This window comes from Microcebus murinus, chromosome 7 (genome assembly GCF_040939455.1).
Source record: "Microcebus murinus isolate Inina chromosome 7, M.murinus_Inina_mat1.0, whole genome shotgun sequence".
Taxonomy (NCBI): Eukaryota; Metazoa; Chordata; class Mammalia; order Primates; family Cheirogaleidae; genus Microcebus; species Microcebus murinus.
Window position 1 is genome coordinate 84,864,374 of NC_134110.1, and position 576,716 is coordinate 85,441,089.

At 38.7% G+C, this 576,716-nt stretch overlaps 3 protein-coding genes, 2 long non-coding RNA genes and 1 pseudogene across 6 annotated transcripts; 2 read left to right on the forward strand and 4 right to left on the reverse strand.

Moving 5' to 3' along the window:
* Window positions 1–21,842: 21,842 nt before the first annotated feature.
* Window positions 21,843–411,626, reverse strand: KCNB2 (potassium voltage-gated channel subfamily B member 2). Its single transcript, XM_012786360.3, has 3 exons — window positions 411,297–411,626; window positions 365,343–366,012; window positions 21,843–27,124 (listed from the first exon to the last, which is right to left on the reverse strand). Exons 2-3 carry the CDS (start codon window positions 365,919–365,921, stop codon window positions 24,965–24,967), a joined length of 2,739 nt encoding a protein of 912 aa, XP_012641814.1. The 5' UTR covers window positions 365,922–366,012; window positions 411,297–411,626; the 3' UTR covers window positions 21,843–24,964.
* On the forward strand, window positions 32,699–95,288 carry LOC142871946 (uncharacterized). Its single transcript, XR_012920200.1, has 6 exons — window positions 32,699–32,768; window positions 46,570–46,626; window positions 76,572–76,641; window positions 77,368–77,570; window positions 88,751–88,788; window positions 95,199–95,288. It is a non-coding gene; the product is annotated as an uncharacterized LOC142871946 (long non-coding RNA).
* LOC105863814 (histone H3.3A) lies at window positions 51,581–195,382 on the reverse strand. Its single transcript, XM_076005219.1, has 2 exons — window positions 195,372–195,382; window positions 51,581–52,415 (listed from the first exon to the last, which is right to left on the reverse strand). Exon 2 carries the CDS (start codon window positions 52,301–52,303, stop codon window positions 51,893–51,895), a length of 411 nt encoding a protein of 136 aa, XP_075861334.1. The 5' UTR covers window positions 52,304–52,415; window positions 195,372–195,382; the 3' UTR covers window positions 51,581–51,892.
* LOC142871983 (uncharacterized) lies at window positions 230,230–230,356 on the reverse strand (annotated as a pseudogene).
* A 96,278-nt stretch (window positions 411,627–507,904) lies between the features above and the next one.
* Window positions 507,905–530,744, reverse strand: LOC109731100 (uncharacterized). 2 transcript variants are annotated; one of them, XR_012920042.1, is made up of 4 exons: window positions 530,281–530,744; window positions 520,678–520,775; window positions 509,042–509,173; window positions 507,905–508,114 (listed from the first exon to the last, which is right to left on the reverse strand). It is a non-coding gene; the product is annotated as an uncharacterized LOC109731100 (long non-coding RNA). The 2 variants fall into 2 exon arrangements; XR_012920043.1 differs by lacking the exon at window positions 507,905–508,114 and adding an exon at window positions 508,140–508,411.
* A 21-nt stretch (window positions 530,745–530,765) lies between these two features.
* LOC109731099 (cx9C motif-containing protein 4) lies at window positions 530,766–531,759 on the forward strand. Its single transcript, XM_020288862.2, has one exon. It carries the CDS (start codon window positions 531,205–531,207, stop codon window positions 531,415–531,417), a length of 213 nt encoding a protein of 70 aa, XP_020144451.1. The 5' UTR covers window positions 530,766–531,204; the 3' UTR covers window positions 531,418–531,759.
* Window positions 531,760–576,716: the final 44,957 nt, after the last annotated feature.

Sequence of the window (576,716 nt, forward strand, 5' to 3'; positions counted from 1 at the left end):
CTTTGCCAAAGAAAGTTTCAAGGGACTCAGCGACATCATTCCGAATATTACTTCTTATTGGTCAATAATCTAGATAAATGGTTCTCAACTGTTTGGCTAATCTAGATTTTTTTATTGTTGTGTTGATGGAAAAGGAAGAAGCTGAGGCCAAATTAATATAAGTAGAGAGTTTATTTGGGTCAAGTTTGAGGACTGCAACCCAGGAACAGAGATTCAAGTTGCCCTGAATGTACACTCAATTTAGTAGCAGTTACAGGTGAATTTTCAAAGGGAAAGAGTAAACAGGTCCTTAGTTATTTACCAATTGACAATAAAATAACATAAGCTACTGATTGGTCATACATTGTTAAGCATAGGGTCTGGGTTATAGTACAGCACTGTTAGGTTAATTTATAGCTACCGTGTTTCCCCGAAAATAAGACCTACCTACAAAATAAGCCCTAGCAGGATTTCTAAGCATTTGCACAATAAAAGCCCTACCCCGAAAATAAGACCTAGTGATGGGCGTGGCTACGCAGCGTATCTGCACAACCCATGCATTTCGTCCTGGAGTGGTAAAGAAGAGGAGCAGCCCTTCTCATCTGCCCCATGGTGGGACAGCTACTATCCCACAGGTGACAGGAAAGGTGTGCACAATCCCACCAACAAGGTCGGTTCCCCCTGTCAGGTCTCGGCCATCCTGTGCATGCTGCAAGCTGAGGCTTTGAGGGGAAAGTCTCCTCAGTGACATGAGGAGTGGATGCCCCGCTTTAGGTATTGTGTGTCTGTCCCCAGAGGGAAGAAGGAAAGCTGTGGCTGCCATTTTACTATGATGATGTTCCAGAAGAAAACGACTTAACTGTATTTGAATAAATGTAGATTGTTGTACCGTACTTAAAAAAATAACACATTCCCTGAAAATAAGCCCTAGGGTCTCTTTTTGAGGAAAACTAAATATAAGACCCTGTCTTATTTTCGGGGAAACACGGTACCTGTGGCAGTAGCAAGCAGTTTCAAGAGATGAATACATAGCTCAAAAGGCGGGGAGTCTCATTTCAATGTCTCTCTGGGACCAGATAACTTTAAATGATTCAAATTCCTCACATAAAAGTTCTTTCCTTTTCTCACTTACCGCTGGGGAGTGTTCTTGGCCCTCTCAGTTGAGGTCAGCAATGGTGCTACATATTCTATAATTCTATAATTCTATTCTATAATAATTACAGGACAATCCCCCACAACAAAAAATAACTCCCCCAAAAGTCATTGGCTGAGAATGTAAACCAGGCTGAGAAACTCTAGTCTAGAGAGAGGAAGATTGGCCGATTGAGTCCCAAACCTAGAGGAGAGGAGAGACATACTTATTTCTGAGTTTAATACATTCTGATTTGCTTATTAAGTGTTGGACAGAAACTCTCCACTCATTTGTGGATTTTATTAATAATTACAGTTGACCTCGAATAATGGAGGTTTGAACTACATGGGTCCACTCATAAATGGATTTTTAAAAAATAAATATATTGGAAAAATGTTTTGAGATTTGCAACAATTTGAAAAAACTGATGAAGCACATAGCCTAGACATATCAAGGAAATTAAGAAAAAGGTATGTCATGAATGCATAAAATATATGTAGATACTAGTTTATCATTTGCCACCACAAAAGAAACACAAATCTATTAAAAAAGGTTAAACTTATCAACACTTATGCACAGAAACACAGACTGTACATGGTACCATTCACAGTGGAAGAAATGTAATCAAACATACAAATGTAGTATTAAATCATGACTGCATAAAATTAACTGTAGTGAATACTGTGCTACTGTGATAATTTTGTAGCCATCTCCTGCCGCTACTGGGGTGAGCACAAGCATTGTGAGTATCTGCTTAAAATGCCACCATGTGACACTAATCATCTCCCAGTGAGCAGTTCTTCTTTTCACTAAGTTGCATATTGTGGCAAAAAATGACCTCTCGTGATCCTTGAGTATTTTTCATCCTGTTTAGTGTAGGGTGAAACCTTGAATACTGTAAACCTTGAATAACACCATGGGAAAGTGTCACTATGTAACATCACACAAAGTGTCACAAGTGATGCTGGCAGTGCTCCCAAGAAGCAGAGAAAAGTCATGACATTACAAGTAAAAGTTAAATTGCTTGGTATGTACCATTGATGGCAGTCTGCCGCTGTGCCTGCCCCATTTCAGACAGATGATTCATCTTAAGGGACAACATAAACTTACACTATAGGTAAATATAGTACAGTACCATGAATGTATTTTCTTTTTCTTATGATTTTCTTAACAGCATTTCATTTTCTCTAGCTTCATTTATTACAAGAATGCAGTATATAATACATACACAAAATATGTGCTAATTGTTTATGTTATCTGTAAGACTTTCGGTCAACAGTTTGCTGTTAGTAGTTAGGCTTTTGGGGAGTCAAAAGTTATATGTGGATTTTCAACTGTGTGGGGGGAATAGGGGAAGTACCCTCAACCCCCACATTGTTTGAGGGTCAATTGTGGTTGAAATTGTATTGTAATTTCATCCCCATGTTTGCTGATATGGTACCGTTATCTCCTTCTTTTATTTCCAACCAGATTATTATCTTTAACTCACTTTAATCTTGCTTTTCCTTTCTGCTTTAGTGCCTGGAACATTTAAAAACTCTCAGGAATGTCTGCTTCCTCTCTTCTTTCTTTTCTCAGCTTCTTTAGTAGACATAAAATTATCAAAAGTAATAATTATAACACTGTGTTGTTGGATTTTAACATATACAGATGTAATATATATATAACAGTAATAGCACAAAAAGTGGAATGAACCAATAGAGTTGTATGAAGTAAAGTTTCTATATCTCATTGGAATTGTATGTTAATATAAATTATAAGTGAATTCTGATAAGGTGTATACATAAGCCCTAAGCAGCCACAAAGAAAATAACTCAGAAACATACAGTAAAAAATCATTAAAGGAATTAAACTGTTGCATTGAAAAACATTCACTTAGGCTGGGTGCAGTGGCTCATGTCTGTAATCTCAGCAGTTTGGGAGCCAAGACAGGATGAGCTCAGGAGTTTGAAACCAGCCTGGGTAAAAAGTAAGACTCCAGCCCTAAAAAAAAGAAAGAAAGAAAAAAGAAAAATTAGCTGGTTGTGGTGGCATGAACCTGTAGTCCCAGCTTCTTGGGAGGCTGAGGCAAGGAGGAGTGCTTGAGGCCAGGAATTCAAGGTTATAGTGAGTTATTATTGGGCCATTGCACCCCAGACTGGGTGACAGAGCAAGATCCTGTCTCAAAAAAGTGACAATAAAAAATTTACTTAATTCAAAAGAAAGTAGTAAAAGAGGAATAGAAGAACCAGAAAGACATGAAACACACTGAAAATAAAAAGTTAAATGGTAGACATAAATCCAATCATGTCAATGGTAACATTAAATGGGTATGCATTAAAAAATCCAACAAAACAGGTAGAGATTGTCAGATTAGATAAAAGAAAAACAAGATCCAACTATGTGCTGTCTACAAGAAAATACTTTGGATTCACAGACACAAATAGTTTGAAAGTGAAAAAATGAAAAAAAGATACATCATATGAACATCAGGCATAAGAAAACTGGAGTGGCTATGCCAATGTCAGACAAAATTTTGTACTTAACAGGGGTGACTTGTATGGTCTATGCATTATACCTCAATAAAGCTATTTTTAAAAAGACCTTTGGGTTCCAAGCTTTCTACATCAGAAAGTAGGCTAAGAAAATTGTTCAACTGCCAAAAGATTCATAATCTTCAATGCTTTCTTCAGATATGGCCAAGGAAATAGAAAGCAAAGACTTCTCAAAGCGGAAGTCAAGAGTCGTGGAGAACAGAGACTGGAGAGCTACAGAGAGCGATGCCTGGGGAGCAGGACCAACCTACACATCATATGTCCTATCCCTGGAGCACAGAGAATGTGCAAACATCACCTAAAAGATTTTTGAAATTTCTATGGCCCAGCAGTTGCTATATGCCTATCATTCTTCCTCTCTTTGAGGAAGTGGCAGTGTTTATTGCAGTTATTCTATCCCAGTTCTGCCACCATATGATAGACGTGCTGGGACAGATAACTTGCTTTTTAGTTCAGAGGGCTCCAGACAAGGAGAGCTGCTGCTGGACCAATGCTATGATTAGGTGAGAATTTTGGGATGTTTTGGTGAAGGGGTAAAGGTATTTTTCCGTCTGGATATGAATGAATTTTTTTTTTTTTTTTTTTAGACACAGTCTCGCTCTGGGTAGAGCACAGTGGCGTCATCATAGCTCAAACTCCTGGGCTAAAGGGGTCCTCCTGCCTCAGCCTCTGGAATAGCTGGAACTACAGGCACATGCCACCATGTCTTGCTAATTTTTCTATTTTTAGTAGAGACGGAGTCTTGCTCTTGCTCAGGCTGGTCTGGAACTCCTGAGCTCAAGCAATTCTCCCGCCTCGGCCTCCCAGAGTGCTAGGATTACAGGCGTGAGCCACCACGCCCTGGCCGAATGAATCATTTGTGACCAAGACAGAGAATTCTGGTAGATGGTGTTTTTGGTTCCTGATTCTTCCTTCCCTCCCTGATTTTACCATGACCCACCTTGGCAGAGTACACCTTCCTTCTCAGTTAACTTTTGGCTTGGTCATACAATTTGCCTTCACCAGGAGTATGTTAGCAAAGATATCGTTCAACCTGAGGTTTTAAATGTGCTTGGGTGGTTTGGGAGCCTTCCTTCATTTTTGCCATCCACCCTGGGACTAACAAGCCCTGGGGAGCCACTCGTCCCAGAATGAGGCGTATTGGAGTCAGTCTAAGTCTAGAACTGTTACGTGAGTCACAGCTACCCCATTTCACCTGTGTGCCCATGAGTAAAAATATAAATGAATATTTGTAATTTTAGCCACTATGGTTTTGCGGGGTGTTTTATAACATTACTGCAATCCTGGTGGGGGTGGTGGGACTAGCAGCATACCACACTCACTCAGGTCCTGCTTGGCCACACTGAGTGGCCACACCCTGTCTTTGACACTGAACAAGAGGCTACTCCGCTCCCTGCTCACGGGTACGTGTAGGAACCAAAGGTGGGTAGCCCAGGGCCAGCTGCCTCAGTGCTGGCCAGGGGAGGCCATGACTAGCAAGATCAAAAGACCGAACTTTCTGAGGCATCCGAAGGACTGTCTGGGCAGGAAGCCGTGGAGGACATTGCAGGGTGGTATTACCAAAAACAAGCTGTGAAACAGTAGGGGATAAAATTTATCAACTGGAAACAATAGTAAAAATATTTATCAACAACAATACAGGAAAAACAATTAATTTTTATATACTCCATAGGAAATATTACAAAATCATAATATGAAGAAGTATTCAAAGAGTACGTAGCCAAAATGTAGAAAGAAGATATTCTAGAGTTGTATCAGGAAGTTGACTAATAATAATAACATATGATGCTAATTTTGTAATGTTCTGGTATGTGTCAATGTTTACCATTTGTAGTTTCTTGTGATTCCTTTTTGTATACTAAAAAGTATTCTCTTTCAGTGTCCCTGTAAGGTCTGGAAAAGAAAATATTCTCTTTTGCGTCTAATTTTGTTTCTCTTATTATTTTTCTTAAAGACAGCCACACAATTATAAGAAAGATATGGATCCTGAACCTGAGGCAGTTATACCTACTGATGAGGGAAGAGCTTTGAGCTGCCAGAGCCACCGTGAGGTGACTGTGGATGAAGCTCACCCTGCAGGTGACACAGCAGTGGGGTGGGGAGCACTGGGGTCCTTGGCGTCATAGCTTGAGTCTCTGAGCAGGCCACGCTTGAAGTTATTACTGGCACTGGAGTTTTCAGTTCTTGAGCCAATAATTTCCTCTTATTATTTAAGCAAATGTGAGCTTTTAAAATTATTTTTGTCACTTGTAATACAAAGTGTCCTAATGGACATAATAGAGACCATGCATATAAAATGCAACTCTCTGAAACAGCATTCATTCTATTCATTTCTTTCGGGTCTTATTATGTCCTAGCTCAGCCCCTCATCATGTCTTAGCTAAATTATTAAAATAGCATCTCTGCTTCTAAAACTGACTTTCTAAGCCTCAGTGTCTATACTATAAAACGGGTAGTAGCAGCGCCTTGCTCAATGACATGGGTATTGTAATTATTGTAAGTGATTAGGCATGCCAAGCTCCTAGCATGTTCTTTACCGCAGAGCAAGTGCTCAGTCACTTTTTCCTCCCTAATTTCTCCCCTATTTGCTTGAATGCTCTGTTTGCTTCACATCTGATCATGTCATCCTCTTCCTCAAGGAATGCTCACTCTCTACTCAGTAAACATAATATTTCTTTCAAGGTCCTACAGCCGCTAGGCCCAAGCCACTCTGTCCTGTGACGGTTAATTTTAGGTGTTGACGCAGAGGACGGGGAAAGCGGTACTCCCAGGTGTGTGTGACTGTGAGGGCGTTTCCACTGATGTGCCAGTCGGGGGCTGAGTGAGGAAGATCTCTCTTCAGCCTGGGCGGCACCACCCCATCCCAGGCTGGAGGTCCTGGATAGAACAAAAAAGGCAGAGGGAAGGCAAGTCAAGCTCTTCCTCCTGGAGCTGGAAGGCTCTCTTCTCTTGCCCTTGGAAATGGGAACTCCAGAGTCTCCAGGCTTTGGACTCCAGGACTGGGAACAGCGGCCCCCGGCTGAGAATGACACCATCGGCTCCTGGGTTCTGAGGCGTCCGAGCTCGGACCGAGCCGGGCCACTAGCGTCCCAGGGGCTGCAGCTTGCAGCTTGTCAGGGGACTTCTCAGCCTCCCTGATTACATGAGCCAATTCCCCTGACAAATCCTCCCTCACATACCTATAGCTTTCTATCCTGTTGGTTCTGCCTTTCTGGACAACCCTGAACTAATATGATGCTTCTACACATTCTGTGAAGTATTTGCTGTTTCTGGAACACACTGGGCACTTTTATAATTTTAATCATGATGCTCTTCAAATGGGGTGCTTTCTTTTCCTTTCTTGGCTCCTCAGAAACCCTTCAGTGTGGATGATGTTTCCTTTGGGAAGCCCTCTTCAGAAATCTCCACACTGACGTCTAGACCCCCGCAGTGCTGCCACACGCTGTTGACACCTCTGTCCCAGCATTTATTTTACTCTGCCTTTTTTTTTTTTATAAATGACAATTTACAGGATGGCTCCCTACCAGGCTGTAGGCTCCTCGAGAACAGAGTTTCTCCCTTGTTTTTCCCACAGGCCCTTGCATAGTGTAAGGGGCTCAGCTTGGGGTGAATCGTTTAAGACGTCACCTCTCCCGGTTCCCTCCTAAGGTGCGATGTCCTGGTTCCCTCTCATTTTAACAGTCGTGGGTTCTGAACCATTTCCCTCAACTTCCTCAGACCTGTCCCTGCTCTCAGCTTTCCGAGCTATCAGCTTCTCCTTCTCTTTGTTCCATCCTCGTCTGCTCACTTTTTCATTTAATGAATACATTTTCATTTATTGACTGTGATCCAGGTGCAGGAAGTCTGCAGAGGAACAGGAAAATTCGTCTCTGCCTGCACGATGTGCAGTTGTGCTGGTTGTGGGGAGGTGGTGGGAGTGGGAAACAAATGACAAACAAATAAACAAGCAGATTTCAGAGCATGGTGAGCTACGAGGGAAACAGAACAGGGGGATGAGGGTGAGAACAACGTGGTCAGGAATTCCAAGAGCTGAGTGACGACTGAGGCTCATGCTGTCCACCGTGGTCCAGCTTGTCCCGTGAAGTGTGCTGCAGCTGTCGTGGGTGATGCTCGTTCTGGCTGCCCAGGTCTTGCGTCCCTCTCTTGGCACCACCCCCAGTGACCACCTTCCGTGGGGCCATAGACAGACTCGTACCCTTGGAGTAGAAGCAGCCATTTGATGTTGTCAGCATACAGCTGGTATCTGGGTGAAGTCTCTAAAGCGATGCAACGCTCAGGAATCAGGATGCGCTAGACTTTCTCTTTCCTTGTGGCTTTCCTAAAATGCTATGCAAAAGAGAAAAAAAAGAAGCAATCAAACTTAAAATTCTATCAATGAAAAGACAGGAGCTTTCATATCTTTTCTCCTGCTACATTACCTGATTTGATAATCATCTTGGTAACTTGTAAATCACTTTTCCAGCTTCTCCTTTTTCCTGTGCCCCTTTTCCCTTCATGGAAGCTGGCATGTGCTTTGTTCTTTCCCTAAGTTAGTCACTGGAAATTGGAATTCTAATTTGTTTGGGAAGATCTCTGTCTACCTTACTTTGGGTGATGGTGGGCTGGGGACCAAGAGCACAATAGGTTGTGCTTTACCCTTTTGACAATGAGTTTAAGCATAGATAAAACTGGATGATCCTATGAAATGGAATATAGATGTTGGAATCCCATTGTTTAAAGCTAAGAAATAAAATGGGATTTTCTTATTTAAAGCTCTGGCTTCTTTGGGAAACTCCTTTATAGTAAGTATTTTAAGGCAATTTCTTGCTAAAATCAGATGCAACATAAATCATGTTTTTATGAATTCTGATTAGGAAAAAATTTGAATTCTTAAAATAGAAAATGCCTACTGTTACTCATTGTTTTTATTTCTTCTTTAAATCATTGGGTTTTTAGAGTCAGTTTGTATCTACAAGTAATAAATGTTCACACGAGACATTTTAGTACAAATTTATGCACACACGTTACAGTGACTCGTTTGCTTGGATTTCTACGGCTCAACCTTCGCATCATGTCTAGCGCTTGCTTTGAGATACTTTCCAGAGTGATTCTCTAAATGAGATTTGCGCTTCAGCACGAAAGGCAGATATGCGATTAATAGAAGTTTCGAAATATGTTTTTGCAAACTGCTTGCCTCTCTCTTCACTAATTTGTCATCTGTGCTAAGTGGATGTGAAGACAATTTAATGAATACAGCTTACCACAGACTTTAGCAAAAAATAAATTTGATTCTGGAGCACCACAAATGATAGAATCTCGGAAATGAAAAGAACACAGAAAGGTCATCTGGTTCGTCCTTCTTCATTGAGACAGGTTTGCACTTCTCATTACAGCTGCGTGAGAATCTATCCTCATCCTGAACACATCCCAGGAAGAAGATCTCACCAGCTCTCTCGTTATCGCTAATGTGAACCATCCATCATTTGTGGAAAATTTGTCTGAAAGACATCTAATTTCCTCATACTGGAGTTTATTCCCATTTCCTTTAAATGAGACTTCAGTGAGGACGACATGAGATTTCTGTTAACCAACCACTTTAGAGAAATGGGCTTGAAGGAGACAGCAGTGCTTATAAAGCCTTTAGAACAGCGTCTGGAGTATAATGGGCTCTCAAAGTACGTTAGCCACCATAATAATAATGATGATCACGATCGTCATTATGGAGGGAGACATTAGGGTTTTCGTCTATTTGGTGATAAAGAAACATTCAGTAATTTGGGAATTAGCAGCTCTGACTGCCTGGTGGGGGCTGATTTGGGTGTGGTATCCTGAGACTGCGCCTTGGGTCAGTGGCAAAGAATACGTGATCAATGGTCAACATGGGTGAGGGCAGGGAGCATGGAAGGAATGGCCACATTGCGTCCACGGTTCGCCATCCCCATAAGGATGATTCTAAGCTTTCTGAAGTCAGAGAGCCCATCTTATTATTCCTGGGTCCTAGTCCTTAGCACAGTGCCTAGTGCAGAAAGACACATGGAATGTGTCTATGAATGTGAATCATGGAATGCTGACTATTCCAAAAATCACTTAACAAAATACTTATAAGCTATCATATGAGTGTTAGTCCTGTCTTCCAGTACAGTGGCATAATTTAAAAAAAATTCGTCCTTGAACATAATTTCTGGTTTTCAGGTCAACCTTCCCGTTTTCACCTTTCCCGTTTTCTTTGCTTTGGCCAGAGAGGTCGCTGTGACTCTTTTCTGAAGGTGTTTTAAGTTCACGCAAGGTAATTGTGAGTTAACGGAGGCCAGAAGTAAAAGCCATGTCTTGTAACAACCTTGAACACTGTGGCGATCTGTACTGTGGCTTCCTGGCAGCACATTCCTTCGAGTGTGGAAAGATAAAATTGAAAGTCATGTGAGCTGTCACGACGTGTCAGCCAATCAGAGGCGTCCATGCAACATTTAGCCCTGGTGGGGTCATTGACCAGGTTGCCAGTCGTGCTCTAAAGTGCTTGCTAGGGGCCTCGATAAACTACAGTTATTTATATTGATTTATTTTTTGAGACAGAGTCTCATTTTATTGCCCGGGCTAGAGTGCCGTGGCATCAGCCTAGCTCACAGCAACCTCAAACTCCTGGGCTCAAGCAATCCTCCTGCCTCAGCCTCCCAGTAGCTGGGACTACAGGCATGTGCCACCATGCCCGGCTAATATTTTTGTATATATTTTTTAGTTGGCCAATTAATTTCTTTCTGTTTTTAGTAGAGACGGGGTCTCGCTTTTGCTCAGGCTGGTTTTGAACTCCTGACCTTGAGCTATCCTCCTGCCTCGGCCTCCCGGGGAGCTAGGATTATAAGCGTGAGCCACTGCGGCCAGCCTATGGCCGGCCTACAGTTCTTAGAAGACTTGGGGAGGTGTAAGGGTTGAGAAATGAAAACCCTGGGGCTGAATATGCTCAGTGTTGGCTCCAGCACTCTGTCTGCTGTTCTGCAGCTGTCTGAGTCACACTGTTCAACCCATCTGTTTACACGAGGTTGAATATGGAAGAAGGTGGAAAAGGGAGGAAAAAAGAAATCTTTTTTTAGTTTTCTTAGGGTAGATGCCATGCTCCTAATTCCCCCTCCTGCCTCCAGTTTTTGTGTGGCCTGAATTGGACACTGTGGGATGTGTTTGTCTAGGGCTGAAGAAGAGGGTGAAAAGGGTAGACTGGAGCAGAGAGAGGAAGGGACCATACCTTGGGGTGTGAATTTTGCAACCAGGTCAACAGGGAGGAGATCAGTTTTTATTACATTTCTCTTAATTTAGATAGAATCTAGGAGTGGAAGGCTCCTCCCCCGACATCTCTCAATTATTTTCTCTCTTAGTCTGTTTCTCTTGAATTTTCAGAAAAGGAGGATTCAGGAGGTGAGTGTGGTGGATAGAATGGAGAAGCTTATGAAGGAGAAGATTTATATTACCTTCCGTGGACAGGTCACCCTTCCCCTGGTGGCCACTGGCCCTCTGGGACGACTGGAGACTCCTGTCAAGTTTTCACTGGAACAGCTGCTCCTGGGTGGTGCAGTCAAGCCTGAAAGCCTGAGGGGTGGGGTAAAGCAGGCTTTGGGGGCTCCCTCTTTCCTCCTCCATACCCTTGGACCTGGAGCACTGGCCTAGAGCAGAAGGGCTCTTGCAGACTCGGTGAGCAGTGAGCACAGTGCTTCTTGTCTAATTCTCAGAATCCAGGACCAAATCACTCTACATCAGCAGCCCTAACCTCTTCTGCCCAGCAAAATGCATCCTCCACATGCTTCTTCCTCTCTTAAATGAAATGACACCCATGGCGGCAATTGTTCATGCAACCTGGCCCCTCTAGTTTTAGGAAGCTTCATGGTGGTATCTGTACTAGGAAGACAGAGGGAACGGATGGAGGAAGGTGTTATCTAGCCCTTGGCCGGCCCTTCCTTCTAGTGACTTCTCTCCCCTCTGTTGTCAGTGTGGGAGTTGTCTTGGAGAGACCAGGCACTTTGTGCTCACACCTGTGTTGGGGGCACAAATACACTGATAATGTTCTACTTAATATTATAACTCCCCCCTTTCATTAATTTAACTCAGGCAAGTATCTTTGACAACAAGAGTGAGAAAATGTTGCTGTGGAGAGCTGCAATTTCTTAGAAGTGTCATCCTTGAAACTTTTAGACTATTAAGCAAAGGTCTTTAAGGTAAAGACTGTAATGCATAGCCCCAGCACTCTATTGACAAACAAAATGAGGACGTTCTCTTTGATGGAAAGGCAACATATCAAAGCAAGGGCTGGCATGGCCTCAGAGGTCAGGTGCCCAAATTCTGCAGTGAGGATGCCTGGGTTCAGATGCTATGCAACCTTGGCCAAGCTACTTAACTTCTCTGAGCCTTGGCTTCCTCATCTGTAAAATGGGGATGATAGTAATACCAGTAGTATGAGGACTAGATGAACAAAGGTATGTATGGGACTTGGCACATGGTAAGTGCTATATAAGCTTTTATTAAATAAATAAGCCCTTTTCCTCACTGTCCGTCAACCTCTTGAGTTGGAGGGACTGAATCAATGGGTAGTCTTACCATTCACCTTACCAGTCAGGCAGGACTGGCTATATAATTTGCGGGGCTAATGTAAAGTGAAAAGACAGTGCCCCTCCTTCAAGAACTATACAGAATTTCAAGATGGTGACAGCAGGGCATTAAATCAAGTGTTAACCCTTCTGAGTGTCATCTGCCCAAGTCACACACCCATGAAGCTGGTCCTGAGGTCAGGAGTTAAGACTTGATTTACCCAACAGAGACTGTCAGGAATTGGCAGAGACAGACTATCTCAAAACTATCTCAAAGCTGTTTGATTATTTTACCCCAGGATCTTGGCAAGGTGGTTTGTGTTGAATTTTTTAAAAATATAAACCAAATGACACACATCTGTCTGGTGTGTAAAAGGATTCATTTGAAAAGGAGAGTGCAGCCCTTTTCTGTGAATGGTAATGGATTCAACTTTTATTTCACCCCCACCCCCACCCGATTGGGCAGTTTTATTCTACACTTCCTCCAAAAGCTACCTGCCTAAAGGGTCAGTAATGAGGTGTCGAGAAACCATGGGTTGCTGGGTGGCAGGCACGTGTACCATGCTTAATGTGAAAGTGGCTTCATGCAGAGAACTGAAATGACACAGATGATTCATTTACACATTTATTTTCTATCTCGCTTATTCTACCAGACTGAAATGGAGAACAATGCCGGCAATTTTATAGACATTTTGACATAAAGTAAACAAGTATTTTGATGTCGAACAATTGTACAGACTACTACATGCATATAAGTATGCTGATTTGTGCAGAAATATTGAGTTGATCAGCAAAACTATTAATACGAAATCACATTTTCTTTTTATGGAGTTAAAATGCAGCAGATATGGGGACATTGATACAAACACCATTAAATGGGAGAGAAAGGCATTGTATTAATGGTGCAGGATGGACAGCTGAACAAACACGAGTATGCTAAATCGTATCCTCTTTACAAAACTGAAATCAAAACATTTTGTATGCAAATATAATGAATAAAGCATGTTGAGGCAGATGAATGAGACTAGACAAGACTTAACCACTTATGCATATGCTTTAACTTCTACTGAGAGTTTGGATTAAACGTATTTCAACAAAGCATAAGATGAAATGCTAATGCTATTATGTGTATGGACAGGACAGGATAACTCAATTGAGAAATCTGAAAAAAATAAAATACTGATTGTGCTTCTTTTTCCCTGCAGCATTCAGGGCATTCATAGACTGGTATGAAAACCCTCTAAAACACTGAAGTTAATAAAAGTGAATGATGCTTCATGCAACTGTACCTATAAATTTAATACCATGTATAGCTTAGAAATTGTTTTCCTTAATACACACACACACATATATATATATATGGCAATTTTAAGAGCTATTAATGCTTAATTTCTGATACCTCTGTTCTTTAGGTTTTAAAAATAGTTCTGGGTGTTTTCAATCTGGGAGATATTAGGGACTTAATAGAAAAAATTAAAATCTCTACAACCTGTGAAAAAAGAATAGCTTGTATATTAACCTGTTTTATAGGGAATCACCCATGATTATTCCCAACAAGGTTCTTTTGTGTACATTAATTAGTGGTAGTACTGAACAATTTCACATACATTTTCACAAAGTTATGATATGAGTCTTCACAGAGTTGTCCTGAGTTTAACAATAAGCTAATAATTTTAGCATTAAATGTTGAGTTAATAAGTTCGGGGAGTTAGACAAATTTGTAAAAATATGCCTCTAGTTAACCAAAAAAGCCGTAGATAATTCAGGCTCTTCTTCCTGACTCTAAACACATGCACGTCTATGTGCACACACACAAACACATTCAGCCTTCTCAAAGCCAATAAACTTTCAAAACATATACACTATAAACTTTAGCTTCCCTCATTTAACTCAGAGAGTTGCCTTTATTAGCTTTTTAAAAATTTTTCCTCTCTTTCCTTTTATCTCATCATCTTCCTTCCTTTCTTCCCTTTCCCTCCCTCCCTCCCTCCCTCCCTCCCTCCCTCCCTCCCTCCCTCCCTCCCTTCTTCTTTCCTCTCCCTTCCCCCAAATGCTGGCCTTTGAAAGTCTATAGATTAATTTTGTAGATACCCAACTTAAATTTTTGGAGACTAAAATTAAAAAATATGTACTTTTGAATAACAAATGTCCATAGATGGGTCACTCCTGAGGGATGTACATCCTTTGGGTAGTGAAAAGAGCTAATGTCAGCCAGGTAAAAATGGACCACAATATCCTCCCTTTATTTTACACATAATAGTTGTGAAAGAAACCATTTGAGGCAGGTCTACATTGGCGATGGAAAATAATTTAAGCCATTATATGAGAAAATTAGTAGATATTTCTCTTTAGTTTGTTAGTAGGCAACACTTTTAAACTGAGTTACTTGATGTAATTTGACTATGTAGCTATGACGCAGAGATTTTTATTACAAGCTTGAAAAAACAGTTAAAAAATACTACTACTTCAAATGCCATTTTAACTAAAAGCGTTATTACACTGTCTCGAACATTTAAGGACTATATGTTGAGTAAGCAGCTGACAGTCGGTTTTGTACCATGGCCTATGTACATGACACCATAACGTGAGGTGTTGGTATAGCAAGATGAGACAATCACAGTAGCATCTTTTAAATGCCACAGACATGGGACAGTCAACATTGAGGTTTTCCATAAGCTACATAGAGACAGGTAATAAATACATTTAGTGAGCTGGTTGGGCAGCATAATGCTTTATCTGAATACTAATCAACTAGGAACTTTATTTTTGTTGAGAAAACAGAGGAATACAGTATTTGTTAGACTATAACTAAATAGTAATAAGATCTAAATTGTCATGCAATTATGATTTAGAACATGGATTATTTTTTTAAGCATCATAATAAGTTGATTTCAAGTCCAAGCTAAGTAATGTGTTATACTAAAGTTTTCATGAAATTGTTAAGCAAAAAACCCCAACCAACCAACTAACAAAACAAAAAACCTAATTAAAATTAAAGTATTATTTTCCATTTACTGATGATGGCTACGAGATACTCTGACAGTGAAATTTTAGTGTATCTTGGAAATTCCTTTGCAGTTTCAACGGAGGAATTTCCAAGTCAGCCTGTCTTTAATACTAGAGTTAGTGGCACCCCCTGGTTCCACGGTGCCCACACTGCTCTGGTTGAAGTAGTTGCATTCAGACAATGTAAGAACTGTAGAGTGTGCTGCATTATATGTAGTCCCTGGTGATCAACCCGCTCCACTGGACTTATAGGAAATCAGGGCTCTATCTACATTTTTATGACCTAGCATTTTAAATAAATTGAAATGGAAAATAGGTCTCCCTCTCTGTTACAGTTCTTGATCAATAAGATTAACATTTAAAAAAGTAAAAAAAAAGAAAAAAGATGAAATCTATCTTGATGACGATGTAGACTTTAGATTTTCAAAACAAAATTCAATGAAGAAAAAATTTTAACACCGAAAGCTTTTATTCTCATTTTGTGGTTTATTCTAGCAAATAGCCAATTATGATAAAACTAGAACCAAATTGGTTATGAATTACTTTATAAAACATATCCTTAGGCTTTGCAAATATTTAAAGCAGAAATACGGACCAGCATGATGAATATTTGTGTAATGACTAAGTGTGTTTAAATTTGTAGTGATAAGGAGGCTATAAAAGACTCTTCAAATGGGTAGTATAGCGGAAGTCTTAGCAATTGTAGGAAGCTGATTTCCTCCAGAAGAAATTGGCATTTGTCTATTAAACATTAAAAAGTTAAGGCAATTAGGTAAAAAAAAAATGCACTACCTCGCTTTCATAGGATGTTATTTGTTCAAATAATGTCACTCTTCTTTTAAAGTCACATCAGATGTGTGTGTATATACATACACACACACATATATATGTAATTTAGCAAATAAAATGTCCTATATTTATATAACGGTGAGTTATGCTTACATACACATTTAAAACTTTGACTATTCAAGAAGCCACAGAAAAATTTTAGAAAATTAAGTAATTAGCATACAAATGTGAGTGGACTGATTTCTTTTGGAACAATTTTAAAAGAGAAAATATTTTCTATTTGTCAGACACTGTGCTAAGTGCTTTACTGCATACCATCTCATTTAAATTATGTCTTTTTTTAAAAAAAAACCCTCATATTTATCATAAGATGAAATCTATTAATTTCAAATGATCACCTAAAGATATTTTCACATGAAAGAATTTTTAGAATCCCAATCCAAATAGAAATTATTTATAATTGAATGTATACCAAAGTATAATATTTCAGTATGGCTTTCACTCTACCCCTAATGTCTTTTGCATCCTTTGCTAAAGTTTTGTTTAAATTGCTATTACAGTTTTGGCCCAGAACCATATAAAAAATACTGGAGTAATATCAGGTTTCCCTGATTGAAATGTTTGCTACCATTGAAAAATGATAAAAAAGGTAATAATGGTATTTTCCTTTTTGTTTACTGCCCTGGAAACAGACAGAGGAACCTGTTACACATGCAAATTTAATGGGAAGTTTGCTTTTAGGGTGATGCGTCATGATAAGTTAGCGAATTAGGCACCACCTGTCTCATCAACCCAGCTATTTACCTTTGAAGTTCAAAAACTTAATAGAGGTTTAAAAAATACTGTATTTTTTTGTTGTTGTTAATCATGGGGGAAAATATTGTGTCATTGTTTTTTGATTTAAACCATATTATAATACTGTATGGCGACAGTACCTTTGTCCTTAGGCCTAAGTTTTCTGACTGCTTGGACAATCTCCTGTTACCCTTGGCTTTGGACTTCAAGCTGCTATTGCTAATGGCCCGTTTGGTCCTGCCGTTGACTTGGTATCTGATGTACTCTGATCAGGCTGACCCTAGAGAAGGATCGCTAGGGACTACTGCAGACAGGTGAGGAGTGAAGAATCTCAATGGGCAGGATCTAAGATTTGACCACAAGAACCTGTTTCCAAACGAGGATGGAGAAACTTGACAAGAAGGTGGAAAGGAGTGAGAGGGCTGCAGCATTTCCACAGGTGGTTTCCACTGTCCTCCAGGATATACTAAGGAATGTCAATAAGCTGCCCAATCACTTTCCCATTTAAACATGTTCTCCCACTTACCCTCGCTTCTTCAAACAAAACAAAGCAAGGAAGCAAGCAAAAACACAGCAACGATATAAAACAGAAGAGACTTCAGATTGAAAGCAAGGTGCTAAGCTAAGAGCAGACATAACCATTACATTGTTAAATTAAAGGTTATTAAAAATGCTTCAATATGCTAATGGTACCTTATATTTGCTTAATAAAACTTTTTTATATATTCACTTTTGAATTTTTTATGGTTTAATATCATACCTCTTTAAAATTGCATAAGTTTGAAACCTGGGTGTTTGAAACGTAGTGTTTTCTAAGTTGCGTTTTTTTTTTTTCTTTTTCTTCTTTCTTTGGTTTCAAACTGAATAGGAAGATTTTTGCCTATTCCTTAGTGAGATTTTTAATAGCATATACATCTTTGTTAATTCTGGTGATAGCATTTTGTTGGGTAAGTAATTTGGGTAATTAATATTAGTACATATTTCTTTCTGTACATATGTTTTCCTTACAAAAATCCTCCTAATTTCAATTAACCATTATGATGTGACTATAATTTGCAGGATAAAAACATAGTCTAACCCATACACTACAAATAAGAATGTTAGAAGCATCTCGCTTTAAAGATGGGCCAGAAATCTGGCTGTAATAGAATTTCTAGCCAGCACCCACAGATGTCTGTGGGGAGTTTAGAAACCACCTGTTATTTTTTCCCAAAGTCAATTTAGGCGTATTTTAGGCTCTCCTTATAATCTTCAAGTAGAATGGAAGCTGTGGGTTTTGGAGTGAGTCAACCCAACAGCTTTTTCTCCACAGGGCCATGAGTGACTCTTAACAAAAACACCATTTTGAGCCTTGTCTTGCTTCTCACTGATGGTAGAAAGAACACAGTAGAATTCCTGTGTATACAGAGTGTGAACTAGGGCACTGCCACACTTGTGATTTTGTTTTGATCGAGAGGCAGCAGGCAGGAATACCGTGCAGAGGGTAGTGACAGTTTTATAAAATATTTTGGAATAAGAAAAAAAAAAAAAACAAACAAACCTGAGAAGTGATCACTTAAAAAAATGCCTGGGCTGTAGTTGTGGTTTTGGCTATAAGCAGGAGTCGATGAAGGTTGAACATGGTGGAGAACTTTCAAGGCCTGGTCATCACTCACACCCATTCTTGGCAAATGGAATTCCGATTTCTCTCAGACTGCCCACTAGAGGGCGACTCGACACAGAGATTAGCGAACTGGCCAGACCGTGGGGCTGGCAGCTTCCTTTCTGAACCTGTACCTTGGCCGCTGCCCTCTTGTCGCTATTGTGTGCCTGTGTTCCTGAGTTTTGATTTTGAAGGTCTATTTTTATTGTTTAGTATACCATTCTAAATCTGTTTTAGGTTAAAATGGGCAAAAAAAAAAAAAAAACTAAAAGAAAAGCCTTAATTCAGCCATATCATTGACCAGCATCGCCCAGGGAGGGTGGAAGATGAACTCCGTTGCTCAGATGGGCATCCAGCTCTCACCAGGCGGGCAGGGTGTGAGGGCTCCTATGTCGGCATACAGGCTGGGATTTCAAAAACATCAAACAGAACAGTTGTGGGAGTAGAAAACTGATGATTGTCACCATGATTTTTGCCTAGAATCTTATTTTCTTTTGCTGAAATGGGAACTGTCTTCGTTCAAATACATTGTCACCAGATTTCAGACAGCAACTGTAATTTAAGCATGAATATTTAGAAACTCTGTGTGGTGGAAATTCCGATTCTAGATTAAAGAATAAAAACAAATAACTTGAGGCTGAGGGAAAATAAAAGGGGATGATAGAAGTTTTCAGGCAACAAACTCAAAACATACTGTCATGCTAGTTCTAGCTCACTCACCCTGTGGAAATGGATTTCACCTGGGAATATAATCGCTTGAATATGAAACCTCTGCTGGATTGTAAACTTGGGGGAATGAACGGTATATAAGTTAATTTATGGCACACAGTAGATATTCAGTAAGTGCCCTGTGGAATGAAACATTTTATCAACAGCAATCTGGAAACATCTGTCAGATGATAAAAATAATTTCATCAGGAGAGAAAGTAAAGTTGGAATTATGGCCTCAGTCTTAAATTTCATGTAAATAATAAGTATTTAATCTATATTTTATACAAGTAAACACATGTACATATATAAATTTCTCTACTTAAAAACAATTAGTTTACTTACATTTTCCTTAGTCTTTCTTCCTCTTTTTGGTACATGTATCTTTTGCTGGCCTGGAGTTGCCTTATTATTAAAGAGAATCCCCATCTCTCTTTATTTATATATACATTTATAGGTTAAAATGCTTTTAGACTTAATGAGGAAGAGATTATGGTAAGTAAGTAAGGATTTATGGAATTAAGTCAGGCAGTTTTAAAAAGGTAAGTAGAAGAAATGGTTATTGAAATCACTAAAGGACAGCATTGTCGCAATAAGTACTAAATTGAATAATGTAGGATGTTTGCCAAGATTTTGGAATTAGGACCTTTCCTCTTTCTTAGTAGGGATGAGCCTTTCCTTTCCATTTTTTAATTTAGATTTTGTAGTTTTCTTTTGCTGTATTTTTCTTTTTCTTCCCCTATTTTTTTTTTTTTTTTTTTAGTTTTCTTTGGGGGAGGAAAGTATGGTGGCAAAATACACATGGACCTAGTGAATAAAACCCTTGAGCCAAGCTAAGTAATTTTTGAATATTAACTTTTAAATATTTTCCATTTAGAAATTCAGAGGACTAAGCAGAGAATAGTGATACATCCCTAAAATGTTGCCTATAGTCAATGAGAAGTAAGAAAAAGCAATAATTGTTGGCTTTAGCCACAAAGCTATCAAACACACACTTAAAATATAAAATTTTTTGTAGACTTTTTCACTGACATTAAATTTTGCTCTAGTTATTTGTTGTAGACAATTATTAGCTATTTTGACAAGCAACATACCTAATTAAAAACTATTTTTCGCTTTATCAGATAATAAGGAAAGACAACCCATAACCTCACTCAATCAGATTAACAATTTGTTATTTCAAGCGTGAAATCTAAACTGTGATTCAAACATAATTATACATCAGACTTTATACTATCCATCCTTTTTAAATAGGAAAACAGTTCTTTGGAAAATAATGTCATTTGTTCCTGTCAAATGCTTCCCTGGTTTGATAATTAATAGTGATTTTTTTTCCATCCTCAGAAGAGACATTTTTTAGTAACCCAAATCATCCTTAGTTTGGTTTTAAGTGGCCCAGGCAGGAAGCTCCATGCGGCCAAGTGTTGTACTCCAGCACCAAGTTACAGTGCCTGATGTAAAATACAGGGATGCTCAACTGGTACTTGCAAATGAATGAGAAGTGAAATGGTGATCAAAGTCAATTACATCATATTGTTGAACATAGGTTAGAAGTATTTCTAAAGTTCTATTTGCTTCTGTTTCAGAAGATCAAGTGGCTTCCTACGGCCTTCTGGCTAATGTGTATGTCATGTTACATCATGAACAATGAGTTCTTTTTTTTTTTTTTTAACCAAGGGATGTGTATCTTATGATCAGAATTCCAATTTGGCAAACATATATGCTAAGGACGATCAATGCTCATTATCTCAAGTCATTCCAATTTGGCATGATCTACTGCTGTTTTAAATAAACTGCATGACTATAGATGCACCTCCAATTTTATTTACTGGAGGTAAATAAAATATTTATTTTGGATATTTATAAAAAAACAAACCCTAACTACACATTCTCTGTGGTATATTGGAAGGCCAGACTGGAAGCCAGAGGATGTGGGTGCGGCCAGGTTCTACTATTCACCAGTAACCTGTGTGAGCCCGAGCAAAATACATAACCTCTCTGGTTGGTTCTTTATTGATCATTCAAAAGGCTGTTGTGATATAAGAAAACTATAAAGTGCTCTATGTGCACATGGCTTTTCCTCACTATTCAAATTTCAAAAGAAAATAGTTGAATTGCTGACTTTCCTTGGCCAGTGTCTACAAGAGAGTGAGACTGTTTCAACAAGAAATTAATGGAAACAGACACTTGGCACATACTCTCCTTGTTACCAGAGCTAGTCACATCAGGATAATGCTTGATCAGATGCTTGCTTCAAAGCAGTTGGTTGTGCCAGAGTGGAGAAATTTCTAGTAAAAATGTTTAGAGACTAATTAAGTCAAAAGCAGGGACCTGCTTGGTATACCACCTTCTGTGTGTGGTCCAACTCAAGACATACATTGATGCTGCCATCCCTGTCCTCTTAGGATTGGTCTCAACCTTTGAGCTTACACAATACTGTGGCAATTTGCTCTGGCTGTTAAGACATTCAGAAGAATTAAATTAGCCATACCTGGAACGGCATTATTTTGTGGCCATTCAAATAGCTTATACTCCAGGGGTCCTCAAACTTTTTAAACAGGGGGCCAGTTCACTGTCCCTCAGACTGTTGGAGGGCTGTTGGAGAATGTGTTGGCACACATTCCACACATGCGCACTGTGGGCCCTGGATGAGTTGGCTGCCAAGCAGGACAGGCAGTGGTGGCAAAAACACTCAGGGTGGGGGGGGGGCGGATAAATGTCCTTGGCGGGCTGTAGTTTGAGGACGCCTGCTATACTCATTGACATTTGTCCCTGGCCACTGAACTAGGTAACAAGGAGGGCACTCTCACAGTAGCTGCAACCTCTAGTGGCCCTCAGAGAACCTTATCTATGTTCCTGTCATTCATGCAGTGCACCTCACACTGGGGATTATTTTCCAGGGGGTACAAAAGATGTATTCAAAGGCATAAAAGTATCAAGTTAACTAGTTGGTAAGTAATATAAAACATTATTTAAAAAATATTTAAACATATTATGGAGGAAAATGAAGCATTTACATGACTTTTTAATGTAAAATGTTAAGACTTCAAAAGAACTCCAAGCTTGGTATATTCCCAGACAGTTCCAGGTTCACACATGTATTCTCTGCATTAGGTGCAGTTCATTGAAAAGGCTTAGGAAGTGCTACATACGTGCATTCTGCCAGCCCCCAGTCCCTAAAGTGCCTCCCTGTACAACACCAATGTCAAAGATTTTTTAATGGAGCATTTTCTTTCTTTCTTTTTTTTTTTTTAGCTGAAGACTTGTGGCTTAGAGGAACTAAGAAGAATTAAAATGTAAGTTTTCCAAGGGATGTTCTAGAAAATTCTTTAAAACTTAAAAAAATACCTTAGGATCAAGGGAAAAAAGATTTTTAAGGAGGATGCTGTTTGTGGGGGGAGGGGAATGTCTAGGATTCTGATATCAAGCGTTGGGGAGCAGTGATCTCAGTAGAAGGCCTAACAGGCATATGAAAGGTGGGCATTAGTCAACTCTCAGGGCAGTACAACCAGTCCACTTATCCAGACAGACCAATAAAAAAAGTTGAGATTCATCAATAAGAGACCTTAAAAAATAATGTCTGCATGAGACTATATAAAGAAAATTATTTCCGTAACTTATTTGCTATTCATTTAACAGCAATTATACCTGTTTGAGTTTGAAAAACCATATACAGAAAATCCAAACACTCTAAATTTACAAAAACTGATCAACATTTTGTTTTAGACACTGAAATAAGCGTGAGTAGTGTAAGCATCAATGATTAACGACTATAAACTCTTAAAGGTTATGTTTTGAAACAAACATGAAAACCATTAAGAAATTCTAAGCACACTAAAAAAAAGAAATGTTTAAAATTATTTTTAGCAGTAGGGCTGCTTGGATTTCAACTAAGACCAAACGTTGTTTTCTTATGTGAGATATAATGACCAGATTCTGTTAATAAAGAAAAGTTATTCTTTAAAGCCTTAAGTTAATTTCTAAATATTTGGGTTGGTCTTTCCAGTGTTCTTTTTTTCTTTTAAAAATAGAATAAAATTTAAAATGTTTTTTTTCTTTAAACAATAAGTTGTGCTTTAAATTTGGTCCAGCATTTTCCTGACTACTTCCCTGAATTACATATACACACACGCGCACACATATGAACAAAGTGCTTTAGACCTAGGCAAAACCTGGACATTCCTGGGAGATTAAGGAATATTAATTAATTTGAAGTCTTAAGGGAGCTTAGAAATAATTTTGTCTTGGTTTTTACTGGGGAAAAATTGAGACGAAGAGAGCTTGTAGAGGCTCATCCAGGATCACAGGTCTGGACTCAGAGCCTTGATTCCGGTGAAACAAAGTGGATTCAAATGACCTGAGTTCTAGCACAGACTATACCAACAGGACCACCTCCAGGAAATGACTTAATTTCTCTGGAATTCACTGTTCTCAGTAGAAAATGCTGGAAGTGGCTTTCAACAGGGATAGTCCTGACCACCCCGTAGTGTGGGAGGGGGACTGGAAATGTAATGGGATGTTTCTAGTTGTTGCAATTACTGGGAGGTGCTACTGCCATCTGTGGCTCTGGGTTCTGTCATTTGCATCCTGCAAAAGGAACAACTTCCCTCCACAAATGGCAGTGTCCTCTGCCTCCTCTCCCCTCTCCCCATACTGGGTCACCATTACCAGGCAAGGGCTCTTTTCATGGTAACTCATTTCTGAACCAACTCTATCTATATGGGGGGTGGCAGTCTCACTTAAATGGCTCTGCTTTTAAAAGTCTGTCCAAAGTCACTTTTTGGAATCCCCATTTTGGCATATCTGCATTCTATTTTTACATCATTAGTTAGTAAGGTTATGTTGAATACAAGTGGAAAATACAGTCATATTAGGTGGCCAAAACACAATATATATATTTTTTAAAAACGAATTTCCGTATGTGGAGTGCCATTTAACAAAAAAAGTTCAGTTGTACGATATAAGCTTTTAAATAATTTCAGATTTTTAATAAAATGCATTCCTTTAATAGGCTGTGGCTTGATATATAATTTACTGGCAAAATTTCAAGCTTAAAATCCAAATGTTTTGATATCTGGTCATTAAATCTTGCCTATTTCTATGACTTATAAATGAAACCACAACTGCCACAACTAAGCAGAAGCAAAAAAGAAAAATACACTCTATGAATTATATCACAAGTAAATAAAAAATACTGTATTCCTTTAGACAAATGTACTTATAAGAGCTTTATAACTCAAAGCGAGATATGCGAGATGGTTTAAGAAGAGGTTGCAATTTTGCAACAGGAAGTCTGTACATACACCTCCTCCAGGCAGTAGCTGTGAAGGAAATACCTGTGTCTTAGAAACTTGTTTCCACGTGTTCGTGACACTTGCATCCAGGCCCCAGTATTTACACAAAGTTATGCATTTTGCAAGCTCAAAGTACCTTATTCCTTAGAAGTATGAATGCATGCAATGACATTTCATCCTTTCATGTGCAAATTCTAAAATTTGTTATAACATAAAAGTTAAAACTTGAAAATCTGCCTACAATTTGAAATGAAAGGATCAAAAATGTCAGACATTGCAGAATACTGGTTCCTAATAGAGCTCTCTTTATTTGTTCACTGTTCTTCAGTCATTTTTGTTTGTTTGTTACAAAATGCAGTCTTGACTCTTTATTTAAACAGTACTTAAACTAAACTGTTCATGCCATGCAAAAATAACATTTTATGCACTTTTTTGGGGGCGGGGAGAGGGCTTCCCATTTTTAGTTCACAGGCATTATTAACCACATTTTTAAGAAACAAGTTTGTTGTTTTTGTTTTTATTATTGCTTTTGTAACTAGTCACATGCTGGTTTCACGTGTGGGACAATAACCTGTGTCTCCTGGGTTGGAATGAATTTCTGGGGCAAACAAGTGGTTTTCCATCTTGCACCCTTCTTGACTACTGTCTTTTTTGACCTCACCCGCAGCATGGTAAATGTCCTGCCTACAGTTGTGACCTGTATTCTGGGGGGAGGAAGAGCCCACACAGCCCTCTTCTCTTAAAGGGTCTCTTCCGTCACTAGGCTTATCTGCAAAGCAATTGGGGCTGGAGTCCGCCTGCTCGTCCTGCCCTGCCCCCCGGAGCTCTAAGAAGTCTTCATCTTCACCAGTATCTATTTCAGTGAAGCTCCTCCTCTCTCTTGAAGAGAAAGGAAACAGTTTCTGCTTGGGAAACCTAGGGGACAGCCCTTTGGAAGGTCCCTGACAGTGTGCTGCAACCTCAGCACCCAGCAAGGGTCTGTCTCCCTGGGGGAGGTTTTCTTCTAAGAGGATGGTACTGATGTGCTGTGGGGTGCTGAGCGAAAAGTCAGCTGTGGTTACGGGCAGTGGCCTGGCTGTGCTGGGCGGGGTCTGTGGCGCACTGCCTCTATTTTCCTTAAAGTTCACTTTGAGGGATCTGGACTTCAGTGGGTTGCTGCCTTTTAGAGAGCTCTTAGGACTGTCTGCGGCACTGTCAGACTGCAAGGGACCGTGGAGCCCGCACTGGGAGATGCTGGCGTCGAGGTTCACAGTTATGTCGAGCGGGGCATAGTCCAGCGTGCTCTCCCTGGCAGCAGGCCCTTTCTCTCTGGACAGGGTTAGAAATGGGGGGCCCCTGGCTCTTTGGTGCTGCTCCTCCGGCCCTGGGAGGTCGGGCGGGAACTTCATCTGCAAGTGAGACGCGGAGGGTGGTGGCAGCGGGGATCTCTCCGTCTCGGTGAAGTCGGTGGCACAGCTGGTGAAGCTGTCGATGCTGGAGGTGCTCTTCATGTCCACGATGACCTCGGTCTGCGCCACGGCCAGCTGCTCCTGCGGGCAGACCACTTCTTCCATTTCTATCTCTTCTTCATACGCAGACGGCCTCTCGGGCTTTTCTTGGCAGTCCGGGTTTGGGTGAGAATGAGGCTGTGTCTTGGTGATTTCGTTGTACAGCATCTCCAGTTTCTGGGCACTCAGATGCTGTGGGCTGGAGGAAGATGTGTTGTTCAGCTGCTCGTGGGAGTCTTTTTGGCTAACCTCCTGGTACTTATTCTCGTAGGACTTGTTGGAGCTTGTTTCCGACAGAGCCTTCCTGGCCCACTTCCACCGGCTCGGGGACAGGTGATTGTTGTCGGCTGAGTCCTTCGTATTGGCTGACTCCTCGGCCTTCTCAACAGCCACATCTATCAGTTCCATACTTCGGGCAAAGGCATCTTTCAAGTTCATAGAAACGATGCTTCCATTCCTCTTGGCCCGCTCAAGAGCCTCTCTCCTTTTAATTGCCTTCTCCTGGCGTTTCTGCTCCTTGTAAAACTCAGAAAAGTTGTTCACAATGATTGGGATAGGAAGGGCAATAACTAGAACTCCAGCAATACAGCACAGGCCTCCCACAATTTTCCCTAGTAGCGTTTTAGGGTAAATGTCACCATAGCCGACAGTGGTCATGGTGATGGTGGCCCACCAAAATGATGCCGGGATACTGGTGAACTTGGTAGCTTCCTCATCTTTCTCAGCAAAAAAGACCAGGCTGGAAAATATCATGATTCCCATGGCCAAAAACAGTATCAACAAGCCCAGTTCATTGTAACTCCGTCTGAGCGTGAAACCCAGAGACTGCAGCCCTGTCGAATGTCTGGCGAGTTTCAGGATTCTGAGGATACGCATGATCCGGAAGATCTGGACCACGCGCCTCACGTTTTGGAACTGCAGCACACTCTTGTTGGACTCTGTGAGGAATATGGTGACATAGTATGGCAAGATGGCCAGCAAATCAATGATGTTTAGTGGGCCCTTGAAGAACTTCCATTTGTGTGGTGAGGACAGGAACCGTAAAAGGTACTCCATGGTAAACCAGGCAATACACACAGCCTCCACGTGGGCTAACTGGGGGTTGTCATTGAATTGTCCAAATTCGTCCTTTCCCTGCAGCTCCGGCAGTGTGTTGAGAGACAAAGCAATGGTAGAAAGTACAATGAACAGGATAGACACGATGGCCAAGATCTGGAAAAGAGAAGAAAGTCCATGTCAGCAAATCCTCTTAGTTGCTTAACAGCTAGAAGACATAAATGCCAGTGATTCTTTAAATGATATGGAATGTTCCAAGTTATTTCAAGAATCTTCTAAGGAAAATTTCAACCTAAACTTCCCTAACTAATACACTTATTTAGAAGCCTAATGTACACTTAAATTCCAGGACCTAAGCAATCTGAAGAAAATCCATTCCCCCTCCTTGCCCATTGTTCTTAGGTGCACTTGTGTGGGTACCTACCATTTGGATGAAGGCCCCATATGACTGGAATAGTTTTGGGGGAGTAGTCATCTCTCCTCTCTTAGTTATCTGTAATTTTTCTCTCTTAACCTCTTGGTTTGTGATTTCTTAAGTGAATTGTCATACATGCAGCAAAAACTATGCAGAATGATTTAGAAACTTCATGATCTCTAGAAATTACATTCTACAATTGAAAACACAAACGCAGACCTATATGTGGAGAGAGAATGTGGCACTCAGCACAGCCATGCTTCTCCTAAGAACAGATACTATTTATGTGGTAGGCACTGACTGACATCAGAACCCAGTCAGGACAGCTGTTGTCCTGGGAAGTGCGGACTTCTGGAAAAGGAAGATTATGAGCTAACTACATTCAGTCCAGGAAGGTGTCATAAGGAAGAGCTTGGACAATGTCCACGGTGCTCTCAGCACAGGACAGACATTCTAGGCAGAGGAGACAGCAGCACGATATCGAGTATGGAAGGAAAGAGGGAGAGCTCAGAAAGAAGTTAGAAGAGGATCCAGTGGTTGGGTTTTAGAGTCAGGCAGTCTGAGCTCTGACCCAGGCTTCATCATGTACTCTGTGACCTTGGGCAAGTTATTTAACCTCTCTGTGTCTCAATTTACAAGTCTGCTGAATAAAGGCAAAATCTCAAAGCTACTTCACAGTTGCTATAAAGATCACATGGTACATGGCCATTGCTAAATAAAAGAAATGACTCCAGACTTCGGTCTGGAAGGATGAAGGCTAAGAATAGGCATGTGAGGTATCTGTGAAACCGTGCAAGATACAGACAACCCAAGCAGGGATTTCCTCACCAATATCCAGTGTTCTAGACATATGGGGCAAAGCAAGAAGATTAAGATTTAAGGGTAGTGTGAGGAAGCATGTCTTTGCTTAGTCAAGATCGTGCATTTGGACACACAATTCTTGGTGGAGTAGCAAACCTCTCTTATCTAGGTTAGGTCTGTCTTGGTTTCATCTGACCTTTGCCAAAACCTTGGAAGGTGTCACTGGTCTCAGCTATTCTATGTACCTCTGAGAAAAATATCCTGACAGTGACTGTTTCATTTAGAGATTGTGTATCTAGTGCACTTTTCAAAGGAAAATGATTAAACATCTTGAGGCCACGTGACTCAGTATATATCAGACTGTAAAACTAATTAGTTTACATCAGGACTTCTGACTCCTTTCTCCTTGCGTTTTCTTCTCTTTATCCCTGTAGGTTACTCTACTTCCCTTCTTTTGCCTTCTTTCTCCTCTTATGCCTCCTTTATACCTTTCATTGTTTTCCCTTCCTCTTCTTCCAGCTTCCATCTTTCCTCTTAAATTGCTATAAAGTGAAACCACAGCATATCTTTCAGACAGCAAAGCATGTTGCAGATAGCAAAGAAAAGATTGGTAGATCTTAAACTTAAAGAACACTGTTTTATTACTAGTGTTTGATATATATATATATATATATATATGTATATATATATATATTTTAGAACTAGGTTAAGTACTTTTAACTTGAGTGTACTTCAGAATTTTCTTAAAATGTGAATCAGTGAATCATAATAGAAAAAAGGTTCTCATCATTTGCTCTAAGAGACTGTGAAGGCTAAAGATAGAAACTCCCTCAAGAAGGTTTAGATAAATCCGTGGATAATAGATTCAGATGGTTTACTGGGAATGCTCGTCTTGAATCCCTCCCCTCAGAGGCCAATGGCAGAATGACATCTACCATATCCTGCCACTAAAATATTCCTGAAGAGGTATGGGTCAGATCCCATCATTCTTATGCTCTTACCATAAGGAACCAAATCTTGTTGGTTATTTTATCATCATTTAATCATCATTATTATTTTTTAGAGACAGGGTCTCGTTCCATGGCTCAGGCTCGAGTGTAGTGGCATGTTCACAGCTCACTGCAGCCTTGAACTCCTGGGCTCAAGCAATCTTTCTGCTTCAGCCTCCTGAGTAGCTGAGACTACAGGTATCTGTTACTACACTCAGCTAATTTTTTTTTTTTTTTTTTTTTTTGTAGAGAGGGTCTTGCTATGTTGCTAAGGCTGGTCTTGAACTCCTGGCCTCAAGCTATCCTCCTGCCTGGGCCTCCCAGAGTGCTGTGATTATAATCATGAGCCACTGCACTTGGACATGTTGTGAATTTTTTAGGAGGGCACTCTGTTGCTAACATACCTTTGGGCATTTTAAATATTGGGATTGCTGCATCATGCTTGTACTGATAATTTATACTCTAAATTTTCCACATTTCTGTTTATCTCTTCATTTTGAATGCATTTTACTGATGTTTATCACTTCAAAGAGAAGGGAGAAAAGTAGAAATGCAAATGAATCCATGCTATTATCTTCTAATCTTCTGGCCAAATAATAAAGTGGAAGGTCCAAGGTGGGCTGTCAATTTCCTGGACTCCACAATAAGATCTAGATTGTAGGTCATTTGGGAAGCGATGAAACACTGCATAGCACCAATGCAGTTTATTGTCTAGTTGATCACAATTTAACACATATGGCTACCTTTAACACCTGGAAATTTAGCATATATACAACGTGACTTGGAGCACATTCCTGAAGAAAAAGAATAACTAAAGGAAAAACCAATCCTTAGCAACACCACATTCATGTTAAAGAGACCATAAGGCATTGAAGTGCATTATTTTCTGTTTCATGTTCAAATTCAATCTATTTAAACCCATTTGCTCTCAATTTAGAGGAATGACTTATTTTAAATATCTTGTAAAGCTTGGAGTTCTCCCAGAAAGACATTCCTTTAGACAAATTATTCAGTATATATCAAGGTGATGTGTGGTGCAATAAGCCAAATGCAAGTTTATTGTCTTATTGTAGAGCTGTTTTTTTTTTAACACAATAAATATAACAAATGTGAAATTTGCTCTAAGCTTCAGGATGCACTTCTAAACATGAATATTTACTTTAAAACAGCAAACTCTTATGGCATTTTGGTATTGCTTCATCTATCATAACCACACACAAAGTTAGGACCTCACTGATTTAGGGTTTTAATCCCTGTCATCTCCAACAACTTTTCTCCTGAGCTGGCAAGATCTAATTGTCTCTCTTGGCTTTAGCAAATAGACTTGTGTTTGTACGCGGTAAGGGAAGTGGAGATTCCAAGCAATTATCTGTGTGATGTTGGTCAAACCATTTTGGAGATTTGGATTAGGTCATCTCCAAAATTCCTTTTGCCTCTAACATTTGATGATCCCCTGTCTAACACATTTTGCTAATTTCCAGTCATGTCTGTAAACCAAACCAAAAATAAGTCACAATTGATCCTGTCATTTTGGTTGTATGGCCAAAATAAAGCGTTGTTGCTTAATAAATAAAAAGTTCAAAAGGCAAGGCTTTGAAAAATATTACTTTATGTATGTTCTAAGCGTTTAGTTACTGGGAATAGACATCCTTTCTGGATACAACTTTTTTTTACCCTCTTTAATCACTTGGATGATTACTTAAATTCTTCATTTAAATAAAAACATTCACAGGATCACATGGAGTTTAGAATAGGGCTCCCAGCATTGCATTTAGTAGGTACCAAACGTGGGTTGCATTGATTTCTGTTTGTGGGAAGAAGTAAGGCAGCCAGTAATGACCTCAAATGACCAGTTTGTTGATTTTAATCCTTTGAAGATAATGGATGTTTTGTGGTGGAAATAAACACAGGACAAGGAATTAAAACACATGGCTCTACCTCCGCTGGCTGTGTGGACAGGCAGTTCCCTCTCTGATCTTCTGTTCCCTCATCTGCAAAATGAGATGCCTCACCTGACTCAGAGGGTTGTTAAGGATCCAACCGGATCATGCACAGGAAAGCATCCTGTGCAATGTAGAGTGTTGTCTGGGCACGGTGGCTCACGCCTGTAATTCTTGCTCTTTGGGAGGCCAAGGCAGGAGGATCGCTTGAGGCCAGGAGTTCAGGACTGGTCTGGGCAACATAGTGAGACCCTGTCTCTATAAAAATTTTTAAAAATTGGCTGGGTGTGCTGGTGTGTGCCTGGAGCCCTAGCTACTTGGGAAGGTGGGAGGATTACTTGAACCCAAGAGTTCAAGGCTGCAGTGAACTATGATTGCAACACTGTGTTGCAGCCTGGGAGACAGCAATACCTTATCTCAAAAACCCCCCCAAAAAGTAGAGTGTGATAAGTGTAAGAAATGCTAGAGATGTGTTTGAAAAAAGCCTTTGCCCACCATTGGGGTGGGAGGGATAAAATCCCATGAAACCTTTTATCTCTTGTTTTAATACAATTCCAGACCCATTTTTTTTTTTTTTTTTTTTAGACAGAGTCTCACTCTGTTGCCTGGGCTAGAGTGCTGTGGTGTCAGCCTAGCTCACAGCAACCTCAAACTCTAGCTCACAGGAACCTCAAACTCCTGGGCTCGAGCGATTCTCCCACTTCAGCCTCCTGGGTAGCTGGGACTCCATGCATGCACCACCATGCCTGGCTAATTTTTTATATATATGTTTTTAGTTGTCCAGCTAATTTATTTCTACTTTGTTAGTAGAGACAGGGTCTCCCTCTTGCATAGGCTGGTCTCGAACTCCTGAGCTCAAACAATCTGCCCCCCTCGGCCTCCCAGAGTGCTAGGATTATAGGTGTGAGCCACCACACCTGGCCCCAGACCTATTTAATGTTCATATTTTTAATACTTTGAAACACATTCTTTCACCTAAGCAGTAGTTTGCATGACAAACCCAGACAACTGTGTCTTACTTTCCTTAGGACTGAGCTATCTAGTTTGCCCATATTTATTAAAGAGGTAGATTGAGGTCGCTTCAGGTGCACTTGATCTGTCTTGTGTCTTAAAATACGCAGAAAGTGTTCTAGCCTGGGCCCCTCGTGTGATGATCTGCTGTTTATTCACCAGCATTCAACACTATGAAAATGCATGGAAACTTCTGTGCCTTCCACTTTCTCTCTCCCTTCTCTCCATGCTCTCCTTTCTTCCTTTCATAAATATATGCTGAGAGGTTATAGAAAGTAATCGATAAGCTCTTTACTATAGAGCATGGCTGCTTTATCTTCCTAGTGAGATAGTATTAATATGTACATTTTTAGTATTAATAGTACTAGTACATTTTAGTACTAGTACATTTTAGTATTAATAGATAGTATTAATACGTACATTTTTTTCAAACCTGATCAGCAATGGAAAACAACATGGAGAAACATGATGGTAAGAATTTTCAGGATAGGACTAACTCCTTTAAGTTGACAGGAAAAGTTGAAAAGCCCTGTGACAAGCATTCATGGAAACATGAACACTTTTCTGCTTTCAGAATAGGGACACAGCACGTTGGCATTTCTGAGCTGTTAAGCCGAAGGCCAGACCACTTGTTGGGGGAAGAGGTAAGAATGTGGTAAGAATATCATGACTTTCATCCACCTATCTCTTATTTCTAGCTATTTCCCAGAATACTAGCAGATACAGAAAACCAGAAAGTAACTCCTTTGATTTCTATCAAAGGAAGAAACTTCTCTGATTGCTTTCAGTTCCAGCTTCTCACGTCTTTGAACCACACACAGGCTCTCTCCTCTGATGCTGAAGGCCCTTAGTTGGCTACTGCCCTTTCTTCTCCCGAATGTTCCCCTGGCCCTCCTTGGAACAGAAGAGGTTCCATGTTAAGTATTCTCAGCTGATTTGCACATGAAGGCACAAATCCTATATGTGCTACACCACGTGGCCACATGCAAAGAATGAATGTCACTGAAAGATTTGGTTGTTTTAGAAATTATTTTGGCCCTGGGGGTAACAGGAGCCCAGGAATTCAATTCTCTCCCAATTTGTGGGGCTATTAAGTGAGGGATCGTTCACACACAGGTTGATGTGGGCCGTCGCCCTGCACAATGCCTTTCATCTGGGGCGCGGTGGGATATGAGAAGCATCCCAGTTCCACACACTGTCAGATCCATTCTTTCTGTCTTTTATTCTCACCTACAGAACTAATTCTTTGAGAGGAGAGTTGGTTATCTTATGACTAAAGTCACTGTTTTGATACTTCCTTGCTATCTCCTGAAATAAGCTTTGTTTCCCTACCCATGATATATTTCTGTATTTTAAAAGATTAGATTGTAGGAAGCGAGTCATTAGGTGAAGGCTGGGGAAGGGAACTTTATTATTCATAGTAACTCTGCAAAGAAAGAAGCAACAGAGAGGTGGAGGTAACGGCAGCGTGACACCCACTCCAGTGATTAGGCAATCCCTTCCTAGGCAATGTGCTCTCATGAAATTCTTTAGGAGCCTAAGAACGAAAAGGGAGGATTGGCCATGCTGGGCAGAACACAAACCTCACTGCCTCCCTAGCTCCTCGAGGGCAGGGGCTGTGGCGTTCCTCTTCTGCACGCTGCTCTGCCTCCCACCCAGAAAAGTACAGTATAAATGTTCAGACCCTTCTCTTTAGCGCGTGGATGACAGAGCTGGGGGAAAGATGCAAGAGGAGAATGAGTGGGAGGGCACCCCTTGAACAGGTTTTCATTTAGCTTCCTAGCTTAGCATTTGTAGACTGTAAAAATCATAGAACACCCAGGCTGGAAGAAATATTAGAGATATGCGCTTTCTCACTTCACAGACAAAGGAACAAAGGTTGAGGGGACCTAACAAGTGGTTGGTGGTGGGGAGGGGTGGTAGTGATATGGGACTGAGTTAAAAGGCCTGAGTTTGAATCCTGGTTCTAACCTGCTTTGTCAGATCTGTGACTCTGGACACCACACCTAGCTTTTCTGGGCCTCAGTATTCTCATATAGAAAATATGGAAAATAAATACTTGTTTTGCTTACCTATCTAGCATTGTTTTGAGGAGAAATAGAACAGTGTATGATAGCATTTTGCAAACTGTAAAGTGCTAAAAAATGTTGATTATTATGCCTATTTGAGAATTTCCCAAATCATGTATCAATCCCTGTTGAGCCCTAAGAAGAATCCAATTCTTCATCCTGCCTCTGGGACCCCAAAGCCTAGACGGTGGTTCTTTCAATATCCCACAAAGAGAACATTTTCACGTGCATGACATAATTAGGCGAGCAGTAAGATAGCAGGTGCTCAGCTACTTGGTGAAAATGAATCAAGAATTCCCTAAGCTTGGCTTTTCTTAACAACTGCCAACCTCCTAAGATGCCTCCTCTTCCGCTTAGCTGAGCGGAAGTGAACTCAGGGAGGGTGAGGTCAATGGACACTTTCACATTTACCTGGACTCCCAAGGTCTCCTTTGCAGCCTTGCCCGTACTCAGAAAACTGCCTCCTTGCAGGGTTTCCAGATTTAGGAACTAAAAATATAGGATGCCCAGTTATATCTGAATCCAGTTTTTGTATGGGATAGACTTATACTAAAGAAGTGTTTGCTGTTTATCTGAAATTCATATTTAACTAGGCGTCCTGTATTTGATCCAGCAACCCCATCTCCTTGGCATGTTGATGCAGGGGGACAATCCTGCCCCAGGATGGCCCAATCAGATTTTCTTGCACTTGGGACTCTAGGAATTTGAACAGAGAGGCTTGGAGATTAGGAGTTGTAGGGATGGAGTCACATCCCTGTAGTAGGAGGAGTGACAAACTTGCATTGTGGGAGTCTGAGTTTCTGTCTTTGAATAGTACCTTCTGCTAAGTTGTCTCTTCCCTGCCTTCATTTTAGCTTAAGTCAGCCAGAGTTTTAACCAAGCTCTGTTATACCCGTAAAACTTTACAACCTTCTTGAATAATCATTTGACAATTTCATATGAGAGTTTTGTTGCTCAAAGATTTTAGAATTATAGTAGTTAATGACTACCGATTTTCTACAGAATTTCTGACAGTGCCTAACACAGAGCAGGCACTTTGCAAATCCACTTAAATGAATAACCAACAAATAAACAATAAACAAGAAGGGAGAATTTGACAGAACTGCAGAACATGAGAATAGACCTTGAAGAAACGAAATGTTTTTTAATCATCCAAGAATAATAAGACAGAGACCTTTTGTCATTTTCTATTGCTTCCATGTAGCTGAAAGTCTGCCTAAAAGCTTTCACCAGCTGTAGAATTTTTTTACAATAGAAATTTATATTACAAATAGCCCATTTTGAGATAACAGAACAGCTTTACAAGTTCAGCAGCATAATCTTTTCCTAGTTTTAAGTGCTATACTTTTTATGAATCCTTTCTTTTCTTCCATGATGTTGGGCAGATTACCTGCTTTTCTCTCTCTCACTCTCTTTTTTTTTAACCTTATTCTTTGGGAAGCCTGATTTTGAATATACATTGGCTTTAGGCTTCACCTTCACAGAAGGATAAATTTTCTTAAAGAAAAGTGCTGTATTCATTCTATATCACGTTTGTTTGCTGAGTGTAATTTGGAATCTTCAGTTAATCCAATGATATATCTGAGTTGCTTTAGGTTTGTGCAATAACGTGGTAAGCCACTGAGAAGAGTTAATATTGCAGGTTATCCATTAAAAATACATATACACATCTATCTATCTATCTAACTACAGACAAACATACACAACATGCATACTGGTATGCTACTGTACAGTCATGTGTTGCTTAACAAAGGGGATATGTTCTGAAAAATATGTTGTTAGGCAATTTTGTCATTGTGCATAGAGTCATAGTGTGTACTTACACAAACCTAGATGGCACAGTCTACGACACAACGAGGCTATATGGTATGGCCTATTGCCCATAGGCTACAAACCTGTACAGCACTTTACCATATTGAGTACTGTAGGCAACTGTAACACATTGGTAAGTATTTGTATCTAAACATAAACAAACATAGAAATGGTACAGTAAAAATATGGTCTTATGATCTTATGGGACCACTATTATAAATGTGATCTGTCGTTGACCAAAATGTTATGTGACACATGGCTGCGTATGTGTGTATATATAAAATTGCTGTTCCATGTAGTCAAAAGTAAAGCCCCACAGAAAGGTATTAATAATAAACATTTTCATAAAAGTTTAAATTTAAGAATACTGCATATTCCATTTAATAAATGTATATTTGCAAGCATAATTTGTTAAACTACCGTGTGCATATAAATCCAGTGTCTTAGATATATGGAAACCTAGAACAAAATAAGAAAATGAAAAGAAGCCCCCCTCAATTTTCTCATCAGTGTTCTAGTTCTTTGAAAAGATAATTCATGAAAACCTGAGGGAGAAAAAACAGATTTGGAATGCTTGTGGTGTATTAAATATTTACAGTAGAATATGTATGACTCTAACCAGATTCTATAATATCCTTCCTTTTCCTATTGGAAATATGTTTCCTTTGCTCTAAGGATGATTCTGATCATAAATCTTCTTTTTTGAGAAGGCAGGCCGTAAAGGATGGATAGAGGTTTCCATGCAGAAAAGGGGAGGTAAAGGGCATTACAGACTGAGAGGAGAAGATGGGCAAAGGCTTTGAATCCCAAAAGGTCATGGTTTACCCAGAAAATTCAAAGTACTTTTGTGTGGCTGCAGGAATTCATAAAAAGGTATGGCATGGAGGGGTTTGTGACAATTTCGGAGCTGCTACATATAAGGGTGTAGGCTGTAAGCTGGTCAACTCCAGAGGGTGCCAATCAAGAGGTTATGATGTGAATGATGCCTCCATTACTTGTGCAGTGTACAACTGGCTCAACCAATTACAACAGCCTTGATTTTCAGGGAACTGAGTAGTACGATGGGAATGAATGCAGGTAGAAGCACAGAGAAGAATGGGGGTGGGACACTTCTGGGAAGTTAGGCAAAAGATACTCGATGCGGTGATGAAGAATTTGATGGGCTTCCTTCTGTAGATCAGTTCTCCTCAAAGTGTGGTGCCTGGACCAGCAGCATCAGACCAGCAACATCAGCATTATGTGGTGACTTGTCAGAAAGGCAGATTCTCAGGCTCCACTCCATACCTCCTAGGTCAGAAGTTCTGGGGAGGGGCCCAGCAATCTGTGTTTTAACAAGTCCTCTAGGTGCTTCTGATGTTTGCTAAACTTGAGAATGCTGCTATAAGGAGTAAAGCCATTGAAGGATCTCAAGTGAGGCAATGGTGTGCTCAGATTTGCATTTTAGAAAGATCACTGACTGCAAGGTATGGAACTGATGGAGGGGTGCAGCTGAAGACAAGAAGAGAAGTTTCGACTGTAATGGCAGCAGCGAAAGGAAAGGGGTGGGGAAGTTACATAAATATTCGTAAAGTGGAATCTCAATCTTACTTGCTATCGAGATGGAAGAGTCTAGTACTCTCTCATGTTTATGGCTAAATTTATCAGGAGGATTGAGTAGCTCTGACAAATCACCATTATTTATCTCATAAAGGCAGAAAAGTTAGAATGATCTTTGACTTAAAGAATCACTTATTTTTGAAAATAATACTTCCTAACATTAAAAAAGTTTCTACAAAACACCAATGAAAGAAATCATAGATGACACAAACAAATGGAAAAATGTCCTATCATCATGGATTGGAAGAATCAATATTGTTAAAATGTCCACACCACCCCAAATAATTTACAGATTCAACACAATTCCCATCAAAATACCAATGTCATTTTCCACAAAACTAGAAGAAAAATTTTAAATTTTGTATGGAATAAAAAAAGAGTGCAAATAGCCAAAGCAACCCTAAGCAAAAGGAACAAATCTGGAGGCATCACATTACCAGACTCCAAAACAGACAAATACATACACTGGGGAAAGGGAACCCTATTCAATAAATGTTGCTGGGAAAATTGGATAGCCACATGCAGAAGAATGAAACTGGATCCCAATCTCTAACCATATACAAAAATTAACTCAGGATGGATTAAAGACTTAAATGTAAGACCTGAAGTCACAAAAATTATAGAAGAAAATCTAGGAAAAACTATTCTTGAAATAGGCCCAGGCAAAGAATTTATGACTAAGACCTCAAAAACAAATACAACAAAAACAAAAATAAATAAATGAGACTTAATTAAACTAAAAAGCTACCGCACAGCAACAGACGTAATCAGCAGAGGAAATAGACCTACAGAATGGGAGAAAATATTCCCAAACTATCCATCTGACAAAGGATTAATACCCAGAATCTATAAGGAACTCAAACAAATCAACAAGAAAAAAACAAATAACCCCATTAAAAAGTGGGCAAAAGATATGAACAAACATTTTTCAAAAGAAGATATACAAATGGCCACCAGACATATGAAAAAATGCTTAACATCTCTAGTCATCAGGGAAATGCTAATTAAATCACAAAATACCACCTTACCCTTGTCAGAATAGTCATTATTATTATTTTTTTGGGGGGGGCCAAACCACATGGCTTTATTATACACTCGTGGACGAGGTTCTGGGGCCCCAAGAGAGGGGGGCCCCGGAAGTCGCCGAGAATAGTCATTATTAAAAAGTCAAAAAACAATAGATATTGGTGTGGATGTGGTAAAAAGAGAATGCTTATACACTGTTGGTGGGAACATAAATTAGTACAAACTCTATGGAAAACAGTATGGAGATTTCTCAAAGAACTAAAAGTAGACCTACCATTTGTTCTGGCAATCCCACTACTGGGTATTTACCCAAAGAAAAAGAAGTCATGACATTAAAAAGACACCTGCACTAGTATGTTTAATTGCAGCACAGTTCATAATTGCAAAGACAAAGAATAAATCTAAGTGCCCATCAACTGATAAATGGATAAGAAAAATGTGTGTGTGTATATATATGTGTGTAGTGGAATATTACTCAGCCACAAAAAAGAATGAAAATAATGTCTTTTGCAGCAACTTGGCTAGAACTGGAGACCATTGTCTTAAATGAAGGACAAATACTGCAGGTTCTCACTTGTAAGTGGGAGCTAAGCGATGGGTACACACGATCATACAGAGTGGTACAATGGACATTAGTGACTTAGAACGGGGAAAGTGGGGAAAGGGTGAGGGATGAAAAACTGCCTATTGGGTATAATGTACACTATTCAGGTGAAAGGTACACGAAAAGCCCAGATTTCATCACTATACAATTCATTCATGTAACAAAAACCAGCGGTACCCCCTAAATCTATTGAAATAAAAATAACCCCAAAATTAAAAAAAAATTCTAATAAGAACTTTAGCCTTTGAATTAGAAAAATTTCTCTCTTAAACAATAGTCCGATGGTATATGAGAAAATTATGAGATATATACTATATTATTTACCAGAAATATTTTCTTTTATAAAATTTTATCTTCAGTGTCCATTCTGAAATCACATAGGGCAAAGACTAGTTTAAGGATCCATATACACCAGTTGTTCCCTGAAAGCATGCTCATTTGTTGAATTATTTCTCACCATTCCAACTTCCAATTTCTGCAAGGAAGTCTTCTAAAAGTTCCAGCATTAAAGTGCCATTAAAAACTGGCTTTATTCCTTGGACACCTAGTCGGCCTCATCAGCTCATCTATTACTATTGACAGAGAATTGCAAGAATTTATTTCCATCATTATCCTCTTATCTAAAGACTGTGTCCCAGCAGCTTCCAAAAAAGAAAAAAAAACTAAAGCTGTAATGCAATCACTTTTCCTTTTAATGAATCTCTGCAGTAAACCTCTTCTGAAAAGTACTTTTGGGGTCAATGTCATTAAGACCACTTTATAAAATGCCAGAAAACAGAAGACATGGAGGGTCATGCTGAAATGGAGCAGCTCTACCAAAGGAAAAGTCAGGAGCCAATTCCAGCCGTGACTGCAGGAAACTTGTGTGATTCACTTTGCATCTGCTATTCGGGGAAGCTGCTGTGCATTCCCGGGGGCCCGTGAGTAGCAGTGTCTCACTGATGCAAGAATGACAGGTGTTCTTCATGGCATGAAGCTGAGCAGCACAAACAAGGTCCTTTCATTGAGTCCTACCTGGCTGGTTTTGGCAGCGACAATTGGAGACTCAAAATGTGAACGGGCCCAAACTCTTCTGCACATGATTAGGAACTGAGGAGGTGTTTTATTGGGCAGAAGCATCCTGCTTTTCATAGCTGTCTGATGTAGACATTTTCTGGTACCACTACAAGCCAAGGAGTGTGAGGATTGGCAGAAACTACCAGAAGCCTAGGAAGAGGTGAGGAAGGATTCTTCTCTAGCACCTTAAGAAGGAGCATGGCTCTGCGGACATCTTGATTTCAGACTTCTAGCCTCCAGAACGAGGAGAGATTACATTTCTTAGCTTGAGGAAGTGAATACAGTGGGATTGTATTATTCAATAAGAGGGTCCAGTGTTTAATGAAAGGTAGAACTAAGAACACTCAAAGAGCCATTTTCTGTGTTCTCTTTAAAAGTGAATCTAATGTCATTTGAAGAGGAGAGGAAAGTTGCAGAGGTTTGGAACACTAGTCAGCAGGAAAGCCAGTTTAATTAGGAGAAACTAAGTTGTATTTATTTACTGTTGGGAGTAAACAGCTACGATTTGTAAAGGAGGTAATTAATACCTGCATTCCAAATAGCAGCCCAGGACAACTTAGAACATGTGGGCCCAGAAGCTGTAAAAATCAATTATACCAGTGAGATGCAGAAGAAAGATAAATAAGGAAATACTACAAAATAACAGAGCAAAACAGTTAAGTTAGCAACAAGAAACTTCTGTAATGTTGGGATATTTAAAAACCCAATTTTAAAACACTTCCTCTAGTGATAGTTTATAAGTTAAAAGTGCTGAGGACTTCTCAAGCCGTTGTCTAGATAAGCCAGTTTTTGCATAAAAGCACCAGTTAAGTTTAACCATGTACTGTATCCCTGTCTCTCTGCTATTCAACCCCTAGTAAAAGCAGGTCCTGCCAAAACATGGTGGCAGCTATTTATGTATGGCTCATCAGAACAGCATCTTTTCAAACTGTGAGTAGCAACCCATGGGTGGGTCATAAATCAATTTGAGAGTCATAGTCAGCTTTTAAAAAAATGGCATAGAACAAATGAGAATAGAACAGAAAATATCCAGAAGGATAAGTAGCGTTTTGTAAAATATCTGTTAATGTTTATGTGTGTTTACTGGGTAATATTCCTATCTAAAATAATGACAATAATAATAATTGTTATTAAATTGTAATTTGAAATTGTTGTTATACATAATGATTCATATAAAGATAATATGATCCTGATGTTTCCCAAGCTGAGCTTTGGATAATTTCACTCACTTGGAGAGAAGATAGGCTACCTTCCACACCAATTAAAAAGCACAGAACTCTTACTCTTTTTTTTTTATTTCAAAATATTAAGGAACTACAAATGTTTTTGTTACACGAGTAGCTTTTATAATGCTCAAGTCAGAACTCTTACTCTTTCCACATAACTTTAGCTGAGGACTTCTCTAACTTACCTACCTGTACACGGTTTCTGTGTTATAGTCATATTGGTCCTTTCTTAGTTCTGACATTTAAATTCCTGACCTTTCATTTACTATTTTTTGTACTTCTGTTGCCATTTGGTTTTGAATAAATTCAAGTAGTTTACTTCATGGTATTTCCTAGGATATAAGTTGGGGTGATAAATTTTCATTAATCACTAGCAAAGCTATTTAGTACTTACATCTTTGTTATAAGGAAATACCATATATTAAATCATACCCACTCATCACTGCTATATTAGGACATTATTTTTAAACTTCTGATGAAATCATTCAAGATTTAACAGAAGTTAACATTATTGATAGACCAATGATTAATACTGAATAAATATCAATCTAAATATCATGTTATTTCTAAATATCATGTGGCTTTTTCAATTGTATTATTTGTCTTAAAATAAGATAAAAGACCCAAGTTTTGATTAGGTTAATGTTCATTGATCACATAAGAGTTATATATGACTTAAGTAATTAATTCTAAAATAATTGATTCAATAGTTTAAACTATAACCTTAGTGTATAGGTCAGGTTTTGGATTCAAATATCAGTTCTATTACTCACTCAAATATGAGGCATCTACTCTTCAGGTAATAAAAATGATAAGATTAAGATTAGAGCTTAAACATATATATAGCACCTAAAAATAGGTTATATAATTATGGCTAATATTACTATATACATTCAAGAAATAGTTTTCATAGATGAATGTATGCCTGTAATGATTTCTGATTAGCAAGGCAAAACCCAACCACCAAGATATTTAGTCTACAGATCAAAATACATTGAGTATATTATGACACATGTGCAGATATTTTTTATATGTAGCCTAAACATTTCCATGTTTGAATTTCTTACTTTTTAGGTAGAAGCTTAAAATATTTTGAAATTTCAAGCTAGGGATCTTCGCTTGGTCAAATGCAATTGGTCTGTCAGTTGTAGACCTACATGTAGTCACCCCGTCGTAGCCTCTGGCCACACCTAATGAGGTGCCTGTAGCCTGTAAAATATTCACCAGCTGCAAAGGGGAGGTGGATGTCACATCTGAAGGCTACTACAAATCCCTTCCCTTCTAATGACAGGAAGGAGTACCCGTTCAGGAGCCTATCTTCCATGTGGTATACAGCTATTTTGTTTGAATCAGGCCCGGTTTAAAAACTACATCTTCCAAAAAATAATCTTTCTTGGATCTTTCTTTGGTTTTCAAAATAATTCTCTGGAGTCGGGGGATTCTTGGGCTGCCCTTTAGGGACCACTGCTGAGAGAAGGAGAAGACATAGTGGACAAGGCTATGGGAACCCCACCTTTGCCACAAACCAGGTGGAGCTGTCCTTCCAGATAGTGCTGAAGATGTATAACTATGTAAAGAAGTGAAACATTTTCATAGAAGCACCTTAATTCTATGGCATAACATATGCACACATACAAATACATGCATTTTTATATATAAATAGATGTATATCATCTAAGGATGATATTGCCAGCTGTGCTTAAGGATATGGTATAAAAGACCTGTGGGTGACCGAAAGCCCTTTCCACACTATTTACTCACAAATAGATGGTATTTTAGTTGTGGCCACAGCTGTTGTTTGCAGAGTTGCTTATTGAGTACAGCTTTGTCTTTTAAACTTCTAGTCCTTCTAAATGCCAGGCCAGTTTCGTATATGCCAAGAATCTAAAATTTGACCTCCCAAAACAGGCGCAGGGCATGCCTAAACACATTATATTAAGAGCACATAAAACTTCAATTCAATGAGCCCTGGCCACCACTGGCCAGCTGCACAACAATTAAATGGCCTCTAGGAGGCTGAAAAATTTGGGCACCAGGAAAGACTGAATCATGGGTATTCTCCTATTATCAGAGTAATATTTTATGGCTTTCAGTCATTTATATAAATAGTAAAATATGCAAAGTTTATTTTGCCACCTTATTTATAAACTCGTTTAGAATTCCTTAAAAAGGGTTTTCTAGGATTTGTCCAGGTTTGAGTACTCAACTCAAAGACTGTCCATTGAATATGTATATTAGTGTTTTCATCAAATTTCTTATTTATGCAAATGCAAATCCAACAAATACCATCTGTGGCCCTTAGACTTTCTTAATCTTATTTTCTAAGACATTATGCTGAGAAAAACAAATTCTAAGCTTTCCCCATAAATAAAAGAGTTAACATAATAATAATAAAAAAACCCACGGTGTCATTCCCGCATCCCCATTCTCTCATTGTATGAATAGTGCTTGCTTCTGAAAGTCTAAGTAGACAAGAGAAGAAAGCGCAGGCAGATGACGACTTAGCACTGCTGCAAAAGATGCAATTGTTATGCTGCTTGATCTTTTTGCTTTAAAGTTCTCATCCTAATGATACGGTTGGGAGATTGTCAGGTACTACCGATTTGGCAGATAAACAAAGAACACCAACATTCACAATAGGAATAGGCTGAAAGGAACTAATTTGCTTTCTGTAAAACCATGACTAGGTAGGTTGAAAATGAGAACATTATTGTCCGTTGGCATATTGGCTTTCCTGGCCAGCCTGAGAAACACTGTGGGGAGAGTTTTATTTATCTTGGATACTCATTAGACTGCTGGCCCTTCTCTCTCCAGCTGCCTTCCCTTCCTTTCTCTCGCTGGGGCAAGTTTGCTGCCTCCTTGGGGCAAGATCCTACTTCTACTCAAGACCCTCCAACACAGCACTACTGCTGCTACTCTTTTCTCCCAAGGTCCCTTCCCTTCCCCACTGAAATATCTGCCTAGCAACCTTTGCCTCTGACTCTTGTTCTACCAACCTGATACCATTATGAGAGTCAGATTATATCCTGACCCAAATGACTATATCCTCATCAGTAGAATTCCAGACCATGGAGATATTTTTGACTCGTGGAAGCTCTTATGTTATACCACAAAACATTCACCTATTAGACATGACAGTAAGGCCAATATTATTGGAGAAATATGGTTTAGTAAAAGGGACCATCCTTCTTTTAAAAATTTACCACTTAAATGGCATATAATCATTTTTTCTCCCCCTTTCTCAATCTCAACTTCAATGACAGAATAAAAATTCTCTTTGAACTGAAACCTAAATGCATGGCTTTATTCGTGTCCCATACTATTGCCAGTTAAGGATATTTTAAATGAAGTTGATTTATTGGCTAGATCTCAAGTTTTTAACTCTAGAGTTTATTACTGTTTTCAATAAAATGACCATATGCTCATTTAAGGACAGTATAAATAAATTCCCTCTCATTTATATTGTCTCTTTTTTGGCTTTCTTTTTTTATCTGAACATTATAATAAGGGTGATATCTCACATATTAATGACTGCATTTAGTCAACTGATTATAGTATTTACTCTCTCATTCCACTGAAAGTATATTTGGTGCTAAATCCAACCTTTTGATTCTTGGTGTCTCTGTGCTGTAGATGAGTTTGTTCCATTTTTATTTATTCACTCTCCAAATCATTTCTCAACTTTAGTACTCATCGGAAAGTCTCACAAGGAAATGTTTTCTTTCTCAGATTAATGACTTACTGATGTTCATGTCTAGAAATTTCCTTCACAATTAACAAATTTTTTTTAATATTTAATCAACCTTCTACAAAAGCAAATGGGAGTAAAAGTTGTTAGGTTTGTTCCAGGTGGGGACTCAAAAGGTACATATGGGACAGAATGCGGTTAATGGAAAATCGGGGTTTGTGAAACAATAGTGGCAGGTGTCTGGAGAGTCCCAGAGGTTGTAAACCTAACAGACAGCTGCAGCCAGCACTCCTATCCCCACTGATAAGGACAGAACTACCCTTCTCCCTTATCTCTACAGGATGAGACTGACCCAGGGGTCCCAGAAATTGGTTGTTTAAAAAAAAAAAAAAGAAATTTTTATTGCAGCAGCTGTTCTGGCCCAGGTACTCATTCCCCTCTTAGAAACCCTCTATAAAACCCAAGGCTTTTCCCTCCCTCAGGTGGGTGCTCTTTGGCCTCCACCCATCTGCACCCAGATGCCCCAAATAAACAGCTTTTTACTTTACATGAGCCTTCATGTCTCTCTCTCTCTCAGCTCCGGACCTAACAAAAGTGATTTCAAATTAACTCCTAATATAAACAAAGTAATATAACTTCTATGCACAAGGTTTCAGGGGGTTCCAAAGATCTCATGGATTGTCTCCACGGATCTCCTGATTTAGAAATAGTTTCCTGAGACCAGTTCCACATTTCCAGGCTCCTCTGTGATACTTCCACTCACACATGGATTGGTTCCTCTAGCCTTACAGACAGTTGAAAAGGGAAACTCATGATGTTGCTCTCCACCCTACCTTCCTGCAACAAATCCTTCCTGATTTTTCTATTTCTATTAAAAGTACTGCCTTTATTTCATTTTGCCAACCTGGGAATTAAAGTTTTTTTTCAGAGCCTTAACTTCTCATTCCTAAACAATTGAGTTAACCTTCTAATTGGTTCAAACTGTCTCCAGTCTTGCTCATTTTCTTCTTGGGGACTGAATGAATGTGGGAGAACAGGGAATTCAAGGAGTAGAGGATGCTCTCTATTGTCATGTTTCACTCTCCCTACAGCTTCCTGCTAGTGTCCTGGAGATTAGTCATTTCATCTTTCCTGCTGGGATTACAACTCCTCAATGGCCAGGACATGTCTGATTGAGATCTGTTTACTTTATAGCACCCAACACAATGTTTATACTTAGGTACTTAATGAATAAACTCTAATCAGAAGTATTCATGACTTTTAAAAAACATCCAGTCTACCTCTCAATAGTGGGCTAAGTTCCCCAAACCAATGTGAGTACCTCCCATTAAATTATTTTAAATTCTCTCCTCCTTCCCTTTTCTCCAGATAATTTGATCCTGTTTGGATTACTGGACCTTTTGTATCATTCAATTGCACTTTCAGGTATGCAAACTCTCTTACTTTAACTTCAAATTCCACATAGAAACCAAAACCATGCAACACAAACTATTGCATCCAAACAATTCAACTGAGAACTGTTTCTTCTAAAGCCATTAAGACTTTTCAATTACACGTGGTCATGGCTAGGAAGTTTAGAAAGTTTAAAGTGGGAATCCAAAGTGTTTTAACTAATGGAACCAAGCAAAACTAAAGAGTGATATTGCCATCTCACTACATAGTTTTCTCTTTTCCTAAACTTAATTTTCTTTCATCCTGCTATAGTCTGAATGTTTGTGTCCTCACAAAATTTGTATGTTGAAATCCTAACCCCCAAGGTGGCAGTATTAAGAGGTGGGGCCTTTGGGACGTGATTTAAGCCTTGAGGGTGGAGCCCTCATGAATGGGATTCATGCCCTTATAAAAGAGAGACCCCACATAAGGACATGAGAAGTACCATCTGTGATCCAGATAATGGGCTCTAACCAGACACTAAATCTCCTGGTGCCTTGATCTTGGGTTTCCAAGCTTCCAGAACTGAGAAATAAATTTCTGTTGATTATGAGATACCTAGTCTATGGTGTTTTGCTTCAGCAGCCTGAATGTATTAAAGTACATACTTTTCCCCATTTCTCCTTTCAAAACTCTTTATCCTAGTCAAAATTTAGAAAAGTATAATTTTCAAAGTACAGTGCCAACATCAACCAACTGATATGTCATAGGAGAGAATTCAAACAATTACATATGGATGAAATTTGTGATGGAAAGTATTATCCTTGGGGAATCAGTTAACATCTGAGTACTCCAGAAGAGATAAGAACATATGATCTGATAAGGACAGGTCTGACTCCTGGGCTCCAGACCAGAGAGGAAGCACCTGTCTAGGGCCAGGAGAGGTCTAGAATGATCAGCATGTTGGCTTCTGGCTTCTAAGCAGAGCCCTGTGGCACTCTGCTCACCAGTCCTTTGAATGCAAGCGTCCAATGTCTGTTGACTCAAAATAAGAGGGATCAAGGGCCCCAGGGACCTTGCACCTAGCCTGGTATTCCCCTCACCCAAGTAGAGCCAGTTGATGAAGGATCCTGAAAAGTACCTTGGTATTTCTATAAGGGAGAGCAGAAAACCTGTGCTCAAGTTATTTTGTAAATAGCTGTATACATCTGATATCTTATTTTTAAAATGCAATCTCCTGATGGGAAAATTCTGTATTTTACCACCATACTGTCCATATCCAATACATTTCACATAATTATGAGAATCACTGTCATTCTTAAATTATGATAGAAATCTATGTAGTGAGGCTTGTTCTCACCGGTAGGTGTCTCTGTTCTATCATATTCTGCCCCTAACTTGCCCAGGTTTCTCCTGGAAATATAGATGTTACATAAAAGGCATCTTTTCTTTAGAAATGTATACTTTATAGAGAAGATATAAAATGACTTATCTTTTTATTTATATTCACTTTAACTCTGAATTTGGCCTTGCTTCACAGTACTAGTTGCTGAAAATGTTGGAGAGCATTTTCAAAATAAACCCCCTTTCACTCTTTAGTACTTAAAATTAGCTTTGTTGCTAAGCTTTCTCTCACCAGGATCAGTGGTGCATTTCTGAGAAAAACAGAAATAACTAAGTTTCTAGGTACGTGAGGCTGCTCAAAAGGTCAGGAGCTTTCTCCTAAACATTTATTCCCTTGCTCATAAAATGAAGCCCTGGGTTGAGCGTCTTCTGGGATAATCTCAGGTGTTAATTACTGAGTGATGGTTAACAGTTAAGTCCGAAGCCTCCAGCTCCAAACTGTCTGAGTCCACATCCTGGCTCTGCCTTTCATTACCTGATTGATCTTCTTGGAGCCTCTTATTTTGTGAGTCAGTTTCCTCATATAGTAATATAAAAGCGGGACAGTGATAATACTAGCACTACATGATAAAGTTGTAGAGATTAAATATCTTATTATCTAAAGTGCATAGAACACTGCACCCCATGTAATAGGTTATATACATCTTTTACACACACAGGAGATATATATATGTAGAGATATATATATAGAGAGAGATAGGTAGGTAAATAGGTAGATATATAGATGTAAAGCTAGTTTCTACTTTGGCATAGTTGAACTGAGGTACTAAAGTTACTGAAGGGCATATGTGCCCCTTCTTTGTGACTTGTTTCATAAAGGCTACAGATATTGGAGTAATGAAACTGCAAGTATTGTTGGGTTTCCCCTGAAGTTAGTTATTTCATCCAACTCACGTATTTTCACAAGGGGAGAGCCACTAGTCATCTTCTGAACACCTGTGAGGTTCTCCACCCCCTCCTTTCCATGTGGCGTTGGGTTGCATGCTTTGGGCTGTTACAAACACAACTTAAAAAATGAAGACAGTGAAATAAATAGGGACTAAATCATGGGAGAATGGCACACCATTAAGATGCACACAAGTTTTGATGACATAGCCTAGGAGCTATCCTGATTTCCAAACACACTTGATTAAGATACAAACTAAATGGAGGGAGATGTTTAATAGTGACAACTAAGCGCGTATGTGCATCAGCTCATGCCAGCCTCTTTAACACATTTTAGGGCAGGTATCATTATCATCCTCAGCTTATAGAAGTGCAAGTGGAAAAACAATGGTTAAGGACCATACCCAGTGCTAAATACCTGACATGTTAGTTCCCGTTGCCCTCACCTCTACCCTTCCAGTTGATACTAGTGTTGTCCTCATTGCACAAAGTGGGAAACTGAGGCACAGAGAGATTAAGTAAATTGTCTACATCTAGTAAGAGGCTAAGCTGGGATTTGAACCCAACCGGTCTGGCTCTAGCAATGGCTCTGTTAAACTAGGAATTAGCCACAGTGGTTCTCAAACTTGAGATTGCACAAGTAAGAATCACCTGCTGCAAGTCAGCCCCTTGAGATGCTGCTGAAAATTGGAGACTGCTGTGAGTGCTGGAAAGTGCTGGCTAAAAAGGCAGTGTTGGCCTTTTATGGATATAGTTCTCAGCTTGGGACCTGGCTCTAGTTTGATCAGTGATGTCACAGTACACTCTTGTCTAAAAATAAATCATTTGGCGTCTCAGTCCCTTTACCTGTTCAATGCTATTTCCAAGTGAACGGCTTTGGGTGGTGTGTGCCTGTGTGTGTGTGTGTGTGTGTGTGTGTGTGTGTGTGTGTGTGTGTTTGGAGGAAATAAATCTTGTTTGATTTGAGGGTAAAGGCCCCAACGCGGATCACATAAAAGGTCCATGCAAGGATAAGTAAATCCTGAGTGCCAATCCCAAATCCCTGTGTTCTTTCTGTTAGTGAAGGAAGGCAGGGCTGCTTTCAAATCCACAAAAGTCACTGAGAAGACCCTGAAATGGGGCCCAGAGATGTAAGCTATTGTCAGAGTTTCTGTTTGATAGAGACCTTATAATGTTCTAAATGGGAGAATTCTAAAATGAATTCTCCAAGTGAATACAAATGCAATGCAGAAAATTGCTACTGAGGCTATACAGAGTTTAATTCTTGTCAAAAAAGCCTTGAGAACAGAATAAACACATTATGCTTGGATGGTGTATTCAAGAAGTCTCCTCTACAGGAAATGACTTTAGAATTATTATTTTCCCTTTCTTTTGCCAGCACCTGACAATGCCCGATAAAGAACTAGAATGGGGCATCCAAATTCAGGCTCTGAAGGTCTTTTTGTTACATGCTGAACCAAAGGCATGAACCTGAGGCAACATCAAATCTATAGTCAGAGCACACTTTTAACCACATTCTCATGCCCCTGCCCTGCACTGTTTTTAATAAAAAGTATTTGCATGTTAAGTAGCAATCCACATCTGGCAAATTCTCTCAATCTGCTATAATTTTGCTTTTATCTCTGCTCTCCTACCGAAACTCTTGTCTCAGGGGTCACCGATGCTCACTTGTCCCCAAATTCAATGTCACTTTACAACCCTTTCCTTTCTTGATCCCTGGGTAGGATTTTACCTTACTGACGACTTCCTCTTCTTGAAACCTTCTCTTCCCTTGGATTCCACGATGTCACAGCACTCTCTTCATTTTCCTCTTACCTCCCTGGCCACTTCCTAATCTCCACCGTGTATGCCCTTTACATATACCTTCAATGTTGGTGTTCTTTTATACATTCGTCTCGTTATCATTTCTTCCAGTGGTTCTCAATATCATCTCTACATCTCTGGTTCGCAAATCTACATTTCCAAGGTAGATGATACTGATGCCACCACCAAAATTACCACCACCATCAACACCTCCACCACCACTGCTAAAGATTTATTGAGGCTAAGAGTCTTACAGGCATTATTTCATTTATTTCTCCCCAAATCCTATGAAGTAGGCAATATTACTATCCCATCTTATGATGAAGAAATTAAAGCTCGGAAAGTTCAGTAATGTAACTTGTCCAAGCTCACACAGTTCACGACTGACTTGAGCCTTCATCTGGCCTGACTTGGAGGCCTATGTTGTTATTACTGTTGTAAATGCCAACATAGAAAGGATGACCCACAGGGGGGGTTACAAAGTTGAGTGACATCTCTGTCCTTAGTTCTAGATCCATTGATCTAACTGACAGCTGAATCTTTCCCCACAATGTTGCAAGGGCACTTTTTACCCAAACGTACCTCATATGAAATTTATCATCTTTGTTCTGTCACAAAATCTAATCCTCCTCTGTGTGCCACGGCCCAGGGAAAGACCCCACTGTCCTGCATTGATGCAAGTGTTCTTTTTTTTTTTTTTTTTTTTTTTTTATAGTTTAATGTATTTTAATAGCAAACTTACAGGAACAGCACAGAAGACAGACAACATTAAAAACATGTACTTGCATGTAGGACAACTCAGTTAGAAAAGTATAGTGAATGGATGGAATCTACTGTATGATAAAAATGCTACAAACACCATTTAGTTGCTGTCAATAAGAAATTTACTTGTTTTAAAAAAATCCAAATGCTGGCATTGTCCAGAAAAATTTAACAGGTTTATTTATAATTGTTATAAAGTTGAACTGCTGAAACTTGTTCACTGAAACATTTGACTTGCATTAATGCTTCACATCCTGCATTTATATTAAAAAGTCACACACAAATGAAAATGGAAAAACTGCCAATACCTGATTTCTGTCCCCTATTTTTCCACTTGAAATCATATACTTAGGTACCTTTTGACCCCATGGGGAAAAAAAAAATCTAACGTTCAGAACTACCAATAACAGGAAGAAGAGAATCTTTTTTTTTTTTGAATGAAATGTTTTCCCATCATAGTGGATTCTTAAGCACGTTCTCCACGTATGCGGCGTGCTAGCTGGATGTCTTTTGGCATAATTGTTACACGTTTGGCATGGATAGCACACAGATTGGTGTCTTCAAAAAGGCCAACCAGATAGGCCTCACTTGCCTCCTGCAAAGCACCAATAGCTGCGCTCTGGAAGCGCAGATCTGTTTTGAAGTCCTGAGCAATTTCTCGCACCAGACGCTGGAAAGGAAGTTTGCGAATCAGAAGTTCAGTGGACTTCTGATAACGTCTAATTTCACGGAGTGCCACTGTACCAGGCCTGTAGCGATGAGGTTTCTTCACCCCTCCAGTAGAGGGCGCACTCTTGCGAGCGGCTTTTGTAGCCAGTTGCTTCCTGGGTGCTTTACCACCGGTCGATTTGCGGGCAGTCTGCTTTGTACGAGCCATGGTATATAAAGACCTCCTTACTTACCCCCCTTCTCCTTCGGCTGGAGCTCGGCGAGCAAGAGGCGGCGCTGGCGCTTGAGAGCGACGGCTGCACGGCGGCGGCTGCGAACACCTGATGCAAGTGTTCTTTACCTCTCATCTCTTCTTCCCTTCTCACCTAGTCAGTCCCCAAAACCTGACAAATGGACCTCTTAAATATCTTTTTTTTTTTTTTTGAGACAGAGTCTCACTGTGTTGCCCAGGGTAGAGTGCTGTGGCATCAGCCTGGCTTACAGCAATCTCAAACTCCCTGGACTCAAGCGATCTTTCTGTCTCAGCCTCCTGAGTAGCTGGGACTACAGGCATGTGCCACCATGCCCGGCTAATTTTTTCTCTGTATATTTTAGTTGGCCAATTAATTTATTTCTATTTATAGTAGAGACGGGGTCTCTTGCTCAGGCTGGTTTCAAACTCATGACCTTGAGCGATCCACCTGCCTCGACCTCCTAGAGTGCTAGGATTACAGGCGTGAGCCACCGCGCCCGGCCTTAAATATCTTTCATATCTCCTCCTTACTCTTCATCCCTTTTGCCACTACCTGAGTGTGGGGCCACCATCATTTCTTGCCCAGACTCATGGCTCAGCCTTGGAACTGTCTTTCCTCCTGCCTCCAGCTCCTCACGTGCATCCTCCACATTGCAACCCATCAGCTCTCTCATGCTCCCATTATCCTCACCAGAACATCACACTTCTGACATGGATTAGGAGGCACCTTGTCCTGCTTAGCTCTACAGGATCTCCCTCGCCTCCTGCCCCTGTGCTTTCCTGCCACTCATCTCCTCCGTTCCAGGCTCTGGAATCCCTCTCGCATGTGATGTGCTCTCGTCTATGAGTTTCTGCACATGCTGGTCCTGCTGCCTGGAGATTTCTTCTTTCCCCTTCTCCTTTGATTAACAAATTCCCACACTGGGTTCATGGCTTAGATCCCACGTCCCCTGAGACCACGTGTCACTGCGACCCATGAGCCACACCCAGGTGTGCCCCCAGCTCTCTATGCCTCTCCTGTCAGAACACAGACCACACAGAGCTGCGGCTGTTCATTTCTGCTCTGCTTCATTTGGCTCATTAGGCACTAATCTTTGCAAGGACAGTGGCTATATCCACAACCGTTTGTCTAATCCTTCTGTACCCGACACTTGGTATACCACCAGTGTTTAATAAATATTGGTTGACTGTCTGACTAAACCTGGAATTTCAACTTTTCCAAAAATGTCTGAAAAATGGCCAGGAAGAAAAACAGCACCTTGTCATTCTGCTGATATTGCCACGTGTCAAATCCAAGTGTGGATCAGCTCCTGGCCCAAGAATAACTTTGCTTTGTGGGTACCCTGTGGGTTGGGGAGTTTTTGTAAGCCAGGCCCCACTCTATAGGAGGGGCTTGTCCTTTAAAGGGTCTTCCTTGCAACCCGTATTAGTCTTCTAAGAAAGCGCAGGGATGCCTGAGGTGCTGTGACTCAGCCCCTCTGCTCCTGCTGTTCTGCAGCTGCTGCCTTTGTCTAAACGTCATCATCGTGACCCTCGTGACCACTGCAGCACTCCCCACACTTCCTGCCTCTGACTCTTCCTCTTCCCAGACTGCCCTCCATCCTGCCACCTCAGTGAGCTTCCTAAAATAGAAACCTGATCATTGTATGGCCAACAAGATAATGAGGAGAGACCTCAGCCAGGCTGTTTATGATTTTATCCCAGAATTACCTTGCCATTCTCATCTGCTTTCCGTACCTAGGCGTGCTTATTTTCCTCTAACATGCTATGAGCTTTTGATCCATTCATTCATCACTCACCAATAGGTCCACCAATTAACTAAGCGGTAGTGTGGACCAGGCACTGGAATAAATTGGTGAGCAAAATCAGACCTGGTTCCTGTTCTCACATGGGGAGACAGGCATTAGTAAAATAATTGACACGTGAGTAATCATCTATATGAAGTAAAGATTGAGGTTTTTATACAACAAAGATGACTAACCTAGACTAGGGAGTCAGGGATGCTTCTTTGAGGAAATGATGCTTGAGATAAAGGGAAAAAAGAGTTAAATAGATGTGCAATGGGGAGACAAGTTTATATCCCATCACTGTTCAAAGCTCCCTCAGTGGATAGCCTAGAAGAGGTGCTTAATAAATATTTGCAGAATGAATCAGCAAAGGCAGAAAAAATACCTAAGAAAAAGTCAGTTTAGACCTTGTTTTAGAGGAAGACTAACCAAGCTATGCACACAGCATGATTCAAAGGCTTGGGGTTTTCAGGATATGCCAGAAGAAAAAAGGAACAGTCTTTGTTCAAGTGCAGGATGACAGTTCCTGTAGACAGGCGTTCAAGTACCAGTGTTTTAGGAAGCTGGGAAAAACATTGCTTTCCCCCTCAACTCAAATAAAATGGAAACAATGAATTGGAAGTTAAATGTAAGAACTACTTAAATCAGGTTGTAAATCTTATTATATAACATTCAGGGGAGTACTAAGGCTAAACTTTTAAATTTGTCCATTGGGTTCACAGATAGTAGGGAAGCCACCTCTGAATCTAAATGACTCAATATAGTGGCAGGTAGGCAGAGAGGGTTACTGCTACTTTCAGACTTTACTTTTGGCATAGTTTGACTTTGGAGTCTTTTAGATACAGCTTGGATTTTCTATTTGCAAACATTTTTGTGTTGAGTGAATCCAAATGTGTCTCTGTGCTCCTCCAGGTCAAATTCTTTTAGGTTGTATGAAGCATTTAGGTAGGGGCTTCAAAGCAGGATCTGTTTTGCTGGGCATAACATGCCTTGAATTGACCTTATCTGTTTAATTCATATTCTGCTTTGCATAATGTACAGATTTCTTTTTTTTTTTTTAAATACACTTTTAAATAGTTTTTGAACATTGCAACTTGATTTTATTTATCAAGGATACTTCACGGTTGGTTAATTCTTTGTAAATAAAAGTAGCAAGGAACACACAGTTATCAGCAAGTACCTATTTTTGCTTCTAAGCAAACAAACATTGATTTACTTCTCTGCTATTAATGGAAGTGTTCTTATGGAGGTACTGATTGTACCACATCTAGGGTTAGAATATGAGGAGATACGTCTTTATAGCCATAGACACCCATGGTCATAATTGCCCGGTGCATCCTTCAAGGACAGGTAATATGAGGTCACAACTGGTGGCTCTGGTGGCAAAAGTCTGGTACGTATAATGGAAAACTTAACATTAATTAGAAAGCAATCAAATGACAAGGCAGTCATTGCTGTCGGGAAAGATATATTTTAAGAAGTCAAAACATTGTGAGTCACTCTCTTACAATGCAATTCTCTATTTTGGCTCCACCTCGCTAATTTGCAAACCAACTTCTACTCTAAGAGAGGAAATGATTTTTACATAAAATCACCTAAGCAGCTTTCTCTCACCATACGGTTTGAATTTTACAGAGCGTCTTTTAAATTGTTTTAAACTACTGAAATATTTGGTTGTAAAAAACCCTGAAACAAATACTTGTTCAAATTATAAAATATCTTGTTTAATTTGATCTAATCCTACACCTAATGAAGATGATCCAAACCTCTTTCTGGAAATGTTTTTGATATAGGCTATAGTTGTAAGATCTAAAAGAAATTAAAAAGCAAAACATTCATTGGCTTCTTAAAATAGGAAGTTTAGACGAAAGCCATACATGGCTTAAGCAATTAAGACATCAGAAATTAATGTGTTTTTTTTTTTTTTAGTGGAAAAGAAGGAGCAAAAGGCACAATGCCAAGTTCTCACTTTGCATCATATTTTTTCCTTCCCCTAAAGCTTCCTTAAATACAGCAAATGGTTCTACTTAATATATAAAAAATAAAGCCTAAGGTTTTTATCTGAAAATGAAAATGGCAGCTTCAGGGCTGCTTGAAGACCTAACAAGAGAGTTGGAGGTAAGAAGGGAGAACATGGAATGGTGGCTTGCTTCAGATGACAGAGGAGAAAAATCTTTTTCTGAGTGACTCCTATGGATTTAGCCTGGAATTGTCCCTGCGATGGGCAGTGGCTCTGAGGGATTCCACACTCCTTCACAGGCACCTTTGAGCTGGATCCCAAAGAGCTTATAATAATTCCTGACGGTCTTGTGGTTTTTGGTGACACGGTATGCTGCATGAGTTCTGGATGGACCTGAATAATTGGTCTTCCCAAAGTTCTTGATGGGTTCAGGGTTAAAGTCAGGCTACTGGAACAGACTTAGGCATCTGACTGAAGGCCCTTTGGCTAGAAGCAAGCCTGCCTCACACATACACAACAGCTGAAACGTTCTATTTCCTAATGGATAGTCAATGGCCTTGCAACACTTTTGCTCTTGGGTAATTGGAAGCAAATGCCCACTGCAGAGGACTGTAGTCGACGGTGCTGAGCAACCTCTCCACCCTGCCTGAGTGCCATTGCTCTTCTTGTGCTGAAACCTTTCTTCCTAAAAAAATGCCTCATATTGTTAAAATTCACTTAATTTTCTAATCCTCTTATAATTTTAACACGCAAATGTTTCCATAAGGTTCTGAGTTTTATTTTCTGCAATTACATTCCCAAGTGTCTTTCCTTAAGTTCCATCTGAATGGCCAAAGTGAAGTAAAGAACTGAGCTATGGGATCCTGGGAATTGGGACATTGTAGGGGGCTAGCCTGAAGGGTGAAACAGGACAGAGAGGATCCTCAATTAGCTCTGTTAATTCAGCCTAGAGGTGCATTTCATCAGTCTGCAGTGAGTTTTAAAAGCATTTAATTATCTTCATTTTCAGAGGTCAAGCTTAGCTTCTAAGAAATTTTGAGAAACTTTTAAAGACTTTGGTTCTTAAGCCATAACAATAAACTATTCGATAGATAGGAGTCAGAAACCCATTGAAAGTGAGTTCACAACCTGGCAGGTGTTTCTTGGTTCAAAGATGATCATGAGTGGTTCTCTAGATCTTGTGGAAAAGTTCAGTTATAGCTGTCTCTCATCTGTCTATCCACCCACCCATCCATCCAAACAACCCATCCATCCACCTACACATCTATTCTATACAAGATATCAGGAATACAAAAGTGAGTAAGGCAAGGTTCCTCTCTGCTTGATGCTATGTTCTGCTAACAGGGAAGGAAGAAGGAAGGGAGGGATGGAGGAGGAGAGTAAGGAGAGAGTAGAGGAGGAAGGCATTTAAGCAAAGAATTATAATAGAAGTGATAGATTTTCAAGTACAAGTTTATATGACATGCTATGGGAGCACTAAGGAAGAAGTCTTAAACATTTTTTTTTTAAATAAAGAACCATAGCTACTTAGGGAGACCAGCTAAGCAAATTTAATTTGTATGTTTGTTTCTCTCATCCAATTGTTAAAGAACATTAAAATGGCCAAGACTATTTCGAGGTACAGAGGAAAAATGGGGTGAAGTCAATAGTATACAGAAAAGAGGTTAACTTACAAAGGGTCTAAAACAATATACATTTAAAAATAGAATTGTAGTTATGCATCTTGGTGATATTATACTTACCTGTAAGCACAATCAATACTGAATAAAAGTAACTGGCAATTTAATCAACTTCTGTATACAAAAGGAAGTCATTCAGATAAAAATAGAAAGAGATGAAAATGGAAAAAAGATGGTATGAAAATAAAAAATGAGAAATGAAAACACTTCAATTACTCTCTACTTCTCAAACAACTTTTAAAAATAGGATGGAGATCTATTTTTACTTACACAACTCATATGAGAGTCAGCCTGCTTTGGACTGTGGTTATTTGTTTATATTTCCACATGGTTCTATCTCCTCTATTAGTACGTAGTCTCATCAAGGGCAAAGAGCTGTGTGTTATCCATCTAAGTACTACATAAAATTAAATTTTTGTTGCATAAAGAAATATATATTTTCCTCCTAAAACCTAAAATATGTAGAAAGAGAAACTTATATGTTATTTACCTCACAAGATTGAGGTATCTGGCTTCTTAGATGTCTGGCTTTTCTGGGGAAGATCATCTTTTCAGAGATAACTTTTAATGTAGGGTCATCGGATATTTGAGAGCTACTTCCATCAGCTTGAATCTCATTCTGTGGCGAAAAAGTGGCATGATTTCCCTTAAGTAGTTTTAAAAGATCTACTCAAAGAGTTTCAATGGGTGCCTTCAAAACAATTTTAAGCCAAAAGAATTTCAGATCTGATAGGTGACTATAACTCGAATTTTTACTTTGAGTTATTTCAAATTCCGTAGTCACAGAAACCTGAATTTTAGAATTCGAAATGAATGGAGAGGTTATCCAGAACCACCCTTATCTCTGAAGATGAAGAAATACGAGCCTTAACCAAGGTCACCTTGGGACCAAAACTCTGATTTCCCTACTCATCTTTTAGACTCCTTTCCACTATATATTTCTTCGCAGATGGAGGAAAAATAAGATGCAGGGAAAGAAATATGCCAATATTCCTACTAGTCAGTCATCAGAGACAAAAATCACTGAACAAGTCAGTAATACTATCCCAAATACTAAAGGTAGATATTGCTAATATCCCTAAGCCACATTATCTCGTATAAGCTGAATAAGTCTTTTATATAGTAATTGGATTATTCATTCAGCTGTTCATTTAAACATTATTTTATGAACTTCAGCTATTAGGCAGTCGGCCCTATCAGAGTGAAATAATGGTAGACATTTCCTCCATGGATCAAATAATTGGTCAACTCCAGCCCTAATCTCAGGGACTTCAATGTCTGTGTAGCACACTCTTCTAAATGCTCTCAGGCTCTCAACCTTCTTACCTTCAATTTTCCTCCAATTCATGGTCCACTTCTATTGCCCTATCAGGACCTTGCTGTCAGCTGGCTCTACTCCACATCTGAGATCTCAAACTCTGAAATTCTACTCTCTGATCAGAGCTTCATATCCCTCCAGCTTTCCCACTACTCTCCTTCTACACCTATTTTTGGCTCTTCACCATGGTCTTCTGTCCCTTCTTAACTCCTTCCTATTTTGACTCTTCATTTCCTTCTCTATCCAGTTTAGACTCCATTGTTTTGCCATTACCTTCAATTTAATTGCCCCTTGTCTATCTGCCACTCCCACCCTGCCATGGATTAATGCAACCATTTGTCTTTTGTACGTCTTATATTTGGTCCATGGACAACTGCTGAAGAAATTTGCCCAATAGACTGACTAATGCTAGGAGAAACCCAAAGACCTCAGTCTGGGCTTAGCTCTCAACATTATTGAATGGTCCTACCCCAGTTGTTGCTTAGGTCCCTCTTCTGCTATTCTAAAACTTCCTTGCACCCCTTAAGACACCATCTCACATCTACCTCCTTCTCTTTTTACTGATTACCTTGTTTTCCATGTCAACAGAAAATAGAGGCACCAGGTTTGAAGTATCTCAAATTCCTACCCTGCTTCTCCAACATAACATTATCTGCGCTTGATTTTTCATTGCTGATGGGAATGCAAAAGGGTACAACCTCCATGGTAGGGAGTTTGGCAACACTCAGAAAAACTGCATATACTTTGACTTGGCAAACACACTTCTAGGAAACTATCCCAAAGGTGAAACTGCAAAAAACACAAAGTGATGTATGCACAAAGCTAATAATTCTTGCACCGTTTGTAAGAAGAAAAGATTGGAAACAACTCAAATGCCCTTTAGTATCATAAACTATGGCACATCCACAATGGAGCACTATGCAGCTATAGAAAAGAAATGAGGAAGATCTCCATAGATTACAGTGGAGTGGATCTTTAGTATTTATTAAGTGAAAAAAGCAAGGTATACAAGAAAGTTAAAATGTATTACTTTTGGTATAAAAAAGGTAGTGAAGGTATGAATCTATGTATGTTTTTGCCTATATTTGCAAAAAGAAACAATGTGTGGCTTTCTGACTCTTCCAGTTTAGACTTCATTGTTTCACTAACACTTTCAATTCCTCTGCCCCCATCTGCCACCTGGACCCTGCCATAGATTAATCCAACCAGTTGTCTTTTGTAAGTCCTATATTTGGTCCAGGGACTGCTGTTTGCCCTACTATGCAGACTAATGCTAGGAGAAACTCAAAGACCAGAGTCTTGGCTGAGCCAGGGCGGGGTTCTGCCTCTTTTTTTGAAACCTTGCTCCTATTTCTCGCCAGTCACTTGCTAAAATGTCCCCACCATTGTCATTGCCTTCAGATATTCTGCCTCCCTCTCCTCACTCTACTTTAGGGTTCCCTGTAACAAGAGTCCATGCTTCATGCCAGTTCTCAGCTTGCTCCTCTTCCTTGCCACAAGTCTCTGCTCTATTGCTTCCAGGGCAGTGGGATGCAGACGGCCAAAACCATGAAATATTGATGGTTTCAAAAGCAACCTGTAGGCATTCAAGACTCCGAAAATTACTATTTAAAAATGTAATTTATGTTTTGTTGTTTCCTGTATTTAAGCACAAAAACGCTCAGCTCAAGCAATCATCCTACAGACAGGCAAATCAGTTCCCCAGAGCAAAAAAGATAAAGTAAGCTGACAGTCTTTTGTAAATTGAAGAGTCTAGAAGAAATTTATCAAAAGCCAAACTTACTGATGCATATGAGAAAAAAAAAAAAACAACCTCTTAGAATTTCACTGGCTCAGTACAGTATTGGTTTGTAGTTAATATTCAAAAAATGGTTATTGAATATTTGGTGGATTTAAACAGTTTTTGTGAGGTTGACTGAACAGTAATGTTCATGAACCCATGAAGAAACAACCTTTTAAAGAAAATTTCTGGGAAGCTCAGCAAAATTGGAAAGAAACGTGAAAGAGCAAGGGAAGCTTCTGGCTTGGTTTGATAAGAGTCCTGGCTTAATTTCAATACATTTGGTAAGTATAGTTGAAGCTAATGTTGCTTTGGCCTCTGAAATGCGGTCCGGGGACTAACTGTTTCAGAGAAAATAGGTGGTCAGCTTTTCAATGTCAAAGGTATTTTCAGCCTATAGTTGGAACCTGTCAGACATCTCAGTGGTTACAAAGGAATTCTCTTCAATTCTCTCCAAATATGTTAGTCCTTGTTAGACATGAAAATCCTCCTGAATTTCATAGAGAAATAAATCCCCATTCTAAAAAATAGACTTTGAAGTATGAAACAAAAGACAAGATAAGCCAGTTCCCAGGAGCCAAGGGCTGTTTTTGGAAAGCCCAAGAAATCTTTAAAAAGCTAAAGCTGCTGGAGGTGTACCTTTGAAGCACACAGGCTTTGTAATTGCCTGGGGCATCTCTGTCCCTCCACGAGGGTCTATGATAGTTTCCTTCAAGACACACCAAGTCCCCCCATACTTAAGAATAGAGTGCATCCAAGAAGTCAAAATTGCAAATGAAAAATAAAGTGTCAGTATGAGAACTTCTTTTACTGATGGGATCTTATATTGATTTCCCATATTTAGGATCCATTTAAAATAGCCATCCTTCCTCCCCAAGCAATAGTGCTTTCAAGGGTGAGATCAAAAAAGCCCAAATGAGGGGGAGGGCTGGACACAGGAGTTGTGAATTAATGAATCTAGGACAAGTAGACAATCAATCTGAATAATTAGGATCAAGCCCTAAGCTTCAGTTTTGCATGCCTCTGTGGGTCTGGTCATGGAGCTAATTTTAAATGATTATCTGATACTGTCTTTTAAATAGATTCTTAAATAAAACACTTAATCTTGATCTATGATTACACATGCAAAACAAGGAGAGGGGATTAGAATGTTCTGTGGATAATTCAAGCTGAAGATCATTTATATTTCAGATATCTAAATAGTGGCAAAAGTTGGTTTTCTAAATTTGATATGTGGCCACTATATTCTAGGTGTAAGGACTTATACAAAATTAATAAGGTATGTTTTCACATGTGAATTTATTAAAAAAATCAGTGAGATGTGGATTCTGCCACAATATAGGGGCAAGTATAGGGAAGATCAAGGCAATTTCCTATATTGTAATGATATATTGAAAAAGTTCATTCTGGAATTGTCTAGGATCTAGATAATGCATTTATGTTACATAAATCTATGCATTTGTAAACACAAACACAGTATTTTCCATAAGACTATTCCAATTTCCTAGTCCAGAATAACAATAAAAAACAACTCAAAAATGCTCATTGGGGTAAATATATATTGACAATGAAAAGGAAAAGGAATTTTCTGATGCTGATGTCTGTATCAACCTGAAGATACCAGTGACTTATATCTTTATTTTTTCTTTCTAGTGACTGAGCCTACATGTGGAAAACCCTCAGTGAAGATCTTATATGAAAATCAGTCATTTTGAAAAAGTATAGTGAGAAAGGAAATTTCTGACTCTTAAATACAATGCTTTCTTTTGAAATATTTTCTGGATCTTTGAAATTAGTGCATTTGATCTAATAATTTATCATTCAACAGTTTGATATTTGTTGCTGACAAAATTAGGTATATTAGGATGATCTTTGTATATTTATATATACACACATCTGCAAAGATATATAAATGTAGAAGTTTCATACAGAAGTATGAAGATTCATACATAATTATGAATCTGAAAGGCCACTTTGCTCTGCTATAATTAGGATGCCTCATTTATTAATTCATGAAATATCATTTAGTGTTGACTTTACAAAAGATACGGTGCTCACAGCTGTATGGAAACAAAGGTGAAAGATATGAATTGCATTTGCCCAAAGGGAGGAGAAAATTTAGAGAGAGATGAATGTCAAACCCACAATAATTCCCAGCAGGAATACAGGTGATGGCATCCTCCCCTAACTGGCTTATATAACGGACAAACAGGGACATTGTGGACTTTTTGGAAGAGGGACCATCTGAGACTTGTCATCAAGAATCAAGCTTATTAAATATCCATAGCCACTTAAGAGGATTTCTTGAGCTAACTTTCTCTTAGTCTGGAACATTCAGCAAAACAAAAGTCTGCCAGGGTATATAGATAATGCTTCATCATAACTCCACTCAAAGATCCAAGGAAGTTTACAGAAACTTATTTTGGAAACTTGAAAAAATAAAAGCTCAAGGATATTATGCCCTGCTAATTTTATGAGCTGTAAATGACAACTTAAATGGTTATGAAATATAGACTCTCAAAATTAGGAGCAAAATCTAGCCCTAATCAGCAGCCATGTTAATTAGCCCAAATATTTTTTAATTTATACAGAAATCAGTCAAAAACATTCTTGTCTCCTGTACTAATTCAGGCAGGCTGCTGGTCATGAGTGTTGGTCCCAAAGACATTAAGAGTTTTGTTTTATCTTATCTTCTGCAGAAGGTTTTCTATCACAGGTTTTATGGACAGGTTTTTTGTCTCTTCTGTGAAACCTTGAGCCTGCGACCCTGAGTTCACCTCTCTCACTTCTTGCACTTCCTAATTTACTCCATAATGTGGAACTTTATTCTGTTGTAATAGTTTTCTATTGCTGCTGTAACACCAATTTATTGACTCAACAATATAAATGTATTCTCTGACAGTTTTACAGTTCAAAAGCCTGATGTGGATCTCACTGGGCTAAAATCAAGGTGTGTTGACAGGGCTGTGTCCCTTTTAGGAGGTTCTAGAAGATGATCCATTTCCTTTGGTCATGGTCTCCTTCCTCCATCTTCAAAGCCAGCAATGCTGCATTCCTCTAGGCCTTTCTTCCACAGTTAGGCATCTTCCTAGGACTCTCTTCTGACTCCCTCTTCCACTTTTAAAGATCCATGTGATAGGCCAGGCATGGTGGCTCACACCTGTAATCCTAGCACTCTGGGAAGCCGAGGCGGGCGGATTGCTCTACGTCAGGAGTTTGAAACCAGCCTGAGCAAGAGTGAGACCCTGTCTCTACTATAAATAGAAAGAAATTAATTGGCCAACTAATACATATAGAAAAGATTAGCTGGGCATGGTGGTGCATGCCTGTAGTCCCAGCTACTTGGGAGGCTGAGGCAGTAGGACTGCTTGAGCCCAGGAGTTTGAGGTTTCTGTGAGCTAGGCTGATACCATGGCACTCACTCTAGCCTGGGCAACAAAGTGAGACTCTGTTTCAAAAAAAAAAAAAAAAAAAAAAAAAAAAAAAAAATATATATATATATATATATATATATATATATATATATATATCTCCATGTGATGACAATGGGCCCACCTGGATAATCAGGGCTAATCTCTCTATTTTAAGGTCAGCTGATCAGCAATCTTAATTCTCTTTGCAACCATAATTTCCTTTTAACATATAACATAATGTATCAACATGTTCTGGGGATTAAGATATGGACACATTTAAGGGCCCATTGTTCTGCCTATCACATTTGTCATAATAGAAGACTAATAAGTATCAACCTGTTTTGTTCATTGATGGTTTCCTGACTGTTGATCTCTTTGTTTCAACCACTTTCTAAGGGCCTTAGGGGCAGGGACTAGTGGATCATGGAAGTATTTATTATCTCAGTCTCTGCAGATAAGGGATCTAGGGAAACAAAACATGAAAATGCTAATCTGAATACTTAACAATACTTCTCAAACATCCCTTCCTTCACTCTGAAGTCCATTCAAACTGTCATGCCTATGTCCTCACAGAGTGTCCGGATGATCTGAAATGTGCAACGCAAACCTATTTTAAAGTGAAATTAAAATTCTTGATAAAGAGGCAGGATTTCACCAACTTATGGAAAGTGATGGAGAACTGCCCGAATCACATGTCAGGCTACTGGCAAATGGAGGCTGAATTGGCCAGGATGATGCTGCCCTGGGTGCCTTACAAGAAAGGGCTTGACACGACTGATGAAAGTATCAAATGTGGGTCACTCTGCAAGGAGAAAAGTGAAGTGAGGAGTGACGTGATGTCATCAATCTGATATAACCAACGTGCAATTCACAAGCTCTCTATTCAAAGAATTAGTATAGTCACAATCTAACTTAAACTTTTAAAACTTAAAAACAAAATCTAAATCAAATTGTGTCCCTCCCCTTAAAACCTTCATCATTCATCTACCCCAACCCTTTCTTTGAATTCCTGGTATAGCACTCATCACTCTGAGACTTTTCTCATAATTAGTTAATTAGCTCCAAGAGAGCAAGGCAAGTGTCAGTCTGGCTCACTGCTGTATCCTCTGTGCCCAGACCAGTGCCTGGCAGAGGGCAGGGGCTTAGTAATTAGGGGTGGCATGAAAGAATGGACAATTGGGTTTATATATGACTTTGTATCATTTTGGTTGGCACACCTCTGGGTTCAAAACTGATTTTACAATATCATGACATTTATTCTGTTCTCTGTGAATATTTCTGCTCCATGTTCATATAGCAAATCAATTCAATCAAACCATATGGCTTTTGAGTTTGTACAACAACAAACATCTGTATTGAAAAAAGAAACAGGCTAGGCATTTTGCTGTGTGTATATGCTACCTAAGCCACAATTCTCTCTGTGTCATATGCTATGTGTCACCCCCCCAAAAAAGATGGAATAATAATGATGAGTTGCTTTAATCTTAGTTGTTTCAACTAATTTTGATGGGCAATATACAAGAAGATTGAAGAAGGTGATGCATATATAACAAACACTTTGCACAGCTCATTTAGTGCTACTGTTATTTTGTGAAAGGGATTATGGTTAAATTTCAGGTCTCAATAGTGCTTACTAATATTGTGGGATATTTTGTGTTAAAGTAGATAGAAGTCCCAGAAAAGCAAGTAAAATCATTAGAAGTATGAAATACATAAAATCTAGGCAATAAAACACTCAGAGTTGGAAAGAACAAATCAAAGGTATATTTTTTTGCCCCATGCTAGCATGAAAAATAAATTTAGTGTAATAGAACTTGGGACATGAAATATATTTATCATGACCAGAGAGCAAACTGATGAGTGTGAATTTTTTTAATAAGCAGAATAAATGTCAGGGCAGATAAATCTATCACAAAAGCAAACAGAATCTCTTCATAACTGGCAAATCACACCAAGTCATGGCCGCCTTGTTTTTTGTCATCTTGCATAAACCTCCTTCCTTTTATCAGTCCTCAAATCTAAATCACACACATTCATCATCCTAAGGTCAAAGCAAATTTTCTGGCTGTGCAGTAGCCCGGGACAAAAATCATTAAATATTCCCGAGGGTTGATCAGCTGACACTGCAAAGCTCATAGTTTCAGAAGTGAAATGTTATCATGGCCATTTTCTTAAGCACATTTGCTGCTTTTAAAGATCATTTTGCATCCTCGTTTGAACAGTAATATAATTTAATTTACAACCTAATGGCTGTATGTTCAGAGATATAAGGTGGTAGAAAAATTTCCACAGGTAACAGTTTTCATAGAGGATTGAGAAAAAAACTAAACAAGAATTGAATGAGATGTAGAATTAGGATAAGAAGGGGTACAGGAGAAGGAAAAAAAAGCTGTAAGCTTGGGAGTCTCATAGACAGGCTCAGATCCTGGCTCTGCCACTGTGCAGCGACAGAAACCTTAAGCAAGCTGTAGAAACTTTGGGAGCCTCAGATTCCTCATCTACGAAAACAGGTACAGTTTGTTGGCCAACTTTTCAGGCTGTTGGGGCTTCAATGAGGCGATAGCTTTGAAACACCCAGCATGTGCTGGTACACAGTAAATGGCCAGCTCTTCTACATAAAGAACAGGAAAGCAGAATGAGTAGGCTTAGATGTTTGTACCAAGGCCTTTTAAATTGCTAAAGAGGAGATTTTTGACCTTTCGTGGGTGGTGGCCCAAGTGCAAGCTCCTTCCTGCCACTCTTCATGACTTGGAGCCCTTCCAACGGTCATTGATTCTGGACCGCCCCCCCCCCCACATCACCCTTGTTCTCTTTCCCTTCTTACCGGGGATCACGGTGAGTGTGCTGCACCGCAGGGATGAGAGCCCAGCAGTGGGGAAACAGCAATTTGAATAAATTGATATATTCAGGGGAAGAGGAGTTTAAAATGAGCAGCCTAAATAAAGCTCAGGGTGCACTTTCAGGTTTTCTGTCTTGCTGTTTCTTCAGGGAGCACTGACAGTGCAATGGAGCAAAACAGAGAGGGTTGAAATGATGTCTTTGGTTTCTCCCATCTTCTAGCGCACCTTCTGTCCCAGCTGCTCTGGCTGCTCAGCCTGTGCCCACACCTCAGATCCACTGGCCAGGGGCCGAACTCTCTCCTCTCTACTCAGAGCCTATCAAAACCCTCGTTTGACCAGTCATCCGTTACAAGGATGACACTCGGTTAAATTATCTACGCTAAAAAATAAGAGTTGATAGATGATAGAGAGTGATGTGATAATTCCTGAGGGATTATTGTTCTTTAAAAGGAAAAAAATCCCAAGGTACTTTTAGCCAAAGCATTCCTTTAGGTTAAACTGAAGCATCATCCCCTCTGTCTGGCTCATATACAGCTTTAGTGAAGTCTCAGAAAATGTTCTACAATACAAAGATTTAGGAAACATGAATGAATGAAGTCATTCATGCAATCAATCATTTATTCTTCTAAGTTCTGTCTGCATTTAACTGCTATACCTAAGTACTGAAAGGGATCACAAGACCCCACCCAGGTTGCCTGAATTTTCATTCTTGGCTTTCTTGATATGCATATTGAAAAGGAGGTGGTTCTTCTGTAATTTAAGCTGGATAGTTACCATTTTGGAGAACTTCATCATAGGAACTTTGTCCCTTTACACTTGTGTAAACATGTCCTTTTGCTATTAATCTTCCTTCTCTAAATCTCACCACATAAGCATGTATGATAATTTTGAAGACAGAGATGGAACTTTATGGAACCCATCCTGCACCACCTACGGCTACACTGCACATTTACACGGTAAACATTATCATCTCCAGCTCTCCATCTACATCCCTGGAATGTGCTTCTGCCACTGTTGCCTCATGACCACAGTCTTTACACTGCCAGGAAAGCAAATTTATTTTCCACTAAAACACATAAGCAGCATGTGGTTTTAGAACCCACTAAGATTTTTGTATCAAAATAGGAAACTGGTGCTCCATTTCAATAGCTTTTAGAGATGACACTCTAGCCTGGCAGGATGTGAATGGAGAGGAGACAAACCAGGTCACTGCCCGTGTTGACTTATGTGTCAGCATGCAGATTCAGTCTTCCCCTACATAACTTCATTGGCCCTGAGGATGATGGGATTTGTGCCAAGGTTCTCCCATGGGAGAACTATGCTTAGTATTCCTGAGGGTTCTCCCAATGCAGTCCTAAAACACATGCAAATGAGCCACCATTGTTGAAAGTTAATTTTCTGCCCCAGATTGCAATCTACACTAAAGAGTCTCAACTTGAGTGGACAGCAACAGGACTACCTCCATCATTATTGCTTACAATTATTTATGGGCAAAAGCAGTGGAAGCAGTGCCCTGTGATGAAGGCACATGGACTTTGAGGTCAGGGGTGGCTCCTTCACTTCTTACTCTCTGATATTGGCACTATCTGACTTCTCCGAGCCTCAGTGTTCTCATCTGGAAGATGGGGTTATAGTGAGGATTAAATAAAATAATGGCCCCTATAGAAAACAGAAGTTCAAAGTTCATGCACATCCACTTCTTCCTCCATAAGGTTGACGTTGTTGATGGCTGTGGTGACTGGTAGGGAGTAGGTGAGGCAGTAGTTTCAGGTTAGTGTGGTGGGACTAGAGAAGGGCCCTTAATAAATATCACAGGTAGAAAGAACACTGTATGAAGGCAGCAGCAGCTCATGTCCCATAGTCTAACCAGATAGGCATGAGATAAGCCTCTATTACTGAGGAACAAGGAACTTAATATGGTTATGTTTTGGGGTTGAGATTTACTTGCATTGTGTCTGCACAGCAGCAGAGTTGCATTGTTGCCCCTGCCACACCCATCCCTTCCCGCATTAAAGCTGGGTCACGGCAAAGTCACAGTGACCTCCCCAGTCCTCAGACTTGCAAAGCTCCTCAGTGCTTCGTCTTTTCATTTATAGTTCTGGTACCTGGTACTATTGGAAGAATGAGTGGAATGACTCCAAGGTGCTTTTATTTAGGTAGATGGAGTCAACTTTGCTACTGTGAATGGTCTAGAACTGTAAAAGCTAAAATTGAAACTCTGACAGAGGATTAGAGAACATGTGCATTCTCTATCCCTCTCCTTCCTCTTTCCAAGTCTAGAAATGAAGATGAAAAAATATTGGGGCTTATTTGGGTGCTAAGAGTTTTGCATTCACATTTAGCACTCCATTTCATTTACTGTTTGTGTGTTTTATTTTTTTGCTGTTTCATCAGGGAGATGCCTTTTTTCCTCATTGAGTGTGGCTGTGTGAAAATGTACCTTTAGTTTAAATTCCTACCTTATCCCTTCGTGTCCTGGGATCGTATGTTATTAGCCTCTGTAAGTATGTCTTTTGAGCTGTATGATGAAGATTGCTACGTTCGGTGACGCTGACAGTAGTAACAGTGACGGTGACGTGTTGCAAAGGATTTTCAGCCATGAAACGTGGCACGGTACCCGGTGCCCTGCAGCCAGCATCACCCCTCTCCCCTAAGCAGCATGGGCTGCTGCCTATCAGATGCTGGGGAAGCCCTGCCGAGGGGGTGCTCTATATCGTGCTGAAGAGCTTTCAGAAGCAATCTAGAACATTTCCTCCAGGCTACAGATCCTACAGTAGATTTTCTGAGTCCCAGAGTTAGTGTTATACAAACTGCAATTTGTGAATCCCAAATTTCATAAGAGCAGTAGCAGTAGCAGATGGCAAAATACATTTCTAATTCATTTAAAATCTGCTCCAAGAAATGAGTTCTCCCTGTACTCTTTGTGCTGGTATTTTTCTATATGTCTCTTCTGTGTCTTCTAAATAAAATAATTATGAAGGAGAGAGACCCGTTTATGTTCCCCTCTGCTGAGAGGCAGCAGCAGTTTATGTTCCATTGTCTTACAGGGGAATCGTAACATAAGCCTCTATTACTGAGGAACCGGGAGCTTAATTTTGGTTGTTTTTCAAATCTGAGGCTTTAGTGATGGCAAGGTGCTAGCTATAATTTACCTCTATGTTTATGGAATTTTTTTTATTTTAAAATGTATAGCTGGGTCAAAAGCAATAGTCAGCTTGAGTCAAAGGCTTAAGAAATTTATTTCATCCTTGGTCCTCCATGAATTTTATGTATTAAAAGCAAAGTCTTAATAGCTGCTTTAAAACTATATCTTTTATGATCATGACTGTGATTATAGGTAGATAAGAAAATTAACTAACTGGAAATCAATCAAGAAATCTTTACTATGAGATGACTATGTCTAAAACACTTGATTAAAGTGGTAAGGCTCTTCCTTAAGGAGCTTAAAATCTTGGGGAGGCAAGATACACAGTGGTACAAGGCAGGCTATGTGTATTGGGTGTATCTTCCAAGTAGTGCAATTTGGGGAGCCAGGGAACAGGCTGAAGAGGATTGTGATGGTGTCTTCACACCACCAGGCCTAGTCACATTCCAAGCTCCCTCTGGGCAGAGACGAGGTATAGGGCCCTGGCCTCCACCTGGGTTTCAGGGCTGTACTGGACTGAATGAGGGGAGTTGAGAAAGGATTGAGTTGGGGACTGCCTGTGGGTGGCATGGGACAGAGGGGACTAAAAGACCAATTGGGATAAGTAGTTAGGTCAGAGATATAAAGCACTTAGGAAAGTAGAGCCTTGAAATATCTCTGGCAGCAACAGTTTGCCTTGGAAATAAGCCCATCACTGGGAAACTGCAGCTCCTCCTGAGTGTAGGGGCCTGGGTAAATCCACTGAGCCAGTTTATACAGTGGCTCTGGATGGGAAGCCCTTTTCCCATTCCTGGCTAGAGATTGGGCCCATCTTCTGAGAATCCCTTACTGTGATTGTTTGAAACAATCTGGGAGATCCAAGAAAATCAGGAACCATGGCAGGCCCTCTCCTATGCAACTGGTAGACTAAATCTATTATGTATTTTGGTAATCTGCATTGTTAAATAATGTTTTGCATCTTGTTTTAGTTTTTGGAAGGTTGTTCACTAAATACTCAAGATCCACTGCCATCATGACCAACTCTCAGTTATAGAAAACTGATGTGATGTTTGGTTGCATTTGTATTAATGCATTAATGTCTAATGTATTAATTAGACAAATAGGCCATTCTGAAGTGGAACGAGGCATTTGCTAACACTGGGGGTTCATTTCAGGGTCCACAGTAAGGATCTAACTCAGCTCCCTCTCTTGAGGACTCAGAAAACACTTATAGAAAATTTTCATGAAACTGGCTTAGTGTATCCTCAGTGATCTGCTTTCACTAATACAGCTCAACCAGAAACAGAAAATGTCCTTTGTCCTAGAGTCTGGCACACAGAAGCTAGATGCTTTTGGCATTGGGCAGATTCTCCTGGCCCGAGTCTCCCTAGCTGGGGGAAATGTGTGGCATCCCTTGAAAATTAGGTCCCAGCAGTGACTGTTTAATGTGACCTTGGTTGAGCCGTTGGGTTATTCTTTTGTCTCTCTTCAGTGCCACTGGATAGCTATTGATTAATATTTACTGAGTGTTCACAATGTGCCAGCTGCCACTGCGACGAAAGTAGCTGATGATCTGTTGAAATCGCTGCTATTTTGTTTGGCTGAAAGAGTCTGTGTTACTTGAAACTTTCTGAGGCAGCCTGTGAACGTCACTGCCAGGGGCAGTGTCAGGGGAAATCATCCAGGGCTGAGGCCAGCTCTAGGCTTCTTAGGGACAAGCCAAATGAGCGCAGGGGTGCAGGCAGCTCTGCTCCCTTCCTGAAGGAACATGATTTGGAGAAAATATCTCTTTCTGACCAGAGAAAAGTAGATGGTGATGATGGATGTTTCCCAGATAGAAAGAGGCTCTATGTCTAACTGCTTGGGGGAGACAGAATGTCTAGGGAAGAAGGAGGGAACTTTTCGAAGTAAAACTTTTGGACAGGAGCCAGAAGACTGTCACAGGAACGCTGTGTTTTTTGTCCCCTTCTTTCTGTGTGGCTTGGTTTTCTTAATAGTGTCTAGGAAAGAGAGAGTGAGAGAGAGAAAGAGCCAGAGAGAGAGAGAGAGAGAGAGAGAGAGAGAGAGAGAGAGAGAGACTAAGACAGAACAGATTTTAGGAAAATAGAAAAGTGTCAGGGGCTTTGAGGGGGAAGAAGTCCACGGATTCTAGAAGGTGATAAATGCACAACAGGGCTAATGAGAGGCCGGGGGACGGTGCGGCGTACCCAGGTCCCGAGGCCAGCAAGGAACTCACAGGCTTTCTTTGAAGTTACACACGGGAGTGTGTACATAGGAGACTATCTAAAAAGGGAATATATTTTCAAAAATAAGTTTGAGCTAAACATCATCTCTAAATATATAAAATTGAGCAATTAAAATCATTTCTGATACGGGAAAAACTAATTTGTGGGGTATGAAGGCAGGAAAAAATTAATTTTATTTTGTTTTGTTTTGTTTTTCTTCCAGAGCTGCTAGTTTAGTAGTCCCAGGGTTAGGGGGAGGGTTTGATTATACTCAAAGCTGCAACATTGATGTCTTTAGTCAGAATTAGAAAAATGCCTTGGAAAATAATAGATTAAAATGCCTTGGAAAAGAGTAGATTATGATATCAGGAGACAGTCTTTCTGGCGTCACATTCTACCTAAAATCATGGATATTTAGAAACAGCCCTACATACTGACTCAGAAATCAATTATAATTTTAAAACCATAGCACAAGAAATTACTGTTCAGAGTTAAGCATTATGATGGTATGTGTAAATTAGAAAGTAAGAGAGGCAAGAGAAAGAAAGAATGGAGGGGTAGAAACAGCAATAGAAAAAATATAGAAATTAAAAAGGGAATATAACTACTGATACTGTAGAACTCTTTAAAAATCATAATATGATATATACCTTTATGCCAATAATGTTGAATACTAAAATCAAATAGATAATTTCCTAGAAAATACAATAATTTAAAAAAGGACTCAAGGAGAAGTTGAGAGTATAAATATACCAACAACTATTAAAGAAACTGAATCAGTAATCAAAAGGCTAAGCTTACCTAAAATACACAACGCTCGAATGGTTTTATACAAGATGCTTAACATTATCTTTAGAAACAAATAATCCATTTATTATATAAACTATTTTCGAGAATAGGAAAAGAGAAAGCTACTTAACTCATCTGGCTAATAACTAAAGTGAATAGGAAAGTACAAAACAATTACAGGCTAATCTCATTAATAGGTATAAATGAAAACTTTCTAAATAAAATATTAGCCAATTAGTTCAGCAGTGTGTCTGACCAATGAGTATTTATTCAAGGAATGCAAGTATAGTTTAATATTTTAAAATCTATCAGTGAAATATATTACAAAGGAGATTATTTCATAAACCATATGATTATATCAGTAGACATTAAAACATTTTATAAAATTCAATACTCATTTAGGATTAAGAATTCTAACCAGACTGCAAGTAGAAAAACCTTCCTTACTTGATAAAAGATAGAGCATTAAAACAAAGTTTCAAACTAACTTATAGTAATGTAATTCCAACTGAAATCTCCAATACAGATTTTCATGACATATGACAAGCTTATCTTACAGATCATATAGAAGACCGAAGGGTTAGGAAGAGCTAAGATAATTTGAAATACAAAAGATAGTGGGACTTATTACTACAGAGACTTGGTAATTCAGACATGCAATCTTGCTGTAGGATAGATTAAAAAGAACCAATGAAACAGAACAGAAAGCCTAGAAACATCCCCAAACATATATGAAAATACATATATGTTGACAGTGTACTGCAGATCAGTGTGGAAAAAATAAAATATTCAATAAAGGTAGAAAATTATAAAGCCCTATCTCCCAACACACACAAATTCCACAGGGATCAATTATTTAAATGTGAAAAGTAAAATTTGAAAACTTTTAGAAAATAATGGAAGAAAATGTATTTATGATCTCAAGGTAGGGATACATTTCTTACACATGACATAAAAAGCATTAGCTGTAAAGGAAAATATTAACAAATTGTACTATGTTAAAATTCAAAACTCCTATAAAACGAAAGACCACACACACACACACACACACACACACACACACACACACACACACACACGAAAACATCTGTAACGCATATAGCCTTAGAATGATTGTCACTAGAATTAAAAAGCATGCCTATAAATCAATATGAATAAAACAGCCCAATATAAAAAAAAATGGGCAAAATAAGTGAACAGGCAATTTATGGTATGTGAAGTGCTCTTGATCTAAAAACACATGAAAAAATGCTTAACCTCATCAGTAATCAAAAAACAAAAATTTAAGCAATGTCAAGATGTAATTTCACCCACGCAATGGACCAAATTAGAAGCCTCCACAATGCCAAGTATTAATATAGAAAAGATGAAGATGAATGGATATTCTCATATTTTGCTCTGGAGAGAGCTAAAGCAATGCAATCATTTTGGAGAAGAATTGGCAATAAAATAAAGGTAAAAAAGTGCTGCCTTTGTGACATACAATTCCGCTTCTGGGTGTATAAAGAGTCTTGTGCACGTGCACGTAGGAAGACAGATATAGGAACATCCATTGCAGCATTGTCGGTGACAGCCAAATATCGGAAATGATTTATTCCATATTTCCATCAAGAAAAGAAAATACTAAATCAATCATGGTGTATTTCACAGTGGAACACCATGTAACACTTAAAAATGAAACCGTATCAAATGGGTAAGTCTAAAAAATGTATTTAAAATAATGGGAGAGAGAAAGATAATTTAGGCTGCTGCTAACGTCTGGAAAGTTAGAGAAGAGAATCAGATGGGGAAGGCTACCTGGGGAGCTTTACCTGTACTTGGACAGTCCTATTTTATTCCCTAGGAAAAACAATCTGGAGCAGTGTGGTGAAGTGTTAGCTTTCAGTAAAGCTGGGAAGTCGATGAGTTATGCTGTTCTCAGTTCTCTTCTAGAGAGCTGAAATCATTCCTGATAAAAAATTGAAATAAAGGAACAGCAACAAATGAGTTGCTTTTATACAAGGAAAGTGAGATGCAGCAACCAATGCAGCAACAAGAAGGCACTGAGGAAGCCGCAAGACCGAGAGCATCCTCGCGGCCAGGCCAGCAGGATGGAAGGGACCACACGAGGTAGCACAGGGCAGGGGAGGGTAGAATGTTCCTGAGGAGCAGCCAGAGCCAGAGAGATGCTCAAAGGAGGAATGCCAACGACAGGAACCCACACGGAGACACTGCTAGTCACACCACAGTCAGATGCTCGTTGGGGGCTGAGGCCCCGTTAAATAACCACCATGTAGTTTCAACACACCGTTGTTTCCTTTTCTTCTCAGTGCATTCCTAGTTTTAAAATCTGATGTTCTGAGATAAGGAAACATTTTAGTGCTTTGTAAACCGAGTGAAGTGGACCCTCCTCCCAGCCATGTTCTCAGCCATCTGGCCTGGCAGAGACTGGGAACCCAGCTTCACATCAAACCGCAAAAAGGGTTGAGAATGTAAATGCCTTTTGGGACCAGGAGGGTAAGTCTTCAGGAGCGAGGCGTGGGCAGGTGTAAGACTCCGGGGAGGGGAGACGGCCTGGAGAAGGCATCTAAAGAGGCCACGGCTGTAGCTGACTGTGGGCACATGGAAATGAGGGTGAGTGCCGTCAGATTCTCCAATTCAAAGGAAGCCAGAAATCTGGACTTCTTTTTCTTTCTGGAAATTCCCTTATCTTCTGGATTTTTAAAAAAGGATGCAACATTTTCTGTTTTTAAACACTTCAAATAATTCGAACATAGCTTAAGATACTATGTAGCACAAAACAGCAACCACAGTACCAATCAGCAAGACTCTCCTCGAGGAGTTCTGCTAGCAGACCCTCCTCAGGTTCAGAACTCACAGGGACAGCCTGGCTGCCGGAATGTCAGGACCAGGGCTCACCCGGAGCTTCAGGGCAGTGATGAACACACACACACACACACACACACACACACACACACACACTCACACACACACAGCTTTGAGAAATCCAAACAAGACCACTGAACGAGCTGGAAGGAGCCGTGGCAGTCACCGATGGATGAACTCTGATCTCATCTGCACTCTGTCTTTTGCACACTATCCCCTGCACACTCTCACTATTCCATGGGTAGCCCCTGAAGCTACCTGGGTTTTCAGTTCCTTTATCACAGGGCCAGAGAGGTCACCAGGCCCACAGTTACAACACTGTGCCATTGTATCCAGAACCCGCGCCCCTGTAGTGCAGGCACGGTGTCTAGGGAACCCGATGCCCACCGCCGGGCAGGCCCACGGTGCACGGAGGATCTAAATAACACCTGGTCACTTTACCACATTTTTTTTTCTTGCTACAGAGAGAAGATTGCAGAATCAGAAGAAATTTAGAATTGTTACAGAACTGGTCTTATTTGCAGTTATAAAAAGGTACTGTACATTTCCCCAGCCTACTGAAATGATAACTCTGAGTTTTATTTTTGGAAAAAGTACTTTTCATCTTGTAAAAATTTAATGGCCTTTGAGTGACAGGGAAGTTCCGAGTGGTTTTCACTGGCTCTTTTCTGGTTGCAGCAGAAGGTGGCCGAGAGGGCCAGGGCCTCCCCCTGCTCGGAGGGATGGGCAGGCGGCAGATGGCAGAGGAACTGCTCCCTCGCCGTTGTCTGGGTGGGCTGTTGCTTAACAAGCAGCCACACACGCTGCTCTTTTCCCTTCTTCCCTCTCTGAGCTAGAGACAGGGCAAAGGTAGCCAGACCTATGAGTAAGATTGCTAATATTAACAGCTAACTGCTATGCAGGGCTTTTCTGTCTGCAGATGTTTGAGCACCTCCTTTCTCTTTTAAGATTTGGAATGAGCACAGATTTCCTTCTACTTGGTGTTAATATAAAATAATTATACATGTGATATTAACATAGGACTCAGATCAGGGCTTCTCAAACTTGTACTTGCATCTGAATCACTGGGGGGGGGTGTCTTGTTAAAATGAGGGTTCTGATACTGCAGGCATGGCTAGGTCTGAGATGCAGGTAGTGCTGATGTTGGACCGCACCTGGAGGGGCAGGGGAGGGCAGGATGAGAGCAGAGGAGTGTGAGGAAGAGAAGATGTGGTTTCCCTGTCTTCATTCTGAAGACGTGCTTGTTCTCTCCTTGCTCAGGGTAATCATCCATCATCTGGGCCTTGTTGCGGGGAAACCTTGGCTACCAGCAAGGGCCCAGGAGGAGGTCGAGCGTGTGTGCTCCATTGTGAAAGAAGATGCCAGTGCCAGCAATCATTGTTCTCAGAACAGCAGCTCTTTCCTCAGCTTCCCTGACAAGTATCCTCCCGGTTTCCAAAGCAGCAGCTGCTGAGGCTGGAGAGGTGAGCGTGAGACCAGGGGGCGCTGATGGAAAGAAGCTCCATGGGCTCATGAACGCAGCAAACTGTCAGCTGTGAGTTTGTTTTGAGGTTGCGGCAGGTTAGGGAAGTGAGAGAGAGGATGAGGATGCTACTAGTCTGTTCCACAGTTATTTCCTTGTTGCAGACTGGATGGAGTGAAATTAAGCTCTCCAGTGCCAGGCCTTCTGGCCTGAGGCCCTGGCACGCAGATGGTGTCATAGTCAGGCCAGCCCCCTCCTGTCCCTGACTACAGAGGTGATGAGGGCCTCTGTCCCCACAGGGTTGCAACAGATGTTGTTTGGCTCTGGCAGCGGAGCAGGAGCCTCATTTGCAATGTAAACACATCACCTGCTCAGCCAGTCCTCCGGCTGCTCTGCCTTGCTATAGGTGTTTGCATGCACCTGCCCAGGCTGTGGCTGGCGAGCTGCTGGGGGCAGCGGCTGTGGTGTGCCCCAGAGCCTGCCCTGCCTGCCATTTGGCACAGTTGCAGAGGCTTTAGACACAGACCTAGGTGGAAACCAGGCTCGCTGACAGTCTGGATGCTGCTGCTGGCAAATTCCACTTAGAACCATTCTCAGGCGTCCTGCGACAGGCGCCGGCTCCCCAGTGTTCATCGTGGCTGGAATAATGTGAAGCCTGCACCCCTCATTTCAAGGCCTCTTCAGACATTTTGGAATGTCTCCAACTAATTCTGTTCAGTCCCTAGCACAAAACTACATCACCTAAGATTCTTCCTCAATAATAATAAACAGTGGTAAAGACAAATTTTTTTTTAAAATGAGAATTATGTCCTTCTCAAATTAAGAAAAAAATAGAGGAAAAGAATAGTCTCCAACCTATAGAAAAAGGAAATAATGCTAATTTATTTTAAATTGAAGATCTGAATGTGCAGGAGTGGGCGAGTCCACGCTTGCCTATTGATACTTCTTTTAGAAGTAAGGAAAATACTACACAACATATATTTCATGGAATACCAAATCTGTCAAAACTGTAAGCAGCACTGGATCTGCTATCAGAAAATGGGAGTTTCAGGAAATGCTATTTATAGGTGGAGGGGAGAAGTTGAAATCTGTAGGAGGAAAGGCTCTGGTTCTCCTCAAGGTAGAGGAGCTAATAGATGTCACCTGGGTAGACACTGCTGCCTGCTGCAACGCCCACTCCCCAGCTGCACCACACGGTGACTTACAGTGGAACGTGTGAATTTCACTTTGTTCGCGATGGAAAGAGTCTTTGGGCAGGCATGCCCACTACATCATTGTGTAGGACCACGGGTCTGTGTCATTATCTGTCATCATCTCCCTCCTCACTGCTGTCAGTCACATAAACACAGAAGACCAGCTTGTGCCTTACTCTCCTGACACACTCTTAGCACCTACGGTGTAGGTTCTTGTCCACTGTGGTCAGCTTGGCCCTGCCAGAGGTCCTTATGAAGGGCAGCTAAAACTCATTGAGAAGATACTTTGCACCAAGGACTGTCATTTATATCATATCCCCTAATCCCACCCCAGTGTGGTAGGGGACATTGCTTTCATTCGTCCAATTATGAAAACAAAATCAAAACTTAGGTGAAGTTTTGCTGTTGCTATTTTTTAAAATCAAAGGCTGCGTGACATGTGTCAGAGCCAGGTTTCAGAGTCATGTTGACTCTAAGATGTTGTCCTTCCAATTGGCCCTGCTAAACCCTTGGATTGTGTGCTGCCTTGCAGTCCATAAATAAATGAAGCATCCTTCACCTGCATGCCATATGGTCCCCACTCTGCAGAGGAAGAGGAAATGACCACACTGAAGGCTGACCATTCTGGTTTACTCTCAAGTGGGGATTTTAATGGATGAGAGTTTGGAGAAAAAAATCACCACTGAGACCTTCAGTTATACTACTGGGCTGGGGAGCCTGGGAAGAGAACTTGACTTTGTGCTAGGCCAAGTGTGGGTGTTGCTGCTTCTGTGCGCACAGCTGAGCCTATGTGATTCCCCCAGTCCACAAACCTTCACTGAACTCCTACTATGTGCCAGTCATGGAGGGGCACTAGGAATTAGACAACGCATATTCTGACACTGTATTTATCTGGGGTAGATACCACCCTTCACACAGATTCAGAACAGAGCTATCCCACACGGAGAAATGTAAAAATTGTTCTAGGCAGATAAGCTAACCCTTCAGGATATTTTAGAAGATTTGTGCTAGAACTTATTTTCTTCTTGATAGTTGTATTGCTTTATCCTAATAAGAGAAGGTTAGGCAAAGATTGAAGACCACATTTCTAACTTCATGCACTTCTTTCATGGAAAGGTAAGTTTCTGTTTCCAAAAGCTGTTCTTCCATGCAGAACATATCTCGCTATCATTAACTATTATGCACCATTCATGACAATTTACTGGTGATAGTCATTTGCAAGACAGAGATTAGAGTCACAGAAACCTCTTTAACGCATAAGGGAAATCTAAAGGCTTCCCAGAACTGAAGCTGATTAACACCCAAACAGCTGTCCGGGGACTCTTGCACTGCAGATACAACATTAGAATTGATGGGCAAGGAGAAAACGGTAGAAGACCACATCAAAGAAAGCCAGTAAAGAGATTTAACTTCTAAAGGCTGACTGGGAAATGCTGGAGCTTTTCTAACAGAGCTATTTGCCTGAGAAAGATGGTCAGTGCCCTTTCTGCTGAGAACTTCGTCAATTACAATCACAGCTGCAGATGCCAATTTATACTTAGATGCTGCCGAAAGGAGCAATTTCTGCAAAATGCACCACGTGCTAATTCTCCAAAGACACTCTCTATTGTAACAAGCAAGTGGTCATAGCTTCGACCATTTGACAGGCTGTGTGATGCTGACAAGCTGATGTGAGATATCTTCACATAGTTTCTGAACGCTGAGAAGCCACCTCCTAAAGCTGAGAAAAGAGCACGTAGTCCTGGTCCCATCAATGAGAAACTCTTAGATTTGGTCATGATTACCCTCCAAGGTGTAACAGACTTGCATGATGGAAACCATTCATGCTAACAAGAACTATCAGGGGTATTTTGAAGTCTGATTTGGTTAAGATACTATAGGAGCTTAAACTATTCTATTGTACCTCCTATAATAAAAAGTATATTTTCTCAAGCATCTGCTAGCTGCACAGTTAGCAACACAAACTTAAAATTATAGCGGACAATTTATTCATTTAAATAATGTATTGAGAGCCCCTTTTAATGTGAGAGTTTTACCTCAAGAGGCAAATAGCAAAGGAAGAGTTTGGAGGAAATAGCAGAATTAAAAATATTTTAGTATGAAGAGATATTAAGATTGGTTACAAGAGCAAGTTCTATTAAGTTCAGTTTCCAAGTACCTGCTGAGTGCTTACTGTATACCCACACTGGGATGGGAAATACTGGAGATACAAAAATATAAACAATGTGTATCTTCCAGAAGCCTACAATCTAAGACACTGGTAAAGTTATAGTTATGAATTATTAGTTATAGTCTCCTTGTATGAAATATTCGTTATTTTCGCCTTGGGCTGCCTTTGCAATGCTTTTCACAATTACGTATACTAGTAGATTAGCATTTCAAATGTTGGGAGTTTTGTGAGGCATTCACTCACTCATTCATTCATTCAAAAAACATTACTGAATAGCTTTTATGTGCCAGGCATTGTATACTTCCTTTTATATAATGTTTCAACTTTGGTAATATTTTCTGGTATATAACTCTTTTAGCTACGATACATGTGCTCCTACATCTGTTACTCTGTTTGCTCCTTTTAGCAGTCCTGTAAGGTTGTCAGGGCAGATATGGTTATAGGTGATGAAACTAAGATTCGGCAAGGTCCCATAGCGTGTGTGTGCGCACGCGTGTGTGTGTGTGTGTGTGTGTGTGTGTGGTGGGCGGAACTAGAAGCCACCTCTTTTGACTCCATTTAAAGCATTTTTCTCTATGTCACAAAATTGCTATTATTAATACTATTAATAGCCACTATTTACTTAGTGCTGTGAAATAGGTAGTAGGCAAAGTATTTTGTATATAATGTCTCATTTAAATCCTTATAATTACAATTTATGAGGAAGCTGAAACTCAGAGGTGTTAATTTGCTCAAGCTCATACATAGGTGGAAGAAGTGAGATTTGAGCCCTTACCCTATACCACTGTTTCCCATTATGGGATACCTTGTTTCTTTTTAGATGAGAATGTAAAATGAGGAATGTTCAAGTTCTCCCTTAATGAATTCAAGTTCATTTAGAATCAGAAGAAAAAAAAGACAATAAGTAACATACAACAGTGAATTCAGTCTCAGTTATAGTCATCTTTATCTCAATGCGATTATAAAATATAATTCTAATATATTTTTTAAAGTTTATTATTGTGCTAAGAACACCTGACTTGAAATCTACTATCTTACCAAGTACACAGGACAGTATTAAGTATAGGCGCAATGTTGTACAGCTGACTTCCAGAACTTTATAATTGAAATTCACGCCCACTGAACAGCAATACCCCATTTCCCTTCCCTCCAGCCCCTGGCAACCATCATTCTTTTCTATATATGAATCTAAATACTTTAGAAACCTCCTATAAGTGAAATTATGTAGTATTTGTCCTTCTGTGACTGGCTTATCTCACTCAGCATAATGTTCTCCAGGTTCATCCATGTTGTCACATATGGTAGGATTTCCTTCTTTTTAAAGGCTGAGTTACATTCCATCTCACACACACACACACACACACACACACACACACACACACACACCCCACGTGGGCTGTCCAGAAAGTATCCAGCCATTATTAATATCCATTTTCCATATTACATAGCTGGATACTTTCTGAACAGACAATCATGTTTTCTTTATTCACTTATCCACTGATGGACACTTAGGTTGTCTCCATGCCTTTGTGGCTACTGTGAATAATGCTGCAATGCACATGAGTTTGCAGATATCTCATCAAGATCTTGACTTTAATTCTTTTGGCTATAATCTCAGAAGTGGGATTGCTTGATCATATGGTAGTTCTATTTTCAGTTTTTTGAGGAATTTCTATGCTATGTTTTCCATAGTGGCTACACTAATTTACATTCCAACCAAAAGTGCAAAAGCATTTCAATTTCTCCATGTTTTCCCCAAACTTATGTTTTGTCTATTTAATAACAGCCAACCTCATTGGCCTGAGGCGATATGGTATCTCATTGTGGTTTTTATTTGCATTTCCCTTATGACTAGTGATGTTGAGCATCTTTTCATATACCTCTTAGCCACCTGTATGTCTTCTTTGGAGAACTGTCTATTCAATTTCCTTTGCCAATTTTTAATTGGGTCATTTGTTTTTTTGCTCTTGAGTTATAGGAGCTCCTTATATAGTTATTAAGGCATTAATATATAGTTTACAAATATTTTCTCCCATTATTTTAATGTTTTTAATGGAGGAAGGGGCCCACAAAGGCAAAAATGCCTAAGCCTCATGAAAGTCAAAATGCAGCTTTGCTCTCTTTCCCTCTCCCTGATGTGTAGAAACCCTTGCAGAGAGTCTGTGAGTTTTCCTTGTGTTCTCTTCTCCCTCCAAACCCCCTAGATGGCCTGGAGGCACAGGCCCATTTCTCCCTACCTCCCAAGGCCACTTACAATTGCTACTGTCCTTATGCTGGGGCAAGTAACTGAACCATACCCTAGTTCTTCCTCTGGACTGCTTCCTGAGCTGGATGCTTTTCCTTTCTATGGTAGCAAGAGAACTGGTGCTGGCTTGGTATAGAGGGTCATTTTCTTGGGGGTTGGCACCAATTTCTTCTACCATCAACTACCCCCCCCACTGCCACTCCAATTCTGGCCACCTGCCTGGTTCTGATGTTGATCGATGAGGACATTGGAGGAAGAAAAGGAGACACTGTCCCATTGAAAGGTGGTTTGGTTAGTGATGGATAGTGATGATATTGATATATGGAGAAGAGCCACATTTTCATCTTCAAGGGCCTGGCTGGAGCCTTCCATGGGTACAGATATGCACCTTTGGCCCAAACATACTCTTCTCCAGATACTCCACCAGGTTCGTCTATTTTGAGCGTTTCCACTTTTATGACAAAATCAATTCAGAACGACACATTTCCTGTCTTCCTGTCTGGGCTGTAACTCAGGCAACTAAGGTAGCATTTTTTAAATGTATACTTAAAATAGACAGTTAAGCTTCAAAGAGTCTCTTAATAATGAGGTCCTTATTAGAACTGGAGAACATGAATGTGTGATATTTAAATTTAAAAAAACAAAAGTAAAATCAAAATCTATCTCCACTGGTTGGTAGACTATTATTTCACTGACCAATGACATGGCTAGAGCATTCATATTTGTGTAGCATCCATTTCAAATAATTGGACGAAATCTTTCCTGTGAATTCTCATGTCATCCTTGTGAGGTAAAAGGTAGAAAGAAGATGACAGTCAAGTAACGTTGGAATCTACCTATAGCAAGTGGCTATTGTCCTACTGCTCCAAGCTAGGAAATGACAGTAGTGATGTCATCCTCATTTTACACAAAAGAAAAACAGAATGGGAATGCTGGCTGGATGGTTCAGGTCACACCTTGTCTAGTGTGTGCTAATAGCTCACTTTATTTTATTTATTTCGTTTTTAATTTAAAAATATTAAGGGAGTACAAATGTTTTTCTTACACGGATACCTTTCATAATGCCTGAGTCAGGGATTTTAGTGTGCCCATTGCCCGAATGATATTCATTGTACTTGATAGGTAGGTTTTTCCACCTCCCCTTCCCCCTCCTTTCCCTTTTCTTGATTTCCTATGACCTTTACATCTCTTTATGCCCATAGGTGCCCATCGATTAGCTCCCAATTATTAGAGAGTACATGTGGTGTTTGTTTTTCCATTCCTGAGATACTTCACTTAGGATAATGGTCTCCAATTCCATCCAAGTTTCTGCAAAATACATTATTTCATTTCATAACTCCCTTTAAATGGGAGTGGATCTATAGGGCATGCCTTCTTGAAACCCCAATAAACAGAAGTAAAAAATGTGTCTCAACTCACTAGATTCATTATAAATGTAGACTGTGCCACTGTGGGCCACTTTTTAAAAAAGGTTTATAGATCACAGACTCATTTAACTAATTTAAGTTTAAACAAGAGCCATTATTTATTATCAACAAGAAAACCTCTGTTTTAAGACATGCTCAACATGGTAATTACTACACAGAATAAAGGTAAGAACATTTTATTAAAACTGAGTCAATATTCATTCTGGAGCTATTTTTTATATCAAGCCATATGCTTCACAATATGGTATTTAGTGATATATTAATTAGATGTTACTTGTGTAGATAGAATAATGTCTAAAATAGAGGAAAATTAAAAGAGTTATAAACAGATGAACAACTTATGAACCTATCTCCAAGCCATTGGCTAATCATTTATTCATTCATCTTTATTTATTAAGCTCCTAATATATGCCAGGGCAGGTTACTAGATATAGTTTGGGATATAGAAATTTCTTGGGGCTCAGAGCTAAAAGACACAGTCCCTGTCTTGAAAGGGCACGTTCTTTGTGACAGTGCACAGTATAGGGATATGCAGGATGCTATGAGAGCACAGAAAAAGGCCCCAGTCACACACTTGGGGTTCTGGGGTGCCCTCCTGCAATAACCTGCAGGTTACTACGAGTAGCACTGAGCACCCTAAAGAAAGGGACAAGGTGAATGAAGTCAGGGTCCTTCCTTAGGTTGGCCAGGGAATGCTTCACTGAAGGGGTGGCATTCAGAAGAGACCAGAAGGATAAGTAAGAGGGGGTGAATAGAAGAGCAGGAAGACAAGTATTCCGCACAAACAGAGCTAAATATGTGGAAGGCAAGGAAGTTTAGTGCGTTGGCAACTCTGAAAGTCAAAAGCTTTTAAGAAGGAAAGCCTTTTATCATTTTGAAATTCTATGAATGCCTCTTACATGTAAGCAACTAAAGAGAGGAGAAGACTAGCATTTTCAAAGCAATTATCACAGGACTATTCTAAGTGATTTAATCATGATCATCAGCATCATCACCATTGTCTATGAATTATTGAGTGAGTGCTAACCACTATGCCGTATAAATTCAAAGATATTTTCTCTTGAAATATGAGCAACAAAGTATGCCCTTGGAATTCTAGGGAATATTCCAGTCTCTCTAGAAGAGGATTGAGAAGAATAAGGAGGAGCAGAAAGGAAACTGAGGCACAGGCCTGGGAGTGGGGTGCTTCAGAGCAGAGAATTCCTAGAGTTAGCAGGTGGGTATCTAGTGCCTGGCTGAGGGACTAGAATCCCAAGCCTTCCAGAGCCAAGCATAGGGTAACTGTTGGCTACAGGGAAGGGGAAAGAGCAGAGCAGTGGTGAGGGCTCCATAGGTATTTACAAGCAGAGGCCAGACACACTTAGTTTCATGGCTACCACTCAGCCAACAGCAGGGCAAACGGAAGAGAAAGAAAGCCCCAGAACGGTCCTCAAAGGTCAGCTAGCTGCTGGTTGCAATAATTCCGGGAAGAAGCTCTGAAGGCCTTTGCCAGGAGAGTGGCTGTGAGCACGGGTGAGACGGATGGGATGTGAACGCAGCCCAGGCAGGAGGTGTGCGGGGAAGATGAGCTCTGGGTTAGAGATTTTGAATTTGAGGTGTCAACGGGACAAACACATTTCATAAGTATTTAACACGGGTTCTGACTCCCTCTCACACCCACTTCATCAAACCAAACAGAATCCCTTCTGAGAGAGCGAAGGAACCGGGCTCTAACAGAGCCTGGCCGGCAGCAGTTCCTATTCCCCCACAAATGCTCTTGCAGAAACGTCAGATGGTTAATCAAGCCGAGCAGGGGAAGAAGAGTAAGTGCGGGGAATGGCTCTACCTAACATGCTGTCTATAGAACCCCCTTACACTCATCTTCTGTCCCTCTGTTACTTTCCATTTCTCTATCGGTAAATTGGGTAAATTGCACTTCACGACACATCGGTATTCACAGAATGCAATGGAAACCTCCTCTATCTTGATCCTTGATCATTAGCTCAGAGCTCACACTCCTCTGACACACGGACACTGTAGGACGACCTTAATGGAAAGTCAATAAATTATTTATACCGCCTCTGCAGCAGGCAGAAGGGTGTCTACTATGGGAACTCACAGTGGGTTTTTTTTTTTTTGCTTTGGTTTTTGTTTCTGTTTTTAAGAACCAGAATAGATAAAGAAAAGGAAATATCTTTAGAAAAAAAGACCTACTTAAAAAATACAAAGATGGACTTCAGAACAAAAAAACAGTTTTGCATTTTCATAGATCGACTTAGCGCATGGTTTTCTTGAGAAGGAGCATTAAACGGCTGTCATTGTCTTCTGGGTGGACAAGGGGGTTCTGGACTCTTTGACCTGATGGTTATTACTCATTTCATGACTTCTGTGTCCTTTAAGCTCTGATTCCTCACCTCACCCACCACGCAGGGAGGGCATGTGGTTGGAGTCAGGAGCAGGGATCAATTGAGGCAATTGAGGCATTTGTGAGGGCGGCTGGAGTTTGGTTTGAGAAAACAGTGATTTTTCCCTGTTCTGCCACCTGGATAAGTGTGCAAAAAGCAATTGCACCCTTTTTACACACTTAGTCATACTTGGCAGGTTGTCATGAGGGCTCTGTCACTTGTCTCAGAGGCTGGAGGCCCCCGGAGGAATGTCCTCTGTGTACAGACACCGACTCTTAGGTCACTGACCACTAAATGGTGACACGATGGTGAGGGCCCCAGTGGGACGGCAGCTCAAAGGACGCTGTGTTGATGGGGACGCAGACACAAATGCCTGGCTTTTTTTTTTTTTTTAAGATGCGTTAGTTGACGTGGGTTTTCAGATAATATTATAATCTGGTGCGAACTGAGAAATCTATTAGAATAAATATAAGCCTAATAAAAATTCCACTAATTCAAAATTTATTATCATTTTGACAGGCCCAAGCTGGGTTGGCTTATTTTTGCTTGGTAAATGCTTTCATAATAGTGTAAAATTAAGAGTGCAAACCAGATTGCAGAGGGAATGTTTAAAATACTTAAAGGACAAATTGTTTTCAGCACTGACAAGCCCTGTAGGAGTGCTGTTTACATAGAAACAAATGACACACCGCTTATAAACCATTAGATTTTCATTAATTAAGATCTTCCCTAGTAGTCAGGCAACACTGAATTGACTTAATTCACACTGCTATACGTTTTTTGAGAGAATAAAATTGCACATCTTAACATTATATTGTAATTAAAAAGAAAACCACTTCAAACAGTGTAAGGAACATGGGCTTTGAAATCAGAAAAATCCAAATTTGCATCACAGCTTTTTCATTTAACTATCTTTGTGACTTTGATTGGGTGAATTCATCTCTCTGAACTTAGTTTTCTCACAAATAAAGTGATGACTATCTACTGACCTGTGTGGGTTCTAGTCAAGATAACACAGTTCTGGGGAAGTTACTAGAACCAAGTCTGGCATATCATAAGGCCTCATTAGTGTTTCCACCGAGATAGCCTTTGGGTTTGAGAAATATAATACAAGCTCACAAACTGGAGAGAACATAAACAGGAATGGTGACTCGATTAATTACAGTAATGGTAAAAATAACAGCTTTGCTTTACTGAATACCAGCTGTTACTGAATCACCTTTTTTATAGATGAGAAAACTGGGAACTCCTGTCCTTTAAATTAAGGCTTTAGTATTAAATCTAACAACTTAGATTTGGAAAAGGAAAAGATTCTTGATAAAAAAAGATCTTACAAATTATAAAATCTCTTAAATATCTTGAAAAATTCCACATATTTTAAATATTTAAATGAAAAATTTTGTAGGTCTTAGGTTTTGTGTAAAAATATTAAGAAAGAAATTAACTGTATAGTTAATGATAACATTTAACTAATAGCCACAGCTGGCAAAAATACTGGCAAGTTCATGGCTTTTATTTCTCTTCACGTCTGTATTTATATCTGAAAACTAATTATTTATTTAACTAATTAAATACAAAAGATTAAATCTGACTTGTCCTTAGACTTTCAGAAATAAAGAATGGTGAGTATTTTTTAAGTTTCTTAGAGTTTCCAATTTCTAGTGTTTCTCAATGAAATCATGATCCAACCACTTTAACTTGATGACAGCTCTAATGAGGACAGTATTGGCCATAGCAGGAATAAACTATCCCTATTTTACAGATTATTCATGAGACATTAGGAAGTCACCATAATTAACAGTAAGTAAACTTTTTTTTTTATTTCGGCATATTATGGGGGTACAGATTTTAAGGTTTCAATAAATGAATAAATGCCCTTTCCCCCCTCCCCCCACAAGTCTGAGTTTCCAGCATGACCATCCCCCAGATGGTGCACATCTCACTCATTATGTATGTGTATACCCGCTCCCTCCCCCCTGCCCAATACCCTATTACTGTAGTACCTATGTGTCCACTTAGGTGCTGCTCAGTTAATACCAATTTGCTGGTGAGTATATGTGGTGCTTGTTTTTCCATTCTTGGGATATTTCACTTAGTAGTATGGGTTCCAGCTCTAACCAGGAAAATATAAGATGTGCTATATCACCATTGTTTCTTAGAGCTGAATAGTACTCCATGGTATACATATACCACATTTTATTAATCCATTCTTGGATTGATGGGCACTTGGGCTGTTTCCACAGCCTTGCAATTATGAATTGTGCTGCTATAAACATTTGAGTGCAGGTGTCTTTTTTGTAGAGTGTCATTGGATCTTTTGGGTAGATGCCCAGTAATGGGATTGCTGGATCAAATGGTAGATTCACTTGTATTGCTTTAAGGTATCTCCATATTGCTTTCCACAGAGGTTGAACTAGTTTGCAGTCCCACCAGCAGTGTAGGAGTGTTCTTCTCTCTCCACATCCACGCCAGCATCTGTTATTTGGAGACTTCTTGATAAAGGCCATTCTCACTGCAGTTAAGTGATACCTCACTGTGGTTTTGATTTGCATTTCTCTGATGATTAGAGATGTTGAGCATTTTTTCATATGTTTGTTGGCCATTCTTCTGTCTTCTTTAGAAAAGTTTCTGTTCAAGTCCTTTGCCCACGTTTTAATAGGGTTATTTGATTTTTTCTTGCTGATTTTCGTGAGTTCTAAGTATATTCTAGTTATCGGCCCCTTATCAGATGCGTAGGATGCAAAAATTTTCTCCCATTCTGTAGGTTGTCTGTTTTTAACAGTAAGTAAACTTTAAGTACAGCATTTACATTTATTTTAACAAGATCAATGAACTTTTTTGTGTTAGTCTTTGATTTGCTTTATTTTTCAGGTCAGGCAAATTGAGAATTTTCTTTCGGCAGGGAACATCCAGTCCAGTCCTGATGTAGGCTGGGTGAGCTGCCCACTGAGGCCCGGCAGGAATGGTCAATGCTAAAACCAGCTCTGCTTCCTCCCACATTGTGTTGCACAAAGGAACCCTTGGAACTAAACAGCCGAGGCTCAAGGATTTTGCTTCTGACTGTACTTTATATCAAATGCTGCCCCCTTCCAGCCCCCCACCCCCACCCCCTCTGATATCAGGTCCCTCTGGTGAGCTTTTCTCTCCCAGGACCAGTCTCTAGAAGTGCTGCTGTAATTACCTCTGAAAGGCTGTCAAGTAAGAGGAGCTAGGAAGAATTCTTAGCTTTAAATTGGCTAGGTATGATCAAATTCTTATTTTTACCAAAATTGTATTATAACAAATGACATAATATCTTTGAGGTTAGAGATATACAGAAAAATCACAATTTGAAAATTTGATCATTTTGATTTGTTTCCACTGGGGACATTAGCAGATGTGTAGAAGCTCAGTGTTTATAAATGGATTAATGTTCAGAGAAGACAAGCACTTAAGCTGAAAAGCAAGAAAAGTCATTCTCCTCATTATAGATCTTGCTATTTCCAGAACATATAAATGAATGTATATAGAAAAGAGACTTCCTGTGTCCTTCCAGCTTTTTGAGATGGGTTTAATGTGTGGACTCTTCTAAACCAGACAGTTCACTTACTAACATATTTATTTGTGAATAGCTACTGCATGCTCAACATTTTGTAAAAAAGTTCAGTATTATTTAAAAAATAAGACACAGTTCTTGATTCGGAGAAGTTTATAACATAGTATACACATATACAACAAAGTAATCTGATAATAATTATGGACAATATCTAATATCTAATATAAGATAATATTGTAGGGCAATAATTATATGTTAGGATACATAAGAATCCTTATATCGGCCTATTGGTTACCTTATCTGAGAATGATTTGAAAAACAAAACAAAATTAAAACATCCACCTCCACCTTCACCACAAACCTCACATAATTACAAACTTTGAAAGATAATCAAGTAATTAAACTATTCAATGTGTACTGAGAATTTGCAATATGCAAGATACATGATATAAGTGGCAAATTTTCTCAACCTTAACCGAATATACAATCTTTTGGTTAGGTAAGAACTGGTTTCAAAGAATCATCTACAATATTGTTAAAGACTGCAAGTTTTCAAGTATCTTCTAATGCATTCACTACTGTTTGTTTTCTGTTGTGTAAATGTCTTTAAATAGTGATACATTTACCCAAGTGCCTAGTGGACAGAGAACACAGTGATGGGAGGGGGAGTTGTGCAATCAGAGAAGACTTCTCAGAAGAGGAGGAAATTTTAAACCAAGTTTTTTTTTTTAAATTTTTTATTTTATTTTAGGGTATTATGGGGGTACAAGTGTTAAGGTTACTTATGTTGCCCATGCTTCCCTCCCCCCTCGAGTAAGAGCTTCAAGCATGTCCATCCCCCAAACGTTGCACATCTTACTCGTTGTGGTTGTATATACCCCTTAAACCAAGTTTTAAAGGAAACCATAGACACTAACTGCTGGATCGCAGCAGGGAAGACATTTTTGGAAAGAAAAATGGCATAAGCAAAGGCTTAGAGATAACAGCCAAAATCAAGTTGGGAAAGCCAAAAAGCCAGTCTGGAGCCCTGCTAAGCTTTTGGCACATTCCTCTTATAAAGGTGGTAGCAGGAACAATGAGCTGTTTTCACCCATTTGGTATGGAAGAGATATGCTAAGCAACCTCACCCCCTGACCTTTCCAGAAAGTGAGTATTGGCACGGATGCCAGAGTAACACGGGAATACTACAAGGAGTTCTACTTGCAGATCTTATCTGAAATGTGCTTGCACAGTTCTGTCCTGTGTACTGTTGGCCACACGGCTACAGGGAAAACTCTCTGGCACTAGAATTGTGTTGGCACCAAAAGAGGAGAGCTTCCAACTGCTCAGTGGGCACAAAGCAGTCTCAGGTTCTTTGAACAAGCAGATTTTCACTCTTGTCCCTAAGTTTGGCACTACAGTAGTCTTATTATTTTTAGTTTTGAAAGTCAAACATGGATTCAAGACTCTCTAACCCTCTTTCCATGTAATTAATTATTTTTCCACTATTCAGACAGATCCACAGGACGAGTCGAGTGCAGGTTATAACTGGTTGGCTCTGCATGTCCTCTAGATTTGCTTTGGAAGGAGGTGCTGTTTGTTTCTGGACCTCGTCCTACCTCTTGAGTCCCTTTCATACTTGCTTGCAGGTTGCCCTGGACTGTCAGGGATTCCTCACCGTGGTGCCCTCTGCTTCTTGCTCCTCCCTCCCCACCCTGTCCTGCAGGGCCACCCCATAGTCCAGACACTGGACACCAACAGTAGAGTGACCCCAATCTCCATTAATCTACCTACAAAGCCATCTCAAATAAATATAAAACCAGGATTAAAACTGTTCTTGCCACACACATGGAGCTTTCAGAATTCTCTAGGGTCCCAGCCCCCAACCATTTGCCACTCCCAGACCCACATATGTAAAAATTCTGGAGCTGCTGGCGCCCGGTGTCCTCTCTCCTGCCCTGCTCAATAAAGTATCAGCAAGAAGGAGATGTCCTGCTAGGTTCCTGGAGTAAGGACCTGGATCAGTCAGCTCACGTCAACGGTCACATAGCAAATGCTCAACAAGCAGCTTTGGAGGCAGGATGGTCCCATAGTCAAGAATTCAGGCTTTGGAATCAGGCTGCCTAAAGTCAACTTTCATCTCTGCCACTAACCAGTGATAGGATCCTTAAGCAAGTTACTAGCTACCTTTTCCCCACATGGAGTAAATATGTGTAATGAGCATTTGCTATTATTTCACTAACAGCTGAATCCAAATGATAGAGATGGGGGACACGGGGTACATTTTATACACTTTGGCATAGAGATCTTTATGGTATGGAGGCCTTCTGACACCTTGAAGATCACTTTATGTGTGGCTACATACTTTCCTGCCTCTGCTTAAGGAAACTTTTTTGACTATATGACCCAGCACACACACACACATACACACACACACACACAGTCATTGATTTCATGACCCCCATTTGGGTTGAAAGCTGCAGTTTGAAAACCACTGGCTTAAGGTCAGCTGTGTTCAAGTGAATGCATTCATTCTCAGTCTGAGTTATACAGGAGGTAGGACACTCCATTCATAGTTTATCTCCGCAAGCCAGGTTTTAACATCTTCTTCTTAATATAAATTTAAAGTCATTCGCAGGTAGTGACAGAATCAGAAGGAATCTTAGAGAAGAGTCTGGCATTGTGGGAAATATATTGAACCAGGGGCCAGGCTTGCGAGTTCTGGTCTCGCTTCTCCCAGGATCTTGTGTGGCTCTTGGCCGAGTCCGTTGATGTCAGAGTCTGCACCTCCCCAACTGTGAAATGAAGGGCTTAGGTCTTTTCCAGCTTTCTGACTCTTAGAAAGACCATGGATAACCTTGTCATTTCACAAACCATGGACATCAAAATTCATGTTTAACAAACCATATAAGAAAAGTGTTCTTTCCTTTATTTCTAAACCCTAATTTCAAATGCTTTCCCATCAATTATTTGAGCTATTTTGGAAAAGTGAATTAATTATCTCACTGATGTTATTTGAAATTTTCCGCGTAAATGGGAAACTTTTCCTTCAAGAGCCTTACTGCTTCATCTTTCAAGAAGAAATATCATATATTTGAGAAATATCTAAGGAGATAACTCCTCTGTTCTTGTGGCCATTTAAGTATGGATTAAGAAAAGGATGAGGATATGCATTTTGCCTCTTGATTTCCTTACCCTAGGGGTAGAAATGACTTCTTTTTAAATACATTTCCTCAGACCCCAGTAAAGGGCCTGCTTGCTCTGGGATGCTGCTTCTCAAGACAAATGGATATAAAGCTTTATAGATACCAGAAGCCAAGACTAATTTATGTGAGGTAAAGGGTGCAAAAAGCCAATGGTTTATCTGAAGGACTCTGGCCATTACCTGATATTCAACTTGTGTTATTATTATTATTATTTTTTTAGAGACAGAGTCTCACTCTGTAGCGCTAGAGCGAAATGGTATTATCATAGCTCACTGCAACCTGAAACTCCTGGGCTTCAGCAATCCTCCTGCCTCAGTCTCCCGAGTAGCTGGACTACAGAGTGTGCCACCACACCTGGCTAATTTTTTTTCTATTTTTTGTAGAGAGATGGGGTCTCACTCTTGTTTAGGCTGGTCTCGAACTCCTGACCTCAAGCAATCCTCCTGCCTCAACCTCCCAGAGTGCTAGGATTACAGGTGTGAGCCACTGTGCCCCGCTACAACTTTAGTTACTTTTAAAACCCAGCATAGAAATAGGTTTTTTTTCTTTTAAAGGCACCAATACAAATGCCTTAATAAACACATGAAAAGATGCTCAACATCATTAGCTATCAAGGAAATGCAAATCAAAACTACATTAAGACGCCATTTCACCTCCTCTAGGAGGGCTAGAATCAAAAAGACAGATAATAACAAGTTTTGATGAGAATGTGGAGAAACTGGAACTCTTCATACACCGCTGGTGGGAATGTAAAGTGGTGCAGCCTCATTGCAAAACAGTCTGACAGTTCTTCGAAAGGTGAAACAAGAAGGTTACCACATGATCTAGCAATTCCACTTCATATACCCTAAGGGGAATGGAAACATATGCCCCTACAAAAACTTGTACATAAATGTTTATCACAGAATAATTCTTAATAGCCAAAAGATGGAAAGAACCAAATGCCCATCAGCTAATGAATGAATACATAAAATGTCCTATATCCATGCAATGATATACTGTTTGGCAGTGAAAAGAAATTAAGTACTGATATATGATACAGCATGGACGAACCTTGAAATCATTATGCTACATGAAAGAAATCAGTCACAGACCATGAGCTGTTTGTATGATTACCATTATATGAAATGACCAGAACAGGCAAGTCTATATAGCCAAAAAGATTAGTGGTTGCATAGGGCTTGGGGGTGATGGCTAAGGGACAGAGTTTCTTTTTCGAGGTAAAGGAAATGTTCTAAGATTGATTGTGGTATGGGTGCACAACTCTGTATATACTGAAAACCGCTGACTTGTACATTTTTTTTAATAAAATAACTTTTTTTAAGAGATGGGATTCTTGCTGTGGTGCCCAGGCTGGAGTGCAGTGGTACAATCATAGGTCACTGCAGCTTGGGCTCAAGTGATCCTTGTGCTTCAGCCCCCAGGTAGCTTGGACTATAGGTGCATGCTACCACATCCAGCTAACTATTTTATTTTATTTTTGGAAATAGGCTCTTGCTATGTTGCTCAGGTTGGTCTCAAACTCCTGGCCTCAAGCGATCCTCCAGCCTTGGCCTCCTGAATAGCTGGGATTACAGGTGGGAGCCACCACACCCAGCCTACTTGTACATTTTAAATGGGTGAATCATATGGAATGTGAATTATGTTTCAATAAAGCTGTTACTTCAAAAAGACATCAATGTATTTTTTTTTTTTTTGAGACAGTCTCAGTTTGTTGCCCAGGCTAGAGTGAGTGCCATGGCGTCAGCCTAGCTCACAGCAACCTCAAACTCCTGGGCCCAAGCAATTCTCCTGCCTCAGCCTCCCAAGATGCTGGGACTACAGGCATGCGCCACCATGCCCTGCTAATTTTTTCTCTATATATGTTAGTTGGCCAATTAATTTATTTCTATTTATAGTAGAGATGGGGTCTCCGTCTTGCTCAGGCTGGTTTCAAACTCCTGACCTCGAGCAATCCACCGGCCTCCGCCTCCCAGAGTGCTAGGATTACAGGCATGAGCCACACCCCCGCTGACATCAATGTATTGATAACATAAGAACACAGCATTGTTTGGTAATGTCCCACACCGGAATTCTCAACTTTGCTTGCTATCTCTGAGGAACCTCAAGTCAGCCAGCCCCTTTGGCTGTTCCTCCATTTGTAAGATGCCAATAACCATGGCAAACCACCCCACTCTCTTTCTTGCTCTTAGGGACCTGGTGAGACCAAACATTTGTGTCCCAGATTCACACTGGGATGTTCTTTTCTCTTTAAGAGACTCATGCTTTAAAAATGGGAGGCATTAATTGTGAAAACTAAAGCTTTATAGGGCCAAACTATGAGGATAGTTTGCTTGAGCAATCATCTTAGCATTTGTGTAACCCTGTATCTGTGAAGCAGGCAAACAAGATTAAAAGCTCCATTCTTGAAACCAGGACTAATTTATATGAGGTAAAGGGTGCAGAAAGCAGAACATAATCCCCCTTGGAACATTGCATTTATCTGGGGAAAGTTAGCAGGGAGAGGAGCAACTGACACGGCGTAAGACATGTACAGAGGAGAGAAGGCAACGGTAAAGGCCATGACTCCCACGTGGGCCCATTCTGTTGTCACTTTGCAAGGCCACTGTAGTCATAGCAGGTCCTAGTAGAGATTTAGAGTGACAGCTATCTTGAGACTTCACATATTGCCCACCTCATTTCCAAATCCTTTCTTGATACGCTTCATTTATGAGAGGGCTGTGACCACAGTGTTAAGCTGTGAAGAAAAGCAAATTTGTGCTGCCAGTTTAGCTCTGCAAAGTGGGAAAACTGCTTAATGCCTTAACACTGCATTTCATAAAAATGCAGTTATGAAAAATTATTTAACAAACTTCAGTAGAAAATGGCTAAGTTGCATATTATAGTAGAGAGTTAAAGTTATTCCCTCATTGGAGCGTATTTATTTTTCTTGCAAAGGCACACTTCTTTTTTTTAAAAAAATTAAACTAGTGCTGCTGTTAATGGACTTGATTATGGCTTCCTTTTAAGACATATGTTAAAATTATAATATAAATCTCATAAAACATTATTGGACCAGAGCAACTTAAGTGAGTTAATCTTTGAAATGATTTTAAAACATTATACTTTTTAAAAATGGGGACTACATGAACTGGAAGTGTAATAAACATGTGGATTTATATGTGTCACCATCCTTTCCGCTAGTTCAAAGCACTGTACATACATCACCTTATGATTACTCATGCATGTAGGCAGGTAATGGAACTAGCAAAAGTCTCGGTTTTAACATTAAGGCTGAATAGATAAGGGTTAACAACTTCTTCAATTTACCTTTCAACATCAGAGGCTGAACTGCATTTTAACTCTAAAAGTTGCTCTTCAAACATCAGCTAAGATTTCCTTTTTGAGCAGCTTAGTAGAAATAGCAGAGGCACTGTGGCGTGGCAGATCTGAGTTTATAACCCTGTGCACCACTTACCAATACATAATCACGGGCAAGCTACAAAAACCACACAGAGCCTGAGCTTCTTCATTGCAAAATACGTTGTTGGGAGAATAAAATAATACATGCATGGGGCCTAAAATGCTAGGTTTTTCGATGGATGGCCCTTCCTTCCCAGGTTATTGCATTTTGATAGTTGGTTCAAATCCAGTAGTGATCTATCACGATAAATGAAGTTCCCTACTTTTTTCCCTGACTCCTCATCATCTTTGTCTATTTACTGCCTGTCATCTTGCCCTGTAGCTCCCATTTCATCTGTCCACCTTCATCTCTAGGCAGACAGTCTGCCACTCTTTTTAACCCACTGAAACCAACCATCTCACAGGCACCTGGAATTTTAACCCTTTAGCTCTTTGTACACTGACTCCCAGCTTACTTCTCCAGTCTCACTGATTGCCTGTCTGGCCCTTAAGTTTTGCCCTCCACTCATAATGGACTGCTTCTAGTTCTAAGAAAAGTCTAGCTGCTGGAAGCCAAGGCCAATGTGAGATTATGCAATCTTCAATTTGGGTCTTCCATGTGCTCCTTCCTCTGCCCGGAATGCTCTGCTCCTTTCTATCCCACTACCTACTCAGCCTTCAGTTCTCATCTTAATGAGTCTTCCTTGGGAAGGCCTTCTATTAGCCCCTGGTCAGTTCCATTCTGCTTCTACACCTTTGTATTCTGCTCTCACACCTTTCACCATGCACACCACAGATTTGTTCAATGTTTGACTTCCTCAAGAGGCTGCATGTTCCTTGAAGACAGTGATTATATAGTCCCAGGGCCCAGCACAAGGTCTGGCACATAATAAGTGCTCAATAAATATTCATTGAACCAATGAGTAAAAGAATGAATGAAATAAGATATTTCTCAATCAGTCCTTGAATTAGGTACAAAGGATGAGTAGGCATATTAAGGAGGGTTACAGTATTTCTATCCATACACTTTACTTCTGTGTTTCCATACATTTCTGTGGTGGGGAAGGGAGGCAGGATACTTTGTTGAATCTTACTCACTTAGTAATATAAATAAATTGATCGAGTGAGGAAAGCTATAATGTTGTTTCTGGGGGCATGGGAAGAAATGTTCTAAGCAAAAATATTCCAGTTGTTGGCTTTTTTCCCCCTGAAATATAAATACTATGTTTTCCAAAATTTAAAATATCATCTTATAATGCTCTTTAACACACTGCATCCAACGATCTCATGCAGCCATAGTTTTGGAACAAAGAAAAGTGACCCACGAAGAACAGAAGTAATGCTGATTTGACTTACATTTTTCAAGCAATAGTAATGCTTAAACTATCACCAGAGATTATGTAGAAACTGGTGGAAACATTTTATTCCTCCAAAACAGAAAACCAAATCAGATAATTCAAGCTTCTAAACTGTCAGACAATTGACTCCATCAAGGTCTTTTCAATGAGGCCCATATCAATGCTATTTCATTTATTCTCAATTTTTGTTTTGTTTTGTTTTGTTGCTGTTACTGTCTTTACTATCTAGATCCACACTGTCCAATATGGCGACCACCAGCTACAAGTGCCCTATTGAGCATTTCAAATGTGATAAGTCTGAATTGAGAGCTGCTGTAAGGGTAAAAATACACGTGAGATTTCTGACACACAGTATTAAAAAGTATAAAATATTAATTTTTACATTGATTAGATGTTGAAATGATGTTAGATATATTGGATTAAATAAAATATATTATTAATGTTCATTTCACCTATTTATTTTTACTTTTTTAATGTGGCTACTAGAAAATTTAAAATGTGGCTTGCATTACTATACAGTCAGCCCTCCATATCTGTGAGTTTTGTATTAGTGGATTCCACCAACCAAAGATGGAAAATATTCAAAAAAATATTGCAACTATACTGAACATGTACAGATTTCTTTTTCTTGTTACTATTCCCTAAACAATACAGTATAACAACTATTTTCGTAGCATTTACCTTGTATTAGGTATTATAAATAATCTAGAGATGATTTAAAGTATACGGGAAGATGTGTGTAGGGTATATGCAAATAGTACTAGGACATTTTATATAACGGACTTGAGCAGCCACAGGTTTTGGTATCTGTGGGAGGTCCTAGAATTTATCTCCCATGGATACTGAGGAATGGATCACTCCATGGAAGTATTTCCATTTAACAGTGCTGGTCTAGATTCCTGGACAGTTGATTTAAAGGGTCTGGAAGACAAACTGACCTACTGCTCAGTTATGTTTAATAATCTTTGTTCTTTGCCAGAAATTATACTAGTCCCAAGAGACATAGAAACAAAACCGATCATGTATTTATTACCTTTGTGAAACTGGTAGTTTAGTTGGAGACTACTGATTGATACATAGCTGAATAATTTTAATAATGTGGAAAATTCAACAAAGAATATGGAAAGATGACATTGGCACACAGAAGAGGGCAGACAACTGGTTTGGGAGTGGTGGTGGGAAGTTAGGAAAAGCTTCCTGCAGAAGGGTCATTTGAGCTGAGTGTTGGAATAGAGGAAAGGCCACAGCCAGAAACATGGTATGGACCAATTTTGATGAAAATTTTTGTGAAATTAAAAGCAGTCTGGAGTTGCAGGAATGTAATGATGCAGGAGAAATGTGAGATGGGAGTGGAGAGAGAGTGCAGTCTTGAAGGGCTCTGTGTGCAAAACCAAATCTTATCCTGCAAGTGAGGATAAACTTCTAGAGGATTTAAGGCATAACCATGTCCGGCATATAACCGAGGAAGCTACAGCGTGGAATGGATTGAGACTTAATCAATATAGCTGTACGATAAGGCTCTCACTGCTTTTAGTAGCTTTGGTGTGAGAACAATTCACAGTTGCAGGAGTGACCTTTGAGAGGCAGGTGTATGGAAGACAGAGTGCAATGGAGCTGAGGGTGTTGGTGGGGTTCCTCACTGGGAAGGTCTCCTAGATCTAAAGTGAACACAGTTCCTTGCATACGATGGACACAAAATACATTTCATTGGACCAAGATGACTCCTAGTCATCTTGGGTAACCAGGATTGGGTGACCATTGGGTGACCTTCCCTTTTTCAATTCTGCTCATTGCTTCTCTGGGTTATCACCCTTAGCTTTAATACTTGTCTTGTGATCTTTAGCCCTCATTTGATCATTTGACATTTGATCATGTCCCCTCCTGCCACAGTGCCTTCGCACATGCTAGTCTTTCTGCTTGGAATGCTCTTTCTCTATTTCCTACTACTCTTTTTGCAATGTCAACTTAATGTCACTTTTTAAGGAAACCTTCTCTATTAATGTGGAGTTGTTCAACTTCCACTTTTCTCATAACATCTACCGCAGTTCCTTATAAATGCTTATTGTTTGGTTAAAGTCAGTCAATATCTACACTGAACTGGAAGAGGGCAGGTGTCCTTTGTTTCTGCACATCATTGTACCCCCAGATTCTTAACTTAGCACAGTGTTTGGCACCTAGTAGGTACTTGATAAACATTTGTTAAGTAAATGAATGAATTCTGATTCTTCAAGGCATCGTGAAACTCTGAAAAAGTACTGGCCCAGGGTCAATGTTATGGAACATGATAGCTCCTAGGCTGAAAATGGACATCGAAAGCTAAATTTTAAATAGTCTTCTCCTAACACTTAAAAAAATATAACTGAAGTTTGTGCATTATCTCAGATATATTAGCCCATTGTATATGTAAGAACATGAAATTTTACTTGCTATGATTTTATTTTGCTTCCTTAGCAAAAAATGTGTACTATTTAAAAGGTAGCAAGATCCAGCTTAGGGAATACCATACTAGCTTTTTTGACTAGGACTGACTAATCCAGGAAGCAATTCGATGCTTTAAGTAAGTAAATAAATAAATATCTCACAGGAGTTGAAACAAAATAGCTCTAAATGGTTCTGATTTAATTGGGAGGAAATATCTTAGACTTACAGATGAGTAGTTGTCAAATTTTTTTACATTAACAAGAAATAATATTCCATGGATAGTGAGGAGGGTTAGATAAGAAAGCTGAATATTGTGGAAATATTTATCTACTTGTATGGAAAAACACCACTCAGAATTTTAACATAAGTAGAATTTGGAAGAAACTGGGAAATTTTGCATTCAAGTCATGCTTATGTGAAGGTGCAGAGAAAGGTTTGTCCCCTTAGATGCATTCAGAAAGGACATTTATAGCACGCTTTGAGGGAATGGAAATAGTAAATCCCAGAGAATTACAAGAATCAGCTTATTATCACTGGTATTGTTGGTAACACTGAAGATGGTAATACCTAATGTTTGTTTAATTCTTTCCAGGTTACAAAGCACTTTCACATAATGATGCATCACTTAATTCTCACAACAATCCCAAGGGTCAGCCATTACTCTTACTTTACAGATAAAGAAACTGAGGCTTAGACATTAGGTGGTATCTTATGTCAGGTTCTCCAGAGCCAGAGCCAGAGCCAGAGCCTGACACAGGGATTCTTGTTCAATGATGCACTGGACAAGTGCTTTCAGGAGGAGGGGAGTGGGGAAAACAGTATGGTGGGAGGGGAAAAAGCAATAGGAGACCAGATTTGGCCTGAGCTCTTGGGGAGCTCTAGAGCATGATGTATCTCAGAACTGTCCCACTTGGGAGTAAGGGAGCTGGCATTTTGTGCCCCAGCTCAGTCAGTGGCTGCAGCCATGTGACATCCTGGGCAAAACAGCTCCTCTTTGGCCTTCCATGAACTTCCATTCCTGGAGAAGTGAAAAGCTCGGTTCTGTTAGCAGCCAACGCCCAGAGCAGTGGACGGATGGGCGCACCAACCTAGTAAAAGAGGTTGGGCTGAGGAGCTAGCAGTGTCTATTGTAAGTGGCTGTCCAAGATAGCACAGATAATAAGTATCAACCACGCTTTGCAGCCAAACCCACTGATTGCAAGTCTAGTGCTCTTTTCAACACAATTGAATAGAAACCAATGATTTCACTCCCGCCCCCCACCAAAAAATAGAAAGAGGCTATTGCCACATGCAGAGGTGGAATTTATTAACCATATGCTAGTACAAACACTCTCTAAATAGTATTTTGATGGTACTGATTACATTGTGTTAACAAGAAAGCATTATGATCACAGACTTATTTTCTGATTCCACATATGAGAAATCCAGAAGCGAATAATCCATATTACCTAAAAAGTTATCTGATAAACAAAAAGCTTAACTTTATAAATTACAAATCTCCAAACTTCTAAAATAATGGGTGATTACTTTTTAGCGCATGCTCACTGCTGTTGTATATACATTTACAGAATACTTTTACAGAGTGAAATAAGATTCAGAAATTAACCATCAAATTCTATTGGTGTATCTCCATCATCCTGTGCAGAGAACGACTGCATTCGAATCTATTCAGTTGGAGACTATCCACTGTAGAATAAAGCTATTGATTGCTTTTGCATCCCACATAAATATTTAATAATATATTTTGCTATGAAACTAAGATTAATGTAATAGAACCACAGGGCCTGCAATATTTCAACTGTGGTTTGTATCACAGCAGTGCAAGTACAAACAAAGCTGTAAATATAATGAAACATGTTATACTGCTGATAATAATATAAATCTCTTTTTTGATTAGTGGAAAAGTGGTAGAAATGGTCATGAAAAGCATGGTGCAATAGTGAAAAGAGGATAATTTTTTTTCTAAAAATCATACCTGGGAAGAAAAACTCCCAAAATATTTTCAAAACAGTCTTTAAGTTAAATCTGTAAAATTATTAACTTAAAATTAAAAAGTTTTAATTAATGAAATTTGGTTAGTAATATAATGGTTTTGAGAGCCATACTAGCAAACTTTAAGAGAAACAAGATAGGCTCTTTCATTCAGTTTTAAGGAACAAATAGGAAGTTATTTTGAGAATATTTTAAGATGTATGGCAAGCACTAAGCATTGTTGATAAGACTTAGGTCTTTTTTCATAGTTTCCCTGACAATATTCTAACAATCAAAAGATTTCAAGAAGGTAAAAATCTGGGATAAATTTCATATTAATTTAGTAGATTATCTAAAGCAGCACTGTCTAAGTGGAATATAATGGCAGCTACAGTTATAATTTTAAAATTTCTAGTAGTCGCATTAAAAAGAATAGAAACAGGTAAAATTAATTTCGATAAAATATTTTATTTAATTCTGTATATTTAAAATATTATCCTTTAAACATGTAATCAATATAAAATTTATTTAAGAGATATTTCACACCCTTACACTTCTTTCCTACTATGTCTTTAAGAGCTGGTGTGTATTTCACCCATACAGCACATCTCAGTGTAACCAGTCACATTACAAGAGCTGAATGGCCTTGTAGGTAGTGGCTATTGTATTTGCCTTCAGAGAACAGAGGCATGACACACTAGAAGTAAACCTAACAAAGCTCACTTCTCCCTTTTCCACGAATAAACATGCTAGCTATGCATTCTCTGAATATTAGAAAAAATATTCTAAAAAGAGTAAAAAAGTTCTTTAACTTCCCATATTCCTTTTTACCCTTTACACATACACATCAGATTTTCTCTTATCTAATCAGAAGGCTACACAGATAGTGGGGAACATCCTAGAATTCAGCAACATGTGTTTTTTTCTGCTAGCTCTTACATAGAAAGAAAGAAAGAAAGAAAGAAAGAAAGAAAGAAAGAAAGAAAGAAAGAAAGAAAGAAAGAAAGAAAGAAAGAAAGAAAGAAAGAAAGGAAAGGAAAAGAAAGGAAAAGAAAGGAAAAGAAAAGAAAAGAAAAGAAAAGAAAAGAAAAGAAAAGAAAAGAAAAGAAAAGAAAAAGGAAAAGGATCCTTTGCTCAATTCGGGTAAATATCAGCTCTTTCCTCCAAAGGAGCTGCTGGCAGTGCACTTGCTTGATCAACAAATCACGCCCAGGGCAGTGTTGGAACCTTCTCTCTTCTTACCTAGAGCCCCCTGACGTTTTAGAGTTGTGGGACGTGAATACATAAATGCTCAGTGGAGCCCTGGCCTGGAAGTCAACTTGCCTGCTCTGGAAGTATTCACGCCACTTATGAGAAAGTATGGAAGTTCAGTTGAGAGGGACGCTGAGTTCAGTTTCTGGACAAAAGCTCTGGCTCTTATATCCGAGTCCAATCCTTTAGAACAATTTAAAGTCATTTCAAATTTGAGGTTCAAAACTCATTTTGAACCTCAAATTGTAAGACTAATGCAAAATGAATGTGAAAATGTTAATAAAGTACTCAATAGGGCAATGCAGACACTTTATCACTTATTGTCCTGTCAGTAATTGTTTCACATGGTCCACCTTGTCTCTCCTAACTGGACTTCACTGTAACCCCCACTGTGCCCAGGTCTCGGGACTAAGCACGTAAAAGAATTCTAGATGTGCTTGAGATGTAAGGCAGTGATGCTAAGAACGTCCTGCGTTTCAATGTTAGTAGAAATAAGAAGAGGTGGAATTTTCTGTAGTTCACTTTTGGAGATATTTTATCTCATTCCATAGGACACGCTAGTATATTCATAAACTTTATAGGCTTTGCTGCATTAGCTTTAGCTTCTAGGAAGATAATCAAGTTTGGTGATCATCAACTCTTTTTATGGGATGTACTTTAGTGTCTGTCTGGATGCCTTGGTTTAGGTCTTACCAATTACAGTGGAGAGTTATTCACTGTAGACTTATATTGGAGGATGATAAGAGGAGCTATATGAAATACAGAATTAGACACAGCCTCAAGTACTGGATTCCCAATCAAATGACAATCAAAATGACTGTAAAAGAAGAAATTAAAAAAAAGATTGAAACTCATACAGAAATCTGTCTTATATGATAATCATACATACACACATATAAATGGGAAGGGATGGAATAATTAGCCTTTCCAATTTATGCCATGTGGTAACTTCCTGCATCTCATTTAGCCAGGGTTATAAAACTACAAACCATTCCATTAAATTTTCTCCTCTGGTATTCACACATTAACTGGAGTTTAGAATTTATAAGATTGTATGGTGAGTACTGTAGCTCATAAAGTTTCCATCAAATAATTTCTTTACATAAAACAGAATTGGAGTCCATAATTACTCATGTGGCTCCCTTGGGCAGAGAGGCTTTTTGTAATTTATTAGATGTAAATAGCAAGAGCAATCCTAAATACGTATAGCCTTTAGATATGCAAAATTAGATCTATATACAACCATACATGGAAATTTGCTGCTATTGTGATTAACATTTGCTCAACAAACATTTGTTGGGTGTCAGAGCAGTGCTAGTTGATGGGATACAAAGACAGACTAGGTATGGGCTTGGCCCCTACGATGCACATGATTCTCTTTGACAAATGATGGGTGTTGTAGGATAGCTGGCCCTCAATGTACTTTGATGGCAGGACTTTGATGTACAGCATTGATGAATGTTAGGCTTCAGATACAAAGTCTGAGTTTTTTTCAAGACTGCCTCCCAAACTTTATGTTTCACGGCAATGATAATAGATAGAAAAGATGCCTTGCACTGTTGAAGAATGATTGAAAAGAAAAATGGATACTAGCAGAGCTCCTGATTTTAAATCACATTTTTGGCTAGCTCTTCTCTAAAGCAATAAAAATACTTAGTTTTCTCACTTTAAAAGTCTATAAATTTTCAAAGGAGGAGACGTTTTTAAAAAGTAAACAGAATTCTGGTTTATATTCTCTATTTTAAATGCTGATTGACAGCAATGCTGATTGAGCTTGTACTTAGGAAAAATGAATATTACAGTCATACAATTTGTGTGTTTAGCATTAGTAAGATTGTAGAACTAATCCCAATGTTTCAGGCACAGCTAAAGAAGAAGAAACCAAAAGGAATTATGATTTATATGTAGTAAAACAAAGATTTACAAGGCTGGTGAGGGAAAGACCTCTTTTGTGGCTAAGTAAATTAGAATAAAAAATACTAAGCTGAACTTTAGAATAAATAAAACATATTATTATAGATTATAATGAATAATTATTATATATCATAATATGGCATATAGTATAAATATATACTATATATCATCAATGTCAAAGATGAAAATACTAAAACATAGAAAGGAATATTAAACATAAAAGTGAAAAAGGTAATAATTGTATAATGCTAGATTTAAAATTTTATCTTTTTGAATAAATTGGGAGGCATCAGTCTACCATACTTCAAGCTTTACTATAAGGCTATAGTAACCAAAACACCATGGTACTAGCACAAGAACAGAGATATAGACCTTTGGAACAGGACTGAGAATCCAGATATAAAACTATTCTCATATTGTCATCTAATCTTTGACAAAGAAGACACAAATATACACTGGCGAAAAGAATCTCTATTCAATAAATTGTGCTGGGAAAACTGGGTAACCACACGCAGAAGATTAAAACTGGATTCCACCTCTCACCTCTCACAAAAATCAACTCATAGTGGATAACAGACTTAAACTTAAGGTGTGAAACCTTAAATAATTCTAAAATAAAATGTTGGGAAAACTCTTATAGACATTGGCCTACGCAAAGAATTTATGAAGAAGACCCCCAAAGCAATTACAGCAGCAACAAAAATAAATAAATGGGACGTGATCAAATTAAAAAGCTTCTGGACAGCCAAGGAAACTATCACAAGAGCAAACGGATAACCTACAGAATGGGAGAAAATATTCGCATGCTACACATCCGATAAAGGGCTGACAACTGAATCTGTAGAGAACTCAAGAAAATCAGCAAGAAAAAATCAAACAACCTCATTAAAAACTGGGCAAAGGACATGAACAGAAACTTTTCAAAAGAAGAAAGAATAATGGCCAGCAAACATATAAAAAAGTGTTCAACATCTCTAATCATCAGGGAAATGCAAATCAAAACCATGATGATATATCACCTAACTCCAGTGAGAATGGTCTTAATCAAAACGTCCTAAATCAACAAATAATGGCGTGGATGTGGAGAGATAGGAACACTCTTATGCTGCTGGTGGGACTGCAAATTTTTACAACCCCCGTGGTAAATAATTTGGAGATATCTCAAAGAACTAAAAATAGAAATACCATTTGATCCAGCACTCCCACTACTAGGCATCTACCCAAAGGAACAAAAGACATTCTATGATAAAGACATCTGCACTGAAATGTTCAAGGCAGCACAATTCACAATTGCAAAGATGTGGAAACAACCCATGTGCCCATCAATACACAAGTGGATTAATAAAATGTGGTATATATACCATGGAGTTCTACTTGCAACAAAAAACAATGGTGATCTAGCATCTCTTATATTATCCTGGATAGAGCTGGAGTATCACAAGAATGGAAAAACAAACACCACATGTACTTATCATCAAATTGGTACTAACTGATCAACATTGAAGTGCTTACTTGGAAGTAATATTTATCGGGTGCCAGGAGGGTGGGAGCGGGGTAGTGAGGATGGGTAAACTCACAACTAATGGGTGCAGAATATGCTCTATGGGGGAAGGGCATGCTTGTAGCTCTGGCTTGGGCTAGGCAAAGGCATTATATGTAACCAAAATGTTTGTACCCTCATAATATTCTGAAATTAAAAAAATTAATTAAAAGAAAAAAATTAATCTTTTTGGATATATATATATATTTAATATTCTCATAGTTTTATTGATTTAGAAGATACCTCAATTTTGACATTTTTTTTGGATATTTTAGTGAAAAGATTTCCAGTAGTGTGTAAGGTCCTTGAAGGTAGAAACTGAGTTCTTTTCATTACTGTGTCCCCAGCGTTTAGCAGTACTTGAATCTTAATAAGTTATCAATAAATATCTATTCAATTAATAGATGGATGACTGAATTAATAAGCAATTTACATAGTGAATTTTGGGGAAAAGGAAATGAAACTGGCATTATTTAGACCTATTGTATGTTATACTGTGCCTTGTTTTAGGTGCTTTACGTGGGAGGTCACAAATCAATCCTCTAGGGCAGTACTCCTCAAAGTGTGGTCTGTGGACTGGACCCATCTGCAAATTGTCACTAATCCACAACTAAATAAGTACAGAAGTTGAAAGTAAGCATCGATAACTGCTTTTATAGCACATTGACATTGCTAAAACAGTCTAGAGTATGGTTATGTTTATCTCAGTTTATTATTTATTATTATTTATAAAAGTATTGGTCCATAACAAATTGAAACAAAACAAGCAAAAAAGCAGACACTGTTCCTTCAGCAAAGTTTTAAAAACATTGCTCTAAAATATATACCACGATCCCCACTCTACTGATGAGTAAACCAAGGCCAGAAATTGAAGTAGCCACTAAGGGCTGGGATTGTTAGAGCCACAGCTCCCAGCCCCTTTATGTCCAAAACACAGATAAATCTTCTAATTAAAGGGCTTGATTTTATAACCTGTCCTGATTGATAAAATGAGAATAGAAAGCAGCTGGTTATTTTTCCATATTCCAAATGCAAACGGGGCCTCATGGGTGTAAAGAACAGCCTCCTAGCAGCAGTAATATTTAGGAGTCATGCCAGAAAAATTGCAATACAGGAGGAAACACACACATGCAATAAATAGAAAGGGAAAGCTTTATGCAATCGGGCAGACCTGGCTTGTGATCTATGATGAGGAGAATGAGTGTTAAGGGAGAGAGAATTTAATATATTTCCTACAGAGACGCCTGCCCCACCCTCCATCTCCTGCTGAAGCAGGTATCACTCGAGGAGGGACTATTTCCAATGAGCTGGGGAACTGAGATGACTACTAGCTGGGTTACATTCATCTACTGAATTTCTCAACCAACTATTTGCCTGGAATATACAGAATATTAAGGCAAATATGTTTGGTGTTTTGGCTTATTTGGACAATCACTTTTTTTGTTTGCATTTTCTTCGGTTTGAGCACAGAGAAAACCTAATGCCATCTAAAAAATCAGGGACTCCTAGGTTGGTAAAAGCAGATGATTGCATCAAACAAAATTAAAATCCTTTACATATTCAAAGTGATCTCTTATCCTTGATTGGTTGTATAGATGCAAAAAGAAATACAGTATTGACACCAAGAATACTTGAATTTATGAACGAGTTAACAAATACACAGAAAACCTGACAGTTAAAGTAGCCACCAAGGGCTGGAAGATGTAAAGCAACTTGTTTGCCGATTTGAGGATGCATGGAAGGTAGGCAATGTGGGCGGGCCCATGTTGAAGCAGAGGCTAGATGACCACTAGGGGGCGATGTTGTAAAGGGCACCAGGTGAGTGCTTGGCCTTTCTGAGAGAAGGTCGCTTCTAACCCCAAACTCTTGCTGAGAAAGTTGGTCTTTTATTCTGTTTCTGGAGTGGAATCCTGATCCAACACTTGCAATCATTTCACATTTTAAAGAAGCTGCTCACTTTACCTTTTCTTGCCTTCTCCCCCTGAAGAAAATGCATATCATATAGCACCTGTAGGAATTATTGAACATTTTTTGCTCTTGCTTTTTCCTTATTAGATTATACTTTCCTCAGGGCAAAGACAGTGTCTTATTCATCTTTCTACTGTAATGCCTAATATTACATGGCAAGGCACACGAATAGTATTCAAAAGATGTTTGTTGAATGGAAGTTGAACCTGAGATTTTTCTAAAAAACAAAAGAGACATCTATTGTAAAATTGGTTTTCCTTGCTATTTAAATGATATTTAATCATTTAATATTAAAAATAAGATGACTATGTAGAAATGTAGAAAACATTATAGAATTCAGAGAAGAGAATAGAAGAAATTATGTAAATCATGATTTACCTCAGAAATACGTACATTTGGCAATGAGAAAAGTGGAAGAAATTGTGTAAAATGGAAAATAACTGTATTTGGCTGATGAGGTAAGGGGTTATAATACGTACATTTGGCAATGAGAAAAGTGGAAGAAATTGTGTAAAATGGAAAATAATTGTATTTGGCTGATGAAGTAAGGGGTTATTTTTATTATTATTATAATTGTTTTTAATAGTTTATTATGTTAGATTACTTTTTAAATAAAAATTTAAAAAATTTCTAGAAAAATGCTGAAAATAAGTTCAATTATTTTAAAAATTATTTGTGGCTATAGTTATTTGAAAAAAATTACAGTAAGCCAAAAAAAAAAAAAAAGAAAAAGTGGGGAGAGGATGATTGTACTGCTCACTCAATATCCCAAATTCTTATTGGCTTAAAACACCTGGAAATTTGATATGAATCACAGATTTTTTTCTTTAACCAAAATTTCAGAGAAATTACATGTATAAAAATTTAATTTTACATATTATTTTATTATTCATTTTACTGGATATAATTTAGATATAGTGATTTTACTGTATGCAATTTAGATCCAGTAATTTTAATGTGGGGCTACCACACCAGAAAATAGCTATAATGCTTACAGAATTTACTCTGAAACACTTTGTACATGAATATTTTATGATAGCATTCAGGATGAGTACTTTCCTAAAGATAATAATATCAATACCACATAACCTAATTAATATAAAAAGGTAAGGCCAGTATGAATATGTATAAATCAAATTCCATAAATAATTCTATGGAAACATATCTGTGTTGTTTAAAAATCAACCCAGACCTAACCTTTGCTAACAAAATAATTTATGGACTTGGTTGATACTTAATAAATTACTCTGTTAGTAAATAAATTGAAAAATAGGTTTGAAATTAGCACAGGAAGTGCTTTAAGGTGCCTGAAAATTTTTGTTTTTTAAAGTCTGTAACATTTTCCCTTGCTATGGGTTAATTGCTGTGGGATTGATTACAGTGAGATTAATACATGTTGCTATGCTATTATAATAATTGGGTGAACAACATTTTATTGACTGTAGTAAGATGATACATTTTAAACTTTTAGGTTTTTATTTTCTAGAAACCAGGGATTTCAGTTGGTGGAATTTTGAAGTAAACAGATTTAACTCCATGTAATTAAGAGCTTTCCCTCAAATAACCCAAGTAGGGAGAAGATTGAGAAATAACTGGACCAATTAAAATGTCATGGAACAACTTCTAAGGATGGTGCCCATCTATCTGACTTAAGAATTTGTAAAGGACCAGAGGGTTCTAGTGTGAGAAACTCTGTAGGCAATTGTTAAATCCAGGTTTTTAAGAAGTATTTTTGGAAACCAGGGGACCCCGGCAGTCATTGCAGTCATAATGGTTTTCCAGTCACTGAGCAGAGGCATCAGAGTTCCTCACTGTAGGAGATGCCTCGGGAAGGCTCCAGGAAATGTACAGGGTGTGGCTGCTCTGAGAGGGACCCACAAACACAGTGTGACCCTTTTGATCGTGAATGAAGGGCAATATAGGGTAGTTAGCAGTAAAGAGTTCTTAGGTTTCAAGCGTAGTGGTTATGTACAATCTTAGATATACTGAATTGACAAAGTAGATTTCAAACTAATTTTTATAGAACGAGAAGCCACCATCTGGAGAAATGTTCAGACCTTAAGCCCACTGTGAAGTGTTTTAATGAAGTCCTTGAATTTGAAGTACCTGAACAAAAGAGAAAGCTGTTGTTGATAACGTTTTGGGTAGTGAAAGTGTAACAAGGAGATAAACAGGAGATAGTGCAACTTCCGTATTTCTTGGCATGGGGTAGCCATTTGTGAAAGGGGCACTCTAGCTTGTTAAGTTTCTAGGAAACAATGAAAACTCCAAGAAGAGTCAACTTAGGCTGTCACAACTTGTGACAAGCATCTGCCTGCTCTTGGGCTACAGTAACAGGCATGTCACAGGTCTTGAAAGATATTTCCATTTTCTAGTCAGTCAATTGGAGATGTTTTTTAAAGAAACATATCTGACTTTTCATTGTCTTTGTTGTTTCATTTGCCGAAAGTTGATGAGACAAGAAGCTTGTTTTAAAATAAACTTTGCAAATTGTACCCTGTCCAAAAAAAGAAAACAAAACAAAAACAAAAAAATCAAAACAATAACAAAAACCCAAAAACCAAAGTTATAGCTGCAATGTGAAAATTTTGAGTAATATCTTTGCAGTGAATTTTTTTTTTTTCCAACACTGGTTTCTGTTACCCCTGTCAAAAGGACTTGGCACATTCAAGATAAAACAAACAATGGTAGGTGAACAGAAGCAGAATACTTCTGCTGTTGACATTTTAACTTAAAATCTTAGAGAATTCTTTAAGCAAAAACATCCCAGTTGAAAATTTTGCTGCTATACTCTGAATTTAGTAAAGGAGATATTAAATATGAATTGTTATGAAGAGAAAGAAAAAGGCAGCCAGGCCAAGACTGACATACACCAGAAAAGCCACATGTTGATACTGTGCACTTTGAGGTCTGTTCAAGTTCACGGCTAGTGCAGCATCTGTTGAATCCAGTGAGCATCAGTAAGATTTCTGAAGGGGTGAATGAGTGTTTGGATGATGACGATTTTCTAGAGGTGAATTTGCAGTGGGTAGGACGGGCAGGTAGGGTTTCAGTCTGGTTTATCCAGTTTGGCTCTCCACACTCTCCCATTAATCAGAGGATTGTGAGTTTTCAACTTGTGCCATGTGTGAGTTGTAGCTCCTAGTTCACTTACACTTCTGGAGTCCTTGCAAATTATACATCTGGGAGTTTTTCTGTGTGAAAAACTTCAGAATAAGTGAGGGTTTTTATTTTGAATTATGCCAAGTACTGTCAAGCCCAATTCCTAGAACTCCCAGTGCCAACCTTGAAAGGCAGAGGCGATTAGTTTCTAGGTTATCTTGCCAGAGTTGTAATAAGGAAAACATGATTCCCAGAGCTGTCTGCCTTGAGAACCCTCCGTCCTTTTCTCAGCCCCTTGGAGCTTATGCTTATTAGCTTGTTACCTTGTTTTCTACTAATTTCTTTCTCTTGGTAAGGCAAAGTGACCATGTCCCACAAAACTGCACCTGGTTTTAGTTTCATTTTGAGGGTGGTGAGGTCTACTATTTCTTTCTATAATAAAACACATTACTTGTAAATTAAATTAAAACACTTGAAAACTCCATTATACTCTGCATTAATGTGAAGTCTCAGCAACGCACTTATGATTTGCAATGCTACAAAGTGGTTTTGGTCAGCATTTGTCCTGGTTAGCTCCTGACCTGCATGCAAGTTTTACTCGCCTAATTTTTCCCCCCTTTGTATTGTGTGAGCGCTGAGTTACTCTTCAAAGGTAAAATTGCTGTTGGAACATGAGGAAAGAGCCTCACTAGAGAAGTATTCACTGGAGGACTTGCTCGGTCCTCTTCATCCTGCCAGTTTCCCATTCATTAACATTGACACTATTTGGAGGAATCAATTGCGCTATATGCTGGGCTTCCATGCAGAGTGGCAATAACAAGAAGGAAATGCTATATAAAGGTCTGGCAGGACTCCCTAAATTATATTTAAAGGTGGTGATTAGGTTTTTCTTTTTCCTACAATAGCCATAGTAATTATTTCCCTGAAATATCACCAGGGACAAGTAGAATATCACCTCATTTCTTTTATAGAAAGGCACGACCAGGTCAGGTGCAGCCTTTGTATCAACCAGTATTCTGGGCACCAAGATCACGCCATGACTCCTGCGCCAAACGGTGGACTCAGGTTGCCTCAGGAAAGTTACAGCTCCTTGGAAGACTGCTCTGGGCCTGCCTCAGAGTTTGTGTCTGGAAACTTCCAGAAAGGAATTTTGGTTTGGTTCTACTCCACATCAAAGAGTCTAAATTATTGTGTGAGTTCCTGTCAGTTGGGCTTGGTAAGGTGACCTCAGGAACAGTGTCTCTCGCGGGGGGGCAGGGGGGGCTTGATTCAAAGCTGGTCCTCAGATCTCGCCACATCTGATCCAAATTCATGCCCTGCCTACTTCAGCTGTTGTTTTCTCCTATGAATCCCCTTTATCTTCCCAAAGCAATGGATTTCCAAACATATCAGAATTCTAGAGTCATCTCATTGCCTGTAATCTGCAGGGTCAGATATCTCTTCCTGCTGTATTTCCTTATCAGTATCATGAGGGTTTTTTTTTTTTGTTTGTTTTTTTGCCACCAAGGAACCTGATAGAGGGAGAAACTCAAGGACATCAAGGAAACAATGCAAAGTTTGAAATCTAAGATACTTGGTTCCTGTGCAGGTTAAAGGATGTCTCACACAGATGCATAAATAAATAGATAATTAGAAATAACTAATTTATATGGAAAACTGGATGATTTACAAGACCACTAATATGTCTTTCTCAGTTAAGTATCACTTAAAAAACTGTGAGGGGAAAAATTTTGTGTAAAAAAATTTGCTTGTGTAAAAAAAATGCTTTTGTGTAAAAAAAGCATCTGGTCTGTATCAAATGGATAACTGATGTCACTTGGGCAAAGTCACATTTGCTGATACGCAAAAATACAAGAGCCAAATGAAAGTCTACACAAAGAAACAAAATTAAGAAGAAGGGGTAGTAGATCCCTTTGCTGTCCACACTGTCTTCTGTCTTCATTCTGACTCAACTGATTGCCAAGCCTTCTACTCCTGAGTGCACAGTTCCTAATGTCCTCATCTCTAGAGGGCTGCATCTGAACTCTACTCCAACCAGCCACGCTGAAGGCCCCTTTTCATTTAGAGCTGCCCTGCTGTCAATGTTCACATTGTCCCTCTGCTACCGTAACATGTGTACCTCCCAGCTCTTGTCCTTCTACACTTCTGCTGGACAGCTCCTTCCTTGCCTTCTACACTTTTTAGTTTAATGATAAGCTTCCTTTTTTTCCCTCCTAAAGATGTCAATAGTTTAGAATTCCTCACCCCCTAGACCTTCTGATCGCTCCCACCCTAAATAATTCCTATCATTTGCTTCCTCTGTTTCAGCTGTCATAAAGCAGAGAGTTACTGGTCCAAGTCACAAAACTGTTCTGACATGCCTGACCAAGAAGTCATACAATCTGTCTCTCCTAAGCTGGAACCTCACTATTTCCACAGTCCTTTTATCTGTTCCTTATTGACATCATGCCACAGAGTCACAGATCAGGCACCTAAAACATATAGAACTTTTCAACTCTTCTCCATCTCATCTGCCCCAGCCCCCAGACTTGGACCAAGCTGACCAAGCTGGTGGATCTTCACAATTGGCCTCCTCAATTCATGCTGATCAAAGTTTCTGAAGCTTCCCAAGTCTCTTCTTTAAAATTTGACTGTAACATACCCATTCTTTTCTTGTTCTCTCCTATTCTGGATAGAAACACTTCCTTCTCCTTTCCAAACCCATTACCTTCAATGCTCTTGATTTTCAACTCCTTTCAACTCCTTCTAGAACCTTTTCCATTGAATTATCTGTCTTTTTTGATATTCATTATTTCCCATTCTGCTGATGACTTCTCTTCTACTTACTGTTTGTTGGGAAACAATTCTCTGTGGGTCTCTTAGGTATCTGTATGTCTTTGAGCAGAGGCATGACTGCCTTTGTTCGGGACTATTATCTCAAAAATGTTTGTATCAGCAAGTAGCCTTGGAAGATATAGTATTTCACTCCAAAGCAAAGGATTGGTTCACTTACTGTCCATTATAAAAAGTTCGGGATCCTTAAACCCAGAGTTCCTCTCCTGCAAGGAAACCCCTGTGTGTGTAGGTGTCACCTGGCCTTCTCTGTGTTGCCCTGTGGGAACTGGCACATTGGGAAACCAGCATAAGAAAACACTAATACCTTGGTTATTGCTATTGCTGTAACAAAATCCTTTTCTCTGAACCACAGGTCTTTGTCTTCTGAATGCTAACTTGGTAACTTAAAAGTGGGTTAAATCTCAGACCTTTGAAATTCTCAACACTTACAAATAATGTATGTCTCCAATACTTTAAAAAAAAAAAAAAACTTCCCTCAGTTCTATTACTGCTTTAATTTTGGTCCTATTTTCCCTTGTATCTCTGCTTGACTTCTCAAAAGTGAGGTCCTCACTGTTTCACAGAATTCCCTTATAGTGCACTTATTCCTGCCTTGGACTTGCCATTTGTCTCCAACCCTACTAAAACTGCTCCCTGAAAGGTTTCAGTAATTTTCTAATTGCCAAATTCAGGGAATTACCTTTTCTTGGTCTGCATGATATTAAAGTATGACCCTGACCATATTATATCCTGTTCAGATGCTTTGATAACTCCTTACTTTCTGCAGAATAAAGTCCAAACTATTTAGGCTGACATTTCAGACTACACTTTTATAATTTTATCTTCCAAGTTTCTCTCACATGTATATCTTTTTCCTGACAACTTGAATTATATCCCCCGTTTCTATAACATACCTAATATATTCCTGCAAAAATATGTTTTCATGTTAGTTCTTCTTGAAATTCTATCTTTCCTCTGTTAAGCCTTTAAGGATTGGTCAAATAATTCTTCTCTTTGAAACCTTTCCCCATTTCTTTTTCCTAACCTTTATAGTATTATTAGAAGACAGTTGTAAAATCTGATTCTTAAAAGACTGAAAATAATATTCTAAAATGATCCTTTATAATACAATCTGATTGCTTCTCAGCCTTTTTGCTTAGATCAAGTGTAACACAATCTGATTGTTTAAAGGATAGTCCTTCCAAATACCTCATGTAATATGTAAAGTGTAATTCTTTAAAGCCTTTCTCAGACAAAGCAGAGAACAATTATTTGCCTTCATTATGTATGCTTGTTATGGGTTGTTGAAGTATATCCAGATAGTTGGGACCAAAAATTGGTTGGATAACTTGAGAAAGCACAGAAGTTGATATGAACACACCTATAATATTTTATTTTAATTTAAAACATACAAATATACATTCATTTGATAACCTTTTGATATAAAAAAAGGCTTCCTAAATATGCATGTATGCCTGCCAATTGGTGTTCTGTGTCCTCTGTTTATCTAAACCACATCCATAAAATGTGGTTCACTTCAATTTCCAGTTTAGCTTTCGTTAAAATGGCTTGAAAACTTGCAAACAATTGAAAGGTTTCTTCTAGAGTTTTACAATCTGTTTTCTTAATCTTTTAAAGTCCATATTTGTTTGGTGATAAGTTTTTTTTACTTGCTTTTATTGTGTCTTTGTAAGCATTCATTTTAGTTTTAATAGAAACAACTCTTTGGGCATTCATATTTTAGTGGAAGATGTAATATTTACTTAAATGAGACAATTATGATGCATGTGTAAATGAGGTGCGAACACAATGGTCTGGGAGCAAACACGAGGGACTCTCAGTGAGCTCAGCGCTCAGCAGTGGGGGTGTAGGCACAGGGCGTCTGGGCAGAGCCCATAACCTGAGCACTGCATTCCCACGAGCCTTGGCCAGCAAGAGGTGCACTGGCCAATCTGATGAGAAGAAGGTGAAGAGGGCTTCTCATGTGTTTACAATTAATTCTTGTTTTATGACATTGTAGTAACAGAAAGAGAACAACAGAGAAATTGCTTGAAATTCAAATGTAAGTGGCTCAAGACTTGAGCTAAAGCTTTGGCAAGCCTGGGATCTTATGTGAAGCCATAGACTATCTCATTCTCTACCTCACTCCAGATGAAGATTAGAAGATCAGGAGCTGAGTTTCACAATGTCATTCAAATTTTGGTGGCTTTCTTTCGCCCAGTGCCACAAAGCAGAGATAAAAGATGTAATCTGGGTGGGGTTAAAATGGTGCTCAAAGCATGCAAAGCATGAACGGAGAGACCAGGCACTGATTATTGGTTCTGGCATGGCCACTGGAAGGACAGGCATGCATGTCTGCCTGCTGATGGGCCAGACGACTGCCCAAGCACATAGAAAGACTGAAAAGCATTCCGCAAAACATGAAAGATAATCCATAGATATTAAAATGAAACGTTACCATGCACCAGGTTTAGGAGAATAAATAAAACATGGAACAAGTTACTTAGGGAATGGGTGGGATGGGTTGTAATGAGAATTTGACAAGTAGTTCTTACATGGATGAGGAGTTGGTTTGCTTGTTCATTTAGTATTTAAAATCTAAGGATCCTTTTTTCATGTGAATTAGCACCAGGATGGGTTTTTGAATGGCCTTGTGTTTTTGCGTAGGTGCATCTTGGTGATTAGGACCTATGGGTGTGTGAGCACATTTCCATATATGAGGATAACCTATGTTTTTGGTTGCCTTTTGGACAGAAAAGTTAAGGTCTCCTTCCCTCCCTCTCTCTGTCTTTCCCTCCCTCCCTCCCTCCCTTTCTTTTTGGCAAATATCTATGGAGACATTTTTTAGCTCCAAGAATTTCTGCTGTTACAGCAACATATGTAGGAGTATGTCATTCGAAGGCAAGGAGATTATGATGAAGTGGGCTGTGTTACACTAAAAGCAGAAGAAATAGTGAAGAGCAGAAGAAATACGATTTTGAAGAACACTGGATAATCTCAGTTGACAAATAGTAGCAATTTTTAGTGACCAACTGTGGAATATCTAGTTTTTTTTTTTTTTTTTTTTTTGAAGCGGCAGTTTTTCCTCCCATCTCTTTCCCCATTCTAAATAACTTTTTATTCCCACAGAGAATAAGAATTTCTGATATAATTTCTCACTTTCCATCTCTCAGTATTCATATAAGAATCCTCACCTATATCAGTGGTTACAAAGGCCAGTCACATAAAAAGAATCATTAGGACATTTTAATTGCAGGTACATTATTTTTGTTTTGTTTATTTTAAATGATCAAGTTCTAGAAAAGGGTTTATAAGGCCAAATAAAACAATATATTAAAAGGTAATATTTGGAATCACCAAAGTAGACAGACTATGCAATTTAGAAGTACCAACCCTGGCTCCCAGTTCTGACCTATCATTCAGTAGTACAAGTCACCTCATTTCTGCAATTCGCACTTCCCCTATCTGTGAAGTAGTGAAAACAAGATTCTCCTTATAGAGTTGTAGTGAGAATTTACGAGAAAATATAAAAAAGATTCTTTGGAAACTATGAAGAGCTGCCCAAATATTAATTCCCCCTCATTATTATTCCCTATGCCCTTCACACGGAAGCTGTCTTATCACTGCAACAAAGATCAACTTTCTGACAATATTAGTAGATTTTCATTCATTCTCCAGATTTCAGCTGGGTGCGGTGTAGCTACCACTCACTGATAAAGTGGTTTCATTAGTCTAGGCTGCTTTTCTAAAATAATGTGGAGAGTTGGATGATGACTGAATTCAGTTAAATGTAGCGTATTTCTTGCACACAAGTCCTGTAAGATAGTGTCTGTAGGAATGATAATTCAGGCCTCCAACATCCATAAAGTTTGGGGAATAGTTTTAGGCAGTATTATCTAAAATAAATTACCGACTCAACTCTTCATTTCACTTATCAGCAGATACGGTTTTGTCTTTGGGGCAAATATTAAGAATCTTCTCTGGGCAGAAGCATGACAAGGCAAATGAAATTACAATGAATCGTGGAAGGAAGCTTGCCAGAAGGGGCCTCCAAGTTGGGCTGGAACAGAGAAATCTGACGTCAACCTAGAGATAATGAATGCATGCAGGTAAAACACCCATGCATTTATGTTTAAAAATATTTTATCATAGTACTTTGCACAAGGCAGAATAAGAAATACAAGCGGCTGTTTTCAAACTATCAAAAATGTTAAGCTTTCGTTGAGTGCTAGAAGGAAAAAGGCATCTGCCTTATTACTAGTGTATGTTTTACTTTGGGACTTTTGGTTAAGTAGTACCAGGGACTTTCTAGGCTTAAAGCATTAAAGAATGGGGGAATATAGCACCCTCATTCTTAGAGGGTTTGAAAAATGAATGATCTTAGCCTGGCTTGAGAACTATAGAATAGAATATATTTTTAGCATAATAAATCTTTTCAATCCTTTCAAAAAATAGATCCATAGAAAAAGCAAACAGATGGAAGCACATGTGCTGTTTTGTAACATGTCCAGGGTTTTAAAATTGGATAAACACTGAAACCCTACAGCCGCAAATCTGTCCTTTCCCAAACAAAATCCTATGAGATTAGGAGAGCTGCTCTAATAAAATATGCACATTAAAAAATTGAGAACCCCTGCCAACTTCCTTCCTAGGGCCATATGATAAATGGCCTCAAAGTATGGATAATAACCCATTTCTTATTGATGAAAATATGCCTGAGTACTTCTAGGGTGCTTATTACTGTAACGAACCAAGCATTTGGGATATTACAACAAATAGAAAATTATGCTGAAATACTGTAAAAACTAAGTTATTTTCCCGCAGGTGCTCATCACATTATTTAAAAAGATATTATAATAATTTAAAGCCATGAATACAATTTGATTATCTTTTTCAATAAGTAATACTTAAGCTGAGTAGAAATAAAATTGTATTATTTAACCTTGTTCTCCCCTTACATGTTTCATATTGTTCCTTATGTCGACCTTTTTTTCTTTATATGGTTGCAATTAGAAAGGTATTTTGTTGAAGAAAGAAGAATATTAATTGAAATTGAAGGCACAGAACAGAAAGGGAGCTCACCTAGGGGAGAAATGAGGCCTTTCCAAGGCATTTGGCCTGTAACCAACTTAGGGAGTAGGCATTCATAAACGTTTGATGAATGAATAAGTGAGCAAGGAAATAAAAGTTGGAGATTGGGATCTCTTTACAACTCTTGGTGCTGATGTAGCAATTAAAGCATTTTCCTCATTTGTTCTTTATTATTATTTTTTTTAAGGTCATGGCTAAGGAAATGTTTTAGTTGGATTTTTTTTTTTTTTAACCATGGCAGAGTATATCAGTTTAAAAGATCTCTATGATATATTTTAAAGGGTAGATTTGGTTTCCCTCACACACTGATGATCTATTTAATGGATTACTTGTGGAAAAAATCTCAAGGTCAGCTTGACTTCCCAGTATACATCCAAGGTACTTCTCTTTCCTGCTTTCTGAACAGCTGCTATCTGCTCAGAGGATGAAAACTAATTTTACTAATAGCTAGTTCCCCCACCCTCCACCATCATAAGAAGGTCAGTCACTCTCTGCTAAATCAGGTGATATAGTCTAAAATGAAGCAGAACTAATTCTTGGATTATCCGATATTTTAGATACTCAAGCCAATCTGCCCTTCAATACAGTGGCCAGCTGAAAGGTGAACATAATAGAGAAGAGCTGTTTAATCCTTTCCCTGCACCATTCAATTATAAAACAAATATGGCAGAGAACTAAGAAGCCAAAGGAACACAGAGATGCTACATAGCTATTATCATTGCTTACATTTAGCTATCATTAATGGCACAGAAATTGCATAAAGAAAATAGTCAGCAACATATGTGGAAATCATATCTAAGAGCGCTTTGAGTTTTAATTCTTAGTGTTCCAAATTACTGACTAGTCAGGTAAGGGAATTAATTCCTTTCAAAATGTGCATTTTCTCCAGCAATATCATTTCCCAATAGGGAAATTATATAGGAGTCAATTATTTCATCCCCACCCCCATTCAGCCTAACTTTTATTTTCTTGAAAAAGAAAAATCTAAAGAAAGAGATTTACCATCCTTGGTAACCTAGATACACATTCTCAGGAAATATCTAAATTAATCCTTCATGCTGCAGTTTAAACCTATTTCCTTTTATTCTTTCCTCAGTGAGGTAAGAGAACAGCTGTCCACAACCCCTGTCATATGCTTGCAAACTATTCTTACTGCCCCTCTGCTTCCTCTTCTTCAAATTGAATACTTCTCTTTCCCTATTGTTCATAGGTATCAAAAATTTTGCTCTTAGTTCACTTTTGTTAGGGCGGAAACCCCAACATGTAGACCTGCTACCCGAGTAGGATTGGTGTTTTATGGGATCCCATTGGGGAACGATTGATAATTTGTAGTTCCTATTTCCTGTATTCCTATCATGCAGATGTTAGAACTAGATTCTTCCTGCTTCAGGTCTGGATGAAGTGCTGATATGGTAAGTGGCAGATACCAAACAAATTTGCAAGTGTAAGACAAATCTGCATATGAGATTTCCAAAGAAAATCCATGATGTGAGGATCCACAGGAGATCAAGACTTTATAAAGAGAGCAAGACACCTTATACCATATACAAAAATGAACTCAAAATGGATCATGACCTAAATGGAACAGCTGAAACTGTAAAACTCTTAGAAGAAAACATAGGGGAAAACCTTTGTGACATTGGATTTGGTAACAATTTCTTGGATATGATGCCAAAAACATAGGCAACTAAAGAATAAGTAGATATGTTGGACTATAGCAAAATTAAAAACTTTTGTACATCAAAGGACAGTATCAACAGAGTGGGAAGACAACTCATGGAATGGGAGAACATATATGTGATTGATATCCACAATACGTGAAGAACTCTATAATGCAACAATAAAAAACAAACCCAATTAAAAATGGACAAAGAATTTGGGTAGACACTTTTCCAAAGCAGATATACAAATGGTCAATAAACACATGAAAAGATGCTTCACATCACTAGTAATTAGGGAAATGCAAGTCAAAACCACAATGAGATACTACTACATACCCATTAGGATGGCTATTATCAAGAAAACATAAAATAACAAGTGTTGAAGAGAATGTAGAGAAACTGGAACCCTGTGTATTATTGGTGGAAACATGAAATGGTGAAGCCACTGTGGAAAATGGTTATGGTGATTCCTCAAATAATTGAACATAGAATTATCATATGATCCAGCGATTCCAATCTGTATAGATACTCAAAAGAATCAAATACAGGGAGTCAAAGAGATATCTGTACACTCACATTGATAGCATAATTCACAATCGCCAAAAGGTGGAAGCAACCCAAATACCCATAGATGGATGAATGGATAAACAAAATGTGATATATACATACATGGGAATATTATTTAGCTTTAACAACGAGGAAATTTGACACATGTTACAACATGAATGAACCTTGAAGACATTATGCTAAGTGAAGTAAGCCAGTCACGAAAGGACAGAGAGTATATGACTGCACTTATATGAGGTACCCAGAGCAGTCAAATTCATAGAGACAAAGTGGAATGGTGGTTGCCAAGAGGGAAATGGGGAGTTATTATTTAATGGGTTCAGAGTTTCAGTTTGGGAAGATAAAAAAGTTCTGGAGATGGATGGTTGTGATGGCTGCACAACAATGTGAATGTACTTAATGACACAAAACTGAACACTTAGAAATGGGTAAAATGGTAAATTTTATGTTGTGCATATTTTATTACAATTTTTAAAAAAGGAGCCAGAATGTAGCATGGGGGGGGGGACTATAGGGGCGGGGGACTGTCCAGAGGAAGCCTTGAAGGGGTCCCATCCACCTTCTCTCCTCTCAGGGGACTGCTGCCTCCCTGACTGCAGGGCTACTGGTGGTGGGAGTTGTGGGACATTCAGAGATCTTTGACTCTGCAACTGGGACACCCTGAACTGTGTATCTAGAGAAGGGCAGACTTGTTGCTTTGGTTTTATGACCATAAAACTGCTGCTTTGAGATGGGTCTGCACTTGTAGAATTTTGGGAAACAAGGAACACAAGTGTCCCTGTGGGCCAAGCAGAAGAGAGTTGTCAGATTTCTTAGGCACCACCCAAGAGGCCCGTCTTAGAGGCAAAAGGACCTCAGCAGAAATAGTCTGGAGGCACACCCAGGATGCCTTGAAGATAAGAGAAGCCTTGGAAGTGACTACCTGGCCACCGCAGGAGAGCTAGAGAACTGCGGGGGCAGAACCCAGCAGAGATTCTCCATGGAGTTCATGAACACATGGTACAGAGGGTCAGCTAAACACCCGCTGGGCCAGGGAGCATGAAGCCAACTCACAGGGTTGGCTGCTTCAAGGAAGAACTGTCATATTCTCTTGCCTCCCATTCCCCCCTTTGGGACAGACACAGGAAAGGGGTGGGGCGAAGGTGGCCCGAAGCAAGCCAAGCTGAGATGTGACATTCAGTTGAGTTCCAAGTTTCCATTAATATTCTGGACTGTACATTCTAATGTCTCAATTAAGAATGTGCTCGCCACAATGAAATGGCTTCCTGTGAGTGAGCAGAAAAATAATGGGGTCTGTGGACAAGAGGAATATTACTCATGCTGCGCAGAGTTCAAAGGGACAGGGGAGATAAAAATATAAAGCTGTATTTTGCTCACCAACCACCTGCCATGCTTGTGGAGCATACCAGCTACGAGACGGGAAGTCCTGGGGTCCGTGAAGGGTGGGTGTAGACTTTCACGGAACACCCTTAGGGGTGAAAGTGAAGTCCATGGTCCCCAGGGTGACACTTGGGTTTTGGTCTGGTCTCAGCTCCACTACTTAGGTTGCCATCCCTGCCTCACCTGCAACCAGTTACTTAACCTCTGTGAGCCCTGGTTTCCTCATTTGTAAAATGGAGCTAATTATACTATCTGCCACCTAGATGGTTCTTAGAATTCATGAGACAATGAAAGAAAATGCTTAATAAATGTGAGCTATAATTATTATTATGGGTAGAACAATTACAGGTGTTTGCCCCTTGAGAATTTAGTTTGCAACGTTGAATATCATGAACCTTCTATCTGAGATCCTGCAAACTTGCATTTGACAAGGAGCTTGAAAGCAGAGTGTTACATGTATCAAAGTCCTGACTCAGTTGAACTCGGATCAAGATTAAAGGAGGGCCTGCCAGGAGGAAGGCTCTGGGCTGGGCCCATTTGGGGGACAGTGTCTGTGCATAGACTCCAGAGGCATGAGAACCTGCTTCCCTGGGCTGGATGTGCTTCATAAAGCCTTTACCATGGCAACAGGGAAGCACTTGCAGAGCACTGCAGCTGACACTGGGAAAAATATCACCTGCTCTCAAGGTACTCGAAATTGCACAGCATGACTCATGGTGGCTTTCTCTTTCTGCTTCTGCTGGGTCACAAATGCTGAGCAAACATTCGGTATTAAAGAGGTTTCTAAGTTACAGAGATCCTGTATGAGGTAGAGAGCATGCTGATGAAAGTGAAGATGAAGGATATGCAAAATGACCTGCTCAGGACGTGAGGGAGTGCTCATTAAGTCAACAAACATTCCCTCTGCGCTACTTTGGAGCCATGGAAGGCTGTGCTCTGGGAAAGAAGTGGTGAACCGGATGGACAGATGCCTTTCTCTCAGTGAGCTGGCTATAGTGGGAGACGGACCATGCCCACATAAATAAATAAACCAGAGATGATTCCACAGTGACAACTGTCATGAAGGACAGTCTTTGGGTGGTCAGGAAAATGCAGTGAGAATGACAGGAAAGAGGAGGGCCTTAGAAGATCCCTGCAAAGCTTTCAGCCACAGAGAAGACGAGCCAGAGGTCAGAGAACTGGGAAAGTGTCTGAATTTGGAGGACCCTACCCTAAATTTGGATTTTATTCTAAATTTAGTAGGAAATAAGTAACAAGTCATAAACTGGGGAGTGATGTAATCTGATTTATAGAGATCACTGTGGCTGCTGTTGGAGATTGAACTGGGTAGGAAGTGGGGGCCAGGCTGGCAAGAGGGAAGCAGAAAGAGATGGAATTGTCCAAATGATAAATCATGGACCAAGGAAGTAGAGGTGGAGAGCAGGTCAGTGAGAGACCTGACTGTGCTTGCTTCTTTCCATGCAAGATAAGAAACTCATTCAACACTTAATTAACCATTAATTAATCATTAACCTGCAAACTATATTGCACACAAGGCAAGTGCCATAAAGGCAAAGGCACTGGGCTTGTTGAATGAGAGGGCAGCAGCCACAGACACACATAGTTAATTTCTGAAGAAAGTTTCTTTAAAAAGACCTGGGAAGGCACCAGAGGATTTCATGCAAGATGGTGAAATGATCAGATTACCAAATGGATTGGAGCAAGGCAAAAAATGGTTTAGGGACTGGTTAGCAGGAGGGTGCAGGAACACAGGATGAGCTGTTGGTGGTGGCAGTGAGGATGAGGTGGAGGAAAAGGGATGAGTGTAAGATGTACTAAGGTGGGCCGGGAGAGGTAGCTCACGCCTGTAAGCCTAGCACTCTGGGAGGCCGAGACGGGCAAATTGCTCAAGGTCAGGAGTTCAAAACCAGCCTGAGCAAGAGTGAGACCCAGTCTCTACTATAAATAGAAAGAAACTAATTGGCCAACTAGTATATATGGAAAAAATTAGCCGGGCATGGTGGTGCATGCCTATAGTCCCAGCTATTGGAGAGGCTGAGGCAGCAGGATCGCTTGAGGTTGTTGTGAGTTAGGCTGATGCCACAGCACTCACTCTAGTCTGAGCAACAAAGCAGGACTGTCTCAAAAAAAAAAAAAAAAAAAAGATGTACTAAGGTGGTGGGAACCACCGGCCTTGGTAATTGACTGGATGTGTGTGTTGGGGGGTGCTAAGGGAGAAGCAGGAGAAAAGGAAGACTTGCAGCTTCTCTCTCTCTCTCTCTCTCTCTCTCTCTCTCTCTCTCTCTCTCTCTCTCTCTCTCTCTATCTCCTCCCTCCCTCACTTCTTTCCTTTCTTCCATCCTTCTCTCCCTTTTTCCTTTCACCTTTGTTATAAAAAAACTAACCAAAACAAAACAGCTGCTTTCATTCTTTGTCCATGACTGCTTAGAGAAGGTAAACTGAATGGCACTATGTTCTATTACTCACTGTCTATTTTTTCCAATTCTGCATAATGTGGGGCCTCAACATGCATGTGTGTGCATGTGTGTGCGTGTGTGTGTGTGTGTGTGTGTGTGTGTGTGAACTGAATAATTAGTTTACTGGAACATAGAAACTTACACAGAAAACATAGATCATTAGCTTCAAATTCTTTAACAAATTCTAATGACGATTATTCACATTTTGCAAAACTTATAACAACGCTATTACATAGTTATTACTACTTTAGAATGAAAATTGAGGTTCGGAGTAGCTAAAGATCATCCAAGGTCATCTGGCTATAACAGGTTGGAGCTGGCACTTCAACTTAGGTCTTCACATCTGAATTTAGTGCCACTACCCCCCACCCGTGCCCTACAAAGGTTGTACAGGTCTTCTTTAGTCATGTGTTAGAATCTCAACAGACTAACATTTTAATAATTAGGCACATTAATAATAGTTATTACCCACTTAGGCATTTAATAATAAATACTATATATTTATTTAACAGGTTTAAAAAGTAGATCAGAAGGTTTCATGGACAAACTCTACAGCACCCTTCATGGGGACGACACCAGGGCCAGGATGACGGTCCTTGGTGCCTGACGTGCGTGTGAACAGGAGAGTTCAGTGAACAGTCATGAGTAAATGCAAGTCACAACAGGACAAAGTCAACAACCTCTTCTTTGCTTTGTCTTTTGAGAAATGAAAATCTAGGAAGAAAACAGAATCTTAATTCAGTGTGTTGGGTATTTAAATCTATAAGAAAAAAATGCTAGAACATGTTAAGGAATGCCATAATAAAACCTTAAAAGAGTATAGTTCTTTTCAAAGAGACTAGAAGAAATACATTTGGCTTGTATGAAAATAGTGAATAGGAATGATATATGCCTCTGGACTTTGTAGTAGGAGAGGCTCAAAGGAAAGTGACAATGTTGGGAAGAAACTAGCAAAACCAATGAACTTAAGAAAAACAGGATGATTCTGTCTGAATAAATCAGAATGGGTGAAATGAAAGATTATTATAAAATTATCTGACAGAGAGGATCAAAAGTGGGGCAATAAATTTAGAGATGATTAAGTTCAGCAGGTATGAAAACTTCAAAAGGTAAAGAAAATAATATTAATTTAATTTAGGGGATAAAATTAGAGATAGAAAAGAATCATAAGATTCACTATGATCTTTTGCACAAATTGAGAAAATGGAAAATTTAAAAGAGAACTGTCACAGAGCAAAAAAGATATAGGGCAGATAAAGACAAGGGTCTTTCAATACAATTTTGCAGCAGAGAGAGGTAAAGGCAATGTAACTATGTGCAAATTATTCATTTGTTCTGCAGTTGGGAATTGAAAATCCCTCTCTGAACACATTTGAGGACACCTCCCTGAAATTCTCACATATTTAGAGAAATTCATTGTGCAAATTAGTTGAAAAGGAGTTCATGGAATAAATATACTATTTAGGAATGGAAAGGTTGATTTGTGAAGCTATTCACTCAAGAGATATCATTTATGACAAAATTATTTGTGATGAAAAGAAGTAAGCGATCCAGTATTTGCTAGATAAAATCCAGATAACAATGTGTTTGTGAGAAAAGTAACCATGCAAATAAGTATATGGTTTGGTGCTACATGAGTGGACCAAACAATAAGGCTTAATGTGGTTCAAAGGAGATGATGAGTCAATGAAGGGCTTTCCAGAGGAAGAGGGCTTTGCAGTAAGCTGAAGGATGAGTATTTGGAGAGTTGCAAAGGAATCTAGGGCCCTTACAAGATGGCAATCTGTCTTGAGTAGAAGTGTACAGGGCACACATAAGCCATGTTTTGGAAGCCAGGGAAAAACCAGCCAGATGGAGTGGAGATGTCTTGTAGGGAAATATAAAGACAAAAGGTAACTGGTGCCAATATGGCAGGGGTTTAAATATCAGATTAAGTTTGGACTTTATTTGATAGCAATGGAGATCCACTGAAGGTTTCAAATAGGTGAATAAATAGATGGGAATAATTTAAAGTCCCATGCAGAATGGCTTGGGAGGGAAAAGATTGGTGCCAGACATTAATAAGAGTTATATTGCAATTATAATGATGATGATAATAACAATACTAAAAATAGCACTTAGCATTTATTAAGGGTTGTTAGGTGCCACCTATCATTCTAAGTGCTTTATATACATTATCTCATGGAATTCTCTCAGCATCCTTAAGGGAATTATATTATTATCCTATAATGATTTTATTGTTATTCCTGTTGATATTATCTCATCCAATAGAGGCAACCAGGAACACACTTGTAGTCCCACAAAGGTAGTATTATTCAACTTTTTGCAACAAAGAAGAGCCCACACTATGAGAAACAGTGCAATGTCTTGGTACAAGGGAACAGGCAGGGGCTTTTTGTTAGGTTAGGGCTTGGCTGAATAATTCGGAGGAAGAGCTAAAGTTAGCGGGGATCACCTCTGGATTGGGTGCTATTTCTGAAGTTGGATTAGCACAACTGGGGATTAGCTCAGGGCCCATGAAGTCAGAGTGGCTTAGCAACTAAATATCTCAGTGATTTTTTTTTGGAAGCAGAGGAACAGAGTGGGGCTGGGGAAACCATGATAAGAAAGCAGTAATTATTCAAAAGAAAGAGGGTAAGACATTTTGTGATTGTTTGACATGAGCTTGGAAAACCATTATTTTGCGTTGCCTTTGTCTCTGAACTTATCTGCCTGTTATCACAGCCTGACTGTTAGCAGGATAAGTTTATATTCTCCATCTTGGGTGTCACTCTCTCACTATTTTACAAATAAATAATGGTGAACCTGAGACACAGAAGAATGGTTTTACACAACTGGTAAGTAGTAGGTATAAAATTGAAACCTGCAATGTCTGGGTGTGAGGTTGGGAGGGTCTCAACTGGAGACAAATGGAAAGGAGCTGTGAACAAAAGGATTGAAAAGACTTGGTGATTAATTAAATATGAGTGAGAGAGAAGTCACTGAATATAGTTTACCTTTGTACCCTGTAAGTGTACCAAGAAGAGCGCCTGGAGGAGAAGAAGAGGAATAATTTTATTTTAGGTTATTGGAGGGAAATTAGAGCCTGAAGATTAGCAGATGATTAAGAAAGTAAAGCTACATAGTTTCTAAAATATCATCAAAAATATATTCATGCAATATCAATTAATTTTAAGACTTTCATCGTTATTACCTAAAAGATTTTCCCACCCACCTGACACAGCACCATGTTAGTTCACATTACTTAGGCCTTAAAATAGCAATGTGTGAAGGAGGTATGACTGTGCATTTTCCAGAGAGCCCTAGGAAGTGAAAGTGACATTCTCAAGGTCATAGAGCAAATTAATAGTGAAACTAGGATTGCATTGGTTTTATTTGCTGCCCACTGTATAATTACTCCAAATCAAATTGTCTCCTAAGGTAAAAAAGGATTGGATTTGGATGCATCTTAGGAGTAGTAATAGATTTAAATTTAGCAAGGTGTTCGAATATCAAAAAATAATATTTTGACATGACTAAATAGGTTATAGGATATTTTTATTACATACCAGGGTGGGTAAGCCATGATATTTTTTTTTAAAGATTTTTTTTTTTTTGTTGGGAGATAATACATTTCCCTTGCCTAGAAATAAAAGCAGTGCAAGATTTTTTTTTTCTCCATTTCTAGTTAGAATGGTAGCACATTTTAAGAACGAAATCCACAAGCATCAAATTATGGGCCATTAACTCTATTGAGTAAACCTGTATATATCCATCAAACTCCTCCTTCCATAATCCTTCATTTATAAATTAACAATATTGTTAGCTAGCCCTTCTTCCTCAACTCAAACTTCCCATTTGATGACAGACATCCATGACGATATTTATGAAACGTATTGGTATGCAATTTAGAAGAAATTATTTATTTATTTTTACTGATTTTAAAATGATTAGAGAATGTGCATAAAAACATATCTACAGGTACTACTTTGAGTTGGAAGACTCCTGTGATGAAAAAATTGCAAGACATTCTAGTAGCCTTCACTTACATCAGACACTGAGGAATCCCCTAGAAAACTGAACAATGTTGTTGCTAACAATATATCCAGCAGGAAGGTTAACAAGGAAGGGGGCAGGTCCAGCGACTCATTCATTAGCTCTAAGAGAAATAATTCCTTGCATTTGTTTTAGAGAATGTTACTGAAAGAAATGTTGAATGCTCTGGAATAGGATTGACTATTACAGTTCAATGAGGAAAAGTGAAAAACAAAGGACTTAGAAATCTGATCAGTCACCCTAAAAGAAGTTGAGAAATGATGACATTTTGCTTTTCATAAAAGCAGAAAGTTTTTACACCAAAAATCTGAGAAAAAAATAATGAGTCAAAGTTTGATTACTTTGCTTGCTCCAAAGCCATTACAGAAAAATCAGTGACTATTTGGATCATTCTGCCATGTCTTTTTAGGATGGCAGTTTGAGCAGATGATGCCTGTTCTTCAGTTCTGCAGGCTGGGCCTTAAAGAAATGCTTGGTGAGGGGGAGTGCAGGGCGAGAAGAGGACAAGGCTTTGTAAAGCATAACTTGTCACAGCCCTGGTCAAAGTTTTGCCCTGTGAATCACAATTTCTTCCTTGAGAAACATAACGCCATTGAGAAGGTGTCATAAGCAGAAATGCTTTGATTCGCTCAAAACTCTTTAAAGTCTTCTCCAAGGATGATGTTTTTCTTTTGCATTGGAGGATTATTTTTCTGCAGACTGTGTCCTCTTTCAGGACCTAACATGCCGGGGTATATGAAGACTGGATTTCAGAATTCTCTAACTTTGGATATTTAGAATTTAATGATCTTTTCTTTAAAATTTTTTACTTTATAAACCTTTTATTTTTCATTTAATTTTTTTAATTTCAGCATATTATGGGGGTACAAATGTTTAGGTTATGTATATTGTCTTTGCCCCATCCCAGTCAGAGCTTCAAGCATGTCCATCCCCCAGACGGTGCGCACTGCACTCGTTAGGTGTGAATATACCCATCCCATCCTCTCCCCTCCCATCTGCCTGACACCTGATGAATGTTACTACTATATGTGCACTTAAGGGTTGATCAGTTAAAACCAATTTGATGGTGAGTACATGTGCTGCTTGTTTTTCCATTCTTGGGATACGTCACTTAGTAGAATGGGTTCCAGCTCTATCCAGAATAATGCAAGAGGTGCTATATCGCCACTGTTTTTTTATGGCTGAGTAGAACTCCATGGTATACATATACCACATTTTATTAATCCACTCATGGATTGATGGGCACTTGGGCTATTTCCACATCTTTGCAATTGTGAATTGTGCTGCTATAAACATTCTAGTGCAGATGTCTTTTATATAGAACGTCTTTTATTCTTTTGGGTAGATGCCCAGTAATGGGATTGCTGGATCATATGGTAGTTCTACTTGTAGCTCTTTGAGGTATCTCCATATTACTTTCCACAGAGGTTGTACTAGTTTGCAGTCCTACCAGCAGTGTAGGAGTGATCCTATCTATCTGCATCCGTGCCAACATTTATTGTCTTAGGACTTTTTGGTACAGGTCATTCTCACTGGATATAAGTGATATCTCATTATGGTTTTGATTTGCATTTCTCTGATGATTAGCGATGTTGAGCATTTTTTCATATATTTGTTAGCCATTAGTCTATCTTCTTTTGAAAAGTTTTTGTTCATGTTCTTTGTCCACTTTTTGATAGGGTTCTTTAATTTTTTTCTTGGTGATTTTCCTGAGCTCTATATAGATTCTGGTTATCAGCCCTTTATCAGATGTGTAACATGCTAATATTTTCTCCCATTCTGTAGGTTGTCTGTTTGCTCTCGTGATAGTTTCCTTGGCTGTGCAAAAGCTTTTTAATTCGATCAGGTTCCATTTATTTATTTTTGTTGTTGCTGTGATTGCCTTTGGGGTCTTCATAAGTTCTTAGCCTAGGCCAATGTCGATAAGTTTTTCTGACATCTTTTTCTAGAATTCTTACAGTTTCATGCCTTAGGTTTAAGTCTGTTATTCACCGTGAGTTGATTTTTGTGAGAGGTGAAAGGTTAGAATCCTGTTTCAGTCTTCTACATGTGGCTATCAATTTTTCCAGCATCAATTATTGAATAAGGATTCTTTTCCCCAGTGTATGTTTTTGTCTGCGTTGTCAAAGATTAGATGATATTATAGCCAGGGTTGGGGGTAGAAAAACCGTCCACAGACATACAAACTCTTGGACATTTTTTTGGCTATCAGAGAACAGCTTCTTCCACTTGGTTCAGAAGTTCCACCACTGGAGACCTCCAGAGAGTCAAAGTGTGTAAGAAACAGTGGTGGAGGTCCCACCCTTGATCTCATTTGTTTACCCTGGGAAAAGGGGCAAGCAACAAATTGCATTTCATTTCTTCTTTCACAGAGGTTTCAAATATAAAGATACTCCTAGAGTCCCCAGTGGAAGAACTCCCCTAACAAGGGCAAGAATTGTGGTTTTAGGGCAAACTTGGGAGGGTATTCCTTAAGGAACAGACATTATTCATGAATTCATACCACAAAAATATCAAAATGTTCAGCACATCTATATAGTCTGATTAAACTGTTTCAGAGACACATTTCCATTTAATTTATCTGCTGCCAGGCTACTTGAGAAATTGCTGTATTTTGTGCATATTTTGGACTAACTGCTTCAAAACCTTGACAATATGTTTAGTTTGCATAAATCAGGCAAAACATATTTTGTTTTGTTCAGCATGCTCTGAACTTTCACAGTTATTTCATTATCTGTTCAGATGGTCCCTCAGCCTTGCTTCAACTGAAAGAGAAATTGTAAATGTTGTTAAAATAAAACCTGGCTGATGCACTGGCAGCTGTGCAATTTGTAAAGGACCCGGGTTCAGGGATCTAGCTTAAATCCGAGAAGCTTATCTTCACTAACTTCTCACGGTGATGAGCATTACTATTCATCACATTCTGCAGAAATCTGTTCAATCTTCCCTCTTTAAGGAAATCTATTTTCATTTTAGTACGATCCGTCTTATCCCAGCTTCCCTTCTTGGTCTTGAGCATTGCTGATATCCAGTTTTTTTCCTTTTTATAAAATATAGTATTCTAAAATTTGTCCTACTTACAGTGGTGTAATTTTGAGTCACTTAATTACAAAAACTTTAATCTTTCTTGTTTTCTCTCTTCTCATTACTGTCTTTTGCAGTTAATTCAAAATAATTGTATTTGAATATTTTTTCTTCTATATTTATGTCACCGTTCTTCAATACCTTCATTTAGTTCTTGCAAACTTTTCACGTTAAGGTTTCAGTTTTGGGGTTTGCTTTCAGAGTTCTGTCTAGGGAACTTGTCATGCACACTTTCACTTACCCCAAGGACAGATTTGGCCTCCTCATTCTCTCTTATGATGTGGAATCCTTTCATGCTAAATTTTCCTTTTAGTAAAGAAATTTAGTATAATGGAGTAGATTTCAATCCCTTGTCCTTTGTTTTAAAACATAAAATATGAAAGATGAGATTTGGGCATTAATCAATGAGATACTAAGGAAAGTGTTAACCTAGTCTCAGTCCCTGTTCATTTGTTAATTCATTCATTCAACAAATATTTGTTGAATAGTTATGGTCCTATGACAGTAATGGAGAGCAATGGTCAAAGGTTCCTGCCTTTTCTGAATGCATACTCTATGAGTAGTAGAGGTAAATAAATGGTTGGTTATAACACTGGTAAGTGCTACTAAAGGAGAAAGCATATGTTATGGTATATTTAAAAATCTACCTTTCAGAATTAATAGGAAGGTATAAAACAGGCTTTCCCTATTTTTCTTTAGCACTTATGTTTCAATACATTCTGGGTAGTTTTCACTCAGAAATTAAAATATCCATGAAATAGCCATATCTCATAAAAGTAAGTTCCCAGAAATCATTTCAGAACATTCCAACTTCTCTGTCTCTGTCCCTTTCATTTCAATTTCCTTTCTTCTTTACTAGAAAAGGAGGATGTGCTCAGTATTTGCTTTAATGGATAGGACTGACTGTCACTTTAACTGGGTAGATTTTGTGAAAGAGCTCCTGAACCGTGATGGAGAACACATCCTACCACTTAAAACACACATTTTGCAACTCTTTCTTCATGACCTTCAACTCATCATTTTACAAGGAATTATCCAACCTCAGAAAAGTCTCTTTGCTTTGTTTCTCTTTACCAATTATTGACCTTTTGATTGACTTCTTTAATTTTTCCAGTAGTTACTATAACTCAGCCCAATATTTTCTCTGCAATTCACACACTATTCTTTGGCTCATAATCTTGCATTATTTATTTGAAACAATTATTATTACACACACTTGGAGATGTCATTTGTTAGAACCATGGTGTGCAGAATAAAGCAGTAACATTAGAATGGAAAAAATTTAAAAATCTAAAAGAGTGAGTCCTCTTAATGTTAGGACTTTGTTCAGTATTGATCTAAATGAACACTGGCCTCAGTAGGGTGACTTTATCCTTTGAATAAATGAAATCTTTGGCTACTTAAGAACTTCCTATTCTTTTTCTTTTTTAAAAAATTAATCCTTAAATCGAAATTAGGCAATGTTTTACAAAACACTGAAACTGACTTTCATTTGTGGCTTGCGCAGAGTGGTTAAAATGATAAAGATGGGAATTAACAAGTATCAATGACTGTACAGAGCAAGCAGAACTCTCACATCCTGCTGGAGGGAATGCAAATTAGTACAACTACTTTGGAAAAGTGGTAGTACCTATAAAAGCTGAACATATGCCTATGCGATGATCTAGCAATTCCATTCTTAGGTATATACCGCACAGGAACGATAACAAAAAATCATGAGCAAGAATGCTTATAGCAGTACAAGATATTCATAATAGTTCCAAGCTGGAAACTATCTAAATGCTTATCAGTAGTAGAATGGATAAATGGATTGTGGTGTATTCATACAATGTAATATTATACAGCAATGAGAACTGAATTAATATTTATCAACAAGGCTGTATTGTACAAACATGTACTAAATAAAAGAAACCAGATACAAAAAGATCGACTAAATTACTTCATTTACATGAAGTTTAAAAACAGTCAATCTAACTTGTAATGATAGAAGTCAGGAGAGAACCCCTTGTGGGGTGGCTGAGGGGACTGATGGTTACATGACTGTGTTGAATTTGTAAGAATTAATCAAGCTATCCACTTTTTATTTGTGTACTTTTGTGTTTGTATATAATTATTCAAGAAAAATTTATAAGGAGAGAGAAGAAAGAGATTTGGAAAAAGTCAAGATGATCTATTCATTGATTGCATGTGACGAAGTTCACCTTTGAAAGCCCTTTATTTCCCTTTTGTGATCTCTGCATTGGCTTCACTGACTTGGGGATCTTACAATCTGAACTCTTTCTTTTTCTGTACCCAAATCATCTTCAGTGGCCGATGTCCATAAATCATTGCTTTTGGGTCTAAAGTTAAGTGGGTGTTTCATGTTTCCCAGGGTCAGCAGCATTTTAAGCCTTATAATATTTCTAATGTGAAAAAAGTCTTAGTCTCCTATTGATGCAACTTCAGCAGCCAGAGGCAGGTTTGGGGAATAGGGCTTCTGGAACCACTCTGCTTGGGCTTCTGTTTGCCTTTCTCATGAGAAATGTCAATAGTCGTTGAGCAGAGCTTGCTGTTTTCTTTGTGAAACCATTTTTTTTTTCTTTTTTTTGAGACAGGGTCTCACTCTGTCACCCTGGCTAGAGTGCAGTGGTGTCATCACAGCTCACTGCAACCTCAAACTTCTGGGCTCAAGCGATCCTTCTGCCTCAGCCTCCTGAGTAGCTGGGCTGGGTCTACAGGCAAGTGTCACCATGCCCGGCTTACTTTTTTTTAGTTTTAGTAGAAGTGGGGTCTTGCTCTTGCTCAGGGTGTTCTTGAACTCCTGAGCTCAAACAACCCTCCCACCTTGGCCTCCCAAAGTGCTAGGATTACAGGCGTGAGCCACTGTACTGGGCCTACAAAACCATTCTTTATATTCTCCTAGCATCTCCTACATACTTTTACTGTAGACACTTGAACCCCTTTTTGGAATATATTATTGACATGTTTATCGCCTCCATTAGACCCTGAGCTCTGTGAAGGCAGGGGACATCTCTCGTCACCTCTGTATCTCCAGGGATCTGGCAAAGTGTTTGACCCAGAGTAGGCAATCAGTCAAGCCTACTGGAAACTTCACCATATCACTAAAGAGCATCTTGTTTCCATATAATTGATTCTTCTCCAAGACACAGAAGAATGAAACATTCCTAATTATTTATGATGTCTGTACAACATTATTAATACCCAAATCTGAAAAGCACCACACAAAAATAAAAAACTGTAGCCCAATAGGATGTATCCAAATCAATGTAAAAATCCTTCATAAAATAGTAGCAATCAGAATCTAATAACACATTAAAACAATAATACTTCATGACTAGGTAGAGATTATTCCAGAAATAATAAGTGTCAATTGGCATTAAGTTATATATTGATAAAATTTATTATACTTATAGACTTAGGAAAAACATATGATTATCTCCACAGACTCAGAAAAAGTAGTTGTATAAATCCAGCAACTATTTTCATTTAAAAAACATCATTTAAAGTAAGAATTGATGGATATTTTCTGAAATAATAAATATATCTCTATATCTTTATCTATCCATCCACTTATTACCTGTATCAGCCAAAAACTGGCATTGAAATTACTGGGGAAACAAAAAGAGCATTCCTGCTGATGTTACAGATGAGACAAGGATACCTACTGTTACCACTATTATTTAACAAAATTAGACAAGAAAACAAAATTAGAAGCATAAAAAATTAGAAAGAAGGGGGTAAATCTATTACTATTTTTGGATCACAGTGCTTACCTACCTGGAAAATCCAAGAGAATTAGCAGAAAATGCATAAAAATGCAATGAGAGAGAACATCAATTAATAGAAATCAATAGTTTTTGTATATAAATGTAAAAAAGAAGATATAATGGAAGAAAAACTCCATTTAGGATGATATCCCCAAAGATAAAACAACAAGAAATGTGGAAATGACAACTTTAAGTCATTTCTGAAGAACACAAAGTAAGACTTAAACAAGTGAAAAGATATCCCATACTTTCAGATCAAAATACGTGGCAACAGAAAGCTGTTAATTCTCCCTCAGGGAGTTTATGAAGTTAAAATAATCCTAATAAAAATATCAACAAGTTTTTAAGAAATTAAACTAGATGATTCTAAAGTTCATATGGAAAAACAAGTGAGCAAGGACAGACAGGAAATTTCTGAGAAAGAAAGATGCTAAAACATACCATAAAGCCTTAAAAACAAAATCAATGGGGTATAAGCACATGAGCACATAGACTAACAGAAAATTAAAAAAACAGACCACATCACTTATAGGTCTTTATATATGATAAATGTAGAATCATTTGGATAAGGGATTGGTCATTGGGATAAAAAGACTTGGATCTACTTTTTATCTGAGGGTAAATTCCAAATGGACAAAAGGTTTACATGCTTTTTTAAGAAATTGAACCACAAAAGTTTTAGAAGGACAAAATACCTTTGTAACCTCAGGATAGGGAAAGCCATTTTAAATTTTGACTCAATAACAAGAAGGCTGGAAAAAAAAAGGGAATCTTTTCTGTGAGTTGCTTTGTGTGAGTTGCTCCAGATAGCTGAGATGTATTCTTTCAAGTGAGATGTCAGCCAGAGGGGAAAAAAAGGTTGAGAAGGTAGGACAACAGGTAACATAACTACAGTTTGGACAGGTCTCTTCATGAGATGATGATGCTCATAGTTTCTCTTTGCTTTTATGGTCTAACTTGATAACTAAGACAGCTGTACAACAAATTGGGCTATGATTTACGTGATCATAATTGACATAGGTGATGCCTACCATTCTCACTAATTCCATGACGTAAGAATCTCCACCCTGAGACATGTGGATTTTAGGTTGGAATGTTAAGGGGGTACCCCTTGCTTTTCTTCTCCCAAATACCAACATTGCTTTATGTCAGGCATAAAACTTTGAAAAACAATACCTCTTTTTCATGGAAGTTCTGATAATGAATGCAGGAAATATTCGGGAATAACTGTTGGAGGGTGGATCTCCTTTCAAAACTTAGGAATAAAGGACATAAGTCTGTCCTCCTCTAACAGCTATACTATGCTATTAACACATGAATTGGTCCTATCAGGGATGTCCAGGTGTGTCACCTCAAGGACAATGGTGGTGCAAAGACAAGGCTTAATCATACCTGACTAAAGGTATCTCCTTATCTAAACAAGAGAAGGGATTTATTTGTCCATCAGAGGGAAGTTGCCAGCAATGGGCATTTGACAGAGAAGGACAGGGACAGAGTCTCCACCATGGCAGAGTCTGCAGGATCACTCTGGATTCCTTCCTCACTCTGACGACAGCTACCATGAGTCTTGGTTTGCCTGGAGATTTTGGCAATTTTTCAGTCCTTTTAATAACATCTCAGCTTTATTAACTGGCTTTGCCCTTCTGTTTCCTTCTTTCTGGGTTTTTACTTCTCCCAAAGTCCCTTACCATAATAACTCAACAGAGGGTTTAGAAAAATTCCCATTTTTTTGTGTGTGCATGTGCTTATTTTTACCTAGGTTTCTTTTTTTCATTTATTATTTCCTAAAGAAATATGTGGCCCAAACTGAGACATACATTTATTCCTATTTCACATTTGTGTAACACAGAAGTGGTTGCCTTTTCCCTGCCCAGATGCCACCGGGATGGTGTTTTCAGATCTATGCCTCTGAACAGTGTCCTGGGACACAGAGCAAGGCAAAAACAAATCTGTCTGTATGAACAATGAAAGATCAGGCCTCACCTCTGTGATGCTCTGAGTTGGGTCCTAAGCAAGGTTAGTCCGACATGTGCAAAGGCAGATAGAAGCAGGAAAGAACACGGCTGCCCGCAGAACCAAACTGCATGTCTAGAAGTGAACAGTGCTGTAGAGGCCGTCAATAAAGTCTGTATTAGCAGGAAGCACAATAATGACCAACACCTGCAGGGTGGTCAAGTTTACAAGGGCTTGCACACTTAAGAGTATCTCGTATGATTCTTCTAACAACCTTTGATCCAGAAAACAGCTTGCTTATATTGGCTGCACACAGCATATGGTTCCTACACTTCATCTCAAGAGCTCTTTTGGGAACAGGTATGTTTTGAGATATAGAACATAACCTACATGGTCTGTGTGCTGTGAAACCTTATCTTTGCCACTTCCAAAAATAGCCATTAAGTCTCCCATTAGTTGCTAATGTGTGCATACTTAGGCCTAGTAGTTGTGTTAAAAATCCCCAGTAGTGACCCTCCATGGGGTACTTCGCAATGGGCTGTACCCTTTCTAGGGAACCTCTTCTCCTTGTCCTTTGTGCCAGCCCCTACCATTTTGGTCACAATTAAAATGTATCAGCCTCAAAGGAGGGTAGAAGGAGAAGGTGGGGAGGAAGAGAGAGATCCATGACCACCCTCATTAGGCCTTACCCTGCTTCTGCTATTCTTTCATTCATCACTCGGTTATTTCCTTCAGAGCACTTCTGACAATCTGAAATTATTTTGCCAATTACTTTGTTTATTGTCTGTCTCGCCCATTGAAATATGTGCTCCATTTGACAAGATTGCTCCCAATCTTGTCCACCACTGTGTCCCCATCACTGTACCTGATACAGGTATATACTGGGCACTCAATAAACATAATACTTGTTAAATCAGTAATCTTACATTTCTCTCTTAAGGATTTCACTCAATTATGTCTTTGATTAAAATATTCATCACTTTTAACTAATTGGAAACATGAAATAAAGTAAAACAATGGAGTTCGCAAGAGTCTATCTCTGCCATTTTGCAAATGAAGAACTGAAGTTGTAGAAGTTGTGGCTTGCCCAAGGTCATAGCCAGGGCTAGAGCCAAGGCCTCTTTTCTTCATCCACCCTTCCTACCACACCCTGACTGCTAATGAAGAAGGAAGACATTTAAAAAACGTTCCAATGGTCAGGCCTCTTTTGTACAAAGGTTGGCTACCTTTGCAAGTTTCATGCACACGGCCTACAGAGCAGCATTTTATGAGATGCCCTGAGGGGCATCATGCTGTTGGTAGGGTCACGTACCTTGAAAGCAATTACAAGCATTTTGGTTGGTTATAGTATTTAAAGAACCAGAATGGAAATGAGTTTAGGGGTGAGAGGAGCAAGAATCAATCTGGTTAATGAGGGGTAAAAAGGGCTAATTTAAAATACCACTGGGTCAATAGACCAGGCTAACTCCACATCACTGTTTCCCAAGATCTTTATTTGCAGCGGGAATAATCCTGGAGAACACAGCTGTGTGCAGGGAGATGGATTCGCAGTCTACGATAATGTTACATTCCGTCTTCTCATTCCCTGGGGGGGCCGCATCCCACCATGTCACATCTTCCTCAGGAGGAGCCACGGCAGAACCATGGACAGAGAGCACAAAAGCCACCTCTCTCCCATGGCTGCCTGACTGCAAGGATGATGACTGATTAGAACTTCTGCAGAGGGAGGACAGGTGTCTGGGGACGCCATCTCGCCCTTGACATATTTGATCTTGTTAAAGTTTATTTTATTTTCCCACTTTGCTATCGTTTGGCTACTGATTCTAATAACAACCAATTTGTTATTAGGATCAGTACTATGCTCTCTATAGTAGTGAGAATAGTGGGTAAGGATAACTGAGCAGCTACGATGTGTGAGGCGCTGCTCTGAGCACATCACACGAGCTAACCCGCGTGATCCTCCCATTTTCCCAGTGAGGAGATGGAGCTGGTAAGTGTGGAGCTGGGATCTGGACCCAGCAATCCGGCACCAGTGCCCAGCAGTACAGTCATGGCCACATCTCATCTTTCACACCATGGTCTGAAGTTGACATTCTCATTGTGACATGAACGCTAAGGGGCAAGAGACCCACTCCTCTGAGAAGTCCGTGCGTCCAGGACTTCTCAAGACTCCTGCTCTATCCAATCCACCTTCACCCCTCCCGTGCCTCCGCCCCAGCTCTGAGAAGCAGGCACGGCCTCTTCCACCTTGGTATTCCCAATGGTGAGCGTCAGAGCTGACTAATACAGACAACAGGTGTTCAAACAGTGTTTGTTCAATGAGGGAATGAGTTTTCAGAACTTAATTGCCATTCCTTTCATTTTATTAATTATGTGGCAAAGCCCCACAAGTCATTTTCAAATGTTATGCTTTAATTAGAAGTTAATTTGACTTAACCCCTGGGGAGGGGGGTGTGGAGAGTAAGGAAGTACAAAAGGAGGGACCACATTGGCTCAAACTTCTGCTTTGGAAAACCTCCTATGGAGGGGGTTGCAATCAAATACCAATATTAATCTTCATCAGCAGAAGATTTGATTTAGTTAATTAATTAATTTTTTGCTGTTTCTGGGTGCTCAGTGTTTTCCATTGTGATCCTACTTCCAAATGACCATTAGCAGTTTTTATATCCTGGTGATACTTTACAACTCAAAACAGACCAGATTTTCTGGGCTCATATTCCATCACAGCAGTGACTGAAGAGAATGATGTGCAGGAACATGTAGGTTTACAAAAGTGGGGAGGTGGGTATACCAGCTCTTGTTAGCTGGGGCTACTGGGCTACTGAATAAGCTTGCTAATTTTTTTTTTTTGGCTCCCTATAATCTCTTTCTACTTCAATGTATTTGCTACACTTCTGCTAACAGAAATCATCCTTCTATTTAAAGTCCTTCAATGCCTTCCCCTGCCCCACTGCATTAGGGATAAGGGGGGTGGCCCACAAGTCTTCACAACTCAACTCAACTTCCTTTCCAGACTCTCCTTACCCCAAAGTCCACTCACCTGCCTCATTCTGGCCATACTGAACCACTCTTTTTCTTCTGGAAGATGCTACTCTTAGGTACCTTTGTGAAATGGCTTCCTGCCTGCACATACATCTTTCTCTACCTGGAACGGGGAGGTAAAGCTATTGCCCAAAGTCAGGCCTACTCAGCTCTTCCTTCCTGCTGTCTCTGCCCTTCTGATCCCATCATCCCAGCTGGCCTGGAGAAGCCCAGTTGGTAGCCCCACATTCATCCTTTCTGCTTCTCTCTGCCCGTGCCAGACAGCCCAGTGCCCTGGCTCTTATTCGCACTTCTCTCAGCATCGTGTCCACCTGTCCTCGTGCCAAAGCCATCCTTGGGATATTCAATTCTTGTGTCACTTCTGCAAACACTCAACGTTTGCTCCCTCTCTTCCACACCTGTAAACCCACAGAATTACAGAGAAGAGTGAGAGGAGGGTACTCTGATATTTACTAGATAGTCCTATATGCCAGGACTTTCCTGGAAGCTTGCAATGCCTTTTAGTTTTCATAGGTATGTGAAAGTGTTCCTATGCCCATGTACAGAGCTCCCAGATAGGGAGCTACCTTGGGGATGTAGCTCCTAATTATCTGCAGTGGCTCTCATGGCTTTTGGGATTTTTTTTTTTTTGGCGTTAGGGAAGTTTGAGAAAATGTTGGTGAGATGCTAGAGTCACAAAACGAGGCATAGGCATCTGAAACAGGCCCAGGGTAAGAGCTGCAGGCAATTTAGGGAATGTTATGGAGGGTGGATTGTTGTGTCCATGACAAGTAGAGAGCAGGGAGTTGGTCGGCTCTTGGCTGTCCCAGCTCAAGTCAATAATCATGTGCTCTGACTCTCTGACGCTGATGCTGGCCTATCTGTGCTTCCCTTGCTTGTTATATATCCTCCAAAGAGAGTAAAGTGGTCTCTGCCTTATTTATTTTCACAGCTTGAGACCGTGGACACAGACCAGCAGTAGCAGGTGCCTCATGGTGGCGATCACATTTTTATAGGTTGTAACGCTTTTCAAAGATTTGGGTGATACATTTTAAGAAAATTCAGATAGAAATGAATCTTTCACTGAACATCAGTTTTTAAAGAAATTTCAGATGTTCCACAGCATTCATCAGAAAAGCAAAGAAAAAAAATATTTTTTTGATGTGAAAAAGATGGAGCAGGAAGCTGTTTATGTTTCTAATAATCATGTCATTATTGCTTATCCTGGACCTGAACTCTAACCAAAAGTGAAAACCATGATGGATGGCAGAGAATGTTAACCTCTATTAGGGGTCTCAAATAGGACCCTTATCAACAGAAGCAGCAATAATATGACTCCCTAAGGGTAGGATGGAATTCATTAACACACTGAAGTCAGACTTCAGAGAAACTTTTAGTTGCAGACCGTGTACCTTTGTCATCTGCGGTAAGATATATAAATAAACAGTTGATGGAAGGAAGAATGGTTACACAGCACATTGCCAAACACATATGACCTAACAAACTTCCTCTGAGTTGATTAAAAAAACAAAATGAGCATCTGTTCTGAGTACACTGAAGCATATATTTAATTAAAACTAATATGACCTCAGCCAAGTAGAAGAACGAACATTAACACTTTTGAGAGTATGTCGACACAGACGGTATCCAAAGAAACAAGGATTTTTCTTGGCGTATGCAACTTTTTAGATCATACTCTGTGTTATTCTAAGAGCAATACTTACATGGGTTCTAACCCTTGCTGTCAATAATGCCACATGTCTATGCATTTAGGAATTATTTGTCATCTCAAAGCCCTTGCAAATTGCTTTATCTGCCCTCTAGGAGTGAAATCACTACATCAGTTGCTGAAAAACATTCAGCTCTGTGGTAGAACATAACAGCTGTTTAATACCAACTAACAACACTACATAACAATTGCAGAGAAGTAAAGTCGAATTCTGAAACCAATTATAACTACAGGGATGAATTAGGTAGGAGGAATGTAATTATCCAAATTGAGATCTGGGCAGGCTAACAGGATTAATAATAAACTTATCTTTTACAGAGGTTTAATAAGGAAGTCAGTTACTTAATTTTTCTTTCAAATGTTAAGTTTTCCCCTCCTTAGAGGTTGGAGGCGGCAGCTTAAGTGATTGTGTATTTGCTTTAGCAAATATGTAAAATGGAGAATGAGGACGGTGCTGGTTTATTTTTTTTGCTTTGTCCTATGACCTTGTTTAGTCCATCTAGGAAACTTCTACTCCTGCTTCAAGCTTCTACAAGCCACCTTCTCTGATGTGCCAAGAACCTCCTCCTTGGTAGTCTTATTGTACCTGATTTTACCTCTTTCACAGTCCTCATTGTGCTAGATTACAGTGGAGGGTTTCCTCTCTCTTTGTCCCTCACTGGACTTGAGGGCAGGGACCACGTCATTCATTTTTATACATCCAGTGTCTTAATTCTCACTTAATAAATATATTTTGATATCAACAAATTCTCAGAAAAATTATGGATCCTGGAAAATATTAAGAACAGAATGATCTACAAAATTAAGGTATCTTATTATCTGATCTTCAAAGGATTCAATTCTAAAACCTAAACTATTCTCAGTATAATATCCATTTTCCTAAGGGGGCTCGCCAGAAAAGGGTTCAGAGGAGATCAGTGAGTATGTTCTATTCTTTTTACAGAATTAAAATGTTATGTCTTATGTTACGTCTTTTCTTTTAGACAAAAAAAGGGCATTGCTAGCAATAAAGATATCTTAGGTTTTTGGGAGAAGCATCTAAAAAAGGGGTTATATGATGACCTAATATGCTCTTTAACAGTACTTCAGTAAAGTATCTTTTTGAGTCAAAAGACTCAAGCAGGACATGGTCCCATCCTCATAAGATCTAACAGGGATTTAGCTTGCATTTGGTTGGTTTCCCTAAAGGGAGCAGGAAAAACACAGATCTCAGGATTCAAGTCATGATTTTTCTTTTTCATGTTTTGAGCCACTGGTGAACCATCTCATACAGGAAACAGAGCAAACATAATGTCAGGGGAACTTTACAAAGTAGTCTGGCACCAACCTAAGTTGGAATAAGAGTTTCAGTCTTTTAGGAGGACTAAGAACCTGCGAGGAAGTTTTAACTCAGTTGGTATTCTTATTAGAAGCCAAACACTAGCACCTTAAGAGCCATTTTTATTATCAATAACTATAAAAGCAATATCACTCTATAAAATAGTGTCACTTCAGAAAGGGAATCTGAAATTCTATCTGTTATAATAATAAACACAACTGCAGCCAATTGCCTCTTTGTCCTTAGGAGGTTGGGGGACCAAAAAAAATCTATAAAAAGGTAGTAAAGATTGTGCCATTGGCAAAACTTATTTATTGACTCCCGACAGACAAATTAGGTATTGAACCTTTTATGGAGCTCTAGGGAAATAACCATATTTTTTCCAATATGAAGCCTTTGGGATCTAGGGCACTGGCTCAAGTGAGCTATTGGCCTCATTGAGATTCTTTACAAACACAGAGGTTTTTGTTGAGGAATAAACAAGCTACCTCAAGAATCTTTTTATTATACAAAATTCAAATTTATTCAATAATCAAAAATTGTTGGCCAAGAGACATAGTGTCTCACAGTCTGGGGTTGAACTCAGTAAACATTCATGAATTACTGTTGAAATATAGAAATGCAGCCTGTTGTATTTTCCAGGGAATAAATTGGATTTCTTTCTTGAAGGAGGATTGTTATAGTCCAATGACATGGTGCTTCTGCCAAGTTGGGTTTCTAAAGGTCTTTTTTTAACTGCCTTCTCAAGTTTATAAAGCTATTCCAGAAAGAAAAACAAAATACGTTCATGCACAGCTTCTAGCACACACAAACACATACACCCCTCAAGGTATTGCTGGGGCCTCTAGATAAATGCCTGTGTCTACAGCTAAATACAGATAATTGTGACCTCTTCAGTTCCATGCACCTTTCAAAGTTTAAGGCCTACAGAAGAAATTCAAATTCATCAGCTTTGCATTTAAGGCCCATTGTGCTCTGGCCATAACCAGCTAGCCCAATATCCTCTTACCCTCCCTTCTGCACCCAATGGACCAGGCAAAGGGACTGCAGCCTTGCCATGATGCACCCCAGCAGGTGAACTTTCTTGCTTCAAGCATGTAGGATTTACAGCTCCACTTACTGCAATTCTATTATCCTTCCAGGCTCATAGTGAACACAGTCTCTTCCAAGAAGCCTGTCTGACTAAAATTAATCTGGGTCATCCACGATATCAAATTTCTCCTTCAATTCTAGTTCTGTATGTCCACATTTTGAAGATACTGCCCTCCTTCAGCACCTGTCACAGAACCCAGCCCATGGGTATAGAATACGTATTTGCTGCTTTCGTGTCACTTGTTCCTCTCTTCCTGGGTCTTCCTCATTGCAAAATCAGGGTATAAGTTTCACTATTCTTTTTAGATAGCTTTAGATCTAACATTCTATGACTTTATGGTCATGGATATTATTCTCTTGTCTGATTCACTACCTTTTTTTATAGGCCACAATGTGGTTTTCCAGTTTCTAGAAACTTAGGAAGCTGCTAAGGAAATTTACTTCATTGGTGTTTTGAAAAGTAAATTCTTTTTGCTTGAAAGTATGAATATCACTATGGTTTGTGGAGTTCTGAAAATCAAACTCATATTGGAGAATAATAATAATATACTTTGGATCAGTACATTTTAGCTAAAAAAGAATTAAGTTCTTTACACATATTTATTTATTGTTTAGTTTTTTAAATGGCGGGGGTGGTCAGGAGAAAAGTATTATTTCAATTTTATAGTTAAGGAAACTGAAATTGATTTGCTGACAGTAATAGAACCAGACTAGAATTTAGGGAAAATGTATTCTCCAGTACTTTCCATCTGCCTCTCCAACTTGTGCAAGACAATTGTGACGATGGGACTGAGGGGAGCTGAGAAGATGGTAGAATGGAGCACTGTCGTGTGGTCTTCACACAGGGGCACAGTTTGAGGGTCTGCATTTTGGAACTAAGGCCTATAACTAAGAGAGCTGTGCTGAGACATTTCATACCGATAGTGCCCCCAGAGATGCTGCTCTGTTGGCAAAGACGGTCCTGGAGAAACTCTGAAGTCAAGGGGCTTCAATAAGAGATAGCGAGAAATTCTCCTGGCCTTATTTGTTACTTGCCTTTCCAGAGAGTTCTCTGCTCATCCTGTGCCTCCTCCCGTAAGACACCAGTCCTCATCTGCATCTGGCTCTCCATATCAGTCCACTAAACCTACCACTCTGTACCACATGGCAGACCACCTCTACCATTATGGGAAGTCATACTGTAGTAACGGGTGCTGGATGAAGGGAAGAAATAGAAATGGAATGCCAATGTGTTTATGGGCAGCAGGGGGAGTGGGGTGATCCAGGGAGAAGGAAGAGTTGGCTTTTTCTTTCCCACCAAAAAGAAACCCAGTATTTTTTAGCATCTCTGATCACCAGCACTCCCAATCTGGGGAGCTGAGTTTCAGTGTTAGCTATTTGGGGGTTTCCAGGAGTAGAAGGGAAGAATAAATTTTTAAAAAATTGACTTTCACAAGCACTTGGTGGACAATCTGTGAGCAAGGCATTACACTTAGTGTTATGGTAGGAATGACATAAAAAATACACACAGAACCTGCCTTCAGAAAGAGCTTCAGTTCCAGAGGGTATGTACAGGCATTCGTGCTTGGATCACTGAAGAATTGCATGTTTGTTTTGTATTACCAGATCACTGAGAAACAGAGATTTGGGGCTAAAATTCTGATGTTGTAGGTTAGTCTTAAGACATAGCTAAGAAAGTTCCCCTGGGAATCACTAATCTAGGCAGAGCCTGCATATTTTCAAGCCTGGAGCTATTTTCTTAAGACTCATAAATATGCAACAAGATGGAAGTTGCTTCTCAGGATCAAAGGCAAATTCAGAATTGCTGTGTTTTCCAACTTTGACCCATCATAAAACACCCTGATGAAAACACTGAGGAAAAGGCTCCAGCCTTGTGTATGAGAAGGGAAAAGATAGGGAGAAAAGGGGGACCAGGAACCAACAGATTGTAGAGGGCAAGCAGGGTAAGAAAAGGGATCTAAGACACGGCTAGACACAGATAGAAAATTTTAAAAGTTTTGAGCATCAGAACACATTAAAAACACATTGGAAGACAATGGGAGTCCTCTTTTAGCTGTTTGCCGACCCCTTCCCCCTTCTCCTCCAAAAAAGACATCCACGGGATATGCCTCGATGGCATTACAAACAACCCCTGGGAGTTGTCATGTACTCGCAGCAGTGGGTGTAATGATCATAATCTAGCGCAGGCCCTGGCCCTGTCAGTGATGAGGATAATTGGTTTTGCAGAACTAAGCTTTGTCAGCATGGGTTATCCCAGATGGATGAGAAAACACTCTAAACCTGGCAGGTGCTAGATGTTGAATCTCACAAACCTCATTTCACTTTATTAAGCTACTCCCATTTGTAGCACATTTTCTTGGTGATAAAGTTAAAAATATAAGTGGAAGAATAAACGGATCAAATTGATAAAAGGTAAAAACTGAATTCTTGCGACTTCTGTGGCAGAGGGAGCAGCCCCACGGCCTGAAGGAGTTCTGCTGCTGATGCTCCCACTGCAAATGAGGTCACTTTTTTGTTACACGCACAGTTTTGGGGGTAATTTATTGGCAGTGCTATGTTTGTTAGTAAGCAAGCCATGGAAGTCAGAACTTCGGGTTTCTGAGATGACAAAATGGAAAAATTCATTCTATTGCATAGCTACTTTTCCAGAAGTCTTTGTGGGGACTGCATTGATAGAATCTTCAAAAATCTTTTAAGATTCTTCAACAATAATCTTTGCAAATTCAGGAAAACAAGGATTCTCCTTTAGAGATTACAAATATCATCTCTGGCATCACCTGAATCGTACAATAAGGAGCATAGTAGGATCTCTCATTATTATATCCTATCATATCAAATGTTGTATCATATCATCATTATTGACCTAGACAGGTCATAATGCTCAAATAAATAGAAGTATTTATAACTTACAAAGCCCCTTCACGTACTTGGACCTGACTATCAGATTCTCCTAAAAACATTTCCAAGAGTTATCTAGCAAGCTTTCTGGACACTGCAAAGTGCAAGTGGAATTCTCCATGTAAAACACATATACTTTAGAGCAGAATTTTCAGCATGTTATTGAAATCAATTTGGTGACAAACCAAAGTTCTCATATAATTACTTTAGCCACTACAAGATCCAAAATATTTCTGTTTGGCTTATTTGTTCTGTACAAGAGATCAAAAACTATTTCCCTGGTATTCATTTCCAGGGGAATTTTTGTGGCATTTTGATTTTGTAATTTTTAGTAAGTTAAAGTAAATCTGATTAGATTGAATAGGTACATTAATCCCAATCTTCTCATCTCAATAAATGACCTGCATATTTATAAATTCTCCCATAGCACCCGTGGGAAGCTAAAAACCATAATTACTTTTAAATTTGACATAAATCTGTTCTCTGAAACTGTCTTAAAGTCAAAGAAATAGTGATAAAATAAATTTGTTTTCTATATCTCTGGAAAGTTACCAAATAGCTGGCTGTGTAATTAACATTAGCCAGCTGTTAGCCGCAATAAAAAAGGAGCAAACATATTTATCTCTATATCCTTTAATACATAAGATCATCTCTTTAATTTTGCCCTTCTGTATTTGTGATGAAAACCCAGAAACATAGGAGAAATGCCAGATTTTGGCTGTAAAGAGCAAACCTGAATCTGTGATAATTCAAACACTGATTAAAACAAGAGCTCCAAGCAGGTGGTCATCCCATGACAAACAAACCTGAGCAAATATTTCCTTCGGTAAATATTTCCTGGTGATATAAAAGATCATGAGTAATAAATGTGGCTGCTTCATGTAAGGCATGCCAGATGGAGCCTTAAAAGGGTGACTATTATGATCTATTTATTATGTAAAAGAAGGAAGCTTTACTTTATTGGGTATACTTGTTTCCTGGGTCCTACACACCATATTGCAAGTTGGACAACAGCTTCTTAGGGCTACATATTCATATATCAGTCATTTGGAACAAAAGACTTTCCTTCTTTTATACTCTTTAAAATTATAGAAGCTAATTTAGTTTTTGATGAATCATTATATGCCTTTCTGAGAGAGGCTCTCGCTTGCTTGCTGTATGAACAACAATAGAAATAGGCTGTTCTTCATTATGAATATGAATAATGGTTGCACAAATGTTTTTGGCTTTGTTTGATATGTGGTTAGAGTCATCTTCAGAAATTTTACATTATCTTAATTTTTTCACAGTTCACTGTAAGATGGAACATTTTAGGACATTTGAAGGGTGAAACTCTAGCTCCAGTCTTTGTTTTTGTTTTCGGAAGTGAAGTCCTTTGATGAATAAATGACTAAGCTCAAGGTAACTGTAATCTGATTTCCTGTAGTCATTGAAATGTCTGGCCCTTCATAGGACACATAAATTAGTTCATGCATTGTATTTTCCTTTTAACAAATTAAGGTTGCCTTTAAACTATGTTGGTATTCCATTCACATTACATGACTTTCAACAGCACTCTCAGAGTGGTAGTAGAAATCATTCAGATCATTTATTTAAGGGGTCATTTCATGGAGTTGCTCTCTTAGTCCCGTATTAGGTCACTTTATTGATTGAATTTCTAGCCCAGCCATAACTGTTGTTTCTAAAACATCAACTCTCCTAGATCCTACTGAATTTTTAAAAGAAAAGGGAAGTAGAAAATCTGTAAAATTTATTGAGGCACTATTTGTCTATTTTTCTTCTACTTCAGAAAGAAATGTGATTCATGTTTTTCTCTGTGGTGGTATTAACACCCTAAATCTTACTTATTTCTTAATGATCTTGCACTAATCCTGCATACACACCCCTTTAACATCTTTCAGTCCACATCTATTTTGTCATATGTACCCGTTAACTTGTGGCAAGAATCTTATTGTCATTAGCAATGTTTCCTTTGGTGACCCAAATCCCAAATCCCAAATCCCAAATTGAAGACAATGATTTTTTTTTTTTTTTTTTTTTGAGACAGAGTCTCGCTTTGTTGTCCAGGCTAGAGTGAGTGCCGTGGCGTCAGCCTAGCTCACAGCAACCTCAAACTCCTGGGCTCGAGCGATCCTTCTGCCTCAGCCTCCCGAGTACCTGGGACTACAGGCATGTGCCACCATGCCCGGCTAATTTTTTATATATATATCAGTTGGCCAATTAATTTCTTTCTATTTATAGTAGAGACGGGGTCTCGCTCTTGCTCAGGCTGGTTTTGAACTCCTGACCTTGAGCAATCCGCCCGCCTCGGCCTCCCAGAGAGCTAGGATTACAGGCGTGAGCCACCGCGCCCGGCCAAGACAATGATTTTTTTCCAGTGGTTACTTCTCTACTAGACTCTCAGTAGCATTTGAACCACTTGGCCATTCCTTTCTTAAAATACTTCCTATTTGGTAGTTTTCTTTCCAAATACTCTTAAGCAGTCTTCATGACTTTGAATAGTTTCTACATAATGGGGGCTTCAGGTTTGCATCTCTAGCTTCAATCTCATGCTGAGCTCCAGAATTATCTATTCAACTGCCTATTTGATCTTGCAGCTTAGCTGAACAAAATCTTCAAGTTAAATGACAGATTCTTAGGACTACCTATTCATATTAATATTGTAGTTGCTCCACTCTTAACTGGCTCTTCTCTCAGCCTTCTCTATTGTGGTAAAGAATACTGACATACACACCACTTTTCAATCCCTAATTTAGGAGTCATCCCATCTCCAATCCAGTAAGTGTGGTTGACTAGAATGCCATGTGCCTAAAACATGCCAAACCTTCTCTTTACTTGTTCCTGATTAGTACAAACCACCACCACCTCTCTTCTAGAATATTGCAAATGTCTCTTAGGTGGTTTCCTTGCTTCTTATCTTGTTGAGCCTACTCAAATCCATTTTCCACTGAGCAGTGTCACTTCCCTGCTTAAAGCCATTAAGTTTGTTACTTCTCATTGTATGTAGAATAAAACCCCATCTCCTTGCCGCCTTTCTCTGGCCTTCAAAGCCTTATGGAGTGAATCTCAGTTCTTTCCGCACATTGGGAATACCTGGAAAAAAACCAATGTTGAAACCCCAGAGATTCTGACTCAATGGAGGAGGGCGGGCCTAAGCTGTGGTATTTTTTTTTTAAGTGCTCCAGAATGTGCAGTCAGAGTTTGAAACACTACCTATATCATTGGTTGTCTGCCTACCTCTACATAGACGTCTCCTCTGATTCTTGCTTTCCTTCTTGATGTTCTAGCTACAATGGTGTCAGACATACTAAGCCCATTCCTGCCTTGGGGACATCAGTTGTCTGCTCCAAATGCATGTTTCCTAGATTTTCACAAGGCTGGCTCCCTCCTGTCATTTGTTCCTTAGCTCAACTGCCACCTCCTCAGAGAAGCATTCCTTAATCACTAAATCTCAAGTAACCATCCATTACTCTCTACAACACACCTGGGTTTTTTTCTGCTTAGCACTGGTTGTTTTTGGTTTGTTAATTTATTCATTTCTGCTCATCCTTTTAGAATGAAAGTCTGGTGAAAGCACAAACCAACCCCAGTATTTAGAATATGACAGATTCTCACCAAATATTTGATGAATGAACAGATGAATGTGGTATCAGTGTAATCATGAGAAAATATAAAAGAATATTTGAAATCAATACTACCCCGGAAAATCCAGAACATCTTAGTTGCTTAATAAACAAGAATGTTTAAAATTATAGAGCCAGTCTCAGGTTTCCAAACATCAATCTTTGGTTTGAAGAAGGGAGAGGGAAAGAGTATTATTGTTAATTTTTCTCAAACATTCTAACAGCTTCCGTTATAAGATATTTAATTAGCAGGGATCAAAAAATCCTGTGACTTATGGTTTTATTGACAAGTTCTATTGATCCTTCACTATGCTATCTTCCACCATTTGGCAGACATTATATAAGACATCAAGTGATTTGCAAAATGGGCTGATGACATCTTCCTCACTGGATTGTTATAATAAACATGTGCTAATGTATGTAAAGCACCAGGTCCTCCTGGTGATTTCCTCCCTCCCTCCCTCCCTCCCTCCCTCCCTCCCTCCCTCCCTCCCTCCCTCCCTCCCTTCCTTCCTTCCTTCCTTCCTTCCTTCCTTCCTCCCTCCCTTCCTCCCTCCCTCCCTCCCTCCCCTTTCTTTCTTTCTTTCTTTCTTTCTTTCTTTCTTTCTTTCTTTCTTTCTTTCTTTTCTTTCTTTCTTTCTTTCTTTCTTTCTTCTCTCTCTCTCTCTCTCCCTCCCTCCCTCCCTCCCTCCCTCCCCCCCCCCCCCCCCCCCCTCTCTCTCTCTCTCTCTCTCTCTCTCTCTCTCTCTCTCTCTCTCTCTTTCTTTCTTTCTTTCTTTCTTTCTTTCTTTCTTCTCTCTCATTGACCAGCATACTCACTGGTTAGGACTGTGCTTGGCACATAGTAAGTGCTAAGGAAGTGGTTGAAATGTTAATTAATAGATTTTTGATGCGGACAAATTTTGCTTCAAACCCTAAAAGATGTTATCTCAACATGTGACTCTCAGTTTTTCCTTTTGCTTACTTGGTAGGGGAGCATGGATCTTTTTTGCGGCCTCTGGAAACAGGTAATCAAGCCAGAAAACTTGGAGAGTGGAAGGTTCTTGAATATGCTGACTGCTCTCAAGTGATTATCAGCTGGCATTTCATGAAAAAGAAGGGTGGCCTTTCAGCTTTACCTGCTGAAGGTGCTTCATTAAAGGTGACTTTAAGGTTATTGACTTTAAGGTCAATGACTTTAAGGTCATTTCACTGAGGGCAGCTTTCTAAGGCACTCAAGTTGTGCTTCCTCTAAGGAGTACACGAAGCCTGGACCCAGGTGTTCTTTACAGCTGACACGAGGGGCAAACATGCTACGTGCAAAGGGCTTATGCCTGTTTCTCAGCACTCTAGACCTCTCTTGTCTAAAAATCAGAAAACTGCCCCGAGTCTTCACCATCTTGCCTCAAATTAATCACTCTGAACATTTCACTCAAATTTTAAGGGTCTCTCCCTTTCAATGTCCTAAACATGTAAATTTTTAGTAGGGAGTCACTTGGTGACTCTTTCTTCCCTTACCCGGGCATCGTCTATTCATGGGAATGCCTGCATAAGAGGTTTTCTTTATTGTGATTATACGGCAAAAATAAACCAAATAAGACTAACAGATTTATAATACATGTAAATGGACATTAACATGTAAAAGGGTATATAAAAGCATCCTGAATTTGATATTCCTTAGGAAAGATAGTTTTATTAAGGCTTTTATATCAGCTAGACATAGAGTATGCAGAGGAAAATCCTCTACACAAATTTTAAGTACAAACAAATTTTATTTATTACTAGTAAATGAAGTAAAACTTAAAAAAGAATGTCTGTAGGTGATTTTTTGAAGGCCTGAAATGTTAGGATATTGTTTGATCCTTGATTTGAGCTCTTACCTATGGATAATACCTTCCAAATCCCCACTTCCAGCACTGACTTCTTTCCCTGGGCTTCTAGAACTGCATTTCCGGTTGTCTACCAGTGACATTCACTTTCATATCCCACAAGCAACTCAAAGTAAAGTATCCTAAATGGAACTCTGGCATATGCTCTGAACCTACTCCTCCTCCTCTTTTCCCCCTCTTGCTTCCGAGCACCGAATTTCACCCAATTCTTTGAGCTAGGAATCTGGGAGTCAGTCTTTTTTCACTCAACTTCATTTCTTATATATTAATAATTAAATGCAAACTACCGGCAACCCTATCTCTTAAATTTATCTTTTCAATGTTCTCCTCCCCTGTTCTACTCCCAGTTCCTAACTTCAGATAGATACCAACTCTTGCTTGGATTATCACAGTGGTGAACTGGTCTTCCTTTCTCTAAGGTTGCAAATGTCTGATATACTGCCCTCCCCAGGCCAGAATACATATCTTCATCAGAGTGACCTAACAAAACAGAAAGCTTATTTTGTTTTATGTTACTTTCCTGCTTATAAAAGACAATAGGGTCTAGATTCTCGAGCAAGTGTCCTCAAAGTGCTGTCACACAAGGCCATTCCCTGAGGCAAGTCCTACTCTCCATTCCTGAGTGAGCTGTGTTCCTTCATGTCTCTGTCATCCTGCATGTCTGCTTCCTTCTTTTCCACCTGGACAAATTCTCCTCATCCTTCAAGAGCCAGCTCAATAGTAACTTCTTCTATGAAGACTTCCGTGGCTCAGAGGGAGATTTAGAGATTCTTTTGTGCTCACATAGCAGAGGGGCAGTGCAGACTGTGGTTATGAAAATGTCCCCCAGAATCGGATATAACTCAGCTCAACACTTTTCAATTATGAGCCAATTATGATTGGACAAGACACCTAATCTCTCTAATCCTACAGTGTTGATAACAACATTATTTAACTCGATATTTTTGTAAACATTAGATGAGGTAATGAATATAAACCATTTGCATGGTAACTGGGATATCACAGTGAGCACCCAATAAATGATAGCTATTATCACATTTCCATGGCATTTAATCTTACAATAAACAACTGTGCACTATGTTTCTAGTTCATTATAATTACTTATTTACAAATCACCCTTTCCCAAAGGCCCATGAGCTATTTAAGATCATGTTCTAGGAAATATTTCCTCTGTACCCTTAGTGTCTGACACATAGTAGATAACCAATAATTTTTTTCTTTGAGCTGGGGTCTCACTATCTTGTCCAGGCTAGTCATAAACTCCTAGGCTCAGGCACTCCTCCTGCCTCAGCCTAATGAGTAGCTGGGATTATAGGCGATGAATGGAAGAATAAATGAATATAGTATCAAGGAGAACAAGCCTGTTTTTGCTCCTCAGTATTTACCTTTTCCAAAAATCTCAGTCTTGTTATTGAGCAATGTCATGTTAGTCCTTAATATATCCTCATGAAGCAAGTAGATGATAGCCTTATTTATAATCAGATTTTATGGATCTAAGGAAAGAGGGATTTAAGTAACAATTCCAATTTCATATAGTGAATTCGTATATTTAAGTATGGATTTAAGATTCTTTAATTCTCTTAAATTTGTATAACTGTGGATTGAAACTTGTTCTTTGTTTGGAGAGAGAGTTTACTCTTCATGACAGGTCATTTCTGTATCCCAAAGCTACTCTGGCTTCCATTCTTTCTAAGTAGAATATAAATGTACCTAGTATTTGGACTGAATAGGGTTTCCCCCAAATTCATATGGTGATGTTCATATGGTGATGGCCCTAATGTGTCAGTACCTGGAGAAGGGTCTTTAAAGAGGTAATGAGGTAAAAGGACATCATGAGGGTAGGACCCTAATCCAAGTAGACTGGTGCCCTCATAATAAGAGGAAGAGACCCCAGATCTCCTTCTCTTCACATGGTTACAGAGAAAATACCATGTGAGGACACAGTGAGAAGGTATCGTCTGCAAGCTGAGAAAGGCCTCACCAGAAATCTACCCTGCTGGTACCTTGATTTTTCGACTTTCAGCCTTCAGAACCGTGAGAAAACAAACTTCTATTGTTTAAGCCACCCAGTGTGTGGTATTTTGTTATAGTCAAGTAGGTTAATATACCTAGGCTCACCATTCCCTTCTGAAACACCCTGCAAATAATAATAATAGTCATAAATTATTGTATTTAATAATAAAATATAATAATATATTTAATATAACAATAATATTTTATAATAAAATAATAATACAATATTATTTTTGCTATAATAATAATATATAAGTTGATATTGTTTATTAAGGGCTTACTGTGTTGCCAGACACTAACACTATGCCAACTCTCATTTAATCCTCTTTACATATTTAAGAAATAGATACTATTATCTTCATGGTTTTACAAATAAGGACACAGAAGATCTGTGTAGTTAAGCAACTTGCCCAAAGTCACAGATAGCAGGAAGTGTCAAATCTGGAATTCACGATGTCTGTCTCAGAGCTTATGTACTCAGTTATCTTGCTCTGTAGTAAAACTGCATTATTTGACATGAGTGAAAATAGTGGTTAGTAGTTAATACAAAAATTAATTGAGAAAATCAGTAAAAATATAATACATAATTTTAAAATGTCATTTTGACATAAGATGCATACATGCACATGCATTTGCTAATAGTTTACTTGTGGGAGGAGGGAAGAGGAGGCAAGGCACCACTTGTTTCTTTGATATGGACTATTAGGATTCTACATTATCTTTCTTCCATAAACCATACTCTGAAATGCATCGTTTACAATCTCCAGTTATAATACCTTCAAACTGAAATGGGTCCTTAAAGACCTTTGCTGAGCAATTTATGTGAGGATCTGTCCTGATTTTTATAGCCCTTCTCTCCCCAGTCTTTTAAAGCTGCCATCCCTATATCTAATTCAAAACAGAAAACAATTTTAAGCCAGGGATCCTTACGGAATATCTCTGAAGCACTCACTTTAGTTTTTGTAAAAACAACCACCCATTTTTATTGTACCACATTTCGTGGGCTTATATACTATTGAATTAAGTTGCATAAGTATAATAACAACCTCGACTGGCATAAACAGGTTGGGGAGCAAATACAACAGACTCTTAGTAATAATGAAACACTGCATTTGGAGGGAGGAGGAGGTGAGTGACATCCTCTTAGGCCTGAGTGATCAGTATGCTCTGGTCAGTAAAACGATCAGGATGTTTCAGAAGGGAATGGTGAGCCTTGGTTAGTTTGGCCATTTGATTAAATAGAGCAGATTAAGAGAGACTCTGCTGTAATGCTATGCCCCGGGATACTTTCAGAAAATGGTCTCAAATTCATTTAAATGTCATAATAGAGGTTTTAATCTCAGTGTTTTCATGCAGTGACTTCCTGCTCTTGGACAAAGCACGTACTGTTTCATGGTCTACCCCATGTGTCCGTGGAAAGTTAGACTCATTTTTCTAACTAGATCAGAGGCAAAAATGATGAATGCTTCGTCAATGGTATGGATAGTTAGCAAATGATTAGTGTGGAAAGTACTAGAAAGGAGCAATGAAATACGAACTCTAGGCATTGATTTCCTTTCACTTTTACTTGTGAATTTATATCAAACTTGATATCCCTGGCCCCCAGGAGTGTTAGTCTGCAGACATAGTGAGAGGAAAATGGGAAAGGAGATGCTTGTTCTTCTTTAAGAGTCTCTTTTCCCAATGACTGAGTATCATTCTCTCCCATTTTTATTACAGTGCTTTTAAGACTTTTTAAATTTTAGGATAGATATAATCAGTTTAAGATTCTCAGAATTAAGCAAATCCAGGCTCTCAGAAGATATCCTCAAGTTCTCTTGGCCCTGAGAAGGCGTAACTGAATTGTCTGATCATGTAAAACAATGTGCTCAATGAATCAAACAGAGGAAGCATTGAGATAGCAACACTTTGGTGACAATTCACAGTCTCAGAGCTGAACAGCAGCTGAGTTTACCTAGTTGTATAGGAAGAGAATATATCCCATGGAAAATCCTGCAGCTCCAGAATAATCTCACGTTGCAGCCAGTCTGGCCTTACCCAGTGCTTTAGCATGGTTTTTTGAACATCAACCCCAGGCAAAGGGAAATACAGTGTAAAGAGTAAGGCTCTGGGAAGATTGCTAAAGATGGGTACTCGTCCTGAGAGTGTCTCAAACTCGCTGAACAACCTTTGCACAGCCATTTATTATATACTGTTCATGCTAAAACTGTGGCTAATAAAATGCCTTAAGGTTTACAGGGATTCATGAGCAAAATCTTGTGCTCCCTGTCTCATCAGAGATTAGTGCATATATTTTAAATAATACAGCTAGGTCAAATTGTACTTTAAAGTTATTTTTGTGCTTGTAGGAGATGACATGAAAATCTAGTATAATTTATGATTTTATAAACAGATAAACAGTGAGCATACTAAATATGAAGACGTGAGTAAAGACTAAAAACTTTCTTTTTATCTTCTAAATTTTTTTTTTTTTGTAGAGACAGGGTCTCACTATGTTGCCTAGGCTTGTCTTGAACTCCTGGAGTCAAGCAATCCTCCTACTTCAGCCTCCCAAAATGCTGGTATTACAGATGTCAGCCACTGAGCCCAGCCCCCTTTTTTTCATTTTTAGGGGTTTTTTTCCTCCTTCACATTTAATTATGAACAACTTTATTTTTGCAGAAAACTACTGACCTGTGTTTGCAGTCACATTTCAATGTGAAAATACTTATGAATTTAAAAATGGAATTGCCTTTTTCATTATGCTGGTTCTAGGAAAAGGTCTCATTACATATGAACCCTGTCATGTATCTCATTCAGCACCTCAACCAGTGGCTGACATGCAGCAGGCTCTCAATAGTAACTGAGTGAATAAGTCACATCTCCTACAGTAAGTTCCAGAAGCTATTCAAACCATCGCCAAAGGAAAACAGAATTACGGAGACAAAGTTGCTTTGCTTGAGAAGACAACACATCAGAAATTTTAGAAACACACCAACAAAACAAATGACTTATTATTCATGGCAGGTACCTCCAATCACAGAAAACAGAATGTCAGGAAAATACCTGATTAAATGGTTATCATCTCCCTTAGGGCAAAAAAACTTGTTTCAATTAAAGAACATTATTAAATCACTGCCATTTTTCTTTCTGGTTTTATCTGAATTGTTAACTGAATTAACTTTATTTTCCTTCCAGAGAATAGAGAAAAAAAACCACAGAGCATTTTATTATTTCCTTAGTGGTGCTTGTCATTCCTCAAGATGGACTTGATAGTCCTAAAGAAATGCAAGAAATGACTAACACAAATTTAAGCAGTTCTCAGTTATTCCGGAGCTAATTAGCCAACATTTGGGCTGTTTATAATTCCTTTTTTCCTCCCTTTCTCCCACATATTTTTGTTAGGAAGGAAAATGTACAGATGTTAAACTCATATCAATATAGTTCCTTATTGGTTAGCAGCTTTGATCCAATGTTTGGTGTAATTAATCTCTAAAGTGAGGTTTGTGGATTATTTGTGGTTATCCATAGCAACCCCTCAGATTATCCACTCAGATTATTTTTAAAATTATAACAACAAGCACAATCCTCTTGTGTTGGAAAACAGTTCAAATTGTGAGACATTGGATTATGAAGTTGTTTTTTTTTAACTCTAAAGGTCTAACTAAATAATAAGTAGTGAAATGTAGACTAAGATATTAATGGTTTCCATCTGTAGAACACAGAGGTATTTCGGTAATACAGTCAACTACAGTCAGAAGTTTAAGGTTCTTTTCTCCTTCAGCAAACTTTCATTGTCCAGGGGCCAGGTTGAGCTCTGGGCTGTGAAAATAAAGATGAATCCCACAGTCCCTTCCCCTGCAGTAGATCCTAGTCTCCTGGAAGGGCCCAGCAACCAAATAAATAATTATAAAACAATGTGGTAAGTGAAATAAGCCAGGCACAGGAAGACAAATACTGTCTGATCTTACTTATATGTGGAATCTATAGAAGTCAAACCCATAGAAGCAGAGAGAGAAAAAGAGAGAGGGCAGGGGAATGGGGGTGGCAGTTGGGAAGATACTGATCAAAGGTACAATTAAAAGATTAAAAGATGAACAAGTTCTGGGCATCTAATGTCCAGCATGGGTGGTGATGGATGTGTTAATTTGTGGTAATCATTAAGCAATATCAAATCATCACCTTGTACACCTTGAAGATACTCAATCTTAATTTGTCCATTAAACATTTTAAAGTAAAAAATGGGAGAGATTGCAGAGAGCATTCTAATATTCAAATGCTGAGAACTGATTACTTAACACAGCCTGAGGAGGTCAGGAAAGGCTTCCTAGTGGCAAGGTGGCCGGACTGATTTTGGATGGGATGCTAGGGTTTAACCAGAGCAAGACGAACAGCCTTTCAGGTAAAGGATAGCATGTGAGCAAGGTCGTGGGATCAGAAACATCAGGGCACATTCATAGAAACAGGAGTTTGTGTCCACTCTGGTGTGGTTAGAAGCAAGCTTGATAAAAACTTGCATCATAACTTCTCATTCGTCCAAATGCCCACGTGCGTGGTGCAAGCCATGAAGTAGAGGCAGGTCCCTGCGTGTCTGGAGCTCACATTGAGTGGAGGACAGTATGCAAGCAAACAAATGACTTCTGACAGTGACAGACTCTGTGATGAAAACAAACAAAAAAAAAGTTAATGGGATAGAGACAGGGGATTTGTGGCTTTGTAAGAGCCTCTTTGAGGAGCTGACATTGAATTGCACCCTGAGCCATGTGAGTGAAGACTCAGGGAAAGAGATTTCTAAGCAGAGGCACCAGCAATTACAAAGGCTTTGAGGTAGGGATGAACCTGTCCACTTAAGGGCCTGAGAGATGAACAGGTTGTGTGAAGAACAGCGACAGGAGATGAGAAGGCAGAGATGGAAGAGCCTAAAGAGAGGGCCCAAGGTCTGTCTTGCAGGGTCCTGCAGCCCATGGTAAGGGACTGGATGTCCCAGGAAGTCACTGTGAGGATCTGACTTGACTTACGTTCTAAAAACATCACATTGGCTGCTATGTGGAGAAACATTATGGGGAAGGGGTGAAAAGTAGAAGCTGGGACCCCTTGTAGAGGGTAAAATTATGATGGTGGCTTGAATATTTTTTGTAAAGTGGAAACAAATGGATCCCCATAAGGTATTTGTAAAGTTCTTAGGACTATTGCAGGGAAGATTTTTTATAAGACATGATATCAAATCTGCCTATAATATAGAGTAGATTCAAGCATCAGATGGTGTTGCAGAAGGTAGACTTTAAATTTACTTACAACTCTAATTAGCTCTGAATCTATGACCATCCTTATGAATAGTAAAAGCAACCTTTCTCTTATACTACAATGGTAACAATTGCTCAAAAGATTCTTAAACTAAAACTTGTAGTAAAATCAAATGCACAGCGGAAAAAGAAATAAGACTCATGGGGTGAGGGAAGGGGAACTTGATAGCTAACTACTCTCCTCAAAAACTCCACTAAGGTCAACATAAATTTTTCAAAAATGGAATTGAACTTCAACTTGAACTTCACTCCCAGTCAGCAAGACAAATATTAGGAAACTTACATTAGTAAAAAGTGGGTGTTACCCAGGAGTTATCTGGAAGAAGTGGGTGGGAAGAGCCACTTAGAATGGAGGACTTGGAAGGAGGCTGTCTCATAAAAGCACTGGGTTATAGCAGGACACTCCAGGATTGGGGTCCTCTCAGAGGTTTTGATCATCAAAATGAAACAAGGCATTCCTTGCACACTGTCCCCATCTCTAAGCAATTCGAAATAACTAAATGGATTGCTCTGGAATTCTTAGGTACACTACAGGAAGAGTAGACACTTGGGGAATAAATGTAATAAAAAACTTCTTGACACCTCATACCAACATGCTGTTTGGAAAGGGGGCATTTCCAATGTGATTTCAACACAAGGCTAATCATTAAGAAACTTTGGACTGAAGGGAGAAATGAAAATTTCTTAATTACTTGAGATTTATGCAATTCATTAAAACATAGAAACAGGCCTAAAATTTAGTTCCAAGTTTGGGAAGCTCTCTGGTCTTCAACACCTTAAATTTTACCGATCACTTTCTACTTGGGAATATTAACATTTTTTTTAACAGCTAGATGTTTTTTTTGCAGCCATTTTATAGAAGAAATAGAAGAGGAATAATATAAAGTAGAAAGGATATATCAGCCATATAACTTAAGACGAAATGATTTCAATGTCAGGATGTAGCAGATATTTTTGTCTTTGTCAAATTGGCCTTAGATTTCCAGTTCCCTCTGGGCACAGAGACAATCGGAAGTCATACCATAAAGTAAAACTGTCTGGGCTGAGTGGCGAACTCAAAGTATTTGGCTTCTAGCTCTGAGTTTGAACCACTAGGTTCCACTTACAGCTTTGAACATTATTAAATAACATTTTAGACACAGAGGCTTTGATTTGTAGTGAAGCGACAGCTTTATAGCACAGCTTTATCCAAAGTAACTGCCTAGAATAAATGGATGGGTCTATCCTATCATCCAAGCACTGCCCATAGTGATTGGAAGAAGGGTGCTAGATAAATCTCAAGAGCATTCTCAAACTAAACGAGGAATCCTGAAAAGTAGTGGAGAGTATTGAAATACTGAGTCACTAGGAAGCAGCAGTCATTTTTACACAGCTGTTATATATTCAATTTTATGCTGAGCTGAGGAGAATATTCAGCTCACTTACCCTTGATGTCATTCAATCACTATGGTTTTACATGTACTGACCTGGCACTTTTTCCTCATTTATCTGTAATTTTCTATTCTGAAATTGTCAAAGTTGATTGAAAAAAGAAGAGCTCTATAGACAGCCAGTAAGATTTTTGAAGAGCCACAAAATTCACTAATTGCGTACCTTCGCATCAAATCTGCAAACTGGATTCTAGAAAGAGGTAACTGAAAACTAATAGGATGAGAATTAGAGGACCATGTCAAATGTATTCAAAAACTTTATTTTTCATGTCTTCCTAGGTAAGCTTAGGCATCCGGCAGTTTTCAGCTGGCCGAGATTACTGGCAGCCAGGCATCTGGTTTTAATTCAGTCTGAAGTAAAGATGCCAGCCTGCCTGGCCATTCAGGCCAAGAAACAGGAACGATCTGTGTTGCAGCTGTCCTGCATGCAAATCACTGTGCGGCTGGAATTAAGTCCTTTGTTCCTAAGGTCTCTGCTAGGGGAAGTTGAATGGAGAGATCAATGCCTTCCTTTAAGGGAGGCAAAAACTACTGTACAAAGACCATAGAACAGAGAAATGACGAAAACGTGACGTTATCCTTTGGCTTTGCAGGTTGAAGATGCAGCCTGGCTTTCTCTTCCTGAGCCTCTCATATGGCCAAAGCTTTGATCGGCGTCTACTCAGAAAGCAACAAGCTCAGCTGTGACAGAGCCACAGGTCAGGAGGGTGCTGGCTACTTTCCAACAGTTTGTGTACTCCCTGGCTGGGGCAGAGGGAATCACCACAGAGCTCAGCAATCCAACTACTTACAATTGGCTGCTTAGGCAAAACCTGGCGTCTTACCATCACCTGCTCTGCAGGTAGCATTGGCAGCTGTGTTTAAAAGGGACCGTGCCAGCCAAACCCTCTGCTTGGCTTTCCGAGTGACCCAGTAGGAAATGAGGCTATGAAGTTGGGTTGGGATTAGAATATATTAATATTACTTTATTATCTTGAACTTTACTGAATCTGAATGATTTCTAGAGAGAGGAGATGGTGGATCTAGTCACCCTTTGCTATCCCCCAAGCAGAGAGGTGTGTCTTCTCACCCTCCCTCAAGTGAGGTGAGGTAACAGCCGAACCCACAGGGTTGGTAGGAAGCCAGGGGCCAGTGGAAATTACTTTCTTTTCATAAATCCCCATGTTCCAGGGCAGCAAAAACAATAATACCTCAGTGTGAAAACTCACTCCTTGTTTCTACAATTAGAAAACTAAGCTGTATAACTGTTGGCTGGAAAGGAGAGAGTATTAATTATAAATATCACACAGCAAGTGATGGTAGAGTTATCATATGGGCCACCCACAGGAGCTATTAACTCTCGCAGATGCTATTTTAGACAATTCATTTTTAGTCTAACATTAGTTTATAAGTACAAAGCCTGGAAACAGCAACACTGCTGATATCCTGTGCTAAAGAAAAGACAGTGGAGAAGAAAGCCCAACTTTATTTCAGATGTCTGAAATAAAGTATAGAAGACTTTAAATGAAAATTCAATATTGAATTTTCTTCATAAGAAGTAACAAATTGCACACTCTATAACAAAGCAATAAAGGTATAAATTCCCCAAAGATTGTACCAGCCAACTGTTTTGAAGAGTTGTGTCATTTTTTGTCTTAAAGAAGGCAGAATGTCATATCTAATACTATTTTCTCTTTTTCTCCTCTGAACACTGAACCTAAGTATAAGAAGTAAATCAGATATTTTAAGCATGTAGGCTAACATACACATATACACATACAATTTTTAGAGTGTATTTACTAATATGCACATTATATATTCATTTATCACTTTTTAAACATCTGGGACTCTGCAAACTCTTGAAAAAAACCATGATGGCAACAATTAACTGGGATAATACTTTTTTATTACAGCAATTTTATAAACTAAGGGCTAGAGACATCAAAAGCGGGTGACTTTTCTAGGAAGGCACATTGAACCCTCTGGCCCCTGACATCCTGCCACAGGGGGCTGCCTTGGGTGACTCAGCCTGCTCAACACTACAGCTCAATCCTCTCACAACCTCCCTAATTTCCAGTATGAAAGAGGTTCCAGAAACTGTCATCACCCTCATACCCCTTAAACCTAAGTGTCTCATCCTCTTATTTGCCAAGTGCCACATTAAACTGGTTCATAAAACAACTGAGTAGCACTTTGCAAATATGGAAAGCTAAAATCACGACAAATACCATATTATTCACCAGTCTGTTGAGGTTTATGTTTATGTATACTATTTTGCCTCTAGGCACTTGACTCATTGGTATAATAGTATACTACAAAAAGAGGAAAGAACTCACTATTTAAATTAACTAACATGAAATTTCTTTAAGGTCCTAGTGCAATGTAGATTTAATTAAATAAGCAAATTCATCTTTTTTTTTTTTTTTTTTTTGAGACAGAGTCTCACTCTGTTGCCCTGGTTAGAGTGCCTGTGGCATCAGCCTAGCTCACAGCAACCTCAAACTCCTGGGTTCAAGTGATCCTCCTGCCTTAGCCTCCTGAGTAGCTGGGATTATAGGCGCATGCCACCATACCTGGCTAATATTTTCTATTTTTAGTAGACACAGGGTCTCACTCTTGCTCAGGCTGGTCTCAAACTCCTGACCTCAAGCAATCTTCGTGCCTTGGCCTCCCAGAGTGCTAGGATTACAGGTACGAGCCACTGTACCCGGCTGCAAATTCATCTTCTTTGTTTGAAGATGATTCCTACCTTTCCTGTGAATTTTCTAGGCATCTATTCCATTTAAGTCACATACAGTGTTAGATCAAATAAAACAATAATAAATCATATTGAGTCCTAGACTGTCACACTGGAAATAACCTCAGAAATTCCAATTATCTCTCATTTTCAAGTTGAGGATGGAGAATTTAGGTTCAGGGTCACTCAGCTGGCTTGGCAGGCAGCAAGGTCTCCTCTCTCTCCCTGAAGGGCTTTGCTCTGCGATGGTTAAGGAGATGCCAGGATCTAAAACTGATTTACAGCACCTGGACTAAGGCACGTCGATCTCCGAACATGTGTGTCATGACCCCAGCACCCTTCTCTTTGGCCATGTTAGACTCATCTGCCTCAGGCCCTGCCCCCCCAGACCCCCACAGCGCAGATGTTTGTAAAGGATACTTGTTAACAGCAATCATGGGAACACAAATGAGATGCTGTGAACACGGAGCCCTACATTGAAAAAGCTAAAAATACTCCCCAGTGGAGTTGATAGCATCCTTCTGAGATCCCGATGCCCACACAAACCAAACATATGTAAATAAGGACAGGAGGATGAATAAAGAGCAACATGTTTTTGAAAACACAGGAAATAATCAAATGATTTTTTAAGAAGGGCACAGCCTGAGATTCTGTCATCCAAAATGTGGCCCACCTGGCTGTTCTCACCTGTCAATTTTTCAAAAGCTCATTCATGCAGCCACTTCATTTAGCCCATTTATTAATAAAAGGCTGGAGGATGGGGGCTGGGGAGGCCGAGTGCCTCTTTGCTGTTGCTCCAAGGCTGGGGGGCGTTGCCATTGGATTGTTTTCTGTGAGTCACAAAGTCAAGTCACGCATCTGTGTTTTTTAAATATATATTTAATTAAAGGGAGAATAAAGAACATGCTTTTTAAAAATACATGCACACATTTCTTGTTATTGAGGGAGAGCCACGGTTCCTCTTAGGTCAAACTATTCTGTATTCTGAAGGAATCCTCTGGCCTTCTTATTCTGGGATGTTCTAACAGGGGTCAGAATTGGCAGCCTAGGGCCACAGTGTGGCCACAGATGGTTTTGTTCTGCAGGCACAGTATTTTTACAAACTAGAATGTCAGTGTTGTTTGACATTTACCTGCACTCCCTCCTTTCCTTTAGGGTCCACTACCACCTTCAGAGGTGAGCTGGGGTCAGACCCCAGGGGACTGGGTTTTCAGCTGCTGTCTATCTCCCAGAGGGACTGGAGGCTGTGGAAGGCCCTGGCCTTCAGGAAGAGATGGCCTCCCTTTACCCTCTCCACCTAAGAGGCTAAGGGGCAGGGACAGATGAGCAGCTAGTGAGGGGGGTCTGTGTCAAGAATTCCTTTGGTGCCAGCATTAGGTATGAGCTGTGACTCCTCTGGTCTCTTGACACCTCTCCTACATCCTGACCTTAGTTGCTTAAATGCTTCTGCTGTTGTTAATGGGCAGCTCTCCTCTCTCTGCCCAATGCCAGGGTGGCAGCCAAATGACAGGCTCTCCTCCATCAAATAATCCACATGGCAGATGCTAAGGCGTGCAATCTAGAACATGCCCAGGCCAGGAAAGATGCCAGTGCTGTTCAGATTCCATGTGTCACCCTTCCAGATTATAATTTTAACACAGTCCTTCCATCTATCCATTAGTTTTGGCCAATGGAGAGAACTGACGGAAGAGGAGGGTTATGGAAAATTCCCCTGATGGGCAGGGTGAGCTACACGTACCACCATTGCCACATGATCCTTGGCCATTTTAAGCATTAATGACCAGCTAGCAAGAAGGATGGACATTTCTGAACCTGCAGCTTTTCAGAAGCCTTAGCTGACAGCTCAGAGATAGGCACTGATGGGAAAAAACTGGTATCACAGACTCACTTAACCAAGGATGGAGTTCCACACAGATCCTACTTACATTAATATTTAGACAATGCCAACAGTGCTTCAGAACAGACATCTTTCATCCAGGTATTTATGTTAAATGGACGAACAAGTGTATTTGTAACTATTACCTTGTAAATAACATGTAGGTACGTAACTGTTTTTAGGAACAACACTGAATACTGTAGCTACTTCCCACCAGCACACTACCAGACAGTCTAGAAAAATGACAAACATGATCAGAAAGGACCTGGTGCTTAAGAGTGGGAAGGAAGTTCTTCTGGGAAGTCTAGATGGTAAGTATGGAAAAGACAAATTTAATCGTCAACATTAACAATAAAACAGAAGCTCCGAATGTCTAATCTTTTACTTTGTTTTCGCCTCAGTGTTCCTCCAACTTGGGTAGTTGTGCTCACTGAACCCTGTGGTTCCCAATCAGGGGAAATGCTGCCCCCCAGGGGACATTTAGCAATGGCTAGAGACATTTGTAATTGGCATGACTGGTGCTAATGGCCAGAGGCCAGATAACTGCTAAACATATACGATGAACAGGACAACAAAAAATTAATTACCGGGTCCCAAATGTCAATGGTGCCAGAGTTGAGAAATCCTGACTTAACTTATACCTATGGGTACGATCTACTCTAAACTTGGGATTATGTTGGTCCTGGTCAGGGTCCTGTAGCCAGTGCCTTAGTGGCTGAACTGCATCCGTTTTGCAACTTAGCCTGCTCTGCCCTTGAACCCCAGTGTCTTGCCTTCTCTCCCTATTCCATATCTTTGAGTTTCTCTCCTGATTTCCTGACTGGTGTTCTGCTTGTTTCATCATGAACTATGGTCTTAGCTTTCTTCCTGAGTCTTCTTCCAGGATTGAAGTCCTGAATCCTGCCTGCTAGTCTTCTGGGCAAAGACTCTGTGGCCTGTCATGGAATCTTCCTGATACCAACTAACCTATACTGTGGACATCTGCTTCATTTCTTGCTCCTGGGCCTTCCAGATGATTCTGCAATGACTAAATACATGTGCTTACTTCTCAGACTTTGGGGCCTTGGGTTTCTTTTTATAATATTGTATCAAATGGTCTGTTTTTCCTGGCTCCTGAACACCTAGAACACCCTGCTTTCGGCCATGGTTAGATCTCTGTCATACCAAACCTCCTCTCCACCCTCTGCTCACACCTGTCCAGACTCAGAGGTCTCCCTGGTCTCTCTGTCTGCTTGTTTCCTGCCTAGCCTGTCCTATCACCCACTCACTGAGACTTGGCTCTTACAGAACCTAAAATTCCCCTTCTCAAGCCCATCCTTCAATAATACACAAGTAGGCTGAGTAAAGAGCAAATCACTTTATCTGCAGGCAGGCAAATTAAGTATTTAAGAAAATGTCACAGCAAAACTCAACACTTTTCAAATGAGCAGATCTGTGAAAGAGGCTTAGGTAACCACTGATGTTAACTGCTGGAAAGGTTAATTACACACCATCTTCCCCTTTCTTATCATCATAACTTTTTGGTTAATGTATCCCTTCCTTAATTATACAGCTTATGTCTACCACTTGTGTAGTAATTGCAAACTGGGATGAATTTTCTGGAGAAACCAGACTTCAGCTAAAGCTAGTCTTCCTCATGTGTCTTAAGAGCTGGGAGCTTTTCTGTTCAACAATACACAAATCATCATAAACAAATATAGCTGAGTCCCTATAATAATGGACATGTTTTAAAAATATCATTGGCAGTGAGATAAGAAGAGTACAATTTCCTCAGAAGTTAATGCACGTTGCTTAGGGTGAAATGCACATAGAGTGTGGTTTGGCCAAGGACTCGGTTCTGAAGCTTTTACACACAATGAATACACACGACTATTTTCTGTGTACTGGATCTATATTGATTTCTGAAGTGAAAACACAAATCTCTGGCCCAGTAATAATAGCAGTGATCATTTATTGAGCACTTAATTTGTGCTGGGTAGCAAAGCCTTTTGCATGGATCGTTCCACTTAATCACTACAATGGCTTTATGAGGTAGGTGTCATTATTATCCTCACTTTACAGATCAAGGAATTGATGCTTGAGAAGTAGTTCCCCAAGAGCACATAGCTGGTAAGTGACAGACACCAGGTTTAAATTTAGATAGTATGACTGTGCTCCAATACTTCACTGATATGCTACCCTCCTTACCACTAATTTTGAAGATGCTGTTATATTTCTCTCCTGCAGTGTTTAGGAACATTTTCTTGCTCTGTTTTACAAACAACAGCACTCAGACTTTCCTCCCTGGACATTATAGATTATTTCCTCAAGAGGCCTTTTCAATTAAGCACACACACAAACCCTATGCCCTAATAATAGGAATCATCAAATACCATTACAGTCTTCAGGGATATAGATAGCATATGCAGTAGAAAGAGTTATAGGTAGGTGCCTGTGTCCTGACTCCATCAGCATAAGAAAAACACTTTTTACTGTTTTCTGGGCTATCCCATGACTGCTGCTGCTAATGAAGGGATATTTTTCAGCTCTTATAGCGACAGGAGTGAGATATAGGGTCTATAAAGCTATGGCGCCCCTATAGCTTCAACAAGGGCTATCATCCCCTTTCTTTGAAGGATAACTAATATAGGGACTGATGCTCAAACTGATGAGAATTGGTTGGCCTCTGATGAGAAGTTATTATTTTATCTTCCTCAGGCTTTTATTTTACCAGGGCCCTAATATAAGAAAGAAAGCTTGAACTGTGATTGGGACCCTTATAGTGGAAAATTTCTCATTTAAGAAGCAATGTAAACACCTGAGACATGGTTTGGAGAAAATGCAAAGTCTATGATTCTTGGTCAGTGATGTCAGACTTGGGACCATCTCTTGTCAAAGTCAGATTCTCAAAGGTGGCTCAGCAACTGCCCATAAATCCACTTTCCATAAATCCACTCAGGGGCTGCCTCCTGCCTATAGACTGTGGCCCATACTCCACAGGATGTATGCAGAGCTCTTCCCAATCTGATTGCCTTTCCCTGCCATCTCCAACTACTCCCCATGCTCCACAGTCACTCCCCAAGCCTCCGGTCTGGTGCAAGTCCCTGGGGATCGTTTCCCTCCATGCCACTGCCCTTTCCCCTCTCCTGGAGTGCCTTTCTCACTGTCAAGGCAGAGCCCAAATTATACCACAGGCAGGGTTAGGAACTTGGGCTACTATGTGTCCATTTTGCCCTGTGCATGCCTCTATTAGAAAAGTTACTGTAGAGCAATATGTATCTGTTAACCTAAGAGATTCTATAGAAATTGTGGTGAATTAACTTTTCTATCTCAGAGGCCTGCACAGAGAAGTACTTAATCAATGTTTGTTCCATAGGTGCTGAATTAGGCTCTTAAACTGCTCTAGGACATTAACAGTATTCAGCATACACATCCGCCTTATCTGGTTCTCAGTGAATTTTTAATCTATGGAAATGCTACTATTTTGTCTATGTCTCTTACTTTTCAAAAGAATGAAGAGGGTGTCAAGACAATTCAAGGGGGAAAGAATAGTCTTTTCAATAAATGGTGCTGGGACAACTGGACATCCACATGCAGAAGAATGAAGTTGAGCTCATTCCTTATACAATAGAGAAAAATTGACTCAAAATAGGTCAGAGACTAAATGTATAAGCTAAATTATAAAATTCTTAGGAAAAAACAGGAATAAACCTTTATGATCTTGGATTAAGCAATGGTTTCTTAGATATGACACTAAAAAGGACAAGCAAACAAAAGACAAAAAATAGATTATTTGGACTACATCAAAATTAAAAGCTTTTGTACTGAAAATAATACAGTATCAAAAATACTCCACAAATATATTACATTAATATGTAATATTACATATTAATGTATGTACACAAATATATTACATTAAGAAAGTAAAAAGACAACACACAGAATGGGATAAAACATTTGTAAATCATAATTGATAAAGGATTTATATCCTCAATATATAAAGAACTCTTAACAAAACAATAATAAAAAGTTAAATAATCCAACTGAAAAATGGGCAAAAGATTTGAATAGATAGTTCTCCATATAACATATACAAAGGCCAATAGACCCATGAAATGATGCTCAATATATTAACCATTAGGGAAATGCAAATAAAAATCACAATGAGATACCACTTCATATTCACTAGGATAGCTATAATAAAAAAGACAAATAATAACAAGTGTAAGCAAAGATGTAGAGAAATTGAAACCCTTCATTGCTGGTAGAAATGTGAAATGGTTCATCTACTTAGGAAAACAATTTGGCAGCTCCTCAAAATGTTAAACAAGGAGTTACCATGTGACACAGCAGTTCTAGAGAACTGAAAACACATGTCCACACAAAACTTGTACTCTGCGAATGTTCATAGTAGTATTATTCATAATATCCCCCAAGTAGAACAATTCAAATGCCCATCAATGGATGAATGGATAAGTAAAATGTGGTATATCCATACAATGAAACATTATTCAACAATAAGATGAAATGAAGTACTGATACATGTTATAACATACATGAACCTTGAAAACATTAAGCTAAGGGAAAGAAATCAGTCACAAAAGACCACCTATTATATGATTCCATTTATATGAAATAGTGACAAAAAGTAGATTCATGGTCACCTAGGGCAGGGGAGGGAGAAGGGATGGGGTAACTTTTCAATGAGTATGGGATTTCTTTTTGGGGGATGAAAATGTTGTCACCTTAGATTGTGGTGATATGTGCACAGCTCTGTGAATATACTAAAACCATTAAATTGTACACATTAAACAGGTGAATCTTACAGTATGTGAATACTATATCAACAAAGATATTGAAAAACAAAAGAAAGGGGATTAGCAAGTATCAGTGCAAAGATAGCCAGGTGGATATACTGTGTTTCAGATCATGAAGGAACAATTCTGTCTCCTTTATATGTTCCTTGTAGGTCTTCTTGACTCCCTAAAATATATCTGATACTCTAGGTGAGTATTTCTTAACTATCCATGGATCATGTTCAGAACTGGTTGAAAAATCTGATGAATATTATTGGTTGCCTTTCCAGAAAACACAAATGCATATATTCCCCAGCATATGTTTTTGTCTGCTTTGTCAAAGATTAGATGGCTATATGAGGATGGTTTTATATCAGGATTCTCAGATCTGTTCCACTGGTCAATATTCCTATTTTTGTGCCAATACCAGATTGTTTTAATTACTACAGCTTTGTAGTATAGTTTGATATCTGGCATATTAATACCTCCCATTTTGTTTTTGTTGCCTAGAATTGCTCTTGATATTCGGGGTCTTCTTTGGTTCCATATGAAGAGTAAAATTATTTTTTCTATATCTGTGAAGAATGCTGATGGGATTTTAATAGGTATTGCATTGAATCTGTAGATCAGTTTGGGTAGTATAGACATTTTAATGATGTTGAGTCTGCCAATCCATGAGCATGGTATGGATTTCCATCTGTTTACATCCTCTGCTATTGCCTTCCTCAGTGTTTCATAGTTCTTCCTGTAGAGGTCTTTTACCTCCTTGGTTAAGTATATTCCTAGGTACTTTAATTTCTTTGTTGCTATTGTGAAGGGAAGTGAGTCTTTAATTTGGTTCTCAATTTGATTGTTGTTGGCGTAATACGTTCACATACAAACATACACACAATTTTAGGGGGTTCTCTGAAACCTATTTAATAAAGTGATCTTCAACAAAAAAATTTAAAAAGTGTTTCTCAGTGAAATTGTTTGGGAAATGTCACATGGAAGAATTGTGATGTAAAGGAGCATAATTAAGGGGTCTGAGGCATCTTGGTGTCAAACAACCTAGTAATTTTGTTTAACCCAGGACTTCCTGACCATATTAGATTAAAATGCATACTTCTAAATATCTGGTGGACTGCAGATTTTCATGAGGAACACAGTTTAACAAAGGACAAATTGGGAAGAGTTTATTTCTAGACTATCCTTTTAGGGCAATGGTTCTTAACTTTAGCTGTACATTAGACTTTCTGGAGAGCTTTTACACAAAGCTCAGGATGCATTCAAATAATCTAAATCACAAGCTCTGTAGTTGGAATCTGTGTTCTTTAGAGCTCCCCAAGTGATTCCAATATGGAGCCAACTGTTGAGAATCAGTGTTGTAGGGCAGTTCATAGGGGGCATCTAGAAAGCTTGTTCATCACACAGGGCCTCTGATTTGAGGTCTGGGATGGGTCTCACTCATTGCTCATAAGCATTTAAGTGAATCCGATGTATGTAGTCCTTATACCATACTTCAAGAAGCAGCTTTAAGAATGAAAGAGAAAAAAATCTGATGGCTTAATCACCTTATCACCATAAATTGAAACTTTAAAACGATCGTTGTTGGGATAAAAGAGAGGTTCTCACTCCGTGGGTTCCAGAACAGCAACAATCAACATTACTTTGTAACTTGTAGAATTTTAAATTTGGGGGCCACACCCCAGTCCTAAAGAATTAGAAAGTCTGGGGGTGTGGCCCAGCAATTTGTGTTTTAACAAGTCCTGATTCTGATGCACGCTGAAGTTTGAGAACCACTAGGGCAAAGTGTAGCATTAATTACACATATATTTTAAATAAACTAATTAGTATTATTATTTAATAATCGGCTTGTCTGTGCTTATCTCAACTCTACAGGTAGAAGTCCTAGATCGTCTTGAAAGTGACTGCTTTCCATTAAACTTATTCTGACCCTTAAAATTGCTAACAGTATGCACAATTGGAACTGTGATATTTTGGAGTGAGAAAGAGGTTAAAACTGAACAGGGAGCCTCCCAGGGACAAAGATTTGGATATGACTATAATCACATGGTTTGGGGGGAAATATTCTCCTTACCTACAGATAAGCATAAAGCAGACTGACTAAAATAAACAGAGAACTTGCCATTATAGTTTGGTTTAATATGGTTTGCCAGATAAAACAGTGGTGGTGAAACTAACGGCATAGCTATCAACACAACACACAAATGAATGCCAGATCATTCCACATGGAGGCTTCATAAGTTCAGGTACTTTTTCCAGCAATTACCTCCTCAATGGAACGAAACTGTCAACAAACAACCCTGCGTGAGAGTCCGTCTTAATAGCAGAGGCTCAGCTTGGCCAGCAGGGACAATAACGAGTGAGGTTTAGGAGATATCATTTCCAGCCGTGAGGCTAATGTTTGCTGATCACTGGACACATAACTCCCCACAATTAGACAGTTAATGTCAGTCTCTTCCTATTTTTTATAGATTCTTGCGACATTCTGCTAATTTTATAAAATTAAAAATACCTGTTGAATTGTAGTAAAGGGTAAAACTTCCTCCCCTCTAGGATACTGGTCATAGCTTAGACTCTGCTGAGGGTGGAACCTCTGTCATTCCTCGTCAGGGAATTTATCCTAGTGAATTCTGCAGATATATTTCCCCCAGAATAGACACTAACTCTGGTCTACTCTTCTGTTGAGTGGGAAAGCACTGAAAACAAGCCAGCCTGTCAGTGCTCATTTTGCCTTGATAAATTTGAGAACATACTCTTCCTAAAATAGGGCGCATAAGAAGCAATCAGGAATTGGGCCGGATTCTTCTGTGATTACTATTGCATTTTTTTTTTAAGCTAAGTGAGAAGATAGGCAAATGGAATATTGTACTGTATACAGTGGCCAAAACAAGTGGCTTTATCCCCCAATTGAAAGCTATATTGCCCACATCAACAGTCAAACAGGAACCTGGGGCCCAGGACAGAATTTCTACTTAGAACTGAAGGCCGAGTGGGTGGCACTCTTTCCCAGGGCTGTTCTTCCTAGACATGCACTGCTTGATGGAGCCATGAGCCCCATACAGATTTTCTCCCTCTTCTGGCTCTTCTCAGCCCCCTGTTGGCCATTTTTACCCTGTCCTTTGGAATACAATTCTCCTACATTTTTGACCTCTTTGTGGACTGTTGTCTCCAGTTCCTTATCTTCTGCAGGCCCCTCCTCCCTAATTTGCCCAATCTTGAGTAACATGGCACATTGTCCCATATCAGCTCTGGTAAGATGCTGATTCCCCGTCACCCAGCCATGAAGCTCATTCTACCCATCCTGTCGCCTGTCTCCATCACCGTGCTCTGCCAACTCCCAGGGCACCACACCTCTTTCCCGAAGGACTTTGGCATCTAGCTCAGTCTTCCTTCCTGCCTCTACCCCTGAAATCATCCCGCAGGATCTCAGTGGTCCTTGGCCATTGGCCCTGGCCTCTGCAGCTCTTCTCTGTGGGACTGTGGGGTTCCTGCCATGTAGAACTACTTGGAATTCCTGAACAAGACAAGGTCTCTGTTGTGTCTGTGCCTTTGTAATGCTGTTTGCTCTGCCTGGGGTGTCACTCCTCCTCTGTCCTCCTAGCCCCGCTCCTTCTCAGGGTCACTCAAATCTCACCTGGGAAGCCTTCTGGGAAGCCTTCTGTTTCAGTTTTCCAACATTGCTGTGCATAGGCCTTTACATTCGTACTTACTGTTTAAGCTTACGATATGTTCTTCTTGGTATTCAGTCGTTTAACATAAATTTATTGAGCATCTAAATTGTGCCAAGCGGTACAGAACTTCAGTGACTCAACCATGTATTCCGGTAAGCATTTAAAGGATTCTATTTTTATCACTGGAGACTATTGGCTTCACCAGCAGACACCCAGTTTCCCATGTCCATGCTAATGGTTTTTGAGAAACAGAAGTCTGGTTTTAAATAATCACAAGTAAATGGTGCCTCTCCTCTTGGGTCCTGTGTCTAAGCACATGGCTCTCCATTTCATTAATTGCTCTGATGCTCCCCCCCCCCCCCACAGCTCAGTCTCGGATTTAGAGGATTCAGCATCTGCCCAACGCCCATCTAAGGCACTGGATTTGGAAAAACACATTTGTCAACATGTTGCAAAAATTCAGTGGTTCTGATCAGTGTACGTGACAATTGCTTTCAGAGGGTATTTTTAAGAAGGAGACTCAGGCTGCCCTGGAAGTTCTGATTTCTTAGGTCTCAGTTGGGCCTAGGAATCTGCATGTTAGCAAAGTGCCCCAGGGGTGCGGGGTCTGTGTTCCGAGTGGAACGGCTGGCTCTGGAGTCCTCAGGTTCCCCCTTGCATTAACACAGATCATCAGCGAGAAAAATCCCTTGAGAAAAGCCCTCTCTGAGTTACTACCTGAAAACAGACCTCAGCTTTAGGACAGGATTGAACCAAGAACAGCTTGTGTAAAAGCATTTCTTCTTCTTTTTCTTCTTCCTTTTTTTATTTAATACTTTGCAAAGCCCGGGTTGAAGATATCATTTACTGTTCCCAAACAGTCTTTACACACAGGTACCCCAAACATAACTTCATACTGAACCTATTTCAACGAAAGGATTTTCTGCATATAGAGTTATAAGCTCTCTTTTGCCATTAAAATGAAAAATTCACCTGTTGTGTGTATGCATGTATGTGTTTGTGTATACATACACACAAAAATATACATATATTTATGAATATGATTTGCTTTTTGCTTTGTTTTTTGTTTAGCTACTAGGAAACAAAGTCAACTTTTCAGTGCTCAAATGGAGAAACAGAAACACCAAATTGTCTAGCCTTAGGCCTCCTGGAGCAACTAAGTATAAGCAGAATAATAAGAGCTAACATTTCTTGAGCACTTTCTACAGCCTAGGCCCCTTCTACAGCATTACTTCATCATTATTTGACTTATTCCCCTAGAAACTATGAATATGAATGTGATGAGTATGAACAATGTATATCCTCACTTTACATATGAGGAAACTGAGGGACAGAGCCCTTATCAGCTAGAGTAAGGCTCAGAGTGGTGAGAAAATACCGTACCCAGGGAGAATGGAGATGCTCGATGTGAAAGAGAACTCCAAAGGGATGGATTCTAAGTGGAATTCTATTAAAAACTATTTTCTTCTCAATTTTGGCTTTGAGTAAGACAACTTGTCTTAAGACAACTTGTCCAAACATCTCAGTTGATCAGTTTTAGATTATTGGTATGCTTATACTGGAATAGGTACAGACGTCACATCCTTCATGCCTGGAAAACTTGAAAGTGATAGTCTCAAATCCAGAGGGCCCCTCCCTTGTCACAGAACACTGTTAGAAAGTCACACTGGCTGTGAAGCAGGAAGTATCTTGAAATAGTTTCCTAATCTAACTCTGGTGACACGGTTGCATGCTTGTTTAGGGCAGCAGGATGGCATTACTCATATTGATTCATTGGTAGGCAGCACAGTGTATTTCATAAAGAACTTATAGAAATGTAAGTATCTCTAAACCCAGGAAGTAATGACAGTTTAAACAAATGTTCGTTTTAGATTTTTAATTTAAATCAAACTGCTGGTGATCATATAGACTGGAGTCTATGGGCTGTAGATTAAGACACACAAGTTATTTGTGCCTTATGAAACGGATATACTTTGCGCATAGATCTCTCCTGAGACTTATACAGGGTGTCAGAAGTGGAGATATTAGAACATGATTTCCTTCTTTTGCAACAGCATTTTATTTTAAAATCTATGCCACAACTTCCGTAGCTAATAGATTTTCTTGGTATGCATTCATTTGCTGCAGAGAAAATCATTGCTTAAATCAGGTTGCTCCAAATAGGATTGACTAAAGCAAGCAAGATGGTATTCTTGTCAAAGCCACCTCATATTCCAATTGACATATTGTATTCTAGTGCTGACAGCTGAAGGCTAGAGTTTTGATTAATCCATTTTCCTCTCATTATAAACACAATCTCTCTTCCCTGAAGGTTCCAGCGATCACTCTAGCAAGCGTTGGACCTTGACAGAACAATGCTTATCCTTTGGTGGCCACCGCATGTACAAGAGAGAAAGCTGCTTTTGTTTTACAAATCTCCTTGGGCATTGTTGAAAGGGGCTCATTTGTGAATGCATATGTTTTGAGCTCAAGGCTGTATTTTGTTTTTCTGTCCCATGAAAGGAGTAGTAGAGAGAGGGAGCAGGTGTGCACTTAACCCAGAGCATGACAGACACCTGCTGAGGAGTCATTTCAAAATCCACAGTGAGACAGCATCCCACACAGGGCCTGCAGGATCAGGTAGGGGCAGAGAGTGGGGAAGTGTCTCCTCTGGGTCCTCCTCTACTCTGGGCTGCGGAAGTCAGAAATTTGGTCTCTAAAACCCCAGGCTTCACAATCAAGGCCATTCGGAAGCTTATTGTTTGGGTGATTGTGGATAGGTACTACTACTTTTCAGACTCAGGTTTTGCAACAGTTGAAAGCATCTAAAGTTACTCAGTGGCCACTTTGATACTGAATCACCAAGTACAGCTGGGAAGGAGAAAAGAGGAGGTGATAGTGCACACTAACAAATGGCTTTATCCAACAGAGAGGTGATGGGTTCTGTTTGTTTCCCAAGCCTGATTAAGGCACGTGACAGGTCTGATATGTACAGGGTCTGACAGTAGAAACAATTTTGGAAATTACTGTTCTTCCCAAGTCCAGGACGTAGGTACCATCACGATGCAGACTCCACTTGAGGCCAACAATGTTCAGGTCAAAGTAAAGTGTTACCAACACCAAGTGTATCAGAGCAGCCAAATATGAGACTGCACTCAGTATAAGCTGTTTACTTAAGGCCCATGAGCTCTATACCTGCTGTGTACTGTGAGGTACTGACCTGAGGGACCCTAATACAATAGCTTCCAACCTTCACTGTGCATCGAGATTAGCTGGAAGGCTGGGAAGAACACAGGTTGCTGGGCCCTGTATCGTGTATTTCTGATTCAGTAGGTCTGGGATGGGGCCTGAGCTCCCAGGTGATGCTCTGTTGGTCCAGGGGCCAAATCTGAGAACCACGTTTTGAGACATTGAGCAAGGGAATGCTTTATTTGCCCCATTTGAAACATGGGGGATTTCAGGACAGACCTACATTATCTGGGTTGTTTAAATGTTTACTCTTGAATGGGAAAGAGAAATATTAAATATTAAGAAACTGTTGTGGGTTAGATCCTTCATGCATTGCCTGATTGGCATGCATCTGAGTTGACTATGTGGGCCATGAATTCATCAGTTTTAGGAAGAGGCTGTCCAAACTCCTGACACCACAGCCCCAGGCATGCTGAATTTCCTTGCATCTGCCAGCAGCATTGGTTACCTTATTTGAATTCTGATGGTTCTGCCCCTGACCTTGACTCTGATCTAGTCGCACTCAGGTACCCAGTCAGCACTCCTAGCCTTTGAACAACAGGCTTATACTGAAAGGGCTCCCCATGAACCATGACAGCCTGCCATGCCACCTAGCCATGATGACATCACTCACAACTGGGGCGGAGTCCCATGCCCTGTCTCACCCTCCCTATCTCTACCTTCACCAGCCCTAGTCATCATTTCTTCCAGAGAATAGGAATGGTGATTTTTTATCATTTTTAATGGTTGATGTGGATCACAGCATTCAAGATCTGCCATGTTGTAGTTTGGTTAATTCATTGCACACAGAGACGGGAATATAAATTCTATTCAAAGCTTTGCACATTGTAGTTGCATAACTTTAGGTAACCATAGTAGGAGAAAGAAGGCAGCAAACCTGGAGCAGAGAACCAAATTTAAATTCTGATGACCATATACAATATTAATATACAGTGAGTGCCTACAGGAGGCATCATCCTTTGCAAGATTCTCCCAGATTATCCAGGGTTTTTTTCCTCATAAATTCTCATTAAGATATTTTATGTCTTAATTTCCAATAAATATAGGGAGGTGGCATTCTTTTCTTCCCATGGTTTCATTTTCCATATTTTATAATGCAATATAATGTCATAAAATAGAATGAATGAGCCAAGAATTCATTTTTTTCTATTAAAACTGAAAAGATGCATATCCTTCCCTCCATCCTTCGAACGTTTTTACTGACTAGAATAAACAAGGTTCTTTTTAAAACAAGAGGGAGTTCAACCTGCCCCTACTCTATCCCCTTGGCTCCAACCTAACACTTTCATTAGTTCAGACTAAGTTCATTAAATAAAGGAGAGGGAGCCCTAAAAGTTCTTCTTGTAAAATATTGGCACAATTTTATCCTCATTTTCCAGCTGCCCTTTAATTATCCAGCAGAGCCAGGGAATCTAATAAGGTAATCCAGATAAATAGCACTTGGCATATTTTAAGTAAATGTCAAACCAGGTTAGTCTGTGGAGTTCTGCTTTTTCTTCATTAATGAAATGCCCACTGGATATAACCAATGTTCTTTCTCCAAAAAGTATAGACTTGTGGGCCTTGAGTTTTCAATGACCGGCAATTCAATCGCTCTTTAAATATTAGGTACTCATTGCAAAAGTACTTCTAGAACTTCAGCTGCTTCTCTGTCTACCTGATAACCATGCAGAAACAATAAGAGAGAGTAAAACGGCCTCCTTTGGGGAGGGAAGGGGAAACTGTGAAGTCTGTGTAATGAACGTGGAGGAAGATGATCCTCTTGAGTGAAAGAACCAGGAGCTTTTACTCTTAGAAAGTGGAAAAGTGCCATCTGCAAACAGCCTGGGGTTAATTTTCATAATTGTGAGTCACTCACTAGCTATATAATTGTATGTCTGCATTCAACCTGGTTAAACACATTTCTTTTGCACCTATTTGGCTTGATCTTTTCTCAGTCTCCTCACCTGTCTGGGCCCTGGACTTTTTTCTTTTCTTTTTTTTTTTTTTTTGAGACAGAGTCTCACTTTGTTGTCCAGGCTAGAGTGAGTGCCGTGGCGTCAGCCTAGCTCACAGCAACCTCAAACTCCTGGGCTCAAGCGATCCTCCTGCCTCAGCCTCCCGAGTAGCTGGGACTACAGGCATGTGCCACCATGCCCGGCTAATTTTTTATATATATATCAGTTGGCCAATTAATTTCTTTCTATTTATAGTAGAGACGGGGTCTCGCTCTTGCTCAGGCTGGTTTTGAACTCCTGACCTTGAGCGATCCGCCCGCCTCGGCCTCCCAAGAGCTAGGATTACAGGCGTGAGCCACAGCGCCCGGCCTGGGCCCTGGACTTTTGACACACCTGCCTGGCAAAAGGATCAAGCTTACAGTGCTGTTTGTTTGCTACTGCACCTGGGTGCCCAAGCACACATGAAGACAATAACTTAACCACGAGGACTGATGCCACGGCCACTTCCTGGTCTCCAATTTCAGCTGGATCTCTCTTTCACTTGTCTTTCATCGGCTTCCTTTTGTACTCTTCTCAGGGGCCATTCTAGAACTTTACTGTTCTCCAGCCTCCTTAGCAAGCTCCAGCTCCCTTTTGCTCAACAGACGCCACAAGTCTTGCCTTGTTCAGGGCAGAAACAAAGAGCCACTCTGCAGAAGGCAATCTCTCAACTTTCTGCCCGGACTCTGACTGGCCCAGATGACAGCCGACAGAACCTCAGCCCCCTGGACTCCCCTTATTATTAATATGTCTTTGATCCCCCCCACGCCCCCATGCTTCCCATGCACACCCCACAGGGCACTCGATCTTGGCTTGGTATGGTAGTCTTGGCCTCATTTGTAATCTTTGGACTTGAAAACCACTCTTGGTTTCCTCAACTCTGAAACTCAGCACTTATTGGGATTCAGTTCTCACTCCATGGCTCCTTCTGTTCCTGAAAGTCTCGTTTTTCCTTTGCTGTCCATGCCCAGGCTGCAGCACCAGCCCCCAATGCACCAACACTGGCCTTGGAAGAGGAAAGTTTCAAATAATGTTTTCATAAAACAATCTTCCTTACAGACACCTTTCTTGTCTTTCTCTGTGTCTTTCCCACACAGAGTAAATAAAACAAAGGTGTCCCTTGTGCCCAAAGTTCCACCATCTCTAGGTACCATTCCATCTCACTCCGGAACCTTGATGCATCAATTAACCATCTCTCTCTTGGAGTTTCAATCTCTTTGTTCTTCACTTTGTTCTTCCTCTAAGTCCTTCACTGAAGCTTATAAACACACACACACACACACACACACACACACACACACACACACACACACACACACACACACACTCCTTCCCTGAATTCTGCATTCTCCTCCAGCTACCAGAGTATCTCTCTTTCTATTCACAGTCATTTTTTCAGAAGAGTGATTTATCTTTGCTGTCTCCTTTATTCATTTCCCTGTCCAACCCACTGCAGTGAGGCCTCTGCCACCACCACTCTGCCAGAATGGTCTAGCCTGAGTCCCCACTGACCTCCATATAGCCCAAGTCAATAAGCACCACACCTGATACAGCAGCAGCAGTGGACCTGCTGATGAGTTCTCTTCCTGAAACTGTCTTTGTTGTTTGTGACACATCTCATGGTTCTCCTTCTCTTCTTCTGCCATCTCACTCTACTTGACGGGCTCCTTTTCCTCTGCCCTCCTATCAAGCACACCGTGGCTCCTCAGGGCTCTGTTCTTCCCACTCCACCTGCTCCACCAAGATAACCTCTCTAACTCCCAAGCTTCCAGGTACCATTTAATGCCAATTATTTCCAAACTATATTTCTGGCCACTTCTCAGAGTGTCTGATACTGCTACCTGAATAGCTCCAGAAGCATGTGACATCCAATATGTCCACAGCCAAAATTATTTTTCTCTTCTTCCTGCCTGCCTTAAAATGCTTTAATGGAACCTGAAGCCTTGATCTCCTCTAGACTCTCCAATGTCCCCAAGCTTTGCTGATTCCACCTCTTATGGTCGCTCAAAGCTGTCCCACCTCTCCATTACTACTGCTGCTTCTATCCTCTTACCTTTCCTGCTGTAAGAACTTTCTAACTGAGCGCAAGGAAGGGTCAGTTAGACGCTTATTATTGGTTGCTATTGGTAGGCCAATAACTTCGCTCCTTCCTTTTCTCTACTCTGCTTCCCATTAAATCAGTGGAGTTTTTTTTGTTTTTGAGACAGGGTCTTGCTCTGTCACTCAGACTGGAGTGGAGTGGCATCATCACAGCTCACTGCAGACTCAAACTCCTGGGCTTAAGTGATCCTCCTGCCTCAGCCTCCCAAGTAGTTGGGACTACAGGCACCCAGCACCACACCTGGCTAATTTTTCTATTTTTAGAGAGACAGGGTCTTGCTCTTGCTCTGGCTGGTCTTGAACTCCTGGCCTTAAGTGATCCTCCCACCTCATCCTCCCAAAGTGCTAGAATTTCAGCTGTGAGCCACTGCCCCAGGCCAGAATCAGTGTTTTTTAACCTTGGCCAAACATTAGATTCGTTCAGGGAGCTTTAAAAAAATATTGATGCTTGGATCCCATAGCCCCACCCCGCCAAAACTGTGTTGTAATTAGTTTGGGGTAGAAGTAGGCATGGGAATTTTAAAAACTCCCCAAGTGCTTCACATATGCAGCCAAGGTCAAGAACCACGGCTTGAAGCTACTGTCATATGACTGTCTCTGCATCAGTGCTGTGATATAAAAGCCCCAGCTTATATGCATGACGTAGGCAACTGGTATGAGATATCACACAGGTAAGACTCAGAGCGGAGGATAACTGAAGATGGGGGTAGGGGTGCGACAGGGGATGGAGGGGATCCAGGAACAGTGACAGCAGCAACGGTAGGAAGCCAGAGGGAGCCACAACCCAGCAACTCAAGGGCCTGTGCGGAGTCACAGGGCTCTTGCTTCCTGGAAGGCTGCTATGTACTTCCCAGGTGCTTCAAGGCCTTTCCTGACTACAGAGTCCAGGCCCTTTATTAAAAGGATTGTTCTGTAAAATTTGGACTCTGTCAAAAGGCTGCACTCAAGGATCCAGAAGGCCACATGTGGCCCCAGGGCTACAGGTTCCCCACGCTTGGTCCAAGGGGTGCCTCCCACATATAGTCAGCTGGGCCTTTCCTGGCACATGGGGCGTATAGTGCCCACTTCTGGGCTGAGCCCATTGGGAGAAGATCCAGAATTTTCTGGCAGGCGTGGCCAGAAGGCACATCACATGTGCAGCTGCTGAGGGCTACAGCAGTCAGCTCTCCCCCGCCGGGCAGGACTCCTGGCCACAGCTGCCTCAGCGGCCTGGTCTCCTCCGCAGGAGGAAGCAGTTGCCGGTTCCTGTGTTCTCCTCTCCGGCCCGCCTGAGACTGCACTCATGGACGCGGTGCAGTAAGCAAAGACGCGGGCATGGCAGAGCAACAGTTTTCCTTTTTACTGAGCTCTCCAGAACAGAACATTTCTCTTGGCTCAAGAAAGCCAGAATATTTGCTTTACAAAACAAGCAGTGATCTCTTACTTGTAAGCACATCAGGCACAAAATGACAACTAAGACCTCTCGTTATTAACACCTGGGACTATCGGAGTCATTGAGTAGTAATTCTAATTGTGGTTTTAATTTGCATTTCCCTACTGAACAAAGGTGTTGGGCATCTTTTCATGTGCTTAATTGCCATGCATATATCCTCTTTGATGAAGTGTCTGCTTAAGTCTTTTGCCATTTTCTTGTCTTCTGATGTAATTTAAAAAAAAACATACTTTATTTTTTAGAACAGTTATAGATTTCCAAGAAATTTGGGAACGTAATAGAGTCTTCCTACGCCTTGTGCTTGGTTCCCCCGTGATTAACCTTGTTACATTTGTTGCAGTTAATGAAACAGTGTTGACACATTATTAACTAAAGTCCATACTTCAGATTTCCTTAGGTTTTACCTAATGGCCTTTTTTTTTGTGGCAGGATCTCATCCAGGACATTATGTTACATTTAGACATCCTGTCTCCTTAGGCGCCTTCTTGGCTGGGACCATTTCTCAGATTTTTCCTGTTTTTGATGACTATAATAATTTTAAGGTGTACTGATTAAGGTATTTTACAAAACATGCCTCAATTGCTCTTTGCCTGATGTTTTTCTCATGATTAGACTGGGAGGGTGGGTTCTGGGGAGGAAGGCCACAGGGGGAAAATGCCGTTCCCATGACATCTTATCAAGAGTACCTGCTCTTAACATGACTTATCACTGTCGATGTGGCCCTTGATCACCTGGCAGAGATAGTGTTTGTCAGGTTCCTTCATGGTAACGGGATAACGGGACTGTCTTCCGGCCCCTTCCCATACTGTAGTCTCTAGAAGGAAGTCACTATGCACAACCTGCACTCAAGGAGTGGGGAGCTATGCTCTCTCTCTGTGAGGGTGAACTACATATATACATTTTGCAAAATTCTACTTTTCCCATTTTTTTTTTTTTTTTTTGAGACAGAGTCTCACTTTGTTGTCCAGGCTAGAGTGAGTGCCGTGGCGTCAGCCTAGCTCACAGCAACCTCAAACTCCTGGGCTCGAGTGATCCTTCTGCCTCAGCCTCCTGAGTAGCTGGGACTACAGGCATGTGCCACTATGCCCGGCTAATTTTATATATATATATATCAGTTGGCCAATTAATTTCTTTCTGTTTATAGTAGAGACGGGGTCTCGCTCTTGCTCAGGCTGGTTTTGAACTCCTGACCTTGAGCAATCCGCCCGCCTCGGCCTCCCAAGAGCTAGGATTACAGGCGTGAGCCACAGCGCCCGGCCTTCCCATTTTTCAATTGAGCATGTTTACTTACTGTTGAGTTTTAAGAGTTCTTTATATATTCTGCACACACATCCTTGATCAGATATATGAATTGCAAATATTTGCTTCTAGTCCGTACCTTGTCTTTTTATTCTCTTAACAGTATTTTTTGCAGGGCAAACATTTTAAATTTTAGTGAGGTCCAAATTATACATTTTCTGTATTCTGTATACCCAGAAAGCTGGGCTCTAGTCACTTTTCTCTGCCACAGCTGTACCTACATTTGAGGCTAAGCAGAAGGGCAGAGAGAGGTGCCCTCTACCCTTTGGAGATTATGGCTCCTTGGACTAGACAGGAAGGATGCCCTTCCTCAGGGTTTAGGGCACCTGCAAACTCCTGCTGAGGCTGCTACAAGGGAACTGTCTAGAGGATGGGGCATGTGAGAAAGGAGAGAAAAAACTCGGTTAGTCATCCCTTTGCACGTTTTGAATCAGACCTAGAGGACTTCTCCTGGTGTTTTCTTTGTGCATACCCAAGGTCTCCTTCCAGACTTCATAGGGCTGCCTTGATTCCAGGCTGGGGAATACTGTAGGAAAATGGGAAACTCACCACATCAGAGGTACTTTGAGTTCTGTCTTCTTCCTCAATCAGGTTGCTATAACTTACTTCTTAGAGTACCTTCTGCTACCTCCAAAAGAAGTTCCATGCTTTCTGTCCAGTATGGACACCACCAGTTCAGAGCAGGCTTGATTAGTCTTAAGGGAATTCTAGGCCAAGCTCTTGCCAGGGGCCAATTTGTCTGGGTGCTTTCCCAGGGCTACTCCACTCTTAGGCTCCACATGGGCAGCACCTGAACTGTAGGCTCCTCCCCCAACCTAACAGATACAAGGTTTGAATAAGCAGAAAAGCACCAAGAATGTCTTTCTTAATGTGTGTTCTGTTGGATGAATAGAGACCATACATCCTAGGAAGAGTTTCTAAGGTGGGATTTGGTAGGCCGGTGATTAGTTCTTCTTTTATCCATATCTAGGACAGTTTCATCTACTTTGCTATTGTTATTCTGCAATGGTTTAGTGGAAAGAGTTTGGGCATTGGAATCAAAGGCTTGGACACTTACCAAGTATTGGGCAAGTCTATTGAGCTCGTGGTTTCTGTTTTCTCAAACTTAAATGGGATAACCTATTGCAAAGGGTTGATATCAGCGTCAAATAAAAGCTCTTTGCAACTGACAAGTTTCTCAGTAGGCTACTTCCTCTTCTTCCAGGTTCCCACGACATTCCCATATATAACTCTCATTCCAACTGCAACTACTTGTTAAATGACTCTTCTTGACCAGGCTATAAGCTCCATGAAGGCAGACATGTGTTTGCCTGGTTCACTACTGTATTGCCAAGACATACATATGAGTTGTTACATGGAGATTTGTTTAGCTGTACTGTTATACAACTGATGTTGAAATAATCATCATGAGATTGTTACATAACATATCTATTGTGGACATCAACATTGACTCATGTTTAGTAAGCAGTATCAAAGAAGACTCTTAAGTCAAAGGATACCATTGATTAATGAAAATTAATGTTCTGGAGAAAAGATGGATTTTTACCATGACTCGTACAAACCAAAATCATTACTCTCTTCAAAGATCCAGGTTTGCTATCAAGGTACTTCTAAAGGAAGAAAATACAGCAGTCTTATGAAGAATGCATCCTTTCTTAGGTTGTCAGCTTGACACATTCAGGACAGACTCTCTCCGTCAGCACTTAACATATTGATTCAGAGACTGAGATCTCAGAGCCTGAAGAAATGGAAATATGTCATCTAAATGTCAGCACTGATTTTATGATATTCTAGAAGGAAGCAAGATGGAACACATGCAAGCTCAGGTGTCCTGTCTGAAAGTTAAATGTACACTGTCTTGGAAGTACCCAAGTAGAATGTATGTGGCCTCTTGTAATAATTAGAAATTAGGATGATGATTATTCATCTTGGTAATAAGCCCTTAGCTTCTTTATTAGTCAGGGTTCCCCACAGAACAAAGCAATAGGAAATATACTTATATAAGGAAGGATTGGCCCCCGCAATTATGGAGGCTGAGAAATCTCTCAACTTGCCATGTGCAAGCTGGAGACCCAGGAAAGTCAATGGAGTAGCTCCAGTGTGAGCCCAGAAGCCTGAGAACTAGGGGAGCCACGGGTTTAAATCCACATCCGATAGCCGGGCATGGTGGCGCGTGCCTGTAGTCCCAGCTATTTGGGAGGCTGAGGCAGGAGGATCGCTTGAGCCCAGGAGTTTGAGATTGCTGTGAGCTAGGCAGACACCACGGCACTCTAGTGAGACTCTGTCTCAATCAGTCAATCAATCAATCTATCAATCAATAAAATATATAAAAATAAAATCCACATCTGAGTGCAGCAGCAGATCAGATGGAATGTCCCAGCCTACAGAGTGAGGCAGAAAAGAAGAGTGAATTTCTTCTTCCTCTGCCTTGTGTTCTATTCAGGCCCTTGATGGGTTGGACAATGCCCACCCACACTGGGGAGGACAGTCTACTCTGCTGAGCAAATGCTGACCTCATCCAGAAACACCCTCACAAACACACCCAGAAATAGTGTTTAACCTGATAGCTGGGCAGCCCTAATCCAGTCAAACTGACATAAAATTACCCATCACAGCTCCTATGGTGGTACCTATACAGCTCCATGATTATCCTGCATGGTGGCCTTACTTTACAGCCATTTTCACACTTGTCTATTTACATTCATCATGTTCCACTTAAACTTGCTCTTCCCCAATTTATTCTCCTTCTTGGCAAATGATGCCACCTGTTCACGCAAGCCTTAAAGTGGGGAATCCACCCAGGCCACAGGGTTTGTTTCTGTCACACGCATATCCTCTTGGCTACCCAATCCTTTGATTCTACTTCCTTCCTGGAATCTATCCCCTCCTCTTTGTTTCTACTGACTCTGTCACAGGCTTATATCTCTCTGAAATGTAAGGCACTTAAATTTTTTGAATGAAATATTTTCTCCTTCTTCCCTCTTGGCCTCCATTCGATTTCAAGCTTCTCCAGGGCAGGCAATATGTCGTTCACATTTTGCAAGTATGTGTGTGTGGGGGCGGGCGGGCACAGGTAGGTGTATAGAGGCTCCCATGGCACCTGAAAGAGTGCCAGGCACATGGATGCTTGTTTACTTAAGTACTAAAATGTCTAAGTGGAACCATTACTAAGTTAGTTATTTAATGTTGAATTTGGAATCCCACAGTCAGAGCCGATTATACAATGTATATTTTTAGGGGAACCAAGTGATCCTGAGGCTTCTCCCTTATGACTTGCCCTGGTGTCAGGCCTTGACATTATTGTAGTTACTTTGTTGAATGGAGGCCTTGGGTTTCCAGAGGGTTCCTGTTAAAAAAAGGAGCAGCAATATAGGAAAGAGGCTAACCTTTTAGGCTATGTAGTCAATAGATGAGTTCACGTTTCAGCTCTATCACTTTTAGCAATGAAATTCTTTACAATTTTTTAAATCTTTTAGTTTCTTCATCTATAACAAGTAATGAAATATGAATATCTCTTCATAAGGGTGTTATGCAGATTAAATGAGATGATGTATATAGAGTGTTTAACACAGAGTGGTTCATTTCTTCCACAGGAAGAGAGATGAGCTATGTGATTAGGGTGGGTCTGGCTTCCAGTGGGCCATGGTTTCCAAGGACAGGGCTACCATACTGAACTGTAGGCAACCTAAGTCTCCATCTCTCGCCTATCTCTGTCTCTGTCTCTTGTCTCCCACCTGTGTGCCCTAGAACTGAATATCCTTTCTTCCTTAGCTTTCTGCTCCCAAGTGATAACCCCAGGTCAGGGCCTGACCCCTGAAACAGCCTTTCTTAAGCTTTTCCATGAGTAACTGGGGGCAAGTCAAATAAGGATGGAGCTAGACTTTTCCATGTCCCCTAGTGCAATTCTACAAGCAAAAATCAGATATTCTATCTTGATTTTCATTTGGCTGCTGGTTAAAACTGGAGAGAAAGATAAGTGAGTGACTGACACCATTTGATTTTATAAATGTTAGTTAATATTATTATTGTTGATATGGAGGGTATTACCCCGTATGAGAAAGGCAGTATATGAAGCCATTAACGTGAATTTATTCAGAAAACAAGAAACAGATACTGTTGATGGAACTAATTATGGAGGAGAAGATTAAGAGCATGGTGCATTGGAAGGGGCATCTGTGAGCAAACTAAACCAAAATTAAGCAGAGAAGCCCAGGAGACAGAGTTCATGTGCTGTAACAACCTTACTGAGACCTGAAGCTCCTCCTGAAACCTTGAAAAAGAATCAACTCACAGAAACAGGTATTTCAAATCAGTTTCGTGACACAAAAACTGATCATTCCTTAGACCTCTGACGTACAAAGGACAATATGATACACTGCTGATGAAGGAGGTCTAACCACTTTGGAAAACAATTTGGAATTCTTTTGTGCAGGAGAGCGTAAGTGCACCTCATAACCCAGGAATTCCACTCCTGGGTATGTAAGAGAAATTCTCACTTACAAATGACTAGAAGCAACACAAATGTCCACTACTAGAAAAACAGATAAATAGGTTGTGGTACATCTATACAAGAGAATGCTATACAAGATGGAAACTGAATGAAGTTCAGTGACATACGACAAAATGGATGAATCATAATGTTGTGGGGAAAAGCAAGTCACAGAAGGCTACCTACACTATCATGTCACCTTTCACACCTCAATAGCAAGCAGATCTAAGTAGTATGTAGTTTAGGGAAGTGACTATAGGTGGTAAAATCTTTGATCAACACAAAATTCACTCTAGTGGACATCTGTGACAGTGGGGAGGCAGGGAAGGAACACATAGGTATGGTTAATATTCTAGACATTCAGTTGTGTGGTTGGTTAGTGGGTCTTTAATTTATTGTTATGTTTTTTAAATGTACATATGTTACTTTTTCATATGCACCAAATATTACATATTAAAAAAAGCTTTTTAAGCTATACCATGGTTTTTTTTGGTATAAAATGTTACTTCCCTTGTCTGAATAGTTCTAGCCAATAAAAACAGGTTGGCTTGTAAGTATTTATATTTATATTTTAAAATGGTTTGTTATGTCTTTCCTGAGATGAAAGGAATGACAATATCTATGGAGTACATACAAATACAGTGATCATTTCTTACTGTTTAACACATCCATCAGCTAAAAATCTATTTGTTTCACAAAATCTCAGAGAAATTGACTGGTCAGAGTAGAATCTATGAGTAGACTTGGAAAAGGTCCCAGGTAATTTTAGGCTCAGAAGAACTATATGCATTATACACAACAGAATAAACCATTATGGGGGGGATTTAGGGAGATGTTCGCCAAAATTTCAGTTAGACAGGAGGAGTAAGTTCAAGATACCTATTGTACAATATGTTGACTATACTTAACAATAATGTATTACATTTCAAAAATTGCTAAGAGAATAGATTTTAAGTATTCTCATCACAAAAAATGATAAGAATGTGAGGTAATACATATGTTAAGTGACTTGATTGAGTCATTCCCCAATGTATACATATTTAAAAACATTATGTTGTATACAATAAATATATATTTTTATTTCTCAATAATGACAAAATGAAAAAAGAAGAAAGAAAATTTAAAAAAATAAAATGAAATTTTTACAAAGAATAAACAATTATAAGAAAGCTTCATGTCATATTTCTTTAGCTTCTAATTTCTAAAATAAACCAAAGTGAGTTGGGTTCTCTGTAAATTCAGTAGGGTTGGGAAAATATTTGCTTATTTATTTCAACCTAATCCCTCTTCTCCAAGATCATTCCCCTCAAAGCACTGAATGCTTACAGATTTTATTTTTTTTTTCTAAGACAGGGTCTTGTTGTATGGCCCAGGCTGGAGTGCAGTGTCACAATCATAGCTCACTGCAACTTCGAATCCCTGGGCTCAAGGGATCCTCCTGCTTCAGCCTCTCCAGTAGCTGAGACTACAGGTGTGCACCACCACATCTGGCTATTTTTTTATTTTTAGTAGAGAGGAGGGTCTCACTATGATGTCCATGCTGGCCTTAAACTCCTGGCCTCAAGCAATCCTCCCACCTTGGCCTCCCAAAGTGCTGGGATTACAGGCATAAGCCACTGCACCCAGCCATGCTTATATATAGGTCTTTGAAATAAAAATAGCATGAAATTATGATGACAAAATTTAATATTATAAACCTAACTGATGACAGTTTGCTCTTCTAATGTATTTGGTGTGCAACCAGCCAGCACAGGGAAAGGTTTGGAGGCACTGATGAAGCTTATCTGATAGAACAATGTTCAGTTACATAAAATCATCTTAGAGGCCACATTGACTTCAGTAACTTTCTTCATAAACAAACAAAAAAAAAACCCCACACATTTTACAAGCTGATCAGATTTGAACTAACGAGGAAATAAACATCCAGGATGTTAAAAAGAGTTACGACAATAAAAATTAAATTCAATTTTAAATTCAGACAATCCACGTGCACTTTTAATCCATATTGTTTATTTGTTCTAATAGTCTTGTTTACTCCTTCTTAGCCTTTTTTATTTTACTATCTGTGGGTGTCACCCTGTTCTCTACTTTTCATTGTAATTTCACACTTGACCAAAAAACAGGGGAGCTGAACAAAGCTGTTGATATGTAAATAGCTGCTTTGAAGATGGAAGCACCAGACTGTTCCTAAACTGAAGAAAAACTGCAGTTGCTTCATTTGACTGAGTAGAAAAGAATGTCTCAATATATAATTTCAATTGCTTTCTAAAATAAAAAGTGTTATCATCTGGCCTTGAACTTCACAGTAAGCAAGTGAATATTATGGTAGGTTGATAATTACCCAATTCATTTCCTTTGCTTTTAGAAATGAAGCCAATATTGTTCTAGAAATATGTTTTCTTATTGTGGTTTCAGACTTGGATTTACAAATCCAAAGGGCTTTATTTATGCAGAACCTAAATAATCTCTGATCCAAAAAATAAATTAGGTTCTTTGGCAAAAGAGGAAGGTATATGCTTAATAATAATTAAGAGAATCAATCCATCTATGCTGTAGAATTAGTTTAAGGTGACTAAACACCATTTCTTTACTCAGCACCATTTGTTTACATTTTGAAGGAGCTCAGGAAATTTCACCCCAAAATATGATTCCTTGGTATAAAGATTATTTTGAATTAAAGGCTCTTAGAGATTAACAGGCCCTAGGAAAAGGCTTGCCCTCTATCTGCATAAACCAAAAGAACAATGGACTTCCTTTCTTTTCCCCTTTATCTCAATACTTTGCAGAATGCAACCAGACCTGGCCCAGGTCCTTTCAAACATAATACCTGTCTCTCAGATTAATTTACAAGTCAATCTGTTTCCTCCCATTCATTCATCCTCCCAAATTTCTATTCATCATCCCTACTGCTGGTTTATTCCCCCTACACAGAATTACCTATACTCCTTATCTTTCCCCCTTCCCCTCTAAAGGGTGTGTACAAAAATATCTGGATCTCATTAGGATACTGAGTAATCACTCTGTGATTCTCCCCATGTGCATGGTAAATAAACCTTTCTCTTATTAATCTGCCTTAATTGAGTTGATCTTTCAGTGAACTTTTGGGGGAAAGAGAAAGTTTCCCCTCACCCATACAATTTCTTTACTCTCTATTATGGGATATTGAGAGTAGCCATAAGGTGTCCAACAGTTTTGCTACTCAAAATGTGGTTCAAGGAACAGCAATGTTAGCATACTTGTGAGCTTACTGGAAATGCAGAATCTCAGATCCCGCTTCAGACCTACTGAACCAGAATCTGCGTTTTACCCAGGTTAACCAGAGGATTAGTTTAGGGTTGCCAGATAATGCAAATAAAAAGACAAGATATGCAGTTAAATTAGAATTTCAAATAAACAGTGAATTTTTTAGGATAAGTATGGCCCAAATAGTACATGGGCCATACTTAACCTAAAAAATTATTTGTTGCTTTCTCTGAAATTCAGATGTAGCTGGCTGTCCTGTATTTTATCTGGAATCCAACAAGTGAATTGTATGTACATTGTAGTTTGAGAAACAAAGCTGGAAAGCAGTGATTTTCAAAATGTAGTGTGGCTCAGAGTCCCCTGGAGAGCTTGTTAAAACACATTGCTGGGCCACATCCCCAGAACTTCTGATTCACCAGGTTGTGGTGGGGCTCTACAATTTACACTTCTATGTAAGTTCCTGGATGACGCTATTGCTTCTTGGGAGCACACTTTGGGAACCACTATCATAGAACATCATGTATTCTCAAATGTGGTTTCCCATTGCAATCAGCTGGGGTTCTTGAATAAAAAACTGATACCTAACCACAGAGATTCTGATTTAATTGGCCTAAGGTGCAGCCTGTGTGCCTGCAGTTTTCTAAGCACCCCCAGGTGATGATTCTGCTGTGCCGTAAAGTTTGAGACCTATTGTTCTAAAGGATATGATCTGCTTTTTTTTTTTTTTCTTTAAGAAATTTAAATACTCAGGTGAATTCTAGGACTTTATATAAGTGTATGAACTATGCTGATGCAAATTAAATGAAAAAAAATAATCTTGATGTTAAAGGTAGAGGACCTATGACTAAGAAATCCCTTCCCAACCCCATGTACTCACAACATTTTCTAGTTTCTGTATTTGATGCTTTGACACCTGGGACTATGCTGACCGGGAAAGGACTGACCCTGGAGGGACTACCCCCTCAGCTCTAGCTCATTCCCAGGATACAAACAACTTGTCTAGAGTTTGCTTTTCATATGCAAACCAACCATACCCCCAACCACCTCCTTTGTGGAGCTGGAGCTTTTACAATCTAGCCGTTACTCCCCTATCCTAATTACTCCAGGGCCAGGCACCAGACAAGGAGGGACAGCCCCTTTGCCCCAGAGCCTGCTACCTTTATACAAATTAGCCAATCCTAAACCTGCTTACCCTTCCTTGCCTATCCCTTCTGCAGAACCTGTCAGGTTTCAGTCTGAAATGTCAGTTCTTGGTATGCTCATGGCCGAAGAATGACCAGACACGCCAAAGTAAGGCAAGCATGAAAACGAGGTTTATTGAAGAGAGAAAGATCAGATTACAGAGCAAGACTAAGATACAGGTTTACAGAGTGTGACACATACGCCACAGATGACAACTGAACCCACTGTCACAGCAAAGGGAGAACAAAAGGAAGGGCAAAAAGCAGTTGATAACGGTCTCACTCTTATTATATGTTGCCCAGATTGGGACCTCCCTGTGGCTTAGACATCACCATGGCACCACTTTGACTGGACAGTGGGAGTTGCATTACTATGCATGCAGGTTGTTCTAGGTCAATTTCCGGACTCTATAGTACCTATGCTGTTTGGCCCATGGGCTAGAGAGTCCTCTATATTCTTTTGCAGCTGGCATGGTAAGTTATGATTGGCCGACTCATAGGGTGTTCCCTCCTACCCCAGGTATGGCAGTAGCTCAGAGCAGGATTAAGGTGGGGCAGGACCAAGATGGGGGCCTGGGGCCCACCCTTGTCTTTCCCAGGTGGGGCAATTGCACCACAGGAATAGCACCCACTTTCATCCCTAGGAGACTTGAAATCCCTTACTATTACCTAACAAAACCAAAATAAAGGCTCTTGCCTCTATTTCTTCCCTCTCCCTCTGCCTCCTGCAGACTTGGGTGCTTCCCCGTGTGGGTGCGGCCCTGTAATGTGTGACATGCCTCTTGTTTCTAGGGATCTGTGAATATAAAAATCTTCTTTCGGGACAATCATTTTCACATCTGTGGGTTTTACCATACCTTATTAAACACATCCTGGGTACTCTTTTAAAACATCTCACTAAACCCATTAAGATGACATCAGATTTCCCCTGGAATTGTGATCAGAAAAACCTTCACCTGGAACAAACTGGGATGGTAGACAGGGGCATTAAACTGAGGCTCCAAGGCAATAAAATTCAGTTAGAAGAAAATCTAGTTTTCTGGATGGTTAGTCCACGCAATGCTTGGAAACATTTGGGTGATTCAATTTTGTGGCTTTTCATCTGAAGTTAGCCATCACGTGACCGTCATCTCCTGCAGAGTTCTTCAGGTCTGTGCAGGCCCAGCAATCACAGAAAGATATATTGCAGCCCCTTCAAAGAGTGGTGCAATCATTTTGAGGCTATACCTCACAGCTGTCACACGTGTTGGGACGTAGAGAAGGCACTTTCTGTGTATTGCTCAAGGTCATCTGGAAAACCAGTATTTGAGGTCACAAATCTCCTAGCCCATTAGGCAGTAAGACATTCAGTTTTCTGCATAATCCTCCCACTGAGTCATACAGGCTTTGTCTTTTTTTTTTGTATGTTTTTTGGTGCTTTTTCTCTAGTAGACAAAGAAAATGTTGAAGAGTTTACAGCAGCCTCTGATTCTATTAATAAATGTTAAGGACATTGAAGTTTAGTTTATGACCACTCTTAATTGGACAAAAGGACAAGCTAAGGTTGCCTTTCTTTCACCCCTTTTCATAATATTGATGTTACCTGCTCAACGTAACATTTGCCAGGCATAGGCAAATATGCAACGTGCACGTGGTAAAGTAGAGAGGTGGAATCACGACACTTGTCAGCTAGGAAAGAAGTACACACAGAAATGCTGCTTGGGAAAGGGGATTGTGAAGCCTAGGGGTGAATGACACAAATCTGCAGTACCTTATGATGATGGCTTAAGTCCCAGAGCTCTAGCCTACCAAGAAACTCAAGCAACAAATAACTTCTTCTTCCTTAATCAATATGAATGGTACTCAGAACTAGTACACAGAATAGGCGACTGATTCCATCGTAGGTCAGGAGGTGGAACTCATGCCTATTTAATAAAACCCCAATAAAAACTCTGGACACTGAAGCTCAGGTGAATGTCTCTGGTTGGCAAATCTCTGCACATTGTCACACATCAATGTGCTGAGAGGGGAACACATACATCCCTAAGGACAATGGAAGTTTCAAGTTTGAAATTCTTGCAGATTTTTCCCTGTGTGCCTCTTCTGATTTGTATCTTTTGCAATAAAACTATAATCACGAACACAGTGCTTCCAGTGAGTTCTTTCTATTGAATTATCAAACCTGAGAGTGTAGTAGGAATGCCTGAATTTGTAGCCAGTTGGTCAAAATCGAGAATGGTCCTGGGGACTCTGAAATTATGGCTGGTGTCTGAAGAGAGGACAGTTCCCTTAACCTCCGGGCAACTAGGAACACACATGCCCTATAAGTACTTGTGTATATTCCCTCTCACATTCCCTCCCTCCTAACACTGTATATATTTCTAGGGTAGAAAACTCCTCATTGTAGATTTACCTTATTAGTGTAGCTCTTATGCTTGCTCACTTCTCTCCAATTTTGCCAAGGATTTGCTAGGTTTCCTTCCCAGGGTGAGGAGGTAGTTGGCACCAGATCTTTCTGGAATAGTGAGGGGGAGGAATCGCGATGTGCACATTTAATTCAGAAGGTGAATGGGAGAGCTGTAGTAAGTGTGCTGGGTCCTTTCTGCCTGTGATCCAAGCCCTTCCAGGCCCTCTCAACCAGGACCAAGTAGCTGAGCAATGCTGGCAGTAGCCACAGCTGTGGGAGGACAAGACCAGCAGGACTCAGCGTGTCAGCCTATGAGCCCATCGCAGAGGAATGAAGTTCAAACAACTTTTGTGGCCATAGAGCCCTTAGGATCTGGCCTACCTCTACAACCTCTTCCATCACTGTGTATTAGGCTACAGCCATAGAGGCCTTCTTCCTGCTCAGCTACTCTGGGTTTGTTCTTGCTTCAGGGCCTTGGCACTTATTTTCCCTCTCTGGAATGCTTGTCCCTCAGTAACCCACATAGTGGCTCCTTCTCAGCATTTGCAGTTTAGCTCAATGTCACTCCCTTCCAGAGGTTTCTCTGGCCATATGTGGCAAAGCACTCCTTCTCCCCACACCCTGCCCCATCTTGGAGCTACTTCCTAGCCCATTACTTGGGTTATTTTCTTTAAAACACTTACTGCTACAGATATTATATTAGTTGTTTATTTTGTTACAAATGTAATTTCCTATCTCTACCTCTCCCACATACTTCACCCTAACATAAACACTGTGATGACAGGGGTTTTACCTGTCTTGTCTACACCACGTCCTTGGCCCATGGAATAGTAACTGGTAGATAGTACTGAACGACCGACGGAAGGGAAAGCATTCACCCAGTGCTGCTCACTGTGGTGGGTCTTATGAGAATTACAGGAAATACATAAGACCCATTCTTCCCTTAAGGAACTGTGGAAACCAACACATACACACACACACACACACACACACACACACCACACACACACACACACACTCACACGTATGAAAGAGATGACCTGGGCCATTTCTGTGGCTCCTTCTGCTCTCTAGAAGGTGTCATTCATGGTCCTGCACTTGGTCTTCTCTTATTCCTGGCTTTATGGATCTCTCCTCTCCCAGACCTCAAACAGCACCCTGCATAGTGATTCCTAAATTGCTTCTTGCAATCTTAACAAAATATAACAGGCCTCTTTCTTTCTTTCTTTCTTTTATTATTTTTTAAAGTTAACATTGTCTCTCAGAAAGCATAAAGTAGAAGCCAAAAAGAAGAAAAATACAAAATCTGATAAAGGAATTGGAAAAAATGTATAGGAAAATAAGATTTAGGGCCTCCCCAATTTACTAAAATTACATTATGAAATATAAGGCTGTCTTAACAAGGGGAAAAGACTTATGGAGCAATAATTTTCTATTATTCTTAAGGCACAGTTGTATTAGGATTTTATTAGATGTGATTGATATATTTTATTTTTTTCCCATTTATTTTTTATTTGTGTATATTGATGGGGTACAAGTACAATTTTTCTACATTGTTATATTGCATTGTGGTGAAGTCAGGGCCTTCAGTGTGACTGATATATCTGAAAGTATAGTTGAACCCATATAATAAGTGAAACTTAACAGAATTTGATAGTATATATGCAATATGTCATAATTTAGCCGTAGTGTTAAAGACAGAATAAATACCATTGGTTGGTTGCCTGTCTCAGAAAAAAGAAATACAGAAAGCAAAGAATTTAAAGTGAATTAAAATTTATCCAATTTAGAATCAAATAAAAATGCCATAGGCCCAGCGCCAAGGAATATTCTTGGATTGGAATTTGTTCAACACCCTAAATTTAACCAGCTGCAATCCCCTTTTAAGTGCAATCCAATACAATCTTCTGAAATAGAGGGTGTGCTTTTAAAGAGAAATTGGCATTCCATCTGAATATTTATTCTCTAGATCAACAGATGCAGTTTTCTGCAACATGCGCCACACATATTAAAGAAGGTACAAGTCGTAGCTAGGGATGACACACAGCAGGGTAGTCATGTGTTTTCTCTCTGGTCCATAAATGCCTAGAGTATTGCCACATTTATAACTTGTGCCATGGACATCCAACTTTAGTGTCTAGTATTTCATATGGCAGTGTCTTAGTATTTCTCAGAATCAGAATATACCAGAGCTAGGAGAGACCTTTCCAATGTTTAGTTGAGATTCAAGGTCCCCATTTTACATATGAGCAGACTGAATTGAAACCTTTATGCTAGCACTAGTAAGTGACAGACTCCAGGTCTCACGTGGAACCCACGCCCTCATTCATTTATTTATGGATGTAAACTGCACTTTATTAAAAACGAAGTATGACTAAGATTCATCATCTTCCTGAAAGGTGCTCACAGCAGAGTGAGACATAGCTCATACCATGTTTCCAGTCCTAGGAACATACGGACTGAGCTGGTGCAGATTCTACGCCTAACCCTAATGGCAAACATTTATAAATGTTGTTAAAATGTAACCATCTTTTTTTGAAAAATACAGAGCTAATTTTGCGGGTAAAATCACAAACTGACTGCAAGATCCCTGAGCATTGGCTCTGGCCCTCCCACACAAGGTAGGCGATGTGAGTGGGAGCTAGGATAGAGAAAGCTGCAGAAAGCCAGAACCCTGGAAAACAATGCCACTTCTATGCATGGGAGGACAGGAAATGTTCTTCCCATACAAGTACTTAAGGGTAAGAAGGTGTTGATCACAACATTATTTGTGGTGTGGGAAGTTATACGCTACCTGGATGCCCACAGCTAGCAGGAGGGAGCACCAGGCCAGAGAGGCACCAGGCTAGCTTACATCTGCCTGTGTCTCTGGATTGTGGTAGGGGAGGGTGGGAGGTATCTCAGCGATAAATAAAAAATCCCAAGTCTGCACCAACCATGGGTGTAAAGTCTTAATTTATACCACCCTTATGGTGTTAGGAATCCTAAGCAAAGACAACCCCTACCTAGCTAAACTGTTTTTCAACATGAGAGAAAAATTATAAACATGCTCAGGAAAAGACTACAGGAATTATTACGGACCTGTGCCTGAAGAAGTTGCCAGAGAATGTACACAAGCAAGGGAAATGTGGACTCAGAAGGAAAGAACAGGATTTAAAGATCAATGGTGAACAAATATATATATATATATTTTTTTTTGAGACAGGGTCTTACTCTATTGACCAGGCTAGAGCGTAGTGCATCATCATAGCTCACTGCCACTTCAAACTCTTGGACTCAAGGTGATCCTCCTGCCTCAGCCTCCCCAGCAGCTAGGACTGGAGGTGTATGCCACCAAGCCCAGCTAATTTTTCTATTTTTTTGTAGACACAGGGTCTCACTCTTACTCAGGCTGGTCTTGAACCCCTGACCTCAAGCGATCCTCCTGCCTTGACATCCCAGAGTGCTAGGATTACAGGTATTAGCCACCATACATTTTTAAACCATGGCAAAATCTAAAGAAGCCTTAATTGAAATCATAATAACAAGGTAATGTAAAAACACGGTAGCAAAACTATACACAACTTGAAATATAATCACAGGTAAGAGAGTCACTAATTCTGCCTGGGGGAGTAAAGAAAGAGTTGATTTTGAATTGAGTATCAAAGGATGAGTAGGAATTTGAGTAGGAACAGGGTGCAGAAGGAATTTTTCAAAGGTAAAGCTCCTAAGTATGAAGGTACATGGAATGTTCTAGGAACTTCAGAGTTGCTCACAAGCCAGGTGTTCATGGGGACATGGCAGAACAGAAGGCTGGAAAGGCAAGTGCTAAATCTGGTCTTGTTCTCAAACCAATGTCATCAAAGTCAGCTTCTACGAAATGTCAGATTATAATCAAAACTCTTAGGGAGATACAGAAAACACATGAAATTAAAACATAACATTAGAAATAATAATGCCAAATTTCACGATTTTGGGTCTTTTTCACCAAGATTATTTTAAATAGTTATTTTGTTATTTTCAGAAAACCTCACCTCATTTACTTTCCTCTAGATCCTATGGTGGTTTATTTTCCCTGAGATTCTGTTTAACAGTAAGAAAACTTCTTTTTTTTTTGATACAGAGTCTCGCTTTGTTGCCCAGGCTAGAGTGAGTGCCATGGCATCAGCCTAGCTCACAGCAACCTCAAACTCCTGGGCTCAAGCAATCCTACTGCCTCAGCCTCCCGAGTAGCTGGGACTATAGGCATGCGCCACCATGCCCAGCTGATTTTTTCTCTATATATTAGTTGGCCAATTAATTTCTTTTTATTTATAGTAGAGACAGGGTCTCGCTCATGCTCAGGCTGGTTTCGAACTCCTGGCCTCGAGCAATCCGCCTGCCTTGGCCTCCCAGAGTTGCTGCTAGGGTTACAGGCGTGAGCCACCATGCCCGGCCTGGAAACTTCTTATTTATTGAGATTACTCCATTTTAGAAATCAACAGTATTTCAGTTCACAGTTAGAAAATGGATCTGAAAAGTAGTAAACATGTCCAAAAAGAGAAAAATACATAGATTAAAAACAGCAAGAGATCTAAAACATCAATTAAAATATCTAGAATGAAGGTATAACATGCAGGATGCCATAGCCCACTGAACAAGTTAGAATTCACTTTCCTCTTGCTGCAAATGCTACCTGTCAATATTCAAAAAATACTTAAGTCACATAAATTCCTGTGACTTAAGTAAATGCTTGATTTAGTTGGAAGAACTGACAAATATAAGATCTTGTGAGAATCAAGGTTTCTATTTAGGATTTAAAGATAGGCTGAGGGACTTTTCTTTTTTTTTTTTTTTTTAGCTATAATTCTTCCTTTGAAGCATTCAAAGGCGAATCGAGGGCTGGCAAGTACAGTGTGAAGAAGATCAAGCTTCTATTTCTCCATCAGAGCCTTTTCCTGCTTTATCCTGCCTGTTTGGCAGCCATTTGTTCATGGGCCTCTCATATTTTCCCCATGGGAACTTGCTCTTTGAGGAGGGTTTTATAAGCATATTCATATTAGAAATGAATGACAGCTAAGGTTTACTAAGTGTCTTTCTCAGCCATATTAACTTTGTAAGTAGGTAGGAACTGTGGTCTAAATTTCTTATTGAAGAACTTGAAACTTTAGCCATTTAGGTTGGGAGATGAATCTTGATCTGAGACATTCCAAGAGCCCTAGTACTCAACATATTGGTCCCTCGTTGTATCTCCTAGCCATAAATCTAGCTCTGAATGTATGTTTCAGAAACTATAACCCTGTTTACTGTTCTGGGTCAGTGTCAATACAAATAGTATCTGTTTGATGTGACACAATTTCAAATATCATACAAATATTTCAACTTGATCTGAATTTAACCAGGCTCAAAGAATATCAATATCAGGCCGGGAGCGGTGGCTCACGCCTGTAATCCTAGCACTCTGGGAGGCCGAGGCGGGTGGATTACTCGAGGTCAGGAGTTCGAAACCAGCCTGAGCAAGAGCCAGACCTCATCTCTAATATAAATAGAAAGAAATTAATTGGCAAATATATAGAAAAAATTAGCCGGGCATGGTGGTGCATGCCTGTAGTCTCAGCTACTCGGGAGGCTGAGGCAGTAGGATTGCTTGAGCCCAGGAGTTTGAGGTTGCTGTGAGCTAGGCTGATGCCACGGCACTCACTCTAGCCTGGGCAACAAAGTGAGACTCTGTCTCAAAAAAAAAAAAAAAAGAATATCAATATCAAACAAATACAGATAGAAGAAGATGAAACACATCAGGTTATAAGGAAGTATTTTTTTTCCTTAACAGAAAAAGTCTCAAACCCTCAGAAGATGAGTATTTTAAAAGGCTACTCATGAAGTCACTAAACTGGGCCCAAAGTACAGATATCTAGAAGCAGCTGTACTGTTCCAATGAATGAATCAATCAACATACATGTATTTTTTGTGTACAGGATTGTATAAGGCACAATTTGATGTGATTTCTCTCTTCTGTTTAGTTGGAAAGATTAAATTCCCATGAAACAATCAGAAAAAAAATGAAGGGGTGAACTATGTGGTTTACTGATAAAACTGATGATTGACTATTCTATTTTTTCCAAAGCTCTCTTGTATCTTCAGGACAAAGTATAAATCTGTTACCATGTTTTAAGGAATACTTTTTATTTGTTCTCTACGTATTTTTCCAGCCTCATCCTCTGGCACATTCTTCCATGAAGTCAAAGCCCCAGACCTATCAAATTATGTGCAATTTTCTAAATTTATCATTTTTGCACCCCTAGCTCATTTCTTCCAGTTGAAATAAACTTGCCATTCTCTTTTGCTTAATTCCTGTTTATCCCTTTAAAATTTTCCTCCTCTGAGAAGTCTTCTATAATCTTTAAAAAGTTCTGTGCCCCTTCTATTTGTTTCTATTGTAGCTCTGTCTTTAACCTTATGGCAGCAATTTCATATTGTATTAAAAGCACTTATGTACTTGTCTGATTCTCCCATCACTCTAGTTTTTAAGTGTGGCTGAAGGATCTGTACTTTATTTATATTTGTATTCCCTGTGCCTCATGTGAAACCTAGACACACAAAAGGCGTGCAATCAATATTTATTAAATGAATCCCCATTTATGGCGTGGGGTGGGGAGAGAGAGATGGCAGGCAGATTTTCTTCCAGGGGGCTGAAAGATTTGACTTTAAGAGAAGAAGTTATGAGTATTAGGGCAGAGTGATGGGATGATATCTATGAAACCACACAGGACATAGATGAGATAAACAGATCCACTGAAACCCACAATGTGGGTTAGGTCCTAAAGCTAGGACCTATCACTCTAATCTTGAAAGGCAAATTTAAAGAAAAAGAAGAAAAGAATCTTTTAATCTTGTTAAGTGGTATAGTTGGAATATGTAAATAATTTTTAAAAAAATCTATTAAAGTAAATGATGATTATCCATAAATAATACTTTAAAGTTTTATTTTTTACTTTCTAATGATGTCAAAATGAAAACCACATCCTATGTCATAATATTCCTAGATACTGTTTTGGAAGAAACACTCTGAACAGAACACAGATGTTATACAATATGAAAAAAAATTTTTAAACTTTTAAACTTAACCTTTGGTTCAGTGTGTTATTCTTTTTTCAGGAATGCTCAAACTTGACCCTCTGTGCCCTGGTACTGAGTAGTATTTTGCCAGAGCAATCAACTCAGGACAACCAATTAATCTCAATCACTACATGCCAACTATGTACCATCACAGCAGGACAGCAAGGGGGCGGGGGGGGGGGGGGTAGAGATGACTTGCTTTTCTCCTTGGGATTGGAGGAGGCATGGAGGGCTCTATGTGACTCCCGACTGTAATGCATGGGTGTACCCAGTGATATGTGCCCTGGGGCTGGCTCTGAAGTGGAGAGGTTAAATGCTAGAGAGAGCTGAGAAAGAGGAAATAAACTTAAGACTGGCAGTTGCTATCTTAGGTGACCACTCAGACAACTGCCCTTTAAGCATCAGGAAACAATCTTAGAAGTCACTTTTGAAAGAATGAGCAATCAAGCTAGGATTTGGTAATCAACTCCCAGAGGGACTTTCTGCCCAGTCAGAGCTCAGGGTGAATTTTAAACATTGGCACAAACTTCTAATAAAAGCAGAAAAATTCACGCTTGCAGTTCAGGAATTGTAGGTAGGTATTTCCTCTAAAATGAGGGCTCCTAGTCTTTACTGAGGTATCATGGAGCCTCTGAAAAGTTGGTGGATATCACAGATTCTCCTCCAGGAAAAAATGCACAATTCTCACACTTTCAGAGCATTGGCTACTCCGTCCCCACCTCTTAGACAACCCTTAAGTTGGGAACTCTGTTAAAGAATCTCTAAAGATTGTATTTGTTTAGTTTTCCAACTTAAGTAAAGGGATGTATTTTTGATGTCTTATAATAGTCTGGAAATTCTTGAATATATACGTGTAATGCAAGTGTGTAGTGAGTATAAGGCTGCCATTTTGAAAATCAGGAAATCCTGCAGCTCACTCAGACATTTTAGTGGTACCTGATAGAAGTGCTTCTAAATTCAGTAAAAATGCCAACCAAAGTAGGGACTCTGAAAAACAAATGCTATGAGATAATAGCTCTGTAACAATCAAGCACTGAGACTGGTGCATTCTGCTGAGGAGAGTGTGTGCAGACTACTGTCTGTCCTTGCACCTGGAGCAGCACAGTCCTCCTCAACTGTTGCCCCATCCCACCCCCATTGCCGTGTCCCCCATTAATTAGTTAGTACTAATTAATTTAGTAATCTTCTCATCCTATTGCAGAGGACTCGTTCTATGACTCAATACTAAGGTCATCATAACTTCCAAGCTGTCAGGAAGTTGGCAACTATAATAGCTGAAATTAAACACTGAACCTGGCTACGTACTAGAAAACATCACAGAATGGATCTACATTCCCTTTAAATACTTCATTGAAAACATTTATCTCCAACTAATTTTCATCAATGAACACTGGCTAAGTAGGCATGTTTACAAGCTGTGAAAGTACAAACTTATCCCACAGTAACTCTGAATTTGAGCCAAGATTTTAATCAGAACAGGCTATTGACTTTGCCCATAAGGAGCATTCGTTACTTAATACAGTTGGAAAAATCTAGGTATTATTAATCACAGCTAATAGTCCTTATTTCGAAAGCAAGCATATTGCTGTTTAGTTCAGAAATCATCTGCAAAGTCAATTATAACCCAAATTTATGTTACGAGTCAGTTGGAAACATCACTAGCTTCTTCCATAAAGCACATATTATGCTTAAGTATCCTGAGAAAGAATATTTTTTTACTGATTCTAAAGTGTATTTTCAGTAACCTTGGTTTCCTGTATGCCTAATCATACAAATAAAAACAACCATAACAGCAAAAGCAAAAAATAATAGCAACTTCATTTCAAATAATACTCAACTGTGAAGCACAATTATGAATTGTTTAGGTTAACATGTAACTTATATAAATGTAACTGTAAGGATATAGAAAACTGTTATATGTATATAATTATTATATATATATAATAAGAATATACCTATATATTCTTTCAAGGTGCATATTTTCTAAGCAATCACTAGCACATTTACTGTAGCAGAACTGATACTAAACTTCTCAGCAGTTGAGGTCCTCTGAACAGAGTTCTCCCAAAGAAATCTCTGACATCATTCCAAAATAACTAACAAATATTATATGTTAACTTGGCTTATTTTTGATCATCATATGTACCTCTATTTCAAAGTTCTGTTATAAACGCTAAGTTATCCCTGTATTTTGTTAGTAAGAGACTGAGTGGGGTGGGACTGAAAGAGTTGGCTAGAAGGTTGGCGACAGTAGGAAATGGATCTAAAAACCAAGCCAACTCTTTTTTGTTGGCTTCAAACAAGACATCTTGTCAAAGAAATGTAAGGAAAATCCGTGGTTCAGTAGTGAATGAACATTAGCATTTGTCATGGCTTCTTAAGAAGAGTTAATCATTTTAGGATTAAATTAATGAACCTTGGAAACTGGTTATCTTGTTGAATTCTGCCAATAACAACTCTCGGGACTGAGCCAGAGTAACAGACATGTCCTCAGTGTTCCATCGTCAATGTGGAATAATGTATTTCTGGTCTACAACTTCACATCCAAACATCTTGGAGCCAGATCTATTTCAGAATTCAGAACTTTTCTTTAACGATGGCAAGGCAATAGTGAGCATATACTGAATACTGCATAACACTGCCAGCAGAGGATACAAATCATTAATATTTCTGCAGAGAAACCTTACAATATTCACACTAAGTTGTATAATTATACAGCACATTAAGGCTATTATTAACCTCATATTAGTTTCGGGCAAGTTTTGCTATTAAGTGAGTTTTGTTGTCAAACTTGGGAAATCTTTATGTTTTCAGTGTTGGGATTTTGAAATTACGGATTAAGAATTGTGATCCTATATAGATGTATGGAAATTGTTTCCATAGCATGTTCTCTAAGCAGGAGTAATGATCAAATAACTTGTTAATCAACTTGCAATTTGATTTACTGGGAAACTATAATTTCTATGAAAGCTGCAATTTGGCCAGCTCTGCCCAGTTTCTGTAATACATCTTAATGACATCGATTAACAACAATCTTGTTGGCATCTGAACAAACTGGGAGACTGAGGGATTGGTGATCCGTTCAGTAAATGACTACTAGGCACACCGTGTAATGTCTATGCACATTCCTACACAAACAGTGCTACTCCTGCTCGTACAGGATAGACTAGAATTGTTCCTCTCCTAAATAAACAAAATAAATAGAATTAACCAGCTTCATATGTACCCTGGAAAGACCACACAGAATACAAAGGCCCAGCCTTTGTTGAAGTAGCAGTGGGCTTTCGTGTCTGATTTTTTACCAAGCACCCTGGATTACTCTACTACACGGGGAAGTTTGAGAATCACTAATCTAGATGATATTCTGTTACATTATAACCTCACCTGCTCTTGCATGGGAAATCTTTGCCCAGGCTGAGTATCAAGGTTGACATATAGACTTCTTACGGGAAATGGGAAATTACTGCCATTTTTGGGTAAGATACATAATAACTTTCATGAGCAAAATAATAAGTCTTACTGGGAAATGATGTGATTCCAACTGCTTCTAATCAAAGCACTTTTGAAAGCCTCAATACTTATCTGTAGCAAAGCACAAGAAATAATCAAAAAGTCACTTCCTGGTGACCGATTCTTATTTGTACAAATTCAAAATATTGTGTTAAAAAAATGGAACTGCACACCTGGATGCTATTTAGAATTGTGAAGCTCATGGATTGGGGAGTCAATGATTTAAATAGCCAGGGTGGTGTAAAGTGACTGTAATTTGACTATGAATCATGGTGATGCTCACAGGAAGATTGCGACAAGGAAACAAAAGGGCCCTGCTGTCCATTATAAACCACTGAATTGCCTTCAGATAAATGCATCTTGTCCTTTGAGTGGAAGCTACCTATCCAATTTCCCCAGCAGCCTGTGTTGTTCATAGTAATGAAAATGCACTAGGTATGGTGCAAGCTGCCTAATTCATTAGCATGAGGCTATGTGGACTACCTGCCTGCCTCTAGCAGGGATGAACAAGGAGAAAAGAGTTCATATTTCTCAAAAATTGCTGACCTTTTATCTGAAACTGTCGAAAATCTTCCTTGCTATTGTGAGGTGCTCTGTGCACCAGGAAGCCAGGTAAACCCCGCCTAGAGCACACCTCAGCTGACTGACACTGATCTCCTCTTTTCAGGAGATAGTGTTCCATCTGATTACTTAGTATGGCAATGAGTCTCATTCAGCTTTCTTCTCCCAGTGAATATTTATCCTGGGTCCCAGAGGCATTAAGGATCCTGTGGTTCAAATGTCAGTACGATCATAGTAGCATCTAGGCTCTTAAAAATAACTTTTTCAGCATGGCAATACAGGAAGGGAATATTCAGAAAATTCTTTAAAAAATATCTAAAAGCACCAAATAAAACAGACGTCTTCCTTTTATGTATGACAGTTTTTAACTTCGTATATGTGCTCTTTGGAAAGAGCCAGGGGACTCTAATTGAACCAGTCTGAGCGATGATAATGGGGACATGTTTTGAAATGGCTGAAGTCAAAGTTTCATTCTAAGAATAAAAACGACAGGCTGCTGGGATGTACTGATGTTGGCTCTTATTTTCACCAAAGCTGCCTGTACAGGTTGAGCCTAGGGTGACAATCTGAAGCACTTTTGAAATGGTAATGCCGTGTTTGCAGTCTTTATGGAAAAAATACCATTATGCTGAATCTATGCTAGAGTTGATAATGAGACTGTTTTTACATCTTAAAGGAGTATCTAATTACTAATCTAAATGTTGTCTATTCCAGACTGCAGATGATAAATACTCCATGACCAATCTTCCAAATCAGTATAGCAGCCTGGGAAAGGATCGAGGAGAGTCGCCTTTAAGAAAAAGCAGCATCTATAAAAAGAGCTGGATCAAAAGTAGATGCCCAACCACACACCCACTGTGGCTGGGCTGACAAAAATAGCCATTTGCACAGACTTAGTTCACTTCAATGTCAGGTTTCCCTTTCCAACCACCCTGTCTCCGTCCCAACCTCTAAGAATTCAGGACCCATAGCAGGTGGCTTAGTGCCCCACCAAAAGCGGGGCTACAGTGGAAACTGCAGAGTGAGGTGGCCAGCCCAGAACACTCCTCCCGGCTGTCCTAACAGCAACCTTCCTGGGAAAGGCTGGTTTGGTAGTGCTAACGTGTAGAATGTGTCTTTACAGTGCCAGGCACTGTATCAAGTTCTTCACATCCATAACTTCATTGAGTCTCTCAATAGCCCTGTATCACAGTCATTATGATCCCTAACTTACTGATGACAAATCAGTAAAATAACTTACTCAAAGGCATACATTAAATTAGAGAGAGAGCAGATTCGGAACACAGATCTGATAACAGAACTCAATGCTTCCAGCCATTATGCTATGCTGTCTCCTGTTTGGTCCAGAATAGAAGGCTCATCACACATCCTGGTTGAGTGCCCATCCTGGTTGAGATGAGTATGCTAATTACTCACATTCTTATTCTTATCTCCCATCTCGAAACCAAAATCAGAATTCTTGATTCTAGCTGAGTTGTATTTTAAAAAGACAGCGTAAGTGAAAAGTAAAGATGTAAGGGATATAATTTTGCTAAAACTTCATTTATTTAAAAACTGAACACACCATGAGAACACATGACTTAAAGGTGACAAATGACGTTAAAACTCTTTTGTATAATATCTGCCTATACTAGATAACAGTAACCTTCAAATTTGCACAACCTTCCCTCCTTCTATTCTTCCTTCTTGCATACCTTTCTATTCTCACCACTCTCTCTTACACATTATTTATTCATGCATTTATTTGTTCTATTATTTCTGAAGCACTTTTGACATCAGACACAGTGCTAGGTACTGGAGAAACAGAGAAAAAATTACTGTTCTCAAAGTGCCTACATTTTAGTTGTGGAGACAGGTAAGCCACAGATAGGTGATAGTGTAGGGTGATAAACCTTATCATAGGGACAACACATGAAGTACCATCATAGCTTCTAGGCTGCATAGTCAGCTCAGTCTTGGAGAGATATGTAATGCTCTTACATGTCTTATTTTTAATATTATGCCTAATATTTAATATTAATCTCAAGCATGGTTGAAAAAAAGTTAACAGGTGGAAGTCACACTTATGCAACCCACTCCTTTTCCCTAGTCCACAGGATCACCAGCAATGGCTCAAACATCTCAGTCACTGTAAATATGGGCTTGCTAAGAGGATCTTAGTGTTAGGCAGTTAGCAAGGGATTCTGGGTGCCTTGCCTTATTGCAACTGCCCCACCTGGGAAGAAGGACAAGAGTGGGTCCCAGGCCTCCATCTTGGTCCTGTCCCACCTTAATCTTTCCCTGAGCTACTGCTATACCTGGGGTAGGAGGGAACACCCTATGAATCTGCCAATTGGAACTTAGCAGGTCAGCTGCAAAAGAATGCAGAGGACTCTCTAGCCCATGGGCCAGAGAGGTACCATAGAGTCTGGAAAGTGACCTGCATAGGTACCATAGAGTCTAGAAAGTGACCCAGAACAACTGGCATGCTTAGTATGGCTCAGGTCTGATGCTATAAAACAAGACTGAGGCTATAACCAGGCCCTTCCTTTTGCACTCCCTTTGCTGTGAAAATGGGTCCAGTCATCATCCGTGGCATATGTATCACGTTCTATAACCTGTATCTTGCTCTTGCTCTATAATTTGATCTTTCTCTCCTCAATAAATGTATTTTCATGCTTGCCTTACTTTGGTGTGTCTGGTCATTCTTCAGCCACGAGAGCACCAAGAACTGACATTTCAGACTCCGAAACCTGACATGAGTACTTTCTTAGCTAATCAGTCTTTGTGATTAAAAAATTCTTTGAAACAAAAATCACCTAGCTATCTAGTAGGCATCTTGATACTAGTAGTCACACTTTCTTGCAATGTCTAAACATTCAAAGGATAGAAAGTGACCAGCACAGTGTTGCCAAACTTTTCCTAGAAGCCCGTGGGCTGCCTCCCAGTAGTGGAGTCAGAGTGCAGCCTGGCTGTAGGACCACAGCCTGTTATAGAAAGCAGGCCCTGCCTCAGATCCACGTCTTAAGGCTGGAGTTTGAGTGGATAGATGGATAAACTGTAGTGCTCACAGGTTCTAGCTAAGTAAGGAGCAGTACCTTGCAACTACAGACCTGCAGTTTGACATATAACAAGCTGCCTCTGAATAGACAACTACACAGACAAGGAAGGAAGCTACTGTGGCAGACAGCTCAACTCTCAAAGCCAGTAGAATAAAAGAAAACATCTTCTGTGGGAAATAAACAAAACACCCTGTACTAGATAGAATCCACTTGGCTGCAGTGACTTCCAACTGAGACATCTTCTTGGCATCTGAAGGAAAAGAAGATTCAGCAGAGAACTCAAATCTAACTGTGTGGAAACTTCTATTCTGTGAAGATGGATTAGCTAAACTCATAGGCACTACCAGATGACACATGCAGCTTCGGCAGAGAAAATCTTTAGGCAGCTGGTTCCTAGGAAGCCAAAGTGGCCCCAGACTGACAAGACTGCCATGGCAAAGATCCAGCTTCCCAGGCATGACATCAAAGAATCAGAGTTTCCAAAATCAATTAACTGTTCAAACATAGAATGCTTTCCATTAGAAGTTCTGTGACATATATTGATTTATGATGTGTTTTTCTCTCCTCTTATTACATCATTTCTCACAGTTGTCCAGAGAGGAGTTGGCCTTATCATCTCACACTGCCTGAGAGGCAGTGGAAGCTGGGAAAGGTTAAATGATGTGTTCACACTCAAATGGAACACTGCCTCTCACTTGTGAATAAGCTCCACACTGCATCACAGTATTTATCCTTGAGCAAGTGGCCTTGCCCAGAACAACTCCGAAAATGGTATCTTTTATATGAAGCTTCTGTCTTCTTGTTCGTGAAGTATTTTTAAAAGCATAGTAACACTTTGTTCAACGGCAAACTTGGTTGGCAGATAGATCCATGTTTAACATACAATGAAGATTGATGTTCAAAATCAGGATTGCTAAATTCTGAAATGCCTTCTGAATCATTAAAAGAAATTAAATTGTGCCCAATATGGTTTTGTCTTAGTGTATTTTATTGTATGTTAATTCTTAAGTGAACAATTTGTCATTGATATACATGATTACTTTCTTGCAAGTTAAATACTGAAGTAGCCAAAACATTTCATTCCCTGAAAGTGTAGGATGACATATGTATTAATACAATGCAAGACGTTTTCCTCTTACTCTCTCCATCTTTCCCACTCCCCTACCCTTTCAACCAATCCTTTAAAACCCTGTTCTTTAAAGTGTGAGCTTCTGACCACTGCACCAGGATCATCATGGATCCATATCTCACGTCCAGAAGCCATTTCCTAGCCTCAGTGGGCTGGCACATAACAGAAGGGGGGAAATAGGCAAAAGCATTCACCATGGCTTCCTGGTCTGGAAAGCTAATTCTTAGCATCCACTCTTTTGGCAAAAGAGAACATTCTTGTTTGGAGGAAATACTCAAATCATATTTTCCTCTGCTGTCACACCACAACACAGCAATCATCAACACAGGAGACTTTCTGTGACCCCAGAATCTGTGGGAATTTCTCCCCACCAGCAAGCAAGCAATCAATTCTGCAGCAGATACCAGCTGAGTGTACTCCAATTCAATTCCAACACTATCTTCCTGAGATAGTGTGAGATCCTACAGGTTGAGGGCTCAGTCCCCAAAATTGCTCCCCAATCCCTGACTTCAGACATCAGTTGCATGTACGGGCCTCTGGAATTTCTGACCTACTGGCTTCAACTTGGGGCTCCCACAACCCCCTCCTTGGGTTTGATTAATTTCCTGAAGCAGCTCACAGAATTTAGGGAAACACATTTACTATAAAGGATATTACAAATGATACAGATGAAGGCATGTATAGGGCAAGGCATGGGGGAGGGGGGCACAGATCTTCCATGCCTTCCCCGGGCATGTCACTCTCCCTGAACCTCCACGTGTCCAGCTACCTGGAAGCTCTCCAAACCCTGTCCTCTTAGGCTTTTAATGGAGACTTTTTTGGATAGGCATGACTGAAGACAACTATGTGGAAATGTGATTGGACAAAAAGGGTATGATCTAATTCTGACAGGTCAGGTGGGGAAACCCAGCAAGGCCTGTCTGTTCAGATTCTTCTTGGCCTCTCTGTGCAGCATTCCCTCCTCCAGGGCATGGGGCAGGAACCTCGCTGGAATGATGGTCTATGACCCACAATCAGACTAGAGTCCTACTATGAGCAAGTTAAAGGAGAACAGGAGAAAGAGAGAGAGAGAAAGAGAAGTTTTGTTTACTGTAACAAGGGCTATGGGAGTTACGAGAACAGGAACCATACATGAAAAACAATGTGTTTATGTATATGTGTGTGTGCATAAAATCATAATTCTTTTCTGTTAGGAAGTTTCCCAATTATTTATAGTCCAAAGTGGTTTGTTTCAATGAGAGTTATCTGAATAATTTCTTAAAAATGAGATTATAAGAAATTGATGAAGTTGGCTGCTCTTTAGAAGTTCAACCTTGAGCTCAATTATACCTCATGATTCTGATGTTTAAAAAAATTATATGCTATATTCTTTCTCTCTACACACACTGTATTTTACATAAGTGATTTAACTCTGCCATTTTATCTTTGGAGAGTCAGTATTGAAACTAAAAATATCTAAAATAGTTCTAATTGCTTTTTTCCCTTCAAATTTCCCTGTTCATTGAAAAGGGAAAACGGAAAAAAATGACATTGATTGTGAAGGAACTGGCACAAATGAATTAGTTTGTGAGTTACTACCTTATTATACACTCAGTAAGACTTCACTGAATTTCAAAAATGGCCAATCACAACAGGTACAATTTAATCAATCATTAAGATAAGCATTATACACTCTGTTCTTCCTTAATGTGGTTTTAATATTCAATTGGCATTTAACTCAAAATTAATATAAATTAATCTAGATTTCATCAAAGGCTATTTTAGGCATCCAGTTTAGAATTTCTTGAAATACATTTGGAATGTGGTTGACTGCTTACAGATAAGGAAAATCTCAAGGAGAAATAAGTCAAAAGCAAACCCATGAATGTACTTTGGGCTCTACCAGCCCTAAACAATATCAACTCTTCTCCCATTACCTAGGCAATTTTGAAAGTTTTGTTTCTAATATATAGCACAGGGTCTCCCTCAGGAGTATATAGAATTGGAGGTTTCTTTCATGTGGGATGACATTTAGGGGTATCAAGAAGGAACTGTATGTTAAACAGCATCAAAACCAATAGCACAGTAGAATTATCAGCAAAATGTCTCTCCCCATGTTTACTAAAGACTGAAATTACCAAATTAGAAGTTTATTCTTTGCCCCTCATTAAGACCCAAATATTCTTAGAAGGTGGAGTCACTGAACATTGTCAGCTATTTTTGTACTTCATAAAAAATGGATTTGCCTTCCTGTAAAATTTGTTATCAGTATACTCTGGAGAACCCCTTTATCAAACTTTAAAGTGTTCTGGAACACTGATATCAAGTGGAGCCTCCCAGGATGGCAATTGACTGCAAACTTCTCTCTCAATGAAAGAAACAGATGGAGAACCCATGGATGATCAGGAAAATCGCCTCCCTCTTAGTCTGCACTTAAGAGCCAGTTTTTAACCTTCAGGGTTCTCTATATCTAGAATGCTGGAGCTTAAGCCCAAAGGAACATTTGCAAATTAAAAACAGAAAACAGATCAACAGAATGGTATTGGTGAGGATTCCTGTCAGAACAACATGCAAACCCAGTTCACACTAAGCATGAAGCCCAACTGAGTTTTCCTAGGCACCTCCGACATGCTTTATAGCATGTGCTTTATAGCATCTTCAGCTTAATTCTGTGCTGTGGGTACTCCTCACTGGGCAGGTGACAAACTGACACCCAGAGTTGGAGCACAGCCAAACAGTGAGCCCAAGTTAAGAAGTATTGACTGTCAGGACACAGGCTGGTCTCTCAATTTTGGTTAACTATGAAAGACATCACAGTCTTCATGTACATCCTAATCTAATTCCAATCTTTGACGGTCTGCTTTAGTTTACAGTTTCCTGGAACTGAATTTCTATCTGTCAATCACTGCATCTATCCATCTATTTGCAGGATAAACTGTTTAACTCAAATTCACCTGAATTCTTTGAAGAATAATGTCGGTTATAGTCAGTTTGCTGTTCTTCTTACAATATCCTTTGGTGCTTTCTCTGCCTGGAAAATGCCTCATGATACTTGCAGGCCCATCTTAAATGTTACTTATTTTCAATATCTTCCCCTGTATTTCTTCCCTTTCCTGCTCCTTTTGTCTCACAGGTAGAAAATTAATTAATTATTAATGAAGGTATAATTAATTTTCCCATAGTGCTCTTCTAAATCTCCATTACAGTGGTAACACCTTCTACATTATATCATAGATATCTGTCTGCATCTGCTGGTCCCACTAGACCATGGCTACCTCAAGGTCTATTGTCTAATTTTATATCAAGAGGAACACGGAGCTTGAAACAATACATGATTCATTGATTTGTCTGATTGTTTGCCTTTCTCTAACAAGTCCTGAATGATCATTCATTATCCAGCTCTTTATTTATTTATTTTTTGAGACAGTCTCTCTCTGTTGTTCCAGGGTAGAAATACAGTGGCATTTTCATAGCTCACTGCAACCTCAAACTCCTGAGCTCAAGTCATCTTCCTGCCTCAGCCTCCTGAGCAGCTGGGACCACAAGCATGCGCCACCACACCTGGCCAATTTTTCAATTTTTTTTTTGGTATCTTGCTCAGGCTGGTTTCAAACTCCTGACCTCAGGAGATCCTCTTGCCTCGGCCTCCCAGAGTGCTAGGATTACAGGAGGGAGCCACTGCACCTGGCCTATTATCTAGCAATTAAAACATAGTACATTATTACTATAGTGTCATATGTAATTAGACCAAAGAAACAAGAGCAAAAAGCAGGATTAACAGGAACAGAATGCGAGGCCATTTATAACATTTCTTGATCCGCTTCTCTGTGAAGAATAACTGAGTACCAAACCACCAGGCTAAATGAAAGCATTATAAATTATATAGATATTTGACCTAAATACTTAGTCAGCAATATATGTGATTAACGTGTTTATTTTCATCCTCCCAATTTAAAAACTGAGCAGAAATATCAGGAGAACAGAGTCAAACTGACAACAGGGTATAGCAGGAACATTTCTGGAAGACCTGGAATTGGAAGAGAGAGTTGGCCTCCATTCTTTTGCAAGGTTTCTCAACTGCAACATGGTTCAGGTAGGGGACAATTACAACTGCCCCAAGGAAGAGACTACATTCTGTTTTCTGCAGTTTTGAACTTATTTTCATGGTTCCAAAATTAGTTTAGTTTTCCTTGCATTTTTGGATATATAATTTTGGTAGTCAAATAAAGTCTAGAAATGGAAACATGTACTGTATTGCTAAGATAATTATTTATGTGCACTCCTTAAAACTATGCCTTAAAATAGCTAAAGAATCTGTTATCAGTTCCTAGAAATAACAGTATGTTTACTTCCTTCTTATATAATGGTTCTCACCCATCTTTAGTATTCTGTTGTATATTTTTCAGCCATAGTTTATGATCTCTTATCTGATATTCCTTGTGACTTATTCTGCTAAGAATTTATGGGTCATCAGTCATTTCACACGAAGTCCATGTAATTCAGGCATTTCTCCTGGCTTATGGTTACTCCTCATATCTTGTGACAATGCCAGAGAATAAAGATAACTGCCTATGGAGAGGTTCGACCTCAACCTTGCTAACTAGGTGCAGACTTTGCTAATATTTCAAACAAGATGCCAGGATATAAGGACCTCATCTATGATGAGGGTTGAAGGTGACCTAGCAAATACATAGACTGGCAAGTCTACCTGGCTTTTGAATGTAAGCATATAAATGCTTCCATTTTATAACAGCACAGTAAAGTTACACATATATGCTATTATAATGAACTGTATGACAAAAAGAACAAAGAGAAGAGAAGCAGATGTCTTGGTTAATGAGCTTATTACAATAGCCAAAGGAAGCTAAGGCACACACCCGTATTTCTGAGTTTTCAGTGTTACTGCAAAAATTATTTGATAGCTAAACAAATTTCAAATTGTGCCAAGATTAGGGAAATGGGTAAGGGCACAGGGGATTTAAAATAGGTCTAGGGGACTGTATAGAGAAGCTAAGTCATTTTCTGCTTGAAACATTTCTCTTCATTTCGTTTCAATTTCTAAAGGTCTGCTGTTTAGCTCATTAAAAAAAAATCTTTCTGCTTCTACTCGTTAAAGATTTCCTGGTTCTTTTTAGCTTACTATGCTTTTTAATCCAGCGAGCAAAAATATCAGGTAAATTGGCAAGTGAATAGTGATGAGATAAAAAGCAGAAAGAGAGGAAAATAGGGCATTTCCATTAGGTGAGGTTCATGTTGCTCTCAGAGCTTTGAACTCTGTCTCTTAGTATATCAGAGGCTGCTAGCTTTACCTGGGAGCTCTTGGTCATCTTGGGGTAAGACTCCTGGGTCTGAGAAAATATAGATTCTAGATTGCCTAGACCGCCTCCTCATTTTCAATGACACTCCTTGGAGTGGGTGTTGTCTCATCAACAGCAACCAACAAAAAAAAATCTCTTAATTGATTTTTCTGATTACAAACATAGAAAATATTCAAATCCAGAACTTACAAAATATGGTAAAGCACAAAGAAAAATAACCTATAATTCAACCACTAAGAGATAATTATTTATTGACATTTTGGTATATGACCTTGTATTTTTTAAAAATTTGGATATGGGGTATGTGCATATATATATATTAGTTTTTATAAAAATAGTTCCATATTTAAAACTGTTTTGTAGTTTGGAATTTCACTTAAATATAATGAAAATTTTCCCATAGTACAAATTTGTTACAGAATGACTATAACTGCACAATAATCTATATATGAATTTACTATCATTTATTTAATCAATATCCTATTCTTGGATATTGATTTTAGTCAGTTTGGGCTGCCATAACAAAATGCCATCGGCTGAGTGGCTTAATGTTGTTTAAGAACAACAGAAATTTATTTTCTCAGAGTTCTGGAGGTTGGAAGTCTGAGATCAAGGTGGCAACATGGTCAGTTTCTGGTCAGGGCTCTCTTCCTGATTTGCAGGTGGCTGCCTTCTGGCTACGTCCTCATATGGCAGGGAGAGATGGAAAGCAAGCTCTCTACTATCTCTTCTTATAAGGGCATTAATCCCACTATAGTGAGTCCCCCCCATGACCTCATGTAAATCAAATTACCTTCCCAAGGTCCCATTTCTAAATACCATCATACATATTGGGGTTAGTGTTTCAAGATATGAATTTTGAAGGACACAATTCAGTCCACAGCAGATGCTTAACTTGTTTGCAATTTGTACTACTACAATAAAGTTGAGATAAACATCCTTGGTATACATCTCTGTGAATGTAAAAACCTCTTTCTTTGGCATCCATGCATAGAATTGTTGGATAAAAGTATATGTGCTTTTGGAGGCCTTTTCCCAAATTAATTTTGGAAAACCAAATTGTATCCTCTGTTCATTCAAAATTAATTCAGTTCACAAATAATTACTAAGTGCTTATTATGTATCAGTTACTGTGTGTATAAGAAAAAAAAATAGCTAAATCTCATTCCTAAGGAGTTCACAGTCTGGGCAGAAGGACGAGGAATGGAGAGGAGCCAAGTAGGCAAAAAAATGAGAGTTGACACACCGGTCTTTTCACTCTGCGCTCTGCAGAGGCCGTTAGTTTCAGAAGGATGCAGACCTTTGTGATTTTTTGTACATATTGCCAATCTGCCTTCTAGAAAGCTTCCAATGCTCCAGTGAGCAGAAGACAGAGCCCACTTCCCTAAGTGTTGCTTCAGTTTTGAAAATTTGCTGGCCTGCATTTGCCTTTCAGTTGGCCCCATTACTAGAACTCTCGCTCTCCTCTTAAATTATTAGTAATGAATGTGCTGGCTCAGTGCCTAGAACTCTTCCAAATAACAATATAAATATCTTTCATTAGGTAGAGAAAGAAATGAAATATGTGTGTTTTCCACAAATACCCTGCTCTGAAGTACAATGAAGAAGTGAAAATGTCAAAATATTGAATATTTCTTGCCTACGTTTCAATTTTGGACTATTCTGGTGGGGGAGAAGCAACCATTGATGCAACCAAAAGTATGATTTTCTTTTCTAAAATATGGTTTGTTTTGATGAAGAAGGGGAGTGATTGATATCCTAGGGAAGTTAAGAGAACTAAATCTTTAACAATTTTGTGGAAGTGATTGTGACATCGCCAGGGTTAAAAGAGAAATGAAAAAATAACACGTCTTTGGCGCTAAAGTTGTCAAACTTAAATAATTACTCTGAATAATAAAGAAGTTTTGTCAAAATGATAGGATGCTCAGTTAAATTTGAATTTCAGATGTATGACAAATAATTTTCTAGATTAAGTATGCCCCATGCAATATTTGAGACATAATTATACTAAAAATTGTTATTTACCTGAAATTCAAATTTACTGGGTGTCTTGTATTTTATTTGGCAATCCTAGGGAGATATGATGAATCATATTCTACTTTCCATACTATGGAAATGAAATGGCCGGAAAAGAAATCAAATAAAGGTGCTACTATTTGTCTTAAAAGAGTTGGACTCCACCAATTAAGGCATTATCTTCCTCCAACACTCAGCTTCAAAATCTTATGGCATATTTGGCTTGCTTTCTTTGTCTTCACTTTGATTTAAGTTTTTCCAAAATGATGCATTCACTGTTCTTCATCTCTAAGCCAAGATACACATTAAATGGAGAAATAGCTGTACAACTGGCATTGAAATATTAATTTGTTTAAAGATTGATTTTCCTGGCCATAACCACTCACTCATATTTAATTTACAGAACTGCAGGTGCACAAGAAAATATAAAGTAGACAGTGACACGTGATATCCTCAAGATTATGAAATACGGCCATAACACGGTGACAAGATAGCAGAGCAAGGAAAAGGGCAGAAGGTTAATTGGGAGCAGAAAGTGAGAAGCTCCAACTCATCCGGGAATGGTGCTCAGAACCTGAATAAAGGAAGGAGGAAAGGAGTGTTACTTCCCAGGCACAAAATGCGGGCACTGTGGTCAAACAGCTGGTGAAGAGTTACTTCGAATCTGCCCAAGTGAATTGATAAGGAAGTGATCATGGTAGAAATACATGCACATAGAGGACTTGCAATTTAAAAAGTCACAGCTAAGCCTCTTGCCTCTTCAGATCATTGCCAGTGAGAGATACCTGGTTCAGAATGTTTCATGATCAAATGTCCTAGGGTGGGCTTGGGAAATTTCTTGGTTCTTCAAAAGAATACTTGAACAGAAGACATTCAGAGAGGAAAATAGGACAACAATGCAAGGCCTTTTGGGCCCCCGGATTGTGAGGATTGGGGAAGCAGCCCCATTCATTGTCTGAGGCTTAGCGTGTGTCCCGGGCACTAATTACCAGGTAGAGCAGGGACTGGTGCCAGGAAGCTGAGCTGGCTACCAAAGCAACAACAGAGCCCACTGGGTCCCCCAGGAGCTGGAGCACATGGCGCCTGAGTGCTTAGTGCTCCAGGGAGACTATGATGACAACCCCTTCCTGTGAGACGGGGCACAGTCTGAGGTTTGTAAAGGGATGGTTTTTATAGTGGATGCTGAAGAAATCAGGATGGTTAATTCATTTGGGACAATAGGGCTTGGTTTTTACATGAATATTAAGACTTCTAGTTTCTTTAGTTCTAGTGTTACTCCATTCTAAATATGTTTTAGTTCAAATAAACACCTCATGCAAAGCATGCTCTCAGCATGCACCACCGCAATCATTCTGAGGCTCCACTTACAGCAAGGTGCACAGGGTGAGTAATTGAAGAGGAATTTCACTTTTGTGCATCTCTCTGTCCAACTGCCAATTTAATTAACTAATCATTTCATAATAAAACCATGTAAAAAGCAAAAATCCCAAATTACTAAACATATTCAAATCAAATGCTTCTCAGCCCTTTCAGGCAGATGTTAATTCTTCATGCAGGGATATGTGCTGTTTATAATATCACTAATGTCAAAAGGAGAAATGAGGTTGGCTGTTCTCAGCACGTTGGGAAATTTAAATGTGAAGTGACTGGTGCGAAAAAGATGGAGCTCTCTCTAAGAGATAAGGTTTTCTAGATGCCTGCACTAGAAGGGTGTGAATAGGACTTTGCATATTTAAAATATTTGGCATTCTCCATGATAGGTAAATGAGTTTGTTGGATTTGTTAATTGATAATATTTAATTGTATTATATTTAATGTAGTTGATTTTGTCAACAGATGTCAAGGCATGTTTATTTTAATTTAACTTCCTAACTTTTCTGAAACAACAAAGATGCTCTTGGAGTGTAAGTGTCTAGAACAAGGTCTGTTTTAACTTGCATATGCTTAGAACCATTTTGTCCATTTATTCAATCAGCATTGACTGTGTATCAAGAACTATGCCAGAGAGAGCAGAAAGATATGAGGACCCTAGGCTTACAGAGCTTATAGACATCTATCCAATAACCCCATAAACTGCAACTGTGACAAGTACTACAGAGAAGGGACTTGCTAAAAAATAGGTAGATATTAGCAAGGCAAAGAGGGCAGTAAGAGCATTCTGAGCAGAGGACCCAGCACAGGCAAAGACCCTGGGCTAGAGAGGAAGACTGCATGGCCAGGAAGAGAGGAAAGGCCCTGGGGCTGGTACAGAGAGGATAGTGGGAGAAGCAGGTAGGCAATAGGTCCTGCAGGGATTAGTGGGGATTAGTCTTAATTACATAAGCAATGAGAAGCCATCCAAGCATGTGAAAAAGGGGCTTGGCAGGTCATATTTACAGTTTTGAAGATCATTCTGCCTGCAGAGTGGAGAGCACACTGGAGGGGGTACAGTGGGAGTGGATGCAGGCAGGCTGGTGAGCTGGGGAATGCTGCCGTGGTGGCAGCTACTAGGGTAGCTCAGACAGATGATGGTAGAGAAGGTGCGTTCAGATCTGAGGAGCAGTGAGGAGGCAGATCAACAGGATCTAGTGATAGATTTCATAGACTTAACAAGTGGAGCTTCAAGGAGGATTCCCAGAGTCTGCAGCTGGCACAGCTGTGAGGATCAGGGTGCTCGTCACTAAGACAGCAAATCCTGGAAATGGACCAAGCATTGACTCCCAATATAGAAGAGAGTGCACTTGGTCTTGGATAGTTTGCTCTTGGGCAATCCAGAGGAATCTGTTCCATTGGTGATTGTATATTCAGGTCTGGAGCTCAGAGAAGGACCACAGAAGCCATTGGTTCAAGTTTCTATTGCCCAGGTATGTCAGAGAAGAAGGTACATGCTTGTTTTTTGGGGCAGGAGCCAGCAGAACAAAGGACTTCAAACCACATGATCAATTACAGACCCAGCTGTGCCACATGCAGACTCAGTGTCTTCACTTGTTAAATAAAGATGATGTTGCAGGCTGGAGTCTGATTAAGATGATTTCACGTGTATGAAGACACATTGTAACCTATAAAGTCCTGCACCAAGGATGAATGGCTCTATGCTGACCAATGAGCCAGTGTTACCTTTCCATTCCTTTTGCCTCTGACATTAACCCCATCTATGACCTTATTCTCACTTTCTTTTAGGTAGCAGAAACATAACAATATTGAGGACCTATCATTTGCCAGATTTCACGTTAGATAGTGAGAATACAGCTGGGACAAAGAGAAAGGTCCTTACCCTCACCCGCATGGCGCTTCTCCATTCAAGGAGGAAAGACCATATTGAACTCATTCCCACATCATTCCCACATTACAACCATTCAGCACAGTTGACTAGCAAAGATCGTAACCCCCAGGTTATGTACTATAGCCCAGGCTTGAGAGAGACCCAGTGGCAAAATGCTAAAATGAGGGTCATAGACATAGCAGTATATATACACCAGAGGTAGTGTGAGCCAGGAATACAATAAAAGACTTAAAGTTGGATAATGTTTTAGTTTCAATTTTAAAGTTCCAGTTCTTTCAGTGTATCTCTAATGTAGGCACAGCCTTACTAGGAGATAATGACAAAGTCCAAATTTGGATCCTTTGTGAATTTGATTCCAAGATCAAATGGAACTTCTTCATTTCTCTCTCTTCACCTTCTATAAAAGGCCCTGCTTAACTAGTTTTACTGTATCTACATAATAAAGAATAAGATGTGAAGACTTAAGAGAAGTAGAAAAATTCTTCAGAAAATTTATAATCCAAGTATTTGGAAAGGTATGACACATTTATAATGAAAAGTATTTAGATTAGCTGATGTTTTATAGCTTCTAGGGTGGATCATATAATACACTATTGAGATCGAGTACCCTGGCATGATGTAGGTGCAGAATAAATGTATGTTAAATGACTACACCCAACCTATGGTCATTTACTCACTCCCTTAATTTTTATCAAGTGTGTACTATGGGCCAGTCATTGTGCTGGACCTTGGGGATGCCAAGATGAAGGGGAACCATGACTGAGTGGGAGAGAGAATAGAAACAATGAAGTACAATGCTACAAGGGTAATATACAATGAGGAAACAAATATGTCTGGGACAGTGTTTGGGGAGAGTTAGAAAAAGTTTTGGAAGGAGATGAACTTGCCCATGAAGGGCTTTTGAAAGGAAGATTCCTTTTGAAGAGGATTTGGAAAATACACACTCGGATGGAAATTAAGAGAACATTGTCAGGTGAAGAATTATAGTAAAATAGTAAGGATTATGATCCAGAGAGGTTTTCTCCATAACAGATGAGGGACAGAAAGAAGGATAAATGTCATCCACACCTGACAGCTATCTCTTGCTCTTTGACATCTCCCAACTGAGTCTCAGTAACCGGGCAGCTAATATGTCTCCTTCCAACCATCATGGTGTTCACAGACCTCGAGAGATCGGGACTTACTCATGTCTGGAGGTTCAACAGCTAAAAGCTCACCTCTGAAGAAGAAGGCAGCATGAGCATATACTTATAATAAAAACAATATATGACTTCCAGTACAGTGTGTCAAGGTCAGACTGGAACATGCAGGAAGATGAAATGAATGATTTGCCTGTCCTTGGTCATTAACTGCTTTGGACACCATTTTTCTTAGACGTCAAGGACTGCCATCTTGAAAGCTTCAGAGTCACTGAACATTTTCTTTAGAATACAGACTGGAAAAACTGGCTATCTTAACTGTATGTTTTTTTCACCACTTCTTTTTTCTTGTTATATTTTCTAATAAAATTCATTTTCCTAGGGTTTTGTTTTGGGTTTTGGCTCTCATTTTTCAATCAGGATCAATTTTTCCTTCTTTTCTTTTCTTTCTCTCTCTCTTTTTTAAGCCACTAACGTACTACAAATGCCAGCTGCCACTGCCCACTCACAGCTCCTCCTTGGTAGACTATCACTGAGCAAAACAAGAGAGGAAAGTGTTGAACTCTCAAGCACAAAAGCTCCTTTCTGCTTTTCAATTAAAATGAAATCTGTAGGAAGACATTTATAATGACTTAGGCAGATAGAAAATAAAGGGGCAAGTTAGATTTCTTTTAAGAAAATATAGTTTGATGGGAAAAACCCCAGCCACTTGGTAAACAAAACAAGTAAGTTGCTAAATAAATGTATTTAGTAATAAATACTACAGCATATTTTCAGTAGAAGAGATCTAAAATGACAGAAATGTCATTATCTTCAATATTTTAAACAAATCAGATGGATTTATGCCTGGTATCTCTAAGAAAATTCAGGGACTAGGAGAGCAGAACTATGTTTTCCCTGTGCTCTTATTATTTTCTCAAGAATATCAAGGTTTATTTGGAGCTGAGCTGTTCCTTATAGATGTGGCTGATATCATGGGTTATGAAGAGCTCAAGGGTAAATATAAAAAGAGTCCAAAGCAGTAATTAGAGAGAATATAGTCCATTTATTCCCCAGTGTTAGTCATTATTCCAGATCTAACTTATCATCAACAAAAATGAGCATCTCACGTCTCATATTACTACTATTCTCCATAATTCTTATCTTAGCATTTGAGGCAGGTATTCAGTACTGAAAGGCAGGGGAAAAACTCAATTTATGACCTAGCCAATTTATTCCCTTAGTATTCTTTGAGCCTCAGTTTTCTTATATGCAAAAAGTGTAGGGGGGAACCCCACAACAACACCCAACTTATAGATTTGTTATCATAATGAATAATTTATTAAACATTAGAATACTGAATCCTCATAAACTATAGTATATGTAAAAGCTTTGATCATTAACTGTGGCTTATAATAAGCATTCAGTTAGTGATAGCTCTTGTTATATTATCATTACAGAAGGAAACCTCATTGTCCAACTAAAGGTTGGTCTAGTCCATGGAAGACCCTGGCCTTCTTTGTTAAGCCACCAGGCTAACTGTTTTCAAAGCAAAATGCATTTCACAGGATACAATAGGATAAGAACTTGCCGATGAAATGGGGACCAGTGAGTAAAACACTACTGCCCATTTTGCCAGCAAGACCAGGGATAGGGCTTACAGCCTGATGTGACACTTGGCTTGTCCTTAAAAATGTGCTCCTTCTTCTCTTTCTTCTCCTTCTCCTCTACCCCCCTTCCCCCTTTCCCTTTCCTTTCTATATGTGAATCTACAGAAGGAAACATATATTATGAATTGTTTGTTTTTCCTTTTAGGGGTAGTAGTCATCATTAAATAAAGGCAAAGTAAAAGGACACTTGAGCACATATTTAGAATAATATAAGTAACACATTAAATAATCCGTTAGAATAAAAAGCAAGTTAATTAATTTCTTAAATGATGTGCTCAAAAACCCAAGGTTTGGCCTTTGCACATGGTGTGCCCTCCGTCAGGAATCCTGCACACCATCCTTGTCTTCGCCTGGCTAGTGCCTATTCATCCTTCAGAGGTTGCATCATAAATATAATATTATTTCTTCTAAAAATGCCTCCTGCAACTCTTGAAGAATGAGCAAGGGTTTCCCTCCTATATGTTCTTGTGCATCCTTTAGCATAGACCTTGTTAGATGTTACTGAAGTTGCCAGTTTGCATATCTGACTCTTCAGTGTGAATGTACAGGTCACAATGGAAGAAAGAGTGAGCCTGGATCTTATAATGAACCTGGCACAAGCAGGCAACGTGGAAGTCATCAGTGCTACTCACAAATATTCCTGGCTCCTTGCCTCCTGGGCACAGGACAGGATTGCACTTCCTGTCCTTTCCTTGGTTGTGTCCAACTGTGCAGAGTGCTCTAGTCAACTAGTTTCATGTTGAAGTAAAAGGTACCACTTCTGGGTCAGAGCAATCAATTGTCGGCACAAGACCCTAAACAGCTCTCTTTCCTCTGCCAAGAACATCAGCAGCTTCCCAGATCAGGGCTGCTCCATCAGTCTGGATCCTACAGCGAGGACAATGCTGACCAGAGCCCTTCAATGACCCGCGATGGACACAAGAGCAAGAGACAAATCTGGTCACTGTTGACCACTGAGATTTTGGCAGTGTTTGTTATTAGCATAACTCAGCCCATCTGGATACATGAAGTCCATAATATTGACGAATGAATAAAGAAGAAATAGCACTCTGACCTCTCTATTTGCTTAAATAGCCTTGAGAGGTCTTCTAATCCATCGTCTCTTATTCAGAAAAGTCCGTATTTTAAATTTAGTTCCTTCTTAAAATCTCTAGAGATGACCAGAAGTATATTTGGATGTTTAATAATGTCTTGGTTAGGAATTCTTCTTTGTATCTAACCAGGGAGGTGGCATAATGCAGTGTCCCTGGCCAGACTGAAAGGTCCTCTGTGGTCTCATGCTATTGAGTCTGATACCTTGTGGCCAGACCATTGGTAGCTCAGTATGAGGCCAAACATCGCCATTACTGTGGTGGGGAGGATCCCGCTGGTCTTCCCATCCACTTTTCCATTAGTTTCTGCTGTTCTGAACACACACACACACACACACACTCACATACACACACACTCACACACACTCTCTCTCTCACACACACACGCTCTCCTTTCACTACAGTTCAAAATATGCAGATGGTTCTGCATATTTGCAGAATATGCAGAATATGGCCTCACCATAACTGAGGCTGTATTCTTCAGATCAGTTCATTATTGGCTCTCATTAGTGTCTTTAGATACATAATTTATAATTTTCAAGTACTGGCTTCCTATTTGGGGATTATTATATGATTTGAGAGAGATAATGTATGGGAAACATAGTAGAATTGTAAAGTATCAGCCACATTCTGTGGCATGAGATTTGAAGGGGACCCAGAAGGCAAAACTAACCTTAAATTGCCAACATTCCTTTGTACTAGTGTCTCTCAGAGGCCTTTATAAAGTTTAAATACATCACTTGTGGATGGATTGAAATGAATTCATTACTGCCCTAAAATATCTGCCAGCTAACATGTTCCTGAGAGCACTGGCACACAAGACAAAAATGTTTTGATGGATGGAGGGGACAGGGAAGTGCAGACTGAAGGCCATGAACATCTAGGGTGTAGGCTGCTGAAAGGGCAGGAAGAGACAAACGGCTTCTACTTTGTGGCTTCATCCAGGATCAGGGCAGATGTTTCCCACAGCTAAACAACCATTTGACTATTAGAGGCGTCTCTGGAAGAAACATCTGTCCTTTCTGGGTACATAGTAACTTACTCAGTGGCTTCCATTACCATCAAACAGATAATCTTTAAGAAGGTTAACCAAATTTCACACAGTTAGAAAATCTGTCTTGGCAATCTTCTTTTGTCTTTACTCCATGCCAATGAAAATTTTAAATTTTTTTGTGTTACAGTGAAAGTGATAGAGACAGACTAGGGGGATTTACTTCTTTTTTTCTTTCAGGAGGAAGAAAAATTTTACTATTCTGCTCTTCCAGACATATTTGCCCAGAGGGGTTAAGCTCAAACTACTGGGCACTTGATGAAAATATGTAAAAGGGCAGTAAATAATGTCAGTGTTCAGAGAGGGCAATATTATCAGAAGGTAAACGAGGTGTCACTTTTTTCAGTGCCCGCCATTTTTTACTGGCCGCTCCTTAACAACCTGGCAGGGTTGTTAGGCAATTTACATGTTAGGCTACTGATGTCCACGAGGTAGAAAGGGGATCCTGGGAAACAGTCTGATTTCTAACATCTCTTAGTCACTAAGGCTGCAGATAAAAATAGGATAGGGATAAGAATAACCTTATGCCAGATTCTCATTCTTTAAACCATGTCAGGCTTTGGAAACACATTGCTCCCATTATTATGAAGAAATAGAGGTGAAAAGACATCATTATGAGGTCCAAAGGTAAGACTTGGAAAAGAATTTAACCACATGTCTCTGATATAAAACAAGTCTGCACTTGCTTCCTGGCTTGGGGGGGGGCGGGCGCGAGGGAAGGGCAGACTAATGAAGATCCTGAAAGCAAAGACTGAGAAGTAATCACTCTTTCCACTATTAAAAGGGTAAAATGTCTGAATAATTAACACCAGTGCAAAAAAGCTTGCAGGGAGATTTGAGGCTTGTTCCAACCCTTGATGAGAAAAGCATTAACTCTAAGATAATGCACCAGAAGATGGCATTCTCTGAAATCAATGACAACTTCCAGTCCATACTCAACTATTGATTCTTTATGGTACCGGGATAAAGTCATTTTAGATGATCTCAGCAAATTAGAACAAAATTTTAGATTCACTTCCATGAGCACTTAGCTGTTTCTCCTACAATTGCACTGTTGAAATAATGTCCTTTCCAAAGAAAGAAGAAACTAAGCCAAATAAATAACAAAAATCCCACTTTTCAGATGAAGCCAAGTTTCTTTTTACCGTCCATACTGGAAATCATTCATTTGCTCCCCAGATATACTTCCTCCTTCCTCATCTTGCCCTGGGCTCTGGAAGGTCCACCCTGGGCCTGGAGTGGACACCAGTAGGCCCCTTTGCACTCTGGCTTCCTGTTGGGATTGGCCATTGAGCACACAGGTGAGAGAGCCTGGCTGTGTAGGCCGTGGAGTCATAGTGGTCTGGCCACATCCCTCACCCCAGGTCTCTCTCTCTCTCTCTTTTTCAAGGACATATCAGATGTTAAACTGATAAGAAGAGATACTACACATGATCTTAGCCAAGAGGTAGAGAGAAGCGATGCCGTCTTACCCCAGGTCTCAGCTCCTGTCAGGGGCTCTCTCTACACAATCCTCCATGTGTCTGGTTCTCATTTCCTCAACTCTTCAGGCCTGCGGTGGGGACAGAGCCCTCTTCCCACCACTTCTCGGGGCTCTCCTCTCTGCTCCACCTTTGTAAAGAGTCCCTTTTTCACACTCTCCACAAACCACATTTGAGTGTGCTAAAGCGGTCTGTTTCTTAATGGCTGAGACCCTGATGGCTTATTTGATAGTAGAAGAGTGTATTTCCCAGGCCATACCTTGAAGATTCGGAAAATGGGGGGGGGGTGAATTCCTGTGAACAGGAAGAATGTTAAACCTTATTCGCGTTATATTTTTCTTATTTAGAAGGGATGCCACTTTTCATTCTTGAGCTCCAAATAACCTCTTTATGGGGTGCAGAATGTTGGTGGGACTTCTACACATGTAGAGATGAACTGCTTCCGGAGCATGTGCTTATAGGAGTAGTGGGGTTAGGCTCTCTGATACCGTCCTGCTCATATCTCTGACACGCCATGCTGCCTCTTGATCCACTCTGCACTCTGTAGAATGGAGATTAATAAAACAAGAACCCAAGCAACCCAACCAAACACAAAGCTATGCTTGAAGATCATTGATCAGGCAGCTGCTAAAGGAGAAGGAAAAGAGAAATACAGGCACAACTAGGAGGTTGCTTGAGAATATAAAGGCACCCGCCAGCCATTCTCTTCATCCTCTCTGGGCTTCCAAGAAGAATTTCAATTACAGCCTAAGGAACTTACATTAGAGATTTAAAACAGAGCCACTTTCTGTCTGCGGAGTTTACTACCTTTTAAAACATTAAAATGGGTGAATAAGACAAGCTGTATAGTCACTTTCTCCAGATGTCTTGGTGGTTTAGTTTCTTCCCTCTCTGGGATGGTTTAGTTCTGGCTCCCCCTGAAGGCAGAGTTTGAGATTAAAAGACCTCTCAAGGTCCCTTCTTAGCCCCTAAAGTACTCATCAGAAAGCACATACTTTTACAAGGTCATGTGCAGAATGCAGTGCGGTTGGCAAAACCGCAAAGAAGTCCCGGAGTAGGGGCGCGAAGGGAAAGCAGCTCAGCGGAGACGCAGCGGGGTGAGGAACACACACCCTCCCCAAGCACAGACCCTCGCACAGCGACCGGGCTGTGGGCAGCACAACGGCAGAGCACATTTGTGTCTTGTAATATTCTTTTGAGAAGTATGTGAGTATAAAACCATGAGACGGTATCGTTCTTTTAACAAACCTGTAGCAACTTTGCCCATCATTCTCCTTCAAAGGGGACTTTATATAAAAATTATAAAGCATTTTAAAAATGATACGTGAGACCACGTTTATTTTCCTAACTCATGGAGTGTTCAGCACAGCAGTGTGTACGGATGGAAACAATATGATTCAGGGGATGGTTAAAAAAAAAAAAAGCTATAAATCCCTGTGCCTATATGCATGAGGAAAAACCTGGCACTGTGACACTAATTGGCAATTTACCTCTCTCGGGAAATAAAACAGCAATCCTGATGCCTGCAGTCATCTTAAAGGAAAGGCCTTTTATTTAATATGGGTCACTGTGGACTACACACTTATTTATTTTTTACCTTTCAAAAAAATTGTGGTTGGTGGTTTGAACCTAACACTTTGAGCCAAAACCCAGGATGCAATCCATCAACGGATCCATAGCAAGTATCAATATTTAGCTATCAGATCAGGGATAGATATTCTTTTTAATTATGGAAACTCAGGCCTTTAGTGAGAGGAGAGAAGGATTAGAGGCTTCCAAAGGGTTTTAAGCTCCCTCATCCCTGACCAGACACGTGCCCCTTCCCTCACTAGCCAGGCCTGCTGTTGGCTCCTCCTGACTGGGAAGCCCCAGCTCTAGGGAAGGGCCTTCTGCCCAGGCCTCTCAGCAACCCCCAAAGAATAGCCCAATCAGGAACCAGGTACCTGTTTTGTCCCTCCACGTCTGAATCTACCTGAGTAACCTGCCTAAAGCCTTCGGTCTTGAAGGACTGAGCCTCTTCTTTGCACCCCATTGAGGGAGCTTGGGGCACCATTATCTAAACACATCACTCCCATGATCCATATGCCAGACAAACCAACTCTGTGCCTCCTAAGATTGTGCCTCTCCATTAGTCTTGACCTTACATTATCCACGGACACCCACATTCTCCAGATGCTCTGGTTCATTGGGCTTGGTTGCCTTCCTCTACCCCCCAGCAAACTCCACTTTAGTGGGTTCTCACTGTCCCCTGAGCTACCCTCCCGCTACGCTACACCCAATCTTAGAGCAGATTAGAGAAATACATTCAGCTCATCCATCTTCACACATTAGAATGACCTGCCAGTGAGATTTACTTCTTCATAGGCATAGTGTCTCTGAGGTTCTTGATCTTTCCTTTTCTTCACTAGTGAGACCTAGTGTAAATTTTTTCTAACATCATATTGTACTCTGTTTTTACATTCTATCAGAAAAACTGGATTGGACCATGTATGGGAATTCCTTGATGGAGTTATAGATTGGGAATGGTTCCTACCTATGAAATCTAGTGACAGGGTGACCAGGTGGGGCTTAGGCAACCTCACAAAGGCTACGTGCAACAGAGTGGCCAGCTAGAGAAACAGGTTCTAGGTATAATAAATCTTTAGCTAAATCACTTTCCTGGAAAATAGCTCGAGCTACAGTCTTTACAAATGATTAGGTAAAGAACACAGTGAGGAATTGAGAAAAGATATCAAAAGGACTCACTCATGTAGAAAGAAAAGGGTCCTTCTGAGCTAACTAAGATTTAAACCACCCTTGGCTTTATGGCTGCCCACATCTTTATACAGTCTGCCCTCCATGTCCATGGGTTCTGTATCTATGAGTTCCACATCGGTGGATTCAACCAACCCCAGATGGAAAACATTCAGAAGTAAAAAAACGATTCAGCAATAAAAAATGATACAAATAAAAAAAAAACCCAGCATACAACTATATGCATAGCATTTACATTGTATTAGGTATTATAACTAATCTAGAGATGATTTAAAGTATACAGGAGGTGTGGGGAGGTTATATGTAGATATTAGGTCATTTTATATCAGGGACTTGAACATGCACAGATTTTGGTATTTGTGTGGGGTAGGGAAAGGTGGAGCCAGCTCCCACCGATACCAAAGGACAACTGTATTTGGAGTCACTGCTACATTCCTCTGCTTTAAGAGAGATCACTCAAAGAGTAACTGCTGATTTATGCTGAAGTCTACTCCATATTTTCAGGTGCTTGGTAGGAGAGTCCTTTTGAAGGCCTCAGGTCCTTTCAAGGACAGAGTCCTACCTGTGCTCCAAGTCCAGGATTACTTAGCTGTTTTATAAACACACACACACACACACACACACACACACACACACACACCCTCACCCTCACAAGCACACTAGCTTTCTCTGATACTGTTTCTGAGAGAGAGCCGTAATAGCTCTGTCATTTCAGTAACTTCTTTTAGACTGCAGATCCCTAGCAAAACTTTAGAATAATAATGCCACTTATTAGATGATTTGGGGCAATTTACTTGCTGTTCTGAACTCCACATTCCTCATTTATAAAATGGGTATACAGCTCTTTAATAAGATCAAATTATGCTAAAAATATTCTACAGATAATGAAGAATGAGCCAAATGTTAGTGGTCATTACTTCCATTCCACTTTGGTAGTGCCCTACAACCTTTATATAAAAGGTTAGTTGCTCAATAAATGCCATTGACTAAATGACTGATAAAGTAATTTGGACCTGAACTCTCTCAATTAACTCTAGTAACAAAGATCTGTTTTTCACAGTCACTGACATTATCCAAGAATAGATTTTCAAGCAGTAAGGTTTACATGTGGGATGATTACCCTCTTGAAGCTGTGGAATGAGAGTTCAAATGAAACTTTACCTACTCTGTTTAAATTTGTAAGCATAGAATCCAAGGGAATACACTAGTAGGAGTCATATTAATAGAATGATGCTTGGAAGGTTACTGTCCAAGAATGACATCCCTTTCCATCCAGTGCTTCCTCCTTATTCACTCCCCATTTTCAGGGTTGTTTTCAGGGTGTTCAGTGAGCTCATACTTCTTTTCTCACAACTAACCCCTAAACCATTTTAACTACCTATTACTGTCAGATTTTTTTTTTTGGCTATTCTTTCCTCTTATTTCCTACCCTGATCTCAGCAAAGAAGTCCCTTCCTTGGAGGATGGAGCTATTGGTGGCCAGCAGCTCTCATCTGAGACCCTCCCTGGAAATTGTCTGAAGCTGAAGAGATACTTTGCTCAAGATAGCGGGGCAGCCTGTACCCAAGGACTGGTCATATATAGGTATAAACCCAGTCCCCTTCGCCCCAGCTGTTGACAACTGTCAAAGGCTGCCCCACTCCAGAGCAAGCTGAGGGCATGTAGGTGATGTTGCAGGTCAACTTCTTCCTCTGCCCAATCCAACTCCCATGCTCCTCTGTGCTCCCCCATAGGTGTTGATCTCAGGGGCACATCCTCATAAACTGCTGCCTGCCAATCTCCATCTCTGAGCGGCTTCCCCCAAGCTGGCCCCTTGACGCCTTTATCTCATGACAGAGGGGAATGTTTGTAACGTTCTGTGTAAGATGACAGCTAAGCTCCTGCCTCCCAGTAGCACCACAACTGAGCTGAGAATTGTGCATAAAATGGCGCAGCTAAGAAAAGAAAAGGTCTTTAACTGCCATACCCTCACCACACTGGCCTTCTGATTAAGCGTTCATTGATATTTACATAAGAGCTCTCAATTGTTGCTCCAGCAAGATGAGAAACAAACCTAAAAGCTTTCTTAATAGAAATGGGATGAGGAAGTGGTCCCTTAATGTTCCTTGTCAGTTTGGAGACAGGCCAGGTCACTGAGCTGAAGGGCAGTCCAAGCACCGTGCCCAGGAAGCAGATGCGGAGCATGCTCTGGGGAATGGATCCCTGGAAACCTACAGGATTCCCAACATTCTCCCCTGAAACTTGGTGACCCAGCTACTTCCTGAGTCTTTTCTAAAGCATAATAATAGCTTCACACCACAACTCCCTGCCAGAGCTGGTAGGCCAGGCTGAAAGGACTCCCTGAACAGAACACAACATTTAACAGCTCAAGTCTACTATTTTTCTTACAGATTCCTGGCAGAAACTAGCTTTTGAATTAAATGAACAGCCCATCATAGTTCAATTTCTCCACATCGTTTCTTTCCTTCTGCGAGTGGCAGCCTGGGACAGTGAGGGTCTGATGAGATTAGCCCTCCCCTCCTCTTCCCTGTGCAAGGAGTCCGAGGTTTCTGAACAGCCACTCGCAAAGTAATTGACTGCATGTCCTATTTTCCAGCCTCCAGGGGACAAAACACAAAGTGAAAACAAAACCAGGCCACATACAGACCAGGTTCATAATTTTAGTATACTGACAATAGGAACAGGTACAGACTCGATAGTGCTGGCACAATCTGAGTGGTGTTATTTGAAGATACACATTTCTGCCTGTGTTCAGAAACTCCTAACTGTCTTGGTCTCAGTGGGGCGTTCCCCAGAAGTTGACAAGCTGGAGGGTGGAGAAGACACTGGGTTAGCTGGAAATGAGAGCAATGTTGAGCCAGTTCCTCCACTCTCAAAAGGGAGTTGACATAGAACTCGAACTATGAAAGTTTAGTTTATGTTTTGAGCAAGTGCACTGCCAACAACAATATGTTCTAACACAGGGTTAGGATGGGGTTATGACCTCATTATCAGTGACAAAGATGAAGATGAAAGTTTGCCTAATGCTTTGTGTTTTGCTAGTTTTTTGTTTTGTTTTGTTTTGACCTAAATTAGGATACTCACTATAAAAAACTTGGAAAATATACCTAATTGAAAAGTTGAAAAGAAGAAAATTAAAATTACCTGTGATCTCACCTTTCAAAAATAATAATTGTTAATACTTTGGATAACATGTAGGATGTTTGTATGTATAGTATCATATCTATTCTATATGAAAAAGTACTGCTTTGTAAGTTTTTTCCCACTTAATTATCATATGTACATGTCATTTTAAATGGTTGCATAGTTTTCCATTTTATGTGTGATCCATATGTTATTTAACCATTCCCCCAACTAAGTAGGTGTTTTCCATTTTTTGCTATGATAACATCAACCTCACAGCTGAATCTCTGCACATATGAACATATACATGATTATTTCCTTAGGATAAGTTTCTTAGAAATAGTTATGAAAAGGTCCCTTTAATGTTAATTTTATCTATTGTATCCTATCCTCTTTCTTGGTCAAGGAAGTACGAAAAAATGGAAGTAAGGGAAAGTTAAAAAATAAAAAAAAAAGAATCTACAGAAAGAGATAGGTGTAATGTCAAATACCACAGCCCATATTGCATCTCTGCAGTTGTCAACATGCTGTGGGAAGCTAGGCAGTGAGGATGCTAGAGGATGCTGTGACTAATTGATAACTTGGTCACTCACTAAATGACTTCCACTGCTATGGGATGTGCTTGCTTTTATGTAACTGGTTAATTTCTTAAATACTAAATGCAAAGAAATAGTTAAAAACATTTTTAACTATGTAGCCACCTGTTTAATTTTAATTTGAAATATGCTAGAGCAGTGACTCTCAAACCTTACTGTGACTCAGAATCGCCTGGAGGGCTTGTGGCTGCTGAGCCCTATCCTCAGAGTTCAGGATATGGAAGGTGGCGGGGGGAGCGTGGTGAGGGGAGCATCTGTACTTCTAACAATTGCCAGATGATGTTGGTGCTGCTGGGACAAGAATCACACCTTGAAAAACTACAGTTTTTGAGGAACTTTCAGTACATACTTTCTTGTTTTTATTCAAATGTTGCCTCATGTTAGAAAAAAAATCACTTTTTATGTCAATAATGGCTTTCCAAATTACCCTGGTTTGGTAAGTTTGAACTTTCTGAAATTGAATTGAATTTTCTGAAATAGCGGGCCTTCTTTCTTTCTTTATTTCTTATAGAGAGAGGGTCTTGCTATGTTGCCCAGGCTTGAGTGCAGTGGCTATTTATGTGATCGCAGAGCACTGGAATGATCCTCCTGCCTCAGCCTCAGTAGGGACTACAGGTGCTATGCCACCACTGTGGGACTCAGCTGGGACTACAGGTGCTATGCCACCACTGTGCCTGGCTGCTATTTCTAACGCAAATCCAATTTCTAGGTGGAGATGATTCCTTAGGTAAAATCTTTGCTGAGTAGCATGTAGCAGGTATTTAGCTGGAAAGTTAGGTACTGAAAAGACATGGATACTATCTAAAGTAAAAGTAAAAATATTAATCATGATGATGATGATAAAAGTTGACATTAACTGAGTGCTTATTATGGGACTTTCACAAACACTTTACAAGTATTATCTCACTTAATCCACACTGCAATTGTAGGAGGCGACTACTATTCCATTTTTTTCCTAAGACAAGGAGGCTGAGGCATATTTCACATGCTATGGAAAGTGAACTGTTTGCTCAGTTATCTGCTGTAACAGTCTATTTCAAATATAGACCTTGAAATACCCCAAATAATAGCAAAAGACAATCTAATAAGCTTCAACACTAAGGCAGCAGTGGTGTTTACATTGATTAAATAGTAATTTGCTCAGATCAATACATATGAGTCTTGCATATGAATGACTGGGATAATATGAAGTAGCAGTTAAAGTTTCTTGGGATGATAATCCCATTTTAGATACATGCAGGAAGGATTTTTTGTTTTAAATCAGATTGATTAATTACACGAAGCCATTATTTTTTGTTTGCTTTTCCCATAGATAGACTGACAAATAGAAAAAAATAAACCCTTCTCAGTACAGGGAAACAATAATTGATAAAAAGAAAGGATTTTACTAAAATGAGGAACTTTTAGCACATCCATGTTTCATAATGGTCCCTAAAAGTTAGCATAACGATTTATACAGAAAACTGGCTCTTACATAATAAAACAGAATACAAGATCAGAAAGGGGCTGTTGCATATGATCCCTGTGCTTCCCTGGTTTCCTTATGCTGCTCTCACTGTCCGTGGGTCCTTCCACTGTGTCTTTCCCACATCTTACTGAACTTGAAGGCTTGGGTCAAATACTCATTCTCCAAGTCAGGGATTCTTAACCTAGAGTCTAGCCACACATTTGTGCATACACACATCCCACATGAGTGTACACAAACACACACACACACACATACACCACACACCTCCAGTAAACCTCACTAACTCTTTGGAATTATATGCATAATGGGAGGTATATTTTTCTGAAGAAAAAAGTCTGTTGCCTTTATCAGTTTCTCCAAGAGATTCATGTTTTCCTTAATTCCCCCAGACTGAAATCGTCTCTTCCTTGTGAATTATCCTATCGCTTTATACAACTCTCATGCCACTTAGCATATGTATCCTACTTATTTTTGTTTTATCTCCTTGCTAGATTATAAACCCCTTTAGTACAGAGTCCATGTTTGATTCATCCTTGGATGTTTACCCATGCACTTAGTACAGAAAAAGCCCTTAATAAGTATTTATAGAAGGAAGTGAAAAATAAAAGAAGGGAAGAAGGAAGGGAAACTTCAAACACCGTCAGATTTATCCCCACGTCTCCTGACAAGGTTACACCAAACCACCTCCAATAGATGACTCTGTGAGTGCCGGATACTAAATCACTTTAGAAAAATCAACTTTCTCAGTGTGGTTCACTGGCTACAGCCTAGGACCACGATTTGACTCAATCTATATTCTATCTCAGTCATTAATGTGACGTGTCACCTTGTGTAGCTAATGCCCAATTTGCAAGAGGTCTTGGAAAATACAAAGCAGATAGAAAATATTAAGTAGTTAGGATGAAAAAATTGCTGGAATGAATTGGCTATGTTAATGACCAAAGTTTTATCAGTGATTCATTCAGGGGTTATGAAAACACTGATGTGTTAAAACTCAGTTCTAGGAAATACATGGGGATGAGTTGAATTAGTCAAGAATAGATAAATTATGCCATGAAAAAAAGAGAATATTTGGTAATGTTATTGTTTAATTTGCTGATGGCTTTGCCTTTGTCATTTAAAAGAACCTCTTCCTCTGAACATAGATCTTTGAATGAATGAATGAAGTGAGATGTCTGAAATAGATTTAGAAGGCTCTCACTTTGAAAAATGCTCATTTTTGTCAGATTACCTGACTAATTTTTAAAACTCTGTCATCTTTGACAACATTTACCATAGTATCATAATTGTGAACACAGAAAAATGTGTCACTCTCTAGGTAAATTCTATATTAATTTGAATACCTAGTCCCTACTTTTGGAAGCAGATATTTTATTGTTAAATAGGAGGAAATTATTGAAGTGCACAATTTCCAGTGCTGACAGTGTGAAGCTTCTAGGTAGAAGAAACATTAAACATTCTACTTTTATTAAAATGTGAAATTTTTATTTCCTTATTTCCTTCTCAAAATTGGAGGAAAGAGTCAAGGCAGAAGAAGAGAAGTTGATAGTTATTTATAACTAATGATAACTATTTCCATATGTTTGGCACTTACTTTATGCCAAGTACAGCGGTATTTATTTAACATTAATTCTATCATTTAGTCCTCAAAAGATCCCTCTAAACAGGGTATATTATTAATCCGTTTTTCAGATGAGGAAATACGGGCTTATAATAGTTTAGCTTTATAAAATTTTATAAAGGTTTAGCTTAATACAGTTAATGACTTACAGTTAATTGTGACAAAAATATATGTGTCTTTGTTTTCAAGAGAAAAACAGCAATCACTTTAAGAGCCTGAAACATAACAGTTCAATAAGTTGAACAAATAAAATATTTATTCTATTAATTATTTATTTTATTATTTATTCATATTAATGAATAATTTACTAATTTAATAGTGATTATTTGAATCAATTGAAGAGCCTGAAACATGGAGTTTAGTAACTTGAACAAATAAAGTATTTATTTTTCCTATTATTTATTTTATTAATTTATATTTTACTAATTTAGCAATTAATTAATTTCTATTTATTTTATTGATTCGAATTGTACTTTTACCTCTTTGATTAGAACAAGGTGATCACACATGTTCTAAAACTTTTTCTTGAAAACAGCCATTATTACTATTTATTGCTTGATCTTGCTTGATAACGTTAGGTAATGCACACTTCATATTTTTAAAAAAATACATTTGCGAATGGCCCATACTAATGAATTAGTATCTAACATCCTCTATTTTGTTATATCTGGCAAGATTTGAGAACCCTCTATTTATTAATGTCTATGTCTATGTAGAAGTCTCCATCTTCTATAACATTTTTTATATTTTTATTTTATTATTTATATTATATCTATGAGAAAGAGCCTTGCTCTGTTGCCTGGCTAGAGTGCAGTGATATCATCATAGCTCACTGCAACCTCAAACTCCTGGGCTCAAGCGATCCTCTTGCCTCAGCCTCCTGAGTAGCTGGGACTACAGGCATGTGCCACCATGCCTGGCTAATTTTTCTATTTTTAGTACAGATGGGATCTCCCTCTTGCTCAGGCTGTCTCGAACTTTCGACCTCAAGCGATCGTCTGGCGTCGGCCTCCCAGAATGCTAGGATTACAAGCATGAGTCACTGTGCCCAACTTTCTATAACACTTTGATCAAGATTTGCTATACATATTTTTTTAAAAATTGTTTTTATTTAAAAATTGCTGCTACGTGATGGATTTGTTTTTGGCCTTTAGAATGATCACTTAAGGCAGATTTCTCTTTAAAATGCAGGAATATACACACAGAACAAATTCACAGAGTACATAAAGCTTTCTGAATACTGAAGAGGTCTTCCAGTCAAAGAGACAAAAGGAAAAAGATATATTTGTGAGTGAACAGATGTGGCACGTCTCACATGCAAACTTGCTGATTTTACTCTAAAAGTCAGTCTTCTTCCCCACCACCTTATGCAAAGTAAAGGACTTTGCATGCCTGCAAGAGGATATTTTAAGGAATGACCTTTTCAGAATAAACAAACAAAAATTAAATTAGGCCTAGAGTACTTCCATATCCTTTAATAGTTCATAATTTAGTTATGATATAATTAATTATTCCTCTTCCTCTCATGAGGACAGCAGATGACATAAAAATGCACAAATTTAATATTGACTTTCTATTTTCTTTCCCAATGTACATATATCATTTGATCCTCAAGATAAACATTCTATATTATGTTTGGAATAATAGTCAATTTGGTACATATTTTCCTATTGTTCAAGAAAGGAAAAAACAGAATGTTGAACTGCAAACCACAGTATTGTGTTAGAAGGAAACCCAGATTTATGATAATTTACGAATTTTTAGGTAAGGAGAGTTGATATTTCTTGTATGCAGGGAATGACAGAAACAAGGAACATTCTTTCCTGGTTATCTCTTTTTCTCTGCTTTTCCTTTTTTTCCTCTCTGGGGACATCCAGTCCAAACTGGAACCCTGTGATTATTGGGAGAGCAGACGTCCACAGACAAGGCCAAACTGGTTAAACTTTAAGTTAGTCCAAGAATGTTTCTGGAATATTATTAACTGACTATATATTTCTGAGCCTGGGACCAATCTGAGGCCAAATGAGTGACATTTTGTACAGGGAGTTGTTGCTTTTTTTAGAACATAGAGCTTGCCCTCTTCCTGGCTGTGGGGTGGACATGCAGGTTGACAGACAGTAGGATTTATGGTCCCTGTGTGATACAGTCTCTCAACAAGTCCCTGAGAACCTTGGACACAGTAAGGACAAAGCTTCACATAAACAGGTGCACTCTGAGACACAACAATAAGTGTCAAGTGGTGCTTTTGCAAAAGGGCCATCCTGGCACCAAAGGAGTGGTCTCCACTTTGTGCAAAGAACAGACATAAATCAGGCGTAAGAGAAGTGCTGTGGGAAGCCCATCCTTCCCAACCACGCCCACCTTTGCTATGTAATCTCAGAGACACGCACACCATCCACCATGTCTGTGGCTGTAACTGAAGGTCAACCAGCAGCAAATGGAAGGAGGTAATGCAGAGAGTACTCAACAACTCATCTGCTAAAATTAGACAAGGCAGCTGACAATGGTGACCAAAACAGAGCTGTCAGATGCTAATGATACCACTGTATTATGATCATCACAATATTCTGTTTTTCTCACTATCAAAAGTAAGTTACAGGCCGGGCGCTGTGGCTCACGCCTGTAATCCTAGCTCTTGGGAGGCCGAGGCGGGTGGATTGCTCAAGGTCAGGAGTTCAAAACCAGCCTGAGCAAGAGCGAGACCCCGTCTCTACTATAAATAGAAAGAAATTAATTGGCCAACTGATATATATATAAAAAATTAGCCGGGCATGGTGGCGCATGCCTGTAGTCCCAGCTACCCGGGAGGCTGAGGCAGAAGGATCACTCGAGCCCAGGAGTTTGAGGTTGCTGTGAGCTAGGACGCCACGGCACTCACTCTAGCCTGGGCAACAAAGCGAGACTCTGTCTCAAAAAAAAAAAAAAAAAAAAAAAAGTAAGTTACATAATGTTATCATTCACAGAAAGCCTTAAAATAAAAGCCTTAAAATAAAACAGCATCTTTGGATGTTGGTGTAATGCTAGATAGAAGATATTGTAGACACTGGAGGGGAAGAACTCTTTCACACTAACTTTTGAAAATAATAACAAACTAATATTCTTAGGTGGGAAACATGGGAAACTGTTCATTCTTCCCACCTACCAAGTGTCTCTGGAAGAGAGCAATGTTTCTTAAACTATCTGTGATAAATGATCTACTTCCCCATTCCACCTCCTTCACAGATACGTTTCTAAAATATAATAAAAATTAATTAATGGAAAAATGAATATAAAAAACCAAAGATGTACAAAACATAAGCCCCCAATTTTTATAATTGGATTCAGCAGACATGGTATATATAAATGCTTACTCTCCATTTCTGTATTTATCTCATCATGAACCACTGAGAAACAACTAACTTGAAGTAGCACTGGAATAGAAAGTTAGTGATCTTTAATCATCTCATGTTGAAATATTGAAATTACACAAGATAAAGGGATAGAAAGGAAATAGAACAGAACATGTAACTATCACTAGAAGAATGATGACATCATGACAACAAAGCTGCCATTGAAGTTCTCTGATGTTCAACTTTGGAGAGTCAAGAAACTCCCAGGCTCTCCGTGAGAATCACTGGACTGAGAATTTTGAGGATATCAAATGATTAGCGAGCTGTTGTACTTGTAGCTGCAATGTATAATTAACCTGTGGCACCTGCAGAGGCTGGATATTATTGCTGCAAACAGATTAGCTCCTTATGCATGAATAAAAACTACCAGTTACATTCACTCTAATAATTAATTATAAGGCTTACAACTTCTGAGACTTCAGGATCTAGAACAGATTATCAACTGGAAGGAGTTTCCCATTGTGCACTGAAATGGCTTTAGTTCAAGTATCTAAGATTTTTCTTTTTATGGCAACTTCAGCATTGGCTGTTATAACAGGATTTAAGTCAACTGGTAAACTTGGTCCAAAATGGTTAATATGAGTCCTCATAGTTAGAAGACCTCATTTTTATTCTGCGAGAAAGTTTGATGCTCCAAGAGGCACAGTGATGTCTGCTGCTAGAGATCAAATCAGAGTATTATAGGGAGTGACAGGCACTGGGGAAGACAAAGCCTATTTTTTAAAACGTCAAGTTACATAAACACTTAATTCAGAAGGGAAACAGATTAAATGCTGCTTTGCCTGCGGGAGCTGAACCAGCCCATCATATGAAAACAGGCACCAAGTCAGCCTGAAACACAGCTCCATTGATGCCGCAAGTTCAGGTAGGTGTCTGGCTGCCCACCAGACTCCTTCTACACATTCAGTTGTCATTATTTTCAGAAGTATGGAGCCAGAGGCTTTTGAAAATGTGAAAGTCAACCAACCTTTTGTGATTTTCAAATGTGAGGCAAATTAGGAGAGTCTTCTTTTACCTGGTACATTAAAAGATACTTAAAAGACAGTTCTGCATGCTTCATGGGCATCTGAACTAAAGAAATTATCTTAATATCCTTTTATAACTTTAACTTAGTAAAGTATAGCTATTCATTTGATGACACATGAAATAAAATGGTCACTTTTTTGGTGGTAAATCGTTAAAAGTTTTATTAAAATCTGAAATCGGGCACTTCAGGAAATGATAGCCTCTAGCCAGCTAGGACTTGGTTACTATCCTCAAGAACGTTCAAGTCTAGTAGGAGTGACAAACCAAGAATTACAGAAAGTGCCAAGTGCTACTAGAGATGTGGGCATGTGTGGGGGTGGATCATGTAAAAGGCAGAAAGACTTCTTGGGGAAATAAGGACACTTATTTTTGGCTTTATTCCCCTAAAGGAGGGATCCTCAACTAGTCTACAGACACTAAGATGATAGTTGATTTAACTGCTGACAGTCAGTAATGACAGCAATTTGCTTTTCAGGAGCAATTTGCTACTTGGGAGCTTCTTGGGAAATAATAATTATCAAATCATATGGTTGCTCATATTGGGCAGCATTTGACAAGTCCACTTTCATCAGAATCAAGATGTTCCATTCATGTCCATTTCTACACGGCACACGATGCATGGCAGCAAGTGAACTGAAATGAAATTTTTCCCAGCTCTCAAAGCTCAATGAATGTAGGAAATATGGCAGATTGGCTTCAGAAAAAATATCTTTCCTATAGCACTTTACTACAGCTATATAGCTTTAAATTGTTAAGAAGTTAGACTTTTTTTTTTCATGGCTAGAGCAAGCTTTAATGTAAACTTATTAATGGAATGAGTAATTTTAGGAAAAATAATAGTTTTGTTTTAGCATCACAAATAAAAGAAGTTGGGTCCCAGTCTGGTTACCAAATATATAATAAAGACAAATTTTTTAGGTAGCAATGCAAAACATAGGATAGGCTTGCAATCAGAAGAGTTTTTAAAATAGTTCCAAAGTAATTAACAGCCCCTAAAAAGGAAACAACCCAAATGTCCATCAACTGGAGAATGGATAAACAAAATGTGGTATATTCTATAATGGAATGCTATTGTGTAATAAAAAGAAATGAAGTGCTGATATATGCTGCTACAATGTAGATAACCTCAAAAACCTTATGCCAAGTGAAAAAATCCAAATACAAAAGATCACATGCTATATGATTTCATTTATGGAGATGTTTGGAAAAGGCAAATCTATGGAGACAGAAGGCAAATTAGTAGCTGCCTGGAGCTGGGAGTGGGAATGCAGAGTGACTTCAAATAGGCACAAGGCTTTCTTTTTGGGGTGACAGACATGTCCTAAAGTTAGGACATTGTAATCAGTGCACAACTCTACAAACATTATTAATAACAATCATTAACATGTATATTTAAAATGGGTAAATTTTATGGTCTGTAAATTGTACCTTAATAAAGTCCAATGTTAAATGTAAAAAACTAAAGTTCAAGAATCAGATCACGCTGACCACAGTACTTACCGAACTGTATTACACTTACTGCTGTGTGTCTGTTCATTTCTACTAGAATGACAGGTTTTGGAGGACAGGGACTGTGTCTGAATCACTCTCTCGCTATATTGCCAAGCACAATGCTTGTCTCAGTATTTGGTCAATACATATTTATTGATGAACAATTATACAAATTAAGTAACTTTTAAAGTACCATTTATCTTTCTGTATCTTTATATCTACTTCCATCTATACTGCATATCTATCTTTCCTCAAAACGTTGAAGTTATTTATAAACATCATGTACCAGAAATTAAAATAAGGAGTAAATTAAATTTCCTCCTCTCTTTTTAAAATTATGGTAATTACACTCTAAAGCAGTTAATTCAGCCACTTGTTCAGTATTTATTCAAATATTCATTAAGCACTTTGCTAGGCACTGAAAGGCAAAGTAAAATGAGCTGTTGTCTCTTCCCTCAGGAAGTTTCTGGTGTAGTGGAGAGACAGACAAATACTAAAGAATTAGAGTAAAATGTGATGAATACTACAACAAAGGCAGGAATAGGGTATTATGGGGGGGGAAGAGATGATTTTTCAACCAAGCCAACTCAAGAAGTTAAGCAGGAATTAGCCAGATGATGGTGAAAAAACCCACACATTCCAGGAGAGAGAACAATGTGGGGCTATGAAACAGCTTGAGGTAACTGGGAAACAGTTTTGGGGGCTACTGTCACAAATGGACCTCAAATAAGAAATGAAGCCAGAAAGGGGGACAGAAACCTGTTTAGAAAGCTAAGGAGCTCAAAGAGGGTCTTGAAATTTTTTAACCTTAAAGTTATAGGCCCCGTGAAGGATTTCAAGATGGTGAATGACAATCAGATGGATATTTTAGAAAGATCATTTTTATACCAGTGTGGAGGACAGATAGGATGTACCTTATGCAGGAACTGCAATTATGACAGTGCTCTCAGCCAGCTCCCAGGCCCTGCCTCTCAGGTTTCTAGACTTTGATTCCATCTCCAATAACCAGGCCACCATTGTGCCTCTGGTCTTCCCATGCTTTGTCCCACAGACTGTAGTCTGTCCTGCCCTCCGCAGTCAAAGCTTCCCCAGCTGGCCTGCATAGGAATCCCCACTCTTGCCTTGGCTGAGACAAGCCCAGCTCCCAACCATAGCTGCTTGTCAGGCAGCCAGGGCAGGCCAGTTCTGGGCCTCTGAGATGTGAGATATGGAGGCACGATGCAGTTTACCTTAAAAGACATTCCAGTAAAAGCATGTGGATCAGTGTCTCTGTTTCCAAGGCTGTTACATCTTTCTAGAATATGACATTGTAGAACCATCACCATGTATAGTCAAAATGAAATTACTGAAACAAAATTTTAGTTTGAAAGAACCAACTAACTCTTCAACTATTTGGAACAATAGAGTCTGTGACCTTAGGCTTAACGGGACAAAACTTAGATTTAGATTATGGTTTATTTTTGTATTTCTATTGCTGCAGTTGTATTATTTGAGTTCCATTGTTATGGCCGCTCCCTCACCAAGAAACTTACATGCCCACCCGAAGGCAGTGTGCTTGCTGGAAAGGACGAAGAATAAATCACTTTAGACAGCTTTTTCACCACTGACTCGGGGAGAAAGATGACAAGTCAAACTTGAAAATAGGCTAAATTTGATATACATACGAGATAACATTATGTTGCATCAAGGAAACTTCTGTATTAAAATTTCCATTGGTTGATGACAACTGAGCTGAAAGAAATAACACAATGCTATTCTAAAAAATGCTCACAAAGTCATGACAAAATACCATAAAAATATTGTATGGATTAACCAGTTTCTAAAAATTGCTTTGTTTTCTGGGACAAATATTCCAATATGTTGCTATCAGTGAACATCAACATTAAAGAGAGAACTGAATCACATTCATTTATTCCAGAGATTTATGAAGACATCATCAACTTCCTGTCAGCAAGAGAGGATGCTTTTTATTATTCTCAGTAGCATTCCCAAGTGACTTCACACATAACTTCCTAGGTAATTGACGCTATGAGGTGAGCACTCCTATGAATCAGATTTCTCAAGGGAATTCTACGGGAATTTTGGAGACATCTCATCCTCATTAATTTTCTGCCATCAAACTTAGAAGAAGACCATTGTCCTGGAGAGTAAAATAACTTTAAGATGGCTATTTAGGACATACATTTAATTCTAAGTATTGATCTGGATAAACATGATATGGGCTTAATCTCTAAGTTTTATCCCCTGGCCTCTGTTTCTAACCAAAGTCACCCAGGATATGTAATTTACCATGGGGTGAACAATCATACATTAGCCTTAGAAAATTATTTACTACCCAGTGACAAGAAACAATTTCTTAGAGGTCACTACAGAACACTCAATGATGTACTGTGTTTGAGGTTAAGTTTGCTTTTAGGTCGCTTACGACGCTGGCAAGATAATTTATTGACTGCTTTTTCTCTATACCAACTCACTGCCCTGTAGCTTTGCTTCTCATTCTCTCTCAAGTTTCTAAGATAACAGATCTCCAAAAAACAATGATCATTCACTGCTAATCTGGAGAAGCCCAAACAGACCTTATAAGACTAATAGCAGGACATTTGTGGCCCAGGCTACACTCCAACAGGCTTATACTGCAGACTCCATCAAAGGGACAGAGTATTTTTCTGTGTGAAAGGTCAACGCCTTGACAAAGCAATACATTGAGAAATTTTGTGTTTCAAATGGGAAAAATGTAATCTTATAGAAAAAGTCTCCAGAAAAAGGATTGGTGTCAGGAAAGCTCTCCCTTTCCTGTGCCACACGTTTCAGGCATCGTGAACTTCCTCTGTTTCCATAAACGTGCCCAGGTGCCATGCTGTCTCTGGCACCTGGACTTTCTCACACTGTTGTTCCTCTATCTTCTGTTTCTGACCCTGCCTCGTCCCTTCCTCAGTGCCCTTCAGGTCTCTGCGCCAACATCCTCTCTGCTGGGTTACCTTCTTTGACCCCTACATTTAGTTAGGTATGCTTGCTACTGTTCCCATGGCTCCCTGGACTTCCAATGTCAGAGCACCCACCATTCCTTATTTTTACTACTGTCCACCTGTCTGGCCCTATAGACTGCAAATTGAAAGGACAGGAGCCATATTGGTACAATTCAACATGGTATCTCTGGCTGCTAGGACAAGGCATGGCATATAGCAGGAACCCAATCCATATTTGTTAATGAATTCATTCACACTGTCCCAGTCCTTATGAACATAGGTTTTGTGCATATTGTTTTCACAACTTGGAAGGGAAAAAAACCTTGAAATTGTAGAAAACATTGTAAGAATATGCAGTGCTGATTATAAGAGTGATGTCTCCTCAATGCCAAGTCATTCTTTTCTGAGATATATACGTATCTATATGGCCTGCCACAGTTGGCTTTATCCCAGAAGCTTTTTTCCCTGACTTGTAAGAAGGGCATAGTATGCATTAAGTCCAATGTCTGTGCTTCAGAATAGCAATGGAGTCCTGCTGTACTTTAGAGAAATTTTTCTTTCTTTTCTTGACCTTAATGAAATTATAATTTTTTTCACTGCTTAGAAACTTTCTAAATTTGTTTTGACATAAATTATTTAGAGGTGAAACATTCATTGTACACAGGAATAAAGATGATTGTGTTTACTCATAGGCCAGAAGCACAATGAAAGTGACACAAATTATATTGGGTAGACCTCATGAAATAAATTTGAATACATCTGTGTGCATATCTAATGGGAGAGGTACACATCCATAACTGCACTCAATGACTTTCTAATTCTCACACTCTAAATGCAAGTCCGTCAGTCCAGTTCTTAAATTTTAAGCCTCTAGTGATGGTTTGTTCCAACTATTGGTCACTGATCAAATGGTCTCTTTAAATCTAACACAGTCAAGACCTCCCGTGGTACTAGGATGTACTGTACCAGGGCTTTATTTAGAGAAAAGAGCTTATTTGAATCACTGTAGATTTATCACACCTACCTATCATTTGAGAGTAGATAGGGGTCAGGCAGGCAGAAGCCTTCCTTCTTTCCTCATACCCTGTTTTCTTGTTCCTGTCTCTTAAATATTGTGATGCCCAAGAATTCTAACTCTGCCCTTCTTCTTCCTTCCCACTTGCTCCCTGGCCAATCTTGTCTGGATCAAGGGCTTTAACTACCACCTCTGCACACTGCTGACTACCTAATCTTCACCCTCCAAGTCCTGACAGGACACTGCCTCCCTGGCTAGCACCACCTGGATGTCCCAGGAGAACATAAACTCAATGCATCAAACACGGAACACCTTATTATGCATTTCCTCTCTTAGTGATCACACAGCTGCCTCAAATGAGAAACCTAAAAGCCACTCAAAATCCTGATTCTCCTTCATGTCTCAGAGCCAATCAGTCCCCAAATCCTGTGGATTTTAGGTATCTCTAGAATCCACCCCATCTAATTCCACTGAGGCTGTTTTAGGCATTTCTACTAATTGATGATCTCTCTCCTGGACTTGCCTTCTACTCTGTCCCCTGCCTCACCAGCAAAGTAATTTTTCTAAAATAATTTTTTTAAGTTACTATCCTTCAATCTCTCCTCATTATCCACAGGAAAAGTATAAACTCACAAATACACTATCCTCTGCCAATCTTTCCAGCCCTGCCCTCAGCTGCTTCCTCATATGTGAATTTCCTCCTCTCTGAGTGCTCTGCCTCTGTGCTCCCAGGCACCCTGTCCATACCTCTAATAATGGGGTCTCCCATTGTGTGATGAATGGCACCCCACTTAGCCCCCTCTGTAGCAGGCATCTGTTCTTTTTCCTATACAGTATCTGGTTCTCTCTTGTTTTGCTGGCAGAACTTTGGAGCTATGGGTTCCACTGGAGGGCCTGTCCATCACAGTGTCCTGCTCTCCTTGCCCAGGAGGTGGGCTCCTGACCTAGGCCAGGCCCATCAGAAGCTCCTCTTAGAATTTTAATTGGGTAGAATGATCACAAATGGACAATAGCTGATACACTTCAGCAGTGGTGCTTTGGTGGGCCTGCCCATTAATTCCTGCTATCTAGATCCTATGAGTCAGCCTCATTCTCAGCATTCATAGAACTTTGTTCTTCTTTGGATCTTTTAATTTTTTTTTTAAGTTGCTTGCAAACTATCCCTCTACCCAAATATGAATAAAAACCCTGATTGAAAAGCTTCTGGAAAAAAATGGATTTTATTGTTTTCTTCTTCCTTTCTATACTGGCCTGGCATAGTGCCTAGCAATCAATAAACATTTATTGAATGAGTGAAGGAATTAATGCTTGCATGCATGAATAATCAAAGTCCTTGAGAAGGAACTGAGAAAACAGTGTCAGAAGCAATGGAAAAAGCTTAGGGACAGAGCCAACATCGTTCAATGGTGATAGCCTGGTACTTGAGCTACCTGTGTCTTTTACATTCCCACTATTTATTTCACATTTCTGACATTACAAAGGAAAGAATAAGATAGTTTTTCATGATATCAGGGTTAATGTTGTTCAGAAGGATCCACCTTATTATTCATCAATGCCAGACCATGTGACTCTTTCATTTCTCTCTCCACTTAACAAATTATAGAAAACACAATCAGCATAAAACAATAATAAATTTTTCTAGTATTTGGAAACATCTCATCTCAATGATGTTATTTTATCAAAGTTGCTCAGGTGACAATTAGAATTCAACTTTAGTGCCCATGACTACCTGGACTGTTGTGTTGAAGAAGACTCTGAGGCTGAGTCAGGTGAAACAGTGAGAAAGACACACAATCAAAAATGGGCATTGTCTATGTTCACATTATTAGATCCATAATAATAATAATTAAAAAAACAAATATGGGGATTTTCTGTGTTCGGACTGTTAGGTCCATAATAATAGTAATAATCTTTAAAAAATGAAGATTTTCTAGTTTTGGTGAGTTACTATAATTGACTTTAGAGCTTACAAAAATTCCTGTGGGAACACAATGATATTAATATTGTAATCAGCAATCCTTTATAATACTAGTCAGCAGAGTTCCTAAATTCTAGAAGGCACAGTACAATCATTAATATTAATATATATAATTTAAAAAGTACAAGATACTCTTTGCCTTGGTCTATAACCACCCAATAAGTCATGTTGAGCTTTTCAGGAGACTATGCCAGGTATGTTAGGTGGAGTAGCCACACTCCAGAGAACATTTATCATGGCCTAAACCCAATAGAATATATTTGAAAAGCTATGCCTTAGTTATACTCTATAAAGAATTAGGTTTCATATAAAAAATCATATAGTCAGACAGGTTAATTATATAATCACACACATCTAGAAAGGAGAATTGAAACCCTTCTCATTACAGCCTGTGAAGTCAAATGTCTTGGTTAACTGAGTAGAACTAAAGACTTCAAAATATAATTTTAATCCCTAGATTCAGAAAGTTTTCAAAAGAACACTAATTGAAGGATAAGGGGACGTCAAATCACTATACAGTCATGTGCCACATAATGACGTTTCAGTCAACCATGGACCAAATTTACCATGGTGGTCTCATAAAATTATAGTGGAGCCAAAAAATTCCTGTCGCCTAGTGACTTCGTAGCTGTCATGTCATAGCACAACATATTACTTATATGGTTGTGGTGATGTTGATATAAACAAAACTACTGCGCTTGCTGCCAGTCATATAAAAGTAGAGCACATACAATTATGCACAATACTTGGTAATGATAATAAACGACTACGTTACTGGAGTATATTTTTACTACACTACAGTTTTTATCGTTATTTTAGAGTGTACTCCTTCTATTTATTAAAAAAAAAAAAGTTTAAAACAGGCTTAGGCAGGTCCTTCAGGAAGTTTTCCAGAAGGAGGCATTGTTATCACAGGAGATGACAGGTGCATGAGTGTTACTGACCCTGAAGACCTTCCAGGAGGACCAGAGGTGGAGGTGGGAGACAGTGATACTGATGATCCTGACCCTGTGTAGGCCCAGGTTAATGAGTGTATTTGTGTCTTAGTTTTTAACAAAAAAATTTAAAAAGTAAAAAAGTAAAAAACAAATAAAAAAATTTAAAAATAAGAAAAAACATACAGAATAAAGAATAAGAAGAATATTTTGGCACAGCTGTACAATGTGTTTGTGTTTTAAGCTGCATGTTATTACAAAGGAGTCAAAAAGTTAAAAAAAAGTTTTAAAGTTTATAAAGCAAAAAAGTTACAGTAAGATTAATTTGTTATTGAAGAAAAAAATATTTTTAGAAATCTACTGTAGCTCAAGTGTACAGTGTTTATAAAGTCTACAGTAGTGTACACTAATGTCCCAGGCCTTCACACTCACTCACCACTCACTGACTCACCCAGAGCAAATGCCAATCCTGCAAGCTCCATTCATGGTAAGGGTCCTATCCAGGTGTGCCATATTTTTTATCATTTATACTACATGCTTAGATATGTTTAGATACGAATGCCACTGTGTTACAGTTGCCTACAGTATTCAGTGCAGTAACATGCTTTACAGGTTTATAGCCTAGGAGCAAATGGCTGTACCAAATAGCCTAGGTGTGTAGTAAGCTCTACCATCTAGGTTTGAGTAAGTAAACTCTATGAAGTCTCCTAACAAAGTATTTCTCAGAAAGTGTCCCTGACATTAAGTGACTCAGGACTATACTTTCATCTCAGCTTTCTCTTCAGTTAAAACAGGATACAGGGATACTGTTTCCCAATATGCTAAATTTTGCACAATTCTGCTGCTGCTCTGGGAAAAGGCGCCACCCCCAACGTACTCCGTTGGTGCAGACAGAACAGATATCTGCGATCTGCAAACGCCTCTGTTCTCAGTGTGTTTCTTATCTGACTTTTTAAGGCCCGGTGTGTATGTCCTCATTGGCAGGCTGAGAATGAGTGAACAGCCAGAGAGAGAGCCGCAGGTGGCACTTCACCTGCAGAGGCTGAAATTGGGCTGCCAAGACCCACAGAAAAAGTGCAGAATCGCTGGAGACTTTGGGAAGCAACAACAAACAGGGAGCCCTCCCCAACATTAATGAAGAGAGAGCTACATCTGTAGCAGTAGTAGATCCAAGAGCTGCAAGTTGGCCCTAAGAACCAGAGGCACAAACATTGTTCTGAGCAAGGAGGCAGAGCAACAAGACACCATGCTTCTACCCAGCTAAGGAGACCATGGCACCTGGCATTTTTCATCAAGCCTGTGTCAGCACAGAGCATGAACCACCCATCTGTGCCTAGAAGGGGAAAGTGGCTTCAGAAAACTCAGCCTAACTGATCCGTATCAACATATACTCAGCCAGAGCTTGGGGGAATTCATGAACCCCAGAGGCCCTTTTTCTAAAAGTAAATAAATACACATTCATTTCACTTAGGATTCGAGCATGAGAACAGTAAACCTTTCCCTATGTGGCCATCGCTTCCCTCACTCTGTGACGCTACATGTCATATGGAACAGTAAAATACTGCTATATGGTCCTGTCTTAAAAGCTTTTCTTCTTGCTAGATTAACTCCAGATGTGTAGCTCTTCTCCAGAATCAAAGACAACATTCTCTAAAAGAAGTCATCCTTATGAAAGCTCGGAACCTACAATGGCTCTTTCTTCCAACATCGCTTGCCACAGAACACCATTATCTGAGATGTAGGTCATCCTGGAACTATTAATCAATACCTATAGAGCTAATTTAGATAATGGACAAACTTTCCTATTGTTGTTGTTGTTTAATTCTACCATCTACCCAACAGTAATAAGGTGAACAAGTAGGGAGCCAGGTATGAAAGGCAACAGGGTCATGCCAAAAGCAAGCAAAGGAAGTCTGGTGACAGGGGTCCCATCTGGTTTGTTCCCCAGCAGCTGTGTGACCTACAATAAGTCACCTGTCTCCCTTAAGTCTCTGTTTACTCAGGCAAAGAATGAGAAGTTTGAATCAGATGATCCTCTCCAGTTAGAAAATATGGTGAGTTTATATACATTTTTTTCCTTTTAAAGTAGCCATATCAGACTGCCTATGAAGGTCCATAGTCCTCAGAGAGTACCACTGGCAACTTTGGGTTGAGAGCCCCTTGGTGAAAACATTAACAAGAGCCAACTTCAATCCTTGATAAATGGAAGAGTAAAAATAACTTACACTGGCCCAATATCAAGTTTACAGTTTGAAGTTGATATTGGCCTAATGGAAAAGGTCTTCTAATAGTTCTCATGGAAAGTTACAGTTTCTTCAAGCGCAACATCCCCATTATATAATCTTGTTCCCCTAACAAAACACATTGTTTCCTGATTTCCCTTTCTGTGTCAATCTAACCATATTGAGGGTCATCTTTGACTTATTTTTCACACCATCCTTAATATAAAACCGGTCCCATCTGTTCTTCTCAATCTTTGCCATGTCTGCTGCCTTACTCCTTTGGCCCCCAGTCTGGAGGATATCATGGGAGGGCAGAGAGCATTCAACAGCGAGCAGATATTGGACGCTTAGTATATTTAATCTTCACAACCACCCTTTGAGGCAAGCTTTAGAATTATGCTCATCTTCCAGGGGAAGAGAATCAGACTGAGAAGTTAAGGATTATTGTGCATCAGGCCCTATTAGTCCAGAGCAGCTAGGCCAGAATTTAAACCCGGGCAGTAGGCTCAGAGCCCACGCTGTGCCATTCTGCCTCTGCGCTTGACAGCCTGGCACGGCACACTGCTAAACGTCCTTGTATTTTATCTCATTACTCATCAGGATGACCTTACGAACTAGGTCACATCCTCACTCTGTAGATGAGGTCTTGTAGGCAGGAAGTAGCTGCCAAATCGATATTCTTTTCTACCCTACAATGGCCTCATTCCCTCCCCCCTGGACTATGGGACAGGCTCAGCCCTGCTTTACCTGCTGCTCCACTCCACAGCAACCTGGATGGGACCACCAAATCAATGTTCATAAGCTGCCACTTAAATCATGTTACTTTCAGGATCAAAAGCTTCCAATAGACTCCTCTTGGCTGCACTATTGCTTTCACTAATGAATTCCAAATTTGTCACTCTGGCATTCAGGGCCAAGTGAGAAGGTGAGATGTGCAGTTCTCCATCATCTGACCTTTCTTATCTTTCTGATGTCACTTCCCAAGTTCCCTCACACTGAGTTCTCCATTCCATCACCCTTCATGCTTGTGCTCATACCACGGCCCCTCATTTGTAAGCTCTTCCTTTGGGATTTCTCTAATGGTTCATTCCCTGGAGTACAGGCCTTGGAAAATCCCTGAGTGAATCTGAACATAGAACCTGTGCTATAGTGCTTGAGAAATTCAGGTCATTTCTTATAAAGCATTCGATAGTCTTTAAGTCTTGTGCTGAGGAGGGTGACACCATAGTAAAACTTGGGTATAATAAGAGCCTTCAGGATGTTAGTTGCACTATTGATCTTGGCTGAATAGACAGGATGAATAAAACAGAACTCATTACATGGTGATGCATCATTCCATTAGAGATGAGGATTGGATCAGACAAGAAGTTACCGGCTGCCAGAAGCAGCCTTTGCAGGCAGTTAGGCGGTTTCGTAGTTGCCAGAGCCATGTCTAACAAGGACGGTCAATTCTGCTGCTCTCCACTGATGATGCAGAAATCCCAGATCAGGCATCTAGAGTGATGCCAGGTCTCACAGGCAACTCAAAGCCACAGGATAAACATGGTTCATCTTTGGTTTACTTTTGGGGATTTAGGTCAAAAGGTAAACAATTTAACTGAAAATATCTCATAATATTTTATGTTAAAACAAAAACTCCATGTGCATAATATTTTATGTCAAAACAAAAACTCCATGAGCTTATTATGGAATAGAATGGAAAATTCCATAAATTTTAATGATAAAACACAAAGCACTTTTGAATTTGCTGTTGACGCCTTTGGTTTACATAGCCAGACCCTTGGGAATGCATGTTGGGGGGAAAGCTTGAGAAATGCTGATGTGTACAATGTGCTAAATGTTGCAGACTAAGACCCAGTGGAATCTAGTTATTATATGAGGAAAGACTACTGCTAGACATGAAGAGCATTCCCATTAATAAATATGAAAGGAAAAAAGTTGAAATTTGCCTTATGTGAGCCTGTGTACAAACAAGAACATTATTCATATTCCTTAAAAGTTGGATGTCCTTTTACTTCTGCAGCATATTTAACTGAGGTTTCACAGTGTACCTTGGATCTTCTAAAACATGATTTAGCTATCACATTTTGGAAAACTCGCAATCCAAATCCCTTTAAAACAAATCTGCCATGAAACAAGATATAACAGAATTAATTTGGGTCAAGGATTAAAGCTCAAGACTCAAATCATAAGGCCTAAAAACTCACTCTCCAGTTAGCCACTCGAAATTATTTGCCATTTGATGGGCACTCCTCTAGACACCAAGAAAATAAAGACAAAAGTAACATTCCTCAAAGGACATCACCACGAGAATGAGAATCTGTACAAGGACAGATGGCAGGATCCCAGATGGGTTATATAGAAGCAAACAAAGGTTTACAGCAAGGTACACAGTTGGGCAGGATGAGTATGTCATAACATTGAATGAATTACAGAAATACCCAGCTGTACTTTGCAGTCTAACCTTATCAAGCCTAATCCTAAATCATTCAGTAATTCATTTAACACATATTTGTGTGCCAGGATCTACTCCAATGGCTCATGATACAAAGTCCCTGACATGATGAATCTTTCAGGGTTTTGTTTTTTTTTTTTAATAAAATAAGGTAAGAGGGATAGAGAATGGTGAGACGAGGGTTTTATGAGCGAAAGCTCTTTGGTAAGATGACATTTGAGGACAGACTTGAAGGGAGTAAGTGAGCCTTATGGCCACTTGATGGGAAAGTACCAAAGGCAGAAAGTACAAGTGCAAAGGCCCTGAGGCAGGATCATGCTTGGCATGCTTGCAGGGAGGGGAAGCAAGGAGGTCTGGCTGGCTGGAACAGAATGAGTGAAGTGCAAATCACATGCAGCCTGCAGGGCTCCATGAAGGACTTTGGATGGAAAGGAGATGGAAGTGAGACAGAAGCTACTGGAAGTGGTAACATGACTGTGTTTTAAAAGGGTCTCTGAGGCACTTATGTGGGGAGTAAGCTACAGGGCAATTATTAATGCCACATGGCTTCAGTTAGGAGGATCTTGCAATTAATGAGGTAAGAGATGATGGGATGATGGTGACTTGAACGGACAGTGGAGGTGGCGAGAAGTAGTTGGATACTGGATGTTACAAAATTATAACAAATGGGATTTTCTCATATAATAGATGGGGGTATAACAAAAACAGTGGTGTTAAGGATGTTCCTAAAATTTGTAGCTCACACATCAGGAAGAATGGAGTTGCTATTTTTTTTTTCATTATTTATTTATTTTTTATTTCGGCATATTATGGGGGTACAGATTTTAAGGTTTTAATAAATGCCCATTCCCTCCCTCTCCCCACAAGTCTGAGTTTCCAGCATGGCCATCCCCCAGATGGTGCACATCTCACTCATTATGTGTGTATATACCCGCCCCCCTCCCCCCTCCCACGTGCCCAATACCCTATTACTGTAGTACCTATGTGTCCACTTAGGTTCTGCTCAGTTAATACCAGTTTGCTGGTGAGTATATGTGGTGCTTGTTTTTCCATTCTTGGGATACTTCACTTAGTAGTATGGGTTCCAGCTCTAACTAGGAAAATATAAGATGTGCTATATCACCGTTGTTTCTTAGAGGAGTTGCTATTTTTAAAACTCAGAAAGAACAGGTTTAGGTGAGGGGGGTTAATCTGAGATGCTTATTTGACACTCACATAGAGATGTTTAGTAGCAGCTGGATAGACAGTTCTGGAGTTCAGGGATGAGGTCAAAGCTGGAAGACAAATTTGGACCCATTGGCATAGTGGTATTTTATCTCAAGCCTGGAGGACTGGATGAGTTCATCTAAGAATAAAAGCATCTTATTAGGTTTGGGAACGAAGACCTGGAGCACTCCACTGCTTGTTTTTATAAAAGTTTTATTGAGATATAATTGGAAAATAAATGTTTAAGGGCAGCAAAATGGGATGAACCATCAAAGGATACTGAGAGAGAGTGGCCAGTGAGTTATGAGAAGAACAAGAAAAATGTGTCCTGGTAGCCAAACAAATGCGCTGACAGATGGTGTAAAATAAATACTGAGATACGTGTACTAGATTTGGCAGTGTGGAGGTCAGGAGCACTTTTGATAAAAGCTTGATTGGAGTTGGTTCCAAAGAGAGTGGAGGAGAGGAAGTAGAAACAAGGAGTATAAACCATCTCTTTAGTGGTTTTGCTGGTTTTTCTCCTAGGGAGAAAAGAAATAGGACCACAGCTGGAGGCAGCTTACAGCATGCTGATGGGAATGGACAGTGTGGAGGGGAAATTTTCACAAGGCTTGAGAAAACAATGGCTTGGTGGTGGTTATGTCTGCATTAGCTTCCTGGGACTGCTGCTACAAAGTACCATGATCCAGGTGACTCAAACAACCGAAATGTATCATCTCACAGTTCTGGAGCCTAGAAGTCCAAGACCAAGGTGTTGGCAGGGCTATGCTCCCTCTCAAGGCACTCTGAAAGGATCTGTTCTAGGACTCTCTCCTAGCTTCTAGCAGTTCCTTGGCTTGTGGCAGTGTAACTCCAATCTTCACAGTGTGCATGTCTGTGCACAAATTTCCCCTTTTTATAGGGACACCAGTCATATTAGGGGGACCCAATATGACCCCATTTGAACTCAACTAATCGCATCTGCAACCATCATATTTTCAAATAAGGTCATATTCTGACATAGTAGGGGTTAGTACTTCAATTTATGAATTTGGGGGAGAGAGAACACCATTCAGTCTGTAACAGGACTATAAAATAGAAGGGCTGGTGTTTATAAGGGGAGGGAAGCAGAGAATGTATGTGAATGCAGATACATGCAGAGTCAGAGGTGGCAGTGGAGTCTGTAGAAGTTCTCTTCCCATCGCTTCTATTTTCTCAGTGAAATAAAAGACAACATCAACATCATAAAGTTAACCTCTGCTTGCCCAGCTAACCTAAATTTCTGCTAATACTGGCCAATCAAATTATAAGTGAGTTCCCTTATATTTAAGTATGAATTCTATGTACCAAAAAATTCATCAGAATTCTAACTGGAATTATGATCTAAGGAATTAAGGAATTATGATCCAGTATATGAAAAAGTTCTTGATATCACCAAATTAATGGATTAGATTAATGGATGTGTAAATGTTACATAATGAGAGGAAAATATAATGAGAGCAAGAGTATAGGAACCAGAGAGAGGGGATTAGAAGCAGAAACTCTCATCAAGCCAGGAGAAATATGGTGGCTTTTGGAGAGAAGAAATATTGCATGTGAATTTTAATAACCCTAGAACAGAGGTAAAGCAATGTTATTATCCACGATAATTTAGGTGAATGGACATTGCTCACTGGACCCAATTACTTTGTGATTTAAATAATCTGTTTTTCAAGCTCTTAAGGTTTAGCAATTGCTGCACTTGATTTTACAATGGAGACCTTGGCGAAAGAAATACTGTCATTTCCCTGACAACTTACACCTATACATCTGAAGCAGTTCATGCACATGTGAAGACGAACTAGGTTGGAGGGGGGCGTAGAGAAGATAGATGATGTGAACAAAAACAATACATCCAGTTTGGAATGTTTATTGCTGCTTTACTGAAAACATTCCTGTCTTTAAATGAACGTTTCTAATACTACCCTTTTTGAAGTCTTCTCCAATGCACTCACATAATTACTATTAGCATTTTGTTTGTCTTGAGTGTATAACAAGGGACACTAGAGCTCTTTTACCACATAGAATGATATCATTCCATATATAAAAATAAGACGGCAGATTGCCTTATTTCTGCAACAAGCCTCCCATTAATGTCAGGGAAAATGGTGGGAGTGGACCACGGCTAATATATGGGCTACAACCACCTAGAACTCTAGACACAGGGAAATGGAAAACATCTATTACATAGTCAGCTAGTCCATACCATGGGGACTGGCACAGAATATTTTCTTATTGCATATTTTGTTCAATTTCCTTCAATATTGCTTTGAAACAAATTGAGCAAAGACTGCTACTCATTGTTTCCATCAGAAAACTCATAAACATAAAAGCTTTGATTAAAAAAATTCTTGGCAAAGATACTTAAACACTCTTTATTAAGTTTTTTTTCCCCAATGTACCTAGATATACTTTTTTCCTTCATATTGTTCTATTGCAATATGCATTGCAGCTCCATTAGTCATTTCTACCTTTAGCTGTGTATAAGCAGAGGGAATGACTAAAGGCGCAAATAGAAGTCAACCCCTCCAGCTAAAGTGAAGCCGCGGCAGCTACTTTGCAGTTGTTTCAGGAACATGTTTTATTTCTCATACTCACATAATACCATTTTTTATCTTTACACAAGAAAAAAAATCCTTATTTTTTATTTTTTATGACTTCATCCAATGCTCTGCAGCAATAAGAAATAAACTTTTCTGACAATTCTTTCAGCTATTCAATCTTCCTCTTACGGCTTTATGATTCAAGTGCAGTTGCATAGCTACACCTTTTTCATTTTCCACCTACCCTTCGCTAGGAGTCAGAAGTTAGAGTTTGTTCTCTCCATTCAAAAAACATATTAAATACTTAATATATGTCAAATGCTAGGGCTACTAAAACAAATGACACATATCTATCACCAGTGATTTAAGCACATAACTTCCGCATTGCCCTTATTAATAAAAAAGAATTACAACCTTTATCATGATGATATTTATAAAGTATCTTTGTATTATTTACATTGAAGTTTTCTTTGATAAGCTAAAGGTGTTGATGAATAAAAGTATGTTTGGAAAAGCCTATCTATTGTATACTACTTTCTCAAGAGCCAAAGGTTGCAAATGAGAAATAATTATATTCCAAATTACATTGTGCTCTTCCAAAATCTAAGTGGCCCTTGATATGTCCTTGATCTTTGAACAAACATATAACTTAAAATGTTGTTAACGTAAATGGTGTTTAGCAAACTCAATGAAGGAAAATCAGAAGGCTTAGTGAAAAACAATTGATACTTTTGAATTCAACCTTTTTAGGTAGATATTATCATCATTTATAGAAGAGAGAGTTAAGAGTAAGAATAGGTTAATTAACTTGCCCCACAGTCATCAGAGATGTGCTTGAGTTTTACAGGCCATGCCCTTGTCACTATGATACCATGTCATGCTGGCTCTTCCTGCAGAGAAGGGCTCTCCAGAGGCTGATGGAAAATGCCCCCAGAATGACCATGGCAGGTGCCTGATGCCACCCATGCTATTAATTAATAGTTTTTTTCTCTTTCTTTTTTTTATTGTGGTAAAATATGCCTAACATAAAAATCACAGCTGCACAGTTCAGTGACATTAAATGCATTCACATTTTTGTGAAACCATTATCAACATCCAGTTCCAGAACTTTTTCATCTTCTCAAACTGAACAACTCAGTAACCCTTAAAATAACTCGTCATTTCTGTATTCTCCCCCAGCCTCTGGTAACCTCTACTTTTTGTCTCTATGAATTTGACTATTCTATGTACGTCACATAAGTGGTATCATACAATATGATATGTCCTTTTGTGTCTGAGTTATTTATTTTACACCATGTTTTCAAAGTTCACTCATGTTGTAGCATGTCTCAGAACTCCATGACTTTTTAAATCTGAATGATATTCCATGGTATGTATATACCACGTTTTGTTCATCCATTGATTTGTCGATGGACATTTGGGCTTTTTATACCTTTTAGCTATTGTGAATAATGTTGTTAAGTACAGTGGTGTACAAGTACCTGTTCGAATCCTTGCTTTTAGTTCTTTTGGGTATGTATCCAGAGAGGGAATTGCTGGATCATATGGTAATTTTATATTTAACTTTTTGAGAAACGATCTCACTATCTTGCACAGCAGCTGCAGCATTTTATTTTCCCACCAGCAATGCACACAGGTTCCAATTTCTCCACATCTTCACTAACGCTTGTTATTTTCTGCTACTTTTCATAATACTACTAATAATTTTTTTACATTGCAATCTATCACAGTATGATAAAAGTTGTTAAGAATGTGAAGCATTTTTAATAACCATGAGATGCCCACTGTAACTAGGCACCAGGAAAGTTGTACTTGACATTGAGATTCACACTCCTCAAGTGCCAGTGCATTTGAGGCAAAAACCTCAACAATAAGCAGAAGACTTTGGAGACATTAAAAACAGTTGCCACTAAATAAAAAAGAGCTCTTTTGCTAAATTAATGAGACATCGCAAACTGATCTTTCATCACCATTAAATTGGAACTGATCACTCAACACTTATGCACACATATGGAAATAACATTCATTGGAAATAAAGCAGGTGGGGGGTGGAGAGTATGGGTAAATGCACACCTAATGGGTACAGTGCACACTGTCTGGAAGATGGGTCCACTTAGAACTTTGACTCAAATGGTACAAAAGCAATTTATGTAACCAAAATGTTTGTACCCCGTAATATTCTGAAATTTAAAAAATAAATAAATAAAATTTAAAAAGCCCAATCTTTCACTAAAATAGCATCAGTGAATGATAATGGGAGCAATTATGACAAAAAATACAACCACCTTAATTTATCACAATTGCCCAGAGCCTTATGGTGCCCCTAGAATTGTTTCTCAAAGAGTAATGTCAAATTGTCAAATTTTATTAAACCATCCATAATTCAGGATGTGTTAGCATGTTGATAATTGCTAGTGTGGAGAAGCAGCCCATGTTAATTTGCTGCAACTGGGGTGGAAATGTCTATGCTAATGAGCCTGAGGGAAATGAATTAGTTGTGTATTATCTCTTTTATGATTCTAAATAGAGAAATTCCATTGGATATGAAACTGCCTTTAGTATTTTTTCTAACACAATTAAAAAGCAATAATTTTGCAGCAAAATAAACTTCCCCCACTCCAATACCTTTGTTTATTCAATGGATACTGGATCTAGCCACCCTTAGATATTCAATCAAACAGGAAACCACTGCATTTAAAGTACTTGTCACTTCCTTGCTGGGGATGGATAGGGCTGAGGATTGTCCTCTCTCTCCCTGTATCAGTTACCTTTTGTCACGATAATGCTGCCTAACAAACAACCATTCAACCTCAGTGGAATTGCAATATTATTCACTTCATGAATCTGCAGAGACTGATCTGGCTTGAGCTTAGCTGAGCAGAGCTGGGCTTGCTCACATGTCCAGGTGTCTGCTGCTAAGTGCTGGCTGACCCAGGACAGTCACAACTCAAAAGATACCAGGACTGTTCCCTGTCTTATCCTCAGCAGGCCACTTTCAGTGTGTTCTTTGACCACGCAATGAAGTAAGAGAGGAACAGAGACAAGCAATTGGTACAATTGCTAACATACACTGGCAAAGGCAAGCCACACAGCTAAACTCAGAATGAAGGGGAAGTGAGATATACTACAACCTTTTGAAGGGAGGAACTAAAAAGTCATATTGAAAAAGAAACTGGATACACAAAGGAGTGAAATATGGAGCCATTAATGTTAGCAGTTCACCATTCTCACCTTCATGTACTTACACTGTGACAGAATTTTTCTTATCACAGTTTCTGGGGTAGGGCTCTTTTGCTCTTTGGCCCAATCACAAGCCTCAGAACAAGCAGCTTACTAATATGCAGGTGTTCCAGGACAATAAGAATCCAACACAGTGCCTAATGCAGAGTAGCTGTTCAGTTAATTCAGAATGATTGAATTAATCAAAGAATGAAGGTTTTGCAGGCTGTAGTGTTCAACATGGTAGCAACTTGCAACAGTATTAATTAAGGTGAAAACAGTGTGTATTTTATGATTTTTAAAAATATTTATACTCATTTTTCCATGTTGAGGTGTTTGCATCCAATTTATCCAACAAATATGAAATGTGTATCTCCTTTGTGCAAAACATTAGGGTACAAACTTGGGAATGTGAGTGATACTACCTGAAGTGAAGGCAATGGGCTAGTTGAAAAATCAGTCTCCATCCCTGTTTAGAATTCTGTGAGATGCACAAAATATCCTTCAAATAAGAACATTCTGTAAAGCTTCATTCAGCTCTGAAATTCCACAACTTTATTATGTTAGGTACAAAATAATAGAAGGCAGAATATAAGTGTTTTGGGAGAGGCACCCAGAATAATAGATGAATTTAAAGCAAAAATAGAACTTATGCATTTGGGTTGGAAAATTAAGACTTCATGGGAGAGTTAACACATCTCAGCTGTTTGGGAAGAGGTAATATTTAAAAACTCACAGAACTTTAAAAACCAATGAGGGCAGAGAAGGTGCAGAGGTAGGTAAGGCTGGATGTGATTAGGGTTGTTAACTGTCTAGGTGAGAGATAATGAGAACCTGACTTAGGAATATGGCAGTGAGAATGGAGAGGTTCTGAAAAAGAGGCATCTATTAGCCAGAGAGAAACAGCCCAGATCTTGCCCATGAAATCTTTTCATAGGAAGCCAAAGTATATGCAAAGTTTACATACTATGCAATAAATGGTAGTTCTCAAAATTCTGCAAAATGTTCTGTTAGAATGAATCTATTCCAAATCCAGGTTCCACAGAAGACAGAGATCCTGGTCATAGTAATTAGCCTTGAAGGTGCCACTAAAGTAGCGAGAAGCTCAAGTTGATTTATTCCTAAAAGCAGTGACACTCATTAGCAGCAGCTTAGCGGTCACTCACTTCTGATCAGGCTGAATTGTCCACGTTAGTGGTTGAGCACAATCTAATCTCTTGATAACTAATGAAGTCCTCTAGACTATCAAAACAAGAGAGACAGAACCCAGGCTTTTAGAGCTGGAAGCAATTTAAAGGTCAACTTGTTCAATGTTGTTACATTACAAATGAAAAAACCGAAGCTCAGTGAGCTGTAGTCAAGTGATACAGCTAATCAGAGGAGACTGAGACCGGAGTCCAGCTCTCCCATGCTTGGCAGGTGCTCTCTGTATGATGTGAATTAGCATTCAGGCTTATTCCTGTCTAAGTCAACATTCTCAACCATGGAGTTTTCAACTAGACCATAAAATATTTGAGAGCAGGTAAAGGAGGCAGGAAGGTGAGGCTGGCTTAAAGTAGGTCTAGGTGATCCAAGATGAGGCTGGAGATACAAGTTGGTTCCTAATTTTCTAGGACCTTGAACGACAAGCCAAGGGGTTTGTACAGAAATAGAAAATGTGAAATCACAGAAGGTTTTTATAACTGTACTTTATTTAAAAATACTATAGTCTCTCAAAATTCTTTGTGCAAAATCTGAATGAAATACATGTCACATAATTTCGTTACTATGAAAGAATAGATTTTCTGAAAATTGCCATGGGCAATTAGACTTTTTTTTTAAATTTCAAAACTGAAAGAAGTTTCTGTTTATGATAGTGACATTTCCAAAATTATACACATCACTGTGAATCAGAATCTTTTGGATGTATTTATCTCTTTCCCCTCTCTGTGTCAGATTTCTTTGAATGGAGAAAGATATGTTTTATTCAGTTATTTTTATAACCAGTATTATTTAAATATATTAAATTCAAAATAAAATGTTATACATACTTTAAAGTCTTACTGAGCTATGATACCTTAATTCTATCAAACTCACTAAATATCACTGGTTCAGTTAAAATGTAAATGTCATATACATGCAATTCACAATGCAAATGACACGTGAAATGACTATCATGGTACTTGAGCTGTGTCAGTAGTTCTTGCAGGGAGCTGCAAAGAGCAAGTGGTTTTCTGTCTCTCTTATTCGTTCACAAAGTGGGCAGGTTCACAAAGACACACCTGGAAGGCTGGCAGGAAACTGGAATTTGCCCAAGCAGCCAGGCCGGCCTAATCCATGCAAGAGATTACTGATATAGCAGACAGAATATTCTCACCTTTGAATGTCAAATTAGAATGATTTCTAAAACATTCATTAAAATTACAAATAAAACCTCAAGAGAAAAAATATACAGCATAAACAAAATAGCTCCCATCATTCAGCATGTGTCTTCTGAGTAACAGCCACATCACAGTATGTGAAGCACAAGACAAACACTGTCCCTGTTCTTGTGGATCTTAAAATCTAGTTGGGGAGACAGGCAATAAACAAGTTAAATAAGAACATACAGACATAATCATGACTTAAGTATTCAAAGTGTTTGACTAGGGTTCTGTGATGGAGAATAATAAAAGGAATGGACCTACTTATATCAGGTAGTCAGGAAAGACTTCTCTGAAGAGGTAGCATTTAAAATAAGACCTGAAAAATGAGGAGGAGGCACCAGGGACAAAGACCCAGGGAAGGAAAGGGCGTGGCCTGCTCTACGAACTTACAGGTGGTCGATGTGCAATAAAGGACTGACTAAGCAGGCCTGAGTTGTCCAAACCCTGCACATTCCAAAGAACAGTGTGGTTTTTCATCAGCTTCTGAAAGATAACTGGTGAGCACTTAGAATATGTTGCCTGATAATGTTATCTCTGTCTACCCAGGCCTGTGGTCCACACCAGATAGTTTATGCCAACAGTATGATTTACAGGGAGGGCTGTGGGCTATGTGGTATCAATTTGACCTCTGGAGAGGCTGAAGACTGAGTAATGAAAGTCAGCCACATGAGTGCTCCATGCCTATGTGACCGATCCCCAATAAAATCCTTGGACACCATAGCTCTGGTGAGCATCCTTGGTTGGCAGTACTCCTTATGTGTTGTCACACACACCACTGTTAGGGGAATTGAGTGCTATGCATATGATTCTACTGGAAGTGTGCAACTGGAAGCTCCACAGCTGGCTTCTACTAGACTCCAACCTATGTGTCAGTTTCCTCTGTTAATTTTAATCTATATCCTTTTGCTACAATAAGCCACCACCATGAGTATATAACAGGTTTTCTAAGTTCTTTGAGTCCTTCTAGTGAATTGTTGAAACTGAGAATGGTCTTGGGGACCCCCAACACAGTCGGTGAGAGCAGAGAGTAATAAGTGAGGACTTCATGTTGATGAGTGAGGATTCTCTGCTGTGGTGGATATAAACTCCACTGAAGGGTTTTAAGAAAGGGTGTGATATATCTGATTTATATCTTCTGGAGATTGCCATGGTTGCTGTGTGAGGATGGGATTAGAGTGGGGTACGGGGAGGTGGGAAGCTCAGGTAGCTGTCCAGGAGGGAGGACTTGTGACCTGCACTGGGCTGGGGTAGAAGGGTTAGTGGAGAGGAAGACACATGGAAGATCTGAGATATATACTCATATGGAGGAAGCAGAATTTGGTAGCAGGTTGTGTTTCAGGAAGGAGGGAAAGGACAAATCACAGATTATTCCCAGGTTTCTGTCTTAACCAACGGGGTAGACGGTGGTGTCATTTACTGAAACAGAGGAGACTAGAGAGAGGAAAAGTTTGAGGGAGAATTGAAAGACAAAAGCTCAAATTTAGACATGTTAAGTTTGAGCTGTTGTGCAAAATTTAAGCTGAGAGGACCAAATACATAAATTCGAGAGGTGAAAGCAGATGGATAGATGAATAATATTCACAGCACAGTAATGGGTGTGATCACCTAGAGAGAATGCATGTAAATAACAAAGAGAGGGCTCAGAGCCAGTCCCTGAGGACCTCCAACATCTAGAGGTCAGGAAGAGGATAAAGAGGCGGCTTATTATGCATTAAATTCAGTACTTTGTGCTTGCTATGAGCTAACCTAGCTCGTCCTCACATCCTTACCGACCTCTAGGAGCTAATTATTACTATTCTCACATCTTACAGGATCAAACCGAGAGAATTTAGATAACTTGCTGGAAGTATCTCAGTTTCTCTCTTTCTCTCTGTTTTTCTGTCTCTATGTCTGTTTCTCTCTGCTCTCTCCATCTCTCTCTTTTTCTCTCCCTCTCCTCTCTGTCTCTCTCTCTCTCTCACACACACACACACACACACACACATAATTATGTGAAAGAACCAGAATCCAAATATCTGGCTCTTAAAACTTATGTTCTTTTTTGTTCTACTTCAATTTCCTAAGTAGAAAGGAAAACTAAAAGCAAAACTAACACACTAAACAAAAACAGACAAGGATGGAAGAAATTTCAAGTAGTTATAATTTTTAGGACCAGGGAAATTATTTTCAAAAATTACTACTGAAATATAAAAATCTTTCCATTTCTTATTTTAAAGGTCACGAAAGAAAATATAAACTTGCCCACTTTTCAGACAACTTAAATAAATAAAACATACCATATAATAATTGCTCCTTAAACCTTTCATTTAGAATTCAACCCAAGCTTTCGATTTTCCCCTTTATAAAATGAAAATAGTGGCATGAAAATTGCCCTTGACAATGTACTCAAAAGTGCTTTACGATGTGTTATAGATATTGCCCATTATTATTCTCCTAAAGGTTTTAGAGAATGGGCAAAATCACACTTTCTCAAGGTGGACAATATATGGAATAAAGTGGGAGGGTCATCTCCCCCTTTTTTATCCATCAGAAAGAAGTCAGGAGAAGGGATTCAAAAATGTAATTTTCTAATGTAGGCAGATGGTAGCAGGCGTGTGCTTCTGGAGAGAAAATGAGGTCAGCTGGAAGCATCTGCAGGGTAACTTTTCTTTGCATTAACTGCATTTGTACCATTTTTTTTTGTAAAGAAAAGAAAGTTGAAGATGCTCATAAGAAATTTTAAAAGATTGCAGTTTCAAGTAAGGCTGAAAAGGAACACATCTTTCTGGTTTTACGTAGAAAAAGAGCGAGATGGTCACAGTAGCTAAGTGGTGGCAACTCAGAGAGAAAGAAGGGGATGCTAAACCCTGTCCACGGGGACACAGGGAGCAGGTCCCTCCTCTGCAGGTGCACACAGCTCCACCCTACTTATTCTCTGTGGTAACCAGCTTATTTGCACAGTATGTCAGCTGGTTAGGAAGAGGGAAATTTACTGTGTTTAATGATTAGCTTGATGGGAGGCAGCTAGTCTGTTTTGGCTGGGTCTACAGTTGCTTTCTAAGTTGAATAGAACTTAATCATCTGGAAGGAACTAAGTTTTTGGCTGGGACTCACTCAATCCTACAATTTGTAAATATCCATAAAAACAGGAATGATTTAAAAACCAACTTATATATGTTAGTCTCCACTATGGTAAATCTGATTGAATTCAGTGACTGAATACCCATCGGGTACTTGCTCTGTGCCTGGCCCATCTTAGGTTCCAAGGATATAACAAGGAATAAGATTTCCCCACACTCAAATGATGATCTGCCTCTGTAATATTTATAATGTTCATTTAAAAGGCTCTATTGGTGAATTTCATATATATGTTTTTTTATAGGTATGTGTTATGCCATTTTTCTTTCACTATTTTAGTGGTGACAGGAAGGAGAGGCAGGAGGTATTTGACCAGCTTTCTCTGTTCTTTCTTCCCCCAACCTGTTCCCCTCAAGTCGATGATGCTCCATCCTACCTGTTGCTCCAACTAAAGGCCTGGGAGACACCCTTGTCTTCTCCCAGTCAAGCCCCACACCAGCACCCATTCGCCTCTTACCATCTCTCCTGCGACAGCTGTAGCCCTCCTGCTCGGATGATCACAAGTGCCACAGGAGGGCTCTCCCTGCTCCTTCCTTCCCCCTTTATCCTATCCTCAGTGCAGCACCTCAAGTGATCATATTCACACCAACTCAGATCATGGCAACCACATCCCCCTCGTCAATACCCTCCCCCTCCAGAGGTTTCCCGGCTCACAGGGAGAGAACACTAATGCAAACAAGGGCCCAAGAAATTTTTCCAGATTTGCTCCCTACATCCTCTCCCCATGGCCTCTTCTGCCATTTTCCTAAGCTCTTACCTCTTCAGTCTCTCTGGCATCCTTGCTGTCCTGAACACTGCGGGCGTTCTTCTGCCTTGGCTTCTGTCTTTGCTGGTTCCTCATCCCATGTCAACCTGGTTTGTTTGCTTTTATAGCCTTCCCCAATATACACTACTCAAACTTGCAGTCCCCCAACAATTCCAAACCTGTCTCCCTGCATTATCTTTTATTTCCATAGCAGTTACTGTTTTCTAACATACTATGATTTTTTTTTTTTATTTTATTTTGTCAACTTCTCCTCACTGGAAAGTAGAACTAGGTGGGTAGGGATTTTTGTTTTACTTCTCGCTGCATCCCTACTCCCTAGAACAGTGCCTGGCATGTGACAGGTATGCAATAAAGGTTTGTTACATGAGTGAATGTTATAATGAAAGAGATGCTTTCTATATTCCAAATCAGAAAGGATAGTCTTTCCTGTGAAACAACAGATTCTACAGAAGAGGTCTCTCTGACATAAAAGGTGTTTCTTTTTTGTTTGTTTTATGCAGGTGGCAGTTTATGCTGACCCTGGGCAACAGGCCACTGATCAAACCAGAGATGATGGAAACTGGTAGAGCTCTGGGCAGGAGAAGTGACAGGTGTTTGTGGACAGTATCTCTGGATGTGCTTGTGACACTTTATTCTCAAACACAGACACAGATGCCTGCTGGCTCGACTTCAGATTCATGCCTTGCACAAAACGTGAGAGAACTCTTCCTTCCTCAGACACTGACACTTGGCCTTTACCTAACCTGTGGGATGGGCGTGCACAAAATACCATGTGCAGACTTCACCTAGGAGGAAGCTGCAGAGAAACAGAATCAGGGGCTGAGCTGACACACGGTGGCCACTGGACAGAGAGAGGCCAGCAAGTCTCATCCTTTATCTCCTAGGGAACCCACAGCTTTGAAAACCTAGGTGAGTCACATAATCCCTGTAGCAAGGACAAATTCTTTGTTTTGCTTTTGTCTAAATCAGAAAACTGGAGCATACTGAAAAGCTAAAATGACCCAACTTCTGCACTGAAAAAGAACTTCATTTAAGGCAGGGCCTCTTTTGAAGCAAGAAGGAGGAGGACCATTTATTTATGGAAAGAAAATCATCAGGAGACAATGATGTTACATCAACAAACTGAAAAACGGATGTATTTTTGAAGTGATACTCTAAAATGTTTAAGGTCTCTGTTTATAAAATTAACAATAAAATACATAAATATGAAAGCTATCATTTTATCAGTGCAAGAAGCAACCTTTCGGGTTGCCCTGCCTTTGTTCTCTGCTTCCATGCCCATCTATGTTACATAAACACCTGCACCCTGCTGCAGCCCATGGGGTGTCATGTTACTCTCCTCTCAAATAGCTCCAGTGACTTTTCATTGTTCCAAATAGTGGCTAAATTTTTATATTTAAGCAACAGAACCCTTTCTTGAAAATAAGTGTTATTCTAAATTATAATACAGATAAAAGTGAAAATGCTCTACTTTACATAGGATGAGGATGGAGAGCCTGGAAACCCACTGACTGGCCGTATACCCACCCCCACCCCAACACCCAGCATGACAAACATATATTCAGAAACCTCAGAGCTTAGTGGAGCAGTATGCAACAGCCCTGGCTGGGTGGATTAAGAAGTATTTTATTTTTTTACTCTGCTATCCAAGATCTTCTGCAAGTGATGACTCCAAATTGCCTTTCCATTATTTTCTGATGCTATCCAACATATATCCCATAGTCAACCAAAGCACCCTACTTACTGTTACTTGAAATACTTCCTCACTTTAATTCTGCCTTGTCTTGTATCATAAAAAATTGGGTTGGAATCAAGTGCCTACTAGTTGTGTGACCCTTAGGCAGGTTACAGAACCTCAAAAACCTACTTTAACCCATCTACAAGAGCTGAAAATAGAAGTACATACTTCGCAGTGTTGTTATGAGCTAAGCTATGTGAAGCAATTGGTTCTCAGCTAGAATATAGAAGTGTCCCATAAATGTAGGGTTGTTATTCTATGCCCATGAACAACCTCTATGCTGGGGAGGAGTTCAGGGGGCCCAGAACTCCCACCACTGCTCAAAGATGGTCATTCTGAACATCAGTGCCCTGAAGACTTCATGTTACTAAACACTTCACCAGATGCAAAAAGAGTCTGAAAATTGTGCTTTCCTTGCTCACAGGTGGACAGCACGTTCTTGAAATGTATGGACTATGAAAAATCCCATTTCTTCTTCCTTAGTTTTTAAAGGTGAAATTAGTGAAAAAAGCCAAAACTCTCCATTAGCCCTCTTGTACCCCTTCCCTTGCTATTCAAGGCAGGCCAGACACAGACCAAGGAGGAGCTGAGAGCATAGTTTTCTGTGACCTCTGTGGGCAGGATGACATCCCCAGGACTGCAGAATAAAATGTTCATTCAAAAAACTGACAAGCATTGCCAGGGGCACACTGACTGGGTTATGGTGTGACACGGATGGCCTTAGCTCTTGGGCAGTCAGGCAGGGCCTGGGGTATCTGGAGCCCTAGGCCATCATCCATATCTTCCAGCAGCCTCGGTTCATAACCCCCAGTGTCATGCAATATTATTATTATCTATGTATTTCATGACCTGAGGAAGGTTGGGAGGAACTGTCGTCCCTCCTCTACCTCCACTAACGTCTGTGCTGGTTGCCCTACACTCGTTTGGTTCTGGGTAGAACGCCACCACTGTCCTCTGCAGTCTGTTGTGACCATCAAAGTCCTGAAAAGCAAAGGGAGGTCAGCAGTGGCCTCAGGGGCCATAGAAAAGCCACAAATAGTCATGATGTTCTGCGTTGTGCTAATGTGGAGATCTGTGCCAGGAGGTAGCAGGCCTATTAGGCCAGGCCTAGAGCCCATGATTGCTATGGGAATGGTGGTATTGATAGTCATGATAGGATTTTTAATCATCAAAAGTCTAAAAAGTAAACAGACAACCTACAGAATGGGAGAAAATTTTTGCATCCTATGCATCCGATAAGGGACTGATAACTAGAATATACTTAGAACTCACGAAAATTAGGAAGAAAAAATCAAATAACCCCATTAAAAAGTGGGCAAAGGACTTGAACAGAAAGTTTTCTAAAGAAGACAGAAGAATGGCCAACAAACATATGAAGAAATGCTCAACATCTCTAATCATCAGGGAAATGCAAATCAAAACCACAATTAGATATCACTTAACCCCAGTGAGAATGGCCTTTATCAAAAAATCTCCAAACAATAAATGCTGGCGTGGTTGCGGAGAGAGAGGAACACTCCTACACTGCTGGTGGGACTGCAAACTAGTTCAACCTCTGTGGAAAGCAATATGGAGATACCTTAAAGCGATACAAGTGAATCTACCATTTGATCCAGCAATCCTATTGCTAGGCATCTACCCAAATGATCCAATGACACTCTACAAAAAAGACACCTGCATTCGAATGTTTATAGCAGCACAATTCATAATTGCAAGGCTGCGGAAACAGCCCAAGTGCCCATCAATCCAAGAATGGATTAATAAAATGTGGTATATGTATACCATGGAGTACTATTCAGCTCTAAGAAACAATGGTGACATAGCACATCTTATATTTTCCTGGTTAGAGCTGGAACCCATACTACTAAGTGAAGTATCCCAAGAATGGAAAAACAAGCACCAGATATATTCTCCAGCAAACTGGTATTAACTGAGTAGCACCTAAGTGGACACATAGGTACTACAGTAATAGGGTATTGGGCAGGTGGGAGGGGGGAGGGGGGCGGGTATATACATACATAATGAGTGAGATGTGCACCATCTAGGGGATGGTCATGATGGAGACTCAGACTTTTGGGGGGAGGGGGGGAAATGGGCATTTATTGAAACCTTAAAATCTGTACTCCCATAATATGCCGAAAAAAAAAAATAAACATTAAAAAAAAAAAAAAGTCTATAGTATGCAATGACAACAAAGAACTGACTTCTGGAATTACTGCCCTTCAAGGGAAAAACCAAATTTTTAAGCAGACCAGCCTCATTGAAAAATAAATTGAAGGCCTTGAATCAACTTTAACAGAAGCCAGACTCAAGAACAAAGTATCAAAAAATTAAAACAAATAAAGAACACAAAACAAAACTAGAGGTCACTAATAAAAAGTTGTAAGGCTCCAGGTTTCTTTTTGGATTTAAAATGGAGATTTCAGAAAAGGTCTTTGAGGAAAGAAATCTAAACATTTAGAACAAGTTGAGCTGATGCCCAACATTATAAGAAAGATTCACTGTTTACAAGATGCATCAGTGCACATCCAATTTCAATTAGCTGCAACTAAAACAGCTTTTAAAGCACATCCAAAGAATGAAGAGCAACTTCAGACAGCAATAAAAGATACATTATATGAAAATTCCACTCTTCAAGGAAGTATAAAACTGCTTTCATAAACAGATAAGGAACAGAAAGAAAGGAACAAAAAGGACCAAACATGTTAAACAGAATAAAATGGGAGAAAATGCTAATGTATCTATGGGACAAGTTTAAATGACAAAGTCAAATGAAGCCTCTGGATGATTTCTTGCTAAAAACGAGAGACTGAGTTGATGTTCTGGAAGAAGACAGTACGGATGGGAGAACTCAGAAGTGGATATACCAAATGCCTCAGGGAATGGAGACCTCTTGGAACAGAATTCATAAGAAGTTTGGAAGAAACCAATTGATATGGCTGAGTCAAATACATATTTAAGGAAGAAAAAAGAAATCAAATATACACTAAATTAACTGAAGAAAATAAAATAATTGTTGCACTTAAAGAACATATTAGACATTTCCACACTGAGTAAGTGCCTGTAAATAGATAAAAACAATTACAAAGGGAGATGCAAGAACTCTAGCAGAAACTTTAGGTCCTTTCTAAACTGCACAAAAAAATGAAATAAATTTTCACCAAGTAACGAATTTAGAACAAGTTTAACTCATAAAAATAGAGGCAAATCTATCCAAAGCTGATGACAAGATCAGTCATGTATGTGAAGAGCTGGACACATATAAAATACAAGCCAAAATTCTTCCAGAAAATTTTGAAATTTGAATAAATCACTGTTATCAAAACCAGCTTATTGAAGGAAAAGCTTGGTAATGGTAATAGTTTGAGAGCTCTGATGGCTGGGAGAAATCTCAATAACCTAAGAAGAGAGAAGGCATACATCAGACAAAATCCATTGTGGAAGAATTTAAACATTTCGAAAAGTATAGTTATTCCTCTGATGTTGGAAGCGAGGTATTTGGGAATCCTTCAGATGAACAGATTCCCAAGGAAGAAGGAGCACCTGGTTGTGATGGCATGGGAAGACAGGTCCAGCATCCCATGTGAACCAGATACCACCTCGCTGGAGCCAGATCCTGGAGGGATTCTAAAGCAGGATCTCTCCATCAGGCCACCCCTATCCTCCATAAAAGCACTGCAAAGCTTCTCTTGGGGCTCCTAGTGCAAACAGACACTCAGGACCTTCTTTCAATTCAAGCTTTCCACCTGAATGGGGGTTGAGGGAGGAACCACAGCAGCTAGCTGGTCTCCCACCTCCACCTCGTGGTCTCATCAGCGGTCAGATGGTACTGAGGGCTCCCAGGAGGTATTTCCTAAAAAAAGAATTTACTTTCCTTCCTCTATTCTTGAAAACAAGGACAAATATCTCTAGAAATTCTCTCTCTCCCCCGAGGGACTTACCTGGGCCAACACATCCTCTACTGGCAACAAGAAATGTCTCTATAACAAGCTCTGGATTTGGTCTTTCCTCCATACAACCTGAAGACAGAAGTGAGCCACCTTTCAAACTGAACCCCTGTAATAAGACTTCTTCTGAAGGTGTCAAACCAAAATAATTTTGATGTTTTCTCTATTAGTTATACTTCCATTAATTACATAATGACTCAAATGGAATCCTGATAGAATTATAATTCTTAGTATGACATTTTATAATTGTAGATTATTGAAGTGTTAATGTCATAGGCTAATTGTGCCCATTTCATTTACAGGCATACCTTGGAGATATTGCAAGGTAAGTTCTTGACCATTATAATAAAGTGAATATTGCAATAGAATAAGTCACATGAATGTTTTGGTTTCCCAGTGCATATAAAAGTTATGTTTACAGCACACTATAGTCTATTAAGTATGCAATAGCACTATGTCTAAAATGTATACATCCTTTAATTAAAAAATACTTCATTGCTAAAAAATGCTAATGATCATCTGAGTCTTCAGCAAGTTGTAATCTTTTTGCTGGTAGAGGGTCTTGCTTCATTGTTGATGGATGTTGACTAATCAGGGAGTGATTGCTGAACCTTGGGGTGGCTGTGGCAATTTCTTAAAGTAAGACAATGAAGTTTGCCATATTGATTGATTCTTCCTCTCGCAAAAGATTTCTCTGTAGCATGCGATGCTGCTTGATAGCATTTTAACCTCAATAGAATTTCTATCAAAATTGGACTTAATCTCTCAAATCCTGCTACTACTTTCTCGACTAAGTTGATGCAATATTCTAAATCCTTCATTTTCATTTCAATTATGTTCACATCATCTTCCCCAGGAGTAGATTCTATCTTCAGAAATGCCTTTCTTTACTCATCCATAAGAAGCAACTACTCATCTGTTCAAGTTTGATCATGAGATTGCAGCAATTCAGTCCCATCTTCAGGCTCCACTTCTAATTCTAGTTCTCACACTATTTCCATCACATCTGCAGTTATTTCCTCCACTGAAGTCTTGAACCCCTCAAAATCATCCATGAGGATTAGAATCAACTACTTCCAAACTCTTGTTAAAAATATTTTGAGGCCGGGTGCGGTGGCTCACACCTGTAATCCTAGCACTCTGGGAGGCCGAGGCGGGCGGATTGCTCGAGGTCAGGAGTTCAAAACCAGTCTGAGCAAGAGGGAGACCCCGTCTCTACTATAAATAGAAAGAAATTAATTGGCCAACTAATATATATAGAAAAAAATTAGCCGGGCATGGTGGCACATGCCTGTAGTCCCAGCTACTCGGGAGGCTGAGGCAGTAGGATTGCTTGAGCCCAGGAGTTTGAGGTTGCTGTGAGCTAGGCTGACGCCACAGCACTCACTCTAGCCTGGGCAACAAAGTGAGACTCTGTCTCAAAAAAAAAAAAAAAATATTTTGACCCCCTCCTATGAATCGTGATTGTTCTTAATGGCATTTAAAATAGTGAATTCTCTCCAGAAGGTTTTCAATTACTCTTTCCAGATCCATCAGGGGAATCATGATCTATGGCAGCTACCATTTTATAATACATATTTCTTAAATAATAAGATTTGAAAGCCAAAATTATTCCTTGATCACAGGCTGCAGAACGGATGTTGTGTTAGCAGGAATGAAAGCAACATTAATCTCTTTGTATATTTCCATCAGAGCTCTTGGGTGACAAGGTGTATTGTCAATAAGCAGTAATATTTTGAAAGGAATCTTTTTTTCTGAGCAGTAGGTTTCAACAGTGGGCTTAAAATATTCAGTAAACTATGCTATAAACATATGTGCAGTCATCCAGGCTTTGTTTTTCCATTTCTAGAGCATAGGCAAAGTAGATTTAGCATAATTCTAGTTTTCTGAATGAGAAATGAGCAATGGCTTCCCCTTAAAGTCACCAGCTGCATTAGTCCCTCACAAGAGAGGCAGCTTGTCATTTGAAGCTTTGAAGCCAGGCATTGACTTCTCTCTAGCTATGAAAGGCCTAGACACCATCTTCTTCCAAGAGAAGGCTGTTTCATCTACATTGAAAATCTGTTGTTTAATGTAGCCACCTTTATCAATGATTTAGCTAGATCTTCTGGATAAATTGCTCCAGTTTCTACATCAGCACTTGCTGCTTCATCTTTCACTTTTGTGTTATGGAGATGGCTTCTTTTTTTAAACCTCATGAACCAACCTCTGCTAGCTTCCAACTTTTCTTCTGCAGCTTCCTCACCTTGCTCAGCATTCATAGAGTTGAAGAGATTTAGGGCCTTGCTCTGGATTAAGCTTTGGCTTAAGTGACTGCTGTGGCTCGTTTGATCTTCTACCCATACCACTCAAACTTTCTCCACATGAGCAATAAGACGGCTTCCCTTTCTTATCATTCTTGTGTGCACTGTAATAGCAATTTTAATTTCCCTCAGGAACTATCCTTTGCATTCACAACTTGTCTAACTGGCTCAAGAGGCCTGGCTCTTGGCCTGTCTTGGCTAACAACATGCCTTTGTCACTAGGCTTAATCATTCTAGCTTTTGATTTAAAGTGAGAGACATGTGACTCCTCCCTTCACTTGAACACTTGGAGGCCATTATATGGTTATTAATTATCCTAATTTCAATATTATTGTGTGTCAGGGAATAGGAAAGCCCAAAGAAAGGAAGAGAGAAGAGAGAGGGGCTGGTCAATGGAGCAATCAGAACACACAACATTTATCCATTAAATTTGCCATCTTATTCAGGTGCAGTTTGTGGTGCCCCAAAACAATCACAATAGTAACATCAAAGATCACTGATCACAGATCATCATAACAGATATAATAATAATGAAAAGGTTTGAAATATTGTGAGAATTACCAAAATGTGACAGGTAGACACAAAGTGAGCACGTATTGTTGGAAAAATGACACCAATAGACTTGCCTGACACAGGGTTGTCACAAACCTCCAACTTGTAAAAACCACAATATCTGTGAAACACAATAACATGAAATGCAATAAAACAAGGTATGCTTGTATTTGTAAATAGTGTAATTACAGTAGTTATGTTGTTAACAAGTACATTAAAATCATCCAGAAACACAGAAAAGGTTTTTTTTCTTTCTCCTAAATTAATTTTTAATTTTTTCTTTTTTGGTTTTATTGATATTCTTTAATAATTATACAAGAGCTCAAATGGAAAATTAATAGGATTATTATTCTTAGAATGTTTTATAGATATATATTACACAAATGTGAATCTTATTAGTAAGTGGTATATACCCTTGTTTGGTTTTTAGATAATCTAATATTCTCATTATAACTATTTTAAAAGTCTCTTCTAATGATCTAGGAATACAGAAACTTTTTGTTTCTCTTCCAAAGTAATTTTGAATTTCCTCTCATTTAGTTTCATTGCTGTAGTTAAATGATAATATAATTGCTCAATGGAAGCTGGAGAGAATTCCTAGGAGAGTGTTTTAGAAATGTAGTTTAAAAGTAAATTTCATGAGTAAATGTTTCTTTTCCTTCTTTTACTAGATAGTTTAAAGATGGTATTTCAATTGTTGCTGTTTAACAAGTCCTATATAATGTGAATGTAGTAAGAGTGTTATATAACTAATCTCGTAATTGGAGACATTTGAAAATCAAAATATATTTCTGTATAACTGGGGCTAAATTTACTCAAGATTAATATGTTTAACTCAATAAACTTTCATTTTAAAAATCCTGTTCATCTTTAAAATGTTATCTTTAGTGGTTGCTTTTCTAGGAATTTGTTTCTGAATCTTTTGCTGAAATTATTCCCTATAAATTTTCAAAGGACTTTGCACTTATTTAATTGTATGTTATCTTGCTAAATCCTTATCTAATTGACCACTATTCCTATAGATTTTAATTTGCGGGTGTGTGGGGGTAGGGACTGTATTTCAATCTGTGTATTTTGCACTGTGCCTGGTATATGTTTTGAACATAAAAACACCAGAGGTAGTCAATAAATATTTATTAAATTCAATTGAAAGTTCTTTACTTTTGGTTGAGTGAATCTGAAAGCACAATGAGTAGTTTTCTACCCTAATAAAATAGAGCCTGTGGCCAGTGATAAGAGAGAGGCTGGAGATTCCATCTCATGTGTGCTCACAGAAATGAACTATCAGCTTTTCTGTCTCAGACAACATAATTCTTCCCCTCTTGTACCCCAGAGTGAGAAAGTGATCTGCTGATCCTACGCAGGATCTGGTAGTACAAAGGTTATCAAGGAAATTTGTGATCTCTACTGAAAAACAGCTTCCGCAGTGCATGTGCTATTGTTTCCACAGGGGAGAAAAGTATTATCTATAAATACAAAAGACAGCCTGCTTCTATTCTTTAATAAGAAATTTCCTGTTAATACAAGGTGAAGGCTTTAAGCCATAAAGCTTAGAAATGGCCTAAATTGTGAAAATTGAAGCTTCTTGTTGCAATGGTAACTTGACTATATTGCACATTTTTCATATAATAAACAATCCTGGCAAGTTTATCCAGATATTGAGGGATATTATGCATGTTCAACTTGGATGAGTTGGCATTACAACGAAAGCCTTCACTTCTGCATTTCCTGGCTTTTATGTGCCATTATTATTATTTATGACTTGAATGCTGACAGCCAATTCATCAACACACAAGCCATAGAGTAAACCTGGTTTCTATTTGGGGCTTTCTGAATGAATTAAACAGGCAAAATACTCATATTAAGTCTGTCACCTCCAAGGATGGCTAACTCCCAAAGCTGCAAGTGTCTTTAAGACACTTGTCCTTTTCTTTCTCTATTTTTATTAACTTTTTGCCTGAATTTGTGCACTTCTTCATTTGGAAAAAATCATCAAAAAAATGACAAAAGACGTGATGTCAATTTTCCCCAAAACTAGTTGGTCTGGAGTTTCCAGTGTTACAAAAATGAAAGCACAGGGGTAAAGAAGTGGATAAAAGCCCAGGACTACAAGAACGAAATTAAGACTGTTTTGTACACACTGGTTCACCCATAATGTCCTTTCCTCTTGGAACTGGCTTAAAAGTCTCTTTCACAGAGATATCTTCCTTGACCTTCCTTGACCAGCATCTAGCACTGAATGCTCATCAACTACAGGTACTAGATGAATAAATAAAAAACAAGATAGGATTGAGTCTGGCCATACCATCTTTTAGAATGATGTGACTAGTGAAATTTCCACTCTTTTATTCAAAGTCTTCATCATGATTATGAATACTTTGTAACCCTTTAAAATAACTTTACAAACAACAGCAGAATGCCTAATATATGATGGTCAAACTATATTTGTTTGCCATTTGATTAACTTTCCTTTATGGGTAGCCTATTATATCTGTTAGTTTATAAGTATTCTATTTACTTTTGAGATTAGTAATTTCCTGAATCTATGTCTCCTCTTCATTCAATAATCCTGTCATTCACTGAAACTCTTATATAGACATTAAATCCTTCACTCATCTTCCATATCTGTTATCTTCCTGTTCTTCCTGTTTTGGCTTTCTGCTCCATGTCCTAAGAGAATTTTTTAAGTTCACTAAATGTTTTTTAAAATATCCATATTCATGCTCACTTCCTTTTTATTTAACATTTCTTTTGTTTTCTTTTTTCTTTCTTTCTTTCTTTTTTTAGACAAGGTCTTGCCCTGTCACTCTACCTGGAGTGCAGTGATCATAGCTCACTGCAGTTCCTGGGCTCAAGTGATCCTCCTGCTTCAGCTTCCAGAGGTACTGGGTAGGCATGTGTCATCATTCCTGGCTAAATTTTCTTTTATTTTTTTTGTAGAGACAGGATCTGGCTCTGTTACCCAGGCTGATCTCAAACTCCTTGACTAAAGTGATTCTCCCACCTCAGCTTCCCAAAGTGCTGGGATTACAGGCATGAGCCACTGCACCTGGCCAATATTTGTTTATTAAACCAAATGACTAAAGAACCTCAAAGAGCAGTTAATGAAACAAAGAACCTATATTTATTAACAAGCCCATGTACCTATTATTTTATCCTCTGGATGACCATTTGAGATTTCAAGAAAATATTTTAAGTTGCACAGGCCTTTAGAGGGCACTTGTTTTTATATCATATTAGGTATCAGAATATGATTACATTTACTAAGTACTGGTTATCTGGCTCAGTTGGTATCTTGCACTCTTCTAGAGGTTGAGAGGGTATAAAAAATATTTGGCATTGTTTATGCTCTGAAGTAGCTGATACTCTATAATCTTTACATCTTACATGTAAGATAAGACTTACAATTTAGAAAACCTGAGACATACTTCATGATGATATACTTGTTCATAGAGACTGTTGGAAGTATGAAGTGGCTTCTGGGAAGTATCTGGATTTGCTCTCTTTGGGAGATGATACTTTCTGTGGAACAGAAGCAAAAGGGAAGACCTCTAAACCCTCACTTCAGAGTCCAACAGAGTTCTGGCTTTGTCCTTTACTAGCTGGGTGACCCCATTTTATCTCCCATGAAACAGAAGCATAATATTGACCTAACTGAGTCATTATGAAAATTAAACAACATGGCACACTCTTCAAAGAAATCTGTGATCTAAAACGTGCATTCTTTAATCTTGTCTTCACAGAATTTCCTCTTCCTCTTTTAACCATCCAAATTAGCATTTATGAATCATGCTAAGTTAGAAACAGGAAACAAAAGAACCCAAGTGTCTTTCTCTTCAGTGTCAACCCTAAGACCAAATTAAATTTCTCTGCTTAGAAATAACTATTTACAATACACATTTAACAAATATATAATATAACCCAGACACGTATGCCATGAACATGTAGTTCTCTGTAAAGCACTAGAGAGTACACATTTTAGACTTTATGGGCTAAGTGGTCTTTATCATTACTATTCAACTCTGCTGTTACAGCATGAAAACATCCACAGACAATATGTAAACATATAGGCGTGACTATGCGCCAATCAAACTTTATAAAAACAAACAGCAGGTTAGATTTAGCCAGTGGGGCAGCTTTCTGATTCCTGTTCTAGATGATACTGAGATGAAGACAAAGATCCTGACCTCATGGACCTTGTATTCTAATGGGGAGAATAATCAATAAGCAAAAAATAAGTAATACCCAATGATATGGCAAGTGATATTAAAGTACTATGAAAAAAAAAATAAAAGCAGAATAAGAGCATCCGGAGTGACAGAGGAGAAGGGAAAGCTATTTCCAGAGAGTGCTCAGGAAAGGCCCCTCTGAGGAATTATTCCTTGAGAAGAAACTGGGACACAGTGGAGGAGCAGGGCCATGCCTGCCAGGTGAGGAGGATCCAGGGAGGAAATTTCAGAAGCAAGAGTTGTTGCATGGCGTGGTGGGCTGGAGAGTGGCCCTCCACAAGACATGTCCACCAGAACCTCAGAATATGACCTTGCTAGGAGTACGAATCTTTACGGATAAAATTAAGGATTTTGAGATGAGATCGTCCTGGATTAGGGTGGCCCTAAATTTAATGACAAATGTCTTCTTATAAGAGGAGATACAGACTTAGGATGGAGAAGGGAGAAGGCCACGTGAAGACAGAGGCAGAGACTGGCGTTATTCAGCAACAGGGCAAGGAATACCAAGGACTGCTGTCAGCCACAGATGATCAGAGAGAGCCCTAAGCAGATTCTCCCTCTCTGTCTCCAGAAGGAATCAGCCCTGTCAAACCCTGGATTGCAGACTTCTGGTCTCCAAAACTATCACAGACTAAGTTTCTGTTGTTTTTAGTCACTCAGTTTGTGGTCATTTGTTAAGGCAGCCCCAGGAAACTAATACAGATGGGAATAAACTTGGTATGTTGCAGGAACAGCAAAACCCATATGGCTAGTGCCAAATGGGCAGAGTCAAAGAGGTAATCAGGGTAGATATTAAATGTATTTAATAGCTGACATGGCAGGGGCACCCATCAGTCAGAACAGACACCAGTCATTAAGCCCTGTCAATGTGTACTGATTAAATCTCAGCCTAAGAGGTTGGAGACACACTGAGGAGATGGGGCAAGATCTTATTGAGATGTGTAGACCATGGAGGTGTAAATGAAAGCCTTTGGAAGGCTGTTAACAGAGGAGGGACATAATTTGATACATGATTTTCAAAAGATCACACTAGATGTTCTGGGGAAACAAATGACTGTAGAAGGAGGGCAAGAAAAGAAGTAAGACAGGTAGATAGCTCTGGCAGTAGTCTAGACATCAGATGATGGCAGCCTGCTCAGGGCTGCCACACATGATTCTGCAGGTTTTGCACAGCACAATCCCAGGGGTGCCATTCACGGCATGAGCATTATGGACCTGTATATTTATTACGATAGCTTTCCAGCAGATAGGCAGTGTTGTGTCTTCTTCTGAGGAAAACAGTATATTACAGCAATGTTCCAACAGACAGCTGTTGGAAGAAAGGGATGTCTTTTAAAACTTTGCACAAGTACAATGTACAAGTGGATAAAGCTTGGGCCTCTCCCTGGTGGTGAGATGGTATTGAGAAGTGATCAAATTCAAAGTAGATTACGAAGGTGGAATTGAAGGGTTTGGGAGTTGCCATATGGAGTGAGATAGGAGAGCCAAGAAGACACATAACTTTTCTGACTCAAGCCACTGGGTGGTATCACTCACCAAGATGGGGTCAATGGGATAGTGCCTGAGTGATGTGGGAGGGGGATGGACTTGAGGGTTCTACTTCTTCCTGTTACCTCTGAGATACCTGCTAAACACTCAAGTAAAGAGATCGAATAGACAGTTGTGTATAGTTAATACTAAGTTAGCAGTTAATTTTCTAATAAGCTCTTTTCTAATATTATTATACCCTGAAACAACATAATAAATTGATGTTACATTTTTTCCTAATGGTCTTTAAGGTTGATTGGATGAACTGGATGTAGATCTAGTGCCCAAAGACAGAAAAATAGAAGCATTTTTCAAAAAGCTTAGAATTGACTATGATTATCTAGTAAAATTTATGGTGGATGAACCACATCTGGGCCTCTAGCCAAGTCACTGCTGAGCCTTTTATCACTGGTTTGCATGGCTCAGCACTGCCTTCATTGACTTTGGGGGGCAAAAAGTCTCTGTGGATGTTAATGTTAAGTAATCTTTAACAGTAGGGGTTTAATGAGTTGTTTTAGTGTTGGATGGTAAGTACTTCAAAATCATAATTCCACTTCAACTGCTTTTCTTATCCAACGCCATCTTAATTGAAATGCAACTTTTGAAAGAATTCTCATGAGAAAATTGTTGATTATTCCTTTGCCCAAATAGCTTCCTTTGGCCCTCAGTGAAAATTATTTCTTTATGGAAATAATAACTTTAATCAACCGGAGGTTAAATTGGCTTGTAGAAAATGAAATATGACAGGTAACTATGCCACATGCACAAAATCTAAACATGCTTATATTGAAAGAAAAGTATTAGGCTGTGCTTTGTCTTTTCCTCAATCCTTATACTCTCTTCCTCAAAGTTTTCTCAATGAATGCTGCAGAGCATAGGAAAAGACATTTTCCCAATGCATCCCACAGCCTTATGACATGGTAATTCTAGGGTGTGGAAAATGAAAGTCAATTTTGACACCCAATGCTATCTGAAGGTTCCCAAATGTATTAGTCTGCTAAATAGGTCTTGGCTGCCATATAGTAAATATCAAAGTCTCTATGGGGAGAATAAAAGTCCTTTTCACTAGGGCAGGGGTCTCTATCAACATCTATAACTTTATATTTATTTCTATATCTTCATCAGAGCTCAGAGACATTAAAAGGTTAATTCTTTAGAAAGCATGATAAATGTTGACTTTCCCTTAAAAAATATGCGCAAATAGTCTACAAATCCTGAGACTGCTCTTTTTTAAGTAGACTCTTACAGACACACTCTCTCTTCAGTAGGTGACTTAACTGTTGACAAGATCTTGGGATGCTGAATGCAGAGTAAGAAAGAAGAGTGCAGGTGGCATCAAAAGGACCTGGCAGTGACCCCTGGCTCTGATAAACACCATCAACATGATCTTGAACAAGTTATTTTACCTCCCTGGACCTTCATTCCTTCATCATTGACATGGTGGTTGACAAGATTAAATGACAAAATGCACTAAAAGTGCCTCACTCAAAGCAAGAGCTCTTCTAATGTGACTTCCTGTCTCTTGTTGTAAAAGCAGGTGAGCAGGAGCAAAGCTAATCAGACAAAGGCAGCAATTAAGTGGGAGCTAGATCATGGGGTTAAGGCATGCAACAATTGAAAGTCCCAGGTTGGGAATTTAGAAAAGTTTCTAAAGTAGCTAAGAAACCTGGAGTCACTGGTTGAATGGACTTGTGGAAATAAATGCAGGCCAAATAAATATATAAGCAATTTCTATGCCGGGGCTATAAAACAGCTACAGGATGTTACTTAACTATTTTTCCCCTCAAAAATATATTTTGTTTAAAGAATTAATGATATAGGTGACTAGTTTACAGGTTTCTAGGTACCATAGTCTTTCTTTTTAGTGGCTCTGTACTCCTTTTTTTAAATTTCAGAATATTACTGGGGTACAAATGTTTTGGTTACATGGATTGCTTTTGCACAGTTTGAGTCAAAGTTATAAGTGTGCCCACCACCCAGATAGTATTCATTGTACTTGTTAGGTGTGAATTTGTCATCCCCTCCTTCCCCCTCCCACCTGCTTGCTTTCCATTGAGTTTTATTTCCATATGTGCTCTTTGGTCCATGCTAACATGAAATGGGTTGGAACTCTGGACCACTCTTACTGGTCCCTCCTTCAGTGGGTATTCCAAGTTCACTGTATTCTCATTGCCAACTAATCAACAACACACCTGTCACTAACAGGAAGCCATCTGTTTAGTGAGATGTGGATGTCATCTCTTCAGTCACAGTTTAATGACTGCCCCTGTTGGAGTCATTCCAGATGGTTCTATTATTAATCACTTTATTTAATCATGTCATATTTAGAACCGTTTAGAATCCCCACATGAAGGAAAAGATCACGACGTGACATTTAGAGGTTCACTGAGATTCTAAAGGGACCTAGTCTATGACAGAAAGTTCTCACAGTACACTGCTCAACACTTTTGACCCCACATCTCCATTCCTGAAACACCTATTCTCACTGATGATTAGTGGGAAAACCAGCTTTTCGAGGGTCCATGATTTGTCTTCCAACCTCTCCCATGCAGACTGAATATTGAATCATTTAGGTGAATGGGAGGTGGCATCCCAGTATGTCTCGCAAAGAAGTTTAGATCAAGCCAAACAATAGACTCTTAGTGATGTATAAATTGAAAATAGAAATCCATTTCCATAAATCCAAAGTGAAATATTTCTGGAAACTATGAGTGAGGAGGTGTCAAAAAAAGGAAAATTTATTCCATTCTGTAAAATATAGAGGGATAATAGAAAAAAACATTCTTAAGCTATCAGATATAATGAAAATCTCTTCTTATAAAAGTAGACAAGAAAAATATCTTTAATAGAAAAACACAGCAGGCATAGTTTTGTATTATATACATATCTATAAAAACATGAAAAGTATCCAGTGCAAGAAACAAAGCAAATTTTAAAAAATTACCTAATGTAAAATTTCATGAGAGAGACAATGTCAGATTAGTTCAGTAGCAAACATATTTCTTACAAAGTAGTGCCTATTTTATAGATATTGTCTATTGATTCCCAGGTATTACTACTTGGTCTGGTGAATAAAATAGTCTTCTGTTTATAAAAGCTATTTAGACAGGATGTCACTTCAGAATCATAATTTCTTTCTTCTTTTCTGTTATGCATTATTCCATATAGATTTCTCTAGCTAGACTAATAAATCTTATATCCTACTGAACTAGGAAAATTCTGGCTTGTGAACTGGAACCAGGTAGAAGCTGAACATATTAACAAACACTTATTCATTAATATTAATTTGTTAATATCTTATTCAAACCACATATTTCTATTCTGAAAAAATATATAAAATATGCACATTACAGCAGGAGTTCATTGGAATTTCTAATACATCTGATGCAAAAATATTAATGTATAGTTTAAAAGCTAAATCTCATTTTTTCATCCTTAAGTAAGCCACTGGTACTTTCTCTCAACCACAGACAAGGTGTTTATCAATCAAAGACAGGTCAAAGCTCATTCACGATTCTCATATCTAATGTGTCAGAGAACCAAAGCATAGCTTCAAATCAATCTTTTTTGCCATCTCTTGATCTGATACTATATTCTCTTCTATAAAGACAGAACAGCACTGGTACAGAAAAGTTCGGAAACACTCAGTGTAAACATTCCATTCAAACCCCTGCACTAAGAGATTTGGCTGAACTTTAGCATGGCTTCCAGTACCTTAAGGCACGACTCAGCCCACTGTTGAGTTCCTGTTTGGAAAAGCTCTAGGCCGTCAATGCAATTGACTGTTCCTTCTAGCCTACACCTGATGATAACCCTTTGATCCCCTTTCCTAGAGCATTTATCAAAAAGGACTTAAAATTGTGAATCCTTCCACTATCCCTTCAAGATGTGTATGGGTCTCCTACACCTCAGGAGTGTCTTTCTCAGACCTGGAAGCCATTCCCATGAAAGGTAATCATTTCAAGGACAAGGCGTCTGTGTCTAGTTTCAGTGGGAGGACATAATCCTAACTTAGGTGACTGCCAGCCAGCAGACACAGGTAACCCAATCGCATGTACACTAACCAACTCTTTTAAATTTCTCACTTCTCTGGCTGCTTGAGCCCAGGCTCCTTTTCCCACCCCACTCCCTCATCCCCCTCCCAAATGCCCAGTCACCTCTGCGCAAATCAGAACGGAACTCCCCTGTCAGTAGTTACTGAATAAAACCGGTTTTCACCACTTTAACTAACGTCCAGCTGCGTTTACCTTTCATAGTAATGAGCTCTCACTTTTTCACTGACGCATAATTGTTATGCTTGTATCTTTGAGTAGGTGTCCAAAGAACTTCAGTGAACGTACATGACCTTTAAAACAAACTGAATAGTATTATGTTTGTTGAACTAAATTGATTTTAAAATTTCTATCCGTTTTCTTAGCACTGAAAAATTTCCAGCAAACTTGACAGACGCTATTTTTTAAAAAGAGGCAAAACAGTGTTGAAAATTACCTGAACAATTAAGTATCGAAATAGCAGGAATTTATCAGGCAATGACAAGGCGGCTACTAAAAGGAAATCTATTTTCTTCAGTTCCTTACTTCCCTTAGTAGATAGTGCTGGGGCTGGGATGAGGAGTCAGCATTTGTAACAGAGTTTGCTTTGCCATGATAGGTTTTTAGAACTCGACAGCTATTTTAAGACATGGAAGATTCTCTTCAGGCTGCCAGCCCCTCATGCATCCTGCCAACCCCACTGCTGCAGAGAAGGATGTGCACGTGTTCATCAAGACGCGGGGCAAGAGAGGCTCCGAGAGTCGGGGAATCCTTAGCTCCATTTTTAGCTCTTCCATTTATTTACGGAGTGATCTTGAGGTTACTTAACCTCTTTTTATTTTGGAACTTCAGCCAAGAAAATAGAATTGTTATAACTTTCCTTAGAGGATTTCAGTAAAAATAAAACAAAAAAAAATGCTTTCTCAAAAATATGTATTCTTATTTTATGTCTCTGTGATCTTTCTCAGCACTACAGAACCTCTGTCAGGAATTGTTGAGAAGGCCAGGCGCAGTGGCTCACGCCTGTAATCCTAGCACTCTGGGAGGCCGAGGCGGGCGGATTGCTCAACGTCAGGAGTTTGAAACCAGCCTGAGCGAGACCCTGTCTCTACCAAAAATAGAAAGAAATTAATTGACCAACTAAAAATGTATATACAAAAAATTAGCTGGGCATGATGGTGCATGCCTGTAGTCCCAGCTACCTGAGAGGCTGAGGCAGGAGGATTGCTGAGCCCAGGAGATTGAGGTTGCTGTGAGACAGGCTGATGCCATGGCACTCACTCTAGCCTGGGCAAGAAAGTGAGACTCTGTCTCAAAAAAAAAAAAAAAAAAAAAAAAGGAATTGTTGAGAAGTTGTAGAAACAGAAGGAGGTGCCATTTATCTAACTCTTGCACCAACTTTTAAAAAGAAAGTAAAGGTATATTCCCCAAACCATAGATGATTAAACATATGCTTGGCCTCTCATTAAATTCACTCTCTTTATTTTAGGGCTTGGATAATCATGGTTATAGGGAAGCCATATCAAATTGACTAATTTTAAAAATTGTGGAAAATAGACATAAATTACCACTTTAGCCGTTTTTTGCTATACAATTCAGTAGGGTTAAGCACATTCACACTGTTGAGCAACCATGACCACTATCTAACTGCAGAACTTTTCATCATCCCAAATCCCCCATACTCACTAAACACTAAACACCATCCTATGTTCTGCCTCTATGAATTTGCCTACGCTTGACACCTCATATAAGTGGAAAGAAATCACACAGTACTAATCCTTTTGCGTCTGACTTATTTCACTTAGCACAATGTCCTCAAGGTTCATCTATGTTGTAGCATGTATCAGAATTTCCTTCCTTTCTAAAGCTTAATATAGAATTACTTTCTGACCTATTTTGGGGGAAAATATAATCCCTGTCTGAATATTATCTTTCTGGTTTTCATCTTGTGACCAAAGAGATGATGGAAGACTTATGAGCTAATTTTTTCAGTTCTTTGAAAGAGTTTGGTTCTGAGGACTATCACAATATTCACCCGTAAGATATAAGAACTTTAGAAAAAATATATCTCTTAACTAGACTTCTCATAAGGCATGGATTACAGAACATTAAGCATTAAATACCAATAAATAAAAATGCAAACACATAAAGCAAAATACAATTCAAATAGCAATCTTAATATATAAACTGTATTTAATATATATATTTGATATACTGTACTATTTGAACATATGTAGTATTTCTGCTATATCTCTATCAGAATATGTGTACTTAGATGTTTATTAAACTGAAATATACATAGATAAATAGTAAAAATATAACTTATTCACACCACCAAAACACTCCCTAACTCAACATGGTGAATCTTTTACCCATGTTGTAAAATGAAGGTGAAAAATTCTAATGCCAACATTAATAAAAAAGCTAAAGAAGAGAAAAAGATCATCAATTGGCATTTCAGTGGCAGGCATCCTAACATACCAATTTGTAATCTGTGAAACAGTATATGTATTGAACACCAACAACAATAGTTGGAAAGACTCACCAATATCCTCTGCAATTTATTAATCAAGAAAGTGATATCATTGATGGATCAGTATCTAAAAGTGGTAAAGGCAGGAGATGTTTCCACTTGAAGTTTCAGCCTAAAGTTGGTGTGGTTCAAATCAGGACTACTTAAGCTTGCAAACTGAAAGTATCAGAACATGATCTGGTTCAGCGTTGAGATTACTAGGCAGTTTAGCTGGCAGCATTTAGAGCAGTCCTGTGCTCCTCTAGGCAGTTTAGCTGGCAGCATTTAGAGCAGTCCTGTGCCCCTCTGAAGCTCCAGCAGAATACAGCCACCCATAAGTTACTCTGAAATAGGAGCCCAGTAGCTCTGACATCACTAACAGCTGAGCCAAGTGCATCAAAGTGAACTATATATAATATTTTCTCTGGGGCTGCCTTGAGCAGTGCAGGAAGAAAACAGCTTTATTACTATGCCTAGCTAAGACAGGATGGATGCTGTGATATATATACAAAAAGAAAATGATGCACTTGAGAGCATAAAATGCACTACCAGCATCTTGTAGATGTGAAGACTCATGGGAAGAGTCCCCGAGCAGCCTGATACCAAGACACTCCAACCACAGAACATATAGTCCATGATAAGAAGCTGTGTAGGCTTTTGAAGAAGGCAGCTCCAATGTGGCAAAGGCTGCCCTAATGCTACAGGAGCAATGGTAATATTACTTTGAGGCTCGAGTATGTGGTGCCACCATATCACTTTGCAAGTTGAATGAATTTTCATCCCTTGCTTCTTTCTCTTTTGTTGTGAAGATCCAACTTGCCTCATAAGGACTGGCCAAAGTGTACTAGTAGCATAGGATAGAAATATGTTAAGCAACCAGTTAAGACCATCAAGCAGCATAATTCAGAGCAAAACAAAACAAAAAACACTACTTCATTTCCAAATAGTATTCATCTAAAGAGAAGGGGGTGTGAGATTTCTAAAAATCAGGGTTTAATGTGGTTGGCATAGTTACAGTGCACATGGGTAATTAAGTTTCTGGTATAAATTATTATTTTCAGAATATGAAAACAATTGGTTCATGTACAGTACAAAATCCACTTTCAAAGATTAGGGCATTTTACATACAAATTTAGGTTGCTGATCATAATGTTATCATTACTTATTCACTGCACAGTCAATTCAACAAATGAAGGGTCATTCTTTCCCCAGGTGTTAAAAAGTACTATAAACTATTGACAAGCAAAGTTTATTTCCTTTGATTTGTCCCATTTAAGCCAATTTTAAATTGCTGGGAACACTAAAGAAACATTAAAAGGAAAGTTTATTTAAACGTCCTTCCTGCACAGTTCTGCAAGGTTATTATTTTCCTTGTGTATGGTTGATGTTCTCCTTACACATTTTCTCTATAGGCCCTCTGTTCAGAGCAATGAGAAACCTGCCCGTCAGATGGATTTTCCTGTGCTCATGCATAAAGTCCAGTCATCTTCAAAAATCAGATCTGTATGGCAAGTGTACAAGTGTCCGTACTTTCCATCCAGGATTCGTGGCATTAAAGAGCATTTTCCAGAGGAACAAAGCTGGCGATGATCAAAAGTGGTACAAGGTCAGAAGGCGAAGGTGAGTAGGTTTCAAATATGGGCACTGCATTGTCATCAAAAGGCAGTCAACACGTCTCAGCAGTGACTGGGCCACACTCCACACTGTGCAGTGCTCTTCCTCCCTGTGGTGTATGCGGATTTCAGGCCACTCCATGAGTCAGATGTGCAAAATGAGGAGAAAGAACCCTTAGGGTAAATGCTAAGTGGTTTCAGGCTATATGTAGGGTCTGGGGTGTGCATCACGGTCACGGATGTCCTGGGATGACCAAAAAGCTGTGAGTTTCACACGTTAAATTACTTATGGGGGAGTTCTCACCCATTCCACACCTTGTCAATGACACATGCCTAGCACAGTGTCTGGCACATAGAAGAAGTTCAATAATGGCCACTTCCTCCTTTCCCCCATCCTTCTGCCCTTCCCTTCTTTATTTCCAAAAATGAAGGTGCAAGATGTTTTGTGTTCTTGGCTCTGTGTGGGAAGGGTGCCTGTAGGGCACCTATGTGTGACACTGGAAACACTATCAAAGCTCTTCAACTAGAAGACAGAACATCCACTTTAAATTTGGAATATATGAAAAGGAAAATAGAGTTCTGGTAGACTAGTTGAAATTTTGTTTCCTTTACTTGGCAGGCTCAAAAGCCATCTATCTGAAAGTCGAAATAGCTACTTCTTGACAAGGCTAAAAGCTTTAAAATGTGCCTTTTTTATTCTAGTTTCAAGTCCTCCATATTCAGGCTTATTACACATCTGATATTATTTCAACAAAGTAATACAAAATATGTCTCCACTATATTGGCCAAAATATTACACACACCAATGCAAAAAACTTTTCTCTGAAGAAAGAAGCTCTAAAGAACTGCAGAAGCAGCAGCAAGGGATATTACCTTCATTTTGCTATTTTGATATATGATTTTTCAGAAGACAAACAAGGTGCAACTCCCCATCCCCAGCCTCCACCACTGAAATGCCATGGATTGCTACTCAGCCACAAGAAAGAATAAAGTAATATCTTTTGCAGTAACTTGGATGGAACTAGAGCCCATTATCCTAAGTGAATTCAGGAATGGAAAACCCAATACTACATGTTTTCACTTATAAGTGGAGCTAAGCTATGGGTGTGCTTGGCCATACAGAGTGACATAAAAGACACTGGAGACTTAGAAGGGGGAGGATGGAGGAAGGGTAATAAATGAAAAAATTACCTGTTAGGTACAATGTACGCTATTCGGGTGACGAGCACACTAAAAAACCAGACTTCACCACTAAACAATTCATCAATGTAACAAAAACCACTTGTACCCCCTAAATCTATTAATATTGAAATTAAAAAGGATATAGGTGAGCTCAAAGCACCCAGGTGTTATAAACCCAGACATATAAGGTATTATGGGCTCTTAGGACTTTGTCCCTTTACTAGACTATAAGATGTGTGAGTCCACATACCATACTCGCTCCCTGCTCCTCTGAGCTCTTTTTAACAGTGGAAGGGCTGCACCATCTAAAACAATGCTGTCTACTAGAAATATAATGTGAGGCACATACGTCATTTTAAACTTTCTAACAGTCATATTTGTAAAAAGTAAAAAGAAATAAGTGAAATTAATTGTAATAATCTATATCAGTTAATATAATATATTCCAAATATTATCAGTTTGACATAGAATCAATATAAAATTTTTAATGAGACAGCTTACATTTTCCTTTTTTTCACCAAGCTTAGAAAATCAGATGTGTATTCCACACTGACAGCATATCTGAATTCCAGCTGGCCACATTTCAAGTGCTTAATAGCCACATGTAGCTAGAGGCCACCTACCATATATTGAACAGCGCAGATCACTCTTCCTCTTCACTTAACTAGATCCTACTTAGTTAAACTTCAAGGTTCAGTTCAAATCCTGAGCTTAGTTGACAATTCGCTGAATAAGTGTTTCTGGCTTATGAAGACACGTGCGTCTAGCTGTCATAGCTTCATATGAAATTCTGAGCTTTACAGTTGGTATACAACGCTGATCAACCTCCTCGCGTGTCCCAGGCACTTACATATATTATTTTATATTCATTATTTTATTAATCCTCATGACTAGCTGGTGAGGGAGTTACTATGATTGCATTGTACTTATTTTACAGATGAGAAACTGAGTCTTAGTTAAGTAGCCTGCCCAAGGTCATGCTGCTAGTTTCAGAAGTATTATCAAGATTGAAGGCTACCACCACTTATTTATTGAACAGGACTTCTTTTCCCTAGTGTGCATTGTTATCTGCTTTGTCAAAGATCAGCTGGCTGTAGGTTGATGGTGTTACATCTGGGTTCTCTGTTTTGTTCCATTGGTCTATGTCTCTGTATTTGTACCAATACCATGATGTTTTGGTTGCTATAGCCTTGTGGCATAGTTTGAAGTCTGGTAATGTGATGCCTCCAGACTTATTCTTTCTGTTTAGGATTTCTTTGGCTATTTGGGCTCCTTTCTGGTTCCAATGAAGCGTAGAATTATTTTTTCTAAATCTGTGAAATATGACATTGGTACTTTGATGGGGATTGCACTGAATCTATAAATTACTTTGGTTAGTATGGACATTTTAACAATGTTGATTCTACTAATCTACAAGCATGATATGGTTTCCCATTTGTTTGTATCCTCTGCAATTTCTTTCCATAGTGTTTTGTAGTTCTTCTTGTAGAGATCTTTCATCTCCTTGGTTAAGTATATTCCTAGGTATTTTATTTTCGTTGTAGCTATTGTGAATGGTATTGAGCCTTTGATTTGACTCTCAGCTTGACTATTATTGGTATACAGAAATGCTACTGATTTATGTACATTGATTTTGTAACCTGAGACTTTGCTGAATTCATTTATCAATTCCAAGAGACTCTTGGTGGAGTCTGTGGGGTTTTCTAGATACAAAACCATATCGTCAGTGAAAAGTAATACTGTGAACTCCTCTTTCCCTATTTACATAGCCTTTATTTCTTTCTCATGGCTGACTGCTCTGGCTAGGACTTCCAGCACTCTGTTCAACATCACTAATCAACAGGGAAATGCAAATTAAAACCACAATGAGTTATCACCTTACCCCAGTTAGAATGGCTTTTATTAAAAAGTCAAAAAAAACAACAGATGCTGGCGTGGATGAAGAGAAAGGGAACACTTCTACACTGTTGGTAGGACTGCAAATTAGTACAACCTCTATGGAAAAACAGTATGGAGATTCCTCATATAACTAAAAGTAGACCTACCATTTGATTCAGCAATCCCACTACTAGGTATCTACCAGAGGAAAAGAATTCATTTTATCAAGATGCTTTGTAAAATGGAATTTCAGCGACATGAAAAAATGAATGCATCTACAAGTAGAGAACAAGTAAGTCTATTATCCAGTAGAACCATTAACATCAAAATAATCACCTCCAAATTAAAGTATACGTATGATACTTTATTCATCCAAATATTTGTTAACTAGGAAAACTTACTGGATTGCCAAGAGAGAATGGAGGAGGGATGGTTTCATCAGTGGCATTTTTTGCAAGGTAGCTGTTTGACCTGGCACCCTTCTGCTTCGATTTTTAAAATTCTCATTGTCCCTGTACCCACGTCCTTCATCCCTACACACACTTCTGTCTCAGTACAGATAAGATCATATATAGAATGAACACCTACCATGTAAGCATACAAGCTTATGGCTGGAGAGGGCACTAAAGACTCAACTTCTTTTGTTTTTATGCCTTTTCTTAAGATTGGTCCTGCATCACTTGTAACATAAAATGGAATTGATTAGCTGATAACAGCATCATTTAAAAGAGCTTAGGTTTAGAAGATAAAATATTTCATCAAAATCATGAAGAATCAATTGGCCCATGTTAAAGACAACCATAATGTAATATCAATAGTTTATAAACTGTAATTAAACTCCTTTTTCCTAATACATTTTTTACCAGGAGTTGCTTTATGGGCTTTTTTTTTTAGACAGTCTCACTCTGTTGCCTGGGCTAGAGTGCTGTGGCGTCAGCCTAGTGTTAGCCTCAAACTCCTGGGCTCAAGCAATCCTTCTGCCTCAGCCTCCCAAGTAGCTGGGACTACAGGCATGCATCACCATGCCTAGCTAATTTTTTCTATATATATATTTGAGGTGGCCAATTAATTTCTTTCTATTTTTAGTAGAGACGAGGTCTTGCTCTTGCTCAGGCTGGTTTTGAACTCCTGACCTTGAGCGATCCTCCCACCTCGGCCTCCCAGAGTGCTAGGATTACAGGTGTGAGCAACCTCACCTGGCCCTATGGGCTTTCTTATAGTTTCCCATCTAGGATCTGATTTTATAAAGCTTCAAAATATAATTTTTAAAGAAGTTTTTTTTTAAATCAATATTTCTCAGTATTAGTGTTTCTAGCTATACTGGATTGAGTACTATCACAGACAGCCATTGAAAACAGCAATTTCTTAAAGGTTAAGTCATCATGTTCTAGGGGACTTCACTCTGAGAAGGCAGGATATGGGTTATTTCAATTACATAATATGCCCTGATACCATATCTTGATGGCCATAATGAAAAAAAAAAAAAAAAAAAACAGTAAAACCTATGGGATTGCCCATAGGTGTGATTCTGTTGTTCATTCACTCATTCCTCCTTGATTCATTTGATTCACAAGCACATGTGTAGCACCTGCTGTATGTCTAGCACTGGAGACAGGCATGTTCTCATTATTAGAGTAGTCGCTGTCTTATTGAGAGACCAATATAGAAAAAAGAGGACCTCACCAGCAAGCAAAACTAGAATCAGAGTTAATGGTCACTGTTCATTTAACAAAGGACACACTACTTTTTCCCTTCATTTCTTGCCTAACAGGGCCAAAAAGCCCCTTTATCATGGGTCAGGGCCACTGCCACACCACCCTGTGGCTATAACACTAGACAGATGCAATGACGCATTTGATCAACTACTCTTGAAAAGACGGTAAAAAAATCCATGACGCACTTACACGCACCCAGTCCTACTTCTCTGCTATCAGCTTTCCTTTTCTTAACATTGTGCCATCTGTTTAACCTGTTTGGGTTTCCATTCCTTATTTCTATTTTTAGTTTTATTCTCTGCTACAGGAAAACTTTCAGTGGTTCTCAACCCTGGCAGCCCATTAGATTAGCCTGGGAAGCTTAAAAAACAGACCAGATGCCAGGATGTCTTTCCTGAAATTGTGTTTCAACTGGTCTCTGGAGGCCTGGTACCCGCATTTTGCAAAGCTCCTTGGCTGATTTCAGAGAACCGCCAGAACGGGTTCCAAATGACGGCTCTACTCAGTGATCAGAAAGCCTGAAAAGCCAAACTTGGATAGAGTCTTAGATAAAGTCACACATTCCCTTGTACCCTTGCACAATGCTACTTAGGAAACTGCATACTCCCAGCTGGGAGAGTTATTCAGCAGTGTATCTGGGTGAGAGGCAGGAAAGAGGCCAGAATGAAGAAGCTTTGTTGGTCAAATAATAATACAAGGCAACCCTCACAGCCAGAGGTAGAAAAGTCTAAAACCAAGGGAAGAAAATGTAAAATATTAAGAAGTTTGAAAATAAATGACTGCATGAGAGCTGAAAATGCACTTCTCTGCCTGAAGGCTGAGGAGCAGGTAATTAGTAATATAACTTGTGGACGTTTAATCGATAGACATCCTGCTGGTTATATTTCTGCACTTTCACTGTGGGTGGTGGAGCAAGCTTACCAGCAGTCATCGGGGGCACACCCAAGAGTCATGTGGCCCACGGTTCTTCTTGGATGGAACAAAGATCAAGATGGGGAGGGATGTATTTATCAGTCTCAAAGGTCAGAGACATATGCCTGATAATTCTAGCTTCCTTTAGTATCACGATGGATTTGTTAACCATAAAAATCTCTAAGATTTTAAAAACCAATTCTTGTTAATAGCCTCTACTGCCACTGGAAGTAGAAATAAGGAGCTCTCTAGGTGATGATTTGGGCTTACTGGACATGCCTGGAAGCCAATACTTAGATTCAAGAAAGTCACAACAATCTACATAAATTGGATGATGGATTTAATACTAGCACTTCCTTCAGGCACATACTCTCTAATGTTGAGAAGTGTATTTTTATTTGGAGTTTCTCCATTTGGAGATGGGAAATAATTCATTATAGTGGGAAAAGTTCCAGGCTCTTCATGAGTAACTACATGCCCTAGTAGGTCATCTAACCTCTCCAATGTATTATAGTTTCTTCAATCATGAAATGGAGAAAATGGTATCAAATGGCTTCTAAGATTTTTCCAGCCACAAAAAACTATGAATTGTTTGAAAATGGATTTCATAGGAGTTTGGGAACACTGCTGGTTTATGCATTTTTTTTTATTTAAGACGCAGAAATTAGATGGTAGTTACAATTTTTAAGGCTGACTTGAAAATAAATGTTTGCCTCATACAAGAAAACTATCCAATGAGAAATGCTGATTAAAAGAAGAAATCAGCTCCTACAAGAGAGACTGTGAAACTGTGAAGGGGATTGTCACACAGTTAATAGTTACTTTTAGAGATAGGTCAAAGATTCAGCAACACTTAGGAATGAAGGTTGGTGGCCAGTGCCCTTGGTAGAAATAGCTTCTGGGATTAAAGAGCAAAAAGGCTTAACTTCGTGGTAGTTTCATGATAGCTTACCCATATTTTGTAAGTTTCCATATATCTGTAGGAGAGAACTTTAGAGTATTCACTCTAGTGTCAGTATAATGTGAAAAATAAAAATAGAAGGAAAAAAGAAGAGATGACAGAAGAATAGGGTTTGACCCATTTCAAAGGTCACAGGATCTTAAATGGTCCCTTACCAAGTCCTGAATAGCAGAGGCTGGAATATTCTACTGTGGGGGCAAGAGGGATAATCCTAACAAAAGCGACTGAATTTAAGTGCTAGTCTGTGCTAACTGCTTTCCATTCATTTTCCCACTCAACTTTCACAACTATGTAAGATTGGCGTTGTTATTATTGCCCCATTTTGTAGATGACAACACAAAGGCTGAGCTGACCAAAGTCTCAGAGTTGGTAAGAGGAAGAGGAAGACAACACATAGGCCACTAGTGTTTTGCCATTTTCTGTTTACTTCTCATTCCATAGCTTGTTCATTTCTTCTTTTCAACCTCCTAACTCTTTTCAGATGTGGTCTTCGGGTAGGCTTCTCTCTCAGCACCTATTCTCCTTTTGCTGCTCACATGTTCTCGCATGAGGTTGTGCAATTCCTTGATGGGTTGTCTTTGGTGATTTGCAGGTTTAACAACCATCTTTTAGTCAAGTGCAGAGCAGTGCAACTCATCCATTAAATGTGATTTGCATGGAAGGAAGATGAGGGAAGAGAGACTCGGAGAGCTCTGCCAAGGCTTCCAAGAATTAGCTACTTAAAAAAAAAGTGAGAGAGAGGGAGAGGATCTAATAGTGACAGTGAGCATCGGGGCATATCTTTCAGCATGAGCATCACGAGCAATGCTGCATCCATTTCCTCATTCCACCTTCATCTCTGCTGTCTCCCATCTCCCTCACCCCATGCATGCTTGCTTCTTGATCTGCTAATAGGGTTCATCTGATGGAAAAGGATGAAATGACTGTATCACTCTGGATGGAATGAATGCTCCGATTTCTCTGCAAAAAATGATCTATTCGGAAGGAAGAGGGAAAAAGCTGTTCATAAAAACAATACAAGTAATGAATTTAACTCTGAAAATCCCTTAGTACAACTTGTCAAGCAAAAACAGATTAACTTTTTTGACAGGTCCTTGTAAACTAGAGTTTATTTAGAGTAGGACTGTTCTTTGTGGTCAGTTTAATCCAGTAAGACTACTAACTACTGGATTAAATCAGCACACACGATTCAGTGAATTATTTCATCCTCATGTACCTTTGGCTCTTGTTAGCAGAAACTGAGTCAAAGGTATTGGACAGTGATAGTGGTGGTGGGGGTGGAGGAGCTTAGCCTTCAAAATCTCTGTCAACCATGTCAAGCCACCCAACAAGGAAGTATCATAATACCAATCATGTGCTTGCTTGGCAAATGCACATTTAGGGCAAGAGCATGACCACCACTCTCCCCTTTCAACTCAGCACTGCCTGTAAGCCCCTTCTGTGAAAGAATTATGGAGCTGCCTCTGATTTGGGGAGCAGGTATTTCAAGACTGGAAAACAGTGATTCAGTCTATTGGTACCAGAAATGGGCCAATTTTTATGGCTCTTTGTTCTTTCTTATTTGACTACTTTGCTTCTCCCTTTGAACTAAAATCAAGATTTGATCTTCTATAACTTGAACTGTCATGACAAAAATTGCTTGGACAAATCAAGAGATCTGATTTGACTTATGGAAAAGAAAATGCCATAGTTAGAAAGAGCACTGTTTTTGGTGTTGAAAAGAACTAGGTTATAGCCTTGTGTCTGCTACTCAGTAGCTCCGTTACCTTGGTTAAGTTACTTAACCTCTCTAAGCCACAGATTTCCAATATGCAGCATAACCGGGATCATGATATTACCTAGCATAATATTGGAAGAGTGTGGTGAGGACTGATAAGATAAAGTAAGGCATTCAATAAACGTCGCTACCGGGAACATAACCTAATCTAATAAAAATGAAAGGATTAGAGCTAACTGGAGGAAAACTGCATACTTTCCATAATTCATAATGGATATTTGTCTGCAAATAGATTTCTAATTTAGATAAAAAGCTAGTTTGCTTACTACCAGTTAATTAATACATTTGAGGACAATGTATTTGCTATAATAAATTGGACTTTAACCATCTATCCCTGAGTAACAACTTATTGCTAGACTCTTTTAGACAAACTGTCCTTTTAGTTTAACTATAGCCACGGGAGATAGGTACTATAATCCCTGTTTTACAGAAGAGTTTCAGAGACTGTGAGATAGGCCTAAATCCATGCAGAATCAGAGTGTGAACCTGTGTCTTCTGATTTCCCCATGGCAACCTCGGGTTCTCTGAGCATCAGACGACTTCAAACAATAAGAGCTTACCTTCAATGCACACTTACACATGCCGTGCACTGTTCAATTCACTCCATGTGTTTAAACTTATTTAATCTCAGGAAAACCCCAAGAAGTACAGTGCTGCCATTCCCACTGTGAAGATAAGGAAACTCAGGCAAAAGAAAATTAAAATTTACCCAAAGTGACACAACTAGTAAGTAGTATGACAGGTGTCAGAAACCAAATCATTTCTCTCTAAAGCCTGCACTGTTAGCCATCATGTCAGAGAAAAGACAGATTATAAGATAATTTCTGTGAAAAAGAAGGCAGCTAGGAGTTGTTATACTTTGAATTCTTGGTTGACACAGGTGCTTTATCTTCTCTCCTTTGTATTCCACACCCCAAATGAAGTCTTAGCATCTTCCTGCATAAACATGGCAGTGCATTCACCAGCATTATCAGGGCACCTCCACCCTATGAAAACAGCAAGTGGCCAATGCTGATAACACTAGGAGTGAGGAAATAAAACTGAAGACTAGTAATGTTTTCCACTGTTGCATGGTGAGGTCTCCGGGGCAAAGAAAGGGCACTCTCCATTCAATTTTGGGCTCCACGTTCCACACAAGGATCACATGGAGTTCTTTTGGAGCCTTACTGTCAATCAGGCAAACTCAGCTGAGCGACACGATTACAAAGTCACTGAGAAGATAATTCCTCCATTTTGAGGGTAAGCAAACCTGATCTTGATGAATCAGAATCTCACACAAATTGAATTATATTGCTTCAGTAGGTCTCTTGAGTGTTTTGATCTTGGAAGGTGAAAGACATGCTAGGGGCCTCTTGGGTGTTGTTCTCTATCTACCTCATTCGGGATTTGCAGCTGTCGGCCAAGGGGGAAGAGGAAGCTTATTTGGCTCCAGCCTTGCCAATAAACACAGACTCAGGACCACTGACAGGCGGTCACCTCCCCAGGAATGCCCAGCCCTCACATAAAGCTTCACAAAGCATTACAAAGGGATGAAGCTCCCCCAAAAATCTTGAAGAGGAGCCTGCATGACACATTCAGACCAGACCTGGAGACAGAATGCTAAGATTTCAGATTCATACTGCCTGGATCAGCGCCCAATATGACAGAAGCTAACATGTTTCAGGGCTTCCCAAAGAATTCTGGGTGGCTTAAAAGAGATGTTGAGGAGGGAAAGAAGCAAGGGAATATTTTAGTTCAGGCCCTAAATGTCTCCCCATCAACACAAAGCATTAGATCATATTGTCCCCTTCTCCAATCATACTGAAGACATTTTAGAGACATTATCTTCTTATTCTAACCCTGTCGTCAAGACCCTATTTGGATCTAAATTTTAACTTGATGTATCCTCTTATAAACCTATTATTCTCTTTGATTAGATTTAAGTTGGTTAGAACTAATAGCATTCTACATAGTTGTTTTTCCTCTGCTAAGGGAATGGAGCATTGTTAAAATTATACTTAAATACCAAGAAAGAAAAGTAAAGCTGAGGTAGTTGACTTTCCCAGTAATATCAATATACTTAACCTAGAAATTATAATCAGTTAGTATTAAAACAATAACCCTTTGGGAAGAAATTCATTCACTTTGTTCATAGTCTAAACTCTTCCCACTCAAAGTGTGGCCCACGGACTTGCAGAGGCTGTGCCATCTGGGAAATGGTTAGAAATGTGAAATCTCAAGCCCTACCTGAGACCCAGATAATTAGAATGTAAAGTTTAAGAAGATCCCAGGTAATTCATGATGATATTAGACTCTAAGAAGCCCTGGTCTACACTCTGAGGACTTCCATGCCAGGATCATAGTCAGTGAATAGGAGGATTAGTTCCCTGTTACTATTTGCCCTTCCACCTTGCTGCAGATCCCCATTAGTTATTACACAGCATTTCCTAAATGCAACTATAATTGACCCTGAACCTCCAGAATGATTCACATTTTTTCACACTTAGATAAAGTCCAAAGATTCTTCCAAACCTGGACATCAACCAGAATTAGATGGATAACGAGAAACATTACAGTGCACAGCAAGATGATAATTTACCTATAATTTGAGCAGTCTAGAAAATGGATATATTCCAAACTTTACAGTGTCATTGAGTTCCAATATGACTCCCTGGTTTTTGACTTTAGGAGAGAGGATAAGTGACTAAGATGTACACAAAGCATTTTTTAGGGCTACAGCATCCAGCTGAGCAGGTTGTACACTGCACAACTCTAGCAAGCCATGTTCATAGCACAGTTTACGCATGCAGTGATTTTCTAGCAGAGTTCTATGAAATAACTAAGTATAAATGCTTTGAGCTCCTGTGGCTGGGGCTATTCAGCTATGTTGCATGACAGTAACATGGCGATGCACCCATGAAAGGTTAACTTGAAATGCTGACTCTGCAGTGAAAGAGACTGCACACCACAAAGGGCTCCCAACGTGGAAAAGACAGTGCAGTTGTTAAGGCCAAGTGCTGATCCCTCAGAGTCTCCAGGTAAAACACACAGTTGCAGATTCTCAGATTAGAGAGTCAGAACCCATAGAAGTTATGTCAGGCAGAATGGCCCCCAAAGATCCTCATGCCCTAATAGCTGGAACCTGAATATGTTGAGTTGCATGTAATTAAAGTTATGTACCTTAAAACAGAAAGATTATTTTGGATTACTCAACAGAGATCAGTCTATTCACAGTGAGCCCTTAAAAGCAGAGAATATTTTTCTGGCTAGACGTAGAAGAGATGAGACAGAAGAAGTCGGAGGGATCTGAATCATGAGAAGGGCTTGACGTGCGTTGGTGGTTTGAAGATGGAGAGGGGAGACCAAAGGAGAAATCAGGCAGCCTTGAGAGAGGCTCCCACTGACAGCCAGCCAGGAAGCAGGGACCTCAGCCCTACTTCAGCTCCTTCCAATTGCTGGCAGAAATCAGTTCCCCCTTCTGCCAACAATGTGAAGGAGCAAAGAAGCAGATTCTTCCCCAGAGCTTCCAGAAAGGAATGCGGCCCTGCCGACATCTTGATTTCAGCATTGTGAGACCAGGAGCATAGATGCTGGTCAAGCCCACTGGACTTCTAACCTGCAAAAGTCTGAGAAAGTAAATCTGTGGTATATCAAGCTGCTAGATTTGTGGTCATCTGTTTTAGCAGCAATAGAAAACTAACAGAGAAACTGAACCAAATTATTTCAAGATGCAAGTTACCCATGGAGGCTATGTTTAAGTAAAAGACTGCCGTACTGGGTGGAGGCTGGAGACGGTAGTGAAAACACACCTTGGGGGCCGGCAGTTAATTCTGTCAATGGAATTTTAAGCATGTCCATTAACAGTGTTGATTCAGTTTCCTAATTAAATGCTTACTAATTAACAGCATGATCCTTCTCATAGTAACAGATTAGGCCAAATCACGATGATGATACTACTTATGAATGAAGACATCCCCTCACAGCACAGAGGCTGGCAGCGTCCGTCACACCACCTGACTCAGTGGCGGGGTTGTGTCATTCAGGAACAGCAACAATAGTTGTGAGTGAGGTATAGCTGACAAAATTAGCATCCTAAAGCAGAGGTCAGTGAACTTTACCTGTAAATAGCCATATAGTAAATATTTTAGGTTTTGCAGACTAAATGGTTTCTTTTGCGACTCCATAATTCTGTCTTATGCTCATAAAACCTTATTTGTTGACATTGAGATTGGAATTTTATATAATTTTCTCATGTCATAAAATATTCTTCTTTTGATTTTGTTCAACCCTTCAATAATGTAAAAACCATTCTAGGCTTGCAATCCATACAAGGAAAGGCAGTGGGCTGAGTTGGCTAAGCCCTGTCTTTGAATTAAAGCTGCACTTGAACAAAGTGAGTACAAGGATGAAGACCAGGATGGATTGACAAGTCCATCAAGATAGTCTTAATAATCTGGAAATCAACCCAGCAGGGATATCTGTTTTTCAAAAGGAATGACATATTTACTTGTTAGAACTCTAGCTTGACAAAGAACATTTCTGATGTAATGATATTAGTGTGTGATAATTTAACAATTTAATTACAATGCTATTATGGATTGAGTTACGTCCTTCCCCACCAAAAAAGATCTGTTGAAGTCCTAACCCCCACCAAATATGACCTTATTTGGTAATATGGTCTTTACCAATGTGATCAAGCTAAAGTGAGGTCATTAGGGTGGGCTCAGATCCAATATGACTGATGTCCTTATAAAAACAGAAATTTGGATTCAGAGATGTAAACAACAAGAACACCATGTGAAGGTGAAGACAGAGTTGGGGTGATGCAGCAGAAGCCACAGAATGTCAAGCAGTGCCAGCAAGCCACCAGAAGCCAGGAGAGAGGCGTAAAACAGATTCTCCCTCATAGCCCTCAGAGGAATCAACCCTGCCCATACCTTGATCTAGGACTTCTTGCCTCCATAATCGTGAGGCCATAAATTTCTATTGTTGAAGCCACTCAGTTAATGGTACAGTAGTCTCCTCTTACCCACAGTTTCGCTTTCTGCTGTTTCAGTTATCCTTAGTACTGAAGAATAAGATATTTTGAGAGAGGCTATATTCACATAATTTTTATTAATATTACAGTATATTGTTATAATTGTTCTATTTTATTATTAGTTATTTCTTAAAATCTCTTGCTGTGCCTAATTTATAAATTAAACTTTACCATAGACATTTACATGTAGGAAAAAACAGTTTACATAGGGTTTAGGCATTCACTGGGGGTCTTAGAAAATATCTCCTGGGGATAAGGGGGGACTACTGTGTTTAGTTACAACAGCCACAGAAACTATACACATGCCTTTATTCCTTTTAGAGAGTTAGGTTTACCAAGGGATATCTCTTTGTACCTTCTTTCTCCCCTTTTACCAAAATAACTGCAGAAAGGACAATGCTGGCTGGCCATACTGTCTCAGGCCTATAATCCTAGCATTTTGGGAAGCTGAGGCAGGAGGATAATTTGAGCCCTGGAGTCCAAGACCAGGTTGGGCAACCCAGTGAGACTTTCATCTCTACAAAAAAAATTAATTATATGGGCACAGTGGGGCACACCTGCACTCCCAGCTACTCAGGAGGCTGAGGTGGGAAGATCACTTGAACCCGGAGATGGAGGCTGCAGTGAGCTATGATGATGCCACTGCACTCCTGGCAACAGAGTAAGACCCTGTCAAAAAAAAAAGAAAGAAAAAAAGAAAAAAAGGAGAAAAGAAAGAAAGAAAGAAAGAAAGGAAGGAAGGAAGGAAGGAAGGAAGGAAGGAAGGAAGGAAGGAAGGAAGGAAGGAAGGAAGGAAGGAAGGAAGGAAGGAAGGAAGGAAGGAAGGAAGGAAGGAAGGAAGGAAGGAAGGAAGGAAGGAAGGAAGGAAGGAAGGAAGGAAGGAAGGAAGGAAGGAGAGAAAGAGAGAGAGAGAGAGAGAGAGAAAGAAAGAAAGAAAGAAAGAAAGAAAGAAAGAAAGAAAGAAAGAAAGAAAGAAAGAAAGAAAGAAAGAAAGAAAGAAAGAAAGAAAGAAAGAAAGAAAGAAAGAAAGAAAGGAAGGAAGGAAGGAAGGAAGAAAGGACGAAAGAACGAAAGAACGAACAATGCTATCAAATCTGACAGTTGAAAACTCTGGGTGTAAGAGATTTCTTTTTAACTTGGCAGTTAAGAAGAAATATCTAAAGTCTAGTCTATTTGTTATGTTAAAAAATCATTATTAGTAAGGTCAAGTCTGTAGCTAGAAATTCATACATGCTATCTACAGATGCCTTAGTAATAGAGAATGGCAGTTTGATCAACATGCACTGAATATAAAAATGAAATATAAATTATACCAAATGTGTAACATTGAGGACTTTTGGATTTGGAGTAGAATGGAAGAAAAAAACCAAATACTGTATGGTTTATTAATGTCCTGCTCTGTCGCATCTATCCATCTTGTATCAGTAGTGATATGAATTTTATTAAATACCTTGGACAAGAATTGACCTGAAGATTAAATTTCTATAACCATGATAACTAGCACGTGCTGGTAAATTAACAATCAGCTCATGGTGGTGGTGGAGAGAAACTATGCTTTGTCATGTTTGTCAATTCTATGGTGTAAATATCACCACCATAGCTGATTTCAAGCTACCAAAGTTATTTCACTGAATGCTTACTAGGAAAGAGATGTATACAGTAATTTCACACCAGCTGGTATGAGTCAACTACAACATACCACTGGTTATAACAATAATATCCTACACAATTGTGTGCTTAACAGACAACCATGCTTCAAATAGGTCAGCTTGCTACAGGAACAGGGCAAGATAACATCTTGATATTAGAAGTGATTTTAGAATTTCTAGACACTGTGCTGGCTCTAACTAGCTGTGCAACATTGAAAAATGTGACTGTATTTCTCTAGGCCTCAGTTTCCTCATCTATGTGTTTATTGGATTAATGACCAAATCACTAAAAACTGAAGGAAGGCAGAGGCTCTGTCTCTTGCTCACTGTTATAGTCTTAGAGCCTAGCACAGAGCCTGTCTTAGGAGGCTCTTAGGTGGCCATTTGCTGTTCTTGCCTGTCCAAAACTCATTCCCCTTCTAGTGACAGCACCCCAATTTTCCTTGAGAAACTACTTATCTTCTACTCTCAAGTCAAGTGATTGACTTGAAACTGATTCCTTCCCTGGCTATTAACTGAGCATGTGAGTCAGGCCTGGCCAATCAGAGCACCACACTTCCCTTGCCAGACCAGCCATCAGGACTGGTCCAGGTGCTGGCGTAAGTCTCAAGCCAGACCAACAAGTCTCAGTGTTGGGTTATTATTATTATAATAATTATTTTGGGAATTCTGAGAAAGAAAAATCTGTTTTCCATTGCGATTGCTGAGAAGGTAGAATGTAAGCTTGGAGTTTCTAGAAGACGTGGAACTCCCATAAGGAGACAGCTTACCCAAGAATGACGGATGTACAGTTGGGATCAATGTCAGGTGATACCAGTGCTCCTCAATAGGGAGTTACCAGCCACCACGAGTCTATTCTTGCTAATGGCAATCTTCCCATTGTTAACACCTGAATCTTCACTTTAGCATTTCTTTGAGTATGAGTTGCAATTTATCCTTCAGAAGTCATAGATTTCTTACCTAGATCTACCATACCTGGCCTTACCCTACATCAGAACTCCTGTGTCACACTACTGCTTCAAAATGTCTACTTTCCCCCAGGGTGTCACTATCTCACACTCACTTCTTGACAACTGGGCTGACTCTCCTCAGTTATATTAACATTGATTTAGTGCCTAAAATGTAAGTACTTTACATATGCAGCTACACATAGCTCCACAAGCAGATATAGTTCTGAAGTTTCGAAGGGGGAAAGAAGACATATAGAACTTCAGAAGGTAAGGAGAGAGCCAGCATGACACTAGGCCAAGGTCTGAACTTCAGAGTGGGGCTCTCATCTGGTTGTTTTTCAATAGCCAATGTGTGCAGGGAGCAGGGCTAGGCCTATTCCCAAATGTTGACCCCAAAAAGAAATCCCTACCAACTCCTGAGATCAGCTCTAGCTAAGGATGAAAAGTGGGATACAAAGATGAGAACCTCACTGTCTGGAAGCTACCTCCCCAAGCCACTGAAGCAATTATGTTTATTAGCATGAGTCCTCCTGAGACATCAACCTAAGGATCAAGTGGGCCTCGTTCTTTGGGGCTATCCTCCAGAAACTCTCCTAGAAAATGTTATTTTGGTGCATGGTTAGCCCTTGTCTCTTGGAAGAAATCTGCTAACCTGCTAAACCACCGTGAAAAGAAATGTTTCAAATAATTATCAGTCACCCCTTCAAGTGTACAGCACGCACACACCCTAACAGATGAAATGCACATAATTATGGACAACAATTAGTTCTGTGATAAAGTTACACATGCATTTCTAAACATTACTGTTCTATGCAAAATCCTGCAGAAAAAAAGCACAGGGCTCATGGGAGAAACAATGGATGCTCAAAAATTTCACCAGTGAAACAAACAAACAAAAAAAACCTAATAAAAATGATAATCCAGTTGTACACATGCTAAATGATTAAGTACTATATAAGTACTAAAATAAATACTATACTTTATGTTAAAAAAGACCTAGTGCTTGCCTGTGGAAGTAGGTATCAGAAGGGTTGCAGTTTGTGAGTTATTATGAAGTGTAGAAGGAGAGTTATCTGAAATCAGAAGGAAAGTTAAAACACCAGATATGGATGGATGTGGCTTATAACACACGGTGAACACAGGTAGTTGGCAGATGTTTGAGGTGTAGCATATGTAAGATTTGTGCATTCCTACACAGATCATTCAGTTGGGTGCAGTTTTCTGCATTTATCTAGTGTTTATTATGGACAAAAATCATGCATAAGAAAACAAGAAATTTGCATTATGCTCAATTGTTTGGTAATATATCAAAACTGCATTGAAACAGTTACTTCCAGTTTTCAAAATAAGTATAAAGCATAATTGACTATACTTTGCTTTTTGACTACATACTTTCCATTATTTCTAGGTTATAAACAATAGAAAATATTAAATATTATTTCTAAAATAATAGAAAATATTATATAATAGTAGATATATATAAAATCCAAATTTGAAACTTCCAGAAAGTGTTTTCTTTCTGGAAATGTATCTCTGTTAGCCATTAGGATAAACCCTTTTGCCCTTTCTTCACTCTTTAGTGGCCTCCTTCACTAAAGAAGATTTAACACCTGAAATCCTTACATTTTTGTATCCTCTTCTTCATAAAAATCTGCTTTCATGAAAGAGCGAGATAAACTTATTCTTGCTAAAGTATACATGACTGATAAGGTTAAAAGGCTAGGAATAATTTTATAGTGATCAAGATAAAGAAATTTAGCATGCACTTTTAGGATGCTGGGCATTATCACACTGATGGGGGACCCACTGGAGGTACTTCCAAACATTTAAATGTCAGCACACAATGGTCACCTACTTAGAACAATAGCCCTCAGTGGCCCCATTTATCCTGGTTGTGTGAAGAGCGGTTATGGCATCAGAAGGTACAGGTCCACATCTTGCTTCCTTCTTATACTGGCTATTTGGAAGAGTTTTTCAAGGCTCATCCCATCACCTCCAAATATCATTTGCAGGGTTGTTATGAGGAACAAACAAAAGAACATGGTGTCTGGCACTGTGCTTGTCACCTTAAGAAGAGGCAGCATCATGCATGGTGGTCGAGGGTATCAGTTCTGCAATCAGACTGCCTGAATTAAAATCCTGGCCCCAGCATTTTCTCATTCTTGGGGTATGTATCTTAAGCTCTCTAAGGTTCAGTTTCTTCATCCACTCAATGGGGACAATGATACTTTTAAGAAAATTAAATTAAATACATATCAAAGTGCTCAGCACAATGTCTAGACAGACCTAGTGCTCAATCCATGTTATTAATAACAGCCAGCTCAATAAAAGCTAGCTCTACGGACACACTCTGTACACACTAATAGAAATGTTAGAGTCATTTTAACTGCATGGAACACGTTATGCATTTAAGCTGCCCAAATATGGTCCAGATGTTATTGGTTACATATAAATTTCAAAAAACATTTAAATCTATTCCATAGAATGTGGCCTTAGCTTTGTTGTTTGCTGAATAAAGCGTAACAGGCTCCTGGTTCTCCAAGTGACTAGCAGCTCAGACTTGCTGGACAGCTGGCCTGGGGCGAGCTGTGGCTTATGTGCGGGCTTGTAAAGCCAGGTAGCTTGTGTACAGATTCAACCCGAGACCTTGCCCTCTACAGCTCTCTGGCCCAGACACCAGAACAAACGTACATGCTGGGTTCATAAATGTGACTTCAATCTTCTGAAGATGCAGAATGAATTCTAGGTTTTCTTTTAGACAATAATCTTCCTGTCGAAATAGAATTGCGAGGCTGATTTCGAAATTGCTTTTTTTATTCTGGTGACTTTGGGAAGTTATGTATTTAAGCTTTTAGGAATCTTCTTTTTGAAATAGTCACATGTACTCTGTGACTGCATTATCAAGGCACTGCAAAGTTCTGATTCTGAAGCTAGAGTCCATGGAGAACCTTATTCTGCAGCTGACAACACTGTCCTCACAGTCTTTCCTTGAATAGTGTTCACCTGGTAAATCAGTGCTGGGATATGTTCAGTATAATTTTTCCTCCTTTGAACCAAAAATGAAATCCTCAAAAGTGAAATATCTCCCACATTGAAAATAAATATTTTAAGCAATTTTGGCTTTTCTTTCCCATTTTAGGATCAGTAAGATTTTTACTTTGAAAACATAATTTAGATGAATTAAAGCTTCTAAAACGTATATGTTCTAGATTTATTAGAATGCAGGCTCCTTAAAGCAGAGACTTTGTTTTGTTCACTGCTTCATTTCCAATGCCTAAAAGTGTGTCTGGAATACTGTGGGTAATTGTGTTAGTTTCCTGTATCTACGTAACAAATTACCACAAACTTAGTGACTTAAAATGACAAACATCTAGCATTTCACATCCTCTGTGAGTCAGGAGTCTGGATGCAGCTTGACCATGTCCCCTGCTAGGGTCTCATGGGCTGCAATAAAGACGTCTGTTTGCTGGCGCTGGTCTCACCTGGAAAAATATCTGCTTTTTCTGGCAGAATTTAGTTCTTACAGATGTATCCTAAGAGCTGTTTCTTACTACCTGTCAGCTGGAAGCTTCCTTCACCTCTCAAAGGCCACTCTCAGCTCCTTGCCACTTGGGCTCCCAACACAGACAGACCACAGTGTGGCAGCTAGCTTTTTCAGAGGCAGCAAGGAGACAGAGACTCCAGCCCAGACGGGTGCTGCCATGTTATGTGACGTTATCGAGTACACATAATCATGTACGTCCCATCACCTTTGCCTGACTCTGTTATTTACAAGCAAGTCACAGGCCCTGCCCACACTCAAGGGCATGAACACCAGGACCACCCTAAGAGTATGCCCACCACAGTGCTCAATATGATGTGTTGACCAAACAAATGCAAAACCACAGTATCTGGTTAGTGTGATCAGATGCGGTAAATTTAAAATTTGAGTCCATTATTCTATTAAAATTAGCAGATTTTCAATTCCTTCTTTAATTAAAAATACACATCTCTGGGGGAAAAATCATTTGTTAAAAACCATCTCAGGTTTATGAAAAAGATTTGGAGTGACTGCAATGTACCACAGAATCGTAATGCTATCTTTTTTGTTGAGGAAAGTGTTTCCACAAGCACAAAGGGTTGAAACCCGGTGGTAGGGTAAAATCCATCTGGGAAAAGGCACTTAATGTGTGCTTCCTCTTTGAGGGTCTTCTCCCAGTTTTCTGAGCACACAGATACTTGGAGAAGTTTTGTGAAACGTCTGACCCAGTGAGACCAGCCATAGAGACATGCACACAGGCATATGTTCACTAGATAGAGTGGATTCATTAGATTAGAGAAGGATCCAATTCCATACACTTTGACTGAGATACTAGTACAGAAAGCCAAGCATGCATCAGACAGAAGATATTTAAGAACTTAGCATGTATTTATAAAATAGCTCATGTTTAAGTATTTTACTAATATGAACATCAGAGAGCCTGGATGGATTTAAATAGAAGAGCAGAGTAAACAGGAAAACAAAGAGGCATAGCTTCTATAACAGTTCTGTCTGCAGTCATGATTTATAGAGAAGCTACCTATCAGACTAACCACTTATCTAATGAACATATGCTTATATACTGATGAGGAAGCTCTCAAGCATTTGGAGGTCCATGAAAGGAAGGGGGTAATCATGAGGGAACTGAAGGAGCTACAGCTCAAAAAGAAACTTTGTGCAAAGAGAGCTTGTCTCTAGGGCCAGGCTCAGTGGGTCGGATGTTTCATGAGCTAGGACTTTGGGCACCTGACTTCTCTATGAATCCATCTCCTCTTTTATTAAATAGGCAGAATAATGGATCTACCTGAGGTGGTTGTTGTGAGAATTAATTATTAATAATACAGGTAAAGCATTTTGAATAGAGCCAGGAAAATAAATGTTGGCTATAACATTCAGTATTATAAAATAATAGATTTAAACAGTTGCTTACTATCCAACTGATATGGATCCAAATACATTCTTTGATAGAAACATGAGAAACAGGAAAAAAAAGTTAATACATTCAGTCTGATATCTTTAAAAGAAGCCATATTAATCGTATTAATAAACAATTACCAAGAGCCATTTCCTTTTCTTTCCAAACCAACAATAAAATACAGGCTCCATGTTCATTCTGAAATGTCACAAACGGGTTATCTTTGCCATCTGGTCAAGGCATCCTGTGTGCTGGGAGCTTGGTTCCTTACAACCAGTTCACAAGGTCATGAGCTACATTTTCCCCCTAACAACCTATTAACATTCTTCCATTTGTAAGATCTTTTTCAGTTCTTCATTGTTCCCAAAATGTGTTCAAATGGCTTGGATTCCAAAGTCCTCTATCCGAACAAACCAGAAATTGCAGATCACAGCCTTCACTGCTCAGCCTCTTCCGTCTCTGCCCTCCGTGGTTCAGGTCTCCTCCCTGCTCCTTCCTTGGTGTCTGTTCCTCAGGCCCAGAGCTGCCTATCTCTGCTCACCTCCAACCCCTCTGCCTCAAAGCTAAAGCGAGTATTCTGCATTCCTGGAATCACATCAACTTCAGAAGGTCAAATGATGAGAAATGCCCCTACATGGTGACAGGCATCTCTATGATCTCAGTTGGGAGGAGGAATTTTATTTCCTTCCTCCAGCTTTGTGGATAACTATTTCACCCAATCGATACAGCCAGAAAAAGTTAACCTCAACATCGATTGACTCTGGCTGACTGGAACAGAAGTCTTTACAGCAGAAATGCTGCATGCAATGGCAGTATGACCAACCAGTCAATGAAGACACGCCAAAAATAATATGTATAACTCTCCATTTTCCTTCTTTCTACCCTGATTTTTGTAAAATCAGAGTGCTGAGCACACTCCTTTGCATTACAGATGGGGGGAAACTCAAACTTAGGCAGATTAAGTGTCTCTCACAAGCCCACATGGTGAGTTCAAGCAGGAGCTAGAACAATCCCAAACACAAGTGCTGGTGTCCTGGAGCTGTCAGAGCCTGCGATGATTAAGATGCTGTGAGCACTGCAGTAGATGGGGTCCTAGATAAACCCACTTCCAATCATCTGCTGACTACAAATCATGTTTTAGTGAACATTCCTATCTAGACCAGAACAATTCAACGTTACGGTTCTCTTAACAGATTCTTATATGGCATAAACTCATGGCATAAACTGTAGACTAACTTTCAAAGATGCTGCACAGTAGGGCTTAATTATCTCAACTACTAACATCTCTTTTCATTTGATTCTATATATTTTTTAAAAATCCATCTGAAGTATTCATATTAATAAATTAATCATTTTGGGAAGCTTGACACAGAAAAAATTATTTTCATTCCCATCTCACTTTGCATTTATAGGAAGATGTTATTCAATCAAGGTATTATTTACTCTTAGACTTTCTAATAGATCAAGATATTAATATCACATTATTTCAGCTTGTTATCTATGATGCCAGGTTATATTAATAACATGTTTGAATGATGCCTTTTATGGGAGGGTCAGAAATGCTCCAATTTTTCTCAATACTCTTGGATAACAGTGAGAGACCATGTAAACATTATTCCAAAGACCAGTTACAGGGATGTAAGGCTTTTTTTCTTCTGAAATCATTTACAGATCATTTTAAAATGTCTCTAATATATTAAAACCAGGCAAACATTTTGATTGCTATTTTTGTAGGACAAAATAAATCCCTAAGAAAAGTCAAAAGCATGTTTAATTATTTTCCATGTATATTCCCTAAGGATCAGACTGATACCTTAATTATCAATTTATCCCCAACACTTCCCACAGGGCTTGGTACACCATAGATGCTCATAAAATATGCACTCATGGACAAAATTATTTTTTAATATTTTAAAATCTATAGGTTATAGGTCATACAAATTTATATTTTAAAAGGCAAACTTTTAACTATAATTTGTCTAAGGGTCAAATAGGGCAAATGAAATAAAACTGAAGAGGGAAATGTCTACATATATGCTTTAGTTTACATGAACACGCATTAGATACAAGAAGACCTGCTTCCAACATTAAACTGGGAGACAGCTTTTCAAAATAAGTTTCAAAATATGGTGTAGTTATGCCATAGATTTCATTAGATTTTTGATTTTTGTAATTAATTGAATATTTTAGTCTACATTCTATTAAAACTGTAGTGTTAATACCAGGTTATTTTTTATTTTTAAAAAACTACTGCTAATTAAAATGAGTGCAAGGAAATATCTGAGTCAAGTAATGTTGTTCCTTTAGTATAAAAAGATCAACAAACTTCCTGGGAAGCAATAGAAAGAGCCATTAGTTGAACATCCCAATGATAGAGTGTCAAGTTGTTATGGCCTAACCCATCTTTCAAGTGTTTTGAGAAGATAGGTCTGGGGCATCTGATCCTGTTGGCGATCTTGACTGTCATGTCCTCCATGTACACCACCAGGGGGCAGAAGTTTCTTGGTTTGTACACGAGGTCATTACTGAGGTTTTAGGATTAAATCATTTGCATCAAATTTTAAAAATTCAGGTCAGAAAGGGTTAGGAGATGAATGTCTATATTTTACCAGGATCCTTTCAAAAAACATGTTTCCATAGTTTGCATTCTTATTAATATTTCCTATATCAAAAAGGAAGAGGCCGGGCGCTGTGGCTCACGCCTGTAATCCTAGCTCTTGGGAGGCCGAGGCGGGCGGATTGCTCAAGGTCAGGAGTTCAAAACCAGCCTGAGCAAGAGCGAGACCCCGTCTCTACTATAAATAGAAAGAAATTAATTGGCCAACTGATATATATATAAAAAAATTAGCCGGGCATGGTGGCGCATGCCTGTAGTCCCAGCTACCCGGGAGGCTGAGGCAGAAGGATCACTGGAGCCCAGGAGTTTGAGGTTGCTGTGAGCTAGGCTGACGCCACGGCACTCACTCTAGCCTGGGCAACAAAAGCGAGACTCTGTCTCAAAAAAAAAAAAAAAAAAAAGGAAGACTCATAAATAGAATTACTTATATATTAATATTTCTTATTCTAGGATATTCACATAGCAGATGGTTAGATTTCATGGAAAAACAAAAAGTCTCAGAAAGACAAAACAGTCCAGAGATCATAATCACTTCTGGGTTTAAGGACCTAACATATAATCCACTGAATTAATGTATCTAAAATATATTACTGGAAGGCCTGACAACCTTGGATAACAATCCTTCTAAAAGAAGTGCTTTAGTTAGAAATGGACAGTGGGCTTTATCACGAATTTAAGAAATATTCAGAAATGTCTGTCTCTACTGCAGATGTTAGTTCACTTGAATCCTTTTCTTTATAGTCATTTAAGATCCACTAACCCCCTCTAGGTCTGCAGTCCCCAAACCCCAGGCCATGGACTGGTACCAGTCCGTGGCCTGTTTAGGAAATGGGTCACACAGCAGGAGGTAAGCAGCGGAGAGTGAAGAAAGCTTCATCTGTATTTACAGCTGCTCCCCATGGCTTGCATCACCACATGTGCTCCACCTTCTGTCATATCAGTGGTGGCATTAGATTCTCATAGGAGCACGAACTCTACTGTAAACTGCACATGCGAGGGATCTAGGTTGCAGCTCCTTATGAGAATCTAATGCCTGATGGTCTGAGGTGGAGCTGAGGCAGTGATACCAGCACTGGGGAGCAGCTGCAGAGAGCAGCTGCAAACCTCCCTTAGCAGAGAGGTTTGACTGCACAATAAATGTAATGTACTTGAATTATCCCAAAACCATCACCCTAACCCTGGTCCATGGAAAAATTCTCTTCCATGAAACTGATCCCTGGAACCAAAAAGGTGGGGGACCACTGCTCTAGATAACACTACTTGGTATGGTTGATCTTGCACAAGAGGATTCAGTCAACCCAGATAATAAAACGTCCTTTCCAGAGGTACTTTTCCAGTTGGTTCCGGATAAACACTGGCTAGGCTCTGTGGCAGAACATTTCAACTATTTGTTGGATTTCCACCTTACTTGGCAACACTGCATTTTAACTGCTTCCCAGCAGAGTAACCAGACAATGCTGTCCATTAGAAATAGACTAATCTAATTTTTTTCTATAAGGGCTTTTAAAAAATTTTATTTTTTAAAAAAAATAAAAATAGATTTTTTAAAAAATCTATTTTTTAAATGGAATTAATTTTAATAATAAATTTTATTTACCACAATATATCCAAAATATTATTTCAGCATGCAATTAATGTAAAAATTTATGCATGAGATATTTCATATTTTTTGTACTAAGTCATTAAAACAATTTGGTGTGTATTTTACATACTTGTAGCACATCTTAATTCAGACTAGCTATATTAGAAGTGTTCAGCAGGTACCATAATGGACAGCACAGCTCTAAGGTATCAACACATCCAACAAATAGTTACTTAAATCCTTTAATAAATCATATCAACCAAATAGTTCTGAAATTTGTTTACATCTTACTTTTATTGTTGCAGTTTTGAAAATTGTTTTAATTTTTACCTAAAACTGATTATGTCATGTATACCATGAAATATTTAACAGATCTTGAAGATAAGATTTAGAGAAAATAAAATTAAAAGATAATAAAATAATGTTCTTGAAATGAAAATGAGTAAATAAAATCCTTTCTCTATTACTCTAGCTCAATATCAACTGCAAAATAATGAAAATGTATTTTTATTAAAATCTTCTAGTTTTATCAACTAGATGGATGCATGACAACACAGCAACATTCCTATTTTTAAACTATTTTACGATAAAAAATTAATTGGCAAGAAAAGGGAAGAGTTTTCTCCGATTCTAAGGGTATGAGACCTCAAAAATAATTTGGGGGCACTATCTGGTTTTGATCTTGAACTTCTCCATTTCTAGGTGCTACAGAAACTTGAATAATTTGAGGTAATAGTTCTTTGGGATCTTTTTCTTTACACACACATCGTGCAGCTCATAAAAATTATCAGATAACGTCAGTTTACATTGCCATTTCTGCAGGTATTTTTAGCTTCTCTGACACACAGATGCAGCGACACAAGGGACTGTATGAGAAACAGCAGCATGTGTAGGTACCAAGGTGAGTGGGAGGGTGCGCAGCACAGGCGACTGCATGATGAAAGACTCCAGATGTCACTGCTGATGTTCCATACTGTGAGCCCTGAAGTCATTCCACTTCACAGTTATATCCCTCACTAAAGAGCCTGAGAAGCTGCTTAGATAATATTATAGTGCGTGTTTTCTAAAATAGGCTGTAGACAGCACTTGCCAAAAATCGCTCTATTTTTAATTGGTTATTTATTTTTTTGAGGAGGAATTTAGCATCTGGGGAAACCACTAGCTGGAGAGTTTAGAAGTGAGGAGAATGCACACAACCTGGATGCCCCCAATAAACAGGATCAGTTCTGGACATATCTGTGAGGCCTGCAGGGGTGGGGATGGTCTGATGGCCCATGCCCTTTCCATTCCTCCTCTTTCTTCCAGTTTTCTTAGCCAGGCGTTGTCCTATGTCCCCTTCTGCCTGAAATTTGTACACCCTATGTTGGACTAATTCGGTAGACATCACTTGCTTTCCCAACTTTCTTCTCCCTGCCCAATCAAACCTTATCTTAAAGCTCTACTCACTGCCAGACCAAATGGTAAGCAGGTAATCTAATGACCTAACACTGCTCTAATCCTCCGGCCTTTCCAAGATGATAGTTTCTCCCCTACTGTATGAATAGTATATTTAATACTTGGGAAGAAAACGCTCATATTTCCAATTCCAAAACAAAGATATGCATTCAGTGATGTATGTTTCAGATGGAAGAGGAAGATAGCAAGAGCAGGATTTGGAGTGGAGGCATGGGAACATCATTTTAGGAAATCAGGGCTTTGGGGCCCAAATCGGATTGTACGGCTTCTTCTATCCACCCTGAGAGAGATTTGGACTCCTCTCTGTGAATGGCAGGATCAGCTTCCATGCTCTGAAATTTCCATTTTGTTCTCAACTACTTAATGGGAGTGGAAACCAGAGCATTTGATTAGCACAGATGAGAATCATGGAGATGCAAAGAAGGGACAATGAACCATGGATCATCCAAATTAGTGGACATTTTTTACAACAGATCCTTAATTATTCAATTATTTCACTGGCTACTTGGTACTAGTCTGTATAAATCACACTACAGAAGAAACCTGGCTCAGAGTGTGAAGTCATAGAACTTTAGAAGAAAGGAATTTTGGAAGCATTTAGTTAAGGAATGTGTAAAAGCCGTGAGATTCATTTAAGCCCCTCCAAATCATCTCCATCAGATTTCAGTAACAGGCAAAGAACAGAATACAGAGCCCTGAGAAAACTTTGCCTATTATATTAATATTAATTCCCACTCTCCATATATTCATTAAGTATTTATTAATTTTCTTTCTGTGCTCTAAGTATAGTTCAGGAACTGGAAAGAGTGGTATTCTAGATAGACAAAAATTATTGCTCTCATGAACCTTACATTCTAGAGGGAAATGGAAAATGCCAAACAGATAAGAAAATCTCAGACAGTGCTACATGCTATGAAAATAAAACCAAATAATGGGATAGAAAAGACAAGGGTTCCTTTATATGGAGTAGTTTGTGATGAACTCTTAGAACAACATTTAATATGTGAACTGAGACCTGAATGTAAAAAAGCCTAAATGCTGAAGAACTTGACACTGAGACATACTGAAATGTGCCCGACTTTGGTGATTTAGAAAAATTCCATAAACACTGGAGTAAAAAAAGGCTGGTGCAAGTGACTCTTAGCACTCATGAGATTATCATATATGGCACTGTTTTGTTGTTATCTTCTACTCCCCATAAACATGCCACTTGCACAACCAAAATCCATGCTGATTTTAAAATTACAGCTATATTTCCATCCTAGATCTAATTTTATAGCTATATTAAATGGAAGATTGAATGGACAAGAAATAGAAGATAACATTTCAGAAAGGTTCTCCACTTAATTTCAACAAAATTCAAAAGGAATCCTTTAACTCAAAATTTGAGAGAGAAAGAGCAACATGACTGAGAACCTTAAAATGCCTGCATCTCTCCATATAGCTCAGAGAAGGTTTTTTTCCCTCATCAATATGTAGCCTTGGGTTTCATGAACTAAAGATAGTTAATAATTGGGGCAATCCTGAACAGGGCAGCCGACATTTCAAAAGCAGTAGATTGTTTTCTGTGTGCTTAAATTATCTTTTGTTTGCCAGCTTTATAAACTTATCAAAGCAACTTATGATACTTGCAGCTGTGAGCTTAAGGACTCTCCTGAGAACAGATTTGTTTATCTCATCTGACTTCCTTCATCCATTCATTTCATTCACTCACCTTTAAAAACTGTGCTTCATTTAGGTAAAATGAAAAGCCAATTTATAGGTTTAGAGAATCTTTTTAAAAAACTTTTTACCTGATTCAATTTTTTATAAACTTTCCAGATTTTGGAGTACCAGTACAAGTATCAAAGTTTCCAGTCTAAATATATACTTTTCTACTTTATTACTTCTCAGTAATCCCTCAAAACACAACCATCCCCATTGGTCTGGCCTCTTCAGGGCAGAAGAGCATTTTTCAAAATGTGGCCCAAGGACCAGCTCTACCCAATCAGCTCGTATGTTTGTTCAAATGCAGATCCCAGGCTCCACCACGGGCCTAATAAACTAGAAACTCATGGGACGAGGCTCTGAAATCTTCATTTTAAACCAGAACACCAGATAATTCTTGCACATTTGAGAACCCAGATTCCAGAGCTTTAAAGAGAATTTTGGGCTTCATGTGAAGCCCTGTAGGTGCCTCATTACTGAAATCAGTAATGATTTCAGAGCCATGTAAAGGTGTTAAGCAGGACCACAGATTACCAAGTGCTTTCACAAAAACATCTTATTTCACGCTCACAACAACCCTGGGAGAGAGGCAGAACAGGTCTGTGATCTTCAGTTTACAGAAAATGGAACTGAGATCCAACACATTGAATGACGTGTCCACTGCATGTAATTAGCAAAAGGCAGATTTGGGCGAGATTTCAGGGCTCCTGTTTCCTAGCCTGGCCTGCTTCCTCCACTCACTGCAAACACGGCCCAGCTCAGGCAGCTGGTGCCATGCGGACAGGCTTGGTTCTTCCCTTGTGGCTGTGGGCTGCAGCTACTCCCTTGGCCACTGCTGTCACCTGCCATGGGAGCCTCTCAGGGATACTACATAGTCCCTGCTTCTTTGATATTTTTGGTCTCTCAAAAGTATTTCAGCATTTAATCACCTAGGTCGTGTGTGCCACTGTGTGGTCATAAGTTAAGTTATGGCATCTTTAATCTCCATGGAAACCATGTCTCCTCTGAAGTTTTCTGTCGGGATGGAGTAGGGACGGGAAATTATTTAAGATATGAAATAAGATGTTTTCAGAAAGGACAGTACCTACAGAAGGGAGACAAAGACTCTGAGCACCTCGTCACAGATGGCAGATGTAAAGTGTCCTGAAGCAACTCTCATTGGAATTTCCAAAGTCATATGGGAGCAGGCACCCTGGTGAACAGCCACTCTCCAGCACGCAGAACAGGGGCAAACGCGCCAACTAACTGCGACACTCAGGGACCAGCATCTATTCTGCACCAGCTATTGCATTGAAATTTTACTGTGTGACCTCATTTAGTTGTAAGAACAATACAATCAGGTGAGGAGTATTCATTTAACAGCAGAAGAAACTGAGTTCCCAAGTTAAGAACCTTGTCTACATTCACAGGACTATCAGATTCAGATAATGGACCTCAATGGGCCAGGGTCACAAAAACCCAAGAGTTGGTAGCCTGAAAGCAGTGTGCCCACCTCTAATCCCAGGAGAGCATCTGAAAATAGGGCGGCCCTACCCACATTTCAGAGACTTGTTTAGGGAATTTTTACTATGACAAACCCTTTGTGAAAGGTATTGGCAAAAATTAACACAGCTATCTATATTGGAATACCAATCAACTTTAAAAATGATATTTTAACATCATCCATATGCATAATTGTCAGGAATCTGTAAGAAAATACTGATAACACTCTGAGGATTAAAATATGGTCTTGGCTTTAAAATTCATAACACATACATTTTTCCCCCCTTTCTTCAGGGCTCCTTACTCTCTACAAAATTGCAGGATTCAGAAATTTAGAGTAATCTCAACATTTATTTCTTGATTCCTTGACTGAGCACAAGTGTTGTTAATCAGCACCTGTGATAAAGGCAATGTTCTGAAGATGTTCCCTAAACCCAAGGCCAAGTAGCAAGGTCATTACTGATTGGAGACAAAATTATTTTTATGACAAATTTGATCTCACTAGATTTGACCTGAGTCAAATCCTGTTATCCCTTCTACAGACTAGCTGTCTTGTTCTTAACATGTTTAAATTACCAAAATCCTGTTAGCTGTATAAACCACTTATCTTCGGAATTTAATCAATCTAATGGTTGATTTGCCTTCATTTTTCTTTAGAATGATTCTATTTTTTTTTTTTTTTTTTTTTTGGAGACAGAGTCTCACTTGTTGCCCAGGCTAGAGTGAGTGCCGTGGCGTCAGCCTAGCTCACAGCAACCTCAAACTCCTGGGCTCAAGCGATCCTCCTGCCTCAGCCTCCCGAGTAGCTGGGACTACAGGCATGTGCCACCATGCCCGGCTAATTTTTTTTTCTATATATATTAGTTGGCCAATTAATTTCTTTCTATTTATAGTAGAGACGAGGTCTCACTCTTGCTCAGGCTGGTTTCGAACTCCTGACCTTGAGCAATCCACCCGTCTCGGCCTCCCAGAGAGCTAGGATTACAGGTGTGAGCCACCACGCCCGGCCAGAATGATTCTATTTTTAATTTAGTGATATCTTAATTCCTCACCCACATTTTAAAATGGGACTAATAATACACCCTACATCATATGGTTGGTTGCAAGAATTAATAAGTTAATATATTTTTAAAGTACTTAGAACAGGGCCTTCCATATAGAAAGTGCTGTCTATATTTTGGTTGTTATTATTATGAGTTATTTTTACTGCATATTAGGCGATCACATCCTTATCCTTTTGTCTTGGAAAAGCCAAATTGTATGCCAATTGGCATACAGTAGACTCCAATCAGTAGACTTTTAAAAATACTATTTGGTGAACATAAATGAGAAAAAATATGAACTAAATCTTCATATCATAAATTCAATCACTTAAGGTCTCAATTCTGTTTTAAACTTTTTCCTTAACTTAGCTTTAGAGTCCAATTTGTATGCATATCAGTCAGAGTAAGAAATCCCACTGATTTAAGCAGGAACACTAGAATGTTAAACCCTTGATGCTGAGGGGATTATATTTCAGTACAACATCTACTTTTCAAGAGATGTGATTTGAAGTGCTTTAAGAGTCATTATCTTTTCTCTTCCCTCCAACAACTCTCGGCTCTAATCTTTTTCTATTCATCGATGTGTAGATTTTTCCCTGTTGTCTTATCCCAACACTGTGATCAGAAAAAGCGCCAAATTCTTTTCAAATATTATTAATTTATTGTACTTTAATAGGGGAAACGAAAAGCAATTTTCGGTTTTCAGGATGCTTTACATAAGAAAAAAGAGGGCAGCCAGGGCCATACCTTGTACAGCGCTGGGTAGAGCCATGAACATATTACATGTGAACAGCAGCCCCTGGGTCCCAAGGCTCAGTGGGAATGGTGTCCTGGAGCTGTACAATGTGGCAGCACTGAAAATGTCTAGATGATAATGCTTTTTTCAATGAAAAATGATCTAGATAAATGTACACAAGCATAATATTCGATGGTCTAACACATTTTATAAATATTCTAAGAACTAGAAATAAAATTATACTAAATTGATTCTAATTGATATTGTAGCATAAAATATTAAATATTTCTTTCTTGCCTTGTTGCCTGATACCAGATTATGCAGTACATTCCAAAACTGATTTTACCTGTGTCTACTCTAGTTTACATTCAAGCACGAATAAAAGGGCAGTAGAACATACTGATTATATTTATTGTGGAATAAACTCTTGTGTCTCTAACATGAAAATAGAATAAAATTACAAACTTTAATGCAGATATCTATTATGCTAACATTTTTAAGCCCCCCAATGTGTAAAAGCAATTTTTTATGCTAATGTTTTTGATTCAGAAGAAATAAAGAATTTTTTTCTTCTTAGATGATAAATGTAACTCACTTCATAAGGGAACTTCTTATAAAAGAAGTGTCAACTGAAATTTTATAAATCAAATAAACCTTTAAAAATGATCCAGGAGCTGGGCACAGTGGCTCATGCCTGTAATCCTAAGCCTTTGAGAGGTCAAAGTGAGAGAAGTACTTGAGGCCAGGAGTTCAAGACGAGCTCTGAGCAAGATTGAGACCACATCTCTACAAAAAATATAAAAACTAGTCGGGCATGGTGGCGCATGCCTATAGTCCCAGCTACTCAGGAGGCTGAGGCAGGAGGATCACTTGAGCCCAGGGGTTTGAGGTTGCTGTGAGCTATGACAATATCACAGCACTCTAGCGCGCGCGCGACACAATGAGACTTGGTCTCAAAAAAAAGAAAAGAAAGAAGGAAAGAAAAAGTTCTAGGCAAGTTTTATTTTCAGCATTAGTCTTTTTATTTTGTTTTATTTTTGTTTGTTTGGTTTTTTGAGACAGAGTCTTGCTCTGCAGCCCTGGCTAGAGTGCCGTGGCGTTGGCTGGGTATCTGCCTCAACCCCTGGCTGGCGTTACCTGGGTTCCTCTATGAGTTACTTTCAACAAATGGTTTGGGCCAGCAGGGCAGTGGGAATGCTAAAGAGAGTGACGAATGTCAAAGGCAACCAGTGGAGCAGCAGCCACTGCTGTGGGGAGAGGGATGGAGTTTGAAGAACAGGCATGGGGGCCGGTGGAGGAGCACAGAGGAGCAGAAGGAAGGAAGGTGAGCTTCCCAAAGTAGAAAGGACTGTCCTTCTCAGGATGACTGCAAAGAACTCCAAGGGCCCCTTGTTTCAAACTGCAGTGATTTGGGGGAGAGAGATGGAAAGCTGGAAATTTGGCAATTTATTTATTGGAGAGTGAACTAGAGAAATTAATCATGTCACTGTTACAGTGACTCACTCTTCACGATCCATACCCAGGCTGACACGTCCTGGCAAATGTAAAAATATTGTATGAAGAATAGAGAGGATCAAACACTTAAGTGTCTCTGTGTCTCACAGTAATACAATGAGCAAGGAAAAATGATTTTGTGATTTATATTTCATGATCTATTTAGAAAAAATCAAGTTTTTTTAATCCTCAAATATAGTGATAGAAAATTTACCTTCCCTAGTCTTTGAAAGTTTTATCATTTCCACATTGAAGAACTGATCTTAAAAAAAAGTATTATAAAATAGGAAAGATCCAGATATGCTTCATTTAGAAATGAAACAAATTTGAATAAGAATATGAAATACTATAAATAAAATTATAATTTGTATTTCCAACACATTTTGAACATCACATATTTATTTATAAAATTAAAATTATAATTGTGAAACAGAAGCAACTTATTTAGACTGGGTCAGCAAATAAAATTGCAAGAATTCATTCATTCATTCATTCCTTCACTCACCACTATTAAACAAACATTTCTTGAGCATCTGCTATGTGTCAGGTACTGGTCAAAGAGCCGGCATTTGGGAAGGAACCAAGCAGACAAGATCTTACCTAGTGGAATTTATATTTTCATGGGGGCAAGAGATAGTGATATGCAAATTATTTTTTATTTTGATTAACTCTTCAGGGATTTTAAAGTAGAATGATGTGATAGAGACTTCTGGGTGGCTACTCCACACAGTGATGTTGAAGAAAGCTCCCTGCAGAAAGAACCTGTTTTGTGTATATCTCTGGCAGGATGGGGTAGGCATTCCCAGGGGCTGGCTGGGGCAGGAAGGTGGCTGAGGTGGGAAGGTGACAGTGGTCAGAGAGGCCAGCAGAGGCTGGGAACACAGAACAGCATCAGCCAAGGAGAAGAGGCTGGAATTGGTTGTGATGGCTGTGGGCAGGCAATGGAGGGGTTAAAGCAAAAGTGTGATGTAATCTGTGTTTTTCAAAAATCACCCCAGCTGGTATGAGGAAAGTTGAATCTCGGATGGCAAGAGAAGAAGCAAAGAGGATGCTAGGAGGCAACTGAAATAGGTACATGAGAAGTGCTGACGCCTTGGGTGAAGGTCATGGAACGGGAGATGGGGAAATAGAGAATGTAGGTAAGAGATGCCTGTTGATGTCCACTGGCAGCTCGTGTGTAGACAGAAGCGACAGGGGCTAGCCTCGGGTACCACCAACAGTGAGTCATGGTGCAGAGCCAGAAAGGAGACTAGAGTGAGGTCTCTCCAAGATGAGAGATCAAAGTGTTTCAAAAAGGAAAGGATGAGAGAGACGTAGTCCAGCAGCCAGATGTAGGCCACCACTGTGCAGACTAATTAGCCTGAAACCAGGAGCTGAGAGTACTTAGCTTCACAACTTGGCCCAGATGACAGTGATCACATAGATGTCAGCCATCCAGAGATTGTAAAAGGACAGTTACAAGGAGGAAGTAAGACCTGCTCTTCCAGACACTGAATCTCAGCTTTTCTCTAGCAACTCACTGCCCCACAATGATGCCTTGGAACCTAGAACCCACCTCTCCCCTCAGATACACTTTTCCACCTCCCCTGGTGCTCACAGGTTACAGCTGTTAAGTGGTAAACATCTGTTTCTATTTGGGTTGTTTCTCCCAAGAGATTGGCCCCGACGGACTGTTCATGATCTTTCTTCCTTGGCTTGTCAAACCTTCATGCAAATTAATGCTGGTCCGACTGATCAACACACAGCCTCGCCAGGCAGCAAAACCACAGGGGCTATGAAGTTGAGTACCTCTCTCTCTCTCTCTCTCTCTCTCTCTCTCTCTCTAAATGCCTCCAGGCTGAAAAAAAATGTCCCACTTGTTTCTAATTGTAAAATAATAATTAATAATTTGTATAATATAATAATAATAAAACTCATAGATCACCATTATCCTGCTATCCAGAGATAATCATTAACATTTTGATGCATTTTCCAATCTTTTACAATATTATAAATTTTATGCAATAGTATAATATTGCATCAATCATTCTGTATCTTCTTTTACTTGGATCATGAGCATGTTCATATATCATTAAATATTCATCAAAAGTGTACAGGATTCCATGGATGTGTCACTACTCTCTAGTCATTCCTCTATAATTGTTGCTAGTTTTTTCCTCTTATAATAACCTTATGAAAGAAGTGCAGATATCTAATACTATGATATCATTCCTTAGGACTAATTCCTAGGAATAAAACTACTGGATCAAAAGATATAAACATGCTGTCATATTGTTTTCTAGAAAAATGATACTAACTTAACTTGTTCCAGGGGGATTGCCTTAATGTGTACTCTGTATAGTCACCAGCACTGAGCTCTTTTTTTTAAATCTTTGCTACTGTATGATTTGAAAAGTAGGTTTTTATTTCAATTTACATTTCTTTGCTTAATTTATACATTTTCTACCACTTTGGTTTTTCCCCTCAATTGTTGGGTAGTGCTCTTGTTTTGAAAATATTAAGAATATGACATTTTTGTGGCTTCTATTGAAAAGTTAGTCTTAAAAATATGATTTTTTATATTTCTATAAAAATAAATTCTAATTACTACCATGTCTATAATTTTATGCTCATCTGCCATCATTACTGCCTCTACTGAATCACATAACAATGTTGAAATTAGAAAAAAGATTCATTTGGAACATTTCTTTCCAATGAAATTATTCTGCAACTAAATTATTTTGTGTGTGACATTTAAGGCTTTCCTATAATCTTCTTGAAGCACTTTTTACAGCATTAAAAAATACTCTACTTAAATACAGCCCTCTTTTGGTATATATACAACATCTAACTGCTTAAAGACTTTCCTTTCCTCACTAATAACTTAGAAAGCTGTTGTAATAAGACCACATGGTTTCCTTGAAATCCCGTTGTCTTTTTCTCCTATGAAAATCTTTTAAGGCAATGCAACAGTTTTCCCCATAGCTAAAGGTCTTCATGTCCCAGACTGTAATTGACACAAATGGGCCCAAAGAACAAAATCCAAAGCTGCCAACACCACAAACCCCTAATGATGTCGTCGCACATGGAGCCCCCAGCAAAGCCGAGACACTAACCAGCTGCCAAGAGGCAAGCAGGCCTCAGTGGCACCATTGTTAGCACCACGTCCCAGCTGTGCTGTGTCAGGCTTGGTAATGAGCACAGCAGCGGGGCGATGGGGCGTTTCATTTCTTCCTGACATTTCCCCCAAGTGACTTTTTACAGCCTACTTCTGTTAATTAACTTCATCTTTTAGCCCAGTGCTGCAAATCCTTTCTTATTGCATATTTGAGTGGCACACACCATGGTGAACCACACTTAGGTTGATTGGCTGTCTCAAAAGTGACAGCACAACAGGAACCAAATAAAATATTCTAAGCAAGACTGCTGATAAAGTTAGGAGAACAAGAGAAAACCAACTTGGCATCAAGATGCAGTCATGGAAAGCTTGTCAAGAATGTTAAAATCATTTTCTCCTCCTTCACAAAACATAGGAGAAGGTATGATTGATGGATAGTTCATTAAATAATGAAAGATGCATTTTTAAAAAATCATGTGCTTCTACTCAGCTTTCTCATCCAAGATAGGGATGACCTTTGAAGTCTAAGTGAAAGGACACAAAATTTAAAACCACAAAAATACTCTAGAGAAAAATACAGAATTAACTGTCAAAAATGTTAATTTAAATAGGTACTAAGGGATTAATTTATACATCTAACCAAAAAGCATTTTTGAGCAATTAGTATGTTCAATGGCTCTTTACTAGGTGATTTTAGGGAAAAGTATACAGCTCTCATTATTTTGAGTACCTACTATGTGTCAGATACATATTAATTCTAATTTCCACAAGAACCTTAAAAAGGTGGCATTGTATGTTCATTTTACAGATGACGAGACTGAGGCTCCAATTTAAGTAACTTGCTCAGTGGCTCTTAAATACCACACCCTGAACTTGAACTCAGGGTTTTTTGTTTTTTTTTTCTGAGCACCGACTCTGCTCCATCATACTGCTTCTCAAAATAAGGTATGAAAACCAAATAGGACTGATCCTTACCCTAGGGGAGGACACACACATAAACATTAGTCATAGCTTATAGATGGAGCCATTATTGTATGTAGGTGGTGTTCTACGTAGTTACTGCATCTTGACTCATATAATTTACATACAAACTCTATGAAGTAGGGTTGACTGTTATGATCATCTTAAAGATGAGACAACTAACATACACAGTGGATGAGTAACTTGTCCCAAGTCATACAGCTAGTGTATTAATTTCCTAGGACTGCCATAACAAAGTACCACAAACTAGGAGGCTTAGAACAACAATATTTATTCTCTCACAGTTCTGAAGGCTAGAAGTCCAAAATTAAGGTGTTGGTAGAGCCAAGTTTTCTCTAAAGACTCTAGGGGAAAATCAATTCCATGTCTTTCTCCTACATTCTGGTGTTGCCACAATCCTTGGCATTCCTTGGCTTATGGACACATCACTCCAGTCTCTCCTTCCAATGTCACATGGCATTCTCCCTGTGTCTCTTTATTGTCTTTCTTTGTGCATGTCTGTCTCTGCATCTCCTTTTCTCATAAGGATACCTGCCAGACAGGAGTAAGGGCCTACCCTACTCCAGTATGGTCTCATCTTAACTAATTACATCTACAATGGCCCTATTTCCAAATATTGTCACATTTTGAGATTTTGGAAGGACATGAATTTTGGAAGGACACTAATCAGCCCAGTACAGCTAGTAAGTTGTGAAACTAGGATTCCCTCTGAGGTGGTCTGTACCCTTGACTGCTGTGCTTTGTGTCTCTCTGAAACACAAGGAATGAATATCAGCAGAAGAGTGATCTGCACCTGTACTGGTGGTACAAGCACAGTGTCATAGGAGTACAAGGCAGGTGACATTTGAATGGAACCTTGAAAGATGAATAGGCCATCCATGTTTAGTATGTGGATATGGGAAGAAGGGATAACATGCCAGAAAAAGAGAACTACTAGTATATAGTCATTCAAGGGCATGTTGCCTTTAGGAAACAGTATGGCCAGAGCAAACAGGAACATGACAGGTGGACAGGGGTTGGGAGAAAGCTAGAAAGGGAATGGTGGCTGTTATAGCTAAAAAGAAGATGGGAACCAAATGATGGAAGACCTTGGGTGCCAGGCATTTGCTAAGGCAAATGCTAAGGCATTTGGAATTTGCTTAATAAATCTCATGAAGCCATTAATGAGAAGTGTTACAATCACACATGTGCTTTAGAGTAATAATTTTGGCAGTAGTGGAGAAGATGCAATGAAGCCAGGGATACCAGTTAGAAGGCTATGAAAGAGATGCCCAAAGACTACATTTAAGAGGTTAGACTCAAGATGATAATTTCACTGGCTATAAGACATAATAGATGAGTGGAGTATACATTATAGGAGACATGGCTTCACGGTCAGTGCCTAGCATGCTGGTCTTTCTTTCTTTCTTTCTTTCTTTCTTTCTTTCTTTCTTTCTTTCTTTCTTTCTTTCTTTCTTTCTTTTCTTTCTTTCTTTCTTTCTTTCTTTCTTTCTCTCTTTCTTTCTCTCTTTCTTTCTCTCTCTCTCTTTCTTTTTCTTTCTTTCTTTCTTTCTTTCTTTCTTTCTTTCTTTCTTTCTTTCTTTCTTTCTTTCTTTCTTTCTTTCTTTCTTTCTTTCTCTCTCTCTCTCTCTCTCTCTCTCTTTCTTTCTTTCTTTCTTTCTTGTGCTTAACTTCAGAGGAAACCAAGTTTACTAACTCATGTGTGAAAGATTAAAGATGGCTAAGAATTCTTTGACGTACCTTCCATCTAGAGAGGCAATGTCAATCTACACTTTCCTTGATCCCAGGTGGGCTCCATGGTGTTCTGGAACTTCTGGGGCTTGATCACTAGAAGCATTGCTTTGCAGCTCTCATCTGGGCCTCTTGGAAGGCTTGACCTGGCAGCCCTGAGATACCATGTTAGAAGTCCAACTGTCCCACTCCAAAGATCATGTGGAAGACTTGGAGACTACATGGAAAGGGAGAGGAACCTTCTAGCTACTACCATGAAGGTGTCAGGCTATTGAGTAAAGACCAGCCAGCTGCCAGCTGAATTCTACCAGGTGACCTCAGTTGAAGGTCATTGAAGAATTGCCAACCTATGCCCTGCCTGAATTCCCAGCCCACAAAAATGTGAATCATTGTAAAATAGCTGTAGCTAAAGCCACTACATTTTGTGGTAGTTTGCAAAAAATAACTGGAACCTACCCATAGAATAAAGTAGTATGATTCATTTAATCTCTCACACACAAATTTTGTAAAGTTAAATGAACAAATATTGATAAGAGGGATAGAAATTAAAGTAATTCAAAATGCACAGTCCTCCTTTGATTAAAATTCAGTAGGGAAGCAAAAATTCCAGTCCTGATTCAGTAGTGGGTATCTGTGGCAAAATTCTACTTACTGTATAATGGAATCCAAAGGAAGGGGAACAATGAAGACAACATTAAGGCTGCTTCCTCAAATTTAGCCTGGTATAATCGGGACCAACCACTCAGTGACTGATTCTGATGTTCTGAGAACTAAATGCTCAGATTCATTCTCTCTTAATAGTTTTTAAAATTGCTAGAGCTGTCTAGTATCAGTTATTAGCACCAAGAATCATGCTTGTAAGCTAAATAGAACACTTTGCATTTCAGGAATGATAAGGAGGTTTCCCCAGGACTTCCGCCCTCCACCCCAAACACACAGTGAACAGAAATAGAATCTGTCTAGAAAAGCATAAGTCTTCAACTACTTGATTGCTGGCCAAACTTGAGTTGTAATTCTGAAGACCTAAGCAAGTTAAAATACATCTATAAATTTGTGCATGCCTGTGGCACTTTGGTTCATGACTTCTCATCTTCATTAGCTGCCTGCCAACATTATTTAGGCTTGTTAAAGTGCTGCTTTGGTGATATTCTCAACAGATTGTTTTTATGCTAGAGTGTCCTGCACTGAACTGGCTTTTTGAGCCACTCAAGTCAAGAAATTGTGCCAGCACCTATTTCACGAGTTTAGATTTACCACGACAGGATAATAGGTGTATTTCCAGTAATACTGTGACAACTCATCTTGCCTAAATATTTGCCCCTTAACCACTTAACAGTGGAAGTTAAGTCATCAATCAAGTTATAACCTGCCAAACTACTACCCAGCAGTTAATGCAGATTTAAACTTCAATATCACATGAAAGGGGTTAAAGTTTAATTTGTCATGTATATATCACCACTAAAAAGACACCAATAAAGTTCATAACCAGAACTTCCAATATTACTGCTTGGTGAAAGGTGTGTGCCTCCAATTTTGCCTCCTTTTCTAAACTCAGATGGCTCATAATTCTCCCCTTTCTCTAAATGACAAGAGGCAAAGCACTAATAGATAGATGTCTAATGTCACTATTTCCTGTACTCTACACCGCAGTGCACATTGACAACTCAATTACTAAAGCTTTGTCTTTGAAATCATTTTGTGGGGGAAAAATGCTGATTATGTATAATCCCTTGCTAGCAAATACAAGGTCAATGTAATTGACAAAATGGTGAAATTCAAGTACATCAACTCCCATTAAGAGTTAAAATTATGACAAATTAAGAGAACATTAAATGAAATCCTCTTAATTTGCTAACTAAAACATATAAATAATAATTAACGAATTTTCAGATACCTTTCGTTGTAAGTAGTAATACAATTTTCATTCCAAACTACAGAATTCATTGTGACTAGAACATATCATTTTTGTATCTTTTTAAGCATTTTTGGGTTGGGACTCCCAGCTGACAAAAGTTAGGGATGAATTCTAGAACCCTGGACCCAGGGCAACTTGGTATTCCCATATGTGACCTGAACAAACAATCTTAACTATGCCATGAGGGCTAAACTCTATTCATCTATTCAATAAAGTTAATTCACCTTCTAAAAATGATTTGATGAGGAAAATATTCCCCCTCTCTGTTAGGTTTAACTTCCAAGAATGTGGGATAAATTTGAAGCAATACTGCAAAACCAATTTCTGTATTACGAGGCTGAAGATATTTCCTTTGAGTAGCCACATTCTTGTTTTTAAAAAATGTTCATGAAACTTTTTTATGGTTCCCTGATAATGTACTAATGCTTTAACGGAAAGCATCACCACCAAAAACACAAAATCCAAAAACTGTAATTAGATTCTAGACTTTCCATTTCTTTATGCAGTGGCTTGATATTGTCATATATAAAAAGGAATATGTGCTGGCTTCAGGAAATGGAAAATGGAAGCACAATGCTGTTTCATAATGCTCCCGCAATGTCGGGGCCAAAAGCGGAGGCAATAGTCCCAGCAGAAACTCCTTAGGAGGTAAATCACATGCTGATTCAGGCATTACATTTTGACATGTGTATGATATTTGGGAAATTCCAAAAATTAGGCACACAGTTCATGCCAAGAGTGACAGCAGATTTTTTTTTTAGTCCATCACAGAAAATAAGACATAATGCTCTGTGTCTGTGTTGCTTTTAATATAGCTATATCTTGAACCATTTCCTTACCTTTATAAATAGAATATATAGAACACAAGGTAAAACACCACTGAAATTCCTCTTTGAAATTAGGTAAAATATAAGTTATAAATGGAAAGGAATTTCTTGAAAATTCTGAAGCTATTAGCAAGGATTTTGAAGCAGCCTTATATAACAACGACGAGCCTGTCTTGAAAGCTTCCTATGTGCCAAGCACTTCAAAGCATTTTCAGCATAATATCTCATTTAAACTTCTCAGCATCCCATTAAGACACTGAAACCATTGTGTTTATGATATATGGAGACAAAGGCCAGAGGGGTAAAGAACTTCTTAAAGCTACTGAAAATGAGGCACAGAGTAATTCAATGGCCTCTTTGTACAAGGTCATAACAGTAGGAAGCAGCACAGCCAGGATTTAAATCTCACATTCTAATGCCGGATGCTGCTCTTCACCACCATGATCTATTAATATTATATAGTCTCTCCATGTTAGAGCACTTTACTACAAAGGAAATCTGAGGTCAAACGCAAGGTGAGCCATGTTTACTTACGTTGTAACATTTAAGAAAATCATTTATTCATTTTCCCTTCTGTGTCTCAAATGCAAGTTGGACATCATAATGCTTTCTTCACAGGGTTGCTGTGAGGGTCACATAAGCATGCCTGTCATGCACTAGGACATTGCTTAACACATGGCAGATGCTGAATAATTACCTTAATTTTTCCTTGGCCACTTTCTTTGTATTTATTTCTAATTAATCCCTTCAAAATAGATGGAACATCAACTTTGTACATGCACTGTGCTAACTATTAGCACTTCAGTGAACAAGGTAGACACATTGTTTGTTCTTGAGACTAGGAGTCAGCAAACCTTTTCTGTAAAAGCTCAGATAGTAAATGTTTCTGATTTTGTGGGAACATACAGTCTCTATCTCAACTAGTTGACTCTGCCACTGTAGTGTTAAAGGAGCCATAGAAATAAGCATGTTCCACCAAAATTTTATTTTCACAAATAGGTAGCAGCCAGATTTGGTCCATGGGTCATAGTTCACCAACCCTACTTAAGACCATAAACAAGCAATTGTAATATACCATAGAATGGGCCAGATGCAGGAAACCGTATGTTATTGCAACACAGTGTAGGGTCACTTTTCTCCCTGAAGGCTTCTCAGAGCCAGTGACACAAGAGATGAGAATTGAGGTATGAGTAGAAATTAGCAAGAGCAATTTCAAAAACAAAGGAAAGCCCAGAGGCAAGAGATAACACGCCCTCTACCCACCCAGGTGGTGAGGAGTTCAAAGGTGGGAGCAGAACAGAAAGGATGGTGGGCAGGAGGAGGCTGCAGGGCAGGGTGGGTGCAGGAAGGGCCCAGTTAAGGAGTTTGGAGCTGGTGCTAATGGAAAGATCAGACTGCACCACTGCTCCGTAAAATAGCAGCGCCCTCAAGGGCTTTTGAAGCGTGAAGAACAATTCCCTTAGACTAACTGGTCCCAAGTTGCTGAAATGCTTGTTCTTGTACCAGCTTTTCATAATTTCTCTGTCTCCTACGTTGTTGCAAGTATTTGTCAATTGTCACTTGTGACTAATGTGAGTACACTGAGGACATTTTTTTTTCTAACTTTCTAATTTGGCACTTTGAATCTGATATATTTTAAACTATTTATTAAAATGCTTTAAAACTATTTTTTTAAGAGAAAAAAAGAGTAAGTGACTTGGCCAAGGAAATTCTTTTATAAGTAATATGCAGGGCAGGGATGAAGGGCGCCTGTGCACTTTTACAACCTGTGTTTCCCAAGATGGAGCTGCCAACTCAACCACTCTCAGGTAAAGAAAAGTATCGCTGCACTGAGAACACACAGCTTGCTGAAGTTTGTACAGCTTTTCCACTGACACATCCATCTAGCAATTTTGGTCATTACCAAAAGAAAAGCAGAGGCTACAGCTACCAAAATAACATACTCTGCTTCCTTATTTCCATAACTATCAAAATATATCTAAAATGTCACCTCCCCCCACCCCGCCTCAGCCACATCTCCAAGACTATGCATCATAAGCAAAAGCAGTTTAAAAATTCTTCTGCTTGATTGTATGTGGCTTGGTTTGGAAAATACATTCTCAGGGACCTGGACCACACAATGGGGTGGACATGCATTTGAATGATGTTGCATAGCAGTGCTTGGGGGAAGGGGGAAATTGCTTTACTTCTTGAGTTAAATTTTTAACTTTTTGAAAATTAAAAACACCTTAGGTGCTTAATAAGGAACTCGTTTTGTCTCTTTATTTCTACTTGCAAACCCTTTGAAGGCTATCATAAATATCAGTGGAGCTGAGTCGTAAGCAGTGTCAAGTGTAGAACTGGAATATCATTTCCTCAGTTAGACTCAGTTCCTTGAGATTGAGGCTAGTTTTATCATCCTTCTATTCCCTGCAGTGTCTGGCATAGTATCTTGCTCAATTAATTACTCTTGTGTAGAGGTAAGTAAAACAACCCTCACTCAAACTTAGTGAAAAGGTTGTATTAACTGACATTCTACACAGAAGTTTTTCTTTTCCCTTCAATCTGGAGAAAAAAAAAAAAAAGAACAAGTTCAACTTTGTTTCCTATGAGCCCAACAGAGCAAAGCCATTTGGCAGACTCTGGCTCATTCAATATTTTTGAAATTTAACCATAACCCAGCAGATTCAATAATTTCAGATGCCATAACACTGGTCTTAACAATTGATCACCACGAAATCCATTCAGCCATGGCAGCGGATTGTGGTTCCAGAGTAGGAAGGGGTTTTCAGAAATTCACCCACCCCCTGAAGTGGTCCCTAATTCCTGTGGTCTCACATCCGACACAGCCTCCTGAAAGGTCATAAAATGAGAAAGAGAGGATCAAAGCCCAGCCTGGATCTCATAGAGTTCCTGTTTCCCCAGAAGCGCTCAGGAATTAAAACAGAAATAAGAGAGAAAAGTAGATATAGTAGTTTTCTTAATACCCACCCCAGTAGTGACACATTCTTTTAAAAGCCTGTCTTTTCTCCCAATGAACTGAATTTTTAACACCTTTCATTTTAGTTGCTTAAATACCCTAGAGCCAATTTATTTTGCCTTTTCTATAGCCAAAGAGAGGATCCAACACATTTTTAAGTAATGTGTCTACAGGTCCCAAAACAAAAACCAGTGTACCTTAAGGACTCAAAAATTTAATGAAACTCTTTCCACAAGTCCTATTTCTTTTATAGATTTTTTTTCAGTTTAAAGTACTTCTCTCCACACAAATATTTAGGGCTCAATACATCTTTCTAAATGTAAATATCAAACACATTTTAAAAGATGTCGACAAACAACCATGAATACTAAATATAGTCGTTGTTATTTTCTAATTTAAATTACAATCACCAACTATCAAGTATGCCAAATACTCAATGTAATCAAAGCAAACTTCCTTTTACATGTTGTCTTCTCTTCTGACAACTTTACAAAAGAAACCTAAAATAAAAGTTGACAAATTTCAAAGTAGTTCAAATTCAAAAAGTCTTTTATTTATTTTTATTCCCTTAGATTCTCTTATAAATGCTTATACCAAACAAACCTGCATTTCTCTTCTGGGGGACGAGGTAAAAAATGATCTATATGAATATTTTAGGTTTTGCTGAGGTATGTTTGGTTAAGTTATGCTGCGATAACAACAACAACAACAACAAAACCTCCCAAATCTCAGAAGTTTAAAAAACAAAAGTCTCTAACAATGCATGCATGCAACATGGACCTTCAGGGTGTCCACTCAACAGAGTCGCTGAGAAACCCTGACTGATGGAAGATCCATCTCAATATGCACTTCCATATTCACCAAAACAAGAAAAAGGAAATGTGCAAATTGCACACCGACTCTTAAAGTGTCTGCCCCTTAAAGTGCTAATCACTGCTATATTCACATTTCACTGGCCAGTGCAAATCACATGGCCATGGCTCACACGAAGAAACATTTGTGAACAGCCCTAATGACTACACAAACATAGGTAGACTTTGCATCCAGAAATGAACCACTTAAATACACACACACACACACACACACACACACACACACACACACACATTTAAGTTGATAATTCTGTCCCCCTTAAATCATTTTTCTATTTTTTTACCCCAAGTCCTAATTACTTTCGGCTAATCCCTATAACATGCAAATATATACTGATGCATTGTTTGAAATATTAGGTTAAGGAAAAGGAAAGACATTCTCAAATTCAGCATCAGTGCAAACACTCACTCTACTATATTTAACTACATTTTCTCTTTTAGAGTGAAGAAGAAAAATCACAAAGTCATTCTCAACACAAGTATGGATTTCATAATTTCTTTATCATGAAACAAAGGGAGAAGATGACTTTTGGGTAAAATTTACAAATCAGAGGGCTTCTGTATAGCAGAGCATGAAGCAGATGAATAATCCATTGAATCTTTCAATTTGGCTCACAAGAGCCTAAATATATCCAGTACTTGAGCAGATGGACATAGCATAATTCAATAATAATGTGAATCTCTCAAGCCAAAATGTAAATTTCTTATGCTTTAACTTTTGGATGTATACTTTATGTAGATAAATATTCATTTCAAGAGATTATCTAGTTCTTAGTTATATAAATTTATGTAAGATTATTTTCACTGATACTATTCTTATAATTCAAAAGGCTAAGATTATAAATGAATAGGTTTGCATAAAATAATTACCAAAATAATTTAAATTGATAAATATCTACTGAGTATCTACTAAGACCCATGCCACCTACAAAGGATCCAGAGTTGAATGAGATATGACTATGATCTTCAACCCATTGGTAGTCTGCTCTGATTACCCTTCAGTGAATTTTCTCTAGTATGTGTAAGAATCTTATCTTCCTTGCATCCTATCCTTAAAATCTTGAGAATTTAAGTCTTATGCAAACAGGAAAATTTGGGGAGAATAAGGAATGGGATTAAGAAATAGAAATATAACTCATTTTTTTCTTCAGTGATAACTAAGCATAGGATGGAATTCTATGGTTTTACCCTTAGTATTACTAGAATAAATAATTTCCACTTCCATAGTACGTGGCATACTTAATTTTCTACTACTTCTTTTTTTGTGTATGTGAAGAAAATATAATTCCATATTTACTTTTTTTTATTTCAGGAAATTATGGGGAATTTTCTATTACTTCTGAAAGAAGTCCACCTGCTCTATACACCCCTCAACCTCCAGCTCAGTCCTAGACTGTCAAGGTATATTAGGTTGATTGATATACTTATAAAGAAACCATTTAGATCCAAAACTATTAACATCCCATCGGATGCCCTGAAAGGAGTAGATGAGTGTCTGGCTATAGAAATCTGTGCTTATTTGAGTCATTGAATCTGAAGCTATGCAGAGCCTTAAGGGACCTATTAAACCTCTGAATGTCTAAGAAACTAGATCAACTGAATAAAGTTTCCTAGCATTGGGAAAGTACACTTAGGAAGTATTACAGTTACAAGAGATGTTCAAAGAAGTTAACTAAAAAGAGCTAACTGAACAAAAGGTGAACTGAAGAAAAGGTATTTCCAAGCAAAAAGGGTAAAGGATATTTAAAAGTAGAGTGAAACATTTTCATTTTTACCTCTTGCAAGACGTGATGCATTCTTATAGACGGCTTTCCTCTTCCTTTCCCTTATTAGTCCTTTGTCAAATATCATAAAGGTAAATCAGAACCAAAGGTTTTAGCCACCATGATTAAAAGAAAGAGTAGTGGCTGTGGTTATACTATGCCCATCTGCGATTTTTAATTTTTATTTTTGTTTCAACTTGAATACATAAGCACCTACAAATATACATCCTGAGAATCAGAATGAAGACTGAATCCTAGGTTTTTTTCTTGGTCCTGACACTCATAGGAAATGGGAATGTGCCGTTTCTAGGACTTGGTAGAATGCATATATCATAGCATATGGTTCACCTTCATTAAGCACTTTAAAAAATGAAATGCTAGTATTATCTCTTGCAAACTGCAAGTAAAACGCTACAAGACATCACAGAAATGACCCAAATCAACCTAAGGTGTCACCTTATTCTAGTCCTTGCTACACTAATATGAGAGTTCATTATGCTCTGATAGAAATTTATTTCTGAAAGGATTCATATTTCATGGGCCATGTGGCGTGTTTGTCATATGATATGCTGGTTACCATGGTGAAAAATGAGCTTTTCTTTTAAAAGAAGTAACTTTGCCCTTTTGCTCAATGGTATTAGCTCCTTTCTGATTCCAATGTTCTTTCAGAGAAGAGCTAAAAAGAAAAAATAAAAGCAGCAGGGAAATGAGAAAACTATCTCAGGAAGACATCTTCTTTCTTGTTTTGCTTTTGGTTTTAGTGAAATTCAAACAAATTAAAAACCAAGTAGATGGTGTGTGTGTGTGTGTGTGTGTGTGTGTGTGTGTATTTATATATATATATCTTAATTGTACCGAATGGTACATAAAAGGGAAACAATTTTGAGGTGATTAAATTACCTATAGTTGAAAATGCTATAAGATTTTGAAGAGTAAAATTAATGACTCTGAGTGTTTATGGCTCCAAATGGAATCTAACTAAGGGATTCTTCATTCTATCACTCATAGTACCTCCTTTGAAACGCATCATTTTATGTGGCCTCTCTTACTATACTGAAATGAAATTCATGAATAGCCTACATATAGACTTTTTTAAAAAAAATCATTATAAGGGCCTAACTAATATAAAAGATAAAAGGAAAATAATTTATAATAAAGTAACTTGCATTTCTACAATGTAAATGCTCAGGCTAGCCAACAAGAATAAAGTGATCACATGGCTGCCTTTAGTTGCATAATCACCATAAAAGCAATATCTGCAAACATGTGTTATTAGGGACTTAAATACCATTAGCAGTGTTGGAACCAATTTTTGATTTTCAGAAATGTTGAACATCCCTGTAAAATTCAGAGAAAAAGAAAGTAGAATTGTCCTTAGGTTTACACTTTTATTGCATTCCTGAAAACTTCACAGTGTTTATTAAAGCTGAGGTTAAAAATATGACAACAGAATTAGGTTCTGGGTTGAGATAATTAGATTTTTCAACTCTATCAATTCTTTCTTCTGTGGGATGGCTACAAGCAAAGCAGGAGGCAGAGGATCCAGTTTCCCTGTAACTAAGTGCTAATAATGCCACAATCATTGAGACAACCCCCCCTCCACACACACATGCTGCCTTTTTAAAGAGAGATACCACTCCTCTTGAGATCCACCATTTTAATTTTTGTACTGAACTACAAGGAAAGAGTATGTTGTTGACAAGCTAAAAATACGTGTATCTTAAAAATTTCTCTACACCACAAACTTTGACTCAAAGCAGACAACCGACACACAGTCCAAAATTACAAATTACATATTTTAAGTGATTCAAACGAATTTATTTATTTGCCTTTATCCGTGCTGTCTGTTCTGACGAAACAGCACTCTACACGCACATGTTTGGGGTCACCTAATACTGCTTTGGCCAATAAGAAATAAACTGTTGGTGTAGGCCCTGCTTGACTGTTCGGTTTAACTACCTCTCCTTTCCAGTGTCTTCTCCTTCTTCGTATATTTTCTTCATGTTTTCGTACTGCCCCCTCTGAGTAAAGCAGTGTGTATGGCAATGCAGCCCACAGAATCTGGATCAGACTATGGATTCCATCCCCAGCTTGGCCACTTACCAACTCTGTAACTCAGGGCTTCTTTCTTAATTGGTCTGTGTCTCTGTTCTCTCTCCTGCAAAAGGGGATGAAAAATGTACTAACCTCATAGGCTTGTTGTGAAGGCTGAGTTAATCCCCTCAAGTGCCCAGAATAGTGTCGAGTATAAAGTAAGTACTCATTAAACGTTGGCTATTACTGGTCCCACGGTCCACGTTAGTACACAAATGATATTCAAGAGTCTCTTTTAAGGTGAAGAAAGAGAGAGTCTCAGAAACCTCAGACTAGAAGAAAACTTAGAAATTAAAAATCATGAAACTATAAAGTGAGCCATTATAAAAATTTATGAGGAAGATAGAAGTTTCAGGTTGAATGATGTGACCACGTTTCCAGAGCCAGTTCTGTTCCAGTCCAAAAACCAGGAAAATGGCTTTTCAGTAAATGTGTTCCACAAAAACAGTACATACAGGCATAACACTGACCTTTTTCCTTGAATACTGACAGATATTAAAATCTATTCTCTTTTGGACCGTCAACGAATCATTTTAATAAAGTTAACTCTGGCTCTAGCTCACGTACGCATGCCCAGTAAAAAGGAACATTTGACCCTATTTTTCTTCATGTAATCAAGATGTTGCAACAACTTTAACAAATAAAAAGTAACTTAAAAATAAAATTTCACCCATTACAGAGTTTACATTTCCAGTATCTACGAAAAGTGACGTGAGAGTATGTAGGCATAACAAATTCATTCATTCGTTCTTTCACTGAGCTACCATTTACAAAGAACCTACCATGTTCTTGTTGCGGTGCCAGGGGCTGAAAATAATGAGCTAAAAGATATGAGCCCTGTCTTCAGGAAGCTTTCAGTCTCTTGAAGGGGACAGGCTGACTCAGATGGACTGTCACTCAGTGTGAAAAGCCATGCAAAACAAGAACAAGGTGCTAAAGCAGCCACAGTTTAAAGAACTGTCTTCAAGGTTACAAAATTAAGATATGTTATTTCTTCACTGTCCAGTCTATAGAGACTGAGTAAATTACAGGGAAGAAAATTAAGAACTGTTTCGTTCTTAATGGCAACACACTGTAGTACTTAGTCAAACAGACATTTAAGATTTCATCTTTGCTTCTCCTAGGTCATATTTTAGTAAAGAACTCAGGGATGCTAACACCAGGACTGAGAGGACCTAGCAGCCTATGAGAGGATAATATATGTTATCTACTCGATAGGGTTTTTAAGGGTGGTATTTTCTGATGGCTAGAAAATTAAATAAATGACCTCTGGAAGTGACCGCATTCTCAGGAATTGAGGGGGCTTTTGATAAATGTGATGTCGTTGAATTGTTGACTGCAGTTTGTTTTTTCAAGGATTATTTATAATGCCTGGACAGCTAACTGGCTAACGAATTACTCAGACCAGAATTTGAAGTGTGGAAATGCCCCTAGTTTTGTTACTTAACCTCTCTGAGCTTTAGTTCTTCATCCTCAAAAGTAAGAATGAGAACACCCAACTCATGGCAGGATTATACTGCTGAAATAAGGTAACGTGAAAAGTTATTAGGGAAGACAATTAATGCTTGTCTTTCTCAGACATCTCATCCTTCCACATGAGCACGCCACCATGCCCCTTGATTTCCTTAGTTCTTTTCTTTTAAGGTTTTTTCCCTCCTCTGTGACTAAGTACAGAAATTATAAAACATTCAACACATTTGTTTCAAAAACGACTTCAATTGATAAATTTTATTGTCTTTTGGGTGAACTAATTCAATTATCTTAGAGCTGATGTATACGATAGAGAAATTCTAATTTAACTACCACCTGGAACCCCATTTAAAACCTCAACAATAAAAAAGTGGCTATAAATGGAATCTTTTCATTCCGCAGAGACAGTCTTTCAAAGTAAAGTTGAAACGCAATAATGTGTTTCAATATGTGAGACTGAAAACCAGTCTCACATATTTCTAAGCAGTAAATTTTGCAAGTTTTGCTTTTATGCAATTAGAGGACAGGGTACGGAAATGTAGGAGTTCATTCTGGTAAACCCAAGGCATCTGGCAATGTGGACATTTTTTCTCCTCCACATGGAGAAACATCAGTATGTCACTTTTCAGGAATGCTGGTGGGTTAATATGACTCTACTTAGAGGGAGAGAGAACATAAGAAATAGCAATTAATTTTTGTAAGAGATCTGACTAGATAGAAATGCTGTACCCTTTTAAATATTTCAAACTACTGTCTTTCAAACTGTCAGTTTCCTTTCTTTTTTGAAAATATAGATTTAAAAAAATATCAAATGACAAATTCAAACAAATGTCAGCTGCCAGTATTTGGCTGATATAACGTATTTCCCAAACCTGCTCAGAAAAACTAAGTAGATCTCTGTTACCAAAAAAATCATATTTTGTCATAATCATTCATATGTAAAATCTTAGGGTTTTTTTTCTCTTTTTTTTACCATTGAATAACTTCTATCTTTAAAGAAAACATTCAAGCACTAAGCATTTATTAATACTTGATCACGTACTTGATGTTTTGCAACATGCTATAACAATGATTTGAATATTAGAGAGAAAAAATAAAACAGGAGTTTCAGCCCTCAAGGGGCTTAAGATTTAACTGAGGAAATGAACACATAGTCACACAAAAAAAATGCATTTAAGAAGAAACAGATATATGAATGAATGATGATTTCTCAAAAGAAAACTTTATCAATTTATGTATTATGAACAATTCCTAGATAATCACTTGCAACTTTTCTCCATGTTACTTGGGAGTTGTTTACAAAGCTTATTGTGTATCTTGCCTATACTCTGCCACTTGGGTAGGGACAGAAAACTAATATTAACACCAGCAGCAAACCCCCTCAATTTGGTGCTCACTGTTTTCCAGGTATTATGCAAAGCCATGTGGCATACATAAAGCCATTCAATCCTCAGCAAGACCCTGTGCCTGGGACATCCTTTGTTAAAGACCCTTTGTTAGAAGGCACTACGGTGTCTGTGTTACTGGCATAGTCCCAGAGCCATGATTTGCAAGTGCGAGGTTTAGAGGCTTCCTCTGAACCACCTCAGGCTCCTGGAAATAATCCGGATTAGGGACTAAGGGAGCCAAAAGAGATGCGGATAAGGGGGTAAAGGCATTTTTGTTTGGGTTTTTCCCCCCTTTTTCTTTACAGCTCCAAATCTGGGCTCCAGATGGTAGTTTTTGTCAATGGTAAATAACCACAGAACAAATACCAAAGTATTTTCCACCACTGTAAACATTACAAATGTATAAAACCATGTCTTTTTCATATAGTAGGCACAGCAATATTTGACTTGCCCGGTGAATCAAGATTACAAAGACATTGCTGTGGCTTTCCTGCCAGACAGTCCATGTTCCTGTATAAGGCGTGAGTAGTGGTGTATAATATTATCACTGGGTGGAACTTGATCTACATTTTTAAAAAATATTTTTTCATTTCTTGTAAATCATTACTGCTATTTATATTTAAGGAAATAGAATAAGGCAGGAGATATAAAATGTTTTTTCTCTATTACACATTCGAATAACAATAAAAAGACTGCATCCTGTATTTAAATGGATTAGCTCTAGGGAGCAGAGGTGGGAAAAGGCCATCAGGAGTGTCAGCTCTGCCTCCTGCCTCCATTCCAATAGACATCAAATCAGGTCCACAGCATTTCCTTGATTTTGGATTGCCCTGCTTTCATGGAGTCCCTACTGTTTATCTATGTCTGCATTTGCCTTTTCCTTTACTTGTATTTGCCTACTTGTCTTCTCTAAATCCTCTTTAGATACCCCAAAAAGGTGTCTAGATTTGTCCATGTTTGGTTTTTACTGTTTTCCTAAATGCTCCTTTGTTTTTCAGACATCACTAAACAAGATTAAATAATTATGAAGATTGCTGAAGACAAATCTACCACTAAGGCATTCTTAAACTGGTTTATACTTTAGAAAGAGGTGTTTTTGGTTTTGGTTTCTTGAGATATTCTATAACTGTAACTGTTGAAACCTAAATTTTGACAAATAACATTTTTCCCCATAATTAATTTAAAAAACAGGTAACTAAGACAATATACCCTTAAACTCCAGTTTTAAGATGAAAGACACAAAATGTAAATATTCTGGATGATTTTTTATTGAATAAATAATACATTCATTTCTATATAGTTTCACCATTTAACAGGATTCACTCTCTCTTCAGAATTATTACGATAGTCTCTGGCTTCATCTTTTCCCTTCACTAAAGTCTATTTTCAACCCATCTCCTCGCTCAGGAATATAAATTTCATGGTGGTGGAGAGTCTTGTCTCTTCTCTTCTGTTCAGGAATAGTGCTGGGTACTCAGTAAACATTTGTTCAAGGAACGAATAGTCATCTGAAGAGCTGACCATAAACACCTCCTCTCTTTCCAAAGAACCCTACTTAGCAAAGGACCATATGCCCTGCCTGAAAAATCCAGATTTTGTGGAATCTTACTCTTTTTTATTCATGTTTTGCTGTTTGCTTTAGCACTAAGAATGCTTTGTCATCCCCCACCAAATACAATAGGCACTTGGGTCATGAATTTGTTACATGCCAGTCTCCCCAGTTTTCTCTTTATCTTCCTGCCCGTATTTCCCTTTTATCTATCTATCTATCTATCTATCTATCTATCTATCTATCTATCTATCTATCTTGTTTATCTCTCCATTTACCCCGTTCATCTTTTTACCTAGATTATCTAGTCTATCTCTCTAACCACAATCCATTCAGTCATTTATTATCCTGTCATGTTATACATCTCTGTAAGCTGTTTTAAATAATACGGGGAAATGAGACCTGGTAATTCATATTCTTAATCAAGAAGATGATTTATTAAATGCTAATCTAAATTTAAAAATCTAAAATTTTGATTGTGAGACAATTTTTATTTAAATGTACACATCAGCACGCAAATGCTGTACCAAATACCTGTCTCAATTTGAAATTCAGAAAATGTGATTCTTTGTGAAAACCTAGTAAATAAAAACTGGTTCTTTTCAGGCTGGTCACGGTGGCTCACACCTGTAATCCCAGCACTTTGGGAGGCAGAGGTGGGAGGATCAGTTAAGGCCAGAAGTTCAGGATCAACCTTGGTAACACAGTGAGACCCCCATCTCTACAAAATAAATAAAAAACAACATAAAATAAAAAACCCTGGTTATTTTCTATAAATAATAGTATTCTTCTAACCACTCCCTAGTTATTATAGCATTTTTGAACAAATTCAGGAGTTTCTATGGTTCAGCATGGATAATTTTATGGCTGAGACTATGTTTACATTGAATCCAATTCTTTCTGACCCAAATAATTATTTGCAATCAGACATATTACTGTTAATGCATCATAATGACAGGGCTTTAAAAGATCAATGATCTGTGTTCAATTTCATACTCTACTAACAGATACTTAGATAAGAAATATGAGACAAGGAGCCCAACTAGAACATGCAAAGTGATAGTCTGATCACTTTCCTCTCTCAAGGAACAGGCACCATTTGTGAACAAGAACAGAGCTATTTATAGCTGCTCAACTTCCAGGCTGTTATATTAAGTGATGATCATCAGGAGAATTGAACATTTGAATACAAATGTTATACTATAATCAAGCCTTGGAATGGTCAGTTCATTCTTTTTATTTTCATTTTTTCCATTAACAAGGTCCATTTTCAAACAAATAGACTGTTTAAAGTTTAAATTTTAATTTGTATTTCAGGTTCCATTTATCTAAAGTATCATTTTCATGAAAATTTGGACAAAATCAATTTAATTAACTGCTCTTTAAAGGGTTTAGTTCAAAATAAGATGAAAATACTTTGTTACCTATACACAGATGTTGTCCTTTGCCATCTAATAAAAGTTACTGAAATTGCAACAAAATGCTAAATATTTATGGGGAAAATTTCTCTTTGTGATGGTTCAGAATAAATTAGTTTGAGTAATAATGGTAACATAATCTATTCTAGGTGTGCATAGTTACTGCAGGAATCCAGGTAACTAGATCATCTAATCCTCACAATAACTGTATTAGGTACATGTTAGTGTCCTTTTCACTATTCATCTGAGAATCTGAGGCTTAGCAGGGCTGCCAAGTTGGTTAAATAGCAGAGTGAGCCTTCCATTCCAAGTTTGTCTTACCCTTGAGCCTATACCCTGCGCCACTGTGCTGCCCACCTCTAGCATCTTCCCACCAGCAACTGATACCTACGAGGCCAAGGCCAAACCTTACGCACCTGTGGCCTTCTGTGTGTGTGCAGACTCTCAGGCCTCAAACTAGGGCAGTACATGGCGTTCCCTGAGCCTTCTGGCCTGATTTCTACCACTGACAGTTTCTCTAATGTCCCTTGCATGCATCGGGCACCTAAATCCTGTTCCTTTTACCTTTATGTATGCTTTTTCCCTCTTCTCTAAATATTTTTCTATTCTGCCTACTTTATTTCCTCTCATTCATAAAGCTTTCTCTACTGCTAAAATTCACATAATTAGATCCCACCTCTACAATGGTAAATACTATACCAAATAGAAGTTTACTCAAATATGTGCTTATACAAAGAAATGATCATTTTATATCTATCAATTTCATCTCCCATATAATCTTATAATCTCTTTAAAGATTACTTTTCCTCTGGTCAGCACACAAATAATTTAATTAACAGCAGAACTGAAAACATACTTTAACTTGACAGTTGTTTTGTCTTTTGTAGTAGAACTTTGAAAGAATTAAATTACAGTATGATACTACTAAAAACTCAAAAACTGAGATACAATAATGTCAAAGGATTTAACAAATAAAAAGTGTTTTACCCTCAGCAGCTATCTCATGAAAATTCTTAGAAGATGTATACAAGGCTTAAAAATTTCTTATATACAAAGTAACTCTTCAAATGATAATTCTATAAATTATTAAATTGAAACAAGTCAAAATCATTTCCTAAGTAGGAATTTTAAAAGAGTTGACTAAGGCTCTTCCTGAAACACTAAATTTAAAAAAATCACATCAGCACGGTCTGAAATATCAGAATAATATTTGAACATACTTAATGATTGACCAGGTGGCATGTTGATAATGAGCATTTTTGAGACAAAAGGGATATTCTGTCTATAAAAACTCAACCTAGAAGTTTCCAGAAACTTTTGGATTATATAAAGTTCAGTTCACCTAAGTTGATACTATTGTGATTCTTTTACCTTTTGTAGTAAAAACAAAGATTGTTGATCTCTCTTTTTCACATTATGCCATTAAGACTTTATATTGTCAGACTCTCATCAAATCTCCCTAAAAGGCACCACATTATAGGCATATCTTGATTCAAATCCTGGATTTACACACATTTGTGACTTTTCCTGAGAAAGGGAAAACCCTTCGAGACAGTTCTGTGGGTAGCCTCCTACCAACTCAGACTTTCCCCTTTCTTATTTGCAGTTCTCTATAATAACCACAGAATGTTCTTGGAATGCAGCATCCGAGATAGAGAGGGGCTGTCCAGAACAGCTCAGGCTCTGTTCCAGTCACCCCTAGAAACAGGATGACCTTCAGTGCCTCAGCCCAACAAATCACATGGCCCCAGGACACAAAACCCAGGGCAGGATGCTTTCTGGAGTCCCCCAGCTGCAGTGCAAGTGGGGCGCATACAGACAGGACTCCACCCACCCTGAGCAGCTTTTCTGAGCTTTGGGGGACTGGCTTGCCCTGAATCATAGGCTGCTATTGCCCCTTGCTGCCTTGCCTATCTGTAAGTAACAAACGCGCTATAGGTTAACTTGTTGTGTGGGGGGTATTCTGTGTCATGGAACTCAGACAAGTTAGTAACCAGTGCACAGCAAGCCTGCTTCACAAACCCCACTTGGGTCCAAGGTCCTTCAAAGGGTGGATGGTTGAACAAAAAGAAATGATCTACCATCTGCCATACGCCAGGGAAAGGCTGCCTATGCCCTGAAGGTCAGATCAAGCTCCCTCAGCCCTCCACGCAAAGGCTACAGTTTACCTACGACAGAGCTCCCAGAATCTACAGATCTGATAACCAAATGAGCAACCTGAGCAGAGCAAAGCATCTGAGAGCTTGCCTGTCAGCAGCACCTGATCCTTTCTTTGCATAAACTCCGAGGCATACAGAGCAGCCTACACTGCTATTCTAGATGGAGAATTTATACAATGTAAAAATGTAAAACCCACATCTGTGGCTCTCAGCCCACTTCAAAAACAGAAAACCAATAAGATATCTGGCTTTCTTAAACTATTGAAAACAAACCCAGCATTACTGAGATCTAATCGCTAGGATGAGATGTTCCACTGCTATCTATGTTGTTTAATCTTCCCAGAGAAACAGAAATATTGTGAAACATTTAGTCATGCTGTTATTTCTGTCCTTTAGTGCCATTCCAAGGCAGGTGAGTGTTTTGTATGTGTCAGGAACTAAGCTAGGAATTGAAGATAAGAGATGTGGTCTGACCCCTCCAGGGCTACACCTGGCTGAGGAACTGAACATAGCACAGACAGAATCACTAGATTATGAGGATATAGAAAGAGAACTAGGGAAACACAGGGCAGAAACACAGATGTCTCAAAAGATTGACAAGTGAGCTGAGACACAAGAAAGGACAAGGAAGGAACAATGAGTGTTCCAGGTCAAGGCCAGAGCCCTGTCTTCAGGCACCTCTGGCAGTTTGGACCGATGGGAGCACTGTGTTTGAGGAGTGGTAGGGCATCCGGTTGGATAGCAGGTTGTGAGGGATCATAAATGCAATGCTAAGGAGTTTGAACTAGACTGCAGGCAATGGGGCAACACTGCAGTTTTTAGTTCAGGAGCGACCCATCAAAGACATATTCTGAAAAGGTAATTCTGTTGGCTAAATGGAGAATGGATTAGAATTGGGATGCATGGGAGAATGAATCGAGAAAGTCCAGCTGATGACTTATCACAATAATTCAAAGAGGAGATGACCAAGGTCTAGAGCATTGCAGTGTGTCCAGTGGTCCCAATTCAGTAGGAAAAGAATGGAATAAGTAAAAGTGAAAGAGCTTGCAATGGGGACAAAGTGTAGATTTAGTGGGAAGTGGAAGAAAGCTCAGTGGTTATAATCAGTGTTCAAGATTCCAAAGACAGAACAGTTTCATCCATGTTCTAACAGAGTTCAAATGAAGAACATGTTGGGTGGAATTTATGACTGGTCACTGTCCTGCAGGATAGCAAGTGGCTATGACAGAACATGATTTTAAGTCATAAACCAAAGCCTGCAGTGAATATTGAGAAGTGACAGGAATACTGAACAATGATAGGAAAGGAATGATAAATACAATTGGATGGGAAGAACTGTGGGAAAGCTAGGCTTTTCATAGACTGGATAGGAATGTCAATCTGGCATTAGTGTGGGACCCTAGGTACAAATTTGATATTTCTGGGTTTCAACTCTCTCTTCTCTACAATGGGATTAACTATGTCATCTCAAAGGGCTGATATAAAGTGATGGTTGACAAATGATGGCCCTTGGGCCAAATGCAGCCTACTGTCAAGTTTTATTAGAACCGAGCTATTTCAGTTTGTTTATATAATGCCTATAGTTGCTTTCTCACTACAATAGCAGAACTGCGTAGCTGTGATGGAGCCCTTATGGCCCACAAAGCTGAAAATTAACTATCTGGCCCTTTACAGAAAAAGTTTGCCTACCCCTGTTGTAAGGAGCCAACAGAAGGCTAGGTGTGGTGGCTCATGCCTCTAATCCTAGCATTTTGGGAGACTGAGACAGGAAGATCACTTGAGGCCAGGAGTTTGAGACCAGTGTGAACAACACTGAAGTCCAATCAGAAAGGTGCAGGGGATGTGGAAGGTCATCCAGACTAGACTCAGGGGTCCTGATCCTCAGAGCCCCTTTTATGATTCCATTTGACCTCCCATTAAAAGCAACTCTGGGATGGGTGCGGTGGCTCACACCTTAATCCTAGCACTCTGGGAGGCTAAGGTAGGAGGATCACTTGAGGCCAGGAGTTCAAGACCAGCCTGAGCAAGAACAAAACCCTATCTCTACAAAAAAATAGAAAAATCAGCCAGGTGTGGTGGCACATACCTATAGCCCCAGCTACTTAGGAGGCTGAGGCAAGAGGATCACTTCAGCCTTAGAGTTTGAGGTTGCAGTGACTTATGATGACATCACTGTACTCTAGCTCAGGTGACAGAGCAAGATCCTGTCCGTTCATCCCCCCCAAAAATGAGTCAACATGAAAAATTCCCAAGCTCAGTGTATGGCACACAGCAGATACTCGATATAAATTCCTTCACTCTGCTCTTTTAAGAAGGTCATGCTAATTATTTAGGGGATGTGAGAATGTGCCTTTCACTTCATGACCCCATACCGCAGGGGACATCTCCACTTTTCTTCCCAGGTTGTGAGGAAAGCAGTGTTGTTAGAAAAGAACTGGTCTCAGAACAAGAAGATAGAGTAAGGGCTGTGAGAACACTGATGATATTAGGAAGTTGTGGCTACGCCTCACAGAGGACTTAGACAACAGAAACTAATACATTTTGTGCAAAGCATCTATTACTGTATCAGGTATCAATTAACCACAGGCTCTTTCCCCAGAGTTAAATTTCTGCTCAAAACAGATGACTCTGGGGATAGTGACAGCTATTATGAGGGAGTAGAAAATAAACCAGCTTCACTTGCACAGCCAGAGTTGACAGACAAAGCGAAGGTAGAGGGTAAAGACTCAGCTTCCCTCAAAGGGAGTGAAAAAGTATTGTTTAGAGGCTGATTTTAGAGAATTGAGGAAAGAAAATCTACCTAGTCTCAGCTTCTGATGCTTTAGGAAAAAGAAAAACACATGCCTGCTTTATAGGTTAAAGATAAAATGAAATCCAGATCTGGGAGTTTATCTAGCTTCTCTAATTTGGACTCTTCACTACATTCAATTTTGTTGAAATTTAAGTAGATACCATCTTATGAGAAGATTTACAACCAGGATAAAAATAAATGTGAAATCCAACTGGAGCCAAAGAAATTCAACGGAAAATCAATAGTTGTTCAATAAAGTAGAACCCAAACAGTCCCTGATGAGGAGGCTCTTGAGCAGGGCTGTGTGTGGAGCAGGCAGTAGGACACGGTTTTCCCTGCATTTCTCTGGAAGGGCTGACTCAAGTGAGGGAGCTAAGAAGCAGGTATGAAAGAAGAAGAGCTGAGGGTGAGCTGAACCTCCTCAGGTAGAGAGAAATTAAGGGCTTGAAGGAAGAAATAAAGACATTTCATTATTTGGGCAGTGCTACATTGAGAAAGACATTTGGATATTTTCCAAGTTCCCACTGGTGGCAATATGGTGCCTTGGAGAACTACTTCTGCACTGAAAGTACGTGAAGAGGCCATCCCATCACAGCCAGGTCAGATAAACAGGGGAGACCTGTCATCCGATCTTTATGCTCACCCATTTTCAGATGTATGCATCAAAGCACAATACAAAAGAGAAAGTCATCAAAGCTCTGGTATTTGCCAAACAACAAAGACAGGTAAACATAGAATCAAAACAATTTTTTTCAATTGTAATATATTTCTTTCTTGAAACACATAAATACACCTGGTATATTGTTAAAAATATGCCTATCGAAACCATTTGCTACCTTTAAGCTACCTCAGGCTAATCTGTATATAAAACTTTGGGGAAAAAAAGTGTGTGATTAGCACTTTGTAAACATTCCATGCAATTTAAAATATTTATAATGGCTCAGGAGCTAGAGTTTGAAAAATAAAGACCAGTGCTTAAAACAGAGTTTTGCTTTGAATTTTAAAATTACTCATGATGCAATTCTATCATAATACAATATATAATACAATAATTTTCACACTTGCAGAATTCATTTAAGAAGTATGATAAAATGTGCTAGCTTTTTTACATAGCAAATATGAAATGGCAACTTCGTGTTATCCTAGATTTTACCCTACTGTTTCATGTTTTCTTTCCCTGTATAAGTAGTTCATTCCATCTGTAGTACAGCAAATTATCACCTTTTAAAAAACAAGATTACCTACCCAATGTTTTTCTGCCTTGAAACTAAAAACTGCACTGAAATGGAACAGGTTGCTCACCTCAAGGATATTACGCAGGGCCTCTGCTCATTTCCCAAAGTGAAAATTTCCACTGTGTTAATGAAATACGTCTAATTTAGCACAGCACATATCTGTTGTTGTACTTCATAGATAGTAGCAATGATTTATTTTTCAATTCAACTAAATTCTGGATAAAACTACATGCTCTGACACCAACGTACAAGTTAGATGGTCCGATACAAAATGTGGCCAGAGACATATCTAACTCTAAGATGTAAACTAAAATTTGAATGTTAAAAAAAAAATCTATATTTAAGTATTAAAAACAATTGATTTCATGGAGACAGAGAGTAGAAAGATTACCAGAAGCTAGGAAGGGTGGTGGGGACAGGTAGGATAAAGTAGGAATGGTTAATGGATACAAAAATATAGTTTGATAGTTAGTGTGAACTAAAATAAAATCTTAAAGCTTCCCCCCACCAGCTGACTGAATGGACCCATCCAGGCCAAGAGGATACCCTAAAACTGAACTGCCTGCCAGGTAGACGGAGGTCAGACATGCCTCATCATCCCATCCTCCTTTCTTGGAGACATCCTTTGTAACTCATTAACAGGCCTCAGGCTATGCAAGACAAACCTGCAGGTCCTCAATTTACAAAACAAATATGTATCTGGTGGCTTGTCTCAGATTGACAGACTTCCTTAAAACACTCCAAGCTCCATTTTTAACCAATTACAAGTCAGAGTCTTTAAACCCACCTATAGCCCGTAAGCCCCCCAGCTTTGAGATGGCCCACCTTTTCAGGCCAAAACAATGTATGCCTCCCACGTACTGATTTAGGACTTTACCTGTAATCCCTGTCTCCCTGAAATATATAAAACCAAACTGTAACCCAGTCGCAGCGAATCCACTTGTTCAAGATTTCTTGGTTGTGGCTCCAGGTTATGGTCCTCAAATTTGACTCAGAATAAACCTCTTTAAATTATTTTACAGAGTTTGGCTTCTTTTAGCTTGACAATATAATTAACAATATTTGATAGCACAACAAAGTGACTATAATCGACAATAAATTAGGGTATACTTTAAAATACCTAACAGAGTGGAATTAAAATGTTCCTAACACAAAGAAATGTTAAATGCCTAAGGTGATAGATACCTCAATTACCCTGGTTTGATTAACTCACACTGTATGCCTGTATCAAAATATCACATGTGCTCTATAAAGATATACAATTAAGTACCCATAATAATTAAAAATAATTTTTTTAAAAAAATCTATATTTGAAGAATTCATTTGGTTGATAACTTAGATAACACCAGATAAGACAACTGCACTTCAATATCCAAAACTGCACTCTAGGTTTTATATTGGTTAGAGTTAAAGCAATGACTTGCAGGCTGGAGTTCTTCCTGGCATGTGCAAATATCCTGAGGTTCGTTGCAGTGAAGGACGCTGCAACCAAGCAACCCCATCTGGAGCTGCACCGGGATTCCTTGGCCGTCCTTGGCACTAGCATGGCGTAGGCTTGAGGTGGCTATTTAAAGTGGCATTCAACACTTGTGGTTGCGTCAGGAGTGACTCAACGAGAGAGAAGTGAAAGCATGAAATCCAGGGTGGCAATGACCTCTAGCGTCCTGCAACAAAATCTTGAGAAACGAATGAATACACTTCCTTCTATTCTTGGACCATTAGAACATTTCCTGTGGATTTTCATGCCTGATCAGATCATCACAAAAGTTTATATTCTGAATAGGACAACTGTCTTGTTTGGATGACAAAGTTGTATCTACTCTAAATTACCAAATACATGCTGAAGTTCATTGCATTTTTTTCTGCAGGTGGGTTCTTTAAAATATAACATGCTCTAATGGAGAGATGGTAATGTATATAAGTAACATGTATTTCACTCACACACACGTAACACACACACACACACACACACACACACACACACACACACACACACGAAAGAACAGATTAGTTCAGTTACCCCTCAGTGAGGCCTGCTGCTACCTGCTTTGCCTGCCCTAGACATAGAACCTTATTACAAACATTAGTTGGATCTGTCCATTTCAGCTATCTGTCCTTGGTAATATTCAGAAGAATTCCTTTACTTAAGGCTTTTTAAAGACATTAAAGAGAATGACTTAAGGGGAAAAATACATTCATTTTATGCATTAGCTAAGGAGTTAACTTAAACTTAGATACATACACACCGAAAAATAAATAATATATAGGTGCAAAGTCTGGTATAGTTCTGATGTCAGTTCTTAGTGCTCCTAGAAAAGCTTTAGAGAGATGAAAGCAAACATCTTCCTTTTCAACTTTTCTATTTCCGGTCTCTGTGCTGGTTACTTCTCTGTTCCCATTCATCTGTAAATAGCTCTATGCTTTATTCTAGATTGGTTATGTGTGTGTTAAGGCTGCATAGCAATTACAGAGAAGTCTCAGTCTCAAGTCCTTCAATGTTCTGATTATAAACTATAAAGTCATCGTCAACTACAGTCCAGGAGATACGGAAAAGAGTAAGGCAGGGAAGGGCTGGATGTTGAAGTGCAGCTTGCCTCCAATGCCCACTTGCTAAGTAGAACATGCTGGCTGTCATGGCCTGGGGTCACCTTTATTCTTCTCTGTCCCACTGCAGAGGTTGAAAGGGTTTTAATGACCAAACAAGCTATCGGGCAAGAATAATTTCCAGGCTGACTACTATCTTAAAACATTTCCATCACCTTTTAAAATATATAGATAATTTTTAATGAGGGATGTGTCCTGATAGCTTTATAAATCTCTTCTACTATACTATATAACTCCCCTATAGAAAAACAGTACATTTCATGAGAGTTAGTATATGTAACAATGAGGAGAAAAAAAATGGGTTAAGCTGACAGTGCTGGATGGCCAGCTAAACTCACTATCAAAGTCACTAGCTCCTGCACAACAAGCTTATATTATACATAATGCAGATTTATGCCTCGGTGCATTGCAGATTGTTGAATGTCATAAAACTCTGGAGTTATTCCCAAATAGAATAAAACCACCAATGCTAAATCAATGGCCAAACCAAAAAGAAAATCTATTATAATGTATGTTTACTTCATGAATTACAATTTAGCAGTTTTTTATATGTAACCATGTTTTGATCAAATTCTTTTGAAATCAGCCTTGTTAATTACTTTGAAAACGTCTTTTTTGAAAAAAATCAGATTGGTCAATTCACATGGGTATACAAACAGAGTGCCTTTGTTAGGAATGACTCTTAACTTTGGATCAGTTAGAAATACTCACTAGAGCCAGATAGGTGAATTTTTCTAATCACAAACATGTTTTGTCTATGAGTTTTAAACTTTATTTAAAAATCATAAGATTGTCATTTTTTAATGAAAATAATTTGAAACATTTTGTGGGAAATGAAGATTTCCTGGTGTTTCTGTGGCAATTTAAAATATATTTCTAGTTCTGTTTCTGGTTTTTATTAATAATTCCTTTTGTTTTTGCTATCTTATTTGAATGATCAGTATATGTATTTCTAGTAGACTGCCTCTTTTGTGGAACAAGGTGAAAGTGTAGAGGAATTAAAAATAAATGAAGTGCCCAAAGGTTTTTGTTTTTGATGATTCAATTTATGCACTATTTTAACATTCAATAAAAGTCAATATTTTGTATGTAAAATAGACAATCAAAACTGGCTAGTTCAACATTTTATAACAAATAATCTTATAGTAACAGGTTCTCTGGGAAGAGATTATTTCTTTTTATGCTGTATGCCAAATATTTCTGTAAAATATAAAAGTAAGTAGTAAAAGGGAAAATATCAGTGACATTCAAAATAGTCCCATGTTCAGTTCCAGTGCAACTAACTGCTATATGTACCATATCACAATACTAACCCACAGTATGACTGTCAATATATCAGTACTTATAAGGGATAACCCAGATTCTCTCTAACATGTTGGGGGTAAGAAGCTAAACAGTAACAATATAAATAAATATGGATGAGACAATGACTAACCATCTCCTTGAGGAATCATAGCAATTTCATATAATTATGAGATGAACTTTCAGATCAAAATCCCACTAGAATATATAAATGCTTAAAAGGAAGCAAATGGGAAAGCTTTCTGAGTTTAAGGCATATGTACCACAGGAATTTTCTTACAAACTCTTAGCATATGGAAAGTATTTGTTTTTTTCCTCCTTTTTTAATGGTGCATAAAGCTCAGATAAGAACACTTAATCAAAAACATTACTTAAACCCTTCTAGAGTCTTCCAAAGTAGAGAGTATTAAATATTATGACCATTCCTTCATAATACTTATCCTTACCTAAAATAGTAGATCATTCACTTTATAGTCTCTCACTTGAAATAAAGAAAACAAATCTGTTAACAACCAGAGCAGTGTACATAGATTTTCAAAGCCAGAATATTTAAATACTGCCAATGTACTATCTTTTTAAATAACATTAAGTACTGTAGAAAAGGACTCTTTGCTGGTTTTTTTTTTACTTGAAAGTGATAATTACTATACTTATTGAGGTTTAAAAAAATCAAGCTTGAAAGGAATCTGAATGTCTTCTTTTAATATTAATGACAGCCAATGATTTTTCGAAAGAGATGGAAAAACCACTTGGAAATTAAGACTGGCCCTCTTCAAATGCAACCAAGAAGCAAAAACGAACTGAAACGTGCATGATTCTTAAGTAATTTCTTTTTTTCAAAAATATTCACTTGAAAGATGATCATACACTTCATTGTACAAACTAGGACACTTTTAAGAGTGAAAGAGATGCTATTAATCATTAGACTGGAACACAAAGCATTAACCAAGGCCACCTCTGTAAAACCAGGACCTATGGCACTCTAAGTAAGGGAATGTGGGGTGCGAGCATTGTACGAATTGCCTCCTCTTTTCCTGGCCTCCTCTCCCTGATCAAATGTGGCCAAGTGAGCAGAGTGGTGAGTTTTCAGAGCAGTCTTTCCAGGAAAGCAGAGACGCCCAGATCCAGAAATAAGACCATTGCAATAAAGAATGGAACATCTGTGACATTTTAATCAAAATCCAATGTTGTTTTCTATCTTATCTATTTTATTTTGTGCATCTAATTTCTTCCAGGTTTTTGACATGCTAGTCTGCATGAACTGCATTTTTAGAAAAGAAGAAACGTATCTCCAAGCTAAACCTCCACAGACTGGCCAAGTTCTTTTAAACTCTATCTCCTGTTAACACCTCTGAACTCTCATGCTATGTTATTGGAAGAACGAAAACAGCTTAATCTGTACAGATGGGATGCAAAAAGGAAAGGCAAAGAAAGGAAAATGGTAAACAGTCAACACAGAAATAGTGTGATTGTCACACTCATTAGTCCACTGCCAACCCTAGATAAGATGACGCCACACAGAGGTGCCTCTATGTAGGGAGACTTCTGTGTGTGCTCACACAGCATCACTTCCTTTTTTGGCCTATTTATGGTTTTAATAGCTGTTGTTATTTTTTTTTTTATCACTAGGGCAGTCATTAGAAAGCTAAACAAAGAGTGTTGTATAGCCAGAGTTGTTCACTTGACTGAATATACACCTATAAACACAACTGAAAGTTCTTTTTCTTAAACTACAAGGAAATCATTTATGGCTCTGTTCCAATATCTTCTTTTTTTCAGTCAAAGGAGTAGAATAACTGATCCATATGCTATAAATAGACTGAGAATGTTATACATTCTTTTCCCCTTGATGAGTACACAGTTTTTGTTTTATTTTGCTTTATTTTCTATTTATACTATTTCCATGGCTTGAAAGTTCTATAATTTAATTTAGTTGGAAGAGGGAGTTGACTCTCAAGGAGCTGTCACCAATAGGGCAGCTAAATAGGTGCCATCTTCTGGGAAATCATATTTTTGACCCCGGGCTCTCCAGGGAGCTGAAGCTGCAGGCATAGATTATGTATCTGTCACCACCAGCTGCCCCCTTGGTTCAAGGGTGACTAAGGTCTCCCCAGCCCTTCCAATGCTTGCTTTAAGTGCTATGTTGCACCATGCCAACAATGATGAACACGTGGATATGTAGCGGAAATGAGATGCAGGCAAGACACAGGGTCATCACCTTCCCTCAGTTCCATGCATTTTCAATGGAAGCAATAGAGCCCCCAATGGGAGAAACCTGGTTCTAGCGGGGAAGAGTGAAAACACTTAGCTATTACAATCATTTGTGATCCTCTGAACGCCATCCTACCTGGCAAAATCTTAGTCCATCTTATTCCTTAGTATTTTGTTTCTCTCCTCTCATTAGGGAGAACTTAAATTTGACTTAGTTTTTCTCTTTAGGGGGATATTAATGGGGAAAAGTGGAGAAACATTTCTCTAGTCAATCATTCCCTTCTTTCCTTAAGCTAAAACAGAGCCATTTCCTGAAGACACAAAGTTTAAATTCGAGGCAGTTTGTGAATGTGTGGCCCAGGTGAATGGGCCCAGGCGGTGGGTGGAACAACTCTCCGGGTTGCCGTGACATGGAATTTCTGGCTTTGGTATGGCTTTCACAGTACTATGCAAGGGGAGGAGATGGGCTTAACACAAGATGAGAGAGAGCGAGCAAGAGGGAGAGAAGGTGGAGGAGGAATTGGAGAATGGGGGGAAAATGTAAGAGGAAGCAGTAGCTTTGGATAAATGAGGATACTGAGCAGTGGGAAGCCCTTACTTGATCCTGTATGCTGCCCAACAAAGCTGCAGAGTGGCTCTGTCTGGTTTGGAAGAATAGAAATGTGCTTTTACAGATGTTGTCTTCTGCTATTCTTATCAAAGAGGGTTGCTTATAGCCTCACCCCTTAGCCTGACATCCAGGTCAGCTTGTCATCCGGCACTGTCCGCACACCACACCCACTTATGCTCCCAGGTTGACACCTGCCTCAGAGGGCTCAGCCACACCTGTCTGGGTTTGCCTGAATCCAGCTGATTTCTTTTGTTCTTGACCTTGCTCAGACATCCAGAGTGAGGGCCCGCTGTGGTACCCATAAATCTAGTTTCTTTCAGATCTCAGCTGCGCTGTGCTATTTCCTGATGGTTGTTTCACCCCAAAGGCTGAGAATACTGATGCCACAGGGCCCATTTGCCTTAATGCTTTTAAACACCTTTTAGACTGAAGTCACTATATGCAATATTTACAGGGGAATAGCTACTGCCGTTTCTTTGGGAAGAGGCCAAGGAAAAGAGAGGAAAATGTTTCCAATCCAGAGACTGACTAAATTACCCTGGCCTGGAAGAGGTACAGAATCAAGTCTAATTCCAACTCACTGCCCAGGAAACTGGCAGCCAGTTAAGCCCGTCTCCCCTTGCACAGTCCTGTGAAAGTCATACCAAAGCTAGAAATTCCATGTCATGGTAACCCAGAGAATTGTTCCAGCCATTGCCTGGGCCCATTCAGCTGGGCCACACATTTACAAACTGACTCAAATTTAAACTTTGTACATTATCTCTATATGAGAGTATATACAAGTCACCACGATACACTCATAAAATAGAAAGAAATCATTCAGATATATACGTATGTCCCATAACCACATCATACCATAACCTAGAGAACTAACAAATAATAATTTCTATCACCTGCCATTATATTTTGAAAAGTATGATTATATTATGGTCTTATGTGTATGCATGAAAATGTTAATTTGTTAAGTATAGACATTTCAAACATGACAAATTGTTAAGCCTTGTTTTGGCTTCCCTCCCCCCACCTCCAGTTATTAATATACCACAACTTTCAATTAATAGAAATGGCTCCTTATGTGACACCAGGAATCATGTTCGGTAAGAGCCGAATTGTTATTGTCAGGGCCACACCCAAAGACAAAGTATGATAGGTCAATGGGCCTTGCAATAATTTTGTATATCATAGTGGATACACATACCATGGGCTCAACAATGATCACTTAATTGATTATGGAGTATTTATTCCATATCAAAGAATAGATATTTTAATCTATTATGGAAGATCTGACAGAAAGGGTCAAGTTTTTCCTTCTTTGCTAGATATTTGGCAAATAATCTTAGAACTTTTAGACTTTCTTTATTATAGAAATATTATAGATCAATTATAAAGTATAGAAAAAACAAAGGAAAGAAAACAAGATATTTTCAACAATGAAATCCTGGTTTAGGATAAGAGAATATTTTTTAAATTCTGGAAAGAAGGGAGTATCTGAGTGTGTACTTTAATGCATATAGCACAGATAAAGCATATGTTCAATTAAATTACCAAACTGAATACACAGTAATTGAAGGCAAAGTGAACTGATATTCTCCCTGCAAAATATCTTACCTTCTAACCAAGTAAGGATGAACACATAGATTCCCATCATTATTACACAAGAGTGTGACAGCATATGAAAGAGCCTGATATACCCATAACATAAAGTAAATAGTGAGGGTTAGAGCATAATCCTATTGCAGCTGTAATAAAAATCCTTGTTCTTAAGTTGTGAAAATACTATTCACACATACCTACATTAGCATTCATGCCCTCACCAAAAATTATTCCAGAAAAAAATCAAGTTTCATGACTTGAGAAGAGTACAGGAAAAGGTAGTGGTTTATATAAGACATCATACAGAGCTATTTTTAAAAGGCTTTAAAGGCTCTAAACCTCAGAAAAATAAACAATACTTTCACTAAACTACTATATAATCAAATATAAATAATTTCCATAATATTTCACCATTCAAACAGGGAGGAAAATGTAGGCGCTTAAATAAACAAACACAAATCCTTTATGAAAATGTAGTAAAGACTCTACTAAAGGTAGCAAAGATTCACTTAACTTGATTAATAATTTGGACACAAATTTACTGTTTATAGCTACATAAAATTTTCATCCATAACCAGTGTCATTGGCTGCTGGTATAGTTTATAGGCAGATACCTTATCTAGACATACATACATTATTTGAAGGAAGCTTAAATAATCTGTCTGATGTATAAGGGTATATAATGCTATACTGTAACAATAGGCCATTGTCATCATTACCTTCTTAGAGATCAAGGTGGCTACTGCTTCTAAAATTTACAGATTAAATGAACTCCCTTGTCTGGGAAGTCAGATTACTGTCCCTATTTTATCCTTACTAGAAATTCTTCAGAAAAAATACATACATATTTAAATTTTCTTCTATAACTTAATTTTAGATATATGTTAATAACATTGTTATGAACAAATAAACCACATTAACCTTTCAAATTTTCTTTGATTTAGCTGCTTTATTTTTACATAGTTAGCTAACTTCCTCTGGACCTTTTGATGGAACAAAGATTTATTCCTCAGTTGCCTAAAGGCTTCAAAGAATTCATTTAACACCCACAATACCCACTTAAATCCATATCTCATTCACTTTCAAAATTCACTCCATATTTTTAGTAGTAACTCAAATATGTAAGCAAACACTTGATATCAGAAAGAACCTGATATCAAACCTTTCTCAATCAAAACCCACAAATGTTGCACATCTATTTCCTTCTTACAGATAAAACAAAAGTAAACAAATTATTTATAACTACAAAAAACCTAGTTGAAATCTTCAATTTGCCACAAAATATACATTTCTCCATTATGTACAACAGAAATACATTTTATTTCACTTAGGTGCACCTGCTGGCTGGAAAGTAAAGTGCCTTTAGAAGTCAACCAGAAATAAAACTGAACAGTGCAAGGAGCAATTGCATGATCATCTGCATTAGCTGATTATTTACATTATTTACATTATTTATGTGTTGTCGATTATCATGTAGAACCTTAATGTTGAGTCAAAAGTCTCATATGGTTTATTATGTTTCTATAATAATTACTGCTTATAAGAAGGAGGATATTTGAAAAAACTGTAAGTAATCAAAAGAATTCCTATGACACACTCTTCCCTTCTCCATTTTCATCTATTATGCACAAAACATCGATACTATGCTCCTGCAGCTAAACATGGCTCTTTTGACTTTTTACTTATCATTCATACTGTAATACAGAACAAAATATATGGAATGAAAATTGGTTTGAGCTAACCCTGAAAGCTCTGGATAAAATTAGATAAACAGAAGCGTGCAGTTGAATTACATGCTAAAATGAGTGACAAAAATTTACTCTGAGATTTAGATAAATGCATTGGAAAATATGAATTTACCTTCACTTCAGGCACATACGTGATGAACTATGAGATATGCCTCACTTGTGAAACAATTATACACCAACAGTCAGAAACAGCATTGTTAGAGGAACCCTCACAAGGTAAACGGACATACTCTGGGCATTGATTGACTCGTTCCTCACACAGCTTAATAAAACAGTCCCTTCCTCATGCACGCACCCCCAGCCCTCTGAGCTACACAGGCCCATGCTCTTCTCTTTCCCCAAACCTCCACAGAACCAGGCCAAAAGGCACCTCCTCTACTTCCAACGACAGCACATTTCCCTTTACTTAAGACAGGCTGGGCCCTGCTCTTCTGCAAGACTCAGTGGCTGAGGGCTCTGAGCTAGGGCTTTCTCCTCAGCCTCCAAGTGGCCAAACACCATATAGACAACATCCGGGAAACCAGAACTCTCTCTCTCACACTATGTGCCCCAGGCTTCTTCCGGCAGGATGATAATATTCATGAAAGGTTAATACCATTCGATGACATCACACAGGAAGAATAACTATATATTTGACCAAATTAAGACTTTGGAAAGGATTTTTCACTATCTGAGTAGCCACACTGCATTCTGCCTTACCAACAAAACAAGGAAGCAAATGACATTCCTCTCTGGGAGGCAGGCTGCACCTTTTCTGAGCACGCACAGGCAAGCTTACGCCCCGCTTTTCATACCTTTGCGGCCACGGATGAGTTCGGTTTCTCCAGCAAGTCCCACAGTTTCTTCCTTTTCTCAGGGCAGCAGGTGTTATCAAACTCTTCTCCCTCTCGCTCTCGCATCGTCTCCGCCTCTCGCCTCAGTTCCTCGTTCATTTGTTCTTTCTTCTGGTGATACCTGGCTTGGCAGCAGGACTCCAAGTAGATCTCATCGATCCCCCAGTAATCGAGCTCTTGGCCGAAAGACAGCGCGCACATTTCTTCCATCATGTGCAGTTTCCCCGTCCGGTAGAAATTCAGGATGGAAGTGAAGGCCCCCGGGTGCCGATCAAAGAAATACTCGTTCTCGTTCAGATTGTAGTCGTCGCACACCTCCAGGAGGCTCTCGTGCGTGTTGCAGTCTCGAAGCTTCCCCAGGCGCGTCCTGGGCAGCCTGTCCAGCGTTCTCCACAGGACTTCGTGGTTGAGGCCCCCCACGTTGATTTTAACCCTCCGGGAGCACGTTTTGCTCCTGATAATGTCCACGGGCTCTGGGGGAAGAGAAAGCGTCGACCTCGAAGTCTTCCTGTTCAAGCCTGGGGGAGCCTTCTCTGCCATTTTGGAGTGGACAGAGTCGCAGGGCCGGGGTCACGAAGAATGACGTCAGCTGCAGCAGTGTCCCGCCGGGGCGGGCATCGCCGCCGACACGCTGCAAGAAAGCAATAACCATTCGGTTACTTGCATTTTTCTTAAGAGTACTTCCTATCCGATGCGATCATTTTGCAGTTACAACCAGGAGGTGTCACATTAATTACTGGATATTTTGGGGGATATAAATCTTTGCTGCATGTAACAAAGGGGAAGAAGGCAACACAATATTGTAGAACATAGAAGAGGCTACCTATAGGTTGACAACTCCCAAATTTGTCACCTGAGACCTCTTTCTGAAGCTGCAGACTAAAAGATCCATGTACTGATCAGCTCTTTCTAGATAAACCACAGACACTTGAAGCTAAACTGACCACGCCTCCAACCTGCCCAACCAGTTCTCCCGTTCATTCTCCATTTCACATTTCACATTTCCCCACCCCATACCCGGGTCACCCAAGCTGAAATTCTGAGAAATCCTGATCCACCCATCCACGTCCAAATGAGCACCAGGTCTTACTAATTATACCTCCTAACCATTGCATAAGTCCTCCAACGCCATTACCAAGTCTCCATTATCACAATGTTGGTTCAAACCCTCAGCATCACTTGCCTACATTTTTACAACAGCCTCCTAAACTGGATCCCAAACTCTGGTTTCATCCACCTAAAAAACATTCTCCACACAGTTACTAGAATGATCTGCTAAGATACAAATTTTTTTTTTTTTTTTTTTTTGAGACAGAGTCCTACTCTATTGCCCAAGCTAGAGTGCCATGCCATCAGCCTAGCTCACAGCAACCTCAAACTCCTGGGCTCAAGCAATCCTACTGCTCCTGAGTAGCTGGGACTACAGGCATGCGCCACCATGCCCGGCTAATTTTTTCTATATATTTTTAGTTGCCCAGCTAATTTCTTTCTATTTTTTTAGTAGAGATAGGGTCTCGCTCTTGCTCAGGCTGGTCTTGAACTCCTGAGGTCAAACAATTTGCCTGCCTCGGCCTCCCAGAGTGCTAGGAGTACAGGTGTGAGCCACCACGTCCCACCCTAAGATACAAATTTGACCTTGCCACTCAGGGTTTAAACCCTGTAAAGGCTCACCATTATTGGAAGTATAAAGTCATACAAGCATTTTATGTCTAGTTAATCCTACTAGATCTGGCCTACCTCTAATCTCTCTGATCACTGTATTCCAGCAACCCCAGACTGCACACACCATTCTGTTTCAAGCTCTTGGCCTTTCCACCCTGTATCCTGGAAAGGGTTCCATGTTTTCTACTCCCTTTTAACTAACTGCTGCTTGCTCTTCAAGACTCAGCTCAACATCACTTCCTCCAGAAAGCCCTCCATGATATCCCCACTCTGGGATCATGAAACTCTCTGTGAATGTCTCTTCTATGTCACCATACCCTTGCAATAATACCTTCCCCACAGGATGCTGGGAGCTCTTAAGGACAAAGACCATCTTCTCTATTTTTATATCCCTATTACCAACCACAGTGCTTATATTTTGTAGGGGGTTAATAAATTTTAAATAATGAATCATTTCTTTATTTTCCACAGACAGCTGGCATAAGTAATGTGCCAGAAAATGGCCAGAAAATGTATAAATGGAGTTATTGGGATCATCTGCCTAAAATGTATCCAATTTTACATATGGTGTGTATATAGTATATGTCAGAATGTGTGTGCTTGTATTCTTTTGCTTCACAGCTCTTTTCTCCTGTGTACTAATTCTTTAAAATATTACTGCTTGAGCATTCCCTCTTGTCAACCTATTATTCTGATCTACAACAACAAGCATCTTAGTTATCTTCCCCTACATTTTTGCAGAAAATCATGGAGCTTCAATTCATCCAAAACACCATCTTTAATGTAAAACGCCATGTTTCACACAGTCGATGGCTTATACCAAAGGGAAAAACTTTTAGATTTAAGAGGTCCTTATAATTAGAATTCTCTTTTAAGATACACACCAATTTCTGCATGCCTCTGGTTTCTTTATCCTGTAAGTTAAATTTATTTCTCCATCTGGAGGCCAAGTATCCTCTCAAATGAATATAAGTCAAGTTGATGAAAAAATATAGATGGGCTACATAAGAAGTATTTCAAATATGGCCAGTAAATATACTGGAATCGGGAGCTTTTTCAACTACATAGTTACAAGAGTATTTTAAGCATATACACATATTTTCATCACAGATGATGAAAATGCCTATTTTTACAAAAAAAAAAGAGTTGTAATGATTGGGTCAGTAACTCAAATTCTCTGAAATTCTCTGGCTTCAATTTCTTAATATGCAAAATAATAGTATCTATTTCTAAAACAGTATTATGACAATTAAATGGGATAAGTTTACATGAAATGCTCACTATTATATCTTAACAGAGTAAGAATATTCATATTTCTCTCTGAAGTTTGTTTATCCAACCACTGATAGAAAACTAAGATTAAAAGCTACTGTTAATATCTGATACAGATTGGATGTTTGGCCCCTCAAAATCTCATGTTGAAATTTAATCCCCAGTGTTAGAGGTGGGGCTTGGGGGGGGTTGTTTGAGTCATGGAGGTAAATCCCTCACAAATGGCTTGGTTCCCTTCCTGCAGTAATGACTGAGTTCTCACTTTTATTAATTCCAGCGAGAGCTGGTTGCTTAAAAGTGCATGGCACCACCTCCTCCCTCTCTTGCTCCCCTCTGGCCATGTGACATACCCGCTCCACCTTCGCCTTCTGCCTTGAGTGGAAGCTCCCTGAAGCCCTCACCAAAAGCACATGTTGGTGCCATGCTTGTACAGTCTCTAGAACCATAAGCCAAATAAACCTCTTCTCTCTATAAATTACCCAGTCTCTGGTATTGCTTTATAGCAACGCAAAAGAGACTAACACTGTGGCTATTAAATAAATGTCAGGTTTAAAATTTTTTCCTTACATATATATTCAGTCTTTTCAGTAGATTACAAGTGAACAGAGCCTGGAATTGTAGGTACCATATTTCCTTTACTGAGCATGAGACCCACATACACCAGACACCTTGTAGCGTTTCCTTTAGCACTATAGATGCTTATGTCCAAAGTTCGTACTCAGGTGCCAATGAACGACATATATTTTAAAAATTGAGCAACGGTATCAGGATCAGTTAAAAACAACCAAAAATATTAGAGATGGGGCAATTCCAGTGGTGAATCTGAATGTCCTGTCTCCATTAAATTGCTTAGTTGTAGGTACACTGACATCTCAGCAATCCATATAGATTATGTAAATAGTCCACGTAAATAATAAGCTGTCAACTAATTCATTTTGAATTTGAACACAAACATGAAATGAATTTACTCTTTGTGAAATACCAAGTCTTATAGTAATGTGAAGAAGATAAACAGTTTTTGAACTGAACATACTAATAGGAGATTTTTCCAGAAAGAGGGCTAACTCCAGTGTGATACAAAGAATCTCATTTGTTTGTGGTCAAGGGCATGGTGTGACTTGCTGTCTTGTAAAACTCATTACTAAAAGCAAATGCTATGTCATAGTCACCAGTGGGTCACCATTTGTCCTAAATAATTTCATGCATATGAGGTATAGTGAATTTTTCTTTTTGTAGAGCATGTCTTTTAAGTGAAGAGGGGTCATAAGACTTAAATTTCAAAATATCTTCTTCAGTGATCGAGAACATTCTATTATAAGAAATCCAGTGTTGATTCCAAATCCCACAATAATCGACAGGCTGAAATTCAACACCCTTTCTTCCAACCAGGGGTAGAAACACTCAGGGTGAGAGAATGGTCTGTTGATTTCCCTTTCTTAAGACTTAAGGATGATCTGCTCTTATTGGTACTGTGGTTAGTATTTTTTATTCTTCCTTGGCAGAGTGTTCTGCTTGTTAACTTAGGAAGAGTGCAGGCTCAAAGGCATAAGTTCTGGAGCAGCTGAAGAGCTTTGAATAGTGTTAAGAAATTAATCAAGCTTGCAGAATAAGCCTATGATAAATGGAAGCTGCAGAGCATCAGCCCTGATCACAGTAACTTTGGTGAAATTCTCTAAGCCTTTCTGTCGGCCTGAGTGCCATTCCCCCTTCTCTGCCCTCCTCTGTGGGTTTCCCTCTCACTTGCCCCTATCTCTGTTAAGCCACAGGCTCCTTATCTTTCTTCCTTTCTTTTCCCTCCCTTCCTATCCTGCTCCCTAGACCATTCCATCCTCACAGCCTCTTAACCAACCACAAAACCAAACTATATATTTTCAGACTTATATATACTTCATAAAGTTTTCTATAATCAATCTTAATATAAATGCCTCCTGAGCTGAAAATACCATGTCTCCCTCCAAATGAGGATGAAAATATCTAAACAGGGAGGAAAAAAGATGGCGGATGAAAAACACCGCCAGAGTGTCTCTGCAGAAAAGATAGATTCTAGCAGAAATCAGAAGAAAGAAGCATGAAGACGAGCCTACATCGGATGAGGGTCGGAAGGAGGAGTACCTGAGACCACGGGAGACTCCACGGGAGGAGGTCACGGAGGAGAACTGGAAGCTGGGACCGCCGGAGCAGCCCGGAGACCAGCGGGAAGTATTGGCCGTTTCACCTCCCCTGCATCCCGGACTGCTGGTGGGCTCCCCAGCGAGTGGAGAGACCTGCGGACACCAGCCCAGCCACGGCCGCTGCCAGTGAGCGGTAAGCCAGTGGCAGACGCAGCACCGGGCTCCCAACTCCCTCGGGGCACCTCCGTGTGCACAAACCTGAGCCGCGAGGCAGACGCCATATTGCCTCCTCCTCCTCTCCCCCGACCCTACCCACGGCTGCCCAGAGAGACAGAGAGACAATACAGCCACCAGCCGGAGGCACCTACAGGGAACGGGACCTTCCCTTTTGGGGCCCTACAGCTGACTAAGGGAAACTCAGACTGTGAGCTCCCTACCCGCCCGCCCTCCCAGGTGCTGCTGACACGGTGATCCCAGGAGAACGGGGCAGACCCTGAGGTTGAGAGACATAGACGCAGCGTGGACTCCCTGTGGGTGAATTGGGACTGGCACTGCTCTTCCTGGTGCGGATATAGTTTGAACTCTGGGACCCAGAGGTCAGACCTGCAGACCACATCCGGTGCACCAGGCCTCGCATTGCCTGGGGCACAGAAGGGATATTTCTGAACAGCCTACTGCGGTGTGTGTGCCTTCAGGGGCAGATCAGCGTCCTAGAGGGCAACCCTCCCCCCAAAGGGAGGCCCTGCACCCAGCCCAGGTGGCGTTCCCGCATAGGGAACATCCCCGCCGGCAGCACAGCCAGGGGAGGCGTGGTGGCCTGTGGTCTGGCCTGCGGGCAGAGGCCCAGCAGTAGTTGCGGAGTTGGGGACTGTGGAAAGTAGCCAGGCCCGCTCCAGACAGCGAGTCTCAGAGAGCCCCACTCCACACCCCGACCTGAAAGCTTTGCCTGGAAGCAGAGAACAGAACTTTGACCCCTGCTAACGACATTGGTGTTGCATGAGGGCAGGCTTACCCAACCCAGCTCTGCCCAGACTCTCTCCTAGACTAGCCCTCACTGAAGGGGAGAAAAGGAAACACCTGGAAGTCCCAGGGCCCCACCCACAACCTGAGGCACTAGAGTTCTCTCTACAGGAACAAGAGCTGATAACAGGGCATAAAAACAACAGCATAGACTGTTCCTCCAAACAAGCGCCACCTACTGACAGGGAGAGCACCCTGCACACCTTTATCAGGACAGGGAGTGGATGAATCTCACCCACAGACACCACCTTCCGGCTCAGAAACTAAACAAGGCTTGTGAATACCCAAACAAAAACCTAAAGAAAAGAAACAACAACTGATGGATATGGGAAGAAATCAGCGAAGAAACTCAGGAAATATGAAGAACCAAACGGAAAACTCTCCCCCAAAGAGGAGCCCCAGCCCCCTAGAAACGGGCACCAACCAAAATGAGGCAACCAAAATGACAGAAGAGGAATTTCGTCTGTGGATCATAAGAACACTCACCGAGCTGCAACAACAACTCATAACCAACACAAAGAAACCACAAAAAGCCTCCAGGATCTGGAAAAAGAAATGGACACAATGAAGAAAAGTTTAACCGAACTCTTGGAAATGAAGAATCAATTCAAGGAACTACAAAATACAATGGAAAGTCTCAAGAACAGGGTAGATCAAACAGAAGAAAGAATCTCAGAGCTTGAAGATAACACCCTCCAATTAAATAAATCAGTCACAGAAATAGAGCAGAGAAACAAGAGAAAAGAGCAAAGCCTACAAGAGCTGTGGGATTATGTGAAGAAACTTAATGTGAGGGTCATAGGCTTACCAGAAGGGGAAGAAGACAACACTCAAGGGTTGGACAAGCTGTTTGAAGATATAATAGAGGAAAATTTCCCAGGCCTCGCTCAAAATCTTGATATACAAGTTCAAGAAGCTCAGAGGACCCCTGGGAGATTCAATGCAAACAGGAAGACGTCACGACATGCAGTCATCAGACTGATCAAAGTATCAACTAAAGAGGCCCTTTAAGAGCTATAAGACAAAAGAAGCAAGTAACATACAAGGGAAAGCCAATTTGAATAACATCAGACTTCTCTAATGAGACTTTACAAGCAAGGAGAGACTGGGGCCCCATTCTCACTCTTTTGAAACAAAACAATGCCCAGCCTAGAATATTATTCCCTGCAAAACTAAGCTTCATATATGAAGGAGAAATAAAGACATTCTCAGACAAGCAAAGGCTCAGAGAATTCACCAAGACAAGACCAGCCCTACAAGAAGTACTTAAAACAGCGTTACGCACAGAACATCATAATAATAACCCACAAATATAAAAACAACGAAAACCCTAAGATATTAAAGGCCAGATATTACAATGGCTCAAGACAGAAATCATAGCAACAACATCCAACCAACAGAATGAACAGTAATCTACCTTACCTATCAGTTCTCTCAATAAATGTGAATGGCTTAAACTCTCCACTCAAGAGACATAGGCTGGCTGAATGGATAAGAAAATACAGGCCAAGTATATGCTGTCTTCAGGAAACACATCTAACCTGCAAGGATGCATATAGACTAAAAATAAAAGGGTGGAGATCAATATTCCAAGCAAACAGAAGCCAAAAGAAAGCTGGTGTGGCAGTTCTAAATCAGATGATTTAGTTTTTAAAGCAACAAAAGTAGTGAAAGACAAAGAGGGTCATTATATAATGGTGAAGGGCACAGTTCAACAAGAAGAGATAACAATTTTAAATATATATGCACCCAACTTAGGTACACCCAGTTTCATAAAGCAAACCTTACTGGAGCTAAGCAAATGGATTAATAGCAACTCCATAATCACCGGAGATTTCAACACCCCACTGACGGCATGAGACAGATCCTCCAAACAGAAAATTAATAAAGAAATAATGGACTTAAACAAAACTCTAGAACAATTGGGTCTGAATGACATTTACAGAACATTCTACCCAAAATCCACTGAATATACGTTCTTCTCATCTGCACACGGGACATTCTCTAAGATTGACCATATCCTAGGACACAAAGTAAACCTCAAGAAATTTAAGAAAATAGAAATCATACCATGTATCTTCTCAAATCACAGTGGAATAAAAGTAGAAATCAACCCTAACAGAAACTCACATTTCTACACAAAAACATGGAAATTAAACAACCTCCTACTAAATGATTACTTCATAAATAAAGAAATCAAAATGGAAATAAAAAAATTCTATGAGGAAAATGACAATGGAGAGACAAGTTATCAAATCCTCTGGGACACAGCTAAAGCAGTTCTGAGAGGAAAGTTTATCTCCATAAATGCCTATAACCAAAAGTCAAAAAGATCACAAATAGACAATCTAATGAAATGACTCAAAGAGCTCGAAAAAGAAGAACAGACCAGCCCCAAACCCAGCAGAAGAAGTGAAATCAACAAGATCAAATCAGAACTAAATGAAATTGAAAACAGGGAAGCTATTCAGGAGATTAATAAAACAAAAAGTTGGTTCTTTGAAAAAATAAACAAAATTGACACACCATTGGCTAAGCTAACGAAAAGCAGAAAAGAGAAATCTCTAATAAGCTCCATCAGGAATAAAAAAGGAGATATCACAACTGATCCCAAAGAGATACAAGATACAATTTATGAATACTACAAAAATCTTTATGCACACAAACTGGAAAATGTGGAGGAAATGGACAAATTTCTAGAAACACACAGCCTCCCTAGGCTCAATCAGGAAGAAATAGATTCCCTGAACAGACCAATCTCAACAGCTGAAATAGAAACAGCAATTAAAAATCTCCCTAAATAGAAAAGTCCCGGTCCAGATGGCTTCACACCCGAATTTTACCACACTTACAAAGAGGAACTAGTACCTATCTTGCAGAAACTATTCCACAACATCGAGAAAAACGAAAACCTCCCCGACACCTTTTATGAAGCAAATATTACTCTGATACCAAAACCAGGAAAGGATGCAACAAAAAAAGAAAGCTACAGACCAATATCCCTAATGAATATAGATGCAAAAATTTTCAACAAAATCTTAGCTAACCGAATCCAGATGCTTATTAAAAAAATAATCCATCAGGACCAAGTGGGCTTCATCCCAGGGATGCAGGGATGGTTCAACATACGTAAATCTATAAATGCAATTCACCACATAAACAGAAGCAAAAACAAAGACCACATGATTCTCTCACTAGATGCAGAAAAAGCTTTTGACAAAATTCAACACCCTTTCATGATACGAACACTTAAGAAAATAGGCATAGAAGGGACATACCTAAAAATGATACAAGCCATATATGACAGACCCATAGCCAACATTATACTGAATGGGGAAAAACTTAAAGCATTCCCACTTAGAACTGGAACCAGACAAGGCTGCCCACTATCTCCACTTCTATTCAACATAGTGCTGGAAGTCCTGGCTACAGCAATCAGACAGGAAAGTGGAATTAAAGGTATCCAAATAGGGGCAGAAAAGATCAAACTTTCACTGTTTGCTGATGATATGATATTATATTTAGAAAACCCCAAAGATTCAACCAAGAAACTTTTGGAACTGATCAATGAATTTAGTAAAGTCTCAGGATACAAAATCAATACACAGAAATCAGAGGCATTCGTATATGCCAACAACAATCAAATTGAGAACCAAATTAAAGACTCAATACCCTTCACAATAGCAACAAAGAAATTAAAGTACCTAGGAATATACTTAACCAAGGAGGTAAAAGACCTCTACAGGGAGAACTATGAAACACTGAGGAAGGAAATAGCAGAGGATGTAAACAGATGGAAATACATTCCATGCTCATGGATCAGCAGACTCAACATCATTAAAATGTCTATACTACCCAAACTGATCTACAGATTCAATGCAATACCTATTAAAATCCCATCAGCATTCTTCAGAGATATAGAAAAAATAGTTTGAAGACCCCGAATATCAAGAGCAACTCTAGGCAACAAAAACAAAATGGGAGGTATTAATATGCCAGATATCAAACTATACTACAAAGCTGTAGTAATTAAAACAATCTGGTATTGGCACAAAAATAGGAATATTGACCAGTGGAACAGCTCTGAGAATCCTGATATAAAACCATCCTCATATAGCCATCTCATCTTTGACAAAGCAGACAAAAACATACGCTGGGGAAAAGAATCCCTTTTCAATAAATGGTGCTGGGAAAACTGGATAGCCACTTGTAGAAGGCTAAAGCAGGACCCACACCTTTCACCTCTCACAAAAATCAACTCACGCTGGATAACAGACTTAAACCTAAGGTATGAAACTATTAGAATTCCAGAGGAAAATGTTGGAAACACTCTCCTAGACATCGGCCTAGGCAAAGAGTTTATGAAGAAGTCCCCAAAGGCAATCAAAGCAGCAACAAAAATAAATAAATGGGACATGATGAAACTACAAAGCTTCTGCACAGCCAAAGAAATAGTCATGAAAGTAAACAGACAACCTACAGAATGGGAGAAAATTTTTGCATCCTACGTATCCGATAAAGGGCTGATAACTAGAATATACTTAGAACTCATGAAAATCAGCAAGAAAAAAATCAAATAACCCTATTAAAACGTGGGCAAAGGACTTGAACAGAAACTTTTCTAAAGAAGACAGAAGAATGGCCAACAAACATATGAAGAAATGCTCAACATCTCTAATCATCAGGGAAATGCAAATCAAAACCACAATGAGATATCACTTAACTCCAGTGAGAATGGCCTTTATCAAAAAGTCTCCAAATAACAAATGCTGGTGTGGATGCGGAGAGAGAGGAACACTCCTACACTGCTGGTGGGACTGCAAACTAGTTCAACCTCTGTGGAAAGCAATATGGAAATACCTTAAAGCGATACAAGTGAATCTACCATTTGATCCAGCAATCCCATTGCTGGGCATCTACCCAAATGATCCAATGACACTCTACAAAAAAGACACCTGCACTCGAATGTTTATAGCAGCACAATTCATAATTGCAAGGCTGTGGAAACAGCCCAAGTGCCCATCAATCCAAGAATGGATTAATAAAATGTGGTATATGTATACCATGGAGTACTATTCAGCTCTAAGAAACAATGGTGATATAGCACATCTTATATTTTCCTGGTTAGAGCTGGAACCCATACTACTAAGTGAAGTATCTCAAGAATGGAAAAACAAGCACCAGATATATTCTCCAGCAAACTGGTATTAACTGAGCAGCACCTAAGTGGACACATAGGTACTACAGTAATAGGGTATTGGGCAGGTGGGAGGGGGGAGGGGGGCGGGTATATATATACATAATGAGTGAGATGTTTACCATCTGGGGGATGGTCATGCTGGAAACTCAGTCTTGTGGGGGGGGGAGGGCATTTATTGAAACCTTAAAATCTGTTCCCCCATAATATGCCGAAAAAAAAAAAGAAAAGAAAGAAAATATCTAAACAGAGTTGCTTTTATTTTTATTTAATTTTATTTATTATTATTTTTTTTTTTATGAGACAGGGCTTGTCTCTGTTACCAAGGCTAGAGTGCAGTGGCATCATCATAGCTTACAGCAACCTCAAACTCCAAGGCTCAAGTGATCTTCCGGTCTCAGCCTCCTGAGTAGGTGGGACTACAGGTCTCCGCCACCATGCCCAGCTAATTTTTCTATTTTTTTGTAGAGATGGGGTCTTGCTCTTGCTCAGGCTGGTCTTGAACTCCTGGCCTCGAGGAATCCTCCCACCTCAGCCTCCAAAAGTGCTAGGATTACAGGCGTGGGTGAGCCACTGCACCCAGCCCAGAGTTGCTTTTAATGGGAGGTCAAATGGAATCATAAAAAGGGGCTCAGTCTGAGGATCAGGACACCTGAGTCCAGTCTGGATGATCTTCCACATCCCCTGTACCTTTCTCATTGGACTTCAGTGTTCTCACCCATCAACAATGGCATTTCCATGCCTACAGTTCCTTGATTTCCTATGACATTTGATTAAATTTTTTTCTTACCACTATGATTCTGTGGCACTTGGTTCCCACCCCTTCCAATCATTATCCTCATTATCATACTATGTCACAGTCAATGGAAACATTTTTTCGTGTATAGTTCCTTGAGAAAAGGTGGTTTTCATACTTCAAGAACACTTTAATATTTATATGGCTTGAAACAGACTACTTTCAGAACATCATAAAATTTCCATGTATTTTATTTAGTGTTTAGTTGCTTTTCTATATTTCAACTTTCCCTTTTTAATTTATGTTCTTTTTTGCCATATTAATTTTTCTTCTAACAGGAAAGTCTGTCACTCCCCTCTGGGTTAGGTATTGTCTGTTACCACCCTAGAGCTCTAGAGGGTTTGCAAAATTTATATTTTTAATTTTGATAATTAAAGTAGATGCAGTGTTACATTTTCTCACATATAGTTTTATAAGTGAAATTATGTCTATTATAGTGATTTATTTACCCATAAAACTAATCATGTAATTCCATTCAGTATATAATACAAAATGCAATAATTCAATGCTTAAATTGTGTAGATGCTATGCAAGTGTGTAGAATTTACATATATAAATGGTCAGTTATAGACCAAAGACACATTTTTATGTCAAGGGCAAAATCTCAGTGAATATTTTCTTTCAGCAGTTTGTTGATTTATTTCACCTCGTTCAATCAATTGAAAGTCAAGCTTGCAACAAATCAGTCGGCCAGTGCAAATGTACTAAATATCCCTTCATTAGTCTGTTAGAGAAAAAAGCGTCTCTTTAAACAATAAACAACAACAAACATTTGAGTTTTGCACAGCTGCAGGCTGCTCCTACAAGCAGTGTGGAATTATGCTGCCACATGCTCAGGGCCAAACCTGACAAAACACAACTTTCTGATCATGGCATTCTAATTACAGCTTGAGGTTCCAAGTTTGGGGTGGGGGGAGGATTTTTTACTGTAGTTTCAAAAATACTAGCATTATGTCATACACTTGACACTTCCTTACTGTAGCCAGGCATGGTAAGTCATATGTGCGATCCTGTAAAGATAAAAAGCAAACCTTTCTAAAGGTCTATGTGATGTTTAACATTTCATTTTTGTGTTGCTATACATGCTGAGCAGGCATTTGCAAACAAACAGCTCTGAGACCTTTAAGTCTATATTACTCCATGTACAGCTCTGAGGCATTTTCTTAAATTTTTATACTACTACTTATGGTATTAAGTAGTAAGTTTTTGTAGCAGTTATTTCCATTTTAGAGAGCCACAAAGCGTATGTACAATATATATCTGGAGAGAAAAGCATCAAAATTGTTAGATGAAAATTTAATCAATGCATTTTTTTATCATTTTATTACTTGCTGAAATTTTGAAAAGCACCTTCAAAATTTACTAATGAAAGACAACAAAATTATAACAAGCTAAAAACAAATCAAACTTATTTTATACATATATGTAAAATATTTTAAAGTAAAGTCCCAGAAACTTTAAGCCATTCTAAAAAATTCAACAAACCTGGATTACTTTAGAATCTGGTCAAAAAATTTTAATGTATTTCATACTTTTCATTGTTTTTTTAATATGTCAAGTTCTAGTAACATTTGAAACACTGTCCTTGTCCTCAGAGAAATAGAATGTGGCATTTATTTTCTATAATTAAAGGCTGCTAATGTCAGTATGTTCATTGATTTTAGCACAACTATATACTTCTTTGTTTAAAAAATCCAGGAGTTTTTATCCTTGATATAACCGATGCTTTTTTTAGATACACTCAAATGAAATTCTAAAAGCTTTGCTTTCAGTGGTCAAAGGAATCATTGTGTTGCAGTAAGAGGGGACAAGGCAAGTAATAAGTAGGAAATGTAATACGAGCATCTTTCAGTATCAGATGAGTTCAGATTTATAAATAAACTATTTTATTTAGACATACAATATGATTTGTCTTCATCAGAATAGAGAATTCTGTGTGTGTGTGTGTGTGTGTGTGTGTGTGTGTGTGTGTTTAAGTCTGCTATGCTTAAGAGAATAAAACACTAGATTTGTTTTAGAAAAATGGTGAATGGACTTTTATGAGACATAGCTGACAAAAAAAAATCCTTCTTTACTCTGAAAAATATAACATTGAGTTATAAAGCATCTTGGACCTATTATAAACTACAAGGTACAGTCATGACTAGAAATTTCTGGCCTGCTTCAAAACACACACAAAAAAGGCTCACACTTTTATATGAGCATTCAGCCATTCAGCTAGTGGGTTTTCTATTATAACAGTAAAAGTCCCCTTTACAATGGGGCCCAAGATATGTTCTTTTAAATGTCTCCTTTTGCAAAAGTCTTCCCAGAGTCACAGTGAAGTAAAGGGGATAAATAAAGAAGAAAGGTGATGAGAAAAATAAAGATGACAACCAACAGGGAAGCTATTGGTACCACTGAAAGGAACGGGAAACAATTGTCCACCCTGTGATAACCTGAAAAAGAAATCAAAGTCACTACCTGGAGTTCTATGTGGATGATACAATCTTCTGTGTGGGTGGTTGACTTAAACTTCATTTCATTTGGGTGTTTGGCATAAGGTAGATTTAGCTTCCATGAAGCCAAATAAGTGTTTATGAAATTTGGATAGGATCTGGACATTTTGCTAGCTTTCTTCCAATAAAATTTAGCCTTTAGGTCATGTAATGATTGGTCTGAAATGTTCAGGAGTAATATTCTTGTTAGAGAAATGTTTCTCAGTAGGGCTCTGTTTCATAGTAAAAATACACTTTAAATTATGTTCCTGTCCCCATTTCTCTATAATCAAACATATTGTAGGTAATGTGGCTTTATTAAAAGCTCAGATACTGAGGATTAGTGCTCTATAACTTCAACATTACACAATGCATTATATACCCCCATGTTCTGAGAGTAGAATCACTGAATGTGGCAGAAGAGAGCCACATTCTGGTCCAATTTCTTTGTTTACATCTTTTTAAGCTGAGATCAAGTTCTACGGAGGTCTCATGACTTGGTAGTTGCTGAGCTTGAACTAGAACTCAGATCTGTAGTTATCTAGACAATCTCTACTACACCCCATCTCATTATTCTTTGCTTTTCACCTTCCAGTGGAAGATTTTTAAAGCCTTTATTTCTTTGACTACCCCCGTGTCAAAATATTGATTCAAACTACACCAAGTTGAGATGAGTTGTCTCCCACATATTGTTCATCTCAGTAAAGGGTGATGGCTGCAGTCAGGCAACCGAGTTGTGTTCTTGTAAAGAGATTCACTTCGCTTCACAGGATCACTCTTTGCTTCCTCTGCTTCCCTGGCGCTAGTTTGATCACCACACCTCCTTCCACTCTGGACCCCTGCAGGTAGCTCTGCACACTGCAGCCCAAACGCCAGCAGGGCAGGGCCACCTCTGGTAGGAGATGCTTCCATGGCTTCAGGCTGTCAAGATTAAGACACAGCACAATACAAAGACTGAGAGGTCTGTCCTCCAGCTACCTCTACTTTTCTATCAGGTACCCTCCTGACCCTCATTCTCTCTTCCTCACTCTCTCCCTGTTCTAGATGCTTACATTTCTTTTAATGTGCTATTAATCCTCTGCTACAGGGAACTGGCACATCTATTCGTTCCCCTCTTCACCTTCAGATATCAATTCAAGGATCAAGTCTTATGATCTCTTTGACTATAAAATAATCCTCCTATTTTAAGAATTTATAGAATCAGGTAGTTTTCACCTGTAGCAGTATTTGTCACGATATCAGATTTATATTTGTTAGAATGATTACTCTGATTATTTTACTAATATCCATCCTTTCCACCAAACTCTAAGTTCCTTGAGGACAGGGATCATGTCTGATCATATCCATTATTGTATTCCAAGTGGCATACAATAAATATTAGTTGAATGAAAAAGTAAATGATCATATATATATGTATATATATATATACACACACACACATATATATTTACTTGTATTTAAAAACTATTTACTCTCATTCCCACTCCTCAAATTTATTATGTCTTCCATGTATGAAATGCTCTCTTCCGCATTCCCTGATAAATTCTTACTCATTATTCAAGGTCAAGAATAAATATCTTCTCCAGGAAGAATTAATCTCTCCTGCCTCAATGGGTTAGAAGTCTGTTTTATTTATTATAATGATTTCTCATTGTATCATAGCTATCCAATTAGAATTCCTTTTATTCATTCATTCAGCAAATATTTATGAAGCACTACTCTGCTTAAGGCTCAGTCTCTGACGTCATGGAGCTTACATTCTAGTGGAGGTGGACAGACATTCTACAAACAAACATGAAAGAAACTAACTCCAGTTGTGATAAAAGCTTACTGGGGAGAAGAATGGGGTGCCATGTGAACTTATAACTGGACTTATAACTTATAACCTTCTTGACCATGATGAACATCTTTATTTATTTATTTTAATTTCAGAATATTATGGGGATACAAATGTTTTGGTTACATGGATTGCTTTTGTACTGTTTGAGTCAAAGTTATAAGTGTGTGCATCACCCAGATAGCGTACATTGTACCCGTTAGGTATGATTTTACCCATCCCTTCTTGCCCCTCACGCTGACTGATTTCCATAGCATTTTATTTCCATGTGTGTACATGAATGCTGATCAATTAGTTCCAATTTAATAGTGAGTACATGTGGTGTTTGTTTTTCCATTCTTGCGATACTTCACTTAGGAAAATGGTCTCCAGTTCCAGTCAGATTGTTGCAAAAGGTATTGATTCATTTTTTATGGCTGAGTAGTACTCCATGGTGTACATATACCACATATTATTAATCCACTCCTGAACTGATGGGCACTTGGGTTGATTCCACATCTTAGTGATTGTGAATTGTGCTGTAATAAACATTCTAGTGCAAATGTCTTTTGATAAAATGACTTTTCTTTATCCATATTCACACCTTTAGTATCTAGCTAATGTGGCACATGATGTGAGTGTTTAATGTATATTTTTGGACTATCCAAAAGAATGAATGACTGAGTAAATAATGAATTTCAAAGCACTAGTATCTGGTTTGTTTGTTTTGTTCAGATGTTTTGGTTAACACCAGTTTATTTATGGCAACTTCCAATTTATTTAGAAGTAGTATTGACCCTTATTTGCCAATTTTAACAAATCCTGGGGCCCTTTGCCAATTTTAACAAGCCCTGGGTTCAAAATAAAAGCTTGATTTTCTGGAGCTAAGTAGAGAACAAATTACAAATAAATAAAACTTCTCTAGGAATTATTGGTGCCTGAGAAAAGCATGTTCTACCTCAAAAATTACTGGCCCCATTGCCTGGCAGTGTTCAAGGAGACCCCAGGTGACCACTTGTCAGGGACACCCAGTAGAAACTTCTACCCCATGAGGAGATTGACAAGATGGCCTCCAAAGTACCTTCTGTCACTGAGATTTTATGCTTCCATGAGATTTCTGTGTGAGTACTACTTATCTACATTTTCCACAGGATAGATGAGAAAGAGAAAAAAAAGTTCACTTTGGTCAATTTCTTAAGTTCGAAATTTTGCAAATGTGAATTTTCTACTTCTCAGCTTGCACGCATTCACACCTAGGAGAGATATTCAGGCCAGAAAAGCCAAAATGATGGAATTTCCACCAATGAAAGAATAAAGAAAAATAAAAGAAAGTGTCAAGGTTAGCAAGTCCGTTTTTCCCAAAAGATAAGCTTATACCCTTCAATAATGATCATATTTTGTCTAAATAATACAACGTACTGCTATGTGAAGACTGAAAGGAATAACTCTGTAATAATGAAAATACAAGCAGAGCAGTATTTGGGTTGGAAAATAATTTAAGGCGAAGGGTACAAATCTTCCCCAATATATTCTAATCACAATACATAGGTGGCCATATGCTATTGTCTGAATGCTTATGTCCCCTCAAAATTAAGATGTTGAAATCCTGTCCCCCAAGTGATGATATTAGGTCTTCCTTTTTGGGGGGATTAAGTCATAAGAGCAGAGCCCTCATGAACGGAATTGATGACTTTATAAAAGAGGCCCCAGAGAGCTGACTTGTCCCTTCCATCATGTGAGGACATAGCAAGAGGGCACCATCTACGAGGAAGGAACCCTCACCAGGCACCAAACCTGCCAGCACCTTGATCTTGGATTGCCAGCCTCTGGAAGTGTGAGAAATAAATTTCTATTGTTTATAAGTTACCCAGTCTAAGGCATCTGATAGTAGCAGCCCAAAAGGACTAAGATATCCTATCTTCAGACTGAAGGCAGACCACCACCAAAATTCACCTTAGAATGCTTATGATAGCCACAACCATAGGTACCTTTTCTTGCTTTCTTTCTCTGACTACTCATATTCAAAATAACGTGTTCTAGATTGTAGCATAAAAAAAGTTTCTAACAAATCAATAGTATTAATGGAACTAATTAAAACATTGGAATTAGCCACAAGTAGTTGTATGCTTGATTTTTTCCTGTTCACTATTAGACAGAAAAGGGAAGAGGTTCCCTGAACTATAGACACCACCATCTCCACATCCCTTATGAATAATGTTTTCCATCCACTCTTGTCATCAGTGAGGATCATTAAACAGCATTTTTTAGTCATCCATCTGTGTATGGCACATTATAAATATTCCTCCCCTCACCTCTACCCCCTTTTTCAATCTACCATGTGTCTCTGTGGTGTGAAAATCTAGGGAGCTATAACAATAATAAATAATTAATGGTAAGAACATAAGGCAGATGGACGAGATGACCTCCTATCATCTATGAATCTTGGGTTGTTAAATTTACTGCTAGTAATATAACTTAGTACAATTTGATAAGAAAATATCAAAGCATTTGGCAAGGAAAATGAACTCATTGATTTCTATCAACATTTGCTAAAATAAAAATGTGAAAATTAGGGACCACAGATGGACCGACTGAAGCCCTGAGTTCATGTGACTTATACCAGATGATACAGTCTTGAAATAAATAATTTGAAAAACAGTGTGGAGAAATCATAAAAATTATGATTGCAACAGTATAACAGAGAATGTTACTTTGGACCAAAGGAGAAAATATTCAAAAATAAATGGTAGCTATTGTTCTCATTGAAAAGAGTAGTGTGATTAAGAGTTGTGAAATTCTGGATTGTTTTTTCTATTTTCAGTTCTTCTTGAATGTTGTTATGTATTTTTTTCATTTTTTTTCTTCAAGGAAAGAACTAGTTATTCTAGATTTAGAGATGGTGATATTTAAAACAGTCATTTTCATCTTTGCAAGCCTCATATAGTCAGGATTATAATAAAAGAACATGTCAGTATAAAATAAGCTATTGTGATGGGATTCAGGTTTACAATTTGGATTTTATTTCAGCTTAAGATAATAATGCCCATAAATAAAATTTACATTTCCTAGAAGGTAGGGATATTCTTGGAGTTGTATCTGAAGGAGAGCCAAAGTTATGATCTCATTTGCTTTGTGAATTTTGTTAATGATTATCATTTCATCACCTACCAAATACTGAATGATTATTATATACAGCTACTGTGCTTATCCCACTTAATTCTCATTATTTCTCAACCCACTTTGGAGTGGGTATTATTATCTTTTAATTACAGATAAAGAAACTGAGGTTCAGAAAGGTAAGTTCCTTGCTCAACATGACATAACCAGTAAGTTCTGGCTCCAGGATTCCAACCCAGAATTATCTTAATCAAAAGCCCATATTCTTTACCTTCTAAGACACTGGGAATTTTCCTTGAATTGCAGGATTCTGGATGCCTATGATAACTAAGTGGAAATATGGGATCAACATTCAGTAATACTTCTGGCATGATATAGAGGGAAGCATGAACTCCAAATAATTCCTGTAACGTTATGTCTACCTCTTGACCTAACCTGCATGTATGAAATCCATTATATATCACGATTTTCTTCTGGATAGAGATGGTAGGATTGGCAACTGTTTTCCAGCTCCAAATTGTTAATACTAAACATAAATTGTAGTATGTGACTTTCAGAAGTAATGCCATTAGTCTTAGTATTCAAGATTTACAATAAAGATATATGCTTAAATATTTTTAAAATGTTAAAAATATAAAATTCACAGTCATTGGAAGGGGTCCACCCTAACTGGGCAAACAACACTGGTGGATTTAAACAACTTTCCCAGGTTCTCTTCAGCATCAGAGCTAGTAGCCCAGGCTCCTGCTCTTGAATCCAAGTTCTTTCCATTAGACTTTGCTACCTCACAGCACCAAAAGTAAATACAAAATTAAAATGATAGAACAGAAAAAATGTGAAGCAAGAGTAATCTATTTCATACCCAGTTAAGCCTATAAATACTGATGAGTTGAACCTAATTATTAATGATTCCTGGTTATAAGTCTATAATTTCTATGTTGTCAATAATTGTCAGCATGAGAAAAGACCACAAAATATAAATAAAAAATACTGATTTAGAATATTATTCCTTTCTCATTCCTTCTCTTCCTTCCAAAACAACATTACTTAACTATCATTATATATTGAGTGCAGGGGATACAAAATTGGGTAGAGTAGGCTTTGCTCTCAAGAAATCCACAGTATAACTGCAAAGAATATTCCAGGACCTTTTGGATTTATGTTTCTAGCATGTACTTTTTAGGCCAAGATAATATTATGCACTTGAATATTTATTTCACTAGCACCTAGTTGAAGCTTTCTAACTGATTTAAACATATTGCTGTAAAGGAAGTGAAACTAATATAAAATATCAGCAAATGACAGATACTTTAATTCATGGGTCTTTGTGGAATAGAATCTACATTTATGGCAGCTATGGCCTTAGCTGCCATTTGTAATTTTCAAAAATTCTTTGAGGGTTTATTAATTTGTTAATGCATTTGACAAATATTTATTGAGCATCCACTACATATCACGCCTTATATTCCAACTGTTATAAAATGCCTGCAAGAAAATGGCTCTTCAAATTTAAAAACAAATGGCAAAAAACTCTTACTATAATGTTCTACTTTAGCTGCATATATATGATTAAAAACTATGTTTATTATGCTGGAAATCAACTATTTTGTTGAGCCTGATCATATCAAAAGCCAAGTTTAAGAAATAGCTTCTTAACAGCTTCTAAGCTTTCTTTGTGCACTCTCTCTATAAAGCCTAATGAAAATGCTCTCTTTGGATTTAGAAAAAGGATTCCAAATTTAAAATGACATTTATCTCAAAAGTAAATTAATATTTAATGATAGTCTGATTAATAATCATGATTTTATGAACTTGGAACATTTAGCATTAAAGCCCCAAGACACATTTGTTCTAGGCTATTCAGACTAGGGAAAAAGAAGGAAAGATGGACCTTTTCTTTCTAAATGTTACTTTACCACATTCTTATTCTGCTGTTACTTCATTGGAAAGCTTTTTATCTGTGAAGAGTAGGACAAAGAATTCAAGAGTCAGACAAACAGGCACTTTCAAAGGATTAAAAGCAGCTGTAATGTTATCTAGGTGATAACTAGGGGAAACCGAGGACAAAACTTTACCTTACGTTCTTCATATAATTACTATTGAAACTATAACATCTGATAAATCTCCAAACTGTATTAATTGGCATGTCAAGAGCTATCATCATTTCAGATATTTTTTTTGTTGTTGTTAATGATCTAACTTGTTTTTTGATCTTTTTTTTTTCCTGTGCTGTTTTTTGTTAATGATCTGACCAGATAGAACAAGTTTCATAAATAAGCACAAAGGGGAGAGAGACAGAAGATGGTTGACCAGAGATACCAGCTGCCAGATCCTCTCAGAAAGAAGGAGAAGTTTTAGATGAAAAACAAACAAACAAACAGTCATAGATTGGGTGTAATTCTGAGGGAAAAGTGCCAGAACCTACAAGAGACTCCATGGGAAGAAGCTGCAGAGCAGAACAAGAAAGAGCAAGATATTGGCAGAGACAAGCCCCGAGAGGCTTGGAATCCAGTGAAAAGGGTAGGTGCAGCAGTTATTTTCTCCTTCCCTCACATCTCTAGCAGTCAGCAGGCTCCTGAGCTGCTAGAGAGCAATTCTACTCTCATGGGCCCAAAAGTTGCTGCTGCCAATGAACTGGGAGCTTTTTGAGGACAAAATACCAGCCTATCAGCCCCCTTGGGGTGCTTCCAATAGGACCTGAGCAGAAATGGCAGGTGCCATATTGCCTCTCCACCAACCATGCATCTTTGTCCTCCCAGGGGGCTTCAACCCCTCAGTTTTCATCTAGCTGATTCCCACACAAACGTTTCCCAACTCTGGCACAGACTGCAGGAGCCACAGGGGCAGGTGGGTCCTGGAGGATCTGCATGACCCCCAGAGCTTGGACATTCCAGGCAGGCTACCTTCTCAAGACAGGGATAGAGATGACAAGGGTACTAGCTTTCTCCCATTTGGAATCTTTCTCTCTCCTTCCCATCCCCTGCCTGTGGCTTCCAAGAGAGATGACTGAGCCAGTGCTCTCAGGAACTGCTGCTTCTCCCCATTTGTACATACATGGCACTGTGGCTTACACAGAGACAGGGGCTCAGACCATTCCTCTTAAAACCTGCAGAGGACTAAAGGGTGCTCAGTCTGTGAGTTTCCTGCTCACTAGCCCTCCCTGGTGCTGCTTGCCAGGCTGCTTCATCAGAGCAGGGCACACCCCAAAGCAAAGGGACACCAAACCTGCTTAAACACCCCATAGGCAACTCAGGACCAGCACACTTATCTCTGGCCCAATCAGGAATGGATCTTTGGGACCCAGGGATAAGCCTGAAGGCCAGATCCCATACCCCCAGGACTTGATCATATTGCACAGGGCCATGGACGGGAGACTTGTGAACTAATTTTAGGAGATGAGGGAGCCCGAGTGGGTAGAACTGAAAAGAGACAATAGTGTGGGTCCCAGCTGCAGTGCACTAACGGAGCAACCCTCTCCCACACAGCAAGGTCTTGTTCTCATTCCAGGACGGGATCCTAGACAGGGAAGCTTCCAGCCCACAGAGCCATTATGCAGAAGCTCAGCTGGTTTGAGCTCCTGCCTGCTGGTAGACACTGGAGGGAGACTGCAGAGCAGGGGAGAGGGGAGAAGAGCAAAACCTGCTTCTGACAATGGACTGTGAATCTCAGACGGTCCCACCTCCACAGGCAGACATTCAGCCTGGGTGGGGCCACTTCAGGCCCTCCTGGGTGGCTTTTGCCAGAAGCTGGGAGCAGACGTTTGACCCATGCCAAAACAATTACCTTACCAGCTTTTGTGGAGCCTGAGGACAAGTTCACCCAACCCAGCCCCATCTAGCCTCACTCCCCCACCTGCCTCTGCTGTGGTAGAAAATGAGGACTCATCTGTAAGCTCCAGGGCCCCACCTACCACCTGAGGCATTCTCCTGAGAGGCTAGAGCCAGTCACAGGTCCCCTAACACAACACTGCAGCTAGTTCCTTCTGGCAAGCACCACTTACTGACAGGAATGTCAATTTCAACATCCCTTTACAGCATTTACTGACTCAATTATACAGTGTATGGTTGATTCTTACCCACAAGCACCACCTACTGTCTCAGAAATTAAACTGGGAATACCAATACAAGTTACACTGTTATGAAGACCACAGAGCGAGGGAAAGAGAAAGGATGTCAAAGACCTTCATCCTCCCTCATCAAAGAGAGACAGGGAATCTGCCCACACACATACCTCCCCATTGCTATAGCCTACAAACAACTAGCAACTGAGACAACCACCACATTAAGGATATCTATAATATAACCAAGGCATCCATCCAGAACCTAGATCACCATCAAAGTGCCCACAAGCAAAGCCAAAGGTTCTTACCCAACATATGCTACAGACACTCCTTTACAAGTGAGGGGAATAGGGAACAGGTCCCATCTGTACAAAAGAAAATCCCAAAATAAGAAGTAACAGCTTCCCAGATGAGAAGGAATCAGTGAAAGAACTCCAGAAGCATGAAAAATCAGAGGGAAAGTACACCCCCCTCAAAGGGAACACCAGCTCTCTAGCAATGGATACCAACCAAAATGAAAATATTGAAATGACAGATAAAGAATTTCAAATGTGGATTCTAAGGAAGCTCAATGAAATCTAAGAGAAAATTGAAAAGTAACTCAAAGAAACCAAGAAAACAATTCAGAAAATGAATGAAAAAGTCACTAAAAAAACCCAACATATTAAAAAAAAAAAAACAAATAGGACTTCTGGAAATGAAAAATACATTTAAGGAAATACAAAACACAGTAAAAAGTTTTAAGAATAGACTAGATCAGGCAGAAGAAAGAAACTCAGAGCCTGAATGCAACTCTTTCAAGTTAAATCAGTCAGTTAAAAATAAATAGAGAGAATTAAGAGGAATGGGATAATGTAAAACAGTCAAATATAAGACTCATAGGCATCCATGACAGTAAAGAAGAAAATGCACAAGGGCTGGAAAACCTATTTGAGGGAATAATTGAGGAAAACTTCCCTGGTCTTGTTAGAGCTCAACAAAGAGATTAATTGCAAAAAGGCATTACCAAGGCATATGGTCATCATACTGGCCAAAGTCTACATAAAGGAGGAATTCCTACAAGCCAAGCTGAAAATGTCAAGTAACTTACAAAGGGAAACGCATCAGGTTAACTTCAGACTTCTCAACTGAGACCTTACAAGCCAGAAAAGCTTGGAGCCCCATCTTCAATCTTCTTAAACAGAACAATAATTCAGAGCCTAGAATTTTGTATCCTGCAAAATTAATTCTCATATATGAAGGAAAAGTAAAGACTTTTCCAGACAAGCAAGGAATTCATCAAGACTAAATCTGCCCTGCAGAAAAAACTCAGAATGGCATTATACATGGATGAGCACAATAGGTACCCACCAGTTTAAAACTACCCCAAAGCTAAAGCTCATATAAAACAACAGTGAAAGAGGTAAAACAAAGCAATAAGGTATTACCCAACAGGATGAACAGAACAGCATCCCACTTATCAACTCTATCAATCAATGTGAACTTTTTGAAGGCCTCATTCAAGAAACACAGACTGACTGAATGGATGTAAAAATATAAGTCAAGTATCTGCTGTCTCCAGGAAACACATCTAATCCACAACAATTCATTTAGACTCAAGGTGAAGGGATGGAAAATATTTTCCATGCAAATGGAAACCAGAAGAAAAGCAGGTGTAGCCATTCTAATATCAGATAAAATTGACTTTAAATCAACAATAGTAAAGAAAGACAAAGATGGACATGCTATAATGGTAAAGGGATCAATTCAATGAGAACATAATCCTAAATAACTACGCACCTAACACAGCAGCATCCAGATTAATAAAGCAAACCCTCCTAGATCTAAGCAAAGAGATAAACAGCAGCATCGTAACTGTCCAGGAATTCAACACCCCAGTGACAGAACTGGAAAGATTACCCAAGCAGAAAATAAAGAAACACTGGACTTAAATGGGACTTTAGAACAAATGGGCCTAACAGACATCTACAAAACATTTTAACCCCAAACTACTAAATATACATCATCTGATCAGCACATGGAACATTCTTCAGAATTGCTCATATCTTAGGCCATAAAACATGCTTCAACAAATTCAAAAGAACAGAAATCATACCATGTATCTTCTCAGACCACAGTGGAATAAAACTAGAAATCAATTCCAAGAGAAACACTTAATTCTACACAAAGACATGGAAATTAAACAACCTGCTGCTGAATGATTATTGGGTCAATAATTAAATTAAGATCTAAATTAAAAGATTCCTTGAACTGAATGACAAAGGGGTCACAAGCTATCAAAACCTATGGTATTTAGCAAAAGCAGTCCTAAGGGGGAAAACTCATAGCCTTAAATGCCTACATCAAAAAGACAGAAAAATCACAGATCAACAATCTAATGACATGTCTCAAGGAACTAGAAAGGAAAGAGCAAACCAAACCCAAAGCTAGCAGAAGAAGAAATAATGAATGTCAGAGAAGAACTAAACAAAATGGAAACAAATAAACAAAAACAATGGAAAGGATCAATGAACAAAAAGTTAGTTCTTTGAAAAGATTAACAAAATTGATGAGCCTCTTGCTAGATGAACCAGGAAAAGAAGAGAAAGGACCCAAATAAGCTCAATCAGAAGTGAAAAGGGAGATATTACAACTGATACACAAAATATCATTTGTGAATACTATGAAAATCTCTATGAACATAAAAACATACAGGAAATGTACAAATTACTGGGAAAACACAACCTCCCAAGACTCAATCAGGAAGAAATAAAACTCCTGAACAGACCAACACTGAGCAACTATATTGAAGCAGTAATAATAAAGCTTCCAAGAAAAAAAAACCCAGACCAGATGGATTCACAGAATTTTACCAGACATACTAAGAGTTGATACCCAAACTGCAGAAATTATTCCATAATTTCAATGAGTAGGGAATCCTCCCCAACTCATTCTATGAAAGCAGTATCACCTTGATACCAAACCCAGAAAAGACCACAACAAAAAAAGAAACTACAGACCAATATCCTTTATGAATATAGATGCTAAAATCCTCAGTAAAATATTAGCAAACTTCATTCAACAGCACATCAAAGAAATAATCCACCATGACCAAGTGGGCTTCATCCCAGGGATGCAAGGATGGCTCAACATATATAAATCAATAAATGTGTTTCACCACATAAACAAAATCAAAAACAAAGACCATATGATCATCTCAACAGTTGCAGAAAAAGCATCTGACAAAATCTAGCACCCTTTCATTATTAAAAACTCTCAACAAACTAGGCATAGAAGGTACACATTTCAAAATTGTATGAGATATGACAAACCCCAGGTCAACATCATTCTGAATGGAGAAAAGTTGAAAGCATTTCCACTAAGAACTGGAACAAGAAAAATGTGCCCACTGTCACCATTTCTATTCAACATAGTGTTGGAATTCCTAGCCAGAGCAATCAGGCAAGAGAAAGAAATAAAGGATATCCAAATCGGGAAAGAGGAGGTCAACTATTGCTTTCTGCTGGAGATATGATCTTATATCTAGAAAACCCCAAAGACTCCACTAAGAGACTCCTGGAATTGATGAATAAATTCAGCAAAGTCTCAGGTTACAAAATCAATGTACACAAATCAGAAGCACTCATATACACCAATAACAGTCAAGGTGAAAGTCACAAAGAAAAATAAAGTCCCTGGGAATATACTTAACCAAGGGGGTGAAAGATCCCTACTAAGAGAACTATGAAACACTGAGGAAAGAATTATCAGATGACAAAACCAAATGGAAAACACATATCATGCTCATGGATCAGTAAAATCAACACTGTTAAAATGTCCATAGTACACAAAGTGATTTACAGATCCAATGCATTCCCCATCAAAATACCAGCATCATATTTCACAGATCTAGGAAAAATAATTCTATGCTTTATTTGGAACCAGAAAAGAACCCGAACAGCCAAAGCAGTCCTAAGCAAAAAGAAGAAATATAGAGGCATCATATTACCAGACTTCAAAATATACTACAAAGCTATAGTCAGCAAAATGGCATGGTACTGGCGCAAAAATGGAGCTATAGGCCAATGGAACAGAACAGAGAACCCAGATATAAAAGCGTTCACTAACAACAGATCTTTGATAAAGCAGACAACAATATACACTCAGGAAAAGAAGCCCTATTGAATAAATGGTGCTGGGAGAACTGGATAGCCACATGCACAAGAATGAAACAGGATCCATATCTCTTACCACTCACAAAAATTAATTCAAGATGTATAATAGACTTAAATGTAAGGCATGAAACCATGGGAATGTTAGAAGAAAATGTTGGAAAACTCCTCCAGATATTGGTCTAGGCAAAGAATTTATGAAGAAGACTACAATGGCAATCACAGCAAGAACAAAAATAAATAAATGGGACTTGATTAAACAAAAAAGTTTTTGCACAGCTAAGGAAATAATCAGCAGAGCAAATAGACAATCTACAGAATTGGAGAAAATATTCCCAACCTATATATCTGATAGAGGGCTAATAACACAAATCTACAAAGAACTCAAGGAAATCAGCGAGAAAAAAACAAACCACCCCATTAAAAAGTGGGCAAAAGACATGAACAGAAGCTTTCGAAAAGAAGGCAGAAAAACAGCCAGTAAACATAAGGAAAAAATGCTCAATGTCACTAATCATTAGGGAAATGCAAATTAAAACCACAGTGAGATAACACCTTACCCCAGGAAGAATGGCTTTTATTAAAAAGTCCAACAACAATAGATGCTGGCGTGGATTCAGAGAGAAAGGAATATTTATACACTATTGGTGGGACTGCAAATTAGTACAACCTCTATGGAAAACAGTATGGATACTTCTCAAAGAACTAAAAGTAGACCTACCATTTCATCCAGCAATCCCATTACTGGGTATTAATGCAAAGGAAAAGAAGTCATTTTCTCAAAAAGACACCAGCACTCAAATGTTTACTGCAGCACAATTTAAAATTGAAATGATGTATAATCAACCCAAGTGCCCATCAATTCATGAGTAGATTAACAAAATGTGGTATATGTATACCATGGAATACTACTTAGCCATGAAGAAGGATGAATTAAGGCCTTTTGCAACAATTTCAACGGAACTGGAGACCACTATCCTAAATGAAGTATCTAAAGGATGGAGAAACAAACACCACATGTACTCACTATTAAATTGGAACTAACTGATGAGCACACATGTACACAGAGGGAAGTAAAACTCAGTGGAAATCAAACAGAGGGTATGGGAGATAAGGGGATAGGTGAAAACCTACCTAATGGTACAATAAACACTATATGGGTGATGGGCACACTTACAATCCTCACTCAAGCATAACAGAAGTGATATGGGTAACCAAAATCATTTGTATCCCCATAATATTTAAAAATAATACATAAATACAAACATACATAAACTAGGATTCACCTTGAAAAGTAAATTAACTTTCAGTGAATTATAACCTGGGGTGGACGAAGGGAGCAAACTAATACAGTATTGAGAAACATTTTGAAATCCAAGAGTCTGAATTTCAAATCCTAGCTCTTCACCTACCAGCTATGTGGACTTGCACCTCAGTTTCTTCAAATGAAAAATGGAAATACTAACACCTGCTAAACAATTCGTGAAGTTGAAATGTGAAAATCTGGGAAAGGCTTGGCACAGAGCCTGGTGATAAAAGGTAGTTCCTTTCTGTCTTCTATCACCCAAAAGTCTATAAAGAAACTGCTAGAAATAAAAGGGAGGTATAGATTATGCATTAGAATCTATTCTACTTTCCTAGTTCCCTGGATCTTTTTACCATTTGAACATATGAAGGAAATAAAATCAGAATTTTTTTAAAAAAGCTCAAACAGAACTAGAAATCTGAAATGTCTCTATATCCATGAATATTGCAATTATCCAAATTTATTTCTGAGTGGCCCTGATTTAAAACAAATCTTCATTTTACTTTTTACAAATTGAAACAGATTATTCACATGTTTTTCATTTGGGAAATGGAAAATATTATCTTTCATAAAAGCAATTTTACTATGATGTACTATTTTGTGTTGGAAAATTCATTTTTAGAATTTTTTATATCGCTGCTAAAGTATGCAGTTGAATGATTCTCAGTCCACTATGATGAATCAAATTCTACCAAAAATGTAAAAATTAAATCTCTTTACTGTCATATTCCTATCATTACACTATGTGGTAACTTAAAAAATAAAAATATAAAAAAGGAAAAAAATAAGCACAAAGGAAAAGAAATCAATATGCAAAAGAAAAGGAACTTGTTAAAGGACACAGTGTTGTGTCTATGTCATTTTAGAGGTCAGAAAGGAACTAGAATCGAGGAAGAAAGAGCAAGAGAGAGAAGAGGGGAGAGTACAAAGAAAGAAGTCCTGCTTGGGAAAAGTGGGTGTGAGAAAGCATTTAGCGTCATATTACATAGATACTTACAAAGATAATGTTCTACATTTGTATAATGCTTTACATTTTTGTACAGTCCACAGAAATAAAGAAATATCCTCATCAAAGAACAATTTCTACAATTCCTATAGAAACAGGAGACAGTGCATTCAAAATCCTTCAATAGGATATACCTGGGAGACACTCATCAGAGTCAAAATAGGCACTGGGTGCTAGAGATTACTTAGATGGTAAACTGGAGGCCAACACTGGTGGTAAGTGAATGTGTCTAGAATTAAAACCATATTGCCTTTGAAACTTAGCGTTTTCTAAAGTAGTTCATGCTAACAGTCTAGACCTACACTGTCTAGTATAGTAGCCACTGGCCACATGTGGCTGTTTAAATTTAAAATTCAATTTCTCAGTCTCACAAGTCACATTCCAAATATTCAGTAGCTCTTGTGGCTAGTGGCCATGGTACTGGAGAGCACAGATCTAGAACATTCCCATCATCGCATCTAGTTCTATCGGCAAGCACGGGTCAGGACAACTTGCCTGTGAAGTTACGAGGATGAGTTATGTTCTTAAATAAGAAATAAGTTCTGTTCTTAATAAGGATGAGAGAAAAATTCTACTGGAAGCACCATGTTTGCCTTGTCTGTATTTCTCTCCACCAGCCACCTCCATGCCCACCGGTGGTAGACCCTGGGCCTCCACTCACAAACTCTACTCCCTTCTAGATTCCTAGACCACGCTGATCCTCGTCTAGAAGAATGTAAAGAGTATGCCAGTGTAAATAGGGTAGGGCCATGGCTTGGTGGTTCACGATCAGGCAAACCTGCCCTGGCTCAATACTGCCCCACCCTGGGCAGCAGTTCTTGGGAACTGGGCGCCTGGTTGTTTTATGACCTAGAATTTAACTTGGGCCCCAGCTCCATCCATCCCTTCACTCGTTTATTTGCAAATAAATAATGAGCACCTAATACATGCAGGGAGCTCTGGGAGGTGCTGTGGATAAAGTAATGAATAAGGGCAGTCCCTGCCTTTATTGAGCTTATACTCGCACACATGATGCTGGCATTAGTGTGAGAAAACCAATATTAAGTGAGCAATTGCCCACAATTTGAAGTTAGATTTGGGGTAAGTGCCACAGAGAACACAGGGCACCAGGAGAGAGCGTGATAGAAGACCTGCCCTGCTCTTGGAGCCAAGAAGACTCCTTTGAGCAAGTGACTTTTGACCTGAGATCAGAGACGTGAGTAAGAAGTAATTAGGTGACAGTGTGAAGGGAGAGCATCCGAAGCAACTACCTGTGAAGGCCTTCTGGCAAGAAAGCCCAGGGTGCCTCAGACGAACTAAATTAAAGCCTGAAATTGTAGCGGAAAACAAGAGGTGGGCAGTGCCTGAGATGACGCTGGTGGGCAGGGTCCAGACTGACCACAGCCCATCACATACAATAGCCTTATGCTAGTGATGCTCTGAGCAATGAAGAAGGACTTAGGGGAAGCCCCAAGTTAAAGATTCAGGCCCTTATCCTAAGAAAAGTGGGAAATCACTTAAGGGTTTTTGGTAAATGTGTGATATGATCAGATTTGCTTTCCGTAAAAAAAAAAAAAAAATGCAAAATACAAACTTAATTGAGAGGACAAGGAAAGAAGCTAAGTGTCCAGTGAGTAAGCTGTCGTGGTGGGGTTGGTAGTTTGGTGATGCTCTAAGAAATGGTCCTGTCCATTGTGCCTGGATCTCTTTATTGATAATGTGACCATCACCTGGTTTCCCTGAGAATGGAGATGTCTAAACTGGGTAGACCCCTGCTTGCTACTTAGGAGAGATAAATTCTAAATTCTATGTCCCCATGTCCCCACAAACCATAGCATTCTGCGCCTACGGGGCTGGACTATTCTAATCTGCCTGCTTCTGCCTGTCCCTGCCTGTCTGAATCTCCAAATATTGCCTGCTCCCAGACACCCTTTCCCATATTTGGACAGAACGTCCCCTGATATTCCAAAAGTCTAACTTCCTATCTGTTGGGACACATAGAGCCACATTCCCCTATCTGGGAGATTTCCTTTTAGGACCAGCTTTTCCTGTTAGAAAATAAAAGGTGTATGGGAGGGTGCACATAAAAACACTAAATAGCTCAAGACCTAGAGTCTGCAAAAAACAAAACAAGTGGACAGGAGCAGAGCACAAAATTATCTCTGGGAAATAACAACAGCATAATGTCTCAACTCCCCAATTTAGCACACTACAGCCTGCGCGCTGCTCCTCGCCTTCCCTTTCAAAATAATTCATAACCCAAAGAATCATCAATCATTGGATCTAGGGCAGACTCGCTGCAATTAGCTTTGAGCGGATCTGGAGGTTCCACGCTTGCTTTCAGACAGACCATAAGCCTTGTGAGGGTAAGCACTAAGTTTGTTTAACCTCATGACCTAGCAGAGTGCTTTAGATCTGAAAAGTGCTTACTAAATAGTTTCTGAGTGCATTTATAAAGCTGGCGACAATTTTGAGCCAATTAGAGTACGAGAAACAATAAATCCTCTTGGGAAAGAACTGCTTCTTTGTTTCAGAAAAATACCATAATGGACTGTTTGGCTATTACAGGCAAGTGTCCTTGTGGAAGTCAGAGACACACAAGAGTTAAACTGTTCCACATAATGAACTACCTCTGACTTCTGGAGTCATCCATTGTCACCTTGAGAAAGGATAGTGGGAAAATCCTGGAGGAAAAGATGGGAGGAAGTGTCTAGAGGAAGAGAGGCCTGGCAAATGTCTGGTATCTGGGCCCCAGTGAGATATGGACGGGTGATAAAACCCCTGCGATGAGAAATGGTAACTGTGTTTCTAGGAGCAGCGACATCTAACATTTAATTAGAATTAGTTTCTTGTCTGTGCTGTAATTACCATCCTTTATCCCAAAGCACACAGCCAGAGTCTGTTATGTACAAGAGCATTATATAAATGATGCTTTAGAGAATGAAGGAAGATGTGTCTCAGAGGAAGATGTCCCGGAGGTCTGGGTGGAGAGCCAAAAGGAAGACAGGCATGCAGAGGGGGAGATGCCATCATATCATGATTAACCAGGGAGTGAATTTAATTCAAACATTTTTCTCCCCTATTTTGAAGAAAGGTGACTACAGCAAGGATGGCTAGTTGTCTGTCTAAATTTGTGCTTCACCTTCATAAGACAGAATTGTCACTGAGAAGTTGAGCCAGGGATTACATTTCCCAGCCCCCTGGCATGTAGGTGGGACTATTTGACCAGGTCTCAAAAGTGAAATATAAGCAGAAGTGCTGTTGTCGCATCTGAGTCAAGATATCTAAGAGATGGTTGTGCCTTATCTGTGCTCTCTCTTCTCTTCACTTGATTGTTATGTGGGTAAGGAATACACTTTGTTATGTCAAATCACTAATATTCTGGTGTTTGTTACAGGAGCTAGTATTATCGTAACTTATCTTTTTTTTAATTTCAAAATATTAAGGGAGTAAAAATGTTTTTGTTACATGGATACCTTTTATAATGCTTAAGTCAGGGCTTTAAGTGTACCTATCACCCAAATAAGGTTCATTGTACCTGATAGGTAGGTCTAACTTATCTTGAAATTGATACCTTGTAGGGGGTGCTGCCTTTGCAAAAATCTAAAAACATGGCATTGGCTATCAGGAAGGAAACAGACACAGAAGAGGAGAGGCCTGGACCCTGCTATGCCTTGGCAAAACTGTGCTTTCTTAGAGGGTAGATCTATAGCTTTAGAGGAAATGGTTGGAAAGAGCCAGATGTTAGAGTGTAGTGGTTGCTCCTCGCTGCCCACAACAAAGTGTTAAAAAATAATCGATGATCTCAGGAAAGAATGGCCAGTTTGAGAACACAGATAAGAGGGAAAAGCCAAGGTCTAGAAATATAAGACCTCATGAAGCTGGAACAGCCCACTGCTTTAGGAACTATGATAACACTGAAAAAGCCTTTGAGTGACAGAAGTCCTTTATGACTTCCTAGTTAGACAAAGTGACTCAGCCTTGCAGCCTGATTAATGAAATTACTTAACCACTCAAGCCTATTTTTGAGATGACCCAAACAAAATGACTTGAGACATGAGTAGTTGAGATATGAGCAAAGGAATGAAGCAGGTTCAAGAATTATGAATAATGAAACTTCATTGTAGTTCGTAGAGTAACTGACAGAAAGCAAATAGATAAGTAACCTATGAAGATTTTTGAGAGAATACTATTGTCAAAGAAATTAAGAAAAAAGAAGCCTAAGAAAAAAGAAAAAAAAACTGACTATAAAACGACCTCTAGGCACTGAGACTTGGACTGAGAAGAAGCAGGCTGAGGAAGTCATGTAAGTTCCTGGAAGGGCATACTTCTCAATACTATTTTGGATGTGGCCATAGAGAGTAATGGACAATGAAGAAACTCCCAGAGGGTAGCCAGGGCTACAGAGAACAATGAACAAAGACATTCTTCCAAGACAGCAAACCAGGATCTAAAAAAGAAATTTGGTCTACTGCCAGAACAGAGGGGATACTTCAACAATATCTAGTAGGATTTCTTCCATGTTACGCATCAACGATTGGCCTATGTCTTCCATTCTTCCCTTCCCCAAAGGGCATTTTAAATGCAACTATTCCAACCTTGACCCTTCATTGTACAGGCATATCTCAAAGATATTGTGGGTTCAGTTCCAGACCACCACAATAAATCAAATATTGCAATAAAGCGAGTCACATAAAATTTTTGCTTTCCTAGTGCATATGAAAGTTATGTTTACAAAATAATGGAGCCTATTAAGTGTGCAATAGAACCATGTCTACTAAAATGTACATACCTTAATTAAAAAATACTTTACTGCTAAAAAATGCTACTGATCACCTAAACCTTTAGTGAGTCATAATCTTTTTACTGGTGGAGGGTCTTCCTTCATGTTGATGCCACTGACTGATCAGGGGGGTAGTGGCTGAAGGTTAAAGTGGCTGTGTCAATTTCTTAAACTAAGACAACAGTGAAGTCTGCCACATAGATTGTTTCTTCCATTTGAAAAAGATATCTCTGTAGCATGTGATGCTATCTGATAACACTTTACCCACAGTCGAACTGCATTCAAAATTGGAGTCGCTCCTCTCAACCCCTGCTGCTGCTTTCTCAACTTAAATTCTTTATTGTCATTTCAACAATGTTACAGCATCTTCACCAAGAGCAGATTCCATTTTAAACAACTACTTTTTTTGGCTCATCCATAAGAAGCAATTCCTTATCTGCTCAAGTTTGATCATGAGATTGCAGGAATTCGGTCCCATCTTCATGCTCCTCTTCTAATTCTAGTTCTCTTGCTATTTCCACCACATCTGCAGTTACTTTCTCCACTGATGTCTTAAATCTCTCAAAATCATCCATGAGGGTTGGAATCACCTTCTGCCAAACTCCTGTTAATGTTGATATTTTGACCTTCTCTCATGAATCATGAATGTTCTTAATGGCATCTAGAATGGTAAATTTCTTCCTGAAGGTTTTCAAATGACTATGCTAAGATCGATCAGAGGAATCACTTCTATGGCAGCTATAGCCTTAAGAAATGTATTTCTAAAATAATAAGGCTTGAAAGTCAAAATTACTCCTTGATCCATGGGCTACAGAATGGATGTTTTGTTAGCAGGCATGAAAACATTTATCTCCACGTACATCTTCATCAGAGACCTTGGGTGACAAGGTACATTGTCAATGAGCAGTAGTATTTTGAAAGCAATCATTTTTTTCTGGGCAGTAGGTCTCAATGGTGGGCTTAAAATATTTAGTGAATGATGCTGTAAACAAATGTCTTGTCATCCAGGCTTTGTCGTTTCATTTCTAGAGTACAGGTAAAGTAGATTTAGCATAATTCCTAAGGATCCTAGGTGTTTCAAAATGGGAAATGAACATTGGATACAACTTAAAGTCACCAGCTACATTTCAGCCCCTAACATGAGAGTCAGCCTATCCTTTGAAGCCAGGCATTGACTCATCTTTTTTAGTTATGAAAAGCCAGGATGGCACCTTCTTCCAATAGAAGGCTATTTTGTTTACACTGAAAAGCTTTTGTTTAGTGTAGTCATCTTCATCAATGATCTTAGCTAAATTTTCTAGATAACTTGCTGCAGCTTCTATATTAGCACTTGCTGCTACACCTTGCACTTTTATGTTACGGAGATGGCTTCTTTTTTTAAACCTTGAGAACCATCCTGTTAGCTTCCAACTTTTCTTCAGCAGCTTCCTCACCTCTCTCAGCTTTCATAGGAATGAAGAAAACTATGGCCTTGTTTTGCATGCATCAAGTTCTCGTTTAAGAGAATGTTCTAGCTGGTTCGATCTTCTATCAAGACCACTGAAACTTTCTCCATATAGACGATAAGGCTGTTTCACTTTCTTACCATTGTGTCTTCACTGGAGTAGCACTTTTAATTTCCTTCAAGAACTTTTCCTATGCATTCAGAGCTTGGCTAAGTGTTTGGCCAACCTTAGCTTTAGATATGTCTTCCTCACTAATCTTAATCATTTCTAACTTTTGATTTAAAGTGAGAGACATGTGACTCTTCCCTTCACTTGTACACTTAGAGTCCATTGTATGGTTATTAATTGGTATAATTTCAATATTGTTGTATTTCAGGGAATAGAGACGTCTAAAGAGAAAGAGAAAGATGAGGGAACGACCACTTGGGAGAGCAGTCAGAACACACGCATTTTTAAATTTGCCTTATATGGGCACAGTTCACGGTGCCCCAAAACAATTACAATGATAACATCAAAGATCACTGACCACAGATCGCCATAACTGATACAATAATATGAAAAAAGTTTGAAATAGGGTGACAATTACTCAAATGTGACACAGATAAATGAAGTGAGCACATGCTGCTAGCACAATGGTGCTGAGAGACTTGCTCCATGCAGGGTTGCCACAAATTTTCAATTTATAAAAAATGCAATATCTACAAAGTGCAATAAAGCAAAGCACAATAAAATGATGTGTGCCTGTATATCACAAGGCTGATAACGTGCCTTTTAGTACAAAGGTTTCTGGATAATGAAGGGCCATATCCCGACTTAATGGTGTGAGGGATTTAGCATCACCCACAGAATGTGGACTTTGAGATGGAAGCAATGCCTAGGTGGCATTCAGGTTGTCTCCTGGGGTTAAGGTTTTCCTATCCGTGGCCAGAGAGGCAGGATATGGTAGAAATAGTTATTTAGCATAAATTGTGCTTTCCTTTCTATGATATAGAAATGTTGCTAGGGAGTGGCTACCTAGCCAGAGGTTACATATTCCAGTTCTTTTTGTACACAGACAGAGCAAGGTGACTATCTCACCAACAGGCTGTGAATAGAAGCAAAGTGTGTCACCTCTTGGGTGTGCCTTCTCTATATGCATTCTCTTTCATAATGCCAGCTACATGCAGAGAACTCCAAGTTCCTAGTGCCAAGAGAAAAAGTCTAGGTCCCTCAAGTCACTACACACACACACACACACACACACACACACACACACATGCGTGCGCACACACACACACAATGGACTCTCATATAACCAAAAAATAAATGGTTGCTCTATTAACCACTGAAATATGAAGGTTTACTACAGAAGCTCAAGACAGCTCAACTAATACAATGACTCTGAAGAGAAAAGAGGAGGCTAACGCCTGCTATCATGACCCATGTTAGGAGCTGGAAGACTTGGAGACACCTGGATTGCAAGTGTTCGCCATTGGAATCAAATCCTTTTCCTCATCTACACCTGCCTTGTTTAAGGTAAGTCCTGGACCTTATCCTATTTATATTCCTCAACAGACTCCTAACTAGTCTCCCAAGGGTCAATCTTTCTCCTCCTGCAGTTCATCCTCCTCATGCCAGCTCAGAGATTGTCTTCAAAAATGAAGTGGACTATAAAGGTAGTCCTTCAAAAAGCACTGCCTTTTTAAAAGTAGTTGACCCCCCACCACCTGTCTTACGGGATAAAATCCAAATGATGTAGGGTGACACACACCTTTCACATCTAATCGCAACCTTCTTCTCCCATCACTTCCCCACAACTGTGAATGCTGAACCACAATCACCAGCCAAGCCCTTTTTTAATGACACTGCTTTGCAAATGCTGTTCCCTCTGCCTAGACTACCCTCAATCTGCCTCATTTTCTACCTGGAGAATGCTCACTCACTCATCTTTTTTTAAATTTTAAATTGTTATTTACATAAATCACAAATCATGTATATATTTATGGGGTACATGTGATGTTTTGATCAGGCATACAATGTGTAATGATCAAATCAGAGAATTGGGATATTCATCACCTCATGCATTTATCATTTCTTTGGGTTAAGAACATTCCAATTCCACTCTTTTAGTTATTTTAAAATATACAATAAATTATTGTTGACTATAGTTACCATGTTGTGTCATCAAATACTAGATCTTCTTCATTCCATCTAATTATATTTTTTTAATCATTAGCCATCCACACTTTATCCCCTTCTCCCTGCCATCCTTCCCAGCCTCTAGTAATTCTACTCTTTATCTCCTTGAGTCCAATTGTTTTCATTTTTAGCTCCCACATATGAATGAGAAGATGCAAATTTTGTCTTTCTATGCCTGGCTTATTTTACTTAAAACATTGACCTATAGTTTCATGCATTTTTGTTGCGAATGACAGGATTTCGTTCTTTTTATGGCTGAATAATATTACATTGTGTACATGTACCACATTTTCTTTATTAATTCATCTGTTGAAGGACACTAAGGTTAATTGCAAATCTTGGCTACTGTGAACAGTCCTGTAGTAAAACATGGGAGTGCAGATATCTCTTTAATACACTGATTGACTTCATTTTGGTTTGCATTTCTCTGATTATTTGTGATGACCATTTTTTCATATACCTACTTGCCATTTATATGTCTTCTTTTGAGTAATGTCTATTCGGATCTTTTGCCCATGTTGAAATTAGAGTATTTGATTGTTTTCAACTGAGTAGTTTAAGCTCCTTATATATTCTGGTTATTAATCCTTTGTCAGATGGGTAGTTTATAAATATTCTTTTCCCATTCTGTGGATTGTCTATTCACTGCATTGATTGTATTCTTTGCTATGCAGAAGGTATTTAGCTTGATGTGACCCCATTTTTCCACTTTTGCTTTGGTCCCTGTGTTTTTGAGGTATTACTCAAGAAATCTTTGCCCAGACCAGTGACTTGGAGAGTTTTCCCATGTTTTCTCCTAGTAGTTTCATAGTTTCCCTTCTTAATTTTTTCATTAGCCCAATGGTTATTCATAAGCATACTGTTTAACTTCCATGTGTTTCTATAGTTTCCAAAGTTCCTCTTGTTATTGATTTCTAGTTTTATTCTATTGTGGTCAGAGGAGGTACTTGATATGATTTCAATGTTTTTTTTTAATTTTTAAAGAGTTGTTTTGTGGCTGGACTATGGTCTATCCTTGACAGTGATCCATGTGCTGAGAAGAATGTGTATTCTGCAGCTGCTTGATGAAATGTTCTATAAATATCTATTAGATCCATTTTTCCATAGTACAGATTAAGTCCTATGTTTCTTTGTTGTTTTCTATCTGGATGATCTGTCCAATGCTGCAAGTGGGGTGCTGGGATCTCCAGTATAAAGGATATTACAATGAATACAGATGAAGAGCTGCATAAGGCAAGGTATCAGGAAGAGGCCTAGAGCTTCCATGCCCACCCTGGACATGCCACCCTCCAGGAACCTCTATTGTTCAGCTATCTGGAAGCTCTCTGAACCCTGTCCTCTTGAGCCTTTTATGGAAACTTCATTGAATAGGCATGATTGAAAATCATATAAAAATGTGATTATATAAAAAAGGCTATGATCTCAAAATAAAATACTGAGTGGGGAAACTCAGCAAGGCCTGTTCAGATTCTTCTGGCCTCTCTGTGCAGCATTCCTTCCACCAGGGTATGGGGCAGGACCCCTTCTGAAATGAGTCTTATTGCTTACAATCACACAAGGTAGGTCAGAGAATTTCTTTACGGCCAGCTCCAAGACAAAAAAGTGAGAGAAGATTCCTTTTAATTCTAGTATTCCACAAATTGAGTGAGCAAATCTGTATTCTTCCATCCATATTATTCATGATTTCAAAGGCCAAACTCATCTTCAGTTCAAGTGGCCAGACACTTAAACTCTGAGTTTGAGAAAATGCATGCTGTAATTTATTTGTTATCAGGAACACCGGGCCAGGCTAGGGCAGGTGCTGGGGGCTGGGTGTGCCCTCTGTGCCTTAGTGGTGGGCGGTGGCTGTCATGATCTCCCCTCTCCATCACTCCAGAGGCATTGGTACTGTTCAAGAGGAAGCTGGAGCCACATACAGAGGAGAAGCAAAGCTCAGTGAGCCTGAAGGTGGAGCAGACACAGCCATGCCGGAGCTGCCATAGACACGGAATGCGGTGGTCTGGGTACTGGGAGAGAACCTGGAGATCAACACCAAGGGCATGTGTTGTTGTCTGGTTCTGCACAATGTGGGGTTCACTGACTGCAGCTTCTTCAACTGTGAAACCCCCCAGTGAAAGGCAAAGGCCAAAGTCACAGTGGAGAATGAGTCTTGGGGGGGGAGGCATGGGAAGCAGGGGTTTATATCAATAAAAATATATATAACATATTATATGTGTAGATAAATTATATTATCTATTAATATTATTTCAGGAAAGTAAATGGGGACATTACAAAATACTGCTTCAAAAAATAGGGCACTGGATCTGAGTAGAGAATCATGGCTCTAAATATACATAGGAACTGAAAACAACTGTATTTTCTTCCCCTTGGGATGCTTCTGTTATGCAACTACTCAATTGGACTGCTGTCCCACTCTGCCAATAGCATTTACGGTATTTTTGTGTGTGTGTAATTTACTCATCTGCACATGTAGGCTGTGAGTACATGGCGTCTTATTCATATTTATGTCCCTAATAACTAGCTTAGGGCTTAGCACAGGGAAGGAGCTCAGCGGATAGCTTTAGGATGAAATACCAAATGAGAATCCTGAGGGAGACGCAGTCCCTGGCTCTCACGATAGAACTCCGAATCAATTATTCAACATTTTGCCTATACCAATCTTAAAAAGCTTCCTTCATTCTGGCTAACGTCAGAGTTAGTTGGATAGAAACTCCCTCTCCATTTTTTCTCCTCCTTGTGGGCTGAGGCAGTATTGCATCCACCACTGTATCGCAAGACAGCCTGAAACAGAAGTCAGTAAGTATTTTAAATCAAATGATTCCCCAGGAATATGCTATATATCATGGTTGGGATTTTTTAGTATTAATAGTACTGTACTTCAGGTATATTGTTGATTAAAAAGGCTTTGGTAGATTGGTCTGAGGACCTAAACATCATTTCAAGTACTGTTTTTATGAGGAAATATGTAAGTTCTAAAATAACCAAACTTTTAAAAAGAACTTTTTTACAACAAGTCAATTGTAGGTTGAAAGTTGGCTCTAAAATGTGACTGAACCTATGAGACTTAACATCTGTGTGAAAAATAAAAATGTCAATCAATGAGGCTATAATTAAATATTTGATCCTATGGCCTCCTACAAGCCAAAATTTAATCCTTTTATCATTCAAATTTAATCCAGATGATATTTTTCACATAGATAGAAGCAGTGGCTATTTAGAAAAAACGACTTCAAATATTATATAAAGTTCTATTGATGAAAATCTCAATTTATAATTTAATTTATGGTTTCATGATTTTATTATAGTTATTTGCCACTTAATAAAATAAATGCATTCTAAAAATATACTAGGAAGTAAATCTGTTAAGTGACTGTATTTTAACTTCCATTAAAATACTAGGGTTACATTTTACAGAGGAAAAAATGGGGACATGAGTAAAAGAAAATAATATTGCAAAAGTAATAACTTTCTTTTAAAACCTGAACATATAATTCTAAAAATAGCTAAGTTAAATGTATTCGTAATACTATATTTTATTCAAAGTAATTCACAAACTTAAAAAAACTAAAAATGAAAATAAACTATCATCAGAAATTGACCGATCAGATCATCTGTGTCTGCCAGCCTCACTTTCTGTGGTTAGTATAAGGATAGTGCTGCCTAATGTGATAAAATCCCACCCACATTTTAAAAATCAGCCTCTAACTAAACTACCTTCTTATTTCAAATTCATGTTGAAAATTTGGGAATTTTCTCCTACTTAAAAAAATTCCCTACTTTTGGCCTTTTCCAAGCATTCCCCTCCTTGTAGTAATACAACAGAATCTTTTAGTGAGAACACATAGCTCCAAATAAATCTAGGAATTACAAACATCTTGTTCTGCTTGGGATCATGCTTCTTAATATTTCTAGATATCATAGTGGTTAAGTGAAGCCAGAACACCCGGGTTCAAGTTTGACTTTACCATTTACTTCCCATATGATTTTAAACAGTTAAGAAAAGTCTCTGAACATTAGTTTTCATATCTATTATATAATATATAATAAAGGTTACTGATAGTAACTTCACAAGGTAGCTGTAAGAATGAAAATATTAATATCTGTAAAATGCTTAAAATAGTACCTAGCTTAAGTGTCTGTTATAATAATAACTTTATTTTATTTATGTAATAAAATAAAATAAATATTACTTATAATGATAGTATTCTTACCTAATTTAAATGTAAATTTTAAAATTTTAATAAAATGTTTTATTATTATTGTTATTGTTTTCTAACACTTCCCAAATGCATAGCCTGTGACAAATTTTCATGATCCTCTACATGAATTTGTCTTAACCTATTAAGTATGATATTGTTAAATGCATTTCTGTATGGAAAAAAAGCTATCATTTTGAACTATAACCATGATTCTTCAATCAGTTATTCAAGGTTTTATTTTTGGATTCTCTACACTTTAAAATATCCTTGAAGGCAGGACTGTCTTCAATATCTTTTGCATTTGTTACATTCTAGTCAAGCACTATTTTCCTTATACATATTTAATAAGTAATAAGTGAATTAATGAATGAGTTAGTGAGTGGCCACAGGACATTAAATCAGAGAGCAAAGATGTCCAATTCAATCTATGGGAATAGGCACTGTTCAAGATGACACTAGAGAGTTTGGCTTACACAGGTCCAGGGACCCTGGTCTCACACACTTGACTTTCTGCCTCATGACTTATACTTGCAGTAAAGAGTTGGAAATATATGTTTAAAAAGTACAAGTAAGAAATATTATATGTAATGAAACAGAATGGGCTATAGATCTAGTGTATGAAGATACTTATAGAATGTGACTGAAAAATTGCAGACTGCTTGCTCTGCACTATAAAATTTATTTTATCACTTGGGGAGTAACAAGGCCATAAACTCTAACCTTAATAAAATACTCTGAACTTAAAAAATATCACATATAATGTATCCGTACTCTCCATTCCTCTGACTTGTGAATATAATAGGTATCATGATTTTATGCAAAATCCACTTGACGAATATAAGCAAATCTCAAATAATATTACATTCTGAAATAAGTAAACCATCTTAACCATGTATATTTACCTTAAAATGTACATGAGGAGATTTCTTATCAACTTTTAGAATTTTCCTTTGGAATTAGTCTTTAAGGGACAGCAAGTTTTAAGGAACTAATTACTTCCTTATCAAGGAAAAAATGTGTTAGGGCAGAATGAAACATATCCTGTAGGTTTCTTAGATTTTACCAGTAATTTGGTCTACTTTCATTATATGTATACACATATACTAGTCTCTCTAGAGTACCATTTAAAAATGCCAGATATATATACTCAACACAAAATATGTTTCTCAAGCTTAATGAAGATGCTCCACAGATTTGGCACATTTATAGACATGCAGGCAGGTATACAACAAAACTCAAGAGATAGGCTTTTAAGTTGCCAAGAAATGTGACTGAAACCATATCCTGCCGTTTCACTTTTCTAGTGATATCACTTTTATTATCATCCTTAAAGTTAGAATGGCAGGCTGATGTCCACAGTTGCCCTACTGCATAAACAAGGAAGTTTTAAAAGCCAAACAGAAAGGATTGGATAAGGTAGTAATTTCTAACTAATCCCATCTGAGAATTCAGTACACATGTATGTTTGGAGAGTTGAACTGTGGGATTTGGAGCACAGTGAAATGGGAAATAATTTCAGCTGATGCACAGATTGATTCTACTCAGAAAAACAAGAGGAAAAGAAAAGAGAAGCAACAGAAAAGGAACATGCAAGGATGAGAACTCTCAACGTGGCAGGCAGTGGAGTTATTTTCTGAAGTCAGTGCGTGTGAGTTTGTGTATGAGGGAGATTTGGGAACACTCACATGGAGAGGGAAAGGTGAAGCTCAAAGAAGGAAGAAAGCAAAGAGAACTGCCAGGTGATTCACTCCTTTCTCCAAAAGTCTCCATAGTTCCAGAAAAGGAAGAAGGATGCATTAGACAGAATTCTGTTTGTGATAAACAATTGGTCTGAACTTGAAAGCAACTGAGAGGGCAATATGGCATTTACTTTGTGGAATCATATTAACTCTTTCAGGTGACGAGGATACTTTTCATTCAGTGAGGGGAAAAGTTATTTATGCATTGGATCTTCAAAATTCTCAGAAAGTCTATGTAAACACAAGTAAGCATTTTTCATGCCTTACATTAAAAAACACCACTTCAAGCAGCAATTAATGCCATACACATATATAATGTACCAAATCACTGAACTGTTTAAGTTTTAGTTAATTTAAAAACAAAGACCTCTCTAGTCTAGATGTCTATAGGTTTTATTCATGTACTACAAGTTAAGCTGTGGACAACTTTATATTTATTGACACACACACCCCTCAAGAGTGAAATAGATAAAGCGAAACTTTTTCTTTATGTGTATATATATATAATTTTTAAAATGTTACCCTCTTTTACAAAACCTTTGCTTTAAGTTATTCAGCACTGACAAGATTAGATCTTTGACTGAAATCTTTTCACTTGTCCTATGAAATGTAGTATCTTGATTGACATTTATTGGTAAATAAACCAAGAGACCTCTGTCCCACACAACACTACATATTTAAAAATAACAATAAAATGTTTACTTTTCCTTTGTCTTGGACTTAAGAAAATCAAGTTCCCAGCAAAATGGAAAAGCCAATCAATGCAAAAAATAACTTGATTAGAAGAAATGTTGAACATGCGTGACATGAACCTAGTGTACATCTGTGCATACTAAATTTTTCCAGTGTAATCTTGTATTTATTATTTACTGTTGAAACAGTTGTGCAATCATAAATATTGCAAAAATGGCATGCTTGTGCATATTGCACAGTGACAATTTTTATGAATGAATACACATAAACGCACATAACTCGAGAAAATGGATGGCAGGATACTATTTTGAAAGGGGTCATTAAGCACAGGGAGCAAATGATGAGCAAGTGGTCGATGATATTTTGGTGCCATTCAGGGCAAATGTATTCCCAAGTCCCCTCGCAGAGTGTGTTGGAAACAGCCATGAAGCTCTTTCCTTGGAGACCCGTTCTCCCTCTCAGGAATCATGCTACAGAACAGAAACCGCGCAGCGCTTGGAGAATAAAATGCATGCATGGCTCTGTGTTCTGGGGACTGTTCATACATCAGAGAGAGACATCATACTCCCTAAATCCAGTCCCACAAGTGTGTGCGTGTGAGTGTGGCATTTACCAACAAATGAACAGAAGGCAACAAGAGCTCCTCTCCTAGAAATAACATTCCCCATCCCTCCCCAGGCAGGCTGCTGGGAAGCTTTTCAGGGGCTAACACTTGAGTGCCTTCCCCACCGGGAAGGAGCCTTGCATTAAACGCCCTCTCAGGGCTAAGTCAGCTTTGTGTGTAAGTCCACTCGGCGCCATATGGCAGTTTCCAATTCCTTGAGCAACTCAAGTCTGGCTAGGCTGCCGCGACGGTTCCCTGTTAAAAGAAGACCCCTTCGGGGAGCAGCGAAGCCCCCGCCACTTACCTGGCTCCCACCGACCCCGCTCAGCAGGCGGCACGGGCTCGGGCTCCACAAAGGGCTGCGGGATTCCCCGCTCGCTCCGGGGCTCCTCTCCCTGCGACGATCCGCCTCGCCAATGATGTGTCGCTGGAAATCCCCCTCCCCTCCACAGAGAGGAGGGTCTCCCCGGCCGGCTGCAGCTCCCGGCGTGTTTCCCCCTCTCTCTACATCCCTCGCTCCCGTGGCTCGCCGTCTCTAGTAGGGAGGCTCCAAGGAGAGGCGGCGGGAGGAAGCTAAGGCATCCTTAAAAAGAACAATAATCTTCATCGATCTTCGCCCCCTTCCCCAGGCGGGGCCCCCATCCCCCTGCCGCCGCCGCCGCGCCGCGCCGCGCAGACGAGAGGGCTGGAACGGGAAAGGAAAAATCGAGCGGGGCTGCGCTCGCCGCGCGGAGGGAGCCGGAAAGCGAGCCGCGCCGGCCGGGAGTCGCCCGTCGCCGGGGCTGCCCGAGGCGCGGCGGCCGGCGGGGCGGGGGCGGGGGTGCTTGGTGGGTGTGTGTCTGTGGCGGAGCAGGGCAGAGGCTGCGCGCGGGAGGCGAGGCGGGGCGCTCTGGGGCGCCGGTCCCCCGCCCCGCGGCTCGCCGGCCCGGCGCGCACACACACACGGCCGCGGCCACCCCAGCCTCCCGCTCCGCCTCCTCCCGCGCTCCGCGCACCCGCGGGCAGGAGCGGCCGCCGCCTCTTCCTCCTCCTCTTCTTCTTCCTCCCCCCCCTCCTCCTCCTCGGCGCTAGCGGCTCTCGAGGTGGGCGGCGGGGAGGTGGGGCGGGGTGGCAGGGTGTGCGGCCGGCCAGGCACCGCGGGGCACGCCGTGGCTCGGCCTCGCCGCTCCGGAGCCGTGCGCTCGGCCGGGGACAGCGCTCCGGTACCCTGGGCGCGGCCGGGGCGCGGGCGGGCGCCGCCCACACCTCGGCGGGAGCCTCCCTCTGCTCCCGCGCGCCCGCCGCTCCCCGCGGCCCGGGCCGGGCTCCACACCCACACCCACCTGCTTCGCTCCGCGGCTGCCACCCGCTGCACCGGGCTGGAGGGTCCGCAGCCCCGCGGCCGCCGCGCGCACGGCGGCCGGGAAAGCCCTGGGACGCCCCGCCGCCACGCGCTCCGGCGGCTTCGCGGGATTCCCCGGCCCTTTTGCTTCCAGCTGCAGGGCTTTCCTCCCGCCCGCCCCCTACAAGCCCCTGGCCCTGGACTAGCTGCTCCACCCCGGGACGCTCGACTGGGGCGAGGACAGATGGCTTCTGAATGTTGGGAGCAGTATTATTTTCCCGGAGAAGGAGCTGCGGGGATAACTAGGAGCGCAGATAGGATCTGACTTTCCTCTAGGCACCTCAGGCGCCGCTCGCTTGGGGGGCGGCGGGGGGACGTCACTAGCCCGGAGTGACCCCACTTTCCTGGGTGTTAGGATAAAGCCAGGTCGGTGGCAGTCTTAACTCTTGCTTCCCACGGGGGCGCTATTCATACCCTGCTTTCTTTCCTTTGCCCGTGTACTTACTGGCTGGAAAACTATGCCAAGTTCTTCCTTGAGGAGAGGCCTCAGGGTGGACACCCAGACATATCCCCATTTTCAGGGCTCAGTAAAGACAAAGAACTTGAATAACACCACTGGATCCTACAGGTTCCTGCCCCAAGTACTCCTTGACAGGCGTGAAATAGAGACAGCAGGCACAGTTACAGAGCTTTCAGGAAAACACATAAAGTAGCTTAAAACACCCTTTCAAAAACAATGCATGCCACGACAATATATTCAAATGCTGGGACTGCCTTCAGAGTTCCTGTAGGCTCAGAAGAAACATGGCTATTGAGGGAGGTCAATACACTGTTTTAAATGTATTCCATTTAATCCTTGTTTTAGCCGATATGTGCACTGGGAAGGACTATCCTCTCGGGTTCTCAACACCTTGACTTCCCACCTCCCCATAGACCTTGCTTTGTGCTTCATGTTTGAAATGTCAGACATTGGACGGGATGTTCAGTGTGGAAGGGGGGCCCTTGTGATACCATCGCCCTCCAGCAAGAACCTGCCCTGCTTCTTTGCTTTCCTCAGGACGTCTCAAGTATAAATACTAGGAAGATAACACCCAGATTCCCAAACCCTTACCTACAGCCCAGGCCTGTTCCCAAGCTCCAGCTCCATGTTTCCAGGGACCCCCCAGAAGCCCATTCCCTCCCCTTCAGCCTTTCCACCTTCCTGCAGAGTTTACCTACTTTCTGCAGTTTGCTCTTCCCCGTGCACAACCCTGATCATACCATTTCCCTATTCACAAATGTTCCCCGGCTTGCCATGTCCTATCAAACTGCGTTTGTGCACCTCTATGCCATTGCAGGTGTGAGTGTCTCTCCTGAGATGCTCCTCTCCAGGTCTTAGGACCAGCCCTTCAAGAACCACTTCAAACTCTGCTTCTTCCCTGACTCTTCCCTTTTGGTGCCCATAGCACAATGTCCCAGCAATTTTTTTCTTAACACGTATAGCACCATCTGCTTCCTATACCATATATGTATTTTCTATGTACATGTCTTTATATTTTAAATTATAAGTTCCTCCAGGGCCAGTTCCATATTCCTTCATATTCCATATTCATTCCTTATGTCGAATCCAAAACGTACATGTGAGAGATATCTATTTATCCAACAGAATTACTTAGCAAGTTTTGTCAGGCACTCAATAGTTGTTAATTGAATGGAATTTAGAAAATACTTTTAGTCTAGAAAGACTTCTTAGGATTCATTTCGAGTGTGCCTAAATTTAAGTGGCATCCCCTTTCGTAGGGATGGTGAAAATCTCCTAACTTTACTAGCCCTATGGCAACATTACTGATCACCTTGGTAAGAATTTAATAATTTGACGAGTATTTGCTAAACAAAATTTTACCTTTCTTAAATTTCCATTAGATTTTAGAAATCTGAATCTATTTGCCTACTATCTAACTGGTTATTAGTCAAGAGAGTAAATTATCTGTTGGGTAAAACAGAATGCTGTGATCTCCATTTCTGGGAAGCAGGGTGCTAGGAGTAAGTTATCCATCAAGCCTGAGTCGTATCTGTGAGCATGCAATGATAAGAAAAAACAATCTTTGGGGGAAAAAAGGCTAATTTTTGTTTACTAAATGGCTCATAGCCCAAATGAGTTATAGAGAATCACCCATGGTATACAAGTTGTTTGGAACAGTGGAATTTTCCATATGCACAGCTTGAATTCTGGACGGTTGCAAGGACTCTTGTGTTGATTATCATCGTGTGGCTCTACCTTCTTAGTAAATTTGGGTAATTTGGGTTTTTTCTGGTTCACCAAGGGAAAAATTAAAACAATCTAGCTGAAAAGTCAGACATGTTTTCACCTTTCTCCTTAAATTATCATTTGTTTACCTTTATTGATATTTATGGGAATGTTCCTTTGCTTGTATTTCAATTTCTCATAATTACCTTGAGATGTGATGAAATTATATTCCAGTAAAGGGGAAAAATATCTGTTTAGTATGTCAAAATGCTTCCCTCATAATGCTTGGTAAAATAAATAATTGTAATATAAATTTAATCTGAAATACCTTTATGCATATCAGTAGATACAATTTAGATGAAGAATGTGTTTCCTCATATATCAAAATGCTGGTGTATAGGAATATATATGTATTTATACACAATATAAAACATAATAGGTTCTTGGGGATTTTTTGTTGGATAAAGTATTTAAAAAATATTTAGTATAATCTGAATAACATCACTACTGGCTACACTTTACTGGCTTGCAGAGAGAATCTGTATAGATTACAATAAAGTAGTCAGGGTTGGAGTATGAACATATTTTAAAATGTTAAAAGCGTAAGGGTAATAATTTACAAGTTTTTGGAAATGAAAGAGAGATTTATTTAAATTTATTTTTTAAGTCAACTGGAAAGAAAAGTATGATATATTGATATGTTGACTTATATGATATAAAAGTCAACTGGAAAGAAAAGTATGATATAGTGAACAAAACCAATCTAAAACAAAAGTCAGTTCTAGAAGAATATTTAAAAATGTCGTAAATCTCAATAAAGGTAACAATATATAAACATATATGTAAATGTGGTGTGTGTAAGTGTGTATGTATGTATATTCTTGAAGGATATATATTAACAAGCTGAAAGAGTTATCTCTGAGTTGGGAGGCAGGTTTTGTTTTATTTAGTATAAATTGATTATACCAGAAAATGTGTAGATGTTAATCTTCCTTAAATTTCAGAACTATGAGGACACTACTTTACATACTTAATCATAAACCAAATATATACACAGATTGGGACTACACTTTAAAAAATTTATTTTTGATAACGGCAAATACTATACTATGGTGCTTATTGTCATAAAAGAAAGTGGCTAACTGAGGGTAAAAAGAATTTATCACTTTCTTAGACCTCACATGCCTTCTTTTCTTCTTCTAAATAAAAATGTAGGAAAGCTTGAGCAATTTTGAGCAACTCACAGAACCTTAGCAGCCACTGGAATCCTACAGTAGCACTCTGCTGTGAAGGCTTGAAAAATAAATGGTTGTCTACATGTTCTTCATTGAGGAGATAAGTACTATCTCATTGATTCTTTCATATTTAGTTGAGAGAGACCTGGCTGTCCTTTGAAGATTTAAGCTAAGAGATAAGCTCCAGACTGACTGTATCTGTTGTTTCTTTAACAGTTCTTGTTCTGAGTATGAACTTTTGAAAAATGCCAGATCCTTAAACACATTTTTCTTCCTTATAATAATATGACTAGCAGTACTGTGTTTGAATCAACCCTTAGACCTACTTCCACATATTGTTAGTATCTAAGCAGCCTAATTTGTTTACCCATGAGATTTAGGGTAAGTATTAATAGTTTCTGGACCAGTGAAGTGGAAATTTTAAAAATATTTCACAGAGGATCTGAAATTTAGCTACATTATTCCAAGACGGAGTGGAACAAGGATTGGATGCCTAGTCAGATGTGAGCTCTATCTCTGTTACATATTTGTGCTGTGTAATAACAGGTAAATTTTACCAATGCCTTGCTACATGTCAAGCACTAAATTCTTTACAGCTAAATTCTTTACAGCTATTAGCTAATTTAAGCCTTATAATAGCTCTTTAAGGTGAATAATATTGTTATTATTCCAGTTAATGAAGGAGATAACTGAACTAGAGAGAATTTAAATTATTAGCCCAAGATTATACTTAAATGGCAGAATGGGAGTTTGATCTAAAACAGTGTGACCTTAGAATTTTAGGTTATATTCCCCCTACTTCACCACATGTTGATAACATCTTTCTGCCTATTCCACTAGATTGTCTCAAGTTCATGTGGGAAAATATTGTATAACATATTATTTTTAATTTTTAGGCCATATATGCAGGAGTTGCCAAACATGATCTACCTAAAGGAAAGAATTTGTTGCTGGTCATAAAAGGTAATAGAGGTAGGACAGGCACCTTTTGTTTTTCCAACAGGCAAATGGATGCTGATCTACCTACAGGGCGGCGCACTAGCTGTCTGCATGACTTTCATCTGTAGATTTGAGCTGACAAGGCTGGGCACTTGGGGGGTGAGAGGTGCTACTGTGAACTAGGATGAAGGCTTTCAGGCTTATATAAGGAAGCTACCTATGTGGACCATGATCCACCCAGAAGTACTAAACACCTCAAGATTATGAACATACCACCAGCACAGTGGATCAGAAAGCTTCTGGAACTCTTAGAAAAAGCAAATGTAAAGCACTTCCTGTGCTTAGGACAAGGAGGGGATGGAATCCTCAACAGCAAAGAGGTGCAACCTGTCACAAGTGAAAGAGCCACTTTCCCTCCTGGCCAGGTAAGGACCTTGTCTTTTGAAAAAGCCAAGATCACAGTCAAGACAAGCAAGATTAAATTAGTTATTCACAGTCTTTTCTGAGAAATTTCCAAGTGCACACAGGACTCAACAAATCAATTGTGTTTAAACTGTGACAGATACTCTCAATAGTGCCCTATTCCCTTCTGGGAATAAAGCCTGAGCTGACAATACGTTCAACAGAAACATACTTCCAAAGGGGCCATTAATTATAAGAATGATGCAAAAGTAATGCTGCCATATTTTTTGGTCTTCCTTGTAGTTGGAACTCTTGCACCTTAAAAACCCTTTTTGCAGTATCAGGTAGAAATATTGACCATTCCTAGGATCTGTAGTCTGACAGTTATCATTTCCCAGAACCAATTAAAGTTATGTTTTCACATCTTTTTTCTAAATAAAATACATTGTGGTAATAAATATAAAATCACAGGGGTTATATTTTTAGCATCCTAGCAATATCTATTCATTAAAATTATAGCAAGAACTTAACACAGCAACTATTGAGAAACATTTAGTATTAAAGGTAAATAGATGTGAAAATTGACAAACATGAGAAGGTATGCAAACTCACATATAAAGCACATTTTACTTAAAATATACTACAGAGATGAAAGAATTATTTTTTTTCCAACAGCACCACCCTTCAGGTTGCTTAATTACTATTAACAAATTGCCATTGAAGTAAAATATTAATTGACAAATGTACATTTTGGGTGTTTGGTTCTGTTTAATCATCTTTTCAATTAAAAAAATGAAGATTTGTTTCAAAAAACACAAGTATATATTTTAGAACACAAGAGTAAGTGATTTTTGACTGGAATTTAAAATACAGAAATAAAAACATTTAGAAACAAGACCTGGAAACGACTATTCCTTACCTCCACTGCTATCACTTCTACTCTATGCATAGCTAAACAAGACTTAATAGGTTTTAGAATCTGTCATATTTCATATTTGATTTAGCTAATCACGGTGCTTACAGAGATAATCAGATATGGAGGAGGAGAATCAAACATGGAAATCCAGCCTGTTAAATGAGCCTAATTACCATAAAAGTAATCTAATTTGACTTTCTTTTCCTGCTGTCAAAGAAGTCCTCAAACTGCCCCAGCAATTGATCAGTGCACATGGCACTGTGTTGACAGAGACTTAGGTTTCATTAAAGAAGTAAATCTTCGTGAACTTTAAGATAACCAGGAATCTTTTTATCATATTATTAATATGATAAGAAAGTGAATGCAATAGAAAACTAAGCTCTCCTGAGAACAGCAACAAAAGTCTAAAATACATCCCCGCTGTGGTTAATGCTAATTGGAGTAGGAGGATGAAATCCCACTAGTATTAGAGGATTTCTCTTGTTCTCTCTTTCTGTACTGATTTTAATCTCTAAAACTAGACCTTGATAATAACTGGGGGTGTACACTGCTGGTATCAGGTGAGGTTAGTTAGTTATAGCACACACAAAGAGGAGAGTCTCAATCTCTTATATTGTTTTCAAATTACTGAATGCAATAGGCATGACAACTGCATTTTTTAAACTTCAAAATATTAAGGGGGTACAAATGTTTTTGTTACGTGGATACACTGTATAATGCTGAAGTCAGGACTTTCAGAGTGCCTGTCACCTGGACAGTGGACACTTGCACTTGATAACAGTTGACACCAAATAAACCTAGTTAATCCTCATCATATCCTCTAGTCTAAGTTGCATTAATTTAAAATATTTCTAATAATTGTATTCCTACAAAAAATCTTTAAAGCTCAATATTTTGCATAAAAGTCATTTGAAAATTTGAAGGGTATCATATAAGACATCATGAAATAATTGTTTGGAGAAAAATGTGTTTCTATATAACACATAAAATGAAATCCACCTATTAAGAACTACAAGCTCAAGAGAGTTCCCAGGCATGAGACTTCCAATGCAGTGCCAGGTTATTGGCTTATGTAATTTTCTATATGGCTTATGGCAATCACCAATAGTTATAGAACTGGAAACCAATGCAAAAAAACCCCCACACACAGTTAATGAAAAAGCAGAGTTGATATGTTGAATTAGTTTAATAGCAAATGCTGAGGAAGGAAGAAACACTTTTCTGTCTCTTTACAAATGCTCCAGTTTATTCCCTGAAGCATGCGATTTGAGTGCCCACAGACAATATTGTTGTTTGGCTTGCAGAGCTGTAAAATACTCCTGGCATCCTCATTTGAAAAATGTGGCTGTTGACATTTAAATGACTCTGTTAAGATTTGACCTGGAAAATTACAGTGGATGCTCTGTAGTTTATTACCAGAAGAATTAGAAAGAGTTGAAAAAGAGTAACACAGTACACAAAAAGTTACTATGAAGTCTTATTCTTGAGGTATCAAGTATAGTAAGCCCTTCTTAATGCAAAACAAAGCAAAACAAAACAAAACAAAAAGATACTTAGACTTAAAGAAGATAACTGCTCATGGTAAAGAGCTAATTTTCTCATAATCTCAATAAAAATTTTTTTAAAAAGCCATTGTTTATTAGAACCTTTTTTACTGGTAATACTTGTCAATGTAATGAGCACCTACGAAATGTGATGATTTTGATCATTTAAATAATAAGACACATTATATAATATATCTTGGGGGTCTCTTTTATGTTGAAAATATATAGTTATAGCAGGTAATAAACATAAGCATTATTAAATACTTGGACTACCTATTGCTATATCCTGTGATTACTTATGATTTAGAGAATTAAAATTCTAAGTCTTATGTTGAAGTGAAATTTTATTTGGCTTTCTGAGAGTAAATGATTTCTGCACAAAGTATTGCATTTTTTTTCCTCAAAGAAATTTGTAGATTTAGCAAAGTTTTCAACTTTCCTATTTGGCATTCCTTCCATATTTCCTTCACATGATCACACTTCATGAACAATTTTATATCTATCACAACTAGAGTTACAGTTTTGGTAGCTAAGAAATATATACTCAATTCAAGCACAACTTGGGCCACCCCTTGGAAAGTTGCATGCACATGATAAAATCAGGAAAGCCAGGTAAGTGCTGACCACGTGTTCCTCCCTGATGCTTTTTTCTCCCTTGGGGACCATCACTGCCCATAAAACTTTCATGTATATGCAGGCAACTTTCAAAGATATATTTTCTAACCCTTGATAGTTGCAGTTAGTGTTATATTTCCAACTGTCTGTTGAGTCCTTCCACTTGGATATTATGCCATCGCCTCAAATTAATTCACTCCAAATAACTCCCCTCTATATCCCCATGCCTCCTCATGACAGCATCCTTCCTTCTGTTGTCCAGCACCAGTGCTCTGGAAGCCACCTTAACTCACCGCTTGCTCCTGCCACATTTAGTTATTTGCCAAGTCTTGACTTTTCTTCCACGAGGTCTCCTAACCTGGTCTTCCACACATGTGCGCACACCACACTGCTTCATTTTTTGCCTCATACCCATAGTTAACTCCAGTAGGAATTCTCTTCCCATCTCACCTTTCCAAACCACTGCTAAATATTTAAGTACATCACAGCTGGGTTTAAGAATGATTCCCTGTTGCTACAGGATAAATTCCCAACCTGTTAGCCTAAGGTTCAAAGGTTCCCATGATTTGACTTTACCCCATATTTTACCCTCGTTCCCCACATATATTCCTATAGTCACTGTCCCTTGAAGAGACTTGGGCTTTCCCAGTTCCACGTTTTCAACCACACTGTGTTCTTATCTTGAAATATTCTCTCTTTGCTTCTTCACCAATGAGAATTCTCAACAGTCTCACTTAAATTACTCCCTGAAGCCTTTCTCGACTACTTTAGGCAGAAGAGTTTTGTTCTCTCCTAATTATAAGACATTATCTGCTACTCATTTATTCTAGCAAATGGTAACATTTAGAATGGACATATTCTCTTATATCATATTATATTGGATTTACAACATATGTATTAAACACTATCTTTTTTTTTTTTTTCTTTTTTTTTTTTTGAGACAGAGTCTCACTTTGTTGCCCAGGCTAGAGTGAGTGCCGTGGCGTCAGCCTAGCTCACAGCAACCTCAAACTCCTGGGCTCAAGCGATCCTTCTGTCTCAGCCTCCCAAGTAGCTGGGACTACAGGCATGCGCCACCATGCCCGGTTAATTTTTTCTATATATATTAGTTGGCCAATTAGTTTCTTTCTATTTATAGTAGAGACGGGGTCTCGCTCTTGCTCAGGCTGGTTTCGAACTCCTGACCTCGAGCAATCCGCCCGCCTCGGCCTCCCAGAGAGCTAGGATTACAGGCGTGAGCCACCGCGCCTGGCCGTAAACACTATCTTATAATTACTTTTCATTGAGAGTTTCAAAGGGCATCTGTTTCTCTAATTAGGTGATCAACATCTTCGGAGAAATATGCTAGAAAAAATTGAAAATCACTACCATTTATAAAACTTAAAGCCAGCTCCAAACATTGCTGTGAGAATGGGCAAGTTATTTAGTTTCTCTAAGTCTTGGATTCCTGGTTTGTAAAAGGAACGAAGATATACTCATCTTGAAAGATTATTTTAAATGTTAATTGAAATAATCCATGTAAAAGAAAATGAGGTATAGATACACAATGGAATACTATTCAGCCATAAAAATAATAAAATCCTGCCAGTTGTAAGAACATGGATGGAACTGAAAGTCATTTTGTTAAGTGAAATAAGCCAGGCACAAAAAGACAAATATGGCATGTTCTCACTTATATGTGGGAGCTAAAAAGGGCGTTCTCGTGGAGGTAGAGAGTGGAATGATAGTTACCAGAGGCTGGGAAGGGTTGGATAGGGGATAAAGAAAGTTGATTAATGGGTGAAAACATAAAGTTATATAGAAAGAATATGATCTAGTGTTCAGTAGCACAATAGAGTGACTATAATATTGTGTATTTCAAAATAGTTGGAAGAGAAGATTTGAAATGTCCCCAACACAAAGAAATGATAAATGATTAAGGTGATGGACATCCTAAATACCCTGATTCGGTCATTACACATTATATATATATATCACATAATATGTATTATTATATATCAATTGAAAAAATAACATATGTAAAAGATCCCAATCACAGAAGGCACTCAATAAATATGAAATCTTTCTTTTTGTGTCCTCTAAGTAGCTCATTCAAAGTGGGGACTTGATCAAAATCAATTGATAACACAAATGTTTGTATTAAGAACAATTTAAATTTAAATATTTTTTAGAAAAAATAATTGCTCAGTCTCACTAGAGCAAAACTGCACATAGAGATTAGACAGTAATAGGATTGACAATGTAGGCTGGTGCAAGACTGGAAATCCTTGATTGTCAAGCTATAGACTATTTTTCTCATTTAATCTGAAATAAGACATGCTGAAACACTTGAATCAAGAGTTATATAGACTGTTCTCTCTTTTTAATTTGCCTATACTATATGGAAAACAACCAGATTAAGAGCTAGATATTTCTAAAAGCTTGGCGTTGGTTTCCAAAGGCTGGGCTAATGTCCTAGCCTTGGATAATGCATAGCTGTGTAAACCTAAGCAAATCCCTTAACCTCTCTGAGCCTCTGTTTTCTCATCTGTAAAATAAGACCAATAATTCCCTTCTCATGGAATTTATTTAAGGATTAAGTGAGAATAAATATGTAAAATATTATTCATGTGATGCAAAGTACCACATGAATGTAAAATATTAACAATGGCATATGTGTCCTGTTTCATAGATTATAGTATTATTAGAGTTAAATTTGGTGATATATACCACATGATTTTTATCTCTTCCCCAAATTAAACTAAGATGCAGGTCTATATTTATGGCGGAATTGGAGTTTAACAACAAAATAGTGATGGAGTTGACTCCCATTTCAAAGGAGGGCCACAGCTACAAAGAAAATAACAGTACCAAAGATAGTGATCCTTGTAAGATGAGCTCATTCAACTGTTATTTTGTCCTTTTCTTCTTCTTCTGGTCTCAGTGCTGCCAGATTTCAAATGCAGGCTGAAATTCCCTAAAACAAAATAATGTAATTTGACTATTTACTAAATGTATAAGACAACATTGACTACTGGAAAAAAAAGTAATAGCATTACGTCAAGTTAAACTAAATCCAGTAGGCAGAAAATTCGATAGAATGTTGCAGAACAAAAGCATGCATTTTGCTTTGAACTCTAAAGACCAGCAAGGGAATGGTGGCGATGAAGCCTCCATGTGAAAACATTGCCTTGAGATTCTATATTTAGGTATGAGAACAGTTGACAGCAGCACCCTAGCTGCCTGTGCTGCTGTGATGTTGGTTACAAAGGTAATTTAGGCCTCAAATCTTTTATGGCTTAAAGAGTACAGATAATTCAACCCAAATGCAGAAACCAGCCATCTGAAATTGCCCACAAATTGTAAACTGAATTAAGGAACAAGTAATAATCATTAATATTATTTATGTTTCTTGATATTATTTAGGATGCATTCATCATGGACTTTCTGGTTGTAGAAAAGAAGATTATGTTTATCTAGCAGCAATAAATAACAGAACAGCAATACTGTATAAGCTTATGGATGTCTGGGTTGTAATGTCCATTATGTACATAGAATATTTAGAGGACAACTCAAGTATGTTAATATCACTAGTTACAGAAAATAAACTCAGAATATAAGGACATGAAAAAAGTTTACTCAAAAGTCTAGCTCTTACTATATATTTTAATTATTTCAGGTTTGTATTTAAGTCTTCAGGCTGGCAGTCTTCTCATTTATGGGAAGGAAATGAAAAATTGAAATACATAATTTCAATTAAAATTCTATGATCAAAAGATATTGAGCAGTCTCCCTTGATAAAACCAGTCCCAACAGTGCTTTTGTCTTTATAGTTAACGATTAGTTTCTGGTTTCCTGTGCTATTTTTTATATTAGAATCTATAGTGCTTGACAAGGGGGTAGGACTTCATTATTTCTAAGTCACAGCATAGTATCACAAGAAAAATTACCCACATAAAATTCAAACTCCTTCTTGGAAAAGGTATGGAAGATCCTGTCTTAATTGGATATGCATGGCCAATTAGTTGCAGAGACCTGAAATGTATGAAGATGAGTTATTTTCAAATACCAGAACCAATTTTCAGATTTTTTCTTGTTTTTAAATTTTAGTTATCAGTAATTTTGTTATTTATTTTTAGTGTTTTTAATTAGAAAATAATAATTGTACATATTCATGGAGTTACATAGTGATGTTTCACTGCATATAATGTATAGTGATCAGATCAGGGTAACTAGCATAGTCATCATCTCAAACATTTATCATTTCTTTGTGTTAGGAATGTGCAATATCCTTTTAACTATTAGAAACTGTATACGTTATTGTTAATAATAATAATAATAATAATACAGTGCCATAGAATGCTAGAACTTATTACTCCTATCTAGCTGTAATTTTGTACCTTAAACAAATATTTTCCTATTCTTCCCTTTCTCTTGCCCTTTCCAGCCTCTAGTATCCTCTGTTCTACTTTTTACTCCTATGAGATAAACTTTTCTAGTTCCCACATATGAGTGAGAAAATGTGGTGTTTAATTTGCTGTTCCTGGCTTATTTCACTTCACATAATGTCCCCCAGGTCCATCATTGCCGTGACAATGACAATGACAATAATTCATTCTTTTTCATAGCTGAGTAGTACTTCACATTTTCTTTATCAATTCATCTGTTATTGGGCACTTAGGCTTATTCAATATTTGAATCAGCTATTTGAATAGTGATGTAGTAAACATGGGGGTGCAGATGTTTCTTTGATATAATGATTTCTTTTCCTTTGGATAAATTCTCAGTAATGGAATTGCTGGATCATATGGTAGTTCTATTTGTAGTTTTTTGAAGAACCTCCATATTATTCTCCATAATGGCTATAGTAGCTTACATTCCCACCAACAGTGTATGAGAGTTCCCTTTTCTTCACATCCTCATCAGCGTTTGTTATTTTTTGTCTTTTTGATAGTAGCCATCCTACCTGGGATAAGATGATACTTAATTGTGGTTTTGATTTGCATTTCTCTGATGATCAGTGATTAGTATTTTTTCATATATTTTTTGACTATTTGTATGTCTTCTTTTGAAAAATGTCTCTTGGGATCATTTGTCAATTTTTTAAATCAGATTTTTTTTTTTCCATTGTTGAGATGTTTGAGTTCCCTGTATGTTCTGGATACTAATCCTCTGTTGAATGAGTTAGTTTGTGAATATATTCTCCTATTCCATAAGTTATCTTTTCACTCTGTTGATTGTTTCCTTGCTGTGAAGAAGCTTTTTAGTTTGATATAATCCTATTTGTTTATATTTGCTTTTGTTGCCTGTGCTTTTGAGGTTTTATTAATAAAATATTTTCTCTGACCAATGTCTGAAGCATTTCCCCTACATTTTCTTCAAGTAGTTTTATTGCTTTGGGTCTTATGTTTAGGTTTTTGATCCATTTTGAGTTGATTTTTATATAGGGTGTGAGGTGGAAATCAATCTTTTCAGTGGCATAAAATCATTCTCCTGGCATCATTTAGATAGTATCAAGTGAAATAGTTTTAAATATTTGCATGGTTCAAATAAAGAAAAATTTAGTTTGGAATATGCTTTTATCACAGAAAAGTATCAAAATATCAGCATAGACTGTGAAATCTAATTTCTATTTGTGGCTTTATCAGTGGCTTCCTATGTTATCTTGATTTGGCTATTTTTATATGGCCTGGGTTCTTATGTAGACATTCAAATTGTTTATTACATGATCAAATATTTATTTTCTTCTTGGCTGGTCAGATAGTTTGTAGTCATATTGATTATCATGTAATTCACATTGATTACCACGTCAAAAAATGTGGGCCATTTTTTTAAACCAGATTCTTTTTCTTTTTCTTTTTTCACAAGGTAGGTGCTTCAGTTGCATTAACCAGATTTTTGTTCCATAAATAAATATTTGACTTCTACCTTTCTGTGGCACTATTTCCCTTCAGAGAAAAGAGGAGGTTTCTCATTTTGCTTTATGTGACATCAAAATAACTCACAGAGACGTATTTTGTTTCAGAAACATATAGCAGCATGCAAAATAAATGCAAAAACCAGGTTCCCAAATTCTTGTGTCCAGGTAGATCTGATCAGTTTCATTCTTCTGCATATTCAGTTTTTCCAGCACCTCTTATTGAAGAGGCTGTCTTTTTTCTAATGAATGTTCTTGGCACCTTTGTCAAAAATCGGTGGTCTATAGATATGTGGATTAATTTGGGGGCTCTCCATTCTCTTAGTTTTCTTAACAGATTAAGTAACCATAAGTGAAATATGAAGATTTATCCTTTGTTGAAAATGTAAGGGAAAAGGCCACCCTAAATTTCTCAGGACTTCAGTAGGTAGGTCTCACTTTAAGAAAATGTGCTACACATTTCTAGGAGCTTTTAAGAGACTTAAAATAAGAAATCAGGCTGTCTTCAGATTTCTTACAGGCAAATTCCTCAGATTTCTGAGTAAAAACTAATTTTAGTCTAGAATTCTATACTTAAATAAACTATCCATAAAATCTGAGGGAAAATTAAAGAAATTTTTAGACTTTTAAGGACTCAAAATATTTTCTTTTCACTTTTATTTTTAAAATATATTCTAAATAGCTTACCTAATTTTTTCCATATATTTAAATTTTTTTTGTGTGGTAAAGTACACATAACATAAAAATTCCATAAAACTTTAACCATTTTTTTTTTTTTTTTGAGACAGAGTCTCACTTTGTTGTCCAGGCTAGAGTGAGTGCCGTGGCGTCAGCCTAGCTCACAGCAACCTCAAACTCCTGGGCTCAAGCGATCCTACTGCCTCAGCCTCCCAAGTAGCTGGGACTACAGGCATGCGCCACCATGCCCGGCTAATTTTTTACGTATATATATCAGTTGGCCAATTAATTTCTTTCTATTTATAGTAGAGACAGGGTCTTGCTCTTGCTCAGGTTGGTTTTGAACTCCTGACCTCAAGCAATCCGCCCGCCTCGGCCTCCCAGAGAGCTAGGATTACAGGCGTGAGCCACTGCGCCCGGCCAACTTTAACCATTTTTAAGTGTACGATTGAGTGACATTGAGCACATTTCCATTGTTATGCAACCATCACCATCATCCATTCCAGAACTTTTTTTTACCAACCCAAACAGAAACATTAAACAATAACTACTCCTTATACCTCGAGTCCTGGTAATATTCTACTTTCTATCTCCATGAATTTCACTATTCTGTGTACCTCATGTAAGTAGAATCATACAATGTTTGATCTTCTGTGTCTGGATTATTTCACTTAGCATAATATTTCCAAGGTTCATCCATGTTGTAACACATATCAAAATTTCATTCCCTTTTATGCCTTCCTAATATTCTTATCCACGTAAGAGTGAGAACATGTGGTGTTTAATTTCCTGTTCCTGGCTTATCTCATTGAGCATAATGTCCTCACTATGTTACATTTTGTTTATCCATTCATCCATCCATGGACATTGGGGTGTTTCCACCTTTTGGCTACTGAGAATAATGCTGATATGAACATTGGTGTGCAAATATCTGTCCTAGTCCCTACTTTAAATTCTTTTGAGTGTATAGTGAGAAGTGGAATTGCTGGATCATACAGTAGTAACTCTATGTTTAATTTTTGAGGAACTGCCACACTGTTTTCCACGGCAGCTGCACTATTTTGCATTTCCACCAGCAATGCACGAGGGTTTCAATTTTTCCACATTCTCCTCAATTAATATTCTTTTCTTTTTTTTTTTCTTTATAATAGCCATGTCAGTGGGTATTAAGTGATGTCACATTGTAGTTTGATTTGCATTTCCTTAATGATTAGTGATGTCGAGGAGCATCTTTTCATATGCTTATTGGCCATTTTTATATCTTCTTTGGAGAAATGCCCATTGAATCCTTTGGCCATTTTAAAAATTTGGGTTTTGGTTTTTCTGGTTTTAAGTTGTAAGGGCTCTTTATATTTTTGTGGATATGAATTCCTCATCAGATATATGATTTGCAAATATTTTCTCTCATTCTATGAGTTTCCTTTTCAATCTCTTGATATGGCATTTTGACACTAATATTTTTTATTTTAATGAAGTTTAATTTAACTATTTTTTTCTTCTGTTGCCTGTACTTTCGGTATCTTATCCACGAAATCATTGCACATTCAATGCTACAAAGATTTCCCTTATGTTTTCTTCTAAGAATTTTATAGTTTACCTCTTATGTTTAAAGTTTTGATATGTTGAGTTAATTTTTGTATATGGTGTGATTTAAGGAGCCAACTTCATTCATTAGCATGTAGATGTCTGGTTTTCCTAGCACCATTTGTTGAAAAGATTATTCTTTCTCCCACTGAATGGTCTTGAAAATCTCGTCAGAAATCATTTGACCATACATGTGAAGGTTTATTTCCGTTTTTTTATTCTATTCCATTGGTCTATATATCTGTGTTTACGATGCTCATCGTTTCTTAAACTATTACTTAGGGAGGTGCTTCAACCAAACCAAGAAAGAGGACAAGGTAGGTTTTTAGGAGATGAAGTATCAAACCAGAATAACAGTGGTATACAATCCCCAAATGATAGTTTACTGAGGCCTAACAAGTAACCAGTCCAGAATGAGCAAAGGGTCAAGGGTGTTCCAGTGCAGGTCTTAGGAAGAGAAGGGGATTCAATTGATTCAATAGAACAAGAGTTTTGATAAACTTGAGAAGATGATAAAGACATATGGTGGAACAGAGAAAAGGAGAATCCATTCTAACTGGACTGTAGGAATGTTTCCATTGAGTGATACAGCAATTGTGACATCAAAGAAGAAATGTAGAAGGAGAAATGTAATCCTATCACATAAATTGGCTCTGCAGGAAACAAAGTTTCCATATTCATATAATACTATAAACTTTGTATGAGTCATTAAACTTTCAATTTTAAAAAGTAACCCATAGATAAATTAAGGACTTAACTGATACAAAAAGAATATGAGGATTATCTAACTTAATAATATAAAAGATTAAGAATTAGGAGATGGGATTGGAGTTGAAGGAATGCAGAGAAAGCTAGCTAGTACATCCATGTCCTGATCACTTAGAAAGGAGGGAAGGAGATACTGGCTATGGGTGTTGGGTTAGAAATTGGAGGTTTAACTGAGTTGTTTAAAATTGCAGAGGTGTGTGACAGAAGTATGAATAGTAGTAAAATAACACAGAGAGGTAAGGAGAAAGGGGAGGTGGAGTGAAGAGGTGTAGAAGAAATCAACCCTTGCCTACCATAGTACAAAGTCAATAGACACTGTGAAAACTTGTAAAACCACAAACACCAATACTCAGTGAGTATTAATGAGCAAATTAATTTTTGGAAGCACTCTAAAGGGACTAGAAACAGACATTTTTAAAGGGTTGCCTCTAAAGAGCAAGCTAGTGCCTTGGAAAGATGGAGCAGCTGACCTTCTTACCATTACAAGCCCTTCTGTTTGATTTTTTCAACCACATGCATATGTTGGGGTTTTCTGCAAAATATTAAGGGAATACAAATATTTTTGTTGCGTGTATACACTATATAATGCTGGAGTCAGGGCTTTCAGTGTGCCTGTTGTTTTGATAATGTAAAATAAAATACAATGCCAAATAAAAGAGAATATGAGATTAGATTAGAATTCATAAATCAGAATAATTCAGGGTAATGATTTGATTACAAAATATTATTCAGCTTACTGAGGAGTCAGTGATGAGGGTGTCATCTACATTTCACTGTTATTCTGAGATCATAAACTATTAAGTTATAGGTTATTAAGTATGAAATGTCCAATTTCCTTCAGTACTAAGTTTGACAGTTGATATCTCTGACATTTCACTTTGATACTCCTTGTTTTATTTTATTGTGAAGGTACATCCTCATTATTTCAAATTCATGGTCTAGCTTGTGATTATCTTTCAAATTTTTTTTAGAGCTATGGATAAGTAAAAAAAAATGTTCGTTATTTTCTAATATGAGTTGTGTCATGGAACCAATGCAGTACAGACAGCTGGAAATATCAACAAAGTGTTTGGGAAGGATGTGGCTAATGAACGCACAGTACTTTGATGGTTGGAGAAGTTCTGTTCTGGTGATTTTAATCTTGAAAATGAGCTATGTGGGTGATCTGAAACCAACATGGATAATGATCTGAAAGCTGTAGGGGAAGCGAATCCATCTCAACCTATGTGTGAGTTGGCCGTAAGGTTTGATGTTACTATTCCAATAATACTGGACCATTTGAAACAAATTGACAAAGTAAAGAAGCTGGATAGATGAGTTCTGCATGAATTAAAAGCTTGCCTTTCTTCACTGTCATGACATAAAAGTGAACCATTTCTACACCGTATTGTTACACTTGATGAAAAATGGATTCTTTTTGACAATCACAAGCATTTGGTACAATGGTTGGATAAAGATGAAGTGTCAAAACACAGCCCCAAACCTAAAATCCACCAAGAAAAGCTAATGGTCTCTGTTTGGTGGGTACAGCGCCAGTATAATCCACCATAGCTTCATGAAACCTGGTCAATTGATTACGGTGGATGTCTACTGCAGTCAATTGGATGAAATGATGAGGACACTTGTGATTAAGCATCTGAGATTGGTCAATAGAGACAGACCAATCCTCTCGCAAGACAATGCTGGACCACACATCATACAAACAACACTGCTCAAACAACACTGCACAAACTACAGAAGTTGGACTTGTAAACTCTCTGTCATTCACCGTATTCACCAGACCATGCACCAACTGAATACCACTTCTTCCAGGCTTTGGACCACTTCTTGCAAGGAAAAATATTCAATCTCAACAACCTGTGGAAAACACCTTTCTCAATTTCATCACCACTCGCTCTCCAGGCTTCTTCACTGCTCGCATAAACAAGCTACCCTTAAGATGGCAGAACTGTGTCAATAGTTTAGATGCATACATTGATTAATTGTACGGCTTCTTGTTTGAGATAAAATAAACTAAACTTTTGATTATAATTTGGACAGTTCATGTTTAATGACCTAAATACTTGAAGAAAATCTTCAAGCTAAAGTGATCAAAGAAGGGCTACTAATGATTCATCTTAAAGCATCTGTAAAATAAAAATGTAAGTCTCTGAGTTAAAAAGCTTTTCTTTAAAAATCCAATTCATAAGTAGCTTATTTGTACAGTGAAAGCATTTAAAAAGGCTGAGATTATGTCTGAGTGTAGACATAGCCTCCATGATCCAGAATTCAAGGATTTGACTCCTTAACCTATCCTAAAAGAAACACCAGAATCAGGATATAAACCACAAACTTCTTAAAAGACAGGAAGTTCATGCCTCAATACTTTACCAAAAGAGATTCTCGTCTTCCTCCTGTATGATATACTTTAGTATATACTTAGTATAATACTATGATATAGCTGTTGATATTAATATATATACAGAATCCTAAAAATTTTTGGTTTGCTGATCTCTATATACAGAATTTTTTAAAAAACTAGGAGAGAAAGAGAGTGTAATAGTAGGTACTTGACAACAACAAGAAGTGATGACTAAAATCAAGGGAAGAGACCTTTTTTAAAAAACAATAAAGCAGGCACTTTAAAAAATAGCAGTTGGGGACCATTTAGTTTCCTGACAAACCGCCTCATATACTAGAAAGCCCAGAGAGCTGGTGTAGCTTCAACATTGCTTTATCTAATAATGACACATTGCTCCCTATACCTTCTCACTCGGACAATTCCACTGCATTCCAGACACATTTATCCAGCTGCCCATGGAACGTCTCCAGAGGGATATTCCTCAAGTTCTTCAAATTTTTCATCCTCATGTTGTTTCAGAACTGGCAACAGCTCTTCCTGGTTCTTCTGATTTCCTATCTCAGTGGTCTGATTCCCGAGCGCTAATCTACACTTTCTACATCTGCATGGTTTTATACACGTGTTTTTTCTCCTTGCGTTGCCTCTTTCTCTTGCACAGATCCCCCCCAGCTGTGGAGGACACTGGCAAATACCTACTCATTTGCAGTAGCCAACAGTGAAAGCATCATGTGCTGCATTAAGATTCTGCAGACCTTCCTGGGTTTCCAAAAGCAGCACACTGTGTTCTGTTTAGACAGACGTTTCTCGCAGTGCCTTTTACACTTTATTATTCATGTTTGCACATCTCCCTCTACTGGATTGTAAACTCCTTGAAGGTACAATCTGTATCTTAATTGCCATTGACTGCTCAGCATCTGACTCAGTCTCAGGCACACACTATCTGTTCCATAAACGTTTACAGAACAAATGAGTGAGTTATACAGCAAATTTTTGGAAACAAGAGCAAAAAAATGCAAATAGGCAGCAGTACTTAAAGGGGGAAACACAAATGTCCAGTAAACATAGGAAAGATACTCAAATTTACAAGATGTCAAGGAAATGCAAACAAAACAAAACAAAACAAAACAAAAAACAAAAACCAATAATTTAGAATGCCAAAGATGGGAAAGATTGATAACTTCTGCTGGGAGGATGTATGCAACTGACATGTTCATGCACAATTGGTGGGACCTAAAATATTACAACTGTTTTTGCGATTTGATAATAGTCATTAAAATGTAAAATGTACATACTCTTTGACCCAGAAACCTCACTTCTGGGAATTTATCTGGCAGAAATAAATGTGCAGCACATAGAGATAAATATACAAGTTTACTTATTACATTGTTTTAGTAGCACTTTCTCCCTAAACAAACAAAACAAACCAACAGACAAAAAAAAAAAAAAAGCAACACTTTTGGAAATCTAAATGTATATCAATAGAAGAATCAGTGTATAAAATCATGATACATCTATCTTGTGGATAAATACAAAGAATGAAATAGATCTGTGTATAGACTTGGGAGAAATTGTCTACAAGTCAAAAAGCAAGTTACAGAATAATATATATAATATGATACCATTTAAAATATATGTACATATATTCTTACACAAGCAAAAGAAAAATATGGAAAGATAACATTTTCAGAGAAGGAGAGAAAACCAATTTTGCTTTATATAACTTACAAATGATTTGAATTGTTTTTTAATGTTTTCAAATAAATAACTAACATATGGAAAAATACAGAAAATACAAGACACCTGTATATCCGATGTAGATATATCAAATGTCAATATTTTGACATATTTACTTTAGATGTTTTTACAGAAAGGAATAAAGTGTCACAGATAAAGCTTAAGTCACTTCACCACATCCCTGTTCCCAGTCCTCCCCGCCCTCTCCCCAGAGGCAACCGCCATCTTGTTGGAGGATATCCCCATCAGAGGAATATTTTACCACATATAACTACATTTTTAACCCAAGCGATTAAGTCCCGTGGTGAAGATACTGCTGATGGAAAGATGAAGGAGTTGGCTTTGAGGATGTGACTGCCTGAAGACTGTGATTTTTTTTTCTTTCTTTATCTCCTTTTTCTCACTTTTCCACCCCATCCTTTTTTTTCTACCCTATTTCCTTTCCTTCTTGGGTCTCATGAGGCCATTCTGCTCTCCACAGACTTGGGAGATGTTGAAAGTATAATAAATAGTTGGGCCAAAATGCCATTTCTCTAAGCACAGAGGCCATCTCAGATTGTGGCAAATTGGGACAATTCCCCCTTCACCCTAAGCTCTCTGTGAAGAGGCTGCCATGGCAGGCCCAGCTTGGAGCAAGAGCAGCAGGTAGTTGCCCCTGGTTGGTGTATTAAAAGACCAAATGTTCATATGTACGGAGAAATTAAGTGTCAGCTCTCTGCCAGTGTCAGGTGAAGCTGGAGAGATTGCCCTTTCCCCAACTCATCATAATATATTTTAACCTCTGATAGCTTTTTTTCTCCTTCTAGGCTACTCTTGGTATTAAATTTAATAAAATGCCTCCAGTATAGCAATGTTGTGAGGGCCATCTTATGAGTTATTCTAAGTCCTAAAGCTTCTGTATAGATGGTCCTGGGCCTGGGGCTATTTTGTTCATGGAAAAATTCGAGGGTGACCAGTTGCCTCTCCTTTTAGATTGCTGACAAGCTACGCCTCCTTCCTACTTGCCTGGAAACTCCCACTATTAAATTATTTCTCTGTAACAAGCCACAAAGTTGGACTATATTTCTAGTTAAAATGTTAAACATCATGCCTTACCTCTTTGCAATGAAGGTGAGAACAGGGTCTTTGGTACAGGATTTGTTTTTGTTAGAAGGTGAAGAGATCCAGTCCCAAGTAATGAGATGCTGAGCAGACAATTGAAGAATAAAAGAAGAAGGGAGCACTTAGAAGCTAAAGGGGGAGTCTTGCTGGTGTTGTAAGCGTAGGGTATGTGCGCGTATGTGCTGGTGATGTAGGTGTAGAGTTTGTAATATTGTTAAGAGGAGACAGAGAGGGTATGTGTGAAGAGACACGATGGCAACTTTCAGGGCAGCAGGCTGTCAGGGGTTGCTGTGATATTCAGGGTTCTCAAGGAAGGAGGTGTCACGCCCTCCTCCCCTGAGACAGGGGAGCCCTGGGGAGGGACACCTCTAGTACATCTCTGCCCCTCTTACCCATGAAGCAGAAGTAAATTACTTAAAATTTGAAGAAAAAGAAGTACTTCATTTGTACATAGATGTTTGTCCTTCTTTTAAAAGTATTCTAGATAATATTTTTTCCTGAAAAGTTATATAAAACTTATAAATTAGCAATTTCAAAGGTATTTTAATGAAAAGAAGAATTTTTATGAAAAAGATGAGATGATTCATTGTCAATGCTTGGGAAAATCTCAAATGGTAGGTTCTCTGCAGCCCACCAATTCTCAAGCAGGTGCCCCCAATTTTCTGATGGCAGGCTCCCAAAATGCAGGCGTAGCATCCAAGCAACCTCAATAGGACTGGCCTGCATTGCGATAAAAAACAGCACTGACATCAATAACAATGTGCATTAAACGCTCGTGTGCTGGATGCTACACTTAGTGTCAGCCATATATTATCTTATTGATTTTCTCACCAGCTGAAGTAGATGCTATTATCATTACATTATTATGTATTATTACATCATTATTATTATTACTGATAATGAATTGCAGGCAGAGAGGAGAGAGCTTAAGTAGCTCACTAAGTCATAAATAGTAGAGGTGGGTTATGAACTCAGGTTACCTTACAACAGACCCTAAAGTCTCATCACCTGACCTGGGAGCAGGAAGCATCAAAAGCAAACTGTACCAACTTTGCCACTTCACCTCGATTTTCCTTAGCAGGATAATTCTATTCCTAGGCTTCGCTCTGTCCTTGTCTCCAGGAATGAATGGATCATTTGTCTAAGTGTTCCTCTTTTCTCACGATCCAGCATGGTTGTGAATGCCTATTCATCCATCAAGGCCAGCTGAATGACACCTGTTTGGTGAAGCCTTCTTTGATGTCATCATGGGTTTGTTATAGTTCACTGACTCGCTTGTTTCAATGTGTATCCCTCGGCACATGGGCAGTGAGCTGTGCAAGGCCAGGAGTTGTGAAAACTCAAGTGTCCAGAATCCCTGTAAAATGCATAAGTGAACACATGGTCAATTGCACCAAGATGTTAAGAGAAGCAAAAGAACTACGTTTGGTGGCCATTTTCTAAATACAGTGTTTTAGTGTTTTCTTTATCCCTGCATTGTACAGAAATCCAGAAGTCCAACAGCCCTAAAATTGTGTCTCCACTTTGCTTATAAAATTATTTAAATTCTGTTGGAGAGAGGGAGAATAAAAATAAAGGGCCCAGGTTCTGAAAAAAAGGCCAAACCAATGGACCAGAAATGTATATAATTGATTATCTACTTTTACTAGTATTTATATCTCTACATAGACATACTTAGATGTAAATATATATGGTTATATGACTGTGGTACCTATACAGTAAGTCCTTACTTACTGTTGCTGATCAATTCTTGGAAACTGTGACTTTAAAGGAAATAATGCATAACAAAATCATAGGCCAATTGATATAAGCAAGAGTTATGGGGTTTGAAGAAGTTGTAGGTTTGGGGAAGAAGAGCACAGAGGTATAGTGCCCTTCTCATCATATCACACTATCAAGATGACTTATCACTGTTGGTGTAGATGTTGATCACAACTGAGATGGTACTTGTCAAATTTTCCACTGTAACACTACTCTTTCCTCACCTTTCCACACTGCACCCTTTGGAAGGCAGGTACTATGTGCAGCCTACACTTAAGGAATGAGGAGCTATGCTCCACTACCTTGAGGGGGAGCAGCTACATGAATTATTGGAATTCGTCTGCAGAGGAGTTTTATCTGTTCTTATTATTTTTTATATCAGACTTGGACTCATAGATAATTATTTTGTACTTTGGGTTATTAGTCGATACTATATTATTTTGTCACTTGTATTATTTCAATTTTGGCCATTGGATTTAGTTGGCACCTATGCCCCTTTGGCATAGCCCCATCATTGTGGGTATTTTTGAGCATTCCTTACACTTTCTGGCACTACAAGATGCACCAGGCTCATCTTGTATATGTCTTGTTTCAGTTTTATAATCAGCTATTTCTCTCAGGAGTCCTATTCCTTGTACTGGAGAATGGTATTAGAAACCAAAATCTGGGCACTGGGTATGCTCATTGCTACTGAGGTGCTTTATTGCTAGGCCTTCTCAGCTGACAGAGCAAGGTAATACATATATGCATACTAACCCTTGCATATATACATATCTACAAATATATCTATTTCCATCTGTATTTATATTAAGCTAAATATGAGTTCATACTGATGTCTCTAATCTATTATCACACAGAACATTCTAGCCTTTTCCTCTGGCTTGCCTGTAACCTCCCACTCTAACAGTGAGAAACCTAGCTCTCACCTTCTGCCATCCATTTACTTAATTGTCCAATTCCAGTGTACATGTACAGTGGCTTTGGTTAATAGGCTTTTATTGAAGAAAATTAAAGCCAAGTATTCATTGGTAAATGCCATTATGGACTGCCCATGGCAATGGCAATAGGCATTGATTTACCATTATTTGTGCTGTTTGGAGAGTGTTAAGAAAATTAAAATAATCATCAAATATTTGTCTTACATATACATTCTATTCAATTTTACAAACATCTGCAAAGAGGCACCCATACGACAGGCACTGATAGAATGAAGGGATCTTTCAAAAAGAATAACATATGGTGTAGACAGTCATTGAGTGCCAACTATGTGACAAACATTGTTTTGAGTATTGGGGAAATGAAGATGAGAAAGATCCATTCCAAGAATTTAAGGTGTAATAGGGTAGACAGATAAGAAGCAGGTACCGAGCTAGAGAGAGACACATAGTCAGAGTCTGATAAGTATTAAAATACTTATATAAGCAGTATATAAAGGGAAGAGAGAGAGTGCTTTTTATTGGGGAGAATAGGGAAGCCTTCACAGAGCTGATATTTGATCTGGGACTTGAATACAAGCAGAAATTTAATAGCAGAGAGAGGTAAAGAGGGTCCTAGGCCCAGGGGATAGCACACACTAAGGCACAGAGGCATGAAAGTGCACGCTGTTTTTAGAGAATTTCCAGTATCCCATTACATTATTCTAATAATATCCTATTACCACTTAGTGACATTAGTTCTTGGTAACCATAAACATAAATGATTAATGGAGATTTGTGCTTTGGAAACCCAGTGACATTTATAACACCTGCACTATTTCCAGCGTGGGACATGCGGTGCAGACTGAAGTACTAATAGCGTCCTCGGAGAATTAGTATCTTAAACAACAGACACAGAGATTATGCCAGAGGAAGCAATGGAATAATTAGGTTTTGTGATCTCTTGGGTCTAATGGAACAAATCTTTCACTTTATGGTTGTCATAACTACAAGTAGTTTGCCTATCATATCACCCAGGTACCTATTCTAAAACTAGAGCCATATACTATAAATACTGAGAGTTCTTTACAACATGCACTTAAATCAAAAGTTATTTTGGTGAAAATGCCATCAGTAATGTCACCTTCACTCCGAAATATTGGGTTTAAACCTAGAAAATCTAATATAGCCTGAGGCCTAAAGTTTTTAAATAATAATAAAGCTAGTACCAAATGTCACCTGTTAAATCAGAATAAAGAAAACTAACTCCAAGGCATCAAGTGAATGAAGATACAACATAGAAAATTCCTTTTGTGAACAAGAAATCAAAAAAAGGTAAGTATAAGAACTGAGGGATCAGCAAATATAATATATATCTATATGTCCCCTACAAAAGGACAGAACGTGATGGATAGTATTTTGGGATTTAATACATGTTTTTATTGGCATCAGGATTCTTTTGGTTGGGGGTTTGCTGTGACATGTAATGGGGCTTTGAGTCCCATCTACTCACGCCTTCGGTAAGCAGCGTGCTTGGACCTGGGCCATGTTGGTGCTCTGTGCCCAGCCTGTCACAGTCTTTTGCCATCCTCCTGCTTCAGTGTGCTCCACTCCTACTGGATTGCTCCTGTAGCTTTCTTCAAGAACCACCATCATGCTATTCAAACTGTTTCATGGCAATAGTTGCGAGATGGAAGTTCCCAGGAATTTACTTACCTCCTCCCAAGTTGGAGCAGCCCAATGACTCATTCAGAAATATGAAGGACCAGCATACTCCCCTAAATTGGAACAAATCTGTGCTGTTATTTACACTACATACCTCCATGTAGGATCAGGCCGAGGCTGGCGGTTCACCTGAAATCACACCTTGCTTGCCAAGTCACGCCAGTTGAGTCCTAGGGACTTGGAAGGTCCCATCATGCTAGAATGACACAATGACTGAGTGCCAAGAAAGGACTTCTAGATAAGACACAAAAGAGCACAATTTTTAGAGGAAAAGATTGATCAGTTTGATTATAATCAAATGGAAAACTTGTATGATAATCTATTATGAATAATAGTTTAAAAGACAAACATCAGATATTTGAAAGAAGATATTTCAAACATAAGAAAAATTCATATCCAGAATATGCAGGTATGTATACGTGTGTGTGTGTGTATGTATGTATATATATGTACATCCACCCCAATGTTGGCAGGCATGTGAGGGAAAGAACTCTCATACACTACTGGTGGTAATGGGAATTAGTACCATTATGGGAGAGTAATTGGGTCAAATCACACATAGTTAAAATTGTGCATACATTATGATCCAGCAATTTCTCCTCTAAAAATAATGCCCAGAAAAATTCTTGCAAATGTGCTCCAGGAAGTCATATTTTAAGAATATCCATTATAGTGTTTTTGAATATAAGAGAAAAAAATGGAAAATAACTAAATATTATTCAGAGAGAATAAATAAACTGTCTATTCAAATGATGAAATATTAGATAGCAGTTCAAATTCATGAATAATACACTCGTTTTTGACAATATGGATAGATCAAAATGTTAGATTGAATTAAAAAAACTGAATTGAGTTTTTTAGTAGAGTATTTAGCATTTATGCAAGAATTTTAAAATACAAAAGTAATATTATATAATATCCATATGTATAAGAAAATATAAAAACATCAACTTGAAGGATCTGTGTCACATTTTTCAAAGTGATTGGCTCTGGAGATGAATGTGGGGAAACAAAATTAAAAGTACCTCAATTTTATTTAGAGCATTTACAATTTGCAAAAAACCCACAAAAATAAATTGGAGAGTGGTATACTAAAACATTAATAGGCAGTGTCTCTGAAGAGTGACGTTTGGGGAAATCTTTTTCTTATTCTACATTTTTCAAATTTCCTAAAATGACCAAGTATTATTTTTATAATTCCCCTTCCTATTTTTTTTTTTAACTATCCACACTACTAGAATAAATCATGGAAGCTAACATTTTAGAAGAAAAACTGGGGAGGAGTCAGGATGGGACATGAGAAAAGCCTTGCCATCTATACTTGATGCTCTTCCCTAGTGGGGTGAAAGTCCCAAGGGGCTTGAGGTGCTGACAACTTAAAATGCTCTGACTCCAGCAATGCCTATGATGACTGCCTCCTTATTTTCTACTCAGTGAATGGAGAAAAGAGCATCATCTAAAGCCATAGTTTCCATGATAATTTTTCCAAGGTCACATTCAGGTTAATGAAATATATGGGTGAATCCCAAGTGATTATGTCATATATTTAATGATTGCATTCTGTTTTTAGGCATGCTCAAAAATAAAACTTTCTGGATACTCTTCCTAAATTTATTTTGGCCTGATTATTTTCCCCTCTTCTCAAAGTCTTCTCATGCTCCCACAATTAGAGTTCTTAAATCAGTTTCTCTGTTTCCAAGTCTCCCTTCTTCTCCGTCATTATTAAAACCAATGAAGCCAAAAGGGTGCATGTCACAATGCGAGGAACATGGAATTTGATATTGGAAACCATGGTCTGAGTACAGGTTCAAAGTTAGAAATCACACCACCTGGACCTCAGGTGAATGACGTCATCATAGTTGTCAATGTGATTTATAAAGGATAAAACGTTGGGGCTTAGCGGCTTTCTTGGTCTAAGTGGGCAGCTCCAGGATAGCCAAGGAGTGACAGGGCCATATCTTGGACAATCAAGTAGCTCAGTGTTCCTGGAAACAAAGTACTAATCAGACTGTGACGACATGCTGCTATTTAGATGATCAGTGACCACATAACTCCTAGGTAGGAAGACAGCAGATCGATTGCATTGATATATATATATATATATATATATATATATATATATATATATATATAGCTTTACTCTCTTCTATTCTTAGCCTTCTGGAACTGTATCCTATGCACGCAACTGCATGCAGCCACAATCCAAACCAAATGGAAAAGCAGCAAAATTAATTTTCATTTACTTGTTCAATTTTAAAAAGCGTTTTATTATGTTCCAGGTACTATTTGAGGCCCAGCAGTGAACACAGTGGATAAAAATCCTTGCCATTATGGAGGGAAGCAGGTAACAAAAAAAAGAAATCAGTCAGTTATTACACATAGACTGTCAGAAAGTGATGGGACATGGAGAGTAATAAGACAGGGATAAGAGTTAAGGAAAAAGGTAAGGGCTGCGACTTTGAACAGGGTGGTGTGGGGGCCTGGAGAACATGCCTCATGGTGTTCCAGCCACAGGGAGTTGGTATTAGTTTTCTAAGGCTGCTGTAACAAGTTACCCCAAACCTTGCAGCTCAAAACAGTATATAATTATTATGTCATGCTTCCTGTAGATCAGAAGCCTGGGTGGGCTTGGCTGGTTCCTGTGCTCTGGTTCTCACTGGAATGAAATCAAGCACAGACAGGTTTAGACTCTTATCTAGAGGCCCTGGGGGAGAATTCACTTCTCAGCTCACTCACATCATTGGCAGAATTCAGTTCCCTTCAGCTGTAGGACTGATTTCCTTGCCGGCTGTCAGCTGGAGCTTCTCTTATCTCCTGAAGGCCACCTGCATTCCTGCAATGGCACAGCAAGGCCTTCGCATGCTTTCAATCTCTCTGACCTATCCTTCTGTCACACTTCTTCTGCCTATAGCCAGAGGAACTTCTCTGCTTTTAAGGGCTCATGCAGTTACATCGGTGTCTCATATAGGCTAATTTCCTTATCTTAGGTCTCCAACCTTAATTACATCTGCAAAATCCCCTTTGCCATTTGATGTAACATTTATAGGTTCCAGGGACGAGAATGTGGACATATTTGGGAAACACCCTGCCTATCACAGAGTTCAAGGGTTCCAGCTGCTGCACCCTGAAATCTTTCGTTAGGTTTGCACTAAGGCCATGGTTTCCACGGGCTGCTCAGTCAGTACCTGAGTGTGGCAGGAATACTAAGGCAAGGCACTCCTGGGATGCATGGGACTCCACTGTCAGCTGACTTTGGCTTGAGGACTCTCTGAGGTTTGCAGAATCTGCCTCAGATTGTGTAGCAGTCTAGGATGCTTCTGCCCAACCTTTCTTCTCTCTTCTCCTTCACTCAAGTCAGACTTGCCTCACAGGAATTTCCCCTAATAAAATGCATGCACACTTAATCCCATCTTGGCCTCTGCCTCTTGGAGGACCTGGATTGCCAAATGTGGTATGTACCATCAGTGGTCGAAGGAAGCAGGCAGTAAGATGGACATTTGAGCCTGGCTCACCCACCACCCGGCAGCAGGTGGAGAGGATGCTGTCTTGGGTGGTAGGTGGGACACAGGCAGCACCGCCATTGCTACAGATTTCACTGGTGGTGACTTGGAGCCATGTCTAGGCAGGAATGGGCATGCTGTGGCCAATGTAAGCTACGTAGGCATTTGTAAGATATCCAGGGGGCAGTGCCTGTGAAGACATCAGAGTTGGTCAGTTACTGCAGAATTGTAAGTTACATCTTCCAGAAGGATAAGGAGCAAATGAGGCTATCAGCACTGTGACAGTCTTAGGGGCTATTTGGTAGCTTATAAAGAAGCTTTTATCTCCTGTGTGGCAGGACAGGCATAACTGAGGGCAGGCTGAATACCTAATTGCCAGAACTGCAGAGATGTCTAAATGTTCTTCCATGGAGGTCCTCTATGCGAAGGCCAGGGCATCCTGCAACATCCTGCTAGCGAGAGGAGCTAGCCAGGAGGGTGTCTGCGGAAAGAACATTCCAGGTGAGACACGAGCAACAGCAACAGCCTGGGGAGGAGTTTTTCCTGCTGTGCTCAGAGACAGCAGCAAGGTCACCGGAGGGAGGGTGGGTTGGAGCAGGCAAGGTCTGGGGGGAGACGGGTACTGGGGGCCTTTTACTCTGAGTGAGCAGTAAAGAGACTTCGGGATTCTGAGTGGAGGAATGGCATGATCTAACTTAAGTTTTGAAAGGATCTCTCCTGCAGACATTGAGAATCATACAGACTGCAGGAAGCCGAAGGTGGAAGCAGAAATACCAGTTAGGAGGCTGTTGCAAGACACAGGTCAGAGATGATGGAATTGGCCTAGGGTGGAAGTGGTGAGACGTGATCAGAATCTGAATGAAGGCTGAAAGGAAAGACAACTGAATTTCTTGAACGATTGTGGGAAATAAAAGGAAAAATGATAACAAGAATGGAGATGTCACTCAGGAGAATGGAGACATGAGCTGTGGTAGGAGGCTCGTGGAGCAGATGAGGAGTTTGGGGCGTGTTAAGTCTGAGATGTTTATTCAACATGTACGTGGAGATGTCTAGAGGCAATCGGATGTCTGAGTCTGATGTTCAGGGGAGAAGTATGAGCTGGAGACATAAATTTGGGGGTTGTCGACAGTAGGATGGTATTTAAAGAGATGACACTGCATGAGCTCACCAGGGAGTGATTGCAGACACCAAAAGTATGTAGTTAGTAAAATCACATACAAGCGAGAGGACTCATGCCACTCACAGCTGGATATCTATGTTCAAAAAGTACCAGAACATCTGCATGTTTTTACATTTGAAATTCCGAGATGCAAATTCTAAACCTGTTCACTGTACAACACTGCTTAAGAACCAGTAGAATAATTTTTACCTCCCAGCTTTCCTTCTTGATTAACAAAATTAAGAACCAAAGACATTGGTGAAGAAAAGAGTTTTTTACATAGTTAATCTACTTGAAGAACTGAAACCTAATGTTAGGGCTAGAGGCCAATTTGCTTATGAGTTCATTTTTACATATATTTAATACCTAAATTACACCTACCGGTATTTTCCATTTTTTTCGATCTCTGCCCTATTAAGACTAAAATAAAATCTATTGTCTTTATTCTATATGATAAAAAATTATGTTGAATCAGTCTTTGCTGAAATTCTTGGCAGGGCAACCTTGCACATACACTTCACAGAACAATTCAAAGGAAATTTTCTCATTTCTATTCCTGGAGAAAAGATGTGCTGAGTTGGTATATAGAAGCTGTGCAGCAAGGGAGCCTTGATGTGGCCTGGCCCAAGCTAAGGGAGGACATCAGAGTCCCATCTTGCCTGTTTTTCCCTAGTTCCTAAAAATACATTGCATGATAATATTTAGCACAATGCCTTTATAGACTCATGGTGTTTTGGGCTAGAAGGAATCACTGTGATCACTTACTAATGCCTCATTTTATAAGTTATGTAAAAGGTTAAGATATTTCAAGTACTTGTAATTCTTCCTTGCTTTCCTTCTTTCCTCATGTATTTAAGTTCCTATGGCTGCTGCAACAAATGACCACAAATTTGGTGGCTTAAGGTAACAGAAATTTATCCTTTCACAGTTCTGGAGGTCTGAAGTCTGAAATTAAGGTGTCGGGAGGGCCACACTCCCTTCAAAGGCACTAGGAGACAGTCCCTCCTTGCTTCTCTCAGCTTCTGGTGGCCCCTGGTGGTCCTTGGTTTGTGGCAGCGTAACTCTAGTCTCTTCCTCTGCCTTCCCATGGCCTTCGTCCCTTGGTGTCTGTGTGTCTCAAATATCCCTCTCCTTTCCCTCATGAGGACACTAGTTATTGGCTTTTTTGGCCCACCCTAAATCCAGAATAATCTCATCCTAAGACATTTTAACAACTGCAAAGACCCTATTTTCAATTAAGGTCACATTCACAGGTACCAGGGGGTTAGGACTTGGGCATATCTTTTGGGAGAACACAGTTTAATCCACTGCCTTCCTTCCTTCTGCTCAATCTACACCTTATACCAGTCAGTTCCTTTTATCCTTTCATGCTCCACATTAATTCCAATCTGTCACTGACTGTTCAAGGTGCTCATCATTTCTCTTAAAAAAAAAAGATGATAAAGCTTAGGACAGAAGAGTTAGTTGAAAAAACTATAGTCCATACTTTTGCAGTGGGTCCAGACAGGCTATAGTTGATGTCCTATAATCTCCCTTTTCCACCACATATTCTATAATTTCTTCACTTTTGATTTTTTAAAACACTGTGGTCTAGTTTGCTTGCCTGATGGAAGAACATAGACCTTTATCCCTAAGAGTTCTGAACCTTTGGGTACCTTGCTTTATCAGGCTGGGCTGTGGTTGGGGCAATTGTCTGCTTGCTATTATAATGGATATGGAAGCAAGGAGAGATGTGTTGGTGAGTCTGCTATGTTTCAGGCATACTTCTCCCCAGGCCTATTATAAACAGCAAATTTAGCTTATCATGATCATTAGGGCTAATTGCTCTGCCAGCATCAATGCTTTCTGCTGTACCAGCAAGAGGATCTCAAAGTGAAAGCCAGTCATGGCTTTAGGTTCAGTGGGACTATTTACTGTGTTTCCTAGTGGAAATGTCCCCCACCTTCCTTGAACTAGGGTCTCTGTGTCATTCATCTATGGTATAATATACTATCTCAAAGCTCAGTAACCTCCAACAATAAACATTTATTATCATGATCACAGATCTATTGGGGAAGGTCTGTTTTAAGCTGTGGGTCCTGTGATTGGCTGGGATGATTCTGTTTCATGTTTCTCTTACTCTGCTGGGACCGTGCTTACTCTGCATGCTCATCTCATGGTAATAGCAGAAGCATAGGCGGGCAGGGGCAGCTGCGCTAGCACACATCAAGCCTTTCTTGCGTCACCATAAAGTGAGTCACTTTTCTGAGCCCATAGCCAAAGTGTGAGAAGCATAGTCTTCCCATGGATTCTGCATGTGTGTGTTGGGGGCAGGGAAAAGAGTGAACATTTACCGAATGGTATTCTAATTTATACAACCTCCAGTGGGGATGAGAAACACGACTTTTGCAAGTGGGACACTAGATGATAGCAAGAGCCACCAATCCTACTTCTACACAGTAAACCATCCTTTGCTTCCTACATAAGCTGCATCCTGGAAAACTCAAGACCAAACCCACGAGGTGTTATCCCTAAGTTGGTGCATTAGCTGAGTCTTTCACTGGCTATTACAGTGTTCTCTCAGGACGAGTGCATCTGGATGATGCAGTGTATGGGAGAAAGAGTGGATCCGAGAGTCATGTGCCATTCAGGGCCTCTCCTTCATCATAAAACAGGTCAAGATCTAACATCTAAATTAGGCATTTACAGAGCCTTAACTGTGGTGCAGACTGAGGCATGATGGATAGAAAACATACTTTTCTCTGTCCAGGTGTCCACTGAGGGCCAACTTCTGACCTCTCTAGGATAATAGTGGTCCATTGCAATTCACTTACCAAGGAGTGGCAGTCTGGTCCCTTGAGGTATGGTACCCCATACCAAGGCTAAGATTGTATCTCTGCTGATGATAAGTCAGGCTTCAGGAGTAGCATTGTTGGGAGGGATTTATGTCCATAAATAAATTTCAATCCTACCACTAGGGCCACTGTGTTCATGGCCCTCTTGTCCATGGGGGTGGCTAAAGACAGAGTGTAGCTGACATTCATTGGAGGACCCATCCAGTCCATGAGTGCCTCATCTATGAAGCATAATCTCTCCGGGACAATGACATGAGCCCAGATATCTTCCCAATTTGTGCCACTTAACAGATCAATACATATGTTTCTTCCCTCAAACTTCATCACTCCATTCTTCTAATATTCTAAACCTGTCTTAGTTTGTTCAGGCTGCTAAACAAAATACCACAAACTGAGTAGCTTATAAACAACAGAAATTTATTTCTCACAATTATTGAAGGCAAGCCCAAGATTAAGGAACCAGCAGATTCATGTCTGGTAAGGCCTTGCTCTCTGCTTCATAGATGGCGGCTTCTCGCTGTATCCTCACATGGTGGAGGGGCCTTTTTAAATAAAAGGCACTAATCTCATTCTTGAGGGTCCCACTTTCATGACCTAATCACCTCCCAAAGGCCCCACCTCTGAATACCTTCAAATTGGGGATTAGGTTTCGACATATGAATTTGGGAAGGACACAAACATTCAGACCATAGCAGAGCCCTTGCCAACCTGCCAAGCCATGGTCTGTATTCTGATATCAGGCCATTTATTCCTTCACACAGTTGGAGACCTGGACTGCTCACAGCTGTACCCACTGAGAAGACTTCCCCTCACCACTATCCTCTAGGGACAACTCTGAGTAGGATTGTAATTTAGCAGTGGTCTGTTTTTGGCTTTGCAGCAAATCCATCCATTTAGTCAGACATTTTATCACCTCATCAGCTGGTAGTAGGGAAATTCCCATAGACTATAGGCAGGAAGTGACATGGCAAGAGTGATAGGTAATGTGAGGGTCTGAGCCACATTTTCTTGTATGTCACTGGACATACAAGATGCCTGCTGGACCAGTCTGGGCTTGATCCCCAAACTGTTATTTCCACTGTATAAGGGATTACTCTTGAACCCACTGACCTTAAGACTTTGAGGACCTGACAATCACAATTCATGCTGAGCAGCTCTTCCCATAGTTTCTGATATTTCATAGTCAGGCTCTTAGTTCCTAGTAGGGGCTAGGAGTATGCCAGGATTTTTATTTCATTTTTTAAATTAATAAATTTTATATTTTAAAGTAGTTTTAAGTTCAAAGCAAAATTTGGAGGAAAGTGCAGAGAGTTCACATACACCCCCTGTCCCCACACCCCCACTCTCAGCATCTTGCACCAGAGTAGAACATTTATTACACTGACAGATCATTATCAACCGAAGTCCATAATTTACATTAGGGTTCACTCTTGATGTTGTACATTCTATGGATTTGGACAAATGTATAATGACATGTATCCACCATTATAGTATCATACAGGGTACTTTCACTGCCCTAAAAATCCACTGTGCTCGGCCGGGCGCGGTGGCTCAAGCCTGTAATCTTAGCACTCTGGGAGGCCAGGCGGGCGGATTGCTCGAGGTCAGGAGTTCGAAACCAGCCTGAGCAAGAGCAAGACCCCGTCTCTACTATAAATACAAAGAAATTAATTGGCCAACTAATATATATATATAAAAATTAGCCGGGCATGGTGGCGTACGCCTGGAGTCCCAGCTACTCGGGAGGCTGAGGCAGCAGGATCGCTTGAGCCCAGGAGTTTGAGGTTGCTGTGAGCTAGGCTGATGCCACGGCACTCACTCTAGCCTGTGCAACAAAGCGAGACTCTGTCTCAAAAAAAAAAAAAAATCCACTGTGCTCTACCTAGTCATCCCTCCCTTCCCACTAACCTTTGATCTTTTCACTGTTTTCATAGTTTTGTATTTTCCAGAATGTCATATAGTTGGAATCATACGGTATTTAGCCTTTTTGTATTGACTTCTTTCACTTGGTTATGTGCATTTACATTTCTTCCATGTGTTTTCATGGCTTGATAGCTCATTTCTTTCAAGCACTGAATGACATTCCATTGTCTAGATGTACTACAGTTTATTTATCCATTCACCTGCTGAAGGACATCTTGGTTGCTTCCAAGTTTGGGCAATTATGAGTACAGTTGTTATAAACATCCATGTGCAGGCTTTTGTCTGGACACAAGTCTTCTGTTCACTTGAGTAAATACTAAGGAGCATGATTGGAGGACTGTATGTATGAGTTTATATGGTTTTATAAAAGACTGCCAAACTTCTAAAGTGGCTGCACCATTTTGCATTTCCACCAGCAATGATTGAGAGTTTCTGTTGTTCTACATCCTTGCCAGTATTTGGTGTTGTCAGTATTTTGGATTTGGGGCATTTTGATAGGTGTGAAGTGGTATATCATTTTTGCTTTAATTTGCAATCCCTAATAGCACATGATGTTAAACATATTTTCATACTGTTACTTGCCATTTTTATCTTCTTTGATGAAATGTCTGTTTAGGTGTATTGTCCATTTTTAAATCAGGTTATTCATTTTCTTTTTTTTTTTTTTTTGAGACAGAGTCTCACTCTGTTGCCTGGGCTAGAGTGCCATGGTGTCAGCCTAGCTCACAGCAACCTCAAACTCCTGGGCTCAAGCGATCCTCCTGCCTCAGCCTCCAAAGTAGCTGGGACTACATGCATGCACCACCATGCCCGGCTAATTTTTTATATATACATATTTTAGTTGGCCAATTAATTACTTTCTATTTATAGTAGAGACGGATCTTGCTCTTGCTCAGGCTGGTCTCGAACTCCTGACCTTGAGTGATTTGCTGCGTTGGCCTCCCAGAATGCTAGGATTACAGGCGTGAGCCACTGCGCCCAGCCCATTTTCTTATTGTTAAGATTTAAGAGTTCTTTGTATATGTTGAATATCAGTCCTTTAACAGATGTGTCTTTTGCAGATATTTTCTACCAGTCTGTGGTGCTTGTCTCCTCATTCTCTGACATTGTCTTTCAGAAAGTAGAAATTCATACTTTTAATGAAGTTCATATTATTAATTATTTCTTTCATGGATCATGCTTTTGGTGTTATATCTAAAAAGTCATTGTCATACCAAATATCATCTAGGTTTTCTTTTGTGCTATCTTCTAGGAGTTTTATAGTTTTGCATTTTACATTTAGATCTATGATCCATTTTTAGTTAATTTTTGTGAAGGATGTAAGATCTGTCTCTAGATTTTTTTTTTTTTTTGCATGTGAATGTCCAGTGTTCTACCACCATCTATGGAAAAGATTATCCTGCTCTTTTGCCAAATATCAGTTGACTGTATTTATGTATGTTCATTTCTGGGCTCTCTACTCTGTTCCATTGATCTATTTGTGCATTAGACTAACTTCACATTGTCTTGAGTACTGTAATTTTACAGTAAATCTTAAAGTTGGATAATGTCAGTCTTTTGATGGATTTTGATCTTCTACTTCAATATTGAGTTTGTTGCATCTTTTGCCTTACTATATAAAATTTAAAATCATTTTGTCAATATACAAAAACAACTTGCAGAGATTTACTGGTATTGCATTTATACAACAAATTTTGAATTTATATATCAAATTGGGAAGAACTGACATCTTGACATCATTGCATCTTCCTATCTATAGACATAGAATCTTTTTCTTTATTTAGTTCTTTTAAAATTTCTTTCATCAGAATTTGATAGTTTTCCTCACATAGATCTTTTATCTATTTGGTTAGATTTATACCTAAATATGTCATTTTGGGGAGAGCACTAATGTAACTCACTGTGTGTTTTAATGTCAAATTCTTCATGTTCATTGCTGATTATAGGAAAGTGATTGACTTTGTATTTTAAGTTTGTATCCTGCAACCTTAACTATAATCACTTTTTGGTTCCAGAAGTTTTTGTGGTCATTTTTTTTGAATTTTCTACATAAATTATCATGTCATCTCTGAACATGGCCACTTTCATTTATTCGTTCCCAATAACTATATCATTTATTTCCTTTTCTTGTCTTTTGTATCAGCCAGGACTTCCAGTATGATGCTGAAAAGCAATGGTAAAAGGAACATTCTTGTCTTCTTTAGATCTTAGCAGGAAATGGCTACTTTTTCACCTCCTGTCTGATGTTAGCTGTAGGTTTTGTATAGGTGTCCTTTATAAAATAGAAGAAGGTACACCCTGTTTCTAGTTTGCTGAGAGTTTTTTTCCTGAATAAATTTTGTATCTTGTCAAATACTTTTTTTTTACATCTATTGATATGATCATGTTATTCTTCTTCTTTAGCCTGTAGCTATGATAGATTACATTAATTGATTTTCTTAAACCAGCTTTGTTTGCCTGAGACAAGTTCCACTAGGTTGAGGTATATAATTCTTCTTATATATTGTTGGGTATGATTTGCTCATATTGTGTTGAAGATATTTCCATTTATTTTCATGAGAGGTACTGGGCCCCAATCCTCTGCAGGATTATATGACCCAAGTGTTAGGAGAGATTGAACCACAGCCTAGAGCTGCTGCAAAGCCTTTTGTTGATTTGGGCCCCATTTAACACTACAGCCTTCTAAGTCACTGGGTAGAGGATGGATTGGAGAATATTTCCATGTGTGGCTTATGCTGCCTCTAAATCAAAATAATCCCAAAAAGCATTATACCTCTTAATGGCAGGGGGTGCGCAGAGCAATAATTCATCTTTTACCTTAGAGGGATCCCTCTATTAATGGACTATGCAAAATTCATCAGCATGGTAAACATGACACATTTTTTATTTATCATTACGTTTTACACACAAGTGTATTAGCAGAGCACCCAGTACACTTGACACTTTCTCCTGAAGATGAAGTTATCAGTATATTGGACCAAAGTATCAGTCTGCAGAATTTCAAGGCACTCAATATCCTTATTGACCACACTGTGGAAGAGAGCATGAGAATTAATATAGCCCTGGGGAAAAATAGTGAGTGTGAACTAATCTTTTCCCCCATTAAAATTAAAAGGAAACTGCTTTAAATTCTCTTTCTTAAAGAGGATTAAAAAGAATGTGTGAATAGAATAGTATCACAAACTAAGACAGCAACATTTTTGTTGATCTCTTCCAATGTAACAAATCCAGCACAGATTTGGTCTACAGAACCATTGAAGACACTGAGGAATCTGTTTATAACCTTGTATCCATATGCCTCCATTCTAGCCACTATAATTGCATTTGGGGACACCTGGTATCATTGCCATCTCAAACCCTGTGTCCAACATCCCTCAAAATCTTACCACTATTTTAAAAAACAGAATCCGTACCTATTTGAAGAAAATTAGAGGAGGAAATGACCATTCATAGAGCACTTATTTGATCAGATATTATACATGCATGATTTAACTAATCCTCACAAAACTTCTCAAAGATAAGCATGTTGTCACCACCCCCACTTTTACAACCAGGAAACTGAGACATAGATAAACAAAATAACTTTCTCCAGAAGGCGTTTTAGGAAAAAATATAAGGTCTATCAGATCTCAAAGTCCAAGTTCATTCATCATTCCTTATTACATAAACCAGTCTTATCTCTCCAAGAAAAGTGTTGAAAAAAGTCCTTAGTTCTATGTATTTGTGAGAGAACATACAGGATATGTGATCTGATGGTCTTGTTCTGTGTGCTTTGATGGAGATATCTATCTGGTGGTGCTCAGGAAGCTACGAAGTCTGTGTCTTGAGAATGAAGCTCCAACCCCTCTGGGACCCAAAGGTTCAGCCTGAGTAACGACCTGAAAGGAAATAAACAAACGAAAAACCCAAAACACAAATGAACAACGACAAAAAGAAATTGATCAACACAGGGAGAAATAATTAAAACTAGAGACATATTGTTCAATTTTTTCCATCCCAATGTTTGAGTGTAAGTACAGCAGACGCTCAGAGACAGAAAGGTGCTTTCTTCCAGGGCCTCTTTTTGGGCCGTGAACCAAGCTTTCCCCGGACCCCTAGTAGACTCACTATCCCCTAGCATGGCTTCTGTGATCAGCTATCAGTTAAAATTTACTTTTGGAGTTGGAGAAGGAGGAGAAAATTGGACACCTAAGCAACTCCAAGAGTAAAGCTTAACTGGCACTAAGTCATTTGTCTGTAGGGGTCATGATGAAAGATTCCTGGTTCCAGTGTAAGAAGCCCCTAGTTCTGGTGACTTTTCTTGCTACTTCTGTGCCCCTCATTGGTACACAGCGATCAGTTTTTCTGTCACAAGATCCACAGGGTCTGAAAATACACCCTGAGGCTATTTAAGATCTATCTGCCTGCCTGTAACTCTCACGTCCATGGTATCATCATCCAATGTCTGCTCCACCCTGAGAGGCCCTGCCTGCTAAGACATACCATGTAGTCTCGTTTCTGCTATTATTCAACTGCCTCCCTGAGGGTTTACTCAAGAAGAGAGGTTCTGATCTTCTCCACTCTCAAATCCTAAAAATCTCTGAACACTGTATTATCACTCTCTCCCTCCATCCTTCCCTCTCCTTTCTCAGAGCCCAGTCCAAATGGCACAGAGGTTGACCAGAGGTTGACCTAAATGTCTTTTCCTCTGAAGTTTCCTTCCTACTCCAACCCCCACTACTTTGGAAATCTTTATATAATCTTATTGGTATGAAGGTATGCTCTGATTTATCAGGATACTGTCTGTGGCAAGTTCTTTTAGTACCTGGGCTCATGAAGCTCAAAGTGCAAACAGGTGTATTTCTGCATGGGACTGATGGGAAGAATCTTAGAAAGCTTTATGGAGAAGGTTTTTGAGAGGAGAGTTAAAGGATGTGGAGAAATTTTCAAGAATTTTGAGGGAGCCAGGGTATGGAGTAAGTCTGTCCAGAGAGAGGGTCCTTCATGTGTAGGCACAGAGCTGTGTGAGGGCATGAGGTGTTCTGGGACTAGCAGTAACAGGAGATGAGGTAGAACAGGTAGGAAGAGGCTTTGATCACAAAGAATTGATAAGGCCTTTTGATCTTATCATTTGGTGTGATGAGGGGCCCTTGAAATACTTAGAAATAGGTCAATGGCATGGTCCATTCTATGAACTATAAAAGTACTTCGGGAGCATATTGGAAACATGATTGGGGATGAGTAAAGTTGGAAGCAGAGAGACTGTCAGAAAGTTCTGGTTGTTCTTGTATAAGGGAAAATAGGCAAGGCATAATATATTAGTAGTAGAAAAATTGCAGCCGTGGAGATGATATAAGAGAAAGAACTGATGGAAACTGATGACTGATTCAACAAAAAGAAAGGAGGGAAAGGACAAATTTAGGGTAATTCCCAAGTTTCTGGCTTCAGTAAGTGAGTGACGGTGATGCAATCTCCCAAGATAATGAATGTAAGCTGTAATATACTTGTGGGGGAAGAGAGATCCCTTATGGACATGTTGAATTTGAGAGTGCTCCTGTTAAGCTGACTAGAAGGCATTGGCATTGGACATATGGATCTGGAACAGACAAGATGTTGAAGCTAGCTATAAATTTGGAAGTCATATGCAGCAAGATTATAATAAAGCCATGAGAATGCATGAAGATTGTCCAGGGAGAATATATGGAGTGAGTAAGGGAGGGGAGGAGTGAGGAAGCAGAACAGAGAGCATTTTGAGAACATCTACACTAGGAATGAGAAGCCTACAGGGGATACCAAACAGTAGCCAAAGAGGAGAAAGAGAGGGGATCTATGTGGGTAGTGAGGGCAGAACCAGACTTGAGTGGGATCAGACATGCATGGGAGGTGAGCAGGGAAATGCAATAGGTGTAGACCACCCTTTGTAGAAGTGTGTCCAGGAAAGAGAGAGACTAGAAGGGAAATGTGTGCCCAAAGGAAGGTTGTAGTTAGGAGGGGGATAATGGAGAGCTAAAATGATGAATAGATAAATACATGAACAAAGTAATTCCAGAGGAGGCAAGAGTTATGATCTCACACAATTAGATGGTTGGCCTCAGAGGCAAGAGTGTAAACCACATGAATATTTAATAACAGAAGTATTAATGTAGGTAATTGGTTACACAGGTTGATGGAAGAGTGGAGAAGGCAAACAGGGATGGTCATTTGCCCCAGAGATTACCATCAGTGGAAAACCACTACCACCTCTAGGGCAGAGGGAAGAGGGAGAAGGCAGTGTGTCTGGAGCCCAGTGGCCCAAACTTCTGGCTAGAGGCTGAATCCTGAGCAGGCTGAGATCACTCTCAACTCAGACAGTGTTTTCCTGGGAGATGAACACCCTCTAGACCAGAGGCTGTGGAATAGCTGCAGCTGCCTGAAGCAGAAAGGAAGAACAAAACACATCCAGGCTCCTTCTCTTCCACCTTTGATCTCCCACTCGTGCTTTCCATTAAGGAACCAGCCAGAAGCCAAGCTGGAAAAAGGCATACTGAAGAGATAAGCCTCCTGAAATGCAGAAGAGGGCAGGGGAAAAGAAGAAGTGGATCTGAGAGGAAACATGCTCAAGACAGGAAGTGCGTACTAGTGATTTCAACAGAAGGCAGAAGTTTTGGAATAGTCTTTGAGGTGAAGAGAATGAACAGATAGTTCATTAAGAACATGTAGCGTCTAAGCCTGAACATGGAATTGGTATCCATAAATCGGTACTAGCATCCATCTGTAGGACCACAAGGTGTCTGCAGTGATTCCGAGTAACCCAATCTCAGGAGGACAAAAGAAGAATGTGTAGGCTTCCTTAATTTCATTTTCCTCAACTCAAAGGCTCCTAACTCTTCATTCTTCCTTCTGTGTGTGCCTATCTTCTTGCTTTGATGGACCCATTCATTTTGCATGCACTCCCAACCCCTGTAGCATCCTTGGCAGTCCTCACTCATTGATCCTACTCATGCTTGCATTGTTGTCCTCTCCCTTTATTAGATTCCTTCTCCTTTCCTTTCCTTTCCCTACAAGATCCTGGCTCCCAAACCTAATTAAAACCTTCCAGCCTACTACTTTTGTCTTCCTATGTTCAAATATTCTGTATCCTTTTTCTTCCATCCTTATTTGTTCTATCCATTACTGGGAGGGGAGATGATGAAATCGCTCAGTATAGCCATGGGTTCATCTATTTCTTAACTCTGTTCTTTCTGTTTTTGGTTTCATATTTTGAAGCTCTCATATTAAGTACACAGATATTTGGGATTCTTATGTCCTCTTGAGGAATTGACCCTCTTAGCATTATGAAATGATACTGGTGATATTTTTTGCTCTGAAATACACTTTGATAATATAGCCACTGTGCCTTACTTTATAGCAGTGTTAGTGTAGGATATCTTTTCCCATCATTTTAGTTTTAACTATTTATGTCTTTATATTTAACATAGGTTTCCTGTAGACAGAATAAAATTGGGTCTTGCTCTTTTGTCCAACCTGATGCTAAGACCATTTATATTCGAGATGATTATGATATGATTTAGTATAAGTCCACTATCTTACTATCCATTTTCTATCTATCTCATCTGTTCTTAGTTTGATTTTTTTTTCTCTCTTTGTTGTGACTCTTGATCTGTTGAGCAATTTTTATGGTTGTTTTATCTAATTTTTGGTTATCTATTTGTTTTGTTTTTATAATGTTTTCTTTAGGGTAATTGTATAAACTCTAAATACATCAGTCTTCCATCAAGTAATTTATAACTTCACATAAGGTATAAAAACTTTTCAACACTTTACTTCCAATTTTTCTTTGTAAATCATTGTTATTCACTTTATTTCTACATATTTTATTAATGTCACATTTTTTGTAGTTTCAAAAATTATCTTTTGAAAGTTTGAAAAAAAGAGGAAAAGTTTTTGTATTTATCCATCCATTTACCATTTCCTGTTCACTCATTCCTTATCATTTCCTTCTACCCAAGAATTGCCTTTGATATTTCTTATAATTTAGTTCTCCTGATGATGAATTCTTTCAAATTTTTTTTGCCCCAAAAAGTCTTTATTATACCTTTGTTTTTAAATTATATTTCCTCTGGGTACGGAATTCTGGGCTAAAGTCTTTATTCTTTCAGTATTTTAAGATGTTGCTCCTCTGTCTTCTGTCTTGCATTTTTTCCAACAAGAAGTCTGTTACTATTCTTATCTTTATTTTTCTGTACATATGTGTTCCTCCTTCATTACTGATTTTACTATTTTCTCTTTATCATCTGTTTTAAACAAGATGATTGTGATGTGTTTTGGGGTAGTTTTATTCATGCTTCTGTGTTCAGGGCTCATTGAGTTTCCTGAATCCTTGGGCTTAAAGTTTTCATCAAATGTGAACTTTTTTGACCATTATTTCTCCAAATACTTTTTTCTGTCTCCAACTTTCTTCTCTTTCTGGGACTCCGATTATACAACAATAGTCTACTTTAACTTGTTATACAGCTCACACATGCTCTGTTCATTTTTTTTCAGTCTTTTAAAAATTTTGCATTGTATTGCTGTGTCTTCAAGTTCATCAATCTTTCCTACTAAAATGACGAATAATTTTATTCTGTCCAATGCATGTTTTACCTTCTACATTCTATTGTTTCATCTCTATGAGTTTAATTTGTATATTTTATATTAGAAAAAAAGAGTTCATCTCGAGTGAAAGAAAGATAATCTTCAGGGACCTTAGATTCATATGTCCACATTTGCTACCTCAATTTTTTTTTCTTTTCTGATTAGACTAAAAGTACTAATTTAATATGGAAAATTATTTTCTGTGACTTTCTTATCAAATAACTTTTTTTTTTTTTTTTTTTTTTTGAGACAGAGTCTCGCTTTGTTGCCCAGGCTAGAGTGAGTGCCGTGGCGTCAGCCTAGCTCACAGCAACCTCAAACTCCTGGGCTCGAGCGATCCTTCTGCCTCAGCCTCCCGGGTAGCTGGGACTACAGGCATGCGCCACCATGCCCGGCTAGTTTTTTTTATATATATATCAGTTGGCCAATTAATTTCTTTCTATTTGTAGTAGAGACGGGGTCTCGCTCTTGCTCAGGCTGGTTTTGAACTCCTGACCTTGAGCAATCCACCCGCCTCGGCCTCCCAAGAGCTAGGATTACAGGCGTGAGCCACAGCGCCCGGCCAATTTCTTTCTATTTATAGTAGAGACGGGGTCTCACTCTTGCTCAGGCTAGTTTTGAACTCCTGACCTTGAGCAATCTGCCCGCCTCGGCCTCCCAGAGAGCTAGGATTACAGGCGTGAGCCACCACGCCCGGCCTCAAATAACTTTGTATATATAAATTTATAATGTTCAATATGTTTCAGAAATGGAAAAATCATCTCTGAGTTTTTAAAAACATTTTACAGGTGTAGAAAAAACTAAAAATAACTTGCATTACTCATTTATGTTTTGGGTAATTCTTAATGAATCAGTTGATGATTATAATCAGATTTTAGCAATAACATAAATTAAGTGCAGAAATACAGTGTACTTTCACCTATCATATATTTATGTCTTATGAATATTATATAAAAAACTCATAATAACATGTCCTTTCTTTTCTCCTTTGCCAGGCAAAACAGAAAGAAAATTATGCTATCTTGTTCATAGATAGAAAATTAACTGTTGTGACTCTTTTGCTTATATGTATTCCTCTCTTAATTTCTAAATTTTATACTCAGGAATACTAATTGAAGTTATTTATACTTTAGGATACTAAAAAGAGTAAGAGATACTTCAGTGTAAATATTTGATCTAAAAGGATAAGAACTAGGTAGAATAGTACAGTGCATGGCTTGAGTAAGTCGTATATAAGAAAGAAAAGAAACTAAACAAGCCCTCATTAAAATGATCTTGACATTTAAAAATGCACAAAACATGGATAATAAGTAAATAACACCAAAATACTTGAATATTTTTTAAAATAATATTTTTAGTGATGGTTGTATGATTTGAATTTTCTCTAAGATACAGACACAACTACTATTAATGTAGACAATGATGCATGTAAGAAATCTCAAAATAATTACTCTCTAACACCTACTTTCCTTTAATATTCTTGCCTCACATATTTTGTCATGCTGTATAACACTGTATAGCATGGAGAAGTGACATTTACTATAACAAAAGAAAGATACCTCTGTGTGTGTTAAACACATATATGGCTATTATCAAGTTTCAAGCACAGATAGAAACATATCTATTACATGCATATATTATTTTCAGAAAAGGTTATTTGAAATTTTTAAATTAGTCTAAGAACGTACCTAAATTTGTAAAGCTTATTACAAGCTGCATGGAAGATGATTATATTGTAGATAATTTGTACTATAAATACTTATATCCAATCTACTAACAACTTCTCTAATCTTTGAAATAACTATAAACTGATATTAGTCTATAATTGGGCATCACTTTTTACACAGAAGGAATAGATCAGTGCTTCTCAGTCTATATAATGTATCTTTCAAGTGTTTTAAAATGTAAGGTTAAAAATCCACTGTAATGAGAAAATAAAAATAATATCAAGACAATCAACATAATAACAAGTTGATTCTTTGAAAAAATTAATAAAAATAGGAAAACCCATGGTGATATGAAACAGTAAAAAAAGACAACATTAGAAATGATAAAGCCTATGTAGATATGGATCCAGCAGAGGTTAGAAAAATAAGTAAATAACATTAAAAACAATTTGCTTCCAATAGTTTTCCAAAGCCAAATGAAATGTACATATTTCTAGAAAAATGTAACTTACTTAAAGAGAAGGAATAGAAAGGTTGAAAGGCACAAAAGGATTAAAGAAATTGAAATAATAGTTTAAACTCCTTTAACAACAATAGCAAAACACTAAGCCCAGAAGCTTTCATGAGTAAGTAGCACCATGCATTCATGAAATAGATTGTTCCAATTGTTTACAAAGTTTTCTAAGCATAGAAAAAAGAAAAAGAAATAATCTCTGTGATAGATTGTTCCTAACTTTTCCTTCACTCACTAGAATGAGATAATACATACCCACTCTATTCATGTGGCTTTCCCATTGACTTTGTTCTTGGCTGTGTAAAGATCACATCCCAGGGAGTGGCTGCTCTTCAAGCTGGGGCCTGGCATGAGGAGACATGTAGAACCCAGCTGAGCATGGCCTAGCCCAGCTTAGCTGCAGCTGATCTGCAGACTGATGGGCAAGAAGTAAATATTTGTTATTTAAACCACTTAAATTTTGCGATTTTTTTTTACCAGACTAGAAATTGACTAACATACTTGCCCACTTATTCTATCAGATAGTATAACCTTGAAACACAAAGCTGGAAAGGATAGTAGAATAAAAAAATATATAATGAAGTTCCATTGATAAATGTAGACACAAAAACCCTGAGTAAAATAATAGCAAACCTGGTGACATTTATACAAGATCGCACATCATGACCAATTTGTTTTTATCCCAGAAAGTCATCAGTGGATTAAAATTGGAAAAATCTATAAATATGATTCACCATGTTACCAAATCAAAGAAGAAAATTTGTAGGATATCTCAAAACATGTAGATTGAACATTTCATAAAATGCAATATTAATTCATATAAAAAAGCAATCTCTCAGTAAAGTAAAAATAAAACACAAACATTTTTGTCCATGATAAAGTGTTGGAAGAATCTATTTAAGATTCATGAAAAACATAATTATACTCAATATTACCATTTTTACTCAACAGTATGTTCAAGGTCTTAATCAGCATAATCAGACAAGAAAAAGAAATAAAAGATTATAGAAGTAAAACTCTTTGTATAAACAGATAATATGATTCCATAGAAAACCTAAATATAACCTATATATTGAAAATATAATTAATAGTAATAAAAGATATCTGGACTTCTGGTTTCCAGTCTAGCAGGTAAGGTGCTTGAAAGTCATCATTCTGCCTTAGCAACAAGTAAAACCAGAATAAACAGAAAAATCAACAACTCTTCTCATATCCATCAAAGAAGTTCAGTTATATGGCAAATCACTGTCCTCAAAATTAGAGAGACAGCCAGGTGAATACAGAAATCGCACGAGCAGAAATCTCTGCATGAAGCAGTATCAGGATAGGGAAACCTGGACTGTAACTGACAAATTGTTGGAGGCTCAGTGCAGATAAAAACTCTGGGGGGGGGGGACAGTGATAGGAAGACCTTCACACTTTTGTGAGTTTTACCTCTAGGAACTGCACCAGGTTCTCACAGTGAATTTTGGAGAAAAATCTCACACTTGGGGCAGGGGGACAGGCAAAGTAAACCTTCTGAAACATTCCAGAGGATTCTGTTCTTCCTAACAAGGCCTGCCCTTATGAGGTGCACTTTTATCAAGGCCTAACCGGCTGGGGCTGTCAGAGTCCATACAACCTAGGGAAGGGAAATACCCAAGTCCAGCCCTTCTAACCATCGTGCTCCACTTAAGGGAGAGAAGAATCCAAGAAGTGCTTGTGAAGTTCATAGCTGAGGGGCACAGGCTCACTGAAGGACCAAGAACTAATCACAGGACTGTAGAGCACTCCCTTCCTCACCTTACCACCACATCACTAACGGCCTGTGTACTGGCGGACCTCATGTCTGGCTTCAAGAAAATTACAATGCATACTCAAAGGCAAAAGACACAGTTTGATGACACTAAGGAAACATCAGAACCACACTCAGCCATGGAAGGGTTGTTAGAATTTTTAGTCTGTGAATTTAAAACAAATACGATTAACATGCTAAGGGCACTAATGATAAAAGTGGATAGTACACAAGAACAGATAGATAATATAAGCAGAGATATGGATATTCTAATAAAGAATCAAAAAGAAATGCTAGAGTCAAAAAATACTATAATAGATATATAGAATGCCTTTTATGGGCTTATTTGTACACTGGACACAGCTGAGGAAAGAATCTCTGTGCTTGATAACATGTCAGTAGAAACTCCAAAACTAAAAAGTAAAGAGAAAAAAAAAAGCATAAAATTTGAATAGAGTACCCAAGAACTGTGAGACAACTACAAAAGTTCTAACAGGGATATAAAAAGAAGAGAAAAGGAAAAAAAAGAACAAAAGGAATATTTTGAGCAATGATAATCAAGAATTTCCACCAATTAATGTTAGATACCAAACCACAGATCAGGAATCTCATAGAACACCAAGCAGCATATATACCAAAAACGACATCTAGTTCTATCATATTCAAACTTCATAAAATCAAAGATAAAGAAAAAATCTTTAAAGAAGCCAGGGAGGGAATAAAACACTTTCCCTAAAGAGAAGCAAAAATAAGAGTTACATTTAATTCTCCACAGAAAGCATGCAAACAAGAAGAAGGTGAAGTAAAATAATTAAAGTATTGAGATAAAAATTGCCAAGAAACATATGAAAAAATGTTCAATATCTCTAATCATCAGGGAAATGCAAATCAAAACCACAATGAGATATCACTTAACTCCACTGAGAATGGCCTTTATCAAAAAGTCTCCAAACAACAAATGCTGGTGTGGTTGCGGAGAGAGAGGAACACTCCTACACTGCTGGTGGGACTGCAAACTAGTTCAACCTCTGTAGAAAGCAATATGGAGATACCTTAAAGTGATACAAGTAGATCTACCATTTGATCCAGCAAACCCACTACTGGGCATCTACCCAAAAGATCAAAAGTAACTTTATGAAAAAGACACCTGCCCTCGAATGTTTATAGCAGCACAATTCACAATAGCAAAGCTGAGGAAACAACCCAAGTGGCCATCAATTCATGAGTGGATTAATAAAATGTGGTATATGTATACCATGGAGTACTACTCAGCTTTAAGAAACAACGGTGATATAGCACCTGTTGTATATTCCTGGATAGAGCTGGAACCCATTCTACTAAGTGAAGTATCTCAAGAATGGAAAGACAAGCACCACATGAACTCACCAGCCAACTGGTATTAACGGATCAACACCTAAGTGGACATAAAGGAGTAACATTTATCGGGTGTCGGGAGGGTGGAAGGGGGTGGAGGGGATGGGTATATACAACCATAATGAGTAAGATGTGCAATGTCTGGAGGATGGACAAGCTTGAAGCTCTTACTCAAGGGGGGAGGGGGGACATGGGAAATATATGTAACCTTAACACTTGTACCCCCATAATATGCTAAAAAAAAACAGAAAAAAAATCTACAAACCCAGAATATTGTGCTATGTAAAATTATCCTTCAAAAGTGAAGGAAAAATAAAGCTTCTCCACACAAACAAAAACTGAGGGAATTTGTTGCCACTACAACTTCCTTGCAAGAAATGTTGAAAGAATTTCTTCAGCAAGAAAGAAAATGATATAGTCAGGAACACAGATGTAATCCCAATCAGAAACCCGAAAGTTATTTTGTGGGAATCAATAAACTGGTTTTAAAGTTTACACGGAGAGGCAAAACACCCAGAATAGCCAACACAATATTGAAGGAGAATGAAGTCAGACGATTGACACAACCTGACTTCAAGATTTACTATAAAGTTATAGTAATCAGTGTGGTATTGGAGAAAAAAATTGACAAATAGATGAATGGAACAGAAAAGAGAATCTAGAAGTAGACCCACATAAATATAATCAACTAATCTTTGACAAAAGAGCAAAGGCAATACAATGGAGCAAAGATAATCTACTTAACAAATGGTGCTGTAAGAATGGGACATCTATAAGAAAAAAATATAAATGTAGACATAGAACACACACCTTTCACAAAAATTAACTAAAAATGAATCACAAACCAATATAAAATGCAAAACTATACAACCCCTGAAGAGTAACAAAGGAGAAAATCTTGATGACCTTAGGTATAGTGATGATATTTTAGATAAAACACCAAAGGCATAATCCATGAAAGAAATAACTGATAATATTGACCTAGTTAAAGTTAAAAACTTTTCCTCTGTGAAACACAATGTCAGAGAATGAGTAGACAAGCCACAGACTGGTAGAAAATATTTGCAAAATACACATCTGATAAAAGACTATTATTCAAAGTATACAAAGAACTCTTAAACCTCAGCAATAAGAAAATTAAAATCCTGATTAAAAAATGGGCAAAAGACCTGAACAGATTCCTCACCACAGATGGCAAGTAAGCATATGAAAAGATGCTCAAAATCATATGTCATTAAAGAATTAGGGAATTGCATATTAAAACAACAATGAGACACCACTACATACCAATTAGAATGGCCAAAATCCAAAACACTGACAATATCAAACGCTGGTGAGGATGTGGAACAAGAAATGTATTAATGTCTGATAGGGCTGCCATAACAATATACCACAGAGTGGGTGACTTCAATAACAGAAATGTATTTTCTCACAGATTTTGGGGCTACAAGTCTAAGGTCAAGGTGCCATCAAGGTTTCTAGTTAAGCATCTTTTCCTGGCTTTCAGACAGTCACTTTCTTGCTATGTCCTCAAATAGCCTCTTCTCCATATGCACATGGAAAGAGCTATATCTGGTGTCTCTTCTTATAAGGACACCAGTCTCTATTGGACTAAGTTCTCACCTTTCTGACCTCCTTTAAACTTGTGTACCTCCCTAAAGGTGCTATCTTCAAATACAGTCACACTGGAGATCAGGGCTTCATATAAATTTGGGAAGACACAATTCCATCCATGACAGAAACTCTCATTTATTTTCAGTGGGAGTGCAAAGCGTTGCACCCGCATAGGAAGATGGTTTGGCAGTATAAACATACTCTTACCAAATGATCCAGCAACCAAGATGGCCTTTATTGGGTGAAAAGATAAATAAACAGTGGTACATCCAGACAATACAATATTATTCAGCACTGAAAAGAAATGAGCTATCAAGACATGGAGGCAACTTAAGTGCATATTACCAAGTGAAAGAAGCCAATATGAAAAGCCTCCATTCTAGACATTCTAGAACAGGCAAAAACTATGGAGACAGTAAAAGTATTGGTGACTGTCATGGGTTGGAGGGAGAGAGGATGAATAGGTAGAGCATAGAGGATTTTTAGGGCAGCAAAACACTCTGTATGATGCTATAATGGTAGATAAGTGCCATTTCACATTTGTCCAAACCTGTAGAATGTACAGCATTAAGAGTGAACCATAATATAAACTGTGGACTTGGGGGATAATGATGTATCAAGGTTCATCAATTGTAATGAATGTGCCACTCAGATGGGGGCTGTTTAAAAAAAGATACCTGGTAATATGGCTTCATATGAAATCAATGTACAAAACTTGATTGCATATTTCTGTACCACCAATAAAACTTTAGGAAACAATTGTAAAAAAATTGACTGTAACTGACACAAAATATTTAAGGTAAAGTTGTTTCTACTATATTGCCATTAACACATTTTCAAAAATCCTTGCTTTCTTCAAATTGCACAGTAAAAAATTACAGAACTTATGGGGAAAATGCCTACAAATTTGTAATTGGGCCACTAACAAAACAATAGCAAACCTAATTAAAATACTAGCACCGTTTAAAGGGATATTACGTCCTTTCCATATAAAGAAATGCTATGATATATATAAGATTGTACTTTTTAAAAAGGTGAAGGAATCTTGGTGAAAGGGGAGCAGAAGGAAATGTTGAGGTTGCTGAGTTATGGTGACAAGGACAAACTGAAGAAAGATTGGGGAGAACCACATAGGAGTACTTACAGGAAAGAGCAAAACTAGGCTGAGAAGAAGAACAACAGTAAATGGGTATAGTGCACAGTGCTGTATTTCTCCACTGCTTCTTGTATTCAGCTGTGGTTACCTACTTTGTGCTCAACTATTGCCACTTTATAAAACATAAACCTACTGGAAAAATCTATGAACCAATGTGACTTCATTTCAAGGTACTGATATCATTCCACCTTGTACCAGATGCTTATGAACTATTTTTTATTACATTTACAAATATGAATTGGAGTAGGACAGACTCTACCTAGGGACAAATCCAACAAAATTTGTTCAAGAATGGTATTGGAAAAATTACATAATGTTATTTAAATAGCTTGTTAAAATACTTTAATACATGGTATTTTTAGATTGTGTTCATACATATGAAGATTCCAAATTGTAATGTTTCCCCCAAACTAATCCATAGATTTAATGCAATGAAAATCCCAACAGGACTTAAGAAAATATCCAAGATGATTCAAAAATTTATAAGGAAGAACAAAGATCCCCAAAGACTCAGGAAGTATAAGATGAGAGGGCTTGCAATACCAGTGATCAAGAGTTAATATAAATTTCTAATAATTAAGAAAGTATCTAGGATAGCTATAGAGCATTTGACCAATGGAACAGAACAGTAAGCCCAAAAACAGATTCAAGCATATAATTAAACTTGGTTTATAAGAGACATTGTAGATCTTTGGAGAAAAGGTGCTTAATTCAATAAATGGTGCTGAGACAATGAAACAGAAGTAACAACAGATTCCTACCTCACACCACACACAAAAAACAATTACTGATAGATTAAAGGTGAAAATGTAAGAGGGAAAAATTTAAACTTCTAGAAGAAAATATTTTGACATCAAGTTAGGAAAGGATTTCTTAAATAAGAGAAATAGGCATAAACTATAATGAAAAGTGAATAAATTCTATTTTATCAGAATTAGTTACTTTTGTTCATCAAAACATACCCCCCCAAAAAAAAAACATGAAAAGAAAAGGCACAAAGTGCAAAAAGAAATTTGAAATACATATAATTATCTATGGATTACTGTCATACCATATACACACAGAGGATATTATACATAAAATCTCCAGTAATTCAATAATGAAAAGGCAAACAACTTAAAAGGAAAATGGGCAAAAACATGGGTAGGCACTTAACAGAAGAGGCATAAATGGCCAATAAACATATGAAAAGATACTCAACTTCATTAGTTGATTAAAATCACAAAGCATTTTATTTCTCTACCATGATATTCACAAAAATTAAAATGTCTGGTAAACAAGCTGTTGGTGAGTAGTATGTCTGCTAAGTCTGCCATAACAAAATACCATCTACTGGGTAGAAATTATTTTCCTCACAGTTCTGGAAGCTGGAAGTCCAAAATCAAGCTTCCAGCAGGGCTGGTTTCTAGTGAGTCCTCCCTCCTGGTTTGCAAATGGCTACCTTCCCACTGTATCCTTACCTGGCCTTTCCTCTGTGTGCGCATGGGGAGAGAGAGGTCTCTGGTGTCTTCTCCCTTTTCCTATAGAGATATCAGTCCTAACAAATTAGGGCCCCATCCTTATGACCTCATTTAACCTTAATTACCTCCCTAAAGGCCCTGTCTCCAACCGCAGTCACATTGGAGGTTAGGGCTTCAACACATGAATTCTGGGGGACACAATTTAGTCTGTAATGGTGGCTTAGTGATTCCACTCTTAGGTACAAGAATTTCATAAGTTTGCCTGATTTGGCAGATAAAAATATAGGCTGCCTAAATCTAATTCCAGAAAAATGACAAATAAATTTTAGTATGTCTCAAACATTACATGAGGTACACTTATATTTTAAGATTATATGTTTTTTTTTTCTCTAAAACTCAACTTTAACTGGGTGTCCTGTATTTTAATGGGCAACTCTAGAAACTCATGCATATGCATAGGAGACATGTACAAGACTGCTTATGGCAGCATCGCTTGTAATACACACCAAATAAACTGGAAATAACCACACACTTATTACCTGGAATATATATTAAAAAACTGTGGGGTATTTAAAAGCAAATGTGTTTGGAATGTGTTGTGCACATTCTCTTGGATGGATATTGTGAACTTGACACTGAGAGGGAAAAAGCAAGTCACTGAAGAAATATACAGGAGTGATTCCACACATGTAACTTCAAAATGATATACAAAGAAACAATTCATTTTTAAAGACTTTTATAAATGGGGGGAAACAATGAGCCAACCAAGGGGAAGATGACCACAAACTTCAGGATAGTGATCACTTCTGGAGAGAAAAAAGGGTGCCCCGATGGGAAGAGCACATGGGGTATTTTGAAGGTGTGGGAAATATTTTATTTCTGCTGGGTACATGAATTTATGTTTTTTCTAATTCTTTAAACACACATTCATGTATATATGTGTGTGTATACACATATATTTATATTCCTTTGAATGTCTGAAACAACTTTATAATAAGAAATATAACAGATCCTGTTTAAAAGTGCTTTAATAAATGCTTCATATATATATTCATTCATTTCTGAACTAATATATTCCAGACCCTGTTCTAGTGTCCATCCTACCTAATCTGAACAATAATCCTCTAATTTGGTATTACTATTAGAATATAACATATACTTCCTCATTTGTTGTATGAACCAGCACAGTGGCTGGTATGGAGAAATTAGTTAATCAGTGATAATTGGTATCATCATTATGAGTATCTGAGGGATAAGTAAATTGCCTTAGGCAGCATGGTTAGTAAATTGTGAATCTAGTATTGAACATATGTTTGATTTCAAAGTGTAGGTCTTTTTCCAATATATTTTGCTGTGTAAAGCCTTCTGTTTTAAGGGACAAAGTGTCCCTAGAGCACTCTTTGTTACTTAAGTTGAACTTTTATATTCATAATCATTAAATATACTATATTGTGAAAAGATAATAAAAAACACATCAGAATAGAACACATCAAAGCTCATTATACCAATGAGAGTAATTACTTTTTTAATCAATTTTTTGTTTCCATTTTTGTGTACATGTGTATGATGATACAAAATATAATTCTTACTATGGGTTGCAGTAAAAAAATTTGAAAGCCTCTGAAATAGAGAAATCATTTTTTCCTCTTAATTGGATTTTTCCTAATTGGACTTTTAATGCAACTAAGAAATATAAAGCCAACACAAAGAGGTGGATGTCTTTCAGTTGTCCTACAAAGAATTCAAAATTTTAAAGTCCCTCAAACTGATTTTGCAAACTCTCCCAACATTCCCTGTCCTGTCAGATGACAACATCCATTCACACTGTAGCCTGTGTTCTACTTTTCTCCATTGTCTTGGTCACTCCTTTACTTTTGGGGCCACCACTGTCATAGAACCTCTTCACGTAAAGCCTGTGGTTCCCAACATTTTTGGCACCAGGGATTGGTTTCATAGATTTTTCCATGGACCAGGAGAAGGTTTTGGGATGATTGAGGCATATAGCATTTATTGTGCACTTTATTTCTATTATTATTACATTGTAATATATAATGAAATAATTATACAATTCACCATAATGCAGAATCAGTGGGAGCCCTGAGCTTGTTTACCTGCAACTAGGCGGTTCCACCTAGTTGGAGATGGGAGACAGGGACAGGGGGAGATGGGAGACAGGGACACCTGAAGGGTGTTGCTTATGTCTAGTCTAATCTCGGCTGCTGTCACTGCAGAAAACCCTGCTTCACAAAGACAGGATGTTGGAAATGGAAGCAGGCTTTTCGGTGCTTTTGTGGCGATCTCAGGATATTCTGCCTTGACTTTAATCCAGAACATAAGGAGATTCGAAGTTGTCTCAAACGTACTGTTAAGGCCACCATTATTTAAGATCTCAAGCAGTTGATCCACTTCTAGTATGGACAAAGTCAGTTCACCTGGCTTATTCACAAATGGGTCATGGATCCGTTCCTTCCCAGTTCAGGGGTCTTTTGTGGTTGGGAAGTAATGCTCAAACTATTTTGAAAGCTGAGATAGGTGATCATGTGCCAGCTGGGAGAAAGAAGGCCCTGGCTCAGTCTCTTTCAAAATCTCTGCTAATGTTTGAAACATGTCAAATATCCCAATGTTCGCTCTTCGCCCGCATAATTCCAGTTTGGCTTCGAATGCAGCCACTTTATCTGCCGACTTGAATGCTGTTGTCATTCTCCCCTGAAGTGGTGGCAGATTGAGTTCATTGAGCAGGTTGAATATGTCACACAAGTGAGCAAGTTTTTGTGACCCATTCTGTGTCACTGAAATGTGCTGCCAGTGGTGACTGTTTTTCTAAAAGAAATCTCTGGAGCGGCTCTTATAACTCAAAAACTCTGGCCAGTGATCTGCCTTTAGAAAGCCATCTCACTGCTGTGTGCAAGAGAAGCCGTGTGTGCTCTGCATTCATCTCCTCACAGAGCTGCGTGAACAGACATGAGTTAAGGGTATGTACTTTAATATGGTTGATAATTCTCATCACACCCTGAAAAACGTTTAGTTAAGGTGACATTTTTCAGCTAGCCAGCATTTCTCTATAGACGACATAGTAGACTCACATTCATAAGCAAACCCTTTGACCCAAGTATTGAAACCAGAAGGCCGTCCAGTCATGGCAACCACTCCATCCGTGCATGGACCGACAGAAAATGACCAATTGCGTTTTCCTGATATGTAATCGTGCAAAGACTTGAATAATTCTGCAGCTGTGGTGTTGGTTGGCAGCAAAAGTGCACCTATCATATCCTCATGCACAACCTCCTGAAAAGTATATTGCACAAAAACAAGCATCATTGCCTTGTTGTCAACATCGGTAGATTTGTCAACCTGGATTACGTGCCACAGTGACTCATTAATCCTCTCTGACAGTTGTGCCTCAGTATCCTCTGCTGCTTCATCAATGCATCTAGTTATGGCTCTAGCCGAAAGAGGTGCACATGCCACCTTTTGAATTGCAGCCTTTCCTCAAAGTTCACAGCAAATGTCCTTAGCAGCAGGCAGGATCAACTCTTCACCAATAGTAAAGAGCTTCTTAGCTTTAGCAATGTGGTTAGCCACTAAGAATGACACTCTCAGTGCAGACACATTTGATGAAGTGGTGGCCTTCAATAATTGCTTATGTTCACATTTTTTTTTCTTTTGAAAAACTCCAAAGGCTTGTCTTTTAATGCAGGGTGCTTGGTCTCCATGTGGTGAGGCAGTTTGGAAGGTTTCATGGCCCTGTTGGATAGCCGGTGGCCACAGATTATACAGAGTGGGCTTGTAGAATGTGAATCACCGTTGCAGTGAACCTGCAATTTAAGTAGGACTCTTGGTATTTTCTTTTAAATTAAGCTTTCATTTTGTTGGCAGTCTTAGGGTCTTCTGATGTCTCATCACTGGATCTTTCCCCCTTTTCAAAGAAGCTCTCCAGCGATGTTTGTCTTTTACTCAGTTTTGCCAGGGTTGGCTTGTGAGCTTACCAAGACTGTGACTGACACAAGAGCACAGTGCAAGAAAGAGGTGTGGACGGAAGTGGTAAATAAAAGAATAGGCAAGCTATATTCAGACTCAAATAAGTGTTGGATTCTGACTTAAAGCCTGCCACCAAATGCAGCTGTACAAATAAAGTACATCAACTCACTTGTCACTATAAAGCCTGCCACCAGATGCAGCTTAATTGTCACTTGCCACTCACTGATAGGGTTTTGATATGAGTCTGCAAGCAACTGATTTATTATGGTCTCCCCTCTGCTAATGATAATCTGTATTTGCAGCCACTCCCCAGCGCTAGTATCACCACCACCACCTCAGCTCAGGTCATCAGGCATTAGATTCTCATAGGAGCACGAAACTGAGATCCCTCATATGTGCAGTTTACAGCATGGCTTGCGCTCCTATGAGAATCTAATGCTACGGCTGATCTGGCAGGAGGAGGAGCTCAGGCAGTGGTGTGAGCGATGGGGAGCGGCTGTAAATACAGATGAAGCTTCACTGGTTTTCCCGCCGCTCCCTTCCTGCTGTGTGGCCTGGTTCCTAAGAGTCCATGGACCGGTACCAAGGTTTAGGGACCACAGCAGTAGGCGGAATCTTGCCTCTGCCCTGCCCCCACCTGCTCCCCTATTACATCATACTTATTATCACCTCAACTGCCTGTCCTTGCTAATATCTGGCCAGCCAAACCTGGGTTAGGACACTCTTCGCTTCCCTCTTTCACACCATATGAAGGCATCTGAGTGACAGTCACCGGGTGATTCATCTCTACCTTTACCACGGGCCTACAAGTTCCTGGAGGCCAGAGGTGGCATTTGTTTGCCATATCACCCGAACACCTAGCTCAGTGTCAAACACATAGTCCATTTGCGGGCTGACTGAAAAAGTGCATGGGCAAATAAATTCAAAATGAATCATAAAAAATTAATTCTGAAAGATTTTGGATCAGGTCATTTGTAACTAGTTATTCAAAGCTTATCTCCCATTAGGCAGCTTTTGTGAATATGAACCCTTCAGTGATAAGAGCAGCTCTGAAACAGTTCTTAGAGGTATATAAATAAACAATGGAATTACACAGTGGTGGGTTGTTTAATCTTTTCCAGAATCATACCGATCCTATCAGTGGATGGAGGACTTTCTCCATGGTAACATTTCTTTGAACACAAAAGATCCTTGTACTCTGAAAGCAACCACTCCGGGATGCTATTCCTGCCAACTCCAAATCCTGATGAGCTGGAACCTTGGACCAAAAAGAGCCCATAGAACAAGTGATACCTCGTGTTCTGCTTATTGATGAGATGAAAAGAAGACACAAACTGTGATATGTAGATCTCTGCATTATAATCATCACCACAAAAGACTGGTAAACAATACTTGCTCTAAGTAAGGAACCAAATATGACAAATAGGTTCTTTATTTTTGGATGAGGAAACAATAGCAGAACCAATTGATTCTGAAGTCCCTTTTCCCTGGTCAAGGATTCTGTGCCTCTAACTTGCATAAGAATTTATAATTTATAAGGGTAAATATTGGACAAGTCTCAACACTCTGAAACGCCCAGAATTACTGAGAAATGCAAGCACTGATATGAGCCAGAGAGGCAGAAAGAGAGGAAATGTCAATAGTCAGCTATTGCTACAGCTTTAATACTACAGCATTAAAAAGACAAATAACATGACGTGAGGCACAGTAGAGTCTAACCAGTAATTAAGGTGATTACAAATGCCAAGACACCCATAGATTTTAGACATATTCAATTCAGATTCTCTGTTTTAGAGATACGTGGACACAAACCAGGAGCAAAAGTTATTACAAAATAGTAGATAGGATTGTTCTACCCATAATTTCTAAAATCCATAACAATACTCTACAAATTGTTGGAAGGAATCGTCACATAAAAGCTCTATCACATAAACCCACCCCCAATGTGTGGGGGGGCAAAGTCCAAGGTTTAATTTTATTTTTGTTCAAATCGGTAAACTCTGACAATGAAATAAGTTAAGGTAATGCATTCATTTAGCAAATATTTATAGAATAGCTACTATGTCTGAGGGAATGTTCTAGGCTTTTGAGACATAGTGAGCAAAACCAAGTTCTCAACCCTCATGGAGCTGATATTCAAGCTATTCTAGTGGGGGAGGCAAGACAGACAATAAGAACAAAAGAAATGAGAGTAAATGATACAGTATAAATTAGAAGGTGATAATACTGTGACCAAAAAAAATGAGGAAAGAGGGATGATGGGCTGATATTTTGAATAAACTGGTTGAGTAGGTGCCATAGCAAATAAGAGTTAAGCAAAGAATTACTGGAGGTAAGGAAGTTACATGCAGATGTCTGGAAAGGAAGATTCTGGGCAGAGTGAATAGCCAGTGAATCTTTATTTTGTTTTGCGAACAAGGAGGCTAGAATGACCAGCACAGTAATTATAATAGTTTATTGGTTAAACTAAATGGTTTATCATTAGCTTAGTGGTTTATCAGAATAGAAATTTATTTTCGCTCACAGAAAGTCCAGTGGGAAAAGAGACAGTAACTCAGTTTCATTCAGAAGCCCAGGCTGATGTTGGCTCTGTTATCTTCAACATGAGAATTTCAAGGTCACCCTGGCTTGATATTCATATCCAGCAGATGGAAAAAAGAGAGCATGAAAAATTATAAGAGGTTTTAAGAGGCCAGGGTTAGGGGTGACTCTCCCCATTTGCCCAGGAGTGAGGGGTTCCCCAGGATGTGAGACTTTCAATGTTAAAACACGGACAGTTGTGAGCTAACCAGGGTGGTTGGTGATCATAGCAGGCCTAGAAGTGCCCCGTGAGGGGCCATGTGCTACAGCCGGAAGTCAGTTACATGACCCCACATGATACAAAGGGGCTTAGAAACTGCGTTCCAGCTGAGTACTGGGACGGAGGAAATGAAGTCAGATAAGAATGGGGAAGAGATTGCATGGGACAGACCGTTAGAAGGACTTTATGTTTTACTCTTAGATGAGAAGAAATTAGAAGGTTTTAAGGAGAGGATTGATATTTTAGTTATTGTATTTTTCAACTGGACAAAACACATTTTTAAATACTAGGCACTGTTGCGAGCATTTTCAACTATGTAAGCCATTTGATCCTCAGAGCCACCTTACAAAATAGGTACCCCTATGATCCCCATTTTACAGAGGAAGAAACTGAGGCACAGAGAGGCTTGGTAACTTGCCCAAAGTCATTGAACTGTAGGTGATGACGCTGGTGTTCAATCCAGGAAGTATAGCTTAAAGCCTGAATGCTTTGAACCACTATGATATTCCCCACTGAGACAATTTCCAGTGTTTTGTAGGATCCTTAGGGAAAAAAGCAGTAAAAGTGGTTTATATGTTACTGGGCTTTCACATCCTGGGGCAGCTTTTCTCTCTCCTGCAGGTAGGCATGTGGTCATGTCACTTCACCTGGGCCCATCCTCCCCATCCCCACCTCTCCTCCAGAGAGATGATGTCCCAGAGCAGTAACTATAGTGTGCATCTTTGTGGTGGATGGAAGGGGAGCAACAGTGAAAGGAAAGGAAAAAGGTATTTTCATCACACTCTCAAAGACCTCTGCCCACTACTAACTTCCAATATTGTCTTTCTTTCTTATTTCATGTCAGACTAAATTCTCTTGCCTAACAATATAGAACTTTTGCTTTACGTCTATATAAATTTTGCTTTATTGCCATTCATTTAAATATAATTTCTCAATTTAAGCTCATGCTTTTGTGAATGTGTTAAATGATAGGATCTAAATATTGGAAAATGCTGTCATCTGCTAACATACACTACTAGTTTGGAAACAAAGTAAAGTAAGCTCTGTCAATATGTTTAGGCCAAATTCATAATAGATTGAGTAAACATTCACTCGCTTTCACAGCCAAGAAGTGCTAAAGACATCAAAAGATAAATATGACACAGAGTTGATTTTCTAAATAACCTTTAAGAAATGAGATGCCATGGAAAAAATCCTGGGGATGCCAGTGCTAAATACCAGCAGATAGAAAAAATAAAAATAAAAAAACAAACCAGAGTAGGGCAAAGCAGTCAGAAAAACTCAGTATGGGCAACAAAGAAAAAAGCTTACTAATCTTGACATAGTAAGAAATAAGATCTCCCTGGGAACTGATTATAAAATGATTAACAATGTCAGATTACACTTCCCATCAAATTTCCATCAGGTAAGTTGATGGTTTTCACCCACCCTCTGCAAATAAAGCTAAATTAGCAATTTTCATTTCTAGATAAGCAATGTATGTTTATATATGGAGAAATAAAGCATGTTTATTGCTCACATAATTTTTTTTCATAAAAACAGGGGAATTATTCCCCTCTTGTAACTTGAATATTAGTGAATGTTTCTAGAATGAGTATGGAATTGCTAAAACTTCCTTCTAAGCACTGAACCAAGTATTATTTGTATACATTGGCAGCATTGCAAAGATATCATTAGTATACTTTTGTTTCATTCATAAATCAAGAGGAGAGTGCCTTTCCAAATCTGATTTGGACTTGCTTTTGGGTGAGTACTAAATCTAATAAATATAAGAATATACTTCCTTTTGTCAGTGTATTATTACCAGAGAATAAAAGAATTAGGATAAATTCATGGAGTTTACAACATTAATGAGTTTTATGTAAAATGCAATTTATTGGTGGCTTTTAGGAACCAAACACAAATAAATTCTAAGTAGGAGTTAAAGAATGCAGTCTCAATTTTCATATTTCACACTCAAACTCTGAAAAAAAATAGACTCTTACATAAATATCAAAATACTTATTCTTCAAAATAGGAATATGCCAGATGATATATCACAGTTGGAAAAAAAGATTAGAAATTCTGTTTATATTTATTTAAACCTTACTAAAATTATTTGATATATTTTGCCATTTATAGTATTTAATAGTGTGACAATACTTGTATATGATTCATAAATAACCAAATATACATATCTTTGGATTAAGTTCTCAACTTTTTAAAATTGACAGGGTATATAATCCAAAAAGTGATGAGACAATGTCACATGATACTCTGCTTATCTTCTGTACAGCCACTTTGATGTGAGAATGAAACAAGTAAACCATCCAAAAAGAGGGAAAATAGCAATAGCTAAAGTAGAAAAATTCCAGCTCGATAAGGTAGCACAGGACAGTTTTTGTGCATGTGTAGTGGACGGTCCTGTTGCCCCAGCACACACCCTGAGCCCACCTCTGCTTTCAGCTGCAGCTGTGGGCACAGTTCAGTGGGAGCTCAACTCACCCTGACAGCTGCCACTTCCAGCCTGGCCTCAGTTTCTCTTACTTCCAGACACCAGGTCTTCCCCAGAGAACTTTGCATTTAGAAAAAAAAGAATAATCTACGTGGAAACAGTGAAATGTCACCGTCTAAACACATTTGTTAGGGAGTGAATGTTGGCAACTATTAAGTATTTCTGGTTTAACAGTATGGGTATGAATGATTTTAATAATTGAAACATAAACTATAGGCCCCAAATAATGTTTGTGTGAGCATGCAACTCTCCATTTGCAGAATTGACCAAATAATCCCAAACTAAACTTTTAGGGAAGAAAGTAAACTGAGAGTGTTTTATAATTAAAAAACAGGAATAGGAATAGCTGTGAATGGAAAGCACGGCCAATTTAAGACAAAACCAAAAATGTGCTCAGGAAGAATGGCCCTTCCAGAAAATGATCCAACTGCAAAATCCAATGGGCTGATTGTGCATGTACACAGTGGAGCTTTTCAACATTGCTCAGCTTCATATGGTAGGCAGACTAAACTTTAAGAACGTGCTCATCTTAGATAATGCAGGAGGCTCTTTGAAAAATGACTTAATTGTACTTAAAAATGAACATCCATAGAAATACATACCATCTACCCAATAAAAACTGCAGAGAGGATTTGCATTTTGCTTCAATTCTCAGCCTATTCCAGGGACCCTGACAGCAGCAGGGCATGGATCATACTTCTAGAATCACCAACTTTTGGATATTGTAATGTCTCTAGGCTTTACTTGCTACAGAGACTTTGTAGCCTCACTTGCAGAAGAGATGATGTTGTGTGAGGTTTTTTGTCTTGTTTGTTCTTGTTTTTCATCTTCTGTGGTTATATTTTAATCTTTCTTATATCTTTGGCTCTTTGCATTTGCACACTGCTGAGTGGGAGACAGTACCCTCTATCTATTTTGGAAAAACAAGGCTCCTCTTTTTATCTTTAGTAAGCTGTGGTGAGCTGTCTTCATCTGTGCTGGGCTTAATTTCCAAGTACTCCTCTAACTCCTGGATTGGGCTCACTAAACTTCTGTTTAGTGATACTTTTTTGGTTTCATATAAGACTTAGGCCTCCTAGCCTTTTCGGGGCAATCCACCAAGAGCAACGTAGCTACAGAATCCTGATCTTATTGGCAGCAGCTTCTTTTTGTACCTGTCGGTCAACTTGACCATTCCCACCACTTTGGTCTCAAAGCCAATTTCCAGTTTGTTCTAAATGAGGGTCTCAGTTCTTTAGTTCTACTCAACCAATGTAAGGTTTTTATGGAGAAGGAAAAAATTATGTTTTAAAAATATAAATTTTTAAAGAATTCCATTCTAACAGTTTTGTCTCAGTTCCTTTGCAACTCTTCCATGAAAATATTTTTATTTAAAAATTAAAAATAATCTTATTTTAAATAAAATAATTGTATTATTTATTATATCATTATTATTCATCTAAAATAAGTTTATTTTTAAAAACAAATTAGAGAATTGGGATGATGATTCCTGTCAAATATCTGTTTTCCATTAGCAACAGTGAGAAGGTGTTCAGAGTTTGCCAGAATGCTTGATGGTGAGTTGTCTTTCAAGTAAGATAATAAGTGTTAGCCCATTTCCAATCAAATGTTTGTAGTATATCTACTATAGTCACAAAATGCTTCCCATTTTAATTTGTGGTGGGTTTTTTTTTTTTTTTGCTTTACCAGAAGCTTTTGAGCAGAAGGAGAAAGAGTCATGGGAAAAAGTTCTGTCCCTAATTTTTAAAATTCTGAGCTTTAAAAGATGGTACATCCTGGTATTTAGTGAATACTATTGAAGAGAAATGCTTGCCAACCTATTCCTCTCCATGAAGTTCTCAAGGGATGTATTACAGAAGTCACAATAGCAAGTGAAAATTTGGAGTGTCCCTTTCTTACCAGAGGGGGTCCTGCCCATTGCTGTGGCTTGGAGCTCTCTGATAAGCTGGGCTGGTTTCTTCCCCTTTCCAAGGCCAAGCCCAAATCTTATCCCAGGTGCTGGAAACTGAAGTAAAGAAACCATTCGAATGTGTGATAGTTGTATGTTTATATCTGTACTTAAAGTGTACCAAGTTTAACAAGTGATGAGTTTAGGCAGTGGGTGGGTGCCTTCCAGGCTGTGGCAATGGTTAAACGGCATCTTGCTTATGCAGAACCTTTTTATGTGAGTCTATTTGGGGGAGAGAAGGTGCAGTGGGTCTTGCGACATTTGACCAACCACTGTGGGGCAGGTTTGAAGGGATGTTGGAAGCTGTTGAATCTTTGCTTTTTGCCTGTCCCAAATCTACAGGCAGTGTTTCTATGTAATTCCTCAATATCAAGGTATTGGCTCATATGCTGACATCCTGACATATTCATGTTTTTATTAATTAGCAATTAATGCCAAAAGTGAGGAACAGGCATTTGCAAAGAGGCCAATTAAAGACTACATCATTGTCAAAATGCCTAAAGACCAGAAACCCAGCAGGCAGGAGAGTCATGGCAAGCAATGCCCCACTGAGCAATTATTCTTGTTCAGATCCTCTACAGTATGAAAACTTGTCAAGCTGCCTTAAAAATACTTTTTCCTGGGTTGATACTACTAGTGGAGATAATACAATGTTAGTCAAGTTCATGAGGAAAAATTTTTAGAAAGCAAAATCATTTAACATACACATCCATATTTCAGTTTCAAGCAATGCTGAGGAAGTTTCTCTCATAATTAAAAAAACCCCACTAATTAGACAATGAAAATTACCCAAATAAATTAGACACTTACAAATATATCCTTTCTACCATATCGCCTGTTTTATAAAGAATGGCACAAGTTTGGTTGTACATTGGGAGTCACTCAGACCTATGGCTACATCCTCAGTCTGCTATGTAATAGCTGTGTGACCTGGGAACATTTTTATTTATTTGTTTTTAACTCCTTTGAATCTCAGTTTTCCTATTCATAAAATTGAGATGGTTAACACACATTGCATTTCATCATGGTGCTGATTTGATGTCAGGCTGGATATTCTAAGGTACTTTTCCCCCTTGCACATTTTCTTACCTTTTCTCCTTTCTTTCTTCTGTTCATTCCAAGTGGTGGATCCCCCTGACTTATTCTGGTCAGAGGTGGGGAAGTGTGACGCAGAAGTAGCCTGCAACTCTATCTGGACTTACCTTTCCTAAAGCGAAAGCTCAGGGAACTCACAGGCTTTACATGGGGAGGAGAAGGAAGAGAAGAATGTGCTGTGGAAAGGAATGAATCTGGAAAACTCGGTGGGAAAAGGATTTCCCTCGGTTTACACAAACACCCTGTCACTTCCAGAAGGACAGAGAGGGGTCTGTGGATTCTGAAAGCAGGACGTGTTCATGCTGCATTCTGGCAGCATCCAGAGAGGAAGCAAAACTCCAGAGAGGAATGGCTACGAGGTGAGTGCAAGCTGAGGAGACCACAGGAAACCTCATGATAGCTCCCGGCCCCCACGTGTCCTGGAAGCAGCTGAGCACTGCTGGGCCTGGGAATCCATGCAGGGGGGCTGGGGAGGATGCACACTGCAGTGAGACCTGTGAAAATGCATTAGCAATGCCTAAGGGTCCCCTTACTGTTTCCTTGTTTTTTTAGCATGATCCCAGGCAGTAGTGTAACTCTGGTGTTGGTGAGGGAGAAAGCCAGGCAATGACTGACATTCAGTTTCCTGCCAGCCAGAGGGATGGGTACTAAAACTACATTGATTCATTGAAAATAAAGATATGAAATATTTCTTTCATACTTGACTATGTGAAATGAGATTCATACCCAATACCTATCACAACATGTAAAACAGTGTTATCGCAGGTATGTGGAAGATGCTCTATTAATATTAGCTATCATTATTCATCAACTGGCATTAAAAAGTACAATAAAATATGATGTAAAAAAATTAAAAAATAAAGGATTTTTTTTTTTTTTTGCATCTTCTTAACTCCCAATATGAGACCCTATTCTATGAGAGACGAGTTTGGATATACTGGCATATTTTCTTTGAACTCAAACTTGGAACTCATTTCCCATTGTAATACTTAACTGGCTGCCAGAATGGTTGAGATGTGATATAATATCCTGGGGAAGGGAGAAGAGCATCCGTAGACAAATCCGACTGTATAGCTTGGATTTAAAAGTCTTAACCTTATTTATTTAACTGGATAACAGTAGGGTCTTAACACATATATCCGAGGGCTTTCTGACTGTTTTTGTTTTGCTTTTGGTATTTACCTCTGTTGATTCTAGCAATGGAATCTTAGATGAGTAAATAATAAAATTTTGGGTAAATGATGCTTTTGACTGGTTTCGTGAAAAGAGTATTCAACTGAGATTCCAAAGCAAGGAATTTGAGTCTTGGTTATGAACTTCGAGCTCCATGACCTAGGATGAGTAAGGGAGTGGTTGTTAGGAGGAACACCAGAGATGCCTCTCATTTCCAGCAATGGCTGGGATGTATTTTAACCTATTTTCCTTCTCCTCACTGTGAGTAGCTTCCTGTCTGGCACTGTACTTTACCTTCTCAATCTTCAGAAGTCTGAGAATTTGGAGATCTGTTTTGGGAAGTGTATATTAGATTACTAAAATAACTTTGGATTTTCACCCAGGTGAAAAAGGCAGTGATAGTTTTTCTATTTGAATTCTTCCAACATATACCTGTGTCTAAGATCCTGGGCTGGGATCTTATATGCTAAGCAAGGAAAATCTGGTTAAGGAGGTAGAGGTCATCTTTGGTTTTCTTCAGAGCTCATGCCTTGAGCCCATTTCCAACATCCAGGGGTACAGGGAACTCAGGATGTCTTTGGTTGTTCCATGTCCTTCTAATTGATGGAAGGCTCCACTGTATGCCTACAGTGATCACACACTTGGTTTGTCTGGGACAGTCTCAATCTGCTTGTGAAATTTTTCCTACCGTACCTTCTCATTTGAATGTATCTTCTGCTCTCTAAGATGGCAATTAACTAATCTTATCAATTAGTTCATTATTGCTGCTAATAATAAATACTTGTAGATTATAAACATCCTGCCTCCATGATAATAGATGAATTTGCTCTCTCATAGAATAGTATGTGCATAGCAAATCAAGTCTTCTGTAGATAATGCCTCTTCTCTGTGGTTCTTCACTGAGAGTTACACCCAAGGAAAGTATAAAAACAGGGGGAAGTGTTTTGGGCTCTCCCAGTGAGGCGAGGTGTGCTGTTGGACTTTAATACCTCAGAGTCCAAGGTTTCTAAATGTCCTGCTAACAATGCCACATCGAGAAGTTCTGGAACTTCTAACCCAAAAAGTGGCCCTGAAAAGCACACCTCAAGTCATGCAGGATGGGATGGGATTGACAGACAGGCCAGAAGGTAAAATAAGGTAGAGCCTCATGGAAAAGCCAAGGAGTTGCTCTCATCTTTCTTGAATGACCATGAAGTTTCAGACCAAACCTAAAAAAGTGAAAACCAATTTTTTACCTCTAAGTCACAGACACAAGGGAAGGAGTGGCTTTCTCTTGTTGTCCCTCAATCTAACAAAATCTTAACTTTTTGAGGTCACTCTGGTAAGCAGAACTACATGAAACCAACAAGGACAAAGACAATTTGCAAACATTTTCTCAATTCCACATGGCAAATTCATGAGCCTAGAAGTGAAAGAAATATACATGATAGAGTTTAGTGGTTAAGGGCAGAGGTTTCTGGGAGAGAGACAAGAGTTTAAATTTCAGCTCAACCATTTACTGATTTACCATGTGATCTAGTTCAATCTACTTAAATTCTGAGCCTATTTTCTCACTTATAAAACAGAGAGTGAAAGAGACAAATAATGTCTTTGTATTATGCTTAAAAATAGTTTTTGAACTTGCAGGCCCCTCCCTGATAGGACCTCAAAGACACCCCAGAGATCCCTGACTACCTGAACTAGTCCATAAGATTGTGAGAACTTCTTACTGAAATCATAACACTGTGGTTTAATCCTTAAACCATAAAGATTAAATGAAGACAATATATGAGAACTTACCACAATGCCTAGTTAATAACAGAATCTCAGTCTATATTAACTATTGTTCAATTTTGTTACTGCTAGTCACAAAAACTCTTATAATGCTGAGGTGAAATTATATCCTAATGATAGTGGACACGTTGCTGTGGCTCAGAGTTTACCCGATTAATGACTTTCCTACTGTATTTCCTGCTTTACAGAAGCCTGCAAAATATACAGATATTGAATTTAGATGACTATCATTTCATCTCTCTGATATTAGTTGTAGTTTTATAATATATTTTATAGAATAAAATTTATTTTTAATTTTAAATAATTTATTTTCATTATAGAAAATTGGGAAATTAGAAATGCAAAAATAATTCCATTTCCAATCTTAACTACTGAAAGGAACCACAGTGAACATTTTGATGTATTTTCTTCTAGTCTATTTTTTCCATGCAAGCATATGTACTTTAACAGGACTGCTTATGAAGTACAAAAATAATTTTGTTTGCACGGTTAATTTATATACCTGAATTAGCAAGGCTTTGAAACTAAGAATTTATTTGGATTTGTCACAATTTCAAACAATAGTTCTGTTTCTGATTTCAAAAATTGTCAGAATGCCTTGGATTTATTATGTCTTAACTCATCATGAACATGAAGTGCTTTTTCCTTATTCCCATGTGTTGACACAAGTTGCCTCTATGTAGTCATAGCCTAATTACCAACCATGGAATGAAAGGTGATGTACCTGCCTCCAATGAAACTTGACATAAAGGACTAATAAATTAATATAATAGATTAATTTTAGAAATTCAAAATACAAATTTGTTTACACCTATATATTTAATAACTTTCTCCAAAATATTTAACAATATTTTTTATTTTCTAATCTAAATATATACAGTTTACCCTTGAACAACTTGAAGATTAGGGGCACAGACCCCCCATGCAGGCAAAAATCCATGTATAACTTTGGATTCCACAAAACCTTATGTAACTAATATCCTACTGTTGAATGGAAGCATTACAGATAACTAATATCCTACATATCCTAATATATGTAACTAATATCCTACTGTTGAATGGAAGCATTACAGATAACGTAACAGTCAATTAACACATATTTTGTGTTATATGTATTATATACCATATTCTGACAATAAAATAAACTAGAGCAAAACATGTTATTAAGAAAATCACAAGGAAGAGTAAATATATTAACTGTTTATTAAGTATAAGTGGATAGTCATAAAGGTCTTCATCCTCGTTGTCTTTTTGTTGAGTAGGCTAAGAAGGAAAAGGAGGGGTTGGTCTTGCTGTCTCAGGGGTAGCAGAGGCATAAGAAAATCTGCATATAAGTGAATCTAAACAATTCAAACCATTGTTGTTCAAGGGTCAATATACATTTCTAGAAAGCTACTTATTACAGTTACTGTTTATTAAAGATTCAGGGACCAGATTAGTATAGGGACTTGTAAGCTATTTTATAAAGGGTCTGAAAATTATTCTAAGTGGAATGAAAAGTCGTTTTAAGGAAGAGAGTGGTAGAATCTGATATTTTAGCAAACAATCTGGGTAAAGTATAAGTTAGTGAGGAGTGGATGTGGAGCGCAGAGATCACTGTTGTGAGAGTTGATGTAGCCTGGATAGGGTGGAGCCAGCGGATATACAGAGAAGTGGATGGAGCCGAGCTGTGCTTTGCAGATGGAATGAATGGGACTTAGTGATGGATTGGAGGTGGTGCATGAAGGACAGAAAGGGGTAGAATATGACTTAAGTCCTGGTCATGCAACTGATGGATGGAAATGCCATTTATAGAATGGAAAATACAGAAGGAGAGAGATATTACAAGGAAAGATCAGGATTTCATTTTGGGATATGCTATTCCCATACTCCGGACTCAAGGCCATCCCATCTCCTCATGGAGGTGGGCCTACATGGGATCCATGCTTGTGTTAGCTTGATTGGGAAACATGTTGCCAGGTAGCTGAATGCTGAATGAATTTGTGATACAGTATTTATGGCTGGTGGCCAATAAAATGTTGGGAGGCATTTACTGTATTAGGATTCTTTCTGTTTAATTTTTAAAAATGAAACCTTTTTATTTGTATAAATTTAAAGGGTACACATACAATTCTGTTTCATGAATATGTTGTGTAGTGGTGAATAATGTACATTGTACCCATTAAGTAATTTCTCATCCCTCATCCACTCCATCTTTCAATCTTTCTGAATCTCTGATGTCTATTATTGCACACTATTTTCACTTGTATAGACTGTTTAGTTCCCACTTATAAGTGAGAACATGTGATATTTGACTTTCTGAGTTATTTCACTTAAAATAATGGTTTCCAGTTCCATCCATGTTGCTGCAAAAGAAATAATTTCATTCTTTTTTATAGCTGAAAACTATTTTATTGTGTGTGTTTATGTATACATACATATATATATATATATATATATATATATACACACCATATTTTCTTTATCCAATTTTTCATTGACAGAAGCTTAGGTTGATTGCATGTCTTTGCTATTGTGAATAGTGCTGCAATAAACATATTGGTGCAGGTATCTTTTTGATATAATGATCTTTTGTCCTTTGGGTAAATACACAGTAATGGATTGCTAGATCATATTGCTAGTTCTATTTTTAGTTATTTGAGAAATCTCCATACTGTTTTCCATAGAGGTTGTACTAATTTACATTCCCATAAACAGTATACAAACATTTTCTTTTCTCCACGTCCTCTCAACATCTGTTATTTTTTGACTTTTTAATAATAATCATTCTGACTGGTGTAATATGATATCTCATTGTGGTTTTAATTTGCATTTATCTGATGATAACGATGTTGAGGGTTTTTTCATATGTTCATTGGCCATTTGAATGTTTTCTTTTGAAAAATGTCTATTGATGTCCTTTGCCCACTTTTTAATGGGGTTATTTGTTGTATTTTGCTGTTGCTGTTGAGTTGTTTGAGTTCCTTGTAAATTCTAGATATTAGTCCCCTTCCTGATACATAGTTTTCAATATTTTCCCCCATTCTGTAGGTTGTCTGTTCACTTTGTTGATTATTTCTTTTGCTCTGCAGAAGCTTTTTAGTTTAATTAAGTCTCATTTGTCTATTTTTGCTTTTGTTGCCTGTGATTTTGAGGCCTCAGTCATGAATTCTTTGCTTAGACCAATGTCCAAAAGAGTTTTCTCTAGGTTTCCTTCTAGTATTTTTATAGTTTTAGGTCTTACATTCAAGTCTTTATTTCATCCTGAGTTGATTTTTGTATATGGTGAGAGATAGGAGTCCAGTTTCATTCTTTTGCATATTGCTATCCAATTTTTCCAGCACCTTTTTGAAAAAGGTGTCCTTTCCCCAGTGTATGTTTTGTTGATTTTGTTGTCAAAGATCAGTTGGCCATAGATATGTGGCTTTATTTCTGCATTCTTTATTCTTTTCCATTGATCTATGTGTCTATTTTTATGCCAGTCCCATACTCTTTTGGTTACTACACCCTTGTAGTATAATTTGAGGTCAGGCAATGTGATCCCAGCTTTGTTCTTTTTGCTTACGGTTGCTTTGGCTATTTGGGTTCTCTTTTTGGTTCCATACAAATTTTAAGATTGTTTTTTCTAATTCTGTGAAAAATGACATTGGTAAATACCTAGGAATATATTTAACTAAGTAAGTGAAAGATCTCTACAAGGAAAACTACAAAACACTGGTGAAAGAAATGATAGATGACACAAACTAATGAAAAAACATCCCATGGTCATGGTTCAGAAGAATCAATATCATTAAAATGGCCATACTTTCCAAAGAAATCTACAGATTCAATGCAATCTCTATTGAAATATCAATGTCATCATTCTGTTTTAAATGGCAGAAACTCAGTTTCAATTTGTTTATTCAACAAAGGGAACTTATTGGTTCATGTTTCAGAAAAGTTCAGGAATGCCTCAGACACAGCTGGATATTTAAGCATTTAAAAGATAGCCTCTCCCTCTCTCTGTTTCTGTCTATCTGTCTCTCTTCCTGTCTCCTTTTCTCTGTCTCTTCTCTCTTGCTTCATTCTCAGTCTCTCTTTTTTTTCCTGATAAGAAAGCTGACTGTTACTTTCAGGTTCACATAGTCCTCATAGCTCCCAAACTTAAAGGATGTATGACAGCCTCTGCCCAGGTACCTTGTGCCTAAGATTTCTGATTACCATAGGGATGGAGTTCTTTGATTGAACAATCTGGGTCACAGGTTCACTCCTGGGTGGGGCAGAGTTGTCTTTACTAGAACCACAAGAAAGAGGCTCTGCAAAGAAGTGGGTGTGATCCCAGAAGATGTTGGATTACTGTGCAGACTAAAAACTAGTCAATGACAAGAAACAATGACTTTGTTTTCAAAATTGTTATCTCTCCAGTTCTTATCTTTGGTGGGAATTGCATTGCCAGGTTAGTTATCAAAGCCAGATCATGACACATCCTTGGTTTTTGTACGTACAAGAATATTTATATTTCTATTTGTAATGGTAGAAGGCATGTGTCCACACCATTTAGAGGTGGTAACAAGCAGTCAAGCTATAAACTGAAAAGAATGGTGGAAAAAAATAATTATAAAAAGTAATAATCCTCTAGTGGGGAGGCAGGGTGTGAATTGAGAAATATAGTTGAAATAAGAAGGTAGAAAGTTGATAATTCTTGGAGCTGAGTAATGAGTAAATGAGGATTTACCACCCCCTTTTATTTATATATGTTTGAATTTTTTCTTAATAAAAGGTAAAAATTTTAAATAATGATAGGGGTTTGTCAGTGAGTAATAGGCAGAATACATCATTTTTCAATGACAGCTAAAGATTATTGTCTTATGTTTCAAGATGTCATTCTTCCTGAACTCTTGAAAGAGCATTATGCCATGGGCTTGGTATGGAAATCAGATGGGAATTGGCACTAAATTCATCCATAATGACCCATAATTAACCAATTACTTGAGTCAAAATCCAGGGAAAAGTGAAAATAAAGAAAATACAACTACAAATAGCCTTAGAATATTCTCAGCAGATTTCTCTATAAGGTGATGGTGTCTGTGTTAGTTGTCATGATGGAAACACTTTAAACCTGTCTGTTCCTTGGCTAAAATTTTGACCTATTCAATTCAGGATTACACTCTATTAAAAAAGAAATAAAAATTTCAAATGAAATATGTTAAGCTATTAGGTTTAATATCTTGAGAATACCAAAGATTTCCTTTTTAAAAAATGGGATAGGCTGTACTTTGAGTTCCAACCATAGACTTGAAAAGAGTGAGAAAAAAAGAAAAAGGAAAAATATCAAAGCCTGGCACTTACTCTTCCATAGCAGTCCCTGTATAGCTGGAGATGAGAGAATTTTCCCCAGGCACTTTATTTAGCTTAAGCCTTTTAATGCACTCTAACATATGAGTGAGCAATACCCAGATTCAGTAAGTAATTCTGTAGAGTTCATGGCTCTTGACCTTGGCTTATAGAGTTGGGTAAATAAATTTCCAAAGTGTCAACCAAAAATAATCAAAGTATGTACCTGATATAACTCACTAACTTTATGCATTACACTATTTACACTTTTGCACTATATCTAATGGTCAAATTCAAGTCCTCTGTGATAAGTTTTTTATTTTTGTTTTGCTAAAAATGACTTATGGCATAGAGTTTTGACATTGTATTTGAGTTTTAATAAGATTACAGATACTTCTTCCAATTTTTATTTGGCATGTCACCTCACTGACGTGGCTATGGTATAAAAATGCGTGTGTGCATTCAGGCTAAAATAGAAACATACACACACGGTAAAATAGTGCCTAGCATGTTGTAAATGTACTGCCTATTTTATTTGAGGCATTTTTTTTTCTTCAATGAATGTTTCTGTTGCTCTGACTTCATCTGAATAAAAATATTATGAAAAAGGAATTATCAAGTATGGTTTGCCTTACCTGTCCTCTTGTTTATGTGAACTCAAGGAACTAAAAGAAATCAGGAAACGTCCTCTGAGGGCAGAGTCTGACCTTTATGCTAATTCTTAGCTCCTCCATATTGATTGGAAACCTCACCTTAGAGGAAGAGGATCTGAGTCTTTTGGCATTTACTATCTTGTTTCCTTTGCCCTTTGTTTTTGCTTGGTAATTGATATGGTTGGTATACCCAGAGGAACTTTTCAGCACTGGGCACAGATTTTCACATCCAAAAATAAACAAATAAAGAGGTTGAGCCAATCCCACTGAGTGTGGATGCTCAGTATAGTCAAGTGGGATGTAGCCACACAGTGGGCATGTGTTAAGTTGATAATGTGGACCAGCACTGATGCATTTGCTTCTAGGCTACATTTGGCACTAAATACAAACCCTTCCCAACTTAGTAATTTCAATTCCTTCCATTAAACTCTTCATATTCATCTCTTTTGTTTTTCTGACCATCTGTGCTCAAAGTTTTTTACCATAAAATTAGCAAATATCTTTGCTGAACTACACAAATCACTTTTTCCATAAATCAAGAAAGGGACCCTTTTCCAATACTCCAAGTCCTGTATGACAAGAGCAGAAAACTTAATTTCTTTTTTCCTTTGAATCTATGTTATGATCGAGGCCACATATTTTTGGAACATCACCAATTCTCGCCAATTTTATTTTTTTATAAGTGTCCAGTTCCTCTTTGAGTTATTTAAAACATATTTTAAAAATTATGGTTCATCTTGTTGCTTAAAGGATTTTAGGTTCATAATTGTACCGAGTAGCCAGTGGTCTAATCTCCTAATGCAAAATATTATACCTTGGAGACACTCAAAAACAATTTGTTGAATAAATGAATTTTAAAAATTGAACATTACATATTTCATTTGAATTATAACTATTTTGAAAAAAATTCCTAACACACACACACACACACAAAAATTCCTAACACAAGCTTGGCACATAGTAGCCATTCAATGAGTGGTCGGTAAAACTAATATGCATATTTGGACAACTAGATGTAAATCAACGACTTTATTCGAAAACTCTCTATTGAGAATTTACTCTTTCTCAAAGACAGTCCTAGATATGCAGTCCCTGACACAGCAGAATTTACATGCTGTGGGGCATTAGATACTGATCCAATAATTATACTTAGGATTGAGTGATGGGGACAGTACTTTCAGGAAAAAACCTGGTTGTGTGAAAGAATATAACAAAGAAAAATTGTGTATACTGGAAATGGACAAGGGCTCAGGGAAGACTTTCCTGCAGAACCTATGTTTAAGCTGAGACCTAAAGGACAAGAAGGAAAGATAGTCAAGATAGTTGGGAAGAGAATTTGGGGTTTGGGAAAGGAACAGCATGTATGATGTGATTTTGAAGAGCTAGGAGTGGACAAAATTGTGTAGGCCCTTGCAAAGAAACTGCCTAGTGATTATAAATGATGATGCTGGAGGTGGTATAATGTGGTAGACATGTGAGGCGGGATTACAGTTTACTTAAAATTGTTAATCTAGCTACAGAATTTAGAAGTTGAGTGACCAGAAGGGACTTGCATTATTAAAACAAAATAGTGACCTCTCCAGATTGAGATGGAGACAGGAGTGTGTGGAATCCCACATATATAGGCTTAGAAGACCAGACCGTGTGCATCTCTTCCTAGTTCTGTGTGCATTCAGTGACATCACATTGGTGCTTGAAATCAATCATGGTAGGAATATTTATACCATGGAAACTGGCAAATGCTACAAATGAGAGCTTTTGTCTCCTGGGGAGCCAGTTAAACATTCACCAGTATACCACTGGTTGGAGAGGAAGAAGGATATTGGGCTGGGAGTAAGGGTAGTGGAGGTGGCTAGGATAGTAGGGTGATTTGATTTGCTCAGTAAATGACCCAGTCCTTGCAATGTTATCAGTTCCAGCCATCTATGCATCTTCCAGTGATTCAGTAACTTAGTGACGACAGTAATAATAGTAATTCATCCTAATTCTGAGTGCCTACTGTATTCCAGTAATGTGCTAGGTGTTCTTCCTAGATAACTTGTGTATTTTTAACAACTTTACTAATTGGGATTTATTACCCAAATCTTATATGAGGGAATGCTGAGATCAAGAAGTTTCAGTGATTGCTCAAGATAAGTAATTAGCTAGTAAGAGGATTTGAACTCAAGGCTTTCTTATGGTTAGGTCATTAAATACGAAATGTCCGATTTCAAATCAAAAGTGTAATTTATTACATCTCATACAAGAAGCAATACAGTTAATCAAAGTATGCACCTAAACTATTGACACAGTTTTGCCATCTTACTGGTAGCTTGTTTATGCCAGCAACAAAGAAGCCTGGAGAGCCAGTGGCGATGAAATCGCAAAAGGGGTTTTCCACAGCTTGTTGAGAATTGAATATTTTTTCCTTACAAGAAGTGGTCCCAAGCCTGGAAGAAGTGGTAGTCAGTTGGTGCAAGTTCTGGTGAATATGGTGGATGACAGAGAGTTTCCAAGTCCAGCTTCTATAGTTTGAGCAGTGTTGTTTGTGCGACATGTGGTCGAGTGTTATCTTGCAAGAGGATTGGCTTGTCTCTATTGACCATCTCGGCTGCTTAATCACAAGCATCTTCATCATTTCAATGAGGTGGTTGCAGTAGACATCCGCTGTAATGGATTGAGCAGGTTTCAAGAAGCAATAGCGGATAATACCAGCACTGGGCCACCAAACAGACACCATTAGCTTTGATGAATATTTGGTTTGCGACTGTGTTTCAGCACTTCATCTTTCTCCAAGCATTATGCCATATGCTTGCAATTGTCAAAGAGTCCATTTTCATCACACATAACAACAATACAGTGTAGAAATGGTTCACCTTTATGTCGTGATAGCAAAGAAAGGCAAGCATCAAGACGATTACTCTTCTGACACTTGTTTAATTTATGTGGTGCCCATCTGTACAGCTTTTTTTACCTTGCTGATTTGTTTCTAATACTCCAATATTGTTGGAATAGTAACATCAAACCTTGCTGCTGACCCACAGGTAGGTTGAGATGGATTCGCTTCCACTACAGCTCAACATTATCCACCTTGGTCTCAGGTCACCCACATGGCTCATTTTCAAGATTGAAATCACCAGAATGGAACTTCTCAAACCATAGACGTGCTGTGCATTCACTGGTCACATCCTTCCCAAACACTTTGCTGGTATTTGGAACTGTCTGTGCTGTATTGGTTCCATGGCGGAACTCATATTTGAAAATAACACAAATTTTTGACTTACCCATAGTTTCACAAAATTGCTGTAAAAACAATTTAAAAGGTAATCACAAGCCAAAATGTGCATTTCAAAGACTGAAGATGTACTTTCACAATAAAAATAAAACAAGAAGTGTCAAAGTGGAATGTCAGAGATATCAACTGTCAAACTTGGCACTTAAGGAAATCAGGCATTTCATACTTAATAACTTAATAGAAATCCTTTCTGCATTCTTCCTTTCTCTTTGTCTCCTGCCTTCACTCCTGCACACATAGAAGTGTTTTTTTTTCCCCTCCATTATTCTGACTTCCATAGTTCAAAATACTGTTGCCACTCAGGAATCAAGATATTAGAATTAGCATAAGTAGAATAACAAGAGGAGTTTTGAAAATATCAGATAACACAAAGCTATGGTTGAAAATTCATGTTGGATTTATTTTAGGTTCCAAATTTCATATCTTAGAACCTAAGGCTTTTGTTATAGTATTGAGAGGTGGAACCTTTTAGGAAGTGATCAAATCACAAGGGCTCCACCCCCATGGATGGGATTGGGTGCCATTATAAAAGGGCTCAAGGGAACTATCTAGAAACTTTTTTGCCCTTGTGTCTCCTGCCATGTGGGACACAGCGTTTGTCCCCTCTGGAGGACATAGCAATAAGCCGTGCCATGTTAGAAGCAGAGACCAGGCTCTCACCAGACACTAAACCTGCCGTGGCCTTCATCTTGAATTCCCAGCCTCTAGAACTGTGAAAAGATAAATTTCTGTTATTTATAAATTACCTAGTCTCACACATTTTGTAACAGGACCACAAACAAACAAAAACACATCGTAAAAACTGTGCTGAGGCACCTAAAAAAGAGAAATAATTAAAGTAGAATAGAGTTGGGAAGGAAGAACGTACTAGCGGGGCTAAATTTTGATCCAGATGTTGAAAGAAGCAACAAAGTATAAAAATAGTTCTGTCCCTGAGCTTTTTTGTCATGTGAGGCAATAAATTCACTTCATCAAAATTAAAAATGTTTGTTCCTCTAAGGCCATCAATAAGAAAATGAAAGGACAAGCCACAGACTAGGAGAAAATATTTGCAAAGATGTGTATCCAGAATATACATTAAGAACTCCTATAACTCAAATAGCAAAAGGACACATAACCCATTAAAACTGGGCAAAAAGACTTGACTAGGCACTTTATAAAGGAAGATATATGAATGACTAACAGGCACATGAAAAAGTGCTCACTGTCATCAATCATCAGGGAAATTAAAATTGAAACCAAGGTAAGATACAACTATATATGCTAGAATGGAAAAATTAGTAAGATTAACAATACTGCTAGTTTCCTAGGGCTGCCATGGCAAAGTACAATAAATTGGGTGGCTTAAACCACAGAAATCTATTGTTCTTCCATTCTGGGGACTAGAAGTCTGAGATCAGGGTGTCGGTAGGGTGGGTTCCTTCTGAAGGCTGTGAAGGAGATTGCACTAGTTCCGGTGGTTTGCTAGCAATCTTTGGCCTCCTTCAGCTTCAGATACTTCACTCTAATCTCTGCCTTCATGTTCACATGTTACTCTCCCTAGGAATGTAGCTGTGTCTGTGCCCAAATTTCCCCTTTTCATAAGGACAAAGTCATGTTGGATTAGGGACCACCCTAATGACCTCATCTTATCTAATTACATCTGCAATGACCCTATTTCCAAGTAAGGTCTCATTCTGAGGGACTCAGGGTTAGAACCTCAACATATCTTGGGGGACAATTAAACCCATAGTAAACACCAAATATTGGTGAATATGTGGCATGGTACAAGCATTTTTTTTCTATTGTTTGGTGGAAATATAAAATGGTACAAGCACTTTGGAAAACATTTGACAATTTGTTACAAAATTGAACATTCACCTACCTATGATCCAGCAAGTTAACTACTAGGTATTTTCCCAGTGGTTTTCTGGGTAAATACCAGCTGGTGAGAACCAACTGTAAAATTTTTATGAATTTTATATTTATTCAATAAATTTTCAATTCAATAAATTTTATATTTATTATGATGTGTGAACACATCATTTTTCTTATAAGCCTTATATAAGAGTGTCCATAGTGACTTTATTCATAAAGCCCCCCAAACACAAATAACAAGGCAAATGTGCAACTATTCAAAAGGTGAATGAACCCACAGACTGTATACCCATACAATGGAATACTATTCAGCAACAAAAATGAACGGCATTTATTACAAATTAAATTATATAAACTTATTTTAAAATAAATTATATTAAAGCAAAGGAAACAAATACTCAAAGCTTATAACTTCCTAAATATTTTACCATCTTTTACTATTAGCTATCCTCTCAAGGTTTTGTATGTCTATTTCCCTAGTATGCTGGAAATACTGTATAATAGTGTACACATCTCTTCCCAACTCGGCATAGAGTGAAATTATGTTATAGCTAGAAATTGGTCACAGTGTATTTACACGAGAAATTGGCAAATGTTACAAATTAGGGCTGGATGTATTGTTTGCTTGATTGTCTAAACTTGAGAAAGTGAAGAAATGTTAATGATGCAGAATAAACTTAAAAGTGTGTTATATTTAAAAATGCAAAAGCATAAAACTTTTAGTAAAAAACAAAAGAGGAAATCTCTGGGACCTAAGACTAGGTAAAGAGAAACCAAAAGCATGACCAATAAAGAAAAATTGACAAATTGGACTACAACAAAATAAAAAACTTTTGCTCTGTAAAAGTATCTATTAAGAAGACAATATGACAAATTACAGACTAGGAGAACACATTTGCAAACCACATATCTGACAAAGGGTTTGTGTCTAGATTATATTAAGAACTCTTAAAACTCAACATAAAAAATAAAACAATCTGATTAGAAAATGGGCAAAGTAGATGAAGAGACATTTCACCAAAGAAGATATACAGATGGTAATTAAGCACTCAAAAGATGTTCAACATCCTTAGTTATTAGGGAAATACAAATTAAAACCACAGTAAGATATCACCACAAATCCATCAGCAGGGCTAAACTAAGAAATAACGATAATACCAAATGTCGGTAATGATGTGGAGAAATGGAGTATTCACCCATTCTCATGGGAATGTAAAATGGTACAGTCACTCTGGAAAATATCTTGACAGTTTATTTTAAAAGAAAAAAATATATTTTTCCCCTCCCTTCTACCGAACAATTGCACTCTTGACATTTGTTAATAGATATAAAACTTACGTTCACAAGAAAATCTGTACAGGAATGTTCATGGCAGCTTTATTCATTACAGCCCCAAACTAGAAACAACCCAAATGTCCTTCAGTGGGGCAATAGTTAAACCAACTGTGGTAAAACTATACTGTGGACTACTGCTCAGCAATAAACAGGCAAGAATTATTAAGTACATGCAACAACTTGGGTAGACCTCGAGTGGATTATATTGCTTGAAAAAAGGCAATGTCACAAGACTGTATAGTATCCTTCCTTGAAATAATGAAATTATGGAATGGGTCACAGATTAGTGGCTGCCAGGGTTAAAGATTTGGGAGTTAAGAAGCGGGCAATTGTGACTATAAATTAGGAGTAGTGTGGGGAGATGATTGGTAATGGAACAGTTTGGCATCTTGGTGATGGACATGAAACTACACATGATAAAATTGCACTGAATTACACATACACACACGTGCATGGATGCACGTGTAACTGGTGAAATCTGAATAAGCTCTGTGAACTGTACTAATGTTAATTTCCTGTTTTGATACTATACTATAGTTATGCAAAATGCTAACAATGAAAGTGGAGGGGTGAAGAGTGTACGGGACCTCCCTGTACATTTTTTTTGCAACTTTTGTGAATCTATAATTATTTTGAAATAAAGTTTTATTTTAAAAGGATGTCATCTTTCTATTTGTTACATTGTGAATAGCAGAAACAATGATCAAATCGTGGTTTCATTGCAACCATAGTTGGCTTTGGATTCAAGAATTTGGCAAGAATCCATGAAAGTATTCTTTGAGAATTAATTAACTAAATGGAAATTACAATAAAGAGTATTATATATGTATTTGAAGTTGCATGCTACACACATCTTTTATATAAGTGAAAATCATAATCAACATATTTATCTCTTACATATAGGTATGTGTATATATGTGATTTTAAAAAGAGAGAAGGGGAGGATCAGAAACCTCTTCTTTACAGTGTAATACAAGATAATATATATAGAAGAAATGATAGAAGTTTTAAAAATCCCCATTTGGCAACTGCCAACGCAATATATGACTCAGGAAAGAACCATCAAGGAAGTCTAAAACCACCAGGTGAAAGGCTTTTAGAAAACAGGATAATCACTTGGCTTCAAAGTATTACTCCTCAGACCACCGATTAATTACAAAAGAAAAAAACCTTGCAGACACTCCCTCAGCCAAGTGAACAAACTAAATACTGCTAACAATGGGACAAACTGACCTTGCATACCTCCCGATGTGAGGAATGGAAAGTACCCCACACTGATGTATTATTCTTGAGAAACATGATTAACCTGAATCCATTCTGGAGGAAACAATCACTCAAGTCTAGATTGTGGGAAGTTCTTCAAAATAGAATGTCAATGGGGAAAATGTGAGTAACTGATGGCTGAAGTGAAATTGAGTTCATGTTATGATCAGTTGCATTAGCTATTGATATTTATTGCTGTGTTAAAGATCATCCCCAAACCTAGCACCTTACAATAGTAATATAATAATATTTCCACAGAGTTATGATGGTCAGGGATTCAGGAGCAGCTCAGTTAGCTGGGTGGTTCTGGCTTCAGGTCTCTCACGAGGTTGCAGCTAAAATGTACAGAGCTGCAGTCATCTGAACTGAGGGTCAGCACATGGCGTGTAGGTTTTGTGGGCTCCATCAGTCTCTGTCACATATTATTATTATTGTTGTTCTTTTTTAACCTTCCTTTTCAAAAATATAAAATCATTCTAGGCTTGAGGGCCATACAAAAGCAGGCCATGGGAGGGATTTGGCCCATGCACTTGTAGTTTGATAATCCCTGATCTAAGCTTGATTAAAGCTGAAAAATCTGCTTCCACAAGGGCTCATCCACATGGTTGTTGGCAGGAGGCCTCAGCTCCTTATCCTGTAGACCCCTCCACATGGCTGCTTGAGTGTCTTCACAATATGGCGGCTGCCTCCTCCTAGAACAGAGGATCCAAGAGCATGAGCAAGGAGAATGTCACAATTCCTTGTATGGCTTCGTCTTGGAATTCATATATAGCCACTTCACCCACATTCGAAGGAAGTCATTAAGACCAGCTCACCAGCTCAAGGGGTGGGGGATCTACCTTGCAAGGGAAGAATTGTCAAAAAATGTGTGGGCAAATTTTAAAACTACCACCACAGTCTTGTCTTCTAAGACTGTCGCTGTATTCCTGATGGTGAGAAAATAATCAGAAAACAGCAGTGGGCATTAAAAGAAATTATCTTCTTTACTCCAAATAGCTTTTGTATTTATGAATTGAAGCAAAAGGCACTTAAAAATAAAACTCTCTTTTTAAACGTCTACAACATTGACAAGTATCTTAAAACCACATTGGGGTTGACCTTGAGATTTGAACCAATGATAGCATGAAAACTTGAAAACTGGTAAAGAAAAAGAAGGGTGAATTACAACGTCCCTCTTAAAGTTCCTATGTCTGTTAATACTGAAATTAAAATCATACTATTGTTTTTAGGGTCAGTGGCTATAATGTATGTGATGCCATCTAAAACATAGACTAGCACATAATAGGTGCTCATTAAATCTGATATTTAGACAAAGAATGATAGTAGAGCCTTTACAACTCTGGAAAGACCACTGGCAACTAGCAGGGTGAGATGTTACCATTACATCCAAATTAAAAACAGAAATCACCACAAAGTAACAGCTAACTTGAAACTTGAGCAGGAGCAGTGTCATTTTGTCCTTGTCACAGCAGGCCTGTTACATGAGAAGTATGCCTGCATTTACAAAGGGACTAAGAGGTGAGCGTACTGGCCTCATGTCCAGAGCGTGTGGTCTTCCTATTTAAAGATTAAGGTGCTTCAAGGACTCCAGAACAGGTAAGCCAATACTAACTCTATTAATATAGGTTTTTCAGGTCAGCAGTAGAGGGTGAACTTAAAATAAAGCAATCAGAATTCAATTGCCTTTAGAAAACACATATATATTTTTGTTAGCACTAAGCATAAACACAAAATTACCTTTCTTCTATGTCAGGGATTTTAACTATAATACTGAAATAATAGTGGTAAATTAAATACTATGTCAAAGATATTTAAGTTGTGGATTGTTATGTGCTTGAACAATGACCATCATAACAAAAAGGGCACCTTGACATTAGGCCTCTGTTGACTATTTTCCCCTTGTTAACATGAGGCACAAGGCATTATATTGAGAGAGATTAGCTCTGAAGGGTGATAAAGCCAGTAATTTATCACATGTATATCAAGAACATAAAGGAGTATAGGAAAAAAAACCCACATTAGAATTGAATGTTTAAAGTTTCTATAATTATTATAAGGTGAAACTTTCTCCTGAAGAAAATCAGAAATTACTTTTTAAAATAACCCAAAAATCTCTTATAGATTTCTTATATAACTAAAAGCACTAGTTTCAACATTTCTCAGATTTTTCTAAGGCTCTTTGGAGGAGAGTAAAAAAGGAGTCATCTCTTTGATATAAGCTGTTTTATTTTAAATAGTCACAATATGCTATTATGACACTCAGATTTCTCAAAGGCAAAGATCATTGGAGTGACATGATAAAACCAAGCCCAGTTTAAAATATATATATATATATATATATATATATATATATACATATACATATACATATATATATATATACACACATACACACATAAAATAAATCAGAACAAAGGTACCTTTTCCTCCTAAAGTCATAAGCAGTTCTGCCCTTTTGGTAACATTAGCTTCTTGGAAAAGAATAATCAAAATGGTAGCATTGCCTCAGCTCAGCAATCAAACATGATGGTGCTAGAACAAATTAATAATTTATTGACTGAGCCCTTTGGCAACTGCAGAGCATTTCAAATAAAAGAATTGGAATATAAAACCAAGAGATGTTTTTGACTCAAACAATTTCCCCTCCAACTCGATGGTTTCATTTCTACTATCTGCAAAACTGTTAAAAAAAAAAACACCAAACAAACAAACCTAGAATCCAATTTTCTAGACATCTTTCAAAAAATGAAACTGAAGGTGGTTGAAATATCAGGAGTCGGCTGAATGGGTGAATGTTTGCAGAAGGGTTTCTTCTTGCACCGTCACTGGTCTGCCAGCTTTGGATTTTCTGTTGCAACCCAAAGTTCAAAGTGCAATGGGTGGAGAGTTCTTCTTGCTTTCTTGGTATTTCTAGCAGTGAAAGCATTGGTCAATTCTTTTTTTTTTTTTTTTGTAAAACTTCTTTTCTTTTTAAATAGCTTCTGTTCACTATTACATGACTTTGAATAAAAACCTCCACATCTAAGGGTAGTTTCAGTAGAAAAGCTTTGATAAGGGCCAAGGGGCAAAGGTCATCAATGGAGGTGTGTTATGCTAAATGAAGGACTGAATGCCCTAGACATTGCTCATGTTGTCACCTGCACATGCACAATAAGGTACCATGATGTTGTAAACAATAATCTGTGACCACACTGTGCACATGAGGCCAGGAGAGTGGTCAGACTAAAACGGAGAGAGTTTTGATTTATATAAGAATACTCTGGTGGTTATCACCACTAATGGCAAACAAAACACAGCCAGGAGAAAAAAAATGTGTGCAGTGTTTTAATGGACTTTCGTAAAACATTTTTTAAAGCTCATTTGAATTTATGTTAGTGCTCCCTGAAAACTTCAAGATCCTTGATTAATGGGGATCTTAATAAAGTAAAATTTTAGCCAGTTTTGAAATGACAATGCCATATATTTCATAAAATTATTGCTTGTCTTTTCTGTAGAATGCAACTCCAGACAAGATTAAAGAAAAAAAAATGGGAAAATGTACCACACTGAGGACTGGAACACTGTAAATCATCTAGTCTCAGAATTCTTAAAATTGGAAATTAGAAACTTATGCAGGATTTGCAGCTATGCTTGGGAAATAGTAGATTTAAAAAAATATATATTTACAGTTGTATGAAAGATATATACAGGGAACAACATAATATAATAGCACTACATCTTTGTCATTTCAACATTTTAAGTTGGAATACCAAGTTCAACCAAAACAATGGATGTAACTTTTAAAAATAGCCATGCCCCATTTGAATGATCATATTTTAAACACCACAACCAATACTCTGTTTCCAGTGGCCATGTTTCATTTATGTATTCATTCACGTGGTTAGATAGTCATCACACAGTATTTTGAGCCTCTCCTATATGCAAGGCTCTGTGCTGGTCACAGACAACACAATAGTGAGCAGCTTGGGTGTGATTCCTGGCTGCATAAAGTTTATATTCTGGCAAGTGAGCAAAACAATCAGCCTACCATTTAAAAAAATAAAACAGGAAAAAAAAGTGTTGTAATAAGTGATCTGAGAGAATTGAGCAATGCTTTGAGAAAGACAGTGAGAAGAAGACCTATTTTTGGTAGGGTGATCAGAGATGAGCTCTCTGAGGGACACACAAAGGCAAACTGGAAGTGGGGGAGGGGTGGGGACTCACTGCAGAGAGAAGAAAGGACAGGTGGAGATGAGGAGAGACCAGGTTGGGGACACCTCTTCAAATATATTTGCCTGTGAAAAGGCGCAGTGACCTTGGCAGTTACTGGAGGGAGATCTGGGGTCCGCAAAGGTTTGATTGTTTGCTTTTGGAAGGGAGATAGTGGAACATAAAAATACATGAATTGGAATGATCCTGTAGAAAGAAATTGGTTGATGCTGCAAGAGGGTGAGGCTGGAACTGGGGGTCGGGGAGCCCTTCAGGTAGTGAGGATGATTGAAGATGTTTAGGGCTTGAGCGCAGGAGAAATGTCCCCTGGGAAAGGCACAGGTGTGACGTGTGCAGCTCCAGTGGAAGGAAGGGGTTTGTTTGTGTCTGATGGTTTCTCTTTGCTCAGTGATGTAGGAGAGGGGAGGAGGTCATCAGCTGTGAGTGAGGGGAGAGAAGTGTGAAGCCACAGGGAGCCTCCTGGAGAATGAGATGATATTCTCACAGCTGTTTCTCTGATGCACTAGCTCAAGATCTCAAGATCGAATGTACAATAAACCCCCAATTGCTCATCAGAGGAGGCATTTCCTATAGGTCTTGGTGCCTATTTCACTTATCGGCAAATTCAACATAGGAATCATGTCATGTTTCTTGACATGAAAGAGACAATCCTAAGTCTCTTTCTCTCTTGTATTGGGGAGTTAAACTCCTAGAATTTGGGAAATAATCGTTGTTTGTAACAGAGTCTGTTGCTAAGAAATTAGAATAACTGCTGGTGGCAGTAACCACACTCACTCCCACCAAGAGGGGCCACCATTTGGTTTCCAAAGGCCTGTAGAGGGAGCCGTGTGTGGTGCACCAGGAAGGAAAAAGTCCCATTATAAAGGCTCTCCCCAGCCCACTTTTTTTCTTAGGGGAGGGGTGGGAGCAGAGAAAGGGGCAGGAATACAGGACTGGGAAGGAAAGATGTCTGAGCTCCTCCCCCAGTCTGAGGAGACAAGGAAGTCAGGTATCCCCTGCAACTCAGGCCTCCAGATGTGGGAGGCTGCGGGTGGCTGGCTCTGGTCAGAGGGGACGAGGGCATGATAGAGTTTCAAGTTTCCTGACGTGGATGATGGGGACACGAGAGCACGCACAGCACAGCAGCAGGAAGCCAATGTAGCAGGACCAAAGATGGCAATGCCGTGGATCCAGGCCCTGGTGTTCTGACTGTAAGTAATCCTGAACCTTCTGTATGGTCTCATTGAGGAAGGAAAAGCACTTCCTAAGTAACACTGAATAAGTTTCCATCCAGTCCCAGGTGACAGGGTAGGGGAAATAGGGGATATCGAAGAGTTTACATTTTAAGAAATAAATATGATCATCTGCTTCTGACTAAGGTGTAGGAAGTGGCAGGAGACTGTCATCATCCTTGAACAATGGGAAAAAAATGGACAGTGTACAAAATCATAGCTTTCCATGAATCCATCAGAGAGCTGAGTTAGTGAGACATCCAGGTGAACTAAATCCCAAAGAGTGACAATTCCTCTAAGAAGAGATGGGGAACCTTTGGCAGAGTATGGAAGGAGGGGAAAGAAGAAAACAGTTGAGATGTTAACCAATTTTTAAAGGCAGAGTGTGGGTTAGCCTCGCAGTTTAGGATCCAGGGAAGTCGTGAAGCTAGGTGAGTCTGCACTCACTCCCAGGACCTGTGCATGGCGTACCGCCAGGCTATCCTAATACTGGGGGCATGGCAGGAGACTGAAGGGTACCCCATCAGAGACTTAGCACCTTGACACAGCAAATGCTGAGCATCCCAGTTTCTGTGCGTCAGGAATTGAGGCATGGCTCCTCTGGTTCCTGGGACCCAGTCTTTCCCAAGCTGTACAGCTGGAGCTGCAAGGCTCGACCTAGGAAGTATCCTCCTTCAAGCTCACTCATGTGATTTTTAGAGGACTGAGTTCTTTTAGAGGACTGGGTTGCTGGACTCAGAGCCTTCATTCCTTGCTGGCTGTTGGCTAGAGACTACTCTCAGGTCCTTGTCACGTGGGCTACCCCACAGAGCAGCTCATAACATAGTAGAATCAGGGAGAGAAAGACAGAGAGAGAAAGAAGGAGAGAGAGAGACAGAGAGAGAGAGAGAGAGAGAGAGAGAGAGAATGAGAATGCAAGCAAGACAGAAATACTGGCTTTCATAACCTAATCTTCCAAGTTACAGCCCATTACATTTGCCATATTCTTTTTCTTAGAAGTCACTGGTTCTAGCCCACATACAGAATAAAACACACACACACACACACACACACACACACACACACACACACCCTTAGACAAATATGAGTAGAACTGCTGGAAACCAAAAATACATAGAACAATCTTGAAGGTAGCCAGAGAAAAAAATGAAACACATATAGAGGATGCAAGATAAGAATTAAAGCAGACTTATTGTCATGAATTTCACAAGTCAGAATTTTATACCCAGTGACAATATCTTTCAAAAATAAAGGCAAAATACTTTTCAGACAAACAAAAGCTGAGAAAAATGTATTGTTAGCAGATCTACACCATAGGGAATGTTCAATGAAGTTTTTCAGGAGGAAGGAGTATGATACCAGATGGAAATTTCAGTCTACACACAGAAAAATGAAGCGTGCCTTAAATAGTAAAAATGAAGTTACCTAGAAAAAATACTTTTTCTTAATTTTAAACTTTTGAAAAGATAATTTAGTGCTTAAAATCAAATAGTAAACATGTACTGGGAATTTAAAACATAAGTAGAAGTTTTAATATCCATTCACCATTTGAATGTTGTTTCAACATTAAAAAAATCAATATAATTCATCATTTTCACAGCCTATAAAAGCAAAACTATGTGCTCAGCTCAATAGATACAGAAGAGTAATCTGACAAGATTCAACATTCATTTATCACAAAAGTTTTCACTAAACTGGAAATGGAAGGAAACTTCTAGAATCTGACAAAGATCATCCATGAAAACCCAACAGCTAACATAAGACTTAATGATGGACATCTGAATGGTTTTCCTCTAAGAAAAGGAACAACGGTGTCCACTGTCACCACTTCTATAAAACATTGTATTGGAGAACCTATTCAGTGAAGTAAAGGCAGAAAAAAGAAAATAAAAGGGATGCAGATTGGAGATAAAGTAATACGTGTCATTATTTGCACATAATATGATCCATATATAAACATAAATAAATCCAAAAGCACCTAAAAAATATAAAATCAATTGTTTTTCTATATAGTGGCAAAAAAACAATTAGAAATTAAAACCAATGCCATTTATAGTAGCATTAAACCAGGAAATATTTGGGAAGAAATCTAACAGAATATATGTGAGACACAAAATATTTGTAAAATAGGAAATTTTTTAGAGAAATTAAAGAAGATCTAAATAATTGGCGAAATATATTATTTTAACAACTCAGAAAACTAAAATTGGCCAGGTGTGGTGGCTCATGCCTGTAATCCCAGAGACTTGGGAGACTGAGGTGGGAGGATCACCTGAGCACAAGAGTTCAAGGCTGCAGCAAGCTATGATCTTGCCACTGCACTGCAGCCTGGATGAGAGAGCAAGACCCTGTCTCTGAAAAAAAAAAGAAAGAAGGAAAGAAAAGAAAACTTAAAATTGTTGTTAAGATGTCAGCTTTCCCCAAATGACCTATGGATTTATATATGTCATCATTATCCTAATTAAAATCCCAGCATGTCCTTTTCCAAAATTTGACCAAGCTCTTCTTATGATCGACATGGAAAATCAAAAGACCTTAAGTAGCCAAAAGCTTTGAAAAAGATAAACAAAAGTTAGGGAACCCCCTTTATCTGGTTTCAAAACTTACTATGAAGCTGTTTTCCAGATGAGAATACTGTGGCTGTTTGAGGTTGGGGGTCTTGCTAAGATATACCCAGGGACTGAGTGAAAGGGCTGTGATTCAATCCTGAATGTTCCCCTCCAGAGCCCCGTTTCACTTCTAAACTCCTCCTGTAAATTTCCCAGTTTCTTAGCTACTGCTGAGTAACGAGCCTTCTGGTGCCAGAAGCAGGATCCTCTGGAATGTGTCTTGTGGCTGGCCTTTCTTCGTCATCTCATTAGTGCTGGTTTGGTTCACCCTCTTTCTTAAACTACCATACCTATCCCTTAACTCACTTCCAGTGCATTCTACACAGCTGAATGGATTACTCTTCTAAATAAGCAATGTTAATCACATCACCTAACTGCCTAAATTTATCTGTTGGCTTGTTATTATAAGATAAAAATACAAATTCAAACCTATAGCGTTCAGGGACTTTCACCTGTAGCCTTATTTCCTCCTATGCCCTACACGCTTCTCTCCTCCTTTTACTGTCCACACCAATGCCTGACCATTCTCCAGGCGAAACAGACCCTTTTGTGTGACTTCACTCTGCTTGAAAGATATCTCTGATTTTGCCTCTTTGTGCCAGTTAAGAATGCTTTTGATTACAGGTAACAGAAAACTTGACCACGGTGTTGATGAAGACAGCTTTGCACTTATGATCCCAGGAATGAGAAAACCTAGATTATTTTCAATTATATAATCATAATAGCTAACATTTATGTAACTCTTACTATGTGCCAGCCACTCTCCTAAGGACTTTAAATCCTAAAACAAGCCTATGAAGTACTTTTATTATCCCCATTTTACAAACAAGAAGCCTAGGACACGGAGAGGTTAGGTGACTCGTCCACAGTCACACACTGAACAAGCAGTGGAGCTAGCTCAGCTCCAGAGTTGATGCTCTCAACCACTAGGGTGTGATCTGTAGAAAGCTACTTAACTTCTCTGAGCTTTAGATTTTATTCCCGGTATTATGTCTGAATATGGGGAAGCAGGAAGAAATCCTTCAGGATCATTGAGAAATCCTTACCTGCAGAAATATGCGAAATCATAAAAGCACAGACTTCTATAGTCTTATAATTCAACTTGCTAACACACGCAATCAATCACCCAACCGATTAAACAACAAATATTTATTGAGTGCTCACCAGGCACTGGACACTAAAAATATGGTGGTGAGCAAAATGGGTCTAATGGAAGAAATGAATATTAAGGAAATTATTTTACAATTACACAATTAAAAATCATAACAATTCCAGTGACACTAGATTCCCTTCATTTGAAAGGGTTCTGAATTTTCTCCATAGCCTGTTTCATTGGGAGACTGATGCTCCGTTGAGCATCTGCAACCTGAGAAGAGAGAGACAAGTCTCTGGTAGTTCTCAGTGTAGAAGCAGAAGAAGATAGGAGCTAGAAGAGTTTCAGCATCTGTGGAGAGGAGCTAGAACCACGTCCATCCTGCCTCGCCCTGCCATGGGCTCCATGCTCTTCTGCTGTGTGGTTTTTTGTCTTCTGGGAACAGGGTTCACAGATGATGGTGTTACCCAGACTCCAAGGAATAGAATTGCAGAGACAATGCAAAGCATTCTGCTGGAATGTTCTCAGACTGAGGATCATGACAGGATGTATTAGAATCGACATGACCCAGGCCTAGGGCTTCTGTTGATCTACTATTTCCTTGGTGTCAACAGTACTAACAAAGAAGAGTCTCCAAAGGGTACATGTCTCTCGAAAGGAGCAGGCAAAATTCTCCCTGTCGCTAGAGATCGCCATCCCCAATCAGATAGCTCTGTACTTCTGTGCCAGCAGCTATTTGCACAGTGCTCCTTGGCCACCTGCTGTCTACACAGAAAGACAGGCACATAGGCAAGTCACTTTATCAGAAGAGCATAGAAGCCTTCTTGGGTGTGGGATGTAGATAGTTAGCTTAGAGTGATCCTATGAAGTGTGAGCCTCAGTCTAAACTAAGGACCACTTTGGGTCACTGTCCCCAGGCCATGTGATGACCCTGAAACCACAGGCTACAACGAATCTCTCTCTCCTGTCTACCCTCTCTATTCTGGTGGGCTAGCCCAGTAGTGAGTGACCTTTTAGGAGAATGAAACTGAGCCTTGGACAACAGCTCATGATTTTCAACAAGATCATTTCTTAGGAGCTCAAAAGCGATGTGATTTTTGTAGTTCATTTTCCATTATCTCCACCCTCTTTGCAACATCCTCACCTTGTTCTGTTCGCACTGATAGCCCTCTTATCCTGCCCACCCCTCTCTGCCCCAGTTCTTCCTGGCTCAACTCCTCCATTCCAGTGCTATACTCATTTGCTTTTACACTAAGAACAAACTGGCCAGCTTTTCTTCCAAAACTTTCCTGGAAGTAAATTTAATTATTAAGTCTAACTAAGAGGTGAAGTTCAAGTACCAGAGACTATGATCAATAAAAGTAATCTTTCACCTACAAAAAAAATCATAACAATAGTCTGAAAGGAATATTCATGATGCATTGAAAGTATAATGGGAGTTACTAATTTAGATGGATTTATATATGAGACCAATCATGAGGAAATGTATGTAACAGTATATGATTGAAAGCAAATCTTGAACAATTAATTAATGATTAGCTCAAATGACATTGCTACTTATAAATCCAAAAAGTGAAATTCAGAGCCATGATTGGTTTAACTTAAGAAGCTGTTTTCACTGGGGCTTTAGGATGGCATAAATATTCTCTTTTGGGAGAGCTTGTGCTGCCTGCCTAAGAACCCTTACCACTCTCTAGACATAGCTTGTGGTTGACATTTCTCTGTCTTGCAGAGTCATGAAAGTTCTGTGACAATGACTAGAAGTCTGAGAGATTTGGGGGAACTCCAACTCACTGTTCTACTCTAATATAAAGTTTTCTCTTACACTGACTACTTTGTCTACTAGTCCTGCTTTTGCTCTCTGAACTACATGGAATGATGACTAATAAACATCTCAAAGCCTCACTGAGACTGATAGAAGCTCAAAGGAGATACCTGGGGACATCAGTGTGGGTAGCAGAGCCCCTGCCAAGAGAATTCACAGGATGGAGTGACTGGTGAATTTACTGTATGAAGAATAGGCCCTTGGTCTTGCAGATGCAGATAATCTTCCTGGAGTCCTAGAGTTCATCAGACTCGGGAATCCTGATTTAAATTTACAAACTAAACACTCAAGAGTCTGAAGTATGTAAATAGAAATATAGCTCATTAATGGACAATGAAAAATGTAATGTCTAGCAGTCAGCTAGAACTAGGATATTTTCTCCCAGTAAGAAGAAATACCTAAGAAGCCAAATTTCAGCGTGACAATAGGAAGGGTGATGATAGAATAAGGGGAGTGATCTGGATGATTCCAATAAATCTAATTGATTCTATCCCCTACACCTGTTTTGGCTCCATCCACTCTTCATCCTCCCTGCCCACGCTCTACTTCTGGATATATCACTTCTTTCCTAGAGTCTTCATGGCAGTGGCCCACTCACTATCATATTAGCTGGAGCAAGTTCACTGAAACATAAAAATGATCATATAACTTCTTTGCCAGGAATCCTTTTTCTTCTTAAGACAAAGCCCCAGCTTCTTTGCATGACTTTCAAGCCCCTGCGTGATCCATCCTCTGCCCACCTCTCTAGCTACCTTTACTGATCACCCTCACTCACACTGAACCTTTCTAATTTCCTCTAATGCACATGCCCTGTCTCACTCTTAACATGTTATTTTCTGTTCCTGGGCCATTCTCTACCACAGGGTCCTACTCCCCTTATTGTCCTGGGCAACTTCTGTTGATCCTTTGGAAATGAGCTCTGTCCTCACTTCCTCTAGAAGCTTTCCTTGGCTCCCTTTTAGTTAGTTAAATTGCTCTTGCTGTCCTCCCATAGCAACCTTTATTTTCCTAGTTAATTAAATGCCTTTCCACTGGGCAATATGGTTGATAAAGGCTGGGGTCACATCATTGTCTGACAAGGCAGAAGCTATGTCAATCCCAGCCACCATTGTATTCCTGGTATCTAGTAGAATGCATGAGACTCAGTAGGGATGATGAACATCTGGTTAAATAAATGCATCCATACTATCACATTATCATAAACTGATTATATATCTTTATGTTTGCCAAAGAACTCAGTGGTCTACTTCTCATTGTCTTTCCTAGATCCAATGCCAAAGCAAGACTCTCAGGTTGTCTACCTTTTTCCTTCCTAAGATAAAATTTCCTATGCATCCCTTTAGATATTTTATTGGCAGCAGTGAGTTTACAGATGGACTCTTATTCTCATTTCTGGTAAGAAAAAGATTGTCACCAAAAAACACATTCTGAGTACTACTTGCTGCTATCTATTATGAGCTCATTCTGTACCTTAAATATCGGAGGTTCTTTGCTGTCACTCCTGCCGATGGACAAAGCCATTGCACCTATCACTAGCATGTGGTGGCAGAATTGATTCCTGTTATTCTGAGGTAATGAAGAGAACACTAATTGGAAAGAATAAGACTGAGCGAGGGAGGGAAAGGTTGCACTTTACAGGGATAGAAATTGTTCCTGAATGTGGATCTTCATTAGTTGTTCTCAATTCTTAGTCCCAAATGGCCTTATTTTTAATAAGAAAAATAAAAAATGAACTAGGTTTAGGAGTCAAAGAAAAGAGTTATTTAATTTAACTGAGGTTTAAAAAGCTTCCTCAGGACAAGTCATGATAATTTCCCATGACACCTACACACAGTCCTCCATCTTGTTTGAAAATAACCATGTTCATTTCTCTCCAGCACTGTTCTCGGGTTTCAGGCAGAGGTATTTGTGTATATTTGGAACTTTGAAAATCACTAAATGCTTATGAAGAAATTTCTGGAAATACTGTATTCTAAAAAATAAAACAGAAAGTTTCTATATTAGCTTTTGCTGAAGTAACAAACAATTACAAAGTCTCAGCAACTTATAAGATATTACAGGTGGTCTGTGGGTTGATCTGCTGTCTTCTTGTTCTGAGATCCAGGTTTAAGGAGCAGTCCCTGTCTGGGATGTGCTGTTCCCATGGACAAGCACAGAAATCCAAGAGGCTGAGTCCAATCATGCAATTGCCTTTAAAGCTTCCACTGGGGTAGAGTGCATGGCACATCTATTCATATTGCACTGGTGAAAGTGAGTCTTGTGGCTAAGCCTAGGATAAATGGGATCAGAAGGGATAACTCTCTTATAGTTATCAAGAAAGTGAAGTGTTAAGAAAAATAACATCATTACCACTTATCCAAACACCACTGCTGCTAAAATTTCCATTCAAAAAAGTGTTTAAGCATATCAAATTTATTACATAGTTTTAATTTTAGTATATGTAATATTTTAGATTTCAAATATTTTCTCTATATCATACTTTTCATGAAAATTATCTTTAATGGCTATATAATATTTCATTAAATTAAGGGACCATAATTTCTCTATAATTTGGCTACATAGGTTTCTCCCAATCTTTTGTTCTTATAATGATCACTAATGGTGTTATGAAAATCTTTGTCTGTAAATTTTTTTCTGGACATAAAAATCCTTTCTTTTGAATAGATGCCCAGAAGAATAATAACTGGGTCAAAGAGTGGGAATATTTTTAGAGTGCTTAAAATAATTTGACAAATTGCTTTTCAAAAGGGTGGTAACAATTTCTACTCCTATTTGCAGTATATAAGAAGGCACATTTGTGCTAAATTCTTACCAGCAGTGGTATTATTAATGACATGAAGTATTTCTGAAACTATTTCCTGCCCCAGGTATATTTGACCCTTTCTTAGATTTTTCACACCTCTTTTCTCTATCTGAGTCTTTTTCCCTTCACTGGGCCGAATCCTCATGGAGTGGGGACTCTGGATGTCTGGTAAATCCTCATCATCTTGCACATGCCTGTTTCAGAAAGGCTGGTTGAGTGAATCACCTACTGAATAAGTAAACAAATAAAGGAGTTAAAATGGTATCTAATTTTTTTTTAAATTTTCACTTCTTTGATCACTATCAGGTGAAACATTTTTCTATACACAACTGGAGAAAACCAATTGTGTTTTCTCCTTTGTTAGTTCTGAGTGATCCTGCCCTACCAGGTCTTAGTTGTGTTTAGAAAACCAGTTGTGTTTTCTCCTTTCTTAGAAAACCAGTTGTGTTTTCTCCTTTGTTAGTTCTAAGTGATCCTGCCCTACCAGGTCTTAGTGCTTTTCTTATAGAAGTATGTTAACTCTTTATATAAAAAATAGCAATCCATTTTGGTATAACAAACACTTTTCTCCAATGTGCTGTTTGACCTTTAATGAGTATTATATTTATTATTAGAGATATTTAAAGTTTTTATGTAATATAAATTCTCAAATATTTTCTTCTGAAATTTCTCCTGTTCCTTCCACATTTATCCATTTCTTATCCTAAAGGTTGGATGTATATTTGTTTCTGTTTTTGTATATTCTTCCATTTTATGTTTTGCTCTTCAATGTATTTACAATCTGCTCTGTTGTAGAAAGTGAGAGGAGATTGTAAACTGATTACTCCAACTAAATGGATGATGAATTTGCTCCTTTTAGGGCTCACCGACTCCCTTGCTATGGGATTCTGAATGGAGTTACCTGCTAATGAACAAAATCAAATAAACATTGTGTATTTTTTATCTTAAACTGCTTAAATTCTTAAAACTTATATGAATAAGGGGTCTATCACCAAAGATTGATCTATCTTCATTCATTTTTATTATTTTTATTTCAGCGTATTATGGGGGTCCAAATGTTAAGGTTACATATATTACCCTTGCCCCCCTCCCCCGAGTCAGAGCATAAAGTGTGACCATCCCCCAGACAGTACGCATTGCATTCATTATGTTTGTATATACCCATCCTCTCCTCCCCACTCCCATCTGCCTGACACCTGATAAATGTTATTCCTATTTGTCCACTTAGGTATTGATAAGTTAATACCAATTTGCTGGTGAGTACATGTGGTACCTGTTTTTCCATTCTTGAGATACTTCAGTTAGTAGAATGGGTTCCAGCTCTATCCAGGAAAATACAAGAGGTGCTATATCGCCATTGTTTCTTATAGCTGAATAGTACTCGATGGTATACATATACCACATTTTATTAATCCACTCATGTATTGATGGGCACTTGGGTTGTTTCCACAACTTTGCAATTGTGAATTGTGCTGTCTCCAGTGAGAACGGCCTTTATCAAAAAGCCCCAAAACAATCAATGTTGGCATGGATGCGGAGAGATAGGAACACTCATACACTGCTGATGGGACTGCTAACTAGTGCAACCTCTGTGGAAAGCAATATGGAGATACCTTAACGCGATAAAAGTAGATTTGCCATTTGATCCAGCAATCCCATTACTGGGCATTTACCCAAAAGAACAAAAGACATTCTATAAAAAAGACATCTTTTTGATCATTATACTGTCCTCCTGACCCAAGTCCATGGTCTGACTAATTTTTCCTGCTAAGCGCAAAAGGAACTGGACAGATCAGCACAAATCTATCATTTCAAAGAGAAAAACAACACTTAGAAAGTGCCCTGACCTCAATGAGTCAGGAGAGCCAACTTCATGTCTGAAGGAAATATTTAGCTCAGAATTACGTAATCCAAGTCCACTGTGATTTGAATTGTGAGGATCACGGACAGATAGCACATAGTATTGTGGCTGGAATTTAATATGAGGTAACTGGCTGTTGTCGATTAAACATCGTTCCCAAGAGCCCCTCTAGAGTCACTGCAGCCTCCACCCTTCCAGGATGATGTCACCTAGAGAGGAAAGATGGGGGTCTGGGGACAGCTGGCTGCTCCAGCAACCAGGCAACGGGCCCTCATGGTCAATGGGTCAATGTGTGGACTCTGGAAGAAGGAAGGCGTTCCCTTTGAGAAGCTTCTATAAAATCTGCCGTACAACATTGTGTTTGCAGTTAACAATATTATATTGTGCACTTTAAAGTTTGTCAAAAATGGCTAATCTCATATTAAATGTTCTCACCAAGATAGAACAAAACAAAACAGAAAAAAAAACAAAAACAAAAACAAAATCAAAGAAGCAGGAAGATACTTTTGGAGGTGACAGATACGTTTATGACCGTGGTTGTAATGGATTCACAGTTCTAAACATATGCCAAAACTCAAATGTGTGCATTGCTTTTGTACATCAATTGTACCTCAATAAAGCTGTCTTTCTTGTTTTTTTTTCTTTGAGACAGAGTCTCACTCTGTTGCCCAGGTTAGAGTGCTGTGGCATCAGCCTAGCTCACAGCAACCTCAAACTCTTGGGCTCAAGCAATCTACCTGCCTCAGCCTCTTGACAGCTGGGACTATAGGCATGCACCACCATGCCTGGCTAATTTATACATACATACATATATATATATATATACATATATATATATATATATTTTTTTTTTTTTTTAGTTATTTCTATTTTTTTAGTAGAGACAGGATCTGGCTCTTGCTCAGGCTGGTCTCGAACTCCTGAACTCAAATGATCTGCCCACCTTGGCCTCCCAGAGTGCTAGGATTATAGGTGTGAGCCACCACGCCCAGCCAAGCTGTGTGTGTGTGTGTGTGTGTGTGTGTGTGTGTGTGTGTGTGTGTGTTTAAATAACTGTCTATCCTGGGGTCAAGCTGTTGAATGCTTTTAGAAGAAAGAACCTCAATCCAGGGTATTGAAATCAGGGAAGTGGACTCTGATGAGAGAACTGGACTATTAGACACCAAGATAAATACCATCTGGCAGGTGTCCAGGTGCCTGGGAGAGCCCAGGACCAATCCAGAACAGGTGATCAAGGGAGTGACAGGGGATCATGGGCTTGGCGAGCTTAGGAGAGGCTTTGAACCAAATGATGTGGAAACTGCTCTGAGCTGTAGGTGATTGTGGAAGCTTTTGGGTTTCATTACTAATAAAGCCATTTGAAATTTACAAATGTGGAAGTGTCAGACTCTCCAGTAAGATTTGTTTAAATCAGTCAATAAGTTTTTATTTAGTGCCTAGTCTGGCTGCTAGGTACAGTGGATACAACTGTGAACAAAATAGACACAGTTGCCCCCCTCCCATGTTATTTATAGCCTAAGGGAGAAACAGGCATTAAACAAATAATTGTAAACAAGGAACTGAACAATCACAGTAAGCAAAGTAGACTTTATACCATAGAAGCTTCTGATGCATGCACTGTTTTCTGGTTCTTTCAAAGTAGAAAGTTACGTTGGCTAAAGCTGCAGGCTGTGTGTTCTTTTGTTTGATTTCTTGAAAACAAAAAGAATTCCAGCCTTATTCCTTCTTTCACATTTTGAAAAAAAACGATCAAATCTCTAATTTCATTAATTAAAAATAAACTATTCTACCCAAGTTTTGTCAGCTTCTCATCTGTGGTAGACAGAATCACAGCCTCTCAAAGATGCGCCTGTCCTAATCCCCAGAACCTGTGAATATGTTATTACAGCTTACATGGGATGACAGATGAAATTAAAGTTGCTCTTTGGGAGGCCAAAGCGGGAGGATGGCTTGAGGCCTGGAGTTCAAGACCAGCTATGACAACATAGTGAGAACTCGTCTCTACAAAAAAAAATTTTTTTTAAAGAAAAAAATTAAGGTGTCTAGGTAGCTGACTTTAAAATAGTGGGATTCATCTGGATTTACCAGGTTGGGCTCAATGTAATCACAAGGGTTTTTAAGTGTGAGAGAGGGAGGCAGACGAGTTAGTGTCAGAGTGATAAGATGCAAGGGAGACTCAACTGGACAATGCTGGCTTTAAAGATGGGGGACAGGACCGTGAACCAAGGAATGTGGACTCCTCTAGAAACTGGAAAAAGTAAAAATACACATTCTCTTACAGAGCCTCCAGAAAGAATGCAGCCCTACCAACACCTGGATTTTAGCCTAACAAGATCTGTCAGATGTCTGACCTAAAGAATTGTGACGTAACAAATTTGTGTTGCTTTAAACCACTGAGTTTGTGGTCATTTGTTACAACAAGCATAGAAAACGAATACACCGCTCTGTCACTTCGATGTATCCAAAATTCCCACCTTCCTTTCCTCATTCTGAAGAATTTCAAGGTGATCTCTCTAACTTCAGACTTTCTTTTATGGACCATCTTTTCTTTTCTTCAAAAACTGTTTATATAATCTCTCTCTTCCCCTTCCTGGGTCAGTCAGTATAGGGAACTTTATTTCCCTCTCATCCAAAAGCTGCCAAAAGATTCCTAATCATTTAATAGAAAAGCTCCTACTAAATCCTCATAAATTTCACCCTTCCACTTTTTACTAGGTATTCTTGAAACTTTTCCCATTGGTTTCTAAATCATGAGAGAGAGGAAGGGAGAGGGAGATGGAAGGAGAGAGGGAAAGAGAGAGAGAATGACAGAAAGACTGGTACCTCTTCTGAGTGGAGGAGGCATTAGTCATTTCTCTTCTGTAAGGTCAGGAGTGAAACAGTGGAAGGGTCAAAAGGTCATGTGCTTATTAAAGGGATGGAGTTAGAATGGTGACACTAAGGCCTTCTGGGAAGACCCAACACTTGAACCTTGGCAAGGCCCTTTGGCAGGCTTTGTCATATCCCAATGGCTCAGACGGGACAACATGGTCTTCGGATGATAGCATAAGACTTGTTCTTAGCTGAACGCAGCCCTGAGGATGCTGATTAATGAATCAAGTCAAGCTGGGGTAACATTTCCTGCTGTGATAGTTCTGTACAGTGTCCCTTCTCTACCCCACCACCACATACTTCATCATCTGGGCATTTTTATTATCAGGAGCTTGTCTAGGGTGAGCTGTACAGCTATTGTAATACAATTGAGAGAAGCTAACTGACCCAGTAAGGACTCTGAATCCCCAACAGCATGAGGTAATTTGGGTGACAGCATTTTACACTCTCACTATAGTCATCTTCAGTGTAAGGCAGTTCAACTCTAGGTCCTACCCAAGAGCAAAGAGTTGTTAGAACATCAGAAAAGTCTCATAACTGGGCAGAGTCACGTCTAAAGAGGCCCCACACTATGGATTTGGGAGTAGATTTAGTGGAAGCTACCAAGATTTTTTTCTTCCATAGCTGGATATAGAACACGTATATTACCCAACAAGTATTTTGATCTTTTCCTTTAGAAATTATATCTCAGTAAGATCAGAAAGTCAGTTTGTTTGTTTGTTGTCATCTAAAATCAGTTTACATTTGTCCTTGCTCTTGCAAAGGTGATAGCACTTTTTGCTTTAACATTGTGTGAAACTAATGAAGACTCCGTTCCAAGACCAATTTGTGCCCCATCCACTCATTCTTCACCAGGCCTTTCTGTTGACTCCTTCCAATTAGTGTTATCCTATTTGTATCATCAAACTAGTGATCAGCTCTTGTCAGGTTCAGAGAGGTGGAGAGGGCCATGGTGCTAGGCACACGTCCCTGGCTATGTAGCTCCAGAGGGCAGAGAGCGGAGGAACAAATGGATGGATGGTCTAGCAGGGCTAGTTGCAGCTCCATGTATAAGGAAAGTTCTCTTAACAAAACTGCACAGCCTTCACACATCTCCACACTCCTCTTCCCAGGAGCTTTCCCAATAGGGTGGTGCAGAAGGAGGCAGGCATGAGGATGAAGGTTGGATTACATCACCTCCAAAGGCCTCACAATGCTACATCATTAGGAACCTCTGACATTCTCCTATCCAAGTCTCCTGGGGTGTCATCAATGCAATCAAGTTACTAGGAACTGAAGACCCTCTGATCCTAGAAGGTCGGAAAATATAACCTTCTAAATTTAAATCTAACACGAATCACTACAAAAGGCTAATGAGTCACCTCAGTGATAGCCCACCTTGATGGATAAAGATTTTGCTGATGAGTTAGAGGCATCTCCTAAATTTTACCAAAGAAGAGATCATTTGATCAATATAAAACAAGTGTAAGCAGATTAAACCTAATTATTTCAGCAGTCTCTATGTTTTTCTTATTTACAAAAATAGGACATATTCTCTGTCAAGGAAAACCATGCTTTACAAAAATATAAAATTAAGAAGTAAATATTCCATGTTCTCTTAGAGAAAACCTGTTAACAGCTTGGTATATATTTATCCAAATTTTTTCCTATTCCCATACCAGCATATCAAACTAATTAATTTTAAAATATCCCCATAATAGAAGAGTAGTATATTGCACAACATCTTAAAAAAGGAAATCCTAGGAGTAAGATTTTGTCTTTTTCCCCCTGTGGCTCTAACCCTTTACAGAGCAGAGGCTAGGCTGTCTCTTATGACCATTGCCAGTTCCATATTCAGGAGTAGTTTGGAGAATGACAAATCAGCAAGGTGTTATCATCAGTAGAAATATATCTGAAGTCCTCTAATATTCCTCTAATACTAATTGGGCACCTATTTGTGCATAAGGGCCTCACAAGGCCCTGGAGGGACAAGACAGATAAGATACTTTGGGATACAGTAATGAATAAGACATTGTCCCTGATGTCAAGGAGCTAATACCTAATGAGAAGAGATACACTTTTTGCAGCTATAGGCTTTTTTGTTGTCTAATTCTGGACCATGTACTGCACATCTAATTCAGCATGCTGGCACATGTACTGCACATCTAATTCAGCATGCAGGCTAAACTCTGTCCCTTAGTATTCAAACCCACACAGCAGGAAATGTTGCAAGAAACAAGCAGTAGCTCCCACACCAAGAGCTGGTCTGTGAATCTCTAATTATTGGTCTATTTGAGAAGCCTCTATGTTGACTGTTCTGCTAAATCACTGCTAGCAAAGGGGAGCAATGAAGTTGTAGCTGGAAATGTACATCTGCATCTTGAGAAAGTGCTTCAGTGCAGGTTTTTCTTGCAGTGTGATTCCCCTGCCCCAACCCTGTTGCCACAGAGACAGATTATAGTGCCTTCTGAGCTGAGCTGGCTGGAGTGTCACACAGACAGAGGCACTCACTGGTGCTGGTGACGTGGGAGGTAAGTCCAGGGAGGGGCTTTGCTTCCCTGTGTTTAGAACTGATAAGCAATGAAAGGCCCTAGGAAAGCCATGAATCCAAAGCCTTCACCTGTCATGCGTGTCATTGCCTAGTTGACAGATGGGGTCATTAAGGTTTCCCGAGGAAAGAAAGTCACTCAAAACAGCCACGTCCACTGATTTCCAACAGGAAGTCAATTTTCCTTCCTAGGCACAGGCCTTGTTTTCATAATCAGATTTATGATGATCCCAGCGACTTGGCTGACAGGAGAGTAAAAAGGAAATAGAATCTAAAGGGCAACACTGACTAGGCTGTGGCTCTATTTTTAGACCTGAACATCACAAATTGATGTCTTATCTGGAACTCATCTACATGCTGAAGTGATACATTATAAAACAGTCACGGAATCCAGGCTTGCTGGGGCTCGTCAGCAACATCCATTACCTGAGCACGTTATTGCAGATGCTTATTCCTTCGCAGGGGATGTACTCTCTGCAGAAGAGTGTGACGATACCCACCATTTCTAGAGGTGTGGCTGCAGCTGAGGGAACAGTTATCTTCTCTGTTATAAAACGGAGGATCTTTGTTTTTAGGGGTCTCGCTACTTAAAGACAAAAGGATTCCCCATTGGAAATTCATATTCAATGAGCTGCATATTTGCCAGACTGTCAAGTGTCTCTTCTCCTAGAAACTGTTAAATGTTTCTAGCTGTCCCGTGTCTGTGGTCATGAAAACCATGTCAAGGACCACAGCAGGTGGGTATACTTTGGCTTTCCCATTACTCTAGGTTAGAGACCACAAAATTGGATCCATATCTAGACAATAGACATGCTTGTTCAACACACAGGTTTTTGTGTTTTGTTTTTACATTTTGAAAATTATTTATTTTTTCATTTGCTATTTTATTTTTTACAATATTTTTACAGCTTTGTTGAGATACGATTGATATAAAAAGACTACATATATATAATGTATTAATATATAATTTGATGAATTTGGACACATGCATACAACTGAAATACCATCACTACAATCAAGGAAATAAACATGCCCATTACCTCCTAAAGTGTTTCCATGTCCCTTTGCTTTTTCTTCCTTCCTTCTTTCCTCCCTCCCTTCCTTCCTTTCTTTCTTCTTTTATTTTCTTTTTTTCTCTGTTGTTATAAAAATGGTTAACATGCGATTTACTTTCTTAATAAAATTTAAAGTGTATAAACTATATAAACTGTATACACTGCATTGTTAACTATAAGTACAATATTGTACACCAGATCTCTAGAACTTATTCGTCTTGTATAACTGTAACATTATACCCACTGGACAACATCTAGCCATTTCCTTCTCCCTCCAGCCCCTGACAACCACTGTTTTATTTTCTGCTTCTATAAGTTTGACTATTTTAAATACTCCATATAAGTGGAATCATGCAGTCACTTCACACATGTTAAGATGCCTATTATTTAAAAAAAACAAAAAACAAAAGATAACAAGTGTTGGCAAGGAAGTCAAGATATTGGAACCCTTGTATGCTGTTCGTGGGAACGAAAAGTGGTTCAGTGCAGCCACTATGTAAAACAGTATGGAAGTTCCTCAAAATCTAAAAATAGAACTACTATATGATCTAGTGATTCTATTCCTGGGTATATGCCCAAAAGAATTGAAATAAGGATCTTGAATAGATTCTGCACGATGCAGAATTGTACACTATAACTAAGAAGTGGAAACAACCCAAAAGTCTATCAACAGATAAATGGATAAAGAAAATGTGGGATATACATATAATGGAATATTATTTGGCCTTATAAAAAGAGGAAATCCTACCATTTGTGACGATGGATGGACCTGGAAGACATTATGCTAAGTGAAATAAGTCACAGAAGGACAAACACATAGTTTTTCTAAAAAATTGAACCAATATTTAAAAATTAGAATCCACATTTATATAAAAATCCACATTTCTGGTTGCTTTCAAAGATTTGAATCCCAGAACTCCAAGCTACCTTCCTCAGTGGCAGCAGCAGGGGCTGAGGAACAGAGACCTTAGACAGGAGGTGGGATTTCCAGCTGGCTTCACCTCACACCCAACTTGCAGACATTTGCAACCCTGCCTTTTATTTCCTTCTATCCCTTTGGGTTCTCCTCCTCTTTGGCTTCCAAGCTTGATTTCCTCTTGATTGATAGTTGGCTTGGGAGAATTTTGTCTCAGTCTGACCTGGCATTCACTAAGGATTTGGTTTCTGATGATCACTTCCCAAGTACACATGGTAAAACGGAAGAGCCTTCCTCTCACTCGAGCCCTGTTCTCCCATCTGAGTACTAACCAGGCCTGACCCTGCTTAGTTTCTAAGATCAGACAAGATTGGGTGCATTCAGGGTGGGGTGGCCATAGACTGTACCCTGTTCTGAAGCCAGGAGGACAACATCCAATTGGCCTGCAGTACCTGATGGCCCCACACTTTTAGGAGAGAAACACTAGAACACAGAATTCCCCAACTGCTAGGCAGAGTGTAGAAGGCAGGCAGTGTCTGGGAACCTGTATCTTAATGAAACAGTTAAAATAAATTCTATAGGACCTGTGAGAGTGTTCTGATATGATGACATAGCTCATTGAATGGAATATCTCTGGATAATTAGACACCATATTATCAAAGATTCACTCCACAGAATTAGAAATTTCAGACACTGCTGTAAGAAACACAATTTAATACGACCTTTCTGGAAAACAATTCAACAATATGCGTGAAAAGTCTTAATAAGACTTTCCAGTCAGCCTCACCTAATGCCCAGTTTACTTCACTTCTTTGTCTGCCTGGTTCCCGCAGACAGTTAATCTCCCTCTACCCCTTTGAGCCCCTGATATTTCCGCTGTTAAGACTCCATTCTATGAAAGTAATCCAATATGAAGACAGAAAAATCACTTCACAAAGATTTCTATTCAAGTATTATTTATGATAACAAGAAATTGAGAACGATTTAAACATTTATTCTTCAATTGTGGGACAACTAAGAAATGGTACATCCACTAGAAGTGATATTAAACAGCTACTGGAAATGGTGTTTGGGAAGCAATTATAATCCTATGGGGAAAATGTTCATGTTGGAACACATGGAAATTCTTTTTAAAGGCAGGTTATAAAACTTTGAGTTCAGGATGATCTACATGACATTTATATGTTTCTGTAGATGTGTTTTGTGTCTCTTTAGTAGCAATAGTAGTAATAGTGTAATAGGTATAACTCAATAGGAAAAGGAGAAGGAAAAGGAGGAGGAAGAGGGGGAGGGGGAGGAGGGAGAGGAGGAGGAGACTTTAGGGTCATCTGTCCAGAGAACAGTGGTTCTTTTTCTCTGATAAATGACCTACCACCCACACTGAAGGCCAGGTCCTCAGTAGCCATGCTATGTTCTGTGACTGCTTCCTTGCCATAGTTGATTGGACCAAAGATGCAATCAACTTGGCACAAGCTTGGGAGATAGACTGACTCCCCCAGGAACCTGGGCTTGTTCTTAATGGAGAAAGAAGAAGGTATAGAGTTGGAACCTAGGGGAGGGCCATGTTTGACTATTTTTCCTGCCAAAACAAAGAAAGATAGGCTACAAAAAGGGAAAAGGATGGAGCCTCTATTTCCTTAGTTTCTGCTTGCCTTCTAATTTCCACTATTAGTCTCATGTGCAGTTCAGCTGCCTCTGTGTTCCATGGGATATCCTCAGTATGCTTTCCATAAATTCTCATTTCTGTTTAAATCAGCTCAAAATGGGTTTCTGTCACTAGCAATCAACAGAATATGTGATAAACAAATATGCATAAAAAGCAGAGTAGCAAGAGTTTTTCAGAATGTTAATGGTGTTGAGAAATTGCATATAACTTTTATTTTCTTCTTTATACTTTTCTGAATACTTACTGTTCTCTAAAGGGAGCAATATCATTTCCATAATAAAAAACAATAAAGTGCATTATAAGAGAAGGAAATATTTATTTTTAAAAATAATGCTTGTTTTTTTTTCTTACAATAGAAAAAGCTTCACTATAAAATATAGTACTCAATTATTCTCAAATATAACTGTATTTTCTGTAGTGGAAAATGAAATTTACCAGTTTTAGATAGTTGGCAGAATTCTCACACCGGCCTGAGGGACCTCAAACTAACCAAACCCCAGATCTAGAGACGGGCCCTGTTGTATAACAGTGAGGGGATACATCTCTTTTGCCAATGATCGTTTTGCGAATGAATATGTGACCCCATATGGGCTAATGACATTAAAGATGAGGCTTCTAGGACCTTCTTTTTTACTCTTCCTGAAGAATGTCAAGAAGCAACCCTCTTCTTCTTCTTCATGGAGAAGTTGTCTAGTATAGAGGCCAGACCCAGAGCAGCTGCCATTTTATTCTCTGCCTGAGAATAAATCCCACAACTTGGGGAGAGGAGAGGTAAGAAGACCGCAGGCCTGTGGAGCTGAAGTTGCTTATTTAATCAATCCTGATGCCCACCTTACCTTTGGACTTCCAGTTGAGTGAGCCAATAACTTCCATTGTGGTTTAGCTAGTTTGGATTAGGCCTTCTACCACTTGGAGAGAAAGCTTCCTGACATACCTGTGAAATTAGAGATGGTATCATATAATCTCATTCTGTTATTAAGACCTAGCCTAGTATTTTTATGCTTTTCCTTTTATCTCTTCTCCATCCTTCCTGCCTCTGTCAGTTTCCCTTATTTTCAGAATATTTTAATGTGGCTCATCTTGCAAATAGCACACATGTGGAACATCTTAAAGACATTTATCAGAATCTACCATTTCTACCAGTTCCCTTTGACCATACATCTGTATTCTGCTCACCCCTACCCCTTCTTGCAAGGAGCTTTTATCCTCTGAAAGACACTGCATATAACTTAGTGGTCACTTAGTCAGTCTACCCTTTGTCCGGCATGCCCCAGCTTGTCACTTTGGGAACTGAGCCCTGGGACATGTCCCTTGCTACTTTGAGTTGACCTTTGGAAATCAACTGGAAAGAAAAGTGGATACATTCTGTAGTTTTTCATTCTGTCTTGGTCTGAGTTGGTTTATTCCAAGTAGCTTATAAAGAAACAGGTAAAATTTAAATAAAATTAAACCAAAATTCTTATGTGCTATAGATTCTAGGGTAAAGTGGTCTAATCAACATCAATGATGATGCTTCTGAATAAAATTTAGCTGTGAGAGCCCTTAGGAGACCTGATTGTACTAAGTCCCAGTAAATCAGTCCCACTTATGCAAGAAACATTTATTTGAGGGCTTTATATCAGTCTCACCTGCTAATCAGTTGAAAGGAGAAATGTAAATGAAAAAGAATGATCTAAGCTCAGAGCTCATGGAAACACACCACGGCATATTTTCCCAGAGGCAAGTGAAGAAAAGCTATATCTCAGATCTCAGCTCCCTAACTTTCCTCTAGTACCATACAAGGAAAAGAGTTTTGCACAATAGCAACTTCAGATGATTTTTAGATTTCCAACAATCATTAAAATGATTACATTTATTGAGTTTTATTTAGATAAATTCTTTTAAGAATCTTAATGATACATTTAAACATTTCTAGTTCTTTTTTTTTTTAGTAGGCCATTTGAAGGACTTTAAACTTTTCTATGATTCTGCTTTATCTGCCCAAATATTTATTCTTGGCTGTGAGACAATAATATGTACAGGTATTTAATACAGTGCCTAGTATATCATAGGTATTGAGGGAAATAAGTCAATAGGTACCTACCAGATGGGTTGTAGTAATCACTGAATTAAGCAGGAGATTAAAGCAAGTTTTTAGTACATGAGAAATACTACAAAAATATAGCTAATTTTTCATAGCTGAATTCATAGGACTCAGACTATAATCAGATTAAGTCACACAGGGCAGAATAATTGAGTTGATAAAGGCATACCCAAAATAGATTGTGGTACCTGAATGGCACATGGGAAACTCTCCACGTTCTCTGGTCACTGCCATGGGGCTGAGGAATCAGTGTTGTTTGTGGGGCCAGAGCAAAGGGGCTGTGGTTAACACTCTGACTGGAAAAGGATTCTTCAGATGGTAGAAAATGTCACTTTCTATTGCTTTGTGGATGAAGCTTGAAAGGTGGGACTGTGGTATATTTACCTCATCATTAGAACTTGTTATGAAATTCAATCTTTTGTCTTATTGAGGGAAGGTTTTAGAATGTAGCTCCCAAACACTGCCATGTATATTCATAAGCACACACTCTATGGCAAATTTCTCCCCTCTCCCTTACCTCTATTTGCCATTAACCAGGGATTTTGATGAAACTTTTATTTTATTAAGATTAAAGATAATAGAATTTTTCTTTTTGCTGTTAAACATTTATCAAGTATTTCCTACATGGCAAGCAAGGACTGTATGTAAACACTCTTGATGGATTAGAACACAAAACCATTAGTGCTTGGGGAGATGGATAATATGTTTAACAGTAACAAAGTGGAATATATCCATGGAATATAATTGTTGGCATTTTGTAGCTTCTAGTCAAAGATAGCATGACAGCAGATAATTATATGTAATAATTATAATTTTATATTATATTATATTTATAATTGCAAACAAACAAAATTTATTTTACCTAAAGATGGTAGGAAAATAATTAGGTAGGGCTGACTTCATCGCATGCAAACTGTGTAGTTGCATAAGACTTGAACTGAGGAGTCTATGACTGGTTTAATGCTCTGTTGTCGCCGTCTTGAAATTCTTAATAATTTCTGAACACATGACTCTGCATTTTCATTTTGCACTGGACCCCACAAATTATAGATCTAGTCCTGTCTGTGCTCAGATTTAGTTCTGAAATATATATGTGTGTGTGTCTATATATTAATATATATATATATATTATCTGACTTATATATGTAATCTAAATGGAAGCGCTCTTTCTACCACAAAAGTGATCTAACTTACCCTCTAGGCTTTTGATTTTATTTTCTTACTTGTGGTGACAGGTTGTCATTAATACATCCTCAGTCTCTCTCCTATTCTCCTTTAAGATCAATTATGAGATATTTATATAAAAATATAAAAACAACAAAAAAGCCTTGCATCTTCTGGGGAAACAGTGTAGATATTGAGGGGTAAGAAATTTATCTATCCTTTCATTCAACCACCCATCCATCCATTCAACCATCTACATATTTATTAGTTTATTCATGTAACACACATCTATTAGCACCTATTATGGAAGAAATTGGGATTCAAGGACAAGATGAGTAGATGGGTACCCTATACCTCAAATGACTTGCAGTGTATAATATAGGGAGCCTGACATATGATACAAGCAAAACAATGCCATGCAATAAAGTGTCACAAAAGTTAATTAATTCAATGTCAAAAGCACCTTTTTTCTTGAAAGTCCCTAATGGTTACCCCAGCATTACTCACTCACTGGGGCTGGCCTTCTCTATAGGGACGCATGAGCTAAGACTGAAAACATCAGGAGCATGCAGGGGGGTGAGGAAAAGGACACATTTTCTTGAGCAGAAGGTGTACAAGACTCACGTAGAGTAACCCTTTTGCTGAGTCTTGTAAGGCTGATGGTGCACTGTGTCTGGGATGTGGAGGTGGGAGATAGTCCAAGCAGAAGGAGCAGCATTTGCAAGACCCTGGAAGAAGGTAGAACTTTTCACTGCTCGGCCTCAGCCATCCTGGGCTGGCCCTGGCTTTGGTGTGTATTTTTTTCTCTGCGCAAATAGAAATGCCTGGAGTGAGATACAAGCTCATGAGTTTGGCTTCCATAGAGACTCCAACCAGCAATGCAATCTACAAAACAAACATGCAACAATAAATAGCTCTCAATGCAAGTGTGGTTTATAGAGAGCACCACTATTTTATCTGAAATGTGTTCTTTCTGTATGCAATCCAAGTATTCTCAGAATCCTCTAATCCTTTAGAATTATGGGTTAGCTTAATTTTGCAGTTTTTGAATTAAAATGTTTTAAACACCATTCCACCGATAGTGAGAAACTTGACGTCTTCTGCTACCTTCTAAAACACATCTAAAGCATACACATGCACACACTCACAGAGATACACACCAAGATCCCAACACCTACAAAGGAGATGTTAATGTCATCTTTCTTCTTCAAAATCCTTTATCAAACCCACCCTGGTTCTTTTCCTGTGGCTTCTTTCTCTCCAGGATCCTTGACCACCACTCATTTTTTCACTCCATTCCCTCTCCTTTTTCATTGCATCCACCTCCTCTCCTCCAAGGAGCATTGGCAATTTCAAGACTCTACTTAATTATGCAAAGAAATGCAGATCCACGCAGTGACCAGGCACATATAAAGATGATATGAGTAGATTAAGAAAATCCCTAAACAAATTTACATAGGGTACCTGCTGCAGACTCGCCAAGATTTGAGATTTCACTCATTGCTTTCCACCTCCTCCAGCAGACTCAGTAAGTAAAATGGAGAAGTAGAGAATTAATTGTCCTGTTGATATAACTCACATGACCCCCAACAAAGAGCAGAAGGGACACGGTCAGTCTGGGCAGAAGTAGCATGTTGGCCCCTCTCACTCTGGGTGGAGGTGCCCGTTGCTAAACAGGAATAGAACTAGGATCAGCCTTTTACTCTGAAGATCTAGGGTTTGACTTGCCTGCCAATAATAACAATGAAAGGCATTTGTGAAAATAATATTTGAGCACTTAAAGAGCAGACAAAAACAACCCTACATTCTGAAGAAATAAGTAAAATACAGATTAAAAAATATATATGTAGCCAGTCAAGAGGAGCAATAAAGAGAGATTTCTTGCAATTGAGAACGAGAAATACAAAATTGGTAGAACTTGGTCATTAAAAGTTAAAAAATAATAAAGCACATTGCATGAAATGCTATTTTTAAAAGTATGGCTAGGATAATGAAATAGTCCTATGCCATGTATGTAATGATTTAATACGTTTTTAGGGTTTTAACATTAAGGTTTTTTTCTTTTCTGTTACTGAGATTACTATGGCATGGGCGTGGCTGTGTACATTGCATACTATGGTACACAGCTTTGCACAAAGTAGTGCGTCCATTTCAATTTCTGATTTGTTTTCATATGCAGAACAAACTGTCTTGTTTAAACTGATCCTTCTAGGCACAGGGTCTTGTATAACTATCTGTATCTCTGTACTTACTATATTATCATTATCTGTTAAGGTAATTGCTTTCTTATGAGATTGTGAGTGCCCTCAGGGTAGAACTGTACCTAATCACTATCTCTGATGCCTAGCAGTTTCTGTCACATAGTAGATGTTCAATAAACATTTATTAAATGAATCAATAAATAAATGCCCAGTGTTTAAAAGACATCAAGAGGGATCTAATGGGAATTGAGTGAAGTGGCCCAATAATAATCAGATAGCATTCAGAGAGAAACCATTCTGATCATCACTTCAGGGAATGGGTTCATATTCGTTTTAGACTAATTATTAGATGGTACAGCTTCATCCAACCTGCTTACAATTTCATTACTTTAAATGAAACAATGCCTGTATCACTGATAGGGAAAGCCTCCAGAAACATAGTTACATGTGCTATTTTGATCTCTTAAAAACAGGAGTATTACAGCCCTCTGTTCTTTTATTATTATCATTATTATTTTATGTCAAGAAAACATGAGAGTACAAACATTTTGGTTGCATTTTATATCTTTGCCTCTCCCTAGCAAGGGTTAGAGGTATGCCCTTCCCCTCCATAATGCTCACCACACCCCTGTTCTTTATTCTCTCTGAAGATAATAATAGGTCAGCTAAGAGAAGCAAATAAAAATATTGCCTAGTTTTGACTCTTCTAGGGTCAAAGAAGCTTTAACCTTGAATTCTGGTCAGGTTGGGAGCCTGAGGGGACTTCTGAAGCATAGTTGAACTTGTGAACAGGTGGTATGCCTTCTCAGTCACCCATCTATCTCTTCCTGTGTACACATATGCAAGTCTGAACTTGATATTGTAGCTTGGTCCCTCCTCACACCCTCTCATCCTGAACTGCTCAGACTACACTGCTCATAGGTATGAGGCCACCAAAGAGCAGAAAACATTTTAAGAAGGAATCTTAACCACATTTTAAAATAAGAGGGTTATCATGAAACATCTATCTTTTAACATATAATGTTGCTATGCTGGATTCAGCCTCTAGGAATTGGATTGACAATGGCCAGTCTGGAGAGCCACTGAGGTGTGTGTTTGAAGACTGAACACCTGACATTAAATATCATGCTACAAGGAAAATGGGAGTCCTGTCAGGGAGGAGTCACTAAACTCACTGCAGTAGAAATTGTCAGCCCCACCCAAGACAGCAGGCTTGGTCAACTACAAGGCTCATAGCAGAACCCCAGCCAAAGGCACTTTAATAACCAAGCAACTTTTTTTAGGGATGAAGAAAAATAGTTAAGAAATTATTTATATACCTATAAATAATACTGAATTAAGATAATCACACCTATTATCACTAGTTGAGGAAGGCAAATATATGATGTGAAGGTTGAGAGCATTGACTATGCAGTTAGACTTTCTAGGTTCACATTGTAGCTCATCCTGCCTTTAACCTGGGGCAAGTTATTTAACCTCTCTGCACTTCAGGTTTCCCATTTGTAAAATGGGATATCTTGATTCTAGTGTAAAATAGGGAAAAACTGAGATAATATTTGCATAGCACTTAGCACATGCCTGGCTCAGAGTAAGTACTCAATATTTACATAATGTATGTATGTAAGTATGGATGGATAGATACTGACATTTAGGCAAAATTTTGTATAAAATCTCTCAAGCTACAGATATGAAATTTTAAAATTCCTTCAATACAGTCAGTATATTTGATGCTACATTTGCAATTTCTCCATGTAATAGAGCTACGCTAAGAAGTATCTCCAATGGAATGTAAAGAACGTCTGTAATTAAGATCTAGCATCCCAACTTACTCATTTGGTGAGAATTTGAGCAAGCCATTTAAGTCTTTTGAGTTTCATTGTCTTTAACAATTAAATGAGGATGATAATTCCTATCTCACAGTGTTGTTGTAAGATTAAATTATAACTTGATAAGTGGTAAGCATTGTGAAGGTTATTATAAACATTTATTTGATGAATGTGACTTGCATTGAAAGAATGAGTTGGATAAAAATATCACTCACTTCTTTCAGCTTTCAAATATATTTGTTGCAGTTTAGCAGACACAACTCTGATAAGATTTACAGAGAGTAATATATGTGTTTACCTGGCAGTCTCTGATCTCTCATTCATAACTCTTTAGAGAGGTCACCAGGGTTTTATATAGCTAAATATATTAATTCATCCAACAAAAATTGATGGACTGACTTCTGTGTGCCAAGTACTGTTCTAAGGAGCTGAGGTACACCAATGACTAGGACTCTCATAGAGTTCACATTCAGACTGGGGAGGGAGGCCACATACTAGAAACATAAGAAAATACAGTAGTACTTTTTTATCCTTATCCACGGGGAATATTTTCCAAGACCCCCAATGCTGCCTGAAACCACGGATAGTACCAAACTTCATATACACTATGTTTTTCCTATATATACATACCTATGAGAAAATTTAATTTATAAGTGAGGCACAGTAAGAAATTAACAATAACTAATAATAAAATAGAATAATTATAACAATATACCATAATAAAAGTTATGTGAATGCGGTCATGCTATTTCTCTCTCAAAATATCTTATTGTACCGTACTCACTCTTCTTCTTGTGATCTCTTGATCTGACAACCAACAGGGCTCCTGTGTGACTAACAGGCGGGTGGGGTGGTATGTGCAGTGTGGACATGCTGGACAAAGGGGTGATTCACATCCCAGGGGGGACAGAGACAGATTTCATCACGCTACTCAGGACATTGAGCAATTTAAAACTTATGAATTGCTTATTTATGGAATTTTCCATTTAATATCTTTGGACCATGGTTGACCATGGGTGACAGAAACCGTGGAAAGTGAAACTGCAGATAAAGGGGGACTACTATAGGCAATTGTGTTGTCTTTAGAAGATAAGCAGAGCACAGAGAGGGATGAGAAGGTGTGGTGAGGTTGTGACTTTGAAAAAGTGGTCAGGGTGGGCCACACTGAGAAGGGGAGATATGAACAAAAGCTTGAAGAACAAGAGAGAGTTCAATAAAGCATGAGTGTCCCCGGCGGAGGCGCAGGTCAGAGTAAAGGCCCTGTGGCAGGAGGGTGCTTGGGGCTTCCAAGAAAAGTCAAGAGGCCTAAAGAGGTGTGTGTGTGTGTGTGTGTGTGTGTGTGTGTGTGTGTGTGTGTGTGTGTGTGAGAGAGAGAGAGAGAGAGAGAGAGAGAGAGAGAGAGAAAGCACACACATACAGTAGGAAAGAAGATTATAAATATAATGGAGAACCAGATCACCTGACGGGAGGGAACTTGAGTGACCTTGCAAAGACTTTGACTTTACTCTTTGTGAACAGGGGTCCACTGCAGGCTTTGAGCACTGGGTTGGGTATTTGAGTGACCTTGGGAAAGTTTTGCACCAATTCTTATGATCATCTCCTTTCAGGAAAAGCTGCTGTGCCTGTCCCAGGCATTCAAATGGCTGAACTACTCCAGATCTTGTGGCCACCCAAGTGCTATGATCTGAAGAGGAGGGATCTTCAGAATGGGGAGTTCCAGAAATGCTGACGCCTACCCCAGTAAAACCTCTCCCAGCCAGAGGGAATCTCCTGCGTAAGTGTGAGGCTTATAAGACGCTCCGAGAGGAATCACTGGGTTGTTTGTGACAGTTCCCTATGCCATTCCAAGCAGTGGATTCTCAGAACTTCCTTTGTACCTTGGGACTGATTTAGGGGAGAAGCTTACTCCAGAGCTGGCCCAGGCTCCCAGGTGAGCGGAGGGGCTACAAATGCTGCACCTGCCCCAAGTCACTGATGATGCTGTAAACACCAGAAATTCAGAGCTGGAAATTTGAATTCTAGTTTTGGCTTGTTCCTAAAACACCACAACTGTATCTGCCTCCCCTGATTGGAAGTAATGGTTATCTAAAAAAAGCACTTTGAGAGTATGTATGAGAACAGCACCTCATCCATAAATCGAGGGAGCATGAACACGAAGGGTTTAATATTCCATTAAGAATCCCCTGAGTCACTCATTTTCCTCCCTTCTTTTAGTCTGCACTGTGCAACTTTAGCTCAGTGGGTTTTCTAAATTGTTCTGTTAATTTTAGCTGTTTCCAGATAGATAGCCATATTCTAGGTGAATCATCAGGAAAACTGAGGATAAGAGCAAATAGCACACTGCTCTATTGTGAACTACTTAATCAGCTCTTTAAAGAAAAGACAGGCAGGAAACCTCTTCATTACATGGGTGTTTCTGAATAATACAGAATACGCATATCTCTCTATCTATCTAGCTGTCCCTCTGTTTCCATGGGGATTGGTTTTAGGACCCCAGCAGATACCAAAATCTCTCATATAAAATGGTGTAGTATTTGCACATTCTCCCATATACTTATATATCATTTCCAGATTACTTGCACATCCTCCCATATACTTATATATCATTTCTAGATCATTTCTATAATACATAATACAATGTAAATGCTACGTAAATAGTTGTTATGATGTATTGTTTAGGGTATAATGACAAGAAAATGTCTGTACTTGTTCAGTATAAACACAACCATTTTTTCTCCTAATATTTTCCATCTGGGGTTGTTTGAGTTCATGGATGCAGAATCCATGAATATGGAGGACCTACTGTGTATGATAAACACACACACACAGCCCTCCACATCCACATGTATGTGCACACACATATATCCACATATATGCGTATACATACATGGATGTGGTATATGTGCATTAGTGATGAGGGCCTGGGGGAAGTTGTCGAAGTTGCTGCGCCGCACCTCCATGTCCTGGAAGTCGTACCTGCCCCCAAACAGCTGCATGCCCAGAAGGGCGAAGATGATGATGAAGAGGAAGAGAAGCAGCAGTAGCAGGGCGGCGATGGAGCGGATGGAGTTGAGCAGGGAGGCCACCAGGTTGCTCAGTGACATCCAGTACCCGAAGGGAGAAGGAGAGGGGCCACCAGGTGGGGAGGAGCCAGACCCCTCTCACCTGTGTGTGCTCTTGAGCAGATCCTCAGGAGGCGGATGCAGCCCGGCACGGAGATGCCCAGCGGCGACATGGCGCCTGACTCCTCCAGCTGGATGTCCAGGAGGCCGCTGCACACCACGAAGCAGTCGAAGCGGTTGAAGATGGACGTGAAGTACTGGCGCAGGCCCAGCCCGTATGTCTTCCTCAGCATCTCCACGGCGAGCAGGGCCAGGAGCACGCGGTTGGCCACGTCTGTGGGCGGCGGCACAGCCTCAGCCCGCCGCCTCCTGCCCCCGACCCCACCGCGGCCAAGGCTCCACCCAGGACACTCAGCTGTGTCCAACACACCACGGTTTTCTTTTTTACCTTCAAAATCCAGTAGAACCTGGTGAATTTTGAAAAAAAAAAAAAAAAAAAGGTGGCCGTCGAGGGGAAGAGCGGTGGCCGCGGGCGTTGGGCGTCAGGCCGGGCGGCGGGGGCCGCTGGGAGGCGGCGCTCTCGGGCTGCGCCACGTGGTCGCGCCGGGCGTCTGGGTAGCGCCGCCCAAGCTCCGGCGCCCATTTTGCCCGCCCGCTGACGAGAGCTCTGCACGGCCTAGACGCTTAGGGGACAGCCGTTTGAGGCGACATCACCGCCAAGGCCGGTCTCTTGAGTCAAAGGGACACTCTTCTGAAAGTCGGTCCTAAAACAGTTAAGGTTTTATTTTGTTTTATTTCCAAGTCACAGCCCCTGAGTCTTGGGACAACCCTCCCAGGACCACTTCCGGTTGCCGGCCCGCGCCTCATAACTTCAGTTCCAGCGACCTCGGCTTGGGATGCCCCTCGGTTCGCCCCAGGCTCACGTCGCGACCCGGGCTTGAGAGGCCCAGGGTGGGGGACCTAGAAGTTTTAGCCTAGCTGTTCTCCAGGCGGATTAACTAGCCCAAGAAACATTATATTCATTTTTATGGATATGCCGCAGAAGGATCCGTGCCAGAAACAAGCCTGTGAAATTCAGAAATGTTTACAAGCCAACAACTACATGGAATCGAAGTGTCAGGCTGTCATTCAAGAACTGCGTAAGTGTTGTGCTCAGTATCCCAAGGGGAGATCTCTCGTCTGTTCAGGATTTGAAAAAGAAGAGGAAGAAAAGCTGGCACTGAAGTCTCCATCAAAGTAAAGTTCTGCTGAGAAGATAAATGCTGCTCTATGTTTTCCACCAAGAGAATTTTATTTCTCTTCCTAACTTTCTCCAGGCCAGGTAGCAGCAAATAACAAATGAAAAAGTCAACTATAAAACTTAATGAATATACCATCTATGCAGAACAGGCCACAGTATAAATATATAAAAGACAAATATGTAGAATGTAATAAAACTGAGCTGCTAAAATAAACTTAAGTGAAAAAAATGATGAATTACATGAATTACATGATGATGTGAAAACAAGCAAAAACATTCTTTCTTCATACTTAGCTTTCTGTGTCTCTATATTTTTTTCAGTCAAATGCAGTCAAAGGATACCTATATTTGACTATTCAGACAGAGATGTATCACACAATGCAGATGTCTTCGTTTCCTGTTTTGACTCATTGCCATTTCAGGTGCAAATGAGAGAATTTGGTACTGTCAAAGTGTAAATGTGACTAGCTGTAGACAAGAAAGGGTTACTTGTTAGATCTATCCCAGGATATACAATGTGAATAAATATTGCCTTATTTGTTCATTATCTGAGGTATCAGCTTGTCCCTATTCAGGAGATTTTATCGTTTTAGATTAAGAAATCTATTTTGTAACCTGTTATTAAGCCAAACATTTTCCCCACATTATGATTACAAAGGGTCGTATTTTCCTGTCCTTCTCACCCCCACATGGTTCTGCCTTTGATGCAATTTGAACAATAGAACTGCATTTTTTTCCAAAGAATTTAGAACCAGACTTTTACCATGCAAAATGATGTTCAACTCGAGTAGGAGGGAACTGGAAAGATGAGCAGAATGCACAAAAGATGTCCTGGTATCATCATCCAAAGGGATGTTTAATGGGTCACTCTTCCTTCTCAGAAAGGCAAATAATTCTCCATTTATATGTAAAGCAGGTTCTTGAAGTCAGGTGTGAATTAAAGACCAACTATCCTATTTTGTGTATTTTCATATCCCCCATAATGTCTTAATAATTGTTGTTGGAGGGATATAAAAAAATGAATGGTACAACCCCTGTGGAAAATAATTTGGAGATATCTCAAAGAGCTAAAATTAGAAATATCATTTGATCCAGCAATCCCACTACTAGGCATCTACCCAAAGGAAAAAAAGACATTCTATAATAAAGACATCTGCACTTGAATGTTTATGGCAGCACAATTTACAATTGCAAAGATGTGGAAACAACCCAAGTGCCCAACAATACATGAGTGGATTAATAAAACGTGGTATATGTGTGCCATAGAGTACTATCCAACTACAAAAAACAATGGTGATCTAGCACTTCTTGTATTATCCTGGATAGAGCTTGAGCCCATTCTTCAAAGTGAGGTATCACAAGAATTGAACAACAAGCACCACATGTACTTACCATCAAATTGGTACAAACTGATCAACACTAAGGTGCTCACATGGTAGTAATATTCACTGGGTGCTGGTCAAGTGGGAGGGTGGTGATGGGGGTGAGTAAACTCACAACTGATGGTTGCGGTGCACACTGCATGGGGGAAGGGCATGCTGGTAGCCCTGCCTTGGGTGAGGCAAAGGCATTATATGCAACCAAAATGTTTGTCCCCATAATATTCTGAAGTGAAAGAAAATGAATGGTTGGATAAACCAATGGAGTTATACTTTTAAGAGGCAGGTATAGAGCTAGAGAAAAAATAAGATGTGAAGAGAATAATCTCTTATATTAGTGAGAGCAGGGTTTCTCAACCTCAACACTATTGATAACTTGGGCGGAAAAACGTTTTGTTTGGGGTGGCAGGGGCAGGAGGGGGTGAGGTTGGCTGCACTGGGCATTGTGGTGATGGTTAGCAGTGTCTGTCCCTGGGTGGGGGGCTGGAGGAGCAGGGAAGTGGGAAAAATCACACCTGGTGTGATATTCTGACATCACTGAGTCAGGGAATCTATTTCTTTTAACCATAAGAGGTGGGAAAAATCAGAGTTCTTTCAACATACCTAAGACAGGATATATGATTTGTAGAGTCTTGTTGCCAATAATGTATTAATAAGAAATTTTAGTTACAAATTACAAAATCCAGGCTGTATAAAAGTGTATCGTTATCAAGTTCACTGTGCTTGTTGTAACTATTCTTCTAATGAAGGTTGGCCAGGACCTGAAAGGAGGAGGGGGATGGGAGTGTGATGGTCAAAAGGTACAAAGTCCCAGTTATGCAAAATAAACAAGTTCTGGAGATCTGCTATATACTGAGTACCTATAGCTAACCATATTGTATTGTATAATTAAAATCTGCTAAGAGAGTAGATCTTATGTTCAATGTTCTTGTCTCACACACACACACACACACACACACACAAATATAATAATACTGAAAGGGGCAAAAGGAAACTTCAGAAGGTGATAAACACGCCTATGACCTTGATAATGGTGATGGTTTCTTGAGTGTGCACTTAAGACCAAACTTCTCGAGTTGTATACATCAAATATGTACAGATCTTTACATTTCAATTATACCTCAATAAAGTGATTTTTAAAAAAGAAGACAAAGGCCAGGTTCGATGGCTCATGCTTGGCTATCACTCTGGGAGGCTGATGTGGAAGGCTGATGTGATAGGATAGCTTGAGGCCAAGAGTTCAAGACCAATCCGAACAATAGCGAGACCCCATCTCTACAAAACATAGAAAAATTAGCTGGGCATTGGTGAATCCCAGCTGCTTGGGTGGTAAAGCAGGAGGATCGCTTGAGCACAGGAGTTTGAGGTTGTAGTGAGGTATGATGATACCACTGCACTCTAACTCAGGTGACAGAGTGAGACCCTGTCTTATAAAAAGAAGAAGAAGAAGAAGAGGAGGAGGACAAAGATGTCTATTCTTGCCACTCAACATTTTCCTAGAGGTTTCTAGTTCTTTCTGCAATTTATTGCTGATGTAGTAATTACTTTAATCTTTTTATAATTGAAGAAGGAAAGGTACATGGGTAGCCTCCATTCCCACCTCCCACCCCCGTGGTATTCTAGGTATGTCTAGATCAGTTACCTGGATGCTATTTAATAAAAACCATGAATAAATTTGTTTATTTTTAAAAGTGATAATGTAACTTACAAAGGACTCTCTTGGAAGCATTTAAATCCAAATAAATGAAATTAGTTTATAAATATACATATTATATGTAACACTGTTCCTCATAAATTACTGGGTTGTCCTATAATACAAGATTGCTTTTGTACATCAAAAATTGTCAAATAGGGCAACTTCATATAATTCAATCTAACAGACACTGAAATCACATGTACAGGGAAAGGGAAAAAAATCTACCCTCTTTTTTAAATAGATATAGATCAAATATATATCTATCTGTATACAGATCAGATAACAGTAAATGTCAGCAGAGAAAGGAGTTAAGATCAAATGTTTCTAAACAACTTTCTAAGTATCACTTGTGAATCCTCCTTCAGGGAAGGTAATGTTTGCATCTAAGGATGGCCGAAAGGCCTAGATTTAAGATACACATTGGGGAGAATCTACTCTCACCTTTCTTATACACTGCTTTTCTCCAATTCTAAATGACTCATTGACTGTTCATACTGTTTGTGAACTAAGTAACAACTAGAGATATTGGGGAAAAAATTCACTGCATGATTCAAGAGTAAAATACTTTATTTTATATACTACACCAAAATGATGTTGCTGTGACACACATTTATTTTGTTTGTTTTGCTTTCATCTTGGAGATTTTATAAAACCATAGGAATTTGCTTATCTGCAAACAGAATGCCTTACAAAGAATATTGCCTCTGTAAAGAATGAATTTAAAAGTGCAACATACTAGTAAGACTAATTGTTTGGGGACATATTTGGTATTAAAATTATTTTATATTGAAATTGATTATTTTTATATGGCATTAATTTACTTACTATTGTTTTTTAAATTAAAAATGATGGATTTATTTTCTATTTATAGTTTTACAAGTGACTTAAATAGTATACTTACATATAAAATAACCACCAAACAAATCAAAACAAAACAAGATAACCACTATGAAGTATTGAAGAAAGGTCATTACAAATCATTTGCTGCAAACATTAGGAACAAGTTATTCTTCAATGGCAGCAATGGATGAATCTGAGTAGAGAAATGTGTGAAAGTTCCAAAAGCCATCTTACTGATTGCCCTCTAATTAGGAAACATTTACTGCTAATGACCGATTGATTATAATGTCACATTCAGCTTTTCTCACAGTGCTATCTTGAATCCGGTGAACTTCAGTTTCACTCATCAGCACCTCAAGATAGCTAGCCATATGCTTTTTCTTTCTTTCAGATCTTGCAGTTCTATGGTTCTCTCTAGAAAATTGGGATAACACTGGGAACTCAGCAGCACTGGTACTGAGTTTGTGACTACTCGGACTTTGGTCTTCTACTCTACTTGGCATAGTTGCACGGCCTTCATAATTCAAAGGCATGGTTCACCACTGGGTGAACCTTTTCACCACTGGTTCACCCCATTTTGCTGTGTTGTGAGGTATTTTGGACAACATGTTAGCGCTCTGGTTCCCAAAGTGTGGTCCTCAAACCAGTGGTGGCATCAGTGCCACCTGGCAACTTGTTAGACATGCAGTTTCTTTGGCAACACTACAGACTTACGAATAAAAGAATAGGGGTGACACTCTAGATATTGATGCTGAAATCTGGGGGTGGTACCCAGCAATCTGAATTATAACAAATTCTCTAGGTGATCCTGATTGTCACTGAAATTGGAGAATCATCGCATTGGAGATATCTCCTGGGAAATAGCTCCCCCACCTCTAGGACCAAGAATTGAAATTTGTCAATGAGTCAGGATTTTCCTATTCTTTCATCTTATTATATAAGGCAGTTGTCTGTTTAAAGCAGATAAACAGGAAGATAGACTGAAATCTTTAGAAGCCTATAGTCGTGATGAACAAAGTACTTTTGGTTTAATGAGCTTAATTCTCACTCATATATAAGAAACGTTTTGGAATTCTTGAGAACTTTAACTAGGAGACAGAAAAAAATGCAGACCCCAATCTAAACAAGCATAGGAAAGACCTTGCACAGCAGTTACCTGTCCGTGACATTCTTTATTGCTCAGCCTCTGAAAGCATATAAAATTGTGCAGAATACCATGGTAAGCAGAATAGCTATGGTGTGTTGCTCATGTAAATGAAGGCTGGAAAATATAGGTTTCTGTTTTCTATTATTTTTTAGCAAAACACATTGCTAAGCCATTTCGTTGCAGAAAAATAGGCCTTAGGGCATGGCCAGGAAAATTAAAGATTGGATCAGAAAGAACTAAATTCTCTGCATAAGAAAAGCAAACCTTTCAGAACAGCCCAGGGAGAGAAGATGAGGCCCAGTGAGTGGATAAAATCAAGCTGTGAGGGCATAAGTGAGCACCAAGGAGGCAGAAATGGCCCGTGAAAAGTCCCTAGTGTCAGGACTTCCCCAAGAAATGGAAGGGAAGGGCTATCAAGGGGATGTCTAGTACATCTTAAGCTGAAAGTCACCACCATCTGCCCTGTGCTGTATTCCACTCCAGTATTATCCGACTGTAGTAGACAGACTGTAGGGTGGGCCCCATATGATTCCTGCCTTGTGATGTTCTAGCCCATAGACAGTCCTCTCCCCTGCAGTGAACTGTGACTTACTTCTTAGAATATGGAAACATGACAGGACTTGTTTTGTTATGTGTATGATTATGAACCTATTTTGCTAGAGTTGTCTCTCTCCCTCGCTGGCTTTGAAGAAGGAAACTGCCACGTTGGGAGATGTCTGTGTTGGGAAACCCATGTGGCAAAGAGCTTTGAACAGCTTCCAGAAGATGAGGGTGGCCTCCAACCAAAGCCAGCAAGAAACTTGTCTTCAATTCTATGACTTTAAGGAACTGAATCCTGCCAACAACTCGAGTGAGCTGAGAAGCAGACCCCTCTCATTCGAGATGGGCCTCAAAAGAGACTATAGCCCTGCCCAACACTATGACTGCAGCTTTGTGAGACCCCTAAGCAGATGACCCAGTCAAGTCATGCTTGGACTCCCAATTCACAGACATTGTGAGATATTAAATGTGAATTGTTTTAAGCTGCTAAGACTGTGGAAATTTTTTATGCAGGAATATATAACTAATACATGAGCCATTAGTGAACTCTGCTACACTTGACCTGGATTTGGGGAATGAAAAAATGGAGGCAAAGCAAATTGAACTTGAATCTGATCAGGTCTATAGGTTTAACTACCATTTTCCTGAACATAGTAGACACAGAGAAACAGGTTTAAAAAGTACTACAGGGATGTAATTGGCAAAATCCAGACCATGGAAAACTTGAAACAAAACATGACAAAAAGAAGGGGACTATAAGTTTAAAAAATATTTAAGAGGCTTATCAATCAATTAAAATGCCTGGACAGGTAGGTGCTTGGTTTTTGTTTGCTTGTTTTTATTGTTAGGGGTATGCACGAGAGAAAAGTGACTCTTTAAGAGAATGTGAGGAGGCCATTACCTGGGCTAATAACATCCTGGGCTGTTATTAATTCTGAAGGAGGATCCATTTGCATTTCCAACTAAACCACTACTCTATAAGTGAAACTGAGAGCATGCTTACCACTACAGCTAAGCTGGAGAGACCTCAGCAATGCTCTACTTGTTCTCATGTAAGTCGAGGAAGGGTAGGAAACAACTCTGACATTGGCCTTCTAGAATTTGGTGGCATGCACTGTTTTGAGAATGGACATTTCAGAAAGATAACAAAGTGTATGCATTATAGCCAGAGCTTATTAGAGTGATGATTCCAAAGAAATTTCCATGAGAAATGTCAGGTAAAGGAGACACACCTGTAGTCCCAGCTACTCGGGTGGCTGGGGCAGGAGATTTCTTGAGCTAAGAAGTTTGAGGTTGCTGTGAGCTATGATGACACCACCACACTCTAGCCCAGAAGATAGAGTGAGACTCTATCCCAAAAAAGGTGTGGGGGATGAGGGGACAAAGCATCTGAGATTCCACAAATCCTTTCCCAACTTACCAGTGCATGCCAAGCTCAATGCTGTCCTGCCTTCCCACTCTAAAGAGTCAGCATTACAGCCATCTCTCTTCTGATGATTGGAAAGATGGAATGTCAGTTAGAGCTACCATTTTCTCCTTAATGTCCTGAGTCTAAAGTCCTTGAAAGAAATCTGCCAATAATACAATTGCATAAATTAGCAAATAAAATAAGTAATCAAATAAAAATTAACCCCAGGGTTGTCATACAATAATAGCATTCAACCAGGGCACAGAATGAAGCAGCAGTGAACAAACTCCCCATAAAATGAAATAACAAAAGAATATGACTTATATCTTCCATTATCTGGGCAGGATCTTGATGGCCCAGCCTGTAAACAATTTTAAGCCATATAAATTAGGGTCTGAAATGAATTATAATGACCCATTCTCCTCCATAAATGTTATAATATCCATAGAATTCAAATATAGAGGACATCTGGGTTACTTTAAACATAGAGTCTGTCCATGGCTTAAAGAGCTGTAATACATTATGACTTAGGACCATGATAAATTCTGGCAGTCCTTCCTATAAGAAATACTGTAGAAAAAAAGCAATGTGAATATGCAATGCATAAAAGCAGAAACATTGCTTAATAGTGTTAATAGGTGACTGAAATGTGGATAATTTGAAATCAGCAAAAGAGATATCAATCTTACCTTACAAGGTGACTTTCTGTTGCTCCAAATTTAATGAACAGTCTGTTTCTTACATGAAGAATCCTTTGAGAATTGTATGTGCCTGTATAGCAATGTGAATTCATCAAGCACTGAACTTCCCTCTCGGGTCAAGAAGGGTCATCCTTTTTTAACCTTTACATTTATCCTTCTAGTTCCCAAGTGTTTTTCAATTCAACATTACTTAATCTTCATGACATCCCACTCAGGTAAGTCAATATTATTAAACTGAGGTACAAGAAGATTAAATGTTATATCCCAAATGCCACAGCCAATAGGAAGCCAATAGGAAGGATTAAAATGTGAAAGGTTAATCTCATGGGCCATTTTCTCTCTCTTTGGCAGAGTGGTTTTGTTTTTCATTTAACAGACTTAGCAAGAATTTTGGGAGTTGATAATCATATTTTAAAGATATCCTTGCCTTCTAGGGAAAAAAAAAATCAGTGAGAGATTGATATAAGACTGTGTGAAAACCATTGCTTCCTCCAAGTAGGGGAAAAAAACAGAAAGTGTCATGTTATGGCACAGTGGAAGTATAATACAGTCAAACACTAGGGGAAATAATGGTATCCTTCTCCTTTAGTGATATCTGAGGCTAGCCAGAGAGAATTAGAATAAGCAATAAGGGGACTGCATATAATATGGTCAGAAAAGAGTGCAACTATCCCCCAATCCCCCTGAGTCAAGAAGAGGGGAGAACAGAGTATGTGGTGAAGTGGTTTCTAAAGCTGTGTTAGTTTCCCAGGGCTGCTGGAACAAAGCAACATAAACTGGGTTGCTTAAAACAACAGAAATCCATGTTCTTACAGTTCTGTAAGCTAAAAGTCCAAAACCCAAGTGGCAGCAGAGTTGATTCCTTCTGAGGCTTCTCAGAGAGAATATGCTCCATGTCTCTGTCCTGGCTTCTGATGGCTGTCTACCTACTGTCTTTGGCATTCCTTGGCTTGTAGACAAACTACTTCAGTCTGCCCACATCATCAAATGGTCCTCTCCCTCTCTCCATGTCATCCTCTCATAAGCAAACAAGTTATATTGGCTTAGGCCTCACCCTAATGACCTCATCTTAATTTGATTCAGTCTGCAAAGACCCTATTTCCAAATAAGGCCACATTCACAAGTACTGGAGGTTAGGACAACAACATTTTTTGGAGGAACACAATGCAACACATAATAAAAGCCAAGGTATTGGAGCTGAATCTCTGGGTAAACTTTACATTGAAGGCTCACAGTTTAAATTGGTCTTGTTGTAACTGTCAGTTGCATATGTGTTATGATAATGAGAACCAAGTCATTGGCTATAGGTTACTTCCTAAGGTACCAGCTTAGCATATGGTCCAATTTCCTGCTGAGAAGATTAATACTGATCATTGCAGGTCAAGGATGCTTTGAAGTGGGCGTTTCTGTCTTCAGTGGGCAGCAACCTACATCCATTCCCAGGTAGTTTATGAAGTAGGTAGTGGGTTCTTGCAGAAAATAGCTCTTCTGCTTATGTGGATGTTGTAAAGTATTCCTTAATTAGCTGAACTTCCCTCTCCTGTAAAGAAGGGCCATTGTTACTTATAAACTCTCTCATGTATTTCTCCACTCAACCCCTACCCAACACATGCATACATAGTTCAGGATCCTATTTTTTTAGAAGACTTTGTCACAGAGAAATCATTAACATTCACATGAACAAAATATTGTGGAGTGACTTGTTTCCAAAGGGCTGGAAAAGCCTAGTTGTGAATAAGCATTATGTTTCTGGACAAATTATAGTGAATTAAAACTATTTCTTGTTCGATTATTATAAAATTACAGTTATACAAGATGAATTAGTTCTACAGATCTGCTATATAGCATAGTGTTTATAGTTAATAATAATATTGAACTATACACTTAAAAATTTATTAAGAGGGTAGATCAAAAAAAAACAAAAGGACACAAGGGTACTTGGAGGTGATGGATATATCTATTGCCTTGGCTGTGGTGGTGGTTTCATGAGAGTATGCATATGTCTAAACTCATAAAATTATATACATTAAACATGTGTAGTTTTGTAATATCCATTATATCTCAATAAAGCTATTTAAAAATATTTTCAAATATAGTGTACCAACAATAGTGTCATCAAAAATAGCAATAAAGTATTGTGTCCAGATTATGTTTATTGCTAGCCCAGGAATATAAAGATATTACTAGGTCAGTGGCATACAATCTATCAATTTAATCCACCATTTCAGAATACTAATAACAAAAAAGCATATAAGCATTTTATAAGATGAAGAAAAAGCATTTGAAACAATTCAATCATCTACTATAAAGAAAACTTTAGAAAAAAGTAGGAATTAAAAATATTTCCTTAAGCATATGGAGTCCATAAAAATATGCAATAAACATATTATTTTATTTATCCTTAATACCCATTGAGCATTTAATTTGTGCTAGGTACTGTTCTAAATATTAACATAAGTATTTCCACAAATTTCAAAATGTTTGTGGAAAAATGGAATTAAAAGGTAAAAGATAAAAAATATAAACTATATTTCTTAACATAACCTCCATCAAGCTCAAAACAATTTTGTAAATGACGATACCAGCCATTTAGTTTATTCCTAAACAACTAAGGGTCTTGGTAAGTTAACCACATCAATACATTATTTTGTACATTATTAACTTAAAAAAATGGGTGTCCCTTAAATATTTTTTAAGATTAGGGAAAAAAAGAATTCAGAAGGAACCAAATAAGGATTGTAAAGTGGATGCCTAATGATTTCTCACTGAAACTCTCACAAAATTGCCTTTGTTTGATGAGAGGAATGAGCAGAGCATTGCCATAGTGGAGTCGTCTCCGGTGAGGCTTCCCCGGACCTTTGCTCTTGACTAGTCCACTTGTGCTTTGACTGAACCACTTCTATCTCTTGGTAGCCATTGCTTTGATTGTGCTTTGTCTTCAGGACTGTACTAGTAAAGCCATCTTTCATCTCCTGTTAGAATTCTTCAAAGAAATATCTCAAGATCTTGATCCCACTTGTTTCAAATTTCCATTAAAAGCTCTGCTCTCTCTAGCCGGGCGTGGTGGCTCATGCCTGTAATCCTAGCACTTTGGGAGGCCGAGGCGGGCGGATTGCTCAAGGTCAGGAGTTCAAAACCAGCCTGAGCGAGACCCCGTCTCTACCAAAAATATAAATAAATTAATTGACCAACTAAAATAAATATACAAAAAATTAGCTGGGCATGGTGGTGCATGCCTGTAGTCCCAGCTACTCGGAAGGCTGAGGCAGGAGGATCGCTGAGCCCCGGAGATTGAGGTTGCTGTGAGTCAGGCTGATGCCATGGCACTCACTCTAGCCTGGGCAACAAAGTGAGACTCTGTCTCAAAAAAAAAAAAAAAAAAAAAAGCTCTGCTCTCATCTGCAGCTGATCTAGACACAATGGTTTTGGCAACCATTGAGTGGAAATTTTTCTCAACTTTAATTTTTCAGTCAGAATTATGTAAGCTGAACCAATTGAGATGTCTATGGTGTTAACTATTGTTCATGCTGTTAATCATCGGGCCTCTTCATTTAGGCACAAACAAGATTGTTTTTTTCTCACAAACGGATGTAGATGGTCGGCCGCTATACACTTCATCTTCAACATCATCCCATTCCTTCTAAAAATGAGTCCTCTATTTGGAAACTGCTGATTTCTTTGGGACATTGTTCCCATAAACTTAAAAAAAAATTTTTTTTAATTTTTTTTTCTTTTTTAAAAAAAATGTTTATTATTTATTTATTTATTTTTACCCCAAAATCATGGCTTGTTGGATCATAAACATTTTTTAAAGCATCAATGATTTCACTATTCTTCCTCCAAGCTTCATTATAAATTTGATGTTTGTTTTTATTTCAATTTTAACAGAATTCATGTTGCTCTGATAGGGGCTCTTTTCAAACTGATGTCTTATCCTTAGTGCCTCAAACTAGATCCTGTTAAAACATGTTATAGCAAGTTAGCATGAATTTGTTTTGGTGCAAGAAATATCAAAATCCATGCATAGTTTTTTCATAATATACATTTTCTATGAAATTTTTAAAGCTCACTTATAAAAGCTAGGGCTGTATAGATAGTATCCAGCCATTATTAATATAAGGAGAACATATTACATGGCTGGATACTTTCTGGCCAGTCCTTGTATTAATATATAGGCATATATATATATATATATATACACACACACACGCACATGCACACACATACATCTATGTCATATACATATACACATATATAAACATTTAATTTTCACATTTTTGATATAAATGTTACTTTCATTTTACAAATGAAAAAATGTGGATGAAGAAGGGTTAAGTAATCTGCCCCCAAATCATACAATTTTTAAGTGACAGAGCCTAAATTCAAACCCACTTGACCTCAGAGCTTGCATTTGTAACTGCTACGCTATATGGTTTCTCTAGTCATGCAACAATAGAAACATTCCTTTAAAGTCTGGAAGAAACTAAGGATATCTGTTGGAATGCCTATGATTCAACATTGTGCATGAACTCTGGACAATGCTATAAGAAAAATAAATGAGATTTTTAAAATAGGTAAAAAGATAAAATGATTTTAACTGGAAGACAATATGATTAGATGATTAGAAGAGCTAAGAAAATTGACAAATAAATATTAGAAAAGGTAAGAGAATTCAGCAAGTTAAAAGATCAATACTCAAATTCATTAGTGTTTCCAGAAAATAGCTTTAGCAGTTATAAAATGTAATGGAAATTAAAGATACTTTTACAATAGCAAGAAAAATTCCAAGAACCCTGTGAATAATTCTAATAAAATGTAAGTAAATTTCTAGGAAAAAAGTTTAGGAGTTTTTTTTAAAAGAACACAAAAGAAACCCTAAATAAATATTTGTGAAAGAGAAGACTTAGTACTAAAGAGTTACCCATTTTCCCACCAAACAAAAATCTATATATTTGTTACAATTTTACTTCAAATCTCAATAAGGTTTTCACTGAAATTGACCAACCAGAGCTTATACTCTTCATATAGAATAATAAAAAACAAGAAAATTTTGAAGAAAAGTAATAATGAGTACCAAGACAAGATATCAAACTTTAACATAACAGTATAATATTTAAGATAATACATTATTGATATAAAAAGAGACAAACAGATCAATGAAATAGAAATCAAGCACCTTTAAACAGATTCATGAAAATGTAGCATCATCAGAGATGTCATTATAAATGAGTAGAGAAAGAATAGACTATTCAATAAATGGTACAAGAGCTTGGCGTGGCTTTCCATATAGAATCAATACAAAATTAGAACACTACTTTAAAATAAATTTCAGGTGTATTAAGATTACAATGTAAGAAGTAAAACTTTGAAACCTTTCTAAGAAAACAATTCAAAAAGAACTCTTTGACAGAAGAATCAAGGATTTATTGAATCAGATATAAAAGCTCAAGCCCTAAAAAATAAAAATATGATAAGTTTGATTATAGTAAAACTAAAAATCTACATGATAAAGACACCACAAAAATATAAACAATAAGCCACAGACTTGAGTAGTTATTAGCAAGTTTTTGTTAGTGATGAACTAATAAATATTAATAACTAATATGTAGACTACACAAGAATAAACATTTCTACAAATTAGCAAACATCAAAAATCCAAGATGAAAACTAGCAAAGACACGAAAAGTCAAGTTATGAGAGAGAAAATCCCAGCAACCAATAAATATATAAAGAGATAAATATTCTCACCAATAAATACAAATTGAAATGTAATAAGTGAATGTGATTAAATTATTCTCACTAACAAATGCAAGTTCGTTAAATGAGATTTTGACCCTCAGATTGCCTAGTATCTGACAATAAAAATTATTGGTAAGGATATAGGGAAATGGAAACTCTCATACAGTACAGTTGGGAAGGTAAATTGCTACAATAATTTTGGAGATCAATTTGCTCTTATCTAGTAAATATGAATATGGGCATGTTATGTGACCTAAAATTCTATATCTAGGTATTTATTCTATTAATATAATGACTTATACAAATATGCACCAAGAAATGTATATAAGGATGTTTGTTGTAGTGTTTATAAATAACAATAGAAACCAACCTAAATGTACAACAATATAAGAGTGAATAAATTAGATTGTGGAATATACACACAAGGGTACTCCAGAGAGAAGTTAAAAATGAGTAAACTTTACCTACATGTATCAATATAGCTAATCCTCAGAACATAGTGTCGAATTTTTAAAACAACAACTCACAAAATGATATATGTAGTGTGATATTATTTACACCAAATTTAAATGCATATAAAACAATTCTAAATATTGCCTTTAGGGATGCATATACATGAATAAAAATTGCTAATATCAAAAAATTATTTCTTAAACAAATCTCCTAACTTAGTAGTGTTCTTTCTATCTGAGCAATAGATACCTGATAGACAAATTGTATGTGTGAGCACAGATTTTCAAGCATTTTTGTCTTTTCAAAAGTAGGGGATCAATTACTGATTTGACATACAAGTTTACTTAAAAATCAAGCAAACAAACGTTGCCTCTTTCTTATTTCAGTTCTCTATAAAAATTCTATGATTTTCTGGGCAATTGCATGCTTCTTACTATTGATGAAAGAGTTGACTTTTAGAGTGTGGAAAAGGAGAGCACAAAGATTAAAATTTCAACATATTATGTTATAAATAAATGAGAGTACATTGGGATGTATTTTATAGTTCACATTTTAAAAGAAATACTATTTTCATTTCATATCTTTCCTTTTGCATTAGCTATGTAATATTTTCCAGGTTCACATATTTTACACTTAAATCATTGAAATAATCTCATGCCGCCCATGGCCTATCCTGCTTATGTATTCTTTGATCATGTACTTGCCACCTTCAGATATATAGCCATACAAAAATGAATAGAAAACAAAGTCATTTTACATGGTTTTTCAGTGCCTAGGCCATGGCCTCATACAATAAATTCAAAATTAATGAGCTGTGTTTTTTGGGTTACTATCCACAAGTTTAATTTTTAAAGGATAACAGCACAACTTTAATTTTTAAAATAATTTAATGTAGATCAGTAAGTAACTAATATACCTTTAGGAAGTTTATCTTTTAAAATGAAGATGAATTTTGAGTCTTATAAAATGGAATTATTAGTTGGAAAAATCCATATTACTGGGTCAATTTGGGGTATAAATAAAGAGAAGAAAGGTGATTGGAATTATTGGATGTAAAATGATTTAGAAAAAAAGAATCAAATAGGTTTGTAATTTTTTAAAATCTTGGTGGATAACATATAACACATCCTATGACTTACAATAGAATTGAAAGTTAAGTTATTCCTGAAGCAAGTAAGAGGACTGCTCACTTCAGATATATCAATATATTCTGCTCTATGGCTGAGGTGTCAGGGTTATATTAGAAAGGACTTGCACCACTAAAAGTCTTTTATTTGGTAGGGGGGAGGTGTTGGGGAGGACAGGGTGGTAAGGATGAAAACATGACTAACTACCCAGATAAAGAAATAGTAGTTAATGTCAAGAAAAATCATTGCTTGAAACTTCTTTGGCTGATCTCCTGATGGAAACTTTAAATGATTTTTGAAATGAGATTAGATATGTCCAATTTCCTTTAGGTCAAAGTCTTCATTAAAATGAAAAGGTATTGTTTACTGCTCTTGAGGATTATGAAATTTTCTATTCAATAAGAAACAGTGATGATTTGGACCTTATTTAAAATTCATTGTGATCCATCCTAGAAAGTATAAATGATATTTTTTAAAAAGAGCAAACAATTTGGGAAAGAACAAAATGTACCAGAACCAGGAACAGTACTAATGGTGCTATTCTCACATTTTTACACAATCTTTCATTCAAGCATTTAACAAATTAGATACAAGAGACAACTTGTTCTGGGGAATCAGCACTATGCACTAGGAATTTTACAAAACTGCATTTGTGCCCAGCAACTTTATGCTTAACATTTGACCACCTCTATTATCACTGTCTTCCTCATTATTGCCACCATTATCTTTACCATCTTCATCACCATCATCAACTGACATCATCATCATCAATCAAAGGTCACCTCCATAGACAGGTCTTCCCTAAACTAATTCCCTCTCATTGTCACTAGTGGTTATCTCCCCATATTTTTTACCTTTTACCCTGCCATAAGTTTCTGTATGGTATATTAAACATCAATAATTATATTTTCTCTTTAGTTATTCAAGACAGCTACATGAGAAAAAGGACTCTGTCTGTATTTCCAATGTATCTTGACTGCTTAGAAGAGTTCCTGGCATAAAATTGGTACTAGTAAATACTAGCCGAATGAATGAAATATAATTTATTAACCATTCACACTGCTAGGTTTATTTATTCATACATTTTACATGTATTTTTGAAGTGTTAACTATGTGCCAGGTACTTTTCTATGAACAGATGATACAAGAAGAACAAAAACAACCAAACCCTTCCCCTACAGAACTCACATTTTAGTGGGTGGCGAAAGAAAATAAGCAAGGCAAAAAAGTAAATTATATAGTAATTAGATGACAATAAATGCTAAGGAGAAAAACACAGTAGAAAGTATATATTAAGAAATATTGGTATATAAAGTGACATTTGAGGCAAGATTAGAGGCAATTGAGAGAGAGAAAACTACGTGAATTTAGTAGAGAAGAACATTCTAAGCAGATAGACTCTAACATGCAATGAGTGAGGCAGAAGAACACCTTGGAAATAGGTCAGTGTGGTGAAGCAGAGTGAGGGGGAAGAAAGCAGTAGAAGACAAGGCAGAGAGGCAGTGGGAACTTTTCATTCCAAGTGTACTGGGAAACCACAGAAGGATTTTGAGCAGAAAAGTGACAGATGTAACAGACTTGTAAAAGCCCATTATATTGAAAACATTTAATGGGGCAAGGGCCACAGAAAGGAAATCAGTTTGTTATCTTGATGGGAATCCCACTGAAGCCCTTGGCTCTGCTTGCGATCGATCACCAGCTAGGGCTTGCCCACCTTTTATCCATGCAAATTTGTTTACAAATATTATTAAGTTCCTGTTAAGACACTGTGCTAGGTCTAAGAATACAACAGAAAGCAGGGGGCTTTTTAAAATTTATAAATTGAATTAGTCATTAATGTTTACTATTTGAATTATTTGGTAAAATATTTATAAGATTTTAAATTGAATTATATCTGGGGGAATAATCAATATCCGGACTTACCACAAAAAAATTACCTAAAATGCCAATTTTTCAATAAAACATTATAAGACATTCAAAGAAGCAGTAAAGTATGAGCTATACTCAATAAAAAAAGCAGGCAATAGAAATTTCTTTTGAAAGGGCCCAGATGTTGAACTTAAGACTTCAAGGCAACCATTACACACATGTTTAAAGAACTAACTCAAACCATGTGTAAGGAAGCATATGATAACAATGTCTCATCAAATAGAGAATATCAATAAAAAGATATAAACAGTTAAAAATAATCAAATGGAAATTCTGAAGTTGAAAAACACAAGAAAATAAAAAACTCACTAGAGGGGCTCAACAGATTTGAGCTGGCAGAAAAAAAAGAATCAGTGGACTTGAAGATAGATCAACAGAGACTATGCAATCTAAAAAACAGAGAAAAAAGAATGAAGAAAAATGAACAAAGCCTCATAGAAATGTGAATTACCTTTAAGAACAACAATATGCACATAATTAGAGTTCTAGAAGGAAGATAAGAGAAAGGGGCAGAAAAAATATTAGCAGAAATGATGGCTAAAACTCTCCAAATTTGTTGAAAAACATTAGTCTACACATTCAAAAAAATTCAAGTGGAACAAATGCAAAGAGAGCTATACTCATATGTATCATGCTAAAAACATTTAAAAGAAGAAATCTTAAAGCAGTAAGAGAAAAATAACTTCTCATACAAGGGAACCTCAGTAAGAGTAACAGCTGACTTCTTATCAGAAGTAGTGGAGACCAGAAGGCAGTGGAGTGGCATTTTCAAAGTGTTCAAAGTAAACTAAACAAATAAAAGTGGCAACCAAGTATGATTATAGCCAGCAAAACTAGTCTTCAAAAATGAAGATAAAATAAAGACATTCCCAGATAAACAAAATCTGAGATGATTTGTTGCTAGCATATATGCCTTATGAGAAATAAGTCTCTAGGATATAGACTTATAGACTTATAGTCTATATCCTACTATAAGTCTATAGTTTAGTTTCAAAGATATTTACAGATTGAAAGAACACCAAAAGACCAATCGTTGAGTTAATGTAAATTCTTCCAGTGTGTTTTATATATACACTTTTTTATCTAAATATAAACCATGAAACTCCTTGACAAGAACTAAGTGGTACCATGTCAGTGAAACTGGCTGCTCATACAGCAAACTAGATATCTGAAAAAAATGTGCTATGATTCAAATATGGTGAAACCCAAAAGCCCATAGTCAGAAGGACATAGGGATTGACTAGATTTTCTCAGAGCTTCTATGCCTATGTACAAAGTCCCCCATATTTTTTTGTCTCCACATGGTCAATGTTACCCACTTGAAAGTGGTCCATGGGTTGGGATAAAAGAATAGAAGTTGGCCTTCCTATATGATCCTATGATATCTCTAATGTTTGGAACAGTGATAACAGAAAATTATGATTCCTTATTTTATTTTTTGACTGCCCTGTAAGCATTTTGAGGGCAGAAACTACATCTTGTTTAATATTTTATCTATAGAACATAGCTAAATGCCTGATACCATGACATGGAGCTCAATTTTCTTTGCTTATTTAATTAATGAATGAGTAGAATATATTCAATATATATGCATATAACATAGCTAAGATGTGGTGTGTGTGTGTGTGTGTGTGTGATTTTGTTCTTGGTCTTGTCATTGATAGTTCCATCTTATATCTAATGGTTCTAATTGGCCCAACTAAATTATATCGTGAGAATTGAATTATAGTAAATTTTGTTTACTAAGCAGAGTAGAATAAAACTGTCAAAAATGATTAGAAATTTTAAATGATCACTCCAGCCTTTAATTTTGTATACATACTATTTAAAGTAGTTTAAATGAGGCAGCAAATATGGCTTGTGATGCAAGAATAGCAGCAATATCCAGATACATGTATTCATTGATTGTCAGTGATGGATGAGTTTATTTAAAACAGCAGATAATAAATTGAAATATACTTCATTACTTTTCAAATTCCAGTTCAATTAAATTGCAAAATTCAAGTTTTATGTGAACAAAAAGGGACACTAGAAAGGCCAATATAATTAAAATTTCATTAATATCTTTCTTTTTGAGTCTGCAACAAATGATCCATTGTATTTTGGCAATGAGTAAATCCCCATTTGTCATGAAATTTGCTGTTTACCTTCTTTGTTCTACAATATTAAAATTGGTTAGCAGTCTGATTATATGCATTGCTTTCTTGGTTGAACTCAAAAGTACATTTTTCACTAATAGTTTTTGTGAGATTCTCTGATTAATATTTATTTACTAAGGCTTTTGAAGTATCAAAATTTATAGGTCAATGCCATTAGAGAAATAATAGGGTTCTTTGCCAACATCACAACACAGTAGTGATTGTAAATCAGTTTTTTTAACAAGCAGAAAATTAAGATAAAGTATCTATTATTAAAAAGAGGATTGCATTTGTCTTTAGACTCCCCTCCCAATGAGAAGAAAAAAGTGCAAAATTTTGCTTTAAGTTTCTGTAGGGCCTCAGAACAGACCTTGGGCATTGATTTGGTTTTATAACAATTTAGATTAGAATGGCAACATTTAGATTAATAATTCTTCTTAGAATACATTGAATAACAAAACAGAAAAATATGTTTATAATAAATACCATATATTTTTTATTTGGCATTAATCACATTATCTCATTTAATACTTATAATAACACTGTGAGAGACATATTATTGTTCCAAGTTTTGAGATGAAAAAACTGAGACTCAAATAGGTTAAGGTCAGAACAACATTCTGCTGCTCAGCAATACACCTTAAGAGTTATGAAATTTTATATGTTTCATCTGCCTATTGAATGCTGTTTTCTTTCAGTAATTTTATTCTATTCACAGTTGCTCAAATTGTGCAAGGCTGGAGAATCCTAAAGAAAACTTTGAAATCATATACCACAGTTACCAACTCAATGTTAGCTCAATTTTTTTTAACACTAAACATTATTCAATTTTGCTTTGCATCTCTTAACAATAGTTTCATATATTTTAATTATACTACCATATTGACTAATGTTTTGGTTATTATCTCCTAAAATGAACATGTATGTGAGTGTGAATGTGTGGGACTTTGGGTAGAAAATCTCCTCGGCTGCCTATCAGACAGTCTTGCAAAGAATGGCATGTTTGCTATGGTAAAATTAATCAAAGGCCCTCAGGCCATTCATGAATCTAGAAATGCCATCTATTATCTATGCCATACAAATTAGACTGAGATTTTTGAAAACTAGAAGCATTCTGTGAGTCTTTTAGTAAATTCCTTACTTCTTATCTCAAGGCATCATCCAACACTGCCCAGCAATCCCCCTGTTTTTCCCTAATTTGTATGCTTCTTATTCTCCACTCTATTTGAACACTTCCCACTCTTCCTAAACTTCAGCCATAGCGACTCTTAGCCTCCTACTCCATGGAGGAAACGGGCACACTGGAAGGCACAGCAGGCAGACCATGGTGACAGGAGGCCCAGCGATCACCACCTGCTGCTTTTGTGCAGTCCCCACTCATGGGCATGGCCAGGGCTTGTGATCTACTTCTCTAAATAGAAAACGGAAAGGTGATGGGTGTCACTTCCACGATTAGGTTACACACTGTCGTAACTTGCGTCTTGCGGACAGGCTGCGTTGCTCTCTCAGCTCCCACACTGAGAAGAATCAAAACTGCCTGTGGTAGGCAGAATTTCCAAACTGGCTCCCCAAAGATGGTGCACTCTAATCTCCACAACCCATGAATCTAATAAGCTGTCACGCTCACAATTACGTTATGTCATATGACACAGTTGACCTTAAAATAGGGAGATTATTTAAGTGGGTCTAATCCAATCACATGAGTTCTTCAAAATATTTTCTCTGGCTGATGGCAAAAGCGGAAATAGGAGACATTTGAAGCATGAGACGGATTCACAGCTCCATTGCTGGCTTTGTAGATGGAGGGGCCCAAATGATGGAGAATGCCAGCAGCCTCTAGGAACAAAGACCAGCCCCCAGTTGACAGCCAGCAAGGAAATAGGGACCTCGGTTGTACGCACAAGGAACTGGATTCTTCCAACAACCTGAATGAACTTGGAAGTGGATTTTCCCCCAGATCTTCCAGGTAAGAGCCCAGCATGTCTAATACCTTGACTTCAGCCTTATGAGACCCTAAGCAAAGAACCTAGTTAGGCCCTCCTGGACTCTTATTCAGAACTGTAAGGGAATAAATGGGTATTGTGTCAAGCTTCTAAATTTGGGGCAATTTATCATGCAGCCATATAAAACTGATACTTCACCATATTTGAGAGGCCCATATGACAAGTAACATCAGAGCTGGCTTTGCCAACAGCCAGCTGGGAAAAGAGGGCCTCAGTCCAAGAGTCCTGGAGGAACTGAATTCTGCCAGTGACTACACGGCCCTGGGAGCAGTTCCTTCCCAGTCAAGTGTTCAGATGAGACTCCACTCTTGCCTGACAGCTCGGTTGCTACCTTCTGAGAATCCCTAAAGCAGGTGACCCAGATAAACTCTGCCCAAATTACTGACCCATGGACTGTGAAATAATGCATGTGTACTGTTTTAAGCTGCTGAGTTTTGGGGGAATTTGTTATGAACCAATAAATAATAAATACAGCTGGAAATTCCCTCAGTCTTTCTACCAAAGCTATAACTGATGACCATGAAAATGCCACCTGCTTCAGCCTGGCTTGTTCCTTCACCACCAAAGGTGCCAGTGAGCTTGAGGCCAATTCAGGGGTCACTTGATATCTAATAAATTTTTGTTATTGCTGCCCATTCTCTTTCTTCAGCGTCCACTGCCCTACTTTCCTAGTTTTCTTCCCACTCAGATCACTTTTAAAAGGACTCAAGACCACCTTCCACTTGTGGGTTTTGGTCATCATGGGAAATACACCCCTTGTCCTTGCTTTTGGTGGGAAAGTAGCTGCCCATCACTCTTACTGTAGTGATCTCCCCCTGCTCTTCAGAGTGGGTGGCCAGCTCCTTCCCGCTAGACCTTTTCAGGTTATGCACCAGGTCCCAGCCTCTACCTCCTGCAAAAGCTAATGGACATGTGCCAAGCTTCTTGACTAGTTCTCTTGCAGCTCCCCTCACCTGGAGTAACACCCACCTTCCACTCAGTAGTGGAAGGGAACACACACTCAGTGACAATCCTCTTTAAAGAAGTCTACTGGTGCTTTCAATATGCTTTGTTTAGGTTATTATAGAGGTGTATGATCTACAGTGCTGGCCAGATCATTATCACAGTCACTTAGCATGTCCTGCATAGCCAGACTAATTCCCATGATTTTTGTTTTTCAGTCCCTGGGCCCTCTGCTAAAATTGGTGACAGTGAAAAGCATCATTTAGCATCCTATTACAAACTATATTGAAAGGAAGCATTCTTTTCCTATAAGGATGAAGTAGATAATACAACTCATTCAAATATTAGCTTTGGCTAAATTTCTTGGCATCATATCAGAAAGCTCCAGCATGTAGTAGGATCTGTAAATATAACAGGAACATCAAACATATTTTATAGTTCTGTACTCAATAATTTGGAACCTATTAGACTATGTGAAATATTTCTTTGTTGTCAACAGACCAATGTTGTGACACTATGCACACAACCAAATGGTACACCAGCATTATCACTTTCTATGACATACTTGGAAGAAATTCACGATACAGGAATATAGTGGTTGATTCCCTAACATTCGTCCCACAGAGGTGACTGGCCTAAGCCAATCATTGCAGATCTGCTCCCCATGCCCATGCACAGTTCAAGCATGAGCATGTGACCAATGAGATATGAGAGGAAGTCTGCAAGGATGTACAGGAAACATTTCCGTGGCTCCAAGAGAGATCTCAAGGAAAGGATGATCTTGTCTCTTTTAGATATTGTGTCAGATGAGAAAACCACAACTGCTGCAGCTACATTGCTACCAGCCTGAAAATGGAACCAAACCTGAGAATGCCTGAGAAGAGATGGAATGATCCTGGCTCCTTGGCGACATCATCAAGTCAACCAAACTTGAAGCCTGCTGTGTCTCTGGACCTCCTGCTACGTGAAGTAATGAATAGCCCTATAGTTTCAGTCTACTGGAATCCAGGTTTTTACTACTTAATGGCAAAAGCCATTAGACTAGTAACATATTTTGAGTACTACTAACATTTAGATCTGAAAAAGGACTGAAATTTATAGTTAAATTTATGCAGATATACCTAGCAACAAAAATGAGAGGATTTAAGAAAAAACTTAGAATGGACAGCAGGGCCTACTTTTGGTTCGTTCTTATGAAAGACTAATTTGATACCAAAATCAAGACATCAGACAAGAGCCAGGATAGAAACAAATAGGTGAGAAATATAACTGGAGTCAGAACTTAGAGATGAGGATTAATTTCCTGCATCCCCAAAACTATGACCTCAAACCACAGCAAACTCCAAGTGAGACAGAGACATTGAAGCCTCTAGGCCAATATAGAGAAGTTGTTGAGCCAAGAAGGGCCTGGAATATTCTGCTCTCAAAGGGTTGGCTGGGCGTGGTGGCTCACGCCTGTAATCCTAGCTCTCTGGGAGGCCGAGGAAGGTGGATCGTTTGAGCTCAGAAGTTCAAGATCAGCCTGAGCAAGAGCGAGACCCCGTCTCTACTAAAAATAAAAAAAAAATTAAAAAAAAAAAAGGCTGTTGTTTAATTTCTTGATTGGCAAGTAACTTAAAAGATAAGAGAAGGTAATACTCGATATCCACCTGCTGGGTTTTGGTAGGGCCAACCACATAGGCTGTAATCCCCTTATCTGCAGTAAGATCAGAACACCAGAAGTTTTTTTTTTTTTTCAGGATATTATGGGAGTACAAACATTTTGGTTACATGTTATGAATTTACCACACAAAAACCATGATTTGAGGTGTGCCCTTCCCCCCTACAATGCTCATTGCATCCATTAGTTGTGAGTTTACCCACTGCCAACCCCCAACCCCCAAAGAATATTACTACTGGTGGGTACCTTAGTGTTGATCAGTTAGTGCCAGTTTGATGGCAGGTACATGTGGTGCCTATTCTTCCATTCTTGCGATACCTCACTTTGGAGGATGGGCTCAGGTTCTATACAAGAAAATATAAGAGGTGCTAGATCACTGTCATTTTTTATAATTGAGTAGTATTCCATTGAGAACACCAGAAGTTTTAAAAACACACTGAGAACTATAGGACATTCCATGAGTTCGTCATTAAGATGTTTAATGTAGCAGTGGTTTTATTTCAAAATATTCAGTGAGAGTAAAGAAGATACGGTATACAAGTCAGAATTTATAATCTAAATACTAATTCCTTCTCATTGTTGCTATTGAAGTGTGAGTCTCACCTCCACCAAAACATACCTGCACATACAATTAAACCACGTGTTCAGTTGTATGATTGTTGATGTGATGTTGGGAGCACATGGTCTCATCATTCTAACCCTTAGCTCTAAAGCCAGTGCTAAAGGAAGAGTTGACTATTCCATATTTTTGTCAAGGAGATATTAAATTTTACAAATCTAGAAGTATAACTTTAAAATCACATCGATCATAGGTCAAACTCCAGAATTGATGCTTCTCTAGCTATGCGATCTTTGAAATGTTACTTAATCACCCAAGTCTGTGTTCTCAGGAAAATGGAGATATTATGTCTCCCTAAGAGAGACTCATGTTTATCATGAGACCTGGATTGGGGAATGTGTGTTAATTGCCTACCACACAGTCATTAACATAACAGAGACCAAGTAATGTCAGTTGTCTTCCCACTTTTCCTAATAAGGACTTACACTGGAAGGATAAAAGTCATTGAGGGGATGAGAGAATCTTATTTGTTAATGAGAATATGTTTTTCCTTTAGGAGAGATTCACATTTTAAATTAAGTACTTAGATATCTGTGAGTCAAGCTGCCTAAGTGATGTTTACCACGATGGGGCTATAAGAAGTCAAAATGTTTTTGCTTGGATGAGAATTTTAGGTTACAGATATTAAAGCATGACACTATTTTTAGCTAGGTTATACTTAACTATGTGGAAAAAGAAAAACTGCCTGGACTTTATTTTTGACTTCTTAGAATAAAGAAAAGAACAAGAGATTCCGTTTGAATGGCAATATTTGTTTAAATGCCTGCGAATCCCTCTTATTTTTAGCTCCTAGTAAGTAGCTGACAGTTCTAGCTCTGGAGACGACTATGAGAGGGTGTTCCAGTGTTTACCAACAGAAGTAAATCAACAAAATAAGTATCTGACAGAAAATTGTACTCTCAGAAGCCAAGCCACTGAAATCTGGCGTGTGAGAGAGCGGAAACAGCTTAGAGGAGAGACAGAGACGACAGCACCTGTCTCCCCATTCAGTCCTGTGTAAACACTGCTCGGGCAGTTTAGAGCTGCTGATGTCTTGGGTACACAAAGATGACAGGAAGCTGATCTTTGCTAAGGGCTCTTCAGAAGAAATCTTGAGAGGGATTAGAAGCAAAGGGACACCAAGGAGGAGCAGCTTCCGCCAGGGCCCTGCAGAGTTCTTCTTACTGGCACTTTGGGACGAGGGGCGTTCCCCTCAAGCAGCTCTTGACCAAGGTGGAGAGGGAGGTGGGGAGGCAGAAATACCTGGCCCAGACCTGGTCCGTTTTCTAAAAGAGTAAATAGATAATGTCTTCCACACATTTAGAATCTCCTTATCAAACCTCACTTTTATTCGTCTGAATTTTTTTGATCGAATTAATTTTATTTTATAAGGAATTTAGAAAACATGTGCAAATATTCATATTTAATTAAAAAAACAGTCTGTACATCATTCAAATTTTAATATCGGTGTGACACTACAAAATGTACTAACAGTAATATGTTTTGTTTTGGAACAAAATACTATCAGTGCCTCATCACAACTAGATATACAAACATAAAGAAAATGATATATAACTCTGAATCTCAAAGTGATCTGATTGGCTGAAGAGAGCACCAATTGTCACCAATGTGGGACTGCCATACAGTCTATCAAAGGAAATAAACTACTACTGGGTGATAAAGATAAACAAATAAATAAACTGAAGAAGGAAAAGGAGTCCATGATGACCGGAATTTTAGAGTAAATGTTTGTTTCTGTTAAATGTGTTGTATCTGTTTTCTTTCTTCAAGAATCTAAGTGGATGTGTGAGGGATCCAAGGATATTTCTCAGTTATATCTTACTTTTTCAGTAAGGATAACTTTATGTTGAAGAAAATTTTAACAGGACCTAGATGACTCCTGATTCAAGTTTTTCTTGGGTGAGTGCTACAGGACTGATATTTTATGTTGCTGACTTATGAGAAGCTCATATAGTTTGACTTTTAGGTGAACAGGTGACAAAACACTTCACTGGGACTTCTTTTTGAAAACTAAGACCGGTTACTTATTAGAATTTATTGTCCTCTTTTCTCTAACAGCACTGTGTATATGTGCATATCTGTAAGTATTTCCAGAGACTTCTGTTATACAATTATTTTTTTTACAAGTGAGGGCAGAATAAAACCTAGGATTAGTTGTATTTAAACTCTCAGCACCTAGCAAGTGACCACTATATGATAAGTCCTCAATACAATTGTTGACATTCCTCTACAAAAATTGAAGAGATGGAAAGTCAGAGATAATTAGGAAGGAAATTGTATAGATTTGCATATCCATATTTTCAGTTTGGTTTTGTTTAATAAATATATATTGAATATCTATTGGTACCAGCCAATGCATTGCATATGTAGGATAATAAGATGATTAAGGCATGAGTTTTACTTTAAAGTAGTTCAAATCAAATCATTAATTTTAAAATTTAGTCTAGAGAAAAGAAATGCCTTGACATCTCCTTGTAGCTCATTTGTATATCTGAGGGCAGTTAATCTACTTGTATGATGCCATTTATACTGGTTTTCCTATTCTGACTTAAGGAAAAATAAATCATTATTGACAATGAATCATAAGACAATAAGTTTTTCAAAAGTTGATAGTTTCTACATATTATATGGTCTCATGAAATTACACACTTCATGGCATGGGTTATATAACTAGACTATTGTGGTTTTGTAGTTATTTCTTCATATATTTGGTTGTTCACTTGTCCTTTATGTGAGACCAACACTGTAAAGCGCTGGTTGCAAAACTCCTTTGGTTTTTGAACCATTGTTGCCATCCAGTGGGCGAAGATGGTATTTCCTTAAATGGAAGTCCATTTCCCCAAATAACTGACATTACAATCATAATCAAATTTTTATAATCGCAAACCATCAAAAATTCAATCCCTTATAATATTGAATTAAAACCCAAACTAATAAAACTAAGTTCTTTAAAACATTTACAATTCTGATAAATTTTCATCAGTATTACAGATACTATAACGGTCTTGATTCATGTTTGGATGCTGATCTCATGGTTGTATATTTCTTTTACATTATCCCACATTTATTACTTCTAGAGGGTTATTCATATCTGGTAATTCTATATGATTAGTTTTATTCTTTCTGTTTCCATTTTTTTTTATTTCTTCAAGGTCCTTATGGAAGACACACAGAGGTTCGTGGAGGCTCATTTTTGCTCTGCTGCTCTTTGGCCATCTCCTTTAATATTTTACCAGCCCTTCTTCTCTGTTCTCCCAGAATTCTAATCCAAAGTTCAACCATAATTATACTGCTTAAAACTCTGTTTAGATAAATAAATGCTCTAATACATACATAATCCTCATATATATATTTTTTGCACTGTTGAAGTTTAAACTGACTGGTGTGCTATGGAAATATGACCTTGAGTTTTATAAAATGAAATAAATAAATGTTCATAAATACATGTAACTTATATGCACAGTCATCAACTCCAGTAGGTTCTCACCTAAGGATGTTGATAGGTTCTTGCAAATTGTGACTCTAAGTGAAATGACATATAAAGAAACCAATTTTTACCATAGGCTAATTGATATAAACATAAGTTCCTGCAGTATGTTTCTAGTCACAAAAACATCACTGAACTTCAAAATAAAGACCAAAACACTTCTAATATTAAACACTGAAATAAATGTTGCTATACATACATTTAGGAAAGATTAATATACAGAAGATAATTATTAACCTGCTTCTTTTAGTTCAAGGTTGCAGGTGGCCAGAGCCTATCCCAGCGGCTCAGAGTGCAAGGTGGGACCAGGCCTGGACAGGAGGCCATCCCATCTCAGGGCATCTCACACTCACTCACACTGGGACAATGCACCTAACGGGCACATCTTTGGGATGTGGAAGGAAACTGGAGGCACCAGAGAAAACCCATGCAAACGTTGGGAGAACCTGCAAACTCCCCACAGACAGTGGTGTGCTTTGGGTGGAAATTGATTTTTTTTTTCCCCTCCTCAATGTTATTACAAGACAGCATTGAATAAAATTAAGTATATGAGGACCTGCTGTACCTGGCACCTGGCAGGGTTAAAATTTATAAATGAGCAAAAATAATGTTTATTTAATCAATGCATTTCTGGGAGTGTTGCCCAGCATAATGAGAAACATACATTTGAGTGTTACAGAGAGACTAATCCCTTTGCACCAATCCGTTGTCAGAGAGACAGTCTCAGAGCCCATCTTACAAGTTCTTTAACGTACTTCCCAATTTAGATGGGTTTTTTTTCAGCAAATCACACATCAAACTCTCCTTCCAAAGCCTTGCCCCACTGGGAATGGGCTATGAGGGAGAACTTCTCTGACTGCACCAGAGGAAGGAAAATCTACTAAACAGTCTGCTAGTGTCATTCTTTTTAGGATGAGTTTATTGTGCTCATGAGATACTTGACTTATTTTGAAAGCACTATTTTGAAACAACTTTTAATAAACTACCTTTTTGGGAAACTTTTGAATTCCATTAAAAACCTGTCTCTTGGTCAGATGTGCTGGCTCATGCCTGTAATCCCAGCTCTTTGGGAGGCTGAGGTGGGAGAATCACTTAAGGTCAGGAGTTTGAAACCAGCCTAGGTAATATAGCAAGACACGCCATGTACCTCTCCCAGCACCACCTCCCAGTCTCTGCGAAAAAATAAGAAAAATTAGCTGGGTGTGACGTTGAGCACCTATAGTCCCAGTTACTTGGGAGGCTAAGGCAGGAGGATCCATTGACCCTGGAATTCGAGGCTGCAGTTTGGCCATGATGGTGCCACTGCACTCCAGATTTCCCCCCGGGCTAGGTGACAGAGAGAGGCATTGTCTATTAAAAAAGAAAGAAATATGTTTCTTATAAACCGTTTACCTTATAATTTTAGAATTGCTTTTCATAATGGAACATCTGATCATTTCCCTATTAATTTTAAAATTGTTACTATTGAAACTTCTAGTGCTTTCCTTAAACTGTAGCGTGAAATTTAAAATGCTAAAATGAGCATTTTATTTGGATTATTTAATGTCTGCTCATCTAAATTGACCAGATAACTTTTAAACATCATTTTCAGCGTGACTTTGCTAACACTGGCAATGATTGTGTTAGTATATTTATGCTGGGGCTCTCTGTGTGATTTTTTTTCCTGTGATTTTCTTATCTCTTTTAAAAGGGTCCCTGCCCTCCAATGTTTCTGCTCCTTGATCTTTAATTTGTTACAGTATCTAACACAGGATTCTTTTGATAGTGATCAGAAATTGCACAAGGATAAAAGCTGTCTTTCAACCTAATAATTTGTTAAAATTTCTTTATATGGTGTTTTCTTATATTGTAAAAACAGAAAAAAAAAAACAACCCACCTGCTCAAGCTGATGGCTCTACTGGGTCAGGGCAGGAAGGATGGCAGGCTTCTATTGGTTCACACACTTTCACAGTGAAGTGCGATGGTGTCTGTCGTATGTAACAGGCTGCCTTTGAGATCCTGGAAATGGTATATTGTGCGGAAAGCTAGTTCAAGGTTAATGGAAGTCGTCAATCAAATTGAGACAGGGTGGGGGCAAGCTTCAACTTGTCTCAAAAACAGTCAGAAAACAGAACAATCAGCTTTATATGTCTCCGCAGGGGAATCATGTGGATAAGCCCACACACTGGCAAGTAAACCGGATCCCTCCCTCCATGAGCCAGGGATGTTAGTGTAAAAATGCAAGTATCAGGTATCTGGGGGAAGGTGGGAGGGGGAGGGGAAGGGTGGTATGCCTTCTCAGCAAAACACAAACTGAACCCACCCAAACCTACTGGCACAAAACAAGGGGAACCACTATTTAAAATCAAATAATTTTTGGCAGGCAAGTCAAATCCATACCAATGTTTGATTGATTACATTTTTAGAGGGCATTGACAAGTGTAAATTGTTTTATTACTAATTAATTACTACCATTAAAAGCCATTGTTGAGCACCGATGTGCCAGCAAACACTGAAGACATAAAGAGGCTGAGACGAATCTCTCTTACTTTAAGAGAACAGATAGAAGGAAGATAGTGATTCCAAGGGAGAGTGGCGAAAGCAGAACACAAAAAAACTTTTAATTGACACATGACTAAAGGATTCTTTGTCAGGCTTCTCTTTTCCTCTTTGAAATTCTGACATAATGATCAACAAAAGCATGCAAACAAAATAGAAGGCAACTGAAAGAGACTTGAGTTATAATTTATTCTCTTGTATTCCAATTAACATGAAATTAGCATAGAGAAGAGAATACATATTTTAGACTCAGGTTTGGTATAGGAAAACAGTGTAAAATACAAAAATTGATCCTGGTATTTCAAGTGCAAATCTCTCAATATCCTACAGCTAGAACTTCTTTAAAGTAAACACCATCAAAAACGTTTTGAAATTAGTACAACTTCTATTGAAAGTAGTATTGAGATACCTCAATGAACTAAAAGTAGAACTACCATTTGATCCAGCAATCCCATTACTAAGCATCTACCCAAAGGAACAAAAGACATTCTATCAAAAAGACATCTTCCCCCTAATGTTTATAGCAGCACAATTCACAATTGCAAAGATGTGGAAACAACCCAAGTGCCCATCAATCCATGAGTGGATTAATAAAATATGGTATATGTATACCATGGAGTACTGCTCAGCCATAGAAAAATGGTAAACTACCTCTTGTATTATCCTGGATGGAGCTGGAGCCCATTCTTCTAGGTGAAATATCATAAGAGTGGAAAAACAAATACCACATGTACTCATCATTAAGTTGATACTAGTCAATCAACACTAACGTGTACATATGGGAAGTAACATTCATAGGCTGTTGGGCAGGTGGGAGGAACAAGGAGGGGATGGGTAAATTCACTCCTAATGGATATGGTGTTCACTGACTGTCTGGGGGATGGGCATGCTTATAGCTCTGATTGGGGTGGTGCAAAGGCAATTTATGTAACCAAAGTGTTTGTACCCCCATAATATTCTGAAATAAAAAATAAAATAAAATAAAATAATAAAATAATAAAAACAGTAAAAAGAAAGAGTAATTAATTTTAATTAAGTATTTTCTTTAACCCAGTTAAAAAATGTTTTGAAATTTAAAATATATAGAATGTCTGGAAATTTCTGATTGATGGAAGAAAAACTTGCTTTAAGAAACTCAAAATTGAGAGACAAATATAATCTTTGTTTAAACCAATTCATCAAAGCAAAATTAACTCATTTTTAGAAAATAGTTCAAAGATGGGGTGATCCACACTGTGTATAATTTTGCAAAGTAGTAATGAAATGCCTTTCAGTTCCACTGGAACATGTGACCTATGTATACATATTTGAATGAGAGCAGTGAGCCAAGATTCATAGAATCCTTGAGGTATATGTCTAAGAATAGTGGTAACTAGAACCACACCATCCATAAACACTATCCTGAGGAAAACTTTGACCGATGGAACTCACCTGTGAGACAGTCTGTTGACATGGCCAGTGGTTTATCTATGTGTTATTTATAGAAAAATTAAATATCATCTGTCAGGGAGCTCCAGAGGAACAGAATAAATAGAATATGTGTGTGTGTACACATACATGGAGAGAGAAAGAGAGAGATACACACAGAGAGAGAGAGAGAGAGAGAGAGAGAGAGAGAGAGAGAGAGAGAGAGAGAGAGAGATGGGTAGATGTATCATAAGGAATTGACTCACACAATTATGGAGACTGACAAGTCCCGAGATCTGCAGTCAGCAACCTGGAGACCCAGGAAAACTAATTGTGTTCTCTTTTCTAGTCTAAATCCAAAGTCCTGAGAAGCAAGAGCTTCCATGTTGTAAATTCCAATCTGAAGGCCAGTGGGCTTGAGATCCAGAAAGAGCCAGTGTTTCAGTTCAAATGTGAAGGCGGGAAAAAACCATCTTCCCAGCTTGAAGGCAGTCAGGCAGAAGGAATTCCCTCTTACTCAGGAGAACATCAGATTTCTGTTCCATTAAAGGCCTTCAATTGATCGGATGAGGCCCACCCACGCTAGGGAGGCCAAGCTGCTTTACTCAGTTTATTGATTTAAATATTAAACTCATCCAAAAATACCCACACAAAAGCACCCAGGATGGTGTTTGACCAAGTATCTGGGCATTCTGTGGCCCAGTCAAGTTGACATATAAAAAGAACCATCACCTCCATGTTGCTTAAAACATACAGTGCTGATAATGGGTGTTAAATCTCAAAATCATCACAGGTAAAAATATGGGATAAGGATGGTCCTGAAAATGTATGAACCAACACACTGATTGAATAAATATTTACTACGGCTCAGTAAGTGCCAAGCACTCACTGTTCTAAGCACAAGATATAAGGCAGTGAACAAAGACAAGTTTCCTGGTCCCATGGAATTTATACTCAGTGAAAGACGGTGAAAAGTAAACTTTTATATACAGAATATGACTTCAGGCAGACACAAGTGCTGGGAGGAAAAGTAAAGCAGGCCCGATGGAAAGAGGCCAGGGGGGTCGGCAGCCTGGACTACTGGGATTGGGAGAGAGGAAAAGGCTCTCTGGAAAGCTCACATTTGAGCAAAGTCTGTAATGATATGCTGCTGAGTGGGGCAGATTAAGATACCGGGGAGGGGCATTCCAGGCAGAGGGAATGAATGTTCCTGAGATGGGAACAGATTTGGAGTGTTTGAGGACCAGTTTGGCTGCAACACCACAAAAAACCACTTTTCTGGTAGGGGTGCTAGTGGGGAGGTAGGCAGGGGCTAGATAAGGTAGACGGGCAATTAAGATGGGTCAGTTATCAACTAAAAAGCATCTCTGCATCCATACTTTCATTCCTGTACTCCTTTATGTATTTAATATGTTGGAAACATATTAGGAACCATAGAACTAAAAGGAAAAAAAAAAGGAATGGACACAAGATTTGAAAAGGGGCACAAACACCTGTGTTCATGTACAACATCCTCTGATTGCGCCAGGTTCCAGTTAAATCAGTAAGTAATTGTATCAAGGATAAATGCATCTCAGCATTAGGAAATTTTACTTTGTAGCTGAATATTTAAGTACTGAATTAAGTACATCTCATATTACTAGTTTTTGGATTATGGATTATTTTGAATTGGTTCTTACTAGAAATATCTATCAGTATGGTGCCAGTTTCCAGATGCTAACAAACTTTGGTCATGTGCATAGTTTTCTAGAGAACGCTTGCAGGTAAAATGCAATAGTTTTGTGTATTGCTGAAGTATTTAGAGATATAGAGGGAAACTCTGAGGAATGTTCAAGCTTGTTGTTTCCCCAAATGCATCTCCATCAAGTATGAATGTTTATATCAGTCTTGTTCCCTCCAGGAAAACATAAACCACTTGAAGTATTTAAAATGGAAGTGATATAATAAGTTAATGATTTACAAAGTGCTTAGGAGTGTGGAGAAGCAAAAGGGGGAAGGGAGGGTGCTGAAGGGGTTTTGAAAAAGGAGGAGGGATGAGAGTAAAAAGATCAGAAAGCTGCTAATGTCCCTGACTGGAACCCGTGTGTTGCCCTGCTTGCTATGCTGGGGGTAGCTCGGATGCTGCCAGTACTGGGAACACTGAGAGGCTGTTCTTTCAGCCAGGGATGGGATCAAAGAGGGGTCATTAAGGCAGTAGTTGGAGTCCTTTACTTCTGGAGTCACAGTGGTCCACCCCTTCTTGCATTGCTAGCAACTGTCACCACTATCAGAACCAGCACTGTGCAGGTTCCACCTGCTGGAATCCTCCCAGTGCCTCCCATTGGCAGAGCAGATAGGAAGCCATCTGGCAAGGGCATCTGGGAAATGTAGTTTTCAACTCCCAAACCCAGCAACGCAGAGCAAAGAATAGAAATGTGTGGGGGCTGATACCCAACAGAAAAATAACCAGCACAGCCCACCCATTTGGCTATTTAGTATTCAAACTCCCCCTTCTACCCACATTTAAGCTTCCCTGCATCAATAACAGCCTGTTTCTGCTTCCACCTAATATGATGCAATCATGCTTTGTACAAGGTAAAAGTTGTCTTGCTCTCTCCTAAAAGCAACCTGAGATGCAAAGGTCATCAATCACTTTATCCTTTTCTAGAACATGGCAATTTACTTTTAGTTCAGCTATAGTCTCCTCATTATTCTGTACCCAAGAGTCCAAATTATAAAGCAAACCATCACAACACTCATAATATAAAACTGTAATGGAAAGAAGGGAGGAGATTAGCTAATATTTAGAAATATGAACATAACAAGTGCATTATTTACCTATTGCCATATAACAAATTACCCCTAGTTGTAGGAGCTTAAACCGCAAACATTTATTTTCTCCCACCAGTTTTTGAGAATCAGGAATCAAGAAGTAGCTGTAACTCAGTGTTTCGGTCTCAGGCCTCTCAGGACATTGCAGTCAAGATGTTGGCCAGGGCAGCAGTCATGTGAAGGCGTGACTGGGGCTGGAGGATTCGTTTCTAGGCTTACGCACATGGTTGTTGCCAGGAGAGCTTAGTTCCTTGCCATCTAGATTTCTCCTTGGGACTGTTTATGGTCTGGTAGCTGGCTTCTGCCAGAGCAAGTGATATGAGAGAAAATGAGAGAGAAAAAAGAGGAGGGGGGAGAAAGAGAGGGGGAGAGAGAGAGAGAGAGAGAGAGAGAGAGAGAGAGAGAGAGAGAGAGAGAGATGCAGAGGCACCACTAATACATAAAGACATAAGCCGTGATGCTTTCTTAGCATCTAGTCTTATGATGGAAAATGACCATTTCTACCATACTGTACTGGTCACACAGATCAACCCTGGCTTAATATGGGAGAATATTACACAAGGATAAGAATACCAGGCAGCTCAAATCATTGAGAGTCAAGCTTTACAATTGGCTACCACAATAGGCAAGGAAAAAAAAATATATATAGCTGCTATAATTGTTTCTGTAACATGTCATGAGGCTACAGTTGATATTTATAACTTCCTTTCTGTGTTCTCCTTGCACTCAGTCATTACTTTAGCTGGCTAGAATACTTTACCTAAATGCCTCAGACTTTTCTCACTGAGTCTACCTAAATTGAATTGTTATTGTTTTCTATTAATTTCACTAATTGACATGGGAATGTCAGGAAGCATTCCACAGAACCCTTTGGGCTTCAAGAATACCCCTCCCTTTCTTCCCCTATATTTTGCAGCAACCAAATTTCCTCTTGCTTATTGGGATCAATAATAATAGCCAGAATGGTGACCTTCGTCTTTGTCTCTTTGTTCTACAGCATGATGAGACCCAAATGACCAAGTGGCAGTTCTAGTTTCCACTAGGAAAACGACTCTTGTGTTCTCTGAGAACATATAATAGTCCAAAGACATGAAGATGGAAAGCAAACTTTTATGAATGATTTATTAAGTCTAATAACTAAACAAGCCCTTCCAAATTTCACGCTTTTATTCCTGGACTCATATATGTGGGTTATGGGAGAAAAAGAATCAAACAGGGGCAGTAATTTTTGCAAACACCAAACCACGATGGATGGCATTTATACTTTGCAGAGAATTAGCTCCACAGATGAGTTTTCAATATGCCAGTTCTATCGAGTTAGTGGAAAGAGCAATGAATTCCTTCACTGTGGCGTCATTGCTACTTTTATCTTTCTGTAAAATGAGCTTCTTTGTTAGAAGCAATGCTATATGAGAAAAATGGGATGGTAAATATGGCACCATATGTGATAGTGCTAGGAGAAGTATAATAGGCAAAAGACAAACCTATCTCCAAATAAGTATCTGTTCCAGTGAGGACATGTGATTGTTCGATGTAGGGTAGAAAGGTCCATTGTAACCAGCCTGCCTCCAGGTGGCAGGTGTCCTATCAGAGTGTGAGTGTTAGTCTCTTCTCCTGGCCAGTTAGGCAGTCAACAATGGTGGTGTTCAGATCGGCTTGAGTGAAGGGGACCTGTGTGGTTGAGCCTATGCACATCCCTGTCTCTGGCGCCATAAGCACTTGATTACTTCTAGACCCCTCTGAAGGCCAGTGCCTTTCTGTGACCATTGACGTAGGATCTGAATATCCACATACACTATTCTCAATTCAACAGATTCTTCCACATTGCTCTTCCCAAAGCCTCCTTATGGGTCATTCTCCAATCTTGTTCTTTCTGCTTCTGACCATATGGACAAACTATTAGCATCTACCAGTATGAATTGGTCTAGACTAGAGCTTCTCTCCTGGCCATCTCTTCCTCCAGGCAAGGTGGACATTCAAATGAACTAGGCATTCTCGGTAGGAAGCTCTCCCTGCCCCAATGTCTTTCAGGCCCTTTCTGAATGAGTTATAATGCTGCAGCCTCTACTTCCGGCTGACACTGGGGACCTGGTATATCCAGCCACAAACCAGGCATTAGTCAATTTGTCTTCCTTGGTCAATTATTCATCGATATAATTGACAATGACAAAGCAAGTGAAGCACCTGGGGCACAGAATTTAGGGAGATGATCACTCTCAGGATGGTGCAAATACCAACTTTCGTGAAATAAAAGGAGAAGTAAGAAAATGTACAGGTATCTACTAATTTTGGCAAAAAGAAATGCGGGAGGAAGAAAGAAAGAGTAATGAGCTTGTTTTCCTCCAGGGGTGGTAGGATCAGTTAGAAGTGATATAATGATAATGGCCTTTTATATAGTTTTGACCTTTGGAACCATGTTAAAATTTTTCATACTAAAAGAAATTAAATAAAATAAAAGCATGAAAGTTAGGAGGGAAACTAAAAAAATAATATATTCAGGAACAAATAAATCTAATTGTATTTTAGATGACTAATGTAGGTACACTGAAGGGGAAAAAAACAATTAATTTCAAACGCAGTATTTTGACTATATCCTTGGATTAAAGAAGCTATAAACAGATATTAATCCCATGGTTTGTTTTCCCTGTGGTGTGGGTTATCCATTTGGAAGCTGCTTTTAGAAATTTCTGGAATTGAGCAAATGAGTAAATATGTTGATGAGGATACAAACCAGATTTTTATTGTAGGAGAAGAGGTTTAAAAATATAGAAAGGGTGAAGGCTAGAATAAACTTTGTGGTGATGGATTGGAACTGGGGCTAGCAATAGAAATTCATGGTTATAGATATAGACATAGATACATATATTTTTATGTACACATCGTTTTTCCTAGCTTTTTTCTGCCAAGAGGTCTTAGAAGCAACAATACTTTGGCAACAAAAAGCACACAAAAGCCTAGGTCTTGGTTTCTCAAATCCTCTCTTTACTAAAAGAAATCCTTATAGACATGGTTGACTCTAGGGCTGGAGTGAGGAAGGTGTAAGACAACTCTGGGATTTCTCATTGTACTTGAAATTAAGGAAGTTCTCAAAGAATAATGCAGAAGTGTCTAAAGGATGTAGGAGCCAACTTGAAGGGGCTCCACTGGCCAGATCTGGGGAAAAGTGAGTCAAAATAAAATAATGTTAGTAAAAAGAAATAACGCATTTGCAGTCAGCCTCTGAGATGGCCCACAATGACCCTCCCTCCTCAGATTCACACCCGTTATGCAGTCCTCCCATATTGGATCAGGGCTGTGTCACCAATAGAATGCAGTGAAGGCAGCAGAGAGTGGCTTGCAAGGTTAGGCCATAAAAGCGGCTTCCACCTGTCTCTCAGAGGGCTCACTCTGGGCGAGGGGCTCAGAGTCCATGCAATGAGGACACTCAGACAGCCTTGTGGAGTGGCCTCCCATCGACAGGCAGCACCAATTTGCCCACTTTGTGAGTGGCTATCCTGGAAGTGGACCCTCCTGTTTGAGAACACTGGCAGACCCCTGACTGCAACCTCATCAGAGACCCGAGCCAGAGCCACCCAGACAAACCACTCTGTATTCATGACCCACAGAATGGGTAAGAGACAATAGATGTTTATTATTGCTTTAAGCTACTAAGTTTTTGAATGACTAACAATGCAGTATTGGATAACAAATCCATCGGAGAATAAAGTAAGAATTCATGAGTTGCCTCCAAGTATATAAATGAATAAATAAATAATTGGGAGGGGAGGACTCTTTTTTACAATAGATTGCCAAATATGAAATGTAAAAGGATAATGGAGTTAAAACAATCACCATTTTGCAACCGTCATAGTAATAATAGAATTGGTAAAAAAATTGTCAACAGCTACTAAAATTAGTGGTTTCACTAGTTTCAAAGTATTTCCCCACAAGGCATTTACTAATGAGGAAGGGAATATTCCTGAATCGGAAATCTATAGCCTGAATCAAAGGAGGTGGAAACACCAGCCAAACCCCAAATTGAGGGGCATTCTATAAAACTATTAAGTCATAGAAAAACTGGAACAGTTCCAAATTAAAGTAGATTAAAGAAACATGGTGACTTTGCAAAACATGAACTTTTGTACTTATGTGTAGCTTTGTTTGCAGCTATTAAAGCTCCAAAGAATTTGGCACCTTTTCTATTGTCTGAAAATGAGCAGAAAATCTACTATTGGCTTGGTAACTCTGGGAGCTACCTGGGTGAAGGTTTTGTTATGCTCTACCTTGTCTATATAAAGTAGATTTTCCTCATACACAAAGCTTCATGTAAACCAAGTTGTTTGTTTTCATCAGATTAATGTCCAGACTATTGGCCTTATCCTATTCTTTTTATTTCTTTCTAGATTCTGATATCTGAAAGAATATGCCTTGTTCTAATTTTATCCCACCTTCTTCTACACATATGTGTCCTTCCTACCATGATGTATCCCAGAACTTGCTGTTAGGTATTGAATATTTTATCATTGGAAATACTTGTGTTAAATCTTTAGTTTCTACCCATAAGGGTTAAAAACATGAACTGGCCTTTTTGATTTTACAAGTATGGCTAGGATTCTTACTAAACATAATGAAAAACTCATATATATATATATATATATATATATATATATATATATATCAGTATATTTAAGTGAAATCTTAAAAAAAGAAAACTTTGGTATCCATGAGCCTTTCAAAAAAAGGGTGGGTGTTCCAACTAGAATGCTAAATGCACTGGTGCATGATGGTGCCCCGGCTGGAAGTAGCTTGGGACAGACTTGCTGCTCTGCATTACAGCTATGTGAGGATTGTGAGGAGGGAAACAGAGAATGCAAGTCAGGTTGGGCACCAGACAGGGTAGGCTATGATGTGGAATGCATGCATTCACACAAGTGAAGACTTGGAGAAGGGAGAAGTCTAAGAGGACAACATGCTCTGCAGCATGACCCTACAGATCTCATTAAGTGCTTGATGTGCTTGGAGTTGGGATAGAGACCGAGAGGCGAGTCCATATGTGTTAATTGATGTGGGCTAAAGTCCCCAGCTCTTGTGAGTAAAGGCACTGCAGACAGCTGAGGTACATGATCAGACAGGCACACTTGGAACATGGCTCCCATGGGAATTTCTTCTTTCCTAGGCTCTAGTTCAGTGGGTCTACAAAGACTGGTCAACAGTGATTTCTTGCACCTTTTTGTACTGTTGGGGACTTCTGAAGGTTTGCCGAAAAATCATCTCACAAAAGGCAGTTTAATTGGACAAAAGGCATACAAATTTATTGAACATGTATATATGGGAGCCTTCTGAATGAAGACCTAACCCCCCATGATATACCATCTTGAGGCTACCAAAAGAATGGGGGCTTAGATCCTAGCAAAATAGTCCACATGAGAGGGGTGAAGAAGAATTCTGTTGAGGGGCAACAAATAATTAGTATGGAGAATTCAACAGGCTTGAAGAATATGCAGTGATCTGGGGCCAAGTCCCCTGGGCCCACAGAGCAGACAATAGTTTGTGACAAAAGTCTGTCCAAGTTTATTGACAGACTTTAGTCTTCCTTCCTGCAATATGGATTCAGTTAATGAAAACTCAGGGAAGGGACCAGAGGTAATTGTTTGTTTCTTTGATAAGTCCAAGCTTTAGGCAGATAAGGGGAACTTCAGAGAACTTCATCCTGTGCTTGGGAGAGATGGTGGGGGGAGAGTCAGAGACTCTTCAGTTCAGCATGTCATAAAGCTATATTTTGGGTTATTGGTTTCTGAGCCACAATGGTACTAAGCCATTTCTACAAAGGTACAGTTTAGTAAATTTGGTAGATTTCTTAGGCCAGTTCACAGGCGAAAAAACTCATAAGAGGATGGGTAACAGTCTGTTCACTGGCTTTCTCTAAATAGATATGGTGAGTCATCTCTTCCTCTTAGTTTACCATCTGCTATGATTTAGAAATCACTCCCAATTTAAAGAATTTACTTTCTTCTTTTTTCCCCATCCTTTGATATTCTTGCATGTGAGAAAGATTGACCTGGGACTCCCACATTCATTTCTTGTTGTGCACAATAGATCATATTTTCTGAAAGTCTCACTCTCTCATTGTAAAACCAGATAAACTGGTTAGATGTATTACCTTCTTTAGATTTGGAAGGGTGAAGACTAGACTGCTAAATTTTCTGCAAAACTGAAAATTTTGAGTCACAGAAAATGTATTAGGGAACTTTAGATAATGAATAGCTATCTTGTAGCACGTGGAGGTTGTCATAACAAAGTTGGCAGCAATCTTAGTCAGGCTTAGAAACGCACAGATGTTTACTTCCTAGAGACCCACCAGGTTCACAGCTAAGCATATAGGCAATGCTAAGCATCAGAGCTATTTCCACAGCATTCTGTTCCATTAACTATTTAGCAGATAATTGAATATTTTTACCATAAATAAATATAATCACACTGAGAAGAAAAATTTGTTGACTAGCAAATTAGGGTCCCTTTTGATTAGAAGTGGGTCACGTCTATACCTGTCAAAAATTTTCTGTTGGTAACCTATAAAATCGATTCACATTCTGTAATTATAATCCCTGTGCTAACTTTTTACTAAAAGGCTGACATCTTTGTGACCAATTTATCTATTTGGGGAGAGTCCAATGATGGCAAAACACTTATGGAGCACTGCTCAATGATTCAGGGAGTTTCTACTGATCTTACTGGATATTAATGGGTTGCCATGTCACCATCTTGGAGAAGAACTTTAGTGACAAAGAAAATCATTCTTGACTTTAACCAAACAACTGCTCGCTCTGGGCTTAAAAAGATATGGAAAGGTATAAATCCTGTTTCATCTGCTGATTAGTTTGAAAAATATATAACTAGGTGCTATGATCTGAATGTTTGTGCCCCCCAAATTCATATGCAAGTATATCTTGGAGGTACTGCAAGTTCAGTGCCCAGACCACTGCAATAATGCAAGTATCACAATAAAATGATTCACACACATTTTTTGATTTCCCAGTACATATAAAAATTATGTTTTTACTGTACTATGGACTATTATGTGTGCAATAGAATTATGTCTAAATAAATAATGTAAATACCTTAATTAAAATATTTTATTACTAAATATGCTAAAGAACATCTGAGCCTTCCTTGAGTCATAATCTTTTTGCTGGTATAGGGTCTTGATTTGACTGATGCTGATGGCTTCTGATTGACCAGGGTAGTGGTTGCTGGGGTTTGGGGTGGCTGTGACAATTTCCAAAAATAAGACAACATGAAGTTTGCTGCATGGACTGACTCTTCCTTTCACAAAATAATTCCCTGTAGCATGTGATGCAGTTTGACAGCATTTTATCCTCAGTAGAACTTCTTTCAAAATTGAGTCAATCCCTTGCCACTGCTTTATCAACTAAGTTTATATAATATTTTAAATCCTTTATTGTCATTTCAACAATGTTTACAGCATCTTCATCATGAATAGTGTCCATTTTAAGAAATTATTTTGTTGGCTCATCCATAAGAAGCAATTCCTTATCTGCTCAAGTTTGATCATGAGATTGCAGCAATTTAGTCGCCTCATCAGGCTCCACTTATCTCTTGCTATTTCCACTACATCTGCAGCTAGTTCCTCCCCTGAAGTGTTGAACCTTCAAAGTCATCTATGAAGGTTGGAATCCACTTCTTCTAAACTCCAGTTCATATTGATATTTTGACCTCCTCTCATGAAATACAAATGTCATTAATGGTATCTAGAACAATGAATGCTTTCCAAAAGGTTTTCAATTTACTTTGTCCAGATCCATCAGAGGAATCACATTCTATGGCAGTTATAGGCTTACAAAATGTATTTCTTAAATACTAAGATTTGAAAGTCAAAAATTACTCTTTGATCCATGGGCTACAGAATGGATATTGTGTTAGCAGGCGTGAAAATAACATTCATCTCCTTGTACATTTCCATTAGAACTCAAGTGACCAGGTGCATTGTCAGTGAGCAGTAATATTTTGAAAGCAATCTTTTTTCTTAAGCAGTAGCTCTCAACAGTGCACTTAAAATATTTAGTAAGCCATGCTATAAACAAATGTGTTGTCATCTAGTTTCTGTTGCTTCATTTCTAGAACATAGGCAGAGTAAATTTACTATAATTCTTAAGGGCTCTAGGATTTTTGGAATGAGAAATGAGCATTGGTTTCAACTTAAAGTCATCAGCTACATTAGCCCCTAATAAGAAAGTCAGCTTGTCCTTTGAAGGTTTGAAGCCAGGTATTGACTTCTTTCTGTCTATAGAAGTCTGAGACATCACCTTCTTCCAATATAAGGCTGTTTTATCTATAACCCAGTGACATATTTCACAAATCTAGAAAAAATAATTCTGAGCTTCATTTGGAACCAAAAAGAGCCCAAATAACCAAAGCAATCTTAAGTAAAAAGAAAAAATATGGAGGCATCACACTACTTGACTTTAAATTGTACTACAAGGCTATAGTAACCAAAACAGCATGGGATTAGTATAAAAGTGGAGACATAGACTAATGGAATGGAATTGAGAACCCAGAAATAAAACCATCTACCTACAACCAACTGATATTTGACAAAGCAGATAAGAACATACACTGGGGAAAGGAAACCCTATACAGTAGATGGTGCTGGGAAAATTAGACACATGCAGAAGAATAAAATAGTAACCCTATCTCTCACCATATACAAAAATTAATTCAAGATGGATTAAGGACTTAAATTTAAGGCAGGAAAACATAAAAATTGTAGAAGAAAACATAAGAAAAACTCTTTTAGACATTGACCTAGGCAAAGAATTTATGACTAAGACCCCAAAGGCAAATATAGCAACAATAAAAATAAGTAAATGGGACAGTTAAATTAAAAAGCTTCTGCATAGCAAAAGAAATAATCAACACATTGAATACACAACCTACAGAATGGGAGAAAATATTTCAAACTATACACCTGACAAACGACTGATATCTAGAATCTACAAAGAACCCAAACAACTCAGCAAGAAAAAAAAAACATCGAAAAGTGGGCAAAAGACATGAACAAAAGTTTTTCAAAAGAAGATAGACAAATGGCCAAGAAACATTTGAAAAAAATGCTCAAAATCACTAATCATCAGGGAAATGTAAATTAAAGCTACAATGAGATATCACCTTATCCCTATCAGAATGGCCATTACTCAAAATTCAAAAAACAATAGATGTTGGTGTGAATGCAGAGAGAAAGGAATGCTAATACATTCCTTGGAACCCATACTACTAAGTGAAGTATCTCAAGAATGGAAAAACAAGCACCAGATATACTCACCAGCAAACTGGTATTAACTGAGCAGCACCTAAGTGGACACATAGGTACTACAGTAATAGGGTATTGGGCAGGTGGGAGGGGGCAGGTATATACATACATAATGGGAGTGCATACTAATACAACCTCTGTAGGAAACAGTATGGCGATTCATTCTTCAAAGAAATAAATGGAGACCTACCATTTAATCCAACAATTCTACTTCCAGGTATCTACCCAAAGGAAATGAAGTCATTTTGTAAAAAAGACACCTGCACTTGAATGTTTATCACAGCACAATTCACAATTGCAAAGGTCTAGAATCAATGTAAGTGCCCATTAATTCATGAGTGAATAAAGAATATGTGGTGTGTATATATATATATATATACATATATATATATATATATATATATATATAAAACACACACACACACACACACACACACACACACACACACACACACACCATGGAGTATTACTTTGCCATAAGAATGAATGAAATAATGCCATTCACAGCAACTTGGATGGAACTGGTGACCATTATCCTAAGTGAAGTATCTCAGGAATGGAAAGACAAGCATCATATGTTCTCACTAAGGGAGCTACTACATGGGTACAAATGGGCATAAAGTGATATAAAGGACATGAGAGACCTAGAAGCAGGAAGGGTGGGATGGAGGGAGGGAGATAAAAACTTACCTATCAGGTACAATGAACACTGTTCTCGTGATGGACACACCAAAAGCCCTGACTTAAACATTAAACAAGATTATCAGTGTAATGAAAACACTTGTAGCCTCTTAATTAATATTTTGAAATAAAAATTAAAATAAATCTGTTGTTTAGTGTAGCCACCTTTATCAATCATCTTAAGTAGATATTCTGGAGAACTTGCTGCAGCTTCTATATCAGCACTTGATGCTTCACTTTGCACTTTTATGTTAAGGAGATGATGTCTTTCCTTACACCTCATGAGCCAAGCTTTGCTAGCTTCAATGTTTTCTTCTTCAGCTTCCTCACCTTGCTCAGCGCTCATAGAATTGAAGAGAGTTAGGGCCTTGCTCTGGATTAAGCTTTGGCTTAAATGACTGGCTTGGTCTTCTATCTAGACCACTCAAAGTTGCCATATCAGGAATAAGGCTCTTTTGCTTTCATATCATTCTTGTGTTCACTTTTGTGTGCAGCAGCACTTTCAATTTCCTTCAAGAACTATCCTTTGCATTCACGACTTGGCTTCTTGCTACAAGAGGCCTAGCTTTTTTTTTTTTTAATTAATTAATTATTTATTTATTTTTTATTTCAGCATATTATGGGGGTACAAATTTTAAGGTTTCAATAAATGCCCTTCCCCCACAAGTCTGAGTTTCCAGCATGACCATCCCCCAGATGGTGCACATCTCACTCATTATGTATGTATATACCTCCCCCCTTCCCCC

Coding starts and splice junctions, on each gene's coding strand:
- LOC105863814 (XM_076005219.1), bottom strand. CDS start 52,303: ATGGCTCGTACAAAGCAGACTGCCCGCAAATCGACCGGTGGTAAAGCA.
- KCNB2 (XM_012786360.3), bottom strand. CDS start 365,921: ATGGCAGAGAAGGCTCCCCCAGGCTTGAACAGGAAGACTTCGAGGTCG. Junction 27,125..365,342: donor ACTCATCCGTGGCCGCAAAG/GTATGAAAAGCG, acceptor TCTCTTTTCCAG/ATCTTGGCCATCGTGTCTAT.
- LOC109731099 (XM_020288862.2), top strand. CDS start 531,205: ATGGATATGCCGCAGAAGGATCCGTGCCAGAAACAAGCCTGTGAAATT.